Below are 427518 nucleotides of genomic sequence, written 5' to 3'. Positions count from 1 at the left end.
ACAAATATTGTAATCAAATTATCATCTTAAGCCTAACAAATTTAAAAACATTTGTGATGATGTAAATGCATTAATATAAAATAAACATAATATCTGACTTGTACTAAATATACATTCTATCTGATATGTGCTAAATATCTATTTATGTCATAGCCAAAACACCTTAATTATTTTTATTTTATTTTATTTTATGTGTTTGTCCCAAATGTATGTTTGTGCCACATGCATATAGTGCCCAGTATGGCCAGAAGATGATACGGGATCCCCTGAAACAAGAGATGTAAAGGTTATGAGCCAGCTGTGAGTGCTAGAAATGGACCATAGGTCCTCAGGAAGAGTAGCCAGGGCACCCTGTCTTCAGCCCATAGCCAATACATCTTAATGAAAGTTCAGTCTGTACCTTGTGATATGTGTAGCATAAATAGCTTACCAGTATAATCCCTAAATATGTTTTAAATTATTTCTAATTTTAAGTTCTTGTAAAGTATATCTTTAAATTACATAAAAATAAGAATTGAAACACGCCAATAAAACTCAATCGTAAAATTTTTCGTTATAAAATATTTCTCTATCTCATTTTTATTTATACTCCTTAGAAAAAATGGTAAGGTAGATAAGTAGCCAATATTTTTCTCATTAAGATCCACTTTTAATATTTTAATTTAATTTTCCCTAAAATATTTTACACACTTTTACCAATTAAATTTCCTTCTAATGATTTAGTGGCTCCTCATGGAAGCATCCTTCTGAGATACAAAATTAAAAATGCTTCAGAATCTATTGATGAATATAGAGTTTCTTAAGCTCCTCAAATGGAGCTTTCTGAATGTTTATCTTTGCTTTTGATATTTTCTACCTTTTGAAATTCTTTAAATTTTGTGTATATTGTAATAACTTCCCTTTTGTTTAGTAAGTTTTATTTCCTATCTATCCTCTATTTCAGAAATGTTTACAACTTTGTAATACATAAACTTAAAACAAATATATGAATCTGCAATAGCATTCCTAGAGATGACCTAAGGACAAATGTGTGAACATGAGCATGTAAGCGTGTGTGTGTGTGTGTGTGTGTGTGTGTGTGTATGTGTGGGTACATGCATGTGTGTTTGTGTGTACACATGCATGTATATGTATGCATTATATTATCTACTTCTCTTTTTGTTATGACAAAACACAAGAAAAAAGCAACAGAGAGAGAGAGAGAGAGAGAGAGAGAGAGAGAGAGAGAGAGAGAGAGAGATTGTTTCCCTTCACAGTTTGAAGAATGTAGCCCACCATGGCAAAGAATTTATGGTAGCAGGAGTGTCAAGCAGCTGCTCATGCTGTGCCTGAGGTCTGGAAGCAGACTTTAATGATAGTGCTCATCTTGCTTTCTTTTTTTTTTTTTTTTTTTTTTTTTTTTTTTTTTTTTTTTTCACATAATCTATGACCCCAGCTCATGGGATGATGTTCCACACACTAAGGGTGTATCTTACTGCTTCAATTCATGCAATCCAGAAAAACCCTGACAGACACCCAGAGATTTGTCTCCAAGTTGATTCTAGATCCTATCAAGTTGACAATCAATGTAAGCCATCACTCTATGTGATGTTTTTACTCTTAAACATGTTTAAATAGTTAAAGATATACCAGTCAATGTAGCAGAAATGCGAAGATTACACCAATGTCTCCCATTTAGTCATGATATAATACTACTATAGCTAGGATATGGCCATGGTTATAAATGGATGACATGAAATGGTCTGAGTAAAACCTTTAAATGCAGAATGACAGAGTGAATTTGATTAAATGCAATTAGATTTAAGTTTATATTAACTAAAAAGGAATCTAATAGAATCCTCAGATGCTAAGTGCCAGTAATATTGTTCCTCTCAATTTTTTTAATAAAAAATACAGACTTGTCATGAGAAGTTCCCATAATCATGCTCTGACTACACATATTTAGCCTCCAGGAAATGTTTATTCAAAAGTCAGGTGGGACACTATAGCCCTGTAGTTCCACGAGTATTAGAAAGACAGAGGCGGAACAACTATGGACTCAAATGAGCCTCAGCTGTACATAGTGAAACCCTATTTTTAATGGCAAACACACCGTGGTGGCAATCAAAAGCTCTCTAATTGGATTTGCAACCCTCTCAACAAGATGAATATCCTGCCTGATATTGGAAATCTAAACAACCACCCACATCTAGTGAAGCTATGAACTTGGATGAGAACCTGCAACATTCTTTTCACTAAAACATCAGAATCCCTAACTACGCTTCAAGCATTTGTTTATATGTATTTTAGATTTGTTTAGATAAACAGATAAGTGTAGTCCTCACTTTTCATCAAGAAAGTGTCTCTGCAACTAATAGAAACCATTACAGAAAACCACAAGAAAATAAAATGCAGATTTATACAGTCTAGTCCTAATGAATACATTTACAAAGCACCCATGCACCTAAGACTTGGGGCACATGGAGAAAGAGAGGCAAAAAGACTATGAGAGCCAGGAAATCAGAAGTTTGCTGTGAGATTGTGTCCCCTAATGTCAGAAGTTATACAAACAAAGTGTTACCCACACAACTGGACTGCCCGATCCTGAGCTGAAAAAGATAGCACCAATAAATATGTCAAAGTGGAGGGAAAGCTGATGAAGCCTTCACAAAAAACTATAGACAACTGAGTAAAGGTGGGACCGGGAGACATGGCTGTCCCCCAGGTAAGGACACACCAACTTGTTGTTGAGTACCTTACGGCCAGTTGGGAAAACATACGTGCAAATAACATTATACAGATTGGGATGGCTGTATTTCAGAATATAAGTATATATTGTTCCATGTATTAATATAAATACATTTAGACATAAATATGTATAATTGTGAGATATATAATATATATTACACACACATATATACATATATATATATATATATATATATATATATATATATATATACAATTATTGCACAAAGAGGCCATATATTTGAAAATGTGCAAAAAAAGGAAATATGGAAAGACTTGGAAGGAGTTAAGGAAGAAGTAAGTGTGCATGCGAGTACTTGGACAGAAGAAAAAAATGGGAGGAATTATGTCAATATACTATAAACTCCAAAATTAACAAAAAGATAAATTTAATAATGACATGTCTTTATTATATATAACTTTGAGATTATAAATTGTATTTCAAAAGACATAAACTACCTCATTTCAGCCATCCATATATCAGGTTATCTATTCACTCATTATTATTTCTTTCTCTTCACAATTCAGTAGCAAGTAAAGCACTAGAATATCATACATTTTAAATCCTACAGGCAAAATTCTCAGTTGTGTGTAATACTATTAATCTGGTAACATGTTAATTGAATTCATGCACATAGATATAGGTTCTTTTTATCTTTGTTTGGTTACTTATTAACATAGAATCCAGTTGATCAGGAATTAAGCTTTATAACAAACCTATAAGAGAGATGTAGACTTTGATTTCTCAAAACCTGTTTTAAATGAGGGTGCTTAAATGCTTTAAGCTCCCTTCTAGCCCACCACACACACACAGGTAGTGGAAAGGAAAGGTTAATAGGGCAAAAAAGAATGTGGACCTGTATAGAAATAGTTCTTTGGAGTGAATCCAATGTTCATTGTCAGGATATCCGCAGTTTAACTGTCACAAATCATGTGGTCTTTCAAGCATCTACATTAGCAAAACATCACATGCCGTTTTTCCAGGCTGCATCCAGAAAATCACCACATGTCTGTTCTCAGCAAAACATCCTCCCATGTGTCTGCTTTAGCAAAAAACATCTTCTTATAAGACAGTTTCCAGAAAAACATCACATGACACAACCGTCTCCACAGAAACCAGAAATTTCCACTTTAGAAAGAAGTAGATGCACTTTGTAAAATAGAGGGGCAATTTTATAAGTGAGACCTCCGAGTAAGATAAGAGTTAAGTAACTCAAACTGCACAAGAGTGGGAGGAAAAACAATTCAAAACTGGAAATAATCTATAATCATATGCTGTTTATTATCAGAATAAACCCTAACCAAAAACATGACACCTCATCCACATCAAATTAAAAAAAGAAGTGTGCATTGCTAAGTCTTGAATAGCAACAAAGCTCTGTACTCTTCCCTCTAGCACACATATACACACACATACACACATATACACACACATACACACATACACACACATACACACATATACACACTGAATGATGATTTGCATGAAGTCTAAGGTAGACCCTCTACTAATCGTTTTTTTGTTTATTTGATGTATTACACTCAAATGAAGAGATGATGGGCAAATTTTCCTTTCTTAAGATTATGGTAGATGCCTTTGCTTTCTTTCCCCTATGGAATAACTAGACTGAAAGAGAAAAGACAAATCATGAATAGCATGAACAATTCAAAAATAGAGTAATATCTTAGCTGGAAAATGAAGATGATATATATTCCTTTCTTAAATTTGTACTAATTTAGAGACTGGATTTTAATACATTGGAATTTATGAAGAAAAGGCTTCCCAAGGAAGCAGAATCTTGGATAAAGTTAACAGATGCCTAGGTCCCTTGTGGGTGGCGTTTTGGGGGGATGTTGGAAAACCCAAGTAATTTCAAAACCAGTTTAAATTATGGAAGACATAGGATGAAAATAAAGAGATAATAAAAAAAGCCATAGGCTAGACTGCACTTTGAAGAGTTTAATCCTGAATTGTTTTGAATCAGATAAGGTTCGCATTCCTCAGAAATGGTGCTGCCATAGTATTTCTGATATTCTCTGTTATCAGCTAGTGACAGTATGGATGCATCATCACGAGTGTACCACTGAGGCTATGTGTGTCAACCTGAAATGCATGTGTTCCAAATTGGCATTTTAGAGTAAAATGGAGTAACAAGTCACTTGGCAATAACAGAGGTTATGCATTTTTTAATTCTATCAATTTGTACCTGGTTTACACAGGCTGGAAGTGTGTGTGTATAATGTACATATTTACATAAATACATGTGGTGTATATATGTATATATATATACATCATATTATATATGTATAAGTATGTATATACACATGTGTGTATATGCATATATACATATATATATGATAAATAACTAGATTGACAAGTGATAAATGGCTTGGTTGATATATACTTAAACATTTCTTTATCAATGTTATAAGAACTTATTTCAACAAAATATTTATTCAAAATAAATTTCCTGTTTATTCCCTCAAAAGAATTGCTAGTTATGCACTGCATGCTCTTTTCTACTCTTGGCATTGTGATGAAACAGGAAATGAAACAGATCAAGAGTATCTGCCACAGAAACTATATTTAAGCATAAAATTTTTATAGTATTAGACTATGAATAAGAGTAAAAATGACATAAAGACAGATAATTGTGAGGCAGATACACTACTTTAAAGAGATTTAGTCACCATAGTGATTTATGGTAAATGATCAGAGACTGTGATGAAAAGAGAGGGAATTCTGGTATGACATCTCGGGAAAAGCTTTCCAGGAAACATAAACATAAAACATAGATGTAACAAGGGAAACAGTTAAGGGGCCCAAGAAAAGACCTGCCTCCATGACTGGTAGAGAATACAAAGGAACCAAGGATAGTGAGCTTCAGACTACCAGAGTCAAGGACGCCTTGGGAGAGGCCAATTGATTCCTGTAACAGAAAGTTCCTGGAGAATTTGGGGAAATAGACATGAGATACTGACTGATGCTCTTGAAAGTTACTGTAGTCATTTTGCAATCTGTCTACCTGTAAATTGAAAATTACTTGAACTAACATACTATCAACAACCCGGGTTCTATGGCCCTGTACTAACTATAGAAGCTGCCGTTTATGTTGATATCTTTGTGACATACATAGATGGAGTAACTCAAGAATAATTAATAAAAAATTACATATTGGAAAACAAACACAGCAAATAGAATCCAATAAAATAAATGGTTCTCTTTTCTAGCTACCCCTAAGCCTGAAAGGAAAATAACGAAGGGTAAAATTAAGAACCCAGAATGACAGTTATTACTTTAAGAGTGTCCTGGGTAAATCCTATTGAGGAGAACTTAGCCATAGCTAACCTATGCCTCCAGAAAATTCACTATCCTAGAGTAAAGGATGCAAGTAACTACCTCTACCTAAGTTGTCAATGATTCTTCATCTTCTTGCACCGACCTTTGACACCAGAAGCCAGGAGTCAAGGAAGTCCATCAATATTGCTCATACATATTCCTCACTTGAAAGAGGAACTAGAGAAGGCTGAATGAATTTGTAAGTCCACTCAGCAATTAATTTACATATGCAGAAGCATTCCCTCTTTTAAAGTACTATGCTAATTATCCCCATGAACCTCCTAAACTTCTTAGAAAAGAGTCATGAATTATTCATTATTACCACTTGTGGATTTCATTCTTTTTTCCTTGTTTCCATTCTCATGACTTCTTAGGATGTGACATTTGATCCTTTGATGACTAATCTGTATTACCAACTTGATGGGATTTAGAGTCACCATTGAAACAAATCTCTGAGCCTGTCTCTGCGGAGTATTGAACACCTTTCAGAACACCTTTCAGTATCTTGTTATAGGGCTTCTTTCCATAATATACTCTCCTCTTTTGTTCACAAGACAATAAGCCCTAAGCATTCCTCCTTCTCTTGCTTTTTGAACTTATACTTATTAATTTCCTGATTTCACCATAACAAAACCACACTTCAAAGGCAGTTTGCAATAAAATCCCAAGGTCAGTATGTCAACAACTTCATGGTGTCTGTGAGAACTCTAGATAGAGTATTGTCCATAGCACTCAGTCATATCTATATCCTCACATATAAGCATAAACATAAATACATATTTTCAATTGAATTCGACTTTGCTTTATTTAATCACTTAACATCTCCCTCACTGCCCCCTCCCAGTCATACTGTCCCACAATCTCTCTCTCATGCCTCCTCCCTTTCTCCATGAGTGGATAGGGCCCTTTCTGGGCATCTCCCACCCTGGCATTTCAAGTCTGTTCAAGGCTAGGTGTTTCTTTTCCCACTGAGGCCAAACAAGCCCAACTAGAAAAAGATATCTTGCATACATCCTTTGGAATAGCTCCCATTCTAGTTGTTCAGGACCCACATGTGGACCAAGCTGCACATCTACTACATACGAACAGAGAGTTCCAGCCTTTTATGTTCTTTGGTTGGTCGTTCAAACTCTGAAAGCCCCAAGGGTCCAGGTGAGTTGCCTCTGTTGGTGTGGAGTTCTTATCTCCTCTGAAGCCCACAATCCTTCCTCCTCTTCTTCCATAAGAGGCCCCAAGGTCCATCCTCTGTTTGTCTGTGGGTATCTGTATCTGTCTGAGTCAACTGCTGGGTGAAGCCTCTCAGAGGCCACCATGCTCCTATATGCAAGCATAACAGAATATCATTGACAGTGTTAGGGATTGATGCTTGCCTATGGGATGGGTGTCAAATTGCGCTAGTTGATGGCTCCACTGCGATTCCTGCTTGGCTACATAAGGTAGCCTCTTTAGGATCCATATCGCCAATGTAGTGAGTCAAAGTTAAGGTCACTCCCATGAATTCTGGGGGGACTTGCTTATCACAGGTCTCTGTATTATTCTGGAGATGCTCACGAACTCCCTGTCCCCTGTCAGATGCAGATTTCCATTCATGTTCATGGCCATCTAGCCATCTTTCCTGTCCTTCCCCACAGCTGGTCCTGAACTTACCACTCCTCTCCCAGTCTCCTCTTCTTTCCAGTTTCCTCCCTCCATCTGCCTCTTATGACTATTTTATTCTCCCTTTTAAGTGAGAGTCAAGCTTCCTTGCTTGGACTTTACTCTTTGTTTGACTTCCTTGGGTCTGTATTGTATAACATGGCACTTATATTTTATTTCTAACATTTATTTATAAATGAGTACATACCATGCATGTTCTTTGAGGACTGTGTTACCTTGCTCATAATGATATTCTCAAGTTCCATTCATTTGCCTGCAAAATTGAATGGTCTTTGTTTTTAATAACTGAATTTTTACATGACTCCATTTTGTAATGTACCACCTTTTCTTTATCCATTCTTCAGTTGAGGGACATCTAGGTTGTTCCCAGTTTCTAGCTGATATGAACATAGTTGAGCAAGTGTCCTTCTGGGATGTTGGAGCATCTTTTGGGCATACGCTTAAGAGTGGTATAGTTGGGTCTTGAAATAGAACTAATTCCATCTTTCTGAGAAATCACCAAATTGATTTCCATAGTGGTTGTACAAGTTTGCACTCTCATCAGCAATGAAGAAATGTTCCTTTTGCTCCACATACTTGGCAGCATGTGCTATCACTTGAGTTTTTGATCTTAGCCATTCTGATGGATGTAAGATGGAACTTCAGAGAGATGTTGTGATTTACATTTCCCTGATGACTAAGGACAGTGAACATTTCTTTAACTGCTTCTTGGAAATTTAAGATTCCTCTGTTGAGGATGCTCTGTTTACTTCTATGCCCCATTGTTAAATTGTTTTTTGTTTGTTTGTTTGTTTGTTTGTTTTTGTGTCTATCTTGAGTTCTTTGTAAATTTTGGAGATTAGTCTTCCATCTGGCGTAGGTTTGGTGAACATCCTTTCCAAATCTGTATGGTGACATTAGTCCTATTGAAACCTATCTGTCCATGATCATGGGAGATCTCTCTATTTTACAATATTTTCTAAATTTTCTTTTTTTAAGGAATTGAGTTCTTGTTATACAGATCTTTCACTTCCTGGGTCAAAGTTAAAACAAGATGTTTTGTGTTATTTGTGGCTATTGTAAAGGGTGTACTACCATGTCTGGACCTAAACTTGGCAGGGTGGGATCTTGCCCCTAGGTCACCCCTCCTTTAATTCAATTTAATATCCTTGAACACAAGATCCAGCTCCATTTCACTTCCTGCTGCCCCTGTAATACTTGAACCATATATTTTATGTTTTTTTCTTTCTAAGCTTGCTACTTTTGTTCAAAATGCTCTGCATGAGATTTAAGCAGAGAACCAAGTCTCTGCTGGGCTTTTTTTTTTTTTTTTTTTTTTTTTTTTTTTGAGTCCTTCGTTAATGCAATTAATATAAATCTCTTTATCTTAGCTTCAGGTAGACTCTTCAGAAAGGGGTAAAAGGCAGCCACATTCTTCACCAAAATATCACAAGAACAGTCTCTCAGCAACCCATTAAAATGTTTTTCTTCTGAATTATCTAGAGTTAGGCTTCCATAGTTCAAGTCACCCTCAGCAACAAAGTCTTCCATATTCCTATTAGGATAACCCATTAAGCCCCACTTAAAGCATTCCACTGCTTTCCAAAAGTACAAAATATACATTTTTCCAAACAAAAGCATTCTCAGGCTTATCACAGCAATACTCTACTCCTGGTATATATAAACTTCTGTTTCAGTTAGTGTTTTACTACTATGAACAGACACCATGACCAAGACAATTCTTAGAAGGATGACATTTAATTGGGGCTGGGTTACAGGTTCAGAGGTCTAGTCCAAGGAGCATGGCAGCATCCAGGCAGACATAGGGCTGTAGACATTGAGAGTTCTACCTCTTGTTCCAAAGACAGCTAGCAGAAGACCAGCTTCCAGGCAGCTAGGATGAGGGTATTAAAACTCACAGCCATAGTAACACACCCACTCCAACAAGGCTATATCTCCTAAAAGTGCCACTCCCTGTGCCAGGTATATACAAATCATCACAGCTATGCTTTCAAACAAATACAGTAAGTTCCAGCCAACTACAAACTTAGAAGACACAGATTCCCCAAACTGCATTCATTTTTGACACAAACTATATATTGGGAAGAGGTAATCACAAAAATTATTCAGGTTCAGTAGCTCTCTCTCTCTCTCTCTCTCTCTCACACACACACACACACACACACACACACACACACACACACACACACAAAGCTATACAAAGTACTTTGAAATCATTTTACTTGTGGTTAGAAAGAGAAAGAATGCAAATTAAAATCAGCCAGAAAGACATGTGTAGGGCAGAGCTTTAGGGGTGTTTCAAGCATGATTTCTCACGGTCCTCTTCCAGATCCACAATTCATGATTTTGGTGGTATTGATGAGTGATGGATTATGCATGGAACATCCTCTTTCACAGGAACTCAAGAATTCCTTAGCATCCTGTTCATTTAGACTTTGACTCCATAAAACAAGCAATTTTTTTAATGGATAAAACATTTTAACCTTTTATTGAAAATATATTTTTATGCAATATATTATGATTATGGTTCCATCCCCCAACTCCTTCCAGATTCTATACACTCCTTCCCCCATCCATTTCTACACACTTTTTTCTTCCTTTCATTACATTACAGATAGGCATCTAAAACAAATGAATAATAATAATTTTAAAAAAAAAGATAAAGTAAAAACAAACAAACTAGAATGGGACAAAAGATACAAACAGGAAAAAAACCAAAAGAATAAACAAAAGAAATGCATATAGAGGTAGAGATACACATACTTGCACATACAAAAATCCTGTGTTATGGTTTGTTTATGCTCAACCAAGGGAGTGGCACTATTAGAAGGTGTTGCCCTGTTGTAGTAGGTATGGCCTTGTTGGAATAGGTGTGTCACTGTGGGTGTGGGCTATAAGACCCTCATCCTAGCTTCCTAGAAGCCAGTACTCTGCTATCAGCTTTCAGATGAAGATATAGAACTCTCAGCTCCTCCTGCACCATGCCTGCCTGGATGCTGCCATGTTCCCACCTTGATGATAATGGATTGAACCTCTGAACCTGTAAGCCAGCCCCAATTAAATGTTGTTCTTATAAGAGTTGCCTTGGTCATGGTGTCTCTTCACATCAGTAAAGCCCTAACTAAGACACCCCATAAAAACAAAATCAGAAAATATAATATATAAGCAAAAATTTGTAAGGTTTAAAAAATGTACAGAAAAATACATCGTGAGAAAAAAAAACCATTACATTTGCTTTGTATTTACCATCTACTGTTATGTATGTGGCCTTCCCTTCAGTGTGGTTTGTGTGTTAGCTAGTGTTCTCTCAAGAACAGGCATTTTTGATAAATGATTTTCACTTGGTTGCTCGCAAACTCAAGGTAGACTGATACCACAGAAATCAAAGCCTAAAATGAGTAAAAGAAATATTTTTCTAACAAAGTCACTCCATAATCTGAACCTACCTGGCATGGCTAGTACTCCTTTTAATCTGGTGAACCAGCCTTCAGAAAAACCAAACAGACAGAATCCAATTCTACTAGATTAGACGTAGATTATCACCTAGGTCAAGAATAATATCTGTTTTTGCATAAAACCAAATTCTTTATCGAGCACTATGATATACGATAAATTATGGTAAGTGGAAGATAGAGATCTCAATGTGCCTCTCTTTAAATTTTGTTACTGGCTTTCATTCCTTTTAGAATACAATACTAAACACCCCAAGACTGTTCCTGTCTGCACTGCCTAGTTCATAGCTTTCACTTTGTTTTGTATTCTCCAGTGCCACTGTCACCTTCCCTAATGACACCTCCTGGCATCAGCACCAGCCTGACAAGTAAAGTGAAAGATCATACACACACACAGCCTTCAACAGAAGAAAGTTTTGAATATTTTTTTCCTCTTAGTAACTCAGAAAGATTAAGACAAAATCTTATGAATGCCTCTGGATTTAAACATTGTCCCCTTGATAAAACTGTTATTTGAAGAACAGAGATGGGACCTCATGAGAGAGAAGAGGAATAATTCAAGTTCACTAGGTAAATAACAGAGGTAAGACAAGGGCTCTATATCCCCTACTGTGTAGACCAGAGATGATATATTCAAACCTTTATCTGACTCTCCTTTTGTGTACTTCTTTTATTGCCTAAAAAACTCTACACACGGAAGAAATTTCTCCTTAGGAAGTAAATAATGTATGTAGATGCAGAAAGAGAAAAGAGACAAAAAATTTTGGGACAAAAAATTTTGTCACAAATCTGAAGAGAGAGAGAGAGAGAGAAAGAGAGAGAGAGAGAGAGAGAGAGAGAGAGAGAGAGAGAGAGAGAGAGAATATGAGCTTATACACTACCTTTATGAACCTAACATAATTAATGCCTACATAGGGAAAACTCTTCTGCCTCTTAATTGAATAAAAACTAAAGAGTTACTGTAATCTATTTTTTCTTATTATTTAAATATCTTTCCCATGACTACAAATTCTGTGAGAAAATAAATAAGACTTTTATCTTTGCATCATTATCATTCATCACAGGATGCAACAAAATTGTAATAACATTTATACACTAGATGAACAAACAAAGGGAGAGGCACAGGAAAGAACAGAGGAAAGAGGAGGGATGGAAGGCAAGCAGAAGGGAAGGATACTTGAATCCCACTTGATTTAGGAGATGCTAATGAGGAGTTAATGTGTATTCTAATAGAATACTATTCTCTGATTCCTCAGTTCTTTTACCCTCCACATCAGCCTCAGCTCTAATAGCAAGAGTTTAGTTAGAACAAGGATCACATGCAACATAAGCTAAATGGCATCAACCTGCTCACGGGTTCATACTGCAGCCGATTCCCTCTGCAGGGATGTACCATTTCTGCAGTCTTCTAGACTACTTTTAGAATCTCTCCAGGCTACCACAGCAACAATTTAGTAGACAAGAGGGAACTAAAGGCATATCACATGAACTGAACTGGAAAATGTCCTGGCCAATTAACAGCAAATGTTTCAGGCAATTAACAAACAGCCTGGGAACAAAGATTATCTAAGCTGCTCTACTCCATCCTCGAGTGTTTATTGTTTTCTTGTGTCTTTGGTTTGATAGTTTCAACATTTCAAAGATGGATATCTAGTATTTCAGTAGTTTGTGCATTCCCTGAAGGATCCAACCCCATTCAAAGCATCTTTCTTACTCATACAACACCTAGCATTGTGAGGCTCAAAATAGAAATGTGTAAATATTTTGCAACTAAATAAAAAATTTTGTTCCAAATCTGAAGTTAGTTATCCTTTTAGTTTCTTGCTCCCAGGTGGTTGCAGCAAGGCACAGGTGTGTAGATATATGTTCTGAAGATTATAGTTTTATTTGGCTTTATCAAAATTTAAACAGAATCCAGACATAATGGTAAATACTGTCAATATGAGATCTTAATATCATGGAGTTAAAAGGTCCAGTATTTCAAGATTATCAGCTACATAGCAAGTTGAAGCCCAACCTGAAACTACATACTAAACAATTTTAAACTAACTAAAATATATTTATATTTGAAGGGACATGTGGAATTCAGTTAATGCAATTCTCCATTTCTATGACACAAAAGCTATTAAATGATGTACCAAGCATGTTAGTGCTCACTTTTGTAAACAAGTCTTGCCTACTTACTTCTATAGGGACCAAGACAACCACATTTTTTTTATTTGATTTTTGTTTAACTGTTTGATTTGTATCATGATGTTTACGAGGTCATGAAGCACTCGGCTATTTCAATGATTCTCCCATTAACAAATATCAATAAGCCTTGAACCCTGATGCAGGGAATGTCTGCAAGCCTACCTTCCTTCCTATCTTGTTTGAGAATATAAACAAACTGGCAAGGTCCCCATCACTTCTAACTCCCTATCTGTAATTGTATGTATCCTCCAGTCTTATGTACCCTTGGTGAGCCTAAGAGAATGTGATGGCTCTTTACACACGCAAGCTCACCACTGGGGCAGATTGTGTAACTCTTACTAATTTTCTCAAGATTTGTTCCACTATCTCCACTGAACTACCTACATCTCTTTTTGCCACCTATTAGCACAATCTATACATTTACATGTCCTCCATCTAAATACCTATATGAAGAGCCCCAACAAAAAATGTAATATGTGCGGTCCAAACATTATGAGCAAAAAATCAATTACTGCAAAGTTAGTTTTTGAATACTGTAAAATTATAATAGATACAAATGTCAAGAATGTGTACCATGCGACAACATGTTTACTGGGTTGATCTTTAGTGATTACACAGGTCTCAAATCATAGTTATTCTCAGTTTTATAGTCTTCAACACCCTATTATCTGTTCTTTACAAATATATTACGGTTTTAAACCTAGTACAGGAGGAGTATTTGAACCACCAAAAATTCCAAATATATTCAATTTCATGCATGAGGAGATCATACTGAATTTTTTCTTAAAAAAAAGTTATCAACATAATCACTTCCACTAAAACTCATTTGACTCTATCCCCAATATGCCTGCATAACCAATTACTCATCAAATATTAAAAATTATAATCCTTTATGATTTCTTGAAATTACATAATTTCCATGTTTCTTAAAATAGTGCTGAATATTGTTTTCTTAGATCACTTACTAACACAGAATGTGTCAGGCTACTCACCCTCCATGGTGGTCCCTTTCAGCATACAGAAAAAGAATCACAGACACAAGTTAAGATACTAACTCTCCCTTTCCCAGATCACTGGCAACTGATGCAGATGAGGTGGAGATTGGAATGGGCTGTAGAGTTAGTGAAGGGCACTCAGAGGTTAGGAGAGGTCCATGTGAAAGTGAACTACCTGGACTTGTTTTGGTCAGAGTGGCCTTTGATAGAACAGGGTGTCTTAGGCCAAGCTGGGGACTAGGACATGGTGATGATGATGGCAGAAGACTGAGAGTAAGCTGGGCAGATGAGTAAGATAATTTTTCATATAAAAAATAGAAACAAGAACTTTTAATGCAGCTCTTGTCTGAAACTATGTCTCAGAACTAGTCTCAGTGGTGTGTGTGTGTGTGTGTGTGTGTGTGTTCTTCATCACATTGAGGTATATATTTTGTGTTGGAAAAGATTAAGTAAGGAGGAATGGAAAAGATTAAGGAAGGAGACCTGCTTGTTAGAGACTTGAAACTGGCTAACTTTTGTCATTTAGGTAGGGTGTAGGTGACAGTCAAAACATCAGAGACCTGAGTTATGAAATTTTGGCTTTGTTTAATACTTCATAAATATTACAGCACAATTAAACAATATATAATGAATCAAAGTATCTGAAAATTATTATAGCTATTTCCCAAATTCAAAAAGAAAACCAGAAATGATAGAAAGTACGTATAGAAATTTTCTTCATATAACATTTGAAGAAGAAAATAATTGGCAAATGAGACCCCAGTGCAGATTTTTGTGAAGTGATAGAGCAGCTACTTATCACTAGATTTTCATGAGTGTCATTATTGCATTCAGTCCTTAATGAAATACTGGGCAACTGTAAAACAATTCAAGATTTTAGATTTCTTCTGAGACATAGTACAAACATGTAATACCTCACATGACTTAGCTTTTAACTGAACAAAATTTCAAGCATGTACCAACAGATAAGGTAGTTTTTTGTTCTAATGACAGCTTTTTTTTTTCTTATGGTTTTAAGGTAGCATAATATGACACCAAATGTCTCCAAGTATAGATGGAAATAAATGATACTCAAGCACATGAATGCTCTGCCTGTGTGTGGCAATGTAGTAGGTCCAGTTGCCTTTGTCCTCTGTCTTGCTAACAAATGCAAGGAGTAATGGCTGCAGTTAGATATTTAATAAACAAGTTAGTCATGGCACTGGGCCAAATGTGAGCCTTATTGTTCTACTTTTAAAGAAAAAAAAATCTATTTCTTGTGAAAACTTAATTCTGAGTAGCAGAAATCTTGAGTGCCCAAACTATTCCAGTAAATTCTACAGCTTTTAAAATTTCTTAACATCTAAAGTACTTCTATTGATACGCAAATATATGGCAAGTGAAAACCTGGCTCTTGGGAAAATTAAACACAAATAACTTTTCTCCAAATAGTTTGGATGAGAGTTATGGAACCTTTAGAAACTAGCTTTTACATGGGAGATAAAATCAAAATGGCAAAGATTAATGCTGTCTACTTCAGTGGCCAACAAGTCCCCAAAGACACACATATAAATCTTAAGCAAATAGGAGTGCATTGCTTAATTTTTGCTTATCATTCATTACATAAATGCTAGGAAGTTAATTTATATCTTGCAAATCCATCACTTCTTAAATTTTTCTTGGAAAAGTTCCTTCTTCCACTATTGGACTAGGCTTTTATGGACGTTTGATGATTTTCATCATCAGATCTGGAAACGATACATGATTGAAATGGACTAGAATCCTGAAAGAGAATTCTGATCTAAATTTTTCCAATGTCTACTTTATTTACAAGGAGAAATCAATCTGCAGCCTGTGGTTCACACAGCTATAATTTTAGCACAACACAAATCATACATTTATATAAAACTTCAAAATAACTTATTTTTATAAGTATATTGTGTAATTGTCAAATGTGAACTTTGTAAAGAATATTATGTCTCAAATGTCAAAAGGTTTACCATTCACAGTAGATAATAGTACTTCATTTTTAATGAATTCTATCAAGAAAAATAAACTTAGGATTTTCACCATATTTTCCTTCATAGTAAGCAAATTGCCATTTTTTATAAAGCTATAAGCCATGTGTTGAGAGCACTGAAAGAAATAAGAAAGCACCACTTTCAAAAGTAAGTCTTTAATAAATAATTTTTCTGGTACATGTAAATATCTTTCTATACTTTTGTGTTTATTATGAAACATTGTATCCAGCACATGCATTATTTAATTAATAAATATATTTCTAATGCAGAATTAAAGTATAAGATATGGAAATAATCCCTATTCTTGCAAAACTTGGATTCTCCCAAGTCACACAAATTTAAATACGTACAAATTATATTCTCTAGCAATTTCACAATCCTCTAGCATATTCAACATAAGCAGCAGAATCAAAAAGGAACAAACAGTTAAATCAAAAAAGGGAAATGAGTAGGAGAAACTAGGATGCAACAGCTTTGCAGTGCACATGAGTATTGAGGTATATTTTAAGAGATGACAGTTACTTGCTATACACATGTAGTAGCTGGAAAACATACCCACACACTTTGACCCAGAAGACAAACTCTAATTTACTTCCTCTTATATATAGCTTATCTATATTCTAAGGAATACAGAGCACCAGAAGCAATGTTATGTGCCCCTTAAGGCTAACTGGGAAGGATGGTTCTCTGTTCTAGTGGGACATATATGCTTTGGAATCCTTGGGAGAATAAGAAAGCTGAGGAATGTTAAAGAGACCAGAAGAAAAGACCTCACAGGTAAGATTTCAAAGGAGCTTCAGTGGTTATAGATGAGAGTCGTTTGTGTCTTTCAAGTAAATCACCAAATACGTGAGAAAGCAAGGCTCAGCCAATGCACATTCTACATAACTCACCCCAACACCATCAATCTATGACCTCCTGGCTAAGCTCCCTATACTCCTAGGATCAATAGAAGCACTGGTACAACTTGCTACCCCACAGATGATGAACAGAGAGGGGAGAATTTTAAGAACTGAGGGCCTTCAAAAAATTCTTCTGTTTCTGAGTAAGAATGAGCTAAAGGAGAGAGTATGAGTTAGGAACTGGCAAAAGAAAAACTTGAGAAGCTAGGCAGATACCGAGTCACTGAAGATCCATGCCACCATGGCACAGAAGGATTTTTATCCTCAAACACATGGACACCATGCTGTGAGAAGTGGTTCTTTTATCTATCACTTATGACTATATTCTAGGAATAACTTGGGTGGTTAATTTGCAAACACTCACGTTCAACTGATGCTGTCAGTTTAACAAACCACTCAGTGTTTATTTGTATCAGTTTTTTGTTTTGTTTTGTTTTATATTTTTGTATACATGCACTTTGGTCTCTAAAGCCTCATAAGAACTAACTGCTTAGATTAGCACTTCACTTTCCTGGAATCAAAGCAACCCATACTGGATAATGGCCTGTCCAGACATATTATCCATTAAGAGCTATTTTCTAGTGAATGGCTCAGATGGCTATTTAGAAGAATTTCAGTGCATCATTGTAATGGTTGATCTAAGCAGTCTTTGCATGATTAACCTTTGGTAGCTATAAAGATCACTTACTAAGAGCCTTTAATATTAGAAAGTCTGAGTTGAAAGGAAATTAACTATTTACCAAGTTCAGACAACCATGTAGTACTAAGTATAGTAATAAAACCCATACCTTTTTTACAATTAGCAGTTCTTTGTAGAATGCTTCCAGTTGAGCAACTAGGGAAAATGTTGCAAAGAAAGCAGAATAATGTTATTAGTACTTGCTTGGAACAGAGACTTAAATATTACTGAGTTTTGAAAATAATGATATTCTGGTAGTCTATATATGCAATTTAATGTTATATTGTAACAGAAAATACATCTCATATCTGTAAAAGACAACAGAGGTGGAAAAAGTTATACTGTATAAAATCCACTCAGTTCATATATTTATATACTCTTACTGCCACACTAAATTAGTCCAGATTATGAGAGAATGCCAGTCAGTTCAGTCTTTATGAAGTTAACTGTGAGAATTGTTTTTAGGAAAATGTAAAATATATAGCTATATTTGTATATTTTTATATACTTGTATTATATATTTATATTAAAATATATTTTATATAATATTTACATACTATGGTGTTTATATACGTATTTATGTGTGGTATATTTACCAAAAGTAATATAGAACTATGTGTTTTATGACTCAAATATGAAGTGTCTTTAGCAAAACTTCCTACCTTCAATTTCTAGAGATGACACAAGAGCATTGGCAACTGATCAATAACTTTGTGGTGGCAATTCTTGGTTGTCTTTGAGGTGGCAAAGACACACCTTTAATCCAGATCTTTCATCCAGATCTAATGTGTGCCATGCCTTCTTCTGGAAGCCTTTATAAGGATATGGAAGAAGGAAGCTTTTGCTTTCTGCCTGCTTGCTCTCACCTTGTTAGTAGGTCCAGTCATTCACTGGAATTAGAGTCTCCTCCTTCAGGATTCCAGCAGATACTGCAGACCATATAAGACATCCAACCTCATGAACTGAGCAACTTAGGGATTCTTGAACTTTCCATTTAAACCAACCATTTTGGGGATTAACTGAACCACATCCTGAAAGTCATTTTAATAAATCATACAGACACATACACACATGTGTGTGTGCGCATACACACATGTGTGTTATATAATTGTATATGATACATATTATATATAATTATATAAGGTTTATTACAACAAATTATATAATTTAATTCTATAAGTCATATCTATCACTCTAGAAACCCTGACTAATACACAGGCTGAGACAATGGATGGTTGCTTTGCAAACATGAAAGACCTGAGTTTGATCCTTCAAAATTCTCATTTAAAAGTGCCAGATCCCAGTCTACCCTTTAGGAAATGGATACGAAAGCATCCTTAGGGTTCACAGGCTAGTCAGCCTAGACTATCTGGTAACTTCCAGGCCAATTAGAGATTCTATGTGAAAAAAAAATTTGTTAATAATCTCTGAGGAATAACTAAAATTGGGATTTTTTTTTTTTTTGGTGTCCACACTCCTGTGCACACATGTAAACCCACAGAAGTATACCTTTATACACTCTGAAAGAAAAAATGAAAAAACAGATGAGAGATGCTCCCTATATTTGAAATAAAGATGTTCAATGTCTACCGGTGGGGAATACCTTAAGGCAACAAAAGTAATTTAGTAACTGACCCCAAAACATAACTATATTTATAAAACAACAAAAAAGAAAAAAAGAAAAAGAAAAAAACCAACCAAACAAACAAAAACTTGTTCATAAGGAGGTTTAAAGTAAAGTTATCAGACTTGTAGATACATGTTACCCTCCTTACTAGAAGGCAGGAAATTGTCAAGTAGTAGCATAAACACTGCTATGTCAATAATGGCATATTAGCATTGTACTACCCAGGGAGCTACTTACTAATACCTGACATGTGATCCAGGAAAATACCAATATGGAAAGTGATGCTTTTTCTCACCTAGAAAATATGGAGCGTTAGAACAGGTTTAAACTGATTAGCAAGGTGAGAAGGCAGGATACCCTGTGTCTCAGGCTTATGCTAAGTGTATTCTTGTTTGCCAAGCAAGATATGACTCAACTTCTTCATACCTAATGGACCACTCAGAATTTAGGGCTTTTAGCCAAAAGGACAAGGCATAGGATGATTCTGGAAATGTGCTTTATAGAAGAAGAAGTGAAATTTTAAGAAGTCTGCCAGAAAGTGATACTGATGTATCAACCAGGATTTGGAAGCTTGCCATTAAAGCCGACATAAAATGAATTTCTAGAGCTCATTTCAAGAAAGATATCACCTTTCCCTCCTACACACACCCCATTTCACCCTCTTTATCTCTGGAACAGCTGGATACCTGGTAAGTAGAGTAGAACGTAAAGTTTCAGAAAAATAAAGCTAAACAAGATTATTCAAAGTTACCTTGGGAAGAATTTAGTCAGTTATACCTGAAAATGCAAAGTGTCCTTAAGCTAAATATAACATAATAGTTTGCCATCTCCTAAAACTGTAAGTGGAGCCCAGGGAGTAGTTTCCAATGCAAATGTTAAGGAAAAATAAAGTTACAACCGTATTATAGCAACTTATCAGAGCATTGTTCTTTAGCAGGCATAATGTACATATATACGTTATATGACATATAAAACTTCAAGTAAGTATAAGCTCAGGTTCATTTTTTATAACAACATGTAAAAGTTACATCATAAGGCTATCACAAAATGTAACTGAGATCTTTTGTGTGTATAACACTCTGTATATCACTCATAAAAATCTGTCTCTCTTTTATCTCTGAGTTTGCCATATACTGGTTAACATATTCTAGGAGACATGAATTAATGAGTATTGACCCATATTGGACATCTATGTCAGAACAAGAAAACCCTTTTTTCAAATTCTAGCTGATGAAGGGGTTGAAGATACTTATAATAGCATGTATTCGAGGCAGCTGTGTCACTGAAAAGCTTCGGGTGAATGAATGACTCAGAAATGGCATTCTTGCAGTTCACTATACAACTTTCAGTCAGTTCTCCTGCCAGGTTTCTTCGTCTTCAGTGGTCTTAAGTATGGTGGCACTACTTCATGGGTCTTGCACAGAAAGAGACAGAGCTTGCTGAGCTCCTGCATTCTTCCACTGCTTTTTTTTTTTTTACTACAGATGTGGTAGGACTGCCTGAGTCCCAGACTTTCTGTACCTAGTGCTGAATATTTCATCACACCAATAGGAAATCTCTTTCCATTTCAAAGTTGTTTCTGTCATATGTTTGGTCACAGCAATAAAATAAGTAGTCAACACTGAGAACAGGGGACTAAGAAGCTAATGAGTTTAGTTATAACTAAACATGGCACATTTTAGTGATATAGTTGGTGCAATGAAGCACTGCTATCAAAGGCAATTTGAAGAAAAAAGATTTGTTTCTTTTATACTTTACATCACTATTCATCATTTAATCATCAAGTCAGGACAGAAATCTGAAAGCAAAAGCTGATGCAGAGGCCATGGAGTGGTGCTGTTTACTGGCTTTCTCCTCATGGCTTGCTCAGCCTGCTTTCTTATAGAACTCAGGACCATCAGTCCAGGGATAGCACCACACAGGTTGGGCTGGAACCTCCTCCCATCAAACACCAATTAAGAAAGTGCTCTATAGGTGCGCATTGAACTGAATCTTATGGAGGAGGCATTTTCTCAGTTGAGGTTCCTTTTTCTCAGATGACTTCAGCTTATGCCAGGTTGACATAAAACAAAAATTATAAAACAAAAATTATACATTTTATCAAATTATAGTAAATCTCTCTTCAGTGTTCCTACTGAAAGAGAGAGCAGAACCAAGGGTGCAGGTCAGCTTGGTCATGAGCTCTGTGTTTCAGGAACTTGGCTAACCCCAAGATAGATGGTTGGTTACGAATAGGCTCTTAGAGAATAGCCCATACAAAATGTTCTCCATGACTCTTCCTTGGACCTTGTCATAAACTGAATAATGGGCTGGAACTTTTCACAGGTACTTTCCAATAACACTCCTTCACTCCCCCTGGGTTGTGGTTCCTCCCCCCCCCCCACCCCACCCCTGTTGTGGTTTTGGCTTTAAATTCTCTCTGTCTCCAAAGCCCCGGGGCCAGACCACACTGTCATTGGTCTTGACCTCAACATGTTGATCAAAATACACCTCTTGTTGATTGCATCAAGCTCAGTGTCTTGTGAGTTAATAGGTGGAAAAATTATTTATTTTCTCAAATAGGAGGAAGCTAGGGATTGCCTAGACTACAGGCAAAAAAGCCTTCTCAGCTGGGGCCTATACTGTAATGACACAGCAGTCTTTAAAGAGAATGCATTCCAGTTTTTTTCCAAGACTTTCATTGCTTCCAAAACAATAATTGGGCTGTTTATTTTGTGTTTGATGAATGATTGTTCTGTGCAGCTCAACCCTAAATTCTGAGAACTTTGTAAAGAGTGAATTGTTTCTGAGGCCAATGACACTGAATGGGCTCCAGGGAATGAAATGGTAAAGAGAAAGTGAAACATTTGTCAGCCACTCTTGAAATCTTACAGCAGTGCCTGAAAATTATGGTCTTGTTTAATAAATGATGCTTATTGAGTTAGGACAAAGCATTATCAAAATCGTTTACAAACACAAAAACTTTCTTAAATTTCTCTAATCCTGCCACATTTTTCAGAGGCTGCCAGCTACAATGGCCTGCCAGACAGTAATCTGAATTCTAATACCAGGCTGTAAGTAAACACTTGCCTTGGCTTCAGACAATTTGATTTATCAACGAGGGTTTCTTTTTCCTTTATGTTTGAAATGTGAAAGTTAACACAGTACTCTATATGGACCCACTCCAGCAGCCCTGGTAACTTCCCATGGCTGAACTCCATTTCAGTGCATAAGAGAGCCACTAACACACAAATGCACACACAGCTCACTGGGCGTGTTCAGAATTCCTTTCCAGCATCTCAGTTCAAACAGCTGAGTAAATCTGTAAGAACATCTTGGAACATCGTGCTTTGATCTGCCCATCTGTCTCATCTTGAATCTTTGAAACAGGGCAACAATATAACTTATAAGTGATTCTGAAGTCCTCATGTTTATTATGGCATCAAAATTCCCATAAAGTTTGACTCCCTGATCAGTGCTTTCTGTCGTACTTTTAGCATAGGCTGCCTGAATGCTATATTGCAAGCTACAAGAGTCTGTGCTTCTTTGGGAGAGGGACTATCTCTGAGCTCTAGCACATTGACTCTTTGATCTGAATTTCAGTAATTCCATTATCTTCTTCATCCTCTAAATTTACTGCCTTAGGTTAATTTTCTTCTTTAATAGGTAGAGCCTATAAATCAACTTTGCAATCAAATATATTGTGTGTGCTTTCATAATCTTCCTGAAATTATCTTTTTACATTTATTACCCCAAAGTCTCCACCTTTTCTTCTTAACAGAGTCCAACTTTCCTTTGTCTGATGCATTTAAATTCCAGGCTCATCAGCACATAAGTGCAAGCTACAGTCCTGGTAATGGATGAGTTCATTCAGCACAGACACCTGTTGAGAAGGCTAAGAACAGCAAACTCCATGTTCTCAGGTCAAGTAAGCAGAAGACATCAAAGAAACAGATCAGAGGCATTTAAAAGAAAAATGAATGAAAGAAAGGACAGGTAGGGAGAGATTGAGACTTAAATGTTAAGTTAGGTTCTACTGTGAATCTTGTAGTAAATGCATGGATGTTTACAAGGCATTAGAAATAGAGGAAAGCTTTCAGGCTATGCCTATACAGAGGACAAATTGATGTGCTGCACTCGTTTCACAGGTTACATCTTGCCTGTCTTCCAGGAAGTCTGATGTAACCAAGGACACTGGTGAGAACCCACCCAGGTATTCATACCAGGTGAGACCCCCACAGAGCCCAGCATACATGGAATCTAGCCTTCTTTCTTTGCCTGAACACCACAGTCCTTCAAGACTGTATTCCATCTGTGACTGAAACAGATCCTTCTCCTAGACCCCCCCCAAAAAAAAAAAAACCAAAACAAAAAACCTACACCCCCCCAAAAAAAACTAAAAACAAAAAAACCAACCAACCAACCAAACAAACAAAAAAACAACCTGATTGTCTCCCAGGAGCTTTGCTGTAACCAGGAACAGAGGAAGATTGATCTAACCAGGGGACACAGAAGCCCTTCTCTAACAAGGAAAACAGGAGCTTCCCCCTACACCCCCCAAGCAGAAACAGCACTGCTGGCCTCACAGAAGGCCTACTCTAACCCAGGTCACACAATTCTACCCGCCTCCAAGGAGGCCAGCTCCAGGCAGAGACCACCAGGCCAGTTAATACGAGAAATAACCAGATGGTGAGAGGCAAGTGTCCAGGCCAGCTAGACAATCATGTGGGACCCTTAGACCCTGTGGAGAGGACTGAGATTCGTGAAAAAATAAGGAGGCACAGAAAGTCAAGAAGTCTGATCAAGCTGGCAAAATTTTTATTGTTCACACAGGTTATATACTCTAAAAACAGGATATGGGAAGGGGTAGGAAAGGAAAGAGGGCTTTGCACATGGAGGAAGCTAGCTGCAGCTGCAGGGTCTAACTAAATTCTTCCCAAAAAGCCTTTCCATTACCAGGGGTTCCAAAAACATCTATCTAGCAGGGTGTTGGCTAAATCTAGAGATCAGGAGGAATGGTTACTAAGGTGGGTTGCTATGAGGCCTTGTTTGAAGTTCTGAGAACTGACAAGTGAATCATGGAAGGTAAGCAGAAAAAAGAATAGTAGATAGGAGAGCCAAGGGTGAGTGTTTGCCAAGAGTAAGGCCTTGCCATGGCTTCCCACAGGCAAGCACAAGAACATAAGCAACCGAGCCAATGCAAACCAAGATCATCAGAAGCCATTTCTCTTACTACAGCAAGCCCCGGATACCCTAACACACCTGAAAAGCAAGTGTTTGACCTAAAATGCCACCTAATAAAGATGATAGATGCCCTTAATGAAGATATAAACAATTCCCTTAAAGGAGTACAGGAACACACAGGCAAACAGGTAGAAATCTTTAAAGAGAAAACCAATCCCTTAAAGAAATATAGGAAAATATAATCAAGCCGGTGAAGGACTTGAGCAAAATGGTCCACGACGTAAAATTGGAAATATAAGCAATAAAGAAATCATAAATGGTGGCAATCCTGGAAATGGACAAACTAGGAAAGAGATCAGGAGCTGAAGATGCAAGTATCATCAACAAAATATAAGAGATAGAGGAGAGAATATCAGCCGTAGAAGATACCAGGCAAGATATTGTCACATTGGTCAAATAAAATAAAGTGTAGAAAGCTCCTAACCCAAAACATCCAGGAAATTCATAACACAATGAAAAGACCAAACCTAAGAATAGTAAGAATAGAAGCTGGTGAATATTAACAGTTCAAATGGGTAGAAAACATCTCCAACAAATTTATAGAAGAAAAATTCCCTAACCTGAAATAAGAGATAATCATAAACATACAAGAAGCCTACACAACACCAAATAGATTGGACTAGAAAAGAAAATCCTCTGGTCACATAATAATCAAAACACTAAATGCACAGAACAAAGAAAGAATATTAAAAGCTGTAAGGGAAAAAGGCAAAGTAACATATAAAGACAGACCTATTGAAGAGACACAGAAAGCCTGCCTCTGCACTTCCCTGGCACTGAGCTAGGCCAGAGAAGTTTACATTCCTTCCCTCTCCCACTTCATAGATGCCTTTGGCCTTTGGAGGGGACAAACAGAGGGCCCAGTCTAACTCTGGGAATATTGCAATTACCCTTTCCCCTTTCATGGTAGCACTCCCTTCACCTTGATGTCCCATCTCGGGGAAGATGCCAGCCTTGGGAACAGACAAAAAACAGCATACCCTAGCCTCTGCATCACTGAAACTCATACTCTCTTTGATTGATAACCAACATTTCTTTGGTGAAAATGTCTCCTGCCTTTGAAGGAAACAGGGATCAATATCTTGAAATGATTAAAAAAAAAAAAGTTCCTTCTTGGGCTATAGAAAAGAGACAATTAAGAGTTCCCAGACAGCTATGACCAGTTTGTAAAAAATACACCAGCTTCTGATAGCACAATAAGTTACTTTTCCCAGGTCAGGAAGGTCTCTATCAAGCTGCACAGTTCCACCCTGCTGTCTGAACAGGCTTGAAGAATGGCATTCCCTTATCACTTCCCCAGTCACAAAATGCCAAAGATAGAGGATCTCAGCTTATGCATATGCACATATAAATATTCCAAGCCTCTGTACGGGAGCATAGAATTTCAAACCTGTGGAATAGGAAAGGCTTTTGATCCAAGTCAGACTCATATAATAAAGACTCTCTTTGTTCTTGCATTGGTGTTCTTCTGAAGTTTCCAAAGAACTGGGCATAACATTATCTCAATTACACCAGACTTCTCAAGAGAGACACTAAAAGCCAGTAGATCCTAGACAGGTGTCATGCAGATCCTAAGAGAACACAAATGCCAGCCCAGGCTACTATACCCAGCAAAACTCTCAATCAATAAAAATGGGGAAACCAAGATATTAGATAACAATATCATATTTAAACAATATTTCCAGGCCTAAAGAGAATACTAGAAGGAAAATTCTAACTCAAATTTGGGGTAACTTCACCCAAGAAAACAAAAGAAATTAATGATCCCACAACAAACGCAAAAGAAGAGAGTCACACACACACATAATACGACCTCCAACAACAAAAATAACAGGAACTAACAATCATTGGTCTTTAATATCTTTCAACATCAATGGACTTAAATCTTCAATAAAAAGACATAGGCTAGCAGACTGGATATATAAACAGGAACCACTATTTTGCTGTATACAAGAAACATATTTCCTTGAAAAAGACAGACACTACCTCAAAATAAAGAACTAAAAATTCCAAAGCAAATGGTCCAAAGAAACAAGCTGTAGTTGTCATTCTAATATCCAATAAAATAGACTTTCAAACAAAAGTTATCAAGAACAATGGGGAAATTCACTTTATACTCATCAAAGGAAAGATCTATTAATAGAAAGTATTAATTTTGAACATCTATGCCCCAAATGCAAGGGCATGCAGATTTGTGAAATAAACTTTACTAAAACTCAAAACATACATTGAACCTCACACAATACTAGTAGGACACTTCAACATCCCAGTCTCACAACTGAACAATGTATTTAATCAAAAACTAAACAGAGACAAGGGAAACTAACATAAGTTATAAACCAACAGAATTTAATAGGTATTTATACAACATTTTACCCCTCAAAAAGGAATATACCTTCTTCTCAGTACCTCATGGAATCTTCTTCAAAACTGACAAAATAATTGGACACAAAACAAGCCTCAACAGATACAGTAAGATTGGATTAATCCCCTTCATTCTATCAGATCACCACAGATTAAGGCTGTACTTCAATAAAAACAAAAACAACAGAAATCCCACATACACATGGAAACTGAATAACTCTCTACTCAATGATAACTTGGTCAGGGAAGAAATTAAAAAAAATTAAAGAATTTCTAGAATTCAATAAACCATGAGAAAAATGCCTTCCTTTCCCCACCCCATGCTATAAAAAACCCTCTCGGCTTGCGGGCCTTTTGTCAAAATTCTGTTTCTGCGTGGACGAGCAGTTTTTGACCATTTACTAGCCAACTCTCCCCAATAAACCTCTGCTGATTGTATCCAGGTATGGTTTCTTGTGAGTTTTGGGTGGTCGTGATTTCTTGAGACTTGAGGAAGGGTCTCCTGAGTTTGGGGGTCTTCAGGCCCAAATAAGGATGTTTCAGCAACACGTAGAAGGGGGAACAAATTAATCACAGAAGGCAGAAGGAGGGAAGGACCTGATATTTTTCCAATATGATGTTCTCCCTTTCATCAACTCCCTTTCAGTGTATGTATACTTCTCTGAAAATATATTTTTTTCTAACAGAGTTGTTCCTTTAAAAGACACCATCATTTAGTAATTCCTTTTCTTATTTATTACTTAAACTCCTTAGGGGAGTAAGATTGCAACACTAGCCACCTATTCCGTACATAAAGTTTCATTTTACCTTGTTTCTACGTGTGTGGCATCACTACACTACCTCAAGACCATACATATATGGATAAAACTATAGATGCTTTCACAAGTCCAGCAGAGTCAACGCCATCTCCTGGGACCTGCCTGGGATGCCAAGCTACCTTCTTCCAGCCACTAAGATTGACTGAAGACTCCAGAGACACACACTAAAACCCAGAGACACACACCAAATCCTACAGAAGACACATCCAGACCTTCCAGCTACAGATAAACTCTTTTGCCAAAGTCAAATAGCTAAAAAGTTACATGTTAGTAAGGAAAACATAATGTCTATCTAGATTAAACAGATGTTATTACCCTCAAACTGTACCACCTTTATTTAATTGTTTCAATGATCCCTTGCCTTCCTAACCCCCACCCCCATTACTCCAAAATTACTCTTTGGCTTAATTGTGCCACACCCTATGGCCTTCTTAGTGGTTTCTTTTGACTTCCTAGTCCAAAAATTTCACTACAGATTACACAGAGATGCCCCTCCTTTTATGAAAGAAAAGAGAGTCGGATGTAGGACCATGATAGAATGGCTGGTTTTGGTAGAGGTGCTGGCTGGAAAGCCTGGAGACCCAACAGGTGTTCATTGCCTATAAGGGATGGGCACTCCATTGACCTACACTGTTCAGTCACATTCAGGGCAATGCAGCCCCACCCAAAGAGCAGAGGTAGAGGGTGTGACTACAGGCCTTAGGCCCTAGAGAGATTTACATACTAATGAGATGCCCAAAGGCCAGAGGGCAGAGCCAATTAAGCATTCTTCCCCAGCCCCTCCCCCTTGTTTAATTCAGGTCTGAGTTTTACTGGGTGGTGCACATCCAGATTCTACCATCATCCATCATGCCAATAAAGCCGTTTTGGAAACCCAAGGACTTTCTCGTGTCATTGGGGCCCTGCCATGAGGAACCATGGAGAAGGCATTTAATGAGCTGCCATAGACACAGCCATAGTGCCTAACTTCCCAAATGGAGGAACTTTCAGTGTTGCCAGCCACCCTACCTACAATCTTCCAGTTCAACTAACTGTTGCAGCTTGTGAAAAAGAATTGCTATTTTAAATTAAATAATACTCTACACCAACAAATACCAAAAAAGTAATGCTTAGTTAGTTTTACCAGACAGTTTTTGGAACCTGACAAAATAATGAGATCCTACACAATGAGTCAAATCACAGACTACTAAATTACATACTGAAGAGTTTATGACTCCTGGTCTTTTAACACAAGGAACAGAAGGTCTAGTCAACTTGCCAATCACCTCCTTAGGTGTCATCTCTGGGAATACAATGAATGCTCCATGTCATGAAAGAACTACAGATTAAGCAGTGTCTGTTTACACAAACGGTACTGATGAACTAGTAAAATGTGACAAATGACAGAAAAGGGTCAAAACACCAGCATACATCTCTAGTTGGAATCTCACCCCAGAATAACTTTGTGTGAGGTTCTGGAGATGATTCTATTTGACCATTTAATTTGATGTTATTTAATCAACTGAATTATAAGGGCTCACAAAACCCAGAGCAGGGAGGCTCTGGGATGTTTTTTTTCCTGCTTGGAATAAATTAGCCCTCCCCATTTTTATTCTTACTTGTGGTAAGTATAACTTAAATGCTACCAGTGTGGATCAGAGTTCAAAGGGTACCAATGAGACTTCTAGAAGTTTATTTGTTTTTTTGTTTGTTTGTTTTTGTATCACAGAACAAACAGTTGTACCAAGGACTCATTGATTCTGACAGAAATAGAGACCAGTTATTAAGGAAAATAATGATATACTTAACATAAAATTAGGCTAGTGAGCTGGTATGGTCCTAGGCTTATTAGGCCCTAAATCCCAATATCATGACCATGATAGCTTATTTACAATGGCTCTTGTATTCTCCTGCATTTATGTAGCATGAGTGGACCAGTTTCCAGTCCTGATAACTGCCTTCTTTCATGTGTTAACCCTGATGATTCTCCATCCCCAACTTTGTTGCCTCCTGAGATCTCTCATGGAAGTAATCGTGGTACAAGAGCAACTAAGCATTTCCAGGACCTCCTCACATGTTCCTTTAACTCCAGGAAACTAGAAAGTCAAACAAGTCTCAGAAAGATGCAAAGCAATGTTTGCTGAAGACAGTTACATTTTAATCAATAAATGACCTCATGTTAATAAATATGCAAGCCTCCTGAGTTATAGATGAAACTGCTTGAGCACTGAAGATAGACTTATAGCCAGAATGGGATGTGACAGTGTCAAAATGAGAAGAGAATACCAGTGATTGATGCATTAACCTGTCCTTAACTATGCATAGGTAAAAGCACCAACAGGAATTTGTTATGTGTCTTTTAAGAAGTCAGTTATGTAACTTGTCTTAGAATATTCAGAACTGTAAAACAGAATTAAAAAATGGAGTCATATGAAGGCATTTCAAATTTAGTGAGGTTCCCATCAATTAGAAGTTCAGGAATTGTAATTCAAAACCAAAACAAAACAAAACTTTTCATTCAGAAACCAGTCATCATTTTGTGTTTTGTAAACTTGGATTATATAGTATTGTTTTAAACAACAACAACAAAAATGTGGTTTTTTTTTTTCAGATTTGATAGATGCATTGAGATGGATTTCAGGTGACATATCCTTTACAAATGCAAACAACCAAATAAAATTCTGGTAATGGATGTGAGAAGCCCTCTTGTGAGTTACTAGCAAGAGATGGCCAAGAGACTTCCAAAACATACAGCCAATCACTATTGATCTTGGTTCCCCCCAGAAGTAGAAGGCAAGTCCCTATTGCTGTATACACCATGCACTTTGGAAACTGGGCTCAGGTGAAACTGACCGGAACATTACTCACAGATGTTTAGCTTCAATGATAACCGAAGGTACCATGAAAGCTTTGAAAGCACAGTGGCAACCAACAACCCTATTCCACGTATGACCCTTATCAACAATATCAATGACTAGCATGGAAGAATAGCTTTCAGGATACAGTAGTGACATGCATACCTTGGCAGTAACCAACAGCTCTCTAAGTAGATATATGAACCACTCAAAAAGAGATAATTCGTGCCTGATACTGAAAACCTAATTAAATGCTTAGTACTAGTGAAATCCTGGATCATGGAGAAGAACCTATAACCATTATTTTACTAAATAAGCATAACCCCTAAAGACATTCTAGGTATTTGTCTTTATGCCCATAGGTAAGTGTGGTGGGGGTATTCTCATAGATAAGTATATCACAGAGACAACTACAGAAAACCACAACCAAGGAAAATGCACAACTATGGAGCCCAGTCCTAATGGATATATCTTCAAAACACTCCAACAACTAAGGCTCATGAAACATTGTAAAATTGAGGGCAGAAAAGATAATGAGAGTCAGAAGACCAGTAGTTTGCTCCAAGATAATGTCTCTTAGTAACAACTGAAGATGCACACATAACGTCTTACCACATGGCCAGGCAAACATGAGCCAAACAAGAATAATATCAATAAACATGTCAAAGTGAATAGGGCAAAGCCAAGAAGACCTCAACCCTATGCAAAGTACTACATGCAACTGAAGACTGCTGAGTATGTGAGAAATAGTCTTCCCCAGGGACAAATACACCAGTTGGTTATCAAATACCAAAATGTTAGCATTGAATATATACACATAAGGTACTTTATACAGAGAGAACCCGTTATATATAGGAAAAATGTATACACACACATTCATACAAACATATACACTTATATGTGTGTATGTATAATATAATATATGTACAAATATATATGCATGAATTTACACATACCTATTATATATACATATATAGATGTGTATATATATATATATATATATATATATATATATATATATATATATATTATCTATGGGCATAAAGACAAATACCTAGAATGTCTTTAGGGGTTATGCTTATTTAGTAAAATAATGGTTGTAGGTTCTGCTCCATGATCCAGGATTTCACTAGTACTAAGCATTTAGTATACACACACACACACACACACACACACACACACACACACACACACATATATATATATATACATATATGTGCAATAATGACTGATAAAACAGAGGCCACAAATTTGATGGGAGCAAGGAGCTATATATGGGAGGGTTTAGATGGTAGAAAGGGAAGGGGGAAAATACATTATCATTTCAAAAAAAAGTTAAAAATAAAACAAAATTTTTTTAAAAAAAAGAGCAACCTGTAAATCAAAGAGAATCTTTTCTTTTATATAACTGTAAATGGGAAGGCTCTTCGAGACTGGGACTTTACTAAAACTAAGATAAAAGGTCATAATACAAGAATCTTATCCTAGTGTTCCAACCTGCCTTGGGATTACTAAACACCATTGATTTTTAGCAGTGTAACATTACATTGTAGGACATGATGCAAGCCTGGGGCCATCATAAGGAGCAATACCTGTGATTTAGTAAGTACTTGCAAACATTAGCTTGTAGTGCTACCAGAAGAAATTAATGAAATGTATTTTATGTTAATAATTCTATAGTCAAAATGTTATTTACACTTCTGTATTTATAGTAAAGTCATTGTTGAATATAGAACTGAATACATTCGTTGATGCTTTTACCGGGAAATCAGAATAAGGAAGTGTCTCCTTAATCATTTTATAATATATATGTACATATGTAACTTTTACACATACTATAAATTTTTTACTGTTTAGTTTTCTGTTTGGTCTATTAGGAAACTAAAATCAATCAATTCATCTAAAAGAACATTAGAGAATTTTGTAATTTTTTGAACTCTACTAACCTTGACTTTATCTTATTTATGTTTTCAGCTCCATATTATGTTTCCTTTTAAAAGATTATTTAGGTATAGACATATATTTTACCATTGCCATAGCTTTACTGCTTCTATGAAAAACAAACAAACAAAAACCAAATGCCATATAACTGGAATTGTACACTATGCAGCTTTTACACATGTGCTTCTTTTACCTAAAAATCACAGTTAAAAATACTTTGTCCTTTGTAGGAAGCCGCTGTTAGCAGTGGCTATACATTTGCATTTCCAAGATGGTGCTGGCCGCGTGTCTTCTCCAGATATAAACAATTATCTGTGCAGTTGCTAGGCTGATAGGCGTGCCAAAGTCACTGCCAATCCCGAGGCATAATATTGGGTGGTGAGCGAACAGCCAATCAGAAGTGAATACGTCACTCTAGATTGTACTTAAGCCGGACCCCTTCCTCAGCTCGGCCCTTCCGCGCCTCTCCGCGTTTTCCCACGTGTGTGAGAAAGATTAAAAAGCCTCATTTTGCAGTAACTCCTGATCTCTGCGTCTCGTGCTTTCTTCCCCACGGATGCAAGGCTCAGGGGGGCGCGTTAGAGTCCTTTATATCCTGGTAACATTTTTATTATTTTATAATATTGCATTATAGAAACAAAACTCATTTTTCATAACCAGTTACCAAATGAATGGTAGTTTAGCTGTTTCCAGGTTAGTATGATTTCCAAAGAAAACTACCATTACTATTAAATTTGTTTAAATTGTTATTAGAAAAGATCCATAGCAGTTCACAGCTCCATTTACTTCTCCAGACAAGCAAATGCTGACTGTAGCTTTACAGTGTTGTGTCTCTACATGTTTCTGGTAATATGCTCAACAGCCTCCGGTCTCTACTGCAATAAAAAGTATGGAGTTTCCATGTTTTCTCATTTTAATCATAGTTAGTGATATGAGCATAAGAGTAGAAATTTCTTTTCTCCATTTCTTATCTCTGTTATTTCACAGACTCAACCACTGGTGTCAAATACAGACACAGGTAGCTGGGACTAAGCATACGTTAAATGTTCGGATTTTAGCACCAGAGGCAAAAGCATCAGACCACAGCAACTTCAACAGGTCAAAATTAGCTATGATAAAATGCATAAAAATTCTGTTTGATGAGGGAGGAGAAGGGAAAGGTTAGTGGGACAGGTAGGAGGGCCAGTGATGCAAAGAATCCCCACCTCATTGTCTACATCCCTGTGTCACTGTTGACAAATCAATATCAATCCAAGTGATTGCCAAAGCTTGTATTTTCCAATAGATTAAAAGATGGAAACATAAGCAGAGATACATCAAAATTAAATGTTATCATTCACAAAATTGACTTAAGAGGTATCTACAGAATGTTTTATCAAAACAGTGAAGAATATATAGTCTAGTGAGCAGTGCAGGGAAGGTTTCCTAGAATAAAGCACACCCTGGGACACAATGTAAATCTTAACAATTTATAAAATTTAAATGATGTCATGTACTCTATTTAGTCATAATTCAGGAAAACTTGAAGTCACCAGTAAAAAAAATCTCTAACAAACAAACAAACTCAATACTAAATGATGAATGAGTCAAAGGAGAAATCAATACTAAATGTTCATGGAAATAAAAAAATTAAAAACACAGGAATACCTTACAAACACATTAAAAACACTATTATGTGAGAATGTTTAACTCTAACAACCTATATTTTAAAACATCAGTAGCACAAATAAATGAGTTAATGATATTTTAAATAAATTTGAAAAAAACTACATCAAAATGACCCTATTTTACCAGATAAAACCCATAAATGTCAAAGCAGCATTCTATGAAATAAAAGCAAAGAAAACAATATGAAGAATCAATAAATCTAAGAACTTGTTCTTTGAGATGATAACATGGCCCATCAGCCCAACTAATTAAAGATGGACCAAATGAACAGAGTCAGAAATAAAAAATGAAGCCTGATAAAATACACTGAAAAATTCAGATTATACATTGAATAAGTAATGTACATTGAAAATACATTGAAGCCTGTACTCCCATAAAATGGAAAGTCTAAAAGAAGTGGATTGATTTCTCTATTCATCCAAACTACCAAAGCTAAACCAAGAAGAGGTCAGAACCTAAACAGACCAATAAGAACATGAATATTAAAACAGAAATAATATTTTCCAACTAGAAAAAGTCGAGGCACAAATGGGTTCACAGCAGAATACTATCAAATATTTAAAGGAGATCTAAAACTAATCCTTAAATTGTTTTTTAAAAATAGAAATAGAGCATGTAAAAGATGTTCTTCTAAATTTTTCTACAAAACAATACCATTTAAATACCAAAAAGATTTAAACACACACACACACATACACACACACATACACACACACACACACACACACACACACACACACACACACACAAACTATAGGCCAACAGTCTCAAAAAGCAGATGCAAAATTTCTGGATAAAATATTTGCAGACTTACTGGAGGCATATAGCAAAAATATCATGTAACTAAATCAAGTTGACTGTATCCCAGAGATGCATAAATAAAGTGATGGTTCAACATACCTAAATCAATAAATGTAATAAATCATATAAATGGGCTTAAAGACAAAAAAAATCATATAATTAAATACATAGATGTTAAAAAGTCAACAAAATACATTGTACCCTCATGACAAAAGTCCTACTTCAACATAAAAAATGCTACGTATGATAAGCCCAGAATAAACTTCATTTTAACAATCCTTTGTCACAAATTTTTGGATTTTTTTCCCATTCCTACTCAGCATGTCATTGGAACATTCCTTTTGTTTTGTTTTGTTTTGTTTTGTTTTTTTTGAGACAGGGTTTCTCTGTATAGCCCTGGCTGTCCTGGAACTCACTCTGTAGACCAGGCTGGCTTCGAACTCAGAAATCCGCCTGCCTCTCCCTTCCAAGTGCTGGGATTAAAGGCGCGCACCACTACCGCCTGGCGTTATTGGAACATTCACGATGGCACAGACTCAATATGTTGTTCTTGATAAGAAGCTCACTCCTGCTGTGTTAATTTCTGCTGGTCTCTTGCCAGAGTCTGACTTTCTTCTAGGGACTTCCTTCGTATCTTTCAGTGACTACAGTTTTCACTGTAGAAGTCTTTCCCTTACACAAATATGTTTATCCCACATATTTTTTTCAAGTGTCATGAATGAGCTTACTTTCCTGGTTTTCTTTGAGCATGTCTGTTACTGGTATTTATAAAAAGAATAGCTACAGATTTGTGTATGTTGATTTTTCTGCATAGAAAGTAAAACAATTGGTTAAATTAAATGACAGCCTATAGAATGGGAGAAAAATCTTCGGCAGCTATATAAATGTAATAGAAGATCAATATCAAGAATATATAAAGAACTTCAAAACAAAATAAAAAATTAGACAATTTCTTGACTTAGTACATTAAAAATAATCAGCCATCTCTTAAAGTAAGAGACATAAATTGTCAATAAATTCTTGAAAACATCTTCATCCTCCTTACTTATTAGAGAATAGCAAAATCAAGTGGGATTGTACCTCACCCCCATCAGTGCAGCAATCAAGACAAGTAAGAAACCCTGACCAGGGTGTGAGGACAAGGGATGTGTATGTACTACTTAAGAGAATAAAAGTCCGTGTGTGTAGAAACCAGTAGACAAGTTCCTCCAAAAGCAGAAACAATATTTCCATACAGATGTATAGCATGTCTGGGTAGGTGCCTGGAGAAGTTGAGATGAATGTCCTGCAAAGCTACACCCACATCTACACTGAGTACACTGACATGCACACCTACACTTAGTGCACTATCATTCTCAATAGTCAAGTTCAGTAATCAACCCAGGTGATATAAACAAAAAAAATAAATAAATGAGCTATTAAAATGTGGTATGCGTGCACAGTGATGCCCCCTCCCAAAAAAGAAAAGAATACCTATTCCATTTGCTATAAAAGTGTCAAAAACTAGAAAAAGAGGCCATGAATTTAGCAAGGAGCAAGGGGGGAGCATGGGATTACTCACATGGAGAAAATGTCACGAGAGAAATTATGTAATTATATATTCAAAATTAAAAATGTATTAGAAATAAATAAGCAAATATAATAATGGAAAGAAACATATAATTCTAACTTGAAAACCGCTCATGGAGCTCCTTCCTAGTGGCCTGGATGAGTTAATAAGAAAATAACAAATTTCCTTTTGCTTTTTCTAATTCAACTTTTTTTCTAGGACAGTGACAGTAGCCTGACCAAGCTTTCCCTGAAGTTCCAGGCTTCCTTACTCTTTTTTTTCCTTACTCTTTCTATGAAGCACTGAGGCTTTTTGACTTCTTGCAGCTGGTTTCTGACCTCCATTGATAAACTTATCTATTTTCTGCCTTCTTTTCCTCCATTTTTTCCCTCCTTCTAACAAGATGCCATAATTTATAGCTTACCTGTCTTGTTTTTTTGTTTTGTTTTGGTTTGGTTTTTTATCTTAACATTAATGAAGTAGTTTTCTGGTTCTAAATATAAAAGTTTTGTGGAAAACAAGATACGCCTGGGCGTGTGGCAGTACACACCTTTAATCCCAGCACTCAGGAGGCAGAGGCTCTAAGAGGTCAAGGCCAGCCTTATACAGAGTGAGCTCCAGAATAGCTTGGACTACACAAAGAAACCCCATCTTGAAAAATAACAAACACACAAACAAGCAAAAAGCTTGAACTTGGACATGTGTATAAAAGACTGCAAAGGTAATGAATATGCCTTTAGTGTCACTGGTCTGTCAACAGGATGGGAGACTGGTAGGGCTTCCACACTATAAAAGGGATTCTTTTAAGTTTTCTAGGAGAACAGAGCCAACAGGATCAACATATAAAAAAAGTTTTTACAGAGTTTTAAAATAGTAGCCACAGCAGAACCACATCTAAAACCTGAGACCAGTTATTTGGTCCTCCAGTCCAGATCTGTTGGGGTTTAGGAATTGACACACAAACCATACAAACATTGATCTCAGTTAAGCAAGAATAGTGTATCAAATACACATCCTAATACTGGTCAGACCAAGGACACAGCTCAGAATTATCTGAACTATGACACTGGACATCTCTTTCTGTTGGCTTATAAAGGGAAACAACACAAAACCACAATGAACTTATCCACAGGTGCAGGAAGTGATGCCTGGTGGTCAGCTCTGACTAAAGCAATTTTAGACATAACAGTTCATATTGACCTTCAACTTGGGTGGGCCCTATGTGAAGCTTTGTGAAATTTTATAAGATTAGCAAACCTCAGAACATAACATAACAAAACATAGCATAACATACCATAACTCAACATAGGATGTGGTCATCACGATTCTGTTCTAAGTCAGTTATTATTTTTCTGTGTAAGTGACTGGCAGGCATTATTAGAACAACAATATGAAATAGCTGGAAGGCATGAAAAAATGGCTACAGCTATGCTGGGAGGGTCAGTCCATAACAGGTGCAGCAGCTGTTGGCATAGTTCTTCAATGGCTATCTCAACCTGACTATGGGAGGCCAAAGAACAGAAGTAAGCCAGTCCACAGTGCTGGGTATCAGCAGTGCTAACCTACTACTGGAAGCTCTGGAAAACTGCTCTTCCTAATCTCCCATAAAAGCCTGGAACTGCTGCTTATGGCCACAGGGAAAGAATTATCCCCAGCAAGAGGTTGAACCACCTGGTAGCAAGAGAAATATTTCTGTCTTTTATCACTACAAGATTCTGCAATCAGTGTGGATCCCCTATATCAATCGTGGCAATGAGGACACTTCTTCAAGTGTGGCACCCTACTGAGGTGATTGTGGAAACTTGGCATTGAAAGGAACCACTAGTGAATAAGAGAGAATGATCTACTCCAGTAGAAAAATCTCATTTAACATTGTACCTTCCTTGATCATTTTACATGAACTTCATTATGTATATGAAAGGCCACATATATCAATCTGTGTCATTTTATTGTATTATGTAATCCAGAGATTAGCTAATCATATATATATATATATATATATATATATATATATATATATATATATAAGTAGTTTGCATTTTGGGCTTGGTAGAGCATAGGATGAATGTCTGCAAAAAGTACTTTGCAATGATAGCACAAACACATCCAGAAATAATAAGTGCAGAAATAAATCTTTCTGTGTTCCAATAGATTTTATTTATGAAAACTAGCAGAAGATTGGATTTGGTTCATGTGCCATATGTAATTTTACTGCCCACCCTCACCATAAATAGTAATTTATTGAAGGTGCTTGAGAAGGTAATGATGAAGGCAGATTTTGAAGACAGTCTTGTTATATGACCTGAATATTAAGTTTGACTGACTTAATCTTAATATTAATATTAATATTGTGACTGACCAATATTTTGATCAGATAAATGTAGACTCAAACTTTATTTTTGGAAAAAAGTAATATTAGATCATATATTTATAATGTTAAGTCACCTAAACTCTCTGTTTTTCTCTTTTGTCAACCAAGCTACTTTTCTATTATTTTTATTTGTTTTCTCCAAAATAAATAATGGGTGGAGTGTGGGATGGTGTTGGAGAAGTTTGGTGTTGAGTATGACCAGCACATGTTGCATGCATGTATCAACTTTTTAAAGAATAGATACATTAAATTTAAAATAACTGAAAGCTTAATCCTTGAAACATGAAAAGTCTTTCTGATTGTTTCTGGATCGAATTGATAGAGAAGTTCTATACCCAGACCCACAGAGACAAAAGGTTTGTTTGACTACTATGAAAAAAACTATTCACTGAGAGAGCCATAATATGGAGAAGATAGGATGTAGGTCATTTGGCATGTTTTATCTCTTCATAAAACCCTTGTTTATAAGAAATGTTGGGTGATAGTTTCCTACTGAGCCAGTAAGCAGGACAATACAATATATTTTTCCAGACAGAGGAGGTGAAGACCTTAGGGATTTTCATTTTCTTAATCAAGACCTGATGAAAATTCCTTTAAGGGCATGGAGATAAAATACAACCCAGTGGCTATGCAGCTAAAGCCACAATGTGCAGAGTGAGCAGCCCAGTTAGTGAGCCACTTCTTGTTGATGCGATAGCAGTGCATTAGTTTGATTCTATTGTGGGTTTTAAATTAACCAGTTATGTTTAGGGAACACAGAACAAACAACTGGCTTTCCAAATTGCTTGTTATTTCTCCAATTAATCTGTACTCTCCTGCAACTGTCAGCAAAGAGCACTCACTTATCTGGTCATGCATTACCATCTGAATAGGCACTTAGTGAGAAGCAACTGCGGGTAAGAATGTGAAAATAAGGAGTCTTATCCCCAGCTGCACAACAGAACATCTGCCTTATCTTCCTTTTCCCTTTCCCCATCTCCAGTAAACCACATAGATCTCCCTTCCACATTGCTGTTCCCAATGGTCATTGCTATATTCCAGCTCCCACTCCAGTAGTCCACTCCAGACACAGGACCAGAGAGGCTAACTGCAGATATTCACCTCTCCCTTCATGTTTCCAAATCCCATCCCCAGAGTTTCATTCCTAGCTCTGTAGCAGAACACCTGCTGTAGCCTTTCTCCCTTTGCACTCCCATTTCTAATGGATCACACACATATCTTTCCCTCCAAAATTCCCTCCTCTAACTCATTGCTGTACCCCAGTGCCCACTTTCAGTGTGCATTTCTGGGGAACCAACCCACAGAAATACTAAAGCTCTTAAACCCAAAGATTTGAGCAGAAAGATCACTGACCCAAATCATAATGGCCAAATTAATTAATCAATTAATTAAAACGAGTTTTTTATTCATATATTTGAGCTGTCTCTCCCTAAAAACAGGGTGCAAGAGATTGACTTGCATTGGCTGTGAGTAAGACAAGGTTATAATAGCTCAGGGGTAGGGGATTTCAGGATGAGTAATTTGGGGCAAAATAGATAGGGCTACAGGAGTAGTGCATAAATATAGCAAATTAATCCTAACAATCTTCTGAAACAAAGACATGATTGCAAGGTGATTATAACAAGGCAATCATAACAACAGGTAGTCATAACAAGTTAGTTATGGGTTATCAAAATAACCTTTGGAGACAAAGGCATGGTGTTTTCTGGAACAGGCAGTACAGAGCCATTTGCAGTTAAGGTTACAGGTGGAGCTTAGCACAATCTTTGAGAAACAGAGATTTAATCATAAACAGGAATGAGCCTAGTTTGTCTTTACTATAAGATGGCTTTTAAGCCAAATATGGAGGCAAGTGGGTTCATTAAAACACTCCATTTTCCTTCCTCTTATGAATTCTCAATTTCTCCAGCTCGTTCCCATTCTTAAGGGTCATATCTTAATACCTAGGAATATGTTTGACACTAAACCTCCGTGGCCACAACTATGAGTTTCTCAGAGTTTCCTACCAGGCAACACAGAACAAACTGACTCTCATAAGAACAAGAGAAGGCAACAGAAACCAAGGAACAAAACACTATGCAACAAAGATATGACCAGATTTCAGTACCTAAAATTATAATCCTCCCAAACACAGATGCCTAGATAACAGTGTAAAAAAAAATCAATAACTTCTAGTTCAGTATGTCTCTACTAAAGCCCAGCAACCCTACCACAGAAGACCAGGACTATTCTAACATAATGAAGCATAACACAAAGACCTTAAAATAGGCTTCATCAAGATGATAAAGATAAATAAATAAATAAATCCCTTAAAGAAATCTATGAAAACACAGTGAAAGGAAATGAATAAAACCATTCAAGACCTTAATGTGAAAATAGAATCAATAAAGAAAACACAAACTTAGGAATATCAGGAAATGAAAAATTTAGGAACTCAGGCAAGAGCCTAAGAGGCAAGCCTCAAAAACAATATAAAAGATGGAAGAAAGAATCTCAGACATTGAAGAGACAATACAAGTCAATGAAAATGTTGTCTAAAAATCCCTTGGATCAAAACAACCAGGAAATATAGGTCAATATGAAACGACAAAACCTAGGAATCATAAAAAATAGAGGAGGAAGAAGAAATCAATGTCAAAGTCGCCAAAAAAAAATTTCTAAAAGATATAGAAGAAAATTTTCCTAAACCAAGAGGTACCTATGAATGTGCAAGAAATATATAAAGACCAAATAGACTAGAGCAGAAAATAAATCCCCTTGGGCACATAATAATCAAAACATTAAGTGTACAGAATAAACAACAACAAAAACAACAACCAAAGAATACTTAAAGCTGCAAAGGGAAAAGACCAAATACTACATAAAGGCAGGCCATTTAAAATAATACCTGACTTCTCAGTGGAAACTAAAAAAGCAAGAAAGTCCTAGAAAAATGTTCTATAGACTCCAAAAGAACACAGATGACAATCTAGACTAACAACAAACTTTCAATCACAATAGATGGGGGAGTGTGGGGCGGTTAGCTCATGTGTGTGGGTGGGCATGGGTCCTGTTGGGTGGAGTTGTGGATCCTGCAGCTCCAAACAGCAGAAACTTGCTGCTGAGGTGCTCTGCCTGGGTGTGGGGAGACCTCAGTCTGAGGTCCCATGAGGGCAGGGCTTCTGAGAGAGGCTCTCCAGGCCAATGGCTGACCAGGAAGCTGGTAGTCTCTATGTTTGGGCCTCCAGACACTGCTGAGAGTCGTGGAAGAACAGAGACTGGGAGCATACGGGCTGGACTGGCTGCAGCCCAGAGGAACGAGGGGGAGGGAAGCCCTGACAGTGCCCCGCTTGGCTGGATCAAGGCTCCCCTACTTTGGTTGAATTGGCAGGCCTCCATCCACCAAGGCGGGAACATAGAATAGTCTTCAACCAGCGGCTCAGTAGTCAAAGGCCTTCTCCAAGGTTCCCCACGGTGGGCCACAAAGACACGAGGAAGTCCATGGTATTAAAGAGTTTATTGTCATGGTGGAAAGTGGATGAATCTGGGTGTACTCCCCCAAAACTCAGGGCAGACCTGAGTTAAACCAGGAGGAAGGAGAGACAGGGAAGGAATACTTAATTGGCTGCGCCCTCTGGCCTTCAGCTATCTCATTAACATGGAAATTTCTCCAGGGCCTGAGGCTTGTAGTCATGCCCTCTACCTGTGGAGGGGCTGTTAGGGGGATTGCCTTACATGACTGAAAGGCAATGATCAATAAAGGTTATAGACTGTGTTTCAGGAGCCTGGATTCTGGGAGCATGGCAAAATGTATGCCATCTCTCGCAGGGTCTCAGGTCATTTCTAGCCAGTGCTCCACCAGAAACCAAGCTATCCTTTTCACGGTCCCACAGAGGAGGTAAGACATTCTGTGATAAAGCAATTAAAGCAATATATATTGCAATTTAAAATATATTGCAATTTAAGCAATATATATCTACACTGTAGCCTTACAGAAAGTATTAGAAGGAGAATTTCAACCTAAAGAGATTCACCATACTCAGTAAAACACAAGGAATACATAATCTCAGAACAGCAAATCCAAAAAGGGAAACCACACACACCACACATACACATACATACATACACACATACACACACACACACACACACACACACACACACACTCCTACCAACACAATCACCACCACCACCACCACAACAGAACACAGGAATCAATAAACACATTTAACTGATATCTCTCAACATTAATGATATCTATTATTCAATAAAAAGGCACAGACAAACAGAGTGGATATATAAACAGTATGCATCTTTTTACAACATTGAACAGACATAATGACATAACTTACAATAAAGAATAGACATCTCCCCAGGGTAAAAGAAAGGAAAGAGATATTCTGAGTAAATGGACCTAAGATGGAAGCTACTATGAGGTATTTTAAAATTTGACAAAATAGACTTCAAACCAAAACTAATCAGAAGAGATAGAGAAGAGTATTATATTATATATATTAATGAATAAAAAAGTTCACCAAGAGGACATTGTACTTCTCAATATCTATGTTTCTTTTTTTTTTATTAGATCTTTCATTTACACTTCAGATGCCATCCCCTTTCCCCATTCCACCCCTTAGAAAACCCCTATCCCATGCCCCCTTTTCCTTTTTGCATTTATACATTTTTTAAAAAAATGTTAATCATAGGCTTTATAAGTTTGGTATTGTTCAATCAGAGGTGTAACCCACTACCCAACCTAGATATATCTACTATCTTTGACTGGTGGAGATTCATGAACATCTGCTTCCCTGTCTCCCCCCTCTATCTCTCTTTCATCACCTAGCTTCTCCTCTCCTTCTTCTCCTCTTCTTACTCCTTTTCTTCCTCTCAGTACTCCTCCCACCTTAGCTCCTCCTACACATCACCCTTCCTGTTAAAAGGAAACTTTTCTCTCAAAATACAATTAGAGCATAATTATGCCAATTTGTACCAGTGAGGTACAAGATAGTCCTATTACCCAGTCCATCCTTTTGTTGACCTACCAGCACCTCTGTCATCTTTCCTAACTAAAACATTTAGTTCTGAACCTGGCTTTAGGATAAATGTCAGCTGACGACCATACACTCAGATCTTTTCTCTCAAGGTAAATAGCTATAAGTTTTCAACCCCGTCAGAAATCCAGAATGACTGAGTTGACTATAATTGTGGGAAGCACAAAGCATAGCTTCTAAAACTTAGCCAATTTATAGAGACCTCTGAACACCTGGACACTCGCTCTACTTCAAAATGTTGGAGCATCTGTTCTTCTGCCTTCTGGCCCAGGATCATCTGACAGACCTTAGTGCTGCAGAATTATTAAGGGCTGATTACTCTGTCCAGGCAGATATAATCAGTCGACTATTCTGCAAGTGTGTCCTTTTCTGGACAGTAATTTGTCTGTAGAAGGAAAGTGGCAATTCTTGCCTAGTGGCTGTCTCACCACAACTGGAGTAACTCCAAGGATGCTCAATTTCTTCTTAGAATTTAACATAGGAAGCTGTCCGGAGCAGACAGGTCTCTAATGAAAATGAACATTAATACTGAAATGTTTGTCATGTCAATTCTAAGGATTTCTGATGTTTTGAAAACCAGCTATCCATGTAAGGTAATCTGGACTGTTGCCTGTTAACTCCACTCAGCTATTTCTAAATAAAACATAGAGAACACCCTTATAATAAACTCCAAGTCATGAATTTGCTATAGTCCCTTAACTCACAGGCTGACCATCTCAAATCAGTTAAAAAAGTTGAAGAAGGACTGGGTCTAAGCTTTGTATTCCTAAGGGTGTTATACTGGTACAATGCCTATGAGAGTAACAATATTCATCTCACTCTTATATCACTAAGAAGCTCATGCCAATGAAAACCTTAAAATTTGTAAACAAAGTAAATTGGTGCCATTTAAGAATTTATATCTTCATCTTGATATTAATTATACAGATTTCTACTAATAGGTTATGGCTATGCAATAAACCCTAGCTAATCCTCTCTATTCCGACAAAACCACTACTTTTCCCTAGAGAGACAGCCCAACATTTACCACCTTAGTCCCCATGCCCAGGGAATAGGGGTGCTGACTCATCATTAGCTTCTTCAAGCTGATTATGGGCGTTGAGATATTAGAAGAGGAGTGGGGGTGAGAGCAAATTGACAATCCTCTGATGCTGTGTCTTCGCTGCCTCCAGAAGGAATTCATGGACCTCAGAGGTTTGAGCAGGTCTGCCCAGCTTGCTTGTTGAGTAGATACACCAAGGCTGATCATTCTGCAATATACAATTCTCAAAACAAATTTTAGTATCAAGATAGTTTTTTTTTTTAGAAGAGGGCTGACATTTTATTAAGAATGTTGGTTCTAACTGCTTTTCTATTTTTCCCCTCTTTTATTGGATATAATATTTACATTTCAAATTTTATCCCCTTACCATATTTCCCCCACCACCCAGGAACCCCTTATCTCATCCCCCCTCCTCCTGCCTCTATGAAGTTGTTTACCCACCTACCCCCAGCCTCCCTCCCCACCCTCAGATCCCCCCCCCCTCAGTGCTCAGCCTTCAGGGTACTAATTATCTTGTCTCCCACCTATGCCCAACAGGGCCATCCTCCCCTACATATACAGCTGGAGTCATGTGTCTCTCCCTATGTGCTCCTAGGCTGGTGGTTTAGACCCTGGGGAGCTCTGGCTGGTTGGTATTGTTGCTCTCCTCACGGGGCCACCAGCCCTTAAGGTTCACGGTTCCTTCAATTTACTCTCTAACTCCTCCATTGGGAACTTTGATCAGATTAATGGATAGCTGTGGGTATCTGTCTCTGGGTATGTCCAACTCTGAGAGACCTCTAAGGAGACAGCCTTATCCGGCTGCTGTCAGCTTTCCCATCCTGACATCCCTATCAGCGTCTATTTTTGGTGACTGCCTATGGAATGAATACCCAGACGCAATGGTCTCCCTACAACCCCCCCTTCAGATTCTGACCCACACTTTGTCTCCATATTTGCTCCCTTGGTTATTTAGTTACTCCTCCTAAGAAAGACTTAGGCATCCTCACTTGTTCTTTCTTCTTCATGAGCTTCATGTCATCTGGTAGTTGAATCTTTGTTGTTTCAAATTTTTTGGGCTAATCTCTGCTTATCAGTGAGTAAATACCATGTGTGTTCTTTTGTGATTGGGTTACCTCACTCAGGATGATATTTTCTAGTTCCATCCATTTACCTAAGAATTTCTCGAATTCATTATTTTTAATAGCTGAGTAATATTCCATTGTGTAAATGTACCACATTTTTTGTATCCATTCCTCTGTTGAAGGGCATATGGGTTCTTTCCAGCTTCTGGCTATTATAAATAGGGCTGCTATGAACATAGTGGAGCATATGTCTTTGTTATTTGTTGGGGCATTTTCTGGGTATATCCCCAGAAGTGGTATAGCTGGGTCCTCAGGTAGTGCTATGTCCAATTTTCTGAGGAACCGCCAGACTGACTTCCAAAGTGGTTTTACCAGCTTGCAACCCCACCAACAATGCAGGAGTGTTCCTCTTTCTTCACATCCTCACCAGCATCTACTATCACCTGAGTTTTTGATCTTAGCCATTCTGACTGGTGTGAGGTGGTATCTCAGTGTTGTTTTGATTTGCATTTCCCTGATGACTAAGGATGTTGAGCATTTCTTAAGGTGCTTCTCGGCCATTCGAGTTTCCTCAGTTGAGAATTCTTTGTTCAGCTCTGTACCCCATTTTTAATGGGGTTATTTTGTTGTTTGGCGTCTAATTTCTTGAGTTCTTTGTAAATATTCGATATTAGCCCCCTATCAGATGTAGGATTGGTAATGATCTTTTCCCAATCTGTTGGTTGCCGTTTTGTCTTGTTGACAGTGTCCTTTGCCTTACAGAAGCTTTGCAATTTGATGAGGTCCCATTTGTCGATTCTTGATCTTAGAGCATAAGCCATTGGTGTTTTGTTCAGGAACTTTTCCCCTGTGCCTAGGTATTCGAGGGTCTTCCCCAACTTCTCTTCTAATATTTTCAGTGTACCTGGCTTTATGTGAAGGTCCTTTATCCACTTGGAGTTGAGCTTTGTGCAAGGGGATAAGAATGGATTAATTTGCATTCTTCTACATGTTGACCTCCAGTTGAGCCAGCACCACTTGTTGAAAATGCTGTCCTTTTTCCACTGGATGAATTTAGCTCCCTTGTCAAATATCAAGTGGCCATAGGTATGCGGGTTCATTTCTGGGTCTTCAGTTCTGTTCCATTGATCGTCCTTTCTGTCTCTGTACCAATACCAAGCAGTTTTTATCACTACTGCTCTGTAGTACAGTTTGAGGTCCGGAATGGTGATTCCCCCAGAGGTTCTTTTATTGTTGAGAATAGTTCTCGCTATCCTAGGTTTTTTGTTATTCCAAATGAATTTGTAAATTGCTCTTTTTATCTCTATGAAGAATTGATTTGGAATTTTGATGGGTATTGCATTGAATCTATAGATTACTTTTGGCAGGATAGCCATTTTTACTAAATTAATCCTGCCAATCCAGGAGCATGGGAGATCTTTCCATCTTCTGAGATCTTCAATTTCTTTCTTCAGAGACTTGAAGTTCTTGTCATACAGATCTTTCACTTGCTTTGTTAGATTCACTCCAGATAATTTATTTTATTCGTGGCTATTGTGAAGGGTGTCATTTCCCTGATTTCTTTCTCTGCCTGTTTATCCTTTGAGTAGAGGAAGGCTACTGATTTGTTTGAGTTGATTTTATATCCAGCCACATTGCTAAAGTTGTTTATCAGGTTTAGGAGTTCTCTGGTGGAAGTTTTAGGTTCACTTAAGTATACTATCATATCATCTGCAAATAGTGAAATTTTGACTTCTTCCTTTCCTATCTGTATCCCTTTGACTTCCTTTTGTTGTCTAATTGCTCTAGCTAAGACTTCCAGTACTATGTTGAATAGGTAAGGTGAGAGTGGGCAGCCTTGCCTAGTCCCTGATCTTAGTGGGATTGCTTCAAGTTTCTCTCCATTTAGTTTGATGTTGGCTACTGGCTTGCTGTATATTGCTTTTACTATGTTTAGATATGGGCCTTGTATTCCTGATCTTTCCAAGACTTTTAACATGAAGGGATGTTGAATTTTGTCAAATGCTTTCTCAGCATCTAGTGATATGACCATGTGGTTTTTCTCTTTGAGTTTATTTATGTAGTGGATTACATTGATAGATTTCCGAATATTGAACCATCCCTGCATTCCTGGGATAAAGCCTACTTGATCTTGATGGATAATTGTTTTGATGTGTTGTTGGATTCGGTTTGCGAGAATTTTATTGAGTATTTTTGCATCAATATTCATAAGAGAGATTGGTCTGTAGTTCTCTTTCTTTGTTGGGTCTTTCTGTGGTTTAGGTATGAGTGTAATGGTAGCTTCATAGAATGAATTGGGTAGTGTTTCTTCTGTTTCTATTCGATGGAATAACTTGAAGAGGATTGGTATTAGGTCTTCCTTGAAGGTCTGAAAGAATTCTGCACTGAAACCATCTGGCCCCGGACATTTTTTGGTGGGAAGATTTTTAATGACTGTGTCTATTTCTTTAGGCGTTATGGGACTGTTTAGGTGGTTTATCTGCTCCTCGTTTAACTTTGGTACCTGGTATCTATCTAGAAAATTGTCCATTTCCTCCAGATTTTCCAATTTTGTTGAGTATAGGCCTTTGTAGTAGGATCTGATAATTTTTTTAATTTCCTCTGTTTCTGTTGTTATGTCTCCCTTTTCAGTTCTGATTTTATTAATTTGAATGCTGTCTCTGCGCCCTTTGGTTAGTCTGGCTAAGGGTTTGTCTATCTTGTTGATTTTCTCAAAGAACCAGCTCCTGGTTTTGTTGATATTTTGTATAGTTCTTTTTGTTTCGACTTGGTTGATTTCAGCCCTGAGTTTGATTATTTCCTGCCGTCTACTCCTCTTGGATATACTAGCTTCTTTTTGTTCTAATGCTTTCAGGTTTGCTGTCAAGTTGTTGATGTATGCTCTTTCCACTTTCTTTTTGTGAGCACTTAGAGCTATGATTTTTCCTCTTAGTACTGCTTTCAATGAGTCCCACATGTTTTGATATGATGTGTCCTCATTTTCATTTAAATCTAAAAAGTCTTTAATTTCTTTCTTAATTTCTTCCTTGACCAAGTTATCATTGAGTAGAGCATTGTTCAGTTGCCAAGTGTATGTCGGTTTTCTGATGTTTTTGTCCATGTCAAAGACAAGTCTTAATCCATGGTGGTCTGATAAGGTACTGGGGATTATTTCAATCTTTTTGTATCTGTTGAGGCCTGTTTTGTGACCAATTATATGGTCTATTTTCGAGAAGGTACCATGAGGTGCTGAGAAGAAGGTATATTCTTTTGTTTTAGGATGAAATGTTCTATAGATGTCAGTTAAGTCCAATTGGTTCATAACTTCTGTTAGTTTCATTGTGTCTCGATTTAGTTTCTGTTTCCATGATCTGTCCATAGCTGAGAGTGGGGTGTTGAAATCTCCCACTATTATTGTGTAGGGTGCAATATATGCTTTAAGTTTTAGTAAAGTGTCTTTTATGTATGTGGGTGCCCTTACATTTGGGGCATAGATGTTGAGAATTGCAAGTTCCTCTTGGTACATTTTTCCTTTCATGAATATGAAGTGTCCTTCTTTATCTTTTTTGATTACTTCTGGTTGAAAACTGATTTTGTTTGATATTAGAATCGCTACTCCAGCTTGTTTCTTGGGACCATTTGCTTGGCAGATTGTTTTCCAACCTTTTACTCTGAGGTAGTGTCTGTCCTTTCCACAGAGGTGCGTTTCCTGAATGCAGCAAAATGTTGGGTCCTGTTTACGTATCCAGTCTGATAGTCTATGTCTTTTTACTGGAGAATTGAGTCCATTGATATTAAGAGATATTAAGGAAAAATGAGTGTTGTTTCCTGTTATTTTTGTTATTGGCATTGGAGATATGTTTGTGTAGCTACCTTCTTTTACGGTTTTTGGAAGATTACTTTCCTGCTTTTTCTAGGTTGTAGTTTCCCTCCTTGTGATGGAGTTTTCCACCAATTATCCTTTGAAGTGCTGGGTTTGTGTTGAGATACTGTGTAAATTTGGATTTGTCATGGAATATTTTGGTTTCTCCATCAATAATGATTGACAGTTTTGCTGGGTATAGTAGTCTGGGCTGACATTTATGTTCTTTTAGGGTCTGTATGATATCGGTCCAGGATCTTCTGGCTTTTATGGTCTCTGGTGAGAAATCTGATGTAATTCTTATAGGTCTGCCTTTATATGTTACTTTGCCTTTTTCCCTTACTGCTTTTAGTATTTTTTCTTTGTTTTGTACATTTGATGTTTTGACTATTATGTGGCGGGAAGTATTTCTTTTCTGGTCTAAACTATTTGGAGTTCTGTAGGCTTCTTGTATATTTATGGACATCTCTTTCTTTAGGTTAGGGAAGTTTTCCTCTATAATTTTGTTGAGGATATTTACTGGTCCTTTAAGTTGGGAGTCTTCCCCCTCATCTATTCCTATTATCCTTAGGTTTGGCCTTCTCATTGTGTCTTCGATTTCTTGTATATTTTGGGTTAGTAGCTTTTTGTATTTTGCATTTTCTTTGACAGTTGTGTCAATGTTTTCCATGGTATCTTCTGCACATGAGATTCTCTCTTCCATCTCTTGTATTCTGTTGGTAATACTTGTGTCTATGACTCCTGATCGTTTTTTTAAGTTTTCTATCTCCAGGGTGTTCTCCCTTTGTGATTTCTTTATTGTTTCTACTTCCATTTTTAGATCCTGCATGGTTTTGTTTAATTCCTTCTCCTGTTTGGTTGCATTTTCTTGCAATTCCTTAAGGGATTTTTGTGTTTCCTCTCTAAGGGTTTCTATCTGTTCTTTGAGAGTGTTATTTATGTCTTTCTTAAAGTCCTCTATCATCATCATGAGAAGTGATTTTAATTCTGAATCCTGCTTTTCTGGTGTGATGGGGTGTTCAGGGCTTGCTATGATGGGGGAACTGGGTTCTGATGTTGCCATGTAACTTTGATTTCTGTTGCTTACGTTCTTGCGCCTGCCTTTTGCCATCTGGTTAATTCTAGTGCTATCTGTACTTCTGTCTCTGATTGAAGGCTGTCTTTCCAGTTGTCTCGCTTGTGTTTGGTCTTCTAGGAGTCCAGATGTCTTTGTGATTTTTTCCAGCTGCCCTGATTACAGTGGTATCTCTAGGATGCCTCAGGATATGGTGCCTCCTATGTAGCAGTCCAGCTAGATGTCTGCTGTTCTGGGTGCAGTGTCTCCTCTTGGATATCTCAAGGTATGTTGTCTGACACTCTGAGTTCAGTTGTTCCTCTGTGGCTCTGGGTTGAGCGGACCTTCCAGTATGTCTCAGGCGGTGACCGGGGTCCAAACAACTGCAGAACTGGTAGAGGTCTGGTCCGGGACTCAGACCTGGGAGATGGGCAGAAAAGGGGTGCTAGCCAGCAGGGGCGCGGGGGAAAGGGGGCGGGGAGGGGTATCTGCTGGGTTCTGAGCACTCAGGGCGCCCAGCTATGAGCTCAGGGTAGTATGTGGGTTTTCCTACCTAAAGCTGGTTGTGGGATCTGTGGATCCCCCCGAATATGTCTGGCAGAATCCGGGGTGCGCTCACCCGCAGGCCTCAGACCGGAGGAGGGGCGAGCAGCAGAAGGAGCGTGCTAGCGCTGGCTATGGGTTCTATGGATCCCCCAGAATGTGTCTGGGGGACTCCGGGGTGCACTCACCCGCAGGCCTCATACTGGAGCAATATCTATGTTTCAAATCAAAGAAACTTAAGTTTGTAACATAAACTACTATAGCTTGAATCATATAGTGAACCTCACTGACTGTTAGTTGACAACTTTAGTACCCCAGACATGCCAATAGATGTATTATCTAGAAGAAAATCTAAACAAACAAATACTGTAGATAACTGGCATTATAAACCAAATGTACCTAATAGATATTCAGAATATTTCACTCAAACACTCATATACAAAATGGTCTACCTCCTTCTCAGAACTTCATGACACTTTCTCTAAAATTTACCAATACTTAGATATTAAAAAAAAAACCTCAACAAATACAAGAAAAAATAACACATTATATCCTATATGACTACCATGTATGAAAACTAAATATTAACAACAGAAATAAGAGAAATATTACAAACTCATGAAAACTAAACAACTCATCACCAAATGAAAAATTGGTCACAACAGAAATAAAGAAATAAATGAAAGACCTGCTATAATTAGATGAAAATAAATACACACACACACACACACACACACACACACACACACAATACCTAAACTTATGCAATATAATGAAATTTGTTTTAAGTGGCCATTTTAAAGCATTAAGTGCCCTCCCAATAAAAACAACAAAAACTTAGAGAGATCTCATACTAGCAACTTAACATTACATCTGAAATATCTAATTTTCTGAATAGTTACCACTTACCAATGTTAAATCAAGACCAGATAAGTAATTTAAACAGTCCTATCAACCCTAGTGAAGTAGACACCACCAAACAAACAAAAATAAAATAAACAAAACAAAAACTAAAACAAACAACAACAACAAAAACACTTCAGGGCCAAATGGTTTAATGGAAAATTCTGCCATATATTCTAAGAAGAGTTATTACCAATACTCCAGTAACAGACAGGAGATGATTTTGAAGAAAGGAATATGGAGAGAGACATTGTAGATTTAGGGACACTTGAGAAATACTGTACAAATATAGGGGAGTGGAAACTTCCTAAAACACATGAAGACAATCCTGTTGAGGTTTCCTAATAATGAGAGAAACAGAGACCCAACTGCTCATCTCTTGTCATCAAAGAAGCTTCCAGTACTGGAACTGGGTTGAGTTGTTGGCCATGGAAGTTCCATGGAAATCTGCAAGCAACCCAAGCTGTTGCCCAGGCAATAGGTTGCTTTCCACAAACAGAGAGTAGGATCTCCATTTCTGAGAAAACCACCCATACAATTCATTGACTATGGAGAAGTCTACCTACTATATATATTGAGCCTTACACTTGTGTTCTGGTGTCTTCAGAGCCGGAAGGTATTCTTCAGGCTACCAAAAGAGAAAGGTAAACACCGACTTGGCCACAAAACATTTGACCTACAATCTTTTCTGCCTGCAAGAAATGCTAGGGCAATAGTGGTACAGTGCTTGTCAGAGTAGCCAACATATGTCTAATCTGACTTAAGGATCACTCCAGGATGCAGAACCCATTCCCAACATGGCTTGGGTGACCAGAAACCAGAGAATAGTCCAAAGACCTCAGGTAAACCCAAACACTAATTGTTTTTTTAAAAATTATCAATAATACCACACCTAATTATATACTGTTGTACTCATAGATCAGCGTCTTATTCAGTCTTCATCAGAAAGTCTTCCTCTTGCAGTAGATAGGTACAGATGCAGAATCCCACTGCCAGACATTCCACACAGTCTTTGAAAAACACAGCTTTAAATGGAATATCTCCATTAAATCTATCCCCCTGAGTCTCAAGGAACCCTGTGGAAGAAGAGGCAGAGTAATAGCCAGAGGGGATGGAGGACATCAGGAGAACAAGGCCCTCTGGCTCACATGAACTCACAGAAAATGAAGCATCAAGCACAGGGCCTGTATAACCTTCAGCTTAGTATTTTTATGAAGCTCCCGAGTCTGCGAATGAATGTGTCTCTGATTTTTGTGCCTGTTCTTGGGCTCTTTTCCTTCTACTGAGTTGCCCTATTGAGACTCCGTGTGTGTGAAGGTTTTATTTTATTTTATCGTGTTTGGTTGTTATTTCTTAAAAGCCTGTTCTATTTTAACCAGAGGCAGAAAGGAGTGTCTCTGGAGGGCAGGGGAGATGGTAAAGATACAATGGTTGTAGAGAAAGGAGAAAATGCAATTAGGATATATTGCATGATTAAAGATTATATTTTCAAAAGAAAAATTGTCAATCTCAGATGAAATATTTTTAACAAGGCTTTACTGACATGACCATACCAAGATATCAAAGAATTATCATCATGTTTGAGTAATAAATCAAACCGTTTTGACTAAGGGTTCCTGATAGTCTTTGACTGGGGGATTTTGGCAGCTCATTAAACAATAAGGCAACTTAAAAAATTGCACCTACATTCTGATATCACTATATAGCTGAACTCCTGGTGTGGCTATTTGACACAGACATCTACATATAGTTAAACACCCAGCCTTATTGGCTAAGATCCACTGGAAAAAAAGTATACTTTTTTTTTTTTTTTTTTTTTTACAAAGGTCCAATCTTTGTGTATATGGCCCATCATACTAATATTGTAATCTGCATATGTCATGACCCTGCAGTTCTTGTTTAAAATGCAGGCCCTTATTCAGATGTTCTGACTGAGGTCAGAAGCTTGGCTCTCTAATAAATTGCAAAGAGATATTGAAACTAAATGTTGAATAACAGATTATTCAAGAAGCTACAGAACCTATATGATGTAGACTTAACCATTTTTTCCTTATGCGGTGTACAGATAGATGAGCACCAGACAGACAACATGTAGAATATGTCCTGAAATCATAGATTTCTCTTACTCTTCCTTCTATTGGTTTGCGTGTAGAAAAAGAAGAGTTATAAACATGTATGTACTCATGATCTTCAGATAGACACATCCAAAAGAAATAGTATGAAAAGTTTTAATTGATAAAATCTCAAAAGAGAGCGGGGCCTCTCTATATTAGGTTGGTCTAGAGGCAGGTCTTTGGCAAATGGCCTATGTAATATTAACTGATATGAGATGACTCAGCCTAAAAAGTGAGCAGCACCATTTCATGGGTTTACAGGTGTACAAAATGTAGAAAACGAGCTGAGCGGAAATGTGAAAGCGTTCAGTACTCTCTTGTCTTGATTAAGGACGTGATATAAACAACTCTCTTAGACTTCTGTGGCTGTGACTTCCATCCTATGAGATTGGCTGGGTATTTGTTTTACTTAGGGTTTTATTGCTGTAATGAGATACCATGACCGTGGCAACTCTTGTAAAACATTTCACTGTTGCTAGCTTACAGTTTAGTTCATTATTGTCCAAGTGGTAAACAGGGTGACCTACAGGCAGACATTGTGCTGGAATGGTAGCTGAGAGTTCTACATTAGGATCTAAAGGCAGAAGAAAAAAAAAAAAAAAGACACACTTCCTTTATCAATGCCAAAGCTACTCCAAGGCTACACTTCCACACTGGTACAAGCCACAGAAATCTCAGTCCTCCTACATCAATTATCAATCTAGAAAATGCCCTATAGAAATACCCATAGATCAATTAAATGGAGGTAATTACTCAAATGAATTTTACTCTTTCCAGTTGTTGACTAGACTATAACCTGGAACTGTGAGCTAAAATAAACTCTTTCTCCAAAAAGTCACTCTTGCCAGGGTATTTTTTATTATCATAACAAAAATGAAATTGGTATGTGTATATATGTATATATACATATATATATATATATGCTGTATATATACTGTATATATATATACTGTATATATATGTATATGCTGTATGTTTATGTGTATGTGTGTGTGTGCATAAAACAGGTGAACAGGGAATAAATAGCCTAATCACCCCAGAATGCTATAACAAAATACTATGGTACTGTATAGTGAGAAATTTATAAGCAACATAAATACAGTTTTGAGGATTAAAATTTCAAGATCAAAATCCCAGCATGGTATGGTCCTGGGAAAACCCCTTTTCTGGACCATTTGTAACTTCTTCCTTTCTTACAAGGTGTAGTGATGAGTGAAGCACATTCCAGAAGTTACATAAGGGCCCTTAAGTCATGTCAGTTGTATCCCAAAGACAACAATCTCTTATATCATCATGTGAGGGCATGAGTTTTCAGTATGTATATACCATGGCAGACAAAAAAAAATCTTATTTCATAAACTAAAGCAATGGAGAAAAGACTAGTGCTTTTACATTTACTAGTTCCTCTTTATTAGTGTTGAGTAAATTTTAAGGAAATTGTGGTTGTAGCCGAATGAAGCTTAAGCTCACAGAGTGACTATGGAGGTCTCTACTTGAGGATGCCTTAAACTTTTCTCAAGTGAAATATGAATATTCCTAGTTTGACATCAGTGTCTTGGATCTCAATTCTAATTGGATCTCAACATTAATTTCTATCCACAATTTTAACCTGAAAATTCACATTCATAGTATTGAAAGTCGGATGTTTGTTTGTTTTTTTGTTTTGTTTTGTGTTCCCATGAATTGGCTTTCAGATTGCTATCTTTTTGCTATGGCCTCATGTGGCCCATTCTCTGAATAAGGCATCTCTGATGTATCTCTTTATTGAGACATAAGTCCTACCCTTATGGTATTTTCCAATCTCAGGTATCCTTTACAGGCCCTATTTCCAAATGCAATCATGTGGCTGCCTTAGTTGTTCACCATGTGGTCCTCTCACTGCCTTTGCCTCAACTCTATGGCCAAACTAGCCTGAAGCAAAGCTAGGAAAAATAGAAATAAATTCTTTCAATAGATATTTGTACCTTTTCATAGTAAGTAGTTTTCAGCATAGAAATAAATACTGAGGAGACATGGATAAGAGCCGGAAAATATAGTAGCACATTGGTAAGAAGCAATTCACATGTTTTCTTATGAGTCCACAGATGTTTTCAATGAAGGGGACATCAATTTCATTTCTAGCTCCTGCCACACACCACATTGTCTGTTTAAGCCCAACAGAAGGACTTTGTGAGGGACCAATGCATCATCCTTATGTACCAAATTTGCTAGTCACAGAAAAATCTCTTGTCTCATTCGCCATCAGCTTTAAATGCTGAAAAACAGTCTGTAAACCTAATAAGGTGAAATCTAGGTTCTCTTGGTAAGAAGCCTATAGACCACTCTATGTTTAACAATGAACAGCATTATAATTCACACTCTCATCTTTTCTCCAGACTTTTTTTTTTTTTAGTACCTCAATTGGAGGAGCATATGGGCTATGATTCAATAATGATCCCATTAACCAACAGTTCTTCAAAATGACCCCTCATGCCATTAATCTCCCACAAAGCATTTCTCCTACGTTGTTCTAGAAATACCCTTGAACCATTTAACTTAATGGTGTGCTGCTCTCCTTGGGCACATCCCACAGTCCAGACAGACAGGAATTGATTTCAGTTCTCACCTCCACCTCTCCTTCTACTCAAGCTAAAACTGATACAAAGTAACAGAGGACAGGAGGTTTCTCCTGGCATTTTTAAAACAATGTAACATAGACAGAAATGGGGATCATTTTACTTTTCCAGGGTATTTGAAGAGTACCTGGTGTTGGCCTTGATTTGATGCAGGTTATGGGTAAGTTCTCCCTCAACAGACTCACTATTCCCAAATCTGTAGCTGGGTGAATTACATAGCTGCTTACTGGTTCTCTGATATCTTCAGGGTGTTTCAATATCAAAGCAGTTCAAGTAGTGGATGTATCAGAAGAACTTAAACTTCATTTTTATTCAGGTTTTCATGGTATGTTTATTCTTGTCTGATTTCTGCAATGGTCTTAATTTTTTAAATCACTTACAGTACATAATAGTTCAGTTTATCTATGGGAGGAGTAGGTATTTCCATGGCTGAATTCTTACTATCAACCTTGACTTTCTCATAGTTTCTACCTACTACCTATGAGAGAAGAACCCATGGAGTTATAGACAGCATCAATGCTATTGAAACTTCTATATTCTCTAGTTAGGAAATTAGACTGAATAGGTTCGAAGGCAGGTGTCCTGCCATCTTGCCTTTCCTATCTCCATTTCTCCTTCTCAAATATTTCCCTTCCTTCCTCCCTTTCCCCCTTCTTTCCTTCTTTGATTCCTTCCACTCCCCTCTTCCTTATTTCTCTGTATGCCTCCATCCTTCCTTCCTTCTGTCCTTCCTTCCTTGCTTCCCTCTACCGTCTCCTTTCTCTGTCAGTTTTCATTTCTTGGTTTGTTCCTTTCTGTCTCTTTGTCTCTTTCTTTCTTTCTTTCTTTCTTTCTTTCTTTCTTTCTTTCTTTCTTTCTTTCTTGTCTTTCCTTCCTTCTATCCTGTCCTTCCTTTTCTTCTTTCCTTCTTTCTTTCTCTCAATTTCCTTTTTAACTGGAGGCAAGGGAATAGAAAAGGAGGCTTAAAGGGTACTTTTATGAGCTGTAAGACTATCAGGCTATACTCTTCCAGAAGTTTCTGTCATATACTGTGTCCTATGATTTAGGTGTATATCCAATGGAAATTGTCATTTTCCCAGTAGGAGCTTTTTGGGTTGTAGTGTGATTGGGACCTGTTGTTGGGTTGATATATAGGTCCTGCGTCTGTCTTGACACGGGGCTAGAGCCTCTTGTGGGGACAGAGGCATGGAAAGTTTATTGTGCTCTCCATGCTGGCACTGGGCGGGTATCAGGCTATGTGAAGCTGCGGGACCCCACGTAGGGGTGGGGAGCACAGTCTGAGGACCCATGGAAAGCCAGACCTAGCTCATCTAGTTCTTAGGCTCTTGGGCTCCCAGGCTCCTCTGGGGACCGTGGAAGGGCTGAGAACAAAGTGGGGGGCGTATGGGCTGGATTGGCCTGAAGCCAAAGGAAAGACGGGGAGAAGCTCTTGCTGTGTCCTGTGAGGATGAGAGTTCTTGGTCCTAGCGGCTCACTTGGCTTGGTCACGGGTGGCTCAGCTTGCTTGACTGAGTTGGTGGCCTCTGTGGCTGGGATGCAGAGAGTTCTGTGAGAGATTAGACAGCAGCTCTATAGCTAAAGGCCTGCTCCACTGTTCCCCAGGGAGGATTCCAAAGAAGAAAAACAGTCCATGGTCTTAAGATGTTTGTTGTCATGGCAAAAAGAAGATGAAAACTATACCCCAGTTTCCTCAGGGTGGGCCTGAGGTCAAATACCTTTTTCAAGGAGGAGGGTCTGGGAAGGATGCAATTGGCTATGCCCCTTTGGCCTTTAGGTACCTCATTAATATGGAGATCTGGCCCTGTGGCCTGTAGTTACAGGCCTCTGTCTGTGCAGGGGTTAGTGGGCATTGTCCTACTTGAGGAAAGAACCCAAATCTATGGAGGCCTGCAGCCTTGTGTCAGAAGCTTGGAGTCTGGGAGTGTGGCAAAATGCATGTCATCCCTTAGGGTCACCTGCGTCACACCTGGGGCCCTTGAAAATCATTTAGGGTCTCCGGTAGTTTCGAGCCAGTGCTTGGACAGAAATCAGGCTGTCCTTCACAGTCCTACAGGAGCTAGAACACAAACAGATATTCCCTTTTATAATTCCATTAGATTGTAAAGTTCTTGTTTTTACCTCCTGTTGTAGAAAATTTTAATCCTAATCTGAGGTTTCTATTCTGCCTGGATCATTCAGTTTCTGAATAAAGTACACATAACTTTTATTATTTATAATAGGCCTTATCATCATAAGAGCTAGGAGATATCTACCATCTATGCTATCATATATAGTTCAGAGCCCATAATCCCATTATGTAATGTATTTCATCTGGACTTCTCTTAACTACAGTTAGTCAACCCACATTGCCATTGTTTTAAGATTCTTAGTCAATGGCAGCTTCTCTTCCATTCCCTTCTTCTCACTCTCATGGTTCTCCACTGACCCACAAGTCTTAGGACCCTAAATACTGCCCATGTCTCTTCTGCACAGCTATTGGCTGTCAGCATCTTTATTCACCAATCAGAAATAATTTGGTGACAAGTTCACATATTGTTAATTGTGTCCACGTGTAGTCTCTCTTAACTCTGAGGCAACTAGATCTTGAGGATGCAATATTAACATTAGAATACAAGAAGTATCAGATCAACCCACTTCATTCTCCTCTTGAGTAAAGCCACTCAGCCCTGAGAAATCTAGGGAAGTGGTTTGCTTCTTCAGTGATCTCATGTGCCTTCAAGTTCCCCAGTTTAAAACAGTGAAAGAGCACAGGTTCTTTGCTCCCCCAAATGAGACTGGTTGGCTAATGCCAACACTTTTATCTGTCCATTGCCTTTTCAATGTTTGCATCACAAACGTTACCGGAAGAACTTTTCCTTTGTTTGTGTCTTCATGACTTGGATATTCAGAGTCCTGTATTCTTACAATTATCCCTCATTTAATTGCCTTAGACCTAATCAATTATAAGTAGAAATTTTAAAAAGGTGCTCCTAGCAACTGAGAAGCCATTGAGCATGGAGCTGAAATCTATGAACCCCATGTGACTTCTTCAGCTTCTGCTGTGACAATCAGCTTAGTTTGTGTTGCTACTAGCACTACTGTGCTTCAGTGTAATCATCAGAGCTCTCTGGTAGGATGCTAGCTCCTGCAAGGGTATGTGGTCAGATTCTGCTCTTTCTCCTGTGCAGTTATGCATTTAAAAGATGATCACTCAAATAATTCATTTTCTTTTCCATCCTAATCAATATCCACTTATCTCTAGTGTGACACTGTCATCCAGTTTTCTAAAAAAAGATTTGTTTTCAGATAAATTAAATAAATAAATAAATAAAACTTTTTCTCACTGTGCATTCTTTCCTTTTTATCTGGCTCATGTTAATCTTTTCTATCTAATTAACCTGTGTTAGTAACCATCTGTTAATACATTTTTAAGAATAGCTACATTTTTCATGGCTGGAGATAGACCTCAATGGTTAAGGGCATTTGCTGTTCTTATCAGAGGTCCTGAGTTCAGTTTCTAGCACCAACATTTAGCTGCTCATAACACCTGTAACCTCGGTTCCATAGGATCCAGCACCCCTTTCTGTCATCCACACGTACCTGCATAGGCATTTATAGATCCTCTCATCCCCACAAGTACACAGAATCAAATAGATAAATCTGAACAAATTAAATTTTAAACAATGCATGTCTACATTTTCATCTTATTTTTCTTCAACCCTGAGGTGTGCTTCCATGACATTTCTCATCCAACTTGAAATACTAAAGCCTAGATATGTCCTACAGTAGGAGTGTTTATGTTAAACCTTCAATGGAACCGATCCCTTCACAGATGGAAACACTGAAGACATACAAACTGTGAGGCTGCACAAAATGGCAAAATAGTTAATAGCAGTTAGTGGAAACACTAGCAGCAGAATCATGCTCATCACAGTTGAAATAAATATATTTTCCTCAGACAGATTATCAGCACCTGAGAGAGAGAATAAAAATTAAAACAACAAAATAAAATTAAAATTAGAAGAAAAAAAAAAGCCTTGAAACAACATTGTAAGTCAAGGAACCTCCAAACGCTGTTTATTTCATTTTTTGTTGCTCGTCTACTGCTGGGCATGCAGCCTACCCTTAAAAAGTAGTTTGTTTCCCAGTGAGACTCTCTTAGAGAAAATTAAATGTTCATTTGGAAGTGAGTATCAACTGGAGATAACTTCTGGGTTAGTGATGGAAGCATATGTCTTTCTCCCTTCAGCTCTTGGACCTCATCTGGTGCAGACCAGTGCATGCCCTGCGCATGCTGCCTCAGTCTTAGTGAGTTCGTGCTATTGATTTAGACAGCCTTGTTTCTGGTTGTTCTCCACCTCCTCTTGCTCTTACGTTCTTTCTTCCTCATTTCCACTGGGTTTCATGATCCCTGAGGGAATGGATTAGATAGGGACATACCATCTAGAACCGAGTGTTCCAAGATCTCTCACTCTCTGCATGGCTGGGGGGGGGGGGGGACACTCTGTTTTTTTCCCATCTCCTTCAGGAAGAAGCATCTCTGTTGATGAATGAGCAAGGCACTGATCTATGAGTATACCATAGTCATTCTCAATCTGAGCATCAAACAACTGTTTCACAGGGCTCAACCAAGACCATCTCAGAAAAATGGATATTTATATTAAGACTCCTAACAGTAAAAAATTTATAAAGTATCAATGAATATAATTATAGTTGGAGATCACCACACCATGAGGAACAATATTCAAGGGTCACAGCATTAAGAAGAGTGAGATACACTGGTATAAAAAAATATCATTAGAAGTCATTTTATTGCCATGAGTTGTTTGTTTGTTTTGCTTACTTGCATGTTTTAGAACAGCAGTATTTTGTTTTGCCAAATATTTAGTGTCTGAGATATTAGGTCTCAAGTTCTTGGTCACACATGCAATGATGGGTACGAGTGCCATTTCATGGAATGGTCCTCAAGTCAAATCAGAAATGACTTGGTTACTCCTACAAACTTTATGCCACCATTGCCTTCCCATTTCTTAAAGTCAGGACACAACTGTAGATCAAAGGTTTTGTGGCTGGGTTGGTATTTATGTTTATCTCTTGGTGTTAGATAATCCTGCTATTTAAGGGACATAGTCTACCATGTCTAAAGAGTTCTGAGCTCAGCATAAAACAGAGGACTCCCTTTCCTAACTTGGCTTTCTCTTTTCTTCTCTACCATATCTGGGGAGCCTGGCCCTTACAATCTATCTGAGGAATGTCATGTAACATGAGGAACCGTAACACTGAAGAGCTATACCACTGAAGTATTCAGAGAAGACCTCCCTCGTGCATTCATTGGCAGACCAGGATCCTGCTGGCCCTCTTGTTCTAGCTCTTCCTTTCCCACATTGTTGTCCAGGCACCCCAAGGAAGGTGCATACCATAAAACTCAGCTCCATGCCATACTGTTGTCATTTTGTGGAGAGCAATCTATAGTTGTGGCAACAGCCTAGGGTGATTGCAGGTCACCACAGGGCCCCTTTGGCCAACATCTCAATTAGATATAATGCAACTCCAGTACTGGAGGCTTCATTTGGTGACAAGAGATGTCCAGCTAAGGATCTGTCTCTCCAATCATTTGGTGATTTTATTTAGATGGCCTTCAAATATGTCTATATTTGAGGAAGCTGTTACTGTGCTAGGTTTCTAACTACCTTCCATTCTTCCATTCCATCAAATGGCCCTTAGATTTAGTTGTCTTTTCCATTACTGCCTCCCTTATCTTCCTCTTCAATTTACCTCTTCACTTAATTCTACTATTTCAGTAACACCCATCCACCCATAACTATGTATTCCATTTCCTTTTCCTAGGAATATCTGTCTGCCCCTCCTCTCACTTCTCCAATACCCTATACCAAATCTCTGAAGCTGTAACTTCAGTTTTATGAGGTCCCATTTATTAATTGTTTATTATTATTATTATTATTATTATTATTATTATTATTATTACTGTTGTTGTTGTTATTCCTGAGCCAATGCTGTTCAGTTCAAAAATTTGTTTTCCTGTATCAATGAACTCAAGGCTCTTTGGCACCTTCAGAGTGTCTGTTTTTATGTTTAGGTCTTTGACCCATTTGAACTTGAGTTATGTGCACAGTGATAAATATGAATCTATTTACAGTCTTCTATATGTAGCCATCCAATTAGAATAGCACCATTTGTCGAAGATACTGTCTTTTTCCAGTGTGTACTTCTGTATTCTTTTTTTTTTTTTAATAGCAAGTATCCAAAGATGTGTGAATATATGTCTGGGACTTCAGTTTTATTCCATTGATCAGCTGGTCTGATTTTCAGCCAATGTCATGTAAATTTTATTACTATATCTGTGTAGTATAACTTGAGATAACGAATAATGATACCTTCACATGTTCAAATAGTCAAGATTATTTTAGTTAAATTGTGTGTGTGTGCATGTGTGTGAGTGTGTGTGTGTGTATCTGTATTAATTTTCACATGGCTTTTGGTAAAATGGCCATTTTTACTATGTTAATCCTACAAATCTGAGAGCATAAGAGATCTTACCCTCTTTTGATATTTTCTCAATTTCTTTCTTAAATGACTTGAGGTTGTTTGTTTGTATGTTGTTTTTTGTTTACTGTTTAATTTTGCTTTTTTATCATATAAGTCTAATTTTCTTGGTTAGAGCTACTCCTGGATATTTTATATTATTTGAGACTATTATAAAAGGTGTTGTTTTCCTGATGTCTTTCTGAAACCATTTATCATCTGTATAGAGGAAGGCTACCAGTTTTGTTATTTAATTTTGTATCTAGTTACTTTGCTGAATTTTACAACCTTCTGAAATTTTCCAGGAATTTTTTTTTTTTGGAGTTACTTATAATACTATATGTGTTATACTAGCTTATAATCTGTAAATAAAAATTTTTATACTCCTTCCTTTCCAATTTTTATTCTCTTGATTCCCTTTGGTTGTCTTATTGCTCTAGCTAAAACTTCAAGTACTATATTGAATATGTATGGAGAGAGTGGACAACCTTGTTGTGTACCTGATTTTAGTAAAATTGCTTTAACTTTCTCTCCATTAGAGTTGATGTTGGCTATGAACTTGCTGTAAACTGCCTTTATTATGTTTAGCCATGTCCCTTTTGTAACTAATCTCTCCAGGACTTTTATCATGAAGGAATGTTGCATTTTGTCAAAGGTATTTTCTACATCTAACAAGATGGTCTTATAGTTTTCATGTTTGAGGGTTTTTTTATATATTATATTAAATTTATTGATTTACTTCTGTTGAACTATCTCTTCATGTCTGGGATAAAACCTATTTGATCATGGTGGTTGATCTCTTTGGTGTGATGTTGGATTCAATTTGAAAGTATTTTATTTATATTGCAAGTATTTTTTATATGTATGCTTATAAGGAAAATTCTTTCTTTGATGAGTTTTTATCTGGTTTGTATATCAGTATAACTGTAACCTAATAGAATAAGCTGGGTATTCTCCCTTCTGTTTCTATTTAGTGGAATAACAGGAGTATTGATGTTAGTTCAACATTGAAAAATCTGGTAGAATTCTAAGCTAAAATCATTTGGCCATTAGCTTTTTGTGTTTTGTTTTATGTTTGTATTTTTGTTGTTGTTGTTGTTGTTGTTGTTGTTGTTTGTTTTTTTTTTGTTTTTTTTTTTTTTGCTTTGGTTTGGTTGGGAGAGTTTTAGTCATAGCTTGTATTTCACTAGGGGTGACAGGACAGTCTAAATTGCTTATCTAATCTTTATTTAATCTTAATAAGTGGAACCTATTGAAAACATACTTATTTCTATCTCTTTATTTCAATTTTACTGATTTTTTTCACCCGAGTTTTATTATTTCTTGATGTTTAACACTATTGGGTGTGGGTATGATAATTTCTTTTTTCTTTTTTTAATATTTATTTATTTATTTATTTATTTATTAGAACTTTCAGGTGTGAAGTTGAGTTGCTAGTATAAGAGTGCTCTAGCTTTTTATGGCGGCACTATGAACTTGCCTCTTAGACCATTTTTACATTGTTTCATAAGTTTGAGTACATTGTGCAGTCATCTTCATTCAGTTTTAGAGGGTCTTTAATTTCTATATTTGTAGTGTGACACATTTTTCTTTCAGCTGCAATTTGTTCAGTCTCCAAGATATTTTAATCTTTATGCTACTTCTGTTTTTGTTTATATTCAGCTTTAATCCCTGGTAGCCTGATAAGAATGAAGGCATTGTTCCAATTTTTTATATTTGTTGAAACTTGTGTGCTGGTATGTTGTGAATTTTGGAATTTTTCATGAAGTTCTCAGGAGAAAATAGATTCATTTTTGTTTAGGTAAAATATTATATAAATATCTGTTATGTTCTTTTGTTTGTTTGCTTGCTAATGTCAGTTTAGATTTTTGTCTGGACAATCTGTTCATTGGTGAGAGTGGGGTATTGATGTCTCCCACTATTAGTGTGTGTGGAAGAATGCATGATTTAAGCTTAAGTAGTGTTTCTTTTTTAAAAATAAACTCTCCCTCAACTAGCTGGCTGAAATCTCATGCTATTCTTTCTCTACATGGCCGTTTGCCTATCAGCTTTTATTGACAAGCCAGAGAATAAACAGCAAGCAATCCTTACACAAACTTAAAACAGGAAATATTTGGGATAAACATTACAATGCCATGTCCAGATTGCAACAAGGTATGGGGTAGGGGGCAGAGAACTCAACATTTGAATAACACAAGGATAAGTTTTATATGGTATGAAAAAGCATTATGCTTACATTTCCCCATTTTTGTCTAATAAATGCTCTTCCCATTACAATAATAAATTATACACTTGTATAAATTATATAACTTGTATAAATTATATAACTTGTATAATTATATAACTTGTATAAATTATGTAACTTGAATTACTAATCTAAAAACATTTTCTTAGACCTAAAAACATTTTCTTCAATAGTAATCAATTTAAGCTTAGTTTTGAGGCTATAACTTTCTAGTCTTTAACCTCATCTGAATCCTGAAAAGGAATAAATATTACTGAAGTACACAGGAAGTGTCGGCAAGCAGCTTCCGAAAGTATAGAAATGACAGAAAAGATGGCTGTCTGGAAGGCCTCCAGGAATTGTCTCTGTAATGTTTGAACATCCACTTTCAGCCCTGAATGCAGTATATCTGACAGACTTTCCTGTGAAGCAGGAATTATGAAAGACTGCTTACCTTGTCATGGCAAAACTCAGAAGTCAACTTCCTTACATTCCATTTGTCCAGTTTGGACAGTATTCTGTCTGCAGTTGTAGCAACGATAGTTGTGTTTCGCTTTGTTTTGTTTTAGGTGTTTTTTTCCAAGTGGCAGCTTGCCACATTTGAAACACAGTCTATAATGACATTCTTCAATGCTCATCATCCTCTTTAAAGAGGAATTGAGATACTGCCAGGGGCAAACCTGTGTGTCACTGTCGAAAAAATTTTTTTAGTAATATAATATCTTTAAATGGCATATTCTATAGATCTCTGAGGTTTTTGAAAACTGTCAAATATGTCTAAATTGGTTGTTTGTAGCTATTTACCAACTGTTTTATCTTGAAAACATTATATAGGGGACTAAATAAAGATTAATTTTGCAAATAACTAAACTAGTACCTATAAGATAGCATTCATTGACTATTAAGTCTTATTTCTTATTTACACTCAACAGTTTCTAATAGCAGCATTTAAAAGGACTAGAACTTCACATCACATTTTAAAAAATTATAAAGGTACAGTGCCTCAAACAAAAGTTAAAAGCATATATACATGGTATGTTGTAGAAAAATATAATGTCAATTTTGTATCAATATATAAAGATCTATACCAATGTTTTTAGGCTTATTGATGCTTCTTTTATTCTTTATTCCTATTATTCCTATATTTGCCCCCTGTTTGCATCTCTATCCTCCTGTTTTTCCAAACACTAGGCAGAAAAGAATAAAGGAAATGAAAAGTAAGATAAAAAGAAATCCCTGGATCTAACTTCTCTATTTTGTTTCCTCCCTGTCCAAGACCATAATTACTCATAACCATCCTTCTTAAATGATGACAAACACTCAACACTTCTTGAATGACCAAAAGTTAGCAATCTTACCTCTTGGGAATGGGAATGTTGCTCTCTTAAAATTGTTTCCTGTTACTTTGGGACTTTGTTTTGCTTTGGGGGACCTAAAAATATTGGGAAAATGGTTAGTCTGAAGAAAGTTGGCAGTAATAGTTGTTGTCTAGTGTCTATATGTTGTGAAAATGCAGGCTTAAATGAAGTCCTGATTAGAATAGTCTAAATAGTTCACTGGAACAAGTGAACTAGCTGCTTTGAAGTTGTCCTGGAAGTAAGTCTTTTGAGGAAATAGCATTGAGGCAGTCTGAGGTAGGATCAGGCAGATTCTGAAACAATATGCCTCATCATCTCAGCATGAATCTCAGTGAATCTTGGAAAGGCTTTATTGACTTTGTTGGCATTTATAAACATATAACTTTTATAGGTATTATACATTTTTGCATTAACCCATGTATGAAATGTGTAATGTGCACAGTTCAGTTAAGTGTGATTTTGTTGTTGTTGTTCTTTATACAAACAGGTAAGGCATGTGTCTTTCTTTATTAGTTATTTTGGATTATGTAACCAAAACATAATATAAAATTTAATATATGCCATTTGAAAGGATGGCATGATAAGTTCCGAGGATGTTGCAGCCATAGATTTATTGGCTATGTATAGCTAAGATTCTGCCTAGAGACATTTTTTTTTTGTCTCATCAGTTTCTGAGTTGTTCCCATAAAAGGGGCTCAGCAAATGATGTTATCTGTCCTATTTGGTCTTCTTGATTTCTTTGCTGATGTTTACAGCCAAGATCTTCAGGGGTCTTCCTGAGTTATGTCAGGCTTTTATCATTTGAGAAGAAATCTATGTCTTCTCTTTTCCTCAAGAAATATATGAATAACCTCTCCCCCGGCATAACAAAATTTCTGCCTTCCATGTTGAAGGTAGGACATCTTTAACATAAAGAGGATGATTTAGTTTAGCAGTTTTCCACAAAACCCAATGTCTCTCAGCAGCTGTTGGTTTTTGTTCCTTAGCATTGCAAAAATTGTAAAGACAATAAAGCATTACATAATCTACCTCTGAGGAGCTTTGCTAGACATTTCTATTTGTTAATTATTTCTGCTAAAGTACAATTAAATCTCTCTATAACTGCTTGTCCTATAGGATTGTGTGGTGCACCTGTAATATTCTGTGTATTGTAATATGTAAAACAAAAATGCCCCCAGAGGACTCAGTAGGCTGGAAAAACAGGCAAGGGAAGAAAATCTGACCTGTGTGCTTCTGGGTCAGCAGGTATAATGAAGGTGGGAGGAAATTTGGTAAGATAATGGAGGTCTGTGGGAAATAGCAGGATGATCAGCATAGCTGGGTATATGCCCTGGGCCTCACCTGCTGGTGCTGAACCATACAGGTTTGATTCTCTTCCTGCACCCATCTTTTTTGACCATTGAGTCCTCTGGAACACCCTCAGCTAAGCTGCTATTCTCACATCAACTTTCAGCCCACCTTCACTTCATTTCAGCCACCTGCTGATCTGGAACCATACAGCCCAAGAATACCCATCAGAACCCTGCAAAATAGGATCTTTGGGGTTAGGCCCCCTCCCAGTAGCTACTAAGACAGAAATCTCCAGAGATTCAAGCCATCCAGATGGCTAAAGACCTTCAAAAGAACACAGTCAAAAACAAAACAAAACAGAGCAATATGATACATTGCGAGTCCCAACTGATACAAAAAAATTTAAATAATGCCTTACATCTCATCAAACCACCAGAGATTAAAGCTAGACTTTAACAACAAGAGAAAAAACAGAAAGCCAATGCATTCATGGAAACTGAGCAAATCTCTTGCCAATGATCTCTGGGTCAGGGAAGAAATAAAGAAAGAAATTAAAGACTTCCTAGAATTCAGTGAAAATGAAGGCACAACATACTCAAGTTTATGGGACACAATGAAAGCAATAGTAAGAGGAAAGTTCTTAGTATGAAGTGCCTCCATAAAGAAATTAGAAAACTTTCATGTGAGCAATTTAAAAGTAGAATCTCTGAATCTAAAATCTCTAGAAAAAAGAAAAATAGGCAAAAACATGAAAGAGGATTAGAAGTCAGGAAGTAATCAAAATCTGGCTTCAATCAAAAACAAAGAAAAAATACAAATAATCAATGAAACCAAGAACTAATTCTTTGATAAAAATCAACAAATAAAAGATAGACAAATGCTTAGCCAAACTATCCAAAAACTACAACAAACAAACAAATAAAACCCCAGAGAATCAATACTCAATGAATAAAATCAGAAATGAAAATAGACATATTGACAAACAACAAGGAAATTCAAAAGCCTGTACTCCACAAAATTGGAAGATCTTAACAAAATAAATCATTTCCTAGAGAAATAATACTTACAAAATTAAATTAAGATCAGATAAACTATTTAAACAGCCCTATAATTTCTAAACAAATAGAGGCAGTCAGTAAAAGTCTCCCAACCAAAATAAGGCCAAGGCCAGATGGTTTTAGTGCAGGATTCTACCAGATATTTAAAGAAGAAATAATACCAATACTCCTCAAACTGTTCCACATACTAGAAACAGAAGGAACACTTCCAAACTCATTCTATGAGGCCATATCCAACCTAACTCCATAAAGACCCAACAAAGATAGGTAATTTCTGACCAATTTCTCTTATGAACATTGATGCAAAAACGGTTAATAAAATGCTAGCAAACTGAATCCATGAATACATCAAAAACATTGTCCAACATGATCAAGTTATCTTCATCCCAGGGAGTCAGGGATGCTTCAATATAAAAAAATCTATCAATGTATATACATATATATATTATAATACATATATTATATGAAAAAAAACACATAATTACCCCATTAGATGCTGAAAAAACCTTTGGCAAATACAACATCCCTTCATGTTAAAAGTCTTAGAGAGATGGGGGATACAAGATGCATACATAAACATAATAAAAGCAATATACAGCTGTGGGGAGCCAACAGAAGGTGGCTATCATTCGTGCAGCCATCTTGAGCCATATACCCTGACAAGAGACTTGATTGCAATAGCCTACAACAGCTGAGCACACTCTGATAACATCTTGTTTTAGATACCCAGGATTTTCCCTTGGGTTTGTGAGGCTTAAAGGTGTGTGACTTAAGGGCGTGACTTAGAGATCAGATTTAGAGAAGACCTAAGGGCATGACTTAAAGGCGTGACTTAAAGGCGTGGCTTAGAAGTGAGACATATAAAAGGTGAGAGGCAGACAGAAGAAATTATTATTAAGTATTGGGCACTTGGAAGGGATCTTGGAAAGAAGCTTGGAACTTGGAGGTACTAGGGACTAGGAACTAGGGATTAGGAACTCAAGACTTGGAACTTGAACTAGGAAGAGAGACTGAAGAATAAACAGGATTGTATCACACTCTGTCTGGTCTCCATTCCTCCAGTCAGTCCTCACTCTCTCTCTTGCTGAACCCCAACCCACAGACCTGAGCAGCTTGGGGCAGTGCGGGCTCTAACAATTTGGCCCCCAAGGCTTTTGGCAGTGCGGGCCCCAACATTGATAGAGCAGCTCTCAACACTTTGGCCCCCAAACGTGGGGCACCTCGGGCTGCAATATACAGCAAGCCAATAGGCAACATAAAACTAAATGGAAAGAAGCTTACAGAAATCCTATTAAAATCAGAAACAAAATAAGGTTGCCCACTCTCTCCTTATCTGTTCAATACACTACTTGAATTTCTAACTAAAAGGCCAAAAGTTCTAACAGAGAACTCCTACAACTGTCAAACACCTTCAGCAACATGGCTGGATACAAAATTAACTCGTAATCAGTAGTCCCTCTTTACACAAATGATAATGGGCCAAGAAAGAAATTAAGGTAACAATACACTTTATAGTAGCCATGAATAATATAAAATACTGTGGTATAACTCTAAGCAAGGAAGTGAAAGACCTATATTATAAGAACTTTAAGGCTCTAAGGAAAAAAATTGTGGAAAGCATCAGAAAATGCAAAGATCTCCTATGTTCATGGATTAGTATGATTAACATAATAAAAATAGCCATTTTACTAAAAGCAATCTGCCAAATCAATGCAATTCTCTTGAAAATTTAAACCAAATCTTTACAGACCTTGAAAGAGCAATTTTCAACTTCATATAGATAAACAAAAACACAGGATAGCTGAAACAATTCTGATCAATAAAAGAATTTCTGTAGATATCACCATTCCTGACCTCAAGCTGTACTTCAGATCAATAGTAATAAAAATGCATGGTATTGGTATAGGAACAGACAAGATGATCAATGGGATCAAGTCCAAGACCCTGAAATAAGCATATATATATATATATATATATATATATATATATATATATATATGTATATTACCTTTTTGACAAGGACAAAAAACATACAATGGAAAAAAAATCATCTTCAACAAACGGTGCTGGTCTAACTAGAAGTCACTGTGTAGATCCATATCTATTGCACCAAACACAAGTCCAAGTGGATCAAATACTTCAACATAAAACCAGATACATTAAATCTAATAGAAGAGATAGTGGGAAATACCTTTGTACACATTGGTACAGGAGATAACTTCCTTAACAGACTACCAACAGCTCAGGCTCTAAGATCAACACTTAATAAATATGACCTCATAAAACTGAAAAGTTTCTGTAAGGCAAAGGACACTGTCAGTAGTACAAAATGGCATCTTACAGATTGGGAAATCATCTTGTCCTACCCTACAGCTGAGACAGGGCTAATACCTAAAATTTATAAAGAACTCAAGAAATTAGATACCATGAATCCAAGTAACCCAATTAAAACAGGTTATACAACTAAACAGATTTTTCAAAAGACGGATCTTGAATGGTCACTAAGTATTTCAAGAAATGTTTAATGTCCTTAGTCATCAGGGAAATGGAAATCAAAATGACCCTAAGAGTCTATTTTAAATCAGTCAAAAGGTCTAAAATCAAAACATCAGCTGACAGCACATGTTGGCAAAGATGTAGAGCATGGGGAACACCATGGATGGTGGGAGAGCATGGGGAACACCATGGATGGTGGGAGAGCATGGGGAACACCATGGATGGTGGCAGTGCAAATTTGTACAATCACTTTGAAAATCAATTTAGAAGTTTCTCAGAAAACTGGAAATACCCCAAGACCTATCTATTCCACTCTTGGACATATACCCAATAGATGCCAAACTGTACCATCAGGACACTTGATCAACTATGTTTGTAGCAGCTTTATTCATAATAGTCAGAAACTTAAAAGAAAAGGCTACATTTCCCTCAACTGAAAAATGAATAAAGAAAATATTGTACATCTACACAATGGCATACTATCCAGCTATTAAAAACAAAGACATCATAAATTTTACAAGCAAATGGATGGAACTTGTGAATATCATCCTGGGTGAGGTAACCAAGAGGCAGAAAGACAAAAATGGTATGTCCTCACTTGTAAGTGAACATTGGCCATACAGTGCAAGATAACCATGTTACAATCCACAAACCTAAAGAAACTGAATAATAAGGAAGCTCTCAAGGAAGGATACATGAATCTCACTAAGAAGATAAAGTAGATAGAGAGAGGGAACTGGGTAGGAGAGGAAGTGAGAAAAACTACAGGATGGCAATCAGGTGTTAGGAGAGGAGGGTTAAGAGCAACCTAGGAGCTGAAACAGAAATCAGCAGGGCACATAGAGGGCCATCTCTGGTGACTAACTGGAGGCCTAGGATGGGAGAAGATACAAGTGTATGGGGGTGACCCTAGCTTAGATTTCTACCAGTGGGGAATATAGAAGCTAGAATTGCTATGTCCTGTAGCCAGGCAGAAATTCCAGAGGAGGGAGGGGGGACATCAATCAATTCACAAAACCTCTAACACAAAATTTGTCTTGCCTACAAGATGTACAGTGATAAAAATTGAGCAGAGCCTGTTGACCCGACCCGAGGGCCTAGTAATTCGTGGGGGCAAGGAGGACCGCAACCCGAAAAAGAATGGGCGCGAGAGAGAAAGGACTCAAGGAAGCAAATGCTTGTCAAGAGTCGTGTATTGAAACAAAAAGCACATTTTTATAATACATTTTACAAGGGGTACAAGGGGAGGGGGTAAGAGGAGCCAGGTGGTGGGAAAGTACAGAATCTTCTCGGCCTGTGCCCTGGAACAATGTGCGATCTACCTGCTTTTCTCAGAAGATACAGTACACTGCTTTAAATCTATAAGTCTATCTGTAACTGCCAAACCGGACCTTGTGGTTGCCAGGCAGGATGAAGCTTCAGGGGACATTGTGCAGGTGGGGAAAAGTAGGGAGTGAGGGTAAGAGGTGAGGGTCCTGGTTTCTGACAGCCTGTGGGGATGGCTAACTAGTTACCCAAAGTTAAGAGAGCCAGCCCCTGACACTATTAATGATATTCTGCTAGGCTTGCTGACAGGAATCTAGCATATTTGTCTCCTGAGAGGTTTTGTCTAGCAGCAGATGAAGGAGGGAGCCAGATGCAGAAACCCACAACTAAACATCAGTTGGAGCTCAGGGAGTCTTGAAGAAGAGTGGGGAATAGAAGTGAGCAAGTAGGAGGGGTCCAGCACACCACAAGAATACCCACAATGTCAACTAACCAGAGACCATTGGAGCTCCCAGAGTCTGGACCACCAAGCAAGGAGCATGCAAGATCCAGACCTAGACCAGAGCCTATACATCTGTAGCAAATGTGTAGCTTGGTGTTCATGTGGCTCCCCTAACAAGTGGAACAGGTCTTGGTCTCTGATCCCTGCTGTTGGATCCCCTTCCCTGATACCTGGACTGCCTGGATGGCCCTCAATGGGAGAGGATTTGCTTAGACCTGCTCGGACTAGATGACCCAGGATTGGGTGTTATCCAATGGGGTTCCCCTTCTCTGAGGAGATGGGGTGGGGGCAATCGAGGGAAGGATTTGTAAGGGTGGGACTGGGATGAGAGAAGGGAGGGGCTGTAATTAGGATGTAACCTTAATAAAAAAAACTTAAAAAATTGCATTTGCTCTTTCTCAAGTTAGTGCTCAAAGGCTTCTTTAGTAGAAGTCCACTCGGTGGTACTTCAAAGCCCATAGCTGGTTGCAGAATAAAAAAAAAAATGGAAGAAAGAAAGAAAGAAAGAAAGAAAGAAAGAAAGAAGAAAGGACTGAAAGAAGGGAAGAAAGGAGAGAAAGAGAGAGAAAGAGAAAGAGAGAGACAAAGAAAGAAAGAAAGAAAGAAAGAAAGAGAAAGAAAGAAAGAAAGAAAGAAAGAAAGAAAGAGAGAAAGAAAGAGAAACAAAATAAAATACAAAGAAACAAACAAACACAAACATGGCTACAGATGAGAACTTCCCAAAGTAGTTTCAGAGCCAGCGGCGATTATAGCCAGGGCAAGCTAACAAGGGAGGTAGAGCTGAAGGAACTCATGCTGGCTTGATCATGCTGGCCAGAAAAGCCAATATTTATTGAACCCAACAACTTCCCACGGCAGTGGAGGGGTTGGGGCCTGCTGAAGCAGCTCCTACACATAGAAGGTTGAAATACCTCTTGTCTGTGAGCTGGAAGACAGGGGCTGGAAGCATATCCAAGCAGAAAAAAGTTTGAGCTGAACACAGACTGAGAGATACACAGAAGGAATTCTAAGCAGCCAAATTTCTGACCAGGTTAAAATGATATATTTAAAAACCATGTTTTTATGCTAAAAAGGGAATGAGACTATACATGAAAATTCATGGATAAATATACACAATTTAAAATTAATAAATTTAAAGAAAACAATATAAAGATGAAAGGCACAATAACACAGGTTTTAGGATCTATAGGATGCTCTTTTAACAGGTTCAAAGTTAGATATTGTTCAAATCTGACTTTAACATAAAATATCTTTTTTTTTTAAATCTATAATGTAGAAAGTTTTGCTGGGTATAGTAGTCTGAGCTGGCAGCTATTATCTCATAGAGTCTGCAGACTATCTTTCTAGGCCCTTCTGGTTTTTAGAATCTCCATTGAGAAAATGAGTATAATATTGATAGCCTGCTGCTACATGTTATTTGCTCTTTTTCCATTGCAAGTATTAATATTTTTTATTCTGTATGATATTTTTTGTTGTTATTCCTTATGTGCCGAAGGGACTTTCTTTTCTTTTTTTTTTTTTTTTTTTTTTTTTTTAAAGAGTACTAAGTCTCTCTCTTTTTTTTTGTTTTTTTTTTTGTTTGTTTTTTTTGTTTTTTGTTTTTTTTGTTTTGTTTTTGTTTTGTTTTTCGAGACAGGGTTTCTCTGTGTAGCCCTGGCTGTCCTGGAATTCAGTCTGTAGACCAGGCTGGCCTCGAACTCAGAAATCCACCTGCCTCTGCCTCCCACATGCTGGGATTAAAGGTGTGCACCACCACTGCCCTGTGGGACTTTCTTTTATGATCCAGTCTACTTGCTGTTCTATGTGCTTTTTATACCTTGATAGGCATTCCTTTCTTTAGGTTAGAAAACTTTTTTTTTTATTATTATTTTGTTGAAAATAGTTTTTGGCCCTTTTCGACTGCATTTTTTTTATTCCAATTATTCTTAGGTTTGGTCCTTTTTTGGTGTCCCAGATTTTCTGAAAGTTTGTGTCAGGAGTTTATGAGCATTAACATTTTCTTTGATTGAGCTATCTGTTTCTTCTCTCTTCAATGCCTGTGATTCTATCTACCATCCTTGTGGTGATGCTTGTATCTGTGGTTCCTGTTTACCTACGTAGATTTTTTTTATTTCCAGAATTACCTCAATTTGTGGGTTCTTTATTGCTTCTATTTCCATTTTCAGGTCTTCAACAGTTTTATGTGTTTGTTTGTTTTCTAAAGTTTTATTTTTTTTTCTTGGCCTTTTAAAGGAATTTATTCATTTCCCCACACTGTTCATTTGTTTTTCTAGATTTTCCTCTTTAAGGGCCTCCAGCATCTTCATACACATGGTTTTAGAGTATTTTTATTTTTTGTGCTTCACCTATATTTCAATATTTAGGCACTACTGTGACAAGATAGCTGGGCACTAATGGAGACATATTGTGGGATTTATTGATTGTGTTTTTAAGCTACTTGCCTAGGCATCGAGGAATGAGATGATTCTAGGTCTAGGTGCTGATTACTATTTGCCTTTGTTGTTTTGGTCCTTTGTTTTTTGGATTTTGCTTTATTTCTGGATTTTCAGAGATTGCTATAGCTGTGTGTTGCTTGGTAGGACTTTTTTTTTTTCTGGACCTGACAGTTATGACCACTCGGAATTCCACTTGGATTCCACTTGGAATCAGGAGTGGGGGAAACTGTGACAAGAGATCTTCCCACAAGGTCTGCTATTGCACTGGGTGTGGAACTTGAGGGTGGGATCTAGAATAATAAGAGGAAAGGGAATGATATACAAAAAACTGCTTCCCTGGAAGATTTTTGTTGGCTAGGAGTGCCTGCTCTAAAGCAACAAGTGGGGAAATGAGTGGGTGGGGGGGAGGGAGGTTAGGAGAGGATGGTCTTTGGGATCCAAGGAAGACATAGACACTGAAGGGAAAGTCTACAACAGGTTGTTTTATGCAGAGAACAGGATGAGACAGAGAGATTGGGTTTGGAGAAGAAGAGAAAACAGTAAAAGTCTTCAGTTAGCCTACCTGTTCCTCTAGTGTTTTCATAGGAAATACCTGCTGCTGTTGGAGGCTGAGATACTGGAATGAGCTGGCAGAGGGAAGATGGGAGGAGAAGACCTTCATTATTCGGTGAGGCTAGAGTCAGAGAGGAAAGGGAGACTGTAGAAGTTTCTCTGCTACAGAGGGAGCAGAAGGAAGAGTGAAAAAAAAGATCAGTTGTCAGCTTATCTGTCCCTGGCAGGTGTTGTGATTGATAAAGTTTACAGAAGAAAGCGTTGCTGTAAACTAGGTAATGGCACTGTCAGAATTAAAACAGTATAATTCTATAATCAGGTACCATATATAATATTATTTATAGAGTTAACAGCCTATGGTGAGAAGATTCTCTTACTGGAAAGCACATACATACATACATACACACAGAGAGAGAGAGAGAGAGAGAGAGAGAGAGAGAGAGAGATTTAGCTCCTGAAGCAGAGTTTTACTATACTTGATTACAAAATTCTACAATCACACTTCTCCAGAGTTGAAAGCCCATAAATACAAGTGCCAACTGGACTTGATATTGAGGATAATGAAAGAAAATTAAAGTGACAGAGACTCTAAAGCCCACTCATGCTATGTCAAGGCAGTAAGAAAGAAAAGGATAGATTTGACAACAGAGCTAACGGTGCAGATCTATAGTGTGATTGAACCAGAGAAAATTGCGATATTGCAATATAGCAGAATAATGATGAACAATCTGTATCAAATGGATATTTGTTAAAATTTTTATTTGTGGTTAATATTATGTCAATAAAATTACATCAAAAATGGAGAAATTTATATCAAATTAAGAGAAAGAACTTTAGTTAGGATAAGAAAATTAAATGGGAAAGATTCTGTCTACTGTTTTGTCTCAATCATTCATAATAGTGTCAGAAGTAGACCTTTAAAGAGCTATTTTTTTTTTTGCCATTTAGAACAAAAGAAAAAATTTTACCAAGATAGGATGCAGTTTGAATTTTATTAATTTTACCATGTTAAAATATGGTAACTGATGGTAAAGAAAAAGATTCTGTTTACTAAAACACAGGAGCGAAGCAAGTGTCAACAAAATTTTTGACCATTGTTTTCCTAAAAGGTCTAGAAAAAGAAGTAAAGACAAAAAGATCAAAGTCTTACTGTTTTAATTGTTGTTCTGAAAAACATCAAATGAAAGACAGCCCAGTGTCTCCAAATATGGCTCAGAATGTGAGGAGAGAAAATGGGCACTTGTGGCTGTGACAAGCAATCAGAATTTTCTGCAGCCATAGCATGCAGAAGCAGAAGAATGGCTGGAAAGAGTCCAACTAGGAATTACTAATTAGAAAATCCAAGATATAGAACACTTAGTAGGGTGGCTTATAGAGGCTGAAGGATTCATGGTTTCCACTTCATGGTATAGAAGATGGTACTAGGGTATGCATCTGTCATTGCACAGAAACTTGCTGAACATTATGGATTCCTCTTGGCCTCCTCCAGGCCTAAGTCATCAAGGGTGGATGCAGAGGGTGGAAAGACACTGGAAGTCACCAGAAAAATGCAGACCTCTAGCTGAGGAGAAAAAGGAAATATTGACCATATCATGAGAAGTCAAGTCTGTGCACCTGGGACCTTGTTAAGGCTCTATGCAAAAAGGGAGAAACTACTTTTCTAATGACTCTGTGCTTATGACTGGACTTTTGACCTTAATAGAATCATTCGTTCATCCATCAGAGAAAGGACTGCATTTAATATTTTCTTGGGATTTAAGTCACTTCCTATTAGCATAAGACATCATAACATTTGTGTAGGCATAATATTTTTGTACACTGTGTATAGTTTATCCTTATGTTATTCAAATGCTGATTTCTCTGCTCTAATATCCTGACATGGTATTGTAATGTTTATACCAAGAATCTCCTGTCTCAAATTTGTGTAAGCAATTCTTACTATTTATTATTTGCCTTGTCAATAAATGCTGATTACCCAATGACTTGGCAGAATCCAGAATAGGATGGGGCATCCAACAACCAGAGGAATAAGAGAGGAGAGGAAGATTCAGATTAGCAGCAAGATGAAGAAATTAGAGCCATGAAGAAGGGGTCCAACGAGCCAGATCAATAATAATATGCAATTATAATGGGGTGGGACTGGGAGGTAGCCAGGTTAGCAGAGAAAGCAAACATATATCATTTAATTGCTCAGCTATTGAGGTACAGTTTTAAATACATATTGTTTCTCCATGTGGTCATAGGGAACTAACGTAAGGTAAAAAACTATAGCTACCAGATTAATTAACCATTTATATTTATAATAAAAAACAACATTTACACATTTGTAATCCTAATAAAGACAAATATGTGCTTATAGTCTACAAGAGACAGGAATCCTTATTCATATGGGTCTTTTTAATATCTAATCTCTAGATTTTTCTGATTAATGTAACTAATAGCACCAAATAGTTAGGATCTCTGTTCTTGGTGGCAGAATATTACACACAATGCCTTCATAGTTGTAATATAATTTGCTTTCTTATAGAATACTCATATATCAAATGACTATTAGATTTTTCTATGACATGTCAAAGCAAAACCACACACGGGATATCCTACTATTGAAAAATAAAAAGGAAGAAATATAAGAATAAGGTCCAATGTAGTTTTAGGAGAGATTTTCGAGTATTCCTGAGAAAGCTCCAGGAAAACAAGAGTCTTGTGACTTTAGTTTCTTCAGCTGAACTGTTCAACAACCATAATTGTTCTTGGACCATGTTTTCACACCCCTCCCAGGTGTAGTAAGTAGAAGTGAGTTTTATTTCATACTATTTTTTACAACTGGCAATTATTTGTTTAAATGCCTCTGACAGTAAACAAATTTTTGCCATGTATAGCTTGTTCTTGTGATTGCATACCTTATTCATGTGATTCTTCTTAATCCTCAGTATAAGTTGTCTGATGCTCTGAATAAAGTGGATAATTTATAAGACCTTAGTCTCCCTCATTTTTAGGCCACTAACTAGAGCAGTAATGACTGAGATTGTTATTATTAGAGACAATATGTGACGTTTCTTTCAAAAATCACTTCTTTGAATAGACGTGCTTCCACTGAAGTACAGCTTATATATTCATTGTATATTCATAGATCTTGATATTAATCACACATACATTTATGTTCATGTTCATCAGAAGAATTAATGCCTGACCATTACTCTATATTCAGGAAATCTCAAGATGAAATATTAAAAAACTTTCCAATGGTCATGCTAAAACAGGATAAATAATTACAAACCAAGGATCCTAGATCTTGGATGAGAAATTGAATGATGATAAAAACCTAGAAGAACTGACTATACTAATGTTAATATGAATATTTTAAAAGTAAAATAAATGCAAATTGGTTTATATATAATATGGTCCAAGTAGAGAGACTGTCAGGCCTCAAGCTATGTATTGTGGTTTTAAAATTATGACCCAGCCACATTTGTTTCAGAAAACACCTGAAGACCCAACAGAATCTCCTTTCATAATTGAAAATATTTCTCATAATTCCAACAGTTCTCTTCTTTTATAATTGAAAATATATATTCTTTTGCTTTGGGAGAAGAAATTAGAACCTCAAAACATGACGGCTTGATATCATGCCAGTTGACTCTTGACATATGTATTTGGTTTATAAACAGATTATTATTGTAGGGAAATATTTGAGTACATCTGAAATTCAGCCACATATACATACACAGATTAAATTCCCATTCATGTTCCAAACAGAGAGTATATTAAAAAGTGGAATCAGTGGTTTCTATTTCTGTAACTTAAACAGGAAATATGAAATGTATAATTTGCATTTTTCATGAATCCTCGGTGCCACATTTGATCACCCAATATGAGTCTATGCTAAAAGATATCATGGCCTAAAAACTCCAGTCAATTCCTGCTTTTTATATTCAGTACAGGAAATGGTGATGACTTTTACAATGGGAAAATACTTAAAAATGAAGTCATATAATTTTGTTCGAGAAAGTAAAGATTTTGGTGAGACATTGCTGTAGTGGCTTGTGTTATCATGCTAATTATGTTACCCAAAAACCTGTTTTCAGTGCCCCTTATTTAGAACTGAAAGAAATTTGTCCCAGTTGGCTTTTGGCTGGTCCATAAAGTTACGGGTGGCCAATGGCTGGGCAGGGAGACAGAGACTAGACTTTTAGGATACTGGGGAAGGAACTGAAAAGAAGGATGAATAGTGGATTCTGCCATAATGAGGACATAGGAGATGGACCATGCTGGAAAAGTACAGAAAAGAAGACAGCCAACATGTAGATACAGGGGGAAACCCTAGAATGGTTGCCCAGAGCAACAAAGATAAAATGTATATTCAGGAATACCGAAGGGGAATATATGTTAGCAAAATGGAGTTAGGAATTGGCCCAGCTATTGAGCTGTTTAAGATATTTAAAATATAAGGCTGTGTATATGTACCTTTCTTTCAGGAAACCATAATATTGGGGCCTTAGAGAGAAGCACATGCCGATCTGCCCATCCCGGAATGTGATTGACCAAATTTCCACTCAATATGTTAGGCTTCTACTCATTAAAAATTAATTGGAGATAACAAATGGAAAACACACACTGTGATGTGAGCTTAGGAGGTGATGAGAATTGTTTTCTCAGCAGAGCCAAGTTGAGCTGTGTGGTTATGCCCCAAGTCATGCATATTTGGAACTAGAACAAAAGGGACAGAGCCAGCTACTAGCAGGATCCTTATCAAAGGCCTGGTTGCCTCAAAGAGTTTGAACTCAGATGTGCTGGGAACTCCTGATGTGCAAACAGGCTGCTGCAAAAGGAGACAGAGGCAGACAGTAAATTAACTGCTTGCCTCCAACAAGCAAATAAACAAAGGATAGAGATGAATGAAATTTGAATTAAATGTTTTCAAGGATAGAAGGGAGTATAATGGTAATTGTTTAAGTGTTTTTACATATACATGGAATAAAGAAATCCAGGCTTTTGATCTCAAATATAGGAAATGAAGGTGTAAAGAAAGAATAAAATAAATGAGAAAAATATGTTAAAAGAAATTTGAAAAAGTCTATGCCAGGGTAATACTCAGGATCTTTCAAATGTGATCTAAACAAAATTTCTGAGATTTTTTTTTTTAAGCCTGGAATGGCAATAGCTTAAAATAGCTAATATACAGTAAGTAGAAGATAATTTAATTGAAATTAAATACATAGGAAAGATGTTACTGAAAGACCCCAAAAGGGGACCCTCACCCAAGTCCAGACCTGCACGAACCCAAGGACACACGAGAAACCATCTTGATGAAATTGCAGAGGAGGTTTAATGACGAGGGCCCTTGGGCCGGAACATATCTCATGCAGGAGATAGCGGTTCCGACGACCCAGAACCCAGGAAACTTGGGATATTTATGGGTAGGGGTTGGGGAGAGCGGGAAAATTTGGCACGGTTACATGTGATTGGTTGCACTTTTGCGAGGCTACACATGATTGGATATTTCAAACATGAGCAACTTGCAGAACTGGCAGAACTTGTAGAACCTCGGACATCCCAGAAAGGGAGGGAGAGAGAAGTAAACACCAGATTGCCCATTACTCATTTGGGCTTGTTTGGACTTGTCTGGGCACACCCTTGCATGCCTTTATTTTTGGTCACCCTGCCCCTGCAGAGACTTAATATTTTATTATGATTAAATTTAACAAATTGTTGGTGGTCTTTGCTGACCATGAATTTTTTGTTATTGTTTCAACACTGCTTTCAAATTTTATTTTCACATTACTTCAAGTTATATAATGAGAAATGGGATATAGATACAGATATATTAATCACAAAAGAAGTGAGAATAAATAAATAAATAAAAACACATTAAACGAAATTTGAAAATGTCTATGCCAAGGAAGCACTTGGGTTTTTTTGAATGTGGTCTACACGGGAATTCTGGGATTATTTATTCTGATATAACAAATTAATAGCCTAAAATAGGCTCATCCAGTAAGTAGAAGAGGATTTAATTGAAGTTAAGCACATAGAAAAAGAAGTTAAATAGGAAAGGGTATTAATTGCAGAGAATGGAGAATTTAGGTTTACATAGATTTTCATTGATATAAATGTTTATCTCAGACAGATAGTAGAAACTTAGACCTTAATCTCAGGTAAGAACAAAACAGGAGATAGTAAAAGAACATTATCTGAACAGATAATAATATTTGTTTAGATTACTTTAATTGCTTTGAATTGTTTTTATTATCAAAATGCTTGTGGTTATAGGTTTGGTGGTTAAGACATTTTCTAAAAAGCCTGGAGAAATCAAGTTACAATTTAAAATCAATTTATATCTTTGATAATTTCAGGTGACTGGTGTTAGTTGTTAGAAGAAGTCCCATCGCAGAAAACAGACCACTCCAGACCACACGGTTCCAAGGAGGAGGAGGTTTATTTAGGAGATAGGGCAAAGGTGGGGAGAAGAAGGTTGAAGGATAAGAAAGAAGAGAAGTAGAGGCCGGCCATCACCACGTGGAGAGAGAGGAAGGTGGGGGAGGGGACAGAGAGGCAAGAGAGTAAGAGAGAGGGTAAGAGAGTAAGAGATTAAGAGAGTGAGGAGGGGGCAAGCAGCCCCTTTTACAGTGGACCAGGCCTACCTGGCGGTTTCCAGGTAACTGTGGAGGTGGAGTTTAGACAGAATGCTAACAACTGGACCAAGGACATGTTATGTTTGAAAGACAGACAATGTGTTTGTGTTAATTGGAAAGAAGAAAAGGTTTTTGGATCTCTTCCAGAGTGATATGGACCATATATGACAGAGGAAGATCTTAACTACTGAAAGACAAATCCAAAGAAATCAAACAGGCCAGCTAACTTGATTTGCTGACTCCTACACATGAGGACAGCCCTGTAATGGCTTAGACATAAAACTGTCTCTGGCCAAAACTTAAGCTAAATTAGACAGTGAATCTTGTTGGGTGTAGAGTCCTTAAGATTCATCATGCCATCTTTCACATGGCATGAATGAAGATGTATTACAATTGGTTACTGATCAAATCAACTCATAAAAGGATAGCTGTCTTTAACCTGCTCAAACAGGGCACAAAAATTTCATCCTTAACTGAGCTGTACAACTTATAAATCTGTACAAATATCTTAATAGTACTAAAATTTTGGTTATAAGATTCATCTAATACAGAATGTCCAGCTCTGGACTTGATTCAGCCAGCATTTCAAACAAATCCAGTCAGAACTTCAATCAAGTAATGAGCCTTCCAAACATACAAAGACTCGATAACAGATGCTAAAGATAGCTTTCTTAGCTTTAACCAATTTTTCTAAATTTTCTACCTCACCTCACCCCTTTAAAAGTTTTTCGTCACTCCTATTCAGCAGAAAGAAGTCTGGGAGAGTTGTCATCCTGATCATTTGGGTTTGAGAATCTTGTTTTGGTTATTTTATAAGTTATAGGTAGATTGTCATTTTAAAGAATAATTTAAAAATGATCATAATTTTAACCAGGGAGGAAATAGATGGGATACATTACTAAATTTATTCTTGAACAAAATATTGTGTACCCATAATTTTACATTGATAAAAATATTTAAAATTGATATAGAATTCAAGTTATAATTTCTTACCTTGGTACAGAATTTATATATTGATATAGAATAAGATTTTCATTGATATAAATGTTTATATAGAGATATAAAATTAAAATTAATATTGTTACACTTAAATAAGCATGTACCCATATAATTTATTTAAGAATGCAAGGCTTTGACCCAGTCCCTCCATAACTGCTATTATAAACTGTTTAGGATGATTAATTAACACAAGTTAAGGGCCAAATAATAAACTCATAGTTATATTAGATTCTGACTTAATTAAAATAAAGCATTTTCAGTAGTATGCAACTAGAAATAGCTAGTAATATTTATGGTTTAACAGTTCAAATATAATTAATATAGATAGTCAAAAATATCCAAAATCTACAAAATATGATATTTATAATAATTTCATTATTATTAGATTTTTGACTAAAAGATAGTGCTCCCTTTCCTGATAGTGCCCCTTTTCCTGATAGTGCCCCCTTTCCTGATAGTGCCCCCTTTCCTGATAGTGCCCCCCTTTCGTGATAGTGCCCCCTTTCCTGATAGTGCCTCCTTTCCTGATAGTGCCCCCTTCACAGTTCAAAAAAGATGTTGAATATCATAACCTCCATATAGATTTATTCCATTTGTGACAGTAGCCACTGGGCAAGAATTGTCCTAATTCATCTACAGACAAAAAATACTGTCCAAGAAAGGATACACATGGTACAGGATTGTCAATAACTTAGCCCTGCCAAGATAGGCTAAGCTAGGCCTTCATAGTCCTGCTTCACTTAAGTTCTGTCAGATGGTTCTGTGCCAGAAGTTTGAAGACAGATTCTCCAACGTTTTGAGAAATGGGAGACTGTCCATGTAGTCAGTTGTCTGTAAAAATTGTTCAAATTTCGGAAGCTATAGTTTTGTGCTTCCTATATATTTATATAGTATTTAATTCATTCTAGGATCTCTGACAGTGTTGTAGATTAGTTATAGTCTCATAATCTAAATCAAGTTGCTTGACATTGAGGAAAATACTGTAGATTTGAAAGGATGGTTTTTGGATGGGTAGTACAAGTTAAAATCAGAACATAATTCAAATATAGAATTATAAACTCTTTAAGTTAGGATAGATGTTAGAGTAATGTACCTAACTTGACAAAATTGTTATTAGTGTATATCATATCTTATAGTTCACATAAGTGTTATAACTGTGTTCGGTGTATATTTGAAAGAAAGGGCTTTTAACAAATGAAAACGGTGAGACGCCGTGGATTTGGTTTATTGTTTATATTATGATAACTGTGTTTCCAAATTACAAGAGAATTTGCACATCTGCATATGAGAGTCTCACAGTCCATGTCTCCAGCTGGTTCTAATTGATACATACAGTTGCAGGCACTGGGCAGAGAGACAGATGGGACTTTGAGGTTTGTAGGCAAGGAACATGGGGAAGAGGAGAAAGCCATTGCTGGGGAGGAGAAGGTCCTGGCCTGAGGAGTGTATGACAGAAAGACAAAGACATTGCCAAGATATAAGCATCTGGATATATATATATATATCAGATATATCATAGCCCATGAGGGTTCCAGGCCTGGGTCCATGGTGGCCAGGATGGAGAATAGATTTTAGTAAGTAATAATTTAAGAATATTGAGGGAGAGAGTATGTAGCCACAGGGAGGTTTGAAGTTGCCCAGCCATTGCTCTGTTTGAGGCATATTAAATATAAGGCTGTATGTGTATGTTTCTTTAATTTGTGAAAACATTTGGTGGGTGATAAGAAGCATGTACGCACCCACAAGGAAGTTTAGAGAAAATAACCATATCACCTTTCCACACTGTTGTATGTCCCAGAATGCTGTAATTTGCTGAACATGCACAGTGGTAAGGACAGATTACATCCTTATTTTCTTGGAAATAAATAAGAAATAAACAGCAACTAAATTAACAAAGTTAAAGAATTGAGGCAGAGATCATGATGAGTGAGGATGACTTCAGATAGGCAAATCTCTCTGAGGACATGACATTGGAGTGTTGGAGCCAGAACCTGAATGAAGCGCAGGAGACAACCATGTTCATGAATCAGAGGAGAGTTATTACAGAGGCATTGTGTTTCAGAGTGCTTGGTGTTTCATAATGAACAGAAGAAGGCAAAGTGTAATGAACTGAGAGGACAATAAGACAAAAAAGCTGCTGAGAGGCAATGAAGTATTTGCTACAACTTGGCTTCTAATGTCTGAACCTGAGATATTTTAAATGACAGTTTGCTATTAAGTATTTTAGCTTGTGACCAATTTAAGAATTTAGAACTTGAGATATCGACTGGAGAGCACCTTCAACCATATAATCTGCAATGTGGCTTCATACTGACTTCTGCTTGGAATGGAGTTCATAGTGCTGTAGGGAAAAGATGAATAAAAGTAATGGGAACCAGGATTGGTTGCATTATACAGCTTCCAGTGCAAGGCCAGCCTGGCCCCATAGTAGTCTTAACATAGCAAAGCCAAGGGGAAAGGAGAGAAAAATATGACCATGGTATAAGAAACTATTCTTGACACAAGTGAAAAATGAAAAATAAAATAAATTTAAAACTCTTTATTAAAAGTAGTATTTAGGAGAGAATTAAACTACCCAGATGACAAGTCCCAGAGAGCAACATTCTTTAGCCAAATATGCCGTTTGATGTCTGGATAAAGACCAGAATAGCTGGAAGTATGAGGGGAAAGATACATTTCTCAGAGTAGAGAGAAAATGGGATAAAAAGTGTGAAGGGAGTGAAGTCGTTAACATTACAAAGCAGAGAATTAAAGTACACCGCAGTGCCAGAAGTGCCCTGACATAAAGATTAACTAAACACACCATAGACATGAAGGGAAGGTTGTTGAGTGAAGGACTAGAGGTGGCTTAAAGTTATAATGGGAATCGTAAATGTCTTCATATTTGGGAGTTGGCATAAATTATCTCATATATTGGTTCTATCTTCTCTGTTTCAGATATTTTCTTAGTTGTGACTTGGTCTTTCCAAACTGATATTTGGATTCTTTGAGTCTCTCATATTTTATGCATTTCTCTCAGCTCATTTTAAAACGATATTTTCTTTAAAACATTCTTAAAGTACATCTAAATAATGAATGTAGTTTTCTGAGGTTTTATGAATAAATAAGAAAGTGAGCAAATGGCTTTACCAGATATGTAGTAATGTCATATGCTGTGAGTTATTCCCATGGGCATGAGGGTTTTTCTCTTGTCAGAGTTAAAAATGTAAGTGAATTAAATAACCCGGAAAAATGCATATGGTGAGAAATAGAAGCAGAGTTCTAACTGTTTGGTCTATGACATTCCAACTTTAGAAAAAAAATCTTAAAAATTAGAAATGTGATAGAATTTTATATGAAAATACTCAGTATGGCATTATTTATTCATTCAAAAACTGCAACAGAATTTTCTTTTTAGCCTACCATGTATCAAGTGTCATTTTAAGCTGGAACAACAGCATGGAAGTCTTTTTATCATAGATATCACCCTCATGACTGATTAGAATTAAGTTTTGGCAACAAACTTAGCTTCTCTCAAGGAAGGGACTGGGCTGGAGACATCGCACAGTGGTTATCTGGCTGCCTTTCCAGAGAATCTGTTTGGTTCCCAGTATCCACAAACCTGCTCACAACTGTACTTGTAATGCCATTTACAACGGGTCTGACACCCTCTTTTGAGCCAATCCCAAGCCCCTAAATACTTGGCCAATCAAATATTGCCACACTGTCACCATGCTCCAGTGACAACTCTGCTAATGAGGTAACCCAGAAGGAACGGGGAAGTAATTTTCATTTGTGAAGACTTCTGTGCCGATGAGGGAAGCAGTCCCTGCTCTTGACCTTGGTCCCTTTTTGCTGTCTCTCTGGAGTCTGGGGAGCCATCTTAGATTTAATGTGGTGCTGCAGACCACAACTCTTCTAGGAGTCAGAGGAGCCAGTGGTTCCTCGCTCTCCATCCCCCCTTTTTCTTTCACAAGATTGACTTTCACATCCCCCACAGGTTTTCCTTACGTTTTTATTCCAAGAGAAATGACTTGTGCAACTGTTGTGCTTTGACATTTCAAGGGCTTCTAAATGTCGCATTTATCTGCAATATAGACAAAAGTTCACCTTCCCTAGGGCCAGATTGAAAAAAGAGCCCATCAAATGGAAGTGCTCTGGTAGACTTGAGAGGGATTTGGCCATCTCCCATTGATGGATTGTCATTGTACATGATAGGGAACCAGGAATCCCAACTAACAGGGGAAAAATAGGAGGATTCCTAATGACAGCCCACAAGAGTGGCTGGGCATGTGCTTTAGAATTAGCCCTTATATAGCATACATCAGTAGAAAAATATTCCTGTCTCTGGTCCTTCTGGAGGCATTCTTTGCACCTGGTTTATGAGAGCCTTGAGGCTCCCCTAGGTCACCAGTGTGGTTGGCTAGGGGCATCCTCACCACTGTCATTAGTGTGAGTCTCCTTCTGTAAGTTGGCTGTCAGAAGGGTGTTGCTCTATGAGTGGCAGTTGTTCTGCAAGGCTGTCCTCAGTGGCAACATCTGGACCTTCAGCAGTGCAAGGCCTGATGGATCCGGCAGGATCCCAAGTGGGATTATTTGCTTCTTCTGTTAAAACACAAATAAACCCTCATCCCGTGGTTCCCAAACAGACTGGATACTTCCAGGTATTATCTAGAGCCTCTCTCCAATAGACCAAGAGCAAAGCAGTTATTCCTGGCAGCATAGCACCTCAGTATTTATATGCTGTTTGTCAAAGTCTTAAAAATTTATATCCTATGGTTGAGTTCCCTGTGTCCCCCTCTCTAATTTTTTGTTTTTTGAGAGAAGAATAGGCATTCTCAATGATAGCTGGGCTTTGGGAGCTATGGGAAATTCTAGTTAAGTGGGAGATACCCCAGTCCTTTTAAAGGAGGCAACGAATGCATTACATATGTTGGCCATTATCGGTTTTTTAGCACATAAGAACACCCATGACCAGCATAGCCATTCTCACAGTAGCAATCACTGTCTTGGTTCCTTGGGTTATGAGACAGGGTTTCTTTGTGTAGGCCTGGCTGTCCTGGAACTCACTTTGTAGACCAGGTTGGCCTCAAAATCAGAAATCTGCTTGCTTCTGCCTCCCAAGTGCTGGGATTAAAGGCGTGTGCCACCACTGCCCAGCGGTTTTAAAGGTTTTATTGTCATGGAGGAAAGTAAATGAATCTGGCTGTACTCCCCACACCCTCAGAGGAGGCCTTTGGTTAAATACCATTTGTAAGGAGCAAGGTCTGGGAAAGAATACTTAATTGGCTACACCCTTTGGTCTTTAGGTACCTCATTAATATGGAAATCTCTTGAGCCTAAAGGCCTGTAGTTACGCCCTCTACCTGTGAATGGGCTGGTAGGGGTGTTGCCCCATGTGACCGAAAGGATCAGTGGAGATCTTTGGCCACTTGTCAGGAGCCTGGAGTCTGGGAGCAAAGCCGAACACCTACCAGAACACCTACCACTGTTGAATTAGGGTCTGGGGTTCAAGGCCTGTGCCTGACCAGGAACCAAGCTATCTTTCACAGTCCCACAAATGCACTTAATGTTTGCATGAGGTTGGGGTATGATTAAGGAAAATTCTATGTAACAAGTGGGGAGAATTATGGAAGTGAGATTGTTCTAAATAGGATGGCAAAAAGGTAGAAATTATTGGTCCCACAACTTGGTTGTCTAGAGAGAATATACCTGGGAGGTTAAGAGGAGAACATACATGTTAGATATAAAAAGGCTCACTGATTGTCTGTAATTGGATCATAGCCCATTGTAAGTGTCCACCTGCAGACTTGACAGAAGCTAACGGTAGTGATTTGGTTACACTGGTGACATATTGGCTATCACTGAAGATGCCGATGGACCCTGGACAAATCCTTAATAGAATCAATGTGGCCAGCAATTCACCTAATTGACCTGAATGGTTGAAGTTTTTTTAAAATATTTTTGGAGTAGCATTATAAGAATTACATACAATGTAAGCAAAACCAGTCTTAGAGGCATTTGTGAATCTGGAGGCAGCCTTTGAGACAGGCCTTTCATAAAAAAATGGCTTTTGAACACACTCATCATAGGCAACATGGAAAAAAAAATATGGTTATGGAAATGATTATCTAACTTTCCATGGTTCCTAGCAAGGAATGCCTGAGTTATCTGGTAAATGTTAAATGCTCAGATTCTGAGGAAAGAGCATAACAATTAAGTCTGGATAACAACTCAGAAGTGGTAAATGGGTTGTCAGCACCTGGAGGGCTGTTAGAAAAAATGCTATTCATAAAAGAGGTAAGGTGGGAGCTGAAGAGTAAGCCAAGTGAACCCAATACAGTATTTTGTCAGGGGTCCAGGTTAGTTTTAGGGAGAATTGGAACTATTTTGAAGTCATCTCCATAAAGAGCTCCAGGCTGTAAGTGTTGCCACCATCAGCAAAATCAATGATTTCTTGGGACCCTGGAGGTGGTGGGTCCTTCTCCTCCAACTACAGAAGACCTTTGCCTAGGAGCCAGTCCAGGGCCTTATTTCAGTGTATTACTCCAATATTGACCCATTTGAAGTTGGATTTAATATAGCCTGAAAAGCAAAGATTAAGTTTTATTCGTCTACAGGGGGCTAGCTAGAATAGTTGACTATTCTTTGGCTGAAGATACTACTTTTTCTCCAGTTTATATTGTTTACCTTTGTATATACTAAACATCATTTGACTATAGAATATGGCATTATTGTTGGTCCACAATTTTACCCATTGATCATTGTGTCTGTTTTTATACCAGTATCATGTTTTTATTATTATAGCTTCTATACTTTATCTTGAATTTTAGAATGGTGAGTGCCTTCAAATCTGGGATACTGATATCCTTCATTAGGATTTTTATTAACTATTCAGGATTTTTTCAGATATCCTGGATCACTTGTGTTTTCATATAAAATTTAAGTTTATTAGTCATTTTGCTTGCAACTCTATGTCTTCCTAATTTGTCCTGAATTAATTAACTCCTTTCAATCTCCTTACTTAGGACCTGGAAAGGACTTTGAGGTGAGAAAATAACTGTGTGACTTAGGTAAACCACTTTGTTCTAGAGTTTTCATATCTAAAAATGAAAAAGCAAACAAAGAAACAAACAAAAAACAAACAAAAAAAAAACCAACATATATAATTGCTAATTGCTTTGGGTGTTATTGAGCAAAAGATATTAATACAGAGACAGCACTTAAAATAACAGTCTACTCAGTAAGATCAATCAAAGCTTTATCTATTTTATTAAATATCTGTAAAATTATAGCCATAGTGCATGTTAATTTTATGTTTTAAAATAGGAAATCCTTAATGAAGGAATAAATAGAGGCAATGTATGTCCATGGATACTCAATTTTCAGTCTTTAAAGTTAATAGTAGGTGTGTAATCAAAAAACACCTAAAACAAAGAGTCAGTGATAAAACTGAAAAGTGAAATGAATAAAATCATCTACACGAAGATGTAATGCTATAGGTAGTATTTGGAAATACTTCTATGTTTTTAAAGGTTTTTTGTTGGTTGTTTTTTTTTTGTTTGTTTTTTTGTTTTGTTTTGTTTGTTTTGTTTTGTTTTGTTTTACATCATGTTTGTAGGAAGCAAGTGAAGTCCTGGGAGTATTGTCTAACATGGGCAAAAGTCATGTCAAGGACCCTAGTTCCTCAGATTCATGAGAGGGAAAAGCCTTTCATGAGTGAAACTCAAAGGCATGGAAAATCTGTTTTCCGGTCCAGTTGTAGATGTTGAAGTGTGTGTAGAACATGCCTAACGTATCTTTGTATTTCTGGATGTTTATATAGTCTGAAGACTACCACACAGAGACTGTTTAGAACTACTGAGAATAGTTAAACCTTCCTCCTTGTTTAGCATAAAAATAATCCTGCCTCCTTATTTATATGTATATAATAATGATAGATCCTTGTTTATATATATATATATATATATATATATATATATATATATATATATATATATATTGATCTTCTGGTATGATGTGTGTTTGATGCCCTCTAGGAGGGCATGTGATCCTAGCTTTTCTATGTATGTGTCTGTGATTTCTTTATCTGCTCATCTGCTTTCTTGAAAGTTCCAGGACCCAAGCATATGTCATCACATTTTATTTTTTTGTTTTAATTTTTTGTGAATGTGTATGTGTACAAACATGTGGGCATTTATGACACAATGTGCATGTGGAAATCAGGAAACACCTTTTGTAGAGTAATTTTAATTTAGAAACCTGGCTATTCTGGCAAGATATCACATCCAAAGTTCTTCTAGGTTTATATGATACACCTGAAACGCAGACATACTCTAGATTATTGTATGATTTGGGTGGAATACAGATACACCCTTATTATACACCTTCAATTCCTAAAAAAAAATGAAGGTAACTGAGGAATGAGAGAGAGAAATTTAACTGAATAAGTCAAAGACAGTATGTACCCAACTCTCACTAAAATAGACAGGAATGAGAGGCTACCAAAAAAGCATTCAGAGGAAGAGAGTTGAATGGAGTCAGTTGAGTTTGGTTGAGTTCAGTTCAGAGGCAGTTTTTACCAGGCAATTTTACCCAAGACAGGTTACAGACAGGACAAGCTAGAGCCAGGTGAAGACTTTGGAGCCAGAAAGAAAGGAAAAGAGTCAGGCACACAGAAAAAACCACTTGCTCACTCTGGATGAAGCAGAGAAAAGAAGCTCCAACAACCTTTATTTCTGTCCTAAGTATTTATACTCTCTAAAAAATTATCTCATGCAACTATTAGGTAAAAACATTACCACAGGATAATTGATTACATGATTTTCTAAATACATTTACATTCCAATAAGTTCATAGTAAGTTTAAGGCAATAATTTATGTCATAGATGCATAAGAGTTGAGGACTAGCAGCAGAGTTGCTTACATGTCTTTTCACTAAGATCTGCATCTCACTGAACACTCATTCTCCTTTACTCGCCTCATAAGTTCATTATAAATTTAAAACTTTTTATTTCACAAGTCAATTTTATTATTGCTTATTTTTCTAGATTTTAAGTTCTAACATTTTCTTGATATCTTATGTAAGATATACTCTTTCTTGCATATTTTTACTCTTCTCATATGTATTACAGACAGTGCCTATTCCTTCCAACCTCATCCCCATCTCCTCTCTCTTCTACATCTACCCCACCTCTGCCTTCCTTCAGAAAAGAACAGGGCTCTTGGGGAAATCAAACCAACACATCACAGCAAACTACAATAAGAGCAAGCACATGCCATAACATTAAGACTGAACAAGCCAACCTAGTAATTAGAAAAAGTGTTTCACAAGTAGGTTGTCAGAGACCCCCAACTGAACATTAAGATATATATATATATATATATATATATATATATATATATATATGGACTGAAGTGAAGTTTATCTGCTCTCTGCTCTCTTTGAGCATGATTCTGCTAGCCTCAGTTCCCAGCATACTCTGAAATCATGACAAACTATATGTTGAAGGTTTTCTGCCTGAGTTGCTGTCCTGATCCCTCCACTTGAGGCATTGCCTGGTTACAATGGATGGCTGGTTCAGGACCTGTGACCTCTATTGGAAGAAGTCTTTGGTAGGTTTACTCTTGTAGGAATTTCCACTCCACTATATTTTGTTTCTACCTACACCTCAAATGCCCCTTCCCAATTTCAGTACTTTGTCTTAGTATTTTCTCCATCTACCTCATATGCCTGATTTCTTCTCTCCCCACTGTAACATGTTATGTGTTTTTTACCACTACAGCTCTGTAGTGTAGCCTAAAATAAGAAATGGGGATATTTCTGGATGTTCTTTCATTATATAGCATTTGGTTTATCTATCCTGTTTGTTGTTATTATTGTTGTTGTTTTTTTTCCTTATAAAGTTGAGTAATGGCCTTTAAAGTTTTGTAAAGAATTGTGTTGGAACTTTGATGGGGATTTCACTGAATCTTTTAGTTAGATGATTGTTTTTATTGAGTTAATACTGTCAATACATGACCTTGGAAGATCTTTCCATCTTCTGATATCTTCTTCACTTTCCTTCTTCAAAGACTTGTAGTTTTTAAACATACAAGTATTTTCCATGTTTAAGTAGAGTTACCTCAAGATATTCTATATTATTTGTGGCAATTGTGAAGTATGATGTTTCCATAATTTCTTTCTTAGCCTGTTTATCATTTGTATATAGAAGAATTACTACTTTTTAATAACAATTTAATCTTGCATCCAGCTACTTCACTGACTTACTTTGTCAGATATAAGAGTCTCCCAGTATCATTTCTAGTCATGATTATGTATACTAACATACCTTCTGCAAATAGCAATGCTTTGACTTATTTCTTTCCAATCTGTATCTCCTCTCTCTTTTAACTGTCCTATTGTTCTAGCTTGAACTTCAAGTACTATATTGAATAGATATGCAAAGAGAGGACAGCATTATCTGGTTTCCGAATTTGGTGAAATTGCTTTGAGTTTCTCTTCATTTAATTAGATGTTGCCTATTGGTTTGATGTATATTGCCTTTATTACATTTAGATGTGTCCTTTGTGTCCCTGATAACTTCAAGACTTTTAACATGAAGGGGTCTTGAATTTTAGCAAATGATTTTTCAGCATCTAATGAGATAATCATGTTTTTTTTCCCTTTCAGTTTGTTTATGTGGTAGATTTGGCAGTATATTATTAATCAGCTCTGAGCAGATTTTCATATGTTGAACCATACCTAAATCCTGGAATGAAGCCTACTTGATCATGGTGGATGATTTTTTTAATGTGTTCTTGGATTTGGTTTGTTAGTATTTTGTTGAGTTTTTTTTTTTTTTTTTTTTTTTTTTGAATCAATGTCCATGAGGGAAATTGACCTGTAATTATTTTGTTGTTGTTGTTCTTTAATGTTTGTGGGTTGGCTATCAGTGTAACTGTGGCTTTAAGGATAGAATTTGGCAATGTTCCTTCTGTTTCAATGTTGTGGAATGCTTTGAAGAGTATTGGTATTAGGTATTTTTGAAAGTCTGGTAGAATTCTATGCTATATCTGGCCCTGATCTTTAGATTGGGACTTTTGATGACTGCTTCTATTTCCTCAGGGGTTTGTGGGCCTATTTATGTTGTTTATGTCTTCTTGATTCAACTTTAGTAAGCAGTATCTATTGAGGAACTTGTTCATGTCTGTTAGATTTTTCAAATTTTGGGGAGTACAGATTGTTAAAGTACAGCTAATGATTCTTTTTATTTCTTTGGTGTTTGTTACTAGGTACTCTTTTTTCTGATATTATTAAATTGAATATTCTTTCTGTGTGTTTTAGTTAGTTTGCATAAAGGTTTGTCAACCTTGTGGAATTTCTCAAAGAACCAACTCCTTGTTTCATTGACTCTTTGTATTTTTCTATTTATTTTTGTTTTATTTGTTTCATCACTTGGTTTGGTTATTTTCTGCCATCAACTCCTTTTGGGTACCTTTGTTTCTTTCTGTTTTAGAGTTTTCAGGGGTGCTGTTAAGTTACTATTAAAAGATCTCTCCATTTCTTTATAAAGTCACTCAGTGTTATGAACTTTCCTCAGAATTGTTTTTATTATGTCTTATAAGCTTGAATATGTTTTCCATTCTTTTTATTGAATTATAGAAAGTCTTTAATTTATTTCATTATTTCCTCCTTGATACTCATGTCACACAATAGGGAGTTTTTCAGTTTCCATTAATTTGTCTAGTTTGTCAGATTTCTATTGTTTGAAATCTTGTTGATGTCCAGTTTTAATCCTTGGTTGTCAGATATAATATAGGGGGATATTTTAATTTTATTGTATTTTTTGAGAATTGCTTTGTAACTGAGTCATTTTTGTGAGTGTTGAAGAATTTTAGTATTAGGGCTTCTTAGTAATTCAGGTAAAATTCTGTGCTAAAATCATCTGGCCTTGTGTTGATTTTTTTTTTCTATTTGATTGGGAGGAGATATTCATTTCTGTTTGGGTGAAATGTTCTTAGGTATCTGTCACATCCATTTGTTGCATAGTATCTGTCAGCTCCATTATTTTTCTGTTTAGTTTTTGTCTGGATCACCTGATCATTGATGGGAGTAGTTCAACCACTATTAATGTGTGATTTAAACTTTAGTAATGTTTTGTTTATAAATGTAGGTTGTGGGGCAGTGGGCTGTAAGAGGCAGCTGGACACCTAGTCGAGCACAGGCCTGGAACCCCAGACCCCAATTGGATGGCAGGTATATGGCACTGTTCCTGGGCCCTGGTTCCTTTCATTTAGCTTTAGCCCTCCACAGCCCCTCCTACAGAGAGGTCTATGGCCATCAGTCATGAGGAACAGTGCTTTAGGCTCTCCCACATGTAGATGAGGTATCTCCAAGCTCTCAGAGCAAGCCAATAGACGTTATCTGCTGCCAGACCCTTACCCACCCCAAAACTGTATAAAAGACCCCTATTCGGAAGAAGTAAAGGTGTGTGAGAGTCATCCCATTGTCCGAGAGTTTCTGGTGCAAGACCTGTAACACTTGGGAAGAGATCTGCTCTCCTGAAGCACCTTCAGGACCCTCCCCTCATTTCTAGCTAGCCGGTGTATCACCAGCCCAGCCCAGGTCCACTCAGAGTGGAAAGACAGGTGCAGCACCTGGGAGTAACTGGGTAGTGACACCGGAGATGCAGGAGGAGACAGCAGAGGCAATTCCCCCTCCCTGCTTGCACTCTATCCCCTTGACCAGGATCCCCTGCACCTGGCTGGTCCAGAGATCTTTGTGGAACCCCCTCCGGAACAGGGATCCACAGCTGGCAACCAATGTTGGGCTCAAACAGCAACACATCTGCAAGAACTGATATCATGGAAAGGTGAGCTCCCCAACTCTGTAGACAAACAACCTGTCCGTTTCGTTTCTGCTGTGCTTTCAGTCAGAGCCATCCTGTGGATTTAGATAAACCCATGGGCCAACTGAAGCCTCCTGGCCAGAGCTACTCTCTGGTGCTGGCTGAAGGTCCCTCTGGCCTCTGTTTAAATCCTGACAGCCCGCAACAGGCGTTGGCAAAGACTCTCTATCTAGACTTTCTTAAAAAACAAAAAGAAAAACCTGGTAATGCAGCAGCCACTTAAAAGCCATAGGGCGGCTGCCAGTTCTTAAATCTGCAGGAAGGCTTAGTGTTTTGAACCTCTTTGGAATCCCTCAAAGCCAATAGGCCAAGGGAACATTCCCATTGGACAAAACGTTTCTTCTCTTTTCTGTCATGGGAAACTCAACATCACATAAAAAATTACCCCAGGCTAGGGAAATATGCGCCCTACTAAAATTCCATGGAATAAAAATAGCCAAAATCAAGCCTTCTGGTTTTGGTAGGAAGTCCTTCAGATAGCATCATGCATGGCTAATGACAATATTTACAGTCCAGACTTATGGAGCAGAGTAGCTTCCCTCATCAAAAACAGAGATACTCGAGAAGGAAAAAACATCCCTTGTGAGTTTTGTCTATCTTAGCTGCAATTCAGCAATATATAGGGCTATCTAAAATAGGACAAACTGAGAACAACACAGCTCCTGACCCCCCTCATTCAAATGAACCCAAAGATCAAGGTCCCAAAAATCCCCCTATTTCAGACCTCACAGTCCTCACCCAACTAATAAGAGAAATAAGATCCATCTACACACCCCTCCCCCTTATGCCTTGGAGGAAATGCCAAACAAACTGTCTGCTCCTCCTACCGCTCCCTCTTCCACCCAAAGGCAAGGCTCCATTAAAACACCAAAAGAGCTCTTACCTGCCTCTCCTCTTACTCCACCAATTCCCATCCAACCAAAGAGAGATGAATCCCCTCCCTCTTCTCCAAGCCACAAAAGTGAGAAACCTGACAAATTCCATAGAACTTGAAACCCAAACTGCTCTAGCATTCTTAGTCAATATCAACCCCACTTGAGCTAAACCACTTAACTGGTATCCACTCCAAGCCTCAGACCTAAAAGAACTCAGGCAAGCAGTGAAGGAAGATCATGGCATTCATGTACCGTGTACAAAGTCTCTCTTACAGAGCCATATTGCCAACGTAAACACCTCCAAGACTGAATAGATATTTGCCGTTCTGCTCTACCTGGCCCAATGTTTCTAGAGTGGGAAGCCTTCTTTCATGACGAATGCTGTCAAAAGTCAGGCAAAACCATGACATAGGTCATAATACCCTGTGGGTTTTTAATGAACTCTTTGGCCAATAAGATTTTCCTACTGGAGCACAGCAAGCAACTCAGCTATCAGGGTACTATGAGCAGGTCTGCCTCTGTGCAACATAAGCTTAAGATAGGCTTACTCCACCCTCAGGGTCACAAGACCCTGCCTACTTCCTGCTCTCTCTCCATCAGAAGCCTGGAGAATCCCTATCTGATTTTATTCTCAGAACTAAAATGAGCTTAGAAAGGAAAATCTCCAACCCCACAGCCAGGGACCTTCTTCTTAAAACCATTGTTTGAGAAGGCATGACTTCTGAGTCTAGACTATCTTTCCAGGGTCTCCAGGAAGAGAATCATAATAGGTAGGTTGTGACAACCCAAGAAATAGGAAGTCCATCATACCGTGGCATCCGTGGCTCAGGCATTTATAGCAGTAGTAAAAACAGAAGGACTCTACTTCAAATGTGGAGAGGCAGGACATTGAAAGAATAAATGCCCACAAAACTCACCTTCCATAACAAATTCTAATCTTCCTACGGCAATCTGTCCTTGCTGCAGAAAAGGTTTCTACTGGAGGAGGCACTGTACTACTCTATATGATAAAAATGGTAAGCCACTAGAACCTTTAAACTTCAAATGGGGCAACCCTCAGCCCCAAAAGTAAGAGGGACAACTACTCCCATAGAAGCCTTATGGGTGTTTAGCATCTCAGAAGGCTCCCATCCAAAATTTACCATTAATATAGATGATAAACCATCCAAATGTCTTTTTGATACTGGGTCAGCTAGGACAATTTTAAGACAGCAAGAGGTCACACAAGACTGGCAACTGATCCCTGGGCCCTAGCTCCTAGGAATAGGGGGTACCTCTCACGAATTCATCACCAAAGAGATCTATAGGTGGGAAGACCCAGATGGAGCTACCAGCCTCATATGCCCCCTGGTGGCTCAAGTAACTACCAGTCTTTTAGTGAGAGAGATCTTACAAGCCTTAGACCACATCAAGATAGAGGATATTATTTATGATGAAAATAGTACCCAAAGAGAAAAGAAAAAAACAAAAAAACAAAAAAACAAAAACAAAAACAAAAAAAAAAAACAAAAAAAAAAACCTCTCCTAATCACTTTCAATTCTAGGGGCCACTGGTAGATCTAGAACTCCTTGCCTTGACTGGTTCTCCAACAAAGCCATCTGAGTCCCACAGTGGCCTCTATCAAGGGAGAAGCTTAGAGCCCTCAGAGAACAGGTAGAGGAATAGCTGTCTCTACAACACATTCACCCCTCCTGCAGTCCCTGAAACACCCCTGTGTTTGCTATAAAAAAAAAGACCTCAGGGGGATGGAGACTATTGCAATACTTGAGGGCAATTAACAAAACCATGCAAATCTAGGGCTCCCTACAAAGTGGGCTACCCTGCATCTCAGCCATTCCTGCCAATTTTCCCCTATTAGCAATAGACATAAAAGATTGCTTTTTTCCCCCATCCCTCTCCACCCCTAGGACTGTGAATGCTTTGCATTCTCAGTACCCCACATTAACAACTCTGGCCCAGCCTCACAATATGAATAGACTGTTCTTCCCCCAGGGAATGGCTAAAAGTCCTACCATTTGTCAGGAGGCTGTAACCACTGCATTAAAACCCTATTTAGACAAAGGACTCAACATCTATCATTACATAGATGACATCTTGGTATGGGAAGATGCTTCTACCTCCTTCTCACAATGTAAGGACCAGCTAATACCTTCTCTATTTGCCCTAGGATTCAAAATATCCCCTCTCAAAATCCAACTTATTCTTCCCATTGCACCTTTTGGAACAGAGATCTCCTTTATTTCAATACACCCCTCAAACCCACTTTTTCCGTCCTTCAAAAATTAACTTTTGCCTCCCTCCAGAGCTTTTTGGGCAACCTCAACTGGCTTCGACCCTGGCTCCACCTTCCCACAAGCACGCTTCAATCACTCTTCAACTACTGAAAGGAGATAAAAGTCTCTCCTCCCCAAGAACACTGTCCCTAGAGGCAGTTCAAGCCCTAAAATTCTGTCAATTCAGCCCTAAAAAATATGGCACTTGCTAGGTATGACCCAACCATACCTGTACATCTCCTTATCTTTAACTCCTCCCCTACGCTTGTGTGAGCCCTTTACCAACCTCAGGGGGTGCTTGAATGGCTCCATACCCCAGTGAGTGGTGCACCCTGAACTTTAAATGAAGTAGCACTCGCTAGCATGATTAAAAATGGCAGGTATAGAACCCTACAAACCCTAGGAAAAGAACCTGAAGTTCTTGTCACCCCCTTCTCCCTCTCTGACATTCAATGGCTAATCAAAAATCATTCCCACTTCATTATCAGCTTAATAGGATTCCCAGGACAAATTGACAACCATTATTCTGATGAAAAATGGGCTGCTGCCCTTCCTCTGTTGTGATGGCTACCCCTCACAGTATTCTCAAGAGAGCCCATAGCAGGAGCCCCCTCAATATTTACAGATGGGGGGGAAGAGGGGAGCTCTAGTGGTAATATACTACTTCCCTGAGGATGACCCCCTATCCTCTGATTCAAAGTGCTTCCTCACCACTCCCCCAATATAAAGAACTATATGCCATTTACCTAGCGCTAAAAGAAGTCAAGGGCCCCCTTGACTTCTTTTAAGACGGTGTATATGCTGTCAGTTTGCTCCCCTGGTTGTCAAGATCATTTGTCAAACTAGATGACAACCTGCTTTCCCCCTCTACACATACAGGTCTCTGCCCTCCTACAGGAATGAGCCTCCCTCATCTATATCCAGCACATCTGATCTCACAGTCCCCTGCCAGGTCCTATATCTAAGGGAAATACACTCGCTGACCAAACTGCCTCAACAGGGACATTTATAGCTAGCCTCCACTGAGCAAGCAGACCAATTTCATTCACACACACACACACACACACACACACACACACACACACACACAAATATAAAGGGGCTTCACGCTCACTTCCCCCATATCCCCCTTGCTCAGTTCCAAAGGATAATAAAAACATGCTCCTCGTGTACATCCCTCATTACCACCCCAGCTTTACAAACCATGGACACCAATCCCCGAGCCTCAAATCCAATGCCTTATGGCAAACTGATGTTACCCATATTCCCCAAATCGGTAGACAAAAATATATTTTTGTCACCATAGACACTTACATTTTATATGGGCTACAGACCAGACAGGTGAAAACTCAAAAAGGTTAATTTACCATATGCTCTCTACCTTTGCCATCATGGGCATTCCTCAACAGATAAAAACTGATAATGGCCCTGCCTTCACTAGTTCTCAATTTAAAACCTTCTGCACATGCTTGAAAATTGCCCATCATACTGGAATTTCCCCACAGCCCTCAGGGCTAAGAAATAAGAAGAACACATCAGACCCTGAAGGCCCAACTACTGAAACAACAACTTATCCCCCTAATGTACAATGTACATTGTACAATGTACAATTAATGATGGCCCTGACTACCTAAACATATTTAACATCTACATCTACAAAACCTCCAAACACCCTCCTATTTCCCTCCATTGGCACACTCCAAAATTAGCTCCCCCATCCTAGTATGATGGAGAGTTCCTTTGGATGGAATTTGGAAGGGACTGGACCCCCTCCTTACAACCGGGAGAAGTTTCGTTTGTGTTTTTCCACAGCACCTGCCTAAGCCTATGTGGGTCCCTGCCAGAAATGTCCGACACCACCCCACCAACCAAGAAGATGGCCTGCCTTTCACTGAGAGATTAAGAACCAAGGAGGGGAAAGAGAAGGTGGAGGAGACATCATGCCCAGAGGAGCATCAGGATCTCCTGGAAGGAGATCATCCATGACCTGGTGATAGCTGCCCAGGCCATGTGCCCTCCACAAGCCCCACTCTTCTTTTTTGTCTTGGCTGTTTTTGTCATCCTTCATGCTAACTCTGCTACCACCCAGCCTTTCCCTAGTCTTCCCAACACCTACCATTGGAGATTCTATGCTAAGGAAACCTACAAGGAACACAACAAAGTTATAGGAACCCAGGACTGCTCACTTGAAGGATGTTGAACCAGAACTGAGCTTCCCCTACACCCAGAATCCATCTCCACTATCTCCAGCCCTTTTCTCTGCTTTCCTTACTGAAACACAGGTGTTTCATGGGGCACCCTCCGGAACAGGGACCTACAATGGGTGTCCTTGCATTTGGGGCATAAATGTTAAGAATTGAAACATCATCTTCATGGATGTTTTTAATGGGCATAAAATATCCTGCTTCATCACTTTTGATTAAATTGTGTTTGAAATCTATTTTGCTACATATTACAGTATCTATGCCAGCTTGTTTCTTTTGTCTATTTGCCAGGGGTACAGTTAATCTCCTTGGGTTGGAGTTTCCCTTCTAGCCGAGCTGAATCTCTGGATAGATACTCTTTAAACTTGACTTTGTCATAAAATATCTTGTTTACTCCATTTATGGTAATTGAAAATTTTGCTAGATATAGAAGTTTGGGTTGCCATCTAAGGTCTGTCAGAGTCTACAAAACAGTTGTCTAGGCCTTCATGGCTTTTAGAGTCTCCACTGAAAAGTAGGATGTAATTTTAATAGGTCTGCCTTCATAGGTTACTTTTTTTTGCTTGCAGCTTTTAATATTCTTTCTCTTTTTCCCTGTATGTTAAGCATTTTGATTATTTTATGGTGAGGGAAGTTGCTTTTCAGATCCCATGCATTTGGTGTACTGTAAGCTTCTTGTACATTTATAGGCATGTCCTTCTTTAGGTTAGAAAAATTTTCTTCTATAATTTTGTTAAATACATTTTGTGGGGTTTTTGAGCTAGGATTCTTCTTTTCTTATTATTTTTAGGTTTGGTCTTTTCATACTGTTACAGATTTCCTGGATGAATTTTGTTAAGTTTTTTCTCTTTTCTTTGACCAGTGAATCTATTTTTCTGTCATATTCTCAACCCCTATAATTCTTTTTTTTTTTTTTATTTCTTGTATTGTTGGTGATGCTTGTGTCTTTGTTTCCTGCTCACTTACCAAGATTCTCTATTGTAAAATTTTTCTCCATTTATGTTTTCTTTATTGTTTCTATTTTCATAATCAAGTCTTGACCTGTTTCCTTACCTGTTTTTCTATTTTTTTTCTTCTTGACTTTATTTAAGGGATGTATTGATTTCCTCTAATTTTTTGCTTGTCCTTTCCTGAATTTCTTTAAAAGAATTATTCTTTTTCATTTCTTCTTTAAAGACTTCTATCATCTTCAGCAAGTTGTATGTAAGTTGCATTAAAATGTGCTGGTCTTACTGTCTTAGAATAGGTCCACTGTTGCGGTGCCATATTGGCCTTTCTGTTGTTGATGGTACTCTTACACGGGTGATTAGGCATCTGGGGTTAGGATGAGTAGAGTACTAGGTGCTGATTTCTGAGTTTGTCTTTATTGTATAGGTGTTTTGTTTCTTAGCTTCTGTTTCCTTTTTAATTCTCTGGTCTTTGTGGCTTGAATTTCTGGTCACCAACTTAACCTCTACTCTGATCATGTTGGGGGCTGAACTTCTGCCAACTATATGACCCAGTGCAGCAGGGAGTTTTGGTTCTTCTGACTGGAGTGGCTGTACTGTGGAAGGTGAGATAGGAGTGGGAAGGTAGAAGAATGTGTCTTTGGAAACTGAGTCTTTGTAGTGTGGCAGTTCATATGGCAGGCAGGTCACTTACTTATTCTTCTGACTGGGGTAGTTTTAACCTGAGCAGCAGGAGTCTGCCAGTATTGGAGATAGGCACCTTGTCACTGGGCAGGCAATGAGGTGTGGGGCAGTGGGCTGTGAGAAGCAGCTGGGTGCTTGGTCAAGCATAAGCCTGGAACCTTGGACCATTATTAGACAGCAGGAGTTCTGCTCTGCTCCTGGGCCCTGGTTCTTTTCATTTAGTTTCAGTGCTCCACAGCCCCTCCCACAGAGAGATCTATGGCCATCAGTTATAAGGAACAGGCCTCAGGACCTAAAGAGATTTACATACTAATGAGGTACCTGAAGGCCAGAGGGTGGAGCCAATTAAGCATTCTTCCCCATCCCCTCACCCCTCTTTCCCTTCCTATTTAACTCAGGTCTGCCCTAGGTTTCAGGGGGTGGGGATGAACATCCAGACTCAATCATCATCTGTTATGCCAATAAAGCCACTTTAGAAACTCATGGACTTTCTCCTCTCATTGAGGTGGCACCATGATGAACCATGGAGCGACAGCAGCCATGCCTAACCCCCCCTGGAGGAACCCACAGCTTCCCAGCCAAACTACCTACAGTGAGGTGGAGTGGGAATACTGTATAATGGGTCTTTGGGAACCAAGTCTATGGATTGGAGTGGTTCAGATGGCAGGCAGTTCACTCACCTGTTCTTCTGATTGGTGTGGCTTGCACCTGAGAAGCAGGAGTCAGATGGAATTTGGAGCAGATACCCAGTATACAGGAAAGGCAGTGAGGCTGGAGCCACATTTATGGGTTGGCTATTATTATTTTTAGAATTCAGTACATATCTCTATGTTTGCCTGGGTCTGTACATGTGTCTGTGCCAGTCTGGAAGAAGCATCTGGAAAAGCACATCGAATTCCTGCTCTTAGAATTAGACTTCCAAGTAGTAGTGCATCATCAAATTTGGGTTCTGAGAAAATAACTTGTGTTTTCTGCAAGAATAATATGACTTCAACATCCTTCTAGCTTTCCTTACTAATTTGGAATTTTACTTCATTTGTTTGTATTTTGGTGATTATTTTAAAAATCTAAATGGTTACATATGTGTTCTCAAGTAACAAAACCAGAGGCAATTATTTGTCTCAGAAATGATACTGCATTTCCCAACTCTTTTTTTAAAAAAACCATTCTTATAAGCTAACAACTTCAAATGCTTCTGATTTACATATATCCCTCATGAAACAGGCTCCAGATTTTACTATTTTTCTTTTGTTTTCTCACTATCATGAAGTTTTCCCAGTAAATATAATTTATATTTAGAAAAAAGTCAATATATCAACATATCTATCTCCGTATGTTTATTTTTTTACTACTTCTAATGTACTATTGCTGTGATGGCATCTTTTCTTCACACAGGTAAATGAAGCTTCATTTCCTCAATGTTCAATCACTGAAAAAAAAAAAAAAAAAAAAAAAAAAAAGATGCTGCTGGATGAGATTGCAATCCTGTGCTTTCCAGTGTCTCCATCTATAGATACCTCAGATCCATGTAAAAATAAATTTAATGTAATTTAATGTAATCTCATTTACAGGACTTGGCAAACCTTTTCCATTTATAATTCATAGATTATTACCATAATATGTCTTAGCTCTTTTCTCCTCATTTGTATATGATATTTACTCAGTTCTCTTCAATAATAGACTAAACTTTTTCTTTATAGTATGGCCTATTCTCTTTTTGCTTATAAACTCTTTCCATTTAGTGGTGGTTTGAATAGAAATGGTCCACATAGACTCATGTATTTGAATGCTTGATTATTAGGAAGTGGCATTACTTGACAGGTATTGGGAGGTGTAGCCCTTTTTGTGTAGATGTGGCAATACTGGACGAAGTGTGTTACTTTGAGGGCTATGGGATTAAAAATGCTCAAACCAGACCTAGTATCTCTGTCTTCCTGCTGCTATTGGATCCAGATGTAGAACTCTCAGCTACCATGTGTGACTGCATGCTGCCATTCTTTTCACCATAGATAATGGACTAAACCTCAGAAACTGCATGTAAACCCAATTAAATAGTTTTCTTTATCAGAAATGTCTCTGTCATGGTGTCTCTTTATAGCAATAGAAGATTGACTAGAACATCTTCTCCATCAGTCTTTTCTGCCCCCCCCTTCTAGAATTTATATAAACTGAATTTTGGAATATCTGATTTTACTGCTGTTTTTATTTTTCTTATTGTTTCTGTTTTTGCGAATGTTTTTCTTTTTTTGAAATGTTTCTTATTTTAATCTTTGAGTCTAGTAGTTCAGATTTTAACAATGAAATCTGTTTCCCAGCTGTTCATTAACATTCTGAGTTCAGAAAGCAAATTTTAAATTATCTAACATTTTTAGTTTAGTTGTTAAGCTACTCAACAGAATTTACATACTTCCAATTCAGATACATACTTAACATACAATACCTAAAACTTTGGTCATTCATACCATGAAGTACTTGACTAAGAGACATTATCAGTGAGATTGTTTAATTATTTTAAAATTTTAAATTTTTACTACATCCATGTGTCTACTTATAAGTATATACATATCAGGAGCTAATTATAAAAGGCTATAGGCATGCAAGTGTGTTTTCTGGAGATGGCCTACCACATTGCATGGTTGTGATGGGTAATCTTTGAATTGCAGAGCCTTCAGAGGTTTTTATGTGAGGACTGCTTCTTGCTACTGTTATGCATTTCCTGTCACTACAATATAGTCTAATGATTCCTGGGGATTAGCCTATCCTATTAGGCAAATTATCTGCAGATCAATGAAGATTTACTATCATGTAATAATGCTGTGTAGAGAAACTGATGATTTCATAATTCCTAATGATAGTTTTATAGAATTCCTAAATTTATACAACAAATTTTGAGCCCTATTTAGTATGAAACCTACAGATAGGGCTCTCTAAACCTTCATCTCTCACAGGCTCATTGCACTAGGATAAGAAAGCAGGTTTAGAAGAAATTTATGAACAGGGAAAATATTTCTTCTATAATACCTGTGAGATCAGTATCTGGTAAATAAAAGTAATAAACTCAGAATGGACAATTTATTGTAGGTTTAAGGACAGAAAATACAATATAAACTAGTTTATTTATACAACACTTCAAAACTAATGAGATGCAAGGCAAATGATTTGTCTCTTAACAAAATTGTGCCAACTTTTGACACAAAAATTATTTCTTTAAACTTATAGTGAACATATGGAGCTAGCAATAGTCAGGTATGAAATATTTATTTTCATATTCTTTATGAAAATAAATGTAAACATTTCTGCTGCAACTTCTTATCAATTTGTGACTTAGTGTCTTAAACTTGCTCAAATTTTATAGAAAAAAAATGGTTGAAAAACCATGTGATCAATTATCCTGAGAAATTATAAGAACTAAGAATGACAATAAGTGTAGCGCACAGCCTCGCCGATAAGGAGCACGCCACACTCAGGATTCTTCTGACAGCATTTATTGAACAGCTCTTCAAGATGGTGAGGTGGAGGGAAGGACGCCGAGCTCAGAAAGCCCGCTGCTTAAATAGAGCTTTGTGAGACGTGCAGATCCCTCATTGGCTCAAATCTTTCATCCAATTGTCATACTCGGTTTTCGCGCCATGCGCAGGCGCATTCTCAAGTAAAGCTTCCGTGAAGAACCAGGAAGCAGAAGCCTGCGCCATCTTTTAATGGCAAATGCGGCTCCTCACGAATAAGAAAGAACATTTTTTTCTCTCAGCAATAAAGATCAGAACATTTTGTTTGTTTTGTTTTTGTTTTTTTATCCAGAATGAGTTAACTTTTTCTGCATTGGAGCTTGCTCATTGAACCTTATGTTACATCCAGCAAATGTACATATGTATATGTCTGTTTGTTAATATGTATGTGTATACATACATTTTTAGGTAATGTATGTGTATGTAAGTATGCATGAACACATGTGAAGTTGAATGGACAGGTTGTCAGGCACTACTAGACTGTGTGTGTATATGATTGTGTGTGTGTGTGTGTATGTATGTGTGTCTGTTGTTTATGTAAATGATTTTCTTTCTCTTCATGTCTCTCTGTTTCACAAAGTGTTAATGAGTTTCAAGCCTTTCACCTGGCCAGTGAGGGGCATTGAGCCTGGTAACTAATCTTTTCCCCCTAATGCACTGTTACTAACAGAAGGAATTTATTGCTAGAAATAAGAGGCTATCCCTAAATCTGTTGCCTGACTGTGGATCCTGCTCTCCTGACTGAACCAGCTTGTCTGTCTTCAGTGGGAGAAGATGTGCCTAATCCTGCAGTGACTTGAAGAGCTAGGGGGGCAGTGATACCTGAAGGGAGAAAGAGAGAGTGGAATGGGGGAGGATCTCTGAGGGGTACTTGGAATAGAGGGGTTGATATTGGGATATAAAGTGAATAATAAATTAATTTTTTAAAAATAGTAAGTTTTCTTCTCTTCTCTCTCTGCATAACTGCCCCCTTTTTTCTATTTCTCTTCTTCCCCACCCCTTACCCATGGTAAGTTCCCTGGCCTTGGTCTGAGCACAGCTTCCCAATAAGCCTGCCTTTAATGTAATCTTAAAAAAGAAAGAGATAGTAAGAAAGATGAGTAACTGTGTGTTTTTAATTTACTTGTTCGTTTATACATTTATTCATTTATTTTGAGACAGGCATCTTCTGTAGCCCAAGCTAAACTCAGATGTACTACAGAGCAGTTCCTGATTACTGACCTGTATTATAGCCTCACTGTTCATAGCTAGAGGTTAAATCTAAGTCCTGAGAAGGAAATTGAACTACATCACCAACCCAGTAAGTTAGTCTTTAAGGTTCTAAAGTATTTTTTAAAAGTCAAAGTTATCAATACGTTAGAGACTACAATGATAATCACTTATAAGTTACATTTTTTTTTTTTTATATTTCAAAGTTTTTATCCTGCCCTCAGGAATACAGAATAATAATTTCAATGACACATTCTTTTTAATAGAACACAGAAATGAGTGGGACTTGGGGAATGGATAAGAATTGGTCTTTTCTAAATAAGAGGCTCTCGAGTCACACATTCTTATAATTATCTGCATTGAATGAATGATATTGTGGGTCTCTTGTACATTACACAGGGATTTCTGCCTACTGTATTCAAACCTCAGTAAGAAACCAATGGTATCTTTCCCCTGTGGCACAAAGATAAAGAAGACAATGTCAAAAATCATTCCAGCCTCCTTCAGTTTCTCCAACTCTAGTTAAGCCTTCAAAGTTCTTCCACCATTAATGCCCTTGCTGACAACATATGGTACAGGCATGAAATATTTCTAGAATAAATTCCCCTGGTTATGATTTTCTCAGCTTCTTTTTCCACCAGAAAATCTTTGTGATCACAGAATCCATTCTCTGTGTCATATAGATACAGAAATAAGGGATTGAATGGCAGAGAGATATGCTCAGTTCCCTTACTAGTTAAGCCCGCTTACTATTTGTAAGCTTTTATAAGTATTCAATCTTCCTTATCATTACTTTAATCTCAATAATAATAATAATAATAATAATAATAGCCTCTCCAATATAGTTAAATGTATTCAGAAAGGGCATTTCTAAGTATACTCAGTATATTGGCAGTAGTCTACATATCACAGTTAAAAATAACCCAATCAAATTTTTTATTTCAAAGGAAAGTCTTTTTTGCATCAAGGATAAATTCTCCCATTATCTCTCCCCTTACCAAATGTATTAATTCTGTATTTAATTCTTTTATAATTTTAAACGGACATGTTCTGTGCTTTTAAATATGATCCGAGAGTCATGTCTACTTTTGCAGTAGCAGCAACGATTAGGAAAAGGACACATTATGCATGAACTGCCTCAGTGAAAACTCTTCTGTGAAATTGGCACCTGTCACTTGCTGCCTATAACTAATCCACCCTAATAAGTCTTGGGCCCACACTACATTCAAAGATGGCAAGGGGAGGGGTCTGGGGATTCAGTTGGTAGAAAGTTTATTGTTTCAAAATGAAACAAAAACAAAAGCCCCCAAACTGTCTTTAATGTCTAGTAGTCTATAAACTAGATACAGTGGCACATATTTGCACTCCTAGCACAAACAAAGCAGAGGCAAGAAGATCAGAAATTTAATATATTCTTTGATTATACAGAGAGTTGGAGGCCTGCCTAAGGATATATATGATATCAAAAAATTAACAGCAGTAACACCAAAACACTTTTTATGATCATCTTATTTTATTTATGATCTTAGTTATATTTATGTGTATATACATGTGTCTGAGAGTATATGTCAAGTGTGAACAGGTGCCTAGGGAGGCAAGAAAATGGCATTGAATCCACTGGAGCTCGAGTTATAGGCAGTTGTGAGCTGCCTAATATAAATTCTGGGTTGGAAATTTATCCCAAATATAACAAAGCATAAAATGATTTAAACATAGAGTCAGAAGGCCAAATAGGAAAATGGAGGCCACAGGTTGGTGATATAGCCATAAATTTATGGGGAAGAGATCTGTTGCAACAATGGGAGGTACAGATTACTACTCCTTCAACTTCAGGAAAACATCATAAAACATAAGATGTTTCTTATGAACATGTTAAAATGATCTTACTAACAACAATTTATGGACTGATCAAGTCGTCTATAAGCAGGATACAACAGAGCCTAGATCTTCCACTGGGTGAGAAAATGCTGACAGGACACTAATGGCCTTAACATTCCTGTGGGTGACTGATCAAGCTATTTGGATAGAACAATGGCATACAACAAAAAGAAAACTTATAAGCACTAGAACAGCTAATCTGAGAGCAGCTGAAGTCTCAACATACAGAAGAATCTACCAGCATGTCTAATTCTCCTGTATTTGTCATTACAAAGAAATCTGGCAAATGGTGGATGTTGACAGATCTGAGAGCAATTAATGAAATTATTCAAACAAGAATGTCTTTAGAGCCTGGAATCTCATTGCCTTCATTATTTATCTAACGCATGCTCTATTAAAAGGGTTGAATTTTTTTAAATGCTTTTTTTTCCCAATTCCTTTACAAGAAAAAGATAAAGATTAATTTATCCATTCTATGCCAACCAAGAGGTGCCAATAGAGGAGTCTAACACAAGGAATGTTGAATAGTCCTACCTTCTGCCAATATTTTGTACAGCAGACATTAGAAATAATCCATAAACATTTTTCTCAATCAATAACAACATTATATTTTGTTGGCTGATCCAAATAGAGGTACATTAGAAAAAATGTTTAAGAGGCTGGAGGGTTGGCTTAGTATTTAAGAGCACTGACTGCTCATCCAGAGGTCCTAATTTCAATTCCCAGCAAGTATATGGTGGCTTACAACCATCTGTAATGGGAATTAATGCCTTCTTCTGGTGAGTCTAAAGACAGTGACAGTGTTCTTATATAAATAAAAATAAATAAATAAATTCAAAATAAAGAAAAAGTATTTGATGAAATAATGAGCATTTCACCATGTTGGGGATTGCAAATTGCTCTTGAGAAAACACAAAAAGGAAATTCTATTAATTATTTAAGATATAATATAAGTACCCTGAAAATTTTACATCAAAGCTACGAATCAGGAAAGGCCAATTAAGAGCTCTTAGTTGTTGGAAGATATTAATTGATTAAGACCCACAATTGGACTAACCACTCAAAATATAACTAATTTATTTAAAACTTTACAAGGTGATAAAGACTTAAATAGCCTGAGAAAATTATCAGATAAAGGCTGAGAGAGATTTGGCTTATGGTAAAAAAGAAATAACAAGTTGTACATATAGATCATTTGAAGTCAAAGATGACTTGTATTTTCATTATTTTGCTTTATACTCATTCTACAGGAATTCATATGCAAAGAGAAGATTATATCTTAAAATGACTATTTTTAGCATATATACAAACTAAAAACTTAAAAGACCTATACAAAAAGTTTTTTGAATTTATTATAAAAGAAAAAATGAAATGTCATAGTTAGCAGGAATAGATACAGCAGAAATTGTGAAACTGTGATACCTTTTACTAATATAGAAATTACCTTATTATGGACAGAAAACATATATTGAAAAATGGTTTGCAGTGATTTTTGGAAGAAATTAACAACAAATACCCCAAAAGCAAATAACTTCAATTTATAAAAAGAACTAATTATGTTTTCTCTCATATAGTAAAAGGGACACTGATTTTTGGAGTTTTGCATTCTATAATGATGCAAATAAATCAGGAAAGGCGGGTTAAGAATCAGAAAATATGAGTAAAATATTCAAAGTCACTATGATTTAAAGGTTAAAACTCAGAGTTGTATTTAATTTGTATGGTTTTATTGATTTTTCTGAATCTCCTAATATAGTTACTGACTTTAAGTAGGCAAAAGAGTTGTATTGCATATAGAAACTCCTGAACTTATTCACAGTGATTCATAATTAACTTCATTGTTTAATCATCTAAAACAATTAATCAGAAATAGAAATCATTCATTGTATATCATAAAAATCATATCACATATAGGTCTACCAGGCCCTCTCGCACAAAGTAATAATAAAATTGATCAACTATTAATAAAATGTGTAGTAGAAGCTTCAGAATTTTCTAAGAAACACTATATTATAACCATAAATTTAAAAATGAAATTTTCTTTCATTTGGCAACAAGCCAAAAGAATTATAAGAAAAAGTTCTACCTGTTGTTTATATAACCAAATTCCAGCACCTGCAGGGAGTAACCCAAAAGGTACACATATAAATAAAATTCGGTAGATGTATGCTTTTCATTCTTCAAAATTTAGAAAATTAAATTATGCACACAATACCCTAGACACATATTCATGATTCCAATGGGCCATCAGTTTAAGTTCTAAAAAGGCTGATTCAGTAATTATATATTTATTGGAAGTTATGGCAATTACGGGGATACTTATAGAAGTTAAGACTAATAATGCTCGAGCATATGTCCCTCATAAAAAGAAGCATGTTTACATATTATAATATGAAGAATATTACAAGTATACCACACAATCCTACAGGACAAGCAGTTATAGAGAGATCTAAGCATACGTTAAAGAAGATTCTTAATTAACAAAAAGGGATAACAACGTCTCCCAGAGACACTTTACACAAATCTTTAATCAAGATTTAAATGCTAATGATCAAAAACAGAAGCTGCAGAAAGACATTGATTTGCAGAAAATACAGCTGAACTAATTTAACCTGTTTATATTAAGAATATTCTAACTTCTGAACTGAGAGAAGAAAATGTGGTGCATCGGGGAAGAGGTTTTGCTCTTGTTTCAACAAGAGAAGGAACTTTATGGATGCTATCCAAATCAGTACAAATCATATTTGACGAGGACAGACCCACTGAAGAGCTGCAGAAATGAAAGAAATCAGGAACAACAAAACGTAAATTTTTTATTGGAAATTTTCTTTATTTACACTTGAAATGTTATCCCCTTTCCCCAAACGCATCCCCCTCCCCTGCTTCTATGAGGGTGTTCCCCCATACACACATCCCACCCACTCCTACATCATCAACCTCGAATTCCCCTACACTGGGGCATGGAGACTTCAAAGGATCAAGGGCCTCTCCTCTCACTGAAACCCAACAAGGCCACCCTCTGCACATATGCAGCTGGAGCCATGGGTTTCTCCATGTGTACTCCTTGGTTGGTGGTTAGCTCTGGGGTATCTGGTTGGTTGATATTATTGTCCTTCCTATGGAGTTATAACCCCTTCAGCTCCTTTAGACCTTTCTCTAACTCCTCCATTAGAGATCCCATGCTCATTACAATGGTTGGCTATGAGCATCTGCCTCTGTATTTGTCAGGCTCTGGCAGAGCATCTCAGGAGACAGCTATGTCAGGCTCCTACCAGCATGTTCTTGTTGGCATCCACAATACAATCTGGGTTTAGGTACTATATATGGGATGGATCCCCACGTGGGGCAGTCTCTGGATGACCTTTCTTTCAGTCTCTGCTTCACACTTTGTCTCTCTATTTGCTTCCATGTGTATTTGTTAACCGTTATAAGAAAGATCGAAGCACCCACACTTTGCTCTTCCTTCTTCTTGAGCTTCATGTGGTCTATAAATTGTATCTTGGGTATTCTGAGATTCTGGGCTAATACCCACTTATCAGTGAGTGTATACAATGTGTGTCCTTTTGTGATTGGGTTACCTCAATCAGCATGATATTTTCTAGTTCCATCCATTTGCCTAAGGATTTCATGAATTCATTGATTTTAATACCTGAGTAGTACTCCATTGTGTAAATGTATCACATTTCCTATATCCATTCCTCTGTTGAAGGGCATCTGGGTTCTTTTCAGCTTCTGGCTATTATAAATAAGGCTGTTATGAACATAGTGGAGCATATGACTTTGTTATATGTTAGAGAGTCTTTTGGGTATATGCCAAGGAGTGGTATAGCTGGGTCCTCAGGTAAAACTATGCCCAATTTTCTGAGGAACCACCAAACTGATTTCCAAAGTGGTTGTAACAGCTTACAATCCCACCAACAATGGAGGAGTGTTCCTCTTTCTCTACATCCTCGACAGCATCTGCAATCACCTGAGTTTTTGATCTTGGCCATTCTGATTGGTGTAAAATGGAATCTCAGGGTTATTTTGATTTGCATTTCCCTGATGACTAAAGATGCTAAACATTTCTTTAGGTGCTTCTCCTCCATTCCAGTTTCTTCAGTTGAGAATTCTTTGTTTAGCTCTGTACCCCATTTTTTAATAGGGTTGTTTGGTTGTGTGGAGTCTAATTTCTTGAGTTCTTTGTATATATTGGATATTGGCCCTCTTTAGGATGTAGGATTGGTAAAGATCTTTTCCCAATTAGTTGGTTGCCATTTTGTCCTATTGACAGTGTCCTTTGCCTTACAAAAGTTTGAAATTTTATGAGGTCCCATTTGTCAATTCTTGATCTTAGAGGATAAGCCATTGGTGTTCTGTTCAGGAACACTTCCTCTGTGCCCATGTGTTAGAGGTTCTTCCCCACCTTCTCTTCTATTAGTTTCAGTGTATCTGGCTTTATGTGGAGGTCATTGATCCTCTTGGACTTGAGCTTTGTACAAGGAGATAAGACTGGATCAACTTGCATTCTTCTACAAGCTAACCTCCAGTTGAACCATCACCATTTGTTGGAAATTCTTTTTTCCACTGGATGGTTTTAGCACTTTTGTCAAAGATCAAGTGACTATAGGTGTGTGGGTTCATTCCTGGGTCTTCAATTCTATTCCATTAATCTTCTTGCCTGTTTCTATACCAATATGATGCAGTTTTTATAACTATTCTTCTATAATACAGCTTGAGGTCAGAGACGGTAATTCCCTCAGAAGTTCTGTTATTGTTGAGAATAGTTTTTCTTATCCTGGGTTTTTTGTTATTCCAAATGAATATGCAAATTTATCTCTCTAACTCTATGAAGAATTGAGTTGCAATTTTGATGGGAATTTCATTAAACCTGTAGATTGCTTTTGGCAAGATGGTCATTTTTACTATATTAATCCTGCCAATCCATGAACATGGGAGATCTTTCCATCTTCTGAGAGCTTCAGTTTCTTTCTTCAGAGACTTGAAGTTCTTGTCATACAGATCTTTCACTTGCTTGGTTAGATTCACACTAAGGTATTTTATATTATTTGTGACTATTGTGAAGGGTATTGTTTCCCTAATTTCTTCCTCAGCTTGTTTCTCCTTTGAATATATGAAGACTACTGATTTGTCGAGTTAATTTTATATCCAGCCACTTTGCTGAAGTTGTTTATCAGGTTTATGAGTTATCTGGTAGAATTTTGGGGATCACTTAAGTATACTATCATATCATCTGCAAATTGTGATATTTTGACTTCTTCCTTTCCAATTTGTATCCCTTTGACTTCCTTTTGTTGCCTAATTGCTTTGGTTAGGACTTTAAGTACTATATTGAATGGGTAAGAAGAGAGTGGGCAGCCTTGTTTAGTCCCTGATTTTAGTGGGATTGCTTCAAGTTTCTCTCCATTTAGTTTGATGTTGGCTACTGGTTTGCTGTATATTGCTTTTACTATGTCTAGGTATTGAACTTGAATTCCTGATCTTTCCAAGACTTTTAACATGAAGGGATGTTGAATTTTGTCAGCATCTAATTAAATGATCATGTGGTTTTTTTTCTTGAGTTTGTTTATGTAGTAGATTGTGTTAGTGGATTTTCTTATATTGAACCATCCTTGTATCCCTGGGATAAAGCCTACTTGATCTTGGTAAATGATTGTTTTGATGTGTGATCGGACTTGGTTTACAAGAATTTTATTGACTATCTTTGCATCAATGTTCATAAGGGAAATCAGTATGAAGTACTCTTTCTTTGTTGAGTCTTTGTGTGGTTTAGGTATAAACCTAATTGTGGCTTCATAGAATGAATTGTGTAGTGTTCCTTCCATTTCTATCTCGTGAAACAGTTTAAAGAATATTGGTGTTAGGTCTTTTTTGAAGATCTGATAGAATTCTGCACTAAACCCATCTAGACCTGGGTTTTTTTTTTTTTTTTTTTTTTTTGTTGTTGTTGTTGTTGAGAGACTTTTAATGATGATTTCTATTTCTTTAGGGGTTATGGGACTGTTTAGATGGTTTATTTGATCCTGATTTAACATTAGCACCTTGTATCTGTCTAGAAAATTGTCCATTTTATCCAGATTTTCTAATTTGGTTGAGTATAGGTTTTTGTAGTAGGATCTGATGATTTTTTTGAATTTTCTGTTTCTGTTTTTATGTCTCCATTTTTGTTTCTGATTTTATTAATTTGGATACTGTCTCTGTGCCCTCTGGTTAGTCTGGCTAAGGGTTTATCTATCTTGTTGATTTTCTCAAAGAACCAGCTCCTGATTTTGTGGATTCTTTGTATAGTTCTTTTTGTTTCTACTTGACTGATTTCAGCTCTGAGTTTGATTATTTCTTGTCCTCTACTCCACTAGTGTATTGGCTTCTTTTTGTTCCAGAACTTTCAGGTGTGTTGTCAAGCTACTAGTGTATGCTCTCTCCAGTTTCTGTTTGGAAGCACTTAGAACTATGAGTTTTCTTCTTTGCTCTGCTTTTATTATGTCCCATAAGTTTGGGTATGATGTGCCTTCATTTTCATCAAATTCTAGAACATCTTTAATTTCTTTATTTCTTACTTGACCAAGTTATTATTGAGTAGAGCATTGTTCAGCTTCCATTTGTATGTAGGCTTTCCTTGTTCTTATTGTTATTGAACACCAGCCTTAGTCTGTGGTAATCTGATAGGATTCATGGGATTATTTCAATCTTCTTGTATCTGTTGAGGCCTGTTTTGTGACCAATTATATTTAGTTTTGGAGAAAGTACTATGAGGTGCTGAGAAGAAGGTATATTCTTTTTTGATGAAATGTTTGATAAATATCTGTTAAATCCATTTGGTTGATAATTTCTGTTATTTTCAGTGTGTCTCTGTTTAGTTTCTGTTTCCCTGATCTGTCCATTGATGAGTGTGGGGTATTGAAGTCTCCCAGTATTATTTTGTAAGGTGCAATGTGTGCTTTGAGCTTCAGTAAAATTTCTTTTATGAATGTGGATGTTCTTGCATTTGGAGCATAGATGTTCAAAACTGAAAGTTCATCTTGTTAGATTTTTCTTTTGATGAGTATAAAGTGTCCTTCCTTTTTTTTTTTTTTTTTGATAACATTTAACTGAAAGTCATTTTTATTTGATATAAGACTGGCTACTCCAGCTTGTTTTTTGGGACCATTTGCTTAGAGCAAATTGTTTTCCAGCCTTTTACTCTGAGGTAATATTTGTCTTTGTCACTGAGATGCATTTCCTGTATGCAGCAAAATGCTGAGTCCTGTTTATGTATCCAGTCCTTTAGTTTTTGTCTTTGTATTGGGAAATTGAGTCCATTGATGTTAAGAGATATTAAGAAAAAGTGATTGTTGCTTCCTGTTGTTTTTGTTATTAGAGGTGGGATTATACTTGTGTGGCTAACTTCTTTTGGGTTTGTTGAAAGAAGATTACTTTCTTGCTTTTTCTAGGGTGTAGTTTCCCTCCTTGTATTCGAGTTTTCCATTTATTTTCCTTTGTAAGGCTGGATTTGTAGAAAGATATTGTATAATTTTGTTTTCTCCAGAATACCTTGGCTTCTCCATCTATGGTAAATAAGAGTTTTGTTAGGTGTAGTAGCCTGGGCTGGCATTTGTGATCTCTTAGGGTCTATATAACCACTGTCCAGTATCTTCTGGCTTTTATAATCTCTGGTGAGAAGACGGGTGTAATTCTGATAGGTCTATTTTTATAAGTTACTAGACCTGTTTCCCTTACTGCTTTTAATATTCCTTGTTTTGTGCATTTTGTGTTTTGATTATTATGTGACAGGAGGAATTTCTTTTCTGGTCCAGTGGTTTTAGAGTTCTGTAGGCTTCTTGTACGTTTGTTGACATTTCTTTCATTAGGTTAGGGAAGTTTGTTTTTTTCTATAATTTTGTAAAAGATATTTACTGGCCTTTGAGTAAATCTTGCTCTCTCCTATACCTATTATCCTTATTTTTAGCCTTTTCATTGTGTTCTGGATTTCCTGGATGTTTTGTGTTCGGAGCTTTTTGCTTTTTGCATTTTCTAAGACTGTTGTGTCAATGCTTTCTATGGTATCTTCTGCACCTGAGATTTTCACTTCTATCTCTTGTATTCTGTTGGTGATGCTTGCATCTATGTCTCCTAATCTCTTTCCTTGGTTTTCTATCTCTATTGTTGTCTCCCTTTGTGATTTCTTTATTGTTTCTATTTCCATATTTAGATCCTAGATGCTTTTGTTCATTTTCTTCATCTGTTTGGTTGTGTTTTCTTATACTTCTTTAAGAGATCTTTTGTGTTTTCTTTTTTAGGGCTTCTACCTGTTTACATGTCATCTTCTGTACTTCTTTTAAGGGAGTTATTATGTGCTTCTTAAAGTCCTCCATCATCATCAGAAGTGATTTTAAATTTGATTCTTGCTTGTCCAGTGTGATGGTGTACCTAGGACTTGCTATGGTGTGAGAACTGAGTTCTGATGATACCAAGTAACCTTGGTTTTAGTTGCTTATGTTTTCATGCTTGCCTCTTGCCCTGTGGTTATCTCTAGTGTTACCTGTTCTCTCTGCCTTGGACTGGAGCCTATCCCTCTTGTGATTCTGGTTGTATTAGAACTCCTCAGAGTTTTCTTTATAATCCTGTGATTCTGTGATCCTGTGATCCTGAGATCCTGGTGTGTCAGAGCTTCTGGGAGTCAAGGTACCTCTGGGATCTGGAAATCCTTGTGTGACCAAGTTCCTGAGATAATGTGATCTTGGGCATATTAGAGCACCAGGGAGTTGCGCATCTTCTGAGTGTTGTGGGACTGGGTGCAAAGCTAGTGTCCACAAGGCCTGCCCAAGGCCCTGGCTTAGACCAGAAAGAACCCGTGCCACTGGCCAGGTGAGGGTTCCTATGTCCCTGGATTATGCTGGTCCCAATTACTACCAGTGTTGTGGATAAAATACTATTGATACCTCTGCATGTTACCAACTTTGAAACTTGCTAACACATGAAAATGTGTCCAGCCAAGACTTCAGCTAAACATAGCTAGTAAGTCTTGTTAGATACAGAATCTTTAGGTCTTAACATGTCATTCTTTTGTATGACATGGATAAAAATTTATTACAGTTTGACTATACAATCCAAACTAGTTTATAAATGAAAGACAGTTACCTTACCTGCTCATTCAAAAAACAAAAAATCATGTTTAGGTCAATTGTGCACTCTGTACATTCTATACATATGTTAATGCAGAAATGTATATTACCTCTGAATGTTTACATGTTGATAGAAAAAATTGACACCAAGGAAGTTAAATCTGCCCTGGCAAGATTCCCTCTCAAGGATGCTGAGAAGGATGATGAGACACTGAAACATATTTATTTCTATATCCTTCTTGATCCTACTTCTGACTGCGTCCATGCTATTTCCTCAAATATCTGCATCCAGGACTATTTCAAAATGTCTACTAGATCCTCCAGCATCATATTTAAGCTCAGCATTTTCCTAGCACATATAGTCTGGACAACAAATGTTACTTACCTCTAGATCTCTTAAAACTGGCCATCAAACCAAGATTGTTTGGGCTTCCAAAAGAAAACGACACCCCATTTAAAAAGAATGTGATAAGTGGTTTTTAGTCATTCTGTGGGTGAATTGTTAATGGTCTTGGTCAGGAAAGAAACAAAACTAAGGTATGTTAGATTCATGGTTGTTCTTCTTTGTTCTTCTTTATTCTTATTTCTTTTCAATCTAATGTTAAGGAGAAAAGGTGGGAGAAGGGATGAAAAGGAAAATGGGGGGATATAAGAATGATAGAATGAAAAGGTAAACTATTGAATCTACTTTTACACAAAAGAACATCAACAAGACAAATATTTTTACACTGATATGGACTTCTGATACAAATTTAAGGTTGTATTTTACTATAACATACTACACACGTACACATATCAACTCATTTAAGGTATTATATGTATGTAATTCTTAAAAATGCAATGTTAATTTCCTAGGTTGAACAGATAGCAATCAGAAACATGTAACCTTTGCCTATTCAAATATACTATAGATAGATAGGTGGTCTTCAAAAACTTTACATATGTACAGAATATGGCATTTAGAGATCCTTTATAATTAAAAATCCCTCTCTCTTTTTTTTTTTTTTGTACTATGAGACAGGTCTGTTCCTGGCAATACCCCCACTCAATTTCAAAAAAGATGATGAACATAAAAGAACCTCTATATGAAGTTTGCTTCAAATATGACAAGCTAGTCATTGAGCAAGAAACTATCACTGTGTCAGCAAATTTAATATGTATTTGTGTCAAATATTTGGGCACTAAAATGGGAACAAACAACACATTTGAATTTGACATAAATTTGAACTCATGATCTGACTGCTTTCATTTCCAAAAAGCTACTATTATAGTTGAATGTCAAAACACTCAAAGAATATCTAAAATTATATTTGTTTATTTAATAGAGGAAAATTTGTGTATTATAACACACATATTTAGGCCACATCACAATCTGTGAGAATTGGTTTTCTCCTTCACTTATATAGGTCCTAGGTATTAAACTCAAGTTATCAGGCTTGGTGGTAAGCATCTTCACCTTCCTACTGAATTATTTTACTAGATCCTAACAAAAGCTTTTTATAGTAAGAAAGGAAGTCTTTATTCACTATTATTCTCCTTTATAATCTTTATTAAATGTCAACAAATTTATTATTTATAAGATTTATTTACTCAAAATATATGGTTTATGTGAATAAATATAATGTAAAAATATATCCAAGCATATAAATAAATAAAACATGAATACTTGACTTCAATTTTAATTTCCAATGCTATTTTTCTGGTAAGTCATTTCATATCTAAAATGTGTCTATTCTTTTTTTATATACTTACACACTATTTTTGTTTCAACTTAGGTCTCCATTTCTATGAAGTCAACCAAGTATAACTTGAAAAAATAATCAAGACAGTGAATCTGTAGTGAACATGAACAATTTTTTTCTTTTTTGTTCCCTCAGCAATATAAAAATCATGTTAAAAGTATTTATACTTTTACTATCAGCACTCATAGATGATGCAAGAATATACAGTGATGTGTCCCCCTTCAACCTCAAACTACAGCAGTGACATTCCCACAAGAGATACAGGGGCAATAGTGAGTGTGCTTTGAACAAAAATTGCTCCCATAAGCCCATAAGCAGTGGCACTATTAGGATGCATGGCTCTATTGAAATAGGTGTTGAATAAAAATAGGTTCATTGTTGAAATAGATGGAGGAAGTGTGTCACCACAGGTGTGTGAGCTTTGAGGTTTCAGATGTTCAGCCCAAGACTTCCTGTTGCCTGTAGATCCAGATGTAGAACTTTCAGCTTCCTCTATAGAACCAAGTCTGCCTGCATGCAGTCCTTTCCACTATTATAATGGACTCAGTCTCTGAAATAATTCTCAATTAAATATTGCTTTTATAAGAGTTTCAGTGCTCATGGTGTCTCTTCAAGGAGATAATTAAGGCAGTGGAAAAAATGTTATGGGAGTAATTGACCAATTTATTATTGGTTTAAAACTAATCCCATGATAGAACCCATACACAACACTGCTAACATGGCCAAGAACCTGACACAAAGTAGGTCATGAGCCTAAGGGAAAAAATAGCACTATTTTCCTGTTAAAGCCGAGGTTCTTATCCTGTGGGTCATGACTCCCAAAGACCATTGGACAGCACATATATTCATACTATGATTCATAACAATAGGACGATTCTAGTTATGAATTAGCAACAAAATAATTTCATAATTTGGGGTCAATAAAACATGAGGAACTGTATTAAAAGGCCACAGCATTTGGAAAGTTGAGAACTACTGAACTAAAAAGCCATAGTGATAAAATGACTCCAGATGACATACTGCTTTATCTGTATATCAGTGCCTTGATCAACCCTCATCAGAGAAGTTTTCCTTTGAAGTAGATGGGAATTTACACAAAGAGCCACAACTGGACAATGTGTAGATAGAGATTTTAAGGCATGCAGTCCTAAATGTGATATCTTTGTCAAACTCCTTCTCTTGGGGCTCAGAAATTGATATAGATGGGAGCTAGAAAGATTGTAAAAGGCACATGTGGATGACTGAATCAGTAGTGTGCTCCAGACTAATGTATAAACTAATTCACAAAACAGTGACGATATGCACAAAACCTACACAAGTTCAAACAAACAAAACCCTAGAATTGAGAAGGGGAAATGGGCCCAGAGTGCAGCATCTAACCAAGAAGCATTTGATACCTGCAGAAAAGGGGAGAAATCCAAGCCAGACCTCACAGCAGGCAACACAAAAGAGACTTCGTGCTTTTGTGTGCTTTTTGTATTGGGATATTTTCTCTTACTGATTTTCTTCCTAACTCCACTTTTTTTTTTTGTTTCTTTTGATATTTTGTTTGTTTTGTGGTTTTCTTGTTTTCTTTTGTTTGTTTGGGTTTGTTGAGAGAAACAGAGAGAGAGAGAGAGAATCTAAGGATCTGAGTGAAGTTGGGGTGGGAAAATGATGCTAAAAATATGTTGTATAAAATTTAAAATTAATTTAAAAAATATGGGAAAATGTGAATAGTTTATATGTAAATACCGTATTTTGCCCGTTTCTGTAATAATTCCCATGGTCATCCATTTGGTAATTCTTAGTGTCGATCCTGGTCCCTGCTTTTTGAAATATGAGTTATCTACTCTGTTATGGCTTCTGTAACATCATACTATTAACTGAGTTGCTTGTAACCTTTTATTTTCTATTCATAGTTATCTGAATTCTAACACTAGGAGTTTAGTGGATCTATTATCTAGAGCTATGGATTTCAGTGTTCCTAATGCTCTGTCTTTTTACTACAGCTCCTAATGTTGTGGTGAGACCAAATTATAATATTATTTTTGTTGCTACCCCGTTACTGTAATTTTGCTGCCGTCACAAATCATAACATAAATATCTGTGTCTCCCAATGATCTTAGGTGACATCTCCAGTTCTGCCTCATTCCATAATGCAAGCACCACTCTGCTTTTATATCTTTCAAATTTTTCTATCACATATTTGTTTATGATAGTGGCACCTGTTGCTACCCCAGCCACAAGGTCAGGAGGACTATCTAATTTTTTGTTAACAACTGAGTCATACCCAACTGTGTAAATGTACTACATTTTCCTTATCTATTCTTTTGTTAAGAAATATCTAGGTTGTTTCTAATTTCTGACTATTATGAATAGTGTAGGGGTGTTTCTGATGCTGTCCTGTTCTCCAATTGGTTCTTTATCTGTCAGTTAAAACATCATGGCCAATTGCTGGGCAGAAGGTATAGGCAGGACTTCTGGGTTTCTGGAGGTAAAGAGTCAGACACAAGGGAGAAGACACAGAGTTGGCTACACTTCTGAAGGAGAAAATGGGACCAGTCATTTGAGATATTGGTCAGAGAGGCAGTCTGTGGCTGCTCCTACAGTTGGGTAGTTGGGGATGTAATTGAGAAACTAGTTTAGGACAAGTGGGAGGTACAGAGCTAAGAGTATTAATTAAGGGCATGATAGCAGTGGGAATTTAATAATGCCCAGCAATTGTGCCAAAAAGGCAAGTTGAAAATGAACAATTGTGCGTTTGTGTCTTTTATCCATGGATTTAAGGGAAGCTGAGTAGGGGCTGGCAGGGGGGCCCACTACTGAAGTTTAGGCAGGGTAACAAAAGCTACAGGAAACAGAATAGAGTGTCAATGAACATGGTTGAGCAAGTGTCCTTGTGCTCGGATGAGGTTTCCTTTTGGTATGCCCAGGAGTGGTATAACTGGGTCTTGAGGTAGGTTGAGCCCCATGTTTCTGAAGAACCATCATACTGATTTCCATCATGGCTGTGTAAGTATTTACAGCATATTCTCTGTTTTGAACAACAGCAACAAAAGGAATAAAAATGTAGCTGAACAAAATAGGCAGTAAGATTCTGTGTATATTAAGTTATGTTAATTCAACCTGAATATGTGTATCCTCTACTCCAGTCCTAATCATCAAGACAATAGGATGTCAATTGGCTCTTAGGAAGAAAACTAGTTCATCAGGACAGATAAGCTTTGGTGCACAAGCTTATTACCCAGTATGTTTCCTAGGATTGTATGCAACAGCTTGGAGCTTTTGCAGATGCAGATTCAGCCCTCAAACCTGCCTCCTCCACCTATTGGGATTTCTCTGGCTCTAGGAAAGAACAGAGGCCAGAGATGAGGAAAGGTCTACCATGTTACTAGAGGCCATGCTGGTGGTGTCTGTGGTCTATGCTGCTGTCCCAGGCCTCAATGAAACCAAAGATCTATGTAGTCTACCGATGTCTTGGGAATGTCTGCAGGCTTTGCTCCCGTGATTTGAGTGCCCTTTGTAGTGATCTAAGACCTTGTTGAGGCCTGTGGCCCATACAGGCATTGAGGGCCATGAGTGAGTAAATGGTCCAGATGTGGCCATGGAGCTGGTTTTAGGTGTACTGTCCAACTGTAGCATGTGCAGATGCCCATTGTTTGGGCATTTGCCTGAAGCTAAGTTGATGCCCATGAGCACAAGAAGCTGGGCCTGCCCCTTACTGACAGCAGCATGGCAGTGCTGGCTGCAGTGTGGTTACAGAAGAGCTGGCCCGCCACTCATGGGGGAGATGGACCTGCCTCACAGCACTGTGAAGTAGATAACATGGGCACTGAGGCTGCCCTTCTCTAGCCACTGCTAGAGAATTGATTGCTTCTGCATGGATTCTTAATTGATGGCTTCTGCATGGATGCAGGACAAGAAAACGTGATTCATTCTAAGGAACTGCCCACTAAAAATCTGATCATGCTCCAGTGAATATACAAACAACACATTTTTGTGTATTTTGAGGGGACTATTGGGGGGTTGGAGGAGGTGTAGTATACAAATATGGGAAGACTGGGAGGTGAGTATGATCAGACTATAAGATGTGATATGCCCAAATAATCAATAAAAAAAAAAAAGATAAAATGATGAATGCTTTATTTTCAGGCACATAGAACTAGAAAAAAAGTCAACCCAATTGAGGAAGCCCTGACCCAGAAAAATAAATACAGTACACATTCACTTATATGTGAATATTAGACATCAAAAAATTGATAATCAAGCTATAACCTATAGATTCAGAGAAGTTAGGTTGAATAGAAAGGACTTTGAAGAGGGTGGGCTGCACGTGGGATCCTATTTTATTTTGTGGGTTACCTGGGAGCAGTTGCACAGGGAGTGGGAGAGATAGAAGTGGGGGAAGGGAAGATGAGGTCGATGGAGGGCATGCAGGGAGAGACAGTTAGAATTGACAGACTTTTGAAAAGAGGTATGGAAATCCAGACAATGGAAATGTTCTAAAATATATGAAGGTGATCCTAGTGACGTCTCCAAATAATGAAGAAGACATAATCTCAAATATCCATCCCTTGTCATCAAATCAAATCCTAAGTACTGGGTCCTCCACTATTGTGATTGAATTACATCCAAATGAGTTGTTTGACAAAAGGATCTCATGGAAATCCCCAAATGACACAGGCTGTTGCCAAGACAATAGGTTGCTCAAGCTGACAGAAAAGCCCTTGCTGAAAGACATGACCTACACAACTCACAGAAGATGGAGAGGTCAAGATGGTGCCTACAAACAGCCTTCACTCCTGTATTCTTGTGCCTTTGGTGCAGGAAGGTACTTTGCAGGCTACCAAAATAGAAACACAAACACCACAGGCCACAAAATTGTTGATCTATCTACAACTGCCCTGCCTACAAATATATTAGAGCAATGGTGACTCAGAGCTTGTAGGAGTAACCAATGAATGTTTGTTTGACTCTAGACCCCACTCCACAAGATGGAAACAGACCCGATACTGCTTAGGTAAGCAAGAACCAGAAACTAGATAGTGAAAAGACCTAGGTAAAAACCAACACTATTGATCTAAAAAAGAAGCAACAATAAAATGATTTCTTATGGTGGTCTGCTATGCTCAAAGATAAAGTGCCTTCTTCAGTTATCAGAAAAGCTTTCACCAGCAGCATATGGGACAAAATACAGAGATTCAGAGGCAAATATTACACAGAGAAAGAGGCCATCAAGTTCCTTCCCTCAGGGCTCAAAGAACCCCACAAAAGATGACACAAAATTAATGTGGGAACCAGAAGGGATAGAGAAAACCAGGAAAACAAGGCCCTAAAGATCAACTAAACCAAACTCATTTGAACTCAGGGTCTTCAGCAGAAAGCACACAGTCTATATGGATCTACAATCATTTCTTTGCCTATTAGTATTTTTATGACTGTGTGACTATATGGGTCTCTTTCCTGTGCCTTCTCTTGGGACTGTTTTCCTTCTGTTCATTTGCTTTGTATAACTTCAATGTGATGGGTTTTTGACTTTTTTCATATTTTATTTTGTCATGTTTGGTTGTTATATCTTGGAAGCCTGTTCTTTTCTAATGAGTTACAAGAAGCAAATGGATGTGGATGGGAGAGGTAGTTGGGAGAAACTGAGTCCAGTAGAGGGAGGATGAGTGTAAATAGGAAATATTATATGAGAAAAAAATCCTAGATTTCACAACATGAAGAGAAAACTAAAAAACTAAAATTAGTACTTGTTTTATGTTCCAGCATATTTCTTTTGTTAGTAAATGTTCACGTGTGCATAGATGACCTTGAATACTGCAAGTCATACTTTTGTATACGTTTATCAGTGACAGTACTGTTTACATAATTCATGGTAACCTGCCATGGATCTAAACTAATACTTTCATTGCTTGTTCTATCCATTACTGAGTAAAGTATTAAGGTTTCCACCTTTACGGTTTTATCACTTTCTCCTTTTGGTCCTGTGCATGTTCACTCCACACATCTTAAATGATTGCTGTCGAGTTTATTCACTTCAGGGTTGTTTATCTTTTTGATAAATTGACCATTTTGTGATTATAAAGCAATCCTGTATCTGGCAATGTTCTTGGTCTAGAAGTCCGTTTTGTCTGACATTGATATAGCATACCAGTGTTCATCTGTTCATCTGCTCAGCATCCAAATGGTGTGTTCTCCATCCTTTTTGAGTCTCTGTCTGTTTTTGTATCTTCAGTAGGTCCCTTTGGGGTAGCAGATAGTGTGGGTTTACATTCTATGCAGTTTGATAAACTGAATTTAAAGTATTGATGTAATTGAAACTTTGTCTACCACTGAATTATTTACTATGTGTTCTTTTTTTCTGTCTTTTATTGGGGTCAACATAATGCTTCCTCTCTGCCACTGTCTCTTCTATTGCCTGTTGAAACAGTTCAGGGCATCACTATTGTAGCTGTTTACTTTTTCCCTATTTCCTCTGTGGGTTCCTAAACATTCTAAACATTACAATATGTTGTTTCCAGCTTTGTTTATGTACTCTATGACTTGAGTCTAAAAATTTTTTAGAGACATTTATATTTACAGATAGCCTCTCTCTCTCTCTCTCTCTCTCTCTCTCTCTCTCTCTCTCTCTCTCTGTGTGTGTGTGTGTGTGTGTGTGTGTGTGTGTGTGTGTCTTTATGTTTATGCCTATGGGGCAGTGTTGAAGGCTTCTCATTATCATGTTTTGTGTCAATTTTTGCCATCAACAAATTCTTTTGGCTTCCAATTTTCTGAAAACATTCCACCTGGCTTTCATTTTACAAACATCCAGTTAGAGCTGGAATTCTAGGCGAGACTTCCTCTGAAGTCCAAGAGGGAATTAGTTAGTCTAGAAGTCGCTTCTGCTGTCAAAGAAACTAGAAATTTATAGGCAATGACTATTTTCAGAGTGTGGGCAACAAGCTGCATAGGATCCATTCCTAAGGGGAGAAGTAAAAACAATCGATGAGAGTCTCCGTCCTCACTTTGGCTTTCAACAGCAATCATTCTTGGGATTTTTCACAAAGCCAAGAGGTGTCTTTCATGGAGAATATGGGGAATAGACTGCAGACTGGGCTTAGGTTTAGGGTTCAGAGTATGTGTTTTTTTTTTTTTTTTTTTTTTAAGTCTACACAGTTTTCTTTCTCGCAAGGTTCAAAATTTCCCAATTTTCCATTTCATTATGGTTATTCTGAACAAAAAACTGTTTAATATTCTTCCCCAAATTTTTCATTGTTACTAAACAATGGAACAGGGGGATAAATCCTTTGCCCCTTTAAAAAAAATATAAACCAAAACTCTTATGAGAGTTTCCTCAAATACTTATTTATTGTTTATGTGTATGCATGCATGCCGTGTATATGTGTGTGCACTATAATTATCCAGGTGTCCATGGAGCCAGAAGACAGTGCTAAGTTCCCTGGAACTCTATATATGTGCATATACATACACAAATACATATAAGCACACATGTACAGATATACATATGAGTATGTGTATATTCTATATATGTGTATATTTGGTATGTGTATACATATATGTGTACTTAGAACATATGTGTACAATACATATATAAAGAGTTAAAATGTGGTTACCCTGTAATAGGACAACAATGACTAGTCTTCAGTTTAATTATTTTAAGTGGAATTGCAGCAATTTTTCAATAGCCTTCTTATAATTGTCCCAAGTATAACTACCTGCCTAAACTTCCACATTTAATAATACTAGATTATTCCCCAGATGTTTGAATTCAGGCCATTCACAGTACTAAACCACAGTTTGTTTAAAATATGTTATTTGTGCATATATGTGAACACACATGTGAGTGTGCATTGTGTATGTGACCATATGTTTGAGCCTGTGTGTTGATGTGTGTTATGACATGTTTGTTCTGGCATCTGCACCAATGGAGCACAGGTGGTCATATTTCTCTTTCCACCTTTCCAAAGGTGGCTAGAATATTCACCACCCCCAGGCTTGCTCAGTACTCACTTTTATCTGCTGAGCATTCTTGTTAATCACAAAGTGTCTTTTTTTATTAATCATTAACAATAATGATCTTATTTATTTTTAATTTTTCAGGATATAGTATAATTAAGTAATTTTCCCTTCCTCTCTTCAACCTGTTCTACATATCCCTAATTTAATTTATTGCCTAGTTTTTGATATATATATATCACATATATATATATATATATGTGTGTGTGTGTGTGTGTGTGTATTCATAAGTATATAAATGCATATGTAATTCAGTCCATATAATGCTATATACATATTTAGCATTATTTAGTTGCCTATAAGTCTTTGCCTAGGGCTGAGGCCTTGGAAGCTACTCCTTCATCAGCCTTACTAATTATATCACCCCCTTTCAGGTCATATCTAGGCATTCATGTTGGCAAGACGTCTTGTGTAAAGGTTCTCTGATATTTCTCAGAAGATTTCCCTTGGCAACAGAAGAAGACCATTACCAAAAATCACAACTGGACTAAATGCAGTTACAGAGCTGGATCCCAGCTCATACATCTATGTCATATTTTTTATTCTCACTCATTTTAAAAAGAAAATAAGTGGTTTTCTCTTTTTTCAATTTATTTTATTAATAGTACATTGATCATGAGTTCAAATCTAGACCAAGCCACACAGTGAGGTCAGTATGAGCTACAGACTGAAAGTTTATCTCAGAATGACAATAACAACAAGAAACATTCAATGATTTCCCCTTATCTTGGACTGAGTGCTTTCTGTGTCTAACTCATTCTAATTCTCCTGATATGACCAGAATCCTTTTGCACACTGCTATGAAATGTTCTCTGCATTGTTCTTAGAACTCCATCTTGATCATTCCTTTGTGCTACCTAGTAGTGTGTTCTCCACCATGTTCTGGAATACCACTGTGCTTTCTTTCTCCCTTGATACAGGAAGCAAGGGAGTCTTAGAAAAGCTGCCACCGTTACTGTTACCTTTATGCAATAGTCATACCCACGTGTCTTCAACAACTCTCTTGGTCACTTGTCAACAGTTAATTTCTCTCAGGTTTCTCCAAGGCTAGAGGGAAATAAATATAAGAAAGATAGGAAGGAAGAAAGGGAGGAAGGAAAGAAGGAAGGAAGGAAGGGAGGAAGGAAGGAAGGAAGGAAGGAAGGAAGGGAAGGCGGAAGAAATAAGGGAGAGAGGAAGGAAAAGAAGGAAGAGAAGGGAGGGAGGGTGGACTCAAAAAGGAACAGAACAATTTCTTTCAGAGATGTAAGTAGTTCTGAGATTTTGAGAAGATAAAAGGCTATAGTAGATATTTTTAAACAAATGTTGGAGAGTTTAAGTTTGTATAATAATTTATAAACTGCTTGATGTCAAAAAAGAAAGCTGAGTTCTATAATTCCAGGCATGAATTCTAATGCTGTGCTATATCCCACATCTAACTAAAAGATCCCACACAGAAATGAAATAGTAACCTGCATGAAAATACTTGCTTATGAATAAGAAATCTCAAAAAAATAATGTATATCTGTCAGGTACATAGAAAATGACAAAAATCACAGAATCTCCCCCATTGAATTTTACAGAACTCAAATTGTTTATAGTTACTTTATTTTTATTAATCTTCTTAACATGTAGGTGTACAAGGTATATGTATGAATTTTTTTCTCCTGTCTTTATCAGTTTAATTTAGAAAGCAAACTCTGTAGTTTACAATCATGAAGGTCTCCCACCATGTGGCAGCTGTAAAAGTATTAATTTGAATTTAAATAGTGCCATTAGCACACATTAAAATAGCATTTTTCTGTAATGTATTAGTCTTCCTTAATTACTCAGTTACATCTATTATTTTAGGAAAGTTTAGAAATTTATTACTCTTTAACTGCGCAAGGTGAATAGAGCTTTATTTTAATAATCACAACAGGAGTTATAAGAACTCTCTACATTAATTCTTGTAAAATTGCAGACTACCTTTAAGGATAGACTTACTTAAATTTTTTTAAGAGTAAGACATGAAATTCCCACTGCCCACAGTAGATGTCACTGTTTCTCCATGCTAGTAAAATGTAACAACAAATTTTGGCAGTTAAAAAAATAAAAGAACATTTCAATTCTCAAATGTACACACAACATAAATGTGTTATTGTGGAAAACCAAACGCAGAACTAAGAATGCTTATGATAATTTGTAATTTTTTTGAACTGGAAACTAAGCAAATGCTAATGTAGCAGAAAATACTTCAACACTTTGGGAGCATTTGCATACAGTGAAGTACTATAGAACAACGGAGATGGGCAACAATTTACCCACCATACAACAGAACTCCAAAAACAATGCACGTTAAGTCAGAGTAAAAGGATTATTCTATGATGATCTAAAGTTTGCAAAGTTCCAAACATGAAAATCTCCAATGTAGGATAGATCACCCTTGGGGATGTCTGTAAATAGAAGAGAGCAAGAAGGAACATGGGGCTTCTTTGCACGTACCATCTTTCACTCTGAGCAGCAACTACTAGGATTTGTTCAATATGAAGATGCATTGAGCAGGACAATTTTATTTGTCCAATAATACACACACACACACGTGTGTGTGTGTGTGTGTGTGTGTGTGTGTGTGTGTATGTGTCTGTCTGTCTGTCTGTCTGTCTGTCTGTCTCTGTGTGTGTGTTAGGCTTTAAACATTTTATAAAATAGATTCTGTTGGTATTTAGTTTAGGCTCCGCTCCACAGTTACCTGGCAACAGCCAGGTGTGCCTGACTCACTATAAAAGAGGCTGCTTGCTCCCTCCTCATTTGCTTGCTTTCTTGCTTTTGGTCCACCTTCTTACCTCTCTTTCCTCATTCCCCTCCTCGCTCCCTACATGTGCTCATGGATGGCCTCTACCTCTCTCTCTCTCTCTCTCTCTCTCTCTCTCTCTCTCTCTCTCTCTCTCTCTCTCTCTCTCCCTCCCTCCCTCCCTCCCTGTTCCCCCCTCTCTCTTTCTTTCTCTCTGCCATTCTCTCAACTATCCTTCCCATGCCCTGAATAAACTCTATTCTATTCATGTGGGTGGTTCCTTAGAGAGAAGGGATGCCTTTGCATGGGCCCTCAGAGGTACCTCTTTCCCCACATCTTACCACACCTCCAACAAACATATCCCTGTTTTCTCTTTCTTTTTATAAAACACAACAGATTCAACCAGAAAAATTAGTTGAATTTTTCTTCTAATATCCAGTCTCTTGAGATCTACTTAAATTACAATCCAAATTTCATGAGTAGGTAGGTGTGTTAAAGGTAGGAATTCCAAAGCTTTTGCTTTGTATTTCAGATCTTCTGCATTTAGATTTCATTCTCAAGATGTCTGGATCTTATTTCTTAAGTGAAAGTCCTTCCTTCAACATGAGGACATGCTATCTCACTAGAAGCCATGGGTGAGTTTCCCTGTTTGCCCCAATCTCCCTTAAGTCAGACATTTTCTCACTAACAATGTTTTCTTAGTATACAAAATATATTTGAACTTGTCCTATTTTCCAAAGCAAAATATTCTATGCTTCTTAGCACCCACTAGCTATTCTTTAATCCAGTTTGATTTTTTTTTTTCAGAGCTGGGATTTCATAGCTCTATGTTGTCTTCCTCAAGGCCAATTTCCATAGCAACACAGATTCCATAAACTTACCCCCTAAAGTTATAAGCTTTCATATTGTTGATATTTTTGTGCTCTTCCCTAAGACATTATAAAGCATTAATAGTCATTTCTCTGGAAGAGAAAAGATATGTAAAACCTTCTAAGTCCTTACCGCAGATGTAAGCTTGTGAAACATCAGTTCTAAAGAGGAGCTTATCTCTGCGTAATAACTTATATTATGAAGTCTCCTGTGTGGGGAGCTGTGGAAGCCTTGAGTAAGTGTGGAAACAGTGAATAAAGTCCTGAGAGGAGGTGCATGTCTGATCTGGGCACAGTCATGTCAGGAAGCAATCTTAGGAGCCACAGGAAACTGGCACAGCCTTCCCAGCATGCATCATGCTTTGAGCTAGCAGAACCTCCCTCAGGTCCAATTGCAAAGGTTAACAATGTGTACAAATACAGGTGTTTACAAACTAACGTGTGTGTGTGTGTGTGTGTGTGTGTGTGTGTGTGTGTGTGTGTGTGAACTGGCAGCCGCAGCTATCTCCTTCTGGAAGTTTACAGCATAAGACTGCTCCCCCATAGAGATCTCCTGTGTAGACTAGCTGATTCTTCTTCTGTGCTGCTCATGATAAAGGCCCAACATTCCAGGAGGCTGTGCAGTTGATTCTGCTCCATTAGAAAAAGAACAGCCCCTGACCTCAGCTTTTGTCCACCTGTCTGCATGTTTTCCCTGTTTTATTTCCTCCCTTGTCACCCCTGTCAGGTTTCCAGGATGAAACCATGCAGGATATGGTGCTCCTGTTCTTCAGTGTAAAATATGTAGCTTCTCGCAGAGTTGGTATGAACTCTGTCACTTCTCCACATTTCTCTAAAATGTCATCTAAGTAGAAAATATGAGTTCTCAATTAATTCTTCTTGGCACAGAGTTCAGGGGCTCTAGCAGGCCCAGAAACAAAAAATATGGCTCTGGCAGTCTTTGCCCTACACAGGCTCCTTCTGCCTTGCTATAAACCTTTAGGTTAGATTCCTAAAGTTAGCTACCAAGATCTGTCTATTATTTGGCTACTTGCTCCTACTGATGCTGACCACTAAGCTCCAACTATCAAAGTATCAAAATGCAGCAATCAAAAGCCTCCTATGAAAAAATAGCTGGGTCTATTGGATAAGTGAGCACCAGAGGAGATGTCTAATAAGAGAAAGTTTGATTTAAAAATATTATTGGGGAAAATTGGAAAATATCTATCCATTGTCATCTATCTATCTATCTGTATATCATCTATCTATCTATCTATAAAATACAAAATACAGAAGGGTGAGTAGAAATGTTTGGACCCCACAAGCAGGCCATTGATTAGTGAACTGACCTTCCTGGAAAGATTGGAACATACTAATTTGACCTCCTGGCATCTCCTAATTAAGGAAACTAGGGTACACGTTCTAAGAGATATAATTTGAGCTTCTGAAGGAGCCCTGCAGGAATCTGTAAAAGAAATTAATATCACACATGGAAAGTAATTTGAAAAACACTGTAGAAATAGATATTTGGAACAGTTCAATAAACTGGATAAAGAGATTCTGTAAAGTTAGACAAGCTAAAAATGCTAACGTTACCCTGACCTGTTTGGCACCTTTCTGTCCTCATGCTAATTCTGTAAGCACAAGTTTATGCCCAGATGACCTGTGATGTGGAGCTTGTGTAAGAGCTAAAAGTTAATGTATAACTTGCTTTTACAGACACCGAACTGTGACTTTATGTGTGCTTTGTGTTTTCTAGTGACATAGTTACATGGGTGTTTTGGGGAAAATTAATGGGTTTGAGGAAAATAGTGAAAAGGCTTTTGATTATGTATTGTATAATAAGGAAGTGTGTAACCAATAAAAGACTAAGGTGAACTCAGAGACAGAATCTGAAAGCTGTCTCTGAGCACAGCTTCCGAACAGCAACAACAACCTGTCAGTTTGCACCTGCAAAAAAAAAAAGAAAGAAAGAAAGAAAGAAAGAAAGAAAGAAAGAAAGAAAGAAAGAAAGAAAAAAGCCTCCCATGGCAACCTTAATTAACAAGCTCAATCAGAATTAAATTAAGCACCTCTTCCTAACACTAGTTGTTTTCTCCTTTCCTTTATAAAATGCCATTGGCCTATGATCCATGTCTGTCTCCTCTCTATCCAGAGGCAGTCCATTATTTCTTCAGGGAAAATATTCCTTCCCCCTCTCCATTGTGCCCTTCTCCTTCTCCTCATCCTCTCTCCTGTCTTTGTCTCTTATTCCCTGGCCTTTGTCTCTCTAGGGCAAATAAATTTTCTTTGTGCTGAAAACTTGCTCTTGAGATGTCTCATATAGACGCTGAGATCCTGTCAGTGAGGAGACATTGTGAGCAGAAATCCAGTGACTGTGACATAACTGTAAGCTATTGGTAGTTTTCTCTCTCTCTCTTGGTGCCTGGAGAGAAACACTTCTCACAGAGCAGCCCCATAAGCAAATTACAGGGAGCTTAAAGACAAAGAGCACAGAAAATCTCCCTGCTGGTTGACAGTTGCAGTGGGAAGCAAGCAAGCCAGCAGTTTAACAGGAGCCAGGAGCACAAAGTTAGCTGGGGCATTTAAACCTTGAATTTCTAGAACAGGGTTGGGTGCTTTGCCATAAAACTTTCAGGAATAAAGTAGAAACCAAGATGGAGAAGCATCTGCCTTATTTTTAATTGATTTATAAAAATAATCATGTTTATGAGGTACCATATGATGCTTTTTATTTATGTCCACAGTTTAGAGTTTAAATTGGACTGTGTCTCCTCAAATAATCATCATAGGTGATTAAAATATTAAAACTCCTTTCTTCTAACTTTTGAGGTTTCTTATTTATGGTCACTTTCTTATATAAGTATCACACACAACACCCATGTCTCAGGATTTGCAGAGGAGTCTTTTCCCATTTTTCCCTTCCTGTTGATTCTTCCCAGGTCTTCTCTGATAACTAGCATTGCACTTTCAAATTTCATGAGATCAACTCTGTTATGTTCTACATATGAATGAGACATGCTATATTTGTCTCTCTGTATCTACTGTCTACATCATTTCTTTCAAAATAATTTCTGTGCTGAGATAGTGTATCATTTTTAATAATGGTATCATTCTACTGTCCACATGCATCATGTTTTCTTTACCCATTCCCAATTTGGTGGACACTTTCGCTGTTTCTATTTCTTGGTTGTTGTGAGTATTAATGTAATGAATATCATATAAAAACATCTTTTCAACAGATTGAATTCATTTCTTTTGGATTTATACCCAATTATATGTTTTAAAGGAACTTCACACTCTTTTCTACAATAGTTGCACTAATTTATACTTTAAATATTACCATTTTGAATATTATTGTGAAAAAACTTTCCCTTTCTCTACATTTTTTCCATTTCAGTCAATATATATGGAACTCTGATATAAACAAAAAATTACTGTAGGGTGTGTCTATTTAAATCTCATTTCTGTCAGGAAGTATGCTTGATTCTATTGTCTTACTGAAACCATTAAAAATAGTCGATGCCATCAAAGTTGGCCTCTTTTTCCTATTGATTTGTTTTTCTTTGCAGCATTTACTTGTATCCCAGAGATAGAATGAGTACCTGTCAATCATTATGCGTTTAAGTTCCCACAAACAAGAATTTGAACAGAGGTACAGCCATTATTCTATGAATGGCTTTAAATAGTAACTCTATCCTCAAATATGTAAAGATCAGGATTCAATACCTGGGCTAATAAAAATAAAATAAACAAATAGATAAATAAACAAATAATTGCAATTCTTTGTTACTACCTCATGAAAATGCAAGAAAATAAGCTATCCGAAAAATAACAGCCTTGCCAAAATATAGTGATTGTTCATTCTATTGCTTTCATTTGCACATGTGTATTACTTTTCAGATAATACACTTTTCTCCATTGCAAACTTATTACCTGTAGGCACAGTAACAATAAATAAATCCTAAACAAAATGATATCTTAATTATTTCAAACAGAGACACACTAGGTTTTTTTCATAGAATTTTGGTAAATAAACATCATATGAACAAACTGAAAGTATGTGCTATAATTTGACACATTGAGCGTAAACAAACAAACAAATAAAATGCTTGAGAGCTTGGAGCTTGAGAGATGGCCCTTCAGTTAAGAACACTTACTCCTCTTGCAGAGGACTTGGGTTGAGTTCCTAGTTCCAAGGAACTAATGCCCTCTTCTGGCCCATGTGGGTACTGCTCACACTTAGTGCACATAAATTCAAACTCATATAAACAAAAAAAAAGCAAAAAAATCTTTTTTTAAAAAATTAAGGATGCTCTCTTAAAATTTTCAATTTCTTGAGGATTTTTGTGAGGCCCATACATTTTATGACATTGGTTCTGTGTGACTTAAACATGTTTGTCCTAAGGTTATTTTTAGCAAAACATAACTTGGAATTTTAGTAAAATTTATGAAAAATACTTAAAAGGAAAATCTGTAGAAAATTCCCAAAGCAGCAGGGAAGTTTTCTTTAATGGAACAAAAGATGCACCTCACACTGAATGAGCCTTCCACACTCTTCCTCTGCTTCTGGCAGCTGTCCCCCACTTTGGTAGGTACAATGAGCATTAGCTTGTTACATTTAGGTAGAAACTGTATCCACATTAACACCGTTTGGTTGTATCTATATGGACTTGTTTTCATTGTTTAATTAACATGCTTTTTGCAAAACACAAACATTCTGTGGTTACCATTGGTTAAGAAGAAACACTTGGCAACTTTTTCTTTCTTTTAAACTAATAGAAATCATGTGTCTAAGAGCTTTCCTGTTCCAGTTTTCAAGAAAAATTAAAAAGTCTCTTTATGCAAAAGATGGATGTGTTTATCCTTGACTTCTAAACACCAACTCAGACGGCTTCCTCACAGTCCTCCCAGGCTACAGTGGAAATGTTGGGGAGCTATTTCAAGTGACCTCAGAGTGCAACTGCAATTCAGTCTTTTGTTTCCAGAAGCAAACAGAAGCTGAAAACAAGTTCACAGTACATATAACATTCAGATTGAAATTTTTCTTTGTTGTTATCTAAAAATCAGAGGAAGAAACTCTTGGTAGCCTCTTGTATCTTCTATAATAATTGTATTACATTCAGTTATTTAACAAAAGAATAAATTAGGAAATGTGATTGGACATTAAGATCACTTATAATAATTCGTTTCTGTATTGACTAATAAGCACATATTTACAGAAAGACAGAGAATGAAAGAGCAAAAATTTAATTAATACCCCACCTCTCCTGTTTAATGTTATTCTCTTTCACTTCTACTTGCTTACCAACCTTCAATTTCATTTTGCAATAAAAATAGCAAAAGGAAATTAATAAACGTTACACTAATATATATGCATCAAAATTTAATCAATTTGTAAAAATATTGTTGAACATGCTACTGGGTATCCCTATTTATACAAAGTAAAATTAAGTTGAGCAAATATTCTTCCTTATATAACTGTATTCAGATTTTAACAGATTGCTTCACTTATTTGTCTTTAAATTTACAGACTATTCCTTCATTGTTAGAAGTTAAATTAGTAAGGTCCATGTGGGGAAGCTCTATTTTTGCAACTATTCAGCTACAGTTTTAAAACAATCATCCAACATTCCAACAGCCACATATAACTTTACCTACCTCGGGGTAACTGTGTTGTTTAATACTATCAACTTGATGGGATCAAAGTTCGCCTGAGATGCAAGCTGTGGCACATTATTGGGAGATAATTTTGATCAGGATAGCTGAGTTGGGAACACTGTAAGGAGGGTTAGCACAGGAAGGACAGTGTGGACTGACCACAGACAGTCATCGTTCTCTGCTTCCTGGGAGTAGATGTGATATGACCAGCTGCCTGAGGCCCCTGTGGGTGTGATTTCCCTGTCTTCAGAGACTGGAACCTTGAAATGATTTGTAAGTTTTTCTCCTTAAATTGCTGTTGTCAGAATATCTTATCATAAAAGAAATACTGAGCAGTTGTATATATCAACACTTGATAAAATAGGAGTTCAAGGATTTGAAAGAGAGAAAGGAAGACTATATGGAGAGTTTTGCAGGAAGGTAAAGGATATATATATATATATATATATATATATATATATTATAATTTCAAAGAATTAAAGAATAATAAAATCAGAAAAGTAAATATAATAAAATAGCAATATATTTTAAATACGTTACATCAATTCACAAACTACTTTTTCTACCCCAGTCATAGAAAACCTGAACAGATATAACATAAATCATTGTGAATGGAATGGCTTAGAACTAATTCTCAAATATCTCATAATTTGAACAAAGATTTTGAGCATACATACAAGGCCCCATGCAGAGTAAGAGTACTGTGAGGGAAACCAAGGGTGGGTAGTCTCATCCTGTGGATGTTAAGATTCTTGGAAAAGTTCCATGGTGATTCGCAGAATAGGTGAGTATGTGGTTACAGATGGTTATGAGTGCTTGGGGTGATACATCAGTATCATGAGATGGCTCACTGTTCCTACAAAATGAGAAAGGGATGGCTTAACCAAGAAAGATGAGCATATCCAAACCATCAGGCATGAGATAGTGGGTCATATCCACAAAAATGAATGTTTCTTCTATCCCTCGGGTGGCCAGTGTGAGACTGGGTCATTAGCTTATGTGCCTGTACTTGGAGACTTTCCTGAAGACTCCATCTTATGGATAACACTGAAAATAACTATATCCTGGATATCAAAAACAATGCTTCGTGAAACAATTCTCAACTCAAAAAATCAAAACAATAGTACAAAATAACAGTTAATTTTAAAACCTGAGCCAGACATGGTGGCACATTGCAGGAATTCCAGCATACTAGGAATTCTGAGAAAGGAAAAATGAGAACAGCTAGCCTGGGGCTGCACAGTGAAAGGCAATCTACAAATCTAATAATAATAATTCTATTATTTGACTCTTTTACCATAACAGATTTAATTGGATATTAGAAACTTCAGCTTGTACGTGGAGCTTCTCTTTTTCTAGAGATAGTAAATTCTAGACATCATTGGGCCAGTAAGAGCAATAATGTTGGCACAAAACCCAAGTGTAACAGTAGAGCCTACAACCCTACACTGTTCTTATTTGGAAATGTTTTGAAGTCTGGTCTTTTATAAGCTCCTGGGTGATATCTCTGATAGCATAATTTGGCATATTTTTCCGATAAAGAAACTTTTTCTGTATTTGAGATTGAGCCAGACTTTAGTGGGATAATCTGTTTTAACATGTGATTTGTGGTTAAAGGCTCCATTTGTTCTGGGATATACTCACCTTCATGTGTAACTTGACTGTATCCGCCCAGTGGCCACAGACAAACTGGGTTCACCTGAAAGGAGGTTTGGAAATTTAAAGGAGACGGAGCGCCAAGAGAAACTTGGAGCAAGACAAAATTTCCTGATCAAGGCTTAAAGTTTAATTTGCACCACTTGTATATATAGGAAAAGCCCATAGAAATCATTTTTTTTTGTTTCAGCTGAATTATGTTGTTGTTATTGTTTTTGTTGTTTGTAGATTTACATATTTTCCCATTTGATGATTTTCTTTCTTCCTTTTTTTTGTTTTTTCTTTCTCCCTTCCTTCTTTTCTTCCTTCCTTTCTTCTTTCCTTTCCTTTTTTCTTTTTTTTTTGGAGACTGTGTCTCATGTAGCCAGCTCTATACTCAAACACACTAGGTATCATAGGATGACACTGAACTTCTGCTCCATCTACCTATTCCATGCTTACATGTGTGTACCAACATAGAAGGCTTAAACAGAGTTTTATGTGTGCTAGGCAATCACTCTATCAACTGAGATACACCTCCTGCTCTCTTTTTTGATGGTTTTAATGCTTCCTTTCACTTAAATTTTAATTATGAATAGATAGAAAACCTTTTCAAGTTCTGAGAATAGTCTAAAAACTCTACAACACAGTACTGATTAGTACTTATTACATTACAGGCCCATTTCTCAGATCATCTGGTATATTGACTCAGTTAATCCATAAAAACACTTTGTTGGAGGAAAATGGGATTACAGGTACCAACATAGCAGGATGTAGCTTTTTTTCTTTCAGGTTTACAATGGTAAAAAAATCATATGAAAAATTCCAATTTTGAATTTTAAATGTTTCCTAGGTTAGTGATGTATGGTGCAATGTTCTGGGGATGCTGAAAATAATAACAATCACAGACAGCTGCCATGGTAAACACTCTGTACCATGTACTATATATTCTTTAAATTATATAAGGTTGTCAGCTCAGCTCCATATTATATAGAGCCCTTTGGTTAAACAGTTTTACACATCATCCAGTGCTAAGCACTAGGGGCATAGAGAAGATGGTATCTTTAATTTTAATGTTCAGAGGGATATCAAATGGATTTTCAATTTAAGATAGGTTTATTTTGGTATAACTTTTTTATAAGTTGAGAACCACTTGCAGTCCTATTTTTAAATGAGCAAACCAAGATGCGGAAGGTATGAATTATTTCTTCAAGGTCATGAAGCCAATAAATGACAAAGTCTAAAGCCAAAATGAATCAGCTTATCTGTGGAGGATGGACGTACCAAAGCCAGGTGGCAGCACAGATGGGCGGGAGGCAGGCCAAACTCTGCTGAATGACGCCTCCCTGCCAGTCTTCCTCCAGGTGTCCTCACATCTCAGTCTTGTCCTCAGGCTAAATCATACTCTGCTTTACTGTGCCTTATTAAGGACTGAGAAGTTATAGTCATATTTCTATAACTATGGGGTCAAATTGACTTTTCATTAGATCTCAGGCCACAAATGCTCAGAAACACAATGCAGACTATGCTGGGTCTTACTCAGAAAGCAGAGCTTGGGAGCTCACTACTTTCTCACCATCCACCCTTCTACAATGAGGAGAAAATTGTTACATGGGGAAAAGATGCGCAGACACCATTTACTCTTCTTGCCATTCCCCAGTGTGTGTGTGTGTGTGTGTGTGTGTGTGTGTGTGTGTCCTGTTTTACAAATGGAGGAAATAAGATAAAAGGTGAACTCACTGTTTCTTTTCAAATATATTGACTTAGAAAGTGGTGGAAGTGAAATGCTAACCTAGGCAGGTTCTTTCATACAACCATATTCTCTAATTCAAATAACTTAATTGTTCATCATCAGAGAGAGGAAAATAGAATCACCTCCCTGACTAGAAGAATTATCATTATATGCTTACATCTCATTGCTTCTCTGACCTGAGAATATGTCTTCAGACAGTGTTGGCACGTTGGAGACCCCACAACTTCCCACTTAAAATAGAACATTTTAAATCAGAAACAAGAAAAGATTGGAGAAAGAGAGAACTAAGGTTTCTTGCAGACAGTTAATTGTATTTATAAATATCTCCTTTTGGTCAACAAAGGTGGTTCCAAGAACTAGGGACTACTACCACAAGAAGAGTCAGCAAGCATTGTTCACTAAGCCTTGGTTTCTACTCTAGAGGAGCAGATCTGTAGTTACCAAGAGAAGCCTTGCTCTTCAGCTGCTGGGGAAAGCAGGACATGGAGTCTGGTATCAGTCATGAGTAAAGTATAGAATCCATCTAACCCAGATGCTTGACTCTACTCACTGCCTTAAAAGTAATATTGCCTTCTGCTCAGCATTGAGTAGCCATGATGGATGGAGATAATTATGACACTGGCTTCATTACCATTCCGGAGACTGTTTTCTTTCAGATCACTGAAATTGTTTGAATGTAGGAGTACAAGACCCATGACAGCAAGGAATTCATCTTTCTGTTGACTTTTTTTCTGTTCAGTATTTAAACTAGAAATTGACCCTGACTAGCCACCTTATAAGGAAATATATGTTAGATAGCTGCCTGGATGACAAAATGAATGAGGACAAGTTTTATGGGCATTTGTCCTGAGCCTTGTGATAGGAAAGTTAAAGGGAAAGATGTTGGGAATGAGAGAAGAGTAGCTATGTGCATGTAGAGAAAGGAGAGACTCACTCTTACCACAACAACGAGGTTATGGATGACAACTGCATAACAGCCTTGAGGAGAATCATCACATGCCCCAGTCATTGTACAGTGACTGGCAGTGGATTACCAGCCATGGAGGAGATGACTGTTCTCAGCTGGAAAAGTTCAGGGGCTCATCTGAACATCCATTGATAACATCAGCCACCTGTCTGGAATGGAAGTGGCTTGGATCTTTACATTTCTTTAAGGAAGACTTTTGCCAGCAAATGCAGTGCATTCCTGCTGTTCTTCCCTTTTGGTGCATTGTCAGGATTTGTTGTTTCCTTTTAATCCTCTTGACTAAGGCACTGTGGGAGGGTACCTACAAAAGTGTTGTTTTCTGCTGAAAGAGGATCTAGCTAATGAGTCCAAATATCCCGAATGGCTTTAAAGATAATGTTTACTTAATACTGGGAACTTTTCATCTTTTCATACATTCTCTATAAACATAGAAAACCATAAACCTTCAGCATAGTTGATAGAAACAATATATTATTTTAATTCAGTAAGATGTATAAATCCTTCCCTTCCTTTGAATATTAGCTGCTCATCCTCAAAAAGAAAAATATTGACCCAAGTTATGTTATATATTAAAATAAATTTTGTTAATACCTTAGGACACTAGTTAAAGTACTCTCTGTATTCTTAAACCAGGATGAATGTCCATGAATCAATTGATACTGATGTCTGGTTTGGGAGCTATTACCTGACTGTAATAAATGTACAATTGAGCCACAGAAGCATCTCTTATCCTGTTCTATGAATACATTGCTCAGGATGCTGCCACATCTTCTCTTCCCAGCACAGACCATCTCACATTAGCAAAGTTCAATCTTATTCATCAGACTACTTCCTTAGGGCTACTTGTGTGCTAGAGATGTTTACTTCTGGCCCTCTGTTTGCCTCTCAAACTTGAGAAATTCCCCTATCCATCTCAAACTCTTCTCCATCTTTTGGACCATTCTCCCAACCTTTGTTCCTTGTATCTCTGGAGTCTTGCTCACTGTCAGCTTTTTTCCCCCTGTAAATTCAATCTCATCAGAGGGGCTCCATTTTTCTTGATCTAAAATAATGTTCTCAATTATGGCTTTAGGCTACTTATATACATGTTTTAGAGTTAGTCATACTCAAATAACTAAGTTACAGAATCAGGTCAGGTGGAGAAAATGGCATACATCTGCACAGTGGAATGTTATACAGATATAAAAAGAACAAAATTATGTCCTTTGTATGAAAATTGATATAACTGGTGATCACTACATTAAACTAATACAAATTCATAGACAAATCTCATGAGATTTTTCTCTCATTTGTATTTCTAAATTTTTTTAGATGACTAAGATCATATAAATATACATGCTATGAAAATAGAAGTTGAGCTATCTAGGGGAAAAGGGGAACTAATGAGAAGAGAGATAAACAAGGTATTAGGAAAGAACAGGGGAGGAAATGGAGTATATCACATACCTCTATGACAATTTCCTGCCACTTAATAATATGTATAAGAAATATACATGAACACTAAACTCAATTGTTGTACTTTATATGCAATAAAAATATATGTTAGGTCACATTTTACCTATTATCACATACATTAAAATTAAACAAAATTTTGGTTGAATACTGAAGCTTCAATGCTACACTTATATAATCTGCATTTTCTGCTGAGAATTCTAAGTTTCCTCCAACTTTCTAGAGTGGGAGTATGTTTAGTCTTTGGATATATGTATCTGCCTTTTGGAATTCCCATGTCTGCAGAACATAGTACTAAGACTCTATAGGCCTTATGTTTTCTCTGTAGACAAGGCCCTTTCTGTCAGTCACACTTATATGGTGAGTGTGTATGCTACAATGTAATCCCTGCCTGAACATTTCAGAAACACACAGTGCCTATGTTATTAATGCTTTTTCTTGGTTTTCTTTAGCTTTTTAAATACTTTATCACTTAACAGTATATCTTCAAATTTGTGAATTTTCTTTTGAAACACTTATAGTATAATGTAACTCATTATCAATAGACCAATATAAATATCTGCCATCATTTACCCAAGCATCCATTGTTAGACACGAGTGATAAACATTTAGATGTAGTAAATTTTTAGGTCAAAGATTATAATGAATTTGACATGTACCTAGGTAATGTTAGAGCTCCCTAATCACATTCTCAAAGAACAATGGGCGTGAGAACATGGCTGGAGCCTTAGGTTAGGAGCTTTCGCATCAAAGCTATTCCAGGTATCTATTATTCTGGGTGAAGCTAAAGAGACTTTTTGAACAACCCAGTATTAGAAACCCTGGGAGGAATAAGGCACAAACAGCAGGCAAGAGAAAAGATGTGATAAAACTAAAGGAAGTGTAGCTTTGTGTGAATGGACAGCAATGGTTTCAGGGACATAATGGAATTAAAAAAAAAAAAAATCCTTTATAAGGAGCCTACATTTTCTTTAACAAAAAGCTTGTAATGTTTGTTCACACTCTGTCTTCAAGAAGTTCACATAGGTCACATGGAAATTTACAGAGGCTAGTACACAAAGGCTTATAAATGCAAACTTCAAAAGAATATCTGCAAAGCTTGCATGCTATGAATCTCTAAAGTAGGTATCAGGGTTAAGGCTATAAGCTTTGGAATACAAAAAGTCATAAAAGAGGCTTTTAGCCACCGCCTGGCAGTTTTGAATGGGGGGGGGGGACGGTGGGAGTGAGTTGGGGACTTATGGACAGTCCTGGAATATGTCCCAAGTTTACGTCTTTAAAAAACAAAAATTATAAATGTAAGTAATTTTTTGTTTGGTTTTAAGGTACAATTTTCAACTACATCCTTCCTAAGGATAGTGGGCCTGGTAATGTCTAATGCATAAGTTTTAGTCCATTATTTTGTTTGAGAAAGACCTCAAAATCATTCCTCTTGAGCTCATGTGCAAGGCAAAAGAGGAATAGTTTTCCTACATACGAAAGGAAACTCTAGAACAAATGGCCCAGGAGGAGAAGCAACTTCAAACTAAGAATCATATAAGTGTCATACATATTTTTTAAAGCAATAAGTCAAAGGATGGCAAAACAGATCATGTCAAAACTCTTCAAATTATCTCAAGAATATCTAGTATTGCAATTTAATGTACAAGCGTTATTTGAAACTATTTCAAAACCTAATATTTTTTCTCTGTGTTCTTTCACTCTAGAAGCCAAAATAGTGGTGGTGTTAGTAGCAAATTATAGTTCTATTCTATATTAGCGTTGTTACTTTAAAACCTTATTTATTTAAGAAATTATTAGATCAGTAAAATCAAAAAGCAAATACTACTTATTTTTGCTTTTCTTATATCTCAAAATACTAAAAGAATATTAATAGTTTCCCCTTTTCCATAAAATAATAAATAGTAAATTCAAAAGGAATGTTAAAATTGGAGTATCATTGCTTTGCAAACCCATAATGAAAAAGCAAGTTCTAAGAATTTTAGATGAAAGATTGATTAAAAAAAAAAAAAAGGGGGCAAATGACAACACTTGAGCTATCTTAACCTGAACAGAAACAGCACAGTCCTATCATGTTCTTTCCTGAAGTCAAAGGGGACTTCAGACCATATCTCCTCTCTGCTGCTGTTTTTGTCTGTTTCCGATTGCCACACACTCCCCAAGTGACAAAATCAAGTCCAATGAGGTCTTTGTTTGCTGCCAGGTTCCTGCAAAACCCTTCTGTGGAGGTATGCATTTCTTAATGCCATATACAGAATTAGTGCATAGAAACTAGGAGAGAGTTAACAATACATGTAATTTGGTAAACTGATATGGCATCAGACACTGTGCTCACAGATTATACAAGCAGATTGACACAGTTTGCCCCACCCCACCACCCCAACAGGTGTAAACACATTTGCTCTCCTTCCAGACATCTAACAGACAAGCCTGTATCACTGCCTATGTCCAGGTGAAGTTTTACTTAAATCAATGTCTCTGTACACACAGCAAACAAGCAGATGGACTGGCCAAGGCTCCCTCTGCTCATTTGAAGAGTATCACTTATAGCAGGCTTCAGGACCATCCTGAATAGGGAGTACTTAAAGCATTCATTCATTATCTGCTTAGATCTACAGAGGATGGCAGGATGTTAATATGAGCACAAACTGTCTTCTTCCATCAGCTAGCAATGAATAATAACTTCCCATGAGGCCCAACGTTGTGGATTCAACAGTTAAGGGTCAGATTGAGTCACAGAAACTGGATCATCTTTTCCTATCTTTCTTTTGCTGTCTGTGTCTATTTGAGCCTAAACTTTAACATATCACTTCCATTTACAGCCAAGTGATTTTTCAGGTATGATGATGTATAGTTCAGTCAGCCCAAGATGGATCATTTCTACTATATGAGCTTTTCATATTTAGGTTCAAAAGCTAAGGTTTTTCAGTGTCAAGAGCTGTTTTAAGATTGGTGTATAGCTTCCTCTCCAAATTGTAAGTTCTAAGAAAATAATAATTTTAAGAAGCTAGAACAATAGCTCCTTACTAAAAAGGAAGGTAATTCTAGGAGAATATAGGATTTCTATTCATAGCATCTATACTGCATTGCTTACAACCACCTATAACTCAAGTTCGAGGGGGTATGATGCCCTCTGGCATTCAAAGACATTGTATTTCCATGTACAAACTCACATCGACACTGGTACACAGACACACATAATTTTCAAAAAAATTTATTTCATTCATTGTATTTATTTATTGAGGTGTGTGTGTGTGTGTGTGTGTGTGTGTGTGTGTGTGTGTGTGAACCCATGTGCTAGACACAGAGCACATGGGGATGTCAAAGACCTCTCTCCTTCTACTATGTGGGTTTCTGAGTTTGAATCACGTAGCCAAGAATGTCAGCATATATCTTACCACCCATACCTTTTCATCAACCCTCAATAGAATTGTTTTTAAAATAAACGTTTAATATATAAACAACAAGTAGCAAGGTGGGACTAAGGTGACAAGAAATTGGACACTAAGATATAAAAATATTTTAAATAACGTGGAAGCAGCAAACACAGTGAAGAGCTATTTTTTTTCTAGAGATCAAACACACCTGAAAGGAGCTGATGCTCACCAAGAGATAGCATCATGTGAGGACTGGAGAAAAGATGTGGTACCTTGTTCCCCAGGAGCCTGGAGAAGCATCACAGATGCTGACTGAAGACAATAGATGTTGGAGTAAAGATGAGAATCTTTTTTTGTTTTTCTCTCAAGACACAGTATAAAAAGGAATCTTACTCAAGTCAATTTACTATGAAATTTCTGAACAAGGGACTTGTAGAGAGTGATTAGCCATTGGGTGATGATAGTGAGTCCTGAGGAGGACACGCCCCAGGAACAATAAGTACTACAGGAACCTGGTGCTAGAGAAAGTTTCACTTGCTAGTAGAACAGGGCAATCTGTGTGTACATGCGAACTTATTAGGCACATGGAAAGAGGGGTAGAGCCCTTGTACTGTCCAGCAAAGCCCCTGATTGAGAGCATTTCAGTGCCAAGTTTGAAAAGAAAATCCTTCAGTCAGCTCCTGTCAGTTACTGTTATGGAGCAGGTCAAAGTATGAAGTTGGACAGAGAGTAAAATAAACTGATATCTAGCTTCAGAGGGGTCTATTCCTAGCTTCTGCTTCAGAAGGGTCTATTCCTAGCCTCTGCTCCAGAGGGGTCTATCTCTTGTCTCTGCTGCAGAAGGGTCTACCAAACTCCTCTGCTTTATGGGGGTCTATTTCGTGCCTCTGTTTGTCAGGCTTGCTTCCTGTTAAAAGAACACAATTTAAAAGCATATCTTTATAACCTTTTTGTTTGTGTAGTGATGGAAGAGCATGTGTCACATTGCACATGTGGGAGTCAGATTACTGGCTCTCTGCTTCCACCATGCTGATCTCAGGGACTGAACTTGCATCTTCAGGTGTGTTGAAAAGTGTCTTTATCTACAGAGCCATATCACTGCCCCAAGAATAGCATCCTTTAATGCCACTGAGCATACTGCCTTATTTGGTCCAACTAGTTTCATATTGTACCACAGTAAATACATTCTCTGGAGTTTTCTCTTGCTCTGGGTTTATTCTTAAAGTTAGCAGCTTCTATTCCATCCTATTAATTGTCTGAGTCAGTATTCTAGGTTCAGAATATGTTTTTTCTAAAAAACCAAATGAATTCACAAGTAAAGTATTTATGTTTTTATTAGTAAGTTAAAGATATGTATCCGGAGGCCTTAGTTTACCTGGTCACTAATCACCAGAGTGATTTATCATGTCCCTGAAACAATAAGTCTCTTTACTGTCTCTTAGACCACAGGTCCTTGTAAGGTATCCAGAATATTTGTCATTTCATGCTTATCAGTTTCAATTAACATGATGTCATAAATCCAATGAACCAATACATTGTATTATGATATGCCACATGATTCAGGTCACTGATGAGCTTGACATGATCATGAACACCTGGATCAATATAGCACTGAGGCAAGACACAAATATATCAAATTCTAAATTCAATATTCTCAATTTAACAGAATAGATCCTATTCTCAATTCAATAGGAGTTTCACTGAGGTAAGGCATGAATATATTCTATTTTCAATTCTCAACTCTGCCCCTATCTGCAGTTTCTTTATTTAAGTGGAGAAAAACCATATTCATTTGGCTGAATGTCTATTAACCAACTACAGGACGGTTACACAGGTAACACGTCAGATGGAATTATTTTGTGTGTATGCATGTGTGCATGTATGTATGTGCGTGCATGGTGTACATGTGTGTTTGTGTGTGCATAAATGATATATGCATGTGACTGCAGTTGCCAGTGTGCATATAGGTCACAGAACAACCTTGGTTTAGTCTTTGAACCTCTACTTTGTTTGAGACAGGGTCTCTTTGCTAATCATAGTTGAGAAAGCCAATGTAGCTGGCTCATAAATTTTTAGGATGTCTCGGTTAGATATTTTTCTTTTCATCATCTTGACATAAACTAGAGTTACCTTGGGTGATGAAACTCCTACTGAGAAAATGCCTCTATCATGTTGGCCTTTAGGCAACTTTGTGAGTTTTTTTATTGATCAGTGACTGATATGAGAGGGTTGGTCCCAGTGAGTGTGTGCAGTACCAATTCTGAAAACATCTTTCTGGCTTTTGTAAAAAAGCAGGCTGAACAAGACATTGGACCCAGCTACTAAAGTGATTTTTCTGTGGTCTTTGTATTAGTACCTGCTTCCAAATTCCTGCTTGAATTCTTGACTAGACTTCCTTCATGAATGAGTATGACCTGGGATGTGTAGGCTAAATTAACCATTTTCACTTACAGTTACTTTTGGACCTAGTGTTTCATCACAGAAATACAAACCTAAGTAAGACACAGTCATTCCCGTGTCCTTGCCTCCTGACTTAACAGAAGAACACTGGGATCACAGGTAACATTATTGCTTTATGTTTTATTGCATGAGCCCAGCTTTATGTGGGCTCATGCAATAAGGACTTAATCCCGCTCCTTACCCATGCTCCTTAATCATGGCTACATCTTGGTTAAACTGAATTAATCCTTGGATATCTGTCATAATCTGTACAGTTTTGCAGTGGTTAACTTGGTAACTGAGAAGGGTATTACTGAGAAACTCCTACTGTGATAGCACTTCCTTTGAGTTTATGAATATATGAATATATCTCCCTTTGAGTTTACCAATATGAAGGCTCTCTCAACTCTCAAATATATGCGTTTCAAGTTTATGTCTAGAAACTAAGAGAAATGATCATCATTTGCACTCACAGAAGCAGTATTATACAGTCCTTAAATAAATGTACTGATCCACTAACTGAGACAATTATGAAGAATCTCAGGATCCTGTACATCAGCATCAGCATCAGCATCAGCATCAGCATCAGCATCAGCATCAGCATCAGCATCAGCATCAGCACCAGCACCAGCATCAGCATCAGTACCAGCATCAGCATCAGGGGTTTTACCAACAGTCCTTGAAACACAAAGCCATTCTTTTTCACCACAAGTCTGACTATTTGAATGATTGGTTGTCCTGAGCAAAAAGGAAGATGCATACAGTTCATATAACAAAAGTTCTATTTTATTATGGTGAACTTCCTCACAGTAAGTTCAGACTCTAAATTCATAACTGCAGTCCAAAGCAGTATCTTGAGAATGCAGAGAAGTGAATGTTGCTAAGGAAAGGAGCAAAATTGAAAACGAAAGGATAAATAAAATGTAGAGAACAGATCAGAGTGAAAACCAGAATGCTTTCCATGGAAGATGTCTACTCATGCTTCCATCAGAAAGACACTGAACACCACTAGTAATTTCAAGCAGGAGGGGATTTATTATACTTTATTAGGAGTTTGGGAAATCATTGCTGAGATCACTGTTGCCTGCATGTTTGCAGAAGGCTTCCACATGCTCATTTATTCCAAAAGAAAATTAATTGATTTTTGCTTCCTTTCTACCTTCCAAACCCTGAGATGGTTCTGCTCATTTTATGTGTGTAACTCAACTGTGCCACACAACTTAGCTGAAGGTCACATGCAGTATTTAACAGAAATCTCTGATTCAAGGGTCAGGATCCTGAGGGAAACTCTACAGCCACAGAGCAGATCAAGGTAGCATCTCTCCAGATGTGCAGAGCACAGCATCGCTCTTGGATTCTGCTTATATACTGTTTAGTAGGCATCATGGGGTTCTAGGACTTTTGCTGGTCACCTTGAGTGAGTGATGTCAGTGGGTCACCAGGTGCAGCTATTATTATAGTGGGGTTCCTGACTAATAAAAACATGTCTAAAAGGCATGTTTTTTACTATGCTTGTCAAACTGGTCATAAATTACATAAAGAAACTCATAGAAATTACAACTGTAGAGATTTGGTCCTTTGTTTCAGCAAGTGGCATTTCCATGAATTAAACATATTTTTAAAAAAGAAAAAGAAACAAAAATACCTTATATATCTGTAGTGATCACGTACAGACGTTTCTTTTATTTCTCACTTAAATAATATAATTTCATTATTTACAGAGTACTTACAGTGTACAGTGGTTTGCAAAAGTAGGTTTTGCTTTTTTCTTTTGTCATTTTAATTTGAATTAATTAAAATAAATGTTTATATATAACATCAGTATAGTACTTTTGGAAACTATTTTCAATAATCTACTAAAGCATGGAAAGTATTTTCAATAATCTACTAACACAGTTTGTAATGGCACTTCCGATACCACATCATATTTTACTTCTGTAAGTAAAATTTGGGGCCATTGGTACAACTACTCTTTTTAATAAATCATTTGTCTACCAGGTTTTGGAATATATATATATATATATATATATATATATATATATATATAATCATGTTTGGGTTATATATATATATATATATATATATATATATATATATATATAATCATGTTTGGGTTTTGGTCAAAAAATTTCATTTCTTTTCCTTGTACTTCCTTCCTTGTATTTCAAGTTGCAGAAAGTATATCCCATTTCCACTTCCATCAGGGTCCTGAAATGACCTACTTTCAAATGAGAGGAATTATCTCAGGGTTTGAAAAAGCAGAAAGGAGGTTGAAAAAATCAATTAATTTTCCTTAGGAATCAGTGGGCACATGGAAAGCCTTCTGCAAACATGTGGGCAGCAGTGATCTTAGCAATGATTTCCCAAAATCCTAATAAATCCACTCCCGCTTGAAATAACTCACTAGTGGTGTTTAGTGTTTTTTATTATTATTATTTTTTCTGAAAGAAGCTGAGTAGACAGCTTCTGTGCAAAACACTCTGGTTTTCACTTTGACACACTGTCTACATTTTACCCTTGAATGTTCAACCTTACTTTCTCTCCTTTGGAACATTCATTTCTTCTCTCCATTTTTAAAATTCTAAAAACCGTGGTACTTATCACTCCTCATTCTACATCCTGTCCTTAGTTGATATCCTCTATTCCCACCATATGGTACTCCACAGCTCCAGATTCATAGCAATAAGTAATGACTATATTAGTCACCCTTACTGGGCTCTGGGGTAATTCTGCTGTTCTCATGACTTACAACAAAGTGTAGCTTCTACTTACATTTATGGCAGATTAGAATCCTGACTCAGGTATGCATATGGGCCTACTTCTTCAGTACACATATTATATAGCCCTGCCATTGTATAGTGCATCACATTCCTTTCACATATACAAAAGGCTCAAATGAGATGAATATACTCCTTCCACAAGACACTTTGTCTCAACTCACCTGGAAAGTAACATGGATACATGTAATCATTCTACAGAATTAAAGAAGTGGAAGTCTATGTTCTAACAAGATAATGTTACTAACCCCAACAACTGTAAATAGTTGTAATAAAGAGTATCTCATTTTCAATGTTTCAGGATATTATTTCATCCAATACTTATAATAAATAAGAATGGACACAGTGACTCAACTGACATTTTGTTTCAATTCTAATCGTAAACTCTAAGTCTGAAGCCATGAATATGAATAAATCACTGTTGCTGGTAAAATATCTGGTTCTATTGATATCTACAACTAACAACCACTTGTCTTTACTATCCATTTTCTTTATCCCACAAAAAGAATTTTAAGTAGCCACATATTTTCCTAGTTAAAAACATATGGGTTTGGCAAGATAGTTTGGACGTTATTTTGGCTATTTTTCTGTCAACTGTCTAGTTGTCTAGACACAAGCTAGAGTTTGTAGAATGGAGGGAACCTCAATTTAGAAAATGCCTTTGTAACATCTGATGTAAGACATTTTCTTAAATATTGATTGATGGGGGACATTCCAGGCCTGGGTAGTGCCAATTCTTGACTGGCTCAATCTTGGAGTGTATAAGAAAGCAGGCTGAGTAAGTCAGTAAGCAGCATCCCTCTATGGCCTCTGTGTCAGCTCCTACCTCTAGGTTCCTTCCCTGTTTGTATTCTAGTCCTTGGATGTGTAAAGCAAATAAATAAAGTCTTTCTTCATCAAGTTACATTGATTATGGTGTTTCATCACAGAAATAATAACCAGAACTGAGTTAGTCATTAAACTGCTTTCTGTGAAAACACAGTGTCAAGAATTCAGATTTCAGAATCCATGCAAATACTGGTGGGTGAGGTTGCACATATGTAATCCCAGTATTCTGGAGGTGAAAACAAGATATGATAAGACCACAGATCAAGATGCACAACTCTATAAACCATATAAACAAACTGTGAATTTAACTAAGGAGCCCTAGTTCAATGAAAGTAGAACATGACTCAGAAATGCTTCTTATATCGATCCCAGGGATACACACACACACACACACACACACACACACACAAACTCACCCCTCGCACACAAACTCGCACACACACACACACACACATACACAAACACGTATATATACATTCACACTTGCAAACAAATATACGTGTAAAAAGAGCAATGAAGAATGTTTCCCAAATATATTTTATTAAGCTAATCCCATCTTAAGTTTTTGATCAAAATGATACAAAAGTGTACCATATCCCACTCTGAGCCTCCAGTTAAAAATATATGGGCATAAGATTTTTTTATTGTCATGGTAGAAGGCAATCATTAAAGATATTCTTAAGTTGCATGTGGGCATCTAAGCCATAAATTGATCTTGAGATTATGCAAGCCTAAGCCAAAGCCTGCTTGTTCTTCAAAGTTATGAGCAAAGACTTAACTCCTGTCTTTTTGGGGCTTCACAGTTTCTGTTTATAGTCATCTATTTTCTAGCTGCTGTTTTAGAGTAGAGTGCACCAGTGTACAATTTATTTGTCTCCTTCCCTCATCTATTCTCACCTTGATATTCAGAATTTCTGGAAAAGAAACTGAGAATTGAGAAGTCCGAATCTCCAGTTCTTGATCACACTCTTGTTTAGAAATAAGTGGACATGTGGAGGAAATACTGATGTTATATGCTCATGAGTGGCCTCTAAAGTAGTCTCCAGCAAAACTCCAATTTGAACAAGGCAGTGGTGGGACACACCTTTAATCTAGGCATTTATTAGGCCTCAGAAGCACGTTGAATTTCTCTGAGTTCAAGGCCAGACTGCCCTACAGAGCAAGTTCCAACACAACCAAGACTACACACACACAAACATCACTCAAAAAAGACTTCTGTTTGTTTTTCTTCATGTAACTAGTGTTATCTGATATACTAAATTATTAAGCAAGATAACTTTAGATTAAGAAGCAAACCAGAAAGAGGTTTGTTGAGATATGTACACCCAATGACAATGTAGAATCAATCCTAAGAGAGTTACATTTTTGGTGGCTTTTAAAATTAATTAATTAATAAATTAATTAGTCATCAAATTGCCTGTAGTGATGTCCGTGGGATATTTTCTTGATTTATGATTAATGTATATGGGTCCAGTGCATTGTGGGAAGTGCTACCTGTGGGCAGCTGGTATTGGGATGTATCAGAAAAAAAACTTAACAAGCCTGTAATCGGTACCCCTTCACAACCTCTGCTTCACTCTACCTTCCTGTTCTTGCTCTGAGTTCCTGCCCAACTTCTCTTCATGATTGACTATAAGATATAAACTGAAATCAACTCTTCTTCCTAGGTGTTTTTTGTCTCGATATTTTATTACAGAAATACATTTCAAACTAATACTCATGCATAAAATAGCTGGATGTAAACCCAGACTATGACAACACAAAATCAAAGATGTTTATGATTGAGGATAGAAGAAAGATACTGTTGCCCACTAATAACTGAAGGATCTTCTGCTCTCACAGCAGACTTTTTCTTAGTGATATAATCTTCTTGCAGAATTCCTGATGTCTGATGACACTTAAGAAGAATCTGACCTCTGAATAAGCCTAAACCCAGGAACAGAGCTCCGGCCAGCCTTTCCCACCAGGGCAGCAAGGAACAAAGAAATAAGGCCATATGGAAATATTCTGAGTCAGCCCATGCGAATTGGACTGGGAAACCCTTATTCCAGCTATAGCAGATGCTGTTGGTACCCAACCCACATTCCTCCTGCAGACATTCACATGTCCATTCTGTCCGGACCACTTACTACCATATTGAATTTTCCATGGTCACAGGAATATTCTTAACTTCTGTACAAGATAGACTACAAAGACTAGGGAGTAAGTGTTCAGAATGGTCTTCAACAAATTAGGAGTACTTACAGGTAGGAAGCACTGCAGCTTTCTCATCCTTTTGATAGTGGGATGTCCATTCTAACCTTATAGGCATGCCCTGTGGAATTGAGCACCAGCTCCCCAGTGAATTAAACTCATAAATGTTCTGTGCAGACATGTTTCTTTTCCTTTATTTCTTCCCTGTCCCCTTATTGGTAGAAGCAAATTTGGGTTCAAGTCTTAAAGTTTTGCTACTATTTATAATTTTAAACCATTTTTAATAATATATAAAAATCTTTTATAAATCCAGAAATAGCTTTAATCTTCAGAAGTCTTTAAAAATATTGAAAAGAAAAATCAAAATGGTATCTATAAATGTAGCTCACTTATTTTTAGAACAATGGGTACCAAAGCTTTTTATTGTACCTGCTTGCAGAGGATGGGTTCTATGCCCACGCTATCAGAGAGTCAAGATCTCTTTTTAAAGCTTCCTTTCCGTCACTGTCCAATAGCTGCAGGCATAAGAGCAAATTGAGGATGTTAAGACAATATAATGGGAGCTAAACTAGGTCTACAAACCTTGTCCTCTGATATCTAAAGTGCCAGTGCCTCTGTATCTGTTGGCTAATTTTCTTGAATGGGTTTCAGGAGGGTACCAGGACTGGGACTCTAGGAGAATATTAGCAGGCTCAGCCATCAGCATCAGTAAATACAACTAAATAAATCTAGTCATGTTGAATGGCTTTCAGGAACACAATTATCTGCTCCAAGTAGATTGTTTTGTAAGTGATGAAGCCAATAAAATTTGGAGGATATCTTGATGCTGCTCAAGTAAAAATGTATCTGTTTCCCAAGCCCTGGTGGTCACTGAGGGCTGATGGTGATGATATAGTTGTCCAATGGAGGGCTGAGAACTCTTATTCTAAAGATTTTGACCAGTTCTGTATCCCACTATTGACTATTGCTCACTTCAAAAGATGTCTCTCTGAGCAAGATAGAGAGCAGCATAGATGTTTGGCTAACAACATACATATTTAGAATTTACTTTGACAAAATAAACATTTAGCAATATATAATATATAATTATATCAAGATTTATCCTAGTACCTCAGACTTCCCTAGCCATGCTTTTCACCAGTATTACAGTACAGGTAAGGAATGCAGGCATCTTGTGAAACCCACAAAATAATGTCCTTGCTGTACCAGTGACCTATCTTGCCCAGCAGGTCAGTATGCAAAGTCCACTTCTGGGTAAGAATATTGATAGCATTTCTTCACCAGACATCTGTACAACGTGTTACTAAACTGCTGGAGAAGAGGGAGAAAGGATATCAGAGTCAGAGGATTAGTAGTAGCATACTTTAAACATGTCATGTCTCTGACACTAATGAATTAATAGCAGCTGTTGTCACCCACACAAAACCTGCAGAAAGTCAAAGTGATGAGAATGATGCCCTAAATTCGGTAAATTATTTCTAAGGTCCACACATTATTGAGAAGCTATTGGCAGTTGATAGTTTGGAGGAAGCAATAATCTCTTCTTGGAGGATATGGACATTGATATGGTTGAAATTTTCTAGTTAATGATCCTACACCAATGCACACATAGAGTGCAGTAACAAGACTTAGAGGATTTTTTTTTTTTTTTAATGCATGATGAGGTGGTGGTACACATTGGTGGGATACTGGAAGGGTTGGAGGGAAAGACTAAGATATACTTTTAAAATTAAGGCAGAATGGAAAGGGAAAAATACAGAACATGTGAAGGAAAAAAAATACATCCAATATCCCAAAGTTTGGTTGAAACCTTTGAGGAGTAAGAATCACAACACACTAACATTTGCTGCCAACATAGAGATAATATTCCTTTCATGATGAAGTAGAATAGTCTAAGCTAAGTCCTGAAAGGTTATAACCTTGGATGTGTTGTTGAAATTGACAACCCCAATAAGGCCATATAAAAAAAACACAATTGGGTTATTATAATTATAAGCTATATGCTTAGATTGAGCAGATCTAACACTATACTAACTCTCTCCCCAGCTATAAAATCCCTTGCTACTTGCAGTTTCTCCTTGTCATGCAGTTCTGGTCCATTGCAGCTTCTCCTCCTCTGCCTTCATCTTCTCTCCTTCCCCTCTCATTCTCTACATTCTTCCTACCTACCCCTCCACTCTCAAACCTCCAGTCCCACCATTCTCTTCCACTGCCCAATCACAGGTGCTAGCCTTTATTGAGCAGTTGAAATAGAAAGAAAGTTCACATGACATCATCTGAGTCCTTCACATGATGAACTGCTGTGAGGGGAAACCTTTTTTGAGAAGCAGAATTAACACCAAAATGAAAACAGTATCAGGTCAACCCACTACATGAATGGGATTTCACTCCTTTTCTAGATAATTTTCTGGGAACCTGAAATAAGGACAGTTTGTTTACAATAAAGATATGGTACTTTCTAGTATCCCTAAGATCCAAGCTCTGACCTCATCAACTGTATAATCTTGTCATACGCCCCTCAGGCACCACCCTAAAATCTCATTACATTTACTAGCTGCTCTTTGAAGATAATAGCTTCAAACCAATAAGAGTGGTATATGTGACTATTATAGAGAAAGTGTAGTGGGAATCTATCTCAGAAAAGGCCATACCCATGCTCTAGGTTATGTCTTACTTTCTGAGTGCTTTCCTCCTCTTAAATTCCATGCTTAATATCAATATTAAAATTGTATTTTAATTAGAACCTCAACTCTGGTTATTATTAAGTCACCTTCAAGTTATTTTTTTCTTTACATCTGAATACAAGTCAAGGTCCTCAAAACCTCAAGAGAATTCCATAGGCTGCAGTAGACAACTGAATGGAGTCGTGTCTCTGTTTCTACACTCCTTTGACAATACATATGTTTTGAAACAATAAATGTGTTTTAGCTTTTAGTTTTCTTTTATTCCTATCTTTTCGGAAGACCTTAAGTAAAATTTAATAATGTTCATAATTATATTTTTGCAGTGCTGCGTATATTAGGCAATATTGTACCCCTGAGCAAAATTCTTAGATTTTTACAATCAGATTTTTTATTAATTAATTCATTTATTCACTTTACGTGCTGATATCAGCCCCCACTCTCCCCCCAGTACCCCCTCTTCTTCTCCTCTGAGATGGAGGAGCTCCCTTGGGTATCAGCCCCACCAGGCATATCATATTACTGCAGGGTTAGGCACATCCTCCCCAACTGAGGCCAGACAAAGTGGCCCAATTAAGGGAATGGAATTCATGGGAATGTAACAGATTCAGGGAGAGCACTCCCTCTAGTTGTTAGGAGACCCACATGAAAACCAAGGTGCACTACTGATACATATGTGTGAGGGAGCTAGATCAAGCCCAAACTCATTCTTTGGTTGGTGGTTCAGTATCTGGAACCCCTCACTCCCAGGGTCCAGAGTAGTTGACTTTGTTGGTCTTCCTGTGGCATTCTTGTCCTCTTTGAGTCCCTTAGTCCTCCCCCCATATCATGCCACAAGACTTCCCCAGCTCCATCTAATATTTGCCTGTGGATCTCTGCAACTGTTTCTGTTGATTACTAGCTGGAACCTGTCAGAGGACAGCTATGCTAGGCTCCTGTCTACAAGCATAACTGAGAGTCAGGAAGAGCCTGAAATATTCAGAGGCGAATGCTCACAGCTAACCATTGAACTGATCATGGGGTTCCCAATGGAGGAGAGAGAGAGAAGAATGAAGGAGCTGAAGAAGTTTGCGGCCCCATGGGGAGAGCAAAAATAGCAACCAACCAGAGCTCCCAGGGTCTAAACCACCAGCCTGGGGGCACATAGGGAGGGACCCATGGCTCCAGCTCTATCTGTAGGGGAGAAATGGCATTGTCCTGCATAGGTGGGAGAGGAAGTCCTTGGTCCAGTGAAGGCTGGATGCCCCAGTGGGGGGGAATTTGTGGGTGGGGAGGTGGGAGTGGGCAGGTGAGTGGGAGCACATCCTCCTAGAAGCAGGAGGAGAGGGGATATGATAGGGGGTTCCTGGGTGGGGAGAATGGGTGCTAGTCCTTGTGGCTGGAATGCAGAGAGGTCCTTCAGGTGTGGCTGTGGCTACACTAAAGGCCTTCTCTGTGATTCCTCAAGGTGGGCCCCAGAAGACGCGTGGAGTCCATGGGTTTAAGAGATTTACTTTCATGACAGATGGTAGTTGAGTCTGGATGAGCACCCCAGTGAAACTCAGGGCAGACCTGAGTTAAATAGGTAGGGAGAAAGGGGGGAGGGTGTGAGGAAGAATGCTTAATTGGCTTTCAGGTATCTCATTATGCTCTGGCTTTCAGGTATCTCATTAGTATGTAAATCTCTTGAGGCTAAGGCCCTTAGTCATACTCTCTACCTATGGAGGGGCTGGTAGGAGTCTTGCCTTATGTGGCTGAACAGTGTTAATGGAGTTCCATACCATGTGTTAGGAGCCTGGATTCTGAGAGCGCTGAGGAATAGATGCCCGTCCCTTGCAGGGTCTCTGGGCTACTTCCAACCAGAGTTTCTACCAAAAAACAAGATCCCTTTCACGGCCCTACAAATGGGGAAAGGGGATCACATCTGAAATGTAAATAAAATATCCAAGAAAAAAAAATAGTGTCAAGGATTGGTTCTTGCCCATGAGATTGGTCTCAAATTGGGCCAGTCATTGGTTGGCCATTCTCTCAGTCTCTGCTCTATCTTTGTCTCTGTACATCTGGTAGGCAGAACACATTTTGGAATGAAAAGTTTTGTGGATATGTTGCTATCTTTATCTTCACTAGGAGTCCTGCCTAGCCACAGGAAGTGGCCACTTTAGGATTCATATTCCAAACTGTTAAGTGTCTCAGCTAGACTCACCCCCATAGGCACTCTGGGACCTCCCACTTCCAGGTTTCTGACACATCCTAGAGATGATCTCTCTCTGCCTCTACTGTCAATTTCCATTTCATCTCCCCTACTCACCCTACACCTAACACAGCCTGCACCCCTTGCCCACCCATTCCTTCCTTCCATCTACATATACTATCTAATTTACTTCTCCTTCTGAGAAAGATTGAAGCGTCCTCCCTTGGACCTCCCAGGTTTTAATGTTATAGATTTTTTAATATAAAATAATAATAATAATAATAATAATAATAATAATAATAATAATAAATAGCACTCTCAAAATTAAAATTTAATTTAGAGCTACCAGAATATCTGTGGAAAGAGATTGGAAAACTACAACCCTGAAAATTAGAGAATGAGCTAAATGCACAAAGACAAAGTGGAACCAATAGGATCCATAGCTGGAACAAACATATGATGAGGCACCAAAGAACAAGGAGTAGTAGAGTGGGATTCAACTTGGCCTCTGCTATATGCAACTTACTCTTATGTACTTGGTACCCTAGATTGTTCACCTGCATACACTATGCACATGTGTACCCCTCCAAACAATGAAGCTAGCAACATGGTACCTTTACCTGCATCAGGCTACATCTACATGCTTATTTAAACAATGAAATAATTTTCTCTTCTTTTAAGAAACAACAAACTTGAAAAATTTCTATCCAAACAGATGCCAATTATGCCAGAGCATGAAGTTGTGGTTGAATATACCATAGGATGGTCCACTCACAGTAAAAGTGAATATGATTTAATCCACAATTGAAACTAGAGAACCACTATATTATACCCTTTAGACGTCTGCTCCTCCACCATTTACAATCTAGAAAAAACAAAAAACAAAACAAAACAAAAAGAGCAAAACCCAGGCTATAAAGAAAGGCTTTGAGTATCCTCACTCAAGTGGACCATGAGTGACAGCCTGAAAAACTGTGAGAGTATATCCTTTTCTAATAGGCACTATAGAATAAAATCATACTGCTACGTTTTGTAAATCTGTAAGAATTGTAATTTTTCATTATATGAATAATAGTTCAAGATTTTTTTTCATTTTTTATTGGATATATTATTTACACTTCAGATGCCATCCCCTTCCCGTCCCCCTTAGAAAACCCCTATCCCATGCCTCCTTTTCCATTTTGCATTTGTACACTTTTTCAAAAATGTTAATCAAAGGCTTTATAAGTTTGGTAATGCTCAATCAGAGGTGTAACCCACTACCCAACCTAGATGTATCAACTATCTTTGACTGGTGGAGATACGTCAACATCTGCTTCCCTGTCCCCCCTCCTCTTTCTCTCTCTCATCACCTAGCTTCTCCTCCTCTTCTTACTCCTTCTCTTCCTCTCAGTACTCCTCCCACCTTAGCTCCTCCTACATATCACCCTTCCTGTTAAAATGAAACTTTTCTCTCAAAATACAATTAGAGCATAATTTGCCAATTTGTACCAGTGAGGTACAAGATAGTCCTAATACCCAGTCCATCATTTTGTTGACTAACCAGAACCTCTGTCATCTATCCTAACTAAAACACTTAGTTCTGAACCTGGCTTTTTCCTTGGCTTTAGAATGAATGTCAGCTGAAATAGTTCAAGATCTTAAAAACAGCTAAACCCAATTAGCAGTAACACACACACACACACACACACACACACACACACACACACACACATACACACACCTAGAAACACAGTTCATGCTACCACATAATTTTACATTGAGCTTTATACTCCAGTATGAAACACTATTTTTGGTAAATTGCTAGAAGTCTCATGCATTGGGCACAAGAAGGAAGAACCTTCAAAATAGTAGGTAGAGTAATAGGTCAGCAATTAAAAACATTTGTTCTTAACAGGCTGGCAATCCAAGGACAGGTAAGATTCTGCACAGAGTCTTAACAACCTAAGACATAAATAAGTACATTGCTTTTGATAATGCATATTCCACAATGGGTAAGAAAGGCATTTTGTCAGAATGACCTAAGACAGGCTCAGTCTTGTTTATAAAATTTAAAAAAAAGAAGTAGAGGGGGAGAGATTTGGGGGCTGCTCAGCAAGAATCTGTCATTGGCCAAGGACAAGAAAATGGGCTGCTTGGCAGTAATATGACATTGATCAAAGACAAGGAAGTGGGCTTCAGGCAGGAATCTGACATTAGGCTAGAACAATGAAGTAATTTCAAGCAGGAATCTAAATTTTAGTCTAGAACAAAGAAGTAGGCTTCAGACATGAAAATGACTTTGGGCTAGGATAGAAAAGTAGACTTACATATTTTGGTCATCCTGATAAGCCCTTAGAAATAGTGATCACAGAACTTTGTTTATTGCCTTGCTTGTGCTTTGACTATTTGTGTCGATTGTGTTCCTTTTCCTTGACTATTTGCATCTATTGTATTGTAGTCCCTCAACCTAGAACTGACCTTAATACATGCATGTAATTAAAATGCTATAAAAGCAAATAGAAGGTGGGGGATGAGATAAATTCTGTGGGGAGAGGAAATGGGAAAAAGGGAGGACATCCGACATGTAAATAAATAAAATATCCAATAAAATATTGTTCTTCTTGCAAACAACTGGGGTTTGGTTGCCAGCACCATATAGTGGTTAACAAGCATCTGTAACACCAGTTCATATCTGACTCCCTGTTCTGACCTCTGTGAAGACCAGGGATGCTCATGGTTCATTTACATACATGCAGCCAAAACACTCATATATACCAAAGAAATAAATGCAGAAACATTAATTTTAAAGCACTGTATTTATAAAAGAACCTCGTTCCTCTACAATCTTAGATTTTTGTTGTTGTTGTTGTTTTGATTTTTAAAAATCTACCAAGTTGACAAGTGAAATTTGAGAGAACAACAGAGAGTATTATCCATTGTAAAGTCCTTGAAGAGTCTTCTCCTTAACAAAGGGATAGATGGCTCCAGTAAAATAATATCCAGGACATAGGATAATACATGGCTTAGAAGAAGAGCTTGGGAATGATGTATTCACGAATGATCATAGTGCAGACATTGAAGGAGACAGACAGACAAAGGAGAAGGGCTAAAATTAGGGAAGTAGAAATGAGTAATATCCATAGATCTGTGTAAAGCATGAGCCCAGAAGCTATGCAACAATGGTAGCAGTGAACACTCATAACTTTACATTTTGTTTTTAATACCTAAGGATAACTTGCCACCGTCCTTCCCTGTTCTGTATTCATGAAATCATCACTACCTTAGAGCATCAGTACATGCATAATCAGAGCACTTGGAAGTAACAGCAGGAAGATTAAGAGTTCAAAGTCAACCTCAAGTACATATTGAGTTTAAGGCCATTCTCTACTATACATGACCATGTATCAAAAGGAAGGAACAAATAAAGAAAGTATTATGCTATTGTTTATTGTTTTTCTTATAGTTGCTCCATTTATATTTTTGTTTTCCACACTGCATTTGACAATACTGTGAAGTTTAATATGAAGGGAAAAATATAAGAAACAAAAAGCTAGTCAGTGAGTAATTTAATTCCATAACCAAATTTCGCTGAAATTATTTTTAAATTTATGGATTGTATCTGAGTGGTGTGACTGTGATGGCTAGTGAGTTGACACTGGTGTGGGTACCACACTGTCATCATTTTGCCCTGACTCTATGTTCCTCCACAGCCTCTCTAAGAAGTGAGGAATCTAGCTTTCACAGCTCAGCCTGTGGTCTATGTAGCTTTATAAAGAATTTCAGCCCCAACTACTTTAAGGATTGTGTTTAAGTAGGGCCCTTTCTTGGATAGTATATCAGATTTATACGGAATGAGGAAAACCACTTTTCTGAAAGTGAAAATGTATAGGTACAGAAGGAGATACATAAATTCAGAAGATGTCCTTGGTGCATATCAGAATAGAAGGTTGGGGTGGAAAAGAAGAAAGCTGCATCACTAAATACAGTCTTCCACTTAACTGAGTAAAAAACATCCTCAGAAACATATGCCCCATAAAGAATGTTGGAAGACAAATCACCTAATATGTAACATCGTCTATTTTGTCTTCATTTTAGAGCCATTAAAGCTATTCCTATGTTCCATCAGTCATTTTTCTTAATGGCTGATTAAAAGTCAGTCATTTTATTTCTGTGCCAGAGTAGCTTCTAACTCAGACCTTGCAATACTTTGCTATTAGAAACAAATGTCATCATGAAAGCCCCCATGGACATTTATACTAAGCCATCCATCCGACAGGCAGAGTTTAGACTGCTCATAACACCTTAAACTCTCTTTTCAATTCACTTGGTATATTGACAGCATAGGTAATGAGAAAATAATGTAAATCTCATTTCTACCTTCTATTTATTCTTGAATGAGTATTTTTTGTGAGAAGTGTGTTTTCAGAAACATATCAAAATTTAAAATCTTTATGGTAACATGATTAAAATCGTATTGGAAATAACATGTGTACACTGTAAGTAAATAAACCATTTAGAAAAAAAATGTATATATTGTGCACTGCAGAAGAGAGGGAGTGGAGACAAGACTTTAATTATAATTTTTGTGTAATTCAACTTCTATTTTTATGTGTAATTCTTTAATTTAAAAAATGTAACTGAATTTTATGCAGAAAGAAAAAAAAACACATTGAGTAAGTTGAAAAAAATCACTGGTTTTACAAATAAAAATTTGAAAGTAACCCTTTACTTCAGATGTCATTTCAGGATGCAGACAGAAAAATCAATGGGCCTAGAATAAATTTATATGTATTTGTTTATTTTATATGTTGAAAGCTAACAATTTTTGTATAATTACTACTTTCCAGCAGGGTCTCATGTAGCTTGGTTTTGACATTTCTATGTAGCCAAAGATGATCTTGAACTTCTGATCCTACAGTGTTGGAATTACACCCGTAATGCCACACCTAGTTTATGTGGTGCTAAGTACGGTATCTAGGGTGTTGTATACATGTGGCTAGCAGAGATATGGCTCCAGCCCATAATAGTTACTTTTTAAATCTAATTCTTTCATGGGCCATTGCAATTCTTTAATTTATTGTTGCAGAATATTTTCCTACTTAAAATAATTTTAAACAAAACCAAAATTAAAATGGTTTATTTCATTCACCAAAATGTCAAATGAGACTTTCCCTACTCTGTAGCTCTCTTCATGTCTCCTTGCAGAGGAATTTGAGGGCATGGGATCTGGTCCTTTTATCTAGTGCCCTGTCAATGCAGAAACCTGAGGCCTGACTTTATATGAATCATGTTTATTTGCAAAGAAGTTTGCTAACGGGATTTTGCTCAACTGAGCTGTCACGATTTACAGAGCACCTGGCTTCTTCATTTGAAGTTGCACTCAATATTGTTTTATCGTGTAGTGTTGAGAAAAAAATGACATTTGCTCATTCTTCCACATATCTTTGATGGTGGTATTCTGCCATTTGTACACATTTAAACTTAAAATGCTATATTTTCTATAGCCAGAATTTCATACTTCAGAGACCCAAGCAAGAGGCAGATGTCCAATATGTCCCCTTTTTTTACTGGCACATTGTCTTTTCCATTTACAAAACTTGTTTCCCTTGGTTGAAACTTTTGACTAATTTAGTGATCTCCATTCCTAAGGACTAAAGAAATATATCCACGAGGGTCACTACTTTTGAACCTAAATTGAGACAGCCTCATGGTCCCTGTGAGCTTTTTATTGTTTTTGTTTTTTTTTTTTCATGGTACAACTATTTTTAAAAACTAGTGTTGTTTTGATTAGAGATTAATCTTGATTGTTGGGGACCGACTTTTGGCAGAAAGCGGCTATCAGCTTTGCAGCCATCTTGAGCCATATACCCTGACATGAGACTTGGATTACAATAGCCTACAACAGCTGAGCACACTCTGATAATCTTGGTTTAGATACCTTGGGCGTGTGAGATTAAAGGTGTGAAACTTAAGAGTGAGACTTAGAAGTGTAGAGATCAGATTTAGAGACAAAACCTAAGAGCATGATTAAAGGCGTGACCAAAAGGCATAGCTTAGAAGTGAGACATATAAAAGGCAGAGGCAGACGGGAGAGAATCAGACACTTAGAGGAAGAAGAAACTTGGAACTTGGAGGCACTAGGGACTAGGAACTAGGGACTAGGAACTTAGGACTTGGGACCTGGAGAGAAAAAGAGAGACTGAAGAATAAACGGGATTGAAACACACTCTATCTGGTCTACATTCTTCGAGTCCATCCTCACTCTCTCTCTTGCTGAACCCCAACCCGAGGACCGGAGCGGCAGCTTGGACCAGGATACAGTGGCTGCCAAACGCGGGGCAGCCCGGGCCTCAACATTTTGCTTGGGCCGCAACACTTGATTATCACAGAGAGGTTACAGAGCTGCTACATCTACATCGTGCACATAGAGAGGATCATATTTAGAACCCAGTGGAGTCTCTGAATTACTCTTTACCATGTACATACTATGGATTTCCAATACAGACAGAATGAATGAATCATTGATTTTTCCAGAATAAATGTGTGAGACTTTCTACAGGGTTGGTAACTGTGACACTGGCTGAGGTCAAAGAAAAATTCAATGAATAATGAGACAAGTCATAAATAGTTCTTTTTTTAGTACCTTCAGAAATAATGACTCAGGAAACCCGTCCACATATTTACATATTAATTTTCTACTACTTTAAACAAGGATTGGTGATGGTGGTTAGAGTTTTTATATCACTATTCAGTTATATATAATTAAGTTTAACTAAAATTGAATCAATAGGAAAGTAACCTGACCAATAGGTCACAAAAGCTATCTTGAGATTCCTGTGTTTCCTTTCAGTGTATGAGGCATGTGTGAAGACATCTCTATCTGAGAAAATATTGAGGTGTGAGATTTTTGTTTTAGTGCATAGTCATGCAGAGGAATGCTGTAATCACAAAGGTAAAAACGCACTTACTAATTTATTTGAACATTAACTGTGGTACAAATCTAACCTTACAAAATAGTCTTTGTTATGTAAAATATCTTAAGCTACGTAGATAGCTACAGTACAGATAGGCACTTCTGAGATACCTTTCAATTTTTGCTAACCTTTAGAAGGCAGAGTCGAGAAAGGACTCCTGTAATTTTTCAGCAGGACTTAAGTGGTAATGATAAGATATTGACTTGCTCTCAGAACTTTTGCTCAGTAAACTTTTGTCTGCTCTCTCTGGGGTACCAGCTGCAGCCACCTGTGCCTCCCTCCAGGAGGTCATATCCTTATGTGCATTCTTTCCTCAAAGCTTCTGAGTTATAAACAGATGCTCAGATGGACAGTCTTACTTCATTTTTTGACATGTTATTTCTGACATTTTAGCCTCACAATCCAATACCACTTTGGAACTTCATCACAAATGTAAGTGTGTTCTTGTGCCTTTGCCTTGGATACCAGTGGAAAGCACCCATCTTGTAACCAGTCAATAAAAAGAAGGTATTTCCACTCCCACTTCTCACCCTCTATTAAGATCCTAAAGTAAGATGAACCTGCCTGTTTTTGCTCTGTCAAGAAGTTCCTGTGTGAATAAACTATCTATGTAGATTAAATTGTTCTTGCATGTGGAATGTTGTATGTCTCTTCAGCCTACCTATAATTTGGAGAAAGTTCTCCTCACTTTTATTAACGGCTGGCTATAACATAAATCTCTTTCTCATGAAGCTGGTTAGTCAAAGCATGCAGGGCTGTTTCCTAGGTTTTCAGCCTTTCTAGTGCATTTTCGATGGTTGTTGCAGAATGAATTACTTAAAAGTAGAAGCCTTAAAGAAAACATTGATTGTTTTATTTTCCGATGTTCTACCACTTAGAGATATTTCCACTCAACGTATGGCCGAGGCCCTGATCTCCTCTGAAGGCTTGAATGGAGAAGAGTTTGATTTCCATGTTTTTCTAAGTGGTTGTTTGCAGCTTTTAGTTCCTAGCTAGTAGAAGTTTCCTTCCATTACATTGCTTCATGATACATTAGCTGACCTTCTCCAGAGTCATTAAGCCTTCCTTTATATTCTTGATTCAGCTTGAGTTGTCTTATTGTGTTCCAGAGAAACCTATTACAAAGTCAGGCTGTTGTCGTTTGACTTTTCATTTACTTGTATTTCGGATATGATATGTAATATAGTAGATATATAATAGGAATAATAGAACCACATGATCATGCTTTCCATAAAATTCAGCCTCCCTTCAAATGACAGTTTCAAAAAAATAAGGAATAAAAGCAGTATACCTCAACATAATGAAGTATATTAAACAAAATAATTAATAACAAGCTATTAACAATTATTATATTAATATTAACTAATAAATTATTATATTATTAATAAACAATTAAGCAAAAAAGCATTTTTTCAAAAGTCAGTAACTGACAAAGTATTCCTGATATTTGGTCATATTTAATGTAATTCTAAAAATTTTATCTAGAATAATAAGACAAAGGAAAGCCAAAAAATGTTATAAACCAAAAAGTACCAATCCATATTATCACTATTTGTAGTTGTGATTATACACTAAAACACACTATATCACTACAAAACTCTGATGCACATAGCAGTGTAATAAGATATAAAATCCATACATGCAAAAATAAGTAACAGTATTCATAAACCAATGACAAGGAACTAAGAAGCAAATTAGAAAATAAGTCTCATTTCCAAAAACTGAAAAAGAAATGAACAAAAACCTAGGAATAAACCTCAGGAAGTGAAGGAGATGAAGAAAAGTTTCATGATACTGATGAAAAAGATTTCAAAAGACACTAGCAAGTAGAGAGAAGTCCTATGAGATTGGATACGCAACATTAATATTTTGAAAATGAATGCATTGCTCAAGGGTACCCACATATTGCATGCAGTACCCAGCACAATCCCACTGACATTTTTCACAGATTAAAAAATCATAAGCCTCATGTGGTAGCACAAGGCCCGTGATTAATCAATTCAATTTTAAGCAGAAAAACAAATTCTGAAGGCATTTAGATACCTGATCTAAAACTATCAATATTTTAGTCATTAGGGAAATTACTTTGTGATTCCATATCACCACAATCAGAATCACAATCTTCAAGAAATTCAAAGTTAAATGGCAGTGGCTATGTGGGGAAACAATAAAACTTACTCAGGATTGCCAGGACTACCAACTGGTCTACTGTGGTGGAAGTCGGCATGGTTAGTCCTCAAAAAACCAAGCACAAATCTAACTATACCATTCGAGAATGTGACAGTTTTAAACCCCGGAATTTGCAGTACCACCATCCTATCTCATAAGTTAATGTTTCTGCAACTTTTTACAGAACTGTCAAGTTCCATGGTTTAGAGCTCAGTCCTGTGTGTTTTCCTCTGACTTCAAAGGGCATGATTACCCTCAAGTTATTTCCTCTTGAGTAGGAATTGAGGAATCTCTTTCTGCCTTCTTTCATTAGTTCAATTAAATTGTACGAAAGGGTGATAGGATCTTCAAGAGATATTTGTATATTGATATTTATAACAACATTGTGCCCAGAAGCTTAAACATACAAGACAAGTGTCCACCAAAGGAGAAAAAGATAAGCAAAGTGTAATTAGATATGTACAATAGAATGCTACTGATTTGTAAAATGAAAGGAATTCTGAAAAAGTTGAAACACACATAAAACTTTGAGCTCATTATACTAAGTACAATAAAACCGTAAGGAAAGCATAACTAATATGAGAAATCGAGTAATTAATAATTGTAGAAACAGAAGACAGAATGTTGATTAACCCTGGGTTTGGAAAAAGAAAAATTGTTTATGGTATATGGAGTTTTAGTTTATATGATGTATGCAGTTATAGAGATAGAGAATAACAACCTGAATCTTCAAGACTGTTTTCCTGGGGCTCAGAGAGGTGGCATTGGCTGACCTTCCAGAGGACCCAGGTTCAACTCTCAGCACCCACATGGCAGCCATCTATAAGGGCAGCTTCAGGGGATCTGATGCCATCTTCTAAGGTCTGCAGGCACTGTACATACATCTGATACACAGAGTTACATGCAGCCAAAAGCACCCGTACATAAACATGAAAAAGGACCGCTCTCCCTTGCCAACCCAAAAATTCCAGACCACAACACTCTGAGTTAGGAGAACATTTGGTTTGACAACCACATTTGAACTTTGGTGAAGATTTTACCAACATCCCTAAAATTAGTTTGCAAAAGCTTGCATTTGCTGAGGCTGCTTTGATATTTAACTGTTGCCTCTGTGGTGACTAAGTGATTGGGAACTTTGTAACAAAATGTTTGTCCTATGAAAGGAATCTGCACTGGCCATTCACATTAGAAAGTAAACTAAGACTTTTGATGGTCAAAGAACTAAGTTTTTTTTCTGAGATAGTTTTGTAGAAAATGATGAAGACCACACCAGCATTGCACAGTTAAATTCAGTTATAATACGCTTTAACATAATGTTTAAATACAGTTTGACAGAGACATTCTATCTCTATCGAAGTCAATTACTTTGTTTCTGTTGTTTTAACTTTGTATGATGTTTATGTTTGGTGAATGCATGTATGTGAATGTGGATGCTTTTGTGAGACATGTATGTTGATGTCAGAGGAAATATTAGGTGAGTGAGGGTCCTTGCCTTCCATAATGTTTGACACAGGGTTTCTTGTCACCACTGTGTGAAAGGAAAAAACATAGGCTACAGAATCTCCAAGACCATGTTCTCAGAACAAAGATTTATCTGCCTCAGAAGAACAGAGTGCAGAGAATAAGAGACAAAGACAGGGGATAGAGGATGAGGAGATGGAGGAGGGAACAAAGGAGAGAGAAAAAGGGCATTTGTCCTAGAACGGGAGGGAGCAACGAAGGACTTCATGGGCATAGAGAGGAGACTGACATGGCATATAGGAAAATGGCAGCTTATTAAAGGTATGGGGGAAACCCCATGTTAGGATGAGCTATTTCATTTTAGTTGGGCATATTAACTAGATGAGCCAAAGAGGGCTTTTGATAGCTGGACCTCAGGGGTCAGCCTCAGTGGCTGAAAAAGGGGCCAGACCCTGGTGGCTAGCTTTAGGAATGTAATCTAAGGCTTAATAGCAAGGCAGAAAATGGGAAACATGGCCTGGCCTGCCAGAGCCTTTTTTGCTGCGCCCAGAATTCTTCCACTGTGTCCCCCAGGGTACATGGCCTGTGAGCTTCTGGAGATTCCCCTCTCATCTAGGGACTATGAGTCAGTCTAATTTGCAGACTGCCAATGTCTAGCCAGAAAGTTCTCCAGGCTTCAGGTGGTTAATGAGCATACAAAATCAGGAATTTTATTCACCTATGAAGAGTAGAAATTTCTTCCCTGACCAATGGGTTTGCAGGCATGACAAACTTGTTATCTGTTGTGATAAAACGATTTTGTCCTTAGCTTTAGTGTACGTTGTTGCTTTTTTGTTGAAAGTAAATTCCAGATAACTTATTCTACGTCTAAAGTCCCCACAGGAATGTTTCTCAGTCTTATTCTCGGGTTGGAGAACTCTTCAGATATTGCAAGTGTTAAGCGCTTCCCAGTCTTAAGATTTTATCTCCTTGTTTCACACTAATAAAAGCTTAATAAGCTTGAAGGGTTAGCAAAACCAAAAAAGCATGGGGTTCTTGAAGAAAGAAAACATCTCTGTGCCTTTTACTTTGAAGGAGAGCAGTGAAACAAATCGACCATCTTAGGTGTAAGCCATCTATTTCTTACACTTCTTTCAGTTATGAAGGGCTGAAAGAAGCCATGCATTTTTCCCTCTCAGAAAACACTTCTAGTGTTTAATCTTCAAGTAATTAGGGTGATTTCCACTCTATCCTATTTTGCTTCAGTCCCCAGTGTTATTATTGTTCCCTTGTTTGAAAACAAATCTTTTTTTTTGATGTTGTGTCTGGCCACTCACTGTTTAAAACTTCAGAGAAATCCTTTTCTTCAGAAAGTTCCACCCTACTTAGAGAGGCCCAGCTAAAATTCTTTCCATTCTTTGCTATTAATTAAAACCACCTTTTCCCTACGCAGTTCCACTGTAAAAGAGAAGAAAAAAGTAAGTAACTAACTGCAGTAAAAAACAGAAACAAGAAAGTAAAGAAGAAAACTGGAGACATGATTCTTTCGGAGTCATTACTGTCAGCTCAGGGTGGGTGGATACTCTAATATTAAGTAACTAGCTTAGTTTTATTTAGTATTATTCACATCTCAGACATGTATGTGTATTCCTTTCTTCTGCAATTGACAGAAGCACCGAAGGGAACATCATACGGTTATTAAAACCAACGAGAGAATGCTCCATCTGTCGTGCCTTTCAGGAATCCAGCCCACTAATTTTTGCTGTGGGTTTGATGACTCAACCCCTCAAGATGCAGGAAGAATATCCTCATTTATGCAAAGCTGCCAGATCTCATTCACTCTAGCAAGGACTTCATGTTGGGCTCATTTGCAGGCAGTTGTTTATCTATTTACATATTTAAACAATCTAGCTCACCAGAAGGAGTTTGTCAGAAATTTCTAAATAGCAAGTACATTCATTGCTCGGCTGTATGAGCCCTTTTCTCCCAGTGGCTCACAGGCTACCTTTAGTCTTTCCTTTCCTTACTCAGTTCTTCCTTCCCTCTCTAATTGAATTCCTTCTCTTAGCATCCATTTTCCTCCCTTCTACTGTGACGTTTATCTAATTTTCCATATTTGAACAATCATTTCTTCACTTACGTAAGTTCCTTTTAAAACCGGCCCATGTTAAGCCAGTCTTTATTTTCTCTGATTATCTTGAGATGGGTTTCATGAATGCCAGGTTGCTCCACAATTCCCTAGGTGACCCGCGGATGGCCTCGACATTCTGCCTCTACCTCCCCTCCAGGGTGCAGGGACATTCCAGTTTCTGCCATGCCAGGCTTGTACCCAAGACCCTAGTCTGGCCATCTTACTGTGTCCCAGCTATGCTTCCTCTAAAAAATATATATATCAGTGGTATTTGAGAAACCGAGGCACAGATTTGAACTTGCGCACGTGGTCTACACAACTTTTTTTATCTCTTTTTATCTTTTTTAACTCTTTTTATCTTTTCTACGTTTTGGAGGATGCAAACAATAAATTGGGGCTGAAGTCGTACAGAGAGCGCCTATCTCTTGGGGGTCGCCCTGGGGCCAAGTGTCCGGTGCTGCGGCGTCCCCGAGAGCCCTCCTCCCGCGCTCGGGCCGCTCGCTTCACCCTCCCGCGGCCCTCGGTCGGCCTTGGCAGCGCGGCTCCCGTGACTCAGCCGCCTGCCCAGCGCGGCCCGGCTGACGCCCGCGAGAAGGCGACGCTCGGCCCTAGGCGCTCGCCAAGGTGGGGGTCGCCGCTCGCCCGCGCTTTACGGCTGCCGAAAACGGGCCCCGCAGGCCGCCGTACCGCAGACCCGCGGCGCCGCTCAGGTAACGCGAGTCCCCGTCCCCGTTCCGCGGGAGCCCGCGGGGCGGCGGGGCGAGGCCGGGCGCGCGCCCGCCGGTCCGCGGCCTCCGCGCTTCCGAGCCGCTGGCGACTCTGGCGCGGGGACGCCCGCAGCAGAAGCCCGATGGACCGCGGGTCCCGGTCCCCGCGGAATGTCGCTTTGCCTTCCCCGAGTGGCCGTCGGGTCTCAAGCATCCCCGCCGCTCGGCCTCCCCGTACTAGTTAGGGCCCCGCATCTTTAGGGGCGCTCAGCCCTGAACTTAGTTAACGGGTGGACGTTAGTCCAGCCGAGCTGCGAAGAAACTTAGGAAACTCTGCTCCTCTCGCTGTTTTTACTCCAGTCAGCCACGAGCGAGATTCTGGGCTAAGCAGGGATGGGAATAGGATGCAAAATTCTGTCCCTGCCCTCTGGGTGCTCTTTGTGCCTGTCCCAGGATGGCAGACCCATCCTCCGTGGTAGTAGGGAAAAGGAGAGCGAAGGAAAGGTTGGATTTTAAACTGGTAGTTAAGAAGGGGTTTCCTCGTTTCTTTTTATCCCTCAGAAATTCTTCATGGAAAGGGGAATTTTAGGGACTCCCCTCCCCCTTTTACAATCAGCAGTTATCTGACCTAAGAAACACAATTGCTTTATCTAATGCAGTCGGATACCACATAAAGCGTGTTCTAGACTTTGTGTTAGAATTCCAGTAAGAGTGAATTATATAACTTATCGGTTATATAAACCATTACTAGGACACATGGAGAGCTCAATTCTTGCTTACACGTGTAATTAACAGATATTGCCTACTACCTATGAAACACTGCCCTAGGCATTAGAATTTAGGAAGCATATACAATAAGAAAAATAAGTATGTGTGTTAAGCGTTTTTAAATGGCTAATAAAGGAAATCTTCAAAAGAAAGCAACATATTTCAACAAACTCGAACAGGTGAGGGGGCTAGCCATAGGCTGTGCGGGTCCAGAGCTCTCTAGTCACTGAATAGCAAGACTACTTAGCCTGTTGTTAAGTTCAAGGATCAGGAAAGAAGTTCATGTGGCCAGAGTGGAATTGACGAGAGAGTAGTGGATATGGCTTTAAACTTTTTCATAAGGGCTAGTTAGTATGGTGTTATAATTTAAGAGATATTGTAGTATCTCTTGAAGTAATATGGAAGGCCGTTGGAGTATTTTGACAAAAAGGAATGAAGTGATGATACATCTGTTTTAAAACATCACTCTAGTTACTGTGTTGGGGACAACTGTGTTGTATGAAAGCAATGATTTATCGCAGGAACACTAATTAGCTCTTGAGACAGAATGCCCATTCCTGAGCAGGGGAATATTGCAGGACATTGATGTGCTGGTAGGATTAGGACATTCGTGCCTTTGAATGTTCAAGTTATGTCAAGCAGGAGGTTGGTTGTAATTTATCTGCTACAGAGTTTCAAAGGTGGGCAGAACAGAGCTATGTTGTTACATGTCCTCTCTTCATTCAAAACAATGTACTCCTCTCTACTGCACACAATCAATGTTTCTATTGTATTCACTCTCCTATTGGCATAACAATGAACCGTGGTTCTCACAAATTTTTGCCCCTTTTAATATGCCCTTGGCCTTGGAGTGTATGCAGGATTGCTCTGGCAGGCAACCGAAAGAAGTGGCAACTGTATTCACTGGGGTGGGGGTGGGGTGGGCCTCTGGGGAGCCCTTTGGCACGCAACTCATAGACAATTATTTTTATTTAAAAATCCATGATGCCTGGGCACAGCGTTATTCACTATGCAGAGTAATCTGTTCTAATTCATTTTTAAAATTACATATTTTAGTTAGCGTGTAAAGGGTAGGTCTCTGTATAGCTTTCTAATGCATCTTTAGTTTTGCTTAGTCTTTCCTTCACCTGAGCTGTCTCCCTGTCATCTGTTTAAGCCTTTTTATGTCTTGTGTTTGCCTCCTATCCAGACTTCCATGTGACGTGTGACTTTTTTTTCCCTCCCCATGAAGACCCTACCCATCTCATGGCTACTTCCTTACTTCCTGGTCTATGCTAATATCGCATCCAAACACAGAAATATAAAATTCAAAGCTAAGGCAGATACACGATAGAGACTATGACATCTGTCTTTCTGTGCTGGGTTATTCAGTATTTTTTCAGCTCCATCCTTTTTTTTTTCTTTTAGTGTTGAATGGAATTATATTGCCTCTTTGTACCAAACTTTCAGCATTTGTCAGCTGATGGACATCTCAGGTGGTTTCATTCCCCAGCTACTGGGAATAGGACATAGAGTCCTGTCATACCGCCTAGGGACTGCATGGCTGGGTATACGGTGTATGTATAGTGTAGTTTTATATTTTGGTTTTGGAGAAACAGGTAGGCTGATTCCCATAGTACTGCCGTAGTTCACCAACCATGTAATAGGATAACCCACTCCCCCACAGCCTTACCAGTATTTATTCTGTTGGGTTTTTCTTGATAATAGCTACTTTGACAGGAGCGAGATGGAAAGTAGATTTAATTTGTGTTTATCTGATGACCGAAGATGTTGAACATCTTTAAAAGTGCTTATTGATTATTATATTACTTCTTTTGAAAACTGTTCAGTTCCATAGCACCCCCTCCCCTTTTATCAGGTTATCAGGAATCTAAGGCCTTGATCCATGGGAGCCCTGTGCTCTTCTCTTTAAGTACATACCTAGCTCTGATACGACTGGCTTTCTGTATATGAAGTCTGATAAAATGAAAAGAAGTGTTGAACCTAGTGGTAGATTTAATTATGGAGAGGTGGCATTAAATTGGGGGCAATATGTTAGCTGAGATTAGTTTCAAACTGGGATGTAAGCATGTTAAAATTGACTAGATGTCATAAATAGACTGTAGAGACAGAGCATTTTGAGATCTTTCTTCCTGGCTGGTGTATCAAGGTGGAGAGAATGGCTGTGGTTGGAAAGACTACCTGTTTAAAAGTATTTTCCTTTGTTCATGTGGACTATGTGTTGAATCCATAGGATAAAATAGGGTATCGTATAAGATCTTTTAGGCAGGCGACGTAATACCTACCGTATAAATGAGATTATGTCTGCCTTCATATTATTTTTCCTGATAGAAAAAGAAGGGTATACGGGAACATGTCAGTGTAATTAAAGATGCCACATGACAAGCACCAAGGATTTTGAAGGTCTTAATAATTAACATGAAAATTATCAGTTTGTGTCAAGAACAGCTGAGTACTCATCAGACTCCAGAATCCGATAGTTTTCTACTGATTGTGTTGGGAGGAGGGTAGGGAAAGGAGATTGCAGTTGGTGAACTGAAACTAAAGGAGGATATATATATATATATATATATATATATATATATATATGTGTATATATGTGTGTATATATATACATATATATGTGTGTATATATGTACATATATATGTGTGTGTGTGTATGTGTGTGTGTGTGGTAACCTCCTCTCTAGGGATGCTGATAGAAGTGTGAGCAGCTTCTGTATCTGACTGCAGTGAACTGAGTAGCTCTGTTCTTTTCTCATCTCCTCTGATTGCCTGAAGAATATGGAGATCACTCTGTATCAAGGGGCTACAACTGTGTCCCATGGACCAAATCCAGCCCATCATAGGTTTCGATAAATAAAGCTTTCTTGGGACCCAACCATATGCATCCATTTCTTTTCTCTTCTTGCGTGTACCACACAGGATAGAACCGAAAACGTCTGATTCTCTGACCCTTGCAAATGTTGGTGAACACTTTATCTTTTATGTTGTTTAATAGCATCAATGTTAATATACTATCTGGCTGAAAATTGGTCATAATAGCTAAAATAATCTTTGAATATTTACTAAAGGCCAGATTTTTTTTTCACTTTGTATACAATAATTTATTTATTATGACCAAGCCAGTCTACATAATATCAACCAAAATATTTTCAAATACCTTTTGTTGTTTTGACAAATGAAGAAACTAAGGTATACGGTGAAATAATGATGTTCAGGGGGAAACTGCATGGGGACTTCCACCCTAGACAAAGAGCTACAAGCAATTAAGGATGCTGAGGTCAGTAAATGGCCTTCCCATCACCAAGTGGTCAATCCAGATATCAAATACATACAAGTAACATTCTATAGACATATATGCATGTATGTGTACTGCCAGGAAGCATTTGTGACCCCCCCCCCAACCCACCAAAGAGCCGATTCCAATGTAATCACATTAGGGTCTCTTTATTACAAACCCATTCTTAGTTCTTAGGCTTACTCACCAGAGCCATGTAGGACGGTTTGGTTAAGCAGCCTCGAACACCTATTCGGACAAGTTTTTATAGGAAATGGGACCAAGTGATGGGGTATCTATCCTGAATACATCTAAATAAATGACTGTTACAAGCCGATAGGTGGGTGCTCTGAAGCAAGACCATGAACAATACAAACGGTCTGATACAAACGGAATACATCTGAAACAATCAGAGTAATCTTTGATTAACTGTTGCTAGGAAGTAGCTAGGGAGTAAATCTGGGGTATGGGCTAAGAAAAAGTGATGGGGTCCTTCCTGGTACTTAGGTGCAGCTTGGGTTCAGCTGTGGGTCAACGCTATTTTTCTTTTAAGATGGAAGCTAGTCCCAATAAGGAGAAGGTTTGGCTTCTCATATGTATATGATGCATATCTATGTATGTAACAACAAAGAAATAAGAAAGCATTGATTTGGGAGGCAGCAAGTGAGGGAGGATATTTCAGAAGATTCGGAGGGAGGCAAGGTTAGGTAAAAATGATATATCATATTTTAGTTTCAAAAGTAACTTGCTAAAAATTTTACAGAAAGTAATGTATTCAGGTATTCTTTTTGACTGTCTCTATCCTTAATTTTAATGGGATATTGTTGTTGGGTACATAGGAAAATGTATGTCATGAATAGAACTCTGGCTATACTCAGAAAGAAGTGTAATTCATATGTATTTGTGTTCAAATAAAGTTCTATATTATGAATTTAAGATGCTGATTATTCTAAATGAACATTATAGTTGAATTGCCAATGAAATCCAAATATGCCATATAGAAAGTTCTATCATGGCTTCAGTTTTTGTTTAGCCTTAGAAAGCAGAATCTATATAAAGTAATTAAATAGGAAATGGTACGACAAGAGGGGCTGGTCATTTTTTCTACTGACTGCGTTTCTACTGATAGTTTTCAGGAGATCATCTAGTAAGTATGTGGTTCAACTAGTTGAAAAGATGAGTAGCTAAAGACCCAGAACCAGAATATAGTCTTAGTTCTGTACACAATGTGGATTGTATCTCTTCTTCGATCTTTGTGTTTTTAGATTTTGTTTTGTTTTATTTTCTTAAAAGCAAAGCCCTTAACTTAAGAAAAAAATGAGGGCTTCCTACAGCTAAAAATGTTACAGTTGTATAAGTATTTTACACTGTATATTCAAAGAAATAAAGAATTACATCGAATAAATAGCTTGTTAAGGTAAAAGTTGAAGAGACATGGCCCTGCTGTGCACATAGACATATATACACATGCACAGAAATATTCACCTGATATTCCTACAAGATCAGCGTTGCTCACTTTTTTTTTTTTTTTTTTTTTTTTTTTTTTTTTTTTGAGACAGGGTTTCTCTGTGTAGCCCTGACTGTTCTGGAACTCACTCTGTAGACCAGGCTGGCCTCGAACTGAGAAATCTGCCTGCCTCTGCCTCCCAAGTGCTAGGATTAAAGGCGTGTGCCACCACTGCCCGGGGCATGGCTCACTTTTTATGTGAGAGTTATTAGATTCTGTAGTTATATTTAATTTACAGATAATTAAATACCTGCCATGAGATTTTTTTTGTCCTTATATGAGGAATAAATAATCATTCCCCCTTGAGTTTGAATGGGAAGTAAGTCTTGATGAATTTCTTGACCTCTGCGATCCGGCAGCTTGTCTCATGTTTTCTTTAGCAAAATTTGTTTCATTGCTCAATTTGTCTGCTAGTTAAAAGCAAACAAGATACCTGAAATCATGTGTCTGTTTCCCACTGTTGCCTGGGCTATGGATGCCAGACAAAATTGTACTTTAATTGTTTTGACATTTGGATCTGAACAGGGCAGATACAAAAGCTGATTCATCTTGCATAGTAACCTACAATTTTCAACTCAGCATGGTTTTCCCCTAGCAACTTGCTTATAAATGTTGTATCACCTTTAAAAAGTTGAGTTTTAACCATACTGGGATTTTTTTTCTCAGATTTAATTACAGAGTATGATTCGATAACAATCAATAGATGTTTTAGATTTTTCATCTGAAAAATACCTAAGAGGCACTTGTGAATACTTTAAAATAGGTGATTTAAAAGTCCATGCTAGGTTGGGACCTGGTATCCACCTCTTCTCTCTCAGTGCTGGGACCCTGTCTGGTTTGAGTCTGTGCAGGCCATGTGCATGCTGCCACGACGGTCTCTGTGGATTCAAATATGCATTGGTCCTGTTGTATCTGGAAGATCCTGTTTTCTTTGAGTCATCCATCACTTCTTTCTCTCCAATCTTTCTGCCTCTTTCTGCATAGACTCTGCCTCTTTTTCCAAGTAGATCCATTCTTGAGCTTTGAGAGAAGAGGCTTGATGGAGGCATCCCATTTCAGACTAAATGCTCAGATGTCACTCACTCTCTGCATATTGTCCACTGTGGGTCTCTGTGCCAATTCCCATCTACTGCAAATTAAACTTAATGACATCGTTGAGATTCAAGTAACTCATCGTTATCAATTCTTCTCTTGAATGTTGAACATTACATGCTTTCATTATTGAATGGTACATGTGTGTTAAACCCAGCTGTTCTTTTATTCTTTTCAATGTCAAATACAAAATATAATTGTGTGACTTTTGTATCCTTATAAAGGATTCAATTTTAGATCAAACCAAAAACTACACAATAAAATCTTGATGTGTTTGTATTATAGACATTTTTTACATGCTCCTACTTTAAACTCATCTAAGCTTTTTTTTTCTTAAATGACAAAAGGTCCCTCATATTGTGTTTGGAACAAAAGAGCTACAAAACGTGTAAATTAATGTTTGATTAAAATGGCCTTGCTATTGTATTTTTTGACATTTTTCAGTCTCATTTCACCTTCTCTTTGTATTAGATAAATAGGTTGTGGAAGCATTTTCAAATTCTAGACCTTGTCTCTATTGTTCATCCTTCACTTTAATATCTAGACAATGATAGCATAAACCCTTTAAAACAGTGTTCATGAATGCAGCATTACGGATATCAAAGGGGAAAGGCAGGAGGACTTCAGTTACTTTCTCTTAGCATTTGTAGCCTCTTCTGCGACATCTGCCTTTTGTCTTTCACTTATCACTTTCTTGTCCATGTACTCTATCTATGATATCCTCTTAGAATTTTAAACTATTAATTTACAAAGTGAGGCTGATAAAAGCAAATTACTTAACTAGTATTAAGAATGGTGAATAATTTAAGATAGCATTTGCAAAACTATCTGACATGTGTGGAGTTAATCAGGTGTATGTTTAAACCCCATCTCAATGTTCTATTTGGTGCCGGATGACTTGATTCACCTATATTTTACCCTCTACAATGAGAGATATAGTTTCTCCTTTCAGGGTTGTTTTTGAGTGAAACTGGGTTTTAATATGCAAGCATACTAATACTTAAAACACATTTCCTCGGTCCCTGTTCTTGATATGATCATATGTGGGTCAGTGCACAACACTGTTTTGTTCTCTGTTCTTTCCTAAACTCAAAATGTCAGGGGTTCAGTAAGAAAGTATTATAAAGATTTTGTTCAAGTTTATGAAGGTGTTGCATTGTGTATGGAAGATGAGAGACTTTACGTGTTTGGTACATAATCATATAATATAATCATATAAAAAATAGTCAAAAACTACATTTGATACATTTCACATGTCTGTATTATGCTAATTTTTGGTGGCTGCTCACTGCTTTGTGAGTGAGTCCATGTTTTGTCACCCACTCATTGAGGCTGATTGTAATGTGGCCTGAATTAGAGACTCCTGCTCAATTTCTTTTCAAAATACTAACTGTGCTTTAAAGAAAAGTAATTTTAAGTTTTATTTAAAATAGATTTTTTCATATGATATATTCTGAACACTGTTTCCCCCTCCACAGCTCCTTCCAGATTTTCCTAAACTCACATTTTTTTTCTTTTTCTCTCACTAGAAAAGGAATAGTCACTAAAATAGTCACTAAAAATTGTTGGGGCAAAACAAACGGAAAAAAATAGTCAAAAAGTACTTCTGATACATTTCACAATTCCAACTCCCCCAAAATTGATTTTACATATTTACATACAATTCCTCTCTGCATTTCTCCTTTTAAATGGCAAGCATATCGTTAAAATATATTTTTGTGCTTATTTAAGGGCCTCGTTCCTCCGAGCTGGTAACAGTTCCTCTGACAACCCTCTGCTATAGTTTATCTTTCCATATGTCTGACTGCCTTTACGTGGACACTGTATTCTCTCCCAATACCCTGAATCTTGTTTCATTTGCTATATGGCATAGTGTTGTTTAATCCTTGCCTGTTTATTCACCTCATAATTAAAAAGGGATATCTATCTATCTATCTATCTATCTAGATATAGATATAGATATAGATAGATAAAATGTAGATAGAGATATAAATGATAGAGAGATAGAGATGATATAAATATATATTGGTTATGGATATAGATATAGATGGTATAGATATTGAGACAGAGAAAAATATATAGAAAGTGAGGAGTTTTTTCACTTGAATGTATCTTAGAATAGCGTTTTGGTCTGAGCTTTGATTGCCGACAAGCTTACAAGTTAGGAATTGGTAGTCTTGAGATTCATCTCAGCTACTGTCCACATCTATTCATAACAGGACACACAAGGCCCAGTCCTAGCGGAAAGCTGTTAGCAGTTGATGGCTGCTAGGGTGGGGGAGTCCGTTTTTTTTTTTTCTTCAGGGATTGGCCTCTTCTAAGCTTTCTGTTATCCAATGGATGTCCCTACACACATGCACACACTAGCCCAAGTAGACTCAGTCCTTACAGGAAAGAAAGGACAACATTCTTTGCTGTAAGGAAATGTGAGGTTGGGACGTTTACATAGGCATGGCTCTGGGAGAACTTGAAAGCGGGAACCGTGGACAGATACTTCATATGAAATTTCAACGAATAAATAGAATTTTAAAACTGATTTTAAAACAGCTTTGTTATAGTAGTGATATTTTTATTAAAATGTGCAAACATTATCATTATTTCACATTAATAGCATAGAGCTAATGAACTGCTCTTTATTGCTTCCTAAATTAGTTAATATTTCCTTAAACCTCTGCTATGTTTATTGGAGGTAAAAGGATGGTCAAAATAGCAAGTTTGCTGTCTTTTAGAATAGGAGATCCTGGGAGGGCAGACAGTGAGAGACCAGCTGTGGTGGTGAGAAGGGATGGTTCAGAGGAGTTGGCCCCAAGTTCTTTGGGATGTTTCCCCTGGTTACTGACAAAAATGAATAAAACGAGGATTATGTATTATCTTAACAAACGCTAGGTAAGCCTCCTGTCTCACTCCCCACCTATCCACTCCTTGGTTTGTTTTTAATTTTATATGGATCTATAAAGCTCAAAAATTTTTCTCACCCATCATCTTCAGTTCTCTTAAAAGAGAAAACAAAACAAAACATAACAACAATAACAACAAAAAACAAACCAGGCAAAACCTGTTTCTAGAGGATTGGGTAAAACTTCCCAGGATGCGAGACAGGGAGACCAGTGATTTGAAATGGAGGAAAATGAAAAGGGAGACCCTCAGTTTGCTTTTCCCATGTGTAAGGTTTGCATTTGAACAGCAGTGGTGCCTTGGAGAAATGCTTATAAGCAGTTCTAATAGCCTTCATAGGATACTTTCAGTCATTTTATAGTTGAGCATTGATCTTGCTCAATACTTTACCCTTAAAATGAGAACTATAAACTGCGGCTGAGTTTTAAGATCTTCAAGGAAGGGAACTGTTGTAAAATTCAAAGATAGCATCTTTATGTTGGTGCAGTCTTTGAAACAGTATCCAACTGCAGCTTCCCAGAGTGGGATTAGAGCTTTCAGTGACAGAGATCTTGTTTTCATGTTTAAACCCATGTTGTAATGTGAATGTCTGTGACTATGAAGTGATATGAAAAAAATTTTTTCATATGAAAGTTTTTTGCAAAGATGCCTTAACATGTTAATTAGATCCTGGCATCAGTGCTAGGATTAAAAATTGAAACCAGTTTTATAGTTTCTCTGGCTCTATAGGCACATAGATGTTTGTCAAAACAAAATAAAAAACCAAGTGAAAGTAAAATATTTTTCTCTCTCTCTTCGTCTCCCCTCCATCTCCCTCTGTCTTAATAAAACTCATAAATAATTTCTGAGATAGATGAGCATTAGGAATCAGACCTAGAGACTAAAGCACACTCTGGAAATAGGCTAGCAACGGCCCCTTGTTCTTCATATGCTCTGAGTGTGCTTCACTCTAACTAGGCAGCTGAGGAAATGTAGTGTAGGTTTGGCATTAGTGTTACTATTTGTAAACAATAGTGTGGGAAGACAGGGAACTTAGCTGGCATTTATTGCTACTTTAAGATTATTTGATAGAAAGATCTAAGTGACATATATTACAAATCTAAGGTCTTTTGGTTAATTTTCTGATAGAAAATATATGTATTTTAAAAGAGTTTTATTTAAAATGGATTTTAAAGAACAATTTTTAAAAGGAAACATTGTATGCTTATATTTTTTTTCCATATTAAAACAGTATAGTTGTTGCTGAACATTGAAAAAGCAGTAGTATATTTTTAAAAAGAAACAAAATATGTAGTTTTAATTTTTAAAAGCTTGTAGTTCTCTCTCTGTGTATGTGTGTGTGCATGTATGATGTATGTATGTACATGTGTATAGGCATCCATGGAGACCAGAAGAGGACTGTAATTTACAGAGGATTGTGAGCCATGCACTCTGGGTTTTGCAACTTTAACTCAGGTTTTCTGTAAGAGCAACAGGTATCCTTAACTGCTGAGCCATTTCAACCCAACATAATATATGTACTTTAGGAACCAGTGATTCTCCATATATTCTGCACATTTTTAAATCTCATTTTGCATTTTCTTTTTATACTTCTGATCTTATAGTAGTATTTGGAATTTTATGATTTTAACCATATGCATAGATCATATCTTAAACATTTAAAATGTTAATGTCTGGTGATGACATGACTCATTATTCATCTTGGCCATATTAATCTACCATTCTGTTGTCAGCCATTTCAGCTGTTTGCACACATTTACACTACTAAAATAGTGCAAGTTTATTTTTTTTGAGAATTTCTTCAAATGTGTAAGGTTACTGAAAATATTTTTCACGAAATTAGTATTCCTCCCTCTGTTCCCTCCTTCCTTCCTGTTCCCCCATTATTTGCTAGCTAATTCTTGTACTGTTTCTCTCCCCATTCTGCCTTCTCTGCAAATCTCCATGTTTGGTCCTACCAGCATGGCAGCCTGAGTTTACTTGGAGTAGGTGTATCGAAGCTGTACACAGGCAAGAGGATGTGGCTTTTCTCCTTGAGCTTTACCCTTAAACTCACCAGGAGGTTCCTGTTCAGCCTTAGAGCCTTAGGGTACATTCTGTGGCAATCTTTGCAAGAATTTAAATAGAAACTGTAGAATAAAGTAGTGCTTAATCACACATATTTTATCATAGTATGATGTAAACCTAGTATTTCATGCCATTATTAGTAAGGCTCTGTGAACTTACTATTGATTTTTATGAATAATTTACTTCATATTGATCTCAAAGTATAGCAGTTTATCTGTATTAGATTCTAAACATTGAATTGGATACCAAGCCATATTTAAACTTAATAATTTTTTTCAATAAAATTCATCACTTTACAGTGAAAGATAAATACTGCAGAAAGAAAAAGAGAAGGATGTTAGCATCCTTGTGGGGATATGTGGATTTTCTCCTAGCTTCAGAAGTTCTTATTTCTATTAAGTCTATATTAAGTCTATCTTATTTCTTAAGTCTATATTCTATGACTTTGTGGTTGACTGTCTTATGACTTGAACTATGTATTTCCTTGGGACACATTTCTTTCTTCAACATACTTTGCACTTGAAGCTCTTATCATTTATTATAAAAATATATGTGAAAAATATCTCACTGAAGTGTTGATATAGTTTTTGGGAAGATATAATGTGTGATTATTAAATAATGTCTGTACTTATTCATGTGTTTTTAGAATAGCATTTAATTTCTATACAATGTAGTTTCTCTTATATACTTTAAATAACTTGAAAGACAATAGTACTGTCCAATCTCTCCCTCAGGCCCCTGTGTGTTTGTGTATGCACTTGTATGTGAGTGGGGTCATTATTTTTTGAGTATATAAAATTACAGTAGCATACAGATATCATTCTTCATTAAAAGAATAATTGTGGTAGAAATAATGCAGCTTTGTGTTGTTATATTGCCTTTGAAATTTTTCATGTAGTACGTTTTAAAAGGATTTTCAATGTAACAGTATTTCTAGTATAACTACTACATGGTCATTTAATGCCACTGTTTTGTAGGGAACCCATAAGAATGTGTAGGAAAAACATTGAATTTTGTTTTTGAATTTTTCCTTAAGAGCTTTTCCTAAATATCATTTTTATTGTTATAAGACCATTTGTCTTCTGTTGTTGAGAAATCCTCACCTACTCCTCTTCGACTGCTTATTGTATACTTGAGCAAGAGGATCTAGTCACTATTTTCCAATAGGAAGTCAAGTCAGAATTTTTAACAGTTTTCACAAATACATTCCTTCCATGGTAAACATTTTTTTCTCTGTCCTAAGTTTATTATAGTAGATCATGTTACAAAACAATTAACAAATAGGTTAAAAAAAAAAGCTGTTGATCTAAGAAGGGGAAAAATTGATGCAGCAATATTGATATATTATAGGTATTCCAATTGTTGTATCTGTTTAGGAAGACTACCAAGGGGCCGATTCTGATTGCAATTGCTATGGGGTCTTTGTTCAAGCTTGATCTTGGGCTCACTGCTATCACTGACACAGCAGGATGGGAGGGTGAAGCCCTGAGCCTTAAATATGGCAAGGTTTTATAAGAAATGGTGAACATGTGGGGGAGGGGGGCGGTTCTAGCCTGGAAGCATCTAATTGAATGACTATTATAAGCTGACATGTGGGTGCTCTGAAGCAAAAGCGTGAACAATCACATATTGACTGAAGTACATTTGGAACTACCAGACTAATCCTGATTGGCTGTTGCTAGGGAGTAGCTAGGGTATAACTCTGGGGTATGGGCCAGAGACAAGCTATGTGGTTCTTCCTGGAACTTGGGGGCAGCTTGGGTTCAGCTGTATGTCAAGTTCTCAGGCCCCCTTTCTTTTAATATGGAGGCCGGTTCCAAGATGGAGTAGGCTTGGCCTCTCACAATAACATGGCTCTTTCTGAAAAAATTAAAAGTATCGGAATTCAAGATCGTGAAGAAACAATTTAGAGAATTCTGTCTCTTTTCATAGATAATGTCAGAGTATATTCATCCTGAGTTAGGGATACTGGCTGTCCCAGAATAGTCTTGAATGAAAATGGGGAAAGACAAATGGACCCTTGGAAATAAGTACTAGGAAACTATGAAGCTGCAAGGGTAAGTCAATTTATATTATAGATTTAAGATAGATGAGAACCTAACAAAATTTATGTTTTGTTAGTTTTTAAAATTGGTTTATTGATTATAAGACAGAGATGCTAATAGACTTGCTTTTGCCAAGAGTCAACTCAGTAATGCATATACTTTATTGATGATGCTCTGCCATCTTTTTATAAGATAGCTGTGAGCTGACATGTATCTCTGGGCTTTAATCCACCATGCGAATGTACAGAATTTCAAAGAAACAGTGGTTGCTTACACTCTATTACATACACAAAGTCAACTTCTTTGGAGGAATGCTACATAAAACAAACTACTATGTGCACATAAAAGAACACAGGTTATTTGCTGGATCAGAGCAAAGAAATGGGGGGGGGCACAGCATTCATATATGTAAATTCAAAAATCTCTAAACAAGAAATAGCATTAGACTGAGAAAACTATCACATTCTTTTGTGAGAGTGCTACACACTAACTACAAATGATATACTTCATTATAAAATAAGAATACACTTCAGGAACCATCTGATTTTGATAATGTGCAGTCTTAATTTTGGAGGGTGAGTCCACAAAATAGATTAAGTTCTTTAAATGTGTTTTAGATATATGAAAGATGAATTTTTTTTTAAGGAAGAGCTAGTTGCATGATCCAGTGGATAAAGACATGTGCTACACCTGAGTCTTATTCTGAGAACTATTGTGGTTAAAGAGAGAGAGAGTGGACTATCCTATCACTCCCATGAATTTACAAGCTTAATTAAAAACAAATGATGCATGTTAGAATTTTGTCTTCTAACTTTATTGAAACTTTATTATAACTTATATGTGCAATTTTTTTTTGTTTTAAGAAGTAAACTGTTTTACAGTCCAAAACCTATCCCTGAGTTAAATTTAGATATTATTATTTTATAGTCCGTTATTTCATTCTCTAGTTGTTCAGTTTCATTGTAGTATGTTTTATTCTATAACCCACTCCTAATATCCTCTCCTACACTCTGCTTTAGAGATCAAACTCCTTTGCCTGCAAGGCAAGCAAAATACCACTAAACTACATCCAAGACCCTGTTTCTTGCATGTTGAAATTTCTGGCACATAATAACCATTTGCATGAAGTGTCTAATAACAAAGCTATTTACACTAACTAAAACACATTACTTATATTTCACATAAAATTTGTAGAGAACGTTTTGATATTTTAAAAGCTTCAAATCATAATTAAGATGAATAAAATTTTGTAGTAACAAGGATTGAACCTAGGGCCTTGTGCGTAAGTTAGGCAAGTGCCCTACATTTGAAGTATATCCCTAATCTGTGATGTAACTCAAACTTTATCTGAATTAAATATTTCCAAATATAGCTGCTAATTATATTTGAACTGTTATTATCTTGTGGATAATAATCTTCTGTGATTTGATTAATAGTGAGGGACATTTTCTTCTAGCATTTCTGTAGTGTTAGAGTAAATAGTTCTCTGTTTATTGAGTTAAGCTTACTTTTCTCTCTTGCAGTCTTAGGCCTGTGTAGGTAGTTTTGGCTGGGAATGGCCCTGAGGGTTCCTCCTGGCTGTGGGAATGCAGAAAGTTCCTCTAGGCAGGAAGTTAGGCATGGTTGCTGTGGCTCCAAGGTTCTTCACTGCGCAGGTCCCAATGACTGCACATATCCATGGGTTTTTACAGGCTTTAATGTCATGGCAGATGGTGGATGGATCTGGATGCACCCCCCCACCCCCCCTGCAAACCCAGGGCAGACCTGAGTTAAATAGAGAGGGAGAGAGGGGGAGGGTCTGGGGAAGAATGCTGAATTGGCTCCACCTCTGGCCTTCAGGCATCTCATTAGTATGTAAATCTCTCTAGGGCCCGAGGTACTGTTCCTCTGACTGGTGGTCTCAGACCTCTCTGTGGGAGGGGGTTGTTGGAGGGTTGAAGCTAAATGAAAAGAACCAGGGCCAGGGAGCAGAGCTGAACTCCTGCTGTCCAATAAGGTTCCGGGGTTCCAAGCTCATGCTCCACCAAGCACCTAGCTGCTTCTCACAGCCCAATGCCCCACAGGCCTGGTGCCTAAATATTTTTATGCTTTTACAACCAGTTTGCCCATTTTGTAGTCTTTATGTGTGTGTGTAGCTGTATAGTTCAGTGTGTATATCTGTGTGTTGGTATTTGCAGACAAAGGTTACTGTATATAGTAAACAGACTTGACGTGTACATTGATTTAAATAAGATAGGAGTTAATTTCTTCTTTCATTACAGTATATCCAGTCCACCATGTCCAAGACATTAGCATCACTAAGTTACCAATCTCATATTCTTGTGCTGTGCAAGCTAGGATCTCATGTTCCTAGTGTTAGGTACAAGGCTAAAGTTGGGTCACTGCAGTACTTCCATTCTAATTTGGAAAAAAGAACGAAAATGCACATAGGTAAATGGAAGACAATTTCATTGAAAACCAATGGTCAAATCTGTATATTTTACTGGTTAGAATCTTATCATATGATAATAATTGCTGTAGAAGGTCTTGGGAAATTCAATTTCTTTGGATTAAGAAGGCCACTATTTAGCAAAACTGTTAATATGAAACAAATGAAAATAGATGTTAGGTGACTACCAATAGGTACCACAGGACATTCAATTTGTACCATGCTGTTTGGTAGTTTTATCTGATTTGTTCTGTGTGGCAATTAAGGAGAGGATTAAGGGGAGGAGGTAAAATTCATTCCTGTTTTTCTAGTGTGAACCTGCTGGGATCTAACAGAAAGGAATGCTGGTGGTAATTAGTAGGATCCCAAGGACAAGAACTGATTCTTAGGAAGCACAGGTTGTGCTTATGGCCCATACAACTCTCCCTAATGTGGAAACATTTTTGTTCATTATTGGTCTTAAGAGAATCTGGCTTTCAAAAGTTACTCAAGGGACCTTGGATTTCATGCACAGGACATTTTACACATGCACATTTCTTTATTTTTATCAGTAAGAATAGTGCATTTCAGATTAAAATATTGAGGAATTTGGTAGAAGCTGAAGGAATTCAAGGAGTCTCATCCATTGCTAACGATCATAAAACACTAATTCGTTACAAATTAATATTTCTTAAAAAATTATATGTATTTGAAGACAGCCTGCTTTCTGTACACATATTGTATCACATGAGATATGAAGTATTTATGAGATTATTTTATATTTGCAAAGACTAAATATAACCTACAAAGCTATCAGTTATGGAGTGGTTAAATCAGCAATGATATTTCCATACACTAAAAATGATAATAAAGTGATGAAAATAGTGAAGTATGTTTTTAGATTTAGTACCTGAAAAAAATAGCATAATAGTTATATAAAATAAGATGTATATTCAAATTGGTCCTATGTTCATAAAATAGCCCAAAGTTAAAACTAATACTTAGGAATTTCACTATAATTTATCTCTAGAAATTCTAAGTTTTTCTTTCTGTAATAATGCTTTATTTGTTGTAGTAAAGGATATATTTCTTTGATAATACAAATCATGGAGTATTTATTTTAGAAAGCAGTATTAATTGGCTAGCCCAGCTCTTTCTGAGGCACAGCTTTACTTCTACAGATTTCTTGCTATCGGGATGTCCTGCATGCCCTTCACAGTCATAAAACTTCGTGGGTAGTCAGAGACTATTCATTTTTCATTTAGCTAGTATAAGTAAGTAAATCCCCCCCAAAAAAAAATGTCTCTAGAGATGGACTTAGGCCTGGACTTGACTGGTACTGGTATGGACATATAGAGAATGTTACAGAAAAACAAAATATATAAAACTTATCTGAATGTCATGCAAGGAAAATCCATGTTGTTGGAAATACTAGTTAGCTGAAATGTCCCATTAGGCTTCACATGTGTGAACACTTGTTTTCAAATGGAGATGCTGCTTTTTGAGTTAGGTAATGTTTAAGGAGGTGGGGCCCAGCTAGCAGAGGTAGGTCGCTAGAGGTGAACCTTTCAGGGTTATAGCCAGCCCTGTTTCTGGTCTTGCACTCTGCATCTGGTCCAGCAGCAGTATAATGGGTGGTTCCCCACACTGCCACCATCTTGGTCAGAGCTATTCCCGCAGCCTTGCCTCCCTGATGTAGTAGACTGCACCCCTGACACAAAGAGCAGAAACAAACCTCTTGCTTGAGTCATGCCTGTCATTTATGCTCTGAAAAAAACTTCTTTTTTTGAGGCAGGATGCTCAGACGTCTTAATGACCTGTATGAATTGCCTTTTTTGCCTTATTATCTTATTAAATAGAATCCATTCAGTTCTTTGGAAGGAGATGTCAAGTTAATAGTCTCTTAGTGGCTTTGAATCGCTGTCAGATGATGTAATTTCTACATGTATATGCTTCTCCTCTGGATGTTCTGTATTGGAGACAGGATACCTTGAAGTGATTAGAATACATAAGGCAGTCTTCTAATGCCTTGCATGTACACACACATTTTAATTCTATACAAAATTATATTATTTCTTTTGGTACTGAACATGCTTATTTTGCAGTTGATGTTTCTGGAGAGTGTCTGTAGTATAGGACATAAACAACTATTAAGTGGTCACTTAACACTGTTGCCACTATGACTGCCATCTCCACAGTATTTTTAAAAAATTCTGCACACAAACTGCTTATTTTTATTTACACGTTATAGAAAATATTTAAGGTAGGAAAGAAATGAAAAAGTTGTTATATACTCAATTATATGACACTACTCTATTGGTATATCTGTCATGTATTATTTAGATCAGTGTTCTTCAGCCTTCAGGATGCTTCTCATTGGTGAGCTACAAAGACTTTTTAATGAAATACAGATAGTGTTTTGTGATTAAAATAATTGAACAGCACAAACGAGGAATGCTTTAACATTGCATATAAAAGGTAGTATTTTGTGACAATATTTAAAGAAGGATATTTTTTAGATATCTGTACCTGCAGTAGACAGTAGATTCTTAGTTCGATAGATATTTTAGCAAAAAGAATTGTTTAAATGCATGTACAGTAAGTTTTGTTTCATTCTAAGATTCTCATTTACTTCTCTTTTCCTGCTCCTTTTTATTTCCTGTGAATAAAAATGGCATCATATTGTGCATGGCGTTAATATGGATCCTTTAACTTTGTTGTGAATTTCCTCCTGCTGTAAACATTCTTCTTCAGAGGCATCTGAGATGAAGAATCTGCTCCTTGGTGTCCAGAGGCCTCAACTCTGATTGCATCTGTAATTTGTTCTAACACTAACATTTTATTGGACATTTTGGTTGTTTCTGATTGGGGGCACTATAAACACATCATTGCCTCTTTGTCCTTTTGCATCCCTAGTCACTAGTTTCTATGTGAACTCTTCCAACACAGAAATTGGTAGGTGAAAGAATCAACATCTCTTGTATATACATGAGAAATGTCTGGGTTTATTCCATGAATGCTTCTGTTTCTGTGTCCTCGACCAATGTCAGGCCTTAACTACAGCATGGTAGTTGTTTGTCACTTATCTTCATTAAATATATTTTCTGGAACATAAATCACAGCTTTACATTTCTTTCTTTTTCATTTCAATCAATAAATTTATTCTCTCCCTTAAAACTCTTGGGTCATTCTAAATCACACCTCTGTCTTTTGAAAGGTAAATTATACTTTCAATTATATACAATGTATATCCTTGTTCATAACATTATGAACTATTTTCACACTGTTTAACTTGTATCATTGTTTATAAGACTGTGTACTAGTTTCACACTGCTGATGATAACAGAATCATCTGTGGGTATGAGACCCTGACCTCTACTCCCTTCAGCCCTGTGATTTTTTTTTCCTCTGTTTTTTGGTTGAAGATTGTTGTTAAGCTAGAAAAGCATCGCTTTATTTCAATGGAAAGTCCTTTTCATATTAATATATCCTGATCACACTTTTTCCTTTCCCAACCTTCTCTCAGATCATCCCTATCCCCCCACCTACCTAACTCCATGCATCTCCTTTATCTCTTTTTAAACAAAGAAAAATGAACAAAACCAAAAAAGTAAACCATCAAAATACACATATACATAAATAAACCCCATAAAATGGAAACAAAAATATGCAACAAAAGACCAATAAGATGAAAAATGACCAAACAAAGCAATGTGAGAACAAAAGCCTCTGAAAATAGCATTGAATTTGTTTTGTGTTGACTCTTGGGCATGGGGCCCACTCTAAAGTTTGGTTGGTTAACTCATCTGTTGAGAATTCCTTGGAGAAAGTGATTTTTTTTCTTTACAGTTGCAGATAGCATCTTGTTTAGCTGTGGGATATTGAATCCACTTCCATGTCATAGTGCTTGGGACTCTGTGGGTCAGTCTTGTTAATCTGTAAAGCACTGCTACCTTAATGTTTTCCATCCCTTTGCTCTTCCAGGCTTTCTACTTCCTCTTCCTTGAGCTCTGAGAAGAGGGTTTGATAAAGACATTCCATTTAGGATTGAGTCCTCAGATGTCTCACACTCTGTACAGCTTTTACGATGGTGGGCCTCTGTTTCTGTTCCCATATACTGCAAAAGGAAACTTCTCTGATGAAGCCTGAGAAAAGCACTGATCCGTGGGTATAGTGGAATGTTGTTAGGAGTCATTTTATTGCTTTGCTTCCTTAGCAGAATAGTAGTATTTTGTTTTCCCTGAGGCTCATGGCCTATGTAGTCTCATGTTCTTGGCCACCCAAGTGTCAGGCATGTGTTCCATCTCAAGAAATGTGAATTACAACCAATCAGACAGTGATTGGTTACTTCCATATAGTTTGTCCCTCCAATGTACATATAATGCAGATAGGTCATCATTATAGGTCACACAGGTGATAGCTCTTGTCACCAATGCTTCTTAACTTCTCTCCTTCCTGTGACATGTCTTTACTTTCATTATCAATGAAATTTGCTTTCAATATTGGATGACCTGAGTTCTGGCTTTACATTCTTGTTTACTGAAAAGACAGGATATATACCTACGATATTTATAGCCCTAGACATTATGTACACAGCTGATGGAGTGTTTTAGCTGCTGAGAATCATTTAATCTCACATAGCCTTTACTTACTTATTTTTCAGCAGCAGATGAAGAGAAGGTGCATAATAATATTAACATGGACTAAGAAAGATCAAATATGCCCATTTGGAATTTAGTAATTAGGTGTCATGTCAAGCATAGACTCTTATCTTAATATATTTGTATTTTGAAGCTAATATGAAATCACATCTCACATTTTCAAAACAGAACTTAATGGAAGTTAGATAATCTATAAATAATATCTAATTGAATGTAATAATTTTTTCTTGAAAAAATTTTCAGGCAATTGCCTCACAAATTTTAATTAGCAAAATTAGGATTTGCTTAGAATCACAGAATCTACTTTATGTATTTTGTGAGGTTTTAACGTTTGAGATCTGTGACATTTTAGGTTTACTAGGAACAAGACTATCTGAAGGTTTAGTGTGTGATATCAAGGAATAAGAATCTACATGCATTTTGTCAGAGAGTTTTTGACATCAATAAAATTTTAAACCCACCTCACCACTAACCCTAAAAGGAGCTACTTGAAAGTCAGTGTATTTTTACCTAGTAATTGGTGTGTACAGGAGATTGACAACACCTCTAGTTCTGTAGTGTTGCGTTTCTTACAAAGTTCTGCTGTAGCCACATCTTTCCTTACTCAGCAGAGCCCTGCATATCCTTTATTTCAACAATCTTACTTGGCAGGGATACTAGGTCGCATCTTGTTTAAGTCTGTGCTATGCACTAAACTAACCATGTGGCATGTGAACTACAGTCAGACTGGCTGCCAGTTCTCAAGGACTTCTCATGCATCATGGGGAATTGCATATTCCACGGTTTTTCCAACCGGGTTATTTATTAAGGACATAGCAGCCCAGAACATTGACATGGGCTTGTTTCCTCCATTGTCCTTGTCAATCTGTTATAAACATTGCCATTGCAATAAGACTTATCTAGGTAAAAATACTCTGTAAAGGGGACAAGTCAAATCTTAAGAGAAATATTATTTCATAGTATTAAGAAAGATTCACAGGTCAGGCAAAAAAACATAGATTCTTACGTAATAGTTTAGTGTAAAATAATGTTCAAATATAATATTTGATAATGAATAATGCATTTAAAAATCTGTTTAAAAATAAACCAAGCTACAGATTAATTAAAAAACAAACAGTAAATTGCAATTACGTACTAGCAGGTGTGGATGTTTTTGCTAACAAGAAAGTCTCTTCAATATTTAGACATGGATGAAGGAGGGCCTGAGAGTCCAACCCCTTCAGAGCTAACTGTTGGCTACTGATAAAAGATGGAGCAAGATCTATAGAGGACTTAGAATAAGAATCTAAATCTATGGAAAAGAACAAAACAAGGAGAAGAACATGCACACTGTTAGCTTGGTTTTTAAGATGCTAATATTCTTGAATTTGTATCATAATCTTTCTTATGTACGTTCTGTAGTTTAACTGAAGGTTGGGTCAAATATTTCTTCAGGCTAGAATCTCATTCTTACGATTCTTAACTCTATGTTCTATCTATACATTTTCCAATTATGTTTTTATTGCATTAAAAAGAATAAAACCTTTTGAAAGAAGCTACAGGACAGATACAGATTTAAAAACAAACAAACAAACAAACAACACCAAAAAAAAACGTGTTCCAATAAAATGCTTGTATACAATCTTTGAGTCACTTTGAGTGACTTGTTATGATGCTTTTAAACACTGACATCTCAGAATCACAAAGTATCATGTTGGGTGATTCTTCGTAAGGGTAAGGGACATTGGTTTGCATCAAGTTACTGCCTAGCCTAAATTTCTTGATTGGCTTTCTCCAGAACTTCCTAGTTTAATTTGTTTTAGAATATTAGCAGTTGCACCATTAAGGAATTATGCTTCCAAGTAGAAATTTGCATGCCGTACTTTAGCTGCTGTTCAATTCTTACTTTCAGAAGTAAACATAAGCAAGGGAAGAAATCACCCACACACATTTCAAAGTCTTGTTTTTTTTTTTTATTTTTATTTATTTATTTATTTTTTTATTTTCTACCACCCCACCAGCCAATGTAGAATAAGTGTACAATTGTATTAAGAAACTTCAAAATATTATCATTTCATTGTTGCCCATGAGTACTTCTATGAGACCTGTCAAAGAACTGTTGAGTATCTGAGGTATGAAAATGGAAAGATTTCACAGAATGAATGGGAGAAAGGTAATGGCTGCATGTATACAAGAGGAACATGTAGGGAACTGAGGGATCCATTTATCTGTGACGAAAAATACCTAGATCAGTTTGTGCTTGAAGTCTAATTTATTTAACTTGGTATTTTATATTTGATCTACTTCTGTTTTAAAAAAAAAAAACCCAACTGGTTCCATTTCAGAAATCTATTTAACGGGAAAAATATTTGTCATTGTTTTAATGTTGTATCTTTGATGCATTTTAGTGTCAAGATACGTGTAGTTGTGAGGTTTATGGTAATTTCTATTTAGCCTCTGGATAAGAAGACTCCCCCCGAGTGACAGCTTTTAGCAATATTTCTGAAAATCTAAGCATTAGACAAACAATGTAATCATCTGTGTTTGACAAGTACAGGATTATCAAGGGATGACTGAGGTTGCAATTTAAATACTCCATGGTATATTACAAAGAATATTGTTTATAGTATAATTTATTCAAACTGTGGTAAAACATAAATCAGTAGAAACAAAAAGAAACTTGGGAAACATAATTTCTCCTCTATATAAAATATTGTGATCCTTGCGAGCATCAGGATATTAAAGTAACACATTGCTAGGTATCAGTTGAAATTTTCAACAGAAGTATTAGAAGTATTAATTGGTATACATAATGAATGAATGTTATACATAATTTTTAAAATAATTGTATCCACATACATTTATCTTTTTATGTCAAAATAACATTTTAAAATATTGTTTAAATTATAACCTAATCTTCTTTATGGAAAGTAAATTCTTGATATCTTTTCATTACAAGGGATTTTTTTTTTTGTGAAGGAATTCCAACTTTTAGAGCATTATTTTATATAAACTAATAGGTTCTAGCCTTCTTTCTGACATTCTGTAATTTCTCTATATATTTCCTAGCAGCTTGTATAAAAGCTTCATGGCCTGAACATTAATTAGGCACACTAGAGTTTATTAAACATGTTATTATTGTTATGATTTTATGAGTTTATTAGAAATACAAGTGGAATAACTGATTTTACTTAGACAGTTAAGCTGTCATTTACCATGAATGTTCCATCATTATTCACACTTTACCTCAGCCTTCTAGGCTTCAGTGTATCTGAATTCATCACACTTACAATGGGGGAATATTTGATGATAGAATTTGAAATATAGAATACTACCAGTATGGATGATAGTTGATACAGTATTCTGGGATTTCAAAAATAAATCTTTTTATGCTAATTCTTGCAAAATCTACTATAAAATCTACTAAGAGCAAACTGAACATAAAGTAGAAAAAATTATTGTATCTATTTAGTATTGCAGTTTTGGGGGTTACTTTATTTTTCTTTCTTTTTAAAATGATTTATTTATTTATATTCTTTCATGTATTCCCATGTGAGAGTACCAGATGCCTTGTAATTGGAGTTACAAACAGTCATGAGCTTCCATGTATGTGCTGGGAATTGAACCCAGATCCTCTGGAAGGATAGCCAGTGCTCTGAACTTTTTTTTACTCCATATCTAAGGAATAGTAAGGAACATGTTTATGAGGGAAGTTGATGTCCAAGATAAAGGAGGAACAGTAAGCAAACTGAGTAGTTGCCTCTCCAAGTATATTTGTGAATGCAAGCAGGAAAAGTGCTGTTGCAGACGTGTCCTCCTAGGGCAGAGGGAGAGAGATGTTGTGCACTCTCCTTAGTGAGAATGTTTTGCAATTCTTGTGGAGCTAGCTGTGAGTTGGGGATTGACAGACATATATAACAACAAGAGTGCCAGAAAGCCAAAAGCAAAGAAGATGGTAGTTATATTTAAGTAATGAAATCATCTAGGTAAAGGCTTAGTGCATGTAAGGACTCAAGTGACATCGATGTGTTAGCAGGGAGGCAGACTGAGATAGGCAGGGGAAGAGAAGAGTATGTAGTAATATCATCAATAAGGAAATAGAGAATAATCCTGGATCTTGCTTATTTTCTACTATGGAAGGCTGAACTTACATAATTAATTACAGTTAGTTTGGAGACAGTCTTATAGAATAAATTTGCTTAAATCACACCAACTCAAATAACTGTATTCACAAACAGATTTAAAGTTGAAGCAGGCAATTATCACTGCCTTGCAAATCCTGTCTCACTACTTTCCTGTTGACCTGGTCACAGGAAGGTCAAAGTATCTACAGTGAAGTGATCTGAATGGTGCATTGTGGTAGGCCTGAGCTGCAAGGGGAATTGATTACTTTTGACTTGATAAAAATGGGAGAATGTATATAGCTATTCTGCGATCAGAGTTGCACTGGAGGATAATTTTGTACTATTCAGTCACTTGAACTTATGTAATACTAACTAATATGTAAGAAAATGAGTTTGAAAGACATTAAAATTGTCAAATTTAAGTGTAGCAGTGAACAAAAATAGATATGTAAAAAACAATTGAAAAATGTATTCTCAGGAAAATGATCCATTAAAACATGGAGGTATCAGAGCCATGTCAGAAGTGTCTGGCACAGGTGATTGGCTTGAGAGCAATACAGAGAACCAGTGCAGATTAGGAGCTTAGCTACCTCTAGCCTCTCACCTCTAAGTTGTGTACAATTTATTCATTAAAGAACTAAACACATATCTGATGTAGTTTCATACCATATTCCTTACTACAAGGAAATTAGTTAATTTTAAGTCAAGCAGACTATTTTATGTCATCTATGCCTGTGGTTTGACTTGGATGGACATTTCATCTTTTAAACCTTAGCCTTATAACGTGTAATGAATATAACTTGGTTAATTTCTGCATTCAAAGTCTTAATACATGATTTTACTAGTAGACATTGTTGCCTATAATATGCTAAGCCTTTACAATTCCGTTTATCCTCTTGCAAAGAGCATACAATATGAAAACAGAAGGTCCTTACAAGTGATTTTATCTTAACTAGCTTAGGTAGATTACTAGTGTATTATTATTAACTTTTAAATATCCATGCACATGCATATATAAATTGTTCCTGACCCTCCTACTTCACAACCCTCACTTCTATCTTCTTCCATGAGTGTCCTTTGTTCTTCTAAGACAATTTCACTTCTACTTCCATGTCACATGATAACAGAAAAGTTGTATATGTAAATCCTAGGAATGACAAATCAAAGACACTCTACAATATGTGTCTTACCAAGATTGCTTCATTTACTAATGTGATGATCTCATTCAACCCATTCTCTTTAAAAATAACACATCTTCATTCTTCATAAGTGAAAAAAAATGTCTGTTATGTATATAGGCCACATTTCAATTACAGCTTTAAGCTTACCTGCCCCATTAGAGGAGTGAAATAATTAAGTAAGGTCAATTTTAGTGCTTCCTATTTTAGCCTTTCTCTTCAAAGGAACTCCTTTAAAGGCCTCTTGCAAGGCTTGAGTACTTTGATGGGTTAAAGATTGGTTGTTTTTTTTTTTTTTTTCACAACTGGCAAGATAAGATGTTTAGATATCTTCATACTTCAGACCTACACTTATAATATACTTAGTACTATCTTTACTCTCAATTCAAAACAGCAATGAAGCCAACAGGAGGAAGGAAGAGCAGGAAAATGGGGAAATTTTATAGGAATATAAGGCTCATATATCAGCATGAACCTTTTAAGTAAGAGGGAATAAGTGAGTCCAAGGAAGTATGGAATCATGGGAAAAGAATCCATGAGTATTAAGATGCTGGAACAGTGTCTTGGAAGGAAGCACTTGGAGAATGGGCGATTAATTAAATAGGAGTTCAGCATGGGTTTGCATTTTATTTTCAGAAATTGCTCTGAACCTCAGCTCACCATGTTCTCTACACCATCTTATATAACTTTTTGCACTGACATGAAATAGCAGGCTTTGAGTTACATAACAGTCTGCCCTATGCTTCACAATTGTCTTTTTTGTTTGTTTGTTTGTTTGTTTGTCTTGAGACTATGATATAAGTACATCCTTTTTCTTTAGTTTCCTCCCACCAAACTACCACCATATATCCCCATTGTTCCCTTTCAAGTTTATAAATTATTTTTCCATTGATTGTCATTACATGAATATATGTATATACAGATACAGTTCTTAATATAATTCTCTCACTCTCTATAATGTTAGTTGTATATATATTTTCTGCATTGATTATGTGGTATTGGATACCAACTTGTGTGCTCTTCTTCCTTGGAGAGACAATTTTTCCCACTCTCGGATTTTTTATTTGCCTGCATATCTTTGTGTAGGTTGAGGCTTATTGGATTTGCCCATGTCCACTTTAACATGATGTCAGTAGCTCTACATAAAAAATTCTCACCATGATTGCCTAAGCATGCTCTGAAAAGGGACAACACCTTGACTGCCTTTCAGCTATTAAAAAGTATCAGCTTAACCAAGTTTCTAAATCTCTGGAGTGTCAAATAGCCAGGAGTTCCAGAACAGCCTGGTTACAAAGTAAGATCCTGCTTCAGAAATAACAACAACAACAAAACCAAAAACAACAAAATAACCAACCAATCAACCAAAGAATAACCCAATAAAACAAACAAAGCAGAACAACAAAGCCAAAACCCCAGAAGGAAATACAATTTTTAAAATTGCTAGTTGAGAATGCCCAAAATACCATTTATAGATGATAGCCATACAGGAATAAAATTACATTGAAAATGCATAGGTTTTGACTCCTAAATATGTTATATTTATAGTTCTCTGAGAATAATTTACATTATTGGTAGTGTTGAATATTGAATTCATTACATTTAGTTCAGTTTCTTTTTTTTGAGATCAAGTATATGTTTAAAGAAATGAACACTAATTCAGAATATTACTGGGATTCTCAGAAATTGTCTTAGCTTGTAGTTTAATATAGATAACAATTTTCTGGAATGTTTTGTATCATTAACATTTTGAACCATTCACATTTCTTCCAATATTAATTTACTATAAATTTGCTTGACATATCCACCAATCCTATGATATTCCTTACTTATTTAGTATAAGAAATACTTACATAAGTCATTCTCCTTCAAAAATTTTACTAAAATGTATAAACATTACTTTCTATATCTAAGTATTAAAATCATTTTTGGAGGCAAAATTAATTTTTTCAAATTCATTTTTGCTTTTTCTGTGCCTATAAGGATAAGTTTTACTTGTCTTATATGGATACTTAGGTTTTTTTTTAATACATAAAAACATGAGTGTGGTGGTTTATGCCTATAATCTCAGCACTTGAGAGCATAAAGAGTATCCATGAGTTTCAGGATACCCTCTGTCAAACAGTAGGACTCTTGGAAAACAGAACAAACAGAACAGGAGAACAGAACAGAACAGAACAGAACAGAACAGAACAGAACTACATAGTGAACAAATGAATAAAAAAACAAAAGGAAGTGTGACTTTTAAAATGACTAGTTCATACACCATTTAGTACGTGAACTTCACATTATATATTTTACATTATAGTCCAGAATCCAATAGGAATTATTGATTTATTTACTTATAAACATAAATCTTACAATACACTGGGGTAAGTGCTATTTTACTAGGGCTAACTTTGAAAAATATAGATTACTTCCTGGAACATTCTACACTACTGAATCATTTTAGAAAAAATTATGGCTTTGCCGGGGATCACCCACAATAGCTGTGCTTTTAGGTATGCTAAAGGCAGCAACCATCTGTTCTCAGAGAAGGGTAAAGTTTACCTAAGGAGTCTGCAGGTTCATGGTCCTCATTTAAGTTTTCAGACTCAAATGAATTTGTGTTACCTTTGAGTTTCTATTTTTCCTCCAACAGTGTCCACTGCTAAGGGAAAACTAAGACCAGGTACATCAGAGTTCTGGTTTCATGGTTTAAAGGGGAAGTCAATTCAATCACTTTTCTTGTGATTCTTATAATACCACAAACATTTGAAATAATTATGTGAGGAGAGAAAAGTTTATTCTTTTTACAGGTTTTGGACAGTCCATCCATGATCAGAGCTTTCCTTCAGCTCTGATATAAGGCAGTACACAGTGGTGTATGTATGGGGTTCAGAAAAACTGCTACTGAAAGACACAGTGGGGAAGGATGTGTGCTTCAGGAGTAGATGCTGGTGATGAAAGATGATACCATTCACATTCACCTCTGAAAGCTGCCACAGTCTCTCAACAGCATGATCCTGGGAAGTAACATTCTGGACCTTTGAAGTATTTTGAAGATCGAAAGTGTGGAGTTCTGCTTCTGGCCTGCAAAATCTCATGTTTATCTCACAACATAATAAGCAACCCATGTCCCTTTAAGGGTCTCCGAAGTCTAACCTGTTTCAACATTGCACAGAACTTCAAGTTTAAAGTCTGTGGGACTCAAGATAAGGTCAGTTGTGAGTTCCAGGGGTTGTCATAAGGGCAAGCTGTATATAGGCTTGATTAAACCAGGACAGCAGTGCCTTCTCAGCAACTAGCAATGTGAATTTGACGAAATGAGTCTGAATCTCTAGAAGGTTTGGTACACTCTGAGGCTTTCGGTCCATAGAAGTCCGTGAAAGCAAACTGAGCCTGTGATGTATGGGATAGCCTTATAGATTCTTTCAGTTCTTTCAGAGAATCCCTGATTATTATGGTGAAAACCACTTGGATTATTTTCTTAAAATAATCAGCCTTAGTGGTGACCTTGGACTCATCATTATGTATATATGTTTCTTCATTGACCAAGCTGCAACCTTTTCAACTCTTTCTTCTCTGTTCTTTTTATTCAAACTTTTAAAAAGATATGTGACTAAGAAACAAACAAAATTCCTCTATTCCTGTCCATGCAAGTACCTGAATGCTATACTTTTTTTTAACATTTTCTTTGCTACATACAGTAGTAGGTAAACATTAAACCTAGCTTCTCACAGGCTCTAGACATGGACAAAGTGCTTCAGATTTATTTTTGGACATAATGTTTCCAGGATTGTGTCATGAATCGTCCAATTTCAATAAAATTTGTTTCATCTACAACCTCAGTATAACCTGCACCATTTGGATTCCTCCTGGGCCTGTGGGCTTCTAAGCCATCACCATAGCTGCTCATACTGCCCTATGTACAACATCATAGGCTTTCCTGGTTGACTGTTTTAAGAGTTTCCAGGCATCTTCATTAGACCAACCTCAGACACTACCATATTATCACCTACAGTCAGTCTCTCAAGCCTACTGTTGAGTGGCAACTTTATGTGGCATCCTTCCATTTGATAATACAACCCCAAGAGAACCACCTTATGGTAGTGACCATTTGCTTTGGAATGTCCAGCATATGAGTCAAGGACCCTGTTGATTTGGGACCTGTAATGAGCTAGCAAACTATGACAGTAAATGCAGGACAAAGTAAAACTGTCCACCATATGGTGTCCTTAGGAACATGAAAAGGGGGTAGAGGGAGGAGGAAGAGGAGAAAGGGAAAAGCGAGGAAGAGCTGTGTAAAGTGTACACTCACTCCCAGTTGCCTTGGTCTTCAGCCTTCTAGAACTAAGAAAACTTTCTGTTGCTATGGGAACTGTCACATTCATGCTTTGTTATATTCATAGATGACTAATATATTCAGTTTTATTTATTAGACTAATGTACATTTGAGGGGACCCATTCTAAAAAGCCTAGAAAGTAAAAAGTTAAAAAGAAATCAGGAGTAAACCAATTATGATCTTTAAGAAGGAGTCTAGTCCTTTCAACAGTTTTTATTCATTCACTCTTTTCCTAATTTTTTTTTACCTTAGGTGTTAAGAACTTCTTCAGATGTATCTGTGCTCAAAATAAGTAAAGTTTATACCTTTGAAGAGATCATATTATAATGATAAGGCAAACAAATGGAAATACTTTAAAACTACGTTAATCCACTATAGATGGCAGGAAATGGGAATGCTCACAAGTTCTTGAAGGTAGGATGTCTAAGAAGCTTGTAGGAGCCTTAGAGATATGTTGAAAATGACAACACAGATCTGTATTTTGAGTTATTATGTTTGGTATATTTCAGTATGGTAGGATATCGCTGATAGCTTTTTAAAATAGAATTAACTATAAGGTTGACTTTTAGAACACTTAATTTTTATTTGTATATGACGAGTATCACTTGATATTCAAGATGAGTCAATGCTTTAAGAGATTTTTGTGTTGGAGGTCTAGATCATGATAATATGAATCACAGCTGACACAGGTTGATTTTATAGTGTAAACTCTTCATTTCAATTTAGACAGGATTCATTAGAGATAGTTTTAGAATTTCCATATGAAGAAGTTCACTGGTATGAATTCATATTCAGTCCAGTGGCAGCTTACCCAAGTCAGCAATATGTTACTATACCCCAAAGACTACTGTTAAACCACCCAAAAGTGAGCTTAATTGGTGTTACTAATTTGATGAAATATTCTTATTCATTAGCCAAAATATCTTACTGGAGGTATACTAATTTTATAATAGCAACATCAAGAAAAGTCTTGAATTAATTTATTGAACCTGTAAATAACTTAGCACCTGTCTGTAATTGAGAGCTGTTTTGGAATAACTGGAAGACTGATCTGTATAGTTGGATGTGTATGAGAAAAACTGGTTTATCTGTAGCCACAAGAAGAGGGTAATTCCTGGACAAGCACACTTCCTCCATGGGAATAGTCTGCTACATATGCCAGTGTTCCACTGACAATTGAAGAACATCAACTAAACAGTTATTACAAGTAACTACATAGACTGGTCTTTCAACAATTACAAAACATTTTTATATGTGATATCACCATTGAGTATAGTGGTAGATTACTTTTGGTTTCTGAGATACCACTATGAATAAGTGGCTTACATCAGATGTTGTTTTAATTACAATGGCTGCCAAAACCCACCACATATAGCTTTGGCATTCTGACAAAGAAGTGTATAAGAACTCACACAGATCTTATTGAGTAACTACACTGGGAATACTGATGCTTTTTGAGAATAAACAATTATAGATCCCAGCTGTATGGCTTTTCTGCTACAGTTAATATTTTCTGGTACTTAAGAGGAGACTTCCTGCTGTGACAGAAAATGACAGAACACCGGGACTCGAGGTTACCTACTTCCCGGGTAGTACCAGTGAGCAACGACTAAATTGCATTGAATAGTTTCTCTGTACATTAAATGAATGGTTGAATTGGATCTATGGTTCTCCTGGGTGTTTGCCCCCAGGATTCAAAGTCATTTTATCACAAACACTTGAGCATCGGCATTTCATGTAGTGATGAAATCAGTCTAGAAGGATGGATGGAGAAAAGTGCTGTGTGTGTATGTGTTTGTGTGTGTGCTTGTGTGTGTCTGTGTGTCTGTGTGTGTGTGCATGTGTGTGTCTGTGTGTGTGTGTGTCTGTGTGTGTCTGTCTGTGTGTGTATGTGTGTGTGTGTCTGTGTGTGTGTCTGTGTGTGTCTGTGTGTGTCTGTGTGTTTGTGTGTGTGTGTCTGTGTGTGAGTGTCTGTGTGTGTGTGTGTGTGTGTGTACTTAAAGTGGAGCTTTTCAGTCATAAAGAAAAATTCAGTTATGTTGTACATTCAGTTACAGATAATCACATTAATAAAATTAAGCCAATCTCAGAAAGGTAAATATACATTTCTCTCATTTGGTCCTTCTATATTTTATATAGATACATTAAACCTTGTATTTCTGTATGTTATGAAATTGAAGGAAATATCTAAAGGAATAAAGCAGGTTAGCGGGATGAGAGGGAGAGAGGAAGGTAAGGCAGTTTGTTAAGAATATATTTAATATATAATGTATATTTCTATATAAAATGGAAATAGGTTTACCAAATCCAGTGACAAAATAACTTAGAACCAGCAAATGTTTGCATTTAATTTTTCTCCTATAAAATTATTTCAGTAAGTTCATACAGCTTCAGAAACATGGTTGCAAACTCGAATTTTGCATACTGAGCTACATGGCCCCTGGGAGCCTTGCCAGCTCTAAAGTGTTCTGATTGTCTGTTTACGGTCTTGAACTCCAGAGATTCGTTCTTTTGCTTGGCAGCTGTTCTGGCTGGGACACCTCTGGTTCTTCTGGGGTGGCTAATGAACAGTCAGCAGGCCGGCTGTGTTGATTGGTTTTGTGACCTCATTATGCAGCCCCAGTATTTCCCAGCTCTCTCTACACATATATGCTCCTTACTACCCTCAAGCTTTTCTGTTTGATGGACTGTGAAAAAGTTGGACACATCTCAAAGTCATGAGTATGCCAAAAAGAAAATGTATCTTCCATTAGTGTTTTGGCTCTGCCTGTGTTGACGTTAGTTATTGATAAGGTTTTAGTCTCATTTCTCATATATTTTTAAAACTCATCTTATTTTCTCTTATTTTTATTTTAGTTTTGATATTATAAAATACATCAATTCCTTTCCCCTTCCTTTCTCCAAATCCTCCAATACACTCTTCCCTGCTCACCTTCAAATTCAAAGTGTTTTTTTCATTAATTCTTGTTACACACACACACACACACACACACACACACACACACACACACACACCTTCCTAAATATAACATATTCAGTTAACTTGCCACATATATGTATGTGTTCAGGGCTGAGTTCATGACACTCCAAACCAATTGGTGTGCCTTTTTCTGGGATAGAACACCTCTCCATTTCCGGTTTAAACTGGAAACCCAGATAACTATCGATTGCTTGTGAAATCATGGTTATTGGAGGAGAATCTATAACCTTTAGTTTACTAAATCAGCATAGTCCTTTACAAAAAGCTATAAACAATTGTCTTCAGCTACTTCAACACACTATGAAAATCTCATGTATTTTTTCTCATAACTAAAGGGTTTCATTACAACATAATGAGTTATTTCAGAATGTTAAAGACATATATTCATTGATGTCAGCTTGTGTTGTATACATCTCTATATACATATCTATCTCTCATATCTCGTATAAACCTGCAAGAATATGGTAAAGGAAAAGTTATTTAGCCATTGATGTTTACGGCCATTTAAAGTTAAAGTGTGGTATTATTAAACATTTAAGTGTCTCAAGTTAAGATGATACTAAGCTGAGTTTTCTGTTTATTGTAATTCCTTCATTTGCTTATTTTTAGATTGGTTTTAGGCAGGGTATATGTAGATATGTAGCCCAGGATAGCCTAACACCTGCAGAATTCTACATCAAACATCCCCAAGATAATAAAGTTTATAGTTATTCTGGACCTTAGTGTAACCATTCCAAGTTGTATTATTCTAAACAATAATGAAACAACAGTAGGAATGAATAAGACTAAACCCAAATTATGTCAGAATGCCTTCATGACCATTACTGTTCTCCTCTTTATCCTCCCCCTTTCCTGGAAGATTTTTTGAAGACATTAATTAAAATGTTTTCAACTGTAAACTCAAGACTGAGCATGTTCACTTGTGTAATAATTAATTTATCCTAATGATGAAAATAAAAATGTATCCAGTATTCAGACAGTCTCTGCTTGATGCTCATTTCTTGCTTGTTCCCTTGTTCCATTTCTGCTCTTCTATAGGGAACTCATTAATTTAATCCACTTTTAATAAACATCTATATCTTTCAATGTTAATAGAATATTTCGGTATTCACCATTTTACCTTGTTAAAAAGATTTCAGTGTCTTAAAACTGTAGATGATGGGCTGGAGCAATGGTTCAGTGGTTCTGTTTTGTCTATGCTGGTTTGTTTTTATTTTACTTTACTTTATTGTATTTTATTTTTATTCTTTAGATGACTGTTTTCTAATGAGAGAGAAGTGAGGACTCGGCTGGGAGCAGAGGCGAAAAGGATCTTGGGGGAGTTGAAATTATTATCAGAATATATAAATATAGAATTGTATAAAATCTATTTTTATTAAAGAGTAATAGGAAAAGAATTGAAATAGTAGCAAGATATTTTAAGGTGCCCAAAATTTTAATCACTTTTTTAAACTTTTCAATAACACCTCTCTGACCTCTATATAAACATACATACAACTATACGTACATACATACATACACATCAATAAATATTAATACAAATTTAAAAATACACATGGTATGCAAATGAGGAAGTTTTTCAGTCATGGGTTTTTGTTTGTTTGTTTGGTTTGGTTTGTTTTCAAGCAACCTGTTTATCTTACACTTACTTTAGCTGTCACCCTGAAGCTTTAAACAGTCTGAAACTGTGCACTGGAACTTGCCAAGAAGTTGTGGTCCATTGCCATGGAGTCGTCTTGTGATTGTGATGTTACAGTTAAAGCCTTTCACCTACTGCTTCCTTCTTCCAAAGAGTTCTTTCTCCCTTTCTGTTACAAGTGTTTCTTGCTTCCACTTCTTTGGAAACTTCTGCCCCTAGGTCACTTGCCTTGGCCTTACTTTGTAGGGCTGGTTCTGATGCTGTCCTGTTCCCTAGTTCACTCCTCATCTGTCAGTAAAGAAGCCGTGGGCCAATTCCCAGATGGAAGGAATCGGCCTGACTTCCAGGTCCCTGGAGGCAAATGAGACACGCCAGGGAGAAGAGAGTTTGCCAGGCTTCTGATAGAGAAATGTTGACCAGACATGTGAGATCTTGAAACAGAAAGGCCACACAGGCCACACCTAAAGGCAGGGATGTTTAGCAGAAACAAGATGTAACTGGCCAACTAGAGTTTAGGGATGGTGGAGAGGGGAAGAGATAAAAACATTGATAAGGGCATGCTTTTCCAGGTGGGAGATAGTTCAGCATTTGCGCCTAAAGGCAAGTTGAAATAGAACAACTATGTGTGTATGTGCCTGTATCTTTTATCCATGGGTTCAAGGAAAGCTGACTGGGGCTGTTAGTGTGGGCTATTTCCCAAGTTAAGGTAGGGTAGCAAAAGCTACACACAACACTTCTTATATTTATTATATCCTATATATTTAGAAAATTATCTTCAAATATTTTTCCTAGCATTACCTTAGTAACTTCATAGTGTAACTTATTCTTACTAACCTTGTTTTCTACATGTTATTTGCCCTTTTGTTTGTTTGTTTACTTGTTTTGCAAGATAATTTTTCCCTGTAACAGCTCTGGATGTCCTGGAACTTGTTCTGTAGACCATGCTGGCCTTGAATACATGAAGCTTGCCTGCCCCTGCTCCCCAAATGCTGGGAATAAATGTGAGGGCTACCAGTTCCCAGCCATTGTTTTCAGTTTTAATTCTTTGAAACTTGCAACTACTTTAATATTCAAGAAATTTAATAAATAAACAGTTTTTTTCGTTTCTTTTTTTTTTTTTTTCATAATGGAATCTCTTTATTTCCTGTCCAAATAGAGCCTGAAACAATAGTCTTTTACCTGTGCTTTCTTAGCCCTCTTGTGGGGAAGTTTTTCTTCTTGATTGATGAATTTATTTATGAGTTCCTTTCTGTTTAGGAGTGATGAAGAGTTTGTTGTCCATAATCAAAAGTCTTTGATGTGGTCTGTTCATTGTTTTCCTCTTTGAAGAAGCACTTCATTTGTTATAGTTAAAATCATTAAGTCAAATCTAATGTAACCTTAGCTAATCACCACTCTTTTCCTTTCTAAAATTAGATACAGATCAATTGATTTTTTTGTTTTATTTTTTCATAAATTTTCTTTTTTTTCTTTTTTCTTTTTTAATTTTTTATTAGATATTTTATTTACACTTCAGATGGCATCCCCTATCCCTATTCCCCCCCACCCCCCTTAGGAAACCCCTATCCCATGCCCCCTTTTCCTTTTTGCATTTATACATTTTTTTTTAAAATAATGTTAATCATAGGCTTTATAAGTTTGGAATTGATCAATCAGAGGTGTAACCCACCGACCAACCTAAATATAACAACTATCTTTGACTGGTGGAGATACATGAATATCTGCCTCCCTGTCTCCCCCCCTCTTTCTCTCTTTCATCACCTAGCTTCTCCTCTCCTTCTTCTTCTCCTCTTCTTACTCCTTTTCTTCCTCTCAGTATTCCTCCTGCCTTAGCTCCTCCTACACATCACCCTTCCTGTTAAAATGAAACTTTTCTCTCAAAATACAATTAGAGCATAATTATGCCAATTTGTACCAGTGAGGTACAAGACAGTCCTAATACCCAGTCCATCCTTTTGTTGACTAACCAGCTCCTCTGTCATCTATTCTAACTAAAACATTTAGTTCTGAACCTGGCTTTAGGATGAATGTCAGCTGATGACCATCCACTCAAATCCTTTCTCTTAAGGTCAAGATGAAGATATAAATTCTTAAATGGCACCAATTTACTTTTGTTTACAAATTTTAAGGTTTTCATTGGCATGAGCTTCTTAGTGATATAAGAGTGAGATGAATATTGTTACTCTCATAGGCATTGTACCAGTATAACACATTTAGGAATACAAAGCTTAGACCCAGTCCTTCTTTAACTTTTTTAACTGATTTGAGATGGTCAGCCTGTGAGTTAAGGAACTATAGCAAATTCATGACTTGGAGTTTATTATAAGGGTGTTCTCTATGTTTTATTTAGAAATAGCTGAGTGGAGTTAACAGGCAACAGTCCAGATTACCTTACATGGATATCTGGTTTTCAAAACATCAGAAATCCTTAGAATTGACATGACAAACATTTCAGTATTAATGTTCATTTTCATTAGAGACCTGTCTGCTCCGGACAGCTTCCTATATTGAATTCTAAGAAGAAATTGAGCATCCTTGGAGTTAGTTACTCCAGTTGTGGTGAGACAGCCACTAGGCAAGAATTGCCACTTTCCTTCTACAGACAAATTACTGTCCAGAAAAGGACACACTTGCAGAATAGTCGACTGATTATATCTGCCTAGACAGAGTAATCAGCCCTTAATAATTCTGCAGCACTAAGGTCTGTCAGATGATCCTGGGCCAGAAGGCAGAAGAACAGATGCGCCAACGTTTTGAAGTAGAGCGAGTGTCCAGGTGTTCAGAGGTCTCTATAAATTGGCTAAGTTTTAGAAACTATGATTTGTGCTTCCCAAAATTATAGTCAACTCAGTCATTCTGGATTTCTGATGGGGTTTTTTTCGTTTCTTATTGGTGGCTTATGATGATGATTTTGATTTAAAAACCTTTGGCTAAAATGTATTCTGAAGCATTTTGATTTTTGTTTGTTTTCTTGTATTTTTTAGACGATCTCACTGTAAGCCCAGGATACATTTTAGATCTTAATTTGTATTCTTTATTAACCTAGAACTTGTAAACGATCTTGCTGTTTCTTATTCTTGTGTTAGGATTATAGGTATGAGACACTATACCCAGCTCTGGGTTAGGATTTGTGAGAGAGTTGTCACTCTCCTTAAGTACTGTTGTGGAAGTTGGAGGACAACCTCTCTTGCTTCTGTCTTATTTGAGGACAGGCCATTTATTTGATTTTAGACACCCGGTACCCTGGGAACTTGGCCCTTTGAGCTTCCAGGGAATTTCCAGTCTTTGCCTCCCATCTCGCAGTGGAGGATCAGCATTACAGCGAGGTGTTTGGTACTGAGATCACATGAGGCTAAACTCAGTCCCTCCTGCTTTCATGACACATGTTTTACCCACGGAGGTATATCTGGAGCCCCTCAACTATCCTGTTGAGTTTGCATATGAATTTTCAGTTGGTCTGGTTGAAGTCTTTCTCCATAAAATTGCCCCTTTCTTTGCAAAATCAGCAGTGGTCTGTTTAGGTATGGATCTCTGGAGTCTCTCCCTTCTTCCATTGGTTTATTTGGCTGCCTCTGGGACGTGGCTGTACATTCTTGATAACTATAGTGTCATCATAGGACATTATAACAGATACAATTGTCCCTCTATCTTTGCTGATGCTTTTCAAGCTGATGAAGACGTTCCCCTTGATTTCTAATCCTCTGGAGCTTGCTTGCTTTATTTATTTAATTGAAAGAAGAGGATTTATTTTTGCTCACATCTACATGAGTCATGCTTTAAATTCCTACAGAAATTCTTCTGGGGATTTGTTTGGTGTTTTGTAGAGTCTTCATGGCAGTTTGATAACCGACATCATGCTTCTATCAATTGACCTGTGAACACGGTGCACTCCTCACCTCTCTATCGAAGCATGTCCCCAGTAGTGTTGTTTGTTCTAGTTTCTTCTCTTGGCAGTTATTCCAGTTTCTCCTTTTCTTATACTATGATGTTATCAGACTAGTGCTGCAATCATAAAAGTAACTGGAAATAGTCTCCTCTTTTTAGTTTTTCTGGAAGATTTTATTTTATACATCTATTCTGTTTTGTAGTATTCAACATGAAGCTTTACATAAACTAGGCAATTGTCCTATGTCTGTGCTATGTCACTGTCCATGGATGATTTTTCATATATAAAAGCTTTTTCAAAAATTCTTCCTTTTTTCCTTCCTTTCTTCCTTCATTCTTTCCTTCCTCCCTCCCTCCCTCTCTTTCTTTCTTTCTTTTTTCCTTCCTTTCTTTACTTATTTATTTTTTCATGTGTGTTTGTCTTTCCCTCTGTTTCTGTCTCTCTCTCTCTATATATATATATCTCTGTGTGTGTGTGTGTGTGTGTACGTTTGTTTGTCATGTTCTCTCTGTCTCTGTCTGTCTGTCTCTCTTTCTCTCTCTCTCTCTCTGTGTGTGTGTGTTTGTTTGTCATGTTCTCTCTGTCTCTGTCTGTCTGTCTGTCTGTCTCTCTCTCTCTCTCTCTCTCTCTGTGTGTGTATGTGTGTGTGTGTATGGTGTGGTTCACATGTGGAGGTCAGAGAACTACTTTGGAGAGTCAGTTCTGTCATATGGATATTGGGGATTGAATTCAGTCAGGAAGCTTTGCAGCAAGAGTCTTTACACACTGATTTATCTTGTCAGCCTGATTTGTTTTTTTGTTTTTGTTTTTGTTTTTTTGAGATTGTTTTTGTTCATAGGTATTTAGGAAAATTTCCAGCGAAGTTAACTGGTCTGAATTTCTTTTGTATATTTAGGAATATTATCAAAAAAATTCAGATGGGGGTATCTGTAGCTATTTCTCTTAATGACTATTAGCAGATGAAATTTTTGCTACTTCATCTGTGCTTTACACTTTATTAGCAGACATGTTTTCATAGTCTTTCCTTATAGCTGTCTTCCCTGAAGTGCTCACTTCTTTCATACTCCCAATATTAAATATCTGCCCCCTCTCCCCCTCCTCCCTTTCTCCCTCCTTCTTGTCTAATCATCACTTTTATCCCCCTATTCCTTTCAATAAGTCGATTTTTAAATATCATTGATTTTCTAAAATTTTTTGATTCCTGCTTACTTGCCTTCTACTGTAGTTCTCATTTTTTCATTTAATTAATATTTTGTTTGTTGTTTTGTTTTGTTTTTTAATGAGTTGTTAATAATTTTAAATCAATTTTGCTTATTATGTTGCAAGTTGACTTTAATAAGTTACATTTGGTAAATTTTCATATTTTGAAGTCTAATGAGACAAATACAGAAACTTAGTAGGATATAAATTTTTCTCTTCTGAACTAGAAATAATAGATAAAATTGATAGCACAAAGATCTGCGTCTTTTTTTATTCCACGTTTCCACTTTAGCCTGGAAGCAGGCATTTGACTAGCAAAGATTGCAGTCTTTGCTTTTGAACTAACTGTATGTAAGTACCTTTTAGTAACTTTATACAACTGAAAAAACTGCTCAATATCAGTGATTGCTTCTCTGTTGGGAGGAGAAACTATAATGTAAATATAGTGTATAAAAATACATTTTAATAAAAAAGTATTTCCTCTAGGACAAAAAGAAAAAGATATTTGAAAAATAATGCAACTTAAACTGAAAGAGATTATTCTGGAAATAATAAACCTTTACTTCATTTGTTTCTAACACTAACATGAAACAAAAGTTTATTAATTATATCAAAATCAACAAACAAATGAAAACAAACTTTCTTTAAAACTCCAGCTTTTACAAAAATTAAAGGTGTTTCTATATTTTGGCTGAGAATTTTCATTTTGGTAGATTATTATAAACGTGTTATAATAAAAAGTTGTTTTGCCACAATTCTTATATCAGTATATCAATCAATAAAGGAGACAGGGTTCTCAACACTGAAGCCACTCCTTGCAGAGTGTTCCTGAGAGAGCCCCATTCTGTCAGCTACTTTCTGACGACTACACAAATGAAAGCTGCCAAAATTTCTACTGAAGTCACTCACATTTTTATTGTGTGATAACCACAGAAGATAGGGACAAAAATATTTTATTTTATAACTAGATCACCTCTGCTCCAAGGAATAATATCTGGGCTCTTTCCATGTGTGGTTCCAGTCTTCAGTGTACTATGCCTGTTTTAGTATGTTTTATATGACTTTCCTGTCTCCTCCTTAAAAGAATGGGTTTACAGTGTAGCTGATGACTCTAGTAAGCTGGTCACTACACACTTCTTAAAGGAAAACTCGTGAGAAATTGGTGTAGATGGCTTTTCTTAATGTAGTCTACAATCATTGGCATGGGTCTTGCAGGGGTTAGAATGCTAACTGAAAACAGTTACTGACTTCCTCCAACTTGCTCATCTTAGAAGTGCAAGTTTATTTGACACATTTAGCATTGCATGTCCCTGTATTCAAAAGTGTTTTCTGTCTTCATAAACATGTGTTTAATTTCAGTAAATTACTACACAGAAGAATAATGTTTTCAAAAAAGAGACTCAGTCCAAACCATTTCCAACATGGTACTTTTTCCAAGCACAAAAATAAATCATAACATTGACTCTGTATATAGCAGGTAGCAGTTTACAGAAACATAAAATGTGCTTAGGTTATTATTGGTATCTTAACAGGATGTTTATGCATCTTCGCCTGATAAGTTTTCTCCAATAGAGATCCACTTAGCATCCTAATGTCATGGAATGAGAGGGAAGATCTCTTTGTAAAAATTCCTCACCACCATCTCTATAATCTCTACTTCGTCGAGTTTCATCCAAGTGCGAAAATGAAAAATTATAACCTGCCAAGCGTCAGTGGCAAAGTGAAATGAAAAATTGCAAGTTAATAATAGTGATGTCTCAAAAAAAATTTCCTGGCCAATTTAACATTGCTTCATCCAAGGTCACTCCTCAAAGTTGATTATTCTTAGTAATTTGCAGATGAGACCATTCTACCTTGGTCATGGTTAGTGAAGATGGAGAAAATACCACAGGAAGTTTAAGATTCAAGGTTATCTATCTCTGTCAAGTAAGACAAAAAGCACAGTTGCACTTGACTTTTGTAAAATCTAGCACAGCAATAATGCTCAAAGAAATGAAACTTAAAGTCTGTGCTATCTTTTATTTGCAACATAAAGTCATCTTAACATGAAATATTGGGATAAGGACAAGGGAAGGGCATTGTTTAGCTTTTATGTAGCATTTATGTGGGAAATTTCCAGTAAATCTTCTTAGCATTTTATTCTATGTAAATATTTACTAATTATAGCTGTTTTTTTTCATAGAAAATGCCATAATATACTTTCTTTTGCTCAATATAAAATATATAGTGTAAATTGGCTTTAATAAACTGTTTTTATATATATAAATATTTTGCATATTATAGACAAATGCAGGAAGAAGAAAAGAAACTTTTCAAAGGGATGTCAGATACTGATGTATACCACATACAGTCCAAACTGATGCATATATGTATATGTGCAAATATGTATCTGTGTTTAGAGAAGAGATAGAAAATAAAGATAATGTACTAATTATTTATTTAGTTTTTCTTTTTAAAGATTAAGATATAACTGCATAATTCCCTATTTCTTTCATCCCTCAAACCACTTTTAGGTCATTCTCTGCTCTTTCAAGTGTATGACCTGTTTTAAAAATTCGAATTGAGCACACACACACACACACACACACACACACACACACACATGTGTGTTGTAATAAAAGTATGAGTACAATCTCTGAGTCTAGTTAGTGTTGCTTGTCTGAATATATTTTTAGGGATGAGCTTCACTTATGAAATCTCAACAACATGGCCCTGATAAATAAGTGTTGAACAATTGTAACACCAATTGGCATCTGAAAATAAATATGGAGGTTTTCATGGGGCTGTAATCAATTAACTACGGAGAGAGGGAGGATAAGATTTACCCAGGACTGAGCTCTCTAATTGGTTATACTGTACCAATATATCTTAAAATTTGTTTATTATCATGCAGAGGTCATCAGTGTCATGCATGAAGTGGTCATAGGAAAGGCTTATATAGAGTTACATCTCTATTTTCACAGTTATGTGGGTTTCTGGGCATTAAACATGTTGGCAGCCTTGTAAGGCAAGTGCTTTTACCTCACTGCCAACTACTGCACTGTCCCAGAAGGCAGCACTTTAAAAACTGTTTTCACTACAGAGCTGGTTATGATTGGTCATATCTATAATTCTACAACTCTCATTTTGAGGTCAGCTTTTATTATATTGCAAGTTCACAGCTAGGCTGAACTACATACTAAGACCATGTCTCAATGATAAATAGACAAAATAACATCATAATCAAGAATAAAACTTAAAACATTCATATTTTTACAGTGTGTACAAGGTCCAGGGTGGAATTTCCATAATCAATATAAAACATTACACTAAAGGTCTAGTTATGTCAGAACAGCAGCTTGGCATGTTTTTGTTCCAGTTCCTTTTATGTCTTCAGTGTGAGAGGCTTCATTATATGTCTCCCATATTTGAAATGGATGGAGATTAGGGATATTTACAATGTCAACAACTAAACACTTCTGAAACATGCTACTTTCAATACTGATCATTTACAGAGTAAAATTTAAAAGTAAAAATGATTCAAGTTTATCTATTACAAAATACTTGCAGATTTTCTGAGTTTACACTTGCCCATCAGCCAAATTGGAAAGCACAGTGTTTCTATGTTCTTATGAAGACAGACATTCTCGTTAGGTGAGTGCATTGTGTCTTGTGACATAGTGACCTTGGCTGACTTTCACAAGTGGAATGAACAAGTCTTTGTGAATGCCCTGCTTATATTTTTACCTTCCCTAATTGTTCTTATATAGACCGATTTTCTTATTAATTAAACTCTGGGTTTTGTTTTTGTATTAGAACTGTTGTCATGGTCTTACTTGCTTACTTTGTTTTATTTGCCTTTAATGTCTATTAATTTTCTCTTTATTTCTGCCTCTGGTGATGGAATATAGTACATATCACATTCACTACACAAATCTACATGACTACATATTTAAAAAGTCTTTTCTGTTACTTTTCGATATTAAGTATTTCAACCTGTAAAGACTTTATTTTTATGTTGAGTTAAGGCAAAAACTTAAATTATGTCTAGTAATGATATAGCTTACTGTGTGTGTTGGCCTGGCATATTTTCCTTATAATAATAGATATGGAGGCTGTATTCTGAAGAGTGTTAGACACCCTAGGTAGGCCTTCATTGCATATTTAAAAACTGAAACAATAATAGCTAAGTTTTAATTTTAGCATTCTTGCATCTTCACAGAAATACTTGTGATTGTTTCTAATTAAATTTTATATAATTTAATATTTTTAAATTTTTCAACCAGTTTTACAAACATGTAATTCATATACAGATTTCAATAGTTACATGATCAACATAGCCTTCAACGTGAATGACATTTCCATCATCCTTCCAATCCCTTGGCAGTCATTCTTCTTGAACTGCTAGCCTCTGGTAACTATTGATTTTTTATACAACAGATTGCTTAGGAGTTTGTATGGATGAGGTAATATAGCAGATAGTCCTCTGAGCCTGGCTGTGTTTGCTCATTGCAGTGTGTTTAAGACTTTCTATGTCTGTTCCTTCTCACTGCAAGCTAGCCCTGAGTTATGTAGCTTTATAGTTCACTTCTCCATTTCCATGCACAGTGTTTGGAACATGCCTGTAGCTGATGCTTTTTCTATTATGAATATTGCTACTAAAACACATGCATTCCTATGTGTGAACATAAAAATTACAGAAGCAATAAGTCTACCTTTACTAAATAACTTGCAGAAAATTGTAAATTTTATTCTGTATAATCGGTATATTAGTTTGAAGAAGAAAAAAATTATACCACACTCAGCTTACAAATATAGTATTTTTTTATTTGCTGACATTACCTTAAGTGATTCTGCAGTTTGGCCAAGGGCAGGTAGTCTAAAAAAATTTTTTTTAAGGATGTGGTAATGCCTCAGACTGATAATTTCCTAAGACTGGGGTTTGATTCTCTGAATTAATGTATAAAAGCCAGGGCTTGCATACTTATAGTCCAAGCACTAAAGGATGGAGAGACATGAGTGTCCCTGGAATTCTGCTAGTCAGCTCCCCTAGCCTTTTTTTTTATTATTAGTATTGAGATTTTAGGGCAATATGATTCCCTGTCATAAAAAAAAAAACAAAACAACAACAACAAAATGAGTGCAGGTTAGTTCATTCTGTTGGTCTTCCAGTGGAGTTCCTGTTCCCTTAGGGGCCAGAGATTCTTCCTCCTGTTTTTACATAAAAATCTCCAAGTTCTATCCATTATTTGGCAGTGGGTGTCTGCATCTGTCTGAGTCAGCTGCTGGATGGATGGAGCCTCTCACAAGATCACCATGTTAGGCTCCTGTCTGCAAGCATAACAGAGTTTCATTAATAGTGTCAGGGATTGATGCTTACCCATGGGATGGGTCTCAAGTTAGGCTGGTTTTGATTGGTCATTTCCAGTCTCTGCTCCATTCTCCATCCCTGCATTTCTTGTAGACAGAATAAATTTTGGGTCAAAAGTGTTGTATGAGTATGTATATGTATATGATTGATGTATATGTATATGAAGTATATGTATTTGATATATATATACACACATAGCTATATATATATATATATATATATATATATATATATATGTATGTTTGTATATGTACATATATGATATAAAAATCTCATATATAAACAATGAGATTTTTAGCTGTGAACACAATTTTAAAGTGAGCCTCTGTGTGATGGTTTATTTTAATTTTTTAAAATTTCATTTCCTTTCTCATATACAGTGCAGGTAAAAATCAGCCATGAATGTTGTCATTCTATATATCTTACAAAGTATAACGAAAAGATTAACAGTTTGGTCCATTGTCTCATTAAATAAAACCATTGAATTGTTGGCTGTAGTGGACTGAATACTCCTCTAGAATTCACATTTTGAAATGCCTCACACTCAAGTTGTTTGTTATAAGACATAGCATTGGGAGAGTCTTACACCATAAGATTGTCATGAGTGGGAGTCAGTCCATGTAACAGATGGCTCCAAGTTATCTGTAGTTCTTACCATGTGAGGACAGAGTGAGAAATTATCTGTTCTGAATGTGAGAGACCCTCATCAGGAACTAGGTCTTCTGACTCCTTGCCCCAGAGTTCCCAGTCTCTTCTTACTCATCCAACTGGTGGTATATTACTATAGCAGCCCAAGACTACCAGAAGAGCTGCCTTGCTAGTCACGTCACACTTGCTAGTCACTGTTCACTAACTGGAATACAGCATGACTGTTAGTGTTTAAGATCACTAACAAACTCCGTTGTTTTTTATTAAATACGTACAGGACTGATACCCTGTGAATCAATGGAGGTTCTCCTATAACATTACCTGGGCACACAAATTCTCCTTCATGTTTAACACTTTCAAAACTTTAATTTATAATTTTTTTAATTATTTCCACATGATTCTGGATGTGTGGATGGCAGTCACAGAAGCAGAGATCAATTCTAATATAAACTATTATCTACATCTCTTATATAACTATATTTGGTAATTTTCTGCAACAAAACTGTATAATACATAGACTCGGATTTGAAAACGGAACCTAGAACATCTGAGCAGGATGGCATTGTGGGGATGGCAATGTGTGTATGCCTGAGAAAGAATAGAATATGAGGCTTACATACATGTTTAAGAGGGATAGAATATGAGGCCTGTCTTGTGGGATCCTGTTGCTAAACAGAAGAGGTTTCATTGATATTAGCACACCTGAGATTTAGAATGCTTATTTATCTCTTTTGTGGAACAATGTGTGCTTCATTTACTCTTGAACAGCCAGGGAATTTTCCAATGTGTATTTATACATTGTTACAATTATATTTTCTTACTATAGTCAACAGTTATATGTGTTTTCATATGGTTGTGTGACAATACCTTTATCTGGTTATTGTTTCATCTGTTCGTGTATTCCATTTTGCTTAAACTATGAAGTCCCACTATGTGCCTATAATTGCAGTCCTATTTTCTGAAACACAAAACATCACAATTTTAGGGAATGGGACACCTGGCTTACAATATCAAATGAAACAAATTATGCATCTCTTGCATGATTGTACTATTTTGTCAAACTGAAAACTGTGGTTATTTATTGTACATGAGTGTATTTGGGTCAAGTTGTCCGAGAAGAAAAAAAAAGCATTACATTTTCAAAACAATCAGCTATGGGAAATGTTTCATAGGGCCATCAAGACTGCTCATCAGTTAAGAGTCTTGGTTGTCAAGCTTGGTGAGCCAAGGCATAAGATCCCGAGTACCTGTATGATGGATATAAAGAATCAAGTCCAGCAAGTTCTCTCTGATCTCCACTTATATGTACAACATACACACAAATAAATGTAGAAAAAAGTAATTAAAATGAACTCATATAAAATGTTATCTAGTTATCTCTCATTGATGTTATTAAAAAGAAACCCACTGACTGCCACTAGCATCTGCTTGCTCATGAAAATATATACATGTTGCTTGATTCTCAATAGTCCTTGCTCTCTTGTACATCACATTTTATTTTGAATTCTGTCTTTTAACTCTAGCATGTACAGTCATTGTTTTCATGACGTACTGTAAATTTCATTTCTTTAGTTTTCTTGTGAATCTTGAGTTCATAATTGATACCAGCAGTGAAACCAATCTCTGTAGTTCCAAAGTGACAGTGAGAGTCCTTTTCATTCCTGAAATCTTGTGAAGAGAAACTGTGAGCTATCATTATCAAAGAATTAAGAACTGTGCAATGACTGCATCCCAAATGCCTGCTTTCTCTTCATTTGTGTGTGGATCCCTGCTTGTACCTGTATGAGAAAGTATCCATTCAAATGTGTGCATGTGGAGGTCACAGGACTTTGGCTGTCATTCATTAGTCACCACCCATCTCACTTCTCAGATAGCATCTTTCTTGGCCTGAATCTTATCAGGTAGACTTGAACAGCTGGTAAAGGAGGCCCAGAGAGCCACCTGTTTCTGCCTCTCCAACATTGGGGTGAAAAGCACATGGCACTAAATCAAACTTTGTGCATTTTGTGGGTAGAACTCAGTTTCTCATTCTTTCAAGGCAAGCACTATCAACTGAGCTATCTCTTCAGGCTCTGATTTCTCCTTTAAAAAGTAAGTTTGAATGAACATTGAGGACAGGATATTGTAGCAATAAGATCTCTGGAGAGTGAGTTTTTCTTAAGGGGTTCTGAATCCTGCAGCTTGTCTTTATGTGAGTACAGGTTTATATGTTCTGGGGACTTTGTCAATTACATCAAAATCAGTCACAAAAAGAGAAACCCCAAAGGAAGTTAACTTCTTTGCTTTGGTAAACTTGATTCTATTTTGTAACCTTTGAAGCATGGCTTTTAGGAGTGATACTATTAAAGTCTATATCCCTTTCGTGTGTGCTGCTCATTATCGCTCTCTGTTGCCTCTGGTTTACCTGTCTACATTGCAAGGCAGAATTCCTTAATATTTACAGTTAGAATGCCAGAGGTTCTTAAGACTTATCATATATTTCCATGAATGAAAAGCGATTCTCAAAAAATAAGGGTCTGCCTCCAGAAATACATTTTACACTAACTCCCTAACATCTAGAATTTTTAAATCAGTGTTGATTTTATACTTTTGAAATAAAATATTTCACTCTAATGGTTGTGTTCAGTGCTCCAAATGATAGATATATCATATAATGGTACTTTCAGTATAAATGGATCAAGCTAGCTCTTCATTTATATTGCAGTTCAATGGCCTTTAGACATTCATTAAGTCTAGTTTTCATGGAAGTCTACCTTGATCTAGTAGCAGTGGGCAATGCCTGAGGGAGAGCTGATGTCAGGACCTTCTCTGCATGTGAGGAGGATTGAAATCAAATATGAACACTTTTAGACAGTAAGGATGCTCAGAGTGTTGGATGAAGTTCTGGACATCACACTGTAGTTCTGTGGACGTTTTCTTAGTCATCTCATGAAAGCTAACCATTGTTAGAGTCTGTGTTATGATTACGGGTGAAAATGGGATGGTATCCAGACATGGTCTGTATATCAGAGGTTCAGAAGCACACATATGCCAGACCAAACTCGGATTTCTCACATTTTATCATTACCGAGAATTTAAGTTGAAATATTTGAGAACAGAAAAGAGGCATGGAGTTTACCTAACTTTAGGGGTTGGAGGTTAAAGAACCTTTATAGGGTAATTCTTTTAATTGGAAATAGTGATCTATTGAATTTTGTTATGACTCGATATAAAATAGCCACTATTGTTTGCAGGTGCTTATAGAATAGCAAGAAAGATTGAAAAGTGCATAAAGCTTTCTAAGACTGCAGAGGGGCAGTGAGATTGAAGCCCCTGTCCATAGCCCACTCTGCTTGTAGGGAGCACAATCAATGGGGAGCTCTGCCTTCTTTACAGCGACACTGTATTTTTTTATTGTACCTTATTAACCTTTGTCTTTTAATGTTCTCCCTGTCCTATGACAAACTACAGTCCCATTGTCCTTCCCAAGAAGCATTAAACATGCTGTGGCTGAATTATATTTATAAATGAAATGCAGATTGGCTGGCCTGTGGAGAAAAGAGTCACACCAGAGAAGGATCTTGTCAGCTCTACTTCACATTTCCCTGCGTCTGATCATCGCTTTTGGCTTCCAGAAAGTGCTCATCTTAGTACATTCTATTTAACAACCATATCCTCACCAACCCATTGTCCACCAAGTTGTGGAAAAATAGGGCATTCTTTTACATATCAAATAATACAGGAATCTATGAGGGTCATGGAGAGTGAGAGACGATGTGAAGTAATTCAGTATCTGAGAATGCCAGGAAGTATAAAATGGAAGAATGGTGGTTTGGGAGAAGTGTCTACCTGTTCAGACTCTGTAGTAGATCTTGGAAGAGAGTCCAGGAAATTTCATTCAAGTTTTGTGGTAAAAATGAAGGCATCCTTTCAAAGTGGACAGATATCTTCAGGTCCAAGAAGTTATTGGTTAAAATAAAGAGCAGACTTTATTAACCAGAATAGCAATCTGGGTATTTACGAATAAGATGCAACATGTTTAGAAAATCAGGTAATAGTTTTTAATATTAAAGTATTTTTATTCTTTTAAATACCATTTGCTTGGAAATAAATTTTTGATCGATTTTTAATATCCCATGAAAATACATAATACATTCTCATTACCCTTATCCCATCCTTTCTTCTCATTTCTGTCACTTCCATTATCTCCATACTAAGCTGTTTCTGACATTCATGCATTTTTGTTTTGTTTGCAAAAAGAGTTTAACTAGAGCAGTCTTTCAGACCATAACTTTATGGATAGTATTGGATATGGGTGGGAACCAGTGGGTACACACCTGAAGACGATAAATCACACTCTACCAGAATCTGTCAATAGCCAATAGTTTATCAAGCAGGTTACTGCCCCATAAGCTCCTCTCCCATTCATAATTGATTGCTGGCTGGGCCTGTCTTATGCAGGCCTAATGCCAGTAAATAATGCTGCTAGGAAGCCATGTATACAAAGTCTGTGCCATGCCAAGAAGATAGTATTTTGCAGTCCTTTCCCCTATGTTAATTCTCTTAAGTTCTGAACGCTTACTCTTCTGCAATGTTCCATGAGCCTTAGACAGGGTGGTATAAATGTTTTGCTTAGGGCTGAGCACTCAATTGTCAGTTATTGTCAACATATACAGCAGTCTTTAGTCTATTCAAAACTCTTTATTGCATGAGATGTTTCTTGGATTAAGGAATTTTTTAGTGTTTTTCTCTGCTTTTTAATGTAAATATTTAGCATGAATCTTAATGCTATGTCAGTTTAAATAAACAACTGTAGTATGTTCCATCTAGGCCTATAACATCCATGTGTTGTTGACCTAGATTATAGTGCCAGGCGTGGATTCCTTCCTGTGTATTGAGTCTTAAGTGAAATAAGACAATGGTTGATTTCCCCTGTAACAGAGCTTGGCGATAATTATAACAATAAGGTGTATGTGCATGTGCACACACACAAACACACATGCATGGGTACACATACACACATACATACATGCTATAGAAATCACTTTACTATTGTAAGTTATATATAAATTAGAAACATCTTCAAATAACAAAATAAACTATCAAATATTTTTGTCTAAATACATGCCATACAACTTCCTTTTTTTCCTTTTTCTTATATAATATATACTGGTTACAGTTTCCCCTCCCTCTACTTATTATCCCAGTTCCTCTCCTCCTCCCATCATATCTAGATTCTCTCTCTTTCTGTCTCTTCGAAAAGAACAGAGAACTAAGAGATAAAAACAAAAAAATTAAAATAAAATACAATAACATAAAACAAAACCCACCACATTGAAGTTGAACAAGGCAAGCCAAAAAAAAAAAAAAAAAAAAAAAAAAAAAAAAAAAAAGAAGAGAGTCCAAGAGAAGACCCAAGAAACAGACCCACTCCTTCACACACTCAGGACTTCCATAATGACACTAACCTGAAAGACATATGTCTTTCATATGTGCAAGATTTGCTAATTTGATATGAAGACCTTGTTCTTCTGATTTCCTCCACCTCTACTTCTTCTTTCTTCCTTCCTTCCCTCCTTCCCTCCTTTCTTTCTTTCTTTCTTTCTTTCTTTCTTTCTTTCTTTCTTTCTTTCTTTCTTTCTTTCTTTCCTTCCTTCCTTCCTTCCTTCCTTCCTTCTTTCTTTCTTTCTTTCTTTCTTTCCTTCTTTTTCCTCTCTCTCTCTCTCTCTCTCTCTCTCTCTCTCTCTCTCTCTCTCTTTCTTTTCTTGGTTTTTTGAGACAGGGTTTCTTTGTGTAGCCCTGGCTTTCCTGGAATGCACTCTGTAAACCAGGCTGGCCTCTAACTCAGAAATCTGCCTACCTTTGTCTCTCAAGTGCTGGGATTAAAGGCATGTGCCACCACTGCCCAGCTACCCCCTACTATTTATGCCTCTTCTTTGGAGAGATTTTTTTGAGCTGTAAGGGATGGGATTTGATGGAGATGTGACATTTAGAGCTGAGTATTCCAATGTCTATCTGTCTGCCTGTTTCTCTCTCCCTCTCTCTCTCTTTCTCTCCTTCTCCATCCCTCCCTCTCTCTCTGCATAGTATCTGGTATCTGGTTATGTTCTCTATATTTCTTTATATCTGCCCCAGAAGGAAGCATCATTACAGGTGATATGTCTGATGAGTACTTGGATTTACTATGCAAGTATTTCTATTGAGTATTTTTGCATCAATGTTCATGACAGAAATTGCTCTGTAATTCTTTTTTTTTTTTTTTTTTTTTTGGTTTTTTTGTTAAGTATTTAGTGGTTTGGCTATCAAGGTAACTGTGTAACCAAAAAAAAAGAAAATGGGTATTGTTCCTTCTGTATCTATATTTGGAATAATTTAAGAATATTGACATTAACTCTCCTTTGAAAATATGGTGGGGTTGGCTAGTAAAGCCATCAAGCTCCGGGGTATTTTTGATTGGGAGAGTTGTAATGATTGTTTCAATTCCACTATAAGTCTGTTTAAATTGCCTAGATGGTCTCAACTTAACTTTTATAAGAGGTACCTATCAAGAGAATTATAAAATTCTTGAGATTTACCTTTTTTGTGGAGTGCAAGTTTTAAAAACATTGTTGTGATCCTATGGATTTCCTCAGTGGCTGTTGTCATGTTTCTGTTTTCTTTTCTAATTTTGTTAATTTGTATATTCTCTTTTTGTCTTTTACTTAATGTGGATGACAGTCAATCTTACCAATTTTCTCAAGATGTTAACTCGTTGCTTTATTGATTCATTGTATTGATTTTATGTTATTGATTCCAGTCCTTAGTTTGATTATTTCTTGTTATCTACTCTAGTTTTGTATGATTTCTTCTTCTTTATCTACAGCCTTCTCCAGATGTGCTTTTGAGTTGCTAATATAGATTCTTTATAATATTTTATGTAACACTTAGTCTTAGAATGTCTTTTATGTGTCCCATATCTTTGAGTATATTGTGTATTCATTTTCATTTAATTCTAGAAAGCCTTTAATTTTTTCTTTATGTCTGTTTTTATCCATTTTTATTCAGTGGAAGTTGGATCAGTTTCCATGAGTTTGTAAGGTTTCTTTTATTGGTTTGTTGTTGAAATCTAGCTTTAATCTGTGGTGTTCTTATAGGATTCAGGGAGTTATTTGGGCTTTCTTTACCTGTTGAGATTTTCTTTGTATCAAATATGAGGTCAATTTTGAAGAAAGTTTCATGTGGTGAAGAGAAGAAGGTATATTCTTTTGCATTGGGGTAAAATGCTCTGTAAATGTCTGTTAGGTCCATTTAGCTTATAACAGCTATTAGGTTGAGCCTTTCTATGTACAGTTTTTTGTCTGAATGACCTGTCTATTGGGAGAATAGTCCTAAAAGCTTCTACTGTTAGTAACTGAGAGTCAACATGTGATTTAAGCTGTAGTGTTGTTTCTCTTACAAACTTTTGTGCCCTTTTCTTTGGGGCATAGATATTAAAAAATTAAATGTTCTCTTGTTGCATTTTTTCTTTCATGAGTATGTAGTGTTCTTCCCCCTTTTTATTCTGGTTACTTTTGATTTAAAGTCTATTTTGCTTCATATTAAAATGCCTACCAACTTGATTCTTAGGAGTTCTGTGTCGATTTAAGTAAACAATGGTAGTATGACTCCTCTAGTGCCTATGACTTTCATGTGTTGTTAAATTAGATTATAGAGCCAAGCAAGGATTTCTTTCTATTAGGTCTTAGTCATATCAGAAATTGGTTGATTACCCCTGTACCAAGGCTTGGTAAGCATACATACATACATGCATACATACATATGTACATGCTGTAGAAAGTTATTTTAATATTTAACATTATGTATTTGTTGGAAAAAATTATGTATATGTTCACACCATGAATATTTCTTATTAAAACATCATATAATGGAGTGGGGAGATGGTTTACTTTTAACCACAGGTTAAAGCTAGATCTCAACAACAAACCAATAAAAGAAAACTTACAAACTCATGGAAACTGATCAAACTTCCACTGAATAAAAATGGATAAAAACAGACATAACAAAAAAATCAAAGGCTTTCTAGAATTAAATGAAAATTAATACACAATATACTCAAAGTTATGGGACACATAAAAGACATTCTAAGACTAAGTATGAATATGGGGATCTGAAAATTCCCATATTCAACTTATATATTTCCACACATATGTGAATGTGCTTACAATATGTGTTGTCTTGCTTTATCTCACCTGACTCAGGACAGAGTCATCTGAAAGAATTGAACCTCAATTAAGAAATTTCCTTCATAAGATTGGGTAGTAGGAAAGCCTATAGTTCATTTATGTATTTATTGATTGATGTGGTAGGACCCCATCCATTCTCAATTGTGTTGCCTCTAGAGTGGTGGTCATGGCTTCTACAAGAAAGCATGCTAAGGACATCATGAGGAACAAGCAGGCAAACAGCAGTCATCCATGGCTTCTGAATTAGATCTTGCCTCCGGATCCTTCACTGACTACCTTCAGTGATGAACAGTAATGTAAAATATATATTCAATAATTTTTTCTTACTCAAATTGCTTTTGATCATAGAGTGTCATCACTGCAGTGTATTCCCAACTCAGACACTACAGCACATGTGAGCCTGAGTTTAGATTCTCACCACTTAAGTTGAAGCCCACAGGTCTGTGGAGGTTGAGATAAAAGGATTTCTGAGAGTGATGGTCATCCAGTCCAGCCAAAATCATGAGCTCCAAAGTAAGTGACTAACCAGGATTCAAAAAATGATCTGAAGATTCCCATATTCAACTTATATATTTCCACACATATGTGAATGTGCACACATAAAACATTAATTTTCAAAATTGTGTTATCGAGCCATTTAAAAAACCTAAGTATTTAATTTGTCAAGAAACGTGAAACATTTTCCTTTGCCAGTTGGTTCATTCATTAAAAAAAATTTCAAAGTGTAAATAGTAAAAGTGTTAACCTGGGATTAGGTTAGTGTACCTTTTTGGTTTAAATTTTGCTTCAAAATGATTTGATGAATCTTCAGTTTATCTCATATAAACATTCTTGCTGTAGGACAAGTTAACTCATTAGCCATATCATTGTCACCAACTCTGTTTCTGCCCGTATTTTCTACCTTCCCCAGAATGTTGTTTGCTTTCTGAGCACTTTGTGGGGTATTCAGACTAGGTAGGGCTTCATCTCCTTGCTCATTAGGAGGAAATATGCATGTTTAGGAGAGTGAAGATGTGTCAGAAACTCACAGAAGACCATCTCTCCCTCTCTGCTATTGGCCAGAACATCCACTCTTAAATTGTTCCCTCTATTGCTGATGAGATCATCAGGACTAGCATAGCTCAAAAGGGTTGACCTGATTCTATACAACAGACTTTTCTACAGAGCTGCTGTGTAACAAAGACATTGGTGAAGAATTACAGTTCAGTGGTGGGTAAGGCAATATTAGTATAGTGGGATTAAGTCAGCATTTCTTGCAGAAATGAGAGTGTTAAAGAACAGGTCAGTGATCACAGACTCAAGTGACAAACTGAAACCTTCCTGGGAGCTTCTAATAATATAAGTTGATTTAGTTGCTCTAAATTTACACACACACACACACACACACACACACACACACACACACACATCACATCCATTTAAAATGAATTCCATGCTAATATTGATATAAAGCTAACTTTGAGAGTTACTATTTTAGAGAAATGAAAGAGGGAAATCCAAGCCCACTCTAAGTGATGTTTTCAATTTTGTACATGAATTCTATTCAACACAAAGAGATCCCATTTTGTGCTCAGAGAACTCAGTGCAAAAACCTGTTAGCTGAAGAGGTAGAGCAAAAGGTCCTGACAGTGTCCCAGTGGACAAGGTTTTGACTTATTTTATTTTGCTACCTATGTTCTCTTTGTTTTGAGAAAGATGTTATTTGACTCCACAGAGTAAAGCTTCAGAAGTAAGGTACCTACCATTTCCTAACAATTTACTGTGTCCAGTCTTTTCTCTTCCTCAACTAAAACTGTTTTATTACTAAGGAAATTGTAACCCGGACATTTTGTATGTCTTTAAGCTCTCACTTATTTAATTTTTCAAGGATTGTGAATGTTTTCCCCACAATGCCATAGTTTACCTCGCCATATACGATTTGTTGAGGTTACCAGTTCAACTGGTAGATGATAGATGCTGGGCTGGGTTTTGAATAAAGCAATAATTTCCATGTACACAGAAGTTTATATTGTTTTGACACGTGAACTTCAAAATTTGCTCATAAGCAGACAAATAAAGTAGCATCTTTAGATTGATTTAATTTAGTGTTGATCTAATGACAAAAACTAATGAAATAGTACCTGACTAACAATTTCTTTTTCCTTAAGAACATGAAATATCAAAATCAAAATCATAAATCCTGGAGTTTAAATCATTTGCCCCTGTACCTTCAGAAGGTTATTTGTGTTAGTAGAGATTTTGTTGTTGTTGTTCAGTCTCACTTCCGGCTGCAGCAGTGCTTTAAGAAGAGGTGATTGGTCTGTAGAGTTGATTATCACTAGAGTTCGTTTAGAATCTTTTTCTTCTAATTAAGATGGGAAAATAACTAGGCAGCTGCTGCTAATTACCAGATGGATTGGTTTTTCATGCAGGTATCATTTTGTTCTGAGTTATTATATTAAAAGTGAAAGACGAGCTTTTCCTTGGGTGAAAGTTTTAGAATAGCCCCAATTCAGAACTCATTAAAGCAGCTGTCAGGATCCCTGTATTGTACCATCACCCCCACCCCATTCTGGAAGAAACGACTGTCCTTTTAAGTGAGTGTCCTGCCAAAGAGGCATTCACAAATAAATGAAAAATGTCACAATCAATTTCACTTCTCCAAGAACGCTGTGCTGGTGTTGCCATAAATTCTCTTTGTTACTCTGTTTTAGATCTCTGGTCTAATGTCAGAAATAGCTTTTGATGACATAGGGCCTTCTTTTGAAACCTCAGTTAAGCCTTCTATTGGTGACCTTTTAAAATATTTGTGAAGTCATTTGAACAGTTCAAGAAAGTTGAAGCAATCCACTGACCCTGTTCTGAAAGGCTCTTTTGGTCAACAAGCGTTCAGATGTTAACAAATGTTTACTCATATACTTACTCTTTTTGGAGAGTCATTTCATGTATTTTAAGACACTGTAGTAGTATATAATTACATTCTACATTCTTTAAGTTCAAATGGTTATTGCCATTAATCAAGTAAATACAATAAGAAATATTACTTGTAAAAAAATACATGTGAGTATGCTTTTACTGTCTTTGAAAAGTATTCACTATATCATCTTATCTTTAATATTTGCCTGTTTATAACTTGGAAGAAACATCACTGATAGACTATTACCACTGTAATTATAAGCCATTCCCCTACTACAAGCATTATCAAGGCATATCAACATTATCAAGAGTTTGCTCTGAGCCATATTCTGTGGTAAGCAACCATGTGAATTAACTTATGTAAATGTATTACAGTGGTGCTTAGATTCTAAGTTAATATGAATTTGGAATAAAGATAACTAATTAGTAATTGCTAGCAGTTCTTATAGATATTAAAATTAAAGGAAAATAAATCTTCTTATAATTACCCTTAAAGAGATGTTCATCAGTGTAATTAGATATAGACTGTGCTGCCATTTGAGGTCATTTAGCTTGCTACTGTTGATGCAAAAGATCACATAATGGAACAATTAGCAATATTTTTATTTCTCTTAGATTAAGAAAACTTTGAACAATTTCCTCCCTCATTTACCCTGTATTAATGGCACACTAGTCATTACTCACTTCCTTAAATTGAGGGTTTTATGGTGAAAAATACATAGCTACTTCTCAAAGCTTTAGAATCCTGGGAAGATCAGCCAGAAAGGCATGAAAGTGGAATAGAAGATGGTAAAAAAAAAAATATATATATATATATATAAAAACCAGTATAATAGTGTGGATGCAGTGTGAGGGTCAGGTGGGCACCTCAGCCAATGTAGAGTCTGCTGCCTAAGCAGCAATGGAGGATAGGAGATAGAGGCTGGTACTTCTTTATAATAAAGGAATTCGTGATTCCTGAAACAGTCATTCTGACAAGAAATTCTAGTAGCCTAAGATTTAAGGAGAGGAACACATTCTAATGAGTCACATTTAGGAACTCAGATATAATTGAGAAAACAGAAATGAGAGATCCAAGGTGTCAGGGTAATCTGGTGAAATCTCCCAGCTTTCTGAACACAATAGGAACGAGAAGCACACCATACTGATTTCACATTCAAATACATAAAATGTATTTTGTAGAATAAAAAGTCTTAGTGTGCAGGGACATGGTTTAGTGCACATTGATTTTCCAACATCTACTGTAGTATTATGCCCATAGCAGGCCCTCAATGTTTCTAGCATGTAATCATAAAATTACAAATAAAAAATTCTAGAAAATGGGAAGTTAACCCAAGAAAAACTTGCTCAAAGGTTTACTTTACTATCTATGACGAATAATCTGATTTCTGATCAGTTGACAGATATTAAAATCTTTTTTGTGTCTGTTTTTAAGTTTTTAGTTTACAATGAAGGTTTCTAGTAAAGAAAGTCAGTATGAAAAGCAGTGTTTAAATTTTCGGATTCATTCTATATAAATAAACTGGAAATGATTTGGGATAAAACAAGTGAAGATTTTTTTTCAAAATAAAGAATATGAATATAAATGTGTATATGTACATATATATGTATATATATGTATACAAATATATATATGTATATATACTCTAGAAAAATATATTAAAATACATTGTTTAGGATTCTACCTACAAGGAAAGGATGGAATGACAACTCATTAGTTAGGTATTATATGATACTTAATGTCCTAAGAAGAATGTTTTATGTCATGAGGTAAAGAGTTTCTCAAACTTGAAACTGACTCTTACTGTCTCTCCCCTCCCTGTTCCCTAGTGTTCCTTGAGCCCTCAGTGTATGTGATGATTTGTACATAATTACATTGAGACTGTACTTCACAGTTCTGTATTTTGATGTATTGTGGTTTCCAATAATGGTCTCCATCTTGTCAATGCGGAGTTTCCTTAATGAGATGATGAGGGAATAGGAGTCCACATTTAGTCTGTGGTTAGAGATTGTGCTGGTATAGTAAAGTGGTGTTCTGTGATCTATGACTTCACAAGCACAACTAGCACAAGGTAATTGCTTAGGTTTCCTGTACTAGGCATGTCAGAAGCTGTATCCACATATTCACCAACATGACTGCCTAAATATAAGCTGAACACGAATAACAACAGTAGACATGCTAATGTTGACAGGAGATATTCCACAAGGCCTTCTCCCTACAAAAAGAGCTACAGACGACTAAGCAATTACAAGAGAGGGAGAAATAGTCTTCCCGAGGGAGGAGCATGCCATTTGATTGTTCAGTATCAAGTGGACAGCTGGGAAAATGTGCGACCATTTAATATTATACAGACAGACTAGGGTGTATTTATGTATTTAGAAATATATATGTATATATAGATATATTTAAATAACAACAGTGAATGAAAAAGTTGTCTTGAGTTGACAGAGTAAGGAGGGGTGTGTGGGAGGGTTTGCAGGTCTTGAAGACTAGTTTTCTGTTTTCTAGCAGGTATCACTTGCAAATAGATTTCAAAGTTATATATACTTGGGAAAAAATGTTTTCAATGCCCTAAGAAAACCACTGAGCTGACAGACATCATCAGCTTCTTACTCATTTTTTCCTAATCTATTTTTAAAAGAAATGAAAGCTGATATTCTAATCTGTAAAGCTCAGTAAATACCACACACGCACACACACACACACACACACACACACACACACACACAAATATATACATATGTACACACAAACAGCAAATATATATACTACACACCCACATACAAACACAAATTCTCATCCTCCACACACAAAGATAGCACATGCATTCAAACACACAAACACAATACACAAACACTTGTAAACACACAAATATTAAAAATGCTTTAATGTTGCCAAAACAATCTGTCATAATCACAATAGAGAACATTAAAAAAAATAAACCCAATGAAGTGCTAATGGGTGTATCAACCACATTCTAGGGCAGACCCTATACCCAGGAGTAGGTTATCGACATGAACTTTGTCTTATGTTGTGTGCACCTTTTTTTTTTTTTTTTTTTTTTTTTGTATTATTGATTCTCTTTCCAACCTCTTATTATGTTTGTTTTTTTTATATTAGTTTTTATGTTCTCTTGTTTAACTTGCTATGTGTTTTAAGAGAGAGTGAAAGAATAAGGCTTTGGGTTGGGAGTAAAATTGGGGGATCTTGGAGGCATTAGCATTGGGAAAATGATATGATCAATTATATTGTGTATAAAATTTTAAGTACAAAATTAAAAAGTAATGCAAGGGTGGCTCAAGATATAGGAAAAAAGGTTCTAAAATGTTATAACCTTAATCACATAGAATATTCAAGGAGTAAGGATTGACAGTGCCTATGAGTAGTGACATCAGGATATGTAGAGCGCCTTACTGTCCACTCTTGCTAGTTGGGACAGAGACATTCTAGAAAAAATGGTGTTTGAGAATAGTAAATGTTTATTTAGCTTGTCATTCAAATATAAAAGTGAAGAATGACTATTTTTAAAGGCCATTGAAAATTGGAAATGTGGCTGAAGCAGAATATTAGAAAGTCCATTTCACCCCACCAATGTGCATGGATGCTCCAGACTCTCTCACGGTATTTTATTTCCTTTGCAGCAGTTCATGAAGAGTTTTTAGCTAGTTTGGGTGAAATCACTTACAAATTAGTTTCTTGACCCACAAAAGCATCTTAGCCATCTTCAAAATTCCACAAATTGAGCTTTTATCAAGAATGAAATATGGGTTTGTACTAAATGAAGTCAAATCACGTATCTTTTATTGTAAAGGAAAGTGCAAACAATCCTCCATTAATCCACCACATCTTATCAGCGATGTAATACCCTTAACAGTAAAAGGAAATTCAATAGTCAAGATAGATTATTACTTAGTTTACCATAAAAGAGAAAATTCAATTAAATCAGTAAGAAGCAAACTAATTTTTTTTTATATACTCAATTTAGGAAATTCAACACACAATATACACAATGAAGTTTAGTATTTATGGGGAGAGAGGGAGAAAGAAAGAAGGGGTGAAGGGAAAGAGAAGTTGGGAAGGAAGTAGGGAAGGAAGAAAGGAGGGAAGATGGGAGGGAAGGAAGGAAGAAAGAAAACGCAGTAGGTAGTGTGGCCAGGATGCCAGGTAGGATATGCAAGCCCCTCTAAGTGGGGCTCCTGGTCAAGGCTGTTTTCTGCTGGGCAGGTGGTGATCACACTGTGAAGTACAGATCCATGTATGCAGTCATTTCTGAAGGATAGTCTAGGTTTTGTCCTTTCTGCTTCCACATCCTGGCTGACAGCACCTGCTCTGTAGCATTTTCTTGGCAGAAAGCCTTAATGTACATTTTAACAAACTTCTAGTACCAATTTTTTTCCTTAAGTTACCAAGAGTAATTGTTTAAAAATGTCCAGAGCAAGTGGGACAAAAATAAAACTTCTCTGGGAACCACAATGGTGAAGCTCGCTACAGGCAGCAGGGCCTGTGAGTCACACAGCATTAGCAGCTGGCTTGTTGACAAAGGAAACTTGAAATTGTTTTTAATTGTCTCCAAAAGACTATAAATCTTCACTGCATTCATGCTAACATGTCTAATTTGGTTTCTGCATCCCTTTATGCTGCTACTGGAATGTCCAGGAGGAGAGACAATAGCAGCTCTTTGGTTTAGTACAAAACCTTTTCCTGTCAGACAATGCCGCTCTGACCAACTGCTGACTGGAGACTGTGCAGTTTTCATGTGAGTTTAGAAATGAGAGTTATTTGTAATTTATCTAAAATAGGGTAAGTACCTACAGCTCATCCATGCATCCTGCTCCTTATGGAGACAGACAAGGAGAAACCACATAAAACTGGAATAGCATTCTTGCCTGGGCTATGTGTTCTGCTGGAAGGGGGGCTGCACAGCAAGCTGAACTCCTCATGCCCTTTCCTCTTACCTGTGTTTATCAACTCTAAGCTCTTACCAAGTACTTATTGGTAAAGCATTGCAGCTACAGGAAACTTCACAGAAGGCTTTTTGCAGCCCCTTCCTATCAGTAGCTGATTCATGCCACTTAAGATTCCAATTAATTTTAATTGAAAAGGAAGGAATATAGAATATGAGTATCTGGGTATGGTGAAGCATGTCTTTAATCCCAGAACTCTGAGAATTAAAGGTCAGCCTGGTCTACATTATGAGCTCTAGGCAAGCCAGGGCTACATGTAGTGAGATTCTCAATCTCTCCCCAATTACATTTTTCATATTTATCTATATCTATATCTATATCTATATCTATATCTATATCTATATCTATATCTATATCTATATCTATATCTATATCTATATCTATATCTATATCTATATCTATATCTATCATAAAGACACAGTATATTTTGATTAGCACCTATCTGGATGACCTTTTAAAATCTTATACTGATTTACTTTCTTGTAAAATACAGAATTGGAATGTAAGATAATATAGCTGGATATATGGCTAAGCATAGTTTTTAGTCAGAGTGATGAAAAATGATTGTTCAGTAGCATGAACGTTAATAGTCAAGGGGTTTGACAGCTTTGTAAGTACAGTGTGTTTATTTAGTAAATTTAAAGGTGATCAGTTAATCAATCAATCAATCATTCATTCAACATGTTTGGATGAGTTTCATGCGCACTAAAGTGCACTATATTCCATGAATACTTTCGAAACTGTTAATTAAAAAGAGGAACTGGATCTGACGATGTGGCTCAGTGTTAGAGCAGTTTCCCGTTATGCGCAAAATGTTGAGCTCAATGACCAGTACCATGCGCACGCACATATATGCACACAAATGCGAATCAACCTATATCCAGGTATAATTGTCATAGTTATAAACCGGAGTAAAACCTTATGAAAATATGAAACACTACAAAATGTTTCCTGCTGCATATCATTTTAGGAAAAATAAGTGAAACTGAGACGTCAGCCTACTGCCACATGGCATACGCAGGCTCTAGTCAAGTGACTATAGCCCCAACCACGGTCACAGCATGCAACATGGGCAGAGGAGAACATCTGGAGGGATGCCTGCCACCTGGCCCATTCTCAGTTAGAGCCATTATAATATGCAAGTATGTGGTAGACAGATGGGACAGGAAGAGAAACAGAACGATTTGAACACTATGAAGAGGGGTAGGACTGGATACGCAAGAGTGCAGAGGAATACGCTGTTGTAAGTAGCCTCGCCTCTCACCTGAGGCCGTGGTGAAGTCCTAGCCCATGCTATGCTAAGAACTACGTCTGGGTCTCTGGCCATGCAGCAGCAGGGGTCTGCATTGATGTTCATGGATCATGTTATGACTAAAGTCCATTCTGTTATTTCACCTGGGACCACATTGATGTCCAAGGGGCATAAAGAATGGGCCCTGTACCTTGCCTATGCATCACAGTAGTGCTGGCTCTGATGGCCTGGGTGCAGGAGAGTAATCCCAATGGCAGGAAAGCAGGAGACCTGGCCCTGCACCTTGTTGGGTATAGCATTAGGTGAGCCAGCACAGTGTGGAGAGCTCACCCTGGTGGCATAGGGATGGGGCAGCTGGCAAGCTGACCAGCGTAGCTACTACCCAGGCCCAGATCCAGGGCTAGGAGTTGGACTAGACATTTGTTATGTCTGCCCAATGACAAAAGCCCCAAAATAGTAGCATATAATTTGCAGAGAACATTTTGAGCTAGGCTCTGTTGGATGAACATAACTTAGGTACAACGAAGAGGAAAACAGGTTTGTGGGATCAACAAGCAGCCTGAGTTGAGAGGCAGCCGTGCAGCATGTCCTGTCAAGGAGGATGGCAATGCAGGAAGGAGACAGACTGGATGCAAGGAAGTCTGGTGGTCGGGCCTTCAAAGCAGGAACAAGCTTTCGAGTAAACAATGGGCTGTTTCCAGAGCCCCAGTTGTGAGTACAATTATGATGATATTCTTGACTTAGTCCGAGCTTGGCTGAGAGGCAAGATGCCTCAGAGTGAGCATGGACATTATGCCGGAGCCAAAGCGGACCTAGTGAGGGTGCCGACAGGAGCGAAAGAAGAAATATAGTCTAAGCAATTAAGCTTTATTTTACTGATACTTATTTCTTATTTACAAATATAGTACAACAATTAACTCATTCCAGAGACAGTAATTAGCAATCAGGTTAAATTACTTTGATTACCTCTTTTACATTTAATTAAGAACATTTTCAGAAGGCTGCTTTCTAAGATGTTTTATGGACTCCTCTCTACGTAATTTCTTTTTCCTCCAGTGCCTGCTCACTGCTCCTTGCCAGGCCTACGTTTTTACCTCTTTCCCACTCTGCCTCATGAAATTACAAAAATTTCGAGCAGACTTTTACTAATTTTTCCAAATTAATGACTTATTTTTACATAGTTTTGAAATTATATAGGCTTATAAAAAGATATTTTTTCTCTATCCACATGGAGACATATGAATATAAATATAAATATAAATATAAAATACAAATATAAATAAAGTGTTGTAGTATCTTCATGGTAGCTCTGACCTGATGCAATAACTCCTGGTATTTAATATGCTTGTTGAAAAATTGTTAGCTGGGCTGTGGTGGCGAACGCCTTTAATCCCAGCACTTGGGAGGCAGAGGCAGGTGGATTTCTGAGTTCGAGGCCAGCCTGGTCTACAGAGTTCTGGGACAGCCAGGGCTACACAGAGAAACCCTGTCTCGAAAAACAAAAAAACAAAAAAAAAAAAAAAAAAAAAAAAAAAAAAAAAGAAAAAGAAAAAAAAAGAAAGAAAGAAAGAAAGAAAGAAAGAAAGAAAGAAAGAAAAATTGCTGCTGTAAGCACTCCTCAATATTTCTTTATGTTAGTTGTAAAATATTAAAAGATGCTTACCAAATGCCTTACTTTGGAATAACCATGAAAGTTGTATGAAGAAGACAGAACTATTTTTTTTAATGTCACACTTTTATGAAGTCCTAGAATCAATACTGTTCCATTTTGAGTCTATCTATTGGGTTTTGGTACCACTGCTCAGCTTCAGATCCATTGCAGTTAGGACAATAATCTGTGCATACATTAAACTCGGTTTGGACCTAGCCAAATTCCTGTGTGTACTAATTCTAACCATTGTTTCTGGGCTAGGTAACTGTTTTTCTGGAACTTTACTTTTTACTCATTAAAATTCTGTGTGTCTTGCAGCCAGTTGCTACCTAGAAAAGGTGCTTGAGAAAAGTTTCTTTGATTCCTTCCAGGCTGAAAAATGTCTTTATTCTACATTCAGGCTTGATTGATGGCTTGGCTGGACACAGCTGCTGCTGTTTCTCAGAAATCTAGACCCAGTTATTCTTACAGGATTTCTGTTAAAACCAAAGGCCATCCTGAGGGTTGACATTTCTTTCAAACTGATCTTACAGGTTTTGATCATTTTCTGTTGTTACTAGTGTGGTTTTGATATGTCTTTTCTGTTTTATTTCTGAGATGATGATTGGAAAAGTTCTGGCCATAATAAATGGATTCTGCTTATTCCTCTTTTCATGTCCTGTTGTTTTCCATTAACTTTTATATTAGTGAGTTCCTTGATTTTTCTTTTCTATAATATGTGTAGTTTATAGGCATTGATTTCTGTGACTTTCTCCTTAATTATCACTTTCTTATTTTATGGCACACTGTATTTTTCTGAATTTCCCCTTTTCTGGTCTTTCATGGAAACATTCCTCACACATCGAAATCTAATTCTTAAACAGACACTTGCAAAACAAACTCACTTTAAAAGTGAGTTTGGAATTGTTTTCTGGTGGGCTTTATGACAGAAGCCTGACTGACTGCCTTCTATGTCTGTAGCCTGATGTCTTTTGTCTCAAGTGAAGGAAACTGATGAAGGTAAATTGAGTCAAGAAGCAGCTATTCACTGAGCTGTAGAAACTGTCAGGTTTGCACCTGCATTTACTATTACCAAAAAAAAAAAAAAAAAAGAACGTCCACTGTCTTCTGGACAAGGGGAGTGTGTGCAAAGAGAATAGACTTCATGCTCGCAGTTTTATACTCTGAGAAAGGAACTTTCTTTATTCTAGTACATAAATTTGCCTCTCTGTTTTCAACACTGATTCCCTGCAGTTCTCTCCTGATGCTGATGTGGTAGTGGTGGTTGTGGCTGTAGTGGTAGTGGCATTAAACATTGTGGTACTGGCAGTGGTGATGTTTGCTGTGGAAGTGGTGATGGTGGTAGTAGTGGTTTTGGCTATGGTATTGAATGGTGGTTTTGGTGGTAGTGGGGGTAGCGATGGTGATTGTGATATTAACAGTGGTAATAGTGCTGGTGTTGATGGCTATGATTCAGATTTTTACTTTTTATCCAGGTTGTTTTCAATTTTCCATGCAGCTCATGGAGATGTTGAGTTCACTGTCCTTCTGCTCCAGCTACTTGCGGCTAGGAATCACATGCATGTTTGACCATTTCCAGCGTTCTGTTTGATGTAAAACCCGCACTTCAAGCTGAACCTTTAAAGAGTTCTTATTGATGTTGTCTTCTGAATACCTAAGATATAGCCTGTGTCTGCAGTTTCATTATGTTATTGATTGTTTTTGTTGTTGTTGTTGTTATATAAAATAGTTTTAATTCTTGTGATTTCTAGGACTCTGTACTATAGTGCTACAGTCTCTGACTTCACCTTTTCCTTCTGGTAATGGATTTTTCAGTATCATGTGGAGAACAAAATAGTGATTTTTGGTGGAACTGGTGCCTGTGCACTCTTAGTGTGAAGTCCTTTTCTATCATCTCTTTGTGAGTATTGAGCCCAGAACCATGGCATGCTAAGCACTAACTCTAACACTAACGCTACCTCCTTCCCAGCATACAGTATAGCATGATCACTTAATTTTGGATGGCAATTATGTCCCGTGAAGGTACAGTTTCAAGGTCAGTGGTATTAAGATAAACCTCAGATGACCGTAGCCCATTAAATTACAAATTAGTGAACAACATTCTTGTAACTACATTTTAACATGAAAGTCTGAAGACATTTCAGACATTAAAGCTAAATGTTAAAATTTAAAATTGTTTATACAAAACTTAAAATGATTTTTTTTTCTGTATTTTGCAACTGCAGGCATATTGAAGTGGAAAGCTGGAGAGGGAAAGAAACCACTTTCATAAATTACTAATCAAACATGGGCATAACATTGTTTGGGTAAATAATGACAGTTACATCTAGAGACTTAAAAATATCCATGACCTAGAAACCTAACTTTAGAAACCTTTTCTAAAGAAAGGTGCTTGAGATGTAGAGAAACCACAAATCTTCAGCATGTTAACCCCCTTTATTAAATATATGGAGATAAAACTAGAAATATTCTTATAATGGTAGAATTCATAAATATAAGGGAGTCGTGTAGTAGAGTTTTAACTCTTAAGACTTATGTTTTTGAATTGTTTTTAAAGTACTTTGTAGGGATCTGGGGACACGGCTCAGGGGGTGAAGCACATTTATTCTTGCAGAGCATCCAAGTTAGTTCCCCAGCACCATATGACAGCTCACAACTATTCATTACTCCGGTTCCAGGGGACCTAAAATATTCTTCAGACCTCTGCAAGTACTGGGCTTGTATGCAGTGTATAAATATACCATAAAAATGTGCACATAAATAAACATTATTTGTATTACAAGATTAAAAAGATACATCAATGAGAAATGTTTCTTAGATATTTTATAAAACTATAATAAAGAATTCCATGTAACAGTTTTTATATGTCAACAATGGTAGAGGTACATAATGTGATTTTGTTAATAATAAAAATAAGATGTGAATAAATCTGAATTCCCATAATTAGTATTAATTTAGATTTTTGGAAATTTCTCTTTAGGTAAATGGTTATTTTGTATAATTTAATCACTAATTATAGAGAATTAAATACCTGAGTTACCATTGCCCCAATTATAAAATTAAAATCAATGCGTGCATCGTGTCAAGCTGGAATGAAGTGGGTGGATATATATTCACATACAAATCCATGAACTACATCTGCATAAATGCTTCCAGGACACAAGTTACAGGAACTGCCTTAGCACTTTTATGAATACAATTTTAATGACAGAATATTTTGGAGTATTTAAAAACATATACACATCAAAATTCAAAGCATAGATAATTTTATTAAATTAAATATTTAGATTTTGTAAGGGGCCAGTAGCCACTATTTTCATAAATATTTAAAATTATACATCTTTTTTTTCTGTTATCACTGTGCAAACATTTTTTCATGCACCCAAAGGAACCAAAGCCTTGTTCAGTCTATTAAAAATAGAGTCATAAAACAAATTTCCTGGTATTTTTATGAGTATAATGAAATATTAGAAAACTGCTATCATTCGATGGAATTTTTAAAGTACTGCTTAAGAGTAGAGGTAAAAATTACTTTCTATAGCTTCCTTTACCTGGTATGTTATTAAAAGGGCACGGAGCTTTTTAAACTTAGAATTGTTAGTAGATTAAAGTATCAACTTAATCTAACTGAATTCATAATTATTATATATTTTTTTATAATTTTTAATTATACATCTCCATGCTTTCACTTCCTTGCTCTCCTTAGAAAACAAATAGGCAAATAAAAACCAATTAAACAAGAACAAAAAAAAGAAAAAAAAAACAAAGATAAAGCATGAGACACATACATATATAGACATACACACATGTGCACATACAAACCACAAAATCAGAAACCATAATAAACTAGTAAAAGACCCATGAGGTAAAAACTGGCCAGGCAAAGAATACAGACAAGCACACACACACACACACACACACACACACACACACACACACACACACAAAACCACACGTAAAATACCCGTAAAATCATAAAACTTGGAAACCACAATAGATAACAGAGTAAGGTAAAAAAAAAATAATAATAATGAGTAAGACAGCAAGCAAGGTTTATAAAGTACCAAACAAAGCATCTGCAGAAATACTCCTGAATTCATTTTGTGTTGATCGTCTACTCTGGGCATTGAGCCTGTCCTTAAATACAGTATGTACACCCAGCAAGAGCCCACTGGAGAAAAATGATTTTTTTCTTTTGTGAGTCAGTTTTAAAAGCTCTTAGTGATGGAAGTTCCTGTCTGCTTAACCTCTCATTGCTGGGATGCCATCTGACTTGAACATGTGCAGGCCACGTGCCTATTGCCGCAGTCTCTGGGATATTATATGTGTGTGAGGCCTGTTGTGTCTGTAAGTCATTAACTCTTTGGAATCTCCAGTGGTTCTTACAGTCTTTCTGCGTCCTTTTCCACACAGTTCCCTGAGCCCCGATGGGAGGGGTTTGATGAAGACATCTGGTTTAGGACTGAGTGTTCCAAGTCCTATCACTCGCTGAACACTGTTCAGTTGTGGGTCTTTGTATTAGCTCCCACTGACGGCAGAAGTAGCTTCTCTGATGATGGCTGAGTGAGATACTGATCCACGGGTTTAGGAGAATGTTGTAGGATGTAGCAGAATGTAGAACAGTAGTGTTTTGCTTTTCCCTACTCTACTTTTTGGTTATGGACAGCTGAGCAGTGTCAGGCACAGGTTCCTGGAGTAAGCCTTAACCTAAGCAGGTGGTGGTTAGTTACTCCCACAACGTTTCTGTCATTCTTGTGTATGCAGATATGTCACCATTGTTGACTGGATTATAGCCAGTTTGCTGTTTACCTTTTTCCTGTACCGAGGTTCAGAATGTCTTCCAGTACATGAACACCAGTCAGTAATGCTGAAGGCTCTAGTTAGGCACCAGTTCAAGGCTCTGCTTTTATTTCTCTGGACAGCACATCCAGTGCAGGGTTCTATTTTTCTATTTGTTAATCTCAAAGCTTACAATCAGTGAGGAGATTTAGTTTTATTATAATAAAATGTAAATATTTTCCTACAGTCCTATCCTGTTGCACAGGTAAACGAAGAATTAGGCTAGAACCTTAGATATTTTCTATTGGATAGAATACTTCTTTCTTCTTTCTTAAGGAGATTCCTTCCTCCTCTCTTTTCTTCAAAACAATTTCTCCAGGAAAAGTGCAATTTAAATGCGCTGTGGCTTAAGTACAATGGATAACACCATAAATATCTGTCCTTAAACCAGTGGTCTTTGTTATCGCAGCGAAAGCCACAGACTCTCTAAGTCTTAAATTAGAATGGGGCATGGAAATGTGCAAAATATGCTTACCCCTGTGCCCAGCTGAGTATTCTGTTTCAAAGAAGACACTTTGTCATCCATTTTTCTGGGACACTTTACTAATTTACTTTGTTTTTCTTAAAATAAACTGAAAATCCAGCCCGAACTCCATGGAACTTTAAATAATCACAAATGTGTCTGATGAGAGGAATAGTATACATTCTCTATGTTCGTCTGAGTTACTTCTCAAGCCTTGGCTTTAAAATATTTCATGGTGAATATATATATTCTAAACTAAAGTGTTTTTTTTTCACTTTTTGAAAAAAGTAGTGTAAAGATTTTCAGACTTCCTTTGATTAAAAATTAAAATTAGTAGATACAGTTTTCTATTTCTTATTTAATGACAGTGGTTTATCATCCTCTGTGATAAAGAACCATCTCCAAGGTTAATGTATTTATTCAGATTTAGTGATGGTTAGAATATTGCAGACTTTTTTTTTTTTTACAGACCTTATATAGATTTTTCAATGAATGTCTTTCAACAAGTTAGAGACACTTTATTTAGGCTTAGCATATTTTTCTTAAAGTGGTGTGTGAAATTGGGAAGCATATTAGTTGTACAGTTGGTTCAGGTACGGCCTCCTCAGAAAGGTATTTCATAACATATTTGTGCACTGTACTTGGCTAAAGCGAAGTTATTGTTCCCACTCCTTTGACCCAGTGTGTGGTCTTCTATCAGCTGTCAATCAGGAAGCAGTATGTTAAGTACTTTATATTTTGCCAGGACAACTTGTGTCTCATAGATTTAATGTACTCATATTGGAGTTAATGTGTAACATATACCTATTTTTATATTTAGTGAATCAGGAGATAGAGAACCAGTTTATTTTTTTTTTTTTTTCTGATGTCTGATTTCAGGAGTTTTATTATAGCCATCCAGTGAGAAATGCCTGAGTTCTCATTACTAAATCTGATGACTCAAAAAACAAACAAACAAACAAAAAACCCCACAAAAAACAGAGTCCAGCATTCATAGTTCTTAACTTATATTCTGCTTTGCTGCTTTTATGTACAGTTGAAAACATTTCTTATCTATTTGAGTTTTAATCTTAGCTTAGATGAGAGAGTAAAATAATATTCATTCTTTATAGTTGTTTATACATGTATAAAAACATCCATCAAACACTTTAGTGTCTTTGTCATAGGAGCCAGTGTGTTAGTGAAGATCATTACTATGCAATAACTACTGGTGTATAACTTGCCAATAGTTTGTCCTGACTTCTAAACAGTGAAGACTTTCCATTACTTCATTTACTTATTTATTCTGGTGTACAATTATGAAAACAATGTATTTAATTTTCCCCAAATCTTTGAGATATGTTACATTTTTATCTTTTGGAGATTCCAATATAACTAGTATATTCCCTAACATGACTGGTAATTCTCAAATCTGTATTTATTGTGTAATGGCATTTCTCATTGATATTTAGCAATTTCACATTTACTGACAAGTTTTTTACTTGGCCTATAGGTTGGGTAGATTCCCATTAGAACTAGGTGTTAGTTTCACTTTTACAAAATATCAGTAATATCAGGAGACTTTGTTGGTGCTACTGTCTTCATGTGCTTCAGCTTAGACGTGCTGGCTTGGAAAGGATGTACAGCTGCTACTGTGTGCTATAAATGATGAACTTGGAATCTAGCAAATATTCGCAGCCTTTTATGTCTCCAAGTTTATATTGTGGTTTCCCCTGGCAGTTTTACATGATTGTTCTAAATTCTCATTTGTGTTACTGAGCACATTTTTTTACGTTCATCAGTAAATGTTTGAGATGCAAAGATCAAGATGACAGTTCCTTGCTGTAATAGATACTTTACTTAGATGAGTTGGAGCGAAAGTCCATTTAAATGACCACTATAAAGGTGCAAAAAGCTGCTTTAACAGATCATTAAAACACACGTGTCCAGGGACTTAGTAACAAGCCCATCCGAACCACCTAGATTGTGTCAATAAAACCAGGTCTTAAGGTTATGTGAAAAAAAGCTAAAAGTGACCTAGATTATGTCAATGAAACTCTTGAGATGTTTTAACAATAGGTGACAGAAAACTGCAAGGGACTACAGATTTTTAGATTCAGAATTATAAAACACTGCCTTTTTCTTTTTTGAAGTGATATGGACTTTAATAAGTACATTTTGTAGTGTTCTAGAATTTATAATGGAAAAATTTGTTAGGACAATAATAGAATTTTAAGTTATTTTTCATGGAAAGTATTATGTATTCATTGTTTAGAAAGCAGTTAACTTGGTTCTGGATCTAAATTCTTTCCACTTATATTTAGGTAGGTATTTAGTTTGACGGGCTGTAATAAAATATTTGATTTAATTAATATTTAATGTATTATCTTCATCTTAGGTCTGTATTACTTTAAGTAGCATGTTTAGAAGATTCCTTCTCTTGCACTCAACTCCATGTGTTTTCTACTTCTTGTAATTAATGCAGAAAATGAATAGTCTGAGATTTTATGTACATCATTTTCAGCAATCACATCCTCCATCCCCACCAACACATTTAAAATGTGTGATCTCGTACTATGTTAGGCTACTATTGAGATTGGACCCAGAGTCATTTAACAGGCCAGAAGATAGACTGAGCTCCTCACATTATATTTAACTACTACTTTATTTAAAAATATTTTATCTAGGGTTAAAAAAAAGAAAAAAAGATGAGACAACTACTTAATTAAATATTATAATTCTTTAGCATTTTAATATAAATAAAGTGGTTTCATGTGTTTAATGATTTTGTTACCTACCTTTGAAAGTTAACAATATTTTATGAAATCCTTTAAATATTACCTTCTATTTACAATGTGAATTAGTGACTGCAATTTAGTAAATATATGGTAGAATGAATTGTACAATTTATTAAATTGATTAGTGTTGAGCATTTTTCACATCTTTTCTTCATCTTTGTGAAATATGACAAAAATAGTATGAGCATGCTATGTATGTATTTAGGATAATTGCGTTTAAGTGGATTGAAAAAGAATGTTTTGAAGGTCCCATTTCTTAATACTTCTGATATAAAATACCTTATATGTGTCATAACTGAGACCCCTATTTTAAACAGTGTATTATTAAGTGAAAAAATATAAAGTGTGTTTAATATAAGTTTTGTATGGCATAGTAACCTTCAGAAATGAAGACACCAAGACCTGGACTACAAGATCCAGGGACATTCATCAGAAATATAATCAGAGAACACAAGTTTTGTTTTGGATAGCAGTAAGCTTGGGTTCTTGCTCAGAGCTTTCTGTCCAGACCCTTTTTTGCTTTTCTATGTTACATTCATTCCCTTCAGGTAAGAAACGATTGCAATGAGGGTATTGGGATCTACTTTTAGAGTAGGTAGGTGGAAAATTCTGTTTTGGAACATTGGACCAATAAGAAATGTGGACAGTCAGAGAGTGAATTTCTTTACCATATTTTACAGTAATGTTATTCTGCACCCCGTATGTGATCATTTTCTTTGATCATCATGCTTTGAGAAGCATTGTCCGGTTAATTTTTTTGTAAACTCAACACATACGATATTTATATGGAAAGAGAAAACCTCAATCCAGAAAATCTCCCCACCAGACTGACTTGTTGTGAAGCATTAATGATTGATGTGGAAGGGTCCAGCCCATTGTATGTGGTGCTACCCATGGACAGGTCATCCTAAGTTGTATAAAAAAGCAGGCTAAGAATGCCATGAAGGGCAAACCAGTAAGCATTATACCTCCATGGCCTATTCTTTCTGCCCCTCACGTTTCTGCCTTGTGTTTCTGCCTTGAATTTCTTCAATGATGGAATGTGTCCTGAGAGTTATAAAGTGCCATAAACCTGTACTCCACAATTTGCTTCAGGTCATGCTTTGTATGATAATCTCATGTGATGCTCGGGAGGCAGATCCAATGAGTGGCAGCTCCCAGTTAGTCACGTGATCACTAGTTTAAACAACCCATATTTAGAAGGCATGTTCAACCTTGGGAGCCTAGACCAAGCTCAAGGGGAGCTATGATTGTGGTCCAACACTAAATCATAAAGTTACCTAAAACACTATGAGATTTTTTTGTGTGTGTGATTTATTTTTAGAACTTGATTGAGTGGTTCTTGAATACAAATTTTACAGATAGCACTACTTCATAGTGTGAAAATCTTAGACACTTTTGGAAGTTGTTATGTTGTTTACTGGTGATGATTCATTGGTTAATTATACTAAATACATTTTTATTTTTAATATTTAAAATTTCCAGGAATTCATGATCCAACTGTAAACATATATAAATCTAAGGTTATAAACCCTTTGATCCAAATAAATTTTAACTTGGGTACTTTTTTATCACTGCAATCACTGATGCTATGATAATGTTCTCAGGTAACTGTGAAAGCCGTTTTATAGGTCCAAACTAAGCCTCAGCCTCGTCTTATTCAAACATCAAGTATGATATACAACTTCAATCATCATCGACTTTTACAGACACAGAAACACACTTAGAAGTTTTAATGCTAGGTATCTATGGCTTCAACATCTTTCACTAAGACATTAGAGTTGTGACGTGATTGATTACTATAATTACTGAGACTGAATAGATCCCTTGCAGGAGAGATTGACTGTGATGACTGATGAAGAGAATTTAAAGGCAAAACAGAACCATAGAGAATTTCTACCAAATGTCAGTTAAGTCAAACCCATGCAGATCCTGACACAGTTCATATAACTTCAATTTCCTACTTTCATTCCATTAGGCAACAGTATTTACATATGATTGACTTTATTGTAGCTGGAATTAGGAATATGTTCCATTTAGGAGATAGGAATAGGAAACTGTAGCAACAGAGTTGCTGTCAGTTCTGGCTGACAAGATGTTTCACAAACGAAAATGAGTATTGTATATATACTCATTTCTTCTCTTTGTATGTTACTATAGGATTCCACAGTGAACTATCAAAAATGAGGTGATTCATAAGTAACAGGCTTTTACTTTCTGATTTGGGATCAGATGAGGGCTTTCCCTGTTTGGTAGATCGCTGTTTTCCTGTGTCCTTGTATGAGTGATAAAAAAGAACAATGAGAGTGCTTTAATCTCTTCAGAGGCTGTTAATTCTACAAAGGGAGTTTCAACTGTGTATCTGAATTACTTCTCAAAGATACCACCTCGCAATACTGTCACCCTTGGTTTGAGCATTTCAACCTACAAGTTTTGAAGGAAACATAAACATTCTATCCACAGCAATAAATTGTAATATATTGCAACTGTAAATTGACCACTGACACAGAATCTTTCTATTTCAGTTCAGTCTAACTTTTCCAATTCTGACTTTTTGTGTCATGGAATTTTAAATAATAAGACATGCTTAATATTTTCTGAGATAACCTTTGAATCCCCTTTACTGGACTATAACTTTAATATAGATTTATGTTCTAGCCCATGTAGATTTATGTTTGGTTTTATTTTTGAAAAACTATCCCTTCTCTAGATCCAAATAGTGGTTGTTACTAATGAGAGGCAAACATTTCTATTTCTGCTATATCTATTTTGATATAAAATTTTGTTTTATATTAAAAATCCTGAGGAAAAAATAAGTCATGCACTGTCCACTCTTTCTAAAGGTAGGTTCAATAAATTAAAGGGGCTCATGCCTCACAGTCCCTATTTTACACATGATCACATATCACATAGAAATTTAGAAAGATGAACCTGAAAATGTTACCTGGCAAATGCAAAAAAAGCCTATGTGGAGTGTATTTCTTATACTTGGCAAATATTTCTGGCAGCTGCTCTTCTTCATGTTATATCCTCTGTGAGTGCAACACAAGGCTAGGTTAATAAATATCCAATGTACAAAATTACTTTAAATTTTTATCTTATCTTTTTAGATGAGGTTTAATATGCAGTTGAGACTGGATTACCAGGGATCATCTTTTCCAGCTTGATGAATTTTGTCTTTTAATAAATTTGAAAGAACTCATTAATTCACTCTTTCATCCAATAACTGGTTTTTTAAAACCTAGCTTGTGGGGATGTTCTTCTGCTGTGTTTTGATGGATGGTTTTCACAGTAGCTTTTAGTGTTTCCACTTCACCTGGTCCTGGGCCATGGCTTTTGGAGGCTTTAACTGTTCTCTTTAGAACTTTAGTTTCTGCCCTTTTCTAGTAATTTCTATCCTCTGTACCTAGTAAATGATTTTTATTTCATGAAGTGGTATGCTCTCAGATGCCATTCCAATCTAGAACACAAAAATCTCTTTGTCCCTGCTCAGCCATCACAGAGAGAAAAAGCTCCCAAATAACACCATTTTGAAGAAAATTTTATGATGGACTATGATTAAGCAATTTTCCATTCTCAGTGAGATCAGTTGCCTTTCTGATAGAAAATGTGCTTACTTGTTCTTATAAATCAGAGAGGATTATGGTGCTATTGTGTTAGTTTTTACAGTGCTTCCTATTTGCTCTGGTGACATTATCTCATGTTTGACTGAAAACATACCTCTTCAAATATATTTTATTCTTATTCTAATTTTTAAAGAAATTGTTTATAAATCTATTTTTAAAAAATATTTCTTAAAGCCATATAGGAAGTAACTTAATTGTTGTTTCATGTAAGTTCCTACTAAATTATTTTAAAAGATATGTACACTCTATGTAAAAATAAAATCCAATCTTAAAATGTGTGCTGTAAGACTATCATTTGGAAATGCATCTTTGTACTTTTGAAGTCATTTCTGTTAGAGTACATTATGATTTTCTTTACTTCTTATTGTCACAGGTCATAAGGAAGAGACATTGCTAGCTATCAGATAGTGTAGAGTTTTATGACTAAGCTCAATTATACAAAGTTGATGTTTTAAGATTATGAACAAAAATATTTATAATCTTAATTATATGAACATTAAAATTTGAAATATCAATTGATCTAAATCTATGCCATAATATGATAGTATTTTCATTTCTCAGAGAGATTTTGAACTATTAACATAAAAGAGGCAGAAAGCTGATAGTATATGAGATAAAAGAAATTTTTCTGGAGACTAGGTCACAACATACTACTGATTTAATGTATGTTATTTTAGATAGCATAGTTTTAATTTATGTGCGATCTGTGTGCTTCAATTATTTTCAAAATTATTTTGAAATAATTTTGGAGCAATGAAATACTAGCATTTTTCTTTTTGCCAAGGTATATATTTGTGGAACCACAAACTACACACATCACTGGACCCTGTTCCTCCTCCAGGTGGCCTCCATGCCCTTCTTTTTGAGGTTGTGGGGAAGTTAGGTCAGAGAAGAGAGGGCAGAAAAGTTAACAAAAATAAATTCTGTTTAAAAAGAAAACTACAATGAAGCCTAATACTGAACATTCTAGTGAAAATATTAAATAATAAAAATTCTTTGTATTTGAAAATAAATTTCTAATGTAAATTTCTTTGGTACTTCTCATTAAATGAATGCTTGGCACACATTTGTTCCTCTTGCAAATATATATAAGTTCATTGAGTACAGTTTGGTAGAATGCCATATTTATAAAAAAAATTTCAATAATAAGCTAGTTATAATTTTAGATATTTTATGGTTGATTGAAATGAAATGTAAACAAAGAATATAGATATAGTTTTCTAGTAAAAACTAAATAGCTTTACATACCATAACCTTATCAAAATTAAAATATTAAAGATTCTTTCTTGTTCTTGGTTCTTCTTGAGGCAGTTGGGGGGAAGAGCATTGCTGGGGTAAGACTTGGTCTTACAGGATATTTAGATTTAGGGTTGCTGTACATTAATAAAACATTTACCTTTCTTTAATCTAAGTCACTATGCTTCAGTAGCTGACCTACCTTCTGAATTCCTCTGAGGGAGAAACTGTTTAGTACCTCATCATAAAACAGCAGGGTATTAAGTAATGTAGCCTTTGTCTTACCTCACAGGAACTGCATGACTCTAATGTCCAGCCTGTTAGTTGAAGTTGCAGGCAGAAAATGGAGACACATTGAAAAGAGATTATAATCTTTAATTTTAGGTTCTCTCTAAAAATTTTCCTACGAAACTTCTCTAAGAAAAGGGAAAAGGGGACTTCATAAGGAAAGGGGGCTAGGGGATCTATGAAAAAAATGGAATAATGATTATAAGCAGTTAAGGGGATCCAGGCTAAGGAAAAAAAATTATAAGGAGTGCTCACCTCTCTTTGTCCTTAGCACTTATACATCTTTCAGAATACATAATCACATGGTTAAAAAGTTCATCACTAGTTTACAAATAAATTCAAATCATAAATCGAATAAGAAGTTTACAACAGCGAATGTTTACATGCATATGCATTAGTGTTTTGGTAAATCTCCAACCCAAATACGACCAGTGAAAGAAAACACAACTCAATAATTATGAATCTACGATGCACACCTAGATTGGGCAGATTCATCACTACACTACTGTATTCCCCAGCTATGAGACCCTTATAACTTGCATGTTTTCCAAGTCACACATTTGTCCTTCCACTTCCTGCTCCTCTGTCATCTTCTCCTACATTGTCTTCCTCCTCCATTCTCTGTCTCTCTCTGTCTCTCTCTGTCTCTCTCTGTCTCTCTCTGTCTCTCTCTGTCTCTCTGTCTCTCTCTCTGTCTCTCTCTCTCTCTCTCTCTCTCTCTCTCTCTCTCTCTCTCTCTCTCTCTCTCTCTCTCTGCCCTCCCCACCAACCTTTATTTCTCCTCCTCCCTTTCTCTGCCCCATTACTGGCTCTAGTGTTTATTTTACAAATTAAGGTGAGCAGAAGGTTCACTAGAAGTCATCTGTGTACTGACCCAATCCTCTGCAGCCCCTCCCAGGAAAGTGGAATTAGCATCAAATGGGCTATCCACAACACACTAGGGGAAATTATCTGGCTAAACATTTATCATCTGCCAAAGCTCTACAGGTTCATGGGGTGTTAAAATCTATGACTTCTGTGACAAACTGATTAGTGAAGGTTTGTATAGATAAACCCAGTAAATATTTTATCTTCTGTCTTAGCACCTATATAATCGTTAGTTCCTTTTTCATGATCTTTGGTTAATGTTTTTACAACTTGTTGGAATGGGCTCTGAGTGGGAGATGCTTGATTGCTATCTTTGAAACTGCTATCTCAGAAACAATTAACTGGTGACATTTGAATACTGGCAGGGTTCTCATGACAGTTTTGACTATCAGAAAGGATTTAAAGCAGTGTTATTATAAAGGGGCTTAATGATTACTATAAAGTTTAAAAATTCTTACAGGATCATCTTAAAGAATTAAGAAATCATCTATTTGTTTATATAGCATCACTGTAAGACAGTACTTGCTCATTGTTCTGCAGAGATCTGCTCAAAATGGTGGGCTAATGCCTAGTGATTATATATATTATATATTATATACATGTATATATATACATATAATTGTATATGTATATATACATAAATATGTATATATAAATATATAATTATATTTATATACATATATGTATATATACATACATATGTATATAATATACACATATAATTATATTTATATACATATATGTATATATAGTATACATATAATTATATATATTATATACACATATAATTATATGCATACAATTATATATGTATATATAATACATTTATATATAAAGCATATAATATATAATGTATAATGTATATGCATACATTATATAATATATTATATATATATAATTTAATAATTACACAAAAACAAATGAATACCAGAAATCTTTCTTAAAATTGATTTCTTCTGGACCTTACCTATCTATCATAGATTTTTAAATAAAGGTAGGATAAATAAAGATATATATATATTCTAGGATATAGTTTAAACATTTCAATAATTTTCCAAAGTTTCAGAAATTACAATGGCAATTTCAGTTTTATATTAACTATGATAGTTCTATTGCTAATGTTGCAATTATATTCTTTTAAATTCCATATATATGTTTTCTGAATTTAAAGTAGTAATATAGTGTAGCCACCGAGCTGCCCCATGTTGGGCGGCCAAACTGTAATGACCGAGCTGACCCATGTTGATTGGCCAAACTGTAACGGCCTGCTCTGTGCCTCAGTTCCGGGTTGAGAGAGAGAGAGAGAGAGAGAGAGGTGACTTGAAGAATGGACACAAGACAGAGGTTCTGATCAAGTCTCGTTTATTTTGTCTCTCCTTTATTGTCTCTCTCATTGTCTCCTGTATTCTCTTCTTGTCTCTCATATTCTCTATTGAAGGGAAATCTGGGGTATTTATAGGCTTTTGCCACGAGCCTTGTAGGTGCGTGAATACCACATGCCTTGCAGGTGTGGATTTGACGTAAGCCTTACAGGCATGTATGGCGTGGATAGCACGTGGATAGCACGTGAACCGCATGCCTTGCAGGCATGGATACCACGTACACTTTGCAGCTGGGGGCAGTAAACAGCAAAACAAAATATGTGGGATATCAGAGTATGCTTCAGCTATTGTAGGCTGTTGAAAAACAAGTCTCATGTCAGGATATATGGCTTGAGATCCTGCAAAGCTGATAACCGCTTTCTGCTACAAGTCAGCTCCCAACAATATAGAATAGTTTATAATTTTAAATGTGTGGTGATTCATTTTAAGCAATTAGTGGATGACAATGAGTAGTTTTATACTTAGAGTACTCTTTATTCATTTTTATATATTTTTTTGGTTATTGAACTTATTAGAGCTTACTGGTCTGGTATTGTCTCTGATAAATGATTTACAACTTTTAGTGAATATTTTATTTATTATGGAATTAAAATTTTATGATACTTATATGAATTTTGAGACTATGACTATGCATATAATCGTGACTTCAAGCTTGACAACAATGTCAGCATGTCATAGTCTGTTTTAATAAATTGACTGTGAGAATTTTATCATTGTCACCTTAATCTGGCCTTTTGGGTTGGACTTGGAGCTTAGCACATGCTAGATGTCATCTACGATCAGCAGTTTGTCTTATATTCTTGAATTTGAGTTTGAAATTGCATTCTTTGAAAATAAGTAAATAAAACTATACAATCATAGGTCAGTTTCTTAGTTGGTTTGAATAAAATTTTAACGTATAAGATGAAAATAAAAATGCTACATTACTACTAAAAAATTACATGAAAAAAAGATTATTACTTTGTACCTATTACCCAATATTCTCCCAAGAGATAGAACTGTAACAATATTCTTGCTATTTTTATAGCTACTAGATACCACAGTTTTCCATCTTATGAGTATTTCTTTTGAATATAACAAAAAGTTTGTGTCATAAGATAAAACATAAAATATAAATGAGTACTCTAAGTAGCTGGGATGCAGTTTAAGACTAGAGAATATATATATAGTATATCTGAGACCATGGCTTTGTAGATTGGCACTAAATGCTGTAAACACTACTTCATTTTAATTTTGTGTATTATATCTGAGCACTAATAACTACTGTGTGAGTATAGATTTATGATATTGTAATTACGATGTAGGCTGTATCTAATCTGTGAACATATTTTAAGTGTTTATCTCATAAAATCAACAGTTTATATTCATTTTAAAATGAATTCATCATATCTAGTAGTCACCAACACATTCTATATTTATACTCCCTTGTATTTGGTACCATAAATTCTACTTATTTTTTATGACCTTTTGACAAATTAATTAATAATGTATTCTCAAAAATACTCACCTCAGTTCCTATGAATTGTTCATCAGTCTTAGAAATTCTGCTAATAGAAAAGCAACTCTGCTTAGAATTAGAGCTCAAGGTTTTTTTTATGATTTATTTATTTATTTTATATATGTGAGTACACTGTAGCTTTGTTCAGATACACCACAAGAGGGCATTGGATCCCATTACAGATGGTTTTGAGCCACCATGTGGTTGCTGGGAATTGAACTCAGTACCTGGAAGAGCAGTCAGTGCTCTTAACCACTGAGTCATCTCTCCAGCCCAGAGCTCAAGTTTTTTGTGTTGCTATAAAACAATTTTTTTTCACACCATATTACCTACAACAACATACAGTCCCTGTCATCAAGGAATAGAAGGAGCTCATGTATATGTAACACATTTACTTGTAGTAAGTGGTTTCCTAACTGTTTTAAAGCATGGAAAACAATAGAGAAGGGGCTATAAGGGGACAGTGTGTGACTCATTAGCAAACAAATCACACTAACAGTCATATGCTTTGACTATTCAGTAAAGGGTGCCATATCTCATGTGGTCCTCATAACAATTCCATGTAAATATATGTTCATATGTAGATGAATATGTGCAGACACAATATATACATATAATAGGTATGTTTGCTTTTTGCAGAGTGTTATCTCCCTACTTAGAACATAAACTCATGTGGGCATAGACAATTATTATTTTTTTAATATGAATAAAATAAAAAAGAACTCTTCCACACTCATTATCACTATTCATATAAGAATAGCATTTTCTGAGATATATTTGTATTGGTTTAGAAATAGTATTTTTCTTAATTACATTAAAGTAAATCTATAGTGAAGAGTGCCCAAGTTTTCACATCAGTACTGCACATAAAAATTACTCATTTAATACGTGCTGCATCTTGTCAATTAAAATATTATTAGATCATATATCTAGTATCTAATGAGCTTCCCCTGCTCAAATATGTCATAATTGCTGTATCAAATTGTAGCCTTCCTAACTGCTATAGATTCTATTAGAATGGAAAGGTTACAAGATTATAAGATTAGCTAACATAAACAATCCAGAGACGAGCTTATTGATACAGGCATAACTCCTTAAATATATGAAATGTTGTACATACAGTGTATCAAAAGTTAAACACAAAAAGGATTTAACTTTCTAACAGGTACAGTAACAAGAACACTCGCTTCTAGGATTTAGCAGGCTGGATCAGAAAGATCTAAACTTGAGAGCAGACCACCGAGCCAAACATTGTCTACCAGGTGAACTTGTAATGATTCATTTAAAATAACCTACTTAAAGAACAGTGCACATCTATAAAAGCACCCATAAATTCTGAGGATTCAGTGAGCCAAGTAGAACCATTGTAACCACCAACATATTGACAGGCATTTTTTTTTTATTTTTTATTTTATTTTTTTTTATTTTTATTTTTCCAAATCAATATTTGTAATATTTTGGTCTTATTTTTTCATTTATAACATCTGCATTCTTTTTGCTAATACCCAGGAGAATCCCAGAATTTATTAATACATACAGGAAAAATGTAAATTGCATTAGCGATTCTCATCTTATATATTGGTAGAAATGCCTTCGTTATGATGCCCTGTGTGTTAGGAGGGATCTGAAATGGATTGCTCCTTTAAGTTAAGCAATGCTTTTCTTCTAATTATTTTTTTTTTTACTTTCTAGATTTTTTTTATTAGATCTTTCAATTACACTTCAGATACCATCCCGTTTCCCCACTCCCCCCCCTTAGAAAACCCCTATCCCATGCCCCCTTTTCCTTTTTGCATTTATACATTTTTTTAAGAAATGTTAATCATAGGCTTTATGAGTTTGGTATTGTTCAATCAGAGGTGTAACCCACTACCCAACCTAGCTATATCAACTATCTTTGACTGGTGGAGATACATGAACATCTGCTTCCCTGTCTCCCCCCTCTATCTCTCTTTCATCACCTAGCTTCTCCTCTCCTTCTTCTTCTCCTCTTCTTACTCCTTTTCTTCCTCTCAGTACTTCTCCCACCTTAGCTCCTCCTACACATCACCCTTCCTGTTAAAAGGAAACTTTTCTCTCAAAATACAATTAGAGCATAATTATGCCTATTTGTACCAGTGAGGTACAAGATAGTCCTAATACCCAGTCCATCCTTTTGTTGACTAACCAGCACCTCTGTCATCTATCCTAACTAAAACACTTAGTTCTGAACCTGGCTTTTTCCTTGGCTTTAGGATGAATGTCAGCTGATGACCATACACTCAAATCTTTTCTCTCAAAGTAAATAGCTATAAGTTTTCAAACCCGTCAGAAATCCAGAATGACTGAGTTGACTATAATTGTGGGAAGCACAAAGCATAGCTTCTAACACTTAGCCAATTTATAGAGACCTCTGAACACCTGGACACTCGCTCTACTTCAAAACGTTGGAGCATCTGTTCTTCTGCCTTCTGGCCCAGGATCATCTGACAGACCTTAGTGCTGCAGAATTATTAAGGGCTGATTACTCTGTCTAGGCAGATATAATCAGTCGACTATTCTGCAAGTGTGTCCTTTTCTGGACAGTAATTTGTCTGTAGAAGGAAAGTGGCAATACTTGCCTAGTGGCTGTCTCACCACAACTGGAGTAACTCCAAGGATGCTCAATTTCTTCTTAGAATTTAACATAGGAAGCTGTCCGGAGCAGACAGGTCTCTAATGAAAATGAACATTAATACTGAAATGTTGGTCATGTCAATTCTAAGGATTTCTGATGTTTTGAAAACCAGCTATCCATGTAAGGTAATCTGGACTGTTGCCTGTTAATTCCACTCAGCTATTTCTGAATAAAACATAGAGAACACCCTTATAATAAACTCCAAGTCATGAATTTGCTATAGTCCCTTAACTCACAGGCTGACCATCTCAAATCAGTTAAAAAAGTTAAAGAAGGACTGGGTCTAAGCTTTGTATTCCTAAGTGTGTTATACTGGTACAATGCCTATGAGAGTAACAATATTCATCTCACTCTTATATCACTAAGAAGCTCATGCCAATGAAAACCTTAAAATTTGTAAACAAAGTAAATTGGTGCCATTTAAGAATTTATATCTTCATCTTGATATTAATTATACAGATTTCTACTAATAGGTTATGGCTATGCAATAAACCCTAGCTAATCCTCTCTATTCCGACAAAACCACTACTTTTCCCTAGGGAGACAGCCCAACATTTACCACCTTAGTCCCCATGCCCAGGGAATAGGGGCGCTGACTCATCATTAGCTTCTTCAAGCTGATTATGGGCGTTGAGATATTAGAAGAGGAGTGGGGGGGGGGGAGAGCAAGTTGACAATCCTCTGATGCTGTGTCTTCGCTGCCTCCAGATGGAATTCACGGACCTCAGAGGTTTGAGCAGGTCTGCCCAGCTTGCTTGTTGAGTAGATACACCAAGGCTGATCATTCTGCAATATACAATTCTCAAAACAAATTTTAGTGTCAAGATAGTTTTTTTTTTTTAAAGAGGGCTGACATTTTATTAAGAATGTTGGTTCTAACCGCTTTTCTATTTTTCCCCTCTTTTATTGGATATAATATTTACATTTCAAATTTTATCCCCTTACCATATTTCCCCCACCACCCAGGAACCCCGTATCCCATCCCCCCGCCTCCTGCCTCTATGTAGGTGTTTACCCACCTACCCCCAGCCTCCCTCCCCACCCTCAGATCCCCCCCCCTCAGTGCTCAGCCTTCAGGGTACCAATGATCTTGTCTCCCACCTATGCCCAACAGGGCCATCCTCCCCTGCATATACAGCTGGAGTCATGTGTCTCTCCCTATGTGCTCCTGGGCTGGTGGTTTAGACCCTGGGAAGCTCTGGCTGGTTGGTATTCTTGCTCCCCTCACAGGGCCACCAGCCCTTAAGGTTCACGGTTCCTTGAATTTACTCACTTACTCCTCCATTGGGAACTTTGATCAGATTAATGGATAGCTGTGGGTATCTGTCTCTGGGTATGTCCGACTCTGAGAGACCTCTAAGGAGACAGCCTTATCAGGCTGCTGTCAGCTTTCCCATCCTGACATCCCTATCAGCGTCTATTTTTGGTGACTGCCTATGGAATGAATACCCAGACACAATGGTCTCCCTACAACCCCCCTTCAGATTCTGACCCACACTTTGTCTCCATATTTGCTCCCTTGGTTATTTAGTTACTCCTTCTAAGAAAGACCTAGGCATCCTCACTTGTTCTTTCTTCTTCATGAGCTTCGTGTCGTCTGGTAGTTGAATCTTTGTTGTTTCAAACTTTTGGGCTAATCTCCGCATATCAGTGAGTAAATACCATGTGTGTTCTTTTGTGATTGGGTTACCTCACTCAGGATGATATTTTCTACTTCCATCCATTTACCTAAGAATTTCTCGAATTCATTATTTTTAATAGCTGAGTAATATTCCATTGTGTAAATGTACCACATTTTTTGTATCCATTCCTCTGTTGAAGGGCATCTGGGTTCTTTCCAGCTTCTGGCTATTATAAATAGGGCTGCTATGAACATAGTGGAGCATATGTCTTTGTTATTTGTTGAGGCATTTTCTGGGTATATACCCAGAAGTGGTATAGCTGGGTCCTCAGGTAGTGCTATGTCCAATTTTCTGAGGAACCGCCAGACTGACTTCCAAAGTGGTTGTACCAGCTTGCAACCCCACCAACAATGCAGGAGTGTTCCTCTTTCTTCACATCCTCGCCAGCATCTACTATCACCTGAGTTTTTGATCTTAGCCATTCTGACTGGTGTGAGGTGGTATCTCAGTGTTGTTTTGATTTGCATTTCCCTGATGACTAAGGATGTTGAGCATTTCTTAAGGTGCTTCTGGGCCATTCGAGTTTCCTCAGTTGAGAATTCTTTGTTTAGCTCTGTACCCCATTTTTTAATGGGGTTATTTTGTTGTTTGGCGTCTAATTTCTTGAGTTCTTTGTAAATATTAGATATTAGCCCCCTATCAGATGTAGGATTGGTAATGATCTTTTCCCAATCTGTTGGTTGCCGTTTTGTCTTGTTGACAGTGTCCTTTGCCTTACAGACGCTTTGCAATTTGATGAGGTCCCATTTGTCAATTTGATCTTAGAGCATAAGCCATTGGTGTTCTGTTCAGGAACTTTTTCCCTGTGCCTAGGTATTCGAGGGTCTTCCCCAACTTCTCTTCTAATATTTTCAGTGTACCTGGCTTTATGTGAAGGTCCTTTATCCACTTGGAGTTGAGCTTTGTGCAAGGAGATAAGAATGGATTAATTTGCATTCTTCTACATGTTGACCTCCAGTTGAGCCAGCACCACTTGTTGAAAATGCTGTCCTTTTTCCACTGGATGAATTTAGCTCCCTTGTCAAATATCAAGTGATCATAGGTATGCGGGTTCATTTCTGGGTCTTCAATTCTGTTCCATTGATCGTCCTTTCTGTCTCTGTACCCATACCAAGCAGTTTTTATCACTACTGCTCTGTAGTACAGTTTGAGGTCCAGAATGGTGATTCCCCCAGAGGTTCTTTTATTGTTGAGAATAGTTCTCGCTATCCTAGGTTTTTTGTTATTCCAAATGAATTTGTAAATTGCTCTTTCTATCTCTATGAAGAATTGATTTGGAATTTTGATAGGTGTTGCATTGAATCTGTAGATTGCTTTTGGCAGGATAGCCATTTTTACTAAATTAATCCTGCCAATCCAGGAGCATGGGAGATCTTTCCATCTTCTGAGATGTTCTTCAATTTCTTTCTTGAGAGACTTGAAGTTCTTGTCATACAGATCTTTCACTTGCTTTGTTAGATTCACTCCAAGATAATTTATTTTATTCATGGCTATTGTGAAGGGTGTCATTTCCCTGATTTCTTTCTCTGCCTGTTTATCCTTTGAGTAGAGGAAGGCTACTGATTTGTTTGAGTTGATTTTATATCCAGCCACATTGCTAAAGTTGTTTATCAGGTTTAGGAGTTCTCTGGTGGAAGTTTTACGGTCACTTAAGTATACTATCATATCATCTGCAAATAGTGAAATTTTGACTTCTTCCTTTCCTATCTGTATCCCTTTGACTTCCTTTTGTTGTCTAATTGCTCTAGCTAAGACTTCCAGTACTATATTGAATAAGTAAGGTGAGAGTGGGCAGCCTTGCCTAGTCCCTGATCTTAGTGGGATTGCTTCAAGTTTCTCTCCATTTAGTTTGATGTTGGCTACTGGCTTGCTGTATATTGCTTTTACTATGTTTAGATATGGGCCTTGTATTCCTGATCTTTCCAAGACTTTTAACATGAAGGGATGTTGAATTTTGTCAAATGCTTTCTCAGCATCTAGTGATATGACCATGTGGTTTTTCTCTTTGAGTTTATTTATGTAGTGGATTACATTGATGGATTTCCGAATATTGAACCATCCCTGCATTCCTGGGATAAAGCCTACTTGATCTTGATGGATAATTGTTTTGATGTGTTGTTGGATTCGGTTTGCGAGAATTTTATTGAGTATTTTTGCATCAATATTCATAAGAGAGATTGGTCTGTAGTTCTCTTTCTTTGTTGGGTCTTTCTGTGGTTTAGGTATGAGTGTAATGGTAGCCTCATAGAATGAATTGGGTAGTGTTCCTTCTGTTTCTATTCGATAGAATAACTTGAAGAGGATTGGTATTAGGTCCTTGAAGGTCTGAAAGAATTCTGCACGGAAACCATCTGGCCCCGGACATTTTTTGGTGGGAAGATTTTTAATGACTGTGTCTATTTCTTTAGGCGTTATGGGACTGTTTAGGTGGTTTATCTGCTCCTCGTTTAACTTTGGTACCTGGTATCTATCTAGAAAATTGTCCATTTCCTCCAGATTTTCCAATTTTGTTGAGTATAGGCCTTTGTAGTAGGATCTGATAATTTTTTAAATTTCCTCTGTTTCTGTTGTTATGTCTCCCTTTTCAGTTCTGATTTTATTAATTTGAATGCTGTCTCTGCGCCCTTTGGTTAGTCTGGCTAAGGGTTTGTCTATCTTGTTGATTTTCTCAAAGAACCAGCTCCTGGTTTTGTTGATATTTTGTATAGTTCTTTTTGTTTCGACTTGGTTGATTTCAGCCCTGAGTTTGACTATTTCCTGCCGTCTACTCCTCTTGGGTATACTAGCTTCTTTTTGTTCTAATGCTTTCAGGTTTGCTGTCAAGTTGTTGATGTATGCTCTTTCCACTTTCTTTTTGTGAGCACTTAGAGCTATGATTTTTCCTCTTAGTACTGCTTTCAATGAGTCCCACATGTTTTGATATGATGTGTCCTCATTTTCATTTAAATCTAAAAAGTCTTTAATTTCTTTCTTAATTTCTTCCTTGACCAAGTTATCATTGAGTAGAGCATTGTTCAGTTGCCAAGTGTATGTCGGTTTTCTGATGTTTTTGTCCATGTCAAAGACAAGTCTTAATCCTTGGTGGTCTGATAAGGTGCTGGGGATTATTTCAATCTTTTTGTATCTGTTGAGGCCTGTTTTGTGACCAATTATATGGTCTATTTTCGAGAAGGTACCATGAGGTGCTGAGAAGAAGGTGTATTCTTTTGTTTTAGGATGAAATGTTCTATAGATGTCAGTTAAGTCCAATTGGTTCATAACTTCTGTTAGTTTCATTGTGTCTCGATTTAGTTTCTGTTTCCATGATCTGTCCATAGCTGAGAGTGGGGTGTTGAAATCTCCCACTATTATTGTGTAGGGTGCAATGTATGCTTTAAGTTTTAGTAAAGTGTCTTTTATGTATGTGGGTGCCCTTACATTTGGGGCATAGATGTTGAGGATTGCAAGTTCCTCTTGGTACATTTTTCCTTTCATGAATATGAAGTGTCCTTCTTTATCTTTTTTGATTACTTCTGGTTGAAAACTGATTTTATTTGATATTAGAATCGCTACTCCAGCTTGTTTCTTGGGACCATTTGCTTGGTAGATTGTTTTCCAACCTTTTACTCTGAGGTAGTGTCTGTCCTTTCCACAGAGGTGCGTTTCCTGAATGCAGCAAAATGTTGGGTCCTGTTTACGTATCCAGTCTGATAGTCTATGTCTTTTTACTGGAGAATTGAGTCCATTGATATTAAGAGATATTAAGGAAAAATGAGTGTTGTTTCCTGTTATTTTTGTTATTGGCATTGGAGATATGTTTGTGTAGCTACCTTCTTTTATGGTTTTTGGAAGATTACTTTCCTGCTTTTTCCAGGTTGTAGTTTCCCTCCTTGTGATGGAGTTTTCCACCAATTATCCTTTGAAGTGCTGGGTTTATGTTGAGATACTGTGTAAATTTGGATTTGTCATGGAATATTTTGGTTTCTCCATCAATAATGATTGACAGTTTTGCTGGGTATAGTAGTCTGGGCTGACATTTATGTTCTTTTAGGGTCTGTATGATATCAGTCCAGGATCTTCTGGCTTTTATGGTCTCTGGTGAGAAGTCTGGTGTAATTCTTATAGGTCTGCCTTTATATGTTACTTTGCCTTTTTCCCTTACTGCTTTTAGTATTTTTTCTTTGTTTTATACATTTGATGTTTTGACTATTATGTGGCGGGAAGTATTTCTTTTCTAGTCTAAACTATTTGGAGTTCTGTAGGCTTCTTGTATATTTATGGACATCTCTTTCTTTAGGTTAGGGAAGTTTTCCTCTATAATTTTGTTGAGAATATTTACTGGTCCTTTAAGTTGGGAGTCTTCCCCCTCATCTATTCCTATTATCCTTAGGTTTGGCCTTCTCATTGTGTCTTGGATTTCTTGTATATTTTGGGTTAGTAGCTTTTTGTATTTTGCATTTTCTTTGACAGTTGTGTCAATGTTTTTCATGGTATCTTCTGCACATGAGATTCTCTCTTCCATCCCTTGTATTCTGTTGGTAATACTTGTATCTATGACTCCTGATTGTTTTTTTAAGTTTTCTATCTCCAGGGTGTTCTCCCTTTGTGATTTCTTTATTGTTTCTACTTCCGTTTTTAGATCCTGCATGGTTTTGTTTAATTCCTTCTCCCGTTAAGTTGCATTTTCTTGTAATTCCTTAAGGGATTTTTGTGTTTCCTCTCTAAGGGTTTCTATCTGTTCTTTGAGAGTGTTATTTATGTCTTTCTTAAAGTCCTCTATCATCATCATGAGAAGTGATTATTTTAATTCTGAATCCTGCTTTTCTGGTGTGATGGGGTGTTCAGGGCTTGCTATGATGGGGGAACTGGGTTCTGATGATGCCATGTAATTTTGGTTTCTGTTGCTTACGTTCTTGCGCCTGCCTTTTGCCATCTGGTTAATTCTAGTGCTACCTGTACTTCTGTCTCTGATTGAAGCCTGTCTTTCCAGTTGTCTCGCTTTTGTTTGGTCTTCTAGGAGTCCAGATGTCTTTGTGATTTTTTCCAGCTGCCCTGATTACAGTGGTATCTCTAGGATGCCTCAGGATATGGTGCCTCCAAGGTAGCAGTCCAGCTAGATGTGTGCTGTTCTGGGTGCAGTGTCTCCTCTTGGATATCTCAGGGTATGTTGTCTGACACTCTGAGTTCACTTGTTCTTCTGTGGCTCTGGGTTGAGCGGACCTTCCAGTATGTCTCAGGTGGAATCTGGGGTCCACACAACTGCAGACCTGGTAGAGGTCTGGTCTGGGACTCAGACCCTGCAGGCCTCAGACCTGAGGGGGGGCAAGCAGCAGAAGGGGCGTGCTAGCGCTGGCTATGGGTTCTATGGATCCTCCAGAATGTGTCTGGGGGGCTCCTGGGTGCACTCACCCGCAGGCCTCAGACTGCAGGAGGGGCGAGCGGCGGAAGGGGCTTGCTAGCGCTGGCTATGGGTTCTTTGGATCCCCCAGAATGTGTCTGGGGGGCTCCTAGGTGCACTCACTCGCAGGCCTCAGACTGCAGGAGGGGCGAGCGGCGGAAGGGGCATGCTAGCGCTGGCTATGGGTTCTTTGGATCCCCCAGAATGTGTCTGGGGGGCTCCTAGGTGCACTCACTCGCAGGCCTCAGACTTCAGGAGGGGCGAGCGGCGGAAGGGGCTTGCTAGCGCTGGCTATGGGTTCTTTGGATACCCCAGAATGTGTCTGGGGGGCTCCTAGGTGCACTCACTCGCAGGCCTCAGCGACAGGCATCTTGTTAAATCCCTTTGCTCTATGCTGTGCTTTTTGTCCATCCCAGGTATCTTTCTGCTGTCTCATTTACCTATATCTTCACGAGTGTGCATGTGTGTGTGATGTTGCATTGCCAAGAGTCCAAGATTTGTCTCAATTAGTCTATGTGATAGATAGTCTGAAAGCTGAGTTCAAGTAGGCAACACTAATTCTGCTGCTACAGTGCAACACTTGTGGTTCTCAGTTGAAAGCTTTAGTTATTCAGTGGCATTTGCTAAGTCAGCACCAGGAACTGTTCAGCTTGCAGATTCCCTTCCTTGTTTCTCTCAGCCACCTGGGGTTTCACCCTCTGTGTGAACTGCTTATTATCGCCTGTTTCTCTATATAGTTCCATCAACTCTCGACCCTGCCCTACAAAATTTCAATCCTCGTCCTCTGTGAGCACTGAGATTTGTTTCTTCCATTCTCTGAGACCCCTTACTCTGTACCCGGAAAGTGCTGTGGGCAGAATGCTGGGGTGATCATGGGATCACATTTTCTATTTGTTTGCCTTTGGGGACCATAGTTCCACACAGGCCTTTGTCAACACATAAAAACAATTTCTTTTAACTATCCCCAACCCCAGAGCCTTCGTTTTCTTCTCCTTTCTTTATTTAAACCCGGTAGTGAGGGTGGTCTCTGGGACTTGTTTTATATACTTTCTCATGGATTGCAGATGTAGCAGATTCTACCTAAGTTGTTGTTGTTGCTTTTGGTTTGTTTGTTGTAAAACATATTTAATTGATAAAAAGTGTTTTTACTGTTATTATAGTTATCCAAGTATTAGGTTATTTGAGCTTACAATTAAATAAGAATTAGTTTGGCTATGACACAATGATTAATGTTTATTATGTATCATTGATTACTGTGTTTTATTTTAGAACTCTATGTAATATGTTAATGGATTTCATCTTGAGATCTTTACAGCTTTATGTCCAATCTCTGGAACTGTAGGCATGCCTATACTAGGAGATTGAAACTCAGAGTAGCTTCTCATTAAATGAACAGCTGAGGCACACAGTTCTTTTAGAACCTAGGAACCTCTAACTCCATAGTGAGTTTTGTATTTTCTTTCCCACTGGGCATGATATGCCTCTTCAATTCTGCTTTAAAAAAGTCCTCTTCAAAGCACTAATTCAAAAATTGAATATTTTTATATTTGCTACTTCAGCCCCGTGATTTTAATTTGTGTCTTGTATAAAAGCAATTTAGAAAGATTTCTATTCCCCTGTTAGGTGAATGTGGAAAGCAACACATTAAAGAAAATTGTTTAATTCTGCAATTCCCCATATATCTGACCAGGAATCACTATTAACGCCTATTTCTGAAAGCAGCTGAATTTGGTGATCTGCAACAGTGTTTTATAAGATGAATCTCCATATAAAGTTTTGAACTTTATAAATGTAAATTCTATCTTTTTAGGCATGGCATGTTACCTAAGATTTTGTCATTCTGGGAACTATATATCTATGTTCCTGCTTTACAGAATTCTTCTGGAATTATAATAAGAATCTATGTAACACTCTTAACAAATATTCCATAGCTTATTGTAGGTTGTATGCAGTATGGCTGAAAAATATGAAAAAGTTTAAAACATATTTGTTGAAGTTGACGATTCCAAAGGAAAAAACAAAACACGTTTGCTAGTCTTCTGTAGAAGACTACTTTCAACATATTTGCAAAAGTGGGCAAGAGTAGTAACACCAGTCAGGTCAGATTTACCAATGAATGTAGAAGAAGTTTGCATAGAGTCAGTGTATATCAGTATCTTTAAATCATTTCTGACAGATAAAAATGAGGAGTAATGGTTGCTTATAAACCTTTCTGAGGCCATAGCAATTATTCAACTGGGCAATAAACCATGTCTCTATTTGTTTAGGTATGTTGCACCAAAGACAAAGCCAGAGGATTGTATAAATAAAATCCTTGATATGAAACAAAACTGTGTTGGTAGGAATGACTGAAGAAAATTAAGTATAAATTGGTGCATCTACATAGAGTCATTAATGTCGTGGAATTAATCATACACCTGTCAAATTCATGCGGTGCTACAACTTTCATGAGCTAGTTTTAACACACTTTTCTAAGGTTCCTTCTAAAAAAGATAACAACAATGTTACCTGCTTACTTTCTGGAAAGATGATCATAAAAACAAGATGCTTAATTTTTTATATGTTTCTGGAATAAACTTGATAGCAAAATTAGATAAAATGGTATTAAGACATATGTATTGACAGATATTAGCAAATAATAAATGTTATATGATTTGAAAATAAAGATATATAAATTCCATAACATTATGTTCAAAAAATTAGAATTAATTGCAAAAAATTCAAGGAAACTTGGAAAAGTGACAGGATTAGGTATCATGTTATCATAGGAACTCTAGTGATTCTAATAGGATAATTGCTCTGTTTTACAAAGAATATTTTGCAAATATATACTGTAAACATCTCTTTATCAAAGACACTTCTTTTAATGTCTGAAACAAGATTGAAATAGGGCCATCATTTTCCTAAGTCAAATTGATAAAACAAAGAAGTATTGCTGGATAAAACAGCAAATAATTAAAAACTGTAGCTTTTAAACTTGTTTGAAGTAAATATTCATATTTAATCAGTAGTATTAAACCTATAATAATGCTTGATCTTTTTATATAAATCTTAACAATTATTAAAATATTGAGAGCTCAAGGATTTTTTTTTCTGTAAAAGGTGTTTATTACATAATTAAACTGTTGAGACACTGTATGGGATAGGTAATAGTACAATTATAATTTTCTACATAAAAGCAAGAGAATCAGAACAGTTAAGTAACTTGATCAAGACTATATTTCTACAAAGGGTAAGAAGTTGGATTATGCATGAATATGATAGCATCATTGTCTGTTTTTACAAAGTGCACTGCAGACAGTATTGCTCCACCTTTAAATTCAAATATTCAAGACATGACATCTTGAGACACAGTATTTCATTATTGGAATTCATGTTATTTTAACTTACGTTAAATAGATTAGACAGTGATGGTCTGCTGAGTGTGTAGCAACTGGTACTCTGGGGGAAAACATTGAGTAAAACCATTTGCTGACTTTCATAATGTGAATATTACCACCATATTTACCTTCAGCATGGAAATGTGACATAAGTCATAGAGCTGGGAAGACCTGTGTGGAACCTGTTTTTGTCATCAATCACAAACTATCTACAGTAAATCAATAAGTATAACATGTATGAATTATAACTCCTTGAGCAGTAATTCATGCCAGGTAATTCCTCTTTATTTTTAAATTAAAGATAGTTCAACTGTCATGAATTGAAATGTACCGTTTAAAGCATATATAATTAACTAGTAATAAAATTTCATGAGTTTTGATCAAAATTGTGTTACTGCTACACAATGATTGAATTAATTATAAATGCACACTGTATTTTTATATACATTACATTTTTGATTGTATATAATATATAATATATATGTGTGTATATATCACACATACACACGCATATATACATATATATGATTTGTATGAACAATGTTGAATAAAGTATTTAGGGTGAGTTCAATGCTTGAACCAGTGAAGAAGTTTGTTCTCATGTGTGTAAAGTTGCACTCTTGTAAGCTATAGATCATTTTTAGATTCATAAGAATTAAAATATAGTTTGTGAAAGAAAAAACTGTGAAAACTTTATATTATATATTACATATGCACAAAATTAATACATATTCAATTTTTGTGTATGTTTACTCATGAAAGCTGAACATTGTAGTATTTCATATTGTATTATTTCACCTTTAGATATACCTTTAGATTTATGTGAAGCCCAAACAAATATAGATCTTCTTTTTCTGAGTTGGCACTTGACTACTTTTACTGCCATTTTCTTCAGAGAACTTGTTAATTACAATAAGTAAGAAAGTAAGCTTTAAATGATAGTCTGCTTCATATTCTGAGAAAAGTAAGAATATATATGTTCTCATTTCATTAGTTTGATATTTACAATACTCTGAAATATAGAACTGTGTAATCTGGAGACAGATTTTTTTCAACAGGGATATGCTTATCAAATTACAAAGCAAAGACAAATATATTTGAATAGATATAAAAATTACAGTGAGATTCAGGTTAATGGCTTAAATTCTTCTTGAAATCTTTTTGCATATAAAATATTTTATGATCAGGCAATTCATTTAAAAGACAATACATTAAAAAGTAAGTGCCTAGATTTTTGTTTTCAAATCAGAATTTCTCTTGTGTAGCCCTGGCTGTCCTGAAACTCACTCTTTAAACCATATGACAGAGATATGCCTGCCTCTGCCTCTTTAGTGCTCGGATTAAAAGGGTGCACGAGTGCTGCACAGACTGTGTAGCCCAGACTGGTCTCTAACTCATGACCCCCTTGCCTCTTCCTCCTTCAACACTCATACCAGCCTGTACAAACACAACTGTCCAGATTTTTAACTGTGTCTAGTGTACCACATTTGATTATAAAATAGGAATAAAGGAAAAATTTAAAGGGATAATTTATAAGAAAAGTTTCTCATTGCTATTGCGTTTTGAAGAAAACAAAGAGCTGGATGTCCCGAAGATGGCTCTGGGGGTAAAAGAACTAGCCACCAAGTTGGTGACCTGTGTTTGGACCTGAGAATCACCACAATGGAAGAGGAGAATTGACTTCCAAGTTATTCTCTGACATACACACCTGTGTTGTGACATGTGCACACTTGTACACTCCCTCACACACAACACACAGGGAACTTCTAAATTATATTATGTTTTAAAGACTCCAAACATCTAGTTATGAAAACTTAGTGGCATAATATAAGTAAATTAAAGTAAATATAAAAGTAAATGATAGTGTTTCTTATTCTTGTATAGAAGATGATGCTAGAAAATGCCAATATAAACATTGCGGCATGAAGAATTACTAAATGTAGACGAAAATTAGAGATGATATTTACAGTTCTAGGATTTGCATTGCAGGGATGTATAGTGTTCAGTGGGAGGAGCTCAGGAGGGGCCATGAAAATTCTCAGTCTGTGATCGCTAGACTACAGAAGAGCCAGTGGAATCATGAGCTGAAGCGTGAAAATGGTTAGGCAGATTTTCTGTATATTAATCAATGTAAGGATGTTTACTTTGCCAAATTAACTCTTACAATGTAAATTAAACATTTATGGTGATGATACTTTAGAATTTTGTCTTTATTCTCTATGATTTATATTCCACAATCACAATTTCTTAGACATTTGAAAACTTAGAAAACTATTATAGATATTAAGAATAACAATAGACTAACACTTTGAGATCAAACAGACCTACACCTTACATGATAGAATTTTAATATAACCTATCCAGCAAATAAGACTTTAGGAAAAATACAGTCCTAATTATATTTTGTGGCAATCATAGAAATCAAGCTATCATTATATTTTTAAAATTGAAATTTTGGCAAGTATAAAATATAAGATAACATGTCAGTGTTTTTTAAATGTAGGTTAGAAAGTGGGGTAAAAATGCTTAATGGAAAGAAAAATAGTTTGATAGGAATTAGCCTGAAAAACACAGGGAATAAAAAGATTTCAAATAGAATCATTCTTAGTGGTCAGTGGTGTAACTGTGCTAGAGTCAGAAGAAAATAAACCATGTTTCAGAAAAATGTTTGGAAAAATATTGGCCTCAAATCTCAAATTTTATTAAAATAATTTAATTTTATATATGAAGAATGTAAATGTAAAAGAATACTAGTGAAATCCTAGAGTATTCATAAAAATCAAACATGAAGAGAAAATAACGAATATGGCTGAAAAGTAAAGCGTTACTTACAGGGACTGGCGCTCTAAGGAGATGAGGCCAGAAGACAGTGAACTCATTCAAATGCTTAAAAGAAATTCCTTAACTTCAGATCTTATGCTAAAAATAATCTTCAATTTGAAGATGAAAGAGAGATATTTTCAATTTAAAAGCTATTGGAATGTGAAGAGCAGGTCTGCACCCCAGAAATCTCCAAGAAAAAAAATCAATGAGAAAGAATACATAATGAATACAAACTTTGATGTATGCAGAGCAAGAAAGATTAGTGGATGTGATAGCAACTTGCATATTGAAATATTGCCTTGATGTTTTTGGCAGTCATGTAAAGACATCAAAATCCCTCTTGTTTATTTGAGTGCCAAACACCCTCCATATAAACAGAAATGGATTTGATCAGACTTAACCAAGACCACATTTAAGCAGCAAACATATCGAGGGTTGTTTGAGTTTGCTTGAGGCTTTAGTGATGTGGGAGGTCAAGAAAGGAGGCATGGAATTTGGAGGCCAGTTTAAAAAACTTGTATCCTGTAAGAATAGCCTTTAAGATCTAGCTCGGTGGTAAAATAGATGCTTGGAAACAGAATAAACCACAACCAGGACCCAAATATTTACCAAATATATATTTGATGAAAGCTGTATTATCGAAGGAAAAGGAGACAAAAAGGCAAAATATTTAAATGTATGCTTCATAGAAAATGTTTGTGTAAGTTAATAGAATGAATTGTCAGGAAAATAAAAATTGAAAGTTTACAAAGAACACTATACACAAATTGGAAAGAGAGGATTCTAGAATAACCTCAGAATTGGTTGTAAGCAAAGTGATAACATAATGGAATGAGGATGAGTCATAAGATCAGTGTCGTTTTCTTATGAAACTGTCGTAAAGAACAACTTTCCTAGGTAGGCATGTTTGTTGACCGTAGGACTTGCCCACGAATTTCCATAGCATCTTAACATAATGGTTCTAAACTGGGAGTGACTATTACTATTCCATGTGGATCAACAATTCACATATTAACATATTGGAAAATACTCCTGATAAAAGCAACATCTCCTAGATGGATATTAGAAACCGGTGGCTAAAAGGAAGAAACGGGGCATTCACAAATGTATGTGTATTTATATGAGGTTTTGAAAAACTATCTGTATGAATACATTTGCCAAGAGGATTGTGATGCAGGAGATTTGGGGCCAGGGAATTTTCTGGGTAATGAATGTGTTCCTGTCTTGGTGGCCATGTTTGTTACCAGATGCCTGTTTCTGTCAGTACCTGTTCACTTGTTCAGTTATATTTTCTATAGTTCTTTTTAAAAAGAAAACAAATAAGATTGTAAACTTTTTAGTTAATACTGTGAAACTTTTATTGCTGTAAGACATGCAGCAATAAGCTGACATGAACATATATTTTTTTTTTCACTCATTGATATGTTGGACATTAGTCAGCTCAGAGCCTTAGGTGACTCTATTACTTATTTTTAAGTAGATGCAATATTTTATCTTGAGGCTAGAAAGTCCCTATGCCTTATTTTTGCAAGAACATGTCTAAGTGTAAAATAAATTAATTCTTCCCAAATATGGGTATATACTATTTCCAGATGTGTTAAAGCTAGTCCATGTGAAAACACACTCATAACAAGAGATATGTGAGTTATCTCTGTGGACTTAATTGAAAGGAGGGTAGCAGTGGGGTCTATCCTTGCCTCTCAGGTACATCAATGCACCAAGTAAAGGGGGGCAGCAGCGAGGTCTGTCGTGGTTCTCACTGACAGCAATGCACAAGAAGGCTGAGAGGTTTGAGCAGTCAGAAGCCATGTGCGATGTCACTAGGATAACTGAGCTTATGCATGGAGATATCCTTTACAGGAGTAAATCAGCAAGCTGCATTAATCCTAGAAAATATGTCTGCCACATAGTGATGACCTGAATGTTTTCAGAGTACTATTGTCCCAGTTCGAGCCTAGATCCATACATGAATAAAAATGGGAAAAAATATGTATAATGACCTATTTTCTTTTTTAAATTTGGGACTTATAATGACTTTGTAATGTTTTACATTTAATGTCATGGACTTAACGGTTTATTTGGTTTCAATGTCAAAAAGTGTTAATATGTAGAGCATTGAGAATGATCTCAATGCTCTACAGTGTCAGGAATTAAAAGGATGTGCTAATGTGCCCAAATAAATGCCATTTTTAGGTACATGCTAAGTCTTCACATGAGGATACTTGTAAACTCCACTCCAAGTTCAATGTGTTTGTACCAAGAAAAGAATTCAGTTTCCTAGTGTAACTCAACTTATAAAGTTAATATGAACTAACTAGGAATAAAGGTTTAGTTGAAATGTGATACTTTATCTTTGGGGTTATTTTGAGAAACATTAATAAATCTTTTCTAAGACAATAAACTTTCAATACACAAAGTTTGATTTTAAGTCTAAGTCTTATATGTTTTCTCTATTTTTACTGATATATATATATATAAAGTTACTATTGGACTTATTTAGGAAATAAATAAGCTTCTCAACTTTCATGATTAATTTAAGTCATTGGTCTTTGGTTTCTCCTACTCCTGAAAATTGGAAATGTATAAAAATGTAAATGTGATTATTTAATATTGCTAAAATATATAATATATAAAAAGACATTGACACAAGCTACTTATACACAATTGTGTAGTGTTTGTAAGAAAAAGTTACATTCTTTTACACTAGTTGTAAATTATTTTATATGGAAAGACAGTTCATTTTTAATAATTGCTTTCCTTTAAAAATTTTGTCAAAATTATTTATTAATGAAAAACAAATATCTAGCAATTTCCATGTTTTAAATTGAGAAAATCCTTTAACTTATAAAAAAAACTAATTGCTGTATCATAAATGGCACATTTTACAGTGTACACTATGCATAGTTTTCAAAGTAGACCTGAGAAGCTTTCACTGCTCTGAAGATGTTCATAGCCTTCCTCAGCCTCCTCCTATCACTCATCCCTGACCCCTTTTGGGTCTCTCAGACACCGCTGGTCTGCCTCTAGCAGACAGACGTTTCTAGCCTGTGTTGAGTGTTGTTGTTCTGGGAAGTCAGATGCTGATGCTGGGCATCAGACCCTGAACTCCAGTGTGCTGTGCAGTGCTCCACCATGAGCTCCACCTTAACCATGGCTCTAATGGAAAGGCCATGGCTCAAACGGAAAGGGAGCTCATGTCTGGAGTGTGGGTCGGGCAATTATTAAAATACTAAGGTGAGAGTAGATAAAAGTAAAACAGCAAAGAAAGTAAAAACAAGAAAGTTACTTTTGTAACTTTTGTCAAGTAACTTTCAAATCCTCATCAAAGCTTGCAGACATTTTCCACAGTGAAATAACTTTTGTTTCAGTTTTGTGTATAGGAGCAGCATTTGGTTCATGATCAAGGCTTACACAGGGAAGAAAAAACAGCGACAATGTCTTTACCAAAGGAAGCATCAATGAATAAAGACTCCATTGTGGGACCCAAATGGCATCTGGCATCGTTTGTAAGCCATGTATAGGATGCTCACGGAATTAGCCAGAAACTAATACAATGAAATACCTTAAAACTTCTTGCTTTTTGCTAAGGTTTGTTTGGTGTATTCACAGATATAATGGTTTTCATGTTCAATAATATGAAACAATAGATTAGCAACTGAGAAACATTACTTTATCTTATGACCCAAATTTATTTCATAATCTCAGCAGCATTTTGATTTAAATATTGATAATGTATTAGTAAAATTATTTACAGTCTTACAGTAGTTAAGGCTTGTTTTGAAATAAATTGAGATTATTACTATCTAAATTAGATGCATAATGATTAGACTTACACGATGTAATTATCATTTATTGATGATCAGTTATAATTTTATGAGTACTCTGTTACTGGAAAACATATTGTTATTGTTGTTTGTGCCATTCTCTACAAAATAAGAAGATGCATTCTATAATTAATTTTAAATGAGGATTAATGGTAGCATGATAGTAATTTACTGATACATGGTATTAATTTATATTATAATAATTTAATGAATATTAAATTACTGAAATTGTAGTTTAGATTTTTTTTCCAAATGGACAAGACAAAAGACAAATTAGGTAAGAAGAAAGAGTAGTTTTAAAAGCTACAGTTCAGTTTAAGGGTGTTTGTTCTATCCATCAATATCCTCTTGGTTGTAAGAACCCTCTTTACTTGAGTTCACAGTTAATTCTTCTATATTACAAATAATTCCGCATTTTAAAATGTAAATATGCTTCCATTGTTTTCAGTTTAACAGTTTTTAATCTCTTATCTTCACATAGAAAAGCAACCATATGTTGTCAGGGTGGTGACATATCAAATGTAATGGTTGTTTATCACCAATCCTCAAAAGCTTTACTTTATCTTGATCAAAATACCACTTTTGTTGTTTGTTTATAGAACCTGAGTAAATCTTATTGATCTTGTATCACCTTTTAATTCAAATTGCCTACTCTGTAATTAACAAAATTAGTCTTTAATGTGTAATGTGTAGGGAAAAGAATTTCTCAAAGATAAGATGGTGTGAGTCCAGTGTCCACCTAGTTCAATATCTGTCTCAGAAAATTCTGAGTAATTCTCTTTTAAAGTATTTGGGGTTGTGTTATTAAGACAATAGGCATTGATATAAGAGCTGTGGGGACAAAACCCTCAAAAAGTATGGACTATGAGGGTGGTGTAGCTGTTCCTGTGTCTCATGTCCTTTCTTGATTCTGACTAATTCAAGGAGAATTAGGCAAACAGAAGAAATAAGATAGAAGATCAATGGGGTGGCCTTGCAACTAACAATGCAAGTAAAATATTATTTTCTGGAGATGTCAAGGAAGTGTAAAATAGATTGAAACTGACACTACTATTAGCCTGTTTGTATCATCTGGTTTAGGAATCATATGGCCATATTGCTTACTTTAAAAGTTGCATAGTAAACAAGAAAATTGAGGAAGAAAAAGTCTTCCATATCTTTACCTGAATAACCTTTATGGTTGGGGGAAGGAAAACCCAATAAAATCTTGAATGCATACAAGTGTATACCAATTTCAAAAATGACTTCAAGTTTTTCAGTATGTGGAACAGATATTTTAAGTAGTGGAAATAAAGAAACAAAAGAGGAGGAGAAATTGTTGGGGGATTTAAACATTGCTTACTGGAAGGATACTGAATTTTTTTTTGTCAGGATCTCTGGGCAGTAGTTTATTACAATATTGTTCATCCTCCCACTGGGTATGCCTGGTCCAGGTACACAGTGCGATCTATTTTGTAATCATTCTCGTTCCTTAGGTACCAAATTTAACCACTGATGATCCTTATCTCTGTCTGAAATGCTGATGCAAAGAAATCATTTTTGGTCTTTCTGGTGCTGTAGGAGGTGATGGTTAGTGCAGTTAATTGCCCATCTGCTTCCCTGAATGATTGTTATATATCTCACTGTGTTAGTCCATGCTTGTGGAAGCTGCTTGCTTCTATAATATAATTGTGTGGTGGCTGAGATAGACAAGAGTTTGTGACAGTAAATCAGTAGAGGACTCAAATGTTTGGTTTTATTAATAGTAGTAATAGTGTCTTAGTAATAGTACTAAATAAAAATAGAAGTGACTAATCTCGGCTCATGAGTTATGTAAGAGACGATTGATGAGTGCATAGTTAGAGTGCCTTTATGACATCCGAGGGAACCTGGAAGTCTCAGTAGAATAAGCAGAACAGTACATACTACAGATTAACAGAGGTAAGAAGTGAAGCCAGAAGTGCTGAAGTCAGTGGCATGGATTATCATGGCAGGTGATTGTGGAGTGTCTGACACTGAAAAATGAGAATACATTTAGGTCTACCTCAAATCTGCACACCATATTTTCAGAAAGTGTACTGAATCAAGTGCATCAAATAAGCCCCAAAGCAAATGACAAACCTATGTCTGGATTACTCGAACATACAGTGTTTGAAAACTAGGGTATCCTAGTGCACAGCACGTACCATTGCCATTTCTGTCATTTTAATTATAGTTAAAATTTCAATGACAATAATTTATCATCTATTTTAGTTTTAACTATTTTTTTCTAAACACAATTAGGGTTTTTCAGACTTCCTTTATTAAGAGACAAAACAGGAAATATGTAACTTTATTCTAAGCTAAAAATGCAAGCACAGAGTTTAGTCTGCAAGTGTGATGGTTGATGTCAGTTGCCAACTTGTTAAGCTCTGTTAGGATAACCTGGGAGACAGGTGTCTGGGCAGCTGCCTCAAGCTCCTGACCCCATCTCTTCCCTGCAGTGAGAAGAACTACTCTTGAACTATGAGCAAAAAAAGACCTTTCCTTTGTTCAATTGTTTTTGTGAGATATTTTAACACAGCAACAGGAAAAGAAACCAAGGCAGCATTGCCTATTGATTGTGGTAAACTATAAATGCATGGAAGACATATCTGTGTCTGCCAACACAATATAGTGCCTAGTGAAATGTAGTGCCTAATAGAAAGTAAACAGGAAGTGTCTGCAACAGTATGAATGCAAACATAAAATCATAGCTGTCTCAGTGGAAAGCCATAATTGCTGCTACTAGTTATATTTTTTTTCAATCATATAAAGCTGATACCCGTGGAGTTTTAAACATGTCCACAAATAACTTTCTCATTACGTTTTTTCATTTTAGTCTATATTTTTTCTATTGTGAATCATTCTATAATAATCATGAGTATTCAGATATATCTTCTTTGTACTGGTTTTCTTTAGTATGAGACTGTTAGGTATCATGTTGTTTCTGATTTTAATTTAATATAGACTTGAATACATGTTCTACAACCAGTGTATTCAGAGTACTCGTTTGTTGTATGCAAATTTATAAGTGATATTTTTCCTTTATTCCAGCTAGCATCCAAGTAAATGAAACAGACGGTTTCATTTATTTAATAAGCTTTATGGCACAATATGTGAGCAGTTATTAAGCTATTCTAATCCACTAAGATAACCCAGCCTCCTGCCAGCAAAGAGCAATGAGATAGTTGCATTTTACTATTGGTGTAGCTCTCTCTGCTCCAGATGTGTCTTTAGGTGTTTGCTTTCCAAAAAGTGACCCTTTCTTCCTCCTCTCTTCCTCTCCCTTAGCTGCAATTGAAAGTTCAGCCTTATTCTGTCAGCTCAGTCATTGGCTCATCAGGATTTATTGATATATCAGATAATAAATGGGGAGCAACACTGACATAAGAGATTTTTAGAATAACCATTACAATGCCATGTCTCATTGAAACCAGATATGAGAGCAGAGTAATCAGCATTTCAATAATACAGGGATACTCTTTACACAGTACAAGATAACATTATGCCTACACTCCTTTCTTTGCATTTTCCTTGCATCTCCTTCTCTGTTTTTGGATTACTTGCATTCTTTGTGGGTGAGATAATGAGAATTTTAGCTTGAATTATTATTTCCTCGACAGTAAGGCTGACTATTTCTTCATACATTTATTTATCACATGAATTCCTTAGTGAAGATATTTTATTTCTGCATTTGTAAAATTATCAGTTAGCTATAAATACACAGAATATATAGATTTACTTCTGTTTGCTCTATTATATCTTTTGGTGTGTGTCCTTTTTGTTTGTATTGGTACCACACAGTTTTTGTGACTATAGCTTTGTGCTATGCTTTGAAATTGGGTAGCTGGTTGTCTTTGTTTCTTTTGCTAAGGATCATTTTATTGGTGTAGGGCATGTTGTGCTTCCACATGGTGGCTAATGATGTTTGACATTTCTCTGAGATATGAAAATTGTTATTTTGGTATTGTTTATTTTGAGCCCATATATTATAGCAACTGGATGTGGACATTTTAGTACAAATTCCTCCAGTCTACAAGCATGGGACTTCTGCTTGTGTGCTTGTCTTCACCACTTTTCCTCCTCAGTGTTCAATAGACTTTCCCATCTTAGGAAATTATACCCACATGTATTTCATACTATGTTTATACCTATTGTAACCTGATTTCTTGTTCGGGTAGTCTGGTATTATTAGTATAACAAAACACTATTTTTCTTTGTAGATTTTTTTGTTCCCCATTACTGAATTTGTTAACTTCTGTTTTGTGCTTAGATTTATTTCCCCATTTTATGTAATACCATATGTGTTTAAACCTGTAAATTTGGCTTGTTCATTTCTAAATTTGATTTCTTGTTACTTTCTCTTACTAGTGTTCTCCTCAGGGAAAATCACTTCTAAATATTTTTGTAGGAACTTAAATTTTATTTTCATTTTGATCTCTTGAAAATTCATAAGTAGTTTTGAGTCTCATGTGTCTGCGGGGCATTTTTTGTTGTTGTTTGGTGGTGGTGTTTTCTTTATCCTGGATAAGAGTCCTGGTTATTCTTCTTGATGTTATAATAAAATATCTGCCAACAGCAACTGAACGTAGACAGAATATACTCGCTCACAGTACCAGGTTGTTCATTGTAGTAAGGAAGTTAAAAAAGCAGGAACTTGAACCAGCCATCCATAGTCAGTAACCAAGAATGTGTGTGTGCATGCTTGCCACAGTGCATTTGCCCCTTCTTTACATAATCTAGGACCCAAGTCCAATGAATGGAGGAGATATTCAACATGTGCCCTTTACCACTTCAATTTACATAATTAGGGAAACTCCCCATAGTGTTGTCTGGAGGTTATTCTTCATAGAAGTTCCTTTCCCAGAAATTTTCAAGTTGTTCATTAATCTACTCATCACTGTAAATATATCATAACTTCATTTTGTGTCACTTTAGTTATTATTTTTTATTGACCTTTTTTTTTCCTTTCATTAACTTTCATTAGATCCAGCTCTTGGTTAAAAGCCAATAGGAGTTATATTAGATAGAGTTTCAGTTTTATAAATTAGTTATGACGATTAACTTCAAGAACACCACTTCTATCAGTTCTTCAGTTTTGTACTCATGCATACCTCTGTGTCCTTCATACATCTCAAGTTTTATTGTTTCATTGTGCAATATTGACATATTCAGTAACATGTTTTTATTATTCATATTTATATTCTCATTTTGATTGAAACTGCAATATTGCTTTTGGTCAGACATATAAATATTTGCATAGTACATTGCCAAGATTGGCCATTTTATTCTCTGCTATGATTCTGACCAGTGAAATATTACAGTGGTGTGACAAGCTATAATATGATGCTTTGAAACTTTCAACCTAGGCTAAGTGGCAGTCTAGTCACCTGGGTTGGGAGATACTGTGTTAGGCTATTTGTAGGAGCAGCAGTTGGTCTTACTATATCATAGATAGCTCCCCAAATATCAATTCTAACCTTCCAGGAAAAGACAGCTAGAAGTATAAAAATGTGCTAACCTAACAGGAGAGAAAATACACATCAATAACATGACTTCAAATGGTTCAAGCAAAGAAAAAGGTTGATGGCTTAGAACACTATTGTTCTTTTACTCTGAAATGTGTCAACATTCAGAAGCCATTACTTGAATTTGTAGTTAAGTTTGTAACGTGGAAACACATGGGGTTTGGAGTGTCGAATGTCAGAAGAGAAATCTCTTCTCACAGTCTGTGTTACTGGTTCTCTGTCCTAAACCACAAAGGAGTTTTGCCTGTAATCACTGTTCATTCAAAGATAGCACTTTTATTTATCATTTCTTTTTTCATGTGCTTCATTTTTATTTTAGAAAATGAGTTAAGGAAGATATCAAATAACACCAATTATTTAAAAATTAATAATAATCACATTATTTTTATTGAAAGAAACTTCTAGACAAGTCAAGATTTTGTTTAGGAGTATAGACTTTGGGGATAAATGGTAAAATTTGGTCCTGGCTTTTATTCTCATGAGGAAAACACCCTTGAGCATCTCCTTACCTGACTGCCTTCTACTTTAGGGGGAGCTTAATATTCCCTCTGTGGGACAGGTAGGAGGATCACATGCTTAATACTCAGAAAAGTCTTAGAATAGTGACTCCTACATATGTCTTCTGTTATTCTTAAATATACCATTTCACAAATAAACAGATGCATGACAAATGAGTCTTCAATTAAGCTACATTAAGCAACTTAAAGTACTGTTGCAAAGTTCAGTAATATTTATTTATCTGTAGATATTTATTTATTTAGTACTGGTGAAGGGCCACTTGCTATATTCTAATTTAACTTTTTAAATAATAGGGTAGCTTATTAGTCTATAATGTATTTCATTTGATTTGACTGCTTAGGGATTCTTGTCATTACCATGTCATAAATAAGGCCTCACTGACGAGCCTTATCCCTACGTATGTGTACATCTCCCTAGCATATTTCTAGAAATTTATGGTAGAAAGGCTTTTACCACTTACTGACTAATTACCACTCAGGAAGATCCTGTCATTTTTAGTGACTTCAACGGTGAATGGAATCACAAGACAAAGCTTTTCAGCAAGTATAGCTTCCAGGGTGAAAATATTCTGTGCATAAGTTCATTTCAAACAAACAAAAACTTGGTATTAGAAAACTAGACAAATAAATGAAAATATGAAAATCAGTCAATAAATTAAAACATTAAAAAAATTCATGACTGAGGTTAGTTACTTGTGGTAAGTTTGTAGCAAATAGAGCCCTAGATTACTGGCTTCTACAGTTCATGCTGGCTTCTAAACCTTGTTAGCATTGCCTCATGTGGTGCTTTAGGTACTTAATTGTCTACATATTTTAATATGCCACAAATAGAGAATCCTGCTGTCCTTGACTCTCAGGTTTAACACTGATAGTTATTTTCACATGAATTATTAAGGGCCAAAATATCTTGTGGACTTGTGTTCATGCTGAATTTTCCAATTATACCTCAAAGAATATTAGAAAAAAAATGTTAAGAAGAAAACAATGTTCTTTTCTTGGATACATTGTCTTGTCTGCCTTTTTCTTGTGTACATACACTCAATTATAGATTATTTTCCATGTAAATTTAGAAATCACATTTGGTAGTAAGCTAGCTAGAACCTTTTTTTTCTTTTCTTTTTATTTTATATATTTTTTAAAACTTAAAATTGGTAACCAATATTTGGTCGTGGGCTCTTTTTAAAAATTGGATATTGTATTTATTTACATTTCTAATGTTATCCCCTTTTCTAGTTTCCTCTCTGTAAATCCTTTATGCCATCCCTCCCTTACCCTGCTTCTATGAGAGTGCTCTCCCCACCCTCCAACACACTCCTGCCTCTCCACCCTAGCATTTCTCTACACTGGGACATTAAGCCTTCACAGGACCAAGGGCTTTCTTTCCCATTGATGCCAGATAGGCACCTGCAGCTCCTTTAGTCCTTCTCCTAACTCCTCCATTGGGTTCCCTGTGCTCAATCCGATGGTTGAGTACAAGCATCCGCATCTGTGTTGGTCAGGATCTGGCAGAGCTCAGTAGACAGCTGTATCAGTCTCCTGTCAGCAAGCACTTCTTGGCATCTGCAACAGTGTCTGGATTTCGTGTCTGCATTCAGGATGGGGCAGGCTTTGGATGGCCTTTCCTTCAGTCTCTGTTAAACTCTATGTCCCTGTATTTCCTTTAGACAGGAGCAATTCTGAGTTAAAATTTTGATATGAGTGGGTGGTTAAGTTCTGCATATGATCTCAACAGGTTTTCCCTCCCCTTTTTTGGGATATTTCAGCAAATGTCATCCCTGTGGGGTCCTGGGAGGTTCTTGCTTTTCTGGCATATAGGACTTTCTGGTTGCTACCCCAGCTCCCCAGCCCCTATCACTACACATCTGTTCAATTTCCTGACCCTCTGTACATCTTCTCCCACACCCAATTCTTTCCCTCTTTCTCCCCTCCCACTCTTTTCTTCCTCCCAAGTCCCTTATGCTCTAAGATCAAGAATCAACAAATGGGACCTTATAAAATTGAAAGCTTCTGTAAGGCAAAGGACACTGTCAATAGGACAAAATGGTAACCAACAGACTGGGAAAAGACCTTTACCAATCCTACATCTGATAGAGGGCTAATATCTAATATATACAAAGAACTCAAGAAGATAGACACCACAGAACCAAATAACCCTATTAAAAATGGGGAACAGAGCTACACAAAAATTCTCAACTGAGGAAACTCAAATGACCAAGAAGCTCCTAAAGAAATGTTCAACATCCTTAGTCATCAGGAAAATGAAAATCAATGCAACCCTGAGATTCCACCTCATACCAGTCAGAATGGCTAACTAGAACCTTTTTACCTCATGTGAGAGATGACAAATGCAGTAATACAGTATATAGGGCAAATAGAGCCCACAGTTATCAATTTACTTTTTAAAAAAGGCATATTTAAAATGACAGAATGTACCATCTATCATCAGGTTTTAAAGGATAATATGAAAAGCTTTTTGAGACAGGCTTTCTCTGTGTAGCCCTGGCTGTGCTGGAACTCACTCTGTAGACCAGGCTTGTCTCGAACTTAGAAATCTGCCTGCCTCTGCCTCCCAAGTGCTGGGATTAAAGGCGTGCATCACCACTGCCTGGCTAAAAGCTTTTCTTGTTTATATTCTTATGACGCAAATTGAAATCATAAATGTAATCATAAATACAAAATATCATTATATTTAAATCACATTGAAAAGATGTTACTTTTGCTCTTTTTGTTGACCTTATCAATATCCGATAAGCCTGAATATCAGTATACTCTGGCTCATTTTTAAGTAATGCAACTAGAACAATGGCTGGCTTCTTCAGTAATGTAACTTACTGGCTAGGTCCTTAAGTTTTATCTTTATTCTCCTTGGCTCTGTTTGTTCAGCCCACTATTTCCTTGGCAGTTATAAAGCACCAGTGTCCTCATTGATAAAATAGGCTTGTTAATGGTGCTCTTAGGCTTTACTTTTGCTTTCTCTTGCTAGTATGAGGATTGGGATAATGCTTGCAGATAGCACTATACATTGACAAGATGTATTCAATAATGTAAGGAAAGGAAATAAGGGCAGCTTTCCATTAGTGTCATGTGTTTCCTTTCTCCACAGTTCCTACTGTTACAGAATCTAGAGAGGTGAAAATATTCTCTCTTCCAATAGTACCTCCACAGAAACAGCAGCTATAACTGAACAGAAGACAGAATAACATCTCTTCAAGTAGGATGTCCCTGATGCAGCAGGCCCTATGCATTATCTGAAGCCTATGAAGGAGATTGAGCGACTAAGGACTTTGGTTGATACTTGGGAGATAGACAAATAGAAAGCTACTTGATAGTAATTCTATACATTTATTCTGAGATAAATGGGTCTCCATGAGTCTCCTACTGATCTTCTGACAGTAGTATTTTTTTTTTCAAATTATCCTCCTGTATGTGTTTCTTAAGTTTGTAAAGAGGGGATGACAGTCAACGAGAGAACTTTTATGTTGATTGGACAAATAGAAAAGGACAGTCCATGACAATAAATCACAGCAGAGTGTAAAAAGATTTCCCACTGCACGCTTCTCTGGTAACATGTTGGAATGAGCTTTCAAAAGAATTGTCTAGCACAAGTGTAGTGGAGTCAGAGGCCATGTCTCCTGATTCAAGCAAAGGCAAACATGTCATTTGAAGTTGGTAGAACTCCTGATAGATGGAACAGGGAAATGAAACTTCCTTCATCTCTTTCACCTTGCTGCCTGACCTTAGGATGCAGCAAATTGACCAAGGCAGAATACAGAGTTCACCTTACCCACTTAAAGCTCTTGCAGAAGCTTCAGCTGTTATCAAAAGGGTTACTCTGCTTCAGTCTCACAAGCTTCAATCTTTAAATATCCAGCCCATTCTACTTCCTGTGCCAGAATGAAGTGTTAGCGCACACAGCACATATATTTCACAGGATATATCTGTTTGATTTGTTTGCGTGTTTGTTTAATTGATCAGTTGGTTTATAAATCACAGTGTTTGGAGTTTTTCTAGGTTTTTGTTTTGTTTTTTTATTTAAAGCTTTATTTAGATCTCAAATGCTATGATAAGACTTATGAATTTATCAGTGAGATATTTTTTAAATATCTTAAACATTTTAATGTAAGCTTAATGATACTTTTAAAGGAACCTAGTGCGTTAATTATTACCTGAAATTTCAGTACACATTTCATTTAATAATGAATCTTTCCCAAATCTTTATTATGTAAATTACCTGATTGAGTGATGCTAATGAGAAATACATTATGAGGAATGATAGAATGGAATTTTCCATCCTATAGACTAGTGGAACTTTGTGTTTTTCAGGGACTGCTTCTTTTTGGAAGATGTAGAAGAAAGCTTTGGGTGGTAGCTATTTTGGCCATATTAAAAGAGTCGTACTCAAGAACACAGTTTGACTAACTATTGGACAAGGTGTGGACTTGCTCACACAGAGAGGATTCAATAGCCTGATATTACATTTTAGGTGATATAACAGCTATCACAAGTGAGCAGGTAAAACTGCTGCTATAGAGGGGATATTTGAAAGTATAAAATGAAGAAATCATTTTAGGAGAGAAAAGCTATCTTCATTGGCCTTTTACTAACAGAAATCTTGAAAGTTGCTGTTAACCCTGAGATTCTGGTGAGGAAACCAATTCGACCATCTAACCCAATTCTAAGGGAAGCTTTTAATTAGATACTGACTAGGATGAGCTTAACTTAGGACCACTCCTTGGAATTCCCAGCCAAGTAGCCTCAAACTCCCTTTGCAGTGGCTTAAAAGTACAAACCCATACGTCCACCATACTTTCCCATAAGGCTTTGTTATTTTCCAAGGACTATAATTCCCATCATTCCAGGGATTGAGAAGGTGGGTGTTACAGGTTAATTTAGGGTTGTTTTTTTACTTATCTGGATGTTAATGTAGTCAAATCTATATACATTTGCATGTGTGTGTACGCTTGGGTGCTTGTATGCGTGTATGAGCATGTGCATGTGCGTACATGTGTGCGTTTGTCCATATGTGCCATAGTCTTTGACTTGGAGAAGTCATTTCTGTACTTCAACCCTGTTGGTTGAAATCAAATCTCTGAATTTGGCATCAATCACCTTTATCTATTGAGTCATCTCATTACCTCACAGCATTTGAATATGATTATGTAAGACAGTTCTTGCCTTGTGATTTAGAGAATGAACCGTGAGTTTTGGTTTTTTTTTTTTTTGTTTTGTTTTGTTTTGTTATTGTTATTGTTGTTGCTCTTCTTTCTGGTTATCTGTTTTTGTTATGTTGCTAGACTCTAAGCAAGCATGCATTGGTGAATGAGTGACTGAGGAATGTCTACTCACTAATAATCAAAGTCTGCAAGCTCTTTGATAAAGACAACCTGAAAAATCAAGTATATTTCTTCCTCTTAGAAAATGATTCTGTGGCTTTTGAATATGTACCATACCAAATGCTTGAGATCAGAAATATATTATTCTGGATGTTTTTTCAGGTTTTACAGTATTGGCACTACAGAATGCAATATTTGGGGAGGGAATCTGAATGTAAACACAATATTCATTTTTTTTCATACAGACCTTTGACACTCACCATGGAAAAATATGCAACATTTCTCATAACTTTTTGCAAAGAAATATTTATGAATATTCTAGCATTAGAAAGTAAATGTCCTGTGTCACACATACAGATAATGAGCAGCCTTCTTCTGCCATCACTTATTTCTAAGTCTAAGCTTTGCCAGCAGGAAGTGATAACCTTCTTATACATGTTTTTATGTAAGGACTTAACAGTAAATATATTCACATATTATATAAATAGTTTCATATTCTCGTGTAAGTGCACACATGAAGAGGGAAAGTGAAATACACACATAGACACACACACACACAAAGAAAGAGAGAGAGAGAGAGAGAGAGAGAGAGAGAGAGAGAGAGAGAGAGAGAGAGAGAGGAGTTTAGAGAAAAATGTTCTGGGTAACCAAGCAGCACCGAGACATACTTATGGGGTGAAGAATCTGTGTGAGCCTGAAAACAGATGTCAGTTCAGAAACGGAAGTTTCCCCTCCATCGTGGATATAAGATAACATGCATTGTACAGCTGCATTTCTGAGTGTGCTCTGTCAAATGTGCTCCATCATGGATATAAGATAACATGCATTGTACAGCTGCATTTCTGAGTGTGCTCTGTCAAATGTGCTCCATCGTGGATATAAGATAACATGCATTGTACAGCTGCATTTCTGAGTGTGCTCTGTCAAATGTGCTCCATCATGGATATAAGATAACATGCATTGTACAGCTGCATTTCTGAGTGTGCTCTGTCAAATGTGCTCCATCATGGATATAAGATAACATGCATTGTACAGCTGCATGTCTGTGTGTGCTCTGTCAAATGTGCTCCATCATGGATATAAGATAACATGCATTGTACAGCTGCATGTCTGTGTGTGCTCTGTCAAATGTGCTCCATCATGGATATAAGATAACATGCATTGTACAGCTGCATGTCTGTGTGTGCTCTGTCAAATGTGCTCAAGCATGTAGTACAGTTTTCTGCTTGTGGTATTACGCTAGTGCACACAACGTTTCAGATTTCAAAATTTTTTCTACTTGTATATTCTGAGAAATTCTTAACTTCTTTATCTCATTGGTTGGTAACTTTGATTATTTGCAAAATGCATTAGTATTCCTTGTTATAGCTTTATAATTCATTTAGTTCATAATAAGGTCCACGGACAGGTTCTTTAACAGTAGAGCAGAACATCTGCAGACAGATGTTTGTGTCTTGATGTCTTCCAGGCATGACTCAAATGGCTGAAGAGGCTTAGCTAATTCAGCCTTCATTCTAGAGAAAGTCAGGATATGTTGTGCAAGTGGAGAAACTGAGGCACACTTTTTATATCTGCCTAAAATCTCACAGGTCAGGACTGTAATTCAAAGTCAGTCTGGCTACATTCTGTTCCTGGAAAAGGGAAAACATTGATTTTTTTTTTTTTTTTTTTGTAGAGTAAAGCATGTAAGCTTCTTAGTTAGATGCCATTACAGTGACCATAGACTTTACTATCAGAGTGTCCCACCACTGTTTAATGAAAACACTCAGACCCAGGAACCATGGATTCTTAATATGTGCCATCTTGGATTAGTTGATTTTTTGTTAATAGTCTATCATGTGTGTGAACTAATTCTTCCTTCTCACTTGGCACAGGTGTGTTAGTCAAAAGAAGATCTGTAGTTATTGTGGAACACCCAGCTTGGCACCACTGTAGCACTTCAAGTTACCTAAGCAATGTTTAAAAATCGCATTGATGTAATTCCCTCCTCTCTTATGTTTTCTCCCCATTCTCAACTTGATAGATACTTTTAAAAATTATTATTATTGAGTAGCACAATAATGTTTAAAGAAACTGTAGTAGTTGCTGGCAGAGTTGTGAGGGTTCTGACATATGAAATAGCCATTACTAGTGTAGTCCATCAAGAAGTTTACAGTTTTTTATAATTGATTTTACTGTGATGATCCTAGAAAATGGATGTTTAAATCAACATTTCTAACTTTAGATTGCAAATAACTAGTGAACTTTACTATTACTACTACTATTATTATTATTAATTTTTAATCTTTTTTTACAGTCCAATCAGTATAACACCACTGGTCCACCCTCTGATTGTTCCTCTCCTATTTTTCTTCTGTCTCCAAGAGGATGTCCCCACCCCCAACCCCAACATACCTTGGCACTCCCTGGGGCCTCACGTTTCTTGAGGATTAGGTGCATCTTCTCTCACTGAGGCCAGACCACAAAGCCTTCTGCTATATATGTGTCCGGGGCTTCATATCATAGCTAATGAGCTTTACTGAGGATTATGTCCTTGCTCTGTTTTATTTTTCTTAGAAGCTACATCCATGTAATTAATGGCATTAAAGCTTGTCATCTATTGTTTTAGAGATGGGAAACATCTTGGGTATTTTGTAGAAATATGAAACCATAGAGTTTGAACTTTTTCTTCATTACTTAGAATAAATGTACCTTAGACAAGTCACACCTCTTCCGTGTCCTCTTGAATTAGTTGGATTTGCACATCTTCCAAGTCTTTTTTCCATAAGTATGTAACATGCTCAAAAAATGGCCTGTAGTTAACAATAGATGCAAACAAACAAAGAAAAAAAAGAATTCAATAGTAGATTTTTTTTTGTCTCATAGAGCTTTTGGTTTGTACTATTTATTTTTGTGTTGTATATATTTTGGTGTCCATTTTGGGGGTTATTTGTATGTTTGTGTGTCTTTTTCTTTTTTGGCTTGTGTTCTGTTTGATTTTTGAAGGAGGGGTATAGAATTTTGGGAGACTAGGTGAAAAGATCTGGGAGATGTAGAAACAGTGGAAAATTGTCATCAGAATATATTAGTTTACTGTTGTGGTCAGAATCCACTGGGAAAGATGAAAGACTTAGACACAGTTCATATTTAGATTAGATGTATTGATTCTTACTGCTAGCAGAAAAATGACAGTCTTAGAATCAATACAGCATGCTGAGCAGAAGTAAAGGTTTAGGGGGTTATAAGGTCAGACATTGGAAAGGTGGACGTTACAGATAACTATGAAATCAACAGCTGAGCAAGAAAAATGCTTTCCTCACCTTAGTTATCTTTTTCTTTCCACTAAATAGTAATAAAAAGCCATTTTACTCCCTTTCCCATAGTGATGCAGTTAAGCAGATTTTACAGAAGCAAAAGGAGCTGTTGACACCTCACAGCTCATTCTGATTCCACCTACAGGGCACTAGGCTTTCCCAGGCATTTCTGAGCAAAGGATCAGTGGTCTCTATGGGAAGTTTGTGTTGATATTAAGTATCTTTTGTCATCACAGGGGACCTGGGTGAGTTTTCACTCAGGTCTGAGCACTCTAATGACTAAGAGAGAGCAGTTTATTTTTGGATGGCCCAAAACACAGAGCCATTAGGTTAGGGGTGACTGCCATGTCCTTACAGTATGAAAACAGTATTTTTCAATTAGAAGAAGAAGAGGAAGGAGGAGGCGAAGGAGGGGGAGCAGGAGAATTAGAAAGAAGAGAAGGAGGAGGAGGAGAAGGAGGAGGAGGAGAACAAGGAGGAGGAGGAAGAGGAGGAAGAGGAGGAGGAGGAAGAAGAAGGAGGAGGAGGAGGAAGAGGAGGAGGAGGAGGAGGAAGAGGAGGAGGAGGAAGAAGAAGGAGGAGGAGGAGGAGGAGAAGAAGAAGAAGAGGAAGAGGAAGAGGAAGAGGAAGAGGAAGAGGAAGAAGAAGAAGAAGAAGAAGAAGAAGAAGAAGAAGAAGAAGAAGAAGAAGAAGAAGAAGAAGAAGAAGAAGAAGAAGAAGCAGAAGAAGCACAATCATTTTATGGATAGTATGAGAAGGTACACAGTCCCAAGGCTCTATGACTAAGGAATGTATTGAGAATGATATGCTATTTAGGCAGTTTTTCTCCAGTATCTATACAGTTTTTCTTGTGTTATGCTTAACACTCTGATTAACTTATTAATCGCTGATTAACACAGATGTTACTTTCCATGCACACAATTCTCATTTCCGATTTGGGCTGTGCCTGAGAGCTTTGTTCTTCTGATGACACAGACCAGTAAGTCACAGCACAGCACAGACACAGTGTGAGGTATCACAAAATTTGACAAAGTGGCCTGCTAATCAGAATTGCAGAGGGCATAGAGATATTATGTTTCCTTAGATGTTCTCATTTAGATGGCCATGAGAGCGCATAAGGTTATATGTATTCAGCAGATATCTAAATAGGTCTGAAGATAAGGTAAGGATGGAATACTTGGATTTGAGTCTGATCATATATCTGAATTAAACTCACATGTTTCTTAGATGTTGTGAGACTGATCAGATCTTCCTTATGGATATTCACAACAGATTCCTCTTAAAGCTTTGCTGATTAAGAAGACAGGTATTCATGCCAATACTTTGCTACTTGATAGCATTTTTAAATGTGTTGATAAGATTTTTAATAACCCACTCTCTATAAAATGATTGTTTGCTTATTTCTATGATATGAATATCCTCACTGAGGCCATTTTTCCTTTCACTGTCTTCTAGCACTCCATATAAAGGTTTCAAGTACCATGGACATGTGCTCTCACAGGATGGAGCCAGGCTTTATAGCCATGTCTCCTACCCAACATTCCTTGATCCTCCTATTCCACTCTTCTTTGAGTCTCTTTTTTTTCACATGCTTCTATTCTAATTTGATCTGTTTATCTGGCCAATGAATAACAAGGGTAGGGGAAAAATAATATTAGGGGGGAATCCTCATCAAACAAATTAATGATTGTCAATTTCATTTGAGTGGATTTGAAATTTGTATCCTGTCTTTGTGCTTTAAATGCCCATTTGTAGCCTTTATCAGGAGGCAGGCACTCATCCTTTGAAGTTATATTATTTGACTTCATCTCTAGGAAGATTAAAAGTTTCTGTGTCTTGCAGTGCTGAGAGTACACACAGGTCTGACTTCTCTGTGTAGAAATAACAGGATGCAACACACACACACACACACACACACACACACACGACTTATTTCTAGTTAAACACATATAACTATTTCTAGTGACAGGTTAAAAAAAATGACCGAAGTGCACTGGACTGATCTGGGGAAACAGTTGGGTCAAATTTGCAAGATTACATTTGGACATTGTTTACATATCTGCATAATTCTCAAAGTGATAATGACAACTTCACCAAGGCAGTAAAGTCCAGTAAAGTCCAGTTAAAGACCAGGATATTTCCTGGAAGATGGCCACATAGACAGCATTTGCCTGAGACATAACAGGAGTCTGTTCTCCCAGAGGTTCAGTGTAAATGTTATTGAGATACATGAAAGATTCTCCTAAGGAAATCCTGGGAGATGTCTTGAACTATGTTCTGCATTCCAGTGAAGAGTAGGCTGTGTCCTTACATGCAGAACTTTGTAAGAGAGTAAGTCTGGGCTGGTACCTTCTTTTTTGCTTATTTTCTGGCAAGCTTTTCCAAGACACCACCTTTCATTTCTATCTTCATAAGGCAGACCATTGAGACCTTGAAAACATGTGTCATCCTCTAGAAACCTATTGTAGGGTTTTGTCCTGTTTTATTTTGTATTTATTGTTGTTGTTATTGTTGTTGTTGTTCTTGCTGCTGCTGCTGCTGTTTTTCGAGACAGTGTCGTTTCATGTAATTCTTTCTCTCCTGGATTTTAATCTGAAGACCATGCTGTCCTCAAACTCAGAGATCCACCTGACTCTTTTGCTCAAGTGTTTGAATTAAATTCATGCCTGGCCACCACCCAGCATCATGTGATACTCTTAATTTATGGTGAAATCAAAGTGATTTTCATATTTGGAAGACAAAAGTTAGTCAGAGACAACTCAACTCAGACATCATTATGCTATTTATATGAATATATGTAAATACATATATGCGTTTTTAATTTCTCTCATATTAAATTATAAGATGTTCGATATCTTCTCTGGCTATGCTTGGAGATGACGTAAAGCTTCTAAATGCTGCGGACCTTTTAAATGCTAAGCATGGAATAGTGAAGTCAGATTGCTCTCACATGATGCGAAGTCTTTGGGGAGTGTGCCATTGTCATCTGGCAGTGACAACCCTGAGCATGCTGTCTCTAGTTACTATATGGAGATATATAGTGGCAGTCCCATGCCTCATTCTCATGGTGCTTATCTAGTCTCCTGTGACAAATAATTCCACTCAGCTTGTCAGTGATGACAGCTGAGACTTTTTGCTTAGATGCCTTGACAGTGCTTGTATTAAACAGCCAGTGCCATACACTCCATTAAGTTTCTGTAAAATGAACTGTCTGCTTCGTGCTGTTTTGCTGATAGCGGCAGCAGTAAGCTAATCCTCTCCAGTTGTGGATTGCTCCACTGAGTGCTTTCGCTCTCCGCTCTCCACTCTCCGCTCTCCGCTCTCCGACAGGTAGTAGATCTCAGACTGTTAGTAGAGGGACTCCAAAGTTGATAGCCATGAGAAGCGCATGTAATTCATTCTGAAGCAGATGTCTCTGAAGTAGCTGTTTACTATAAATTAGGATGCAAATATCTGCTGAAGTAGCAAAGATGACTTTTTAGATGATGAAGTGTCTGATGTTTTCCCAAAGCACAATTATTCAGAAGCTCTTGGAACAAAAGGCAAAAACACATGACAGGTAGATCTGTTTAAATATGTCTACATACCAATCTTGGGTTGCATACACATGTGTACTCAAACATATGAAATTGCTGTTCTTTATCATGAGGAACTATATAAACAGAATGTAAATGAGTGTTTTTTAATATTTTAAAGAAAATCAGAGCATGGGAATTCTGACTCCTAATTGTGTTCAGAAATGACAGAATTTACCTGATTAGTCCGTCCCTTTAAACCTGCTCCAAGTTTCAGAAGAAAATAATGAATTCCTAAGAGCTGATACCTCAGAAAAGGAAATTATATTTTCTTTAGCTCTGTAAGAAACGGGTTTTTAAAAGTCCTTAATAGTCCAAATCTCCTACTGCTTTTTTCGTCTGTTTTGTTTATCACTTGTATGATCTATTTTACAATCTATAATCTATGAGCAAGCCATCACCATTCATAGCTGCCCACACTATTATTTGAAAATGAAGCATTGTACAGCATTGTCTAGGAGAAGACAGCTTTCCAGTGAGACTAGGGTAGAGCAAGCTGACATGGTTGCTTCTCTCAAAAGTGGGACTATATACATTGTACCCTAACGTCATCTAATAGAGACAGGTAGCACAGGAGGGACTGTAAGCAGTTTTCTCTGTATTCATACCCCCCAATACTTTTACTGCCAACCAAATCAAGGATCAATGCTTAGAGTTTTCTATAACCTTTTATAAACTGAATTAAATTAATTCTAGCTAATGAGGAAAAATATAAAATTGTACACATCAATAGGGCATTCTGTGTGTGATGCCCATATGCATGCAAATCTCTGTAATTTAAAAATATCTATATCTATTCACCTTAATATTTACTATATCTTCATTGTAAAATCATTTAAAATACTTTTTGTAGTTTTTTGTAATGCACAGTCCACTGTTCTTTGTATAGTCACCACATCATGGACAGTGTAATGGAATACCCTGCTTACATCTAAGCTGTTACCTCTGGGTCAGCTTCCTGCTTCCCAGTAACATCTAATAGCTCCCATTCCATTCACAGCTCATAAGAGCATCTTCTGCAGATCTCACAGAAAATAGAGATGTTTGGGTCATTTGACTTCATGCTGAGGTCTCTGGTGCCAGTTTGTAGCAAGCAAATGACAAGCATCATCATTGTTTCAGGACTGAATTGCATTCCACTGTGTGTACATTCTACTTTATACAATTTAATCACTATTTAATCATTCACTGGTGAACTTTTCTAGCTTTGTGGTATTTAGAACAGTGATGCAGTAACCAGGTAGGACAGCTGTCTCCTCAACAAGCTTACTTAATTTCCTTTGGTTATATGCCCTGAGGAGGGATTGCTGGGTTCGATGGTAGTCCTATTGTTAATTTATTGTGGAAACATCATTATGTTTCCACAGCAGCAGTACTAATTAACATTCCCATTAACAGTGTGCAAGGCTTCCCTATCCTGTACATTCTTACTAGAATTGGCTACCTTCAGTATTGTTGGATGATAGACTGTCTCAGTGGAAAAAAGATAATATCTCATTGTGGCTTTAATTTGCATTTCCCAAGTGATTAGTAATGCTGAATATTTGTTCATATACCCATTGACCATCTGTGTATCTTTTTTTAATGAATAGTATAGAAATTTAAATGTGCAATTTAAAGTCAGGATATACCTAGTGCCTTATATGAAACAGCACCTTTTTTCCCCCAATAATTTGGTAAAAGAATCCATGACTTTCATTCTTTAAGTTAGCATGTGGCTCTGTACTGTGTGAATTTAGAGCACATGATACTTGAAAAATCTGATCCAGTAAACCAAGGAATTGGTCAGTAGAACTTTAATCCTAAAACAAGATATCATCTAATTTATGGTGCACATGAAGCACTAGTTTAATAATACAAGGTCTGTGTAAATAAAAATTAACTGTTTTCAATGGAAAGAATACCTGAGCTTCTTGCCTGTTCTTTGGTGCTAGCTAGTTTTAGGGTATTTATGAAATACATACAGCTTATGTAACTGAGGCCTTGGTGCTGTGAATATAGGGAAGGATATTAGTGGGTCATGTGAAAAATGTGAAATGAGCTTCTTCCTAAGTAATTTACCAAAACTCTTAGACCCCAATTTATTCTATTTATATAACATTTGATTATTTGATAGTTTTATACGATGTATTTTGAATGTATTCAAAAACTTCCTTCTCCAAGTCCCCTCAGATCAACCACTTCTCCCTATCCAACCTCATATTTTCTATCTTATTTGTTAAATAATTTATTGTGTCTGATTTGCACTGTGTTTATACTTTTGCTTGTGGGATATGATCAACCTACCAGAAACCATACAAATAAAATGAGTTCCCACGCTCCCCAGATCAATCAGTAGCATATCACTCCTGCCCTCAGGTGTGTGACTCTGAGCCTCCCCAGCCCTCCATGGTGGGATTTTATCTGGCTTGAGTTTAGAGATCTTGCACAGCAGCATATTCCTGGTGTTCTAAGTTCATACGTCCAACTGTCTGTTATGTTGTATCTCGAATACACTGCCTCATTATACTCATCGATCACACCTGGCTCTCATTTTATTTTATTCCTACTTCTACCATGATCTTGGAGGAGCTGTGATACACATGTCACATTAGGAGTTGGCATTCTGCAGTCTCTTATTCTGTGCACCTTGACTAATGATGACCGCTGTGCTAATCACCATCTACTGCAAGGAAATGCATCTCTGATGAGGGTTGAGTGGTGCACTGATTTATGGGTATAATCATAATCATTAGGAGTTGGTTTCATGTTATGTGGGTTTAATACTTTACCAAAATAATAGTAGTAAGTTCTCATTTAGGGCCGATTACAAATCAAGCCACAGGTTTTGGTCCCAACAGTAGTCTCAGGTATGGACTCCATCTTGTAGAGTCACCCTTAAATCCAATTAAATATTTGCCACTATTGTATCAGTGGGCATCTCTTGCTGTACTGAGTGTTATTGTAGCTCATTGGGTTCTCAGGAGGGCAAGACTGGTGATTGCCATTTTTCTTCACTAATGCACCTTTCCAGAACTATGGAACCTAGCCTGTAAAGATTAAATTTTATGTCAGTTCCACTTGGATTTCTCCATGTTTTTTGACCCAAGTATATATTATCTTCAGAAATAAAATTTAACTGTCATGTTATAGAAGGTAAGCAAACATTTTAGCAATAGCTTGTGATTTATAGGACTTTATAGAACTTCACTTGTCAAAAACTACAAAAAAACGTGCCCCACTCCTGCTATGTGTTGTCATGTGATATTAGCTGGGGCATTGCTGTCTCATTGAATGCTAAATCAGTTTTCACTCTTTTTATATATGTTGATGAGTACATTTTTGGAAGTTTCTACAGTAGGTCCCCATATGGTTTTTTCAAAACTCTTGGGTCCTATTTATTCTTCCAAGTATTCCCTCTTATAGTCCCTGTAATACTGTATAGTTTACTCTTCCATCTCCCACCTCATTAACCTTTCTTGCTCCATTATTCTCCTTTCCCATTTACTCTAAGGCTTTCAATCTGCCTTCTTTTGAACATAGCACACAATGTCTTCTTATTGCAAACGAAGCATCCATACCAAAATATTCATATTTATCACTGAAACATGAGAAAATATATCATATTTGTGTTCCTGAAGCTGAGTCATCTCTCACAATAATTGTTTTCAGTTATATTCATTTGTCTGGAAATAGTATAATCTCTTGTTTAACAACTGAATAAAGTATTTCATCATTAAATATACCACATCTTAATTTTCCATTTGTCAGGTTTTGGGCATCTGTGCAGTTTTCATTTCTTGGATATTGTGAGGGAGAAAACAAGCAATGAATATAAGGATGAACTAGCATATCTGTGAGATGATATAGAGAGCCCTTTGTGCATATGCCTCAGAATTATATAAATGGATCATGTGATTGATCTATTTCTAGCTTTTTTGAAAACACTCTACAGTGATTTCCATCTTGGCCATACTAGTTTGCATTCCCACCAACAGTGAATATGTGGCCCCATTTCCTCACATCAATATTGGCATTCTGGCATTCTGATTTTTTCTCTTTCTACTTTTAATCTCAGCTATTAATTTGCTTTTCCCTATGGCTAAAGGTGTTAAACATTTTAAGAATATGTTTCTCAGCTATTCCTATTTAATCTTTAGAGAACTCTTTATTCAGTTGTATATACTAAGTTTTAACTGGGTAGTTTCTTTTCTTGATATTTAGTTTTCAAACTATTTGTATACTCTACATACTAGATCTCTGTGAAATGTGTAGCGGTAAGGATTTTTGTTCCATTCTGCAGGATGCCTCTTCACTTAATGTTTTTGATTGGACTTAAAGTTTTAGGGGGTTGTTTGTGTGTGTATGTATGTGTGTGTGTGTGTGTGTGTGTGTGTGTGTGTGTGTGTGTGTGTGTGTGTGTTTATGCATGATGAGAGATAAGCAACTATTTCATGCCTGCCACAAAGCCATACATTTCAATCAATACCATTTGTTGAAGACAGTTGATGCCGTTCCCTCTGTATTTGTGGCCATTTTGTGATGCATTAGGTATCTCCAACAATATGGGTTTACATGTGGGCTCTCAATTACATCCTGTTGATTAATGTTTCTGTTTCAATACCAGTATCATGAAAAGGCCCCCACACTGAACTCAACAGGAGCAAAGGATTCTCAAGAGCAGGCAAAAGAGTTAGAAACATACCTGTGCAACAATTATGAGTCCCTGAAAACCACCAAGATAACAGCCATGACACAAATGAAAACAACCTGGTACAGACCCATGCAGGCATAGTGAGACATATGCACCCTGTTTAATTGATTCCATTAGCTCTGTTCCCCCATTCCCTTTGACTCCTACAATGTTTTCATCCCCTCTTGTGTGAGATTTCCCTAGGTCTAAAGGGAGAGACTTGATGTAGGGTTTGGTTTTTTTTTTTTTTTTGTTTTTTTTTTTTTTTTTTTTTTTTTTTTTTTTTTTTTTTTTTTTTTTTTTTTTTTTTTTTTTTTTTTTTTTTTTGTCTCTGGGTCCACTCCCATCTGCAAACAGAGGAAGACTCTCTGATGATAACTGGACAAGACACCAATATATAAGCAGAGCAGAATATTATAAGGAATCATTTCATTGATTTTTGTTTAAAACTACTGTGTTTGGTTGTATGTTTTCTATCCAGTCCCCGCTTTCTGGCATGTCCTCAAGTTAAGTTACACATTTGTTGGCCACTCCCACAACTTCTGTACCACCAGTACCGCAGCACGTCTTCAAGGTAGGATGGATTTTTGTTGAAGGTTTTGTGGCTGGGTATGGGTAATATTTTGGTTATTGGCTCTCTATCAGATGTAGGGTTAGTGTAGGCTCACTATTTCCCCAATCTGTTGCCTATAGTTTGTCCTCATGATGGTGTCCTTTGACTTACATTAGCTATTCAGTTTCATGAGGTCTCATTTATTATTCCTAATCTAGTGCCTGAACCATTGGTGTTTTGTCCAGGGAGTTGTCTCATGTAACAGTGAGTTCAACATTATTCTCCAGTTTCTATTCTATTAGCTTAAGTACATCTGCTTTTATGTTGAGTTCATCGATGCACATGGACTTGAGTTTTGTGCAGGATGATAAATATGGATCTATCTGAATTCTTCTTCTTGTAGACATCTAGTTAGATAAAACCATTTGTTGAAATGATCTTCTGTTCAGGGATTATCCTTGAAATCATTGGTACATGAGACAACTTTCTGGACAGAACACCAGTGGCTCAGGCATTAAGATGTATATTTGTGTATGCATGTGATTCGAAAGCATAACTAAATTATTATTGGGGAAGAGGTAGAACTTTTTAATCATTGAATAATTTTATATTGTTGCCAAATATGAAAAGATAACAGGATACTTAATTTGCACCATCTGTGAATGCTGATTCTCAAATATTTTATATTTCTTTAAAAAAATGCATGTATGATGACATAAATACTTTAATAGTAAATAAAAAAGAAAGAATTAATAATTAATATCTATAGTTCCTCACTTTTTTTAATATTAATCATTCTTAGATGTGTAAGATGTCATCTCAGAGTCATTTTTATTTGCATATCCCTGGTTGCTAAGGAGCTTGAACATTTCCCTAACTGTTTCTGGGCCATTTGAAATTCCTCTATTGATAATTCTGTTTAGATATTTACCCCAGTTTTAATTGGATTAGTTAGTTTGTTGCTATCTAGTTTCTTGAGCGCATATATATATATATATATATATATATATATATATATATATATTTTGATTATTGGCCCTGTGTCAAATGTGGATTTTGTGGAAAAAAAAACATTCCATTCTGAGCTCTGCTGTTTTCTTTTAATGGTGGTGTCTTTTGTAGAAGCTTTTCAGTTTTTTGTAGTCCCATTTATTAAGTCTTGATGTTAGTGACTGCATTATCATTGTTCTGTTCAGAAAGCCATCTCCGGTACCAATGCATTCAAGGCTGTTTCCCACTTCATCTTTCAGGGTCACTTTGTCTGCTTTTAGGTTGAGTTTTGTGCTGGGTGATAGATATGGATCTACTTGCATGAAATTACATGCAGATACCAGTTTTAGTGTTCTAAAGTTTATGTTACAGGTCTTTCACTTCTTGGTTAGACTTCTTCCTTTCCTATCCCTAATATTATTTTCTTCTCCAGTTAAGCACCACATTAAACAAGGATGAAAAAAGTGTATACACTTCTCCTTTTTCTAACTTCAGAGGACAAGTCTTTTCATTTTTTCTACATATAACATGATGTTGGCTCTGGTACGGTATATAGTGCCTGAAATATGGGGGATTTTAGTGAGATTTAGACTAGATCGAAGACATTTTATACATTTTGCTTCGTGTTTGCCACATGTATTACTTTATTCATTAGTTAGGAATATCAAGACATGTTGTGCATGATCATATTTAAATATTAAATTAGAATTTTTCAGTGATTGTCCAGGTCTCTTCTCGCAGTCTCGAAGTTCAGCTGTTACTTGCATTTCTGTTGTGGACCAATGGGTGCATTCTCCTGCATACAATGGAACAAGCTCTCAGATGTCCTGCTTCATCTCCAGGGGACATACTAGTTCAGTATTTAGCCTTGCAATAAGATAATATAGCTTTCAGTTTGGGAACATTTGAGAGACTAATAATGATTCAACTAGCAGCCCTATGCAGAGGGGTTCAGATGCTCCTGAGATCGAAGAGAGAATTCTAGATGCTTAAGCATAATGTGGCAGAACTGGCCCTGCCCCCTCTCCAGCTGCAGTATTCAGAGAGCAGGTCCTGCACCTTGCCTGGCAACACAATAGAGTTGTTACTGGCAAGACTGCAGGTGAGTTGGTGTGAGAGTAAAAGAGCTGGTCTTATCTCTTGTTTGCCATGTGGCTATATGGGAAAGGAAAAGATGCCCTATACCTACCTATGCCCTCAACACTGTGGTCCCTGTGTTCATGTGAGCAGGAGAGGTAGCCTGATACCATCTGAACTTTGAAAAGCTGGCTCTGAACCTCTCTTGGGACACCAGAAGAGCTGACTCTGGTGGGAGGGAGTGGTGTGTGTGTGTGAATGTGTGCCTGTCTGATGGCCCCAAGGACATGAACATGTGAGAGATGGCCCCACCATTTGTCTGTTACAGCACAGGAGCAGGCCCTGCACCTTACCTGGGCAGCACAATAGAGCTCAAGCAGGAGAGTTGGCTCTGCTCCTTTCTGTTTGTGGCACTGGCTGAGCTAGCCAGAAAAGTGCTGGATAGCTCAACCTAGTGGCATGGATGGAGGACATCTGGCAGGTTGAGGAGCTCAGCTCTCACTCAAGCCCAGATCCAGGGCTTTGAGGTAGCCCACCCCAACATCTACCTCATCTGTGAACTGCAGGAACATATAATAGAGCCAGTCCTATAGATCCAAAGCTGCAAAATCTCCATGACATGGTCAACAATAGCATATCCCAGAGGAGTCCTAATGAGGACCAAGTAGTAATAGTGTAGCAGAAGCCAGAGGCCTTGAGCCATACCAATGATTCATTGCAATGAACATTTGCAAGTAAACATGTGTGGACAGAGTATATATTGTGTGACACACTGTGACACACTACAGCTTCACAACAACAGTGTTTTATTTTCTTTTCAGAGGGGAGAATATAAGGGTGCATGGTGCATATGAAGGGACCGAGAGACAAGTAACATTGAGATACATGATGTGAAATTCATAGCAAATCAATACAAAGTTAATATGTTAATAAATACATAAAGGCATAAAGCAAGCAAGCATAACATGTTTACCCCAAGTAGAAGTATATCCTGTTTCTTCACTTGGTCATCTTAGAGTTATCAATCATTACATAGAAAATTAAAAGAACATTTAATTTTTAAGTGTAATTATTCATACTCATGTGTAAATACTGATCAGAGTTTTTTAATACTCTGTATAAAGCATAGCCAATGGTGATATCAAGGGAAAGCAAGTGACCATAATGATAGTTTGAATGCTCACCTATTTCCCTGACACATCTTTTGGATTCAAATATCCTGCTTCTATCAGAAATAACAACAAAGTAGGGGAACTCCTTTCATTAGGTAGCAAATCCTGCTGGAGAGGCTGCCAGGTGGTGTTTTATGCTAGGTTGTTGAGTAAAGCTGATTAACAATATCCATTGTCAGTCTCATTTGAATGATATGACAGTTGTATTCTTAGGGTGTGTTTGTCTGTTTTCATAATCTCTCCATGACTTCTGTGCTTCCTGGGCAGCAGTGGACACGTGCCTCCATTTTCTAACTTCCTCACTAGTGTTTGTTTCCTTACCAAAAAAAAGTAAATCTCAGCAGTTTTAATTTGCATTTCCATGATGGGTAATGTTGTTGAGAACTTTGTGCAATAGTCATTGGCTATTTTCATTCATTTCCTTTTGAATACTCATCAGTTCGTTTACTCTTTGTATAATTTTGCTGTATAATTTTTTTGCAGTTCTTTATGCATTTTGGATATTAATCCACTTTTCTGATATATCGGTGATTTTTTCTCATACTGTATACTGTCCCTCTATAGTTAAGATTATTTTGTGCACCTTGAAAATACATTTTCATGTCTTGCTGTTGGCCAACTTGACATTATTAAAATGACATACACAGGTTGTTTTTTTCCATGAGAGACAGCAAATAGGACTGTCATTCACTGGCCTACTTATAGTAGTCCCCTTAGTGTCATACAGAACAGTTCTGGTTAATTATGTGCATGTATAAACATACCAAAAATAATTTTTAATTTGGATAGGAATTACTATCTAATTTTAATATATAAAATTTAAACTGTGAATTATGGAATATCTCTTAAACAGATTGTACCTGGCATTCTGCATAATCACCAAAGTTCAAAAAATTGAAATCATCTTAATTTGAACAAGAAATACATAGTAGTTTGGACATGAAGAGGACACTCTTACCCACATCAAACCCAGACCTGAGCATCTAAAGCATTCTAACGTTTTTTCTTTTTCTAGATATCTTTTAAGAATGTAATAGGCTGTAACTCTATAGTGATGTCTTAAGCATAGCCATTTCCCAAAGAATATAGACACAATGAGTTCCAAAGTTTACCACTGCCCCCAAAATCCGTACTTTCATGACCTGTTTCACAATTTGTTTCATCAATTGCTTCTCTACTTTTAGGAAATTACTGTATTTCACAGAGAGTTGAATAAAGATTCTCATAAATCAGCAATGCTATATCATAGCAAGAACTATTAGTAGCATGTTGAAGGTTTTAAAGTCTTTTCCATCTCCATAATCTCCACCCACTAGGTCTTTTTGGGCTTAATTTTCAATCACTGTGCTTAATAAGGTACTGTAGGTATAACAAATAAGATTTCACAGCAGCACAGAAAAGATTCATTTTAACTAGGGCAGCTATATACTTCTTGACTTACATTATATATGAACCACTGAGTTCACTACTCATCTTTGAATTAGTCGATGGAGATATATAGAGAAAGACTTGAAATTTGATGTTACAAATTAAGAAATTACACATTTCTGTTTGGGGGAGGCAGTTTGTTGAATTATATTTCATAGCTTTGTTTTTTACTATTTGGAGATAATAACTAACTTAAAGTTCAAACTATTTTGAATAACACTAAATTTTAACAAAATGTTTCGTCTTCCTTCTACATTACAATCAATTTTCATAAGTGTTATTTTGGTTTTAACAACTGTTGTAAATGCACAATGGCTTAAGTGATTGTAACAACCTTTGGTACTATCAAGAGTTTTAAAAGTTAATAGCCATTTTAGTAAAGCCCAAATCAAAGCTGTGGTTTTAAACAGATTAAATAGGTCCATTAAACACTTAGTGGAAATGACAGAAAACTTAAAGTAAATAATGTTCCAAAGCAAAATGACTGTAGCTGTGGGGATTTGCTTCTTTGTCCTTTATTTGAGGAAAATCCATCAGATTTACTAAGTGCTGCTGAGAAACTGAGCATCCTCATGTACAATGAGGAAAACAAATCACTCTAATTGTGCAATAATGAACTCAAAAATCTATCCAAAAACCTTATATCAGATGAGAAGGTTGAAAGTCCAAGGGCAAAAGCATAGATGAGGTATTTTAAAATATAAGCATAGATAATAAGCTTTTGGAGCTCAGGAGGTAATAACAGAAATGTCAAATGAGATGAGATGAGATGAAATAAAAAGCTTGTATACACCAGGGGAGAAATTATCTGCATGACCACTCAGCCTAAGGAATGGAAGAAAACCCCTATATTTATCTGACAGGGAACTATTATCCATAATGTGTAGTAGGCTCAAAATATTAAGTACTCAAGGAACAACTGATCCAATTAGTAAATAAGAAAATAAGTGGAATGTATATTTTTAAAAGACGACTTAGTAATAAATATAAATATAGGAAATAAAGGAATATACAGGAAAAACTTTGATATATTCTCCCGCTCAAGAAAGGAAATTCTATCACTCACTACTTCAGATGCTTAGCATTGGGAAAACTGAAGTAGCAAAATTGGAGGGAAGGCAAGGTTAAAGATGGATTAGAAGAAACCCTTACACGCTGAATGTTAACCATCGAATCCAGTATGGAAATCAATGTGCCTGAAGGAAAAATTTCAGCTCATAATAGAGAAACCTGCATACCTGCATGCCCATGGTTACTAAAGCAGTATTCTAAGCAAAACATGAAATATACTTCATCTTTATAAATTTGATAAATGGGAACATAATAGAGAAAATAGCATAGACACATACATTCATGGGTTATTTGATCTGTGAAGATTTATAGCATGTAAAGTAAAGTAGATGAAATGAGATCACTGTGCTAAAAAGAAGTAGCTAAGATATGCAGTCAAGCACCATACTCTCTCCATATGTGAAATCTTAAATAAGTAAATAAATAAGTAACAGTCATAGTAACAGGATAACAGCTGCTGTTAGGAAGGAGGAAAAGAGACAGACATCAAAGGAATGGAACAAGTGAGGGCAATATGCTGGTGCACGCTAAGTGGACTCTGCATGCATAAGTATGACGTCAGAGTTCAGAACTACCACATGGAAACAAAGCAGACCATGGTATGAATAATATTTGATAGTATTTGATTGTAGTTCCTTAATCTAAATATTCTAAGTTACCCTTTTCTTAAGTTACTCTGCCCTGAGTTGTAGAAATCTCATATAGATACTTACATTATATAGATGCCACTTCATGGCATATAAGACAGGTGGCCAGATCCTACTCCTTCCACTGTCATGTTACAGATATTTGGTAAAATGTGAAAATCCAAAAGATGTACTTTTCTCTTCCATCACTCTTCGTGGGGTTTTCATTTACACATTACACATTTTAAATTAGCACGGCAACCTTTCCAGTCTGAGCACTTGGGGCTTTCTTTGACGTTTTATTGTTGCCCTTCCATCTATTTGTATTCACAGTTGAGAAGTGGATGCCAAATTCTGTAAAACATGTTCTCTTCCATGCTGGGTTCCTTGATGCCAGCTGTCTCCCTGGAGTGTGTGCTTTAGTAATCAGTCCAGCAAAGCAGCACTGGTAATGGAAATACTGGCAGCCTCCTGTACAACAGGGGTGCTAGCCGGAGTTGTTGTAATTACGGCTGTGATTAGAAATAAGTGATGCTTTTGGTCTTCAATTTCAATCCATGAAATGAAGGGATTTGTATTTGTCTTGCATTTGGCAGATGACAAAGTTTAGCAACACTAGCTTTCTGGGTGAGGCTGGCTTCAAAATCCTGTTGTTTGGTTACATTTCCTGAATGCAGTGTTTTCTGACCTTTTTACTTTGTTTGCAACTACAATTCACTTTAAAAAAATCATTGTTAATAATTTCAGTTTATATGTTATTTATAGCTAATATTATAGAGTTAAAAACCCTTCTCCTATATGATATAGAACATAAAATGGAATAGTAACAGTAATAGTTTCAAACACCTATGTTGAAAGGCACTTTATGCTGGGCATTTTTAGTGATTTCCTCTGTCAGTCTTGTTAAGTAGATACTGTTCTCACGTCATAGGAATGTGAGAGATAACATATATGGAACAGAGTCTATGCACTCTCATACTGTGTCATGTGGCTTCACCCTGTAAAGGGCTCATCTTCAGGTGTCCATGTTATGTACATCAGTATTAATACCTTGTTCAGGTATTCATTTTACTGTTAGGCATCACATCGACAAATATTTTCACAAACTGTGTGCCAGGCCTTAAGGCTCTCAAAACATGAGTGAATCTAACCTTTGCCCTGATGGATGGAATATTATACATTTAAGATCATAGAGACCAAAGTGCATATCAAATCACGACAGCTATCACAGCAAACATGCAAAGGCTTTGCAAGTTCTGAAAATAATGCATACAGAAACCAACAACATTTATAACCTACCATTTTATGTGTGTGTACTTCAAATCGCTACCATATTAAAAGGTACAAATACTTACCATGTTAGTTAGATCTTAATAAATAGCATTTTGTGTATTACTTTTGGAATCTATGAAAAATTACTAAGATACTATAAGCAGGAGTGCTTGAGATCTTCTGGCCAAAATAGCACTTAGATTTATATTATACTTACATTATTTAAAGAACCTCAAACAAAATTGAGTGGAGTATTGTAGGGCTGGTACTCTCAGAATCTCTGTGATCACAGGAACAAAGCACTGTGAATATGATGAATAGGCAATCCAAGTTAAGTGCAAATATTTATATGTTTTACTTACAGAGGTATTTTAAAAATTCTTATAGATGAGATAAGGTTCAGTATAATCCTTGACTTGAATAGAAATGAAAAGACTTGGGAAATAGAACAAAATGTTTACTGTTAGGGATATGATTGTGTGATCTGCCTTATATTTAAATAGAAACAATGAGCTTTCTAGCTTGTAATTTCAAGATGGTTCTTGATGTTTTGTCCTCTTGTCTTTAGCCTTGGGAAAATTGGATGCTATGCTGTCTCCTTATGAACACATGATGACATTTCAGTGTATGGGCAAGCATTTCAGAAACTAAACATAACCTGGGAGAGAGGTGTAATTGACAACCAATTTTCTACACATTCTGCATTCTACTCACTCCGAGTTGTTCAGGCTTCCCTGATATTTTGAGACCTGGAGCAGGACAAGATAGTGACTCATACTATGTTAGCTCCCTTTTTCAGGAAAATGTGATTATGTGATAATAAGATGCATTGCTGGTAAGCAGAATATCTTCTTTAGACAAACCTGTTCTTTTAATTGTAAGAGAATCCATGAAACAAAAAACTGTTTCTAAAATGTTGTTGGGTTTAGTGAGGAGCTTGCTACATTCCTATGTCAGAGCTTAACGTTAAGTATCCTTTTATATTACCAAGTGCAGTAAGACTAAAAAAAGGAAGAAGCAAGCTCAGTAACAAAGGGCACTAATAGGAGAATCCATTGGCATGAAATCAGCAGTTGATGTTCAGGTATGTTCAGGCTGGCACATTCATGAGGGTATGGTGCCATGATAGCATTGCTTTGTTTGCACACGGGGTTTAAACCTTTGTGGTTTGCTTAGCACTATGACACGAATCTGCTTTACCACACTGAATTTCTATTTTCATAACTTGAAAAGTACAGATTAGGAAGCTGTGAGACAATGTAGGTAGACTAAAGCATCTTCTCAAATCTAACTGTCCCTTTAAAAGCTGCTATAATTTCTTGACTGTGATAATCTTATTTTAGTGGTTTTGATCTTATTTTAGTGGTTTTGTTATCAAAAATAAAATATGCACAACTACAAATTATAACACATTCATTTTGAATAAGTCATCAATTAGCTAATTGATTAAGAGATCTTAGTTAATTGAGTGAACAGTCATTAGTTACATAAGTCAATCTTCTTTCATATAAAGAACACTAAATTATTAAATTTAAATCACTGCAAGTGCAGCCCACTGACATTTACTTTGAAAATAGGATTGTTCTTTGATTTATAATTTTGTGTCACTATTATAATTAGCACAAAACTATAGTGAAAATTATAATAAAATCCAGTCACCATAATATTTTACTATGTCCACTTTAAAATCTGTTCAGAAAACACATAGGTATCTAATTTAAAGCTGTTTAAAAGATACCATGTCACACAAATATCCTGGTCCTCTAGCTCTTACAGTCTTTCATGTTCCAGAATCTGTAAGCCAGCCCCAATTAAATGTTGTCTGTTGTAAGAGTTACCTTGGTCATGTATCTCTTCACAGCAATGAAATTCTAACTAAGACAATGCCATAAAGACGCTTCTTTGATGAATGTTGAGAGCTACAGTTATCTGTAGGTATGACGGATGCAGTTAGAAATTATACAGTTTAAGAAATTGGCAGGAGAGAACGAAAAAGTATGTGCAATTGAACAGGAAGTATCTCACCCAGGATGTCTACTGGTATGCCAGTGAAAGTCTTGCAGGAGGCTGAGGCAATGTAGTAACATCTAAGACCAACACTGGAGAGGTATATTGAAGAAGCTCATGGAAGCAGAGGATGCTGTGATTTCCAAAGTGTCCAAAGTCAAAGTCAATTACAGAGATGGCTGAGTGGAACATCTGGAGCAGGTGTACATACCTTGAAACAAGACTTTTAATTTTGACTGACATGCTGAAAACTACACCCAATTAAAAGGAGCATGAAAATAAGAAGCAAGACTCACAGGCTGGGTGAGGAAAAGCTTCTATCCTGGAAACCCAAGTGACGTCAAGAGGTAAAGGATGTGGAAACATCTCCCAGAAGTGAAAATAATTTTCTCTGATGAAGAGAACTTTTTCTTTTCTTCAAAAGCTATTTGATGTGAGTATTTTTTTAAGGAGGCTGTTTTCGTTAAAAGAAAGAAAGGAAGGAAGGAAGAATGAAAGGTGGAAAGGAAGGAAAACAGAAAGAATGAATGAAAGAGAAAAAAGAAAAGAACAGAAAAGAAGAAAGAAAAGGTAAGAAAAGAAAAATAGCAGGTCTAGGTTCTCCTCCAGAGTCTCTGACCTACCTACATGCAGGCTGGAGGTCTTACGTCAAATTAGACAGTTGTTGGCTATTGTCAATATAAAAGTGCAATTACTGTACACTTCTGAATATCTATCTTTTGTTGTTTTGTCTTTTGTTTTGTATAATATGTGTTCTGGTTTTTGTTTGTTTTTTTTTTACTTACTTTTTTGATTTTTATGATTTGATTATTTTTTTTTTGCTTCCTTCTATTTCTATTAAACAGGCTAAGAGACAGAATAAACATGAATGTTTGTGGATACAAATTTGGGAAGGTATATGAATTAAGGAAGAGAAACAAATGTGATAAAAATATATTGTATGAAAATGCTTAAATAAAATAATTACTAAAAATGAAGGAACAAAGGTTCAGTAATTTGCTCCTTTACCTTATGGCATGGTTTTATTTTATAATTCATTCAAATAAAAATTAGATGGTACTTGTTTTGATGAGCTCAAACCTGTAATATATGAATGTCTGTAGTTTTATTATTTTATAATCTGAAATATATGTGGTTTATGCATTACACTGGATATTCCTATAGTTTTCTGACAAGTTTTTTGTATTTTAATTGCGAATTTACATTAAATATTAGAGATTTTAACTTTTATTTACGTGTGTGCTTGAATGCATATATGTATACTATGTATGTACGGCATCTGAGGAGTCTAAAAGTATACATTGGTTAGCCTGGAGCTAGAATCAGAGGTTGTATGCCATTAGGTATAGATTCTGGGAATCAAACCTCATCCACTGCAAGAGCAACAAGTGCTTTAAACTGCTGAGCCGTCTCTTCAATCCTGTGAAATTATACTATTTGATATTTATTTATTTATTTATTTATTTATTTATTTATTTGTTCACTTTAAAACCTTATCATACACACACCTTTATAGTCCCCTCAAAAGCCCCACCCTGTAACTACTCCCCCTTCCCCTCTGAAAAGAGGGAGATTTCCTTTGAGTTCCAACCCATTCTGCAATCTCAGTTCACTACAGGACAATGTACATCCTCTCCTACTAAGGCTAGGCAAGGTAGCCCAATTAGTTGAACAGGATCCACAGACAGATAACACAGTCAGGGTAAGATCCTAATCCAGTTATTCAAGGACCCACATGAAGATCAATCCATATATTTACAACATATGTGCAGGGGACCTAGTTCTAGACCTCGATGCTCTCTAGTTGGTGGTTTATTCTCTGGGAGCACCCAGGAGTCCAGCTTTGTTGACTCTGTTGGTCTTCTTGTGGTGTGAACCCTATCCCTTCTAGGTTCCTCAATTCTTTCCCAACTCTTCCATAAGACTTTTCAATCTCTGTCTAATGTTTGGCTGTGGGTCTTTGCGTCTGTTTCAACTGGCTACACAGTGGAACCTTTCATAGCACAGTTATGTGAGGCTCCTGTCTGTAAGTATAACAAAGTATCAATAATAGTGTCAGGGATTAGTTCTTGTTCATGGGATGTGTCTCAAGTTGTACCAGTTATTAGTTGAAATTAAACTCTTTAAGAAAAAAAACTTAGACTAGGAGAAAATACAGAAATACCCTGGCAGGCAGCCTACTTGGCACACTGAGTTTCTAGGAAGCTTGACACACCATGCTCCTGCAATCAAACTTCTGAATTCTGAAGTAGCATGAATAGCATGAAGCTGGACTACAGATGATCCTGAATGATCTGCTTCTCCTTTAATATGCCTCTCCTGCATATAGACACTGTGGTATAAGTGTTCACTATCCAATTCAAGGGAATGGCTTAACCAATCAGTCATTAGGCTTCCGCTATATAATACACATACAATAAGACCTGCTATTTTTCTTTTCTGGAGTAGTTTATCTCTTTGCCATGTACTGATCCACCAACATTTGTATGCCTCATTGCAATTTGTCATTTGTGGGGGTGGAGCAAAGATGAGGGACCTGTGAGTAATTCTTCTTCCTATCCTATTATGACTCAACTCCGGGAGAAATAGTTCAAGCACTGTGTGATGATTTGTATATGCTCAACCCAGGGAGTAGCAGAATTAGAAGATGTGACCCTGTTGGAGTAGGTGTGTCACTGTGGGTAGGGGTTACAAGTATCTCATTCTAGCTGCTTGGAAGTCAGTATTCTGCTAGCAGCATTCAGATGAAGTTGTAGAACTCTCAGCTCCTTCTGTACCATGCCTGCCTGGATGCTGCCAGGTTCTGGCCTTAATAACAATGGACTAAGCCTCTGAGCCTCTAACCTAGCCCCAATTACATGTTGTCCTTATAAGAGTTGCTTTGGTTATGGTATCTGTTCACAGTAGTAAAACCTTAACTAAGGCATAATTTGGTACCAGAAGTGGGATATTAATGTGATAGGCCTGACTATGCTTTTGTTGAAAAATATGGATTTGGGGAGTTTGGATTTGGAAAGCAATGAAATGGTTTAAATGGGACTTAATGGACTATACTAGTAGAAATATGGAAGGACTTTGGAACTTTGGGCTAGAAGAGCCATTGGGTATTTAGAGCACTGTGGGAAGTTCTGTAAGAGCTTGGAAGATAATATTGAGAACAATGTAAATGATGGAGTCCTGGCTTGTAAAATTTCAGAGGGAAGATTTAAACTCTTACCAGGGCAGCTATTCTTTTGATTGTGAATAATGTGGTTTTGAAGAATGTGCTGTGATTAGCATGATACCAGAACTATTAAGGTGAAACCTTTGTATTACTGGGACTATTGGTGAGCATTAGCTGGAATTAAGAAATTAGTGGTGATTAAGAAGAGACCAGCATCATTGAGGTGAAGTCTTCTGGGAAGGTGTTTTCTGAGAATATAAAGAGGCTGTGTTCCAGAGGTAGCCCATGTATCTTGTGCATCAGCTGGACTTGGTAATATGTAAGAGTCACTCAGATGGTACTGGTTTTAAACACATGAGAAACAGCTGAGGCTTGGCACTGTAAGGGGCCATGGAAGGCCACTGGTGAAGGTGCCGCCTCAGTTGCAGTTGATGACCCAGGACTGAAGGGGTCATGCAATGGAGTTGAGGCTTGGCACCATGAAGAGAGCCTATGAGAGGCTATTAGTGAAGCCTACTTGCAGAGGAAGTCCCCAGTGTACTGGAAATGTCAAGACTATGGGATGATCACTAAGAACAGCCGTAGCAGTGGATTCAATCAACCTGAGCTTAGAGTACTACAAGGGCAGAGCTGGAGATGTGATGCCAACTTTTGAAGAAGCCCAGAAGATCATGTGTATATCTTAGTCATTGAAACAAGAAGGTGTAAAATTGAAGTTGTCTTGGAGGCCCGAAGATGTTCGAGATGCCAAAGCCATGAGATATCTTCTGAGAAAAGCTGCTAACATGTTGTGGTACCAGCACTAGAGAAAGAACTTTGTTGCAGTCTACAAATTTAAAACTCTCAGTTCCTCCTGCACCACACCTCCCTGGATGTTGCCAGGTTCCAGCCTTGATGATAATGGACTGATCCTCTGAATCTGTAAGCCAGCCCCAATTAAATGTCCTTATAAGAGTTGCCTTTGTTATGGCATCTGTCACAGCAGTAAACTCTAAATTAGAGACAATGCAATATATACTGGTAGCAGAAATATCAGGGCAATAAAAAAGAAAAGCAACAGAGGGGAAATCAAGATGGTACAGATAGAAGTTCTTGTTGCATTACAAAACAGGGTGTTCCCATCAAGAAGAAAGAAGTTCCAAGGCACTGGAAGGTTGGTCCAATTGAAGGCTTCTCCAGCTATCTTCTTGATATCTATCCTTCCTGGAATGCATTGCTTAATCATGTATTGTAGAAAACTAAGAACCACATTTAAATCGATTTACATGTATTTGTGCTAGCTATGATGATTGCTAGCCAAATGAGCAACTCAAAACCTCTGTTTTATCTGTGAGTTTAAATACTACCATTTAACATGGTAGTATTTTAGCATGGTATATGCATGACCTTAAAACCATCTGGCAATTGTGGATTGCTTGTTGAGAAGATGGGTGTTGGTCTCTAAATGTAATGCAATTATTAGAATCCATAAGCATGAATTTAAGCAAGCTGGAGGATTATAAACAGATGGCCAGAGCATACCTTGGGATTTTTTGTTTTGGAAAGCACATTATTATAATCAATGTGAACATCAGGCTGAAAGAAATAGAAAATTGGGTGTAGTCTTGAATGCAGCAATGTTCCAGGGGAGAGAGTTTTATGGTCATCTGTTGAGTAGGCTCCTGGACCTCCTCAGTATGATGACCAAGTTCATTTGTGTGCCCTAAGACTTCGGAAGGCTTGTGCCCTCTTCAGGACACAGCAAATTTCAAAGATAAGACAGGGGCCTACTGAGCCTTTTACTAAATTTCTGACTTGAGTACACAATTCAGTGAATTGCAAAGTACATCATGCTGAGGTGGTCAATGTATTCGTGAGCCAACTGTTCTATGATAGGGACACAGCAGAGATACAGAGGGTGCTAGGTCTGATAAAGACCACCAGTTTGGATGGATGATCTTGGAATATCATGAAATTGAAACATACACTGTCAGTGTCTTTTCAGAGAGTATTCCAGCAGCCCTAAAGTCTAATGTACCCTTATATGGGACATTAAAACAAACAATTATTAAAAAATTAAATAGAAGAGAGGCAAGGAATACTCAAGACCTCAAAGACACTTCTCTATTGAACATTATGAACAATTTTTAAATAATTTAGTCTCCAATGGAAAATATGACCTTATTGAGATTCACATAATCCTCCAAATCAAGTTGTAGTGGAACAACCATTCAAATAATTTAAAGGAGAGAATGTGGATCCGAATATTTGTCAAAGGTCACCCTCAAGATCTTTTTAATATGGCATTATTTATTTTATATTGTGGAAAACAAATGACAACAGAAATATAGCAGCTCATAAATATTAGTCAGGGCCTACTAAGTTACCTCTAGTGACCAAGAAAGATGTTATAACAGATAAATGTTAAGCACCAGCCCCATTACTGACTACATGGAGAGGTTTTGTTTGTATCTTTCCAAAAAATGGACTGCCAACCATTTGAATTCTACTCAGGATCCCCAGACCCTAGATTGGTGGGACCAGCAAAGAAACAGTTGAAATTGAGCAGATGCATGAGATGGCAGGGCACGTATACCTCTCATGTGTTTGCTTACTGCACTGGTCTAAATAACACTAGTACTGAAGATTATTGGTTATTGGTACCAATCTCTCCCTGGTTATCAGTGGTGGAGGTCAGAGGGCCTTGGCCCTAAAGATTAACTTAACCTATTTCCTCATATGTATCCTATAAGAGAAAAAATTTTAAAAATGGAATGATATTATTTCTATAATACCATCTTTGGTTTCATAATCATCATAATCTATTTATTTATATCTTTTATGTCTTATATCTTTTAAGTTTTATGTCTTTACTTATAATATATTGGCTGTCATATTCTGCTTGTTGATCAGGAAGGTCTGCTCCCAGGAGAGCAAAATAATATAGAGGGGGTAATTGTAGGAAGAAATGCCGTATGACCTTGCAGGCAGCCTATTTGGCACACGATGCTTCTAAGTAAGAAACATGGCACAACATGTTCCTGTAGTCAGAACACTAAATTCTGAAGTAGCATGAATAGCCAGTAGGTGACCTGTGGAGAGGTCTGTGCTAAACAATTACAGCCAATAGGTTTTTATACAATACAGAGATGCTGTTCCCTGAAACCACTGTTTTCTTAAACAGACTCCAGAGAGGTTTATCTCTTTTCCTTTATTGACCCACAGACATTGCTATTTTATGGTGGGGCACCCCATAAGGATGGCAATTTAGTAAGGGAGGAAGGTAAAATGCTGATGTCAGTTTCCTCTTTGACCATGCTACATAGTGTTTTATTCTCCACATTCAAAAATCTGATTTTTGTGATCGTATTCCTCTCATGTAGCTAGCATAGGACAATTTATTTCACTTTAGATTCCATTTATTGGATATAATGGATTTAAACTATATTTAACAAAATTGAATACATTTTTATAATATAACTATTAATATACAAGTCTAATTTGATGGTGTTAAGTTTTGGTCTACTGGTTGATATTACTTTTGTTTTAGAGATAATGAAATCTTTCTTTCAAGTGAAGTCACCTTTCTTGTTCATATTTTAGAAGTTTTGCTTATTATAATATTTTCATGCAGATATCATACATTTTAAATATTTTAGGTGTCATATTTTATTGACGATGTGGACCAGATTTTAAGAAGCATTTAGAACCAGAGTACAGGAAATATTTACTAATCTACCCTGGTACTTTAAGTGATATTTGATAAATTACATTTTGCTTTCTCTGGAATTTATGTGTCTCAAATAATTGAAGCAAGATTTGAAATACACTAATTTTTATTTATACTAGCCAATGGGCATTCAGGACTTATAGAGCAATTTGAAACATGTCTTCAATTCACCCAACAGCAACACAAATTTATGCTTTATAATTTTCTATTTTTTAATTTGTTTTGAGAATTTTGTGTTTTATACTAGTTTTGATCATATCAACACTCTCATAGCTTTTCTTAGCTCTACCTTCTTCCTTTGCTACCAGACTTTGTGTACTTAAAAAAGAAACAAACAAAAATGTTCAGAAACAATCTATTATGCCCCAAATATTTTTGCTATGTGGTCTTCCACTATCATCAACTGGCTTTCCTTTTCTAAACAGCTAACAATTACATATCACTTCATGGTTAGGGATAGTATCATGTGTCCAGTTCCCATCTCCATATTGCCATTTAGTCTGTTCAAATTAATCCAGCATTTGTGCAGAGTTTCTAGCCATTGTGAATTCACACACACAGCTGTTTTGTTTTGTCCCGAAGACGTTTCCTTATAGTTATTAATTTCATTTGTCTCACATGCTCTTTCAGTTCTTTCTTTCTCAATAATTCCTGAATCTTGGATGGGAACGTTTGGCATAGAAATTCACTTTTGGGCGGAACATTCAGCACTCTTTTATTGTCTGCATCCTAATAAATTGTGCATCTCTGTGTTAATCACCATCTACTGCAAATAGAAGTTTCTCAGGTGTTGGTTGTGAGACGCAGTGTCTATAAGTATTATCATAAATGATAAGGAGTCACTTTGATATGGTTTCAATTTTGAAGCATAATCATAATAAACTGTCCTCTAGGACCTATTATTTTTAAGCCTATGAGTCCTTGGACTGGCAATGATTATAAGTTCCATGTCATGGAGTGGGATTTGAATCCAATCAGAAAGAAATTGGTTACTTCCGTGATGACTGGGCCAACAATGATCACGTTTTGTTTGGACAGGCATTGTTGTATCTCACAAAGTTCAGAGTTGAGAATAATGGTGATCTTTTTTCTTCCCCTTGTAACTTGTTTGGTACCTCTAAGCAGTTTGAAATCTAACCAGTAGAAATGAAGCATCTAGCAAGCTTGACTCTTCTGTGTTCTGTGATTCAAGTATCTGACATACTCAGTAATGGGGTCTTACTCTCAAGTTCTGTAACAGAACAAAGAAAAATGGCAATATCTTGTAATGTAACAAATCTCATTATCCCACAACTCACAAAGAAATCACATGCTTCTGGATCTTGACTTTTTATTTGTTATTTTGTAGTGTCAAGAAGGTTGTTGCTGAATTCCAATATAGGTGTGTGTGTGTGTGTGTGTGTGTGTGTGTGTGTGCTTCTGACTGCATAGTAGAATGTGGTATAATTTTACAATGGATGACTGTTGAGTGATTAAGAAAAGTGAAATCATGAAATTCACTAGGCATTGGATAGAGAAGGAAACAGTCACTGCGAGTGAGGTAACCAGACAAGAAGGCAGACATAGCATGTTTTGTCTTACCTGCGGTTGTTAGCTTTTAATTTTTAGATATGTGTGTTTCATTTTGAGTACTCAGAGATGTCACAGCATTACTATGGGACCATGGGAAGGAAAGTTCAAGAGGAGAATATGGTAGCATCAGAGATTAAAAGGGAACTGCGGAAAAAGAATAAATTGTGGTGGAGGAATGGCAGGCAGGGTAGCACAGGAAGAGTGGAGAGAGATAAGCACCACCAAGGAACTCTCTAGCAATACATGTGGAAACATTATTGTTATGTCTATGATAACTTAAGCATCAACCTATTATGAATAGTTTATAAAGGTGACTGAGTCATAACAACCTCATCTCATTTTACTCTTGTACATTTTATGAAGAATCCTGTTTAGTGCAGATACTGAGATTCTTGCCCTTTGAACTCAAGCATCTCAGAGTGAGGGCCCTTCATATTTACTTGCAAATTAGTAAGAATGAATGTATCTGGTAGCTGTCTGCATGGGGATGATTTTGTACTGAGATAACAAAGAAACACAAGAATTATCTGAAGATAGTTTATCAAGAGGAAAGGGTTCTTATAATAGAAAATTTAAGTTAAAGATAAAAAAACTCATCTTTCAAGTCTGTAAATATGTAGGTCATATAGTTGGTAATAATCTTCTGGGCTATTCCTGCACCCTTCCACTTTTGCATGAAGAAAATTCATGACCCAAAGATTTGGCATAGCCTACACAGTCATATTTTGATTTGATTGGAGAAGTTGTATTATAACCTGCATTTGAGTTTGCTGGGAGATTACTGAATTATGAGCATCCAGGCAGCAGAGCTGCTCTTGCTCTTTCTCCTATAACTATGTAGACATACTGCAGACTTCTAAGGGTTAACCATGCATTTTGTCCACTATACTGAACTTCTAGCATGTGTGCTTCTTGCTTCAAATGCAATGGTTTTCTGTTTAAGTATATCAGTTCCCTGTATTGTCAGATTGGTTCCCCAGCCTTGTGCAATTCCTAGGTCCCAGAATGCTTTCCAGGGTTATGTATCAGTATTTCTTCCTCATAGAGTCATACATGTGATTTCTGATAGTTGGCAATACAGCGTCTATGTGGTCGAAATACAGAGACTAAAGGATACTGGGTTGCAAACTCAATTACTGTCAAACTCATGTTTAATTCTTCTACATAAACCAACCCTGAAAAGCATTCTTCACTAATGAGTTAGTAGGCTCACCATTGCACTTCACACCATTATTCTTGCTGTCACAGCATAAAGGAGTGTGCTGCAGAGGCATTGATGCTTTGTCGAAACACGTACAGTTTAAACCCTGGTTTGCTTTGCTGTAAAAGAATGGCTAGGATCATGAAAAAAATTGCAAAGTGTGTCTGCCATTGATTAATTAGAAGGACGGGACCTTTAGTTACCGTGCCCTTAGGATGCAGGCTGAACAAGTGTTAAAAGCAGTTTATCCTTCAACGACAGCAGCAGTGTTTCAGTTAGGGAGAAATAAATAGCTTGATCATTGGCCTAAGCCTTTCCTGTGACTTTGAATTTCATTCTGTGTAATTCATTGCAAACCCCTAGGGGCATAGAGAACTTTTAATTGCATCCAACAACAACAACAAATATCCAAAAATCAAAACAAAGCAAAAAATCCCATGAAATCACAGAACTTTTGAGCTTGTATCTTACATGGCATATATTTATAATACAATTTAGATAGAAAGAATTGTTTAAAATGGCCACTTGTCAGGAAAATATGTCTTCTCTGGTCTTGCATCTGACACCATGTCTATAATCCATAGGTAGCTATCTCCCTTCTTCAGGACCTGTTAATCTCATGTGAGTGTTCATTGAAGGGCTTAACATTCACTTGAAAATTGTTCTTACCCATTTATTTATGCATATGTTATAGAGACTATACAAATCCTGTGCATGCACAACCATATCCAGACAAGCTTGTGATTTATGATAAGTGGGAAAGCAAATGAAGAATTTCACAGTGGCCCACAAGTGACTGGTTAGCTTTGGAACTCTGAAATAGAAAGGGTAGTTATTAGCATAGTGCTTTATGTAAGGAATGCAATGGAAATTACACAACCCTTTCAGTATAACGTACAAGTGCAACAGCCTTTTAAGCATGTTGTGGTGAGGTGCTTTCTTTTAATTAGATTTCCCTGTAGTAAAGGTGACATGTACTATGCTTATAACATTTAGTTTTTAAAATCTCATACTTTTAAAATAAATATAAAATGGGGTTTTCTCATTTCGTTTGTTAAACTATATTATGTAAGGAGCTACTGGGTTATGACGTTGTCATTTAGTGATGTGTCTTGAGAGTTAAGAGGTAATTGCATTTCGGAGACAGGCAAACTTTGCTGCTCAGTTACTCTTCTATGAATCTAGACACTTCATTTTTGCTATATTTTGAATCATGGTTTAAAAAAGTAAATTTTACAAGTATTTTAAAACCTACTAAGAACCCTGTAAAAATTCATGATATCATCATGTTTCAAAAATTCATTTTAACTTTTCCTGATCTTTGTCAGGTTTAGAGAAATAGTAAAGCATTGGTCCTCTGGCTCTGCATGTAGTATCAGGGTCTGTTCCTCTGATAATTTTTAATATTGCCACTGCCACTACTTTTGACTTATTTTAGACTTAGTTTCACTAAAACAAGTGAAGGGCTAGTTTTTAAAGAAGGGTATTGTCCTCCTTGTTCCTTGACTATTTGCATCTATTATATTGCTAGTTCCTCAACCTAGAACTGACTTTAATACTTGCATGTAATTAAAATGCTATAAAAGCAAAAAGGAGGAGGAGGGATGGGATAGGAGTTTCTAGGGAGGAGAAATGAGGAAAGAGAATGGCATCTGAAATGTAAATAAATAAAATATCTAATAAAAAGAAAAAATAAATTTTTTAATTCTTGGTTCATGATATACAGACTGTATATCATATTCACTATAAAATAATTGATTATATGGCACAATATATTGTGGTATAATATATACTGTAAAGTATAATAAAATATCTAATATAATATGACTATATAGAAAAAGAAGGGTTTTGAATGATTATGTTCAGTATGTTAGTAGATGTGTGTTTCGGAAAGAATTTGTAAAACAAATGGACATAAATTATATCAGACATTGAAAACATATCTTTAACATTTACTGATGTCTTACAGCCAGGTGCTTAGATTTGTATCATACCACTTTTTACTAAAGCTAGGTTAAAAGCTTCCTGTAACAAATTCAGTCCTTTCTTCATGTAAAGAAGTCCTTTAAAAGATTCTGTGATGTATTCTTGGGTCTCTTTTACACTGGGTACTTAGGAGAAGCCCACCAGAGCAAGAAAGTTTCTTATGTCATTCTGTCCATGAGAGTGGCTGGGAATGAGAGTAAGAGCAGAGCAACTGGGAAACAGAATTGTGCTACAGACATGCATCTCTAACCCTGTAATTCCCACATATATTTGCAGCAAAAGTACTGTCTTTGCAAGAGGCAACTGTTTTTTTTTTTTTCATTTCAACAAAATACATACTTCCTGGCCAAAGTCCTCAAAAAGACCAATCTCTTTTTATGACCGCGTTATTTTAATTAAACAACAATAACAACAATATAAAATTTTAAAAAAGTAAGAATGGAAAATATGTTTCATATGAGAAACAATATCACCTGATTTTATTTTTTAAAAAATACACCAGACTAGGTAGAAATGTAAAATAAAAAAGACAAATATATGTTGTAAGTGAATGTCATATTAGTACCTGCTGCCTGAGGCATGAGGATGTTATGTGTCATCTTTCACTATTTGTAAGATAACATCCTTTTATAAATTTAAATATTGTGTATGCATTTATTTTATCTCCACAAAATGGCTGAGCATGTTCAGATTAGTAGACAGAAGGGAAGCGACAGACATTGGTCTGCACATGGCTTTCGAGGCCTCATGCCGATGATCTGAGTTGATCCCAGGTCCCCTCACTACTCTCCCAGAGCAACACATTTCCCAACATGATGAACTTCTGAAAGACAGTCAACATGAAGCATATTTTTAAAGTATATTCATTTTAGGTCTTAGTTTACATCAACATAGACAAATCCTACAGACAGTCTTTGTAAAATCCTTGATAAATCTTTGTAAATAATTGTACTCCATGTTCCCAAAAATGGCTGTGGCTGAATTGATACCTTTTGCACCGTGTATATCTTTTGGCATTTGTCATGGGAATACATAATCCAAATCAAAAAGACAGTCTTAAAATCGTCTGTCCAGATGGATTCTTTCAGATACACTTGCTTTTGTTCAAGAAACAAACGTAAGTCTTAAAATATTGGAAAAGAAATTATCCTTTAAATGTTAATGGAGTAAAATCCTAGTGTGCTTTACAAACAAATATGTGAAGTTTGTTTTTACCCTACTATAGGAAGAAAGCTAAAAAATAAATGAGCATGAAGCATTGACTTGTATCCATCTTGAATTTCATGGAGCATCCAGAGTGATGCATCTGTCCCTTCAAATATTTATCCATCACTTACAGACAAGTACTGTATGAAGCAATAAATAACAGACAGTGAGAACAGGAGAAACAGTTTTTTAATGGCTTGTGCTTAAACTGTCACTCCAGCAGGAAGTAATAACTGCATGTGGGATTATTTAAGGCAAGGTAATAGAATACTTCCTTTTCCAGGCTTTGCCTGAGTCTCAGATGCACTGTTTCCCCAGAGAAAGCCCCGAGTTGTAAGCTCTGATATGATTGGCTGCCAAATCCCCACGCTTTGTTTTGAAACTTCTACCCATCAATTGTCATTATGTGAAGAATCTTTTCAAGTGTGAGGTGCTCCATATGGGAGACTGTGGTGTGCAACATAAATAGCCCAGATGAGACTAGAGTGATCTCTGCTTGACTTTACTACTTATTAGATATATGATGCAGAGCAAATTATCAACTGCCCAGGGATTCCAATTAGTTAGGTATAAAGTAGAAGAAGTTACCCTGAAACAACGGAGCAACTCAAGGAATTAATGTGAGTACCGTCTGGAGCTTATTGTGGAAGGCCAATGAATGAATGCTTGGCTCCTTGACAAATCTCAGGTTACAAATAGAAGATGCAGAGTTTAGCTATCCCACATCAAGCATAACCTTCAAGCTCTATGCCAGTGTGGGGTGGGGTAGGAACAAAGGCCCCATTTCCTTGCCTATTTCCTCACTTCTCTATGTTTTCTTTTTATCCCATGGAAGACAGAACAACATTCTAAAGACAAACCTCGGGTGGCAGGTGTCCACGCAGCTGTAACACCTCTGTGGTTTAGAAGTCAGTGAGCAGAGTTGTCTAGCAGCAGAGCTGGGACAGCACTATTAGTTCGGTGTAGGTTGGACCTCAGTGTCATGTAAGTATAGCACCTTTATTCCTTTGTTAGGATTTCATGTAGATGACTTTTTACTTGTCTTTCTCTGATGACTCACATTTGAACTTCAACTCATGGTAGCAGACAGAATTTCTTGGTTGGAATACCTTGCGAGTCCTCTGGGAGTAGGGCAGTAATAGAGTAAACGGGTAGTCTCTCCGTCAATGATTAAATATTCAAAATGCTCATGTGTACCTAACGAAATTCATTAATAGTAGCATTTTCAAGTAAAAATCAAAGTAACTGGGTGATGATTGAATTTCACACCTCTGAACAGACTGCCTTTTATTACTCTGTAGATTGAATTTAAGTAATATCTCTGCATTTTGCCCATCGAAGTGCACAATAGAAACTTATTGCATTATTTTTTTTTATCACAGTAGCATGGTTTCCATGCTCTTCTCCATGGCCTCCATTCAGTGTGCATAATTATGGAGTGTCTAGTTTCTATCATGTTCTGGGGTAGGCCCTGGACGTAATTTAAAAAAAAAAAACAGGAAATGTTTGTCTTCCATTCAGACGTATAATTTAGTGAGTGCCAGTTTTATAAAATAGCATTTGCCTTTTAATACAGTAGAAGCGATCATAGGAAACACCGTGGGAGATCTTTAATCTGGCCTGAGTTATCAAGAAAGGTTTAAATGCAGAATGCTTCTCGCCAGTGCTGAAATGATGCCGGGGCATGTGTGCAACAGGTTAAGGTCGTTTTCCTTACATAGAATAGCAGTGGCAAAGATGTAACTGTGGGTGTGAGTAGTGTTACAGAGGCACACTGGGCTCCCTAAAACAGCAGCACTGTTGTGCAAACTCTCCTGGAATAGGTAATTGAGAACATACATGAAAGCTGGCTACGACATTTAAGAATCTTCTCTGCAGTTCTAGTCTCAGAGTTAAGTTACTAGTGGTCTATTGTGGCCTTGAAATATCAGTGTAAAGAGACAAAGGCCATACTCACATAACTCTTTTGGTCAGTTATAACTAATTGCTCATGCGACCCTTTGTAAGTTAAACTTACATTTAGTATGTGTGCATATAAAACAGGATAGGATGTATAGGAATGGGAAAACTGTAGAGGGACATCCCCTGGGGTTGTGGAATATATTGCTTGTGAGCAAAAGGGAAACACTAGATAAGAATATACTTTTAGCTGTTACATATTAATGGGATACAAAAATATTGGTGAAGTTATTTTTCCACATGGATGGATTTTCTAATAAAGGCTAAAGAAAAGATACTTTAATTTATTCTTTCTGATAAAAATGTGTTTCACTTTTTTCCTTGCTTCATTAGTCAGTGTAGAAGAACATATTTTTGCCTTGCCTCATAGTTTAAACTTCTCTTACAGTTTGGAGTTTGTAGAAATATAAAAATACTTTCTCTTGCCCTCACCATAAGAGTCACGTCTTCCTAGGCCGATTTAAAACACTCAAGCTCTTGGCTTATTACTGGTTATTATTTTATTTATTTGTTTGGTTTGTGGGTGGTATTAGCATAAAACTTACGGAAGTCAGTTCTCTCTTTGTACCATGAGACTCCCAGGAACCAAACCCAGGCTTTGTGCCAAGGACTTTTACGCCTCAGCCATTTTCCTTTAACAGCCCTGTTTTTGTTTTTTTTTTTTTTTTCCTTATTTTTGCCATCTCTTCCTTTTAACAAGATTTGCAATCATTTCGAGATTTCTAACACCTTTTCTAACATAACATCTCTCTTACTAGCCAACGTTGCATTTTAAAACTACTTTTGCCACTTGACACACTTTGTAAGTATCTTTCTGGTTCTTTTACGAGACTGTACTGGATTAGGTTATGACCTTAGGTTATGACCCTCTTGCCACAGCCTAGTGATGCTGGAGCAACAGGATCACACCACCACAGGTGTTGGTTAAGTTATTTTCTATCACCTTATGTTCTATGTTTGGTTTCGTTTCTGCTGCTAAGATGAACACCATGACCTAAAGCAACTCAGAGGGAAAATTTCATTTCATTTCACAGATTACAGTCCATCATGAGGGCCAGGTGAGGCAGGAAAGGGAACAGAGATCATGGTGTAATACTGCTTTCTTATCTTGGCCTCGTGGTTTGCTCAGCCGCTCAGCCAGCTTTCACATACTAACCAAGATTACCTGCTCATGGATGACATGCCCAGGGAGTCTTGACCCTCCATCTAAATCAATCAATCAATCAATCAAGAAGATATTCCCCAAAATCTTACCTACAGGCAATCTGATGGAGGGCAAACACTGTCCAAAAGAGACAAATGGCTGACATACATAATAATAGATACTGAAAAAGAAGTATCTTCTTGAAGAAGAAGAAAGGCAATGCAGAGAATGAGCATAGTTTCTTGGCCACAGTCTCTTGATTTTGGAAATTTTAAATATTTCTATTTGTATTATTGTGTAATAATATACAATAATATACAATGTCACAGTATACTATATATAAAATTATATCCCTTAAAATGTTTCTACTTCGGAGACACCGTCTTTGCCTCTGGGCTTCCAAGTATGTGCTTCAACAAGGAAGCTTCACACTGCTATTAAGAAAGGCAGTGATATGCCTGAAAGTGTGTGTGTGTAGATAGATAGAAAAATGATAGCTCAATCAATAGATAGATGAAAGATAGATAGATAGATAGATAATAGATAGATAGACAGACAGAGCCTGAACTCTTCACAGCAGGTAGAATAAAGGGGATGGGTAGTAGCAATGTGGAAGAAGAAAGGTCAGTATTTGAAGGTCTCAATTTTTTTTTTTATTGTGCTGAAGAAAAGCTGTACTGTCCCTTCAGTATGTGGCTGTCATAGCAGCTTATGATCAGATCATGTTCTATTATTTAAATTAAATGATGTACTAATAATACTGATATAAGATTTAACTTGTAAATCACCAAATTATATTCTTAATATTAATAATTGTTTCACTGAAGTTTTCAAAGACATATTAGTGAGGATTAGTCACGGTTCGAAATGCAAGCTTTCTACCCGGAAGCTGCCTCTGGGAAATGATGCGGGAATGTGTATTGAAACTTCTTTGTTGCCTGGAAGAATGTTTATTTGTGTATTCAAAGGAAGGTACAAATAGTAAATGTCACATGAATTCTATGGTGGAGAGCTTCAGTTCACTATTAAAAAGCCTTGAAGTGAGAGGAAGTGATGGAGGTGGTACAGGCAGTGTTGCCTGAGATAGAGACACTGTGCATGGTGTTCAGGTAAGTCCATGCAAGGAGCTAGGGAGGTGCGAGCCTGTTCAGAAGCATTGATGAACACATAACATGTAAGACTTTGAGGCTGTAGATATAAGATACTGTTTTAAAGAGAAGTGTGGAAAGCACTGCCTGTCTTTTCTCAACGATAAGCTTCATACCTTCACAAAAAACAAACACCGTCTGTACATTCCGCAGGTAAAATGTTTGTTTGAACATTATGTTTATTTTAAAGGTTAACTTTTAAAATTACCCACCAATAGCTGAGGAGATATTAGCTTCTAGAGGCGAAAGGGTTAGTTTTCCTTATGGTTCTGGCCACTGGTAGGTCTACCACACTGCAATAGCTGGCCACGCACCTATGAGTATATGGGTAGGGCAAATTGCACTCAACAGGTTTTAGAATTGTTAGACACAAAATTACTTTGATATGGAAGATGGCTGGATTTGGGAGGACATGTGACTATTGTCACAGAATTCTCAAGAAATAAATATTGTAAGATTACATTTTTAATCACCACAAGGCATTTTTCTTTATGTGTCCAAGCCTAGCAATGTGCAAAAATTATATATAAGATCAAAATAAACGATTAGTAGATAGTATACAAAAAAGGGGAAGCTTTACACACTCTTGATATGAATGTTAATTTGTAAAGTTATTATGGGAAAAACATGTTAACACCTGAAAGACTAGGAGTGGAACATTATATAGCTCTATATATCTGCTGCTGGGGAAATTACTCAAAGGTTAAATAATATGTGCTTTGGAAATACTGATGTACACTCAGATTTGTTGCAAAATGTAATTTCAGTTTATAAGCATAGACAAGCCTGGAGGATACTGTATCATAATACAACCCTGGTTTTAAAAGATGAATAACACGTGGTCTAACTTTGACGTGGAATATAGGGTGAATCAGAGAGCACCAACAGCTTCATGTGGTGTTTGTCAATGGAGCAAAACTTTACTTAGATAGAAGGAAGACCAAGATAGAGTATTTCAGTTTGAATAGATGAAAATGGACTTGATTCAGATTATTCTCATCAAATCAAATAAAACAGAAAGGGACATATTTTAGAACACCTTTTATAGTCTTGCATATAACTGAGACATTTAAAATAATAATAATAATAATAATAATAATAATAATAATAATAATAATAATAGCAATAATAATGATATAAATATATAAATTATAAATTAAGTTTATACTAAAGATAGAAAAGTATATTATTAAATTATTAATAACTTAGAATTATATTTAAAATATATAATTTCTATGAAAAATAATTTGAGAGTATATTTGCTTATTATGCACTCTTATTGAAATGGATCTTCTCATATAATATATTATGATTATAAGTGCTCCTTCCCCAACTCTTCTACATCCTCCTCACAACTCCACTAGTGTAAAACCACATCCTGTCTTGCTCTTAATCATTAGAAAACAAACAGGCATCTAAATAATAATAATAAAATGAAATTAAAAAACAAATATACATGATTACAATAAAACAAAACCCCCAACAACAACAACAATAACAGCATAAACAAAAACAAACAGAAAGGCAAAAGGACAAGAAACACATGCAGACATAGCAAAAAACACATGGAAACTTTGACAGAAATCCCCTAAAAATGCAAAACTGGAAATCATAATTTGTGAACAAAAGACCTATGGAGAGGTGAAAAAAGGAAATTAAAAAAGAAAAATACCCAGAGATAAAATTTACCCTCCAAACATACTATTGAGTTCATTTTGTGTTAGACATCTACAGTTGAGCTGGGGGACTGTTTATAGAGTGGTTTGTATACATAGTAAGAATCTCGCAGAGAAAACTAATTGTCCATTGGTGAGTGGTTATGAGTTGAAGGTAGCTTCTTGGTTAGAAATGTGAAATTCTGTCCACCTCTTCTCTCAGGAGCCAGAGCCCTTCCTGCTGCCACACTTCTATGAACTTGTGTTGGTCCTACTATGTTTGGAAGGCCTGTTTCCATAGTCGTCTCCTTTCGCCTCTTCTGCAGGTTTCACATAACAGTGAGGCGATGTAATTAATGGAGACATCCTATTCAAGACTGCATACCTCTCTCTCTCTCTCTCTCTCTCTCTCTCTCTCTCTCTCTCTCTCTCTCTCTCTCTCTCTGTCTCTCTCTCTCTCTCTCTCTCTCTCTTTCTCTCTCGCTCTCTCGCTCTCTCGCTCTCTCGCTCTCTCGCTCTCTCGCTCTCTCGCTCTCGCTCTCTCTCCATCTCCTCTTTATTCAATTCTGGATCTCTGTATTTATTCCCAGGTACTTCTGTTCTTCAGGAGGAAATTTCAACATTTTCTATGCTCAGTGGAAAATCTGGGCTGATTTATGTCCATGTACTGAGGCAACCTCTCTCATCTTATCACGGAAGCTCTGTCAGGAGAAGTCTTTTCTTCCCCCCGACAGACCCCTACATAGGCTGTTATACAAACCTGGGAGCTCTGCATTGACTCCTGAATCATGCAGACAGTGTTTCATCTCTAGAGTATGCCTCCCAAAATGTAGGCAGTTGTAGGGAAATCTGCACATCTCTGGAGCATCAATATTTAACTATAGGATAAGATGTATCTCAGATTCTCAGTGTCTTATAATTTCTACTTCAGGATATAAGCAATTGATTCAGTTCCTAATGTGGCTGAGGTTGGGTTTGTGTTTTTTCTTCTCTCAGATTTATTGCCAGATTAGGGAATTAGGTCTTGTTTTGGCAGATTGGTTTGAGCAATTGACAATTTTTATATACGCAGGTGTTTTGTTATAATAATAACTTCCTTATAGATCAACAAGGGTAATACTTTTTGAGGAGAAGAAACATTAGAGCTCACTTTCTGACTTAAAGGTTGAATATTTTCCCCAGGGAAATGTAACTTTTAATTTCTTATAGATATTTTAAAGCTAATTATTTATTAAAAATTAACCCCTTGCTTACAATCAGAGAGAGAGAGAGAGAGACAGACAGAGACAGAGACAGAGACAGAGAGAGACAGAGAGACTGGAAAAAATGTACACTTTTGTTGTTTGTCCTTTCTAGATAAAACCTGTACTTGCCAGTATCAGTCTAAGATAATTTTGCTCTTACTTATACTGTATGGATTGTGTACTCATGCATATATTAAAGGAAATTATATATTGGACTGATTCATAATGATATTCCATCATTTTTTTATGGATCAGTGAGCATCATTAGACTTTCAGGAGCCATGCTGGTTTTATAAAACCCTTAGGTATAAAACATGTTATTTCTTTCTCCTTATCATAAGTGTTTGGAAGTGTTTGATGAATGACATGAACGTTCATGTTGTATTACTCAGTGCAGAAAGGAACAGAGGACAGTTTACTTAATCCTAAGTGAATATACTTTAATGAGATTATTAAAATGTGGTTTTCCTACAGTCTTGACATATCAGCTTGTCTATCAGCATTTTGCTGAGACCATGCATGAAAAAACAAAATAAACAAAAACCAAAATGCAAAAAAAAAAAAAAAAACCCCAAAACCCAAAAAACAAACAAAAAAGCTAAAGTGCTTGCCAATGAGATTTAAAACAAGAATTACTCGGCAGTTTAATATAAAAGTCTTAAATAGATTCATTTAAAAATTCCAATTTTGTAGTACTCAATTGGTTCTGAACCTTACATTAAAAATTAATTAAATTATTTTGAAAAATCAGTTCTCTATTCAGTCACATAGTAATGTGCAGCCGACATCAAACTAATATGGTAGAAGATAGAAGACAGGACACCAAGGTTACTTTCAAATGTTTTATTAATTTTTAGTTTTTTCTTTTAAATATTCCAAAAACATTTAAATTTTATGATTTAAAGTGAATGACTTGTTTCAAGCTATTTGTTTCTCAATAAAGATGAAAAGGGAGCCATTACAAGAGACACAAATGAAACTCCTCAGTACATGTCTTAAAATTTTGTACTACTAAATTGAAATCCTAAAAGAAATTTAGAATGGATGTATTTCTAAATCTATGTGACATATCAAAATTAAATAAATAGCTTAAAAAGATCTACGGTTCACAACAAAATTGACATAATAATTAACAGTCTCTCATCCTGAAGGTTGTCTCTGTTTATTATTATAGTGTTATTCAGAGCATTGTTGACTTTCTTCACGACAACTTAATATTTCATATGTTTGTGATTATTATTGATGTTCTATATTCTAAAATCAAATACTTTAAATATTTTATTTTAAATTATTATTTATAATAAATTATTTTATTAATACATTTAATTAATTATAATAAAAATAAAACAATATAATAATATAAATACATTATTTAATATATTTTAAATAAAAACTATGACTAGTTAATAATTGAAAATATATATGTACCCACCTGCTCTGTGTCTTTGATTTTAATAAAGTAGTATAACATGACTTTTAATTAAATAATCTTACATTGAATTTATGGTGGAAAGACTGGTTTAAACAAAATAACTTCAATTATGATGTTATGTTCTCTTCCTATATTCTAGTAGTCCTCAATTTTTTAAAAAATGCATTTTGTTACATTGATGTGATGGGAAGGTGGTTGTGTGCATGTGTAGAAGTCAGAGAGCATCCTGTAGAGGTCAGCTTCATATAGACTATTCCAGCAATGTACTTGGGATTGTTATGCAAGTAAACATTTGTATTTATTTACTTTTAAGTCTTATTGCAGAAGTTACACTACTCTTTACAGTGTTAAAATATTAGAAACAAAAATATGAGTCTCATAGGTAGGTAGCATTGAAAGCCACTGTTTCCTATGTGAACCCCACATTTGTACATAGAAGTAAAGTTGGGTGGATATAGTCAACCATATACTGGCAATCACAAATCTGTTTGGAATATCTATTTCATGGTTCATTACAATTATTTGTCATACATTCATAAACAGAAAGCATATTACCTTGATAAAATCTATTTCCAATATAGTAGTACCATTTTCGTTAATGGTTACAATCATACTAGATGGACTGTTTGATATTCAGTCAGAACTTATACATAAGGCATCTGCAATGAGACCTTTCTAACAATACATTTAACATTATTATGTTTCTATGACACAAAGGATATGTTGACCTGCATCTATATCCACTGTTGGTTGGAAATACAACAGATTTGAAATATATAAATGCATAAAATCTAAAATTGCATGTTTGACTCTCATAGTTGTAGTCACAGAGATGCATGTATATTTATCTGTATCTGGTTTTGTTTACATGCATATGTCTCTGTGTATGCTTGTATGTATTTATGTGTATATGTGGGTATGTCTCATTGTGTGTTTATGTATGTGTCTGTTGTGTTTGTGTGTATGTGTGTTTATGTATGTTTGTGTGTATGTTGTCAAGAGTGTGTGTGTGTGTGTGCATGTACATGTATCTGTGTTCTTATGTATTTCTTTGTGAATATGTATTAGTGTGTAGGTATTAAAGTGTGTATGTGTGTGTGTGTGTGTGTGTGTGTGTGTGTGTAAACAGAAATGGATGCCCTTGGAAAGTAATAGAAGCTTGGTAATTGTCTTCTATTTCTGTCATTCCCTTTCTGTCACTCATGCCAAAATCTACCTTGATATAGTCTCAACAAGTGCATTGACTTAATTTCAAGTTTTCTTAGTTCTGTTTTAAAATTATATTTTCTTATATTTATGTTTTCTAATATATCAGTCTGTTACATCTTTCTACATAGCAGACATGCAGAAACTCTAAATGCATAGATTTTGAATATTTGAATTATATTTTATCATTTTAAATTAGCAGGTATGCCTTTCAAATGAAATTGTGACATGATTAAATAATAGGGCAATGCACAAAAGAAAGAATAAGAGATTAAATACTCCACCTCATTGGCCTACTTAGCTGAGTGGTGTACAAAATCATCCTTTTAATTTTGAATGCCAAATTGACATTTATGTGTAAGCTGAAATTGAGACTTAGTGTCTTATTTACTGAGTCTGTTTTGATCACAAATGTTATGGTATTTAAGATGACTATTCAACACTTATCTATTAGTTTCTACAAATACTGCTCATTGTTATCTGGTATATTATATATGCAAACTATACATATATGAATAATGTTGATAGAAACCACTGTTACAGAATATTTTATGAGAAAGTACAAGCCAGAAATAATATGCAGTAAGAATAGATATGACACCAACATTTAAATCACCTTATACAACCAAGTGAACATTCTCAAGGAGGTAGGACAGGGTCCAAGGAGTGGATGAAGTTTTACATACTAAACCAAAGTTTCTGTCTGCTGAGAACCTAGCTGTGTGCTTAGTTTTGAAATAGATTTAACTGATATTATTTATGAAATAATCATTATTCCAATTTGTCATCAAGACATATGTTATTATTATTATCCAATATGTTATGATATGTAATCAATTATTCCAATATTTCATCAAGACATTCCATGGGGAAGGTGATCAAACAAATGGACCCCATATAAATATATACATTCTTTTTTATAAGTTCATATTAAATAAAGTAATAAAAGCTTCTCAGAGAGGAGCCAATATGTAAAGGTGTTGAATTTAAGCAATATTTTCCCTGCAGTATTTGGCTGTCAATCATGTTTCTCTCATGTAGAGTGGTCAGGTACAGTTGATAATCATCACTTTTCTGAGGTCTTGTATTTCTGTAAAGAAACATTTATTTTCCTTTTAGTAATCACTGTAACAGTAAATGAATTACCAAAGTCACAATTACCTTTGATTTCTTGGAAATGAGTTCCTATTACAAGAATATGAAGAGAGGGACCCTACATGCTTTGCAGAGGAAGGTAACAATGTGAAGATGAGGTCTCAGAAGTTTCTGAAGAACAGTTTTTGCTTGGTCCACCAGGCCTCCATAAAGGTTTCCTTTATGTGTTTCCACATTGGCTGGAAATTTATGACATCCTATAAAAGAACCCCACATAAAAACACTTTGCTGTGCTTAGTCCAACTCCTTTTCTCTCTTCACATTTGCCTCTTTTCTAATTTGATCTCTATCAGGAGACCAATTAGTCAGTTCTTTAATAAAATCTTTGTGTGCTTTAGCCTTCTCCAGAAAAACAAAGCACAGGAATGCTAAACTTTCAAACTTGACTTCCTCGCTCATAAGTCCTTTAGAAAAATCTTTTTATCACTTTAGAATCGTGCTCAAATCTAGACCATAAAAATTGTTGTTTATGAAATTTTTGATATTTCTTGCAGTCTCACTGAATCAAAAATATTGTCTATTATAATCTGTACTTAAAGTTATTAATAAGTTTCCTGAGGAAGAGACAGTTGTTGCTGAGAGCCTATTTTTTTTGCATATGGGCCATGAACCTTCAGAATGTTAACAGCTAGAACAAACCTGCCCGTATGAGACAGTCTAAACCCTCCATTAGTTACACCATATGTCAAACTGGTTCTGAATATGAATGGACAGCAATAGGAAGAGGCCATGACTGAAAGTTGAAAATTATTCTGATAATCTCCTTCTGAGCTCTTTATATTCAAGGGGCAACACAGTAAAGCTTGGTTACATGAATGCTGTGCTCCCCTTTAAATTAAGGCAGTTAATTAGGCCTTGTTATCCTTGTTGTTTTAAGAAACTGGTACACTGATAATGTTCACTGGTTTACCAGATTTATGGCTGTTAAACATTACAGAAGTCAAATCAAAATATATTTTATAACCTCCCTTTTGTAGCTTCCACAACCTTCAGATCAAGGTAAAGTCTGTCTATCTATCTATCTATCTATCTATCTATCTATCTATCTATCTTTGTATGTATATATTCTTTATATATTCTTTGTATATATACATACGTTTATAATCATACTTACATACATATTACACACATATGCATGTATGTATATATGTATGCATATATATGTTAACATTTCCTCCCCCAAATTTCAATTAATGACTTTTGCCACCATTTATTTAGTTGTCTAACTTGCTAACTACCTTCGAGTTAGAGTATTGCTGTATAGGCTTTTTGTTTCCTTAGCATCATAAATGTTGGATTATAGATGCATGTCATCTTTCTTGGCTTCTTTATCTTTAAACAAACATTTATACTAAACGCATTTATCGAAAGATACTGAACACATATGATAAAGCCCCAAATCCTATGGCAGGTCCATAAGAGAACCTAATTCTATGATTATGCTTAAAAATTTTAAAGTGGCTCTCTTATGTGTTAGTACATCTTTCATCCTTATATATAAGCAGAAGACTGTGATTAATATGGAAACCACCTCCAGTCAACATGCATAGAATAAGAGACTATAGTCTGCGCAGATAAATATGAGACTTCTATACCACATGTCCTCTATGCAAGGCCCAGATTTTATGATAGAATAGAGCATGGAAACACTGTAAAAGCCAGACACTATAAATGTCTATAGAAAAATAGTATTTGTCACACATGGGAGCACACGTACACATATGAACTCACAATGGCTGCAAGTGCATGCACAGAACTTATGCAAAACAAAGCCATCCAGAACTCCAGCATAGATGGGGAAGGTTTTCATAACCTTTTATGACCCTATCTATGGAACTATTGGCAGTGGACACAGCCACTGAAAGGGTACTCATGCTAACGTACATGATCCCACACTCCTGCACACACAAGCTACACAAAATGGACTCCATGGCTCTTAAAGGAAAGGAGAGAGAGAGAGAGCAAACGAAATTGGGATGAAAAGGCTGAAGGCATTGGAAGAGAAAGTGAGTAACAAATGGACAGTTAGTATCAATCATGTGTTTCTGTTACTATTAAAGTATTTACAAATTTTAAATGTTGACGACTAAATTAAATTTTCCAAAAAATTTAATCTTTTCTCATCATAATTAGAAAATAATAACACAGGTATCCCAGGAGTCAGTGCCATATCTGTTCCAGGCAGAAGCTGTGGAGAATGATGGGAAGTTGGGAGGAAAACAAACTGACTGTCTCAGCAGTGTAGACAGTCTTCTAGCCTCAGCATTCAGGAGAGCAGCTCCCCTGCCTGAGGAGACTGTCTGGCATCTGAACCATATTCAGTCTCTGGGAAAAGTGGTGCTTCTGAATAGCTAATAATTTTAGGACACAGCTTTTCCTTCTCTTCACACTTCTTAAGTCTGGGACACTTCCCATTTTGCGTTTTTTTCTGCTGTCTGCAGTTCATCTGGTTTGGCTTTTTGTCAGTAAAGCAGCCATTAAGATAAAATAAATGCAAACCTTTTTCTCCATTGGAAATTTATAATTTAGTACAAAAGAAAATTGTATAAACAAATGCCTTAATAATAAGTAAAATAAATGAAAATGCATTAAGTGTGCCTTCCATAAACAGGGGAACCTTTGTGATAATACTAGGTAATGTTTCATTATAGAGTAAGGGAAGACCCAGTTCTTAAATTAGTGATATAGCATTTTTATGTCCCAGTGATATGAGTTGCTAAAGTTTATAGAGGCACTTAGTAAAGACTTTATAAGAATATCACAAACTGAAATTTGAAGATGATATATGTCATTAGTTAAAAACTCAAAAAAATGAGAACTGAGGTACTAACATTGGGAAAGTATTGGTACTGGTTTGTAACAGTAAGTCTGTGAATGAAGACCTGTTTAGTCCTTCCTTCCCTATCCTCTACCTAATCCCATTGATGCTTTGGCTCCAGCCTTTTTGGTTTGAGTCCTGTGTTGCATACAAAAAGAGATTCCCACTTAGTTCTTTCCAAGAAAGCAGCTGCAATTTTGTCTTAAGATTTGCTTTTCTGAATAGTCGACTGATTATATCTGCCTAGACAGAGTAATCAGCCCTTAATAATTCTGCAGCACTAAGGTCTGTCAGAAGATCCTGGGCCAGAAGGCAGAAGAACAGATGCTCCAACATTTTGAAGTAGAGCGAGTGTCCAGGTGTTCAGAGGTCTCTATAAATTGGCTAAGTTTTAGAAACTACGATTTGTGCTTCCCACAATTATAGTTAACTCAGTCATTCTGGATTTCTGATGGGGTTGAAAACATATAGCTATTGACCTTAAGAGAAAAGATTTGAGTGGATGGTCGTCAGCTGACATTCATCCTAAAGCCAGGTTCAGAACTAAATGTTTTAGTTAGAATAGATGACAGAGGAGCTGGTTAGTCAACAAAAGGATGGACTGGGTATTAGGACTATCTTGTCCCTCAATGGTACAAATTGGCATAATTATGCTCTAATTGTATTTTGAGAGAAAAGTTTCATATTAACAGGAAGGGTGATGTGTAGGAGGAGCTAAGGTAGGAGGAGTACTGAGAGGAAGAAAAGGAATAAGAAGAGGAGAAGAAGGAGAGGAGAAGCTAGGTGATGAAAGAGAGAAAGAGGGGGGAGACAGGGAGGCAGATATTCATGTATCTCCACCAGTCAAAGATAGTTGTTATATCTAGGTCGGTCAGTGGGTTACACCTCTGATTGAACAATTCCAAACTTATAAAGCCTATGATTAACATTTTTTTAAGAAAAATGTATAAATGCAAAAAGGAAAAGGGGGCATGGGATAGGGGTTTCCTAAGGGGGGTGGGGGGAATGGGGATAGGGGATGCCATCTAAAGTGTAAATAAAATATCTAATAAAAAATGGAAAAAAAACACAACAGAACAGTTTAGATATCAACCTCTGGCTTTGGATGTAAAATGCAATAAAATTCAATTTAAAATGAATTAGGCTTAATAAAATTGTATCTGAAAAAAAAAAGATTTGCTTTTCTGTTGTTTTGTTTTGTTTGTTTGTTTGTTTGTTTGTTTTCTTGCTTTCCTCTCCGCCAGAACATTTAGCAATCAGATGCTTTTTTTGCCTATTATAAATGATAATTGTATCGTTTATGTCTTCAGCTAAGTTCCTCTTGGCAAACTGAAAAGGAGATGTTGGTCAGCACCTTTCTCTCGAGTCCTGTACTCATAGCTAAATGTGCTGGCCCCATCTAACGCTGTTCCGCCATCTCTTTCAGTCATAAAACCTCACTCTGATACCTAGTGGGTGTGACCAAAATATGACCAAAATATATGTTTGTAAATATATTACAAACATCTTGCATTTACAAACTATATTAAAATTTTACAAAGTTTTAACTTATAAAAATACATTCAAATTTAATTTTTAACATTTTTTTTGTTGTGTCTTAGTTTTAAAAATCTAATCAGGGGCCAGTAAGATGGCTCAAATTGCTATGTATGCGTGATGACCTGAGAATTCACATAAACGTGGAAAGAGAGAACTGATAACACAAAGCTGTTCTCTGCTCTCCAGGAGCAAACTGTGACAAGTGCATCGGCATCCATAGAAATATACAAAGAATTTAGTAATAACAATAATAAAAGCAATGCCTAGATCAAGATTAAGCAGAGGCTAATAAAGTTCATGACAATTCTGAAATTAATCATGTATTGTCTGATATTTAGCTTGACAGGGTAACCATAGCACTCTTCAGCATCTGTTTCCATAAGTGCTGTGATGAAGTAGTTGAAATAGCTGGCTCCAACATGTCAGTTACATATAAAGTGGAAAAAAGTCTTAGATTGTGGTACTTTAAGGAGCATCTCAGAACTGTTCTTTTGAGGTATTCTTCTACATACCTCAAATTAGGAAATCTCTCCTGCCTTCCATAATGGATTCTATGTCTCAGTCCATTCTTGAATGGTATTATTTTCTAATTCAAAATTGGTGAAATCTAAACTGAAGGAAACTCTTTCTCATGTGTGGTGATGTAAAAGCAGCAGTAAGGAACAAAGGATAGTATTTTAGATTCCTCATTAATTATGAATAATCACATCAGCTGTGTAAAGGATGCTTTATGTACTTAGAGCATTCATACAGCAGGGGATTGAGAATGCCATGTCACAGGGGGTAAATTGTAACACGTTTTCTCAAAAACATGATTTTTTTTTCATGTGACAATAAAGATTCTGTACATAAAGTTAGTGGTGGTGAACTTGAGTAAATAACAAATGGTGGTTTTATCATTAAGTGTCCTTTAAAATATTTTTCAGTTAAATTATTAAAATTCTACAAATTTAATAAAATTAATATCAGCATTACATTTAGTTAGAATGAAAACTAGAATGTCTCATATAGTTTAATATTACCTTGCTTTATAGTGAAAATAATTTACATAAACAACTAGATGCTAGAATTACAACATTAATAAATATGACATTGATACTATTATCAATTTAAAAAATACAGGTGTCTTTAAACACATTATCCATGTCTGAAACCAAAATTCTTCTTCCAGAGTGTCTTTTTATTATAAGTGAAAGTGCCTGTATTGCAATTTCTGTTTGTGCGTGTGTAACCATGTTGGTACCAAGTATGTCTCTTCATACTATCATCACTTCAGCGATGCATATTAATGGTACTTTACACATGATGAATTTTATTGTCATTTCAAATGACTTTGGAAATAGTCCACTGCAAATCAGGGGAGGAGTGCTGTCTCACAAGGTACCTTCCTAGTTTCCTTTCTATTGTTGTGAGATAATATTATAACCAGGGAGCAAGGGTTCAATTTGGTTTAAGTCTTCTGGTTGTTACACTACATCACAAATAGAAGACAAGGAGAAACTCAATGTGGGAGTAGGAACAAAGCCAAGGCTATCGAGGACAGTACTTACTGGCTTGCTTTGCATCGCTCACTCAGCTTTCTTTCCTATACAAACCACTTGCCCAAGGTAGCACTGCCAAGGTAGTCAGTCAGTAGGCTCGCCTACATTTTGATCTCCTGGAGGAGTTTCCTTAGTTGAGGCTCTTGCTAGATGACTCCAGTTTGTGTCAAGCTGACAAAACTAAATGAACACAACACTATAATCAGAAAAACTATCAAAATAGATGGATTCTGGAGGACGGCCATTTTTCTCTAAGAATGAATCCGCTCTTCTGTTGACATGTTCCAATGGATAGCCCCAGAGAAAGAAATATATGGACGAGCCAAATTGGACCTAATTGTTTCTTTTAATAAAAGATGCTATGAAGTTGGGAGGTAGGATTGTTAGGGTACAGAGATAGGAGAGGACCTGGGAGGAGTTACCTGAATAAGTAATATGCTTAAAATATGCATAAAATTCACTGTATAAATTTCTCAGACACTTAACAAAATATTGTATTAAAAGGTATTTGTTTCCAAAAATACAGTTTGCATTATTTTCCTGGTGTTTTCACTTTTTAAAAATCTTCTCCTATTTAAAAGTGTTATTTTATTTTCGAACAAGAGATAATTCTATTTAATTAGATACATCTTTGTGATGTGGTATTACCTATTTGAAAGCTTTCATATTATTATCTATATATTATCTTCACTTTGATTTAGATGCTGTTCATTTTCCTTAATATGTATATTTTTGGAGAGTAGACAAGAAAGAGCTTATTTACAAGGGTGAACCTATAAAATAGGCTAATAATTGATTCGATATATTTTTTATTCCCAGTTCCAGGTTAGTAGTTCAAAGAGTCATTTTTCTCAATCTGTTTGCCCCTTTTAGGTTTTCTTCCTCTCTCCTTTTCTACATGCACCAGAAGAGTAGTTAAACCTCCAGAATCAGAAAACCTTCTAACTTCTATGCTCAGTAGTAAAGGTATAGCCTATTTTTCTGAAGGTGGATGCGCAGAAAGTCAGGATGCTCATTCGTTTGTCCCTGAGGCTGTTTTTGGCACAAAGAAACAAAGCTGTCCACCCAGGCTACATCTTCTGTCCTACATTTTCAGTAGATTCTATTCTTAGCAGTGCTCCCTTGGCCTACAAAGACCTGCGGCTTCCTATTGTGGCCGGTGACCACTGCCTTACTGTAGCTCTCCTGACTTCTATTTCAGCTCTATTTGTGAATGGGCTCCAGAGAATTACATTTGAACTTTTACTATTCCATGTAATTCTGTGAAATAAAATTTTGAAATGATTATAAAAATCTGAACATGTAGAACACAAATATCTTAGGTTAATAAAGACAATGAAAGAATGCCTTCCAGCTTATAAGCCCTTTTACTTAATAAGAAACTCTTTTTGTGCATTGTTTACTATTTTTTGAGAATATTTTCTAGTTTTATATTTATAAATCTGCTTATAATAAAGGAACACCTATTTTACTTTTCGAAAATAAAAAAGAAAATATTTCAATTGCAACTCTGTGGATTTAGTTTAGTTTAAAATGCTTTTTGAAACCATTTTTGACAGGCAAATTCAATTTTCACTGAATGAACTTAATATATTCAGTGTTAAAATATGTTTTCTTCTGCATAATTTTCAGATAGTATCTTTATTTTAAGATGCCTTCCTTATTTGTTAAGTCACTAAAATATAGCATGATTTGCTCAAGATCATAATATTTATTAACACCTTGTGATTTGGTTTTGATAAATCATTATTATCATTTTATTATGATAATGTGCTACAATGTTGAGAATGTAAAAAGTTAATTTATGAAAATTGTTACATATTTTAATAGCTAATTATTGGACATCTCTTATTAATCCTGTCTTATCAAGGTAGATCCATTTAAATGAATAATAATTTCCTCTTGACAGTTCTATTTTGAAGAAAACCCATTGTGTTTTTCAAATAAACATAGAAAATATAATATTTCCATTATTAATGCCAAAAATGTCCATTTGTTTTTGGAAAAAAGATAATAATATTCTTATATTTTTAATAATATTGTTAGTTAAATGAGAACCCATTAACCTAGTGACCATTTTATAAATATAATTAGTCTATGATAAAAAGAAATGTTAAGATTAAGTCTGTAATTTCTTTGAAGGTTATTAATAGAAAAAACTTTATTTATTACTGTCAAGAAAATCAATAATTAAACACTTAAGAGCTCAGTAATAATGTCATATAATTATTGATATTTGTTTGATAGAAAAAAACCTGTGCTCACTAAATGTATACAAGTTCTCCTTTCAATTAGCTTTGCTTAAATGAAAATTTTACACTTAATTAAACTTATTGGCTGCTAAAGTTTTTCATTTGTGACCACAATAAGCCTGCAATTATTTTCTAAGAAAAATCATTGCCTTGTTCTCAGTTCCTTCCTCAGTTTGCATCCCTTACAGATGACTTTTGAGAAAACGTGTTTAAGGTCAACACTTGTTTTGTCTCTTTAGTTCTCATAAATATCACATTATATTCTAGGAAAATACTATTACAGAGCTCATAGCTGTACAACTTGGTGAGTTAGTTTATCTTTATGTTTACAATTAAAGAATAATTACTAAAAGATATGTTTCACTCTGGATTCTTAATACTAACTCCAATGGTTTTCTTGCTTGATATGTTTGAGGGATAGAATGTTTTCCTGTTTAGTTGCTTTTTAATACAGTGAAATGTAACTGCTAGGAACCCCAGGTAGACAAGATTGATATCCATGCTGGATGCTAAACGTGCATATTCCTTGCAAGCTCAGAATCCCTATTGGTATGTCGTTTAAGTCTCCTAAAGTCCAGAAAGGATGAAGACTTAATAAATAGCAGGTCATCGGCTTTGGCTCAGCCATAGCAAAACCCAAAATGTGATTAGCTATATAGTATAGAGAAAACATTTTAACAATTACAGAGTTATTTTTTTAATATTAACAAGGTTAATTCCCCTAAATTTGGCATAATATTTTATATTTCCTTAAAATACCTCCTATAAATTTTTATTATTATTTAAAAGTTACTAGTGTTTTAATTCAGATAAACCTATTTTCTTATTGAAACACTTTTATTCAGCTTCTTACTGCTAACTTAAAGAATTTAAGCGGAAATGAATTTATTTCTATGTTTATTTTTAAAATAAATTATCCCTGTAATTAATATCTATATTATACTTTCTTCTTTATGAGGATACATAAAAGAAACTTTGAACAACTTAATGAAAACTTCTTGCCTAATTATTTAAAAAGCTTTCAGCACAGTTGAGTCTAGCTTTTAACTAATGTATTACTGCTTTTCTGTTGCTGTGTTAAAATACCATGAACTGAGGCATCTCAAGGAAGATTAGTTTATTTGAGTTTATGGTTTTGTGGGAGTTCACATAATAGCAGGAGAGGAAGGACAATAGGAAGCCATAGCAGGAGTCTAAAGGAGAGAACACCTCTAATTACAGCAGGAAGCTAAGATAGCAAACTGAAAGTGGGGTGAAGATATAAACTCTCAAAGCCAGAACAAAGTAATGTACCTCCTCCTGCAAGGCTGCACCAAATAAAGATTTCATAACTTTCCCAAAGCTGCCACCAACAGGAGATCCAGTGTTCAACTATGTTGGTCTATGAGCGGCATTTATTAGCCAAACTATCATACATTATTAACAACACTGTCGATTATTTATAGAAATGTTGGTTATGTTTATAGGGACCTATTGAATCAAGATAGTTTACTTAATTGTAATATAATATCCAATCATAGAAATATACAAATAGATATTTAATGTTTTAGGTGATATGAAAGATAATAAGAAAAATCCTATTTTTTTGTTATACGAAACAGTTCTTATCATGGCTCTATACTCTTAAAGTTGGTTTATTCACAGATTCATGAAATAAATTACACTCTTTGAAACTGTACAGGTTTAAGACATTGTAAATACACAAATTCAGTAATCTATATGTAGCTTTGTAGTTGTTATATTCTAATACCAATGATTTGGACAGAGTGGGTACCTATCTAACCAAGAAATTTTAAAGTAAATATATATTAATAGTAGTTTTCTTCATTCTTAATGTACAAAGATGGGTACTAGGTAGTAGTACAAATTTTGCACAGTATTACTTTGTATAAATGATTAATTTCTAAAAAATAAATCCCATTTCTCATTGTGATTTTAATTTCTAACTTATTTAAAATTTTGCAGAATATCTTAATGAATAAGTAGAGAAAGCATTTTTTTTTCCACAGAACTTATTGTAGATCATTTGGAAAATATGCAGCAAGGTTGTCTTTAAACATATAGTTATTAGGGGAACTTTTTCACTTTGATTAAATGTAGAATTTGAAGCCTTAGCTTAAGCAATATATCAAGAGAAACGATGACTCATCTTTTTCAAGTAGGAATGTAAGAAGTTATAATATTAATAATGATAGAAATTGTATTTAGTTTATCAGAAAACTCATATATCTAATTTATTAGCAAATTGATGGTATACCAGGATTACAAAAGTAAGCACATGTTCTATATATAAAAGGCTAAAATTAAAAAAGAGAAATAAAAAAAACTTCCAATGCTGTTTTCAATGTCTCATAAAATTTAAAAAAAAAACTAACCAATCAAAACTTCAATACTGGAAACATATACTTCTTATCATGCCAGGGAATCTTATCAAATTTTATCTACATATTATGGGACAAGAGAAATTTCAACAAATAAAGGAAACTGGAAATCACATCTTCATGTTATATGAACACAATAAAGATGCAGATCAACAGTAATATAAACCTGCATATCAATGGTAATATAAAGCTGCATATTGATGGCAATATGAAGCTTATATCAGTAGCAATAGAAACTACAGAATGAACAAACACTCAAAAATTAAATAATATACCATAAAGAGATGAATGGATAAAAGTTTGAAAGAGGGGAGGAAATTAAAGTTTCTTAGAATTAATTGATAATGAAAACAAACCACATCAAATCTATAAAATTTAATTAAGGAAATTTCACAAAATGAAAGTTCAAAGCATAATGTACCTACGTATGGAATGTGTGAGATCTTAGATTACTAAATCAGTGATGGACAAGAAGACTATGATAAAAATGAGAAAACAACATGCTTCAAGTTTATACAGGAAGAACTAATGAAAATAAGGGCTTACTTGAAAACTTCTATATAAGTAACAGGTATAGACTGAATAGGTTGTATTTAGAAATATATGTCTGTACACATAGACATGTGTTTATATAGCAGTGAAAAAAGATGAAATGAGTTTGAAAGAAAACAAGGAAGGGTATATGGAAGGGTGTAGAGGGAGAAAAGAGAAGAAAAATGGTATAACTATATTATAATCTCAAAAATAAAAGAAAACAAAGACAGAAAGTAATTCAACATAGAATTGAATAATATCTACAAAATATAATGGAATGAAAAGATATATTTATCTTAAAATTCTAACAATATTAACTAATCTTCAGCTAAATTAACAAAAGGAAAAAGATAGATGATTGGATGAAAAAATATCATTCAAAAGGGAGAGATTATAATAAATACTTGAGAAATTCATAAAACATATGAAGTCATACTTTAAAACATCATTAAAAACTATTACTATAGAATCCTCTTAAAACATGTACATGTATTTAATGTAAATTGTATGGAGTTATTAAATTGTTAGGGTGACAATGCTCAACTATACATCTTTGGACAAGCAAATCCTTCCAGTGCCATGAATAACTTTCATTTAATTGTGTTGTTGGCCAAATGGGCCCCATGAAAACCCTAACCTTTTATGCTCTCCACAAATGATGTTAAAGCACTTTTGCTGAATACAAATCTTACATATTTCACTGAACTCAGAGAAGTCAAGCTGCTTGCTAGCTACAACTATTGGCTCTACTCATTAATAATCATGATACTAGGAGGTACACTGTATACAATAAGAGGAAGAAGGTCACCACAAGCTAAGCTACAAGCCCTGCAATTTACCACAGTGACCTGCCTTCATGATAGGGATAATGGTATAAACATGGTGGGAGTAACCAAACACTATCGGATTGGACGAATGTTACACTTTATGAGATGGAACCTACTCCTGACACTATTCAACTGGTCATGAGTGTTAGACTAGATAGGCCATGAAATCTAGGGGAAATCAAAATTCTAAAGTTTTATTCTGCTCTACTCCTATAGCACTGCCCTACTCAATCATAATTAGAGAAACTTCCTCCTAGAGTAGGTTTGGGAACTAGTGCAGTGACCTAGAACTGGATGATGAGCAGAGACTCAGAAGTAAGAGACTCTTGAGTAGCACTCATTCCTAAATGAAAGAAAATAAGATAGAAATTAAAAATAATAGGATAAACCTGAAAGATGGTGGGGGTGCAGGTGGAAGGAAGTGACCTGAGAGGATATTATGAGATAAGGACCTTACACAGCTGCTGATGAATATATTTTATCTTTGGTGTCTATTTCTGCACATACAAGCTATCCTTAAGACTTGCTGTTTCCCCAGTGTAACTCCCTTGAAAAAAGCTAAATATTTAGTTGTAAGTTATTATTATTTGGAGATTACTTATGGGTTAATGATGAGGGCATGCATCCACTTCTTTCAGCTCTAAGGCCCCATTTTGTGTAGACCTGTAGAGGCCCTTTCATATGGCTGTCTATCATGTTGATTTAGAGAGCCTTTTTCTCCTGTTGATGTCCATCCCCAAGAATCTTAAGCCCATTCTGGTTCTTCTTCCTGTGTAGGTGTTGTCTTCAGCAAGGGGACCTGCTGTCAGTTTGTGGGGAGCAACCTATAACATTAGTGGCAGCCTGGGTTGTTTGGCAGTTGTCATGGGGCCCCTTTGGCCAACAAATCAGTTAGGTGTTATCCAACCCTTATACTGAAAGCTTCATTGGGTAAGAAGACATGTCCTGTTGGGGCTCTGTTTCTCCTATTATCTGGAAGTTTCATTTAGTTCCCTTCCTATATGTTTATATTTTAGGAGGCTCCTACTATATTAGGTTTCTATACTACTTTTCATACTTACATTCTCTGACATGGCCCTTAGTTTTTAACTGTCTCTCCTGGTGCTGCCTCCTTTGTCTTGGTCTTCTATATGTTTTTTTTTTCACTTGTTTCTCATGTTCCAGTACCCTCCATCCATCCAGAATTATATGTTGTATTTCCCTTTTTTAAGAATATCAATCTTCCCTTCTCACCACTTCTCCAATACTATATACTAGATCTCTGAAGCTATAACTTGGTTATCATTGAGTTAACAGTTAATATCTATGTTTAAGTCTATATATACATACATATATGTATATATATTATATATTATATTTATATATAAATAACCTATATTTATATTTATTTATATTTTGTATATTTATAAATATATATTTAAAATATTATAAATATATTATATATATTATATATTATATATATATATATATATATATATATATATATATATATATATATATTTGCCTGCAACTTCGATGTGATGGTTTTTAAAAGTTCTGTAATAGTACATTGTATAAATGCACCACATTATGTTTATCCATTTTTCTGTTGAGGAACATTTATTGTTTTCCGTTTCTGACTATTATGACTAGAGCAGCAATGAACATGGTTGAGCAACTGTCCTTGTGGTGGAATGAAAATGCTTTGAGTAGGTAGATGCCCAAATTGGTATAGTTGCATCTTGAAGTAGAAGGATGCCCATATTAATGAAGACTAGCCATGCTATTTTCCATAGTGGCTGTATAAGTTTTCACCCCCACCAATAACAGATTGAGTGTTCACTATATTCTAAATCCATGCCAGCATGAGCTGTCATTTTTCTTAGCCATTTGACATGTATAAGATGAAGTCTCAAAGGAGTTTTGATTTGCATTTCCCTGATGGCTAAGAATGTTGAACATTTATTTAAATTTCCTTTAATAAGAGGTCTTTATTTAGATTTGTATCCCATTTTTAATTGTGTTGTTTTCTTTATGCCTAGATTTTTTTAAAAAAAATTTTAAGATTAGCCTTCTAGCAGATATATACTTGGTAAAAAGCTTTTCTCATTCTGTAGGGTGCCACATTTTCCAAATATGTCCATTGCAGTGCCAAGGTTTTACAGTTTCCTGAGATCCCATTTATTAACTGTTTATCTCAGTTCCTATGGTCTGAAAGCTTATTTTTTGTATGTGTCAATGAGTTTAAGGCTATTCCATGCATTCTCTTCTATCAGGTTCAGAGTACCTACTTTTATGCAGGTCTTTAATCCATTTTGACTTGTGTTTTTTGCAGCATTATGAGTATGGATCTATTTGCATGCTTCTATACACAGACATCCAGTAAGACTAACACTGTTTGCTGAAGATGTTGCATTTCTTCCAGTGTGTATTTATGCCTTCTTTACAAAACAAAACAAACAAACAATACCAACAAACACATTCTAAAGTTGTATAGATTTGTGTCTGGGTCTTAAGTTTGATTCCACTTAATATAATGATATTTTTATTACTATAATTCTGTAGTATAACAGGAGACTAGAGATAGTGATATATCCTGCAGTTCTATTATTCATAATTGTTTTATCCATCGTGTGTGTGTGTGTGTGTGTGTGTGTGTGTGTGTGTGTGTTTCTATGTAAAGGTGAAACGGCACTTTCTAAATATGTGAAGAATGTGTTGGATTTTAAGATTGCATTGAGTCTTTAGATTGCTTTTGGTAGGATAGCCACTTTTATTATATTAATCTTAGCTATTCATGAGTTTGAGAAATCCTTCCATCTTAAAATATTTTTTGCAGTTTCTTATGTCTTAAAAATTTTAATCATACATATTTTAAAACTGAATTTTAAAATGCATCAAGAAGATTAGCCACCTTAATCGATTAGGCTTTATCCCAGAAATGCAGACATAGCACTATAGAAAAAATCAACAAACATTCTCCAACACGTGAATAGACTCAAAGACAAAAAAAAATTTACAAAATCGGCTTCCTAGGTTTATAAAGTCCTTTGTTAAAGTACAATATTATGTAAGTCCCAGAAAACTTAGAAACAGAGCAGACTTATCTCCATGTAATGAAATTAGTATTTAATAAATCTATAAGATTGCTAAATGAATTAAAGCTCAAATAGTTTCCAGTAAATTCTCAAGCAACGTGTTCATTTCCAATGCTCCACTTGCTATTACAAAGGTGAAGAGATAAATGGGACACAAATGATTCAATGTATTATTCTTTCTAGATGATATAGTTATATAGCAACTTCTTAAGATAACATAGACATTCAATAAAGTATAAGGACAAAAAATAATACTCATCCTGGAACACTTCTAGAAGCTTTATCCATACACAGCAGCGTTGGTAGTGCTGTAAGGTGCTATGTCTGAATCCAGAGAATATAAAGTAATAGTCTTACCATCTGTGAACTTGTGAGCTACAGTAACCACTGAACTAGCAAGACATGTAAACTGGTGCAATAGTGGCAGATTTCTATGAGCAACCAACATTATGATTAGATATAAGAAAAATATTTTTTAAAAATAAAAACTATTTTGTGTGTGTGCATGTATGTGTGTGTGTGTGCACATATACATGCAAATGCCTGAACACACTAGAAGTGTCAGTCTCCTGGTTGGAGTTAATAGCAGTGTGGAACAAATAATATGGGTATTAGCAACTGAATTTTAGTCTTCTGCAGGAGGTGGGTGCACTGCTAGCTCTGAGAAACCTCTTTCTTCAGCTTCATTAATTACTATTGTTATATTCATTTGATGTAATATACATTAGACAGCCAGACTGTGGCTAAGCAAATAATCTAGCATTTACTGACACTAGCACCCCATCAATACATAAATTATAAAACATAAAATCTTTTGAAAAGAGGTTTAGACTCAATTAGTCTAATATGAATATTTGCTTTTAAATTATTAATTTCAAATAATAGTATAAGTTGACCGACTCATAAAGTTTTCATTATTGAACACTATACCAAAATACAATTCTGTGCATGGCTGTGGTAAAATACAATGTTTTAAAAGGTAGATGATTATGTATGTTTTAGAGGCTGTGTATCCCATGTGTCAAAGGGTAGCTTGACGGATTAAACACTTGGTTTTGAATGTTTTGCTTGAATGAGAATTTTTTCTCTGGAAGGTTCTGTGTCTCCAGTTTGCTGTTTTGTCTCATAATTTAAAGGGAACATTGATTTTCAATCCCAGTGCTTTCAATTTGTCTGGAATTGACCAATTGTCATGCCAATTGATGCATATTTTTCAGATTTCTGGAGGTTTTGTGATAAAGAGAATGATATGTAGTCCTACAGATCTTCATCCTTGTCTCATGACTTAAGAGTAAGAATTTATAGTGTCTATATGCCATAGTGGAACATTGCTTCACTTGGTCACAATGCTAGATCACTATTTTTCATTTTCCCCATATCACCACAATTTTTCATTTCAAGGCAAATGTATTCTCTCTCTCATGAAGACATTGTCCATTTCTTTCCTTTTCCTTTTTTTTTGTTTTTACATTTTTATTGGATTTTTATTTACATTTCAGATGGAATCACCTCCCCCCCAGGACCACCTATTCCATCCCCCCTCCTCCTGCTTCTATGAGGATATGTCCCCACCCACCCTCCCACCTCCACCTCCCCACCCATGATTTCCCCCACACTGAGGTGTATTCCTCACCCACATATTCCTGACACTGTCATCCTCCCCTACATATACAGCTGGAGCCATGGGTCCTTCCATATGTGCTCCCCAGGCTGATGGTTTAGACCCTGGGAGCTCTGGTTGATTGGTAATGTTGCTCTCCTCATGGGGCTGCAAACCCTTTCAGCTCCTTCAGTCTTCTCTCTAACTCCTCCATTGAGAACCACATGAACAGCTCAATGGTTAGCTTTGAGCATTCACCTCTGTATATTTCAGTCTCTTTTAGACCTCTAAGGAAACAGCTATGTCAGGCTCCTGTCAGCATGCACTTCCTGACATCCACATCAGTGTCAACTTTTGGTGAATGCACAAGGGATGAATACTCAGGTGGAGCAGTCTCTGAACAGCCCCTCCTTCAATTTCTATCCCATGCTTTATCTCCATATTTGCTCCCATGAGTATTTTGCTACCCCTTCCAAGATTGATTTCCCCAGAAGTTCTTTTATTGTTGAGAATAGCTCTCCCTATCCTGAGTTTTTTGTTATTCCAATTGAATTTTCAAATTTCTCTTTCTATCTCTATGAAGACTTGATTTAGAATTTTGATGGGGTTGCATTGAATCTGTAGATTGCTTTTGGCAAGATGGCCATTTTTACTATGTTAATCCTGTCAATCCAGGAGCATGGGAGATCTTTCCATCTTCTGAGATCTTCTTCAATTTCTTTTTTCAGAGACTTGAAGTTCTTGTCATGCAGATCTTTCACTTGCTTGATTAGATTAACACCAAGGTATTTTATATTAGTTGTGACTATTTAAAAGGGTGTCATTTCTCTAATTTCTTTCTCAGCCTGTTTATCCATCAAGTAGAGGAAGGCTACTGGTTTGTTTGAGTTTATTTTATATTCAGCTACTTTGCTGAAGTTGCTTATCGGGTTTAGGAGTTCTCTGGTGGAAGTTTTAGTGTTACTTAAGTATACTATCATATCATCTGCAAATAGTGAAATTTTGACTTCTTCTTTTCCTACTTGTTTCCCTTTGACTTCCTTTTGTTGTCTAATTGCTCTGGCTAGAACTTCCAGTACTATATTGAATAGGTAGGAAGAGAGTGGGCAGCCTTGTCTAGTCCCTGATTTTAGTGGGAATACTTCAAGTTTCTCTCCATTTAGTTTGATGTTAACTACTGGCTTGCTGTATGTGTCTGTGTGTGTGTGTGTGTGTGTGTATATATATATATATATATATATATATATATATATATATATATATATATATATATTACTATGTTTAGGTATTGGCCTTGAATTCCTGATCTTAACAAGACTTTTACTATGAAGGGATGTTGAATTTTGTCAAATGCTTTCTCAGCATCTAGTGAGATGATCATATGGTTTTTTTTCTTTGAGTTTATTTATATAGAGGATTACATTGATGGATTTCTGAATATTGAACCATCCATGCATTCCTGGGATAAAGCCTACTTGATCATGATGGACAATGAGTATTTTTGCATTGATATTCATGAGGGAGATTGGTCTGAACTTCTCTTTTTTTGTTGGGTCTTTGTGAGGTTTAGTTATGGACATGATTGTGGCTTCCTAGAATGAATTGGGTAGTGTTCCTTCTGTTTCTATTTTGTAGAACAGTTTGAAGAGAATTGGTATTACATCTTCCTTGAAGGTCTGATAGAATTCTGTACTAAAACCATCTGGTCCTGTTTTTTTTTTTTTTTTTTTTTTTTTTTTTTTTTTTTTTGTGGGGGGGAGGAGGAGACTTTTAATGACTGCTGCTATTTCTTTAGGGGATTTGGGACTGTGGGACTGTTATGAGATATAGGTTTATCTGCTCCTGATTTAACTTTGGTACCTGGTATCTGTCTAGAAAATTGTCCATTTCATCCAGATTTTCCAGTTGTGTTGAGTATAAGCTTTTGTAGTAGGATCTGATGAATATTTGAATTTCCTCAGTTTCTGATGTTATATCTTCCTTTTCAGTTCTGATTTTATTAATTTGGATACTATCTCTGTGCCCTTTGGTTAATCTCACTAAGGGTTTATCTATCTTGTTGATTTTCTCAAAGTACCAGCTCCTGGTTTTGTTGATATTTTGTATAGTTCTTTTTGTTTCTACTTGGTTGATTTCAGCCCTGAGTTTGATTATTTCCTGCCATCTACTCCTCTTGGGTGTATTTGCCTCTTGTTGATCTACAGCTTTCAGGTTTGCTGTCAAGTTGTTAGTGTATGCACTCTGCAGGATTTTTTTTTTTTTTTTTTTTTTTTTTTTTTTTTTTTGTAGGCACTTAGAGCTATGAGTTTTTCTCTCAGCAGTACTTTAATGGAGTCCCACAACTTTTGGTATGATGTATCTTCATTTTCATTAAATTCTAAAAGTCTTTAATTTCTTTCTTTATTTCTTCTTTGACCAGGTCCTCATTGAGTAAGAGTGTTTTTCAGTTTCCATGTGTATGTGGACTTTCCATTTTTTTGTCATTATTGAAGACCAGCCTTTTTCCATTGTGATCTGATAGGATGCAAGAGATTATTTCAATCTTTTTGTATTTGTTGAGGCCTGTTGTGTGACCAATTATATGGTCTATTTTGGAGATGGTACCATGAGGTGTTGAGAAAAAAGGTATATTCTTTTGTCTTAGGATGAAATGTTCTATAGATATCTGTTAAATCTGTTTGGTTCATAACTTCTGTTAATTTCATTGTGTCTTTGTTTAGTTTCTGTTTTCATGATCTGTCCATTGCTGAGAGTGGGGTGTTGAAATCCCTCACTATTATTGTTTGAGGTGCAATTTGTGCTTTGAACTTTAGTAAATTTTCTTTTATGTATGTGGGTACCCTTGCATTTGGAGCATCCATATTCAGAATTGAGAGTTCATCTTGGTACATTTTTTTTTTATAATTATGAAGTGTCTTTTCATATCTTTCTTGATTACTTTTGGTTGATAGTCGATTTTATCTGATATTAGAATGGCTACTCCAGCTTGTTTCTTGGGACCATTTGCTTGGAAATTGTTTTCTATCTTTTTACGCTGAGTTAGTGTCTGTCTTTGTTACTGAAGTGCATTTCCTGTATGCAAGAAAATTCTGGATCTTGTTTATGTATCCAGTCTGATAGTCTGCATCATTTTATTGGGAAATTGAGTCCATTGATGTTAAGAGATATTAAGAAAAAATGATTGTTGCTTCCTGTAATTTTTGTTATTAGAGGTAGAATTATGTTTGTGTAGCTATCTTCTTTTGGGTTTGTTGGAAGATTACTTTCTTGCTTTTTCTAGGTTGTAGTTTCCCTCTTTGTGTTGGAGTTTTTCATTAATTATCCTTTGAAGTGATGGATTTGTGGGATGATATTGTATAAATTTGGTTTTGTCATGAAATATCTTGGTTTCTCCATCTATGGTAATTGAGAGTTTTTCTGGGTATAGTAGTCTGAGCTCGCATTTGTGTTCTCTTATGGTCTGTATGATATCACTCCAGGATCTTCTGGCTTTTATAGTCTCTGGTGTGAAGTCTGCTGTAATTCTTATAGGTCTGCCTATATATGTTACTTGACCTTTTTTCCTTACTGCTTTTAGTATTTTTTCTTTGTTTTGTGTATTTGATGTTTTGATTATTATGTAATAAGAGGAATTTCTTTTCTGGTCTAGACTGTTTGGGTTCTGTAGGCTTCTTATATGTTCATGGTCATCTCTTTTTTTAGGCTAGGTAAGTTTTCCTCTATAATTTTGTTGATGATATTTATTAGCCCTTTAAGTTGGGAATCTTCACCCTCATTTATACCTATTATCCTTAGGTTTGGTCTTCTCATTGTTTCCTGGATTTCCTGGATGTTTGGGGTTAGGAGCTTTTTGCATTTTGCATTTTCTTTGACAGTTGTGTCAATATTTTCCATAGTATCTTCTACACATGAGATTCTCTCTTCTATCTCTTGTATTCTCTTTTTTTATGCTTACATCTATGACTCCTAATTTCTTTCCTAGGTTTTCTATCTCTAGAGTAGTCTCCCTTTGAGATTTCTTTATTGTTTCTACTTTCATTTTTAGATCCTTGGTGGTTTACCTGTTTGTGGGGTTTTTTGTTTGATTGTTTTGTTTTGTTTTGTTTGTAATTCTTTAAGGAATTTTTGTGTTTCCTCTTAAAGGACTTTTATCTGTTTACCTGTGTTCTCCTGTATTTCTTTAAGGGAGTTATTTATGTCCCTCTTAAAGTCCTCTATCATCATCATGAGAAGTAATTTTAATTCTCGATCTTGCTTTTCTGGTGTGATGAGGTATCCAGGGCTATGGTGGGACAACTGGGTTCTGAAATGCCAAGTAACTTTGGTTTCTGTTGCTTTGGTTTCTGTTCTTTCACTTGCCTTCCTCCATCTGGTTAACTCTAGTGCTACCTGCACCCACTGTCTCTGACTGGAGCCTGTCTTTCCAGTTATCTTGCTTGTGTCAGAACTCCTCAGAATTCAGATGTCTCTGTGATCCTGAGCTCCTGGGTGGAAGGACTGCTGGAACTCAGGCCACCTCTGGGATCCTGAAATCCTGCTGCTTTGAGTGTAGTAGTTCATTTTCTGCTCTGAGTGCAGTGGTTCCTCTATGATGGGTCAGCATCTGGTGTCTTCATGGGGGCCCACTGACTGCTCTTTTGTTGTTGTTGTTTTCCAGACAGGATTTCTCTGTAGACCAGGCTGGCCTCGAACTCAGAAATCTTCCTGCCTCTGCCTCCCAGGTGCTGGGAATAAAGGCGAGCTCCACCACTGCCCAGCTGTCCATTTCTTGAATTTTCACGTCATATGTGTTAGCAGACATTAAAAGAAAATGTTTAATCTAGAAGTTCATAAAAGGATTTTTTTCTTGGGAATTATTCATAGAACTATGTATACACTTTCAAACATTAGTAGGAAAAAAAGAGAAGAAAGCCTGTTGTTACAAGAGAAAACTCTGAATTTCCAACGGAGACAGCAGTCTGTAGAAGTGATGTCAGATATTAGTCTTCTGACTGCACTGTTCAATGTTCTTGAAGGCCTTTAGGATCAATAGCTGCTTTGAGCCTCAGTTTCTTTCCTTTTATCTCGTTGCCTAAACCCTATTCTTTGAGGTAGAGAAGATGATTTCTCTGTCTCTTTTACAATCTAGTGTTTCATATTAAGTAGTTGACACTTTGCAAGAAACACACTTTCCTTTGCTAAGCACTTTTAAAGATTTAGTGAAGGAATATAGAAAAAAAATTTCTGTAGTTTGCTAATAGTATTTCATTTTCACAGAACCTATCAGCTCAACACAACACACACAGATGCACACACACACAGACACACCAGTTCAGTGTTTAGTTTATATTTTCAAAATAGAAGCTTGCATTCACCTATTATTTATCCATTAGTCAATAGAATATGTAGTCTGTAAATCCTATTTCTCAGAAGCAGCGATTATTATCCAACTTCATGAATTAAATAGGACTGTTATTGAACTTTATAAACCTAGAACCATACAATATATTTTCTATATTTTAAACTGTGTCTATGTGTATTTTCTTGTGCTTATTGCTTACACATGCATATGGAGACCACAGCACAACTTCAGGTGTCATCTTAGGAATACCATTCTATTCCATTAAGACAGGATCTCTCCTTGACTTGGAGATTATCAATTATGTTACAATGCCTGCCTAGTGAGGCCCAGAGATTATTATGCTGTTGTTTACTTAGCACTGTGACAATACCTACTAACCACCACAGCTAGCTAAAATGGCTCTGGTTTTTTAGCTCAAACCCTCAACCTTGTGAGGTGAGCACATTACTAACTGAGGTAACTCCCTAGCCACCTCACTGGCTACTTACATTCAAAGCTTTGGATTTTGAGATTCATGTGATTTTTTTACTAGTTCAATACCCATTTTATAGTTATGTGGTAACATGTTGAATGAATCTACAATCCTATTTTGTTAAAAGTCATTTGATTGTTCTTATGGGTCTCTCTGTCTCTCTCTCTCTCTCTCTCTCTCTCTCTCTCTCTCTCTCTCTCTCTCACACACACACACACACACACACTGAATTAGGTTAGCCTTTATTCATTCCTGTGAGAACTTGTCCAGATTCATTAGTTGAGTTAGAAACACTCACCCTAACACTGGTTTAAAGCATTCCCTGGGTTTAGAACCTGGACTGCATAAAAGAAGAATATTGGCTGTGAAGTAGTAGATAATGTAAAGACAGGTGCACAGTGGCCAGCTTTTTCATGCTCTAGAAATCAGGACTGATGTGCAGTGGCGGATTGTGATCTTGAACCTAGCTGCAGTAAGCCCATTCTTCCTTAGATTGCCTATCTCGGGACATTTTATCAGATCAACAATGGGAAACATATTTCATACAGCTTCAAAATAAGAACAACTACTCCCATTGAAAAACACAAAACCCTGGGAATCGAAAGTCAACTACACAGTGCCCTAAGGAGATAATCCAACCTTCATATGTGCAATTTCTCTAAGCATTCCACATTGTTTTGGAAGAGCTCAGATGCCTATATTGATTTTTATATTGGTTTAATTTTGCCTCATTTAATTTTGTGGTGACAGCCTAACTATTGCTACTTATACTACACATAGTAAGTGGAAAGTATTCCCCATCTACTACATTTTTACTCGTTTGAACAGAACTGAACTGAAATTTGAAGCTCCTTAGACTCTCTGTGTGCAAGTCACCCTCTTTCTCTGTAACCTTACATATCTACTTGGGAGCTAATTTTCTCTAACATATCGGTCTCTGCACACTCTCATATTTATCACTGATTTTATAAATCTGTCATGTGCAAAGTTGCACTTTAATACCTGTCTTCCTAAAACACTAAATTGAAACTGCTATTATTAATTTAAGGTATAATTAAGTACTGTAATTAACGGGAGGCAGCTGTGCTCTTACAAGGAAAATAGTCTCTAAAAATATGTTATGTTTTAGATTTTAGAATTATGTCATGCTGTGTAGTAATTCAGGAAGGTAAGCAGGTTAATTGAGTCTAAACATTGGAAGACACAGTTGCCACGCACCCCAAACTACTAAACACCATTTTGTTTGCACAAAACGTTTTATGTTAGACATCATTCCTCGAACTAAATGGCTTCTGTCACTTGTATCATTTAAACAACAATGGTGGAAAAAAAAGATTTATGAAGAACTATATGTGTTATTTTTTTAAAAAAGCCTAAATGCAAAGTTCAGTTTTGTAAAAACCAAATCATTCAAATAGGTATTGAATAAGATTGGTCATAGACAAACTATTTTTCTTTGCAAGGTTTATTTCAAGTACATTGGTGTTTTCTCTGCTTGTATGTCTGTATGACAGTGTTGGAGCCTCTAGAACTGGAGATACAGACAACTGTGAGCTGCCATGTGGGTCCTGGGAATTGAACTTAGGTTCTCTGGAAGAGGAGTCAATACCCTTAATCACTGAGCTATCTCTCCAACATGACCACCCCTCAAGTATTTTTGTTGTTGTTGTTGTTGTTTGTTTTATGTGCTTTCAGTCATATCCCATAAAAGAAAATGCAGGTATGACCTGGCAGACAACCTGTGGTTCACACTTCATTTCTAGGTACGAAACATGACACAGACACACCATGCTACTGTAGTCAGAAAACTGAATTCTGAAGTAGCAAGAGTAGCCAATATCTAGCCTGCAGAGGAGTCTCCTCTGTCCATGTCTCCCTTAGTGTGCTTCATCCTCATAGAGTGTGAGTATTGCAACTCTGAAGGGAAAAGGAATCCTGGCAGTCAAGAGCTGAGTGATACCACAAAGTCCCATCAGGCAACAAACCTCACTTAAGTACTTTATTAGGAGAGAAAATCCCAGGGAGGGTGATTTTCTCTCTGCCTGGTGAGATACAGCAGCATAACTGAGAGGAGGCAGTCATATATAGGATTTCTTCAGGAGTGGAAGGGGCAGATATTTCAACACTTAGAGATTTTCAGGGTGAGGTTTGGTGGGATTTCAAGTCAACATTGCAGGAACTCAGGGATTGGTGGGTCACCTCTTCAGTGACTGATGGGAATTTTATCTTGTATGGCAGGGTCTGGGTACCCTCCCATCTTTAGGCTGGAAATGACTATTACAGCTGTGAGAAAATGATCCTTATTGTCATTAAGGAAGTCGGGGGTAGGGGGGGTTGGGAGTGGAGTGCTAGCTACTGCAGCAGGTCTTCAACAGCAGCATCTGTGACTCCTTATCTGAGTTCCTGCCTTGGCACTTTCCTACCTACCCTGAAGTTCGTTTTTACTGAGTGAATATTCTTCCTAGGCCTTATATCATACCTGTAGTTTTCTGGAGTTTGGGACTACATCTCGGTCCCAAAACTACATCTCGGAGTTTGTGTTTGAAGAAGAAACTTCAGATAAATGGAACTTCAATAAACTTTTACAGATAAAGTTTGTTGCCATTTCCTTTATTTTGGGATACTAAGATATTTCTAAAAAAGAATAGACCATAGATTTAAGTGAGAACAAAAATTGGCTCAGTTACATGCATGCAATTCACCAAAGTAAACAACAAAAAATTAATAATTGAGCATTTGTTGCATGTATATGCCATGTTAACTGATCAGTGAACATGCTAGACATGATCTCTGCCTTGATGGTGTTTATATTATGGTGACATAAGAAGATTGCGTGTGTGTGTGTGTGTGTGTGAGAGAGAGAGAGAGAGAGAGAGAGAGAGAGAGAGAGAGAGAGAGAGAGAGGGAGAGAGAAAGGGAGAGAGAGAGGGAGAGAGAGAGGGAGAGAGAGAGAGAGAAAGAGAGAGAGAAGGAGAGAGAGAAGGAGAGGGAGAGAGAGAGAGAGGGAGAGAGATCATATTTCTTGTTATAATGTAAGTTTATAGATCATGTGTGTTATTTTAGACTCTGTGTCATAGTAAGGTTTTTATTGTTATGGTAAAACATCATGACCAAAAATAACTTGGGGAGAAAAAAGTTTATTTCAATAAATACAACTTTCCAGTTGCTCTTTATCACTAGACGTCAGTGCAGTAATTAAAGTAGAGACCATGAAGGAGTGCTGCTTATTGTTTTGACATCCTGCTTTCCTAACCAGTCAGGACAACATTTGAGTATGGTACCTCCACAATTGGCATGAGCCCTCCCCCACCAATTGTTACTCAAGAAAATGCATATGGGCTTGCCTAAAAGCCAGCTTATTAAGGCATTCTCCAAGGCATTATATTACCCTTTTCAGATATGTCTAAATTTTTGTCAAGTTGACAATAAAAGAACCGGTGGAATCTGGGTGGCTTCACTAATGGGCAATATCTCCTACTAGACTTGCTTGAGTATCAGGAAATTTTCAGGCTGAAAAAGCAGGGTGATGGGCATTCCACAGCATGGCATCCATATTCTATCTTATTGTACTAGATATTAAAAATTCATAAATAATGAAAAATCAAAGTTGACTATTCTTTTCCCATTTTTATCAATAGGTTCTTTTATTAATCTACATTCTTATGTACCTTTTATGTACTTAAAAATACTCTTCACATAATACTGAAATATGCGTTGAAAATTACTGTGCTTGAGAAAAAAATTGATCAGTTCCCTTTCAGTATTACATCTTCCCTTTTGGTTGGGCAGAGATAGGAAAACACAGATGATTATTTTTTCATCTCCCTTTTTATAACTTTATCCCCTTCATTGTTTTATCTGCTATTTTGCCCGATTCTGGCTGTGTTCATTCCAGAGTCTATTACATGACCTGAAGATAAGGCACAATGATATGCTATTGTTTATATTTATAATTGACTTTATCTTTTTTTTTTAACAAAATAGATTCATGTTTATATAATTGAAAAAAAAAATGGCCTGGGCTGGAGAGATGGCCCAGTGGTTAAAAGTACTGACTGCTATTCCAGAAGTCCTGAGTTCTATTCCCAGCAACCTCATGGGTGCTCACTCCCATCTTTAATGGGATCTGATGCACTGTTCTGGTGTGTCTAAAGACAGATTTAGGATACTCATATAAATGAAATAAATAAGTCTTTTTAAAAAATGATGCCCCAAGGAGACGGTTGAGTGAGTAAGAATGCTTTCTTTGAATGAAAGAGGACCTGACTTAAAAATCTCTGAGAACTACATAAGAAATAGCCAAGCATGAAATACCCTTTCATGAAGCCATAGACAGCCAGCCTATCTGAACCTGAGTTTCAGAAAAACAAAACAAAATAAAACAAAAAAAAATATCTTTCTTTAAAAATAGGTTAAAGGGCAATAGAGGAATATAGCCAACATTTTCCACTGGCCTTCACTGAAGTGGATGCATACCCCTACAAACTCTGGTGTATGCAACACACACACACACATACACACACACACACACACACACACACACACACACACACAGAGAGAGAGAGAGAGAGAGAGAGAGAGAGAGAGAGAGAGAGAGAGAGAGAGAGAGAGAGAGAGAAATGGTTATCATTAATTTTTGTTTTTTGTAATTCCTAATCCATAATGTTTCTCACTTCAGTTGTTTTATACATGATGTGCTTTACCAATCCTCAGATGAATGCACTTAGTTTTCCAGATCTCATTTTTAGTTTAACATTTCTGTTTTTATTGCTATCTGCTATGGCTTCATAAAAAGCTATACATTTGCATGACTTTTATTTTTCTCTGGTCCTTCCATATATGTATTATGAAATTCAAAAGATGTTTTATTTAGTTAGCATCTTATGGAAAGAATTACACCCTAAACAACATATGGGCACTCAACTTATGGAGGTTATGAGCTTATTTTCAGTTTTAAAGAGACTGTTTAGTCACGATATTTGTGCTTGAGAGATGCTGTATAAATGGGTTCGTGCAGTTAACCTTCCTTCAAATTGACATCCTTGACTTTATCCCAGGAAATAAATGGCGAGGGAGAAAATGTTAATTATGAAGCATTTCAAGATTAATTTTTTTTTCATTTTGAGAAAGTAAAGTGTTCACCACTTTCCATGTTAAATAAGGTTGCCTGCTTGGTAACATAGGGTCTGCTGCAGTAATTGTGTGCTTGGAGCAAATGCTTGATGGTGGAGAAGACAAGTGCAAAAAGCAATTTTTGCAACAGCCAACCAGAACAGTCTGCTCTGTTCCCAATAAATTAATGGATTTAACCTTGCAGCTGCAACAGTGTTATTATGCAAATATCCTGAGGATTATGAAAGCCAACCGATTCTCTACAGAGAAAGTTGATTCTTTCTTCCTGAGAATTCTAAGTGACTACATAATTGACACATTGTATAACCACATTAAGTAGAGGAAAAAAAAATATTTTCAGTCAATCTACCGATTTTCATTGTATATTCCAGTGTTTTCAGCAATTTATTGAGGCTTTTAGCTAGAACAATACTATTTAGCTTAGTGAACTTCAATGTCCTTGAAAAGGAATTGGAAATGCTGGATGACTAGTTCATATTATGTTTGTTTTATTTCAAAAAGAATAAAGTAACCCTTAAATTTTACTCGAACGTAGTGATGTGGTTATGTTGAATGTGTTCAAAGCAGTGTATTTGCATTTTGATTGGCAACAGTCTAGAGATTTATGATCTAATTATTTGATCAAGTTGATAGCCACTTTGGTTTTTGAAGCAGAACTTAGATCTATCATGCATATAAAACACAATTGAAGGTTCATTCTTGGTAATTGACCAATTGTGAATATCATTCAGAGTGCGCTTCACTCGATTGAAACTCCATTCTAATAAAATCTTTGATGATTTTTAAATAATTTAAATGAAACATATAAGGGTAAGGACTACATTAGTTTCATTATGGTAGAGCTCTAGTTAAACAGGTAGAGAATTAAAATCAATGAACACTCTTTATATGAACTTCCTGAAAAGATTACCTTGGGAGTGTTAACTTTATTTAACAAGGTAATATATATTCATTTGCATGTGTGGAGAGATATTCTTACATCTCTCACACATTACATCACATCACAAATACACATATGTATTCAGAAATACAATAATTATTAGCTGTTTAATTGAAAACATACCTAATTTGTAATGTACAGATCTTCTGTACTTTAATTTCAATAATAATCTTTTATTCATCTCGAAGAAAAAAATTTTAAGAATAGACTTCTGAGGTTGACTTGAATAATAATATATGTAAAGTATTTGAAATTTTGAAAAATATATTATTTAGTGATATTCATCCATTTTTATGCTCCTGGATTTTCATTAAATAGTTGTAAGCTAACTTCTGAGTCAAGTTTGAAATGCTAATAATGCAAGAAGCATACATGTTATGAAACTTTCTTTCTCCATATAAAATTTGCATTGTATTAAAATCAATATAAGAAATAATTATAAAAATCATAATAAACATAATTTAACAATACATACTTAGTTTTAAAATTCTGATATCAGAAAGTATCTAACTGAAACCCCAGTCATGTGCAATATTGTTTTGAACTCTTGGCCAAGAGAGTCCAAGTGACTCAAATGATACAGACTAATGATGTTGTCCTAGGTTCCGTTCCAGAGGTTGAAGGTAAAATCCCATTGTTGGGGACACCATGCACTTCAGACACAGGACTAGGAAGGTCCAAGTTGGATCTGCCCTGAAAGTGTCCTCTCTGTGGACTAACTTTTAAAGTTTTAAAAGTTGCTATGTATGCTGCCAAGGGCAAAGAGCAAACAAAACTTCAACCTAGTAGTAAAACCCATGAATCAAAATAATGGCACATATGCCTTGTTAGTAACCAACAGTTGTCTAGTTGGACTTAAGACATGGATAACAGGAGGGAAATCTTAGATCTGAAAATCCAGCCAACTACTCTAGGGTTTGTGAAATTGTGTGACTTAGAAGAGAACCTACTCTTGCCACTTTACCAAACCGTAGAATTCCCAACTTTATTCCACATTATTTTTTATACTGACAAATAAATTATAGCTCCCAACCCTCATCATAAAACTTCATTTTGCAACAGGTGAAGACTGCTATGTAAAATTATAGCATCAAAATGCCCAGAAATATGGATCGTTGTGGTATCCTGTCGCGGTGGGTATATATCTACAACATAGCTCCTATACCTAGGCTCGGGGAAACATAATAGAAGAAGGGACAGAGATATTGTAAGAGACAGAGGATAAAGGATCTCCAGTGAGATTGTATCTCTTAAAAATGACAGAGAAAACTCACCTATGACACTTCAGCAGTCTGGCTACCTAAACATGACCTGAACAAGGACAACACCAATATCATTCTAATTAATGTGGACAGGGAAATCTCATGGATAGGCAACTAGAAAAGCTGAGTAGAGAGTGGAAGAAGTAGTTTTCCATTAGGGCAGATCCCTGTAATTGGTTACCCAATAACAGTGTTCAGTCCTGAAACAATGTGCATGCACACAACACTGAATAAACTCAGCAGGCTATATTGTTATAATTATACATACATATAGGTGTGTATAAGTGTGTGTGTGTACACTAAGCATGGATAAAGCTAGAAGAGGAAGAGCAATGAAGGGAAATAATATAATAATATAATAATATAGTAATATAATAATATATAATAATATAATTAATATTATAATATATTATTATATAATAATATAATATAAATATATATATGACAAACATATTAAGTATTCAAAGTTTTTGATTCCCTGTGCTATCCATGTTCATTATGATTAGCTTCTATCAAGAAAGCAGGACAGCCATCCAGTCTTTGTTCTTTTACTTCTGTTACAGCCAGAGTGCCTCTTCTCCCTAACACATCCCTCGGTATGTGTGTCTCTGTCTTCTTCATGGCTTCCTCTAGTACAGTAGTGATTAATTCAAAACTTTGCTTTCATTCTATGTTTGCTTTTAAACTTCTTAGTGTTACAAGCATTATTCCTTAAACAATGTTTTGCTTACATTTATATGCTTTTGGAATTTATAATAATATAGAATTCCTTCCTCGCTCAAAGCTCACCATGTCTTTAAAATCATTCCATATGCATGAGGCACATTTTCACTTTATTTCTTTCTGTGAATATGCCTTATTGATTGTTGTCCTTTTTTCATGCTATTTGGTTTGTGCTATATAGTTTTTCTAATGTAGACATAACTTTTATTATATTTTAATACATACTTTCTGAAAGATTTATTTATGTATTTTATATATGTGAGTACATGGTTGCTCTCTTTAAGACACACCAGAAGAGGACTTGAGATCCCATTATAGATCGTTCATGTGGTTGCTGGGAATTGAACTCAGGACCTCTGGAAGAGTGGTCAGGGCTCTTAATCACTGAGCCATCTCTCCAGCCCCCATATTTTGTTGTTAATACACATTACTTCTATTTTGTAAAAAGTCAAATGAGATCATTAAACTGGTGAATATTATGTCAACATACCTAGAAAAACTATAAGTTCAGATTAATCAGAACTTATAGTTACAAATTTTCATGAAACAATCAATATGTAACTATATTTCTCTTCAAAGGCATCATATTTAGTGGTTCATTTTTATTGAGTTCATGGCCAATTGCATCCTCAACTATTCTCTGATTATAGTTTAACTATAGGTATATTGTCTGTACCTGGCTAATTATAGTCTATCACTGATACGAATTAGAAATAGCAATTCTGAAGTGTTTGAAGCATACAGAGAAGAAAACTAGCAGACAAAGAGACACACAGACACACACACACACACACACACACACAGAGGTGAAACCACAAAACGACATTTGAGATGAGATGGCATCTGAAATGTAAATAATATATAAAATTAAAAAAAAAAGAGAGAGAGATGACTGTCCTTTTTCAGCCTCAAGTCAACATGCAGATTTATGTACCTCCTAGTCTGCATGTGTTTAAATCTGTAAAAAAATAACATGTGTGCAACAAATGTTGATTTGTTATAAAACAAGTTGGTGATTTTTTAATCCATAAATCAACCATGAAGAACAATTTCCAGTCTCTTTGTGGTCTTCAAACATTAACTTGATAAGAATTGCATAGAAACTTGTGTTATCGTTGGTCCCTAACCCTAAGTAAGTTATTTAGACCAAGAACTTAGTGGGACCTGAGAAACTACATTTCCCACTATTTAGAGAAGTGGGGCTGGTAAGAACAGTTTATAAATACATATTGTTGAACTCTTCCTTATAGAATAGCTGTATCTCCAAAGCATGTGCCATTCCTGAAATCCCAAGCTCCATTTGTGCTTCTTTGTCATTTCAAAGTATCTTCTTTCTCCCACTTGACATTAGGATGCCTGATGCTCTTTCAAGGTTTGTAATCTGTTTCCACATTGTAACAGTTGCATGTCACAGTGAGTATTTATGTATTTGATGTAGTCAAACTTTATTCCTGCCAGTTGTTCTATTTCTATTTCTGCTTCAAAAGACTCTATGAAAAATCTTAAACACAGTTAAAGTTGTTTGTTGCCCTTCTGCTTTCAGCTTTTGCAGTGTGTCAGTACAAACTCTTTACCTGTTTTCTGGAAGGCCATAATTAATATGCTATTTTATGTTAATTAGCACAAAATGTGGTTACCTCTTGTTGAGGACTTTTATTATCAGGCTGAACATCTTTGCTAAATTTTGCCTATCTATATTATTTTCTTACTCTTCAGTTTATGATATAACATTTTCCCTTGTTTTCACTCCCTTAAAACCCTCCTATCTACCCCTTCCATCAAATTTATTGCCTCTTTTGCCATAATTGTTTTTGAATGTATATGTACACACACACACACACACACATAAGTTAGTTTCTAAATGTTAAAAAAGTTAATTACTGAAATGGAATACAAATACTTTGAAAAAGCATCAGGTATCCTAGTGTAAAGTGGAAGAAAAAAGAAATAAACATACTATTACTTGACAGAGGACCACAAACTTGGAAATTGTTATTTCTGGAGCCAAAGTATTTAATATTGCATCATTTTAAAATGATTCTGAGATGCTAAAGTATAAAATCACATACTTGGCTTTATGTCATACATATGATCATAGAATATAATGTATAGGAATATTTCATATACACCAAATCTGTGAAATATTAATAAATTTTATGTTCAGGGTTAGGTCCTATTTTTGGAAAATAATTCATCTACATATGCACATATGCCACTTTTTGTATGTGTGGGGTGGTGTCTAAAGTACTTTTGGTCCCAGACAATTTTGTTAATGACTTTCTTTTCTTCTTGTCTTTGATAGCCTGTGTCCAGACTTGAAATCTCTTTGTAGTGCTCATTTTAGAACTGTTCAGCTTTTACTCAGCTCTGAATGCTTTGCATTCCCTGTGTGCTCTGACATTCTGTGTCTCACTCCAGGGAACTTTCACTTTCCACATGCATCCTCAAGAAACTGACTTCCCAGATGCATGTTGCATCCCCTTGTCTGTCAGTGCCACATGGCAATAATGTTCTGATATATATTTCCTAGTCAGCTAGTTTCCTCTTCAACTTTTTCTAATCTGTTTATGAAATATATGAGATTCAAAGTTATTTCTCATTACTAAAATTTTTTAGTCCTTTAGCAAATAATTTGATTTATAACAGATTGTCTTCTTATGGTTAATCTCTAGACACTTATTAAACATACTTTATATTCTGATTTTGTTTATTCATTAGTATATGGTTGACATTTGTGTTTTACTTTGTATTTGTACTAGACATTTCCTGAACCAGGATGTAAGCTTATATTTTTCAAAACGTAATTTAATAAGGGATCTGAAATGCTTCAACCTCCCTTATAGCTCACCAATCAAAGTTAGCAGAAGAAAATGGCTAATAAGACAAGAGTAGAGTGAATCTCCTTAGACGTAGTGTTTTGGGGTGATTCCAATCTATGTTGTGAGCAGTCCAGTCCACTAGCAAAGCACCAAACACAAATCAGAAAAAAACTGCAGAGCTTCATGGATCTCTACAAGACCACTAAAGCTGCAAGATCAGCAGACCACTAAAGCTGCAAGATTCAGCAAGAACACCACCAGGAGTTCTTTGGTGCAATTTCTCTCTGGGAAGTCACAGCAAATGAAGATCAGTGAAGAAAGCAATGTGAACCAATGGGACAGTGTCATCCACTGTCTTTTGGGTTATACTTATGCTATTTCGAAACATCAAGAGTCTCCTCAAGCCTCAGTTCCAGCAAAACAACACATGTCCTTTTGCCAGTTTCCAGAGAAATACCACACGTCTGTTCTCAGCAAAACATCCTTTTACATGTTTGCTTCAGCAAAACATCCTCTTATGTGTCTGCCCCAGCAAAACATTCTCCCAGAATACAGTTTCTGGAAAAAAAAATCATGTGACAAAACTGAGTCTCCAATGAAACCAGAAATTTCCACTTTGCCAGGAGGTAAAGTACAGTGATGAAGGACTCTGAAAACTAGTGACCAGGGAAACCATTTGATTAGGACCCCCTGAGTTTCATTTATTTGAAATAAAATTTTTTTCTCATGCAGAGGGAAAACAAAGATAAATGTGGATACATTTAATAATTAATGTGCTATGGACTCACTGGCCAGTGCTGGGAAAAACTTAAACAAGCTTACAGAGAGTAGTAGGGGTAATGAAAGCATGTGTGTGGTAAATTGCAAAGTAGGTCTCTCTGGTGAACAATTTCACTTCAAATCTAAATGTATGGAGGGGAAAGGCTGGTAGTACACGAATAAAGTCCAAAGACTGCACAGAGCATTGGTACAAACATGAATTGTGTCAGCCTCAAGAAGGCATTGTGACAGGAATAATTAAAATGCATATACTATTGTCCCATCATCTCACTTCAAGGGCTTTGTCACATTGAAGAAAATACACAAAGTATACTCAATCATTCATTATATGATTACATCATCAGTAAAAACAACCAACATGGACATGTTTTTACTAGCAGTTTAGAAACAAAATGATTACCTATTTGCTAAATTACTAATATGCTATTCCAAGAAATCAAACCTATTCAAAAACAGAAACCATAACCATGAATACTGACATGAGAACCTTTTGAGTATTACTCATCAGTGAGAAGAGGAGAAGATACAGAAAACTAATCATTTTATCACCCATTTTGAAATAAGCAGAAACAGGCTAAATATTTGGAAATGAAAACATCTATAAAATAAGTGTGGACATATCTATATAAATTTATGTTCACTGAGAAGATAGATGATAGATAGATAGATAGATAGATAGATAGATAGATAGATATCTTGATGGATACTTGTGTTGAAAAGAGCAGAAGAGCAGCTTTTAACAGAATCTCAAATTATGCTCATTTTATTCACCTGTTTGATCATTTATATGTAAGAGCACACACAAATAGCACATCAACATTCTACTGTTATCTCCTGTTCTCCTACCCTAGTGGCCAGAAACTACTGTAGAAATTAGATATTAGTGTAGTTCATTTGACATACTGAATTTAATAAACTTGAGATCATGAAAGCTATAACTATTATAGAACATATAATTTTGTTAACATTAAAATAATACATTAAATTTAAATTATATATTTGATCAATTCTGGTACAACTCCTTGCCATTAAATATGTGAAAAAGTGTTAACAAAAATGTAAAATAAGTGGAAATTATAACAGAGATAAACATGCCCAAATCCAACCTGTTATCACTACATAATTCTCGATTAGTTGTGCTATATTTGAAATGTCACTTAATTATGACAGTATCAGGCTAACTTATGACGGTAATGAAACTAATTGAAGAACCACAACAAGTAGTTGAATGTTTACTTTCTGATAATATAAACATATTTATATACATTGATAAATAAAAGCATAGAAATTCTGATATACAGGATTACATTAAATGTATTTATTTTAAGCCATTTGAGAGATTTTGACCTTTTTTCCTAGCACAATAAAATAAACGAAGGAGAAGCAGTAAGTAGCTTCTGCATAGAAAACATCGACTCAACATGACACATTGTCCTTCACTTTACTACTGGGAAGTGAAGTTCTTCATGCTATAAATCAGTGGTAAATGAGAATCCATCATTTTTCAGAGCTAGAGTTTACAATGAAGTTATTTAAAATAGCTTGGGTTTCATGGTTGTATTAGAGAGATTTTTAAAGAAAGCATTCAGTTTCATTTAATTTTTATTGTATTTTTTATAAGCCATCTGTGTGTTATGTTTTGGACATAAATGTTGGTAGTTTGGCTGGGCACACGGGGTTCCTCCAGGTGGGAAGTTAGGCAAGGCGGCTCATTAAAGGCTTCTCCACGGTTCCTCACGGCACAGCCCCAATGACTTGAGAAAGTCCATGGGTTTTTATAGGCTTTAATGTCATGGTGGATGGTGGATGGTGGATGGTGGATGGTGGATGGTGGATGGTGGATGGATTTAGATGCACCCCCCTGAAACCCAGGGCAGACCTGAGCTGAAGGTGGAGGGGCTGGGGAGAATGCTTAATTGGCTACATCCTGTGGCCTTCAGGTACCACATTAGTATGTAAATCTCTCTAGGGCCTGAGGCCTGTTCCTTGTAACTGTTGGCCATAGACCTCTCTGTGGGAGGGGTTGTTGGAGGACTGAAGCTAAATGAAAAGAACCAGGGCCTGGGAGCAGAGCTGAATTCCTGCTGTCTAATAAGGGTCAGGGTTGGGGGAGGGGTCCAGACTTATGCTCAACCAAGCACCCAGCTGCTTCTCACAGCCCACCGCCCCACCGCCGCACATATAAGCAAGGTTTCATTTTTTTTCTTATTCTCTCATGAGCAGCTCCTCTATAAATGAGACCTGACATTTGAGCCAGCATTTTCCACGTTAAATTGTACGCTATCTTCACTTCTTCATACATAGCAGATTTCCATTTGTTCTTTTAATATGGTTTTGTAATTTAATGTAATATTTCTTATAAAATTATAGAACTAATATGCATTAATTTTTCAAGTTAAAATTTGTAAGTTAAACTCATCTACTGATGGAAATTTTTTTCTACAGGTGTTTGTTAACCTTTCATAAAACTGAACTTAATTGTATAAGCTAACTAGAATAGTTGTATGCAGTCATAATAAATGCAATTGAATCTCTTAAAAATATTCATTCTTTGTAGTTATCTTAACACATTGCTTGGATAAGAGAGGGCTGTTTGTGCCTGATCTAACACACTGTGGTAAGTTTATGCTATGCTTCCTTCTGAACTTCTTTGGAGTTGCTAATATGATGGTTTATTGAAGACAACCTGCCTGTCATGGAGGGTAGCTGTCATGGCACAGAGCAATTGTTAGTTACATGAATGACCCTTGCAACTCAGTGTACATTTCTCATCAAAACATTAAGGAAAACATGACTAGAAGATTTTCACAGTGAGGAGCCTCACTCAGGGCAACACAGAAGTTCTGAGTAAACTCCCATTACAAGCACTGAATAGATACACATTTTCTTGTCAATTTCCACTCCATACAAAGATCAAGGAACAAGGGGACTTGTTTCTAGTGTCACTCTGATTCCCCTATATTCTTACTTTCTGGGTAGATGTTGTTTGCCTTGTTGCTCTCATCTGCTCACCCTTCTGACACCTCAAGTGACTCGGAAAAATAGAATAAACTTGTTATGAATATAATAGCCTTATATGAAGACCAGAGAGTATTTTCCTTACTTGGTAAATGATCAGGGAAGAGTGTTTTTTTTACAGCAGGATTTTTTTTTTTTTTAAGAGTGACTGCTTGACCTTGATTACACATTTATCCTCAGAATTCTTAATTTGTGGTCAGGTAATAGCATCAAATATCTATTTCACTGAATTTTTACAAAGATACCCTGACAACATATATCAAAAGACTTTATAACAGGCAAAATGTGATAGTTGCAATACCTTAATATAAGTAAGGGAAACACCAATGTTCAATTCACTTTTCTCTAACTATAACTTGTTTTGTTTCTCTTGCCATTTTGTCTGCAGCTGTTGATTTTTCATTTCCACTCCTGTTTTCTTTGTTAGTCATTTCTATTTTTAATGCTTGTGTGTTTTTTTTATTTCACTTCCCCAATCCACCCCTTGACTCTGCAGTCATCTGTGATTCAGCAGTAAGTTCCTTACCAAAGAGACTGGTGAAGATTCAGCATCCCAGTTGCTCCTCCGATTTTCCAGTGGCTCTCATCCTTACTGTGGTATGGAACTCTGTTCCAGTAGGTCATAAGCCACACAATAATGGAGTAGATGCTCCACTGAATCTTAACATATTCACATTCCCTGGGACGCTACCCCATAAAATATTTTACATTTCACAGAAGTTGCCTTAGTCGTTGTGTATTGAATTAACTTTAATTTCTAACACAATAGGTAGAATCCAGTAAGTTATAATTCAGGACAACTACACTGTAAGGGAATATATATTCTAAAATCAGAGCAAGAAGCAAGCTATTCATTTTTTGATGTTGCTCACGTTGACTGATCAATATTTCTTGGCCATTGACTACTACTCAATTTTTCATGCATAAAATATTAGTAAAAATCCTTGATCTTGTTAAAAAGTAGATCTTGAGTCTAACCTTCACCTTCAAAGAACTCATTTAGAAAACTAAATCAAAATGCCACACTTTTATCATTCTTGTAAATATTTAATATATACTATTAGAAGTCACAAGAAAAGCTTAAGGCGCTTTCACCAACAATGACTTGTAAGTATCAATATGTGCTTTCATTAAATTATTTCAGCAAATTGACATCACTTTTTTCTTATTTTTTCTATAAACTTTTGAGCATAATCCACAAGGAGTAGTTTCTCATTTAAAACTAAGGTAATGTGATCCCAGACTACTTAGTACATATATTCTCTTTCAGTAAATAAGATTTTAAATCAGTTCTGATGTTTTTCTTACATTTTTATAAGATTTTTTTTCTATACATAATCTATGGGAGTTTAAGAGTTGATGAGTACTCAATTCACCCTGTCTATATACACTGTTATTACAGATTAAATTATCCACATCTTTAATTGTAGGTGGTTTCTTTCCAGTACCTAGGAAGTTGCAAGCCTGCTCTCTCTGTGATCAACTGATGAGTACTTAGGGAATTTAAACTAATTTTAACATTAGCCTAGCAAAATGTAATTAGGACAGCTAATCTGCTGAAAAATACACCCAGCACAATCCTTATTTTATGTAATGCCATCCTAATGAAAGTAGCTTGACTGTGAAATGCAGGAGAGGATTTGAAGGGTGTTTGCCAGCCTTTTATTTAATACTGTTTTCCTTAATTTTACTCCAAACTTGTTAATAAAAGAATGGTTAGGAATACTCTCTATTATTTCAGACATGAAATACATTCTTAAGGTAGAATTTTTAATGTAAATGTTCAATTTTATTTAATAGAATTAAAAAAATAACAAATCTAGGCTCCAGTTGATTTTCTACACTGCTCTGCGTGTGTGTGTGTGTGTGTGTGTGTGTGTGTGTACACATGCATGATTTGTGAAAGCCATGAGTAGAAGCTGCTATGTATCTATCTATTTAGAAAAAAGTATCACTATACCATGACTGCTTGTTACCAAGTTGTACCCCACTGTACAATTGTGCATATGTTTATGCATTCTCTTGATATATGCTTGGATGGCATTCAGATATTGTTGCTACCCAAGTCCAACCCGCGGAATAAGGCAACGGCAACCGTGTTCTTCTTCAAGCGGTTTATTCAGCTATCCCTGTACAGAGAGCTTCTTCTCTCTCTCTTCTCCCTTCTCTCTTCTCCTCCCCGTGCATCCCCTTATAAGCATTTGCCTTAATCCTATCAGCAGCTGCCACGAAGTCACTGGTGATTGGCCATTCTCAATGATGCGAGGTGGGGTGATCAGGTAACCACACCTCTCAGCGCATACAACTCCATATATGGAGTTGTCTTTTCTCTCAAGCAATGCCTATGCCAAGCGCCACCTTGTAATGGCAAGAGCGGAGCCGCTTCCCACAAGATATGTGTTACTATAAATAAAAATACCTTTCTCATTCATGTCTGTCACTTTATGAATGTTTTGTAATTGTGTTTCTGTTAGATAAGTCCATGGGAGTAAAAGAGTTAGTTCCAAAGAGTAGACATGGAGGGACCCATGGCTCCAGCTGCATATGCTGCAGAGGATGGCCTTATCTGGCATCAGTGGGAGGAAAGGCTCTTGGTCCTGTGGTGGCTTGATACCCCAGTATAGGGGAATGACAGGGTGGTGAGGTGGGATTGTGTGGTTGGGTGGGGGAGCACCCTCATAGAAGCAGGGCAAGGTGGGATGGAATAGGGGTTTTGTGGAGGGGAAATCAGAACTGGGAAAACGTTTGAAATGTAAATAAAACAAATATCCAATAAAAAAAGAGCAAATGTCAGCATTTTCTCTAAACTAGCCACACTGTTTTCTTTTAAATGAGCCACATGCGCCATGCTGGTTACTCTGTTCTCACCACACTGGCAATATTTAGTTCTGGTCAGTCTATAGTAAGGAAAAGGGAGCAGTGTAGATGTCCCTGTGTCTTGTCTTGTGCCTCCTTAATCTCCATTTCCTGTCAGTCTTCCTGCCATGCATTTATTGGCTTCTAGCATTTTCTCTGATTTAAATTTACTCAGATCATTTTCCTGTATTATTTGAATGTTGTTTACATATTGTTTGTATGTTGTTTATATATTGCCCTGGATGCAGGTGTACCTGTTCTTTGCAGTCATTTAAATTTATTTGCATTTTTCTCACCCTATTGCTCCTTATCTGTTTCTTGACTGGAGTTGAATGGGACTCTACTAATTTCCATACTGTGGTCTGTGTGGATTGGATGGGGGTGCTGGTAGAGGTGGGGAGGGAGTTTCTTGAAGAGTGGCATTCTCTTATTTATGTCAGTAACCATATACAGCTGTTGTCAACTAAAATTCAACTTAAGTATAACAATATGTTCTCTTTGTTTATTCATTTTGCAGCATATGATTTATTTAATGATTTATTTATATCATTTATTTATTTATATTCATTTATTTAATGATTTATTTATTTATATTTATATCTATTTATAATTTATTTATTATATGATTTATTTAATGATTTTGCAGCATATGATTTATTTAATGATTATGTAAAATTGTTGCATTAACCTCAGTCTTAGTTATTAAGATAGCTCACATTACTTCTGACAAAGCATACAGAATCAATATATTCCTAATAAAAAAACATGGGACATTTTTATCAATGTCAATAGTCAGGTTTAACTGGAGGGAATATGACTTTCAGATTCAATAATTTAGAGTTTCCACAGACCCACATTCTTAGGATTTAGAGTCTGGGAGGCTGAGGCAGAAGAACTATGAGTATCAGCCCAGCCTGAGCCACAAAGTGAAGTCAAGGGCAATCCATGTCAGAAAGGGGGACTTCTCAACCAACCAAACCAAGAATAAAGGGGAAGAGTTGATAAGCATATAATACAGGAAAATGGTATTCATGAGGGGAGAGAGGGTTCACTAATACTGAAAAGAAGAGCTGTTTCATGCAGGGCCCTGTTTTTCTCAGTTTCTCTGTTTCTCAGTCAAGAAAGAGAAATATTAGGATTCATATCATACACGTAGTCCAGAGGTAGTTATCTATACACGTGAGAGGAGAGACTGAGAACCCAGTAACTGCTTAAATGAAAACTTAAATGAGCTAAAAATTTCAATCTGATCTGGGGACCCTTGAGTGTCACTGCTATTCATTCCATATCAGAGGCCCAAAACAGCCAGAGTCTGACAGAGCAACACAGAGAATGGGCAGGCTCACAGAAAAACTATTTTCCCCTGTGACCTCTTTGATCTGGGCCTCAGAGAGCAGTTACTTACTTTCCTCTAGAAACCCCTTCATAGATAAATCCAAGGATTTGTCTCCTAGGTGACTGTAAATCCCACTGAGTTGCTAATCAACCAGGCTTGACAAGCACACTAAAACCTCATAGGGAATCTTTGGGCCACTTCAGGTTTTAGATGGCTGTGACTAATTATTGGTGAAGCATATAATTGAAGGATCATACTATTCTTATAAATTGTCATTTTGAAATAATACCATTTAGATTTTAGAAATTGTAGATTTAAAACGAACAGCATAGAGCTTTAGGATTTCTTTTTTCTTTTTAGTTACACTGAATTACCCTGCAGATCTTGCACTTCAGCTCAGGACCAGGACTCAGCATCGAAAGGAAACAAAGGCCTGAGCACTCTTCTGAAGAGGTTATTTATTTTTAACCCACAGGCATCTTTGAAGTACACTCTGTTCAGCTCTCATGTTCCTGTTACATCTGCTTCATCCTGAAGCAGCTAAAACAACATACTAAAACTGGGAAGTGTGACCTCTGGCTTCTTCCAATAAGCTTTTCATGTCTGACGTTCTCTGTGCTGCATTGAACATTACAGGCTTTGAATCAGAAGCTCACAGAAAAAGAGATTATTTACTTCACTATTCAGAATTGAAAGGGCATGGTCTCTGAGGTGCTAGAAGTATTTATTCTAATGGAATGAAATGGAAGACAGGGTAACTTCATGCTCAAGATTATTTAGAAGTAAGGAATTGTTGAGTTATTTTTTAAATTTTCATCTTTGTCTTCAAGTGTTATCAAAAATGTTACAGCATGAAAATCTCCCTATAAAAGTAGGACCTTGGAAGAACAAATTATTGAAAGAAATAATTGCCTAAAGCATTCTGTTTGCTATAGTTTCAAATATTGAATTAAAAAAATTATAATCAAACAATATTCTACTAGGACATACTCATATTAGGGTATTTTGCTATAATTTAACAAAGAATATTCATGAGAAAAAAGGAAAAGTATTTATTAGGTGTGATGTGTTTGTTAAATGTTTAGTGTTTTAAATTAATATTTATACATTTGAAATTTTAATTATGAATTAAAGACATATTTATAAAAACAAAATAATCATATACATGCAGACACATACACATATCTCCAAATTATGATTAAAAATAGATTAAAAATTTTAGAATACAGAGGCATACTTTCAACTCATACATAATTGAGACTGAATGGATCAATTTACTATGAAAAAGGGTTGTAGGTTTGTGGGTCCAATGTCTGTTCTGCCACAGGGAATGGCTGCTCTGGAAGGTGGGACATGGGAGTGTGATTGTGCTTATCACACTGGGAGTAGGGAAGTGCTGAGGCATCACTCTGAGGGTGGAAAAGCACAGTTTGAGATGTGGAAAAGCAGGAGCTTGCTTGGGATTCCCAGGCAGGAGAAGAGGCCAGAGTTGTGGAGTTCTCAGACTGTTGGACATGGAGGTTCTACTGGGAGTCTCAGAAGAGCTGAGAAAGGAGTTGGGGCCCATGGGCTAAGTCTAGTCCAGAGTCCATGAAGTGATGGGGAGAGAGAGCTCCAGCTTGTCTGGTGGCTTGTCCCCAGCTTGACAGAGGCAGGCTTGGTGGCAGTGGTGGTTGGGAGCGCAGAGAGGCCTTCACCAGGAGACTAGACTTCAGCTCTCTAGGAGAAGGCCTTCTCCATGCTCCCCATGGCTGATCTCAATGAAAAGATATGGTCCATGGTTCTAGGGCATTTATTGTAATGGCAAAAAGTAGATGTACTAAACCATATCCTCTTCTCAGGGTGGGCCTGAGACTAAATACTTTGGCAGGGAAGAATGTCTGGGAAACTTTTTGACTGCAGCTCTAGGTACCTCATTAGCATGGAGATCTCTGTCTTGAGCCTAGAAACCACAAGTTAGTCAAGCTTCTCTTTTCCTATTTTCTTGGGCTGAGATATAAGGGATGCCTCATCTACATGTATAAGGGCTTGGGGTGTTGCCCTTATATGACTGATGGCCATAAATTAATGGGTGGCAGGGGTGCTGCTACTATGTGACAGGGACCAGATGCTGGGAGCAGGTGAAGCTCTTATCTTGCTTTCAAGGTCTTTGGGTTCAAGGCTTTAGCTCAAAGGAGAACCAGGCTTTCTCTCATAGTCCATGGCCCCACAAAAGGTTTTCCTTTAAAAGTCTACTTCTGAATTGATTATATTGCCCCAGTGAGCAGTGTAGCCGTGAAAGAGCTAGGAAGGTCATATTTTCTATATTATATATAGGCAAGTCAGTTAACTGGTGTGTGTTGTGGGTTGGTCTTTGGCAGGGCATTCAAAATTGATGTTCTTCAGTTAACAATACTCATTATACTGACTCCTAATCTCACTTACATTTCTATGACTTCAGTTAATTAACAAATATCTTTACCATATGTGAATAATTTAGTGAAAGAAAGCTCCTTTTATGTTAGCACATTTGTTATTAATACAAAGCCAGTTAATATCAACAAGTGTATAAAGCTATAAAATATTGTAGAGATCTCAAATTTATATTCACTTAATTTTTAATTACCTGAAGAATGAAATACCATGTGTGAACATTAGCTCAAGTGGACGAAGAATCTAAGTGAGAAATGATACAAGATAAGAAAACAAGTGAGATCATGTATTTTATGGCTTCAGTGGTCTTAGATGTGTCTGAAAATAGCAAAGGGAACCTAAGGAAGAGCTGAAGCACAGTGTATTATATTCTAAAAGCTCTATCCAGTACACAATCATTCAGTTGAAAATCAAAACAACTCACTTAACAGGAGAAGGTTTTTATGAACCATATCTTTGGAAGGGATTTCAACAGGTTTATAGACAAAGCTGGAATCTCCATGATCACTGTGGGGCAGGACCTGTGTTCCATTTCATCACATTTTCTTTTATTTCAAAACTTCACTAGCTTGCCCTTCTAATATTTTTAATCTTTCAACAGTGTAACCAGCAATAGATATTTGATTTTCAGGTGCCATTTGGGAAAGTTACTAAGAAGGCAGAGGTTTTCATTAGTTTTGTCTATCTGATCTCCTTTCCTCCAACCTCTCCACCGCCCTTTGTGTGATGATGGAATGCTGTAGATACAATAAATGTAAGTGAAAATGGCTCATTTTAACCAAATTAATTCCCACCCCCACCCCTGGAAAATACCAACAAACCAATCAGAACATAATTGCAGCATTGTAGTATTCGAGTTAGAGCCTCCCACACATTTTAGTATGTACTAATGTGCTCATTAAGATTGAGATCATGGATAGCACACCCCCTGTTCCATTTCTCAACTCCAAGTTTTACTTAGATGAGTGAACATTCAATTGGTCAATTGGATCTGAGAAATTTTATCCTCCTAAGTACTCTATTTCCTGATGTAGGCCATGGTCCCTTAGAGGATAGCATGTAATTATAAGTGAAAATTATTCTGTAAATAAATATTTGTAATCCTATGCAGAAAATACACTGTTTACAGATTTCTTCTTTTTATATAGTTCAGCTAATCTTACAAAGGAAACATTTTCTCAAATGGATTTTTCAAACTTGTTTAAGTTCATAAAAGTTTATATCATTTTTATGCATTTTGACTGATAAATTTAAGGAATTAATCCTTTGAACTTTAGTGTAGGTTCATGTGCAGAGTCAACAATGTGGCTCAGGAAGCTAGGGTACATGCTGGCAGGTCTGATGAGCCCTGAGTTCAATTCCAGGGTTGTAAATGATTAAAAGAGAGACCCAGCTCACATCAAATTGTCATATGGCTCTACACACATGCACAATGCCTTACCTGTACTAACAAGCAGAACATTTCCACAAAAACCAATCATAATAAAATAAATAAAGAAGAAAAAAAGATAATACTCAAATGGAAAACTAATTTTTGAGTTTAAAATTTCAATAATGTTTTTTTTTGCATAAGAATGACTTTTAATGATTTTTAAGGAGCACACCTTTTAATAGTAAATTTTTATACGTGGGAAGAACAATTTTTATAATGGCTTCTTATTTTTTTTTTTTTTTTTTTGGTTTTTCGAGACAGGGTTTCTCTGTGTAGCCCTGGCTGCCCTGGAACTCACTCTGTAGACAGGGATGGCCTCAAACTCAGAAATCTGCCTGCCTCTGCCTCCCAAGTGCTGGGATTAAAGGCGTGTGCCACCATTGCCCAGCTCAATATAATTAACTGTATTTTCTAAACAACAGTAAGTAATTTCTATTACAAAATTTTGCTACTTTATGTAGAAAGATCTACTTCCTTGTTCTTTAAATATAACCTAATATGCCACAATATTTGAGATGCTTTTCTCATGGTATCAGGAAGAATGTAGTACAAAAATAATAATGCAAAAATTAAAATAAAAATACAAAATTACCCTTTTCATATAACTCATGCCAATTTGACTTTAAATTTTCATGTAGTCAAAAGTATAATAGGTATCAGATCACTTCCTTAAAATTTATTGTTATCCGTTACAATGTGGGATAGCAACATTTATTATGTAAATAAATAAAATAACTAATTAAAATTTATTGTTATAATTTATAAACTTTCTGGTTATTAATTTTTTAAGGTTTTGCATGAGGAATCTTATAGAGATATTGGCAAATGGTGTACTGGGTATTGCTTTGCAGACATAAATTTCTTTCAATTATAAAGGTCTGATGCCGATACACAACCTCAAAAGATTAGTGGGACTCTCTAATAGCAATATAACCCAGGTTTGATTTTGTGGTTCTCAGGATGGGTGCCATGTAACAATATAAAATACAAGTCAGTGTGGTTAGAGTTTAGTTTATAAGTCATTGTTCATAATACTAGTTTATCCATTGTCATCAGATAAGCTCCCAAATGCCTTGAAGTTTGGTCATTGTAGAAAATTCATTTTTTTGTTTTTAGATAAGAGTTTTGGGTATTGACAATAATATTTATCTCTTGGAGTTTTTCTGTGACCAGCTGCAAAAGGACATGAAAAATGAGAGTTGTTAAGAGAAAGGCTACGAACTTTAGTTTTGTTCCATAATATACTGCAATGGGAATCTCATAAATTGAATATGTTTCTTCTTTCAAAAGCATCACCTTCACTCAAAGTACATGACATTCATAAAATATTTACTTATAAATAACTGGTTCAAATATTAAAATAAATTTACTGACTTAGCTATTAGACAGAATTCTAAGACAATACATTTATAACTTGGAGTTCCTGCTATATACCTTCTCCCAGTTAACTCATCAAACACCCTAGAACTGGTGAAAACATGTAGACTTAACTGAGGTTTCAAGTCAGTTGACCTTAAGATTGTGAGACTATCTGCTTGGTGCTGACCTTGTCGTTATGAAGAGTGATGGTAGAGAAATGACCTTCACTGTTTGTATACTGAGAATTCAAACCTTTGAGGCACAAAGAGGTTCAAGAAGAGTCAGGATCTCATGGAAGACATGGGAATTATTACTAGTCCCTTCCCCACTAGGAAATAACATAGCATCCACAGAACTTTCATTTCAACTTCATTATAGCTTGTGTCAGAAGCCTTTATAGAATGTTTGACATGTAGAAATGAGGTAACGAACACATAATATTTACAGCCATATTTGTGGCAGGTTGTTATAAAATTGTAACAATCTAAGTCAGCAAGTTCATTGAAAAATTGCCATCCCAGAATGGTGCTAAATACAAGTTTAAACGCTAAAGTTTTAATGTGCTATTGGAGTAAAATTGTGTTAAATTTTGTATTAATATTTTCCCCCTTCCCTCTTCATTCTGGACTTGTGAAGGAGCCTGCACTTTCTCATTCCAAAAATAATCCCACCTTGCATCTCTAAATATGGAATTGTCAAAGTAATGAGGCTCAGTTTTCTGATTTCAAGAAACTGTCGGGACACTTCTAAACCTGGCAGTGTTCTCTCCAGGTTTTTGTTGTTATTATTGTTGTTTGTGTGGATTTTTATCTGATCAAATAAGCATCCAAAGTGTGCTACTTTTCAGATTAAAACCGTAAATTAGTGAACCTCTTTTCCAGTGGCAAACTTTCTTTATCACCACATTGAAAACAATTTACCTTACTAGATAAATTTTGAAGACTATGTATTTGTATGTTTATGGGCAACTCACTAGTGTGAGACCAATATTTAAAATTCTGTGCAAGGCTGATTTACCATTCTCTCCATTGGAGTACATGAAGCATTATAGGAGAATTTATTTATTTATTTATTTATTTATTTATTTATTTATTTCAGAAGGAATGGCATTTGTCCTAGTCTTCCCTTTATATGAAACTAATTTTTAACTAGTGTATATAAATTATTGATTCTAAGTATGTTCTTAAGATTACTCTGAGAGCGTAGGTTAGTCATAATGGTTTTTGAGAGATTGCTTAATAATTCCAAATACAATAAACATAGATTTAACTTGTGCCTTTTCTGAACCCATCATATGATGATAATTCAGCTGACCCTCCATATCTGTGAAGCCAATAAGTCTATATTTTTGGAATAAAAGTATTCAGAAAACTCAGCATCCTGTAAGTATGCACACACACACTCACACGGGGGTGGGGGGAGCATCAGTGTCATTATTTTCTTGTTAACACAGAATAGAAGTTATATTTAAAGTCTTACTATATATTAGATATGATAAATCTAAGGTTAATTAAAAGTTTACAAAAGGTTAGACATTTACTATGGGACACTTTAAATGAAGGATGGAAGCATCTGTGGAATTGACATTAATATGGATGGCCTCTAGGACCACATTCAAATCAGATTGAGGTTCAGCTGTATGATGTCCACCAATAATGCATCTCTTAATAAATAGACGAATTCTTTCTTTTAAACTAGCAGCAGAGACTAGGGTCAAAGTTAGAGATTGTCAGTGCAAAGAACAGTGGGAGGGTGGCAGAGAGTGAGTTGGAGAAGTTGGGGAAGGGGTAGTGAGAAGGTAAGAATGGGAGAGAGAAAGAGAGAGAGAGAGAGAGAGAGAGAGAGAGAGAGAGAGAGAGAGAACTTGAAGTAGAGAGATTTTTATACTTTTGAAGTGAAAAAGCTAGAACTGTCTGTATTAGTCAATTGAATTTGCTCTGCAACTATTACTCCCCAGCCCCAAATACAGTAAGTGTATCCCAAATGTACATCAGCTCTGTGATTTGTTGATCAGCATATTCCCTGAGGTGGGACAATCATGAATTTACAAGAATACAGTTCTCTCTTAAGTGTCCAGGTACACATTTTCAATCTGTTTGACAGGTAGGATTCACCAGCAAGTATATTATACCTACTACAGTAGACAAGTTTTTATTAAAATGATTGCAGAATAAATGTTGGGATCACCATGCATAACTGATATATACTAATATTCTCAACCTGTATAAAGAAAACTTGGGTTAGAATTTAGTATTCACTCTCATAAAAAAAAAAAGCACAGTAGGGCCATTGGTAATACAAGATTTGAGAATAACTTTTCTCCCTCATCAGTCTAAAAACTTGAACTGTTTAAAAACAATGATCCTTAGAAGTGAACCCTTGCTTCCTGACTACAAACTATGAAGTGTTTAATGGAATAAAGAGGAAGAAAGCAAAGATGCCTGATAACAGCCCCCTCTTCTGCCTTACTGCTGACATCTTGACCTATCTATCTATCTATCTATCTATCTATCTATCTATCTATCTATCTATCTATCTTGCTAATCTTGCCAGTGCCAAGTGAGACTCATTATTGAGCTGAGATTGAAGGAAGTGATTAATGTAAGATAGTTTGAAGCATCCAAGAGGGAAATGGATTTGTCTTACACTTGCATAGCTTGAACCTTTAAGATCTCAAAGCCTTTCCTCCATATTGGCAAACTTCTAACAATGCCACACTTCCTCTAATAAGGCTGCACCTCCTAATAGTGCCACTGCTCATGGTCCAAGCATTCAAACACATGAGTCTATGGAGGCCAATCCTACTCAAATCACCACAGTAAATGATAGAAAAAAACTTAGTCTCTGTGTGGGACATTGATGGCTCTAGTGCATACATGAGATTATTAGAAAAAAGGACCATCCTTCATGAAGCAGAAGAAAGGGATGCCATGAGGTTTCTAAATTGTTTCTGTGAAATTTATATTCCTGATATTCAAAGGTTAAACAGTTTAAGTAACTGTTTAAGTTTCAGAAGTTGGATTTTTTCCAAATATTGATTGTATTAAAAGTTTTAAAATATATTTTAAAATATTCACATATTTTAGGAGTTAACATTTCCACCATGTCTTACAATGTTGGTCAAGCCATGCCATGAATACACTTTCTCTTGAAATATATTCTATGTTTTTACATTTTCACTTTAATATTTGTTTCAATAATCTTGCTTGCAAATGTCCTTATACAGCTCTTGTTAAGAAATGAATTTATTTCTATTAAAGATTTAAAACCAAATTTTTTAATTTCGAAAAAGGTTTGAAGTTAAGCCATATGCTACTGACTGTGAGTTCTTTTTTTTCTTCTTTGTAAGTGATGTTCTAGCCCCCAAGGTTTGGAAAGAACTAATGAGGACTAAGCAAGGATATTTAATGAGTTTATTGCATTGGATTGAGTTTAAGGTGTTTGTGAAAAATATGACTGTTGACAATTTCATTTTCCATTTAACCTTCAACATATTTATGAAAGCATCAAAAAAAACTGAATTTGAATACTTTTAAGCAATATTCCAGTTAGACAATGGAGTGTTGTGCTAATATATACTGTCGGGAACCTGGAATGAATGTGGCAGTAATCTTCTTAAAAATATCAAGAAGCAATTTGCTTTATGAAACACAATGCAGTTTTCATTTTACTTTAAACAAAGGATTTCAGAGAATCTATTCTTTTGTACTTTTATTAAAGTGACCTTTGCAATGTAATTTATTGTTACTCTCTGAAGGCAGTCACTGGATTATTATATTTAATAAAAAGTAGAGTTCAATATATTTATTTTTTAAAAAAATAAAGACATAACTGAAACCTATATTCCTTATATATGTTGACAATACACAGATACACATACAAGTTGATGTGCCACATGCAGTTATATATAAACTATAAAGATAAAAGTCAAGGTATACTTATAAATAAAAGTACTTGTTTGAATCTATATTATTGTTTATTTACATTTATATAAACTCTTCTGTAGACCAAAACACATTCTGCCTTGGAAAGCAGCAGCACTATTATGGGGGAGCTCAACCGTCAGAAACATGTTGCATAAATGGGTAAAAATCATTATGAAAGTGAGCATTGGACTGCAGATGGGGCAGCTGTTGTTCTTTAATTGTGACTTGATTAATAAAATACAGTTTTTACAATTCATTTCAAACTCATCAGTAGGGAATACATTTTAGTGCCTCTTTGGGTGTCTTCTGGATAATAAATTCTTGCCTTTTGAGTGTAACTATTTGGCTTCAAGTCCCAGATACAAGTTTATTAAAAATTATAATAGTTCTTGGAGACTATAAAATGAAATGAAGTGCACAGAGTGTGTGTTTCCAGTGCTTGACTCCAAGACGATTTTTACATGACTAATTTCAATAGTTTCAACTTAAACAGACTGTTGTTGAATTAAATGATTATTACATATTGGACTAGATAGAGAATATATCATTTTGAGTAAGAATTTTCTTTCATCTTATTAACATTGTTTTTAATAATAAAATAAAATATGTGCCTTCTAGTGACATGTTAGACTAATGACTGTAAATCCAGTAACATTAAGTGAAACATGCTGGTTTTTAGACACAAATTATAAGAAAGTATAGCTCTTGATATACTTTATTTCTTTAATAAAAAACAGATATGATAAGGATTGTGTTAAATGATGTTTAGCAGATAATAAAAATATGTATTGTTTTACACAAAACCATTTGTAATGTGACAATATTTTTATAGTGATATTCTAATAAACATGCTTCCTTCTGAAATAAACACATCCAAATGCCTGCTTATATTCTATGTTAATGAGTTGCCCCCTCTAAAAGTTCAGGTTTATAACTAGTAGTGCAGTGAAGGACTCACAGCAGTTGGAGAGACAAGCAACAGTGACCTTGAGCTTCATAATTTTTTAACAGAACGTGGTCAACAAGGAAGCTGTGGCTGGTGGTTGGCTTTACCTCTCCTCAGGACATAGTAAAATGTGCAGGTGTTGAGGGGAGCTTATCATAACAGAATTCTCACTGAAATAAATAATACACATAAGCTTAAGAATGTTCTCTCCTCTTTTCTATAACTATAGAAGATATAAAAGTTCTGATGCTATTCAGAAAACAAGTAGAACCCTGAGAGTTTTTGTGACCATTCTCCAATCCTCAAATTTCTAGCTTTCATATGGAGGCTAAATGAGTAGTAAGTTGAAGAACGCTGAGCATAGAGGACCGCTGAAACCATCTCACCAACTATCCTAGGCATAGTGCATTCTAATTGTCTTCCTTCTTCAATTACCTACTCATAACCTGACAGCTATGTACCACCCTGATGACTGACTGTCTATAGACCATTGTTATCTGGACAGAAACAAGCACTGTGGCTTGCAGTCCCCATTTTTCTTATTTCTAGGAGGCTAGCTCCATAAACAATGCTGAGAAATGGAATGAAATGAAATGGAAACTTCTGGTTTCTTTGGAGAGTCAGATATGTCAGATAATGTTTTCCTGGGACAAACAGGTAACTGGATGTTTTGCTGGGGCAGATGTTTTATTAAAGTAGACACATAAAAGGATGTTTCACTGAAGCAGACACAGGTGAAAGGATGTTTTGGTATAGAAGACATGAAAGATCATGTGATGTTTAGAAAGAATATAAATCTATGACCCCACTGACAGTGGGAGCCTGAACACTGGTTTGCTTGGCTCCTCACTAGTCTTTGCTGACAAGAGGCATCCATTGGTTCACCTTACATTTCCTTGCTGAGCTTCAGTTGTGGTGACTTAATAAAGTAAAACTCGCCAAAGAACTTCTTGTGAGGATCTTGTGGCTCCTTGCCTCTTCCATAGACTCAGGTTGGTTGGCAAGCCTCCTGGTTTCTTCTGGATTGAATTGCCCTTGCTGATTCCTCTGGAGGATCTGCCAAGTGAAGTAGAGAGTAATTGTTGATTCATATTAGGTGTTTGCTTTTGAACTGGACTTAATATAAAGAGGATTGGAATGGCCCCAAATATCTATTACTAAAAAGTTCCACTTCCCCTGTATCCTAATAACCTTTCTTCTTCACTACTTTTGGTAGTGGTGGGCTAGAGGAGAGGTTTAACCCTTTTAAAATAGGTTGAAAAAAATATTTGCCTACAGAGAAATGGTCTACTTTTTGTATCTAATGTTTATCTAATAGTGTATCTAATGCCAGGGCTCAGCAAGAGTGCAACTGTCCAAAAGACCCACGGTGGACTGCCTTACTGAATCCTCCTCCTGTACCTCTTCTTCCTCCTCTTTTACTTCTTCTCTTCCTCCTCTTCTTTCTCTCCTTCCTCTTCCTTCTCTCCCTCCTTTTTCTCTTGTACCCCCTTCTTTTATTCAAAGGAGATTTTACCCCAATATAAATTCATCCTGACCACAGTTCCCCACTCCTTCTATTCTTCCCTGTTCCTCCATCCCACATTCTCCTCTTACCTATATCCACTCATCCTCCATCTCCCATCAAAAAAGAATAGGCCTCCAAGAAAGAAAAACCAAACACAACAAAACAAAATACAATGAGACCAAGAAACCCCTCCCCCACATGAAAGCTGGACAAGGCAGTCCAACAGGTGTAAAGGAGTCCCAAGAGCAGGCATATGTATTAGACGTGCACACTTTCACAATTAGGAGTCCCATAAAAACACAAGCTAACAGCCACAATATATATGCAGAGGACTTGGTGCAGACTCATGTAGGCCCTGTGCTTGCTGCCTCAGTCTTTCTGAGCCAATATGTGCCTAGTCAACTTAGTGGGCTATGTTCTGGTATCCTCCGTTTCCAGAGACTCTCACAGTTCTTCTGCCCCCAACTTCTGCAAAGGACAGTGGAGAAGGTCTACAGGCATCTTACCTGGTATTCTGGCAGATGTGGTCTGTGTTTGTGCAAGAGCTATCTGCCTATGTTGGGGCTGAGATACCCCACTGGTGGTGGAGGTCAGGGAAGATGGCATGGACAAGGAAAGTGCAGATGGTGTTCTGTTGCAGCTCTAGGCACTTCCCTGAGAATTGGGTCTGGGAGAATAAAGAGAATGGAGATGGTCCCTGGGCAGTATTCCTGGTCTTTTATGTAGTAACGGCCAGTGGTTGAACAGAGGGTACATACTCATCTAACCTTGAGTGAGGTAATAGAGGCCAGAAGTACATGGCCATCAATTTCCTCTTATGACATTCTTCCCATGATTTTTAAAATTTGCTCTGATACTTTCTCCAGTTACATCCCCTGAAAGACAAAACACTTGTTCTTTCACCATCCCAGAAAAGCTTTGGGCTTTGTTCCTCCGTACATGAGTCTGTGTTCATTCTGTCTAATGGCAAGTTCACTTGGTTTGATTTTAGGATACCTTAATGAGATACTCTGAATAGTTTAATGCCCATTGTGATATTCTGAAGTCCTCATTTCAAAGAAATCAGTTATTTCTATTTCTTTTAACTTTTCAGGATTTTGATTGGATAATGCAAATACAATTTCCTTTTAGATAATTTGCCTTCAGATAAAGGTCTTAAAAAATTAAAAACAGATTAATAAATGTTATTGACAGAATGCATTGGTACATACAATATGTTATAGATAAATTTATTTAAAATAAATATTTTTCTGCTTTTAATTTTAAAGTCACTTGTGTAGATAGCTTTGAAGATAAAAGGCATAAAGCATGAATTTATTGATTCAAGGTTAAAGAACTTTTAGCCTCATGTCATCTGTGATAATCTAGAGGTAAATTTAACTGTATTAAATAGATACTAGATGTCTTTTAATCTCATTAATAAATATATGTATTCATTATAAATTTAGTAACTTTCTAAAAAGGTTTTCCAAAAATAATAAGAAGAATAAGAGAAAAAAGGTATATGCGTGTCTTTGTATGTATGTGCATGTGTGTCTATATGTGTCTGTGTATGTGTTTGTGTTGATCAGTGTGGGCATGTGTGTGTGTATGTGTGTATATGTATGGAAGAGAGAGAGACTTACTGTCTTCTGATTTGCCTATAACTGAGAGTAGATAGATGGGCATTATGTTTAATGGTTTATGTTGTTTTAATGCCCTTGAGTAAGTTATCATCTTTCTGAACATATTTCTTGTTCTATGAAGTGTGATTTTAACAAAAATCTTATGGGAAAACAATAATAATATTAGAGTTCCAGTGATGTTTATGTAAATTGCATAATGCCAGATAGGCTTCTATTTTAGAAAGGACTATGATGTGTTTCACAAATCAGAAAATAGGTGACAGATGAAAAAACTAATTTAGAGTGAGTTATTTCTTATGATATACTAGATAAACATTTGAGTGAATATTTGTCATATATGCCTACTGTGTAAATATTTAATCACATGGTTAGATCTATGTTTGTTTATAATTTGCGAAGGATAGAATATGTTCCCTCAAACTAATAATAATCCAACATCAAAATGAGTGCTTCTATGAAATGATTTCTTTTTAAGATGATATTTTTCTCCATTCCACAAATTTCTAAGCCTGGGTTCAGTCCTTTTGACCCTAAAATTGATTAGAAAGGAGTAGATATTGCTTATGTAACTAAAATAGAGAAATTTACTCAAATAATTGATGTGGCACTTACTTACATAAAAGTTACTTAATTGAACATCATTTGAAATTCACCTTCTCATGGCTGCAGGCAAGCCTCTGAATCTGAATGCTTGTTTTAAGTATGCTATGAGTTGACTACCACTGTGTGCCTTTACATTTCAAAGTAGATTATGTGAGAGATAATTAGGTAATTCTTAGTTTAACTTTAAAACTCTAAGCTCTATTGATTATTGCAGTAAATAAATATTGATATATTAATATTGTAATTAAGAGTTCATATTTTGCTTTTAAACAGTAGAATATTATGTTAATGACTGACTAATAAAAGAAGACATTTAATACTGAAACAACATAAAACATAAAAATCATACTGTATTCATATCACTTTGCAAATGGTAGGAGTATTTCTTACTAGTTATTGAATATAATAAATATTCAACTAATAATTACTGATTATATTTTACTTGTTATTGAGATAGATCTTGTGAATTACCTTTGAAGCACCCCAATACTTGTGTGGTAGCTTTGATGAAATGATGGTCCCATTTTTGTCCCAAACTTCTACTAGAGATCATTTCAAATTTATTATGAACAATAGTGGAGTAGATACTATAAATAGGAAGGAATTTCCAGTTTCAATGTCACCCTAAAGTTTGAACACTTGACATCACTTGGGGAATTGTGGTTAAAAAGGAAGACTCTGGGAGTTGTAAGGTGACCCAAAGAGTGAATCATGCAAATTTGAGGACCTGAGTTTCATCCCTGGAATCAATATAAAAGGGAAGGAGAGAACAATTCTCTGAATTATACTATTATTTTCAAACCTGTGTTCTGGACTGCATGCCCTCACACCAAACACATTACACACACAAAAGTATTACATTTTCAGTAAAATGGAATTTCTTGTGTCCACTTGTTGTGCGCACCTCTTTTGTGTCCCCTTTGCCTGCGAAGAAGGACACGGAGGCAGTAATCGGGTATCACTATAGACGAGGCTTTACTTCTTGTAACAGCAAAAGCGGAAAAGACTCCAAGCCCGGGAAAGGCACTGTTATATATACCCTAGAGTGGCCTGTTCACTTCTGATTGGCTGTTCACTCATCACCCCATATTACGCCCTGGGATGGGCAGTGACTTTGGCACGCTTTTGCCTTTTGCAACTGCACAGTCAGTTGTTTACAAGTGGGAAGACAGTATGTCCACGCCATCTTGGAATGGTGAATCACTGCGGCTCCCAACATCTCCCCCTATCTATATATTTAAGATGGAACAGCCTATTGCCTATTAAGCGTGGCACCAACTCAGTGAGGGAAAGCAGAGGCCTGATCCCCTGTGCAAAATGAGATATTGTAATGGGTTTACTTCCCATACCCATCTCGATGCCTTTTGTCGGGGAAAGGGAGCCTCCACCCTGGGGCGCCACCAGGGAAGGTTTCTTGGCATCAAACCTTTGTGCAATCAGGCATACTTTCAGGAAATCTATCCACACTCGTGGAACATTCCCTCTCGAGTACCCACTCGCAAACACCTCTAAATATTCAGGTACCAGTTATTCAGGCAAGGGCTGGCTGGACTTAGACCTCTCATCGACCCAGTGCAATGGGCTGAACCCTTGGGGTGCATCGACTGAGGGTCTCAGTCATCAGCTACTTTCTTGGCCTAGATAGCCAAATTTCAGGGGGAGATGCTTGCTCCAAGACTACTAGTACTTGGGCGATAGCAACCTTGTCACATTTTTGTGGGGCTCTGAGCTTACATACCAACCATCATGAACACTAATCCACAACATACGGCTGTATCAAACAGGCCTATCCCCCCTTTTAGAAAGAAAGAAAGAAAAGGCAGAAGAAATTCAAGAAGTAAAATCTCCAGGGGAAACAGGGTCCATCCACACTCCATCAAGGCTCAAGATTTGGATTTGCAATTGCTGCTGCACCAGGTCCAGCTCCCCAGTCCAATTCTCTTTTAAATAAGCAGAAAGATTATGGCTTTGAACAAATGCATCATTCACAAATCTCAGAGATGTAATACCTGGATGTGAGGTTGCTGACACGCAGCTTATTTGAACCACATCCGTGAGCTGCTCCACATGGGCTTGGAGCAAATCAACTCTCTGATTGACCAACAAAATGTCTGATGCCAGGTATGCATCCACTTTCTGTGGAATGGTCAAAGCCTTAGAGGTCTTTTCTGAGATTTGATTAACAACAGTAGCTGCTGTAACTTGATTAATCATGGCTAGGTCTAGTGATCCATTCCAGCATTGTGCTAAAAAGCATGTAACATTCTTACAATCCAAGATATCAGAATTATTCTGAAAGTTGGATAACATAAAGAGAAATGGAGGGTCTACACACACCGACACCGGTTGTGTAGATGTATTCTTAAATACCTTATTAATTTTAATGTTATTCAAATGGCTAGAGATATTAAATCTTGTAGCTGAAACATTTTGCACTTCATGAAGCACACCATTTAACAAGACAAAGGCAGATACACCCTTTTTAACATTCTAAACAGTGGCTACAACACATAATTTAATTGTGTTGAAGCAGGGTAAACTCAAGAAAATACACATATGATTTAATTTAGGACTTGCATCCCTTTGAAAACATCAAACAGAGGTTTAAATCCTCCTATGGTAAGCTTAAGATGAGGTTTTAGCCAAATAATATCTCTAAACAACCTTTAAAAATCACTAAGAGCAAATCAAGATTAAAAGTAAACCATTTTCTTTGCATGTACACGCACAAACCAGAAGATGGCGTTAGATCCCCACCACAAATGGTTGTGAGCCACCATGTGGTTGCTGGGAGTTCAGCTTTTATATTTTAAATTAAGTCCAGCCTTTAATGGCTGAGCCGTTTCTCTAGCCCCAGCTTGTCTCAAATATTGAAAGACACTGTCTTTGAATCCTTTTCTGGAGTAACAAGTACTCTAAAAATTTTTAAGGCTCGTTATATTGGAGCAATGGCTTGCAGAAAAAACTTCTTTAGAGAAATCCACTAATAAAGTATCACACAATGAATAATACACACCAAAAGATTTAACCTCTTAATTTTTTGTATTAAAGCAACAACAATATTTATATATATAAAATGTAAAACAATTAACCATTTTCTGAAGCAATTATTTCTAACAAATATCGCTTCATGGGCTCTTAAAAATTATGAATAAATTTACTAACTGTTAATCTCTCACCTTTATCAGAAATGTAAAGGGATGGTAAAAAAAAAATCTTTTATACAAGCATTTATTGAAATGGCAGCTGGAGTAGGCAAGTTAGGCTGTATAAATCTTAAATTTGAACTTTATTTTGGATTAATTTAATAACCAATCTTTTTAGTCCCATGAGAATATCGGATAAAAGCCAACCTTAATCTCTAATAATTGTTAAAGGAATTAAAACAATTTGAACCATATTTATCAGCAGGTACAGTTATACTCATGGAGGGAAGTAGACATAATTTTAATTTCTGCAGCATAATCATAACCTTTAGCCCACAGACTGTTGTAAAGTCTCTGGGTCTTTGGTTTACCCCTCCTCACACAAGAAACAGCGAGGACAAAAGACAAATTCTCTTAAGCACATTTCTAGGGCCTGGTTGTAAAGACCCAGAACAAAAGGAGCTTAACACCTGAGCTTCTACATCTGCAGTCCTCCTATGGTAATCTTAAGATGAGGTTTTAGCCAAATAATATCTCTTAACAACTTTTAAAAATCACTAAGAGCAAATCAAGATTAAAAGTAAACCATTTTCTTTTTGTATGTACACTCACAAGCCAGAAGATGGCGTAAGATCCCCACCACAAATGGTTGTGAGCCACCATGTGATTGCTGGGAGTTCAGCTTTTATAATTTAAATTGTAAATCTAGCCTTTAACGGCTGAGCCATCTCTCTAGCCCCAACTGATTAGGATATAACTGAGGTCTCAAATATTGAAAGACACTGTCTTTGAATCCTTTTTTGGAGTAACAAGTACTCCAAAAAAAATTTAAAGCTCGTTAAATTGGAGCAATGGTTTGTAAAAAACTTCTTTAGAGAAATCCACTAATAAAGTATCACACAATGAATAATATACACTAAAAGATTTAACCTCTTAATTTTTTGTATTAAAGCAGCAACAATATTTGTATATATAAAATGTAAAACAATTAACCATTTTTTGAAGCAATTATTTTTAACAAATATCGCTTCATGGGCTCTTAAAAATTATGAATAAATTTACTAACTGTAAATCTCTCACTTTTACCAGAAATGTAAAGGGAAGGTATAAAACATCTTTTATATAAGCATTTACTGAAATGGCAGCTGGAGTAGGCAAGTTAGGCTGTATAAATCTTAAATTTGAACTTTATTTTGGATTAATTTATTAACCAATCTTTTTTAGTCCAATGAATATATCGGATAAAAGCCAACCTTATTCTCTAATAGTTGTTACATATATTAGAGGAATCTAAAGCATCTCATTTTTAACAACTTTGAATATAAAGGAATTAGAACAATTTGAACCATATTTTATCGGCAGGTACAGTTATACTCATGGAGGGAAGTAGGCATAATTTTAATGCCTCCAGCATAATGATAACTTTTTGCCCACAGACTGTTGTAAAGTCTTTGGGTCTTAGATTTATCCCTCTTCTTACAAGAAACAATGAAGACAAGAGAGAATTCCAGTAAGCACATTTCTAGGGCCTGGTCTAAAGACCCAGAACCAAAGGAATGCTTAGCATCTGGGCTTCTGTAGCTCAGTCTGCATTGTCTTAATTCAAATGTAAATGTAACCTCCCTTGGCCTGTTCTCTGAGGCTTGGCTACCCCTGAACTGTGCCATTTTGATTTTAACTTTAAACCTTAAATTTAAACTGTGAATCTTAAAAGACACGTGTTGTATCTTTTCTCTATCTAAAATTAACACCAAGTAGATTACCTTTATGTTATAAAGTTTTGCTGCCACAAAACCAAGTGTAAAATTTAATGGAAAGCTTGTAGCATTTATGACTCAGGCTGTCGGCAGATGTGCCTGAGGCCAGGGCAACCAAGTAACTCTCAATAGCTGTAAACAATAGGCAGTACTTCAGCATTTGAATGCAAGGGAACAGGCCAAGATCTGACTATGGCCCACAGTGTTATACTTATCGCCAAATCGAGCATCAGTGTCAGGAGCCTCAGAACCGTAATCTTGCAACCTAGCTTCATTCTTCACAATCTGTACCAGCCGCGTAGGGACCCAAATTGAATTGTTTTCACCTGTGGAATAAGCACAAACATCTTCCCTTCCCGGGCCACAGCAGGCCCTTAGCCAATCTTGTAGCCTCTTATTCCTACGAGGGACAATGGCTGTACAGCATTTAGCTGTGGCATTTTCAAAAATCATCTGTTCTATCATTGGCATTGCTTGCTCTGAGCTCGCGGGGCACTCCCCGTGTGCCCGCTGAGCTTCCCAGGGCAGACTATCTCCCTCCTCTGTCTGCCTTTTGCGCCACGCTCTCTTGCTCTGCCAGGCTGCAAGCTGCCACACGTAGCAGAGCGCAGATGCCCCTGCAACCGGTCTGACCCGGGCCCGTTGCAGTGTCTCTGTTCCCACAGCCCGAGCCGAGAAGCACGGCAGGGGACCCTCGAGCCCGAGCAAGCCGCTGGTGCCGGGACTGAGTGACTTAAGATCTTTCTTAGTGTTATCTCAGAACGGCTATCCTTTGCACAAACGGTTACTTCCTCCTCTATGCTCTCCTCCTCGGAGCTGCCTAGTTCTATGGAGTCAGGATCCTTAATGGGGTAGAGGGGGGTCCTTTTGACCTCCACTCTCTCCTTAAGCTTAATGGACTCTGCAGTAGCCCTTGTTCCTCTTGAGTACTCTTTTCTATGGCCAGGCTCCTTGGCCTGCTTCTGTTGCCCAGGTTTTCTTGCCTGCTTCTCTTTTCCAGGCCCTTTGGCCTGATGCTGGCTAACACACCCTGGTTCTGGTATGCTAGAGTGGCCCTCTTTTTCACAACACACATAAGTTAAAAACAAATGCAATGCAAGCCAGAGGCTAGCTAGTGGAGTGGCAGTGGTGAGTTTAAATCCGCTTGCCACAAACGCCACCCCAGGCATATCTTCCAAAGGTGTACCTCGAATCCTGCAGTCTTTTAACCCTCCCCAAAACTTGGGGGCCTCCGCGTTGCCTTGAAACTCCAGGGTTTCGGCTCCAGTTGTTGCGCGCACCTCTCGAGTCCCTTTCGCCCGTGAATAAGGACACGTGAGGCAATAATCGGGTATCACCACAGATGAGGCTTTACTCTGTATCACAGACGTGAAAAGACGCGGAAGGGCTGAAGACAGGAAGAGGCCCCGCTTAAATACACCCTAGAGTGACGTATTCACTTCTGATTGGCTGTTCGCTCACCACCCAATATTACGCCTCGGGATTGGCCAGTGACTTTGGCGGGCTTTCTGCCTTTGCAGCTGCACAGTTACTTGTTTACTACTGGGAAGACACGATGTCAGCGCCATCTTGGAATGGCGCATACTGACTGCGGCTCCCAACATCCACTCATTAAGATTTTATTGTAGTGAGATTCAGAATCTGCCTTTTAAATGCATACAAATTTAATGGGTAGATTTACTTTTTAAGCATACATTGAAGGTACCCATTCATTCTCTAAATACTTGCAGTGGACCAATAGTGTTGACTAGAGCTTGTTAAATATCCCCTGCAGATAGACATCCAGTTCTCTGCTAATGCAGGGCAACAGCCTCTCCATTTCTCTCTCTCTCTCTGTCTCTCTGTCTCTCTCTCTCTTTCTCTCTCTTTCTCTCTTTTTCATACTGTCACTTTTATTCAGCCCCATAATCTTCAGTATATTACAAATATATTACAAGTAAAACTGATATTACAAGTAAAACTGAAGTTTAGCATATGTAGATCTCCATGTTCAATATTCTTTTTTAATTGGATATTTTCTTTACTTATATTTCAAATGTTATCCTGTTTCCTGGTCTTCCCCGAAACCCTCTATCCCATCCCCTCTCTCCCTGCTTTTATGAGGGTGTTCCCCCATCCACCCACTCCATTTCTCTCTTAATCATAACTCCCAGGGCAGCAGCATCTCTGTTGCTCACTTGACTGTAGTCTTGAGAGAAGCCTATGAGAAGAAAATTCGTGACTGGTCCAACAGATGTTCACCTGCTCAGTATTACACCACACAGAAAGCTATGATTTTCCACTTTTAGTAATTAACTCAGTTTTAATTCTATAGCTTTCAATCTTATTTCTCTGTTTAACTTTCATTCATATAGGTAACTGTTTTTATGAGATATCACAAATCAATATTATTAGAATATTCATACCCATGCCTACTAAGAATAATGACACCATTGCATTACTTCTACTAATGTTGGCAAATTCTCCTTTAAGAATGCTAAATATGAGAATCCATCTGTGAATATCTACTAAATGGTTCAAATCAAATTAAAATATTTTAAAAATAATTTGTTATAAAAGTAAAAATTACATTGTTTCCCCCTTCATTTCTCACTCTAAACACTCCTTGTTTCCCACACTCTCAAGCTTATAGTGTCATTTACTTTTATTATTATGTATATGTACTTTATATGTGAAACAATACTACACACACATACACACACAATCATACATGAGTGTGTGTTCCCAGACATATAATTACAACTTGCTGAGTCTGTTTGTATTTGTATGTATATGGCTTTACAACTGACTACTCTGCACCGGCCACCCAATCATAAGGCTCAATTCTGAGTCTAGTTCTCCCAGTAGTCATCAGTTGTCTTTAGTTTTTTGCTTAGTGGTGAGAAACTATTTTCCCATTAATGACTGTTGATTTCTCTATTGTTTTAGCCCTATTTATGTGCCCATTCCTAAGAAAGACTCTTGCACAGTGACTTCCTTGCTGCTCTGCCTCTTAAAAATGTTCTGTCCATTATTCCTTAATGCCTTCTGAGTTCTAGTTGCAAGAGCTGTGATATATAGGTATCTTTTGGTGACAGCCTCACAATGATCTGTTGATCTCTGAATTGTGTCCAATTTGGTCTGATGGTCTGCATTTGCTGTAGAGAGAGGGTTCTTTGATGAGAGGGGATATTTATACTTACCGGTGAGCATAAGGATAAGATTTAGAATGTAATTAAAAATTATATTCATCTAGCAAAGTGAGAATAGTAGAGTGTACATGATCTCACTGGCTGCATGAAGCTAGCTATGTCCAGTACCTGCTGAGTTTGGCATAATTCAGTTGACAAACTTTGGTTACCATCAACATGTCAGTGCTACTTCTTGCAGGTTTACTAATACCCTGCCATGCTGTTCACTGCCATGTGTCATAGGTACTGCAGCAGGGTGTCACTGTTTAATTGCCTCCCTCTCTTGGCAGATTGCACAGTGTATTCTTGTACCACAAAGGATAGATGGCAGGAACGAGGATTTTTGTTCAGTTCCAGTTTAACATACAAGTTCTGTGTCCAGATTTTTACAAACCCACTTTTAAAAAAATTGTTCATAATTTTTAATTATGTTTTAAAAGTGTAATATGTGAGTAACATATTTATATCATTTTAAACTTCCTTTAATCCTTTCCCTTCTTGCAACCCTTCTCATGTCCCTGTGATCCATATTTATTATATAGACAAATTATAAATATATATTATATATAATAAATAATGCTACATATTATAATTAATATATAAATATATGGTATAAAATATATATTTACACATAATATTCTGTGTTATATATAATATAAAATTTCATATATTATATAATGTATAATATTTACAATATATTACAATGTATTTATTATATATATTATGTAATATAAGTAACTAGTATTAAACAGATATATAGCTAATATACTATATTGCATATATAATGTATCATGTATCATCAATAATATTTAATGTCTATAACATATAATACATATAGTATAATAATAACAAACACCTACTGAGAGAAGATGAATTAATTCTCCACAAATATGAGCTGTTATCACTGCAAACATAAACAATAAGTAACACTAAGTGGAGTAAAAGCCTCTATTTTCTTTATTTATTTCTTTTCTGTCAGCAGTTAACTGCTTTTACCTGTTTATCTGGGGATGACACTCATGAATTTCTTTCATCTACATTTCTGTAACAAGTAGTCTTGACCTTGTTAAATCTTGTTTATGTTACCATATTGAGATTTCATGTGTGTAGCTTCCCTGTAATATAGGATAAATAATCTCACAACTGGCTCCCTTAATTCCCTGGTTCTTTTAGTCTTGTCAACCTGTTTCTGGGATGTTCCCTGAATCTTATATGTTAGGATTTGTTGTAGACATATTCATCGATGCTGTGCACATTATAGTCTGTTCTTTGCTGTGGGGTTCAAATAAGAAATGCCCCCATAGGGTAACACATTTGGGTGCTTAGTCACTAGGAAGTGGCAGTAACTGAAAGGATTAGGACTTGTGGCCTTGTTGAGGAAAGTGAGTCACTAGGGGTGCAATTTGAGATTTCAAAAGTCCATGCCAAACCCAGAGTCTCCCTGCTTATGAATCAGGATGATGCTGTCAGTTACTGCTTCAGCACCTGCCTCTATGCCAGCATTCTACCTGCCATGATGACAATGGACTAAACCTCAGAAACCTTGTGCAAGTCACCAATTAAGTGCTTTTCTCCTAATGCCTTGTCCATAATGTCTCTTCACAGCAATGGAACAGTAACTAAGCCATCTAAATATGACCAATTATGGCCTTCTGTGATGGGCTCCATTGGAAAGTAGTAGCTTCTTTGATAAGGGCAAAAAAGTATACTCATCTTTAGGTTCTTCCCTAATGTCATGACCTTACTGAACACAGGTGGTTGGCATGGTTTCCAACAGTCGACATGATTAAGTGGGCCTGAAGTACAATTAGACAGTTGTGTGATACTGCCAAAATAAAATGACACTATTGTACCTTTAGGGATATCTTTCCATGCTTCTAATGTTTGTGGTTTGCAAGTACAGCAGGTAGGTAGGACTATATCTCTTTTCTTCCTTGGCAGCTTTCATATCAGCTCCTCGTACAATGGGAGCTAGTCCTCAGGGTGAAAGATGGAATAATATTAAGCTGAAAATAAAAATGAAATCACGAAATTTACAGGTGAATAAATGGAAGTGGAAGATATACTGAGTGACAAATCCCATACCTAAAAGTACAAGTGACACATGTTTTCTTTCATTTGAGGAGTTTAGTTGCAAATCTTCAGATGTAAGTATATAACCTCAGGAACCAGAAAATTAAAGGGAGTCATGGTGTATGTGGGCACAGAGAGTACTTTGCATCCTGGTATACACTTTATACTCAAGGCGACTGGATGTTTATCTCTACCTTAATTCTATCCCTACATAGTACTTGGGCTTAGTGGAAATTTGATACCATTTTGTTTTTGTTGCTTTTTTTGTTTTTATTTGTTTCTTTGTTTTTAAGCTGTACCTTTCCTGAATTGCTGTGACACTGCTGACTTCTGGATGTTTTTTGTCCATCAAATATAATTCTCAGGACTGAGCAGAGGCTCTTCTTTTCTTACTATCGTTTGTGTTTTAGTATTAAAGATTAATCTGCATGACACGACTTACACAATTGCTTAGGAATGTTTTGATGTTTTTGTTCATTATACTTCTAATGTTTTATATCACATACTCATTGTTGATGGTAAGACCATTGTGATGATCTATTGAGATCAGTTTTAAATGTCAACTTGATATAACCTTGGTAATTCAAGATAAAAGCTTCAATTAAGAGATTACTTAGATCAGGGAGACCTGTAGGCAAATTTGTGAGGAATTTTCTTGGTTGTTAATTTACGTAGGAATTCATAGCCTATTGTAGGTGGCACTATTCCCTATGTTGGATATTGTAGTGTATGGGAGTGAATGAATCTGGTGAGCAAGTGAGGATCTATGCATTTATTCTGTCTTTATTCTTAACTTTGTATATGATCCTGTTAGAGTCCCTGCCTTGCTTTCCCCAGTGATAATACTGTAAGCTAGATGTGTAAGTCAAATAAAGCCTTCCTCTTCTGAGTTGCTTTGTTTCACAGTGTTTTATCACAGCAACAAAAATGAAACTAAAACACCTCCTGTATCTAATGATTTCGCTAGGACACCTGTGGATAATTAAATATAATTTTAGCTATGTTAATTTCACAAACACACATATATACCATATAATTATGCAATTTTCATTGAATTTTGTATTTTGAATAGGCTATTCAGGAGTAGATATTAGAACTCATATTTTTATCCCAGTGTCTTCTTATTCATTTGAAATAAAATATATGAGTTATTGTGATAAATAAAATTGAAGAGACTTTCTGTAAGAGCTCCATCTTCTATCTCTTACTGTATTTGAAATTAGGTCACATCCATATGAAGAAGTCAAGTAAAAAAAAGCATACTTCAGTTAAGGTACTCTGCTAGTACAGAATAATCTTCTTTGGCATTCTAGACAACAGAAGTTCTTGTCTGATTGTAAGCAAAAGGAAACACTTATGGTGGAGGTTGGATTTGCATGTTAATGGACTTGCTATAAATTGTTGCTAACCTTTACCCCCATTTCCCACTCCTTTAGACATCATAGCATTGTTCTTAACTATTCTGTGTAGCTGACCTAATGACTTATATCCTTTTCTCATGATATTCATGACCTTTAGTCCTCCTAGAGAGGCACTGATACATCCCAATATGAATAATTTCTGAAAGAGGCAAGTTTTCCATCTCTACAGTGCCTGAAAATTTCTGTACAAATGGAGAGTTGTAAATTCATCTTTTTAGACACAGTTGATGTTGTCTACAAGTATACTGAGATATTTCTACTTTTCTTTGCAGTTCAAATATGTAAACTAACTCAGAATTCTAACGGATCTTCTAAACAGTAATCATATACTCAAGTTATGGTTGTAAAATCTGTTTCCTCCATTCCCAATTATCCTATGACATAGCAGGTTTGAGCATTAATTGAGCATCTGATAGGTTGGCTGCAAAGTTGAAAAGTATCCTATGTGAGAATTAAATAATCAATATTTCTTAGACATATAGAAGTCTCATGGCACTTTTCAAAAGAGAAGAAATGCTTAGAATATCATGTAAAAATGGTGGTTTTTATGTAAGAGAAATAATGTGAACTTTAAAGTGCTATCAGCAAGGAGTTTATTCTTATTGACTGACATGTTTTTTAAGCTGTAAGTAGAAGATCTTCAATATATAAAACAACTTTACTCTTTTTTTCTAATACAGCTATTAAATATATGTAATTCAATATATAAAATCCTGAGGATCAGAAGTACTCAGTGATGGATTTAATGTGTAAGGGTGGCTTTATTCCAGGTTCCAAGAAAAAAAAAATATATATATATATATTGCTTCTTACTGTCTGTCTGTCTATCTATCTATCTATCTATCTATCTACCTATCTGTCTATTCATCCATCCATCTCTATCTATCTATCATCAACAAATAACATATCTATAATCTATCAATCATCTATCTTAATCAAAAATGGATTTTATATCTATCATTGATCTACCATGTATTTTTATCATCTATATATTATTTATTATCTATAACCTGTCAATCATCAATTTGACAATTATCATCTATTTATATAACTAGTAATTATCATATAATTATGTATATATATCATATATATTACTTACAATCTATCTATCTATCTATCTATCTATCTATCTATCATCTATCTAATCACCTGTAATTCATCAAAGCAAAAGACTCTGAAGAAGAAATATCTTTACTGTTCTTGTCTCTTTTTAATTACTTGTCATTGCTTGATAAGTTATAGTCTCTTTAGCTCATAGTTGTAGCAGTTAGTTCTTGTCTGTGCTTTAGAGCAAAATAAATGAGTAACTTCCTCACAAGTCCAAATACCGTGTTTTGTGAAAATTCTATTTATGTTTCATGTAACTAAAGTTTTATTTTTCTTTCTTCTGTTGAGTGTTAACTAGTTTCACCACAGACTTGATCCACTGATTCTTTATTCCTACCATCACAGTGTCATGGCCACCACTACCTGCCTGCGGCTGTGACTCTAAGCTGAGTACATGTGTTAGAACAAATACTTGACCAGCTGTATCCTACACTAGGTGGCTTTGTCACTTCTGCCATGTTTTCTGCTGAAAATCAATGAACAAAGTTAGTCTTGACAGGCACTCCTATAGTAAATTGTAGAAATATAGTAAATTGCAGCTTACCTGCACCATTTCTTTGACATTCTAATCAATTTTGGGACTGGAGTTACACATTGGCACTTGGTGACTTGGAGTTTGTCTATTCTGCATGCATTGGAAGCTCTGTGGCAGCCCCCACATCTCAGTGGTTTCTCCCTTTGGCATTCTCTCACAGTAGGTACAAGATATCACATTTCAGAGAAAGTGAGACATAATTAATATCTTTTAATTACTTAGAAAGCTTGTGAAGAAACCAGAGTTGTGATAGCCAGACCAAGTTATTATGGCCAGGTGGTAATGATTGTTAATATACTCATCTAATTAGGAGTTTCTCAAATTTCAATGTGCATTACAATCACTTGAAGTTCTGGTAAAAACACATTTTAATGAGGTCTGTCTCTAGGGATTCTAGTTTACAATACAGTATAATATCTGGGGTTTGCACCGTTCCCCAGTCAAGCTGATGCTGTAGTTTGAGAGAGCACTCTGCAAAAATGAGTTGAGATTACATGAAGCAACGGTGGTTAAAATTGTAATATATATATATATATATATATATATATATATATATATATATATTATCCAATGCTTATAGTAAAACAACTCATTTCATCTACTTGTTTTCAAAATTATGATAGGATTGAAATAATCATAAATCATATAATTGCCACAGCAAGAATAAGCTTGTGGAAGGGATAGTTGGTCTTGGAAAATCTAGGCAAGCCACAGAAAACTAAAATAGCAAAGTAATAGACACACAGAGTATAAAATATGCTTTTCCATAAAAAATGTGTGAGATGTTGTGATATAGGAAAGATTATAAAAGCAAAAATTTTCAGTCATGACTGCCATAAACAGTTTATTGTATGCATTCTAAATTTTGTGTAGCAATAGAACCTGGGAACATGGCTGATCAGGTCAATAGCTATTTCTTGGAAGAGCTTTAAGGGTGGATCAGAGTATCAGAGAACCTCAGCTCCATATGCAACTGTAGAATTGGAAAGTGTAGCTCATGGCTGCTTTCTTGTAAATGTCAAACTGAAAATGAAATTTATGTGATTAATAACCAAAAGTCTTATTAGTTTTTATCAATAACGTGACACTAATAAAACTCCATAATAAAAGATATTCATCTCTTATAATCTAATAAAAGTAAAAAATTACAAAAGTATTTTTTGTTATTTTTATTAACCCCACAAAAATCCTTGTAATCTAGAAGTACTATGTACTCTGTTACGCAGGATGGCTATATATATGTTTAGTATTCTCTGTTTAGAAGGTACAAACTAGCATACTATTATAGTTATATCAGACGTCTTATAATCAGAATTAAAAATGAATATCAAATGTTGATTTGAATTATACTATATAGCTCCTCAGCAAATACATAAATGGTATATGTTTAAAAACAAAATAGAAAAAATATAATCCCATGAAAAACATACAATGTGCTTTCCTAAGTTATTCCCTTTCAATATGCAAGTCAGTTTAAAATAACCTTCTATGAGAACTAGGAAAACTACAGCCTGTTCTGAAATAATGGGAAAAAATAAAACAAGGCAAAGCAGCTATTGTTTCTAGAATTTTGCTCAATCTATAGTTGTAGCTACTATGTGTCTAGCCTAGAACCCAGAATCTATTCTCTGTAGAAAGGTTGTATCTCAACAGCATAAATTAACATTTGTTGTAGAAATTCTGTGTGCCAATGTAGTAAAAGTGCCTGATGACTCAAGTAATCAATATTACAGCCTTTGCCTTTTCCTCTTAAGCAACCTTCTATAGAAAGGATGGTATATGATGGCAGATAGATAGATAGATAGATAGATAGATAGATAGATAGATAGATGAAATCAGCCACATTCTCCTAGATGGATCTGTTTTAGAAATTAGCAGGAAAACTCTTAATGGAGACAGGAAGAGATTGGCAAAGACATTGCATCTCCCCAGAGCTAAGGGAACTGTGTATGGGTGCCTATCATAACAGACTTGAGACTCCAACTTCAGGTCCAGAGAGCCTAGTCCAGGCCATAAGAAAAAAGAGACAACTTTTTGGGAAGAGGATTTTTGTACAAGTCCCTGGAAGTCTGCAGTTTTCATAGCTGTAGAAATGTGTCAATAGATGCCACATGTAACAACCTGAATGAAGCTAGACTTGACTCTATTTGAAAACCAGTCCCCACCCCCCAAAAAAGATATTACTCAATCTAATTCACATATAGATTAAAAAAAGAGTTGATCTTGAGCTATGAGATGGGTTGGCATGTAAAGGCTAAGCCTGAGCAAGCCTGGTAACCTGAATTTGATCTTTGCAGCCAATATAAATGTGGAAAGAAAGTCCTACACAACTCCACAAAGTTAACCTCTGACATGCATATGTACACACACCCACCACACAGACACACACATCCACACACAGACACACACACACAGACACACACACACACACAAATGTACACACATGCTCATGCTAACAAATAAATAAATAAGTTGAAAAGTTTTAAAATTAAATTTTGATTTTATGTAATTGGGAAGTAGACACCAAAGGTTAGAAAATGGACAAGACAGAAATTAATGGGGAGAGTTTGGGAAATGTGTAAGTAAGGTAGTAGACATAAGTTATAGTACAATAGCTATTAGCAGTATTGTAACTGTTTTGCCCCAAAGGATTGATTAAGAGTTGAGGAAAAAAGTATGCCAACCTTGATTAAAACATTACATAATAAGTACAAGTGTTACAACACCATACTAGGATGATGATTATATACCAAGTTTATGTGTCAAGCTGATACCTAATATACAGAATATGAGAAGTGAGAATTTAACAGCTTTCTGCTTTCTACTTCATAACACAGCAGTTTGAAAGGAGAGGGGTGTAGCCAAAGGGCATCAGAAGATAAAATAAATGGCAACACTTGGGTGTAGTTTTAGTAAATGTTCATATTGTTGGGTTCAAGAGCATGAAGAAATGCAATTTAGAGTGTGAAGAGTTGGTTTTTTTTTTTAATTTTATTTTTATTTTTATCTTATACTTCCTGGTAACAACCTATCACTAAGGAAAGTCAGGGAAGAAACTCAAGCAGGGAAGAACTCTAGAGGCAGAGCTGATGCAGAGGTCATGAAAAAGTAGGATTTATTGGTTTGTTAGCCATGATTTTCTCATCCCACCTAACAGCAATTTTCCCAGAGACTATCCTTAGAAAGTCATTTTCTTCAATGAGAGTCCCTCTACCCAAATGACCTGCCTTTCCATCAAGTGGATGTGAAACTAGCCAGGATAGTTTTCTTAAAAATTATGAAATGGTATCAGTCACTTAGTGAGTGTTTAAACCATGTGATAGTAATATTATATAAAGTGTTTCTAATTATCAAACTAGTTTTGCATCTTGCCTTTGGGTTTTCAGGTTAAGCAAGTGAGAGTTAGAATTTAGGAATGAGGGGAGTGGGAGAAAAAAGGGGAGCAGGAGAAAGTATGGGTAACGACAAGAGAGAACTCCAGAGGGCCAGGAGAATGAATAGAAATATGAATTAGTGAGGGATGGGAAACGGGGGGGGGGAACCACTAGAATGTCCTAGATGTCAGGAATGCAAGAGGCTTCCTGGACCCAGTGGGAATGACATTAGCTGAACTGCCCTACAGCTGGGAGACAGAACCCGAGGAGACCATCTCCAGTAGATAACCATGGCCCTCAGTTGAGGGATGGAGTCACCCACCCATCTCAAAATCTTTAACCCAGATTTGTTCCTGTATAAAGGAAATGCAGGGACAAAAATGGAGCAGAGAATGAAGGAAAGGCCATCCAGAGACTGCCCACCTTGGGTTTCATCCTATCAGCAGACTCCAAACCCTGATATTATTACTGATGCAAAGAAGTGCTTGTAAACAGGAGTTTGGTGTAGCTGTCCTCTGAGAGACTTTGCCAGAACCTGACTAAGACATGCAGAGATTGAAGCCAACCATTGGACTGAGCCCAGGGACCCAATGGAAAAGTTAGGGGAAAGACTGTAGGAGCTGAAGGGAATTGCAACACCAAAGAAAGAACAACAATGTCAACTAGCTGGATCCCTCAGAGCTCCCAGGGGCTAAACCACCAACCAGAGTATGCATGAGTCTGACCATGGCCCCGACTATATATGTAGAAGATTTTATCTGACATCAGTGGGCAGAGAGCACTTGATCCTGAGGAGGCTTGATGCCCCAGAGAAGGGGCATGCTAGAGGGAGGAGGAAGAAATGGGTGGATGTGTGGTGGAGCACCCTCTTAGAAGCAAAAGGGAGGAGGAATGGGGTTGTGTGAGGGGGGAGACCTGGGATGAGGGACCACATATAAAATGTCAATAAAATAAAATAATTAAAATTTAAAAAACTATGAAAAAACGTAAGAAAAAAGAATGCACATTGCATTTAAGCCAATATATACACTAATCCATATTCAAATATGAATGACGTGTTTAGTTGGTACTTTATGACATCCTCCACATAATGCCAATGATTATAATTAAATGCTTTGTATTTGTGAATATGTGCCTAAAAATTAAACAAAAGTTATTTTGTAATTATTCCCCATCTTTGTTAAAAATGAAAATAAAACATTTTATTCCATCAAAAAACAGAATTCATTAATTACCCAGTTGCACATGTATTTTGGCAGAAGAGTCAGGGTTCTGCTACAGATATGTGTAGATTCATATCATTTCTCTTGTTTATTCTCTCAAAGAGATAGAAAATAATTTCTGTCCAGTTATGTGTCTTCTGCTTTATTTTTTTTATTATCTTTAGTACTGTGTCACAGAAACTAAATATTTCATTGATGTTTTCTGAATTAAGATGCAAATGTAAAAACATGCATGAAATAAAACCAAGAAAGAGCAGTGCTTGTGTTTTTGTGGGTATATGCTATGTAAATTAAAAAGATGCCTTCTAAAGATTGTGTTGTAGGTATTTCTGGGTTTAAAACAACCTATAGAAATTGTACACAATAAATCGAATTTCCTACAGAAGAAAGAGCTGACCAAGCAACACATTAAAAGCATTAACTGTAAAATCAAATTCAGGAGGCAAATGATGTTATCTTGTACAGCTTTCAGTTTAAATTGAGTACCATTGCTTTTTGACTTATGAACAGGGAATGAATGTTGAATGGTGAGCACCTGAATGAAGAGGCCGAGGTCCAGATTATCAGCCTCCTGCCACAGCAAACTCCCTCCCATATCACTAGGAGCATTCAGGTAAGTACGAACTATTTTATCAGAATGCAAGACTTTTAGTCTTGAATCAGCTTTCAGCAAGGTGAGCAGGTATATGTGTACACTGTGCCTACAAGGGCTCATTCTGAAAGCAGAATAGTAAATACAACATTATATGTCAAAAGTCTATATACTTCAACTTCTATTATTTATTGTATGAACTTGAGTACATGTTCTGTAGATAGTGTTATTTTAATTGGCCTCCTGAAATTGGCGCAATTTCTTTGTCTTTATGTGTATCAATTATTTCATGTATTTGTACATTTTGTCACTAATTAAATCCAACATTTTATTTAATCAGAAACACTAATTTCATTAAAAAAAACTTACATACAAGGTAATTTGTATTTCAAGACAATGTGTGTGTATATGTGGGTTGAGGCTATATTTGTATTTGTGTGTTGAGGATATATATATATTACATATATAAAATATATATACATATAATATATATGTATTTGTGTGTTGAGGATACACACACACACACACACACACACACACACATATATATATATATATATATGCTCAGCATATGTCTTTCCTTAGGTATTAGTTATTTATTTGCTTTTGTTTTAATTTATAGAACATTTACATTATCGACTAACTACAAATTATATCCACTATTAATATATATGTGTGTGTGTGACATATACGTTATATTTAATATATAATGTTATATATGTGTGTATTTGTATATTTCCCATGGATTCATTGACTGTGGCCTATTTCTTCATATATGATGATATGCAAACTGTGACCTTCCATTTGTGCTTCCGCCTATAACAATTCAGTCTGCAGGTGGGGGGAGTTGCTCTTCTATGATTTAAATCCTTTTTATGGAGACCATATCTGTCCTTGACCTTAACATGGATATTCAAATTTACTGTATATAAAATTTTACATAAATTGATAAAGCCAATGCTGCAGAAACAGGAGACTTAAAAACAGATGGAATATGGCAACAAATGAGCTTTCAGAGCCTGGATGAGCTAATATTCAGCCTTTCCAAGTATTCTATTTCTGAATCTATGAATTAAATAAAATAAGATCAATGAAACAGGTATATTCACCTTAAGGAAGGATAAAGGCTGAGATGGATAATGCAGATTTTGAAATGCTATAGGGACAAACATTTCCCTTGTGAAGACATTCAGATTACATTTTAAATTCATTTATCCCCTCATTCATTCATTCATTCATTCATTCGCTCACTCTGCATTTGTGTGTGCGTGTGTGCGTGTGTGTGTGTGTGTGTGTAGGGACACTATTATTGAAGATCAGAAGACAAATCACTTCCTTGTGGGGATGTAGGGATTAGACAGTAATTTCTGACCTCGGAGCAAACCCCTCCACTTGTATACCTCCTTGCCAGCCCATAATTTAGTTTCTGCAAGTGAAAACTGGCTAGGTCTGAATATAATCACCTTTAAATTGTTTATGGTGAACACATATACAAATAGCACCAAACACCTAATGATGAGACACCTTATCGGGTGAATCAGTTCTCTCCTTTCACAAGGAAAGTCTTAAGGATGAGACTCGGGTTCTCAAGTCTGGCAGCTATGACCTTTATATACTAGACTATCTTGTTGCCACAAGATTTCAACATTTTAAAGTAGACAAAAATAAATTGAGAAGGCAGCTAGGAGGGAAGAAGAGCTGAATTTACCTTCTTGATTTGGACTTTGGATTGAATTAGTTCTAAGGTTCTTTTCAAATCAATGTATAGCTATAAAAGAATTATTAGGTAAAACACATATCGCCTGCTATTTGTTAGGCTACATATGATTCTTTTTATTACCTAAAAATAAGTTTATAAAGAATGTTTGGACTGGCCGTCTCTAAACTTTAGTAGCAGAAATGAGGACAAGGCAAATCTTAATAATGAAATTCACACTAACAGATTCTCCATTATAATAATTCTTCTGAGGTGTTTTATTTGACACTTAGCAGTGGGAACTGTGAATTCATTACAGAGGCTAAGAATCAAACCTAGCCTGAAAATTACTGGCCAGCGGCTCCTTGCTTAATTAGTACTTTCACTGAGAAATTGTTTGGCCCTCTAAAGAAAAATTACCTATTTGGGAATAGTTTTATGATTATTGACCAAGTACAAAATGTTCAAGTTATTAATATAAACATCAATCATAAATTAAATTAATATATATCAATATAGGGTAAAATCAGTATATTTAAATAAACTTATTTTTTCCACAGTTTTAGCTTCCTTGGCTGTAATTTTCTATTTTATTTTACTATAATAGCATATGTCTATTTATTATAATTACTTTTTTCTGCCTTTCTAAGCTATATCTTAGTGGAAAGCATAGGGCATTTCATCAGAATCTAATGGTAATTAGGCAACAAGCCTAGTAGAAGTTGGAAGTGAGCCAAGGCTGAATATTTGAAGAGTCTTTTTTATTTTATTTAGTTCAAATTAAATCAGAATTTATGTCTATAAGACATGGAATCACAGACAATGTGGATGCCAGTGCGGTATCCTTAAAATAATTGGAGAATGAGAACAGGATGAAACCTGTTTAGTGTTGTACGTTTCTAATATCTTTGTCTAACCTCTGGGCCTCATAAAGTTTGCACTCCATGACCACACATTTATAGCCAGTTAGGTACTTTAGGTTTGATCTGTTTTGACTGTGAGCAAGAGCCACTGGAGTGTACTGCTCATGTCAACTGGTTTCTGGATTACAGGAAACAGTGTCATTGCTTGTGATAGGTAGTCTTATGATATTTTATTAGAAGTTCATGGCATTCTATTATAGTGTAGCCATTCAACAATAGTTTTACTGTCCTTTTCTCTGATAGCCAATTCAGAACAAAAAGACTCAGATGTTCACATCCACATTGCTTGGAACTGGCTTAGTCCATATTTCTTACCTGATTAATTCTTCACTTTGCAAAAGTGTCACTTCTTTAATCTTGGCCTTCTATTTAATCCTGTGCAGATTTGATGCATTACGCAAAATTAGGATAAGTGGTAACAGTTGCACTTAAGGGAAAGAACACTATACAGGAGGATTTCTCTTGATCATTCCTTGTATTCTATGATCCTCCTTAATAAGAGGAATTTAGGACAAATAAACCATAATCATGCTTAAATTATTTTCAATTCAATTAAAGGAGTAAATTACCAAAGCATATGTTCAATAATTTGATGAGACATTAAATGTGAACAAAGTATCTTTCTATATTTTGGGAGCTGGTGACTTCAACTTGTATTTCTTTGTATAGCTTAATGTTTCCTGACACAAAAGTAAAGTGGCCCAAGCATAAAAATTGAGGTGCTTGAAAGTCATAATCATAGACAGAGATGTATCGGTGGATGTGAAGTTAAGGGCTCTCTGAAATGAATTCTTCAGCGGAGGAGGATGTTTTCATGCCACTTACCATGAGGTCACCAGTACTTGACACTCATTAGCCATGACTTTCAAATAAAGTGTTTGATTAAAATCAAATTGTCATTCCTTTAATAACCAAGAAGAAAATGCATGAGAACTCTTTAAAAAATTAAAGATATGACAGTGGATTTAAAAATACTGTAGCTCTTATGCGAATATGTCAATTGTTGAACATTGTAATGAAATATTCTTATTCCTCAAAATAGAATTTAAAGTACATTGGTGCAATAAAGATGCAATATTCACGAATAATCCCAAATATTAATAGTAAAAATTTAGCTGGAGCTTAGTGGAATTGAACTAAAATTTTCTGGTCAATTAGATTTGATCATGTAAAACAGTGACACACTATAAAAGTAATTAGGAATCTCATATTAGTGAACTATGAGATGCTTGGTTTGCTTAGGGAAGTTTATGCTGTCTGAGTTCATAACGCTTCCCAGGTCTTTTCAAGCTTACTAGAAGCAATTATCTGTTTTTATTTTCTTGAGAAGATCCCACTATTCTAGAATTTTAAGCTTGTCTATTTTAGTTCCCTGAAGAGGCAGACTACACATAGGTGTGCAACAAACTGAAGAATTAAAGAGTTTAAATGGTCTACACCCAAAATTTAGTTAAGATTAATCTATTTGCTTTCAAACATGTATTTTAATAAACCTAATATTTTAAGTTTTAGATTTGTCATGTCTTTATGACTGAAGTATGCATTTAAATAGATATTTAAGTTCTGGTATACCATTACTGGCTGAAATGATGGTTTATACATACTAAAATATGTCTTTTAATCAAAAATTCTATTAATATACCTTTACATTTTCTTTAAGCATATGTGCCCTTCAGAAAGTAAATTTGTAATATTCTAAAAAAAACATAGGGATGGAAAACTTTCATACAGTTAAGAAAAAGTTACTCATTAAAACTAAATTATGCTTTTAAATTATTAAATTATTGTTTTTTAAAAAAACATTGTGTTTATGAGTGGTGTATGTGTTTGTGTGTGTGTGTGTGTGTGTGTGTGTTTCCTAGGCAAGGTGCAGGGCTCTCCCAAGTGCTATAGCCATCAAGAGGGCAGGAATAGCTATCCACCTTAGGAAACAACTCTCTCAGCTATTGCTGGAAGCTAAAGGGGAAGGGGAAAGGGAAGATGAAGGAAAGGGCATCACATTAGCAACCACACCACCTCAAGGTAACCCAGTGGTAGAACCAGCTCTCCCATGCTCTTGCCATTCAGGGTAGCTAGTCTGTGCCCTTCTACCAGGGCAGGTGCTACTGTACTGCAAAGGCGAGTTTCAGTGCCCAATCTCCCAAGTGCTGCAGCTCCCTGGGGCAGAGCTAGCTTTCCTGAGCTCAGGACTCCAAGACTAGATCCCCCTGACTGCCACAGGTTTTGGGGAGCAATTTGGAGAAGGCATCACAACTGCAGCATGCCAACTGATGGGTTGCAGGGCCAGTTCTCGCATGCCCTCACACTTGAGGCTGGCTCACCTGGTTCGCACCATGGTCAGCTCTGTTTTCCTGGCCAAGCAAGATGCAGGGCCAGCTCTCCTGAGTTCCAATTCTGTAGCTGGTGATGAGCAAGGCTAGCTCTCTGGAACTCATGACCTTGTGGCAGCTTTCCCATCTACCTAAGGTAGCGAAGGGTGGGGGCTGGGGTCCCATTATATCTGCACCATTGTCATCCCAGAATAGAGAGTGGCGGGGTCAGCTCTCCCACACTCAAGCCTTTGTGGCAGCTTACATACACTCCCACCACCAGAGCCAGCTTGGACTCTGCTTCGTGGGCAGGGCACAGGTCCCACTCTGCCACCAGTAAGAGACGGAGCCAGCTTTTTGGAGCACCGCATCCAGTGAGGGGCAGTGTCAGTTATGCACCACCTCTGAACACCCACGTGACTCCCAGCATCTGCTCCAACCAAGGACATCCCCATATTTTATAGAGGTAATATGAGCCACTGACAACATCGACTCCTGCCACTGTGTACCATGAACTCATTTATGGTATTCAGTAGCAGCTCAGGCTGGGACCTTACCATGGCCTCAGAGTGCAGGGCTGCCACTCACAGCAGGCTACTCCCTTCCACCGCTCCTCTACAGTTTCATCTCTCTACATAGTGCTCAAAGCTGCTCCACTTCTTTTTCTCTCCTTTCTGACCACCACATACTCAGTACATTGTGGTGGTTCCCGCTGCAGGTTGGATGTGATGATACCCCCTTGTCTTCATCATCAGGATTGATTTCAACCCTACCCATTATTGGACCTTGCATCCAATGGTTTTAAAGAAGGAAAATTTTGTCAGAAGCAGCAGGAACTTGTCATCTTATGTGTTCTGTAGATACGACTTAAAGTGTGTCCACCCTGCCTAAAACCCAGTCATATGAGGCGTATCAGGCAATCTTCCTGCCAACATTCCCTAATAGTGATTTTACATACACATCCAACCTCTGAATAAATGTAGTGGACAGTATGTAGCTTTCAAATTCCCTGCGAATTGTATATTTCTCCAATACATACAGAAGTCTGTATACTGTAAGTAGCTCGTCAGTGAATGTGTCTGAGTAAGTATCCATGGAGTGTGATGTTGAGTTCTTAAGGCATGGGACATAAGGAGTTGGGTCATAAGATAGATTTATTTTTAGCCTTTTGAGAATCCTTCACACTAATTTTAATACTGGCTGCAGCAATTTGAAACACCACCAACAGTGAAGTTGTTTTCCATTTTCTCCTGAGTACCCTCCTGCATTTGCTTTACTTTTCTACTTTCTGTGGCTAATTCAGGATATGCACTCATATCTGAAAAGGTAGAGTTACACTTATTGATGCATTGATCTTTGCCATTCTGATGGGGGTAAGATGAGATCTCAAAGTTATTTTGATTTACATTTGCCTGATTGCTAAAAACAATGAACATTCATGAAATAATTTTAATTACTTTGTATACTTCTTTTGAAGTCACAGGCCTATTTTGGGATAAGACTGGTTTTCTTTAATATTCTGTATATTGGCCTTCTCTTATATAGCTGTCAAATATTCACTTTCTTTTATATAGGCTTCTTCACCTAGTTAATTGTTTCTTGGCTATGTAGAAGCATTTTCGTTTTCACGAGGTCCCACTTGTCAATTGATCCATTAATTGTTGGGTAAATGGGATGATTTTCTGAAGTTTTTTTTATTGTATTTCTGGTTTTATAGTTGCTCTTTGATCCATTAGAAGATATGTTTTTGGTTTTTTATTTGTTTGTTTGTTTGTTTGTTTTTGTTTTGTCAAAGGGAATAGGTATGGGTTTAATGTCATTCTTCCATGTGTGGACATCCCATTTTCCCGCCACCATGGGTTAAGAATGCATTCTTTTAGGCATCAGCTTCCTGCCTCCATCTGTTAACCTAGGGCCAGAGTGTTTCAGCCTCTGAAACTTATTGCTAAATAAACTCACTCTTTCTAGCTTTTTCTGAACTCTATCTGAAATTTAATTAAAATAGTTTTAAAAAATGAATACATTCTTTTCTCCACCATATCTTTCTGACACCTTTGCCAATTACTACATGCCCATACTTCTGTGTACTCACTCATGGTTGGGGACTTCAGGTTTGTTCCAGTGTTATTCACATCTGTTTGGTGCCAGACCCATATTGGTTTTATTATTATGACTCTAATATATCTTATACTATGGAATAGTAATCACTGCAGCAGCACTACTGTTTTGTTAGGATTCTTTTGCTATATTCAGAGGATTTTGTGATTTCATAGGAATTTAGGATAAATTTGCATAGAAGCTGAAAAAAGCTTTTGATAGAAATGGTCATTTTTTTTACAATATTGAAGCTACTGATCCTTGAACATGGGATTTTTTTTTTCTTCTAAGAGGTTTAAATTTTTCAGTTGCTCTGTGCGGTAGAATGAGTTCGGCTCACAGGATCTGGAGCCACAACTCCCCAGAGGTCCTGTCTCCAGGTCATTACCAGCTCTGTCAAGAACATCCTTGCTTCTATAGAAAGAGCTATGCTCATGCCCTATGCATTAGGGCCTTGGGGAAAGTTCCCAGTGCCCTGGTCCCGCTGTTATTAGCTCTGCTAAGCATGTTCCTGGTGCTTTAGAAGAAGATACATTTCTTTTCCATGTATTGAGGTGGCTAGTAGTCTAAATGACTCTTACATTATCTGTATAGTCAGGACCTCCCCACAGCTCCCACAGCTAGGAGTGGAGGTGGCTAATAGTCTGGCCAAATGCCCTCTATGCTTCATGTATGATAAAAGTCATCTCAGACTCTTCCCTAGACCCTTTAGCTAGTACATGTAGCCTATTACTAGAACACAACTTTATGGATGATATAGCATCTACACAGAGTTGAGCTTCAATATAATTGTGCTTTCTTGTTCGCTGGGGATTGTATCACACCAATAAACTTTTGTTTTCCGAATTTTACCATGTTTAAATATGCTGGCAATAAACAGCCTGACACTAGCTTTCCATGTTTTGATTTACCCTAATTTGAGCTGATCCAAGATTTTATGCTCGCTTCTTCACACATTTCCGTGCCAGCTGTGTTAACTGCAGGGATCCACACACTGATGTTTCTCTGATAATCTTTTCTTGTCCAGATTGCCTGTCTATGGAGAAAATGGGTTAGTTAAATCATCTGCTATTATTACACTGATGCTAGTCTGTGTCTTTAAATCCAGCATTACATTTTTAAATGAAAATTTGTGCCCCAGGTTTTGGTGCCTATGTTTAAAATAGTAATGTTTCTTTGTTAACTGTTTTTTTTTCAATTTTGTCTATTCTGTCAGCTAATAGGATAGCATCATCTATTTTTTCCTGTCCTAATTGATTAGAGCACTTTTGTCCATCTTTTGACCCTCAGAAGCCACCCATGTTTAATGGTATGGTATTTGTAGACACCAGGTTAGATGAATTTGGTTTTTTTGAATCATTTAGCCACTGTATCTTTTGATTGGAAAATTAAAACCATTGGTATTTAATATTACTAATGAAATGGGTATGTTATTTGTGGTCGTTGTCTTGTTGATATTTGGTGTTGTGTTCCCTCTGGTGCTTTGTGCTTTAATAATTATGGCTTCATTTCTTTGCACAATGTTTCTGCTATGTTCTTCCCAAAATAATTGTTCACATAAATTTGAATATAAAACTTTTAGGCTGCTTATGTAGTAAGAAGTTTTCTTCTCCTTCGATTATGGCAGATAGTTTTGCAAGGTATATTAGTATAGATTGTCTCAAGTAGAATTTTAAGTTTTGGGATACGTTGATCCAGGCACTTCTGGCTTTCAGTTTTTCCACTGAGACATCTGCTGTTATTCTCATGAAATTTGCTTTACATGTGACTTGCATTTTTTTTCTCTTACAGCTTTCAATACACTTTCTTTGTTATGTGTACTTAGTGTTTTCCCTATATTATACCATGGTGATTTTCTTTTCTGATCTTTTTGATTTGATATTCTGTGTGTTGCTGCATAGGTATGTATAGGTATGCTTTTCCTTAGTTTGGAGAAGTTTCTTCTAAGATTTTGTTCTGCTATATGCCATTGACATGACATTCTTCTTCCTCATTCTGCCTATAATTGAAAGGTTGTTGTAATTGTTTTAAGGTGTCATGAATTTTCTGTGTGTTCCTCTTTTGTAGTTTCTATTTTCTTTGTTTATTTTGTTTAGATATACATATTTCATCTTTGAGTTTTGGATAACCTATCCTTTGCTTGAATCACTCCAACTTAAGATTTTCCTTTGAAATTTCTAGTTGAATTACTGGGTTTTCTATTGGCACTTCCATTTCAGCCTGTGTTCTTCCCTATGTTTCTCTATCCTTAATGACATTCCCTCTCCTTACTGATGTGCTCAAATCCTCCACTGTGTTACGCATTTCCATAAGGCTTATGTTTGTGTTTCTTGGACATCATTCTGGTGTTTATTCTCCCTTACCTCTTTTCCCTTAATCTCTTTGAGCTGTGTGTTTCTGTATTCTTTAGTCTCCTTTAAATCTTTTATAAACTTTTTAATTGTTCTTTTAAATTCTGTGTCCTTTCTTTTGTCTAAGTAAGTAAAGTAGGCAAACCTTTCTTCCAAATATCCTTTCCAAGTATCTTCTTCGAGAGAAGATACTAACTTGAGCTTCCATATTGTTGATATTTTTGCAATGAAGTCTGTGCATATGTAGTTACATTAGTTCTGCATATGATGGAGACAGAGAAGTTTAGGGCAAAAAAGAGTATGTATGGACACATTGAGCCTAGAGGTTGGAAATTTGGGCCGAATGGAGTCAGGTAGACAGAAGGAATTAGGCTGACTTATAGAATATGCTTTCTGCTTCAAACGTGGGATTGATGTGTCTGTGTGAAAAGTTTGGGCTTGACGCAAAAGTAGCTTGCTGGGGATCTATGGAGGCTCTAGCTGAAGCCTGGAAATTGTTTGAGGTACAGGAAGGGGAGGCTAGACTAGGCCAAGGTACTGTATATGGCTTCCAGACTACATCTCACAGGTTGGAAATATACCTGGATAGGGATATCAGGGAGACTCATGTGGCTAGAGTATAGTGGGAGATATGGGAAGTCTGCCTAAGTTGTGATTATTGTAAATAATCATAAATGCAAAATATACCTGTCAGTGTTTTCGGGTAGAAGAAAGAGTTCAGGTAGAAGCCTAGAGGTTGGCTGTGTTACAGGGAGTGTGTCATCACACTAGATGGGGGGCAGTGGATGTGGGTCCATGGTTAGATCTGATGGGCTACAGAGAAAGCATTGATAGGGAAGTCAGGGAGATTCTGCTGGCTGGACCCTGGAAGGCATCATGAGAGTTCTGGGTGGCCTGGGTGCTTAGCAGTGACATAGAAGGAAACTTCCATTTTAAATTTTTTCTTTGATGGTCTTCTTATGATTTGGTTTTTTTTTTTTTTGAAAACTGACCAGTTCTATATCTCATGATGACCATTCAAAACACACACACACACACACACACACACACACACACATACACACACACACACACACACACACACACACACACAAAACTTAAGAGTGTTTAAAGGATAATATAGATGTACAATTTCTTCCCATGGAAGAGTTCAAATAAAGGAAGGATGGAAAGATATCAGGATTTAAGCTGTGTTGGATAGATTTAAAGTTTTACTCCTGCCCTTCTTTTGCCAGTGTTTCTTCTGTGTTATTTCCCACAGAAGCAGTGTAGGTTCCCTCTTCCTCATTACAGGGACAGAGGATACAGTACGAATGTCACAATCCATAAGTCACAAAACCCACCCAAACCAAACAAGGCTGATTGATGCCAGACTTTAGACTCTAGAAAGATAAGCTTGATCCCTGTTTTCTCTGTTCCATTTCCAATCTGTGACAACTTGATTTGGTAGCCTGAGCTAAGACAGTCATATTTCTCTTTATTTGTGTTGAATTTTGCTAACTATAATTTTCTTTTTATGATAATGAAGGGTTATTACCTTGGGTTCTGGAGGATTGTAACAGGGATTCGAAATATTTGAAAATTGAGTTTAACAACACACATACAATACACACACACTTTTTTTTACTGATATTTATATGTATGTAATATATATGTATATTCATTGAAATTGTCAAGAAATATATGCAGATGTATACATATATGGATTGATTAAATAGTAATATAGATCATTTTATTAAATTATCATAATGAGATAATTTTAATCATACCCAGTTATTGTAAACTAAAGATTTCTTTGTGAATAAAGACAAAGTACAAAACAAGGACAGTATAATACTTCATGTGTAAACATCTGGTTATTTTTTTAAATTTGAGGGTCTTTATTTGCTTATTTGGCATATGATATGCTTTAGAATGAGTCCAGTATGAGTATGGTCTCTGGCAGAAGAGCTACCTCTGAGGTCACAATCTAACATTGGTACTTGTCTGTTTTCTGGTAGTCCTGTCCAACTTATCAGGGGTCATTCATTATTAGTGGAGTTAAAGATGCTTTTTATGCCTTAAGTTTACTTTCTCATTCCCAATTCTCAGGAGACATGGTATTGTTTTGTTTGAGATGAGGCCATAACTAAGAGCTGCCAATAAGCACCTCTTTTGTGTTCCTAACTGGTCTGTGTGGGAAGACAAGTTACAAACATTTAGTTCTTTAATTGCTAGGTTAAGATTCTTTAAGTCTGTGGTTTACAAACTCCATTGGCTCAAACTAAGATCCACCCATTTTTGGTTCTACCCTTGATGGCCACTTGCATTTATATCTGTGGAATATAAAATATATTTGCTAATCTAAAATGAATTGCCTCTACTTTTTTGAACGCCTTTTTTCACTCACCTAGTTTTCTGTACTGCCAAAATATTACCAGAAGAATGAAGTACACACTAGCTTCTTGAGGGAACTAGAAGACATTTGCTGTTTTTAAACACTTAGAAATTCTTTCCCTATAACACTTGATGTATAAAGTGATGATCTCAATAGCTCATACATGGCTTTAGTGATACAAAAAGTATCCAGCCAGGTTTACAATATCATTTGGTAAGTAATAAATTCTCTTATCAACATATCTGCTTCTCCATATTTATCTGTGAATGTCTGTAGCTCCACTTCCTAATGTGTTCTCAAAGAGGAATCTGTGTGGTCAGCTCTTGGATTTTGCAATTTGCAAGCAGCCCCTTTGTTCATAGGTCTACTGTGTAGGCAAAGGCTTTAACCCAGAAGCCTGCTGTGTTTATTGATCTATTTCTTTGTAATTCCATATCAGGCAATCACACAATTCATGAACAGTCTGCGAGGGGAGAAATGCACATATTACCATCAGCAGGAGACTAAACTTGCCATGCACTTGGAGACTCCACTGAGGATTGTTTCTCTGTATCACGTGGCATTGTTTGGAAGAACCACAGTGAGGCTTTTAAACAAATCAGAGCTATGACTTTCTTCATATGAAGTACAAATGTTTCTTTAAGGAAGCATTTTGGTATTTGCCTAAGGTTGTTTTGCCTTCCATTTGACTAGGATGGGACATTTCCGAGGTTCAAATGAGGTGGTTAGCTAAGATGGATTCAATAATGCTCAGTCTTTGCTCTCAGATGGGCTTTTTCCATCTCAGAACTCTGCTGAGCATCTGGACTTGAGTTACATATCCTATGCTATATAGTGTTTAGCTACTCTGATGTGACCTCTGCTCCATCTACTGAAATAGTTTCTACTCTTTATATTCTTTAACAAAATCCTAATGTTTATATAATTTTTTAAAAAATAAATTCTCCAAAAGATGACGCGAAGACAACATTAAAGTTATTTAGTTAAATTGGGAAATTTTAGAGCAGAATTAAAATGAAACTACTAAGTTAATCCTGTTCAGTTGTGCAAAAATGTATGCAGCCAGCAGACACTTCTGTCATGCGGAGGTCACAATTTTGCAAGGGGAGAGAAGCTGGTGTGAGGGGCTCAGAGTAGAAGGTAGAGTCTGCTGTAGAGCTGGCACAGTGCAGGTCTGCTGTGCCACTTTACGTCACTGCTGATGGTTCTCACTTGTGTTGTAACCTCTGGTGGCTCTTCACTGATGTACATGCATGTCCTTAAAGCCTTTTCTTAATGATAACTGACAAACTGTACCTCCATTTTTTTCAGTAAACCAGGTAATTCATTTTATGAACCTCATGATGTTTCTATTCAGGAAGCAAAAATTCCCTTCTTTGTGTTTTTATTCTTCCAGTACGTGTCTTTTAAGACTCACTTCACAATAACTGTAAGAGTATCTGCATTTCTTTCTGCTCTCCACTCAAACACCATTGGATTTCATGGCCAACATCCTTACTCTTATTTGTGGCCCCACTTGCTAAGAAAGGAAAATTCTGGAGTTTAGAAGTGATTTGCAGTTGTTTCAAAACAGGGGTTAGACAAATTTGCAGGGTTTGTTGATTGAGGGGACTACTAAGAGAAGTGTGTACTTCTTGACAAGGAGGCTGAAGATGAAGGCTGCCTCTGGACAGATACTTAGAGATTTGAGCAGGACTTAAGAATGCTTTGGGAGTAAGTGAAAATGGTAAGTAAACTGTTCATTTTTCCTCTGAGTTTTCCATAAAATTTTCAAACCTAAAATGAAGTTTTCTAAAAGTCCATTGAACACATACTGTGAGTATGTGTATTAGTTCCCTTTCTGGTGCTGTCATACAAAACGTGAGTAAGGTGAAGTACAGAAGACGCTTTATTTGGGCTTATGTCTTCAGAGGAATAAAAGTCCATCATGGTAGGAAAACAGTACAATACTTAGGAAGCATGGCATCAGAAGCAGGAAGCTGAGAGACCACATCACTTACCACACATATGAAGCTGACTGCTCAAACTGGGACAGAGGTAAGGGTATTTGTTCCAAGTCCTGCAGTGACATAGTGACATGCTTCCTCCTAAAAGGCCACACCAGTTAAATTTACCCAAAGTGTGTGTGCGTGTGTGTGTGCGTGTGCATGTGTGTGTGCATGTGTGTGTGTCTTTTGCTGGAGATTGAAGCTGAGCGACATCTCCACAATATATTGTTCCACAATCCTTTTGCTGCCAGAAGATATTACAAAGAAACCAAAAGAAATGTTATGACTTCCTCAATTGAGGCACCAAGAGGTGAGACCCAAAGAATAGCTGTTGGGGCCACAGCTCAAAAGTCTTTGTATCCAACATCTCCAGAAAAACCAGAAATGTTAAGCATAAAGAATCATCTTTCCAAAAAAAAAAATGTATAAAGATCTTTTCTTCATTCAAAAAGCGGGGAATTGGAAGGGATTAATAGCCAGATGATCTATCTTATCTGTTGGGCCAGATCATATCAAGCTTCTCCTAAAAAGACCACAGGTGGCTGGCTAGTTATTCTATATACCCTTAGTGCCAAGGGCTGCCCAAGCTCCCACAACCAGGACCAGAGGTACATGATAGCCCAAATGACCTCTATGCTATCTGTATGATGAAGAACATACTGGAGCCTTCTCTAGGCCTTTAAGCTAGTACAGGTAGCCTATCTCTAGAACCATTATTATTTGAAGAAACAGAATATACCCTGAGTTGAGTTTTGATATAATTATTCTTTCTTGTGCATTGAGGATTGTATTATACCAGGAAGACCTTTTCCTAATTATACTATGTTTAAATTTGTTGGAAATCAACCACATGATACCAAACTGTCAAGAGGCCTTAATGTAGGTTGATGAAGTTATTCCAAACTGCATTTTCATTCTCCCTTCTTCAAGGTTTGCTTCCCTAACTAATGTCTGCAAAGATACCTCATCTGGTGCCCCTCAGTAAATGATCTAATTTGGAGTGTGTATCAGGAGTATTAAAGCATAGGAGACATGATGGTACTCAATGAGTAAAAGAAGAAAATGCCTGAAGGATTTTTGTCAAAATTCCTGAGGAGTCAATGAAGCCATTGATTCCTACCTTTGTCCAGATACTGAATGGCCTTTCAGTGAGAAGGAGTATCTGTAAGAGACTCAGTCCTTTCTATTATTGCAGTTACAGCTGCAAGACACAGGAGGATGTAGGTGCATTGGTTGTTTTTGTCCGTTACTGGTTCAAGTCCACAACTATTCACAGAAAGAACCAAATGAATCCTGGTCCTGGATCCATCCTTACTTTTAAAATATCCTCATGTAAAATACAAAAGTAGACAACTTTAAATTTTCAGATTTTTTTAAAAAAAATAATGCTTTCTTTCTCTTTTAAGAAAACAAAACTCACCCTTCAGCATATTGTGTTTTAGCATCTCAAAGCAAGAACATGATTTAATGACAAGAAAAGGCTATATATTTGCAATCCTCTATACACATTTTCTAACCTTTAGTAATTATTTTAGAATTATGTTATAAAATGCACAAAAGTATCATGGGTAGACTAGATGTTCAATGAACATTCTCTTTTCCCTTTCTCATGATTGTGTTGGGACAAATCACCAAACCCGTTGCCATTGGCGAATATCAGTGGAGATGAAAAAGCAGTTATAACGTGTCAGATCTTCATAAAACGTTAGTATCTACCAAAGGGAGGCTTCATGCTCAGAAAACATATAACCCCGTAGCCAGCCTTACTCCTAGGGTAGACATTTTTCTTAACATCATCCAAGAAGAAGAGGAAGAAGAGGAGGAGGAGGAGGGGGAGAAGGAGGTGGAGGAGGAGGAAGAGGAAGAGGAGGAGGAGAAGAGGGAGAAAGTTTATCCAAACACTCCACTGTTTTCCAGTCCAGGTGTAAACACTGGAAATATTTCTGCATTTCTAAATGCCTTAGTGGTAGCATGAAAACATCATGACGTATAAAATAAAGCTGTCAATTTTGCCTCAGTTAGAACCTGGTGTATTACAGTTTCTCATACCATGTAGTTTTAAATAAGTAAATTTGAACATTTTTCAATAAGATTAATTATTTGTTTTCTAGCATAATTTATCAAGACTGTTTTAACATGCAAGTGCTTCTCTTGTAAAGGATCTCAGAAAAATGCATACACAAATATAAAAAAAATACCAGCAAATCTTCCACATATTTATACTTGAAGGAGAATAACTGTTATATCTTTTTATTTTGCTGGTAGAAAGAACACAATTTATTCTCTCAAAATTTAATACTAACTGGAAAAAAAACTGTTTTATATCTATGCTACCACAATTGTCTGTTTTGGCAGCACTTTACACACATTACTTTGTGATAGTTACACACAGTGCTATACTGTTAATTGAATTCTAATGGGTTATCTAGAATGGTTCGGGTATTTTAAGTGGCCTATTCTTAGAGATAGAAGCTCACATATCCTTTCAAAATTTATATAAAAAATACAGATGAACAGTGATTGGCTATTAAGAAACAGAATTCTCATTTCATACCCACATGCGTTTGAACGGGGTATACTTCATCACTAATCTGTAAGATTAAACTCTGTGTGTGTGTGTTCTACTGAAAATGTTTTGGGTAGTTCTTATGGAAGAAGAGTACATAACAGGTAGAAGCAAGAATTATGTGTCTCACATTCTAAGCATTTTTGATAAAAAGTCTGAAACACTTTCATGGCTTAGAATTCATTAGTTTCCCTTGTATGTATGTCAAACGCTTGCATATAATATAGAGGCCTGTTCCTAAAGGCTAAAGGGCAATATCAGGTTTCTTCCACAAGTAATCTATTTTATTCCATGGACCATAGTCTCTCCAACTTGGGAACTTGCTGCATAGTATGGCCTTCCCCAACTTTTCTACAGGGTACTGAGAATCAGCCTTGTGTCTTCATGATTGCATACTTTACATACTCGATCACATTCTTAGTGAATAAATACAATAGTCAATACTATCTTTCCCCCTTACTTTTCTGTTTCCTAGAATTTGTATTATGATTACATTGTTTCTTCCTTCCTTTTCTTCCCTATAATTACTACTCTTAGGTGCGATTTGTTCATTTTGTGTAACGTTATTGGAGAGTGAATAACCGGTTGGTGTCCTCCTTTTTGGAGAAGACTTTGCCCTCTCTCTCTCAGCATTCAGTACTTGCCTCCAGTTCATTGAATAGACAGCCTGTGGCCTTCCCCTGTCCACATGAACATGACTATTGTCCTCCTCGTTCAGCTTATGCTTAGGCAGTCACGTTGGTTAGCCCTTCTGCAAATAACTTCTGACTGCCCTAGGAGGCACATCTCACAGCAAACTCTTCAGACTTCTAGTTCATCGGTTTTCACCCTCTCTTCCTCACTGCTTTCTGAGCCTTAGGTTTGAAAGCCGTTTTGTAGATAAATCCACTAGGGTGTGACTCCACAACTGGCTGTTTCTCTAGTGCTCCTTTCTGCTGTAAATAGAACTTTCCTTGACGAGATATTCAGTCCTCACCCATTTGTGTCTATAAAGACAAATAGTTAGAATGTAGTCAGTGATTATGCCTGTTTTATAAAGTAGAAGTTGTAAGTTCTCCTGCATGATGATTCAAGACTACACATAACCTGGGTAGTTGCCTAGGTTTCCAGGATAAGAGCGCGTTTCCCACTAGTTGAGCAGGTCCTTTGTCCAATTACACAGTTGTTGATTACCACAAAGTTATGGATGATACAATTATTTACTTAGGGTTATCCCGATGACCTAGTCCGTGTAGTGGTTTATAAGTATCATAACTTGTTAGAACTATGGGTTGTTTCCCTTCTTTTTGAAAAATTCTCAAAAAACCCTAAATTTTATATATGAGTTGTTTCCCTTCTTTCTGAATAATTCTCAAAAAACTCTAAATTTTATATATGACCCATCTAATACCACTCACTGGTATAGTCCCAAAAGACTCAGCACACTGCTCCACAGACACTTACTCAGTTGGGTTAATTGCTGCTCTATTCACAATAGCTAGAAATGGAAATAGGCTATGTCTTCTTCATCTGAAAAATGCATAGTCGATATACGGTATACATATGTTTTGTAATGTTGTTCTACAACAATGGAATGAATTCTGCAGGTAAATTGTTAGAACTTGTACAGATCATATTGAATGAAGTAACTCAGACCAAGACAGACATATGTAATAGGTTCTATCTCATAGGAGGCACTTATCTCCACATCTTCAGAGTTGAATACATATCCCAAAGTAACTGCAGAAACCTGAAAAGTAAAAATTGACCATTGCTGGGTTTGGGATGCAGTATAAAGGTAGTAGCAGGATACAAGTTATCTGATCCAAGAAACGAGTTGTGAGTCTCTGACTGGGGGAGGGGGAAGTGATATGGATACAGAAGAAGAAAAACAGTTAAAATAACAGTAAAGATGTCTGGGAAGAGTAATAATGAATCATACTATTAATAGCAACTTAAAAATATATTTAATTACATACATAGTTTAAGCAAAACTTTTTCTCCTCTTCCAAGAGCCAAAGAGCATCTAACAAATCCCTCAGGACCTGGAATGAGAAACCCTGATTTGAAATGTTGGTCATGGTTGTCAAAGAGACTCTCAAACATTACAGGCTACTGTTATTGCCCCTGGTTGTTCCCAGCGTTGGAGGACTGCATGACTGAAGACACCATGTGCTTCAGATGCCTGACTGGGTGGGTTTGGAGCTGGTAATCACCTGCAGCCTTTCTTATGAAGACTACCTTTCATGGCATCAAATAAATATTATCTTCAATAAAAAAATTCTGAGCTTCACAAGTTCAGAACACTATCAAACCAAGCATAAGGAGATATTTCTCATTCTATGCTATGAAATCCAAGTGTTTTGAAATTAAAAAGAAAAGAAATTCAGCATTACAATTTTATTTAGCTAATGTGTGGTATTGTATAGAACATGTGTATTCATTGTATTTAACCTTCCCAATTCCCTATAAGCAGCAGGTGGTAATTTCATTTTCAGGAACCTTTTTCTATGAGTTGTGAAGAAAGAAGGCAATGGAGCCATCATTCTGAGCCCCAAGTGTCCATGTTGAGGGGTGTGAATACTGCCACATCCCCTTATTCTTCTCATTTGCAGAAAGATTGCCAGGTAGGATCTGCAGTACTGATTCTGTAGGAAAAATAAAAATCCTGGTGTACTTCGTTTACCTAATGGTAAAGGTTCCAGAGCAGCTGATATTTCATTTATTGCTTAGCTCCTTTCCCAGAGAGAACTATGCCCCATACACTTGATCACTGAGACTGTGGCTTTGGCTGCCACAGGGATGTGAGACACAGACTTAGTGAGATGCTTCTATTTTTTTTTTAAATATTTATATGGGTAGAGAATTTGATGACTAATCTGAAATACATGACTGACAACGGGTAGCATGGCTTTTTCAGGGAGACAGCTACTTGGTTAAAGCTGGGCAGGTGCTGCCTGGCCTAGGCCAGGCTATTGCTGTTTCTGTTCTGAGTAGAGGATTAGGAGGCAGCTTCATAACCGATTCTTAGTTATGGCTGGAGCTGAAATGCTATGAGCAGTAGTAGCAGCCACCACTGTTTGGAAGGATATGCTCCTTTGTCCTGACAGGCAGAACAATGTGCATTTGTTCTGCATTCTGTTCTGTTTCCTAGTTGTCATATTTTTTTCTTTTCAACGTTTTCTTTTTTTGTTGTGAGCATTCATATCTTTTAAATGGGAAGGAAAAGTATGCCTGCCAGTTTTCATCAGACCTGGGGAACCGTAAGATCCTATCTTAAAAGAATGTCTTATATGTATAAGAAAATATGTCTCCAAGTTGGTACAAAACAGGGAATAGTGTTGAGATTTTTCATTTTCTTCTTCTTCTTTTTTTTTTTTTGAGAAAACAATGTGTCTGAAGAAAATCATCATTCTGTGCGCATGCTTCTTGTTTTGGGATCTCATCATATAGATATAATTAACAAATTTAAATGATTTTGATATAACTTATTCTGAAAGATGCATTTGTCATTTAAAGACATCTGATACCTCACAAGGTAATAAGAAAGTACATGTTCTATGATGATATTGAGATTGAAAAATATAGTGGGACATATATAATTTAATTATTTATTTTATTTAGGTCCTAGATGTTGCACTTCCCATTCCCCTTTCACAGTTCTTCAATCTATCACCCCTCCCCTTTGCATCTGAAAAAGTGCTCCACCTCTCAACTCACCCCTGGGCATCACCTTTCCCTGGGGCTTCACAGTGTCTACAGGATTAGGCACATCCTCTCCAACTGTAGCCAGACAAGGCATTAGTCAGTCCTCTGCCTCAAATGTGCTAGGGTCCTTGGATGAGCCAGTGTATGCTCTTTGGTTGATGGCTCAGTCTCTGGGGGCTCCTAGGGGTCTGGGTTAGTTGAGTCTGTTGGTCGTCCTGTGGGGTTGTCATCCCTTTCATGCTCCTTAAATCTTTCCCCTAACTCTTCTACAGGGGTCTCCAACCTCAGTCTAATAGTTAGGTGTAAGTATCTGCAACTGTTTCAGTCAGCTTCTGGTCGAGCTTTTCAGAGAAGAGCCATGCTAGACCCCCATGTAGAAGCATAACATAGCATCAGTAATAGTCCAGGCTTTGGTACCCACCCAAAAGATGGATCTCAAGTTGTACCAGTCACTGAATAGCCTTTCCTTCAGACTCTACTTTATTTTTATCCCTGCATTTCTTTTAGACAAGAACAATTCTGGGTCAGAAATTTTGAAGGTGGGTTGGTGCCCCAT

The 427518-nt window shown here is 36.4% G+C and overlaps 1 long non-coding RNA gene across 1 annotated transcript; it reads left to right on the top strand.

The window, feature by feature from the left end:
* The first annotated feature begins 174654 nt into the window (after window positions 1-174654).
* Window positions 174655-425458, top strand: LOC143441948 (uncharacterized). Its single transcript, XR_013109729.1, has 3 exons — window positions 174655-174909; window positions 406887-406989; window positions 425268-425458. It is a non-coding gene; the product is annotated as an uncharacterized LOC143441948 (long non-coding RNA).
* Window positions 425459-427518: the final 2060 nt, after the last annotated feature.

The sequence above is a fragment of the Arvicanthis niloticus genome, chromosome 4, assembly GCF_011762505.2.
Source record: "Arvicanthis niloticus isolate mArvNil1 chromosome 4, mArvNil1.pat.X, whole genome shotgun sequence".
Lineage (NCBI taxonomy): Eukaryota > Metazoa > Chordata > Mammalia > Rodentia > Muridae > Arvicanthis > Arvicanthis niloticus.
This window is presented reverse-complemented; position numbering and strand designations above follow the sequence as displayed.